The sequence below is a fragment of the Catharus ustulatus genome, chromosome 15, assembly GCF_009819885.2.
Source record: "Catharus ustulatus isolate bCatUst1 chromosome 15, bCatUst1.pri.v2, whole genome shotgun sequence".
NCBI classification, from domain to species: domain Eukaryota; kingdom Metazoa; phylum Chordata; class Aves; order Passeriformes; family Turdidae; genus Catharus; species Catharus ustulatus.
In genome coordinates, this window is record NC_046235.1 from 11,094,150 (window position 1) to 11,655,110 (window position 560,961).

The following is a 560,961-nucleotide window of genomic DNA, read 5'->3' on the forward strand; positions in this document are numbered from 1 at the left end:
ACAAAAAGTTTCTTTCTTTCTTCCCATCCCCACCATGCAAACAGACCAGACACAGACATACTGAGAGCATTATGCAAGAAAAATCCAACAATCATGGAAGTTCAAGTATCCTGTTAAACCTCACATCTTTACTCATTGACATACACCAAAAAATTAAACACTTTTTTTAAAAAGGGGTTTTTTGTTAGCATCATTTACTTTGCTGGCATCAATTTACAGAGTTGATTAGCTTTTGCTTTGGGATCTTGCCTATTTCTAAAGAAAAATACAGAGTGTATCAAGATTTTAGGAGCACTCAAGCCATGTTAAAAGGCTGAGGTGAGTGTTGAAATACTTTGTGTGTTTCTGCATGGAGGGGATCTGCAGCAGCTGTACAAAAAGCATCTGAGAATAGCAACAGCAAGTTATGAGCAAAGAAAAACTATGAACAGTCAAATTAATTTAATCAAGGGTTACTGTACATCTGCTGAGAAATAATAGCTGCTTCTTGTTTTCTGGGAAAAGCTAAAAAAAGTCAGCTGCTAGTTTAACAGTTAAGTAGAATTTTAAATGTGCAGAATGACTGAACTTTTGAGGATTTGAAGGAGCCTCTTGATATCATCTAATCTAAGCCCCCATGCTCAGTAAGATAAAATGCTTTTTCTGAAGTATAATCATAAATTCACATCATTAAAACTTCACCAGAAAGCTGCTCCTGGGAGGCCATTGCAGAACCACCACTGACCTCACTGGGATGTTTGGTGCTGCTCTGGTTCAGGATGTCCCTACTCTGAAGGAATATTTTTTCTCTGTCCCAGTTCATTTTGCTAGGAGCTGAAGTCTCTCAGAAAACCCAAAATCTCCCAGTGGAGACCACTTCAGCTGCCAGCATGAAGGCAGCAGTGAGCAGACATGATGTGGAGCTGCTGATGGAGGAGGCATGAGCTTGATATGTTTGGGCAGATGTGCAAGCAAAAAAATATTTTTTTTTTTCATTCAACAGACCAAAGCAGGGCTGAAGTCAATATAAATTATTGTCCTGGTTTGGAGGACAGGTGTCTGCTGAGAAAGGCAGGAGCCTCTCTTTGAAATGGAGAATGTAAACCCCCTCCCTCCAAATTACTATAATTTTGAAATCAAGGGGCTCTCAGGCAAAGATATGGGAATTAGGAATAACAGTTCTTTACTAGGGAAATTAAAATAGAAATACAGTACTACAAAGAAACAAACTCCAAACCCTGACAAAGTCAGAGTACAACCTGACACCCCATCAGGCAGGGTGTTGGCAGCAGTCCCATTCAATGGTGGCTGCATCCTCCTGCAGTGACAGATGTGGCTCAGTTGGAGCAGTGCTCCTGTACAAGGTGCAGTTTCTCTCCAAAGGTCCAGTGATGATGTGGAGAAGTACAGTTTTCCTCTGAAATCTAGTGAAAAAAGGGCACTTTGGTGTCCCAAAACCTCTATTTTTATCTTGGTAAGAAATGTTGGGCTCTTCCCCCTGGCTGGAGCAACTCCCAATGGGATGCAGTAATTTTATCAGTCCCACAGTGGGACTCAATGGCCATGAGCAGAAAATGACTGGCTGGAGGAAGGATGGGTTGTGAAAAGATGAAGAACAATGCCCTGCCTGGTTTCCATGGGTGGCCCATTAGCAGAATGTCTCCCACGGAGATCAGGATCACTGCCCCATCTGGTTTCATCATATGGTGATAGAATAGATGCTTTTGGTCACATCCTGTGTTGCAACCCAAGACAATTATATTCCTGCCCACTTCATCCGTGGAATCCTGATGGGTTTGGAAGTTAATATTTCAGTACATGGTACAAATAGATAAATAGGCACCAGCAGAACCACCTTAGATTACCAGAATGCAGAGATCCTGCAACTTGCTGACATCTGCATTTTATATTAAATATATCTAGAGGATGCTTGTCAAATATAATCTTCATTAATATCTGTCAACCTTTTTTACTGACTTCATTTGCTTTACCTGGAGAGCAATCGGGCTGGTCCCCATGGCAGGCATTACTCACATGCCGCCTTTAACAATCAGATTAGTTCCATGTTTGCTCTAAAAGCTGAAGCCTCAGTGCTCAGCATTGAAATGAGATCTCCTGAGCACAGCACACAGCCTGGCCCCAGCTCCAGCCCTATCTTGGAGAGGTCCATGCTCACCATATGGTGCTCCTGCCATGCCTGTGCTATTCCTAGCTTCCAACACTATTGGAATTGTGATGGAAAGATTTATAAATAAAGTTATGAAGCCAAGATGTCTACTCAGCACACCATAAATCTTTTTTTGCAGGTAGTTGAACCAGCACTGTGCTATACAGCCATCAGAGTACAGGTTCACACACCCTGCTCTTCCTTTACCCAATTCCTTACACCAACTTTTACCCACTTTGCTTTCTCTCCTGCTCTTCTTGCAAACCTGTGTGTCTGGATTTAAATTTTCTTTGGCTCTGATATTCTTTAACCAGATGGAAAGAAAACTAACTTATACTCTAGGCAATGAAATGGGTCCTTCACTCCTTGAAAACCTCATTCTACCACTAACCCAACACCCACCCTGAGCACAAAGGGCCAGTTCTGCAGCACAGCCAGACCTGGCGAGCCCCATGCCCACCACCCCATGCCATGTCCTCTGGGCACAGCTTCCACATAAAGGCAGGTGGAAAAACAGGTACTGATAACTCCTTCTTACCATAAATTGCCCAAACCCCAGTGTCAGCTTTAGGCAAAAATAAAAATAAAATAACAGTTCACCTACAAGTATTAATTTCTAGATAAATTGTTCTAAAGAATTTTTGGTAGACCAAGCACTTTTTTCAAAGCAAATCATTAGGGCTGTATAAAACCCATTCTTTTTACCCTACTGTTCAGTGTTTAGGTTAATCTCCTGTCTGGTTTTAACATCTCAGCAGTCATCCTCCTGCAAAAATGAACACTTTGCAGTCCTAATCAAAAAGCCTTGAAAGGCTCCAGAATTCCCAGGGGGTGACAGAGGTACAATGGATTTCTCCTTCACACAGCGACAAACCTTCTCAAATGTCCCCAGCTGCAGCCAAGACACAAATCTGGCTCACACAGCACTGACTTCAGTGCACTGAGCACATCAAAAATGAGCCATTTTGGTGCCAGAGGTAGGAAATGTTATTATCTGGGATGGTTACAGAGACAGGAAGGTTTCTCCCAGGCTGAGTTTGCAAAATACATATGGGAAATGGATTACTGCTGTCTCAAAGCTCAGCACCCATTTCTAGAATCCTCCAGCTGCTCTACCTGGATTTTCAGATTCCCTCTCCCTCCTTCTCTCTACCACTCCCTTACTTACTGGGAAAGAGTAGAGATAGCATTTCTCACAGGATTTGCCAGGAACATCTTCATGATGCAAGGACCCAGCACCAGAATTCAACAACCTGTAATTCAGGTTTACCAATCAGGATAGTGAAAATCGAAGGTTGGATTTTCAGGGGGAAAAAAGCAAATAAAAAACCAAACAAAAAAAAACCCTGAAACAAAACCAAACAAAAAAAACCCAACCAACCAAAACACCCCAAAACACAAAAAAAACAAACCAAAACAAAAAAAAAATCAAAAATTCCACAAAACGACCTCAAAAAATCCCACCAAGAAAACAAACAACAACCTAGCAACACAGAAAAAACCAAACCAAGCCAAACAAAAAAAAAGACAAAACCAACAACAAAAAAAAATAACAAAACCCCCAAACCAGCCAAACAAACAAAACCAAAAATAGCCAATGACCAAAACCCTAAACAAACCCACCAAAAAAACCAAAACCAAAACCACAACAAAAACCAAAAAACCACAACACACAATAATAAATCACACTGGCAAAAACCAGAGCAGAACACCAACAAACTCTGGAACTTTTACCAGCCATCATGTATAGATTAAAAAGTTGTTTCCATTCACTTAGGCAATTTTCAATTTAAAAAAATAACTCCTAAATCACAACTAGTGAATCAAAGGTCAGATTTTGGCACCATTAAGCAAGTCATGGGATTTTAGCAGCAGAATCCCTGCACACTAAACTGCCAAATACCAAACTCATCCTATTCCTTCCCAGAGAATTTGGCAGCACTGTGCTTTCCACAGCACATCTGAGGCACTGCAGTACAGGAATCCCACAAAAGACATTTTCCACCTCTCTCACGTCTGCAGAGTGAGGCACACATCAGCCAAGGATGCTTCCCTCCCACTAACACCTCACCACTTCAGCAACAGGTTTAGCAAACTCCAATCCAAGTTCCCAGCCTGGTTGCACCCCTGGCACTGGGGCTGGGTCAGCACAGCTGCATCAGCTGGAAGTCTGGATCAACATCCTCATGATCTCCAGCTCAACATCAGCTTGAACCTTCCTGGGGAAACCAGTATACTGACAACAAAGTCAGACAACTTTTCCCATGCACAAATTTTACTCCTTAAATACTTCCAAAATGTGAAGGTTTCGGATATCACAAAGAATATTCGTTTGTAGATCAGCTCCCTTGCTTTAAGTGTAAGGAAAGGTCAGGACAAACTCAGCTCTAGGTCCTTTCCCAGGTTTACTTATTCTGCTTTGACTGCCAGCAGTGCTGTGAGGGCCAGCAATCCCTTGTGCATGTTCCAGGAGTACCTGCAACACTCCCTGCACCAGCCCCGTGTCAGCTCTTCTTCCCAAGAAACCCAGACCTGTGTTTGCCAGTTTGCCACACCTTACACAAACTCCTATAGACTGCTCAGACACTGCATTACCAATGAATTTATACAGCTGCATTTAGACAAAACCCTGAGAGAATCCAGATCAGCTTTGTGCCTGAGCTCTGTGCTGAGTTCCACATCCTGCTCCCTATTCTGTGAGTAAAGCTGGAATTTCCATGTGTTTTTCTCCTAGTGCCCGCAACGTAAATATGAAGAGCCTGAATTTATGAAACAATCCGATTTTTTCTTGGCTCAGTTTTGAAAAGAAGGAGGAAAAATAACCAAACCCCTTTCCCTGTCTCACTCTTTTATTGTATTGACATTTTGTTATCTCTGGAGCCTCAGTCACAAGGCTTGTGGAATTGCTTCAGTCCATAATAATTCCTTGTCCACATCATAAACCCACTACGGCACAATCTGCCATTATTGGGATATATTGTCATTACTGTCATTATCTGCCACCCTTGTTTGGCCAAGGCAGCAGCTGTGCTGGTCACACCTGCAGTACAGGCTGGGTTGGGCAGCTTAGACAGCACAGCAAGAACCTGCACAGGGCAAATGCTTAGCTGGGACAATGGTTCACTTTTTTTGAAAAAGAAGCAAATCAACAAAAATTTAAGAGGAGTGGTTATTTTATCACCATATTTCCTGCCAGTCTTTTATGAGTACAAACTATTCTCGTGTTGCAGAAAATCAAGACAGAATTATGCTTGGATTGTATCTAATTAATTTTTCATACTGAAAACCAAATGACTGATATGTGGCCATTTAGAAAGCAGAAGGTACCAGTCAGAAAAAACCCTCAGCTTTCACTGAGCCCCTTTTTTACCTATGGCCTGGCTAGACAAACTGCACTGTGTACCTTTAACCAGGGAAGTAATTTAAGAGAAGCACAAATCTTTACCATTTTAGTGAATCTATCTAAACTTCAGAATTATTCTTTCTCACTCAAAGCCATCACTCCCCAGGGTAAAATACAGGAAGGACTGAATATTAACTTCAGAGTTATCTTTTACGATGACAAAAGATCTTTGTGTCATCATCATCTAACCTGAGGCCCTTGAGAAAGAAGCACTTGGGAACCAAGGGTCTGGTCTGCTGTGGCTCCTTTTGTCACCTCCAAGGCACAGTTTGCTGGCAAAGGAGGAGCATCCCCACCTGACAGCTGAGCAAGGGACAGACACTGCTGCCAAATCCAGCACAACCACAATCCAGCCCCAAATTTACCTGTGCAGAGAGGAGCAAAGCCCCATCTCCCTCACAGGTGAAGCCTGGGCTTGCACCAACAGGGCAAAGGCATTTCTGTCCTGTGTGCCAGCTACCCGCTGGCTAACATTTGACAGAATGTCACACAGAAAGGGAAAAAGTGCTCCTTAATTATAGTCCTTCTGTTGTTCTACTCAGGGGTTTTATTAAAAGGGAAAAAGCATAGAGAGCAGCTAATCAGCTGCTCTTAACAAATGAAGGTCTGGAGATTGATTTTTCAAGTGATTAGTGGTGCAAACACACATTTTCACAACTCAAAATCTTTGCATTTTTATCCAACTGCTACTGTCATTAACCAAGGAAGGATCAGAGAGGGACAGTTAACAGCCAACACCATCCTCAAATACTAATGGCTTTATTACCACAGCACACAGATTTGAAAACCTGCATTGCAGCTCTGTTCTCATAACCCCAGGAGCTCCACAGGTGCAGCTTAATTAGAAGCAAAAGCTGTTGCAGTACCTTTGCACACGATTATTTCACGATGAGACATCACTTGCTGGACAAAACTCCTCCCAGCTTGGCCCAAGCCATTCCCTGTCTCCAGCAGCATTTAGCACCACTGCCCCTCTGCTCGAGTTAGAAGCTCTAATGACAGCAGCTGCCAGCAGCCTGTGGGCTGAAATAGGAATGGGAATGGCTCAGAGACAGATGATACACCCTGAAGGGAGCTGACAATGAGCATGGTGGCATCAGACACATCAGCCAGCCTCTGAGCTTGCTCCTTCCCATCTGTGCTGGTCCCTTGAGGTGTCCAGCACTCACAGCTGGCTGTTGCTGGGATTGGGAGCAAAGTGCCCAGCACTCACCAAATACACCTCCAGGTAAACACAACACACAAAAACTACAGGCTGCTGCACAGATTAATAACTAGATTTAATTTAAACCTCCAAAAAGGACAGTTTTAATAAAATCATCACTTCTCTACGACTTGCTGCCTAATTTTGTGAAGGCAGAAATCAGGCAGGGTTCACTAGTTCCTCTTGAAGAGAAGCCCACTGCCCAATGCAGGGCTCTCACAAAACCCCACATGCCCCAACCTTTATTTCCCAGCCTCTGGCACGAGCAACAGAAGCAAGCACTGGCAACAGCCATGGTACAGTCTTCTGGACCCCAAATTACACCAGACATTGGTGCAAAGCATCCAGTCAGGGATGTCCCTTCTCTTCCTTACGTAGCTTTAAAACCATGAAGAATAAATGAATGCTTACAGGACCTAAATGTTGGTACCTGGTGCTTACACCAGATTGTCTCTGAGTCAATCTCACTGTAGTTCTCAGTGGAGTTAATTTGTTCACTGTGGGCCCATGGTGTTATCAAGATATGAGAAGGAATGCATTACATAAATATATATCCATCACAGGGAAGAGAACAGCCAAGAACAGTTTTCAGTTTTGTTTCTGCACTTAGACATGCTTTGTAGATATTTTCCTTCAGCAAATGACTCAATCCATCACAATTAAAGTAACACAATATAATCTTTCCTTTGATTTAATTGCTCCCCTTCTGCCAAATATTCGAGTTCAAAATACATTCAAAGCAATATTTAAAATAGGAAGATTATTTTCAAAATTAGAACAAATCTCCTAATGGGTTCAGAATTACTTGCTGAGAGTCTTGCAACGCATTGGGTTTTGGTACTTAATTTTAAATTATTTCCAAGGTATGCCAGCATGAATGTGAGTTATTTCCCAGGGAACTTTAATGGACTTGGGTATTCAAATCCCTCAGAAGATCAATCTTCTCTCCCATATGCTGCTGCAAACACCCTCTTTCTCCCATGTGCTCAGGGCAGAGCTGCTCCTCTTGGATCCAGGACATGCCCACAGCCCATGGGAGGACCAAGCCCTGCATCCTCACAAGGCACCAGCACACAGCCTCTGCACCTCGGGTATTTACACAGCTCAGGAGCAAGGCCATGGGAACAGGCACAGATGAGGTCAGAATGAGAGATGCACAGAAAGACACCAAGGAGAAACTCAAGACAGAGGCAAGGACCAGCTACAAAACCAGGCCACAGAGCCTCAACAACTCTGCTTAGGAAGATTTGACCTGACAACTTAAAAGCTTTCACTAATGGTCCCATAAGCTTGCCTCAGGTAAAGCACACGTACAGATGTTTGCTAGACAACAAACCAGAGCTCTGCTCAGAGCTCTGCCACTCTCCTGTAACCCACATGGCAAGGGGAGAAGAGCAACTCAACAGCACCACAATTAATGAATGCAATCTCTTCTGTCCTTTCCTCCTGACTTCCACCTCCTGACTTTGTTTTCCACTCCTTTCTCTTGCTGTACCTGCTGAATGCTGAAATTCATGTCCAGGCTTTGCTGTGGAGAACTGCCAGTGCTGAAGCTTCCTAGGCAAAGAACTGGGGGCTTGTCAGAGTGCTGGGCCAGCTGCAGACAGGGGCTGCAGCTCCTGCTCAGTGGTGTCACACCCAGACATGGTCCTGGCCAGGGGAGCTGGCAGAGCAGCTCATCCCAACCTGCAGCTGCCCCTGGCTGCCTTCTGTCCCAGCCCTGGGGCGGCTGCTCTGTGCCCACCTGGGCAACGAGGAGCTCTGTCCCACCCAGCAGGAATCAAACCTTCTGTTTCTTTGTTCAGCTGCAAACCATCAAACAGTGAGGCACCCACGAGGGGAGGGGGAATTAGAGGTAAAACTACAGTCTCCAACTGTCTATGAAGTTGCTTAGATTAAAAAACAAAACAAAACAAAAAAATCAACAACAAACAAAACTGAGAAAACCCAACCAACCAAAAAACCCAAAAACAAAGCAACAAGAAAAAAACCCCACAAACAAACAAACAAAAAAACTCCACCTCTGCCATAAGCTGGATTTTGGAGCTAAATTTCCCTGTACTGTTTCAGCAGCTTGGTGACAGGCAAGGCTGTGCTGAGGTACCTGAGCTTTGTGAGCAGCACAGGGTGCTGGTGCCATCTGCTGTTCTGGCAGCCACAGGCACATCAAGAACAGCACAAAAGATTAAGACCTGACTAATTCATGTCTGACATAAATGAAAATCCTTCAGATGCCTGTGGCAATTTAGGGATAAAAGAGGTTTTAGGCAAAATTATTTACATGGGAAATATCACAAGCAAATCCTTGCTGACACAGTCTTTGATGCTGCATGGAATTAGACACAATGCCCTTCTAGAAGCAAAGAATGGGATAGAAACAGAGGTAGACACTTACTTTTAGGGTGAAATTACTTTTAAACTCCTCAGTCAGGAGTTTAATTCCTGCAGCTCAAAAATCTAGCAGTCCCAAGGAGAAGAGCATGAAGCTCTTTTCCTAAAAATTATCTAAAAATTATTTAGGACAAACAAAACCATCTCCATATATAAAACCAGAGAGAATCCCAGCCTTCTCTGATCCAGCTCCTCCACTGAAGGTATTTGCAGAGGCTCACAATCCCCACCTGGAAAACTGCCTTTCCAAGATACCCAGTTCACACCCAGACCTGACAGAGACAGCAGGTCTCAACACATCGGTGTGAGTTTCACAAGAGATATTAATTTGCTGATCCCAATTCAGCTGCTTTGTATGAGAACCATTTTCACTGTCTTTACAGAGAACTATTTATACTGACAATTGGGCTCTGCCTTAAGCACTTAAGCCTGCTGTCTAGCCACAAAACAGGCTTCCCACCAACTTCCATGCCTCTTCCTGCAGCTGCCAGTCCCTAAATGCTGATAAAAGGTGCTGTGCCATACATGGAAGTCAGGAGGAATATTTCTGCCAGAGCACAGGCAATATAACTTTTAAATGCCCTTGTTTATGGTCATGAAAACCTGCAAACTCGAGGGCCAGAGGTGCTGGTGTGTCCATCAAGAGGGTGCAGCTGTCGGGACGGCATCCTGAGCACGCCGAGGGAGCTCTGCCAGAGCTAAAAACAGCGAGCGCGGGCGGCGCGAGCCAAGGGCCAGCGAGCCACGCTCTGCACGTGTCCTGACCATCCCTGCCTGGGCAGCCAGGGGAAAAGCTCTGCCTGGAGCCACTTTCTCTGCCTCGACAATCTAACTCCATCTCCTAAGCACCAAGGGGAAAACCCACCTGTAGGAACCACTGTACTGATGGGAAATGGAATGAGAGATCGTGGTGAGTGCAATCCCGTCTGCTTTAGCGAGAGGGTAGCTTAGGGAAAGGCCAGGATAAAAGATTTCTCTCTGGAAATGTCTCAGCTGCAAACCTAGGCCCACATCCACAGGGAAGTTCACATAAAACTCTGACATGTTCTGCAGAGCTGTATCTTGATGCAGTCTGCAGAGGATCCAGCTAGGGGACACATCAGTACAGATACCAGGGCAAGTGTCCCACCCAGGGCTGGCGAGCATCCAACCACTCCTCAAACTGCCTATGGACAAGTCTGTATAGCCTAGACTGGCACAGGTTTGAATTACAGTGGAAAATACATTAGATACATCAAAATACCTGAAATTAAACCCCAGGGAGTGCTGCCAGAAAGGAGCACTAAGAGAGCTGTAAGAGCACCCAATAAAGATGTGCCTTGAGGCAGCATCCAGTAATGTCTTTATTGCTACACTCTGAGGGAACTTTAATCTGAGCCTAGCCAGCCTCCCCACTAAAATATTGTTCCTGGCATTCAGCATGTGGAGAGCAAGCAGGCACCTCTGCTAAGTTGCTTTCAGAAGTTAATACTGACAGATGACTGAGGATATCTGCCAGCAATGCCATTTCTGTTATGTAGTAACAAAGTTCCAAATTGCCCATCTGCAGTCCTTTTCCACCACACTTGCTCAATCCCTTTGAAGCTACAAATATGCACCAGAATAATTTAGAAGAGTATTTGGCTAGCATGGTCAGAGATAATCCGAATTTACAAGATGCCCATGATAAGCACCTAGGCTAAAACTACTGATCTGTTTGGCTCACTTAGAACATCAGATCTTAAATGGAACAACAATGTCAGGAGAAAGGTCAAATGTGTTCCTGTTGTCCAAACACAGCCCTCACATAAACCTGCACGGCTCCTCTGAAGCCAGAGGAACTGTACCAGCCCAAATCTGGGGTTGGAGCAGTGTACTGTTAGAGATGGGTTCAGTTTAATCAGACTTGGCTGAGCCTACTGGTGAGCCCAGTTTCAGACAGGTTTGACTAAGTGTAGCCAGCCAAGCCTGGCGCAGTCTAGCAGAGTTTATCACCCACGTGGAGCCCCCAGTGTGGGAAGGCAGGAGGGGAGGCTCAGGGAGACCCCAGCACCCACCCACAGCCCCTCCACTGCCTGGGGACACCAGGCAGGCTGGGACATCCTCTGGCAGTGACATCTCCATGTGATTGAAACCTCCCAGGGTCTCTCTTCTCTCACAAATGGTGATGCCCAACTCACAGTCGCGTTCTCTGCCCTGCCTGGGGCTCTCCTGGAGGAAGAGCCGTGGCTGTCCCCAGCAGTGGGCACCCCAGCCTCACCCAGCCCTGCAGGCAGCTGCAGAATCTGTGCTGGCACCCCCTGCTCAGCACCCTCCCTTCCAGAGCCCAGCCAGCCTGTGACTGCCACAGTGACCTGGGAACTCCTGGAAACACCTGCTGGGACCTGCCAGCCTACCTGGAGCTTCTCTCTCCCAAAATTCACGGCACTCACTGCCAAGCTCCCTCCCTATCTCAAGCTCCCTTGTGACACAAACACCAGCTTATGCCCATGCAAGAGTGGGAAGATGTGCTGGGTTTCCTCAGGAAGTGAGAAGTTTCTGCCTGAACTCTGAATACAATAGTCAGAATTATGCAATTTTTACTGTCAATACTATCTCAGACACCAACTTGCCACTGAAGATACCTGGCTTTTCAACAGGACACATCCCTTCATCTCCACAAGAAGATTTTTGTTACCTGCACTCCTCATTCAGAAATCTCTGGGGAAAAAAAAAATTAAAATTGAAAAAAAGTCTCTATTTTTCTGCCTCAGAATTTGATGTATAAATTGAAATGTCACTTCAGAGGCCCTTGTCAAAGCAATTCAGGAAGAAGGGCCCCAGCATTTGTGGCTTTTGCACCTGCTGCTTTTCCATTTTGGGAAGGGTTTAAGATGGCTGGAATAGCCAGTCTCTTCCCACCACCCCTGCATTCAAAAGGCTTCAAAAGTTCATCTGGGAATCACGCCCCCAAGAGGTGAATAATAGTTTAAATTCCTCGGGCTGGACTGTCTGGTGAGGGGATCCCTCTAAATCCCATTGATCTGTGGCAGAATGTCTTGTCCAGAAGAAGGGGAGAGCATTGCTACACCACAGCCTGTGCTGGAGGGCAGGATTCATCCCACCCTTGAGCCCAAATGCTCTTGATACGGTTTGCAGCGACACAAAAAATGTAGCAACAACCATTAATAAGACTGCCAGGAGAGATGCTTTAGCCAAAAGTAATTTACCACCTTTTCACACAGCTTCTGGGACTCAGTATGAATAAAGCAGGAAGGCAACAGGAAAAATCTGAGGGCTGGTGCTTGCAGGAAAGCAAACTGCAAGTCATGTTTTCAAACCGGGAATCTGGGGAATCCCACAAAAGGTAACTAATTATTCTGCACCTCACACTGCTGGGCAGGGCTCTGCAAAGCTGGGTTATTTCATGGCCACAGAGCTGATGAAGCCTGACCAAGCCAAGCCTGAGCAGGATACCCTCAGTGCAGCTCTCAGCCATGGAAGAGCACTGCTGTGGAGGCACACCAGCACCAATTTGTTTATAGACACCCACAGAGCAATGGGCAGCTTGGTTTGGGGATCCTCCCTTTGTGCACCCACACAGAGCAATTCCTCCAAGGCTTTGGGAGCACAGGTGTCCCCACCACGCTGCTGCAGTGACACTGGCATGGACACAACCCTCCCCTTCAGAAATGCCCTCCCCACAACACCGCACTGAATAGTGCACCTTGTGTGAAATTTCAGAGTGTAAAGGCCCAGCACCTCTGCCATCATCACAACATCCCTTCAGCTCTCACAAGCTTTGCACTGCCAAGTCTGGAGGGTGGTTACATGAGGTTACTCAAGCCAGCTAAACATATGCTGGCTCCACCAAGATATCTCCCTGCATTCTTCAGCATCTGGGAAGAAGTTCAGGTTTTCTTTATATCCCAAGTGAATAGGAAATTCTTTACATTCCCAATCTGTATAAGAGGGTCCTGTTTCTAATGAAGTTTTTCTACTCTTCTCTTTCAATTAAAGAGCCACAATCGACCTGAGCTGGCATCTTTCCAGCACTCAAGGCTATTAGCATTTCAAATTATAAGCAATTACGGATCTGGCCACCGTTGTATCTCACAACACTGGACCTGTTTTGTTCTGGCTAATGGTGCCACCCTGTTGACTTTCAAACAGGCTGGAGGGAATAAATTGCTGCAGTTTATTCCCATACAGCTGACATTCCCGCCATGCCATCACTCACAAGCTGGGATCTGAACATTAGAAATGTAACCCACCACTCCAGACAGCCTCCAGACCTCAGACAGGAGCTGCTGGAGAGGAGACTTGCCACTTCAAGACTCAGCACTGACACCAATTGCTGGCAGCAAGAGCCTCAAAACCAAACTGATGGCTTATAGAGGTAGGTAATACTTGAATTTTGTAGCATATTAACCACGTTCTCAGACTGTTTGAGGCTTTTCCGAGGTGGGGAATAGAGGCAGGGATATGATTTTCCTTTTCAGAGAGCAGCATTCTTGCTGGCACACCAAGCTCTGCTCTTACCTTTAGGCTCATCAAGAGTGGTCATTTGAGCATCCTGGCAAACCAGGAGCTCCAAACCCACAGTATGCTTGGCTCAGTCCTGCTGCCCGCATGAGCATCTCTTACCCTTGCCCCAGGAAGCCCAGGAAGATTGTGCTTTCCAAGGCAAGAGAAGATTCCACTGCCAGCCAGGGCAGCTCCAGCACAGGCACAGGGGGTGAAGCCATGGTGAACTCTGCCCCTCTGAATGTCTCACTTCATTCATGAGGTACTCTGCAGGCAGCCAACCCACAGTGCTTCCTTTAGTGTCCTGGGCTGAGAGAAGATGAAATGGTGCCCAAGACCCTCAGCGGTGATGTGGGCTGGGTTGTGCAGAGAGCACCACAGGGCTCCAAAGCCTGCTCCTAAACATGGCTCGTGGGCAGGGGAAAGAGAAAAGAGGTAGAGGTGCTACAGGGGAAAAAAGTGGCCAGAAAATAGAATGCAGCTTCTCAGTGGGTGTCTTTTCACAGCACTGAGAACTGTAGGTAACGCAGATAACCAGAACCACAGCACAGGGACTTGGATTTTTTTCACCCTGTGCTCTGCCTTGCAGCAGCTCAGGCTGCTCTGATTCCCTAACAGCACATCATTCACAGCCAGAATTCCCTATCCAGCACTGTGCTACCATAACACACCACCGGCTCTTCCTGTGCCCCAGCCAGGGAGGACAGGCTGCCTGTGGCCCTGCAGCATGGACAGGGCTGGGCAGCATGGCCCTGCAGCATGGACAGGGCTGGGCAGTGCCCTCCTCTCCTGGCCCAGCAGGGCAGGAACCACAGCCCAGCCTAAGGCACAATAAACACCTGGCCCATCATCTGTAGGCTTGGTCCGGAGGGTTGTGACAATGGCCAAGGCTGGATGGAGTGTGGACCCTCCCAGCTCCAAAGGACAAAACCGTGGACGATCAAGTATTTCCTCAGCAGATCAGGGAGTGAGGCAAACTTGAAGGCAGGACCTGCCTCTTGAAAGGAACTTAATTCCCTTTGTTGCCTGAGTATCTTCTTTATAATGTTTTTTTTTCATTTGCATTAATTAGTAGGTTTGGGGTATCCAAGAACTTTGTCCCTAACGCTGTTATCTCCTAGAGAAGTTCCTCCCTGTTATTGCAGAAGATAGCAAGAAAATTGAGTGGTGTGTTCTCACTGCCTGAGGGAGGAACTTTGTCCTCTTCTCACAAATACTATTAAGAACTGTGTCTCACCTCTACCTCTGCTGCTAATTTAACCTATAGCATTTTAAACTCATTTACTGACAAGCTCTCTAAGCAAAAGCAAACTTTATTTTCAGCAGGGAGGGCAGGCAGACAAAGCCCTGGCTTCCCTGTGCCCCACAGTGCAGACACACAGTGCCTTTCTATTGCCATTTCCTAATTTCCAAAAGTTACAGAGGGCAGGGGACAGCCCCTTACAGGGTTGGATCAAGGCCTGCAGCACAAGCTGGAGTTCAAAGCCACCTTTGTGACAATTTTCCAATGCAGCTGCATGCACGTTAAATTAGGCTTTTCTGCTTTTGAGAGACTTTCCAATAATTAAGCAATATCAATTGCTTGTGGGACACTTGAGCTGAAGTTTGACACATGCTACCTCTGTCACTCTCCAGAAGACATAAAATTAAAGCCCTTCTGTATTTTTAGGGGTTTTCTACCCAGGAAGTTTGTGTTAGCTGCCAAAAAGAAGGTAACCCAAGCACACAGAGATGACTGCCTAGATGCACTCTCAGCAATTAGCATGTCTAGCAAATCAACTTTTCACTGTAGAACTCCTTTTCACAAGAGAGGAACACAGGGAGTATGACCAGAAAACCTTTTCACCAGTTAGAAACATGAAACATACCTGCAATGCAATGGATTACAGGGTGAGATAAATAGATAAGCTATGCCTCACTTTTCTAAAGAAATGGCATTAAATATATGAATTTGGGCACTGCGTGTCTGTGGTTACAAATTTACAGCTCTGATTTATAATGAGTCAAGTGCAAGCTAAAATCAGGTCTCTGTGTGGAAATGAACATATTTGCTTCAGCAATGCACTCGGGTTGCTCGACAGGCCCAGAGTTTTGGATGACACCAGCTGCTTCCATATCAAATGCTGTCCATGGAGTTAAAATTAGCCTGCTCCTATTTCTGGGGGTTTTGGCTGTGCTGCCACTGCCTGTCTGTGCATGGGCTCCTGGCTGTGGGCAGTCACTGCCTGGCACCAGCCGGGCACACGGAGTCTGTGGGACCCAAATGGCAAATTCATTGAAACCAGCCTTTCCTCCTCCTTGGACACAGGGTGTGGCACATGGCCCTGGTACAGGAGATGCTTGTGACAGCTTGGATGGCACAGTCTTGATGCTTGCTGGGTACAAAAAATAACCAGTAGAACTCATTTTTCATTCAAGAAACATCTGTGGAAGTTATTTAATTTTATGCAATGCTTTCTGCCAGCTCAATTTTCTGTGAAATGGCTTGGGGTTTGTAAAGTTATTTCCTTATAAAAAGCTGCCTTTGACTGTACAGTGACAGGTTAATTTAGTCAATTTGAACAATGATGGTTTGGGGAATTGGCACCTTTAACTGCTTCATAGTCTACACTTTAGTTCTACACACAGACTTCCAAACTACAGCGCTCAACAATATCCTGATTAGTTACACTTTTTTAATGCATAATTTATGCTCTGTGGAAAGGAATGGTTTTCTTTACCACATTTTACAGTGCAAGAGGCAGGTCCCTGCTTTGAGTTTAGTGGTGCTGCTGCAGCACATGCAACAGGCTGTTCTTCCTGACTGGGTTATGTGTTGCGTTCTGATTCCCAGAAGTTTTGGATAATTACCATGAGACCTGCTGCTGAGTCAGAGCTCTTGTGTAGACTCAAATTCTCTTTTAGATGCTGAAGCTGCCCCAGCTTCTCTGGTGAAGAAATCAGGGATAGGACCTGAACCAGGTAGGACTGAGAACGAATATTTCAGAGACCCCAGGTCTGCCCCACTGCACAGCAGCCCTCCAGCTTCTGCAGGGCCCATGTGAAGGAAAAATTATGGAAAATGCCCTTATGTTGGCATCACTGCACCAGCTGCACCCCCTGCTCCCTGTCTGCCACCCTCACACCACCGCACTCACAGCCTGCTCTAACATCATCTGAAAGGTGCCTGAGATAACTCTGCTGCTCAGGTGGCAGCAGGGGCAGAGCTTTGCCCCAGCTTGGGCAGGAGCTGGCCAGAGACCCCGTCCTTCAGATGCTGTGCACCTCTCTCCAGGCTGCCCAGCCCACAGCACGGTACATGTGGCATGTACAGTGCCAGGGTTAGACATCTCTGATGCCCAGCAGCTGCTCCCGTGGTTCACATGCTCACCACAAGCCCCCCACTCCTGGGGGAGCCCCAGCACTGGTGTGTGTGTGTGTGTGTGTGTGTGTGTGCCTCCAGGAAAGTGCCTCTGGTCAGACCCTTGCACCATCACCCTGGGGACAGGGGCACCACCTCTCAGCAGCCCAGACAGACAATTCTCTGACCAGTGAGCTAAAAACATCTTCTGGCATGTCAGGGAAACCAGAGATGAGAGGGCTTTAAATAGCACTCCTCACAGCAGACTCCAGGGGGATCCTGGGCTCCTGATTAATTGTGCTCACTCAGATCTCACCTCTGACTTCACTCTGTGTAAGTGTTGGCACTGCCTGTCCCAGGTGCTGAGCAGCGCTGATGGAGCTGAACTAGGACGAGACCTTTGGGCCAGAATTCTCTGAGGGCAAAGATGTGAGGTGATGGACAACCAAAGGATTATGTGCACGGCTCCCCTGCCTGGGGCATTGTCTGGGAGGAGCTCCCATGGAGCAGACTGTCACTCCTCTCCCTTCACTGCAGCCTCCTGCATCCTGCAGCAGCAGCACGAGCAGCTCAGGAGCCTCACTGGGACAAGAAAGCTGACATTGCAGCAGGCTCAGGAGCTTTGGTTCATCTCTGGATCTGCCAGCCTTGATAATTTCAGGTTTAGATGGCAGAAGCATCAGATCACCAGTCAGTAACCACTTGAGGCACACCTGTGTGACAGAGATGACAGAAGCTACAGCAGCCACGTGCTGCTTTGCATAGCACTTTGGAGAAAAATGTTATGCAGGCTCTGCAAAAGCTACCCCACATTCCTATTTGCATCTGAGTGCAACGGAGCTACTGCTGTCACTCCAGAGACATCCCATTTGATGTGCTCCCATCTGAGGATATGCTTTACTTTTATTTCCATGCAAATGAAATCAGCTAAGTAAAATCATCGTGTTTGGGGACAGAAAAGGCTCTTTCTCCGTTTTGGTAATTACTACTATAGCAAAGACATCCTGCGCTACAGGGTGCTGTAGCAGTTGCAATTCCTGCAGTGCTGTTCACAAAAATTCCTTCTTCCTGAAGGAGGGACACATCTAACAGGTGAGGTCTGAGGTCAGTGGAGATCCGAGCTCACTGCCTTCTGTGGAAAATGCAAACGTAAGGGTACAGCCACAGCAGCAGAGTCATCCTTGGGGCTCTGGATAGCAAAGCCATGAGTCACAGTTACACGCACTGATCACACAATTCCCATCTCTAAGCCTGGTGGAATGAGAGCCACCTCCTTGGAAGGTGTGCCCCACACGGAGCATGGGGCTGGACAGGCTTCTCGCCCTCCTCTCTGGCCCTGTTAACTTAATCCCCTCTCTGACGTGCAGCAGAGTCATCCCTGGGCCACCGTGGGGAGGTCAGCTGGCTCACTGGCTGAAAGTGCACAGCACGTTTTCTACCTTAAAAAAACCACCACAGTGAGTTTTTGTGTTCTGGCTGAGGCTCAGTTTCATCATTACCTGCAGGCACCCCTGTGGAATGGGAATAACTCTGCAGCAGTCTGCAGTGAAAGGCAGAGCTGGGCTGGGATTCATCCTGTCCAGGCACAGCTGGGTGTGAGGAGCCGATGCTCCCAGCACGGTGCAGCTGCCAGGAGGGACCTGGGATGGGAACTCGATGGCTCAGAGCTGTACAGCCCAGCCCTGCTCCAGTGCTCCAGCTCAGCACTGACACAGAGTTCCTAGGAAGCAGCAATCCTGGAGACTGTGAGACTGTGTGTGTTCCCCACAGCTCTCAGGAAAGAAATTCGTCTGGCTTTGTTACAGCATCCTAACTGCAGAGACAGCATTTACAGGTTCTTGAAACAACATTCTTTCCATAGCACTGGATGGTCCATAGGATTCACATAAGGGACCCTCAAGATTCACCAAACACAGCCTCTGGGTTGTGCCTGTGCCATGTGAGTGCCAAAGATACAGCACAGGACAGCAGGCAGGTGCCACAGGATGCCCAGGCAGCCAAACGCTGCTGCCTGTATTCACACCTGAACATCCTGTGCAGGTCACAGCCATGGGCACCAGAGCCTTCATCCCAGGGCCTGCAGGCTTCACATGTCAGCCAGTCTGGGCTCGAAATCCTTCTCACATCTCTGTAATGCTCTGGCATGCAAAGAAGTGGGGCGGGGTTAGGACTTTTTATAGGGAAGAAAGGAAGGATATTAGCAGGATTTCTGTTTGACATTAATACACTTTAACAAGTATGGAGCCTCACGACTTCAAGTGGAAGCTTAGCATCTCTTAAAATAAGCTCTAGGCATCTTTTAATGTCGGTGCTCAAAAGGGGATTTAGTCACTTGTTTCTAGGAACTCTAGTTTGACTCAAGTGTCCAATATCTGTCGGCAGTTCAGCTGCTATCCAAATAAGGGGAGGGAAAGCCAGGATTTTCCAGCCCTGAGAAACAGCTGTGCTCAGAAGAGGCACGTAATAGGAGGGATAAAATTAATTTCCCCTGAGCCCTGGTGTGTGAGCCGCTGGATGAAGGGCCCACCCCTCCCAGCGTGTCCCACCTCTCGCTAGGCGGCCCCCGAGCCCTGCTGTGCCCCAGGGACCCTCCAGGAAACCCAAAGGGGTTTGAAGGGACACAACTGGGGCCACGTCACTTCACACCACATTTGGAATGGGACATGTGCCTGTGAGCACAAAAATCCTGACTATGTGCACACCTGCACCAGCAGCCCACAGGCTTCACGGCCACCTGAGCCTCACACTGGGTGTGTTTGTCCCCATCTCATCAGGGATGTGCCTTCATCAGTTCCAAAATTAGGCTTTCTACTGTGCTCTTTCCTATGTTAAGGCTGCTGTTGCTTAAATGCCATTACATTCTGAGTGCTGATGCTCTTTTCTCTGCGTCATTTGCCCTGTAAAATGGGGCAAAACCCAACTTAAACTCAGCAAAGACTTTGAAGCATGAAACACAGAACAGTTATTCCAGCAGCCGTGCTGGCATTCATGCTTGGCAATCTTTGCTAATTCCAGAGGGAGCCTGTCCTTGAAAGGCAGCACACCTTTCTGCCCTTCCCAAACGTGTATGGAAATGCCCAGGGGAATGCCAGACACGACTTTTGAGATGTAAATCTCCAACCTGCTTCATGGGAGGCATTAAAGGCTGGATTCACAGAAAACGAGCCTCTGAAGTTTTGCTCTTTGGTGCTACCTGTTCTGAAAATATGCCAAAAATAAAAGAGGTCTTTGAAATATACTCAGCTGCACTTCTACAATTTAAAAAGACTCTCAGCAAGCTTCACATCCAACCAGGATTCTGCAGTTTCTGTGAATACCTTATCAATGACTACAATAACCTCTTGCAGCTATTTGATTATTTTTGGAATAGCCCAGCTGATGCAAACCTGCCCACTCCCCACCTAAAGAGCAGTGATTTTTAGAAATCATTCCACAAATCACAATTGTCTCTGCAACCCAACTGATCATCTCAGGATTCTTGAAGCACAGGAAGAGAAGCAAATAAAATCACTTTTCTCACTTCCTACAGAAGTCTCATTATTCACACTCCAGGAGCAACAGAGAAGGCACTTTCTAATCACACATTCACACCACTAAGGAACTCACAACTAGAGAGCTCACTACTGAAGTGGTGACAATTTCCCTGTTTAGCCATATGGCACAGAAGAAATACAGCTCCAGACAGAGCTTTCTCAGCCCACTGCCATCGGGAGAGCCTCATTCTTTGCAGACCTACTCCCATCTCTGTTAAGCCCTGCAGAGTAGCACCACAAGATACCCAAGTGTCTAGCACACACTCCCAAAGCTTGAACAGCTCTATGAAAGTGAGTAGCATCATTAGGTAGATGCAGATGGCTTGCAAACTGCATCATTTCCAAAGTGATTGAAAGTTGAGTGTTATCCTGTGTATCTACTCAAGTTTGTTTTTTAAATAGAAGACAAGCTGGTACATTAATGTGATGTTGCATTCTAGTTCTGCCTCAATTCTAAGTGTAAGTTTTTAAATGTACTCCTCCCCTCTACACACACTCTTTGCAATGCAATGTATTTCAGATCCAGCAGATGCTCGTCTTGTTCCTAAAACAGGTTTAATGTGTTTTCCATGATCTAAACACCTGGCAGAAGGACTCTGTGCAGATTTAATACTTTCCTAGCCCTGTGTTAAATTTGTCCTAGCGTTGCATATAGCATAATTCTGCAGCCATGTCAGCTATTCAGGTAATGCCAGAATGCCGTCATTACGGTTTGTGTCAACAGCGTGATCTGTATGTACCTTGTAATCATTCTGGTGTTGGGTTGCAAAGGTCCTTGGACTCTTCATTTGGCTGAGTCTAATTCTGTCCATTTCACAAAGATCTAGAGTTACACTAAGTAAAGGTTGACATTTACATGAGACACTAGCACTGCTAGAATGACTCACCAAGGTAAAACCTTGGCTAGATATTCTTTCAAGGGCGTAAATTGTAGGGTGATGACTTCTCACAGACTCGTAAAATCACAGAATATTTTGAGTTTGAAAGGATTTTAAAGACCATCTTGTCCCAACTCCCTTGCCATGGGCAGGGACACCTTCCACTAAATCAAGTTGCCCCAAACCTCATGCAGACTGGCCTTGAACATTTTCAGGGATGGGACAGCCACAGCTTCTCTGAGCAGCTTGTACCAGGGTCTCACCACCCTCACAGGGAATAAGGTCTGATAATCTTCTGTAGAAAACTTCTCTGCTTAGCAAGGCAAACACAGACAGAGGAGCAGGTCACACACAGAGCTCCTCAGGATGTGGGATCAGCATCTCCAAAGTCTGAGAACTGATAGTTACAGAAGACTGGAGCATCAGTCATAAGGAAAAGGAGATGTGCCAGAGAGAAAACAGATACCTCAGAGCGACCTTCCAGTGTTTTCCTGAAAGCTGAGTGACATCCTCTGATTTTTACTGCTGAGTGGGAGAGCCGCACACCCAGGACAGCTTTGGCTGCCTACAGCCCACTGTTTCAACCACGTGAAACCAATTAGTACTAGCAGGGCTAGTCAGCATTGCAGCCAGTGTCCAAATGCTCTCAGGACATTTACTCTCTCAAATACACTTCACCCTTTAAAGCAGCACCAGGACATCACGTTCAGCAGGCTTGAAAGTCTCCTGGTTTACTAAATATCCTTGCCCAAAGGTCATTAGGTCTCAATCAAAACCAGGGAATTCAGACTAAAGCAGTGACTGTCCCAGCCCCGAAACTCTTAAGTCTTTTATCTTTTCCCATGAACTCTCCTTTACCTAAATTGAATATTGACAGTGATAGCATCCAACACACTCATGAGAAGCAAACTGTGAAATAGAAGGACCACACAAGAGGAGGTGAGAACAGAGCATCTAACATGAACCATGTGTGTGAATGATGAGTTTGTTCACAGAGGTGCTGCCAGCAACGTGAATTTCAAGGATGGCTTCTGCTCTTTAGTAAAAGACACCTACAGCAGCCAAGAACAAACAGAATCCCAGTGATGGGGTCTTCATTCAGCTGAACTGACAGGATCTGCTCTGGTGAGAGGTTAACCCAGCCTTTCTCAAGCACTGGCAGCTGCAGCAGCCCACGTAGAGCTGCCTGCATTTCCTGTGGGAACACTGACTGCCTGGTGTGCCACAGGGCATCAGGCCAAGCACACATGCAACCCTGACTGCCACCATCTCTTGGCGATGGTCTCTGCCACGTCAGGAGGTCTTAGCAGCAATCATCGCATCGAGGAACTAATGCCATGCAACTGAGTAACTGTCTTGAGCACAAATTCATAAGCTGGTGCTATTCCTGCTTAGTGCTAAAGTTCAGTGCCCGTTTCATCATACTGGAAACTTGTCAGGGGCTGTTCTTATTCAGTTCAGTAGAGCAACTTCTCTCCAAGTTGCTCCTCACTCCAGTCAGTGTGTCCAGTGCCTCCTGCAGCACCTCCCTGTGCTGTGGTCCTAAACCACAGGTGGCCACAGTCCCCCCTGACCCCTGCACAGGGCAACCTCTGTGCATGGGCTGTGTGAGTACAGACTGATCATGGGCTTGGAAACAGAGTGGCACTGAAGACTGATGGCAGTTCTAAGGATAATGAAGTCTTTTGCTGTGCAGAAAAAGAAGGCACAATGATTCTCCAATGCAGTTTTGTTAATGGTGTCTCAGGTGCAAGGGACACTCCTTAAAGCAGATATACCAATCCAGGAACTACTTTCATAATCTGAACATGCCTGATTTTGCATCACCCTTTTTATTTGGAGGCAAATAGAAAAAACCCAAATTGTCCAATATTCCAGGTCCTGAAAACTGCCTATACCAACAGTTATCTGATAGGCTGGAAGGCAGCTCTGCAACCAGCACCACAGGAATCTGTGCTGGAGTCCAGCCATTATTAGTCTGCAGTGGGAACCCAGGGCAACTCAAAAACATTGGTTTCCCAGGCACTGCTCCCACATCCAAGGGTTTGGGATTATCCAGCAGCCCTTGCATCACAGCACAGCCCTGTTGGTGGCCTCATGATACAACCTTGGAGAGGAGCCACCCTTGAGCTGCTTTAGAGACATTTTTAAATCAAGAGCAACAGCTAGAAATATGAAGGCCATGGGTGCCCAAGTCCATGGGTAACTGTGCCTGGGGCCTCAGTAACACACAGCAGGTGTGAATGAGACACACAAGGATATGTTCTTATTTTAACCAGACAAATCCAACTAGACTGCAAAATATCCGTCACAGCAATTGGGTGTCACTCTTTTGGAGAGTGCTGGAAAGTAGAAGAGAAAGAGAACAGATCTCAAGTAAATTATTTTCACCAAAGAGCTGTGCAAAGCCTCTGAGGAATTCACACACATACATTGATTTTATTTAATAAGATGGGCTATTTGTAGCCTACTGACCTCTTCAAGGTAACTAAATCCCACCCTGCTGAGGTATCTCTGTCTCTCTACACCAGGTACCCACCTGTAACTTCACCAGTATGACTCCCAGACAGGGTGACAGTCAGCTAAAAGATCTCAAATTTGCAGTTACTCTACGTAATGTCTAACAAGTGCTGTAAGTGCCGAACTCTACCATGTGAGATCAACAAGGGTAAGATCCAAACCCTGAAGAAACACTCACACTCCTCTGCCAGGGTGCTGGAAAATGACTGCAACCCTAAAGAGAGTTAAGGTGCCCAACCACGACCTCTCACATCTGCCTCTTCACAGACAGCAAACACAAAGCAAAGCTGCCACACAGGCAAGGAGCTCACAGGGGAGCACTACAGTGGCCTTAGCAATGGAGCATTCAACAGCAAACAACAGTTCTGCAAGCATCTGCCAACACTTTCAGGTGCTGTCTGCATGGCCACAGGCTCAGGCACAGACACAGGGCTTGGCTGTACACAGCATCAGCTGCCAGACAACACCAAATTTGATGCCACAGGCACCAGGAGCAGGATTGGGTGGAAGCTGCCCTAATGGATGTGGAATGCAAACCCCAGTACCCATTCTGCTCACGAGGATTGCATCACAGCAGAGAGCAGCAGGGGACCTCCATGGCTCCTGCAGCCACCAGAACACCAATTCAGGCACTTCCATATCTTCTCCTGACTGGCAAACCAGGCTCCATTCCCTTCCCATAGCTGTAGGCACAGGAGCACTGTCACCACACGTCACACTTGCTGCTGTCCCTCACCCAGTTCCAAGGCTCACCCCAGAAGCAGAGTGTGTGACAATAGCAGTGCTGCTGTTCCTGCAGGGTGTTTGTCAAGGCTGGCCTTTGTCCTGGTGCAGGTGGCCCAGGAGGAGCAGGGTTGATATTCTGTGGTACACCAGCAAAAGGGAAGCAAAGATGAAACCTGTAAACCTTTCATTACCATGGTGAGCTATTAAGATCTCAATTACTACTTTTTTTGCATCAATCCAGTATGCTACAGTGTTCATGCCAAGGAATCTAGCAGTTGGTTTACGAGATTCCATTTTCACTAAAGTAACAAGGGTTTTTTTAGGCTTTCCCATCCAAATACAGGAAAACCCTTTTTCCAGCATGAAGCCAGGTTTCACAGGTAACTTGGGTCTTTTATAGAGGTCTGCATCAATAATCTTGTTAAAGTGTCTCCATGCTCGGGACCTGAGCGTACTCTCAAATATTCAGGGTGCTTTTATTTCCTCTGGCATTTCTGTGTGACCTCAACCAGCCTATGGTCAGCTCACAAAACAATGATTGCTGTTGTAAGGAAAAGGAGATAGTTCTAAACACACACTGCTTTATGTTTGTCTCTCCAGGTTCTTAGGGTAAATCCAAAGGCTAAACCTCCTTGCAAGTCTCAGCATCCTGTCGGGGTCAGAGGAATGCCATAGTAAGTGGAAATATTATTGGATCAAGTATATTCAGCCTCCTAAAGCCTCTGTCTCCATCCTGCCCTGTTTAATTTCACACACACACTAGGGAAAAGCAGTGAGCCACCAGTGTTTTCTGTCCATTGGTTCCTCAGCCAGTGCAGTCTCTCACAACCATTCAGTGCACCAGAGTTACACCACTTTAATTCAGCCTTATCTACTGACACTCGAAAAGCAGGTTACACACGTTTCAAATTATTGTTTACAACATTCTAGAAATATTTTGCAAGGGTCATCTCAGGCTCATCTTCAGCAAGTGTCTAAGAGGCAAGGGTCAGCATGAATATCAAGGTTTGGACCTTAAGCTCTTGAAAAGGGCTTTGTGGCTTGGAACATTTCCTAGTCAGAATTGCCAAGAATTGAGGCAGCAGGCGACAGGGCTGGAAATGCCCAAGGGCATTTGTATTTCAAGTTGTATTTCAAAGATTCACTTCAAAACAGAGAGCTGGTTTAGAGCACCTATGTGGTCAAGAGCTGGAGAAGTCAGAACACCTAGAGACACATCCACATCTTAACCCAGGCTGGGAGGGAAAGAGATGAAAACATGGGTTATTTCAAAGATAACGCTATTTAAAAAGGCCAGTGTCACAGCAAAACAAACCACAAACCACTTCAGTTGCACATTTATGTGCAAGACACATGGCTCCAAAGCTAAATGAGACAGAGGTGAGTGCACATCAACACTTCACCATGGAACAAGGACATATCTTGCACTGCAAATACTTGATCATCTCAAAACTGCCTTTCTTGCTTAATCAAGAAAGCCTTACTGGAACTTCTGTGGCAGCTGAGCTCTAACAGAGGATGTCAGGACAGAATAGAAAAATCCTGTTCATTTCTCTACATTCAGCCTCACTGTAGTAACCACAGACAGGACACAAGCCAGGAAGTGCCAGACCCGGGATCAGCTAAACTGGGTCAGGATCTCTGAAGGGGAGGAACAGCTACTGGCAGCAGCACTGATCTTAAACAGAGGCTGCAAGACATGAGCAAGTAATTGGCTTAAAGCTCTGAGCTACATTTACTGGTTATCAGCTCTTCTTCCTGTTAACTTGGTGTCTGCAGGCCAGGGAGTTGTTTCCTCCTGAAACACCTGAGTGAGGAGACTCTCCATGGGGTATTTACTAGCCCTGAACATGAACAACAGATAAAACACTGAATCATCTTCTCCTTCAAAGTAAAGGGCCAGCAACACAGCCAGGTTTCTGCATGTGAAAAATTCAATCTAGAAAAATCTCTTTTATTTGCCATCTAGATGCAGAGTCCCTCGCTGAGCCTGGCTGGGTCTGCCTATGGAACCACACCTGTGTTTACAAAGGTAAAGAGCACAAGCTGTCTGAACAACACAGCCTACCCTGCCACTACTAGCATTAGATTTTGCATTTTCTTGTTTCATCAGAAAGTATTTCTAGGCTGGAACATTGGTTCATTTACAATTCAAAAAGGCTAGCATACGTCATTAGTGATGCTATCAAACTACCATCTTAATTGGTAAATGATCCAGACAGACAGAACCACATAGGAATTCATCTCATTTATTTCCTGCAAAGGAAATGAAGGCTGAAGTGGAAACCTCACATTGTAACCACCCTTATTACATTGCATCCAGTGGAATAGATGTTTTTCCTGCATTTGTGTCTTTACTTCAATGCACAAGCAAGGCTTTAATGAGTGCTGGTCTTCTAGTGAAAAAACTTCCACTCACAACCCACTGCATTTAAAATTTAGACAACTATTGTAAGTGAAATGAAAATACAGGCAAGACCCTCTTCCTCACTGAAGGGTGCATCACTTCCTAATAAACGCTTCAATGGGGAAATTCTCAGAGCAGGCATTTAACACAAATATTTTCTCCTCCAGGGTCTACAAAACATAAGAGCTACCAAGGGCCAGTTGGTGGTGTTTGAGTGTCGCATTCACTCCACACCCACCCTGCAGGTTCACTGGTACCGGGAATATGATCAGATCATGGATTCTGCCGATTTCCGAATCCTGCGGAAAAGTAGGTGTTGCTGCACCTGTTGGATGTACAGATACTTTACTGGGACAGGGATAAGACAGGAATGAGAATGGCTATAAAAATCAGGTCGTTCACAGAAGCAGAGTTAAGTTTAAAGTATCAGATGACCTGAAGTCACAGGCTGCTGCACAGTCTGCACTTCCTCTGACAGTGCATGAGTGGGTCAGGCACAAGGGGAGATTCCAGGCTGTTAGTTATTAATGACAGCCCTACTGAGCCATGGCAGCATTGGCACCATATACTAGAGCTACTGATGAACTCAGGGGGAAAAAAGCATAAAGCCATTTCAAACAATTTCTTACACTCCCAGGCATGAGCTCAGAGCTCCAGAGTGGCAAACCCACAGCAGCCAGCTCCAAAGTCAGTAGAGTTCTTTGTGTGTGACCTCAGTGGAGAGGTGTGTGCCCCACAGGTTCCCCAGCCACACTTGACCTTTCCCTGTCCAGATGCTATTCCTTGAGATGGATAGAAAGGGAGATGGTTCCCTTGTAACCAGGGTGACAGCTGAGGTGGGAAAGGGAGTGAGGGCTGAAGGGTTTGGGTTTTTTCCATTTTGACATTACACTAATTTGAATTCTTTCTCTCTTACCTTGAGCAGAGGCTTGTTCTTCAGCAGTTCCTGGTAAGTACAACAGCATTTTTTGTTAGACTCCTCACCACACTCAGTATTTCCCACCTCATCCAAAATAAAACAATAATGTCCAAAGGTAGCCAGAAGACAATAGCCAGTCAGCCAAGAGCTTTCAAGTTCTTGATTTTGCTGCAAGCATCTGAAAGGCTCTGGTTTTTCCCACAACACTTGGAAGAAGGTATCCTTTTACAATCCTTTTATATTCAGCCAATGAAGAGTACACTGTGCTAAGAGAAAGCATATCAAACATTCTGACCTATAATCTTTTAAACTTGTACAAGACAAAATTTAGCAAAAAAAATAAAAATAAAAAGCCAACAAACAAAAATCCACAAAACAAAACCACCGAAAAACAAACAAACATGAACAAAACACCCACGACAAAAAATGTGCTTTGTTTCATTAATGTCACAGGAAGAGTATTCTTTAATCTTGCTCCTTCTAAACCCCTTGACTTCCTGTGCCCTCTACATCACTTTTTGGTACTTTATTAGTGTCAATCTCCATCACTAAATAGAGAGTCCTGTAAAGAGCAGTTTCTGCAGATTAACTCTTGCCTCTTGTGGTACAACATCATGCTTGTATCTCTTATTTCAGAGGAAGTCTGCACCCTGGTTATTACAGAAGCTTTTCCAGAAGACTCTGGAATATTTAAATGTGTTGCTGAAAATGACTTTGGGTCTGCAGCATCCAGTGCACATCTCTCTGTTTCCCCAGGTAAGCACATGGATTTCTGTGTTGAGCAACTAAGCACAAAAGAATTTGCTGCTGCTCAGCATCAGGCAGAATTGGAGATATTTCCCAAGCAGAAGCCAGACAATTTTGAAGGCTCAAGAGAAGAGAAGTGCCCAAAACACATAGTCTGCTTGGGTATCTCCTCAAAGCTGGATGCAAGTTGTTCTGTGTTTGTGCTTTTGGTCCCTCTTCTTCCTGGGTCAAGGATGACAAGGTGGAGATGCTGTTCCTTCTCTCAGAGGAGTTTCATCCCTGAGCTTCAACCCTCCAGGGATTCCAGCTTGGCCCAACACATTGGCTGTGTCTATACCTTGTTATTGTACCTGTTTGGCTCTGCTGGAAGCCACCTGCAACCAGAACAGCACCTGGCAGAAGTCAGGTTTGGCTCATGCAGATGTGCAGGTGTCAGTCTGTGCAGAGCACAATGAGCCTCATCTGCCTGCTCAGACATTCTGGTTTCCCCTCCCCTGTTATTGCAGTGCTGTACTGCTGAGCCACCACTGCTTCCTACCTGACGTGGGGACAATTCTACTTCCAGGAGCTAAAGAGCTGGAAAGCTTTGGAGGTGCTGCCCCCAGGCCAGCTGTGCAGGTCACCATGAAGAAACCCTCCTTCCCCAGGAGCAGCCAAGCCAAGGACCGTGGGGCAGCTGCTCTGCCATCCTACAGCCCAGAGAGCCCCAGGCTGGGCACTCGAGCAGCAGCCACAAACTTTGGGCAGAAGAACTCCAAGAGCCAAGCTGAGGACTTCCATGGAGCTTATGAAAATTCACCTCGGGCTTCTCCTCTCAGGTAAGAGGGAGAAAATCACATCCCTGGGTCAGCTTTTTACACCACCTAAGGCATGAACTGTCCAGTGATCCCAGCTGCACACTCCAGTGCCCCTTACCCTGGCAGGAATCAGGCAGATGCCGTAGCCTGAGGTGTTTGCCTGGGTGACAGTGACAATGTCAGCACCAGGCTGGCAGGTGACAGCACAGGCTCTGTTTGACCAAGTGTGTAACCACCTAAAGCATCAGGAAAGTGCTGATGTCTTTTGCAGGAGTGTCTATCTGTGGGTGACTTAAAAGCATCACCTCAAATAATTGTCCTCTAGGAGACCTTTGGCTCCACCACAGAGCATGAGGCAAAGATCACAGTGCCTGGGAAATCTCAAGGTACAATTCTGTTGCCACCACTTTCCTTGGTGGCCTTGGCCAAGTGGCATCACCTCATGTTTCTGTCTCTTATTCTGAAAGACAACAACAAAACTCAAGATGCTGTAAGCGTGGTGCAGACAGGACCTGCAAAGCACTCTGTGGGGGAAAAGCACTGAACCAGTTACCCACTGCATAGAAGGAAAACTGTCCCATGCCATGGTAGGGACACTCCCCACTCAGGAGATGGAGATTCTCCCTCAGTAATAAAGTGTTCCATTTTATAACAAGATTTGATCCAATTTCCATCCCAAATGCAGCTCTCAATTCACAGTATACTTATTGCATTATCAGTTACCCTGTTTGATTGCTCCAGAGAAACAAAACAGGTCAGAATGTATAGATTGGTGATGTCATCCCCGTCGCTGGAGGGTTTCATAGACATGATAATGGCCTTGAATGGACAGTTCAGTCCAGCAGAGGATTCCCTCAGTCCTCTTGGTGACACTGAGAGCTAGAGGAGGCAGACGTGTGCCTGCTCTCGTGCTGAGTGCCAGCCTGCAGCTGCAGTGATCCTGTTACAGACTGTGGGAACGCCTGTCCCCTACAGAAAGTACTCTCTGCCTTAGAGATTATTTTTGGATGTACTAAGCCATTTTAACTAAACAAGTTGTTTTAACAATTCTGAACACCTTCCTTCAAATTTTACCCTGGGTGAGTTCATGTTTCAGTATAAATGTCTCCATGCAGGAGAGTTACTTTTTTGCTAAATCACTGAGTAAAAATGGTTTTGCTTCAATAACCAGCATGAAGATCATTAAGAGGAAGCTCTCAGTTTGCCTTCAAGCCTTTCTATGAAATCCAGGCTCGCTCCAGGGAAATTAACTTGGACTCTAAGCAGATCCCAATGCATAAAGGGATTTACCATGCCACCAAAATCAGCTATGTAATAGCTTTTTTAAATGTAGGATGTATATGTATAAAAAAAAATGTAAAAAAAACATTAACTAGTCCAGACTTTGGGCACATCTCAAAATACAGAGAGAAACCATCAAAATTTCTAGATATACCCATCTATGAGAATTTAAATACCTTTAAATCCTACGCACATACTGCCAGGTGCTTTGAAACATCATTATGAACGTGACTCAGTGTTGTAAATGTTGCTGTTACCTCAAACTCAGCAATCATGGCTAATGGTTGGCTGTAAAATAACCATCTTGTTAGTCAGATTTAGTATATAATTCCCTCATGTAGTGTATGTGGTTGCAATTGTGTTACCAAAGGCAAATACCAACAAAAGCAGTGATGACAGACCAAAACCATTACTGGGAATAGCTATAAAATGAATGAAATTCTTGTACCCATATTCTCCCAATTATTGCCTAGCAACAGGCACTCCACAAAAGCTAGTAAATACAATTCAACAAGACTGTCACTACCAGCTACTCCTTTCTGAGCCCTTTACACCTGCAGCTTAGTGTCCTCAACAGCCTTATAGAAACAGAATAAAACCATTTTGATTATTAATTTCATTAAAGAAATTCGATCTAAGCAAAAGAAGAGGCTCCAGGCACTAAAATACTGCCAGGTATTTTAGGTAGTTTTAAATATCTTAATTAATAAGCAACAGATCCTTAACTCTTTTTCTAGGCATTTTTTTGCTATATGACAAGCAATGAGGAGAAAGAACCCAATCAGAAACAGCAGGGCATCATCCTTAGAGAGTAAACTGAAGCAGGACAGAAAAGCTGATTTCTGTCACCTCGCAGAGCTGGCCACAGCACTATTAAGTTACCTGGCACAAGAGATGATTTATTTCTCTGCCTTCATCAGTTCAGCTTCCAGTTCTTTCGCCTTTTTTCCTACCTTCTGGATGTCACGTTTTTCTGTTCCTTCTCTTTCACACAAGCTGTCCCGGTTGTGTCTGGTCTTTTAAGTGTATAAAACTGTTCTTAAATCGATGCCTTGCAGCCAACTTCAGTGCTAAGTTGATGTTGGTGGGAAGCCAGGGAGCCTGTCTGAGCACAGAACCTGACCTTTACGTACTTTTTAACCTTTTAAAAATTATTTTACTTTTTTTTTTTTTTTTTCCTTAACGTAAAAAGCAAATAACCTCTCCAACAGCTAGGGACGAATTCCCTCCCTTAATCACTTTCACACGAGGAATTTATATAAATTAGCACTCAATTAACACCTGCTCTGTAGCTGTAGCTCACAAACGATGGGGCGATGTTTAAACACGAACACAGGAGGTGGATTAAGCTCTGGAAGGTCTCTATGCTGACAGACTCACGGGCACAGGGAAGGGAGATGCGAGGCAGCTGAGAGCTCGCACGCAGCCCAGCTGCGGTACTTGCGGGTTTGGGGTGTTTTTAAACAAGAGGCGAGGGTTTCCCAAGTATAATTAAGATATTTAAAACACTATATTGTTAATTTAAGATGCGCATTGGAGCTGGTGATTAAAGGGATACGAATCGCCTAACCTGCCAGCAGGATCTGCTGCAGTTCTGGTAATAACCAAACACAAACAGCAAGATACTAATCTTTACCATATTTATAATATTCTTTCCACCAGGCTAGTTTTGTTACTCGGTTTATGAGCGCTCAGACACATCCGTGAGCAGTGCCCCAGCTCTGTGCAGGAGCGGAGTGTGCATCGCCCGGGGCTGGGGGATTTAAATCACTTTTAAACCCAGCTCTTGAGTATCTGTTGCCTTCAAGAGCACAGAGTTTTATCACTACGGAGGCAATTAGCTACAAACAATTAGTAAATGAATTAAACAAGGGATTTAGAACCGCAGAATGGCTTGGGATGGAAAAGACCTTACAGATGCCCTTTTTTTCTGCCATGAGCAAGGGACACCTTTCACTTAGCCCAGGTTGCTCAGGACTCCATCCAACCAGAGATGGGTCAGTCAGCTTCTCTGGGCAAGAATTTCCTTGGGACAGCAAAGTGAGATTTGGGGACATTCCAGCACGTTGCAGCGGTCCTTGCTCGCTGCTCCCTGACGGTGCAATGGGCAGAACTCCTGCTTTTCCATCCCAAAGCTGGCGACTTCTTCGGCTGTCCCCTTGTGCTGAGCCAGGGACACCCCCGGGAGCGGCAGCGCCCAGACGGGACCGGGGCTGGGGCTGGGGCTGGGACTGTGCCCGCCGCCACCGCAGCGCTCCGGGGCGGGATAGAGAAGGGACAGGGCAGGGATAGAGCTGGGATAGAGCTGGGATAGAGCCGGGACAGGGCAGGGATAGAGATGGGACAGAGCTGGAACAGGGCAGGGATAGAGCTGGGACAGAGCCGGGATGGAGCTGGGTCAGAGCCGTGCCGGGCGGTCCAAAGCAGGGACAGAGCCGGGCCGGGCTGTCCAAAGCAGGGACAGGGCCGGGCCGGGCGGTCCAAAGCAGGCACAGAACCGGGCCGGCCGGTCCAAGGCAGGGACAGAGCCGGGCCGGGCAGTCCAAAGCAGGCACAGAACCGGGCCGGGCGGTCCAAGGCAGGGACAGAGCCGGGCCGGGCAGTCCAAAGCAGGCACAGAACCGGGCCGGGCGGTCCAAAGCAGGCACAGAACCGGGCCGGGCGGTCCAAAGCAGGCACAGAACCGGGCCGGCCCGTCCAAAGCAGGCACAGAACCGGGCCGGGCGGTCCAAAGCAGCAGCCCAGGTTCGGAGCTGCGGGCGGTCCCGGCGCTGCTGTGGGCGCTGGCCCAAGCCCCGGCCGCGGCCCTGGCAGTGTCCGGGCTGCCGAGACTCTTATTGTGACAGCGGCGGGGCCGGGGACAGGCAGGGCCCGCGGTGTCACCGCTGGCAGCACATTAAAGCCCCGGGCTCGTTCCGCCGCGCACAGGGCGGCTGTGACAGCCCGGGCCGCTGAATGAGCGTCCCTCCCCAAAACACCGGCCCCGGCCCGGGTGACAGCTCCTAGGCTGTAGGTAAGGCGCTTGTTCGGGTGTTTGCAGGTCATTCCCTGGGGAGCTGCTCGGGGATGTGGCGTGAGGGAGCGCCAGGAGTGCTGAGGTGAACCCGCACCTTTGGGGCGTGGGCACAGCAGAGCCAGAATCTGGGCTCGCTTTTAAACAGGAAAACTGCCCCTGCTATTGCTTACTGTTTTCATCTTGTGAGGTCAAACGTCTCCTCGGATTTATTTTTCCCTGCCAAATCAAGGTGGAGTGATTTGAGGGAAACATGGCTTATCCCCTGTGAGAAGTGACGCTGTGCATCAGCGCTTGGTCAAGTTCCGTGTTCTAGAAAACAAAGTACACGCTGGTTGCGTGTGGTACAGCCTGTGATACAGTGGATGTGCAAATCCGTGCACAGGTAGGGATAGAAAAATGGGATAAAGACAAGACTTAACGAGTTTTCTGCACCAGTGAATGATGACATAGTGTGGACATGCTCCAAAAAATTGAGCCAGCTTCAAATTTCAATAGTGTGACAAGGGAAAAGCTTTTTTTACTATAAGCAATTTTTACTATGAGGCCTCTGTTTACTTACAGCTAATTCACAACTAATATTGACGATTACCTTCAGGAAATGAAAGCCTTGAGTCTTCAATATCAGAGTCTCCAGTTATCTCCCCCCATGGGAATTTATGACCTCGTGGAGCCCTTCTCCAAAGAGAGCAATACAATATACTGGGTGTATATATAGCAGCGAAACAGCTGATCTCAGTGGGGCAAGATTACAATTTTTTCCAGCACATGTAACTGTAGGGATTTATAGTCTCTCATTCTCTCTTTCTTTTTTTATTTTTTTACTTTTTAAAATTCGTGGCTTTATGTTTATTTTGGGGGATTATTTATTTATCATAGAAGTCATTTGTCCATTTTAAAAAGTTTGCTCAATGAAACTTTCCTGGGTTTTGAGTGGATGGAAAGCCCAGGTTTAAATATCAAACACCTGCAAAATAAATGCAGGACTCTGATTAGCTCATCTTACCCTACCTTATCTTGCAGCTCATGTCATTCTGGCAATTAGCAGCCTTAACGGAAAATCTCAGGAAATCACCTGAAATAGAGACACACAGTCCTTGGCATTCTGATTCCAAATCTCAGTTGGATATTAGAAACTCAGAATTCAAAATCCATTAGAGAAGAGATTTGGTTTCAAAAGTTTAGTTTTAGATTTAAAAGAAAGTGAAACTTTTGTGCTTCCCTATGCTACGAGGAATTTCTTGGCACAGATAGCTGGTTCTGGGAAATAGTACATTTAGTATTTTGACAGGGCACAAAACAGCAGGATCCAGGGATTTTTAGTTAAGATGATACATGGGAAATTACCTGGCTTAGCAGTAGTATCTGTGTTTATCTGTAGACTTAGGCAGGTGTTCAACGAATTGCTATTTCCTTTAGAATTTACTGGACTCTGGCATATAAAACAAGCACAGTGATCTTTGCACCTGAGCCAGACCGACTGTGGGGCTTGTTACTGTAACTCAAAATGTTCATACACTTGTGGGACAGTTCTAACAAATTCTAAATATCTTTATTTTAGGTTCAAGCTTTAATTTAGTTGAACTTTAACTTCACAGTGTTTGGATTGCCAGTGACTGCTCAGAACACAGTATTTTTGTGGTTCAGCTTGTGACGTACAATTTATTTTATCTGTATTGTCTTCCTTAAGGGAAAACCCACTCCAAGAAAGCCTCTATTCTGCAAGGCAAGGGCTCCATTCTATCCAGGAGCCCAGCCAAGAAAACTTTTGTGGCCTACCACCTAGCTTTTACCAGCCACCTATCCAAAGCCAATTATCACCAACAAAAACCCAGGACAGCTGTGAGACCTCTCCTATGAGTGTCCCTAATCTCCCATCCGTTTCCTCTATGTGCCAACCAACCATGTTTAACTACGAACGTCCAAAACACTTTATCCAGTCTAAGAATGTGTGTCAAGGGCAACAACAGCTTCCAGGACCTGCAGCCTCTACAGAGTCAAGCAGAGAAATCAAACAGTCCTCCATCCTCATACAGCCTCGTAACCCCAGCGGGCAGAAATTCTCCTCCTCGTCATCGCTGAGCTCCTCAATCACGCTCTCCTCGCCGTCCTGTAGTGCCCCTAAGGAATCCACATATCCCATCACACCTGCATCTGCACAGTCTCCTGCTAGCTCATCATCTGGGCAGAGGCTTCTGTCCATGCCTAACCAATCCCCTGCAGCCTTCCTGTGCTCCGTGCTCCCCTCGCAGCCTGACTATAACAGCCCAGCTCCTTCTCCCATGGAACCTCAGTAAGTATACACAGGCTTCTAACCTGCCCTGCTTCCCTCTGGCTGTCCCCAGCACTGACCATCCCAACCCCAGTGCCCTGGTAAAGCCCCAGGCTGGCTCTGACTGCTGGTGCTCAAGGCAGGGTCTGCATGAGTCAGGTCAGGAGGCTGAGTGCTTGCCCTTGTGTGGGAATTAAACTGCACAGTGGGCATGTCACAGGCTGCTGTGAGAGCTTTCTGGAGCTGGTTTGAATAGTTTAATTTGATTTGACAGAAATCTCTTAAGGATATTTAGAGCAGAAGACAGGCACCCATCTCAATTTCTTTCCAAAAACATGGCTTATGAACAGGGAGATGGGGGAAGGCAGTAATATTCCCCCCACATAAACAACTTAGAAAGTCCTAGTAAATCTCAGTAATATTTTCAGGTTCCACATCATGATGTGGATCTAAACTCACCTACAGTACCCCTCTTATTAATCATATATGTAAAAGAAAGGCAGCCCCTTGAAAATTTTACTCTTTAGACCAAAGACTAAATTCTTTCCTGAATATGTATTATATCATTTTGCCTTTGGGCTGCAATCCAAATATCTTCCAAGGTCAGTGAGATCTCACAGGGAGCTGGGCCTTGCCTTCTCACCAACTTGTATTCCTGCCAATATCAGCTGGAGGTCCTGGGGAAAGTCAGGGTGGAATATGCACAAAGTGAGATATTGGAAAGTTGATAGGGGCAGGATATAAAATCCAGATCTAAGTGTCAGTTTGCATTCAGGAAATCAGAATATTTCTGTCTGTTTTCTGAATCACAGCACTGAGGGAAGGGGAAAGGTAAGATGGGGTGGGTTAACTGGGGAGTGTTTCCTGAAGTCCTGCAGGAGTGTGGGGGGTTTGGGACACAGCTGGAGTGACTGCTGGGGTTTGTTTTTGTAGTGTGGGGTTGTTTGTTTCCATAGCAAAGGGCTTGGGTGCCACACTATGCTTTTCATATGAGCTGCTCTTAAATGCAACATGCAGTGAGTTGAGGAATTATTTTCCCAATGACGCTACTAATGGGCAAACAGGGACATGAGATGTATTCACCTGTTGGGCAAATCACTGAAGTTTTAAAGTTATAACTTGCATTAAGTCCAAGCAGTGTTGGGAGTATTCCAGAATTATAACCTTTCTACTCTAGTCTAGCCAGCAGTAAAAATTTCCAAGCAACACGAGGAAAAGGATTTGGAATAGAAATAATTTCTGAAGACAAGCACAGCATAGGAGGCTCCACTGCAGGTCACAAACCAGGTTAGAGCCTGTCAGCAGAGAGTGCTGTGACCTCCAGCAGACCTTTGCAACCCGTGCTGGTGGATGCTCCACTTTTCCTGGCATCTTTTAGAATCAAATGTAGTAGGCAGCTCCAGGAGCTGATGGTGGCCATGGATTGCAGGGTCAGGCTGTGAGGGGCACTGCAGGATGTAGGGATGCTGAACGAGTATTGTGGGAGGACACTCAGTGATTTGGCTGCACCATGATGCTTCTTCCCCTTAAGGTTTTGATACTCAATTACCCAACTTGGCCTGTTCACCTCCCAAATGCTTTGTGGGTTCATTCAAACCACAGTTTTTAGGAGGCAGGCTCACATTTTCATGGGCTTTCTGTGAAGCTGTAGCAAATAATCCAGCAGGCCTATGGGAATAACTTTGTTTTCTCTTCCTGCATGAGTAGTTACTCACAGCCCATGTATAACAAACAAGCCAGCATCAACTCTATGCAGAAGACATCAGACCAAGAAATTCGAGGGACAAAAGAGGCCCTCATTCAGGACTTGGAAAAGAAACTGCGGTGCAAAGACAGCCTTCTCCAGAACGGCAACCAGGTAAGGGATTCCAGAGCTCTCAGCAGTGCAAGCAGGGCTGCAGAGGCTGCTTCTGCTGCCCCAGAGGCTGGAGCCTCCAGACTGAGCTAAAAGAAGGAAATGCAGGAGCAGCACTGCCCAAAGACCTTTACTCAACAGATCCCATGGGAGTAAAAGCCATTTATGACCGGAACATTCTTTCATTGTGAAGCAAAAGGGAACGTGTTTAGGGCTGTGGCACAAATTTGAACTCTCTTCTTGGGTTCCTGTTGAACATCACATCCACAGAAAATTAAAAATCCAAGGAGAATGCCTCAGGTCTCTAGACATGACTACAACCTGGTTTTCAACACTGGGCTTAATAAACATCTCAAAATTATTAGAACCTGATAGAAAATTGGAATATTTGAAAGTTCATTCTAGGGACCACCACCAAATGGGGTAAATTTTTTCATTTATATGAACAACAATAAATGAAAGAAATTATATGAGTTTTTATCATAAAACCTGTCTCCTATAAGAAGGCCTCTTAGTCTCAGTACTTATTTATTTATTCTGCAGAGGGTCACAATGGAATCCCCTTTACTAAGAAATGAATATCTGTGAGAAAAATTTGCTACCAGTAGGGAAGCCCACTGCAGCAAGCTTGAGCAGGCAGGTTTCTAATGTGAGAACCTTTCTGCTGGCTGGAGGCAGACTGGTAAAAGCCCAGTGTTTAAAATTTCTATCTTCTTTCCCCTGAAGTAGAAAGGAGTATTTTCATGATCATCAGTGAGGACAGGTTTGTGCCATATATGTAATTTTAAATACTGAATAGGCAAACAAATAGGTCAAATCTGACTGAATATGCCCCTAAACAGGAATGTCCAATGTGCTGTAAGAAAACTTGTCAGAGCAAGGCAGCTTTTCTTCCCATAGGAAGCCAGGCTAAAAATAAGGCTTATGCAATCACTACTGTGTCCTCCTCCTCTTGTCCTCCAGCAGCGTCTGAGCCAACTGGCCAATCTCAGCCACACTTGATACACATGCAAGGACCTCAGGGATATTCAGCTCTCACAGGTTTTGCTAAAGGTCTTGTGCCCTCTTCTAAAGAAAAGTCCCACAAGGCTCCCAAACCTTTCCCCACTCAGCAGTAGATGTGTATCTCTGCAGAGTAGAAATTCAGCCAGAGTTTCTCCTCATGTCACAGCATCCAAACCAAGTTAAACTTTGTGGGCAGCGAAGTGTCAGGTGTTCTGGTGCTCAGGAGAGTAGCCCAACTGACAGAGCTTGAAATTAAATCTGCTCATTTTTATCCCTGTGTGCCACATCCAGATTGTGGGAACTTACTGTGTCATGCCTGAAACGTGTCCTTGCCTCCTCCCTGGACAGCTCACAGCATTTCACCCTGGAGATGTGCTGGCATAAACCTCCCCAGTGCTTTCAGGGGCAGTGGTGCTCCCCTCTGGCTGTGCCTGCTTCTGATGTGGCTCTTGCTTTTTTGGGAGCATCCATCATGCCTCCAGCTCCACAGCTGAATGGCTTGGGAAGTTTTCCCAGCCCTAACAGAAAGGTACCCTGGGACTTACTGTGGCTTCTGAGGATGATGCCATCAGCTACCCATAAATAATCCCAACAGAGAAAGAGGAGGAGTGGAAGGCCACAGATGGCATTAGGGAGGCTTTGATGAACAGGCAGTATAATCTTTTATGCATTTCAGTGCTGTATATATTGAGGCTGACTTCAGTTGGCATCACAGACTGCAAACCCTCTGGGCCAGACGTGGGGCTTCTGGTCAGCTCCTGCTTCCATTGACAACATCCTGAATTTGTGGCATATTAATGTGCTCTTTCAAGCTAATCTGAAATAGTGAATGGACTTCTGACTAGAATTCCTCTCCACCCTGCTTTCAGCGATTGACTTATGAAGAAAGAATGGCTCGCAGGCTGCTGGGACCAGCAAACGCTGCCTCTGTGCTGGACACTCAGGGTGAAGAGAACATGCAGAATGCACAGGTAACTGGGGACCTGTCTCTAGAGCTAGGGTTTCCTGTGATTGTGCTGGGGCCTGCTTGTGCCTGGATGGGGCAGAGATGGGGTTTATTTGGTACCAGTGCAGGTGAGGGGATGGCTCTCAAAGGTAGAGCTGTCTGTGGCAGGGTTTGGTGTTTCACAGGGTGATGGCAGAGAAGGAAAATTTAAGCACCATTCCCTTGCTGTGCCTGATCTGTAGGAATGACCTCTCCAGGGAAGAATTCCAACAGCTGCTGCACAGCACAGTACCCAGTGCCTGTGACAGGCAGGACGGAGCCAGGTACCCACTCCCAACAGCCCGAGCGCAGGCTTGGCCAGGACTACAAGGGTTACACCTGTCACTGTTCAGAACAAGTGACATTGGCTTCAAGAGGTCATGGCCTTGGGCTCGACTGGTTGGGTTTTAGCCCCCCCAGAGTGCTGCAACAAATAAGAGAATGCCAAGCAGTTATTTCAGCAGCCCACATGCTGATAGACAAGAATCTATCACTACTGGCATATTGAACAGTGTTTAAGTTGGAGACTTGCACCACTTGTTGGTTATTCAGGCCAGGTAGAAGCTGTCTTTGGCACTTGTGTGCTCAGTGTTAGTGGCAATGTCCGTGGTAGGGCAGCAGGGAGAGCACCCCTCCTGCTGCGAGCAGCAGAGAGCCAGGAGCAGGCACACACCTGCCAAAGTGCCCTCAGCAAAACTCCTGCATGCAACAGACACTTAACATCACAGCAAAGGAGGAATACAGTTTGAGCTGTTTCTACCCAACAATCACCTGGCAAGAGCAGGAAAGAAGGGAAAATTGTGAATGTCAGAGAGCAAGGGAAGCCTCATATTTTGCAGAGAACAAGGAAATATTCAGTCAAAACAGAATGACTGACAACTCTTCAGCATGTGTAAAATACTGCTTTAAAAAAAGAATATTGGGAGCAGAGATTGGTTTGTGTTTGGAACATCTTACTCTCATTGTTCAGTCTTATTTTTAAATATTGCAGTCACTGATTCATTCAGCCTCCTGATTCCTCAGGAACTTAACTCAGTCCATGTAACAGGTCATTAGAATCATCAACAGCTTTATCACTACAGCATCATTTCACAGGACAAGTAATAACTGTACAGAACTTGTGTACATGAGCACATACAGGCAATTGCCTTTGGACTCCACATGGAATTCAGCCTAGCAAAATCCTCATTCATGTAATATTTCCCCTGAACTTAAAACTGCCTCCCTGCTTGAAGTTTAAACCCAGGCTTAAATGTTCCACAGGACTGGGCTGCAGAGCACAGAACCAAACATTGGAATGGCTCAATGCAAGCACTCCAGAAATTTCCATGCAGCGTTTGCTCTCTCTGACTCCACTGCTAAAACGAGTTGCTGGCACCAAACTCTGTCGCATTTTCCAAGCATCCAAGCTCCTAACAGGAATCAATCCTGGGTACTTTAGCAGATTTAGTCATGTGATTGCAGAGTTGTCAACAAGCTTAGCTGGTGCTGTGATCTAGAAAGAAAAGTATTTTCCAGCTCAGCATGTGTCCATGGCTGTTGGTACCATATTTAAGTGGGCACAATACAAGGCTCTTGCCAGCGATTCCACTTCTATTCCTGCTGTGGGGAAGGACACTCTGTACTCAGCTCTCAGTTTAGATTTTGCCAGGAATCCTGCTCCTCTCTAACAAAGGTTATGGGCTGGCAGAAAACTCTGTGTGCCAGACAAAGCTGCTGCACCCATCAGCTGGGCAGCAGTGAGAAGCTGTGCCATGGCAAAGCCTGTGGTGAGCACAGTGTGTCAGGTCCTCATGCAAGTTCCTCTACCTCCTGTCCCAATGACTTCTGAAGTAGATTCATTTTGTTTTTAAGCAGCAGTCAGGATATGAACTTAATATGGCTTCTCATTCAGTCTACAGATAAATCTTTCTAGGTGAACTGACATGTCCTCTTTCTCTTCCCAAGCACCAGAATGCAGAAAACGTCAGGCTGCAGGTTCCTACAACACATGTAAGGTAAAGCAAAAACTTGTGCTGTGCTGTTCTTCAGGATCTTATTTCAAGCATTTCTAGACAATGTTGGTGTAATCTCACTACTTATCACTTTTGCTGAAGTAGTAATTACCAAATTCATTCCTTTTTGAATAAAATGCTACCATTTGTGGATGGGGGAATGATGCCTATTGTCTTAATCCAGTGTATTCTAAGCATAGCATTAGAGGTTTGAAAACTCCATGCACTTTGGGAAAATATTCTTTGTATTCTAGAAGATTAATTTCTAGTCAAAGAAATATAAATATTTAAATTAATATAAATTATGAAAATGAAGCACAGCCAATTCTCTAGTCAATTCTTTTGGATATTAGACCGAAATGAAGGTTATGCTTCTGTGTTGAACAACTGGAGCAAGAGAAGTGGCTGATTAAAAGTTATGACTTAGAGCTGAAAAACCAACCAGAACTGTAGTGTTGGATTCCTAAATGTGTTAGGGACTCCAGCTGCAATCAGAGCTTTGATGTCACTTGTGCTAGGTAGCTTTTACACAATTAACTGTTCCTGTCCCATTTTCAGGAGCAGACCATCCTCAAGAGGCGATGACCGTGGACATGACTCAATCCAGGAAAAGTTTTTTCAGCCACGTTTTACACAAGTGCCTGAAGATGTAGTGATTGAGGAGGGGCGGTTCTGCAGGCTCGACTTCAAAGTAATGCCAACCTCTCCCTTCCCATTCCACTGCCAACCTCTCCCTTCCCATTCCACTGCCAACCTCCCCCTTCCCATTCCATTCCCTCTTGGGGTGTGGAATGTGGAGGTCTCTGCAGAGCCTTTGCACTTTAATAAGCCAGAGCACTAAAGGCAGATGGTTCAGGGTCTCCCCAGGCTATGGAAACCAAGAAACAGGAGATGGCTAAATATTTCAGCATTTTCCCTTGGAAAATGTAAGTGGAATCATCTGCATAAGGTTATGCTTAAAGCTAAATAGTGGTAAGTATAGACCACTATGGAATGTCTCCAGACCTCCTTGGGAAGAATGAATATCAATGCCCTGCTGAAAAAAGGCATTTTGGCAGGGAACCTTGTGCTTTGAGCAGGGACTCCACTACTTCAGTGGACACAAGTCCACTCCCTTTAATGAGTCTTCCCTGAGGTAACTATACCCTTGCTGGAGCAGACAAGCAAGGAAATTCCCTAAATAGAAACAAAACTCAAGAATGGCCTAAAACTTCATGGCAGCTGTAGCAACCCTGGGGTGAGAAAGGACCCTGCTCTCCCTCACAGGTTTGGGTTTTCCTAATGACTGCCAATCTCTGCAATAAACTCTGGCCAGACTTACACATGACCTTTAGCCATCTTCCTTCGAGTTGCCTGAACTTCTGAATGCCTGGAGAAGCTGGAGCACGCCTGCAGGACAGCATACTTAGAGCCATTATCAGCTGTGGGTGTCAGCCCTGCTGCAGTGAAAGGCTGAGCCCACAATGAGCATCTTGGGCCTGATCAAAGCCACCACAAAGAAGGGAACAGGAGGGGGTTGCAGGAGCAGCATCTCCTGTCTTGTAGCGAAAGCTCGTCTTTCCACAGCACTCCATGAGCCTTTCTGTACAGCATCACATTCTCATTCAAAAATAGGCAACACTGTACAGCTTTGCAGTAGAAACATGGTTTGATCACCTATCAGCATCAAAGTGCCTGTAGTATGGGAGGGATTTTATCTTCAAGGTGTTTAACTCTTCACTGCTCTCCTCTCCCTCCCAGGTTAGTGGGCTCCCGACTCCAGATGTGATGTGGTACCAGAATGGAAGGATGGTTCACCAGGATCAGTTCCATAAAATGATAGTGTCAGAAAAAGGGTTCCACTCGTTTATTTTTGAAGCAGTCAAAGCAGCTGATGCAGGGACATACGAATGTGTGGCTGTGAACCGTGCAGGAGAAGCGTCTTTCACAGTAAAAGTGGAAGTAATCGGTAAGACTGAGAGTGCTGGTAATTCCCTGGTCACACAGGGAAAGTCTCAGCAATCTACTGCTTTCCTCCCTGTGTTTGGGATGTTAAACTAATAAGAAGCAAAGGTAGCACTCCACATATTCAGGCTCAAACAATAAAATCAACTTCCCTGTTTCAAGACTGTTTTAATAACTAATCTAGGATGCCATATTCCTTCAAGCCACTTCTGTCAGGATATTTAGATACAGTGAGATGTTCAGAATTTAATTTAATTTAATTAATGTTATTAATTTTCCAGGATTGATAACATATGTTAATTGACTCTCCTTCTAAAGTGGACTGTGTTTACTACACCCTTATGCTCATGGGAACTGCCTGCAGGCTCAGGAGATGCAGTGAGGAACATGTGTCCTCCTGAATTTAGCATCCTGAAGTCTGAAAAAACAAGCATGACATGAGCATTCCACACTTCCAGTAACTCCTCCTTATCTCTCCTCTTTAATTTAGCAAAAGAACATCACATGCCTCCAACTTTCATTTTCAAGCCACAAAGCAAAAAGGTTTTTGAAGGAGACACAGCCAGACTGGAATGCCAGATCTCTGCCATCCCAACCCCTCGGATTTACTGGAAAAGAAACAACGAAATGGTACAATATAATACAGACCGAATAAGGTATCCTACTGATGATTGGCCGTTGGTGTGCTAGAAAACAACAACCAGTGTTTGCTAAATCAGATGTAAACGGGCTGGTCTCTAAAAGCAGCAGGCTGGAGAGCTGGGTCTGCCCCTCGTGTGACAAGGGGGGCACGGGCCCATTGCTGAGCAGGCACAGTCCTGAGAGCCTTGTTTTGGGGGCACAGAGGGAGAGGGCTGTGCTCAGTGCTGAGAGCCTTGTTTTGGGGGTGTGCCCAGGTGCTCCTCTGAGTGCTAGCAGCAGTAGAGGGCCCATGGAGAAGCACAGCTTTAGCAATGAAATCTACAGTGTGGGGCTACACATTGCTGCCACCTGCATGGTGCCAAGGTGTGAAGCACTGCTGGCCCTAACAGAAATGCAATGTTCATGTCTGAACAGTGTGCAGTGCCCTGCAAGAATTCTTCTGGGGCTTTCTCAGCTCCTCAGCATGTAAACTGACTGTGCTTTCTCTCCTTCCTCCTCAAAGCACTTAGGCATTAACACCTTCATTTTTCAGCTTGCTCCATGACAATACTGGAAGGATTTGCCTCCTGATCCATAATGCAAGCAAGAAGGATGCTGGCTGGTACACTGTGTCTGCTGTCAATGGGGCAGGGGTGGCCACGTGCCATGCCAGGCTAGAGGTTGCAAGTAAGTTCCAGGCCCCAGTGCCACAGATAGTGCATCTTATATTCAGAACAGGCCCTCAAAATTAATCTCATGAAGTTTAGACTGCTGGGAGGATTTGTTTTCAAGACAAAAAGTAACTATCCTGAGAAAAGCTCTTTTGTTTATTACAGATGGCTTCGGAGTGTCCTTTTGCACTTTTAAAGGCAAATTTCCCTGACACCAAGCAAGAAGTTGAATATAAATCTCTGGTGTCTGAGATATGGGTTTGTCTGCTAAATTCTTCCCAAGGGTTTTCTAGTTTACATTGCAAATATAAAGCAAAGGGGTTGTGCTACCATGTTCTGCACCCTGGGAAGACACTGAAAGTGCACTTTTCTCTCTCTTCCAGCACATGCAAATAAGCCACTTCCAGCCCCAAAGCAGTTACGGGTTCGACCAACTTTCAGCAAGTATTTGGCACTTAATGGAAGAGGACTGGATGTAAAACAAGCTTTCTCACCAGAAGGGGAGTTTCAGCGTTTGGCTGAGCAGTCTGGACTGTATGAAAGCGATGAACTTTAACTGGAAATGAAGAGGAAAACCTCACACCTAGAAGAGACAGTTACAACATAGATGCAGTTATCTGGTGATTACTCTAATTAGCAAAACACCTACTTGCATATTTTTACTTTGACTCTTTCACATTCAGCCGTTCCTATTTTACCATGTTAGATTTTATTTATAAGGTTTGGTGACTATAACCATTAACTGAGTATTGCATTTTAACTAGAAAGCCTAAGAAAGCAGGTTAATTAGTTTTTACAAGTGTGGGTGGGCTGAGTTCCACCTGTGCTTGCTTACATGCTAAGGTAGCTTGGTTTGTACTGCTTCTCTAATATCACTCGTGATAATATCAGAAGTCTGTACTGTCTGGATACTGAAATCAAATAGATTAGAGTGTTTTTATGAGAATAAATTAGAGGCAAATAAAATTTTAAATAACCAACATCAGCTGTGACTCTTCCTTGCTTGATCTGTTAAAAGCAGCTTTTGAATGTCTGGCATCAGCTGCAGCCTGGGGAAGATGGATTTTTACCCTCCTAAGCTTTCCACTTGTCCCCTCCTGTCTGCTCCCACTGTCATTTTTCATCTGGCATATATAAAATATTTAGCATGAACTAAATGCCGACACCCAATTAACACCACACCATGCCAGTGAGGCAACATCAATATTTCTTCTCCTTGCACACTTGACCCAAAAGCTGTCCTCTATAATATGAATCATTAGGGCTATCATGTTTTCCCTCCTCTAATCAAGGAGTGATTGCAGCTTATCTTGCTGTTGACTCTCAACAAGCTGTTGATTTGGGTCACCCCAGTGGTTTGTTTGCTGCTGTTCACAGACCCCTTGTCCAAAACACTATTAAACACCATGGAATATGAGTTTGCTGAACACCAGCAAACCAAAACTGAAGGCTTTTCATCTGTACTCGCTACAAGAAAATTTGTGGGGGTTGATCTAGCCTGAGCTCCTCATCAAGGTGCACAGTCAGAAAACCTCTCCAGCATTTCCCAGAACAGAAAAAAATGAGGCCTCAGTTTCACCCTGCACTTCTGTACCATTACATAACCCCCAAATCTGAACTGCATAACACTGACTATTAAATTCCCCCCAAAAGTCCTGCAGTTCTACACCACACCTCTCCTGTGGGTGCTCAGGTGATGAAACACACAGAGACAACTCCCCTGTGGCACATTTGGAGATGCAAACCAGTACCCAGTTTGCCCACAGGCTGCACTGGAAGGTTGTAAAGTCTGCATCATTTCTCTGAAGATGTCTTTACACACAAGTCATGGAGTAGCTGAGGTGACTCCCACTCTTTTCCAGCAATCCCTGTGCCAGCTGTACCTCATCGAGCACTCACCCCTTACTCCACACATCATCCACCCCAGAATGTCCCTGCAATGGAAATGGCTCTCAATTCCCAGCAGCATGACTTAGTAACAGCTAGAAATGGCAGAGCAAGGTTAGAAGCTGCTGTCACCCTCTAAATTCAGCCTGTGAGCCTCCCCTGCTGCCCCTTCTCCCTGGTGACACTCAGTGTGCTGAGCACAGATGTGCTCCCTGAGCAAAGCCTTGTCCCACCCCTGCTTGGAGCCCTCCTCTTCTGAGGATGACAGGAGCAGCTCTGGGAGCCGATTTCTGGAGGTAAGGCTTTCCTTGTAAATGTTTTCTAGTAGAGAACAAAGGGAAGAAGCTCCCAGTGTTAGTTCAGAGCCGCCTCACCTCGTGGCTCCCCTGAAAACCATGTGCTAAATGTTGTGCTCTCAGCTGAACCAACTCCTTCAAATGTCTTTGGAGAAATTCTGGACACAAACAGTATTGATACTTCTGAATAATCAGTCCAGGAAAACAATAGACCAGCTGATTGCTGCATCATATACTCAATACAAGACTTGGTCGGGGAAAAATCTTCAATAAAAATATTTTCATAGTTTGCAAAGGGATCCCGGTTGGATGGACTCTGCTGGGACTAATGCTATCACAACACAACATCAACCCCACAAACAACAACAGCTGTACTTACTACAAGAATTTACTGTTGGGAGTAGCCCAGGCCCACCAGCTGAAAGGAGGCAACAACACTGGATCCATCTACCTTTAATTCCACACTTTTTTAGCATATTTACAGCAAATGTCATTACTGAGCTGAAGACTGGTCTGACTTCAGTCTGAGGAATCAATCTGAGCAAGTAATCCTGCCTGAGCACAGGAATGTTTCTGAAAGTGCCCCAGTTCTGCAGTCAGTAACAGCCATGAGTGCAATTAGCTGAGCCTTTCTCTTGTTTACATCGAGATAAACCATGGATTTGTTTTTGTGCCAGCATTAAAGATGAGTGTTTGGCATGGGAAATCCATAGCAGAAAGACAGGAAGAACTGGAAAGAGTGAGCCCAGTTGAGCAGAAGCACATGTTAGTGTTCCTATCTCCTCTATCATCTCTGGAGAAATCAATTAGAGGAGGCCTGAATTTAAATCACATATTTATAAATTGGAATCAGGCAAAAATACTGTGGAAATGCTCTGCTTCACACACTTCATTTAGCACTGCTTTAACACAGTGAGAGACCACGTGAACATGCCTAAGTAACAATGAACTATGTAAACCAGAGTTATTTCATTTAAGGTAATGAAATCAGGTTTTAAAGTAATAAACTGCCTGGCTCATGGTGGGTGAAATCCAGATTAATAAGTAATTGATATTTTGTGAAGGTACTGAGCAACTAAATAAAGGCACTGGGAATATGTTAAGGCTGTATATTTCGTGAGTACTTCATGTAAAGAAAAGTGTTATTTCAGGGTCTGTTTTAAGTGATCAGTTTTCCATGCAGAACACAAGAGCTAACAAGGATCACGAAACAAAAGTTCAGGCTTATGTCAGTTCAGGTTCCATAAGCTGAGCTGCTTTGTTTTCCCATTTCTGAGAGATGGAAATACACCTCAGCCCCCTCAGCATCCCCATGGAACTGGGATCTGTGGGCTGGTCCAGCAGTGAGGATATATCTTCACCTAAATCAAAGCAGGAGAAGCTGATGTTTCTCAAGCAGAGCAGCTGGCTCTCTAGAGGAGCCAGAGCTGCATTAATCATCCTTGTGTTTGTATTTCATAAACATAAATGTATATGTGTTTCTCAAGATGTAATGCTAATGTGACCCTCTTCTGGATAATCAGGTGAGCTCTTACCTTTGCTATGTGTGAAATCCAATTTACTGAGGCAAGATGCTTCCATAAAGACACAAAGGAAGGCTGGGCACCTCAGGCATATGCAGACACTTTTCCTCAGGTAGCAGCTGGCAAGACAGTAATCCATTAAAAATGCAGAAATCCAGTTAGATCAGGGACCAGACCCAGAAGAATCCTTCCCATTTTTTGGCAATGGTTGGTGTCTGGTCTGTACGTTGTTTGCTGCTGGTTGTTGGAAAAGAGTTCTTAGCCTTTTTCAAGGCCAAAGACTGTATGATTAGTCCTTGTTATTAGCAGCATTAGACAATTAAGGCCCTAGATGATTCAAAGAGATTGTGTTTATCACCAGCCCCAGTTTTTTCCCTGACACTGAGGCTGCTCTCAGGTCCCCACACTCCTCCCACGTGAAGTCCATCAGATCAGTCACATGTCAGGATTAATTCCTGTGTCCTTGCCAAGTCTCCTGTTGCCTCTTCCTCATTGCACCCTTAATCTAGGGAGCTACAAAGACAGTAAAACTGAGAAAGAAATGCTTCACAAGTGCATGGAACTGGCTGCATTTGCTGCTATGAGGGTGAGTTCCCCCTTGACTTTCACCTCTGTGTTTGCCAGCCTTGGCCAGCAGTGGCTAAAGAGCAAACGAGGCAGAAGAGCCCCAGTCTGTGTCTGGTTAGGCTCAGTCTAACCTGTCCTACCCTGAAGAGGCTGCCCAGACCAGGGTCCAGCACACAAACCTCTTTCTGGTCTTGCTGAGGCTCTGTGTCCTCCCTGCACGTTATCCAGTGATTGTTTTGGCCTGAATCCTCACGGAGCATGGAAGTGCTGGAGCACAGCAGAGATGGCACAGGAGAACAGGAATGTGTGTGGTGTGTGACAGCACAAGCCCAGAGCTGCCACAGCACAAATGCAAAAGGTTTGGCCAGTAAAGTCTCACATACACAACAAAGCATCCAAAAAGCTCAGGTTCTTCAAACCAAGGGCCTTTTGAAGCCAATCCAGCCTGCCCTGTGCAAAACGACAGCCTGGAGAGAGGGCAGGGAGCTGTGCTGGAGTGTCCCTGGTTTCTGCTTTCCTTCAGGATCCATCCCTGACCTTGCCTCCAACACCTACTGCACTGCAGAATGGTCCCTGCCAAAGGAGGAGCTGCTGACTGATGCCCATGCCTGTCCAGGCTGCTATTTCTGTACAACAACAGGCTGCAAACATGCTGTAAACATCTTCTTTCCCTGGATAAAAGTGTTGGCTTGTATTCCCTTTCTCTGACCTCAGGAATCACAGTGCTCCTAAGCACAGCATAAATGTTCATTCTACCTTTTCATGGGTGAGTTGCAAAGGTGGAGCTCAAAGGGAGAATTCTGTTTATAAGATTCCAGAGGAGTTTTAAATTACCTCCCCCTCATGAACAAGGGTCATGCGAATTCCAAGCTCATCTAAAAAAAAATTTGCTTGTGGGCAGCTGTCTCCATTGAAGCAGCTGGGAAATCACTACAGGCAAAGAGCATCCCTAAACTCAGCCTTTTCTAGACCCAGTGTTAGGAGGCATGACCTGTATAGACAGCCTGGCTGTGAGAGAGGAAGGCAGTCAGAGTTTTGTAGTCATAAGCTATGAAAAAAGTAGCTATTTAACTGCAAATGAAGGTAAAATCTTCTGACCTTGATTCAGGATTGCCTTCATGATGGGACACCTAATTTAACTGCATTTTTATTTGCAAATACATCTGCTGACCTCTGGGCAGAGTCCAAACTTCTCCAAAATTAGGAACTACCTTTGTTCCTAACCAGGTGCTCTGGGGCCAAACCAATGGATTCAGTGCTAAGGAAAAGGCAGGCTTTATTCTTTCCTATAATCTTAAAAACTGGTGGTTGCCTTTTGGAAGTTGAATACAAAAGGAGTCACAGTTGCCCCCACTGTGACTTACAAAAGCTATTTCTCCACAGGATACTATTTTTAACATCATAGGAATAGCAAAAGCTAAACCTATAAATAAAGAAAAATCACCAATTATGCCCATAAAGTCAAACAAAAGCTTGTTCAGGCCAGGTCATGCACTGCAACAGCAGAATTGGAGCAGGGCAAGATCAGCAAGTTTTAGCAATTGTATAAAGTTGTGAGCTGGACATTTGCCCAAACGTTAACCAGAAACAGATGTATGGAAAACAAACAAGTTTCACAGCAATCTATTGGGTCACAGGCTACATCTACAGCAAGAAGAAATATTACTGCAGCTTCCCTTTTCTTTTGCTAAAAGGTTTCCAGCAGTCTTTGTTGCAGTTCCATAGCTGGGGTAAGTCTTTGTCTGTACAATGTATTTTTATTTTAAAATCATTTCTTTAAGAAGAAAGGGAAAACCCCCCAGGCTGGCTGTAAACATTACTGCACAACAGTCCCTGCCCTCTCTCTCCACTTTGAAAAGAAATGTGCATTTCTCTATCCTGTCTTTTTGGAAGGGCCAGAAGGGAAGTCTACTTTCAGCCAGCTGTGGAACATTTTTCCCCACAAAGCAGCATGTATCTCTTCCTGCAGGAGTGATGCTGGCTTTGAGACTTTCTTTTTAAAATCCCTCTGGTGTTGAATTTGGAGTTATCAAAGCCACAGGAGTGGAACGAACTTCATCAAGGGTATCCAACCTCAGGACAGAGCCTCAGTCACAGCTCAGAGTGACTTCTCCAGCAGCATTCCAGCAGGGTGTGGGAGTCTGTTCCTGCAGATGTTGTTCCCAGCCCCAGGCAGCTGCTGTCCTTGCTGAAACCTCCTGAGCGACAACCAGAGAGGCAGGAGAGCTGCACAAAGTCTGTGATTTTAAGAAATTTTAAGTGCTTTTATACTGGCTGACAGCAGCTGCCCTCAGGGAAGGAAGGATTTAGTAGAGCTTCAGGAAAGAGGGTACAGCAAAATGTCTGAGCTCAGTTGGTAACAGACTGCTCACACATTTCAATTAAAACAAACCACCCCTCTGTCTTCTACTTACGGAGCAGAGGAGCAGGGCTGTCCGTAAATGTACAAACAGCCACTGCTTCTGGGTGTTTTCTCTGAACCTTTCAGGTGCCGTTCTGAGCACTGCCCAGCCCTGCTGGAGCTGGGGGCAGCACCTGCACAAACGCCTGGATGGCAGCAGCTCCTGAGCCTTGTTGGGCTGCTCTGAGCCCCGGCTGAGCCTTGTTGGGCTGCTCTGAGCCCCGGCTGAGCCTTGCTGGGCTGCTCTGAGCCCCGGCTGTGCCCTGCTCGGCTGCTCTGAGCCCCGGCTGTGTGACCGAGGCAGGATCCCGACCCGGGCACAGCCCAGCCCTGCTCCCTCTCACCATCCCTCCCTTCCCGACCTTCTCCGCTCACGCATCAGCTGCCGAGGTCAATGCTGAACTCTCAGCAAGTCCTGCCGCAAGGATCTGTTACCTTCAGAGAAAAAATAAATTGCAGCTTTCAGGAAAAGGTCCCGAATCTCTGGGCTCAGGAGCTCGCAGCTGTCGGCAGCAGAGGGCGCTTGGCTTCATCCCTGCCCCAGGCGGACTCGGGGAATCCTTTCATTCCTTGATCCCTCTGTTCCCGTGGCCCTGGAGACAAGTTAGGTGCAGGGCAGAAGCTGGGCACTCCCCGGCAGTCACTGCTGTCTGCTCAGCAGCTGCAGAAGGAAAACTCGTGTCCAGGCTCCATGCAGACATGCAACAGGAAAACCCCGAGCAGCATCGGGATTCAGCAGCCGCTGCACCCCCAGTCCCTGTCCCAGGCAAATTCTGCTGCTGCACATCTCGGCTCCCGCATGACACACAGCCCCAGCCCCAAAGCCCCTGGATCTCAGAAAAATCCTACGAGCAGCTGTATTTTAAAGCCGGTGTCCTGCATGATCATGCTGCTACATGGGCTCCGTTCAGTCCGTGCCTGATCCCAGTGTCAGGAGCAGGGTCACAGAGAGGGAGCAGAGGCATTCAAAGGGTCCCAGGAGATTTCCAGCCCAGCAGCACAGTCCGGGAACACAGGACCCCTGCCAGGGGTCACTGGTTCTGTACTTGATCTCCTGGCCAAGCCAAGCCCTTTGCTCTCTTCTAAAGGGACCAGTTTTAAAAACTAAACCCCTCTTCCCTTCCCCTCCACAGGGATCGTGTTGGCAGGCAGCAGCCCAGGACACTTGTCCCAGAACACATAGGTCACTGAGGATGTTTATCCCAATTACTCAATAGCCTGACAGCAGGAAAGCAGGTGTGTGGCACCTTCGCCATCTCCAGCCTTTCCTCCTCCTGGCAGCCCTCTCATACAGAGCCTCAGAACATTTGGACATATTTCCTCTCCCAGAACTTCCCAAAGATCTTTCAAGCACTCACCCCACTCCCCTGCTAGGGAACAGGACACCCTCTCCACACCCTGAAGCTTTTTGCCCTGCAGTGACGATAGCTCAGGCAAATCTGTTTGAAGAGGGAAAGCTTGGAAACTCAAGACTTGCACAGTCTCAGAAGTGGTTCTCCAGCAAAAGAAGATTTTCCTAATATAACTGAGCTTTTTGCACCAATGAAAACATGCTTCTCCTCAATTTTGAGTAATAGTGTTCAACAATTATTTTCCTCATTAAAATCTTAGTTCAGTGCACATCGATCTGCAGCAGTTCCCACTAAACCAGACTTTGAGGGAATTTTGTTTTCTTATTAGCATCCCAATCATAGCAAGCTTAATTGAATAAATAACATAATTAAGGAATAATGGGGGACTGTAGAACAGATCTGTAGGAACTTTGTTCATTCTTCAGGCCAATGTCCTAAGAATTTCTTTGCCAGGTTTTCAGGCAGATCAGAGGGAAGGTTATTCTGTCCCAGCAAAGAACAAGACCAAGGCTGCCTCCATCTCCTCTCCCTCACTTGCTCCCCCTCAACTCCCTAGTTTCTTGTTCCCATTTACCTGCAGTACCACACATCCACAAGCAGGGTATCTTCACTTTCAGGAGTCCCTCAGCCCCTGCCATGCCTTAGGCTGAAGAGAGGTGGATTTTCACTGAATACAACAGAAGAGTCAGCTTTAAAAACCTTCATCATCACTTTCTATGAACTCACTACAACATACTATGAAATAAAGTCTGTTTGGTTCAGAGAAAAAGCATCCTCTGGTGTGCAAGAGCAGTGCTTCCTGGCCACAAACAGCAGTAACTGCTGCAGTACTGACTGCAGGGATGAGATCCTCACGGATACAGAGGCACAACCGATGCGCTCAGCTGAGGGTGCGTTCACTGGCAGTGAATGAATTGTCCCAGCGGTGGCTCCCTCCCCACGCACTCCCAGCAGGAACCAGGACCCAAGCTGTCAGTGCAGGAGCTGCCTGCAGGGCAGAACACGGCTCCAGGGGATGCAGCTTCACCCAAGCCACCCCCAGGGCAGACCGAGAAATTCGGACCCACCCCACAACGCCCTGCAGCTACAAACAGCAGCAGCAAAAGGCTCAGCACTCGTTTTCAAGAGACGGCAGTGGAGGAGAAAGCATGATGAGAAACAAGGATACAAGACAATAAAGGTTAAGGTACTTTTATTATAAAAGTCTATACAATGAGCACCAGACATAGCAATGCAATTATATCTGGTTTAGTTATATATATTCCATATCTATATATCCATATAGATATATAGGTTTTGCTTTTACCAAAGTAAAACTTATATCACAAAATGCCTAGTTCTACCATTTATTTATTGCTCAACAAGGATGGCACAAAACACACTCAGCATAACTGTTGCCATGCTTATCTACTATACTGAATAAACAGCCAAACACTGCATAACAAACACAAAGCAGCTGTTAATTCTGAATTGGAACCAGTCTGATCACTCACTCACTTATAAAAATATTGGAATCATATAGATTTAAGCATTATAAAGGAGGAATATATTATTTAAAACATTTAAATAGTGCATATTGACATTTTGCATGTGGTATATAAAACACAAACATTCATGTACAACACTATACAGTACACATTAGTTTCAATGTTTGGATACACCCGTGTCTGCAGACTGATAGAAAAGGAACTGAAGTGTACATTGCACAATGGAACTGAATAAAATTGGTAAATGGTCTCAAGACTACTTTAACCTCATAATTCTCTAAGGTCCCAGATCACTTTGTGGCAAAAAAAAAAAAAAAAGAGAAAAAAAAAAGGCATACCACCAGTGCTCAATAGTTTTAGTGCTTTTTTTCTGAATTCCAAAATTACATGCCTACAAGCAGAGTAAAACAAACCAAGAAGTACTCTACAGTACACAAATGAAATCTGAGCACTAAAAATCCTACTTGCAACCTATTTAATATGCTTCATGACAGAACAGCAAGTCTCTGAGGTTACATGCGAGCCATTTCTTACATCATGAGAAAGTTCATTTTTGGTCTTTCATAAAGCAGAGTGAATCATTGCTATGTTGACATTAGCCAGTCATAAAAACATGCAGTGAGAGTAGGTGCATGCAAAACATGGCCACAATCAAACTGATACACTGAAATAAAAAAACCCAAAAAACTGAGAAAGCACCAGCTGAAATTAACATTTTGATTTTGCCAGATCAGAAACAGCTGCGGATGGCTGCTGCAGAGCAAAGCTAGTCCCTAAATCATCATTCAGCACAGCAGATGTGATACTCAAAACATTATTTAGATTCAACTCTGAAGCTAAATCATGCAAGGCTCATAAACTGTTTTGCTTACATCGTAAGGATTAGATAATGTATTTTTATTCTCCAACTGTAAAACAAAACCGTGATAAACAGCAGTAATCTTTCCACTCCAAACCAACGCTTCTCCCTGTGGTGCATGTTAACTACACTGATTTTAGCCCTTGATACCATACTCATTTCAGGTACAGTGGGATTTTAACTGTCCTAAGCCAGCTCCTTTCTGTGGAGCCACACAAGACTGAGCGCCACCAGATTTCCCAAACACCAAAGTGTTCACTGTGCTCCTCAAATCTTCTGAAAGCGGAGATGCCGTATCCAATTCAGCCCAAACACTACGTCACCACTGGCTGATAACAACCGAAAAAGGGATCAAATGAACAACAATGACATGAGTCCTGTAGGCAGCATGTGATTGAACTTTTCAGTTTTCCAAGGTTTAAAAGCCACTAAGAAAAGGTCACTTTCTGGTTTGTCCACTGTCATCTTTATCAAGGAGGAAACGTGACCGCTAATGAGCAAAATCCATAGACGTTAATTATTAACTGTGTATAGGTGCAATTTAGAATACAAAGAAATCAAAGTTGTTCCACAGCAGTCCTTTGAAAGGAATTACAGTCTGTTTAAGTGTTCCAGGAATTAAGAGCTGTACCCTTAATTTGCTGAATTTTTTAGGCAAGAGGAGTAGTTCAGTGTAGCATTACAGTATTAATAATTTCTTCAACAATGCAAAAGGTTGGTAATAACAAAAGTCTCAAAGTTCTTGAATGCCAAAGGAAAAAAAAAGTTACGGTTGTTTTGGAACGGGATCCATCTGGAATACAAAACTTCGATGGAAACTGTGTTTGCTAAAGTTGGATAGAGCAGTCTCAAACTCAGAAACCTTATTTGCTCTCTAGACAGGACCTACTTACCCTTCAAACATGTCCTAGTGGCACCATAGTAAAGTGCACAAACTGGATTCTTTCAACAGTGCATGACACATGAACACAAGCACCCAATAAGTACAGGGGTAGTACATGGAAACAGTATGTTACTCAACAGGTTGGAGGAATATAATTTAAATTGATTTTGAAGAATCTTGCTTGCTGATAAGGACTTCTAAGAGCCTCAGTTTGGCTTTGATTTTCTTGTACTCCCTGTACTCATCCAGCATTGGGACCCGATCTTCTTTCTGTACGTTCCTGTAAAAAGAAAAACATCAAAATTTCAACTAAATCCTCCATCCTGCAGCAAGCCAAACATAGAAGCAGCCACAGGAAGTTATTTTAGGGCCGATAAATACATTATTGGCAGCTTGTTCACCAATAACAGGCATGACATTATATTTCAGTTTATTGCAGATGAAACTGCCATCACCTAAAAAACTGAATTGAAAACCCAGCAGCATTTATTCAGCACACCTGCTGCAGCATAGGGTAAATAATCACTGCCCTAAGCTCTCCTGAGAATTTTACTAACAGGATATGAGGAGTTTAATTTCAGATCCCGTGTACACACTGCAGAAAAAGACAAATTTAAATTTACATTGGCAGCAGAGCATTATTCTTACTGGACTATAATAAATAATCTATTTGTCCCAAATTCAGTAAGTGCATGGTGAAGCCACATTACTGGAATTTGGGTGAGCAGTGGTCCAGGAGTCTGTAGTTCAGAAGAAATACAGGAGAAGGCACAGCCAAGTGAGAGCATTTGCCAGTCAAGGAAGTCACCTCTTAGGAGGGATCTTAGTTTTGTTCATGACATATCTTGAAAATACAATGGCAGCAATGCAATCCAACTAATTGGCAAACAAATTAAAGTAAGAAGCCTAGAAGAACTAAACAATATGAAAAAGAATAAAAATTATAAAAAATCCTTACTGGTACAGCAAATATCCACTACCAGAACTGACCTACTGGAACAAGGGGCAAATGGGTAAATTTCCCTGCCCTGTGTTACAGAACAGGGATAATAGGTTTTGTTGGGTTTTTTTCTTTAAACTATACTTTTTAGTAGATATTTTTAAATACAGTAATTTCACGAATACAAGCCGCACCAATTTGACCAAAATTTTGGTGGAAACCCGGAAGTGCGGCCAATATTCCGGGGCGGCTAATACATTAACAAAATTCTAAAAGCTGCCAACACGGAAGTGAGAGCCCGCGGCAGCCCCAAGCCAAGCTGGAGCCCAGCCGGCCCCGGCAGAGGTGGGAAAGCCTGGCAGAGGCGGGGCCAGCAGTGCGGGGGGCGGGCGGCTGAGCCTGAGCCAGCAGGGCGGGGCAGGGGGGCGGCAGAGCCCGGGTCAGCAGGGCGGGGGAGCCTGGGAGAACTGGGGCTAGCAGTGCAGGGGAGCATGGCAGAAGCAGGAAGGCCGACGGGTGGGGCTGCCTGGCAGCGGGGGAAGCCCAGCAGAATCGGGGCCAGCAGCGTGGGGGAGCCCGGCGGTGCGGGGGCCTGCAGTGCCGGCCAGGGCGAGGAAACGCGGCGGCGGTGCAGACGGGAGGGGGCGGCCAGCGAGCCCGGCGGCGGCAGCCCTGCCGGCAGGGCTAGGGAACGCGGCAGCGGGGCGGTGCTGACGGGAGAGGGGGGCCAGCGAGCCCGGCGGTGGCGGCAGCACCACCCAGCCAGCCCCGCCGAGCCGTGGCGCTGAGCTGGGCCACCCGGCCCCGTCAGCAACCATGAGCGGGCCGAGCCTTCCTGGCCCCGCCCCGAGCCAGTAAAGCCCGCTATGCCGCGATCCTGTTACTAATTGGCCAATTTGTGAAAGCTGCGCACGGATTCTCGCGACGAACGAAAGTGCGGCTAATATTCGGGGTACGGCTTATCTATTGACAAAGACAGCAACATTGTCGAGGCACCGGAAGTGCGGCTTATAATCCGTGCGGCTTGTATTCGTGAAACTACTGTACTTTTTTTTCAAGTGAGCTGTTAAAAATACACTAAGTTATCTTCCTCAGGAGATTATTCACAGCAGATCAAAACAGATCAGATTCCAGATGACAACATTCAAAGTTAGAAAATATACTTGGCTATGAGGCTGCAGCTCAGCATCAAAAAAATCTGCTTTTATGCTAAACAAACCTTCCATTCTGCTGATAAAACTCCTCTTCAAATTCTCGTAATGTCTTACGTAGCTTCTTTTTCTCAGCTCTGGCTTTCCACAGTTGCTCCAATAATTCAGGCCTAAAAATTTCAAGTGAAAGAAAAATATATTGGCCATACAATAGAATTTAAATTCCTCAGAAACAATTGAGCTAGTTGCGCTAATAATTTATTTGTCTGGCTCATAAGGAACATGCTGTCAGTTTGAAAGTGAAATATTGAGAACAAACTAGCAGTTAATAAAGGGGTATAAATTTTCTGCTGTCTACACAGCTCAAGCAAGGCTGAAGAAGGTTTAGAAGATACTAAATAATTCACTGAGTACAAAAAGATCTTAGTCAGACATGTCAGAGCAAAGAACACTCATTCAATCCAAACATTTCCTGAGAAGTGCTGAACATGTCACTCCCTTCTACCCAACATCATAGATTTAGTATTGTGACTCTAACTACAATAATTACAACTACTATAATTTAATTTTCCACTTAATTGTCCATACATAGAAGCAGCTCGGGTGCTGGAGAGCCTCAGGTCCCGGGTGAGTTTCTCTTGACCATCTTCAATATCAGACTCAGAGTTTTCAACTGGGCTTAGAATGGGCTGTGCTTGGGCAGCAGTTTTTAAGATATCGCTCAGGTCTGCAGAAAAACCATCACTTTCCTCCTCTTCTTCCTGAAAGTGAAAACAGAAATTCACAACAAATATGATGTATTTCAGTTCCCTATTACCAGTGCTGGGAAGTATTTTTAAATGCACTCTACCTACCTTAATTTCTTCAAAAAAATGGGCAGTTTCACCTTCAATAATGGGCTGTAACATCTGCCCCCGCCTCTTGGTTGATGGTGATCCCTTAAAAAAAAAAGGAAATTTGTTTCAAAATGTACAGTAAGATATCAAGTGCTGTTTGAAGTCAGAATTATGTTGAAGTCACCCAGTATTTCCTCTCAGAGATGAATAAAAGACTGCAATCATACTTACAGAGCACAAATAAAATAACCATATAACCCAAAAAGCTCAGATACCCAAGGTATCCTTGACACAGAAATAAATGTTGTCGCTTATAATTTATTTTAAAATATTCCTTTTCAGACTTAAAATAAAAAGTATTTGCTCTCTCCATGTTTTGTAGAAGATTCATAAAGTGCAATGATAGCTCTGAATTTGTATTTTGTCTTGATCCTCCCAAATCTAAGCACAGCTACAGAGGCCAGAGCTGGTTATCTCCTGCCAGGCATCCATTGGGAATAATCTTGTCAGGTTCTTTTTCCAGACCCCTCTGAAGCCATGCAGTTGGAAGTGTGAAATCAGAGCTATTTGTTGCCACATCAGAGTGAAAATCCTTTGAACTCCAGCCTAAAGTAGGTGTCCCTGTGCTGTCCAGGTGCCTGTTGCACACCTGCCACAATGTCCTGCTCATCCCTTATCTCCAGGCAGCAGAGGCAATAACAACAGATGGTCTCTGGACAGGAAAAAGGTGAAACACAAAAGTCACACAGACAATGACCTGTCAAAAACTTTAGTTCATGAAAGGTAAATAATCTCCTGCTTCTCTGGACATTTCCACACAGGCTTCAGTGCATGTCATTAGTGTACCAGGATACAGTAAGAGATAGCTCATGGAATCAATTGTCATATAAATCTAAAAATCCATTCTTGAAATATCTGGCACTGAATATAGACTACTTAGGAGTTACCACTGAACAATCCTTAGCAGTAAGAGAGAGCTCCTCATATTTCTTACAGGTTTCAAAAGTAAAAACCTGTGAAAAAGATTTTACAGGTGTTGCCTACAGCACAGATTAGGAATCATGTTACTGACATCTCTCCTGAATTTAAAATCCTTCTGGTGGGCTATCATCCTTCTATTTATTTCACAGCCAAAATCCAGAATGACTGGTACAGTTATAAGGCTACCCAGAATGTAAAATCTATCTCAGCTGAAGAGTCAGATTTCTGAGGGGAGAGATGGGATAGAGCTCAGTCAGTCAAGGGCACTACCAAATAGCTGTGACTCACCAGTAACAGAGAAATGCACTGGTGCCTAAAAGCAACCTGTGTTTATGGAGTTCAGAAAGGGATTCTGATATAAAAGCCTTTAAACTTGACTGTGATGCAAATCATGCTTCTCATCAAAGAGCCTCCAAAACAAAAAAATGTACATGCAAGAAAGGCAGAATCTTGACCTGGTCCCTTTATCTCAGTGTACTCCAGTTTACAGGGGAGAGCTAAGACTGTCTGTGACAATGTAACAGCAAATTCAGTTCCTGCTGAGTAAACCCAGCTACCTGTGTCTGGGAAGAACTGTCTGTACGCAAAGAGATTATCTCCCATCAGCTATGCAGTCCCTTCCTTCCAAAAGGGTTAGTAGCCAACATCCAAACAGGTATTTTGCAAGTCTGGGTCAGTATGCAAGCCTTGGATTATGGCTCATGCAGAACAAACCAGCTGGCTGTCATTCCCCAGCTGTTTTACAGGTACTATAAACAAGATTACACCAATTTCTTTGCACAGCATGAAAACTTTTCCTTCCTCATCTCTTAGAAGACCACAGAGAGAGGATAGAAAATCCAGAAGGAAATGAAGTGAAAACACAATGAAAAACCACAGATGTTGTAGAGATGCTGCAGGTGCTGGTAACATGTCTCTCTCTGGGGAAGCATGAAGGAATGAAATGGTTCTGACGGCAATCCTGTCACTCAAGCCTCTGCTGACAGCAACCTGCACTGCAACTGGTGTTACTATTCTGGGGAGGACTAAAAGTACAGTATGTCCTGTGGATCCATACCTAGCACTTGGGAACATCTCAACCACAGTAAGCTAGCACAGCTCACTTACTTGCACAGAGAACTATTTAATTCCCAAGAGCCATCAAGGCCACAGCTTAGAACTGCTCTGTTCTCAGCAGTAAATTGATCAAATGCCTCAAGTACAACGACAACAACATCTTATATCTTCCACAAGAAAGATGTTTCACAGAACAGTGTTACTAGCTCTTCTAAAGGCAGCCTCACATTTCAGAAGTGGGAAAATAAACAGAAATAGCATTTGTTTTACTCACAAGAATAGGAGTAATGCTTGCTCTAGTTAACATTTGTTTTACAAGTCTGTATCTGTCATAAAGTGGCTTCACAATATGTCTTTCTTCTCTAGTAACCTAGAGGCAGAGAAACCACAGAATTAATTATACTGGTCACTCAATCACAGACAAGCAAACACAAAGCCGTGTGCTTCTCCTGCCAGGCCATCAACACTCCAACTAGGAATACAAAACTACCTTAAACTGTGTGTGTCAAAGGGGGTTTATGCGGATAAAAGGGAGTAAGTGGGTGCTTTTTCAGTGAAAAGACTTCAAACACTTCCTAAAAATCAGGGGAGCAGCAGCACAGGCAAGCCCTCTGTCTTTAAATATCCATGGAAAAGAGGTAAAAAAGGACCAAGAACTGGGGGAAAGATGTGTGCCTGGCTATGACGATGGTTCTACAGAAATGAAAGGGAAAAAAAAGAAAAAGATGAACTGTAGAGAAGGGAGGTGGGAACTTCTTTTCATATCTGTTTCTGCAAAATCCAGAATAACATTCCCAGTCTTTTCACAGGAAATTCAATAATCTTGCTTATTTTTAAGACATCTCTTTGCCTCACAGACATATAAGGCACAAAATGACACCCATCCCTTTGCAACTCCAATAACCTGCTGATTTCTGAAAAGGGGGCCTATTAATACATACTTTTTCTTTTTTTTTAGAAGTCAATGCAGCAAGTTCCTCAGATGCCAACATGAAGGCCAACAGATACCTTTGTGTTTTGGAAAAAGAAGAACCCCCACACCAGCATTAAATTCTAGTCTTAGTATTGCCTGAGAGTTACTGCTGTCTATGTACACAATGACACAGTTTGAAATAAAGCCAAGCATTACCGGCCGTCCATGTTGGCTTTCATAATACAGGAGGCTCTTCTGCAGAGATGTTTTCTCTTCTACCAAATGGTCCTTTGTCATTTTCTATCAAGAATAATTAGCATTTAATCAAACACAAGTCACTTTTACTCGCTATACAGATGCCTAAGCCAAAATTAACTTAGTTATCATACAACCCACCTTCTTCCATTTAAAGCTGTTCAATATTGTCAGCACATACTTGCAAATATTTTAATATGGAGCAAGGAAAATGTGGTTCACACCTTGATGACTTCCCCACTGAGTCTGAAATATGATGGCCTTGCAAAGGGCTGCTAGCCAGAGGAATCAGCACGTTGATAAAGTGGTACCTCTAGTGTCTGACAGTGCTCTATTTCCCCCTCATGCTCTTAGGAAGAGCCTATCCATAACCTTATGCTTACCTTTATATCTTCTGGTAAACATCTCTCAACTCGTTTCTCCTTTAATCTTTTCAAAATGAGTTCAAGTGTTGCCTCCTTGGTGGGCTTCTTCTCCTTCTGCACAACCCGCATCTCATCTTCATTTTCTTCATCCTCTTGGTCAAGAGAGGAACCAAAGCTTTTTGGAAGAGTGTTACTTCGTGGACGTGTTTGAGGTATGAATTCTCCCTCTGAGCTCCTCTGCTTTGCATCTGAAATGGGAAAACTGGCTCAATCCAAAGGTTTAAAAGAAATAACACCCTCACTTTGTTTAACTGCAAATACAGGAACATAGCAATTTGCATAGGGGAAGTTTCGCTCCTGAAGAATGATAGAATAAGATTAATTTGATTTTTGAATAGTGCAGAATGCAGAAATGAAACATTTTTGTGTGCTGTGACATTTCATTGAATGACTTAGCCATTTCAGTCATGGAGATAATTTGTATTGGTAGAGAATGAAAAACTGTAGCCATCTCTTACCTTTTATTTGCTTTCTCAATTTGGTAAGTTCAGTCATCCATTTTAAAACTTTTGGATTGGCTGCAATATCACTATAGGAGGGCTGAAAAAAATACAAATAAACTACATATTAAAACAAACACACTAAATCTTGTTTATAAATACTTCTTTCAAGATTTGGTAATATTTGTGATGGTGAATGTGAACAGTTACAGGAATGCCACTCAGTATCAGATGTCAGTGCCAAGATAGGGACAACACTTGTGAAAACAAAACTGAAACAACTTCAGCAGCTGAGCCATAGAGCAGTAAGACACTTCTGCTTTTCCACACACCTCATCTGAAATACCCTCAGTCTCACAGCAGAACTGTCACTCTGTTCTCCTTTGGCTCTGGCATTCTGGCACATTTTCTAATATTGCTGTTGCTCAGCTCCCCTTCGCAGAGAGCAGCACGTAACAGAATTCTCATTTGTGAACACAGTTATTCAGTGATAAACTACAAGTCACTCAGCTCTCCCATGCAGCCCTTCATCCTGAAGAAAACCAGAAGTGCTAACCTACCTTACTGTTTTTCTCTTTTTCAAACTGTTCCTCAAATTGCTTTATTTTTTTCTGTAATTTCTTGACAAGCTGATAAGGTGTCTTGTCTTCCCTTTTGTCATCTTTTGAGCTAAAGGATGCTCTTCGTGTTCTGTTTAAAAATATTTTAAATATGTCATTTAGATAATTAAATGAGGAGCAAACATGTATATTTAAGTAAGAGATGAATAATTTCATTTTTTCTCCAGTTCATAATCTAATAATTTCAAGTTTTCAGAGCTATTTGCCCAAACTGCTTTGAGCTGCTGCCTTCAAGATGTGATGTTATTTTTATCTCTCTAACATCAGTAATACCCACAACAGAAAAACTGTATTTGAAGTGTAATGTACCATTAATTGCCAACTTTCTGGTGCCTAGGTTATTTACCTAAATCACTACATACTCAGTTGTTCTTCAAGCAGTGGGCACATAATAAAGCCCAGGCTAGAAAATACTACTGAACAATCCTTGGTATTTCAACAGCTTCATTCAACTGTCTCAGGCAAGTTAAGAGATACTTAAGCCAAAAAGTATCCACAGGATTTGTTAGTCTTCCTAAAAAAACTCTTAAATTTTACTTAAAGACTTATAAAGTATGTGGTTTTGGTTTTATATAATCTTTAACATAGCTCTTTGACATTTGGTGCTCTTGCAAAGCATTTTTGTTTTAAGAACAACATGAGAATTTTCCAGAACACTTATTATACAAGGTGCCTGAAATATTTCTCAACACAGTCGGTGACATCTATGTAGTTCAAGATATTAGCAATACTAATCTAATAATCTACTAGAGCAGATCCTTATTAGTTTCAGAATGAGGAGAGCTATGACCATCAGCACTTTCCTGCACACTAGTCTTCTAAACCATTTTAACAGTACTTGTTAAATATCTTCTGTGGTTAATTGGAGAAAACTGCACAAGGATCTTTTTGCATCAATAAATCTGCCAGACAGACAACTAGAAACTCTAAACTTGCTCTAATCTCCTCTTTCAGGTTTTTTCATTTTTATGAAATTATCTCTTCCCTAACAAGCAGGAAAATTCTTCTCAACTTCCCTTTCCCAGTAACAGTAGCAGACAGAACAGATCATGGGTTATTCAGAGATTTGGAGAGTCACACCATCCCGTTCATACAAGTAACCTGCAGTTGTTTAGTGACACCTCTACTTTAATAAATGAGGTTAAAAAATACAAGAAAAAAAAGCCAGGGCTTACATAAAATCACAGACCAGAGTCTAGCAAAGCCTGGTAATCAAAGGACATAAATACTTTCAGCCCAGGAAGTGCCATATGTCCAAAGTCCTGACCAAATGCCAGGGAAAGCTCTACAATCTTGTCCTATTTTTATTCTCTTTCCCTTCAAATCTGTCAGTGGCCACTTGGAGAGACATGATCCCACCCCAGCTGAACCTCTACTCTAACTCACTGCAGCAGTTCCTGGGCAGGCAGAGCAGCCAAATGGCCACACAATGTTACGTCTGATCTTGGTCTTCAGTTCACTCAGATCATGACAACCCACAAAATCTCCAACAGCTGTATTTTCATCCTGGCAGGAACACTTCCTGCCCACTAGACTGCATTAAAATACACACCTAACAAAAGAAAGTGCTTTGGATGAAGAGTCTAATGTTTCTGGATCATGTAAGAAACGCTGGCTTTGCCCAAAATCCAAGCTCCGATGTGACAATATGGGGTGACAGTCCTCTTCCAATGGATGATTGGTCATCCTCCCAGCCTGTGGGGAAAGCTGAGCTTCTCCAGATTCACTGTCCTCCTGCCAAGACTTGAAAGCAGGAAATGGATCTAGAAGATTAAAAAAAAGACACAAAATGGTACTTTTCTGTTAACAGAACTATAAACAAGAGTCGAAACAAAAATGTGAGCCCAATGCTTAGTCTTGAATGCTCTAGAGGATGTGGTGTCATACACAAAGTGAATAAAAACAGTGAAATACATCAGAAAGCTACAAATTCTGTCATATAACTGAAAGAAAAAGGTACTGAAATGAAGTATGCACACTAGGATCCCTTTTTCAAAGTGTATCTTGGGAGTAGGCATTTCTGAGCAGTTCAACAGTATAAAAGAGCCTTATTTATGTATCAGAAATATAAAATAAGAAGAATATGCTTACTGTCCATTGCAGTGGAAATTAATTGCCATACTGTATGCATGTACTTGGAAAGGTTGTCCTCTTGGTTTTAAAGAAGTTAAGTCTCACAGTACCTCTTTAGGTACAATGCCATTTGCTTAAGTCTTTTTCAAGGAGTGTTTTTGGATTTTATGATAAAATTTATCTTGACACCACTGAGAAAAAGAGATTTCTTAATTTGTGAAGGTGATTTTTTAGGAGGGAGATTCCAAAACAATCAATTTTTTCAAATCCCTATGAAAAGCTCTTTGCTAACATCCCTTATAATTCTTTGACATGGTTTTCTCACTGCCTAAAAAAAAAAAGCTGATATAGCCTTTCAATTACTTTTATTTAAAATCCCACCCCCCTTTTTCTTTAAGAGTTGCCTAGTTTTTTTCTAGTTCAAATCAGAAATTTGAAAACTGGGTTCAAAGTGTGCAGAACAACAATAAAACCCACAAAGTAATCTTTAAAAAAAAAAATAACCCTTGTACCTGCTTTCCATCGCACATTTACTAAGTATGATTGGGAATTTTTTTTGCTGTTTTTCAGTGTGATCTTGCCTGTTTGTACAGTGCAAGATCCAAGAAGGGGACTTTTTGAATTAACCAAAAAAAACTGCAGATCAGAATATTCCCCAGATATAAGGGACAGCAGGTGAAGGGTTAGTTAGAAAGCAAACCATCAACTATCAAAAGGCAGATAACTGAACGTATGGCGAACCATACTTACCCTCCCCTTCTCTCTGCAGATGCATTGTTTTGAAATCAATGAGGGGGAAAGTGATAGGGCATGGCGCTAATAAAATGAAAAAGAATGGCAAAAATACTAAAGTGAACACACAGCACAGTCAGAACAAACTATACATAACATGTAAAGCAGGAAGATACAGTACCAGGGAAAAACATCCCATCGTTTTGGACCAGGCCCTGAGCACTCTCAGCTTCCAAGCAATTCCCATGGCAGGTAAGGATGCTCAGTCCTCAGCCAATTTGAACTTTTTACTGGAAAGGTTTACAAAGAACTGGCAGAGGAATAGTAAAGACTTATTGCAGTTTAATAAGAGACTCATGCATCCTCACATGAACAGAAGGCAAGCTCTAATGTTTTTGCTCAGAGCTTGTAAATAGTAAAGATGCTGGTGATTTCCAAAAAGCAGGGCAAATGCAGAAAAACACTCAGAAATATAAACCAACCATTCTGCATTTTCACCTTGAGTCAGCGAGCATTTGATGTTGATTTTCAAGAACTCTGTTGCATACAGGCCTTGGAATTATCTATTACATTGGTTTTAACAATGAAAATCTGAATTTGGACTACAGATTTCTCAACAAAGTCACCTACTTCAGTGCATGTCACAAGGACTTGCAGTGCCTTGGAAGGCTGAGTTCCTAATAACCATCCTAAACAGGACTGAAGAATAGTCAACGTTCAAATACTCCACAGTGAAATATGACCTCTTGCAAACAACATGATTTAATACCAAGATGATATAATATAAATTTATAAACAGATATGCTGCTTTATTTCCAAAACAAGGGTCATAAAGCTATTTGGGGAAGTAAAACCAAAAGCAATTTCATGAGCATATTCAAGGAAATAATGAAAATGGATGCCACAAACCTTCTGAGAATACATATTAAGTCATCTTAACACAAATAGGGGATGCAACAAAACAGTGTGCAAGTAAGCAATTAGACTAAATAAAACACTGAAAACAAATAGGATTTTTATGGGTTTTTCTTTAGCTTTAGACTGTTCTTAACTAGGGCAACAAGACTGAAAATGTGGACTCAGTGTCTTTGGGTGCCTGCAGTTTGACTTCTCTGCACCATGACACACTGTGAATGTGCAGTTTGCTAGGGTTCAAGAGCACCAACCAGCAAATACTGTACAAAATTAATGAAGCCAACCACAACTTGCAAACCTCATTATCTGCCAAAGGGTTAAAGGGAAGTGTGGACTCATGAAGGCAATTGATTTGCTAGACAGCCAGCAGCAGTGACAAAGTAACGATCAATTCTCAGCACCTGAGCTTCAGGACAAAGCTGCATGTGCTGACGTGAGACAGCTCTAAGCTGCACTGCTACAGAACGCACATTCCAGCTTTACTTCCCTCATTTTTGTATTTCCAACACTGCAACCACAATTTAAGTGCAGTGATTCCTTGTTACCAGTGTCTTGCTAAGGTTTCACTGTGACACTCAAAGGCATCTCAAGGAACAGCTCTCACTGGAACAGCCTGCTGAAAGTTAAAACCCTGTCCCTGCACAGTTTACCAGCACTACATCTATCAATTTGTATTGCAAGTTTTCCAAACCAGAAACAAGTGCCTGTGGCCACTCCACTGTCAGTGACAGCTCACAGGGGTTTAGCAGCTTAGATCACTTGCATTTTTTAAGGTGTGATGACTCCAAATATCAACACCAGGCAGAGGACACATGATATAAGGAAGACAAAAAGAGAAGTATTTTGAAAAGAAAGTATTGACAAGAGTGTTTTGCTCTGGTTACAAAGGGCTTATGGTTGTTTTAAGTAAAACAAGTCTTAACAGTTATTACCAGACACTTGAACAATAAAATTCAGTCAAGTCACAAGCTCAGGGGATTGCTAAGCCTGGAAGGCAGTGAAGAACAAGGTCACAAACACAGGGAATCTTGTCTGAGAGAAAACTCTAACAAGTATTTTCTTTTCCTAAAGTGAAAATCGTGGAAGGAGAAGGGGCACAGAAAAATATCCATCTGCAACCTCAGCCTTTATCTGAAAATTTAGAGCTGCTTCAAGTTGTCCAATGACACAGAAACCAAAACAACTGACAGATTTTTCAGAAAAATTGAAATATGAACTGCTGTGTTTGGCAGGTTAGTGATTTTAAGTCAAATTCAGTTATAATTCAATAATCTACATTTAATAAAACAAAGACAAACAAGACATGAGAATTTTAACTAAATTATATAATTAGACAAAGTGTTTTTAAAGACTTGGATGAGAGGGTCATGGAACTTCAAAAAAAAAACAAAAAAACAAAAAAACAAAAAAAAAAACCAAAAAAAACAAAAACAAAAACAAAAAAACCCAAAAAAACCCACCAAAAAAAACCAAATAGAACATGAATGAAACTTGGGACTTTTTTGCTTTCTTTCTTTAGTTTTTCCTTATTTTTTTAAGGTCCTTAATTAAGTTGCAGATGGTTCTGAAACAAGATGAGACCTATGTCATGACTTGGTTGATCTTACCACGTGCACAGGAACATGTTGTTGTCTGCAGCTTCAACTTTGTAAACTGTTTTATTTATCACTCCTCCCTAACTATACTGTGAGCTAAAGAGTGAAAATTACCTTCCCATTTGTCACCATCAGATACATTCTTCAGATCCAGATGTGGTACTTGGACACCCGGAGCCTCCTCGGGAACACTGGCGCTGCCATCCCCCAACACCTCTGAATCAGTGTTTGCATTAAGATCACAAGTCTTGCTACTTGAATCCTGTATTTAAAGAACAGAACTATTTTATTATTACTTAGCAGCTGGAAATCAGGTACTTAATCAGTTCCACCACTTCTAGAAATTTCAAGGAAAAAAAAAAAAAAACTTTCCAAGCTGAAGGAATTACAAATAGAGACACACACCCCAAGAGCAGTCAATTATTGACATTACAAAACATTTCTGATGTGAGATACATAAGCATAAACTTGCTCTGCTGCCCTAAGTTTCTGTGAAGTGACATGATAAGCTCTCTTGCAAGCCTTGCAGCACCAACCACAATAAGATGTTAAAAGCTAAATTTGTGTTACTTCACATTTGTATTTCTTATAAGATGTGGTGTATCTGTATACAAATGAAATCTTTCTTACCAGAAATGCCTCTGAAGATATTCTATTATTGCCATCAAGCAATATACTATTTTCCCTAAAAAGAAGACATGGAACTCATTATCATTTAAAATGGACATTATCATTTCAATGGGCAGCAAACACTATACACTCCCCTTATTTTTTTCTTTACAAACCCCAAGCAATTTTAGCAGATAGGTGATATATTTACTTAAGGCAATGATTAAAATTCTGGGGGATAAAAGTTATATTACTTTTTTTCCCACTCTCTGATCTTCACATTGAATTTCAAGTTATAGCATGTAAACAACAACTAGATTTGAACAAAGTTGGAAATAAAAACAGCTCAGATCTTTATCCTCAATTTGAAAGTAAATATTTTAAAACTCAACAAAACTAAAACTGAAATTTCAATCAGTGCTGAACTAAAGCTGCAAATTAACAAACTTTCTGGCTAGTCACTGTTGCTAACATTAATTCTTCAATCATTAAAAGCAATAAAATGTGCCAAACAATTTTAAAGAAAATAAATGTTTATTCTTCTGTTTCTCTTGCCTAGCACATAGGGTTGGTCATAAAAAAAGCTGTAGGTTAATCACCTAGGTTTGTATGACTACAGAAAAGCACAAACCTTTCACTATTATTTTCTCCATCAACATCTTCATCTTCATCGCATGATTTCACTAATATGTCTGCAGTCTGCTGGGGAAAAGTATGTTCAGAAAGATTTGGGAATGGCTCTCTCAACAGAAAACATTTCCATAATCATCTCTGACCACCCTCAAGACCCTCAAGAACTAGAAGCTTCTTGTGTGTGGGGATGGAAATCCCACTTTTCAACCATGTGACATTTTTACATTCTCAAGTAAGGCCAGTGACCAGGTATTTTAATCACCAGAAGTCAGACAATGACTTTCCATCTTCAGATAAACCATTTTTTATTATTTCTTCCATAAAAGTTGTACCTAAAATTATCACTCATGACAGGAAATTTGGGGTGATTAAAATAATGGTAGCTTGTACATCCTAGTCTCAAAAACAGTTGCGCCCAGCATATATGAAATGAAACAAGTCTGACAAACTTTAAAGGAGCTACTAATCCCTGTTACTAAATAAAGCAACAACAGAATTGGAAAGGGATGAAGAAGAGCTGTCAGTTCTATGACACCATCTCACAAAACAAGTTCAGATGAATCCATGTCACCACTTTGTTCACTACAAGTATTTATGCCAAAGCCCCGTACTTGATTTCTTCAGAGAAGTGTCTTACTTGGAGAAATACAAAAATTTGAAATATAGAGTATGTCAGCTGGCTTTAGACTTCAAGAGTTCTTGCAAAATTATCTTTACAGTGTCTGAATATAACATCAAGTTACCAGGAGAGTTCAAACATACCAACAGTTGCTAGTTTTATGCTGCTGACAACAACTGACACCCATATCAGAAAAAAGACCATTCTGCTGTTGACATTATTTCAGTCCTCAAGTCAAATTCCAATTTGGGGAAACAATTTTTAATTACAGTGCATTTGTCATACTCTAACAGATAATTTCCACCCTGGAGATGAGCTGTGTAAGTCTTGCATAGTCACACTTACTGGAGTTATGGAAACAGCTGTTTCTATTTCCATTTCAAGCCCAAAGGAGAACTCACGTGCAGAGTTTTCTTTTCCTACAACCCTGCATGCTCCTCTCAAAATACTACCACACAGGAAAACCACATTTCCCTTTAACCTCTCCCCAAATGGTACAACTCTCCAGTAACATTTGAAACAGAGTATTAAAAAGATGGTAAAAACTAACATTGAAGAAAACAAAACTTCACACTGAAATGTCACCTTACCACTGACAGCAATGGACAGAGGTCTATTAGAAAAGTCAAAAAGGCCAAGAATGACAGCAGGTACAACAACAAAAGTATTTCTGTTGTGTGCTCCCAAGCATCATGTTCCCCTTTATATCAAACACCGTGTTTTATGTATTTTGTGCTATAGGATAACAATCTAATTATCTTTTTAGAACAAGTTTTGGCACTTAAACACAAGGAAAGAATCAGGACAAGTGAATACATTTCGTGAAATTTAATTTACAGAATGGGATTCCAAAACAATATGCTAGTTTGTGGGAACAAGTGGAAAATTTGACTTGCTAGGTGATTCAAGAAAGTCATTTGGGATCCCCAAAAGCAAACAGAAGTCAAACAACAGAATACATCACAACAGTGAAAAGCACTATGGAAACATTTTGTTTTAATAAAAATAAAAATTCCAGACAACTCAGTTTCACTGTGCTAACTCATCCATTCCCATCTTTTCAAGTTCAAAGACCTATTAAATTCTTCTAGCTAATTTAAGTCTACTAACAATAGGTTTGTTTATCTGGTTATCTTTCAGGAAGATTTATGGACTTACAGGCAAGAAGCTGAAAATCATTGTAGAAATTTCTCTACACGTGTAACAAACACCTCCACCCACAGAATTCACCACTCAGATTTGTAACACCAAAAGTGTCAGCAAATAAATAAAGAACTACAGATTTGATTTTTTTTTCATTAGAAGGGATTATCTGACAGCTGCATACATGCTGCTTGATGCAGAATGGAAAAATACTCTTTTCCCTGCACTTTACTGTTATCCTTGATTTCATTTTCATCAGCACGTATTTTACAGAATTCCTTGATTGCATCAACTAGGAAAGAGATAAAGATGTGCTGAAAAGAACAGGACATCTCTGCCTACCAGAGAAGGAAGTGGAAATAGAGAGGAAGGGCTGTAACTAGCTAATGACAAACCACACCTTCTCAGCACAAGCACAGGCAAGAGGCTGCCAAGTCTCAAGGTGACTGCTACCCTTTGCTGATCCACGCAAGGTGACTGTGGGCTATGCTGCAATCTCAGCTCTACAGCTCTGCTCCTCAGGAAGCCTTCACCAACAGTGTTCTAAGCAGTGCTATGCTGCCTCATACACTGACTTACCTCAGCAGAAGGAGGGGCTGGTATCTGTGAAAGAAGAATGGAAAATATCAGTCAGGGTCCAAACAAGTCACACCAAAATACACAAAAATTTCTCAGTGCACATGGCACAGAAATGAAGACAACTGACTGCACAGAGCAAGAGCATCATGTAATGCTACATCAGAGCCCTTGGAAAAACTTGGACCTCTAGAGCATAAAGTTGCAGCAATTTAAGATTTGATATACAGGAAACTCTTCCTCTCACCTGAATGCTTTCTTCTTCCTCAGTTACAGTATCATGTTTTATAGCTTCACTGTCTAAATCAGTGCAAACCAATACTTCAGAGCAGTCTCCTGTGTTTTCACTGCTACCAGTGTCATTATCTTCAATAACATCATTCCTAAGGATACAAACAGAAATACTAGAAACCTGTTGTTACACCTTAAAAAGAAAAGAAAAAAAAGCCACAAAAAAAACCCCACTTTTATTTGCCCCCTTAAACATTATCAAACAGAGTGGTTTTTGTTTGGGTTTTTTTGGAACAGAATTATTCTGACCTATAGGGAAAATTAATTATTTATGTGATGTTTTGTACATCCATACATGAGACACACATTAAAATGTATTTATTTGGTTCTTGTCTGAAGGGCCAAGCATCCACCCCACACTTACCATAACAACCTAAGGAATTAAAACACAACAGCCAGAAGCAATGACATCCTGAAACTACTGTGACTCAATGACATTGCTGAAGCTACACTCTTCTCAGTACTGAAGTCAGTTTATAGCTACTATTACTGTGTTCTCCTCTAGTGAGAAATCCCATTATTTCTAACATTTGGTCTGCTGAGACTTCAACTTAAGGCATGCAACATTACAGCCAGATAGATTAAAACTAATTGACACCATATTTGTATTCACATATATTCTGTGTGTGCCACCACCCCTGTTACCACGTGGCTGTCATTCATCACAAGCCTTTGACTTGTTTGCCTTCCTTCTCCTCATTCAAAAAGAATTCCAAACCACATTAAGAAAGCTCCTTCTCTATCAGATAGAGAGGTAATAAACAGGACAGGTTGAAAATTAACATTTTAACTCTTTTTTTCTTAAATCCAGCCATTAAGTTAGTATTAAGAAACTGGCACTGGATCACTGCTTCTTTCAGTTCTTAATTTAACTGTGTATTTGCCTTGTGCACAGTCAGCTGCTTTAAAGAACCCAGACACCCCCTTGAAGAATGATATCATGTATCCTCTCTTACAGTTAATCCACAGTGGAATGATGATCAGAAGCATTTGGAATAGTGCCTGTGCCAGAGGAGGATACTGGTTTCAAACCGGCAGTGATGGCACTTGGAGCCTCCCCCTCTGAGATCAGGCAACCTTTACAGCACTTACACTGGGACTGAAGGAATTCAGCTGCTACAGGGCTGCCAGGCAATTACCCACTTACAAATTACTTCAAAGACATTGAATCTTTAGCACTAAAACTCAGATTTAATTGATCATTACCAGCAATGATTATTACTTTTATGATCCACTGCAAACTTTATTCCTGTCTTCTAAAACCACTAAAGATTGAACAATTTAGAAAAGAGCATTTGAGTCACTGAACACTTCATGTATTTCAGGCTCTGTTCATGTATTCCAGCTCTGAGCAACAAAGAAATCTTAACAACACATTTTTGAAGTCTGGGTATTAATGACAGTTATTTGTTTTTAATGAAGCACCAAAATGTACCAGTAGCTTCCAAATGTTGCCATGGCAAATCACTACACTCAGAATCCAACCTTACTTACAAGAAAAAATAAAATCTGATCAAATAAGGTTGGAACTCTATGCAAAGAGGCCCACAGTAGTCATTCTATCCATTTTTGGCTCTTTCATGGACACTGGCAGCCAGAGCAGTAATGTAGGAAACACAAAAAGACAGGGTTATGAAACTGAATCTACAATAGCTTTAATTTGTTAAAATTTTGTCATAAGTCTCATTGGTGACATAAGAATGAAAGGAAATTTAAGTAAATTTAAAATGAATAAACTTAAGTTCCTGTGCTACTTGCACAGGGTCATAACTTTGGGTTGAGCTGGGGGATTTGGGTAGGTTTTTTTTGGAAGAGTTAAGATACACAGTCCTACAGAATTCATTACAGACACAACAAAATCTTACTGGTTGTTAGATCCTTCCTCATCCCCACTGGGATTTTTTGTTCCATTGTTACAGCCCAGTCGTTGCTGCTGTAAATGCTTCAGATCGTTATCTAAGCTGCTCTGCAGGTCGAAAAGGTGCTGTTCTACAGCTGCTCTGATTGTTCTTTCTAAAATGCTAAAAAAAGAAAAAAAGACAGAAAAGTCCTATTAAGAGTTCTACTTTTGCATTGATCAACTACACAGAAAGGCAGAGATAAACTTTACATGACAGGAATCTTTGATGGCAGTACTTCAAGGCAAGAGAGACTAACTTTTCCAAAAAGGCAGCAGAAATTACTACACTTACTATTTTTAAATCCGTAAGATTTACATAAAGTATTACGAAGTTTATCAACTGTATTTTAAGAGTAATCAACACATTACAATAACTAACATTTTTTAACAATCATACACAAAAGCCTATAAAAGCCTTATATATTAATGTGACAGTAAAATCCTGTCTGTAACAGGTCAGAATCAACCCTGGAACAGGTTCCACTCCATCACATGTGACTGCACCCTCTCCTGAACAGGGCTTAAAAGGCAAAAGCCAACAAATAGCAGAGACAATCAGCAAGTACCTGATGGACACAGGATATACCCAAAATTTCATCAAGAGAAAAAGCAGTATTCTTTAAAAACAGACTACTGTGCTGAGTGCCTCTCAGCCAGCTCAACCCTAACACACAAGAGGTCTCTAAAAGTCTGCCTGTAAAAATCCCAATTATTTCATCCCATTCAAACTCTGAAATTGTGCTTTTATTTTTCCTCCACATCTGTACACAGAATTCCCCTGAATTCAGTATCAAGGGTGCTCAAGTTACAATGTGAATGCTATCATAATACTATGTAAAAAAACTTATGATGTATCTAAGTGTAAAACCAAAGCTTTGGACTATTAACGCATGCACACAGCGCTCTCGTGCTCCTGCAGTCAACAACACTGACAGGTATTTCCTGCACTGGTGTTAAATGCCATCAGTGAAATTCTTCACACTAGAATATGCTCATTCACAACTGTAATCATGAAACTTTTTCGAAAAGGATACACAACTTCTATACATGTTCTAGTAAAAACGCAATTCGAACATTTTATATTTTCATTATACTTACTCTGCAGAGGCTGGCAAGATACTTATGGGAGAGATATGAGCACTGCAATAAAGAAAAAAAAGTTAATATAATGCAAAAAAATAATCATACTAAACAGAAGTTTTGAAGTCAACAGAAAACAACTTTAAAAAATACTGAAATATTGCATGTGATGGAGCTAATAAAAGCAGAATAAACATGTAAAGAACACCCAGACTTGCAGTTCCTTTATTATTTAAATGACAAAATCTTAAGGAGCACCATCCCCCAAGGCAGAAAGTTGTAGAAGCAGCAATGCAGATTTCTGTCTCTCAAGAGCCAATATTTGTTGTGTTATGAAGCTCCAAGCTGTCAGATGTATGGTCTTTCCCATGGGAAATACTAATCATGTTGTAGTCAAACATTTCCTGACACCTTGCTTAAGAATGCAGATTTTAATCTTGCTGCCTAAAGCAAATTCCAAATTACTCTGCTTTCCTCCACAGGTTCTTCCCACTGTTGCCTAATTTTGTTCTGCAATGCTCAACAGATCCACAGCACACTCTGAGCACAGCTACAACATTTGAGATAGAAGGCAGATTCTGGGACAGGAGTCTGACATTTGTAAAGCATCTGGAAATGTCCAGGCAAAGGCACTTCAGCCTAGAGCTTTAAACTCCTCAAGGGAGGAGTGGGAGGGTAGAAATCAACATAACTAACACAAGCCAGTTAATTCATGCATGTGTAGTCCTACAATTTTTCATTAATAAGATAAAAATTTTATTATAAAAAGAATACTTAAAACTTCAGACAAAGTGACAGTTAATAATAAAAGACAAGAAATCTACTATAAACAGACGTGACTTGCAGCACACACACATACTTCATGCAGAAAAAAATAAATACTAATGTCAGCTTAACATGGAGGGAGGTAAAAAAAGGCTTTTTCTTTCTATTACAGATAACTAAGCTCAAAAAGCTGAAAAAGATTTTATTCTACTCTTTACCATGCAACAACACTGTTGCCAAAGTTGATTTAAAATATTATTTTCATGAATGCATAAGGTAAACCCTGAAATACAAGGGAGCTTGCCACTCCCTTGAAGAACTGAGCAAGTTATTATCTCTGTGAGGTGTCCTGTCAGTTTTGACTGCTGTGAGCCTTGCTTGCACTAAAATATGCAGTCAGTCTCTGTTTACCCAAGAACAGTTTCAACACAGCAAAGAATACCTTGGTTAGAACTTGTGAGGTTTATTATATTTCCACCACCAGAGAAAGAAATTTCCTCAAGCAGACTTTCTGTTTCTCCTTCCTCCAAGTACATGAACACAAGCAATAAAGGGTTTTCAATTAAATAGAAGCTGATAAAGAAAGTGGTTGAAGTATTTATTTAAAAATAACTGTACTAGTTTGCCTTAGACACCTTGTACTGGGCCAAGAGCAGAGTGCATAATATTTAAACCCCACATGGCACAAGTGAACAAGCAGGTGCTCAGAGATGCTCTTAAATCTCTTCTCTTCCCTTTTTTTAATGGAAACTGGCTAACAACTCAAGTTCATCTTATGATTTGTGGTTGCCTGGTGAAAAGCCAAAGCTGATCTATTCCAAATGCACTGACAGAACAGGCAGCACTTAACTATTTCAAAACAGACATAGCTTTGGGAAACTAGAACACCTGACATAGAAGCCAGATCTTGTAGCCACTGATTTCAAAGCTGCAGATCAAATAACTGAGGGGGAACATGCTGACATTTTGTATTTTTATTCCAAACAAAAAAATGGCAGGTAGTTTACAGCTTAGGATATTTACATTTCATTTGTATTTCCATGCACAGAAGTTCAGCATAGCCCTACGACCTGTATGAAGTTGATTTTCTGAAAAACATACTTTATATTAGCAATACTTGAAATGAAAAAATGAAAATATGAAGCTAAAAGTTTAGCTTCATTAACAAAGTAAGAGAAAAGAAGCATGATCTTGGAAAAAAAGATTTCAGAATATTAAAAATGTAGTTTTGAGTATCCATCTCAGTAAGTTCTACAGAAGTTGCATTATAAACTTATGCTTGTATTCTAAACATACAAATACATAATTGTGTAGATTGAAATTGATTTACTATTAAAATAGTGACTCCTTGTACAAACTGGGATGAAAAATGAGGCAATTAGAGCACAGAACACTGCAACATCCTAATTGCAAAAGAGAGCAAGAAAAACTCAGTCAAGGGCACAAGTACAAACACTATTTATAGGAAACTGATGATTTGAAATCCTTTTATTCTACCACTTGAGACAATGAGGAAATGTGTCAAGAATAGTGAGAATCAAACTCATCTCTAAGGAATCCAGACCATTCCAGACACGGTTCAGAACAAAATTTTCCATCCCAGTGTGTTAACCTTCAGCCCCCAGCACAGGATGGTTCTCCAGTGCTCTTACCCAACACCTTTAGGAGCATTAGAGGTACTCAGCAAAAGCTGTGCAGAAATCAGCAGAATTACAATCCTAAAGAATCCTCTTACTACATGAGGAATATCTTAGTATCTTCAACAAAGCACTTTAGCAATTAAGCACTTTCTGAAACAAATGTGACAATCTTAGGTGAAAAACCATTACAACTCCTGAGCCCACCTACCACAGTTCAAGGATACTTTTTAAAAGCTGTAATTTATAATGCCAGACAGAGCCTTAACGCAGCATGACACAGCAAGACACAGGAAGGTAAACATTTTTGTTTCATAATGCTAACTCCCTCCTGAGAATTCCCTCAGCACTAGCTCCCTAGCCAGAAAAGGTCCCAGTAAAAATGTATCTCGAGTACAAAAATACATTAACTGGAGATAAAACATAACCAAGTTTTCCTTGGTAATTTCCTGACCATACACAGATCCTTATTTCTCATTAAAATAAAAAATGAAATAATGCCACAACTGATTATCTCCAAACAACATTTAACCTCACAGAATTTTAAAGTTAAAGCCTTACTTGCAATCATATCAAAACAACATTTTCTTTTCATATATTTACCTGTGCAGCAGAACTTTGCAGGCCATTCTGATGATTTTTGCTATCCCAAAAGAGCACTTCATGTAAAAATGCTTCATTTGGAAGGCAGCAAAGCGAGCTGTGGGCTGCTGGCTGTGCATGCTGCTGGCTGTGCTCCTGGGGCTGCCTGCGAGCGGCACCTCTGGAGTGCTGCACTAAACCCTGCAGTCTAAATAGAAATCGACTGCAACATGAGGTCACTCCTGACAATAAGCTGCCCAATCAACACTTGAAAGCTCTCCTAACGTGTTGTTTACAGATTTTCCAGGATGCAAGGAGGAAAAAGTATTTGGATGCTAAAAACAGCACTAGAGAAAAATAATAATGTATTTTCTAGCAATTTAGGCAGTTCTTCTATTCAGTCAGCTATACCTTTCATTTTGTCTCTCTTGGCAGGTGTTAATATCATCATTTCTCTCTCAGAGCTAATTAAATCACAAAAGGGTTAACAAAGTATCACAGAAGCAGTGAGGATGTTGCCCTTGTCACTGCATTTGGAAGCAAACTGTTTATACAACTTACCGCCTGTCATATCTCATATTTTTACACATACAATTTTGAAAACTCCAAAAACAAAGAGCTTTTATACAAGGCTTCTGACTGACAACATCTGAGAAGAACTGCCCAATTAAAGCAAATACTGCTTGGCATGGCTCAGGGATGAAAAATTTGAAATAATGACAGAGAAGGATTCACAAGTACTTATTTCCATCATGTCTTAAAATTCAGCTGCAATGCTGAATCAGCAATTCTTTACTCCAAAAGTCAGGACAGCAGAAGGGAAAGAGCCATGGGGAAAAGACTTCTGGCAGAGAAAATAAGTTTCCTTTACGTGCTCAACACCAACCTGTGAGCAACAAATGCTCCCTGCTGGGTAATGGGCTCAAAGATCACTCCACAGGTTTATTAGAAATACCATTTTCAAGCAGTCCCTAAACCACAGTGCATTAATGATTATCCACATTTTCACAAGATCTCTAACTTGAAGTCAAATTAAAACCATGCAGAGCAAGAAAGTCATAGGTTTGAGCAAGAACAAACAGAATGAGTGGAGAAAAAAGGCAGTAAGCAAAATTAGAAATGAGTTATAGTCCAAATGAGAAGGAGGAAGGTCAGATGCCCCATTGCACAAATCAAGATAAACAATCTCTTTTAGTACTCTTCACAGAGAGACCAAAACACACAGATATTTGGTTCCCAAAATCTGACAACAACAAAAAGGCAAGAAAACCTCACCTTAAAGAACTGCAAGAATCATGTTTAAGATCTACTTCTCCCTTTTCCTGTATAAGTTGCCACAGGCTCTACATCAGGACAATGATAAATAAATCCAAATAAACCTGCATTAACATTTGCTTTCTTTTTTTTCTTTTAATGTCAAGAAACTAAGACCAAGAAAAAGGCCACTAAATGCCTACATAAAAGGCATTAGGTTTGGGAAAATATTTACAGTATTTATAGTGGTTAACAGTTCAATAAAGAACACTTTCTCATTCACTTTATTTCTTTTTAAATGTTTCCTGCAGTTGTTCTGGTTTTACAGTCAAAATTATCCTTCTTCTAAAGGATTCCTCCTTATCCTTCCCCACAAACTATGTAAAATGCCAACCATAATTAATGCCTATTCACTTTTAATTAACCTTAAACATCAAGTAAAAATGTTTTTCTCTTCAGGCTATCCAATTTCAACTCTCAAACATGTTGCATTTGTCACTATTGCTGTGTTTACACATTCCAGAAGCAACCTAATACCTGTGAATAGTTAAACTGCAACTTGTTTTAAAATTAAATTGAAATTAAAAATAAGTTTTATTACTGATAATTAACTATTAAAATATAATTTAAATTGCAAAAGAGAATCATGATTCTGTCATTTATTTGATATTTTACAGCTTCTTGCCATGATGCAGAATAAAGCATGAAGCCAGCAGGTGAACAGATTCCAACCAAAAATCCATATTCTTGAGACTATCCATTCTTAGGCAGTAAGTTATTTGTGATTTTTCCTGCATTTCTTCTGTTTTTAGTCATTTTTTTATTAAAGATTCCTCCTCACTCCTCCCTGCAAGTTATTACATGCAATGCCATAACAAGCACATGCTGTAGAGGGGAAGAGGTAAAATTCACCATCTGTAGAATGTAAACTCTAAGTACAAGTAAAGCAGACTTAAAAATAAAACCTTGCATGCTACAAACAAGTAAAATATAAATCTGTGTATTACAACCAAGCACCAATAAGCTCTCAAATCAAAGTATGATTTTGTTTACACACTTTTATGAGAATTGCTCTTCAAAGCTGGGTCACCCTCCAGCATTCCTGCCTACATCACATTTTGCAACTTCCAAACCTGCCCACAGCTCTCCAGCCCCACGTGACAAGAAACAGTCCCAGGATTTCCCACTGGACAGATGGTACAGAACAGGTTTGGATCTACCAGTATGCAGATTCTTCTTATTTCTGCTGGAAAACTTACTGTTTAAATACCACATTACAGTTTGACTAAAATTTGCCCTTTTTACCTTTCCCTGCATAAATCCCCATACTTAATCTGATCCGATTCTACAGGCATTCCTCTGCTGAATTTGGTAACAGTTATTTTAACCCATATTTCAGTATTATAAGAACTGCACCTACTTTTAAAGCTTCAGTTTGTAGACACCAACACTTATCTCAAAGGTCTGGCAGTTTCTCTCTCTGACAGAATAAATTACAATCCAAACTTTAAATCCAAACTCCAAGGCAGACCAAGTTACCTTGTTGATGCTGTAACATTCCTGGAATCTGAGAGACTCCCTGTCATATCTAGATGCACCACAGCTGGCCTTTCAACAGGTTTCTCTGTGCTGTCTTCTGGAAGTTCTTCTGACTGCTCAAGTTTTACATCTTCCTCTTCTTCCAAGAGATCGTTGATCTAAAAAACATTTAATCAACATTAACGGATTGAAAAATTCCTTTCAAGAGGTCCAGGGAATTAAAACAGCATGAAAGGTATCAAAGTAATGTGAAGGAGGAGAACACTTTTTAATTTTAGGAAAAAGAGGCACACTAGGCTTGTATTTATGGAAAACTGTAAATTCTACACCATTAAAAGGTTGCTCTTGAATGCTGGACAAAAACTGAAAAGCAAGAAGCACCTCTGATGCTATAAATGAACACAAGTAGAATGAAGAAATTATAAAATCCCAACCACACTGGAATCATGAACTACAGAACCTTTCTTCTTCTATGTCTAAAACAGATAATTCTCCTCTATTCCACAGGTAGCCTTATTCATGGAGCAGAAGCATTTTCAAACCCTCTTAGGGAAGGCTATACAGAAGTCTATGAACTCAAACTTCAAAGCTGGGAATGACCACACAAAGTTTCTGTGCTCTAGTCTATTTTTGTTTCTTTGTTTCCAAACACAGACGTTTTTAGTGAAGAAGTAAAATATTACCAATTCAAAAAGTAAAATAATATAGCAAACTGGCAACTCAATACAGCAATCTTAATTTTTTCAAAAAGCAACTATGTCTAAAACATGAAAAGAAAATAGAAAAAAGTGATTCTGATTGACTCCCAAGATGCCTCTGTGATTGATTATTGATATCCTAATCTTGCAAACCCAAAAATTAAAGCAGCAGCCTCAAGAAAATATGCTTTATAGTCTCTGTCAGCACTGCAAAACAAAAACGCTAAATTAAGAAAAATTGAAATGTCAGAAGTGTAAGATTACGCAGAAGACAGAGAGAAGATACTTGTGAGTTTTCAAAAGGGGTGTAAAGTGTTGTATGGCACTACATTCCAAGTAAGAAATGTATTTACCCCTGATTTTCCTCTGTAATTGCAAGAGGATGTGCCAGTGAAGCAAAGCCCACCCACACACTGGGGCAGCTGCCAGCAGGGCTGTGCCCGGCGGGGACAGCGGCCCTTCTGTCCCCACTGCACCGCCCGACAGAAGTGCACTGTTGACATCTGGTGGAGACACCAGGAAATTAAAGGGACACCCCACCAGCCCGCCAGCTAAGGGAAAAAACAAACAAAACCACACACCAAACAGATTTCGCGCTTAGGAAACTCTTTTGCTGAAACATATAACGAGGCACGGCCAAGCCAGTTATTTCAAATCATGAGAGCATGGAGCAGCTCTGGCTTTCAGAGCTGAGTGACAGCCCTCAGCCCCCAGCTGCAGGAGTCACAGCCCAGCTTTGTTCAGCAGCTCCCTGCATGCAGCAGGGCTGTGGCAGCTCTCAGTGCCAGACATTCCTGCATGGAGCTGTGCAGAGCAGCAGCATTTGCTCAAGGAGCTCACACAGCAGGCACTGCTCACTCCAAAACCTGCTGCCCACGCCTGGCACACCAGACCAACGTCTACTGCAGGGAAGAGGAAGCAGCCAACTGCCCCAGTACCTGCCTTACCTGTCTTGCTAGAGGAGGAGTTTGTGAGATTGGCTTTCAATTCAGTACTCTTTGTTATCTACCTTAGCAACTGCTTATTTTTATCCTTTTCCCTCTTTACAGAAAACACATATTTTTTAAGTCTCAGAATCAGAAACACCATTTAAAAACTTTGGCACAGGAAAGCACCACTGATAACATCATCAACTGGAGTGCAAGACCCTGCATGTTTCTGTAAGACACACCCAGAAATGCTCTTGACCAAGACCAACAACAGACTCATTCTTCATTTGATCAAAAAACAGTTCTTCATTCCTAAAGTGGCAATTAGAAAGCTGTTTCTAACAGTGTCTGTGTTGGGCAGGATATCACTGTTGGTTTAGTTCCTATCTATTTTTCAATATAGCACAGCTATACTTACAAAAAAAGCAAGAATTTCACAAGCATAAAGGAAATCAGCAAAATGCCAGTTTGCAAGAAACTTCTAAGTCATACTAAAGAAACTGTAATTCAATAAATCTTTCATAAACATAAATGTGTATAACAGACACTTAAGTGGTAACATATAGCCATTCAAAATATTCTTACCTGCTCAGTTATTGAGCTTAAATCATTAGTAGATGAAAAATCTTCCTCTTCATTTTCAAAAAACTCATAGTAGTTCTCCAGAAGCCCTGCCATTATTCTGCTAACTATTTCTTGCTCTTTCAGATCCTCCACATCTGTGTAAATACTAAAAATTTCAACACTGTTTTAGTTTAAAAATCAAAATGCAACATTTTCCCAAAGAATATCTCAGAACGTCTCCTATGACTAAGTGCTACACTTCACACCATTATCCCCTACCCATTCTGAACCCATGCTTAAAGCATGCCTTCACACTGCTGCCTTATAAAGCTTTATACTATTTTCTATTTTAAAATTATGAATTAGCAACTATTTAGTCAATTAACTTTTCATGAGGGATATTCAAAAGTCAAATATTTTCCTGTGCAGAGGAAACAACAATATAAGCTAGAAGTTTACCAGCCTTCCCCTGGAACTGTTTTCCTGCTACAAACAGTAGCCTTACATACTATCACTAAAATACCTAAACTTCAGAATAAATACAATAATGCAACAATCAAAACAGTGGTTTCTGATGTCACAGCTCAGAGACAAGCAGCTGTTTAAATCTTACCAAAAATTGTAAAACCAAACCGGGGTGAGTGGGTGGGAACAAGAAAGAGTCTGCCTGAAACATATTGTGCACTTTGTTACTGTTGCTCATGCACTAGGAATGACTTTAAACTGCACAGAGACACTGAAATTCCCGTAAAAACAGGGAATGAACTTTTATAATTAACTTACTGAAAAACATCCGGGCCAAAGACTGCAGCTAAAGAACTTGCTGACCAAATTTCTTCATGATGTGATGCTACGTTAGTTAAAAATTTACACAGAAACTTTAACAAACTGTAATTAACAGGTGGAAGCTGCTGCAAGAGGAACCTCAACTTTCTTCCAAATTCATCTTCATTATTATAATCTGAAAAAATAATAAAAATATTTTAGTCACACAGAAGATATCTTTTAATATTTAAGAGTGATCAACTTTTTGCCTCTGACAAATACTTCTGAAAATATAATTTGGTAAAACTGCAACCTAAAATGTGAAAACCGGCTTGCATTTGTTCAATATAATCCACCACATTCTCTTCTGCACGTTTTCCCAGTTAATGCCCACTCAAATTCCTGATTTCAGAGGGCAAACGTTAAGTTCTTGTTTCACCACTGTTACATAACAATTGCTTCACAGAAGAGCTCTATAGACAACAGCTCTCGAGAGCGAGTTAACTTCCATCTAAATTCTTCTGGCATACAAGCCACTTTGACACATTTTCCTTTATAAGCATCCCATTCTCACCACTCTAGCAGCTTTTATAATACTTAACTCATAAATCCAAGCTATGTCAATGTAATCATCTTCACACATGCTTAGCTTGAAGCTTGCTGATTCAATTTCAGATCTGAGAAAGGGTCACCATAAAAATCTCATTCTCACCCCATTTAACTATACTCTTCATCAAAATATGTCCCTATAAATCTTATTTGTTACTTCATCAGCCTTAGAGGCAGCAAGGTTCAAAGAATTTACAGCTGTTTGTACCTGAGAAATTCCATATATCGGGAAGAATTGATACAAAGAGGCCTCTCCTTCTTTCTCAGACACTTGAAAACTCTTCTAAGATCAGTTAGAGAGGGAAAAGCACGTTTGAAGATGATAAGCCATCTCTGCCTCTCTAGATGAGAGAGCAGAGACATCCTAGCCCTTAATATCAAAGCGAAGCATGAGCAAATTCCCTGTTGAGCATGCACAGGAACACCAAGCAGGAACTGCAGGATTTCATTTGCTCAGACACAGTCAACATCTGCAGTAGCTGAATACAGGCAGCCAAGCACAGATATGGTTGTCTCAACGCATAACACATTAAAATGAATATTTAATTGACAGTTCTTACTCTAGAAATGCACTTTGGAAACAGAACAGGGGGGAAAAATTACTTTAAAAAGTACTTTAACAATGTTGACTTTTAAAAAGAAAAGGAGCAAGGCGAGGTAACAATCAGCCCACTCCGAACATACACATCAACATGTTATGTCTAACTAATCTGTCCTGAAATTTAAGTTCTAAACAAGCAGAGACCCAAAGGCAGAACGTTCTCACCTCTAACTGAAGTGCTCTGGAACTAAAGCAGGGATACACACTCGTGGGGCACAGGGCCAGGGGCACTGGAATCACCACATTCACACCTCAATTACCCAAATCACCTGTCCCTGAGGAGCCACCTGCCTGCAACGCTGCTCCTAACGAGCTCCTAACGATGTACACAGGCCACACCTCGCTGTATAATGCAGTTATCCTGAGGACTAAGCCTGACCTAATGATATGGAAGTATTGCTGAAGAGGGAGAAGACCAGAACCAACACATGGGTCAACAATTGCTACCACATTTCGCATGTTTCTGAGGCAGCAGTTCCTCTGCCTCAAATACAGGTGATGATGTAATTCTGAAAACCAAGTGAGATACGTCTATCAGACAGGCAAAACCCAACTAGAGGAAATCAAAAGTCTCATTTCAGCATCTGAAAACACTGTTTAAGGGTTTATATGGTTTGATTTCCTTGTTACAGATAACTTTAAATTTTTCTGAAGTAACTTTTACACTTTAAAAAAACCATAAAGACAATAAACTGCAAGTTTAAGAGAAGTTTCTGTATATTTAACAAAAGGGAACCAAATTGGGACTTGCAAGCTAAAAACAATCTATATGTAAACCCATCCACAGTGATCTATTCAAAGATGGGAAGAAAAGAACAATTTTCACACTAGATTTTACAGTCATAGAAGGGAATTCTGCTGTCACACCAAGTGAATATACCTCAATCCCATTTCCAGTCCTGACAGACAACATTGCAACCAAAGTGCACCTCAGCATTATCATTATCATTACAAAGAGCAAAGATGCCTTAGTACCACTACAAATCTCAGTTCAATACTAGGTTTTACTTTTAAAATAATTTTGAATCAAAAATAGTTATTACCTTGAGAAAGTTGCATCAAATGTATGTGCAAACTGCCTGGAATAACTGGCTCTGGAAGTTCTTGAAGAAAAAATCTAAGAAGGCTAATAGCTGAGGGTACATCTGCTTCTTTAACCAGGTCCACATCCTCTCCATTATCATATCGTTGCCGGAGCCACTCCACTGTCTCAGCATTCCCATTGACTTGGAAAAGTCCTTCTTGCTCCAGACCCCCTGAGTTAGAAAATAAAATTGTAGAAATAAACTTTTAGCTCTGGTATGGACAAATATATAGGAAAAAATACTGATAATCAGATATGCACAATTCTCATACTGACTGAAACATTTTCTAGACAAGTCTTGCACAACTTTCAGCAGTTCTCTTCCTAACACAGTCTTGGGCCCAGTAACAATAAAATAACAAGGGAAATGTTAGCAGCACCTAAACCACAGCATTTCCTATGAGCTGCCCTGCAGAGCTGACTACATTACTGTTGACTAGAAAACAGTGATACACATAACAGGAACAAAGAAAGGAAGTACCCAAACCAGCCAAATCCCATTCAGTTGACTCATTTATTTCAGAAAACAAGTACTCCTCAAATCCCACAATCTATTCTGTAAGGGTAACAGTGAAATCTATTATTTTAAACACAGCAAGGTGATACATACCATGTTCCTCAATATAGTCCACGACATGGCGGACTATGAACGGAACCTCATTGTCTGGTTGCCCTTCTTGCTGCAGCTCATCAAGTGGAATTCCAAATATTTTGTTAGCAAGAACAGAGTTGCAGTTACTCAAGGAAGGGGAGGAGCTCTTCCTCATATCTTTTTGCAGCCAAAAATCAAAGCTGTCTTTTCTGTCAATAGGAGAAATTAAAAGCAAAAAGCCCACTTCAATATATGTTTCTGAAAGCATTGATCTGAAACACAAAGTGTTTGAATTACCAAATGCAAATACTCTAGTCTGTCTCCATCCATCCACTGCTTTAATGGACAATTCTGTAATGACTCCAAACACAGCTAACTCAATAAACATCTATCACTGAGGTTTTCTGTCCAACCCTCAACAGCGAACTGAGAAGAACACATATAGCACCAAAGAAAATGCAGAAAATTCTAGTTACCACATTTCTAATTAAGTTCTAAGGTATTTTGTAGATTCCTCAGTACTTTTTCTGACAGCATTGAGTAGTCAGGCTTTCAGAACTCAACACAAAAGCCTCTCAACAGGAAATGAAACCAGTGGATCACACCAAACCAAAACCCTAAGTTTCAGTTATATGAAATGATTAAGTACTTTGTGATACATAACTGCACTGTAATAAGTTTAAAATATATTTGCAATTTCTGGTCTACATAATAAAGCTTTCAACACCTGCATCAAATTAAAATTTTTATTGAACAGAAAACCCCCAAAGCTAGTTTCTAGATGCTCAGAGATACCATTCCATCATGCAGAAGCATGAGCTTCACTTGCATGTCTTTGCTTGATAAAGGATATAGATAGATAACAAAGGGCAGTGTAAGTCAGTCAAGCTGTTATCCTGTAAAAACCAAAATATTTCTTCGAGCAAAGAAAAAATTGTCCTTTCAAAATAAATAATAAAAAGAAAAGAAAACATATTTGCTTAAATGCAAGCAGTCACTCTCACAGAAGCTGGCACACAGAACATGAAAAATACAGGCTGTTAGTCAAAGCACTCCAACCCAACTAAAATTCTGTTTACTAAGAGGTAAATTTTAATAGATTAGACATTCAGAAATCCACACTTGCTTTTCTTTTTTTTTCCCCCCCAGCAAAACAAGTTAAGAAACCCACCTCAGAGTACTTAAACAGCCAAGTTTGAAAAACGCTTTTTGCGCCAGCTGCCCTCACTGACCAAGCATTCTTTTGTCATTTATGGCTGTTTAAGATTATGGCAAAAGATCAGCCTGTAGTTCCTCATTGAAGAATAGCAGAACTCGATCAGTACTTCAGCAGTTAATCTGAAAATAAGGAAAATATTATCAGGTCATAGTTTTCAACAGTTTTAAACTCAGTTAGGAATCCAAACATCACGTTAGAGGAATTCTTGTCAAATCATCAGTTTCTTGTTCTGAACAAGAAAGCATAAAGACCACATTAGCACAGCTTATGAGAGAGCTCCCAAAACAGCAAATCCCTCTTTTCACTTGTAAGTTAACCACATCTGAAGTGAAAGTTAGCATGGGACATCTAAGTCTTAACAATTCTGAAATAATTTGCAGACTCATTCAATCCTCTTCCAAAGAATCAAGGAGGGCTAAGTAGGTTACACAGAGTGTTTTAAACTACCTACCATACTAAAATATTTAATGGCTATGAAATTTTCAGAAGGATGTCAGGCACTGGTCTAATACAACACCTTTAAACAGTAAGACCAAAATCCTAACTAAGGAACATTTAGAGTCAACCAGTATTTGGTGGTACTGATCATCTTTTCTAGAAAGTTGACTACGTGCCCTAACTGCCAGTTCAAAGTCCAAGTGATCATCAGGTCTGGATACAGGAAGCAAGTCAGATTCCACAGAACCACACACATTTTCACCACCTTTTATTTAGAATCCAGACTATCTGGACATTTTTCATGTTCTCAGCTCTCAAAATAGCTACAAACCACAGTAAATTCCCTTTATGATTTTCTGTGGTATTGAAAATTTAAATTGCAGTTTCATGGCACAGTGGAGCCAATGTAATGCCCAGAATCAGTCCAAGGGTCACCTCAGCCCCTTGATCTTCCCCATTACCTGCTCTAAATAAACTCAAGCAACTGTGACTGGGCAAAACAAGCTTGTGACATCCACATAACCACAACACTCATCACCAAAACTAGACAATAAAGAGACTTTCCCCAGCTTCAAAGTACATTCACTGAAACCTTTTGTTTCCTAACTGGAGATTGATATGACAGACTGGAGACAAGTACCTTCCCTCCCTTTGTTCCCACACCAGCTCCTGCTTCTGTCCCACATCAGGACAAATAAACTTTATCTTCGCTTGCAAATTCCTGACAGCCAAGCCCTCTGGTTTCAGTACCAAAATGCCAGAACATTCATTAGCCTATCACAACAGGAGCCCAGAGTACTCTCGGTAGTTTGAATAAAGCAGCTGTCCTGCTCCAACCCTCCCCAAACAGCATCCATGTGCTAAGGGACCTGGACATAAGCTCTATATAAGACTGCTTCCACCTCCTCAGCATTTTCTTGAATTGAGGCTTAGGGAAAAAAAATTTCAGGCTTAAAAGTGTTTAAATTGTCCCTGTCTATTGCCTTGTATTACACACAGGTTTTAAACCTGTTACATCTCACACAAGTGAATCCTGGTCTGAGATTAGGACTCTAGGTGAGCTGACAACAGAAAATGAAGGGTTATATCCTATATATTATAGAATATATAGAATATATAGAATATATAGAATATATATTCTTCGGGGTTTTTTTTTTCACCCCATTATATTCAAATCTGTTATTGCAAATTCTTGGTTACTAAAAGTTCCTACCAGATTCCAACAGTGAAGCAGTTGCAATTCATGAGCCCCCTATAAATTATGGAGGCCTTGTACAGCCATTTTTCTTATTGTTTTGGTATTCTAAGTGAAAGTCAACATAATCTTTGCATGTAAGTAGATTTCAATCAATCCAAATATATCAAGCACATTTTAAAATATGAAGGTGCACACAATCTATTTTCTCAGGTTCTGTCAAAGTCCACAATGAACCAGAAAACCTCACACTGGCCAGCTGTGGGGTTAAGGGCAGCTGGGAGAAAACCTTTGATGGATCTACCAGAATGCTTCAGGGTGACTTGCTGAAACCAAGAAACAACCTTCAAAACAAACATCACCTAATAAAAAGACCGAATTAGAAGTGACCACTTCTTTATAATTCTGCACCAAATGAACAATCCTGCAGCCCAGCTTTCTCAGCAGAGGTAACTTTGTGCTCAGTTCACCGACATGAAAGCTCAGCCACTTTTGCCAGGTGCAGCAGATGAACAGGCTGCCTGAATATTAATTTCATTCAGGAGGCATGAAAAAAAGAAAAAAAATACAGACTTCTACTTTAACTGGCTTGGCAACGTAACAACGAAGTTGAAACAGCCTGGTTGTCTCATTGTTAGAGCAAAACCGGATTTACAACCCAGGTTTACACTTTGAAGAAAGCTTTATATGGCTTATTATCACCTGCAAAAATTAGTGAAAGCCTCATTTTCACCCTCTCAGACAATCACACCTGTACACACATTTCAATATATCATTATAGGCAACAATCTGTTTTCAGAGCGTTTCAGTCTTTTCCCTTTTAGTTCAGGCTTTGGTATCTTCAAAGGCTGTGATACACTTTACATTTACCAAATCTAGAAAGAGCTAGAAACTCTGAAAGTTATTCCATTTCCAGCAAGTTTTATTTCCAGTTATTTCCAACATTGTAAAAAACTGTTAACGATTAAAGATTTTATCTTTTTATATGGATCAGAAGCTTTCCCACTTGTCCTCCCCCGACTCAGGAAGCACAGCACTTCATAAAGACACATAGAAAAATTAGGACAGGACATGTAACCTTCAGGACTATTTCCCAAGTCTTTTACATACTAAGCAATGCTGTGAAGTTTTTAATACTTTTTTTTTGCCTCAATCAAACAACTTAGGAAACAGGAGCTAACCCACTCAGTCAATTCTTTCTACTTTTGCCCATATTATCCTGATCCTTTTCAGCACATGCTTCCTCCTTACAATTTCACAACTTAAATGCTTTACAAGTTCTATCAGGAAAGAAAAAAAAAGCAACTTAAAAAAAAAAACAACACACAAAAGTACCTAGCTTGAGTTTAATTATAAACATTCTGGTTGCATTTTTTTTCAAACTACTTCCCTCCTTGGTACTACCTTTTAAAACAACCTTAAGCTACATTCACGCTCTCCAAAACATAAACGAAGGAAACTAAAAATACACCTCATTAAACCACATATTACACCACAATTTTAGAAGAGACTGAAAAAACTTACTATGTCCCTTGCAACATGTTGAACCCAAGCACCTTAAATGAAGGTAGAACAGAGAGCTCTGCTCTGTATTGTGGATTTTAGTGCTCTCGCACGTTATTTAAAAAAATTTGCTTTGCTTTTTTTATTAAGGCAAGTTCCTCATAGAGTATGCTGGGAAAACAGCATCATGAGCTTCATTTTGCCATCATAATAGCATTCCCTTATCTTGGCAACTCAAGAAGTTACACCCACACATGAAATGCCACTAAAAACCCCACAGAATACATGGCTGTTAAATATTTGAGGAATACACAGGAAAATTTAGACTTACGTTTAGTTCAGCTTTTACATTAATGACTGAAGTACAAATAATATACAGGCATCATTTTAAATTAAAGTCCTCAGGGTTCCACCACCTTTCCTTAAAACAAAGGAAAGAAACAACAAGTAAAAATAAACAAAGAAAAGCTGTAAACTGAAACCCTGCCATAGGAATGAAAACATTAATTCTGCTTTGTAGAATGTCTGCCACAAGACTCAACTATTTAAGCAGTTCTTTTATTTGCTTGTTTTATGCAGCAAGAAATTTGTATTGTCTCTGAAGCCAAACCCAAAGCTCACACTGACTGCTGTTTTTTAATATATATTTTTAATATATTATTTCATGGCATTAGCAAACCTCACCAGTCAGTAGTTTTTAACACATAAAAGTAAAAACTAAGTTTTAGACAGGGGAAAAAAAAAATGGCCTGTCCCTGCTTCTCAGGAAACACAACCAAGTTTTTTGGCTGTTTCAGCCTGCAGTGCTGTGACCCTGTGAACCATCACATGACTGCAAACTGGGTCCTAACAGATCACACACACATCCTCCAGTACACAGAGGATCAATGTTCTTTGTCTGGAACAATAATTTACAAATAAAATTCCACAAAACACATTAGAGTCTCAAAGTTTTTGATTTCTTACTCTATATTTGACCAAGAAAAACAGTGTATTACATTACTTACATGACTTACAGCTAGATAAAACCTGTGATGGCACCCTGCATGCCCACAGCAAACATACTCTTAAATCCAAATAATTAACTGATATTTTGCCTAACTTTGAAATTATTGAAGTTTAAACATCTTTTCTAAGAAGAGTCTCTAAATTATGGTCAAAACTTAAGCCACAGATTCCAAGCTGGAATCACAGGAACTCTCTTCATGACATCACCAGAGCCAGCTGCCGGGCGTGAGCAGGAGCAAGAAAGATTCCCTGGGAAACTTTTGTGTCCCAGCTCACGGCAGAACACACAGAGCCATCCAGCAACTGCTGAACTGCATTCATTTATGTTTCCAAAAATGGCAACCAGCACCCTCGATCTTACTCTTAAGTTTCGTTGAGTTAAAAGGAAACTGGTGTTTTGTAATGTTATGTCAGAACGGTAACAATTAACACTGACTGATTTTTATACCATTTGTACACTCAAATTACTGTGAGCATTCCCAATGGATGAACTGCTTTTGGGCAAAAGAGCTTTTACTCATCTGATTTTCAGTTTTTGTTCAGCTAACAAGTAAAAACAGAGTATTTTGCTTGTTTGAAATAATCCAGTCAAAATTGAAAAGACACCCAGGCTGGGGAGGGGACATGGCTTGCAGTAAGTTTATACAAAAGACAAACTGAAATAAATCCCACAAACAGAACTCTGCCACAAACCCAGGACACAGAAAAGGACAAATTTGTCTCAAGAGTACAATGAAAGACATGCAGAGATGTGCCAGTGCTTGACCAGACACAGAACAGCCTCCATATAAAAAGAATAATCACATTTAAGTACTCATTAATACATTTGAGTAGTCAAAACAGTAATTATTTTAAATAAAAGTTTTTAAACCAGCAAGATTAGCTTAAAATAGACTCTTAAAGGAATATTTCCTCTTTTTGACTCGGTGAAATCAGCTATCAAGAGGTATTTTAATCACAAGTCTAGACTGGCAAATCAGACAACTGGGCTCAGTTATTGTTTTAAATTTAATAAGCTGGTTTTCTTAAGAGCACAACCCCCATCCCCGTTAGGACATACTGTTTGAAATTAGGTATAACTACAAAATTTAACTTGCAGTGTTGAAGGAATCCATGTTAGAATAAATATCTTCTCAAGCTGATGTGACTTTCCTGCTCCCTTCGTTTCTCATTATGCTTCCTAACTCTTCACTGCCCTGGTGCTTTCTGGTTAGTAGGAATCAGAAGGAAACCAGCTAGCTGCAGTTTTGCACACAATCACAAAAGGAGTCAGCAGAAGCATCAACACCAGTTCTTTAATTAATGAACTGTATGCCTGTGTGTGCCTTCACAAGTGCACTCACATACACATTAAACCTCAACTCTATTAAGCAGATTTTTTTTTTTCCCAGCACTTCTGGAGATAGCCTAAAAAAAGCCCATTCAACTGACAAAATACTAGTTATACTGACAAAGCAAGCAGAAGCACAAAAAACACAACATAAGATTTAGTGGAATGTAATTCTAATGCAATTTTTGTTTCCTGGGAATGTGGCAACAAGTCTTCTAATCTACAAATTAGAACAATTTAAATTAAGCTTTTATAGCCTTTCCATGCAAGAAAGAAACAAAACACCTCACGAAAGCTCCTCTGCAAGAGATAGAACTAAAACTAATAGAATTTTGTATGTTGTGGGTTTTTTTTTTAAATCTACAAGCCAAGAAACCATAAATACTGATTAGTATTTCTTTTCCAGTCATTAAAGTTTAGTCTACAATTTCAGTTGACAGAACCTGATCACACTGTCTGTGATAAAGCCCATCGTTCACAGACCTTCACAAGAGACAGATCCTACCGATCAGAAAAACCTCAAATTCAGTGACTGATTCAAGCAACATTCAAAAGAAAAATTCTACACTTTCAAAGAACAAGTTGAGAGATGACCGAAATGTTAGCTGGTTTTGATATGCAAAAATAATGTTTTATATTTACTTACTAGATAAAATCCAAATACTTTTAAACAGTATTACAGTAACTTCTAATTCTCCAGTTACATTGTAGCAAGAAAATAAAACCATCAGTGATACCAGAAAAAGTAGATGTTTGCTCAGTGCCTCACACCCACCACCACACTCTGCCAGATTTGCTCTCATCTGCTGCTGCCAATGCACATGTGCAGAATTCTAAAGAAACTTCCTGCTCACACAGATCCCATCACACTCTTAACAACAGTAGTTAATAAATAAAAAGGCTTTTGTATCTTGTGTAACAGCTAATTATATTCATCCTACTCGCCACCCCCCAGTGCAAAGCTCTACTCCACCAACCACACACATCTCACTGCCCCTGCATCAGATAATGCAGAACTTCGGTGCAATGGCATTATAAAGGTACAGTAAAGTAACAGATAGGAAGAAATTATCAGCAAAACCATGCAACTTGCAAGCTTCATGTTATAAAACCAAAGCAGTTTAACAATTGTCACTGCTGTTAAAACAGACTTTGGAACAGAAGTCAAGCTATCTCAGAGACACCAAAAAAGCAAACTATAAATATATAATGCACTTAATTCATTATACATAAGTTATCCTATTACATACATTTATCATCAGTTTGTTCCTCCCCCCTCAAGCAGGTAAGCAGAAATACACACTGGAACTCAGCAGATTACAAAATGGTTACACAGCCCCTCCACTATCAAACACTGCCTCTGCCAGAACCTTGAGCATGTGCCACAAAAATAAAGGACAGGCTCAGCAATCCCACTGCAGGAGGAAAACATTTCAATGAAGAGTTCAATGCTGCAGCAATGATTCTCTGAATTTCAAGAGACGGGGAAAGAAAAAGAAAAGACAAAAAAAAAAAAAACCTGGTACTGAGGTCTCCCGTTAAAACTTGATTATGACAAAATTTGAAGACGCCACCAGAAATCATAAGGCTAAGAGTTACATTACAGACTAAAATTAACCAACCTGGTTACATTTCTAGAGTGCCAAGACAACAAAAGAGTTCATTAAATGTAAAGTTCAGCAAAAAGGGGAGTAAGCCTTTCAAATATACAGACTTTAAAAAGGGTATAAAAGGAGAAAGAACCACATTCATAAGATTCCAACTCTCACCTTTTCAGTTTTGTCCATGTATTATTATCCTACACAGCTGAGCACAAATTTTAATCCTAGCACACTGCAGGGAGCACTGAACAGAAGAGACACATGAGGAGAGCTGCCAGAGAGACTGGATCCTGGACAATCAGTGCAGGGTTCCCACCAGATACAGGGCTCAGATCCAGCAGATGCCCCACCCAAATGTCCTTAGAAATGTCCAAACAGCGAAGAAAATAAAAACCATTTAAACCTCTCATAAGAAAAAGCCTCTGCAACCCCAGTCTTTGTTACAAGCTGTTTGAACACAAACATAAAGCCCTATCTCTATTTTAAGCTCATTTGACATATTTTTCTTTTTTTTAAAGACAAATATACAGGATTTCACACATTTACAGGGAAAAGACCACAAGAGTAGAACTGTTTGTTTCTATCATAATAGAACTATTTTCACTAATCAGAATATGGGTCGGCAAAATATTACCCATTTCTTGCAGTGAATGACTCCACCCATATGTTGCAAACATAACAGGTTTTGACCTTCTAAACTATGTTTTTAAGACTTCAAAACAGCTCTACAGAAAAAAAAAAAGCCTGGTAGAAGACGAAGTTACGAATACATCATATTTCAGGGGGTGCAATAATCCATAGAATTCACCTGAACTGACTGAACTTCCTCAAATCTCAACAGCTGGCTATCAACCCAGCAGGAACTGAGAAGACAAATCTGAATTTACCAAAGCCTTGAGACAGCTAGTCATTCTCAAACAAAATTTTTGCAGGTAAAATCTCTCACCTTACAGAAAAAAATAGTCATTGAGACCGAATTGCTCAATTATACTTACTGGCCAGGGAGCAATGTAAAATTCTTGTATTCTCTGCCTGAATCCAATTTTGACAAGAGACAAAGAGCCCCTCAGCTGAAAAACTGATAGAGCCATCACTTTACAAACTGCATGACAAGTACCGATTGCTTCTGTAGCCCTACACAGAAGATTTAATATTCTTTTACTTCTGTATCTCCTCCTCGTATGTCCTGGATAAACTGTTACTCTTCAGTTCTTAAGTAACATTGTTCACATCTGAAATTATCAATAAATATTCAACTAGGCCTGCAATGCAAGGAAAAAAGTTTAAAAAGTTTCCCATCCTTCATCCTTACAGACACAAATGACGAACTGCCCTGCATAGAGTTAATTCACTCCTACCTAAATGGCCCCTAGATTTTTGTGTGCTAATATGGCAGTAAAATTAACCTAGTGCTATGCACTGAATTAGAAGACAACTTGAAGCATTCTCTTACCGACATCACTTCCTCTTCCATGTAGCTGCAGCTTCTTTTGTGGGGGATGGGAAAAAAAAAAGAATCACCACACCAAAAAAAAAAAAAAAAAAAAAAAAACCCTCAGATTTGGCAGGTTTTACTCACTTTCCAATGAGCCCTGGAAAGGGGCAGCACTGCCCAACTGCTCAGCTGTAACACTTGACCAGAAATCAAAAGGCTGAGTATTAGAAAAAGAAAAAACCCCACCCCATAAAGCCTTCCCAAACAGCAAGCAGGGACCCACAGAACTATCTGATGTCTGTTCCAAAAGCAGAGAGGATTTCTTCAGCCTCACCTGCTTTTGCAAACATGCCATATGTACACTAGAAAGCAATGCTTCACTGCTAGCACAGGTTCTCAGGGTATGAGCCACACATGACAAATGTTAAATTAAAGCCTTTTAATGAGCTGTGAGAAGATCCTCCAGTGTTCCAAGTAACACAAAAACTAAGTGCCCAAACTAACAGAGCAGATAAAAACTATCATTTGCCAAACTCTGATGTTTTGATGTGTTGTTCATGTCACAATCTGCAAGCATTAAAAGTTACCAGCAGCTTGTCCGAGTCAGCTTCCTTAAATGTAACCACGGGACTCTACTTGATTGATTTTTCTAAAACAATACAGTAAATTTCCAGTTTGAAGCTTTCAAAACACTGAGGTATTTAATTCCTTATTGTTACATAGTCAGACAAGGAAAGAATCCCTATGGAGCCAAACAATGTATAAAATACAGACCAAGATTAAAAGCGATTCTAAACATCTTCAAGTCTATGCAACAAAGAACACATGAAGCAATTCACTAGTAATGAGCAGTAAAAAAAACCAACAAATGAAACAGCTAAACTGTTTATAATACAGGCCAACAAATCAGCTTTCTATTCTTTTTATACTGCAGATTAAACTGCATGGAAGACAGAAAAACTTCCAACCTAAATGCTAATCCAGTTTAACAATTTGCTCTAAATTCACAAACTAACAATTCCATCCCTGAGGACATGCAGGAACACATGCCAAAAAAACCCCAAAAATAACTATGTACGTTTTTTTATATTCACTTTCTTCTTTTTTTTTTAACCAGCAAGAGTTTTACGTGGTATTTACTCTCTTCATCTGTCACCTCTTTTCCCCATCTTGAGCCTGGCAGCAATAAGAAATTTTGTAAAAATTTCTTAAAATGCAACCAGACCAAGGAACTTGAGAATAAGAGAGTTGTGCATTAAAAGCTGGCGTTGCAGTATGCGACGGCAGGATTTTTATTGTTGGGTTTTGTTGGCTTTTTCCAAACCTTGAAGGAGCACCCTAACACTGGGATATCTCACGTTAAAGCAACTTTTTGAAAGCAAGAAACGCTTCCACTCAAGTACCCAAATCCCTACGGAGCGCCCACGAACAATGGAACGCACCCTCGGAAGATCCATGTGCCCACAGGCTGGTGGTTAAGCCCATGACCCAGCGTTCCTAATGCCAGCGCTACCTTCGGGACCACGGGCCATTTAGTGACCGCCCTTCCTTCAACTCCTGCGACCAACCCCGCTGTCAGGGAGCTGCGAGGCTGATGCTGTCACCGCGCCAAGCCCCTGGCAGAGGGCACCAGGCTCTGTGGGAGCAGGAACAGCCCGGGCACACAACTCCTGCAGGAGCCGGGCTGTCAGCGCTGCCTGCGAGGTCCCACCGCCACTAGCCAGGGGGACGCTCCTGCCTCTTGACAGCTGCCTGCGAGCGGCTGCAGTGACCCGGCAGGAGGAAGTTCCCGCGCCCCGCTCGGCGCCGGTGCCAGAAGGTTCCTGAAGCCTGACGTGACACCGAGCACCGAGCGGCGACCCCCCGCGCATGCGCCCCGCGCCCCTCACCGTTGCCGGGTGACTCGCCCTCCCCGCCGTCCTCAGCACCACCAGCAGGTTCCTCCGCCTCTTCCTACCCCGGGGGCCGGCGCGGGCCTCTCCTCGCCGCTCCGCTCTCCTTGAAGCCCTCCTCTGCCGGCCGCTGCCCGCGCCGTGTGCCGCGGCCGCCGCGCTGCCGGACCCGGCGCCGTCCGTGCCCTCACAGCCGCTCCGAGCTCCGAGCCGCGAGCGGGGGGTCCCCGACGGCAGCGGCGGCGACGGGCGGAAGTGACGCGCTGACTGACAGGTGCAGAGCGCGCGCCCCCCGCCCGCCTCCCCCCGGGGGTCACGTGCCGCGGGGCGGGGCGGGCGCTGAGGGCGGGCGGGGCTCGCGCCCTGAGGCGGTGGCGGCCGCGGGCGGCGCGGCCCGGGGGGCGCGTGAGGGCCGCCCCGAAATTAACGTTCTGCTCGTGTTCTCAGCCGCACGGTAACTCAGCCACCCGCCCGCCTCGGCCTGTGCGCCTCGGAATCACAGAATCAAATAGCTTGGGGAAGACCTCTGAGCTCATCGAGCCCAACCTTGGACCCAACATCTGGTGTCCACCACAGCAGAGCACCGAGTGCCACGGCCGGTGTTTCCTTAAACACCTCCCTGGGCAGCCCGTTCCAATGTCTGATCACCCTTTCCCTGAAGAAATTCCTCTTCATGTCCAACCCAAACCCCCTCTGGGGTGAGAGTTTGAGACTCTCATTCTGGGGTGCCCAGAGAGTGACCACAGCCAGTAGTGGCACCATGCAGGCTTGTACCCGCTGGCTTTGATCGGACATGAGGAGAAATGTCTTCACAGAAAGGGTGATTAGACACTGGAATGGGCTGCCCAGGAGGGTGGTGGCATCACCGTCCCTGCTGCTGTTTAAAAGAAGCCTGGAAGAGGCACTCAATGCCACGGCCTGGTTAACATAGGTTGGACTCAATGACCTTGGAGGTCTTTTCTGGAATAACGGAATCTGAGATTGCCGATTTGCTTTTCTCATAACCATATTAAAATATTTCCTGTAAATTTACTGAATTGAAGCATCAAGAGCAGTCACTGCCAAACATTTTCCAAATGTAAGCGCACCAGAAGTAATGAAGTGCCCTTTGACAAAGAGCTAATGCATTTTGAAACACAAAATTTAGCACCCTTAAAGTGAGTTAGCATAAGTTAGAGAGGAGATGCAAGCTTACACCCGAAGTGTTAAAACCAGTGCCTGGCAGTCTGTGGTTCCCACATGCCACGCTGAAACTACAACAGCTTTTTCTGTCATGCAGTGCCAGCAGCCATAGGTGGTGGGTTTAATAAGGCATTTAAGGAAACTTGGATTTAGTTAGTAAAAATCCTCTCAGGAAAAGATGTTTTTTTTTCCCCCCATGAAAAACTAACAAAGAATATATGAAAAGGGGAAAAAATTATACAAGCAGGATGGGATTAATTGAAACCTCTGTATTTTCAATAGCTGGGAGGATTTTGTTTCAGGTTCTCCAGCATGGATTCTGAATTTTATCTAGAGATACATTTTTAAGACTCATTAAAAGGTTTTGCATTTAGAATCTGAAGAAGGAAGAGTCATAATCCCACAGTAAATTAACCTGGGTTTAATCAGATCTGAAACTCTGTTTTCCTGCTGGAAGATTTGGTGTCATTAGGAGGTACCACGCAAACCCAATAAAACATGTAGGGTCGGGGGAAATGGCCTCTCAGGAGGTCTGTGTGTGCTGTCCATCTGTTTCCACAGCAGACTTCTCCACTTGAACCACTAATAAAATTTCCTCGCATCAGGATGAGGTTTCTGAATTTGTATTTTGTATACATAGCTGTGTTCTTTCTGATTCATTTAGCCTCATCAACAACAATAAAGATACTGAATCAGAACAAGCTGGCAATTTTGTTGATGAAACATGGGGGAGAGCGGACTCCAGCTGGCTCTTCAACAGATACATTGGCCAATTGACAGGAATAAAACTGCAAGAGACCTGACACAGAAAGCAGACGCGGTGAGAGGAGACAGACAGCAGAGGCAGGCAGGTAGGCAGGCACTGCACAGCACAGCACCTGTTTGCTGGTTTTGAGTCCAAGGCAGCGGCTTCTCTCCTCTGAACTGGCTCTGAATACGCCATTTCATGCCAGCTTATCCTACCTCCTTTCAAAGGATTCCAAGGCTCCTTGCAGGGGGCAGACATATGCAGTCCCAGGCTGCCATTTTAGGCTTTTCTGCTCACTTTGTGTTGTTGCTGTCTACTTGAAAGGTTGAGGACAACCCAGGAGTCACAGAGTCAGAGTATCTCAAGTTGGAAGGGACCCATAAGGATACAGTCCAACTATCTGTTCCTCACAGGACTGCCTAAAGCTAAACCATGTGACTGAGAGCATTGTCCAGATGCTCCTTGAATTCTGGCAGGCTTGGTGCTGTGACCAATTCCCTGAGGAGTCTTTTCCAGTGGCCAACCACCCTCTGAGTGAAGAGACTTTTCTTAATGTCCAGCCTGAACCTTCCCTGACACAACTTCGCTCCATTTCCTCAGGTTCTATGACTAGTCATTGAAGAGAAGATCTGCATCCCCCTGGCCTTTAAGGGAAGCTGCAGAGTGTGATGAGAGGCCCCCCATCTCCTCATCTCTGTGCTGAACAAGTGCAGTGAGCTAATCTGCTCTTTGTAAGACTTTCCCTTGAGACTTTTCACCATCTTAGTCTCTGTCTGGAGCTTTAACCACATTTTCTAAGATATTATATAGAGAGAGGAGAGAAGCAACAACCTAATGAGTGGCTGCATTGTTACATCCCCAAAATTCAGCTGTTGAAAGCATCTGCCTCTCAGATCCCTCCTGAACATCACAATAGAGCAATGTCCATTAGCTGTTCCCACTGCATTTTCACTGTCTCAGGCAGACCTGAATTGTGAAAGGCAGCATTTTACATTCCTCCCCCTCTAGTGCTGCGCAGGCTGTGGAGCTCCCTCAGCCCCGTTTCCCTGCTCCGAACCCACAGTCACATTCAGAGCAGGGGCTGTGCAGGGCAGGCTGTGTCCCACCGTGTGACACAGCGCTGTCACCCCGTGTCAGGAGGTGACACTGCACTGCCGCTGCTGAGGAACAGAAGGACTCGTTCCGCAGCTGCTGCTCAGCTCCAGGAGCTTGGCAAATGCAAGGTCAGAATTCCTAGGACTGAAGAGCCAGAGTGCCACGGCATCCCTGTCTCATCACTAAATCCATGTCCAGAGCCAGACCATGAAGGGGGAGCCATTTCTGCAGCTCACTGTGTTTTTTTATAAGTTTTTACAGCTAAATTGCTCAGCTTAAAAGTTTTGCAGAGATTGACTGCTAAGTGTTTACAAAGTAACTCAGTAGATCTGAAATAATTACTGCTGTAATTCCCTTGTTTTCAGGAAAAGCTGTTCATAAGCCCCTATCACTATTGCCTGCATACGTCACAGAAGACCTGGAGCCATGTTTCCTTAATGTATCCCCAGTTCCCATCCTGACCTAATATGGCTTTACAACAAATATTCTCTGAAGAATTTTGCTTCCAATTAAGTCTACTTGCAGCAGGAGCCCTGCATTACACCTTATCAGAAACTGAAGAAACTTACAGAGAAATGTCCTTATCCCAACTGTGCTCAATGCTGTACAAGGCTTAGTACAAACGGAACTAAAATACTCCAAGACTTAAATCAGCTTTGCAAAGCCATAGAATCCTTGCAAGGTTGATAGCCTGCCATGCAATTCCTTACCTTCATGTCAGGTTATTATCTTACTAGTAGGAAATGGAAATCTGACACGTAGCAAAACAAGACCCTATCTGTTGTAATACCTGTGTATTATATGCCAAAGAGTTTTTCCTGGACATTATCTGTATGTCAGCAAAGTATTTGCTTTTGGGTTTAATTGTTCACCTACAAATTATTTGATACATCCTCCCAAACTTGGAAATGCTCAATTTTTTGCCTTAAGCGGATCCTGTTGATACCTAGCAAAAAATATTGACAAATGCGAGTCCTTTCAACACCAAGGAAGAGCTGGCAAACACTTTCCAGCTGGTTGCTCTGCAAAGAGCTTTCCTTTCCTGCTCTTTCATCCAGAAACAGAGACATGTCCCCAAGCTGAGCCTTTACTTTGTTCTTTCCCAGCATTATAGCATTTCCTAACAAACATTTTGTTTCAGGATGCCCAGCACACGACACTTGGCCATGCTGAACATCCATAACTCTCCATGGAAACTCTTGTATCAGCAAGTACCCAGCTGTTCTAACCCAAGGTGTTCAAAAGGGCACCTAAGAAACAAAGTTCATTTTTAAAGCTTTGACCTGTATTAACAAATGAGACTTCACAGTGCTCAAGCAAACAGGTGAAAGGATCTATTTTATACAAACACAAACTCCAGCCTGGAGAAAACCATTCATCATTTCAAAGACTGTCAGCAATTACTAGACACATATGTAAGGATTTTTTAAAAAATGGAATTCAGTATCAAAAGCACAAGTTCTGTATAAATGTCAGACATTTTTACTCATTTTTCTACTAGAGTTCTGTGATTAAAATAAACATTTGGAGCATGAGATTTTTTCCCTGCGTCTGAACACTTTTAGGATCTGAATCTTGGTTTTAGAAGATCTGTCTTTAAAGTAGAAATCTGGGAATATGGGTCAAATGTGGCTTTTAAGGCTTGTTCATATTTTAATTGCATGGTTGCAGACTTAACAAGAGATAATTCTTCCCTCCTTGAAATTCAAGACATTGAAAGGTTAATTCAGTCTTCTCAGTTCCATTTCCTTCCGTCTGTTCCCCTTCCCACACTCCTCCCCACCCCCCATCTGTAGACAGCTGAGTTATTTGAATTTTATGCGAGCTCGTATTCATCCAAAGGGTGAATACTATGCACTAGGCAAGCGAAAATTGCAGTACTGCATACTTGCATTTTTTACTTCCTATGTGGTTTTCTCTGAATTCACCAGCTTTGGCTGTGGATGTAAACACTCAATGCCCCAAAAATAAATTAAATCTTGTGTGTCCCCATCACTGTTGAATTCCCATTCTTTGCACTCACATTGAATCTATGCTCAACTGCTGTGGTGCTTTTACCTTGGGTTGAGGAAAGGCTATAGTTCACATTACCACAGTTTGTCAGCTGCCAACACAATCAATCTCTGCTGCTCCCATGTTATTTCATGGTGTGGTCACTCATACTCAAGGTACACTAACTCTAGAGGAGTCACTTTGACAGAGCTCAGGTTAACTCTAAGATGAAGACAGAGCTTTAATCCAACTGATTTCAGTACTTTACATACATTAGCAAGAAAAAAAATCCATAAAAGTATTCATTAAAAATGTTCTACTTCACTCAGGTTCTGAAGAAAGAGACGTTCACTTCAGATGCCAGGAGAGATAAACAGTATCATCTTTCTTTTTTTCTTTTTTTACATTTAAAAAAAGAAAAACAGTGTTTAATGTAAAATACTTGCAGCTTTCATTGAAAAGGCAGAAGTCAACAGATGTGGAACTTACTGATTACCATTTTCTTACATAATTGTTGACTAGTACACAGCATGCAATACCTATGTATTTGGCTTGCACTGTATGAGAAGCTTATAAAATTGGAAAATGATTTTTGGAAAAGACATGGAGAAATACAAGCTTTTATTCTGTAAATTGCTCAGAGTAATCAGCTAGAAAAGATAACTTGGCTGCCTTTTCTGTTCTGCTTCAGCAGCCTTGTTTCCTTGAGCAGCTGAAAAACTTGAGTTTATCTTCTCCCCGAATATGAAACCACTCAAGCTACCAGGAGTCCCAGGTGATTTGGTGACACAAAGAGAAGTGTTGGTGAGGCACCCCTCGAAACCACATCCACACCTTGTGTCCCAGGAGTGACAAACACCCCACCTCTGCAGCTACCCCAGCACAGCACAGATTGTAACAACAGAACACCTATTGTCCTTTTTTCCTCTGGACAAAAGGAAAATCTGTAACAAAAAGACAAAAGTTAACATAAAGTTAGTAGATCTCTGGATTTTATGATCTTTGATCTGTCTTCTCCTGGATTATGCTGATTATCTATTTGTTGCACAGTGGGTGCCACAATTTGAATGGTAATGTTTCTCCTGCCTGAAGCAAAGAGAGGGAGAGTCTCAAGAGTGGATTGTTTAATTCCAGAGCAGCCAGCTACATTAAGGAGTGTTTGAGCACACTCCAAATGTTCATCCAAGATTTCCCTGTCTTACTCCTTTCCTAAACTGCTGCTTGCAGGAGATACCTCTGTCCAGAGACAGAAAGGAGGAAAAAAACCTGAAGACTCAAAGTCATGCTAAACTTTTGTCTCTAGACCAGTATTCATCACAAACTGTCATGTGCTCCATAGACTAACTAATGTGACTAGTACATCATATACTTTGCTCCCCACCCTTGCTTTGGGGGAAAAAGCCTGTGCATGGACATTCTGAATTAATTCTACTTTTTCCTTTAATAATTCATGCATGGGTCAACACATTAAGCTAGAAGGGGCCAGGCCAGAGCCAAGTACTTTGTGCTGGAAGACACAATTTTGGGTCAGTTCCTGAGAAAACCCTGTTGCAAGAATCTCCATCTGGTTAAACTTATAAAAATTCACCCCCATACCAAGTTTTATTAAAGAAATAAATAGATAAATAGATAAATAAATAGAGAAAGGAAATTTCTACTCCCACTAGCTTATGTTTTCTCCTTTTGCTTCAACAGGGCTTCTGGTATAGACTTGTCTGAACTGCTGAGCTGTTTGGAAAACATGGGGTTGGAAAAATCGCCCAAGGAGAAGGACTATCTGCAACTGCCTCTCCTCCCCCCTCATCTTCTGCATGTACCTACCCTCAAGGTTCAATGGTCTTGATAAGGAAAATGAAACACCTTAGGTAACAATAAAACATCCAGTGCAAGACAAGTGTCAAGTATTTACTCACTGGCAGTGCAGCATTAGAGCAGAGAGCCTGCCAAAGAGGGATCAGTGCCTTCCTTACACCCCCAGGATTCATTGTCTCTTAGCCTGGGAACCTGTCTCCGTTCTCAAACAGGGATATTTTTTTTGGCACAAAGATGGAACAAAAGGCACAAAGAGAACTAAGAAAACCCTTTCAGTAAAGCTGTAGTCTTTTCTTTTTCCTGTTCCCCTGAGGATGGGAAACCTTCTAAGGACTGCTCATAATATACCCAATCCTGCTACCTGCCTGGAAGGTGCTCAGTGTTCATAGGGACCTACAGGAATCAGGGTCTGTGCAGATTCCAGCCCAGCTTTCAGCCCTGACAAATTGATCCCCTACCTTTAGCACCAAAAATACCGTAGCATTTTGAAAATGAAATCACTGTTATATTTGAGTGGGTGTGTTATTTCAAGACAGCACTAATGTGATTATAAAATCAGTTGTGTCAGCTTATTGGCTCAGCTACAGACACTGATCTGCTCGAGCGTCTGTTCCTCTACCCGGCTGCTCGCGTTAGGGTGCTTGTCCCCCCTCAGCTCCCCGTGGAAGCAGACACCATTTGATTCCCACTGCTGCATCAAAGAGAAAGAAACCCCTTCTTCTGGCAGTTGCCCACCTCATCTCTATGAAACTTGGCATTTCCAGAGCAGCACTTCTTGTGCCAAACACGAGCACAGCATCCCCCAGCCAGCTAAAGGCTACAGCCCATATATATTTATAAGCAGCTGGGCACACTGCTTCCAAGTGACAGCAGCCAAGGGAAAAGGTCAAGTGGCAGCAGTGTCCAAAAAGCTCCCAGCCTCACTTTTCAGGCTCGAGCTCCCTCTAAACGTTTCCTCTCACCTATTACCGAATACTGGGGTAAGTGTTTGTTTTTCCCTGCTGCTCTGTGGGTGTCTGACAGACTCGGTGGCTGGTGCTGCCAGGCATGGTTTAATGCTGTCAATGGCAGGTGACTCACTGGTATCAGAAGTGTCAGTCCTGGCAGGTTTGACTCAGCCCTTCATCTTTTGGCAACAAATTGAAATAAAATAGAGTTTCCATTGTATGAGGCAGCTTTTCAGGCACAGCCATACCACTGTAACTTTATATGCTTTATGTGTAGAGCATCTGTAAAGATTCTATAGTCTGCATGCTCCACTGGCTTCCTGGTTTTTCACATTTCTATACACTGGATCATTCTGCTGCCTCTCTGCAACATGAAGAAAGTTGAGGTTCATTGAAACCACAGTCATCCCAAGGCCAGGTAAATGCCATGTTCCCCTTACCGAAGATGCTGAATCTGAAATCCTGCAATTAAAAATCTGACAAAGAACAGCTTTGCTGCTCATATTGCAAAAATTTTTCCATTACTAGTGAAAGGAAAAAGCATCTGAGTAAGATATTACCTACACATCTTTACCTCAAAGTATGCAATGCCTTCAGGCCAAATTCCAAACTCTCCACATGTAAACTGCATCCAGCTGTGTGTGCTGCACAGAGTATATAAACATGAGGTTTGAATCCCACACGAGCTGTGTTTGACCACAGCACTGACTTTACAAGCTACAGGAACTTGACAGGTACTTTATGCAAAGGTCAAGATGTTTGTTATGGAGATGAGAATCTCCTGATTTCAGCAGAGTGAGAACATGTAATTTCTCATCATTATGTTTTTTGGCTCAACACTGTTGCACCTTCCTCACAAACCCAACCCAAGAGCAATTAAAATTGATTATCTTCAGCCTAAAAACCCAAACAATGTATCCCAAACTGTTTTAGTATTAGGTTTGCCAATAAATTGGGCAATTAAAGTGGTAGTGGTGGTGAAAACAAGCGTGCTCACCCTGTCTTGGAATGTTGAGGAGAGTCTGAGCTCTGATGTGGATCCTGGGGGCAGAGCCTGTGACTGGACACAGGAAACCAAAAGCGAGGTTCTTCTGCTTCGCTGTTCTGAACACTTTGCTCTCTACTACTGAGAAAACTTGTGCTACTCTTCAAGTTTAAGAGGTTCTGTCCTTTTAGTCTTTCTTCATAATCCAAATTATTATTTTTTTGAAATGGACAAATACAGTAATTTCACGATTATAAACCACACTGGATTATAAACAGCACGTCCGGGTGTCGGCAACTGTCTTGGGTTATAATACAGAGTGTGATAAAAGGTATCTATTCTATCACCATCTGTTGAGGGTGGGGGCAGTGATCCTTATCTCAGTGGGAGATATTCTGCTAATGAGCCATCCATTGAAACCAGTCAGGGCATTGTTCTTTATCTTTTCACAACCCATCCTTCCTCCAGCCAGTCATTTTCTGCTAATGGCCATTGAGTCCCATTGTGGGACTGATAAAATTACTGCATCCCATTGGGAGTTGCTCCAGCCAGGGGGAAGAGCCCAACATTTCTTACCAAGATAAAAACAGAGGTTTTGGGACACTAAGGGAGCCCCTTTCTCCACTGGACTCCAGAGGAAAACCGGATTTCTCCACATCACCACTGGAGCTCCGGAGGGAAACTGCACCTTGTACAGGAGCACTGCTCCAACTGAATCACATCTGTCACTGCAGGAGGATGCAGCCACCATGGAATGGGACTGCTGCCAACACCCTGCCTGATGGGGTGTCAGGTTGTACTCTGACTTTGTCAGGGTTTGGGGTTTGTTTCTTTGTAGTGCTGTATTTCTATTTTAATTTCCCTAGTAACGAACTGTTATTCCTAATTCCCATATCTTTGCCTGAAAACACCTTGATTCAAAATTATAATAATTTGGAGGGAAGGCTTTACATTCTCCATTTCAAAGAGAAGTTCCTGCCTTTCTCAGCAGACACCTGTCCTCCAAACTAAAACAGCAACTTTTCGTTCTTTGTCCATATATAAGCCGCACCTGATTATAAGCCGCACTTTGGGTTTGGACCAAAATTTTAGTCAAAATGGTGCGGCTTATAATCATGAAATTTTCAAAAACTCATGAACTGCCTGGATTAATGAATCACTCAGATTATGTTTAAAGTCTTTCTCGATTTTCTAAATCTTGACTTCAGCCAAACAAGAGGTTAATGCTCTCTCTCTAAACAGACACAATGACTCTTCAGTGCCAAATCTCAGCTATGGCTTACACCAAATATTCACCCGGTAGCTGCCTTCCTGCTTTTTCCCAAGGTGTTTCAGTCAGGACCACAGCTCTCTGTTTGTGACAACAGGTTGGATATGTGGGATGGAAGCAAAGGAACTGAGTCCTGACATTAAATATGGTTCACACACACAGTGATTTGGTGTGGTCAGTGCAGATGCAGAGATAACCGAGCCAGCCTGCACAAATCCCTTATGCTGGGAAAAACCTTTAAGATCAAGTCCAACCACAAATCTGTTCATTGTTTCAGTTTAAACAAACATGTAAGAAGAGGTCCTTAAGATGCATTTAAGCACATTAAAACCATTTTCTCCATGCACACATATCAGATTCAAACCCACTCAGCCTAAGCCTGTGGTGCCAACAGAAAGATCCACAGATGTTCCGGGGGCTCTCAGTCAGCTGAGAGAATCTCTGTCCCTCTGAGCTCATTGTTCAAGCTGCCTTACAGTCAGTAGAGAAAACCAGGTCCTCCTAGAGCACAATTAATTTTATCCCAGCTTCATTTCCTGCCTTCTGACTGTCATGGAATCCAGACAGGAATTTCAGATGGAGACACTGAAAGGTACACAAGAGGAAACCCACACCAGTACCCAGGAGGGTGCACACAGCCCTTCTCTCCCTGCTTCCAGAGCTGTGGGCTGAGGGAGGCACCAGCAAGTGAATTAACAAAACAGGGACAAGCAGAAATTCCTTGCACATCCCTTCAGGACACATCCTGTACATCCTGGATGCCACTGGGGTGCCTGGGCAGTGCTAATCTCAGTCTTGGCCCTTGGTCATGGCAATCACACCATGGCTGTGCTGAGAGCCCTCCAGAGCCCCAAGCTTGTGCTCCTGCCAGCCTGGGCAGGCGGGGATGATCCCCAGGCATGTTGCTGAGTGCACCTACAATCCCCCCCTGGAAAACCAATCTGGCAGCAGCAACCCCCAAACCTCACCTTTACTCCAAACCTCAGCACTGCAAAATGATGGGAAGGGAAACTTCAATATGATTGTCATGGTAAATGAAGAGAACAGAAAAAAAAAGAAAAATCAAGATGCAATTTGGCAGTTTTCCATGTCAGTTTTCCCATTTCCCTCCCTCACTTTCTACAGAAGCAATCTGTCCTTTCCCTAAACGCTGAGCAATCCCAGCACTAAACTAATCAATATTAATAGCGATGGGTTTGGGAGGGGGAGGAGGGGAGAGGAGAGGAGGGATTACCCTGACCTTTTTCAACTCACACTGCCTCAGACGGCCACCAAGCAGCTGAAGAGAGAGCAGCCAGACGGTAATGCCATGTGGTTTTAGTAGCTTTTCATATTTTAAATTTTTTTTCCTTGTGAATATTTACTGTTGTCTCAGTGCAGATAGCAATGAAATCTGATTTTCTGCAGGAAGGGAAAAATATAATTACATCAGCCATCTCCGGGCCAAGCCTTGCCTTGATGGGAAACTCCACTGAAATAAAGGGAATAACGCCCAGGCTGGATTTTAACTTGAATTTCTTAATAGAAAGATGAATTGCATTAGGGAAGTTTTGACAGGTGAAATGCTGGCGTGCTTTGTGGATTTCTCTGTATTATAACAGAGTATAATCAAAGCCATTGAGCTGTGACTGGGATATGGAGCAAGAGCAAACAAAGGGCTGGGGGAACCGGTCCTCTATTGTTACGCTCAAGTGTCCACAGCAGCTCAGGGGATGGATGTACTCAGTACAAGGGGCTCAGAATGAAAGACAAATCCTATTAATTAAAAGGAAATCATAATTGAAGCTCTTTGTTCCTATTGGAGTTGGGGTTTATTGTAGATTTTCCAGTTAGCAGCATTTCTTAAAATACAGGTTAATGTCAGGGGGCACCGTGGATTACTGGTAATTAATAATTGTCTCTTTATTACTGATTATTCTTGTTGCCGTGTACAAAATATGATTTTTATAAATTTCATCTGAGAAATCTAGAGAAAAATTCTATTTATGCATTTCCTCTTTTGCTCAGAAAGAGCTAAGCCTCAGGGAAAGGTCCCAGATTGAGTGTTACGTTTGTGGGGGATTTTGAATAAACATTTTTATGGTATTTTAGTGTTTTTTCTCTTGAGGAGAAAATGCTTTGCAGATGGCTGATATCACAGCACTAGCTAATGAAGCCATGGGTGTGTTTTCCCTTTCTTTGTCAGGACCCATCATGTCCGACAAACCAGATTTTGCAGAAATTGAAACATTTGACAAGACCAAGCTGAAGAAGACAGAAACCAGAGAGAAAAATCCACTGCCCACTAAAGAAAGTAAGTGCTTATGAGGCTATTTGAAGTACGAGTAGCAAGGACATAATCCTTTCTGCAGTTCATATGCAAAATGAATACTAATCACAGGATTACAGGCTCAAACTCATCCCTGACTTTAAGTGGGGATAATACTAAGACTCTATGCCAGGCTTCCAAGGATATCAGTAATTGTAACCAATGGTACATTTTGTCTGAAAAACCCTTTCTGATGGGATTGCTCTTGCTTCTGCTAAAAGCAAGACCAGTGTTCCCCCTGGGTGCTGGTAACAGGATCAATCTGTTTGTAATTACCCTGTTACCAGCCCCTCTGGAGGCACAGGAGAACCTCTGTCCATCCCTGGCAGGCCAGGCAGCATCCCCAGAGGGTGCCCAGGCTCTGGATTTCATGTTCTCAGGCAGATGAGCTGCTGCCTCCCACTGGTACCTGCTGTCAGCCCTGGGCAGGAGACCTCCAGGCACCTTCTCTGGCAATAAGGCAGCAAACAAAACCATCACCATCCTCATCTAATAGACAATCTCAGAAACTCCTGAGCTTTTCTCTTGGGGTCTTCTCCCATACACACTATCTGTGCACAGGGAGCCAGATAAGGCTGGGATTCGTGTTCAGCTTCAGATATGAAAGGAGCATTTGGAACAGATTTTGTGAGTTTCTTTCAGAAGGGTATTTCTAATCACTGTGGATATATGTGCTGATAGCCATGCATGCTCAGTCCCTCAACACTGGATACCTGTTTCTTTCCCCTGTTTTATTATCCTTTGCTAATGCTAAATCTGTAAATACAAGGGGAGCTTTGCATGCCATGAACTGCTCCCTTCCAGCTATGAAGATGTGGGAATGACTTGTCATTTTCAGGATGACCAAAACAACCAATTATGGATTAAACCATTCTCTGGCTTTCAGCATGACCACAGCAATGGGTGTCCTGCAGAACCATTATCATTGAATCACAGAATGGTTTGGATTAGAAAGGCTTTTAAAGATCACCTTGTTTCATTCAACTCCATGCCATGGGCAAGGACACCTCCCCTATCCCAGGTTGCTCCAAGCCCCATCCAGACTGTCCTGGAACACTCCAAGGGGCAGGGCAGCCACAGCTTCTCTGGGAAACCTGTCCCAAGGCCTCACTCACAGGGAAGAATTTCTTTCTCACATCTAATCTAACCTTGGCCTCTATCAGTGTCAAGCCATTCCCCATTTCTCTGTCACTCCAGGCCCTTGTCCAAAGTCCCCCTCCAGCTCTTTTGTAGCTCCTTTAAGTGCTAGAAGGGGTTCTAAAGCATCCCCAGAGCCTTCTCTTCTTCAGGCTGTACACCCCCAAAACCCCCTCAGTCTGTGTCCATAGGAAGGCAAAGTTTATTGTTCATAAACAGTAATATTTACTGATGGTGTTTTTGTTTCCTGTTTCTCTGCCAGCTATCGAACAGGAAAAGCAAAGTGAAAGTACAGCCTGAGTATAAAATGGAAGATGTGACTGCTACTTCTTCAGTGGGGTTTTGGCTTCTGAGTTGGGTTGCTGTTTTGTCTCTCCCACCCCATATTTGTTGCCCATTTATTTTAGAAAACACTTGTTAATTTCATGTTCCCTGGAGAAGTTTGTTTTGTGTTTGTTGAAGAACATACTATGTATTTGTATTCTTAAAATTATAATTCCAAGTTGTGTATCAACCCCATTACTTGGCAAAAAAAGAAAAAAATTGCAAAGAAATTGTTTTCCTAAACCTCACAATAAACAGGTTTCTTCTGACCAACTGTCTTTGAGCCTTGCAGAAATCAAGTTTACACTGCAACTCTTACTAACATCCTTCCCCCTTTGTTTGCATTTCCACAGCAGCTGGGGGGTTTGGGCAGGTTGGGAAGGGTCACCCCAGGCACCCACAGGTCCCTTGGCTGGAGCACAGCCCCTCTCCATCATCTGTATCCCGCAGTATCCCAGACCCCAGATGGCACCAAGCCACAGGAGCCTCCCCTGGGTGGTTTCACAGCAGCCTGGAGCCTTCACTCCCATCCCTTGTGTCACTCAGGAGTGTTTCAGGGAACCCCCAGGGACGAGCTGTGTGCACCAGGAGCTCCTGCTCTTGGAAAGCCCCAGCCTGGCAGCAGGCACAGGTAAGAGGGGAAGCCACTGGCCTGCTTCAATCTTGTCCAGCAGTAGGTTAGAGGTTCCAAAGACAAGCACCCACTTACAAATTCCATGCCAAATTGATAGCTGGGCTGAGGACACACTCAGATTAACATTCCAGATGAAGAGAAGGCTGAAGCACTCTCTCTCCATAGCCTTTTTCTCTCTCTAACTTGCAAAGATCCAGTCAGCCTTGGCATAAGTGCAGCACAAACACAGCCTTTGGCCTTTCTCATGCCAAGCACTACAGGAACGAGGGAAGGTGGAAGGAAGAGGGGAAATTAAGTATTGCATTGATTTTTAGGGATGAGAGAAAGACCTTTAGCAGCACAGGGGTGTAAGACACAAACCTTCAAAACAAGAAAGGTCTCCCTACATCTTCATTACTGGTAGAGCAATAACATCCTCACTGATCTGCAGAGGACTTGGCAAAAATGGACTCTGGTACCAGCTCAGGGGACTCTCAATTACATGGTATCACATTATCTCTGGAATTAATTTGCAATCATATTAGAAAAACAAGTGCTTACTCTGGGCAGATAAACTGCTGTCCCTGGAGCTTCAGGTTGATCCTACTTGTGCTGTGAGGTGAGAGTAGCTCTGTGTACTTCAGCAGGGTTAGTCTGGGCTTGTAGCTGAATAAGGTGAGGCAGAACACAACCTACAGGCTCCAGAAAACAGAAGAGAATGGGAAAGCTCCTGTTTACTTAAGGGCTGTTTGACACTTGACATTGAATGTGCATAGTCAGAACTGCAATTAAAAGTAGCAGTGGATCCACAAGACTCTGACCTTTGCTGGTAACAGAAAGTAACCAGAGGTGAGCAGGAGACCAAAGGAAAACACAGGGCAAGAGGACCCATGATTTCTGTCCCAGCTTGGTTAACGTGGTGGTGTCCAAAGGGCTGAGGCTGCTGTTTCAATCCTTATTCAGCAGTTCAACACTGCTGATGTTTTCTTTTCATGACCAAGGGTTTTTTTCACTTTCTCATTTGAGGACCCCTTGGCACCTGACTCAAAGGGGTGTTTATTTTAAGATAGCTGGATTTATTAATACTGATTTTTATATAAAAGGTAAGGAATGTGAGAGGCTGAGCAACAAAGAAAACAGGGCTCTTTTCTTTGTGACTCATGCCCTCCCCTCACCCCTGCACACTTTTGGGGTCAAGAAGCTTCTGACATTATTTAAATATTTGCTTTGATGATGGTTCCTTCCTGGAAGAAGTGTTTAGAGATAGAACTTAGAGCAACACCACCTATAGAAATCTGTAGAGCTCTTACTGTTCAACCAGATTCATTCACCCCGTTACTTCCCCCAGGATGGTTTTTAAGCTCTGTCCTGCACTCAGCAGTAAGGCCACAGATGAAACTTTGGCCTTGGTTTTGTCCCACATGATGATCTCCCTCCATTTCTGCCAGTTCAGAGCATCTGCCAACTCATTCAGCAAATACACTGTAAATCACCAAAAACTTCTTTGGCATCACTGAAACAGGGGCCCACAAGTTCTCCCAAAAACCAAAGGTCTGGACTGTGTCCTCAGCCTGCATTTTTTGGACAGAGCAGGAGGGAGGTCTGGCCAAAGCAAGAAAACAACAGAGATATTCTCCTCTTGCATTTGGCAGCACAGCTCAGGTTTGCCCAAGCACTTGGCTCATGGCTGCTCCTGGTGCTGCTGCAGGGCTCAGTCTCCCCCCATGAAGCTTGCTCCTAATTTAGCTGTTTGAATGTAAAGCCTGAAACGGTAAACCAAACAGCTCAGTGTTTTTATCCACACATCTCACCCCACTAAATAGGCTGAGAAGAACTTTAGTCACATTCCCCACCCCTGGATCTGACTACAAAGGCTACGAACACCTGCACACCTGGAAAAGCTCCTCAAGGTTAAAGGCCAGATCTTCCCAGCTTTCCCCCACCTGCCCCAGGTGGAGCATGGCTTTATGGCAGGGCTTGGGGAGTTCTTCTTTCACAATTACCAGTTTAGAGAGGCTCAAAGTTAAAAACTCATAGCTGCACTACTCTGATTTGAGGAACTTCCCTCTCTGCTGCTGGAGGAGACCATTTCAACTTAGAAACAGGGAGATTAAAGTTTATCAAACGCAGGGACAGGTTTGGCTCCCTGTTATCTTAACCAAAGAGCATTACAGCCCTTATCTGTGGGGCAAGCTGGGGACACCAACCAGGAAACTGCTCCTTACTTCAGGCTGAGACAGGGAATTTTCATCCTTCAGGCATTACACAAGGAAATAGTTTTTGCTGCTATTGAGAGGTAGCTATGAACAGAGCCAAGCCAAGCTAAACCAAAGCAAACACCTTACCCACACCTAGGAAACACCTTCTGGGCATTAACCTGACCTTCACTCCCTGGAAGAGCATCCTCCAGCTCCAAGGATCCCCAACAGCCACCCACTCCAGGAGCTGAGGCCTTTTCCCAGCTCATCAGCAAACAGACGCAGCTCCAGGTGGGAAACTCAAATATTTCTGTCAATTAGCAGCAGCCCCTCGCTGTTATGTAAAGGTATATAAATGAGATGTTACCCTGTAACTCCTACAAAGGAAAAACACCTTCCATGCTAACTTATGACACAAAAAAAAAATCATTATATGCAGATGAACACTATATGCAGATAAACACCCACTTTCTTGGCATCACCATTAAGCCAGTTTTGCCCCCTGGATCCCAGGGACAGGGCCAACCCTCTCAGGATCTTGGCCAAGTCCACCTGCCCCTGTGAGTCACCTTGAATTGCTGTGCACAGTTGCAGCAAGCCCTGGCTGGGCAGAGGAAATCTGCATTCCTGTCGTGGTTATACCAAAGTGAGTTGATTTAATAAATCTCATTAGGCAGGCATTTGATAGCAGCGAAACCAGGGAGAGCAAGCTCTGAGCTTAGATCTCCCAGGCAAAGGGCATGTGTGTTCCTCCTCAGCTGTAAGGTCCTGGAGGTCTTGCCAGCCAGCTCAGATACCACAGCTGAGTCTCAAAGCACATGTGGGGTTTTTTTCAAATATATTTGGGTCATTATCCCCATGACTGTGAGACATGCCACAGCTCTACAGTGACAAGGGCAACGTGTTTTGGCCAGTGGCTTGGCCCCCACAACAAAAGCTGGGATGCTTTTGCAAGGCTAAGGCTGGAGAAGTCTTTGGAAAACATCTTTGAGTGTTTGTTCTGCCCTAAGCACTGGTCCTGATGGAGCAGAGACCTCTCCTGCTAAGAGAGGATCAGGGAAAGAAACAGGGGAGAGATGTGAGCAAATGAAGATCTGCAAAAGCTCTGTGAGATCAGGGGCCTGAACTGCACGGCGTGGGAAGGAGGTCAGGGGCTGGGAGTGCAGCCAGGGAGGTGCCCACGGCAGCAGAAACTCAAGGCAGAAGAAGCCAGGGTGGTTCTCATGCCTCTGCCTGGCTCACTCCTTGTTTTTCCAAAAACACAGGGTGAAAACAATAGTCTTTTGAACAGCACTAACCTTCTGGTGCCAAGCTGGGGGAGCCTCCCACACCGTGCCCAGGCAAACAAAGGCACTGTGTCCTGCTGGAGCCCTGGCACAGCAGCCAGCCCTGGCCTCTCCACCTGCTCCCACCCAGCGTGTCCATGAGTCCGGGGAGCTCTGGCTGTCCCAGCCCGATGCCAGGGCCGGCTGGGGCTGAGCCAGGCTGTGCAGAGCAGGTGTGCCCTGTGCAGGGCTTCTCCTCCAGCTCCAGCCCCTCAAACTGACAGCAGGGAAAGCTCTGCTCCCATCTCCGGCTCCATGTGCTCGCTGTCTCGTCAGGAGAGCTGCCTTGGGAAGGAACAGTTGCTGGTGATGGTTTGTGCATATCTTGTAAGCTGTGCTGACAACAGCTCTTGACAACTCCTACCATCAACTGCAAATCTCCCAGAGCTTCGTGTTTGCTTCAAGGCCCGGGTCCAGAATTCATTCAGTCTGTGGGGAATCAGTAAGAAAGGAAGAGGAGGGGGGACCAAAAGGGGGTTTCTAGCTGCTTTGGTCAAAGAGAGATGTGAAAATGAGGTGTCTTAGGGCTCCAGCAATAGGCAGTGAAAAAAAAAGAATGAGAATTTAAAAAATAAATAAAATAAACAATTTCAGGAATTTTAAGCTGGTCTCATGAATTCAGAAGCCAACCGGTATCAAAATTTTTGATTTGGTGAAGTTGCAACAACAAGGGAGAAAAAAAATTGTGTGTGACTCCAAGTGGGTGTTTTCAAACAGCATCTTGTTTGGGGAAAATAATCCCTCTTGGTCTGCTTTGTTTTCTCATGATACTGGAAGAAGAGAGAAGAATTGGGGTTTTATTTTTCTATCTAGTCACGGGAGCTGCCTCAGGTCACACTTGACCCCAGCTGGTCCCCTCATCCTTGCTAGCACTGGGAGGAGTCACCACCACAAAGTGTTAAAGAAACACGTGTGCAGGTCCAAAATCACACATTTCATTTAGCAATGAAGAAATCGGGCATGAGGAGCCTCGGCTGAAGGCGTGTGCTTTTGGGGCTGAGCCCAAGGACAGGGCTGGAGCAGCAGGGATGCCCTGGGGCAGCTCCCACTGCCAGGACCCTTCTCCCCAGGGAGCAGGAGTAGCAATAGCTTATGGTACTGCAATAGCTCCATAATGGCTTTATAATAGCTCCAGCCTCTTCAGTGCTCCCCAGACTCAGTGTTTTATTTCGGTCCTGTCCAGGCTCTTATTTCAGTGGGATCTGGGTGACCCGAGCCCACAGTGCTGCTCCTGGCCACGCACATCGACCGCAGCACGGACCTCACGGGGTGCCAGGGCACCGGGAGGAAGGAGGTGTCACACAGCCTGTGCCAGCTGCTGTGCCCTCCCCAGGAAGGCTGAGGACTTCGGTGGCATCAACCCAGAGCGAGATGGGGACAGCCACAGCGAGGGGACCCTGGGGCCAGGAAGGCTCTGGGTGCTGCTGGTGGGTTGCTCTTGCCCGCCCAACTCCATCACGGCCAGATGAACCACAGATCCACAACAGAGAGTTGCGTTTGTTTGTTTGTTTGTTTGTTTGTTTTCCCTCGATACATCTTGAAAATCGCAGGGCTTGGCCAGCCAGCCCGAGCAATGAGCACGGAAATCTCGCCCGAGGTTGTTGCGGGATTGCTGCACAGCTTCCACTGCTGCAGGGGCTCGGGTGCTGGGGTACCCTGCAGCCTGAGCCCCCCTGAGCCCCCTGAACCCCCTGAGCCCCCCCTGATCCCCCCCTGATCCCTCTGAGCCCCCTGATCCCCCTGTGCCCCCCTGAGCCCCCCTGAGCCCCTCTGTGCCCCCTGAGCCCCCTGAGCCCCCCTGATCCCTCTGAGCCCCCCTGAGCCACCCTGTGCCCCCTGTGCCCCCCTGAGCCCCCTGAGCCCCCCCGGCTGTTGGCAGGGGCTGGCACCGTTGCCGTGCGGGCCCGTCCCACAGGGGGGAGCCTTGTCACCAGCCTGCGGGGACACTGCCGGGACATCCCCAGCGCATTGCCACCCCTCCGAGCTCAGGGACGCAGAGCGAACTGCGCTCGGATCACGGGCTGGGCAGGGATCCCTCCAGAGCCACCACAGCTCAGAGCTGATCTGGCATTTACCGAGCCAATGCACATGATCGAGGAAATCTGTTTCTAAAGGGTGTCACTGGGAAGAAATCACCCCATGGAGTGTCCTAACAGTTTTCTGGAGGATGCTGATGAGCTGAACCCCTGAGTCAGATCCCCACCTTACACATTCCCATTGGATCAACTTTAAAATGAACAGTAAAGGTCTAAAACTTGTTTGGTAAAACCAGAGACTTTGCAAACAGCTGTCATCCCGCTCTGACCTCAGGTAACACTGGAGCTGTCTCCTTCCACCTCAAAGATCATAAATGCATGGCACCACCAGACTGATGGAAGCGAGGTATGAACCTGGCATCAGTGCCCAGTGTGAAATGGAAATACGGAGCTCAGCCCTGTGAGAAGACAGGCAAAGCAGGAGGGGTTTCCTTAGGGGGAACCAGAGCAAAGTGCCAGGGCCCACAGGGGGAACAAACCCCTCAGCAGCACAGGCTCCCACCACCTTTGTGTGCAAAGCCAGGGCCAGAAGCAACTTTTCTCCTCACTTTGTTTTCCCCAGCAAAACTCAAAGAATTTTTGAGGTTGCTCTCAGTCCAGATTCCTCAAGAGGAAGCCACAGCTTTTTGCACTTGGAATCACCTCTGTCCAAAGAAACAAAGACAAATTTAAAGAAAATATTCATGGCTCAAATCATCATTTTCAAAACCTCCCACACTGAGCATGCCAGACAGAGCCAGCAGCAACACCCATATCATCCAACTCAGAATTTAAGATCTTTGGGCTTGATCTGTGACATGAAATGGATGGGGGACAGGAGGGATGACAGAGCCTCAGCCTCAAAGGGGTAATACAAGGACCCATGCTGGGAAAGGACGGGGAGCTCCACGTGAACCAGGTTGTAATCAGTTAATTTAACTTGAGTTTGGCTGGGAATAATTAAGAAGGAGGTGATAATTTTCCTCTGTATCAAGTGCCCAATCTCTTCCTGGACAGGTTTTCACCTGGGATGTGACACCTTGCCAGGACAGAGATCTGGTCTCTGCATGCAGATGCCCAGGCAGTAACCTATCAGCTGCACTGACACTGTTTGCATGACACTTCCTTTAAAGAGGGAGAGAAAAACAAAACACTTGTTCCTGCTTTATAAGGCTGCTGTGTAAACAGCCCTGTAGGTTTTGGGGAACACACCTGAAGGAGGCAGGTGAGCTGAGGTTGATCAGGTCATGGAGCTGCCTCTCCAGGGCTGACTGGGCAGCCAATCCTCTCTAGAGCTTTCCCCAGAGATGGGCACTGCTGCTGACAGGGTGAAATCCCCCTCCACCCCAATTCACTGGGGACAGTGGCTGGAGGGTTCCTGACCCATCTCCCAGCCTATCCTCCCCCCCACAGTGGGGCCATGCTCATCCACCTCACTCCTGACACATAATGAGCCCACAGAAAGTTAAATTTACATCTTGAGCCCTCTTGTCAATGGAATAAAAGGTTCCTCACCCATTTTCTCGTTTCTAGCCTAAACACATTGTCCCATGCACACAGATCCAAGAGCTCTGCAATGCTCTGAGGCCTTTTCTACAACCCCAATCAGGACAAGCCCAAATCACCTTGCCAGTCCTTGCTGGGAAGCATCTATGTCCCTGGCCAGCTTGTGTGTAGAAAGATCAGAATTTGGTTCCAAACCTCCATTTTTTTTTTCATACGTGGAACCAAACCTGGAGATTCCTGTGGTGCTGACTTCTATCCCAGGATGTGCTTCTTTCAGTAGGAAAGGCCCTTACCTTGGACTTGATTTTTTGTGGCCTCACTGACTAAGTCCACTGTTCACCCTGTCATGCTGCATGAGGTTGTGCTGGGAATCAGGGTTAAAATTAAGATGGAAAAACTGGGTGCATTGGTACAGCTGAGGGCACAAAGTGCTGCTGGGAGACAGAACTTCTTGGGATAATTTTTTTCACTGGGAAAGCACACCCTAAGCTGGCTCTGTTGGGTGGTTTAATATTGTTTTCAGGGAATATCAGGCTACTTCTGTGTGCCAAAACAGGCATGAAGAGGACCAAGCCTGTGGGGTAGGTGTGGCACAATACCTGATTTCAGTTATATCTCCCTCCCCAACTACTATTCATTAATCAAAACATGTTCATTATACATGTGAAACTCCACCCAGCACTGCCAGGTCCTGCCTCTGTTTGCTCCTGCAAACTGCAGCAGCCTGCTGGGACTGTGCAGCAGGGAGAACAATAGGGACATATTTTCCCAATACAGGAAAGCCGAGAAGACTAAAAATAACAATTCCTAGAAGAGCTGGGTGCACAAGAGGGCTGCCCCAGGCCCTGGGATGGAGTGTTGTGCAGCACGGGGACACATCCCCCTTGCCCTGCACAGACCAAGGGCTTGAGGGGCTTCCTGGGGAGAGCAGTGTGGGAGAGCACCATAAAACATCCTCCACCTCACCACTGAGGCGGTGGCTTTCTAATTACCCAGGTGGGTTTCTATTGTCAGGAGGGCAGCAATGCAGGATTTGACGCCAGGGCTCTGAATGTGTCACCTGCCCAGGGCAATTTAGCAAGTGGTCTGTGCTTTATTTTCTTGTTGTCCACAGCCATGGGGCAGCACAAGCCAAAGCCCCAGCCCTGTGGGACCTGCCACCCTGATAAACTGATTTACCTTATGTCTGCCTTCCCTTAAAACCCACATTGGGGTATGAAAAGGGTTTTGTGGGTGCATGGGGCTGTGTATGTGATCCTGGTCTCTTTAATTAGGGCAGGTAACAAAATGCTTTAGGATATTGACCATCCCATGAAAAGCAGTGCCTGTTTGGTTACATAGCAAGAAAATAAGAAACAAAGCTTCAACATTTTATTACAAAAGTCGAGGGCGTCCAGCAGACACTCAGGACATTGCTTTGCCAACAGCCTCAGCACCACACAGTGAAGGCTCTGGTGCTGCCTCCATGCTGGGCATGGATGGCTCATGAGGTCCAGGCTGCCCAGGATCACTGATAGGGCACATTCTTCATAACCAGGTAAATTCAACAGAATTTGCCTTCCAGACTTTTTTTTTCCAGAACCAAACCAAAAGCAGGTCTCTAGACAGTGGGAAAATCAAAGGGAAACACCTTCAGCACTGTTTCTCAGATGACCCATGGGGTGACCAGTGGGCTGTTCCCGTGGACAATGGGGGACTTACAGAGAAAAGCACCAAAATCAGCTTCTAAATAGCTCTACCCAGTTCAGCTCTGCCATTGATCCACCCTGAGATCTCCAGACCACCCATTTCTGTGCCTAAGTTTACCCAGCTGCAAACAGATATGTACATTTAATCATTTCTACTGCAAGGACATTGCATGAAGTGTTCTGTAAGTACAAATTTATTAACACAGCAAGACCCAAGTCTGCTTTTGCCTAAGGTGGAAAAGTCAAGCAGTGATACAATTGGGATCATTGCTGGGTGACCTGCAGAAGTGCTGGCTCCTGCTTGCCAGGCCTGAGCAGTTAATGCGGAAAAAATCCTGGAGCAGTGTGGGAAGGCTTGTCCCAGCATGCTGCTTTGTTTGCTGACAACTAGTGCAAGTGACAACGTTATGAGTGACTTTTAAGATCGCTGTGACTTTAATTAGAAAGGACAATTTTAATAGCCTGGGCAAAGAGCTGTGTGGTCCTGCCAGCGGCTGCTTGCGGCACGGCTCACGCCCAGGGACGCTGTTATTCCTCTGGCATGTGATAGCAATATCATGTGTGAACTGACAGAGCAGACATGCCAACATTTTTTTAGCTGCACAAGCTGTCTCAGACAAGAAAAAAACCCCATCTATATGGCCTCAGGGGCAGCCAGACGCAACCCCCCAAAATTACCTGTGTGCATATAGAAAAGGCACACAGATTTCCAAGACATATGCATGGGCTAAATTTAATCAATGAGCTTTCCTGATACATGGGAAACACTTCATTCCCAGTAATTGTCCTTTGACAGCTCTAACAAGTAGGATCTGTTTGGGATGGTAATGATTAAAATGCTGACTCACAGAGGGTTTTCCATGCTGGTGGGACTGCACCAGCTTTGTGCTCACTTGGAAGGTATTTTGCATCTCTGCTTTTCAACCAATCTGCAATTTTAATCCTCTGGTTACAAACGGGTTGTTTGAGGCTTTGCCCAGCTGACTCCAGGTTTCCCTTCTGCAGAGTCTAGAGGGAGAGGGCTCTCCCCTCACTCGCTGAGGGGCAGCAGGACAGGGAGAATCCCTGTGTTTCTGCAGCCAGGAGCAGTGAGGAGCTGGTCTGTCTGTCTGCTCCAGGCAGGACAGTGACAGGTCTCCAGCAGCCGAAGCTGAGCCCGCAGGCCTGCACTTCAGACACCAGCTGTTAGGTGTTAAACGCCAGGGCAGGCTGCTGGCTCTGCAATGCTCTTGAGCATTTCATGGCAGGACACAAAACTACAAGGTATTGAGGTGCATCCCCTGGCTGTCCATTGCACTGCCGGCTGTGGCCATTTGCCTCAGTGTGGAAATGGGGTTTGTCCCTGTATGTCCCCTCCTGCTTGTGGGGCAGCTCCCCAGGTGCCATGTCCAATGCAATTCCATTCCTTTGAACCTGACTTTTGCTGCTTTTTCATCAGTCCCCTTGCAGCAGCAGTGATTAACTCGGGGAGATGGGTGTACCCCAGGGTTAGTCAGAGAGCTGAGAGAAGGAGGAAAAAGGCAGCGCCTCTGCCTGCCACAGAGGCTAAGAGCCATCACGGGCAGATGCTGTGTCTGTGTGCCACGGGAGAGCGGGGGGCTGTCTGTCTCTGCTGGCACAGCACAGCACTGATCTGGGGCCAAGTGCTCACACTGCCCTGTGGAGCAGCCAGGATCCCTGCCCAGGGTGAGCCAGCCCCCAGTGGGACCATTCACCCACAGGAAAACAGACCAACAAGTTTCCATGAACACCATCTCCCCATTCCTCCATCAGCTGCATCACAGCTCCTCAGAACCCTTAATGATATTGGCTCTAACTACCAAAAGGCTTTTTGGGTTTCCTCTGATATGGATTTTCCTTTCCCAAGCACAGATGATGGCTCAGCTGCAGCAGAGGCCCCTCGTTCACTCAGGAATGGGCAGCTCCTGTCTGGAGCAGCAGCAGCAGCGATGCCTTTGCTGCAGCAGCCTTCACCGTAAGGAAATTGCCAACCCCAGAAAACTGTTCCCCTAATTACAGCGTTGGAGAAAACCACATAAATGATTCACAGAGTGTTCCCAAGCTGCAGCCGCGTAAATTAGAGACATTTCCAAATGCTACTGAGCCATGCTCGCTGTTATCAGGATCGAAATGCAGAAACTTTCATCATAAAGAGGCGAGAAGGAAAAAACCTGCCATTAAACGCATCTCTGCAAGACCTGGGAGGTCTATCCCCTATAGATCTTTACAGAAAGGTTGTTAAAACTCCTCGGGGAATTCTCATAGGAGGGAGCAGGCAGATAGCAGGGGAACTATAGAAATGCATCTGCTTGTTATTTCAGAGGGACATGGGGATGGAGCCTCTGCTGGCAAGCAGAGGATGAAAAGAAGGCAAGAGGACCTGGGGCCGGCAGAAAGGGATGGTTGGTGGCAGGGAAGAGAGTTAAAAGTGTCCCATTGTTAGGGAAGTTTGCTCTCCTTCAGACCATCCCGCTCCCAGGGACACCCGCCGCCTTTTGAAGTGCAACCTTAGGCGGTTCCTTGTCACCCATTGGAGCGGGAGCTTTTTTACCACATTAAGTCATTGGGTAGCAAATGAATGGGGGGTTTTGACTATTCACAACTTCACCTTATAAATATCAGGGTTGGAGGTTGCTGCAGCTTTGCTCCATCCCTGTAGCTCACCTTGGGAAGGAGAGGAGGGAGGCGGCCCCGCTTGTGTGGAGACCTGCGGTGAGGAGAGCTACGGAGCAGCCAAAGGGATCCAACCCCACGCCTTGTGACAGCCATGAAGAGAAACACCCTCCTCGTCCTCTCCATCACAGGGGTCTACAGTGCCATTCTCCACACAGCAGCATGGTAGGGTCCAACTCAGTGGAAAGGGCATTTTTTTAGAGGTGCTCTTCAGCCTGTGGTAAGGTGATTCATTTTATTTTCTTTGTTTCAGGTCTGTGAATAACTTTCTGATGACAGGACCTAAGGTAATTAACATATTGTCTGTCAGGAATTTAAATGGAGTGATTTTGTTTTGCAAATGGGAAATAGTACTTTCCAAGAAACCAGACTTTCCAGAGCATATCGGCTCCAAGTCCTGCCAAGCACAGAGGGAAAGGACTCACAACCTGCTTATGCGTTTTCACAGCTAAAGGCTCAAACAGGGTGGATTTTAACGCCGCTGTTTCCCATGCCAGGCTTACCTGACGTACTCGGGCAGCGTGGCGGCCGGGGCGCACAGCGGGATGGAGGAGTGCAAGTTCCAGTTCGGCTGGGAGCGCTGGAACTGCCCCGAGAGTGCCCTGCAGCTCTCCACCCACAACCGGCTGCGCAGCGGTGAGTGCTCCTCCACCTGCGGCACCTCCTGCCCGGGATGCTCGGGGTGACAGCTGCCATCTGCTCCGCAGAGAGCTGGTGCTCATTTAACCGACTGATGGAAAAGGGCCCCACTGTCCCAAACATCACTGTTGATTTTCCTTCATGTGTATTAACTGGTGTCATAAATAGCACTAACATTTTCCTAGGGATCCCAGGCTCAGTCTTTCCCGCAGTGCTGCTGCATGGATCTGCTCCTTCCCCTCTGTGCGCAGAATCCCGGGGCGTGCAGTGCTAAGAAACCCCAGCTTCCAGTAGGCAGAAGTGCAGGAGAGGCAAAGGGAGAAACCAGAGATGTGTACTAAGAAACTGCCTTCATAAGAAAGCTGTGGATATATTTCAATATTATCTATTCCTTTTACCCAGAGCAACATCTCTATTTGAATCTCTTCAGAAAGCCAAAAAGGACTACACTAGGAGTGTAGGTGCAGACAGCTGTTAGCACACGTTCAAAGGATCAATGACCATTTTCTCCAGCAGGCAAGATCAAAGCACAACATACCCCCAGGCAGGGAAGGACAGAGATGAAATGAGTGCCAGGTGAAAGGAGAAATAACTCACCTTGGCCAGAGCATTTCCTTAAAATCCTACCCCTGGCAAGAACTTCCATCCCCTGTATGGACACCTGCACAATATGATATCAAATTGCTGTATCCTATGATGCTGAAGCCTGAAAAGATCCAGTCACGAGCATTTAATTTCTGTAGCACCTTACCTTTTGCACAGAGTGCGTGACTATTTTCTCCTTGTACCTTCGCAGCACAGATCTTCATTCCTGATAATCTGGGACTGATGTCTATATTTGCATGTGACAGCTTTTTTCCTCCCCTCTCCCTCAGCTACCCGGGAAACCTCCTTTGTGCACGCCATCAGCTCGGCCGGGGTGATGTACACCCTCACCAGGAACTGCAGCCTGGGAGACTTCGAGAGCTGCGGCTGTGACGACTCCAGGAACGGCCGCGTCGGTGAGTGACCGTCCCAGGACAGGCTGACCCCGTCCCTCTGTCCCCACACACCTCAGATCTGTGCTCAAGCCTGTCTGTGCTGCAGGTGGCCGAGGCTGGGTCTGGGGAGGATGCAGTGACAACGTGGAGTTTGGGGAGAAGGTTTCCAAGCTCTTCGTGGATGCCTTGGAAACAGGACACGACACCCGCGCGCTGATTAACCTGCACAACAATGAAGTTGGGAGACTTGTAAGTAATAATAATAGCAATAGCAATAATGTCTATATTGAAAACAATATCTAGGCTGTTCAGGTACCCATTTTCAGGTCCCTGTGACAATCTAGGCCTGGTAGTGGTTGCATGGGGGAAAAAAACACAGCCAGAATCTGGCCTTGAACCTCAACACAGGGCATCAAAGTAAGTTGTTCCCACTTCCATCCTCTGCAGCTGTGTAATGCAGTTAACTGCTGGCACACACCACTTATTAAAAAATGCATGGGGTTTGTACTCACCTCTAGGCTTGTCTGTAAAACAAAGCCAGAACCACCTTCTTACTTTCTTGCAATATGCATTTCCAAGCTCTTTGGCCAGGAAGCCAGGTGTGAGCTGGCCCTGCTCACAAGCCAGCCAGACTCGCCCCCACTCCTTCCTGGGCCATGTAAGCTCTCAGCATCTTGCCAAACCTCCTTGTCTGTAAAAACAAGGATGACAACACTTAACATACCTATCTCATAGGGTGTGTCAAGGCTTAATCTCACATAGATACCAGTGATTGGGACCTTATAAATACCAGAGGGAGATAGGCAGATAATATCTGTGAAGTGCTTGGCCTGGAGGAGATGCAGACAGGTTGGGTATGATTATTCCAAAGCAGTTTCACACATTTTGAATGAAACCTCTGAAAGGGACATGGGTTGATGCTGGTGAGTGGCATGAGAAGGGCATGACCTGACAAAGGCACCTTTTTCCTGGCCTGGATTCTCCTGGAAGGGCTGGGGACAACAGTTTATGCCCACTTACCTCTGGGACAGATGTTTTCCAGGAATAAGAGCATCAGCTCTTGGAAGTCATGCCAAGCACGAGCCACTTTAAATGCAGCATCCCCAAATTACAAGTGCTGTAGAGCCTGATTTTGAGATTTCCTAATTTCCTCATTTCTTCATCTCATCCGCCAAGGCAGTGAAGGACACAATGAAGAGAGCCTGCAAGTGCCACGGGGTGTCGGGCAGCTGCAGCATCCAGACCTGCTGGCTGCAACTCGCCGAGTTCCGTGAGGTCGGCAACTACCTGAAGATCAAATACGACCAAGCCCACAAGCTGGAGATGGACAAGAGGCGCATGAGAGCTGGCAACAGCGCTGACAGCCGTGGGGCCACGGCAGAGACCTTCCACCACATCCACGCCACCGAGCTCGTCTTCCTGGAGGACTCGCCCGACTACTGCACCAGGAACGCCAGCCTGGGCCACCACGGCACCGAGGGCCGCGAGTGCCTGCAGACCGGCAAGAACCTCTCCCAGTGGGAGAAGAGGAGCTGCCGGCGGCTCTGCACCGAGTGCGGGCTGCGGGTGGAGGAGCGGAGGACAGAGGTGGTGGCCAGCTGCAATTGCAAGTTCCACTGGTGCTGCACGGTGCGCTGCGAGCAGTGCCGGACGCTGGTGGCCAAGCACTTCTGCAGCCGCCGCGACTCCGCCGCCCCCAACCACATCAGGCAGAGGAACAGGGGCCACAGGAGATAGGGGATGCTTTGGTGTCCTCGTGCTGAGGAAGGAGAGTCCTGGGGTCCGGAGGGCTGAGTGTGCACCGTGTGAGGTGATGGGGTCTCCTGTGGATGCGGTTGGGATTAGGAAGCACAAGGCACAAGCAATGAGGGACCATGATCCATCTTGCTTCCGTGTTTTTTCTCAGCATTTACCAGTAGCTTCTCTCTTCTTGGGCGTCACTTTATCTGTGTGTTTGGCGGAGGGAGGAATTTCATGGTTTAGGCAGGCTCAGCCCCTTGTGCCCTTGCCAGTGGTTCTGCCAATGCCAGCAGTGGTGCCCCAGCCCTGCAGCCAGAAAGGTGGGAGCAGGTGCTGTGGCCAGAAGTGGATCCAGCCGGGTGATCCCATCCCTGCAGCCTCAGCTCCCAGCCGTTCGTGCACAGCAGCTGCTTGGCAGCATTTCTGGAGGAAAACTTATGCACTTTGTGATGTGAGAGGACGTTTGACACTGTTGTCATATGTATTACCACAGCTGCAGTCTTTTGAGGGTTTTGAAAAGTTTACAGCCAGTGTTTGCATATTTCCCTCCCCCCCGCTCCTTTTTTTGTTTTTCTCCTCCTTTCTGAATTTTGTATTTTGGCACAATAAACCTTGCCACAAATAGACAATAGTTTCAGGTATTTGTACTGGATAAAACCAAGCAGTTTGCAGCTATTTTTCTTTTATTTTAAATTAGCAGATAAGAATTCAGAATTCTTTATGCCTACTGTTGTTTATTAATAAGTTGTATTATTGCTTAGCACAATCTGTTTTCACTATATATTTTGAAGGTATCCCTTAAGAGTTAGATTTTGGACTGTATTTTGCAATAAACCACAATGAAAAGAATTGCCTTTTTCCTTTCTGGCTTCCTAGCAGTATGATTTTAGGTGCAAAATTGTCCCTTTCTGTGTAAAACCCAGCACTTCCACGAATTTCCTCATCATTGATCCAAAAGCCACCAAGGGCAGTGGGTTTGTTCTCCTGGATCTCACTAAGTTGGCTCCAGCCTCCAGTCCCCGGAGGGTTGGCTTTAGTACCTATCAGCATAATCTCGCCCTTTCCAAGTGCTGAGTATGCAGACACAGCCTGGCTAAAGCCGATTTCGAAGCTCCCAAAGTGTCTTTAATTTGCCTCGGCCCGACATCCCCCAGACAATGCGGGGCTGCCCCGCTTTGATGTGGAAAGCGTCACCATCGGCAGCGCTGCAAATTTCTTGGAGGCACGAGAGGAACCCTTTGAACTGGAGCAGGAGAGAAAACTTGGGGACAGTTGTGAATGCGTCTGCAGGTTCCCTGCTGCTCCGGGTGCCGACAGCCCGGGCCGGGTCGGGGAGGGCAGGAGGGGACAGCGCTGGCGGCTGCTGTCCCAGGGCATGTCCTGCTGCTGTCCCAGGGCAGGTCCTGCTGCTGTCCCAGGGCAGGTCCTGCTGCTGTCCCAGGGCAGATCCTGCTGCTGTCCCAGGGCAGGTCCTGCTGCTGTCCCAGGGCAGGTCCTGCTGCTGTCCCAGGGCAGATCCTGCTGCTGTCCCAGGGCAGGTCCTGCTGCTGTCCCAGGGCAGGTCCTGCTGCTGTCACAGGGCAGGTCCTGCTGCTGTCCCGGGGCATGTCCTGCTGCTGTCCCGGGGCAGGTCCTGCTGCTGTCCCAGGGCAGGTCCTGCTGCTGTCCCAGGGCAGATCCTGCTGCTGTCCCAGGGCAGATCCTGCTGCTGTCCCGGGGCAGGTCCTGCTGCTGTCCCAGGGCATGTCCTGCTGCTGTCCCAGAGCATGTCCTGCTGCTGGCACAGGGCAGGTCCTGCTGCTGTCCCAGGGCAGATCCTGCTGCTGTCCCAGAGCATGTCCTGCTGCTGTCCCCAGGGCAGGTCCTGCTGCTGTCCCAGGGCATGTCCTGCTGCTGTCCCAGGGCAGATCCTGCTGCTGTCCCAGGGCAGGTCGTGCTGCTGTCCCAGGGCAGATCCTGCTGCTGTCCCGGGGCAGATCCTGCTGCTGTCCCAGGGCAGGTCCTGCTGCTGTCCCAGGGCATGTCCTGCTGCTGTCCCAGGGCAGGTCCTGCTGCTGTCCCAGGGCATGTCCTGCTGCTGTCCCAGGGCAGGTCCTGCTGCTGTCCCAAGGCAGGTCCTGCTGCTGTCCCCAGGGCAGGTCCTGCTGCTGTCCCCAGGGCAGGTCCTGCTGCTGTCCCCAGGGCAGGTCCTGCTGCTGTCCCCAGGGCAGGTCCTGCTCCTAAGGCAGAGCTGCTCCGGAGGGAGCCAGGGCTGTGCCATCACCCGAACCCACCATGCAGGGCAAGGATGCTCGACCAAGTTTGCTCTCCAGCCAGGGGAGGAGGAGGAGACACAAGTGTAAAAATCACCCTACAGCTCTGCCAGCACATTGCACCCACACTGCAAATGCTTCAATGCTATTTTAGCCATGTCTCCCTATGGCTCCCTGTGTAAACACAGCCTCGACACACACGAGAGCCAGATCAGGGAGCTCAGCTTGCAAAACACACATTTGGGAAGCACAGCTGACTTCCATGCATTTGTTTTATGCAAAGCGGATTTTATTAAAGCTGGAAGGGCGACACCATCAGTTAGGGGGGCTTTGCTGCCTTCAGGGTAAGTTACCCTATCAAAACAAAACACCCCAAGATTTTTGCAGTGTTGCCACAACACCAGTTGCAACCCCAAAAATTTAGGCTGAACTGGGAATGATATAAACAGATAAGCAAAGCTGCTTTCCTGCATCTCGAGTGCTGATTGACTCGTCTGCACAAATATTATCCCCAGGGTCTCTTTTTGTGTTTGTCTGGACTGTGCTCCAGATCCCCAGCAGCTGTAGGCACAGGGTACCACCAAAATCCCACAAAATTAGGTTATACAGAGCACAGGACAGTCCCTGTTGATGTGCTCTCAGAGGAGGGAAACCATTTCACCAGGGTAACTCCCAAGCATACATAAAAACCTGCCAGCTGTATTCCAGCTGCAAGTTAATAAACCACACAGGTGAATCCTGTGAGAGGAGGGATTTACCCGTGTGGTTTATTACTGAGGGCTCCCAGTGAGCAGGAATGGGCAGGACATGCTGTGTGTCATCTTATCCATTTCTCTGCAGCAGCTTTTCAAACTAACATTAAAGCAGAAAATAAGAAACAACAGGTTTGTAGGTGGCAACAGCACCAAACCAGACCAGACCTCTGTCCCATAAAGCTCCATCCCAGGAAAATAGGGCTGGAGAGGGAAGTAGAGATACCACTACTGAGTTCAATCCTTTCCCCACTGAGCCCTCCTATCCCTATCAACTCAGCACTCATATTCACCCCATTGTATTTAAATGCTGAAGATGAACTATGAACTGCTTTTCCTTAAGTTTATTATCAAAGCCATTTACATTTCTGGTAGCCAGACACTCTAAGGAAACAAGCAAATTGCACCCAAAAGCCAGAAACCAAATGCAAATTGAAGCAAACTCAGGAAAGTTACACACCATCCCATGACACAGATTTCCAATCTCTTTCCATACCTTGCAGAGACAATGCCAAGACTGAACAAACACAAAGATTAACTCTATGGCTTAGAGTGGCACCTTGCCAGAAATATTAGTCCTGGAGAAGCTGAAGCTTCTTCATCCTCCCCCTTGTTGCTTGGATACAACAGTCATCAATTCTCACTACATTCACTACAAAACAATAGAAATTCAGGATCATCTTAATCCATCACAGCACTGTCAGGAAACCCTGACACCCCTGCCTGCTGCTGTGGTTTCTCTAATAACCCTCACAAAAACCATGGGGCACAGGGTAACAAACTCTGAGGATGCCACAGGACTGAGCTCATCATTTCAGCTGTGATTTTACCTGGGCAGTTTTTACTCCTGCAGAGCAGCTTCCAAAGCAAACACAAGCACATACAGCAGAGCACAGTCTGTCACTGGCTGGTTTGTAGAGACTCCTTCTCCCACCACAGTCAGAGCTTTTGCAGGGTGATGAACCTTCACATGTTTGGTTATGATCACCCAAAGTCAGGTCCAATCTGGGGCACTGATCCAAACCACCTCTAACTCACTGCACACGTGGAGGAAGGGATGGGCTGGCTCTCTAAAGTCTTGAGGAGAAACCTCACCACTGTCCCAGAGTAACAGTGTTGTAAAAGTATTGATCCTAATTGCAATGAAAAGCCAAAAATCTTAACCTGGGCTAGGTGCTGCATGAACTTAACCCAAAATCCTGCTGCCTGTTCCCCAAGAGCTGTCAGCACTGTTTCTTTCTTGGAGCAGGGGTACTTCAGGCAGGGCTGTGGAGCCACTTGGACAGTTCTGGAGCAGAATCTTCATATTAGACCAGCCACTTACACTGATAGAGCATCCTCTGTGATAAGAAATCTGTGGAACAGCAGTGGAATCAGCTCTGAATCACCATTGCCTTTCTGGAGGTTTAACACCGGTGTCCCAGCAGTGTATTTGTGCCTTTATTGTGGGAGAGGGATGATTTATAGTCCATTCTTAAGAGAAAGAGAAACACACTTCAAATGATGAAATAATATAGGCCAGTCATAGCATTATCACAGACCAGAGCAGGTTTATGTCAGAGTTGCCTGCTCAACTAACAGAGGGTCAGAGGATTGGTGTTGGGGAGCTCATACTATGGTAACAGCCCAGGCTAAGCCCACAAGCTTTCCCAGCCCTTCCCATCTAATCCAGGACTATCTCCGTCACTGTTTCTCCAGCTGCCTCTTGGCCATGCTGTGCTGCTGTCCAGGTGTCCATCCCAGGGACAGCAACCCCCACTTTTCTTCTTGTTTCACCTTCCCAGCAGGTGGAAATGCCCCTACAGCCTCATTCCCCCTCAGGCATGAGCACAGGTACAGCTCAGGTGGCCTTGGCTGGGGTCCCCTCCATCAGTGTGTGGAGGAAGGTGAGGTTTGGGGTGCAGGTGCCAGCCTGTACCAATAGGGATGGACAGCACATCCTCAGGGCTGCCCAGGCACAGAGCCAGGCTGGGGGTGTGTTTGTGTGGGGGCTGAAGATGCCACCTGACACAGGAACTGGATCTGTGCCGTTTCCTTTGCTCCCTCTCACAGAAGAGAGTGCAAGGATGACTCTGGCAGGAATTTCACACCATCATTGCCACCGTGTGTCCCCACAGCCTCTCCCAGCAGTCTGGCAGGGACACTTCTGCTCAGAGATTGAGGCACCTGCCTCAGGCTCCTGCTCAACAGGTCACACTCTTGCACAGTGACCATCAGCAAGCAGAGAATCGAATTGATTTAATACACAAAGTGCAGACTCTGCAGATGATTTTGCAAGGCAGTTTGGAGGCAGATCGATTTTGGCCTGGCACTGCCCTGGTCCCATCCCAGCTGGGGGCTGTTCCCTCCCCCGAAGCCCCACCACAGCCCCCACTGCACCCCACCAGCATCCCTCCTCTGCCCCAGCCTGCTTCCCTTCAGCTGTTAAACTCCTTGCCTGCTGGATTACCTTTAATTTATGCCCTCAGTGGCCTTTCATGGATTATAATTCTGTATGAGATGTTTGTGCTGTATCCTCCCCCAGTATTAAAGTGTCAGGAGTATATCCCCAGGCCATCCATCTTCAACACTTCCGCAAGGGCTTGGCAATTCTCTGACATGAATATTATGGCTCTCCATGCAGAGCCTCCATCACTCAAGCTGACAAGTGTTAGAATCTCCTCTCTTGAACAGGGTAAGTGACCTTTTCATATGCAGCGTAGATTCCCGGTCACGCTGCATCTGGTGCAGGGAAACCAGTGAGTGCCAGCAATTCCCTAAAGTCTTAAAAAACAAGTCACAAGTCCTTTTCCACTTGTAAAAACCAGCCCTCAGCAGGAAAAAGTTAAAGGGCCTGAATCAGCCCCTGTTTACCTTCTGTTAGTGCCAGTCCCAGAGAGGAGGATGGAAAAGCATCCATTCCGTGCCTTCTGTGGGATTTATCAACAGGAATTTTTATGGAATGATGGGAGGATTTGGGTGTCTGGCTTGTTGAAGTACAGAAGAAAAATTTTTGTGACTAGTTAGTGACTTTAGTGACTTGGAAACCTCAGCTCTAGCTTTAAACAATACGTTTTTAAGTGAAACGCCTGAAGTTAGATCCCTAAACCCCACAGGCTGATATTCAAAGCTGCTGGGCTTCCCACAGTTGTGTGCAGAAGCTTCCCTCTACCTGTGCCTAGGGAGAAGCTGAGGGAGAAAACAACCTTTAAAGCTCTTTGCAAGCTCTGACTTCCCAGCTGTGTTGCCCTGGGGACACTCCAGTCCATGTTGCTCGACAGAAAGTGAATCCCCTGGAGCTGAACCATGTGGTGATTCCAGTTAAATCCCTCCTACAAAATTCACACGTTGCCTCTAGTCTTCACCTAAAGGAGTGCCCAATTTTTTTCTTCTCTAGAGGGCAAAGGGATTTTCAGAACAACTTTGCCACCTTCCCCCTACAGAGGGACTAGCGCTGGCTCACTGCCAGCACAGAGCAAAAAAAACTTGTTAACACCTTTTCGGCTGCCTCTTAATAAAGTCAGGGCAATTAACAGCTTCACTATTTACAAAACAAATCCTCTTTGCAACACCTGAGAAAAAGAGTTACAAGTGTTTCCCAAACATTTCTCAGCTGGGGAGGACACCTACAATAACTGTCGGCTGGGATATACTGCATCTGCTTTTCCCTGGCCGGAGAATCCATGCTTCCCATGGAATTCTGCATATTCAGTATGAATGCTGCACTTCCAGCCAGGAGTCCTGATCAAGCACAGGTCTGCTGGGAAAGGTTCCAAAGGCTTCTCCAAGGAGAAGGAGGTGTACAGGGAGCCAGGGTGTCAATTTATTGCCCACTTACTGGTCCATATTTCCAGTATGGCCTCATGGCACAGGAGGCAGACATAGAGCAGGTTGATCCCCTCCAAAAATACTCTCGGGGTGGCTGGGAGGGAGCTGTAAAGCATATTTACACCTCTGGAGAAGGATTCACGAGCTCCCACACCTCTTTTTCTGGCTCCCTGCTCTCTCCTAGGATACAATCCATGCCCCCACTTTGCAAATCACTGTCCTGGCTTACAGTGCAGTAAATTCCCCCTTTTCAAACAAGCCTCAAGGAATGAGCCATACAACAGAAGACTGATGGATTAAAGAAAACCAAATAAATGTAACTTGCAATGTACTTTCAAAATTAATTCCTTCCTTCCTTCTCTTTTGCTCTATCTGGTTGCCCCTTTATCAAACACACAGAGTGGCTCATATTTTATGAACAAGAAGGATGAGGTGCTCCCTAATTAAACTATTATTTATCTGTAGGGATGGCTGCTGGCACAATTTCACACAAGAGCTCTCTTAGACAAAGTGGACTTGGTCCAAACACTTCTAGAGATTAGAAAAGATCCTTTTAAAGTGTGCACCAGGTCTTGGATCCATACTCATCCCTCCCAGAGGGTCTGAAACACAGAGAGGAAAGGAGAGAGAGCTGGTGGCAACTCTAGGTTAAGCAAGGAGCAGAGATCGATGGCCACAGCTAAGAAATGTTCACCAAATGCAGTCAGGATGCAAAGATGAGTTGAAATCATGTGGGACAGAGTGAGTCAGAGCCAGAAAATGAAAAAGGCTAAGTCTGAGTCTGTCATAGAATGGGATAGTGGAGCTGTAAAAGCATAGGACATAATGGGATAGACAGAGAGATCTCTAATACTATTTCAGCTATTCTTTTTCTTTCTCTCTGTTCTTTCTTCAGGGTCCCATGCAACATTAATTGAAGCCCCTTGTGGGCACGGCCAGGAGAGAATAGCTCGTCAGGGGCCATGTGAGTACAGAGCCTGGACAGTAAACCACCCTTCATTTCCTCCTCTGGTGCTTTCAACAGCACATGGGATGCCATAAAAGATGATAATGATGAGGTCAGTAGAAAGACTGTAAAACAGTGGGGAGAGGCAAAGGGTTACCTCACTTGGGCTCAAACTCAGGCCATGCATAGTTGTGAACTGTGCTTGGGACCATGGCTGCACTCCCTGTCCCCTGGCCTGGCTGCCAGCACTCAGACTGGGCTGTGAAGAGGTACCCAGTCTGAAATGCTGGGCTGTGATGTCAGTGGGACTCTTGACATGGATCAAGCCTGGACACAGGCAAGGGTGGGAAGTACTTCTCCTTTTTCTTCTCAATTCCACAGGCTTTCCTAACTCAGAGTTGTGGCTCCTGGTCTGACACTTCTAGGGGATCATCCATCAAGACCAGAGTCAGCAGTTTTAAAGGCAGTAATTTCTATTTCTCTCCCTTTTGCCCAGTGCCTTGAAGTTAAACCCACTCTGGCCCAGCCCTTCATTCCCACTCCTGCCGAGCAGACTTCTGCTGGCCAGCTGCCATCAGTTGTGATAGGGACAAGGCACCTCCTCCCTATCTCTAAGTGGATTTTGAAGCCAATGAGCACGAGAATAATTAAATTAACTCAGTCCCGAATACCTCCCGAGGTGCCAAGCATTCCCAGCATTACAGCTGCACCACAGGTGTCTGGAAAACAGGTAATTCCAGTCAAGGGCAGGCTGCAAATGTGGCTCCTGGGGACATCTCTGCTGGCAGAGGAGCACCAGCAGCAGCCAGTCCTGGACAGGAGCACTGGGAAGAGATTCTCAGGATGGCTTTGCTTGAGCCAGCTTGAGTCCAGGAGTAAGACAGTACATTTACACTTTGATGTGCTTAAGTTAATAAGATTTATCCCAGGGTAAACACAGTTGTGCTTCCCAGCCTGGACTACTTCACTCTCCTGTTTCTTGCTTGTCCCACGGGCTTTCCCCCACAGGCTGTGAGCACTGTCATCTCTGGTCTCAGCCTCTGTTTTACCAGAGAACCTCCTATTTAAATTCCCTGAGAAACATCTATATGCTTTTGACTGCAGCACATTGATTTCTTTCTCTCATCTACTGCAGGCCATGAGACTTGAATCTGAATTTGCGACAGCCCACGATTCAGGAAGGATCAGGTCGCAGCCTGCACTCAGCTCCAGCTCCAAGGTGTGCATGGGGAGCCTGACCCAGCTCTGGCCAGGGTGGAGGCAGGGCAGAGAACATCCCCACTGCAGAGCTTTATCTCACCCATCACCAGAGAGTTCACAAATCGCTGTCCAGTCCCTTTCAAGCAGCTGGGAGCACTAAATTGTACCTCTTGTATCCAGACACCACCCAATCTCCCAGGACCAGGCCAGGTACATTGATAAGGAGATAGTGTAAATGGTCAAACAGGATGGAGCCCAAATTCACAGTTTCCTGTGCTTTAACTTAGCAAATGCCATATCAACAGGGGAGTCTTTTTTGGATTATCTCCCATTCCAAAGGGGGCTGTTGTGGCTGTTGTGGACAGTGGCCAGGACCTGCCACTGTACTGCTTCAGTGTAGAGGATCTCTGGTTTCACTAAGACACTAAGTACAGGGTGCTCTGTACATTTTCAGCACAAATTTAATTACAACAATCATCCAATAAATATTTGGGAAGAGTAACAAACAGTGCTACAAAGAGAACAGAGTGGCAGTCAGCTCCTTCCAGCTCCTCAGAGTTTTAAACCCCAGATGGTCTCAAGGGTACTTCCACTCTCTCTGTTCTGTGCAGAAGATAAAATTAATTTCCACATCTCCCTGATTAGTTCAGTATTATATAAACTATCCTGCCTCCTAACCAAGCTAACCACTGACAAACCCCTTCAGCTCATTCTCTTGGCTGTAAGCAGACACTGACCTCACCCCAGGGAATATTTTCCTGGAGATGACTTTGGGCACTAAATATGCAGCTACATATTGGTAGGTTATTAAATCCACATGTGAAAATAAACTCATCTATCATTTCATGCATGTGGCTTAGCTTCCTTTTAAGAAGATATAAATGCACTAGAGCACCCCATTAAAGCAATTTACATGTCTTGCTTTATTTTCCCAGACAAGACATTTCTTCCTTGGAGATTACTGGCTTTTGAGAAAACATATCAACTCAGGAATCACAGAATAACAGAATTGACCTTCGGGTGCTACTCCTTGAACAAGCACCACCCTGACCTGCATTTTGAAGGATGGCTAACTTTTTGCACAGGCCTCTTCAAGACATTTCTTTTCAAAGCCACATAGTGACATCAAGGCCCAGAGGCTGGAAAAATGAAAGCAGAAAGCAGCAAAGCTCTGCTGAGATGAGCTCCACAAGCACTCGAGTGCCAGAGACAGGCAGAGAACAACAGGACATTCCATCTCCTGCTCACCCATGGCACCAGGGTGCACTTCCCTCTGTGAGGGACCAAAGACAAAGCCTCATTTTCTGAGACACCAGGGCAGGCACTTCTCTGCTGCCTGAAAAAAATGAACTCTCGAGACAGCTAAATAAATGAAACTAGAAAAGATCATTACAGAAAAAACAACCAAAATCCTTTAAAAAAGGTTTGGATGTGCTAGTCATCCTTCTTAATTCCAGCTGTGTCCCTGTCACCATGGACATATTGGCTTTCACCCTGCTCCTCAAAGGTTTGACGGCTAATCCACCCACCAGTCCTTGAGGAATACACCCCCTGGAGATATCACCTGTGTTAGAACAGTCCTCACTCCTCAACAACAGCACTTTATGGCCCTGGCTGCCTCTGCTGTGGCATGTTCTCCATTGCAAGCCTCACTGTGACAAATTACAAATTACTTAAAAACACTCCTTCCACATTAATCATGTAAGAGTAACAAAATACTTTGTGCCAACATTCTGACACTCGCCCTGGAGAGCCCTTTTCTCCTGGAGAGTGGAGCCCATGGATTTGCCAGAGCAAGATAATCAAAGCACAATCATCACATCAAGCTTGGACATCTCAAGGAGGGATGTAAAAAAGAGAAGGTTGTAAGAAAATAAGCAAATGTACACTTCTTGCAGTGATGAAGACAAATATATTGACTGAACCTGAAGGAATGTAAAAGAAAAGGTTTAGTTTCTGTAGAGCAAACCCTTAGAACTACAAGAACATTTCTTCTCTCATCTCCCAGAACTTACTAACTTAGCTGAATGGGTTAATTGTGACTCATCTTATTACTTCTTCCAAAGAAAAGATCCAAAAAGTTACTGCTTTCCCCTTGGATATCTGCACCTCCTGCTGTGGCCTGAACTTAAGACACCAGAGGAGCTGCAATATTAGCTGCACTGGAATGTTTTGGTTTTCCCTTGCAAAACAGCCCCATCTCTCCAAGTGTGAATGTGCTTCAGTTACCTAAACATACTTGAGAGGGGCAAAAAGAAAGGAAATTTCCATTTTTTTATACTTGAAGAATTCCCATTGCTGTTGAAAGCGAACAGAAAGGGGCATGCCTCAACATGTTCCCCTGGCACTATGGACCAAGGGAAGACAAAACTTACAGAAGACAATTTTTTCTATAAAAAATTAGCAAATTCTCATCAGTAATGTGTCACCTCTGGACCAGTGTGGAAATCCTACAGCCTCCATGAGCAGAAACAGTTTAATGTTATGCATGTGGGCACATAAAAGACATACTTTATTTTTGGAAACCTCCCCTGGCACCAGATACAGCTGTTTCACATCCACGGGTGGCTTGGCACATACAAATGGTGAAAATTATTCTGTATTTAAACTTTCTCAAACTTAAAAGAAAACCTGTAACAGAATTGTAAATTAATACTAGGTGACAATGAAACTATTAATTTTCATTGGAACTGGACAGATAGATAAATAAAGATCCAATTTCTTGTCAGTACAAGGGAATGAAAATCAAAAGCTGCCAGTTTATACTTTCAGGTTGTTAAAATCTCAGGTCATACCCAAATTAATGTAATCTGTCAGAATTCACCTCAGTAGAATTATACCAGATTATAGTACCCTAGGACATGGTCAAACATCTTCTGCAGCAAATCTCTAAAAGCACATATAAAATAGTTCAACTTCAAAATATATTTTACCTTACACCTTTTCCCTCATGTCAGCTGATGAAAGTCACATCAACTGTTTGTACCTAGAAAGAAACCCAACGGCTGGAGCAGAATAAAAACAGCCCCAAATTTTGTCTGTCAGCCTTTGCTCTCTGTGCCCAGGCCAGTCCTCCTGCTCACACCTGTGATCAGGGCTGAGCTGAGAGGAGCTCAGAGTATCTGAAAGGTGGATGTCCCAGTTTAGGGATAGGGAAAAATTTCATTTCTGTGTTGTTGGAACAGAAGAAGACAGAGCAGAGGATCACACATGTCCTCATTTGGCCTTTTCTCTACCTGTTCTGTTTCACAGCTCTAAACAATGTCAGTGAATGAACACTGTGTGATTTCCCCTTGGATAATCACCTTTGATTGGCTCTAGACAACAATACAGAACAGAAAACAAAACAGCAGGAGGTGCTGCTGGGGCAGAGGAGCACAGATCCTCCCAGCCACAGACATATCTGCACCCTGGAGAGGAATTACTCCCACCTAGGAGAGTTGTGCTCAAACCGGCTAATTCTACACACAACTTCAGAGCTCTGCTTGTTTACACTTCCAGAGATGAAAGAAAACTGACCACTAATTTTTGATCACTGCTTTAGGAAGTCCAGAAGTGATTAACAGACTTGAAACAGCATTACTACAGTGATAGCAACTACCTTCATTAAAACCTCATACTAGAGAGAAAACCCCTCTACACATATTCAGGTAGAAAAGCCTCCAAATAAATGATTCAACACCTAAGATGCCAAGTGATCTGCCAAGTGACCACTGGCAGACCTTGAGAACACAGGTGTTAAACTCCCCATTCCTACCTCCAAGTAGGCACTTTTCACAGAGCAGGAGCAGTAACCATCTGCTCGTGCATTTGCCCCTATTTTCCATCATTCTGTGACTCCAGATCCTCTGTCTGCTTCGAGGGAGGACCCAAGGAGTCTTTTCACCATTTCTCCATTCCTTACCTTCACACTTGTAACACCTGTGTACTGCCAGTTCCTTTGTACATCGTTGCCTATCCACTAAGGAGAGATAATATAAAGAAACCAGGTAGCATTATTGAAACCATGCTTACAGATGACTTGAAATTTTTCATTCCAGGAATCCTACATAGTCTTAAAAAGGAATATTTTGCAGAGAGACAGAACAACTGGTAAAGCTATATCATGGCTGCTTTGTGCTGTGATGACAGCCTTTGCCATGGGTAAGGACTAATTAATATCAATAATAATGCTGAGTTTGGACAATGCCTCAGCACTGAGTCAGCACTCAGGTAAGGCAATGTTTTATTGCAGCTCATTAAAGGAAAAAAAATACAATAAAAGGCTTAAGAACCATCACAGATCCTGACTACATGAAGCTAATAAACAGTATGATAAACTATCATTTACATGAATAAGAAAAGGAACAGACATTTCATTTCCTATGCCTTTGTTGCTCCCATTCAGTTGCATTGATGGGGCTATTTGGAGAAACCCCACAGAGCCTGTTTACAAGAGAACTTTGCAAAACAAAGACAGTCATGGTCAAAACTTTGCTGGTCAATTCAGTATATTTACATGGAGGAGCTGGGAAGAAATCAAGCATTCTGAAATAGCCTCATGGGATAGTTCAGTTGGAAGTGGTAACTAGCAGGGAAGGATCTCATGGCTCTCTGGATGTGTGGTGGCCACAGAAGAAGCTTCTGGTTTTCAAAGAGGCTTGATCAAACTTTCTTCATCCAGGCAAAAATACCATTGCACAACTCCCTGAGCAAAATGGCAACTGCCAAAGTGTTCTGCATGCAGGGAACAGCATTGTCTAAGCCTGGCTCCTCAGAAACAGGCACAATTTGCTTTCCATAAATGTGGAAAACGTGCCATGCTAACACCTGACAATACATTTCAGATGCACATACACCATCTGAGCAGCTCCCAGAAACAATCCCATTTTCCTTTCTTTTAACTAACAGAACGGAATTGCTCTGGATTTACAACGAAGGAACCTAAAAGCACAGTTGGAACCACTGTTTTTAAGAAGACCTTGCTATGCCATAACTTTTCACAGTTCAGTTGCTAAATTACACATTATAAAAATAAGTAAGTGCAATTGAGAGACTGTGTTAATCTCAGAAGTTTAAACACTGCTCTGTAATGACTGCTTTATAGTGGCCCATAGTAAAGTGCTTTATGGGGCGTGCAGGAGATTTGTCCGCACGCGTCTGTTAAACGCTCCTGGGAATTTTCTCACACAGAGAGGAGGCCTGACACAAAACTAAACATGGATAAAACACTGCCTCATTCACACGGCACCAGGAATGCCACCCAGTAAGAAAACACTTTACAACACCTAAGAGAGATAAGAACCACCAGCCAGCATAGCAATAAGATGTTGCTTTTGGAAAAGCAGAATTTCCTAACCTGACAATCTGAGCAGACTCTGGAAGCATGACCAAAACACAAGCGTCCCCTAGCAAGGAAATGAGAGCTTAAGCATTGGTTATACAGAGATGATAAAGAAGCATGGGTGGTTTGTAGAGTAGTTTACTAAAGCCAAGAGTATTTAGAGCCAAATTAGGCTCTTGCATATAAAAATTCCCTGGAACTTAGGGTGAGTTCACACGTGATTACTTGCTTGGGCTGCAGACTGCACCCAACTGCCTCTTCTCTCTGGCCAAACAGGATCATCCAGGTTGACTCAGATCCCAGGTGAAAAGACTTTTCAATAAGTTAAATATGATGGCAGAAAGTTGCAGACATGGTACCAGAGCTGTGAGTTTTTGTTTTTTTTTTTAATAATCATGCTTCAGAATAGTGCCACAGCTAAGCAAGACGAGCCAGTCAGGGGTTCTCAGGGTCAAAACTTGATGCCACACTAGACAAATATAAGCACACCCAGCAAGGCACTGCATGAAGATCTTTGTGCGAAAGCGTCGCCTCCCTCAGCCCTAAAACACCCACAAGCAGTGAACTGAATTCTCCATCCTTCAGTGTTACCATTATTAGGGTATCATTCACCACTTGTCTGCAAAATGCCTTCTCCCACCAACTGCTCCGTCTCACAACAATACCTCATTTCTGGCTCAGAAGACCAACAAAAAGCTTTCCCCTGAGCTTTGGCAGTGTCCCCATGATCCCTTGGCAGGAGGCAGCATGACAATGATTTGACAGGCATCCCCCCAAGGAGACTCCACACATCAGTCACGCTGCTGACACACTCCACACCCGGGGAGCTCATCCACACCAGGGGAGGTTTCTAGGTGCAGGCAGCCTGACTGACCACCCTAAAGCAGCAGTTTTCCTGTTTCACTAACAGCAGAACCAGCAAGTACCTGTTTGTTGTGATGACACTGCACTGGTGACACTGTCACGCTGGTTTGTGCCAAGTCTGCTTGAGGAAAGCAAAGCAGCAGGTAATGAGCAGAGAGGACTGAAATCCTATTTCTAGTCCAAGGACAAATCTACTAAAGGGAATAGTACTGCAAAAACAATTGCAAGTTATGTTTTTATGATGATCTTTTTACGATGTGCAAAAAGTCTTTCCAACAAAGTAGAAATTATTTCTCATCTGATTTTATTTTTTAAAGAAATTGAAAAACCATAATATTTTCACAGGATGAGCTGTTGTTGGTTACCACTAAAAATAGGCAATATTTACTGTGCAGAACAACACAAATCTTCTTGATCTGACTACTCTGACTGAATGAACACTGACCCTCAACTGTTGTTTAAAGGATGGTCAAGATTAATAGCTTAAATGAAGGAACACAAATCTCCTTTTCCTACACGAGAAAAGCAGGGGTTTGCAAATCTCCATGAAACAATCTTAAATCTCCTGAATGACAGTCCCAAGCTCTGACCAGTGACTCATTTCTGAAGCTCAGCACACTGGAATATTCTGACAGATGTAGGCAATGGGAAACTGCCTTTGGCTGAGGCTTCTGCCATCTTTAAAGTATGTCCAAGTTTCCTGGCAGTTTAACTGTTCCTGAAGATAATAAAACCCTTGTGAGACTTGAAGGTTGAACAATCACATACTTCAAGACCAGCTCAATCTGTATAGTTCCAAGAACAACTTCTAGTGCAGGTGATAGCAAGCATCTGATAAGCTAAGTTCCAGGAGGAACTCTGTTGAAAAAAACCAAAATATGGGAAACAGACTGAACTGCTCATTTTATGGACACAGCTCTATTCCAGCACTCAGGCAGTAAACCTAAAATGAACTCCCTCAAAGTTAAAAATGCCCAATAAAATTCAATAGGCATGGTAATTATTTTGACTTGACAGAGGGAGAGGACAGGTAACTCGTTCCCACAAAGAATATCTCACCTTGCTGACATCAAATGGAAAGACACCTTTCAGTTAATCTGTGTTTTTTCCCAAAGCTACATTTTCTGTTCTACAGGTTTGTAACCCTGGCCAAGCCTGTACCACTCTGGGCTAAATAAAAAACCTAAAGACCATAAGAAATGTAGCAGCACATGCCCCAGCAGCCTCTCCCGTGGTGTTACAGCTCCCCTGTATGGGACCAGGCTGCTCAGCCACTTCACATTCCTGGGACTGTCCCTCTGCTGACATCCTTCTTATTAATGCAGGTTCCTCAGGATCTCAGCTGTGACATCTGCTGGATCACTACTTGTCCTTTGTGTAGGAATAGAGTGAGTCAGGATGGCACCCATGGGATAAAAGCAACTTCTCTCTTTCCACCTTTTTCTCAGGAAAATGCAAGCAAACACCAGCCTGCAATCGAAGGTGTTAGCTCCAACATTAGAGAGTAATTCCATGATAGATGCACACCTGAATGATTGAGAGTCTATATTGTGTGGATGATAAAGGTGACATTTGCAACATCAGCTGCCTTTGTCCTTTCTCCCACCCGCGGCTAAGGACCCACCTACTCTCATCCAAAAAACCGCAGCTCTGGCACAAAAGCAAAACGGAAGGAGCAGGAACATAAAGGATGTATTTATTGTTAAACAGCAGCACATCAAAATAAGCAGGCAAATATCATAGTAACAAACAAAATACAGGGGAACGTCTTGTGAATTCACTGGATTTTAGTTTCTGGCATCTTCAGAAAACAGATTTTTTTATTTGGCTGACAGGACACCACAAAAAACAACCATCCTGTAATTGGAGCAATCAGACACATATGGGGACAATAATTATAGGCAAAATGAACTGGCTGTAAAGATATCTGTTTACTGTATTTCTAACCACCTCATGCTTTTATTCTTCATTATTTGAGAGTTTGGGCTTTCTTTTTTTCCCTTATCTTAGCAGTCCCAAGATTTTTAGGTCTTGGTATGGAAGGGACTGGTTTCTGTTTATTATCTAGGCTGGCAATAGCGGTTTGTTCCACTGAGAGGATAAACAATTCACTTAAAGCCTGATGTTACAGACAAATGACTTATGTTTCTCATAATTACTCAAATTGGGGAAGCAAGTTTTTTCATGAAACAAATTATGAAATTGCTTGTTTGTTTAGTATCAGTCAAGCATACTCTTATTCAGACTTACGAAAATTACACTGTTTTCTTCATTATAGCCAGCCAAACCATAAGATACAAAGCTTGAAGTTAACAGTATAAGTACAGCTCTTTGAAGAAAATGAAAAAAGCCCCACACCCCCAAAAAACAGCTTAGTTGCTTCATTAAAGGCAATAGCGTGGGATTAACCCGTTGCCTGTGGAAGAGCCTGTGAAATTCTTCAACAGAACACATGAAAATTTGAGGAAAACAACACAAATTCACATTCCTTTAGGAGCAGGAGAACACAGAAAACACTCTTAAGGTAAGCTGTTCCAATTAAGCACCTTTATTGCAAACAAATGTTGGAAGATAACTTCAGTCCTTGACTAAAATACATCTTCTTGTTATTTACAGTCACTGAGCATTTTGCCACCAAGATGGAAAAGGTGCATTGAATGTACCTTCAAATAAGTCCTTCAAATCACATTCTGACCAAATACATCAGACTTCAGTGAATAATCTTCAAGAACAACCTTAGCTGGGTGATGTAATCAGCAATTGAAATTCCAAAGTTGCTAATATGCTTCCAGTTAATTGTTTTCTACATTATATCCAAGTATTTCCCTTCATAATTGAATTTATGCTAAAAATTGCTGAAACACAACCCTTGGCTTCACAAAGCCCAGGCCAGGTGGATGTCATTTGGAAATCCATGCTGCTGTAAATGATTTTGTTCTCCCACACAGCCAAACCAAGAAAAATGTGGACAAGAGCAGTAAGTCCCACCCACTGAGAACATCGTCTTTTTCTAATCACCCAATGCCATAAATTTATTGTGTAATTCTACATTGACTTTGTCAGTAGAGATGGTACTAGAACCACTACATCCTGCTTAAGTGCAAGGTAATTTATCCCATGAGGACACAAGTAGTTATGACAAATGCATTTACTTTAGATAGTATTGGTTATACAAAGGACACACAGAAAATGATAATAGACAGCTGTAGCTCGGGATGTGTGAGATGGTTTCCAGCAGGCTCCCACCGCCGATGCTCTTACTGAGAGATGCGATATTGTAGTTTAGGTTTATTAGGATTGTGTTCAATCAGCCAGTCAGCAAGCCAAATCTGTAAACAAAAATCCCAAAACCCAAATGTTTTCAGCTTTCTGTTCTTTCCATTAAGTGCATAGGAGATTATTTAAAAGCATTACTTGAAACCTCTGCTACAGATACTCTCCTACTGTGCTGCAAAATTAAGAACTTTCAGAAAGAAACAGACATGCAGATGACCTGTTTTTTAAAAATACTCTTTTAAATCTTCACAGCTTATATTGCTTTTGAACAATGCACAATGGCCTTTAGAAGACAACTTGTCCTGGCAATGTTTATCTTCGTGAAAGTATAAGACCATTTGAGCCATACTTCAAGTAATTCAGCCAGCTCTGTTTTGGAATGTGGCTATACAATATGCATGAAACTGCTTAATGAAATATTACTGCTGACAACACCTAGAGATACTTCATCCAGGAATCATTCATTAGGAGCGCCAGCCTTCTGCACTGAAATCACATTACAGTAGTTAAAACCAAAACATGGTTACTTTTTGAAATTCATCTTGTAAATTTTCCAGCACGTTGAACTTAAATGAGGATGTGGGAGGCAGGAATGCCTTGAGTCCTAATTCCATCAGTCAGTCTGGGCCTGGCCTTAGGCAAATCACCTTTTGCCTCGATTTCTCCACTTGTAAAGCAAAGTTTTTAACACATCGTTATTTACTTCACAAGGCTGTTGACGACTGGTTTCTGGAATGCTGAGAACAACAAACTTCATACCACACTGTGAAGAGCTGACAGAACAGCAGACAGGGAAGGTAAGCAACACTCTGCTTTCACTACCATGTATAAAGAGGGTGGTTTGCAAAGGGACAGCCAAGCAGAGCCCTAGGACAGGTAAAGCAACAGCAGCGCAGTAGTAAGAACCCAAGACAGAAATGGAAAACAAACCAACAAAATATTTTGAAACACAAAACCCCTTAACAAAACTACGTTGGAAAAAGAGAAATCCTCAAATCATTTGAACCAAATAAATTTATCCTGTATTACCTGAAGAACTGGCTGAGACAACCTCTGTGCTAAAGCAAGTACAGTAATTTCACGAATACAAGCCGCACCATTTTGACTAAGATTTTGCTCCTAAACCGGAAATGCGGCTAATAATCAGGAGCGGCTAATACAACCTCAGAAGTGCCTGCCAGAGTGCTGAGCCGAGCAGCTGCAAAGTCGGCATTTTGCGATTGTTACAAATCGCTACTTTGTTGCACTGCGGGTGGAGCCTGGCTCCCTGTAGGCAGCACGGGGGGCGGGGAGAGAGGCGGGAGAGCTCTCTTTCCTCCTCTGCCACAGCCCAGGGGAGAGACGGGGGGGGCCCGGCGCCGCCATTGCTGCGGCCCGGGGAGGAGAGGGGGGACCCGGGCCGCCCCTGCTGCGGCCCGGGGAGGGGGGGGGGAAGCCCGCACCACCATTGCTGCGGCCCGGGGAGGGGGGGGAAGCCGGCGCCGCCATTGCTGCGGCCCGGGGAGGGGGGGGGGAAGCCGGCGCCGCCATTGCTGCGGCCCGGGGAGGGGGGGGGGAAGCGCCCGCCGCCATTGCTGTGGCCCGGGGAGCCGACGGGAGCCCCGCGCAGCCATTGCTGCGGCTCGGGGAGCCGACGGGGTGCTTTGTCCCCGCCCGCCGCCGCCCCGGCAGGAGCGGGGAAACTCCGTCCCTGCCCGCCGCCGGCGCCACGGGCGCGGGAAAGCTCCCTCCCCGCCCGCCGCCGCTGCCGTAGGAGCAGGGGAAGCTCCGTCCCTGCCTGCCACCGCAGGGCAGCGCCGACCCGGGGTGACCGAGCCCAGTGGCAGCGCCGGCCAGCCCCGAGCTGCAGCACCGTGCTGGCCCACCTGGCCCCGTCAGCGGCCCCTAGCGGGCCGAGCCTGCACAGCCTTAGCTCAGCCAGTAAACCCCGCCCTGCCGCGGTTCTGTTACTAATTGCACGCGGGTCCTCGCTGCGAACGACAGAGTGGCTTATATTCGTGTGCGGCTTATCTATGGACAAAAACCAAAATATTTGCCAACACCCAGAGATGCGGCTTATAGTCAGTGCGGCTTGTATTCGTGAATTTACTGTATTTCTGAGTGCACAGACACTTTCTGATGCCATAAAGGGAAGGGAAAGGAAAGGGAAAGGAAAGGGAAAGGAAAGGGAAAGGAAAGGGAAAGGAAAGGGAAAGGAAAGGGAAAGGAAAGGGAAAGGAAAGGGAAAGGAAAGGGAAAGGAAAGGGAAAGGAAAGGGAAAGGAAAGGGAAAGGAAAGGGAACTGGAAAGGGAAAGGAAAGGGAACTGGAAAGGGAACTGGAAAGGGAACTGGAAAGGGAACTGGAAAGGGAACTGGAAACTGGAAAGGGAACTGGAAAGGGAAGGATACTGGAAAAGAAAGGATACTGGAAAAATCCAAAACATTCCAGCAGTCTCCCTGTAAGGCACCTAGCAGGTAACAAACTGAAAAGCAATAGGCAATATCTATTTCTGAAGCAGTATCAAATCAACATTATTCTCCTTCTGGTACAGGCTCACAGGCATTATGGACAACAAAGAAGGTGCAAATAGAATGTTTTTAGCAAAGCTACTGACATTGCTTCATACAGCTTTCTTAAAAGCAAGAAAGGAAAGCATTGTCTTGATGAAGTTACTGTTAGATACCTCAGAACTTACTAGAAAATTGTGCTAAGAATGCAGATTAACTGGAAGCCAAAACAATGAGTTAGAAATATGGGACTTGCAACAAAAAAAAAAATCAGTATTTAATATAGTAAAGAGAAGACTGAAGGGAAAGAAAATGGGACTACTCTTCAAATATGCAATAGGTTGCTAAAAAAAATTTAAAAAAAGAAAGATATTACATTGTCTCCAATGTCTTCTGGGGATAGAAAAGGGGGGGAAAAAAGGTAATGGGCTTAAAATTGGAGCCAGGAGATTTAGGCTATCTTTTAGTGAAAGCTTTTAACAAGTATAATTAAGCAATGAAACAGATTGCCTGGGGAGATTGTAGATTCTTCATTATTTGGAGTGCTAAACCACAGGCCAGACACACATTTGTTAGGAATAGATACAATTGGTTTGGCCTTTGGGCAAAGGAATGGGCTTCATCTCTGTTTTCTAGATTTCTATGCTAACAGTGCCAGACATGCAGATAAAGCAAACAGGTTATAAAGCTAGAACAATCAAAGTACATTAAATGTGGCCTCATGTATATCACATAGTTCATAGGAACACCCCAAGCGATTTTAAGGCGGTTTTTTCCCTGAAAAGTATCCTTTAGAAAAATGCAGTGTTGATTATAAACGTGATAATGATGTAAAATCCACCACAACTGCCAGCAAGCTGTCACACAGATTAATTATCTGCATGTTTAAATAAGTACTGGTGTGAACGACTGGAACTTTAAGAACACAAAGATACATTTACAATGTTTTTCTAGATGTAAGAAAACTGATTTTGTTTAGGGACTTAAAACACACCCTTGTGACAAATCAACTTCTTGAAACCAAATGTTATTTGAGTATCTCATTAGCTAACAGCTAAAACAGCACAGCTCTTCACCAACAAAGTAGTTTTCCATAAACATAGACATTTCTAGCAGCAAGTAAGTGCATTCCCGAGCTGCCAGCAGTGCTGGGACACTGCACATACCATGGGGTCTGCTGGCTTCTCTTTGCACAGGGCAGTGAGCCCTGCCAGCAGCGTGGGCTTCACATACAGGTTCAGGTAATCCCGAGCTCTTTGTCCAGTGGGAACTGGCTCCAAGATTGCTGCAAGGAGGAACCACAGGTGTTAGAAAGCAGCCTCCAGAGTGATTAAACCCAGCATTCTTTCAAAGGTTGTTTGTATGTGAGCTGCTCTTTTCCTTATTAAGTTAATAACACATCATGGGTTTTATAGCTTCTACCACAACAAACTGCAAAGAAACTTCCTGAACTTCTTTACAATGTCCCTGAGGTAATTTTACTAATTGTAGTCCACTATGAAAAGGGAGGAAATCAGTTAATGTGGGGAAAATCTTAATTCTTGAAGATGCATTTGGAGCAGAAGAGAAACGGTATATCCCACTTTTAGCACTTTCTTCTTTCAGTGTGAAGCTGGTTTCTGAAGATCCTAAAAATCTCACTTTCAGTCTTGCACTGTTTCTCAGGGTGAGTGAAAGAGACAGGGTTTACACAATGGGTAAGGTTTGTAAGGAACTGCAACATCTTTTATTAAACTCACTGATAGAGCTGGCAAGAAATATCAGTAGACAGCTTTTTCTAGATGATTCACACACACCTTTCTGTCAAAGAGCAAATCCTGTTACATTACAAACCAGAGATCCTTTTGCAGCCTTTCCAGGCTCTAAGGCCCTTTTCTTAACTTTGGAATTGCACTATCATGTGAGCATCCAGCTACTTTTGAATAGTAATTACTCATCCTGAATCCAAGAAAAGAGTCAGTCTTCTCAAGTCAACAGGTGTCCATAGGGCTGACAGTGCCAGAAACACTTGCTGGAGTTTTAACAGCTTCCTATTTCTTCTCATTTACCAGCTTTGACTGCTCCAATTCCCAAAGCAGAGTTTGAAAAGCAGAAACAATCTCTGTAACTACACTGGCTCTTCAGACACACTTTTGGTTAAGCCTTTCATAGCAGAAAATGTCAGCTTACAATAAAGAGACCCACAATCCTGTAAAGCAAACAAACCCAGCCTCTCCTAAATCAATTGTATCTGGAGTCAGGGCAGGACAGGGAAGAATTCATCCTCCCCAGGACCAGCAATGAACCAACTATACTTTTTTACCTTCTGGAAATATGAATCGAATTTCCTTCTCTGCTGAGGAGATGCTGAGACTGCCGTGGAGCCCATTCCTCAGCTCATCAGTCCCATAGCGTGCTCTTAAGCTAAAAACAAGGGAAATAACTACTTGGAGGGCAACTGCAAGTCTCTTCTGAGTCTCTGCAGCCTGAGAGCACAGAAAAGCAATAGATATGGACTACTTAACAAGACATTGGCTTGATTTTGGTTTAAACATAAGAAGTAGCTAGCTAAAACTTAATGTTGATACACTCAGCATTCTCCATAAAATAGATGAACTTTGCATACTAAAAAAACTAAAATGGTGAAAAAGTTATTGCACAAATGAAGAGACAACAAGCCTGTGTGTGTATTGTACAAACAAATTAAAAGAAAGAAAGAAAAAAAAAGAAGAAGGAGGAGGAATTCTAGTCTCAATCAAAAGAATGACCACATCCTACTGACTTGCCCAAGGCCAGTCAGTGAGTTACCTGTGGGGGTGAGTTATCCTAGCTCTTAGGCTATTGGATGGTCCAAGCAATTCCTTCCAGCAGGAGACTGCACAATTTCTAGCAAGAACCATAGCAACTATAGGACCAGAACTCATATAGGCTGTTAAATTAGGAAAAAACACTTTTCCAAATTGTTCTGCGTAGAAGTTGCTACATTGTTCTGGGCTTAACCGGAGCTTCCGTTTCTACAAAGGGTAAAAGACAAAAAAAAGAATTAAAATTGCTTGCTACATTGAAACAGCTTAGACCTTTAAAAGCCAGAATGGAGTCCTCTCCTGCAGTCGTATCTTCAAGTGCAGAACACAGAGTAACTTCTGAAACTCCTCTGACTCACCCAGAGTCGATCCTCTTTGAGATACAGAGTAACAAAAAGCAAAAGTTTTACAAGTTAATTAAGGAAACAACCCGTTTGAGTAAGATGCGATGTTAGCCCAGGCAAACTACAGCATTTTCTAACTGCCCGATGACAGGGCACTGTACAGAAAAAGTGAAGAGTATCAGAAGGGCAAGATTTTATTACTCAGCTGCTACAGCATAATGTTCTACTTTCAAACAAGTTTCTCTCCCTCCCACAGTGTTAATTATGCAATTGTTCTATTTTGCATCCAGTGCTTTGTGACTCTCCCAATAGCTGCCTAGCCTGCAGGTGTCCAGGATCAGGACAACTTTGGGAGGTTATCAGAAACCATAGCACAGTCAATAAAAAGTTTTTAAAGTGCATTCTTCGAGCTCAAACTTACACAACACAAGAGTTCCATATACTCAGAGTATTAGTAACTTTGGTGTCAAAAGTCACTGCAGACATCAGAAGACTCTACTAACACAATGCAATTCAATAAATAAATAAATAAATAAATAAATAAATAAATAAACTATTTGTCTCATCTTCTGATATATATTGAATCAATAGAAACATGGAATCGTTTGGGTTGAAAGGTGTCTTAAAACTCATCTTGTTTCAAACCTCCTACCACAGATTGGGACACCTTCCACTAGACCAGGTTGCTCAAACCCCAAACCTGGCCTTGAACACTTCCAGAGATGGGGTGGCCACAGCTTCTCTGAGCAACCTGTGCCAGGACCTCAGCACCCTCAGGGTGAAGAATTCTTTCCCAGTATCCCATCTAACCCTGCCCTCTCTCAGTTTGAAGCCATTCTCCCTTGTCCTGCCACTCCATGGCCTTGTCCAAAGTCCCTCTCCAGCTCTCTGGAGCCCTTTAGGCACTGGAAGGGGCTCTCAGGTCTCCCTGGTGCCTTTTCTTCTACGGGATGAACAACCCCAGCTCTCCCAGCCTGGCTCAGAGCAGAGGGGCTACAGCCCATGGAGCATCTTCACGACCTGTTCTGGACTAGCTCCAAGAGACCCATAAATAAAGAAATGCAAATAATAAATACAAATATATAAAACAACCAGAAAGGCCAGGAAGGAAGTGAAAAAAACCAAAAGAGAACGACATTTCGGGGAGGAGGGGGAGCGGCCCTGCCGCCCACAGGCGCGAGGGCACAGCGCCCCCCAGCGGCCGCCCGGCCGGGCAATTTACATATTCATAAGCTCATTTCAACATTCATAAAGTCAATTCACTGTAAAAACAACGGAAACAAAAAAATTGTTAGGCTGCAACTACCAAATTAAATTAATTCTCTAATATCCATCCACTTGCACACTGCAGAAAACCTTGTGAGAGCTGAATGATGCACTCTTCAAAGAATTGCCTTGGAAAGTGCACACATCTGCTCCCTAGGCTTGCTAAATCTGAGTTTATTAACAAAGTCTGTGTTTTCCTGTGGTCAGCAAAATAGTTGGTTTGCTCTGTTCCATACCATCCACCAAGAAGCACCTCCTTGCAGAATCTGGCAGCAATGTTTGATGACATGAAGAACATGAATCGATTTTTGGACACACAAGTTTTTAATTACTGGCTTGATTGCTAGAAGTTAAATATTTTCCTGATTTATAAACTACAGCTATTTTCTCTGGAGCACAGCCTGTTACCTGAATGATGTGGAATCCTGATCGGAGAATGATATCCTCTATTTCTTCTTCTTTATCAATGACATCTGGTTTGATGATAGCCAGAGTTCTTTCCACATAAATCTGAGGTTCAGGCATTAAGATCTCCATCCTGGCTTCTAAATTAGAATTCACTTGCCTCTTTCGTACTGCAATGACACCAGTACATGACATTTGGAGTTTGTCTACTGCACCGTCACCTGTGGTGACACTCACCGTGTACTCCAGGAACAGAGAGGGTCACACTGACCTCACAAAATCCATGTGAGATGTTCTCTGCACTTGTTAGCACCCTGTAGTCCACATTCCCATTTTCAGTGCTGTGGCATTTTGTGGAAAATAAGGCCAAAATTTAACGTTGTTATTCACTAAGTTGGACAATGTATGAGGAAAGAAAGGTGCGATCACACATCCTGATGTGGGCTCCCTGTGCTCCCACATCCTCCATCCACCACAGGCTCCTTCAAACCCCAAATCTGTATCCTCACACATGAGGACTGTGTTGTGGGACTAATGACTTGGAGCTGCTCCACCAGGGTAATTTCTCAATGGTTATTTAATTCTGTATCTATGAGGTCCAGACAAAGTGCCAGTTTTCTGACTGAGCAGCTGCACTGGCATGCTGAGAGCACAGAATTGTGTTGTGAGTGGTGGAACCAGTGAGGGAGTTTCCTATAGACCTGTGTCCATTTTTCATCACAGAATGGTTCGGGTCGGGCTCACCCCTAAAGTCCATGCAGTTCCACCCTGCTATGGGCAGGGACACCTCCAGGTGTCACAGGTTGCTCCAAGCCCTGTCCAACCTGCCTTGAACACCTCCAGGGATGCAGCAGCTACAGCCCCACTGGAGAACCTGTGCCAGGGCCTCACCATCCTCACAACCAACAACTGTTTCCCTGCATCCCATCCAACCCTATCCTGTGTCACTGGGAAGCCATTATCCCTTTTCCTGCCTCTCCCTGTCCTTGTCCCAAGCCCCTCTCCAGCTCTTTTGGAACCCCCTTAGGCACTCGGAGGGGGTCGAAGATCTCCGTGGAACCTTCTCTTCTTCAGGCTAAACACCTTCAGTTCTCTCAGCCTTTTAGAGAGCGCTGCGAGCGCAGGATGCTCGGGGGATCCTGCCAAAGCCTCAGAGAAGTACACACAATGGCACCTACAGCCCTTCCCTCGCCTACCGCCTGCCGCGTCCCCAGGCTCCCAGCTACGGCTCTTCTCCACCCGCCCTGGACCACACACAGACACGCAGACTCTGCCTGGCTGCAAACACCTGCTCCCTGCTGCAAAGCACGCTCGTAACCCCCCAAATCCACCTGCCTTGGAACCCCGCCGGGCTCTGCTATCCCGGGCTCCGGGTCTCTGCCGGACCCGCCGCTGTTGCCGGGAGATGGCGGGGCCGGCCCCGGACACAAGATGGCGCCCGCGGGCCTCGGCGGGGCGGGACGAAGATGGCGGCCGGGAGCGGCTTGGTGATGGCGGCGGAGGCCGAGCGCGCCTCACGGCCCGGAACCGCCGCGGGCTCCGCGCACACAACAGGGAACCGTGACTGTCCTCGGGACGGGCTCTGTGTGTGGTGCGGGAGTAAAGCGTGGAGTGGCGTGATCTCCGGGGCTCATCTCAAAAATCTCGTTCCTCCCTGACAATAAAAGCTTTATGGCGGTTTCACCTCACGCTCAGAACTGCTGAGGGAGCCATGCGCTCACAGCAAACGCTCTTGGAGTGTCATAGCGCGATTTATTGGAGGGGAAAAAACGGAATGGCAGCAGCCCTTCCAGGTCAGTGTTTGTGGGGAGGTTTCCTGTGGACGCGCCTGAGCCGCGGCGGCGGGGCGGGAGCTCCCGGCACAGCCGGAGCACTGACCCCAGCCACAGCTCTAATGGTGGCTCTGAGCACTGCGAGGGAATCACAGCGGCTCCCCGCTGCCACTTCACCTTTATGACAAAAACACCTAACGAGTAGGAAACCTTCACCGGTTTGTGCATTAAACCGCGATGAGCTGGGCATTAAGCAGAGCTGGGGAGCCGCATTCTCTGGGGATTTCCCCCAAATTTTCCCCATGTGGTGCCAAGGCGTTTGCTCCCTCCACATCCCCTATTTCCCCGGCTCTCTGGGGGCGGCCAGCTGGCAAGAACTGGCTGTGCAGTAGCCACTGTCCATGCAACATGACCCACAGTGGCCGGGCGGCCGAGGAGCGGTGCCCCGGTGTCACCTCCCGTCCTTGTTGACGGGCGCTGCCGGGCTGGAGCCGGGCCAGCTGGCCCCGCGCTATCGGGGCGTGGGGCTGCTGAGCGGCCCCGATAACTCCGGCGCTGCCTCCGCGCCCTGCTCCCCTCTCCCCCTGCTCCCCTCTCCCCCTGTTCTCCTCTCTCTCCCTGCTCCTCGTCCCCTCGCCTCACCGTGTTCTCATAAAACTCTGGGATCCGAGGTGCTGGAACACCTGGGGTTCACGGCTCAGTTCAGCCCAAACCGGACATTGCACTCAAACCTTGAGATGGCACTGACAAAGGAACAGGGAGAAAACACAGGTGCAGGCTTTAAATTTTAATGGTATTAGACTGAAAGAAGAGGCAAGGGAGAAAACACAAAAATCCCCAAGGCTTTGAAGCCAGAGGTGCTGACACTATGTGCCCTGGTTAGATGAGGAAATAGCAAATTTACAGCAAAAGCTGGTTTTAGTGTAAGAAAGCTAAAAAATAATATTTTTCATGAGTAATGAGTAATCTTTTTCATGAGTAATGTGAATAATATAGAAACAAGAAATAAAAATATGCAGTCATTTTCTTGCAGCCAACTTGAAATATATTTTAAAACCAAAGACTGATATTTTTATTCATATACCTTAAAAAATAAAGGTTCCAAGAGTACAAGACAAATTCAGATACAGGCTTTCCTTCAACAACACAGGCACATGGCATTTGTTTCTTTAACAGAAACACCTTATCCGATATTTCATTTGATGACATTGTAAACACTGCAACTTCACAGAGGTAACTGATAAACATGTTTTATTTTTTAAGAAATGCTGATAGAAAGAGTCCATCAGTTTTTTAGTTTAGTTCAGAGTTAATTCAGCAAGTCATTTCTTTTCAAAGTCAGTCAGCACAAGTCAGACAGCCCTTGCTTAAATTTAGCAGTTCAAAGGCTTCCTCTGCCTGCATGAACACTTCAGATTTATTATTACATAATAAATGGTGACTTTAATATCTGTGTTTCACTGTTAACATGAATCTCTCAGTTTCTTTACTGTGTGCATTTTTTCGCAGCCACGCAGGACATGGAGCCCAAAGCGCCTTCCTGAGGCTGCAGCTTGGCCAGGAGCAGGGCCCTGTGCAGCTCCTGCCCAGCACGGGGCTGTGTCACAATTCCTCCTGCTGGCTGTTTCCAGAAGCATTTCTGGAGGGCGGAGATGCTCTAATTTTAGTACTGGGAGATTCCTCCTCTCTCCAATGAGCGAGCGGCTGCATCTGGAGCTGCAGCCAATTACCCGGGCTTCCTCCTGCTGCACTTCCCACGACGGTTCAATAATGCAGAAGCACAAATTTAAAGTGGCCCCACATGTTAAGAGAAAATAACATTATGTGCTCCTTAACAAAGACGTTCTACAGTCGTAGGAATATCAAAGGTTTCTTCTAAAGCCTTGGATTTCATAAACCTGACCTTAAACCAATGTTTTAATATACTGTTTATCTATTATTTATTATCATTAATTAACTTATGATTTATTAATTTATTATTTATTAATTCATTATTCATTTATTATTTATTAATATTATCTATTATGTTTATTTTCTTTATAGTGCTTGAAATAATATTTCTGATCACGAAAAGGCTCATCTGAAGCATCTTCCCTAACTTCTGTAGGCCAGCGATGTGCTTTCAGGTAAAGGAAAAACAAACAAACAAACAGGAAAATTATAATTACAATTGAATTAACCATTGTGGTTCTGAACACCTCTCAGGGCATAGCCTGGCTGTGGTATCTTATCTGTTAAGAGGTTTAACACGCCTTAGTTGTCTCACTTATTTTTAGCTGGCATGGACTATAACACCAAAAGATTGTAGCTGCAGGTGCATTTACATGCAACACCAGATCAGTAACATTTTAAGGGAAAATTTTATTTCAGAGCTTTGTCCTCAGTGCAAGAAGGTGAAAAAACTAATGTCTTGCAGATTGTTATAAAGGAAGGAAAGAAAAACAGAATGATGAAAATAAGTGAAGAAAAGCTAAAGAAGTAATACCAACTAGAAAAACTGATTAAAAATGAAGCTTGCACATCTTTTAGTTTTGTTTGCATTTTGATATTCAGAAAAATGTGTTTGCTTCAATAACAATGTTCTATCTATACACTTACCACACACACAACTTTCAGCCACCATGGGCTGTCTTTCCTGTATTTCTTTTCACCATGAACTATCATACCTACCCACAGCACCAGCTTACCTTTACTGCTTGCTCCACCCACGCTTGCTCTTCCAGTGCAGCGTCTGACGGAAATCCTGTGATCAAGGCAACTTCCTCTCCACATGCCTGCTCTCTCCTCCATTTCTGCCTTCTCACAACTAAACAATTCTCCTTCTGCAGTTCATCTGCGTAACTGTAATCCCAGTGAGCTTTTCATTGCTGCTGCTTAAACCTTGTCAGGCCTTCCTGTTTTCCTCTACTTGTTATCTCACCATTTTCTGTAAAGATCAAAGTGATAGCATATTCTCTTCATGCTTCCTCTGTCTACAAGTCTCTAAGTGGTAATTTCAAAATATCAACCTGTCTTCTGTAACTCCATCACTTGCCCTGATAACTTCACCCCATTTCATTTCCTGATCTTCCAAACACTCACTCCTTCATTTGTTCACAGTTTTAGTTATTCAGTCTGCTCTGATTCCTAGCACCCACGGAGATATGCTTGTCTCTTTTACCATAAAAAAAAAAAAAAAAAAAAAAGCCAAAAAGGGCCTTTGGTGTGAGTGCCTCTTGCCACCTGACAGGTTCTTCCAGTCAGGTCTCTTCTTCTCTTACTGGATTCTACCCGAAATCCCCTTCAAACTCGGTTTTGCTTTCTCTCATCATCTGAAAGCTTCTCAATCCATCTTAAACCAATCTCTTGTTTGCTCTTCGGTCACATTTAGCATATCTAGCTCCTGTCTTAGCTTAGTTTTTGAAGTTATTCTCCGTTTTTGCTTCTCCACTGTTTCAGCTTGGCTTGTTAGTCCTTCTTCCCGTGTGTTTCTTTCCTTTTCCTGCAGGAGCATTGGTGAGCACTGTCCTTGACTTTCCTCCCTCCAGGCTCACAGCTCAACATCCCAATGTACCTTTTGTTTCACTCTGTAAAGACATCTCCTGTTTTCTGCCAGCTCTACAACAGAATTCCACTACTGCACTTCCAAACAAACACCCTTCTGCTTTATCCCACCTCGTTGCTTAGGATGAGCTCCTGTGGAACACCTGTAGAGGCTGGGGCTAAAAATTAATTTCCTATAAAGCTCCTCCTCATCTATATACAGACATTCTATATAAATGCTGCTGGCTTTCACCTAAACTTCAGAGAACAAACACTCGTGTGTGTTTGCTGCTTCATTATTCTACACAATGTTTAACAACACTGGCTTGGATTATCCCTGAGGCCACCAAGCTCAGAGATAAGTAGTCTCTGTGATCCTACCACAATGAAAAAATGAATGTATGAATAAACCAATAAAAATCTTTTCTCTAACAAATTAAAAGATGCAATTGGTTAGATAAGGCTTTTTTATAGATCTACTGTCAATGCCTACTTAAAGACATCTTCTATTCATCTCAATTCCATGTAGCATATGGAATCCTTTTTGCTATACTTATTTTGAGCCATTACATTCAGTCCCATCATTAAAATATATGGAATTAGTTGCATAGTTGTTATTATTATAAATAAAATGTGTTTGTTTATGCAGTGCATAAAGACTAACCCAGACAGAAACTTCCTATAGCATGGTGTTTGGTATAGAGCAGGCAATCTGTGCCCTGAGATGCTTACAATCAAATTAGATACAACAGGCATAGGATGTGGGAAACAGAAATTACAGCAAGTTTCAAGGCAGTGGATGATATGTTGTTTCTCTCTCTCTCTGTTTTTGTTGTTGTTGTTGTTTTTTTTTTTTAGAAGAGAAGTCAATAGAAGGGAAATAATGAGGAAATGGAGAGGATGACCAAGAAAAAGAAGAAGGTAATAAAGACAGGTATGGCACAAAACTCATATGAACAGACAGCAAAGGTGGGGCTCAGCATAAACTGCAAGTTTGATAGAACAGCAGAATTAGACCCAAGATCAGAAAGCTCATATGCAAGTACAGTTCAGTAGAATTTTAGTCAACACCATGAGTAAACATAGCAATTACAGGATTAAAAAATGGTGAACAATGATAGATTCTTTTTCTCAGCAGTAAACATGTCATATAGGGAGAATTACCACTCAAGAAGATAAATGTGTATTTTTCTTTGATTAACCACAGGCTTTGAGTGGAGAGTGAAAAGCAAGACCTGTGGTATGATGGCGTCTGGTGAGACAAAAAATAACCACAATATTCTCAAATTTCTCAGTCCTTGATGTCTAGATGCATAAAGAATGACTTTGTTAGTTGTGCCAGTCACAGTTCTCAAACCAGGCTGCTTAGACAGTGTACAACCACATCATTATCCTGCTCTTGGATATGGGACACAAAAGGTTTAATCAAACAGCTATTAACATGGGGTAACTGGGAATCATAGGGAGCCCTGCCAGCTGGGGCCTGCTGTTCAGAATTGCCAGGATGGGAGGTTGAGAGGGACCTGACCAGGAGAAATGGGCAGTTGGAAATTAGCATGGCATTAAAGAAAGCACTGTTAGGTGGAAACAGGAAAACACCTGACAAAGTGCCAGTGGTATGGGAGGATCAGACAGGTTCAGCAAAGCAAAAAAGAGAACTGGAGAAATAAAAAGAGGAGAGAAAGTAAAGGGAAATGTATGTAGAAGTCCTAATGGGTGACAGCCATCCACATTCTTAGCAAGACTTGATGAAATACAAAGCAGATGTTATAGGCAGTGAATCTTGCAAGAAAATGAAGTTATAAATGTATATAATCCAAAGCACTCAGATTATGTCTATCAGCTGAGCCTGACAGACCCATGCAAAGTGCTGCAAATTTCAGTTTACTCTCAAGTGCTGCTCTGTAAACTTGTAACTTCAGCACAGATGTATTTCTGCAGTCACCTGCCACAGCTCCATACACAAAAGCCTGCAAAAAGAGGAACCAGGTCAGCGGCATTCACCACTTCAGCTGTGCAACCTGCAAGCCTCAGTGTGGCCTTGGCTCCCTTTGACTTAAACAAATGTGTGGTATTTTCCTATTAGGCAGGCTATCAATACCGGGTAAGGGAATGCACTTAGCTGAGACAGTGATCTCACATGGCTGCAATCACAAACCACATCTTTTTGATACAGATCTGAGAGGTTTAAAATCTAAGCCAAAGCTGCCTGAAAAATCCCAAGAAGTCCCCTTGCTGGATGTGGGGTAAGCTCCTCTGACATGGTATAAATTATGGTTTCTTATAAAAAAAATCTTTGCTTTTAACATTCTATTTAAAGTTCAATACAAGAAAACAATATAAAAATATATTCTCATGAAGATGAGCATCTCTATCAGCCAACATCTACAACCTGTCCTGAGGATATTAGAACTTTCAAGTGTACTGGCCCTACTCTTTCTACTGTCTTGACTTCTTAGAACATTTTTTTACAAAGTTCAGCCTAAAGTTCTGTTTGAGAGTTTGTGTATGGCATACCCTACCCTGTCAGTAGCCTATGCTAAGACAGGCATCCCTAAAGATGAATTCTGACCAACTGTATTTAGGATAAAACCTGTCCTAAAAGCAGCTCAGCTGAAGGACAGCTCATGATCCAGAACAGGTCCTAGACCAGATCACTTAACAAAATGTTTCACCACTACTTCTATTTACAATTGGCTGTGGGCACTCCAGAGTTTTAACCGCAGATGAAAGTTGAGCCACAAGCCATATTTGACAGAGGGTGGAGCAGTAACGCGTGCACTCATTACTGCAGTAAGTTAGGTAATAATTGTTACTTTTTGCCTACAAGCAAAGGGCTTAACTTTCAGGGTTTTTTTTTTAAGATGTGTAAGCTTTACCTATATATCTAGAAGGCAAAATCTGCCCCTTTGGCATGGACAAATAGCACATTAGGAGCTGTATACAGTACAACAATGTTTCGTTACAAGGAGCAGTTGTCTTCTGGACTTCTCACCCACAACTTTGCCAACAAGGTTGACATATCCTTGGGCAAAAGGAATTAAGGCCCGGGCACGTGCTCAGCGCTCCAGCTCCCCGAGTTATGTAATATCCAAATCTAAGTTTAAAAACAAACTCTGGCCCCTCTCGGTTGCAAAACCAGCAGAGCTGGAAACATTAAGCAAACCTCTCGTCCTGGAGTAACTGACTCAGTGCCCGTAACACACCTCGAGCTAAAGCAGGGCGGCACTCCAAGTAAATACAGCGCCCCAGCGCAGCCGGACGGCCCCGCGCGGAACCCGCGGGCCGGGCCCGCCGCGGCCGAACCATGGAGCGTGTTGGGAGCGCAGCCCCGATCCCGATCCCGATCCCGATCCCGATCCCGATCCCGATCCCGATCCCGATCCCGATCCCGATCCCGATCCCGATTCCCGCCCGGGGCCGTCGCGGCCCCGCCGGCGACTCCGGGTCCCGCCTCTCCCGCCTCTCTAGCGCGGCCCCGCCCACTTCGGCAGGGCAGCCAACAGCGAGAGCAGAACCCCTGAGTGACAGGCGGCAGCGCCCAACCAGAACGCGCCTTGTTGCGGTGTGGCGCAGGCTCCGGCATTATAAAGGCGGCCACGCGTCGCGGGCGCGGGCCCGAGTACGTGTCTGAGGGGGAGGCGGCGGTGGCGGCAGGGCCGGTGCGGAGCAGCCGCGGGGAGCGGGATCGGCTCCAGCACTAGCGCCGGGACAATTTTAGTTAGACTTCGGTCGGTCTAGGTTTTATCGGGAGCGGATTTTAAAAGTGAGTACGAGCGGGATGGCGGCGGGGGGAAGGGGGAGGGGTGTGAGCGGACCGGATCAGACCGGCCCGGCCGGGGAGGAGCCGCCGTGCTGACCCGCTCTGGTCTCTCGCAGGCGCCTGTCGTCCCTCTCCCTCTGCGGACGGGGCACCATGTCGGAAGCGGAGCAGCAGCTGGCGGCCGGCGCTACCCAGAACGGGCACGAAGCGACCGAGAGCGCCGGGGAGCAGCAGGCCGAGACTGGCGGGGCTCCGGCGGCAGCGGCGGCGGCGGGAGCGGCAGGAGCAGCCGGAACGGCGGCGGCGGGAGCTGGCCCAGCGGCGGGAACAGCGGGCACGGCCGCCAGCCAGAATGGGGCCGAGGGCGATCAGATCAACGCTAGCAAGAACGAGGAGGATGCGGGGTAAGCGCGGGCGCCATGTGCGGAGTGCCGGGCCCGGCGCGGCCCTGCGGCAGCAGCGCCCCCGGCCCCGCTCGGCCCGGCGGGGAGGGCGGCGGGAGCGGCCCCGCCGAGCCGGGGCCCTGCAGCACCAGCGCTTCCTTTGTTCTGGCGCTGCCTTTTGTTGGCGCCATGTGGCGGCTGGGGGAGGGGCGCTGAGCGGGGCTGTTGCCGTCTCACGCTGTAAAATGGAAGGGGATTTACCTCTCCCGCGTTTTCTTCATCCTTTCCCTCTTTAGCGAAAGGGGCGGATGGAAGGAGTTGCTTTCTGTTGGGGGAGGGGGGCTGCTTGAAACTTTGTGGGGATTGCATGGCCCATCGCCACCGGCGTCGATGTGGATGTAAATGTGTTTTATGTAAAGCACATAAAAATAATCCTGGCCTTGGAAGGCAGCGCGGTGGTAAGCTAAGTTTGTTTTAAGGGCAGTAAGGGGAAAATCAGCGCGATTGAGACGATGTGCGGTGTGTTTAAATCGGTAAGAGCGATTTTGGTGTGCTACTTTGCAGCATTGTCAGAAAATGCCTCAAGTCTTGCAAGGGATTTCTGGAGGACTCGGTATAGTTTCGCTGTGCTTTAGTAGTGGAATCTTTGTGCATGCAAGAGGAATTTCTTTCCTGTCATGGTTGGTCTGCTCATAAATACACGTACTTAACATGAACATTACCTGGCTATTTCTCAACCAGGTCTTTGTTATTCAGGCTACCCCGTGTATTTAATTGGCACTCCCTTTGTTACCGCTGAGCTCTGAGCCAGAGGGTCAGATCCCTCAGGTTAAACAGAGCTGAAGCCAGTGTAATAGGTTTTTGACTATAAAGGAACGAGTAACACTGGCACAAGCTTCCCACAAGCTGGGACTGGATGTACTTTTTGCAGACACTAAAAGGATTGAGAACCCAACTTTTTAGCTATGTAGGAATTTTTCTTTGCTATTTCTAGTATTCTGTGCTGAATGAAAGCATGGTAGTCTTTTCCTTCCATGAACAGGAGGTAACAAGGTTCAGCCCCAAATCGGTATGAAATGAAGTTTTAGAAAAACAGTTACTCAGAGGGATTGACCTATGTGAAAAATGTAGTGCTGTCCAAGGCACTGATTTTACAATGTTTTGTTAAGAGCTAAAATAAACTTCAGTTTAGCTGCACTAATATACTCATGAGGAAAAAATCACTGTGTGTTAAGGGTGCAGTTGTCCAGTTTATGTGGTCTCTGAAGGTAAAACCAAATACCAGGATTTTTGTCTTAGTTGCAGAGGTTCAAAAGTTTTGAATATTGTGTTACCTAAATTAGGTATCGGTTTTTCCGATTACAAAACAGAGCACTGCAAATTGCGAAGTGTAACACGTACTACTGTGGTAAGAGGTGAGTTTAGCACGTGTGGTAATGCCCTAAAGCAGCCAAAGATGCCTCCAGACGAATTGCTGTCATCCCCCGATCTCTTGATTGTTCTCTAAGTGTGGTCAGTGATGACAGGGTGTGCTGTGGAAAGCTGCTGTCAGTCCATACAGCTTAGAGCAGCCACGGTCAGCTGTTGGGATGGGAAGGAATCCCCTTTTTTTGACCCAGCATTGAAAGGCTTAATAAACTTCGTAGGGCTGTTCCTCCAAGGCTGTGCTGTAATGGCTGCAGGAAGCACACGCTCTACCCGGGCCCGGTGCTTCCTGCTGCACTCAGTGCACAGCTTGGTCTGCTAGGAAACCGTGACTTCAGCCGATTAAGGGGATGGCTTCACCCAGCTTAAGAAAAAAGGGCAAAACCCCCATTAAGTTCCCCCCCCATTGCCTCTTGTACATAAATCAATGCCGATTATTGCAAAGCTACACATAAACACCAAGAGCCGATTTTATTTAAGCATAGTTTAATTTCTGAAGTTACCTTCTAGTGCTAATCGAGGTTGCCTCCAAACAAGAGTAATGACAACTTAAACTGCTCCAGTCTATAGTTAGATAAAAAGGCTTGAATGCTTTCAAGAGCTTAGTTTGTTACCTTGGAAACAATGAAAATAGAAAATGTAGCCATGTTATTAATGTTTTCATTTGAAGTGAAGAATTTGAAAAATGCCTTATTGCCTGCTATCACTGTTTTGTTTGTTAGCTTCACTTCTGTATTGTACCTCGAATTTAGTTCTTTGAGCTAGGATATTCTCCTTCAGAGGGTATTTTGTATGGGAAAGTGGGCAGGGAAGAACTGTATCTGCCTACTTGGAATTAAAGACTAGAATGGAGAGACTTCAGTAGTACTGATGCAGACAGAACTAGAGTCAGTAACTAAGCAGGAAGAGGAGCACAACATGGTAGTTAAGGCAGGTCCAAAGTCCCATCTGTTGTATGTGACTTACTGGAGGTCACAGATACCCGGACTAAAATTTTTACAGCTGTTTAACTAAAACCTCAGAGCTCAAATACTTTGCTTTTGATACGTTATTCTTTGCTGAATGCTTTCAGAGCAGTAGGAATGATCCCTAAGTTATTTGCAAAATCTGAGTTGGCAGTACTTGATAATCAAAACTTGCAAGTTATAGAATACTTTTATTAAGAACCTAAGTTACTGGCAAGGAATATTTCAGGCTATTCTTACTGTTATATCCTCTAATAAATGGCAGGATGCATTGTGGCATTTCCTCAAAAGGAGGGGGGAGAGCCCCCATTGTGTGTAATATCAGCAGCCTTTGCCAAGATGCAGGTGTTGCACTCAGAACAGTTGGTCCTGTTCTGACAATGCTGCTGAGGTGTGTACCACTGAGCATCTTACTGCATGTGCTTTTCTCTAGTGCTTCCTGAATCTGAATAGCTCTTCTTTCCTTGAAATTTCAGGAAGATGTTTGTTGGTGGCCTCAGTTGGGATACAAGCAAAAAAGACTTGAAAGATTACTTCACCAGATTTGGTGAGGTAACCGACTGTACGATAAAGATGGACCCTAATACAGGAAGATCCAGAGGTTTTGGATTTATTCTCTTCAAAGAACCTGGGAGTGTTGAAAAGGTGAATTTAAGGTTCATACTTTAGATCTTTAATTTCTAGGGGAAACTTTTTAGCTCAAGTTAGTCATACCAAACTGTCTTTTAGGTTCTGGAACAGAAAGAACACAGACTAGATGGACGACTAATTGATCCCAAGAAGGCCATGGCAATGAAAAAGGATCCAGTGAAGAAAATATTTGTTGGTGGACTAAACCCAGAAGCCACAGAAGAGAAAATCAGGGAATATTTTGGAGAGTTTGGAGAGGTGTGTAATGGTATCTTGGTAAACTGAAAGCATAATCTCCAGTTGCTGTTCAGTTTATTAATAATTTTTGAGTTTCAAAGTAAGTTAACTTCAGATGTATCAAGCCTTCTGTAACATCCAGAAGTTTCCTAACTTGAGAGCAGAGATGGCAATTGCTGCACTAGGTGCTTCCATTGCTAGTTAGATAGCCTTGTCTTTAAGGTAAAGCATTTTAACTGATGTTAAAATCAGTTTTAAGAGTCGTAAAATTGAAATATCTGATCTGAAAGCCAGTGTTACCATAGAAAGGCTTTCAACTTTGGCATAATATGCATGGAAAAAAAAGTTTAGAGTTTTATTGTCCAAATTTAACTGCTCATCTAAAATATGAATCTGAAAATGGTATTTCATGTCTTCAGATTGAAGCAATTGAACTGCCAATGGATCCAAAGACCAACAAAAGGAGGGGGTTTGTGTTCATCACTTTCAAGGAAGAGGATCCAGTGAAGAAGGTTTTGGAGAAGAAATTCCACAACGTCAGTGGAAGCAAGGTATAAACTCTGACTTGTAACTCTTTGTCCAAGGATAATACTGCTACATCTATAATCTGAAAAGGGGTTTAGGGACCTGTTGTATCAAAGTACCAAATTTACAATAAGGATAGCTTGAAGTTTATCATAGTGGTGTTCTGCCATAAGTTCTGTCACAGAGGCTACCAAGGCTCTTTGACAATACTTGTGCCTTTCATTACTGTGTTAGGGCCTTTTGTATGTAAAGTATCTAATTGCATTCATTAAATATATGTGGAGAATGTGGCTAATGTATCAGTGTAGCACTGTAAGCCATTTCAACAGATAGATGCCTATTTTCAGCAGAGAGCACTTGTATAAATGAAAGCCTTGCAGATGCTTAACTCTGCAAGCATCTGGCTGCAACTGACTCTGTCTGCTGGGGGCCAGCTTCTGCTTTTTTTTCTGTAGCCCCTTCCTGCAGCCCCCCTGCTGCCAAAACCTTGCCATGTAATCCCACTACAAGTGTGCAGGGAGTGAATGTCCACTTCTGGAAGCTTGTGCCTGGTCAGCTGGTTATGGGAACTACTGTAAAGGTGGTGTGAGGTGCTCTGACCAGCTGATTGCTCATCTGGGGAATAGCTGATGGAGAGAGGCTCCATTGTTGGGTCAACAAGTGAAGAGAGACTGGAGGCAAATGATGAGTACTGGCTCGAGGTGTCCCTGCTCCTTTGCTCTGAGGCCAGTGCTGACCACATAACTTCAGAGCCCTGTTACACTGGGTCATACTGTCTGACGCTGACTTGGATTGCATTTGGTTTACAGCTGGTCTTGACACAATACAGAACAAATTGTAGCAAACCTAACGCAGTGGGAAAGCCATTGATTATCCGTGAAGTTTGTTTTCAGGAGAGATGAATGCCTAAGTGCCAAGAGAGCTGAGAAATTTCTGTATCATACCTATGATTTGTTTTTGTGTTATAGCCATATGGAATAAAAACCAGATTATCTTAAAGGTTCTGTGGTGAAGAACTCCAAGCCAGACTTGCTCAGGTGCTGTTGTTCCTTTTGCAGCAGCAGTAGCTCTAATCTTGGACTGCACAGAACCAGGAACCTGGCATTTGGCTGACAGCTTGAACTGCAGCCTGGGAACCTGTTTTGGAAATGTCAGTTCTGGTTGGTTTTACCTATAAGTATTTGATAAATGGTGATTTCAGGCATTGGTAGTACACATTGTGTAGGATGTACAGTGGCTGCCAGGAAAACTCATTCTGGTGCATTTCTCAGAACCTTGTTCATTCAGTGCATGTCAGGGGAAGCAGTCTGATAGCAACAGTCTTGTCCTGGAGGTTGTGCCAGGTGAGAAGGTTTCTACAGGAGAGGTGGCCTCAGCACCTCTTCCGTGGTGTGAAACTGATGGTAGGGAGTAGGCAGGGTAAAATGCCTTGAAAGCAGTGGCCTCTTTGAAAGGCTGATAGTGACTTACCTTTGCCCAGGTGGCACAATAAATCAGGTGCCTTGGATGTGCATTAGTGCTGCTCACCTGACCAGGAGCACAGCACGTACACCTCCTTTGCCTCCAGAGGAACCTCTGGCTTCTCCAGGTGCTCAGGTTGGACAATGCTGCTCTGAGATGTTTTACATACTCTTCCTTTTTTTTATTTGCAGTGTGAGATTAAAGTAGCACAGCCAAAAGAAGTGTACCAGCAGCAACAGTTCAGTAGTGGTGGAGGAAGAGGTAGCTATGGAGGAAGAGGCAGAGGTGGAAGAGGCGGCGGTAAGTACCACACACACTACTTTAGTATGGACACATTCTAAATAAGTTGTGTGTACTAAAATGGGATTTTGTGGATGGTTTTCCCTTCTATAGCTCAAAGTCAAAATTGGAATCAAGGTTATGGCAATTACTGGAACCAGGGTTATGGGAATCAAGGATACGGCTATCAGCAAGGTTATGGTGGCTATGGAGGCTATGATTATTCAGGATATGGGTATTATGGATATGGACCAGGCTATGATTACAGTAAGTAAAGAGAACTGTATTGGGTATAAGCAAGCATAACTAATTAGCAGTTTAATGCATTTGTCCTCTTGTTCATAGGTCAAGGCAGTGCAAATTATGGGAAGACACCAAGACGTGGTGGTCATCAGAATAACTACAAGCCATATTGATCAAATTTATTCAGGTATGCAGTGGCATGGTCTCTTTTGGAAAATGACTGCATAGGTTTTGTATACAATGCTGTAGATGGATACTTCAGTTATGTACCAAATTTAACTTTACAATAAATTTCTATGGCCTGTTAAATGTGCATCTTACTTGGAAGAGCTCCCTGGAAATGTTTTACATGTTTAATACTTACCAATAATTAGTTGTCTAGACAGTGTGGTGTATAAATTTCAGCATTGCTGAAGATATTAATTAATGATTTTATTAATAGGTTAAACTGAAACTGATTTTGAGGGTCTGCTTAAAGCTGCAGCTCTGCATCTAGGGACTGCCTCTTGGAGTTAACTATGGACTCTGCATTACTCCAGTTGTACAGAATGAGATGCATCTTAGGGAACCAGTGTCACTTTCCACCTTTTTATTTTGTATTGTTTTTGTGTCATACATTTCCTGTAATGGAAGTGTTAATTTTACTGTACTTTTTGGTACCTTTTTGGAATCTAATGTATTGTAAGGTATTTTACATGTGTTCTGATTCACCATGACATGGATATTGACGCTATCCTAGCTTTTGAAATAAAAAAGGCGTAATCTAGTGTCTTGTGCCATTCTTCAGCTCATGTGTTAGTAAAACACCAGTATCCTGTTCCCAGAACTTAGTTCATGGCAGTACCTTGATAGATGAAGAGTTGTGCTTAAATGTTTTTAATCTTAAAACTAGAAGGTTGTGTTGGTAGTTGTGCTCACTTGCAGTTAAGTGGCAGCTAAAACCTGCTGTCACTTCTGCCTGGAGGTTGTGGAGGAGAGCTCAGGTGAGAAGCCCCAGCTGTGGTGGGGCTGTGCTGGTGAGGTGGTGGCTCATGCTCTAGGCAAGCACAGAGGCTCAGACTAACTGTAGTGGTGTTTGTTTAGGGCTCTGCTGGGAGGAGCCAGAGCTGGTTTCAGGTAGGGCTTGGTAATCTGGACAGCAATTGCAGCAGGGAGCCAAGAGGTGTGCAAGTAGCTGGCTGCACTTCCTTTGTATTTCACTGTCTCGAGTCTGAGACTTGTCTGCAAGTTGTTAATAGGATGTATATGCCTGCCTTGAGAGGCAGGTTAGACAGACATTAAATTACCAATGCAAAGTCTGAATTTTTGCAGCCTTTTTGTGTAACAGAAAAGGCTGAAAGAACTTCCACTACAGTGGTGGGTGGAAAAAACATACCTTTCTCTAGAGATGAGTGACCAGCTAGAAATACTCTCCTTTTTTGACTTTATTATTGGTTTACTGCTATTTTAAGGCAATAACAGTCATGTGATTTGCCTGTCTTGTGACAGAATATAAGTAGCAAGGTCTGCTGCACAAAGTAAACTTCTAATCTTCGTTGCAGTGATCAATTCAATTTTTCATCTCCTTTTAAAGCTAAAATATGGCAATTTTTTTTTTAAACAAATTCTCATAGAACAAGTAACACCCAGAAGTGGAATCAAACCAAGTAACTAAGACAAGAAACAAACATGTTACTAGTGACCTTTCCAGTTTTTTTAACAAGAGATGCAGCTATTTCTGCATGGACTATAATCTGCTGCTCCCTGCTGGCTGTCTTTGAAAATAAAAACTTGTGTGTACATTTAGAAGTCTCTTTAGTAAGACTCTTCTGGTGTTAAGTGGAAGTCTTGAGTATTAAAAAAACCATTTTTAATCTTACAGTTGACAACTTTGCAGCTGGACCATGTAACCTTCCAGCCCAACTTAGTTTGAAATAAAAAAAACAGCAGATCACTGAAACAAATGAGTACAATATTTAAAAGTATTACTGTCTCAAGATTTAAATTTAAATACTTTATTACATACTTAAAATATTTTTTTCTGTGAAATAAGGGGTAGCAGAATATTTTTCTACCGAACACTTGGCCCTCCAGTGGGAAAATTGCATGATACCAGGACTATTGTGCTGCAGTCCTTCTGGCTAGTAGTGTCCTAGCAAGAGTTTGTCAGTTGATGTTTTTGTGGTGGTTTTTGTAAGTAGGTGCTCAGGTAATGCTTCTTTAACAGGTTATGTGGCCTTAGGCACAAACTGAGGATACTGGTACTTAAATGCAGAGCTGGCTTTTTCCTTTTCTTCTTTGCATGAAAAGTTTGTGATACAAAGAACTGCCTGGTAAAAGTAAAGGCTTGTACACAAGGTTGTTGCTTATGGCTGTAATCTACTCTTAATTTACTAATTCTACTTGGATATTTTTGGAGGACAGACTGTTAGTAAGAAGTGGTTTGGGAGACATAGCCCTCAGCTGTCTGTCCCTCATGCGTTTGATGTTAGGAATTTGGAACTGAAGTTTTTAACCCCGGTGGCTGAGAGTGTTTGTTGAATATAGAGCTACTTAGGGACCTTGTTCTGACACTGGCTGCTGAAACTGCTCAGAGGAGCCTGGGAAGGACTGGGTGTACTAGCACCTGGAGTGGTGTTTTTATAGGCAGCTGAAGACTTAAAAATATCAGAGCGCCCATTGGCTTATCATAATTTGAATATTCATAACCTGAAAGAGCATAGATTTAAAAAATATCCTTTGTAGTGGCCACTAGAATGATTCTCCTTTATAATCAGTTTTAGATACATTGTTTAAAATAAAAGCCGATTCCACACTGCCAGAGGTTGAGACAAGCTCTTGCAAAATTTATTTCTCTTAGAGCTTTTACTAAAACAAGATAAATGAAAACAGGAAAATCAAAGGTGATTTATCTGGTCTAAGACATGCTAGGATGAAAATTAAATGTGCATTATTATAGTAGAATAATGTTTCTTAGTAGTAGATCTTGAACATTGTTTGAAACCTATGGAAAGAAAATAATGTAATGTTTTTTTTGTAAAAGTATCATTAAAAGAAATTACTTCTTTGCCTCATTTTCGCTTACATTATATGTAAGTGTCTTACTAGTACTGTACTTAGTAAGAGGCTTTTTGCATTCTTGGTTTCCTGTAGAAAATAAAGGCATTTTTCTTGCTTAGTTTAGATTACAGAAAAGCACATTAAGTCATTAGGCCTCTAATTTGCACTGGCACTGTTAAGTAATCTTTCTGTTCCTAAGAATAAGTAGTATAAACAGCTGTATGTCTTTCCATTAACTTGCTAAATAAAATACTAACACATTTTTCTTGTGCCTGCTATACTAATATTACATTGAACTAAAACTAGATTTCTCCTTAGCTCAGGGCCATGGCACTGTGTATCTCATGGTGGTTGAAGCCACTAATGATTACACTGCTCAAGGTGATCACATTAGGTGTGTTCCTGCCCAGCTATCCACAGTTCTACTAAACACGTGGTTGTCTTTTAGTCAGAATGGTCTGAAGAAGTACTAAATGTACAAAAGGGTGTTGTTACCAAGGTGTAACTCTAAGTGTACACTGTGCTCATGAGTGTGCAGCAAAGAGCTGCAGCTGGATGTTCTCTTGGCAATCTATTGAGGGACTTCAACAGACGAAGATGTAACAAGACTTTGCAGACTTAACAGGACCAATATTACTCTGATACCCACAAACTTTTGAGTCTAGGGATAAATGGATCTGAAGGATGAGATACCAGCTGTGAACCTGAAACGACACTTAAGGGGAGAGCTGCTGAGGAGTGGTTGTGCAGCCAGACCAGCTTCTAGCTGGAGCCTGAAGGCGCTGAGCAGCAAGCAGAAAAGCTCCGTGTTCGTGTGGCTGTGCAGTCATTTGCATGCTCTAGAGACTGTCATGTCTGGGACATGTTGGCCCTCACAAACAAGTGATGGACAAGTGTTGCTGGGAGTGTCAGAGTGATGGAAGTGTAGGCCATGTTTGGAGATTCCCAGAAATTCCTGCAAACTTTGAGTAAAAGCATCTCTGAGGAAGCTTTATTCTGACAATGCTTGTGAAGTTATATTTAGAAACCTTGTCTTTTAAATAGTACTGGGTGACTGTAGGTAAATACCTGTTCAAGCAGAACAAATATGTGTTTTCTGTTGGTTCAGACATTCTTTTTCCATATCTGGAGAGAGAATAAGCAAGAAATTAGAAAACTCATCACTTGGTGACTTTTTTTACACTAGCTTTCTTAATGTTAAGTGTATAGAAGTTGTATAAAAAGCTAAGTGGCAAAAGTATGTAGATTATGGCTTTCAGGAACATGTGGACATGTTTTACAAATTGAACTTGTTCAGATAAGCTAAACACTCAAACCTCAGCCACAGCAAAACTATTTTAAAAGGCACATGCATCTGTGGAGGAAGTAGTTTTGTTAGAGAACTTCAGCATATAATAATTGAGAAGGGAAGGCTTTGTGCTCAGCATTTACCATCTTGGCTCCATTTTAGCACTTCTGAAAATCAGACTCAGTAGCTCAGCATTGCCTTCAAGAAAGCTCAGAAAACACCCTGTATTTTTGAAGGTTCTCATCATTATTTACCTGTTAGTATTTTGTCAATTGTCTCCACAACAAATTTTGCATCCTCCATATTAAAACACATTGGGGGCTTGAATTTCAGCACATTTCTTCCTGGCCCATCTGTACTCAGTAGAATATATCTTTCCTTAAGTCTGAAAAGAGCAGTAACAAAGAATTACATTAACCTCTGCATGTAGTTGAGAAAAACCTGTAACTACCAGCCTGCAGGCTGGCTCAGACAGTGTCTTCCTACAGTGACTGGTTTCACCTTTAGCCAGTTGGGTTTTATTTTATCAACTCTTGAGTGGCAAGGCTAGTCTGTAATTGTGTGCTTGCCATGCTTGTCCCATGTACCTTGTTATTAAATCCTCTGCTTCTGCCGTGGCTGGAGTCCTTTCTGCTTGGTCCTTGATTAAGTCCACTCCAATGAATAAGCCACAACCTCTGTAAAAGAAATAAAAACTGTCTGGGTCAGAGGAAGGAACTACAAGTGAACTGAAAAACAGAGGGTTTTTTTTTTTAAGACCAGACCTTTACTGCAGGAGAATTACCTGATATTTGGCTACTGCTAGAAAGGTTTTGCTGTTCTGAAGAAATGTAGTAATACAGACATCTGTCTGCTCACACTGGCAGTGCAGGACAGGACAGGATGTCAAGCTCATCACTTCTGTACCCTGTGCACTTGAACTTTGAGTTCAAATGGAAAAGTGAATTCATTTAGCAGCTAATAAATTGATCAAACAGTTCTGGCTCAGAGTGGCAAAGTACACAAGACTTCTGATAAGGTCAAGTTTATTTTACTTAAGTGTACAGGAGGGTCTTTATTTTTGGTGAAAACAAAATTTAATTAATTTGTCAAAGCAACATCTATTGGATTGAGTCGTTGGGCTGGCTGAACCAAAGCGAAAGCAGCTAAAAATGTAAATAAGGCACTGATACCTGACATCACCAATGATGGGATGCTTGATTTGCTGCTCCTTGAGTATCTTCATCAAGAAGTTGCCTACCTCTGTGGCATGAGCCTGAAGGTGTTCCTTCTCAATCACATCTAACACAGCTAATCCAATGGCACATGAAACAGGGTTCCCACCAAACTGAGCACAGGAAAGGAATACACAGAGCCATGGAGAGGGAAGAAAGATGCAACCATGTCACTGAAAGTGTAGCCTCAGTGATCCAAGGACCATGCTATCACTTTTATCAGATGGAGCCAAGACATAAAATCACAGACTAGAAACACAGAAATAGTACAGTAACACTGCTCCTCTTTAGTTACAAGTGTGTTAAATACTAATAAAGACACAACATAAGTATCTAATTTTAATCCTTAGCCTCCTTTACAGAAGTGGGTAACTGTTTACTTACTGTATTAAAGTACTCTACTCCCGTGCCCGCAAATGCTTCTGCAATTTCTTTTGTTGTTGCTACACAAGCAAGTGGGTGCCCATTTCCTATTGGTTTTCCCATAGTGACAATATCAGGTACAAAATCTTCTCCCTGAAGCTGGAATGCCCAAAAGTGCTTGCCAACCCTGCCAAAGCCAACTTGAATTTCATCAGCAATAAATACACCTCCTGCCTTGTGCACATGCCTGTAAGATAACAATTTGATTGTCCCTTAAAAGGAAAGAGAACATAGTATTTACTGTTTAGGAACATGCAGAAAGTGTTACTTTGCAAACTTTAAAGAAATAAACATGTACAAGCCTGTATTTGTATAGGGTGTGTTTATCAGCAGGTCTTTGCCATACAGGAAGTTCATATTCTAACATGAAGGCTTGGGTCATTTCCTACCTATCAAGCTCTGTGCTACAGCAGGCAGAGAATTTACCAAATACATTAAGTTAAAAAAGAATGAATGTCCACTTACTCTGCAACCTTCTGAAAATAACCTGCTGGGGGAATGATTTGGCCACCCACACTTGGTAGAGATTCAACAAAAAATGCAGCAATCTGAAACACAGCATATGATACTTGAATACAACACAGAAAGTTGTGGAGCAAGCTCTTTGTCCTTAGATGGTTTTTGATTATTTATATGATATTTTCTTTTTGACAAGTCCATACCACTTAGCTTAACTTCAGTAACTCTGAATTGCACTGACAGTCAGGCACATTAATTTCTGAGACAAGACAAACAGTTAAGGAAACTATGTTTTACCTTTCTGCCTCTTTTATGTGCTTGCTCAATAATATTTTTTACTTCATCAGCATAGGCTGTTACTGCATCCTCATGGTCTTCTCTATAAAGTCCTCTGTACGTGTCAGGAACAGGAGCCTATGCAAAGGAACAGTATCCTATATTCAATATATCATAAAAACAACACTTAATTGACAAGTAATAGATAGGTATAGGCTGAAGTACGTACCACGTGGACCCATTCCTTTTGTCCTTCTAGATTTCTGAATTTATATGGGCTTATGTCAATCAAAGATGTCAGATGTCCATGGTAAGCACTTAAAAACAATTGGCAGATCTAAACAGTAATTTTCTCAGTACCAATAGTTCTTTAGCATTAGTATTCCAAATAGTAAATAGTAGCCAGCTGCTATCACCGGGTAGGAAATTCAGTAACTTAAGCTGAGAACACCTCTGCAGTTTCTTTTCTATCAATAAGCTTAGTACTGTTGGGATTTTTTTTTTTTTTAATACAAGGGATGCAGAGGGACAGGACTTACACTGCTTTGCCTGCATCAGTGACTGGAATCACAGCATGGAACACCTGAGCAGCATCACAAGACTGCAGAACAACGGGAAGGGCCTATTTCTGAATATCCTCCAACAGTGACTGTAGGCATCCTATTCTAATACATGACTCCCTTCATGGCAAAATACTTTTGTTTTCTATGTCTCATCAAAATCCCTCAGGTTTGAACTTATATCTGAGGTCTTTTTTCCTGTCACCATACATCTTCACCACTTGGCTCCCATCTTTTTTGCTCCTTCCCCTGAGACAGTTGTTGCATTAAGATCTATCTGGCTGGCTGTTGCAGCTGAACAAACCCAGTACCTCTCAGTGCTGTGGCTCCCTTCCCATCATGGCAGGCCACTGCTGGCCTCCTTCCAGTGTGTCAACAGCTGTCAAGTACTGGAGAGCCCAACCACAGCTCTTGGGGCTGGGCTGGTAAATATTGAACAGAGGAAAAAATGACTTCCCTCAGCTTCCTGGTTGTCTTTCTACTACAGGAGAATTTCAGAAATGCTCTGACCACAGGCCAAAACTGAGCCTTGTACCCCCAAACTGCCAATTTACTCACTGGTCTAAAACAATAACGTCCTCATGTTTTGTGTACTGCCGTGCCAATCTCAGGGCAAGGTCGTTGGCTTCAGATCTACAATAGAAAAATTCAGTAATTGTTTCATTATGGATGTCTTGAGTTTTGAAATCTAACCTCCCCTGCACTGCTCTTTGTATCTGTAGAGAACAGACAGGAACTCAATGCATGTTATGCACAAATTCCTTAGTAATAAGCACTCAATAGGTAGGACTGTTAACCAGAACAGAATCCATCTTAAAAAGCCAGAGTACAGGAACTACTTCAGAAACAATTCAGTTCTTTTTCTTCCAGAAGAAGCTTGCTTAGGAATATGCCCCACCCCCAGCAGAAGCAATGCATTAGTACATATAATTTTGAGAATAACTGTCAAGGCAGAAAACAAATCAGACAAGAAACTAAAACAGCAAATATTTGCATTACTGTTTTGTGGTCCAAGGTCTTGCAAATAGAATAAAACCCTTCTTAAATAAAGCACTAGTTCAGTTCCCAGGTAGAAAGCTTGCAGAACCAAACCCAAGGTTTTGTCAGTATCTAGTCATCCACACCAAACTGAAAATGGTTGTTGATAAGAAAGTGTTTACTTACCTGTATATACCTAGTAAAGCCCCAGTATCAATTCTAATGTACCCAACTTACCCAGAATTCAAAAAATAGAAGATGCATAATTTCTCAGGTAGTGTTTTTGAAAGTCTCTCTGCATAATCAACCAAGTTGTCATGAAGATAACGAGAATTTGTATTTAACAATTGATTCTGTTCATGGGCTGCCTTTACTATATCAGGGTGACAGTGTCCAACTGCAAGAGAATGTGGACAGTGGTTTGAGAGTTCTTAGTATTACCTATGGTGTTCATTCACATGTCAGCTTAACACATTTCTCTAATAGCACAGAGGTATTATCAGTACGGCCTTAAAAATGGTACAACTTGTAAAAACATTTTTGTGCCTCCTACTGTATTTAAGGTTAGTAGTGGAAATTGATAGCTAAAACAAATAGTGTCTAATTTGATGCTTGGATTTAGGCATTTATGTTTCAGAAGTTTAGGAAGGTGCAGGTAAACTTCTGTCAAAGAATTACTAGCCCTGTTAGGGGTTAGATTAGAGAGATTTCAAATCCCGTAAGAAAGCAGCAGTCACTTAATTACATGCACAATTAAGGCACCACAATGAGCAGTGGTTCTGTAATTCTACATTTAACAGTAACTTTTGCAAAAACAAAATGTCATTTGTTAGTTTTACAGTGAGGAGTTTATTTGAGTTTCCATGGAAAAAAATCTGTAGGTTTTAGACACATTTCTGGGAAGACAGGACAGGAAGCAAATCTGGAAAGCACATTCACACAAATTCAAAAAAACTGTAATTCCCCAAACTACATGCTCAAGAAAGTTTCCTTCCACTTTTCTAATTAAACATCCCCTCCCCCTGCACGTGCAGCCATAGTAAAAGTACTGATTGTTCTTTGTTCTGCTTAAAAAGGCACAGCATCAAGTAACATCCAATACCATGACATGAGCTTACCGTGAGCAACATTGTTTATGCAGTCAAGGTACTGTCTCCCATTCTCATCATACATATACTGCCCCTTTGCCTTCACAATCTTCACTGGATCGTTAGAAAAAAACAGCTTGCAAGAAGAGCTGTGACAAGCATCAGGAAGCAAAATAAACCTTAGTGAGTTTAGTTTATCCTGCTGGTAAAAGACATTTCTCCTGTTTGCTGGCACAGTCATCCTGCTTTTAGCCCTTAACTCAAAGGCATTGCACTCAAATTGTCTTAGATTTACAGGAAAAAAAAACTACACTCCAAACCTGAAAATCCTACTGTAGGATCTAGCCACAGCAGTAGGAATAGTTTCATCCTGTCTTAACTGCAATTCCTTACTGTCTGTGCTGTCTGCCCTTGTTCTTTTGTGTCTCTTAGCCTGTGCTATGTTCTTTTTATTATTCTTATTATGTTCCTGCTATTCTGGCCAATGTCCTGATTTTCTAGATAGTTTGCTGCAGGTGAAGTTTGTTACAGTGAGGCTGAGTTTACTTAAGTGCATTTGTTTTGTTTCACTTTTTGAATGAATTGCCAAATCAGTAAAATGGAAACACATCTGCCTAAGTAGGAGTTGCAGAGATCTGACTCTGAACAGCACTGCCAAATTCCCGTACTTCATTTAGTAAAAGATGGCTTATACAGAAGTAATTTGTAATAAATACAAAGCCAGTGTCAAACGGATGACAAAGGAGAATGATGAAGTAGAAAGTGCTTCATTGTCCCATCAGGAATCTTGATACTTTCTGTGTGAGCTGGCAAAACGCGTGGCAGTTTTCGTAAGCTTCTCCTAACTGTTCAAAAGATGCTAATAAAGTGCTTGCAGCAGCTCAGTCTTCATTGCCAGTGGCAGGGAAATCAGTTAGAAAAAGATTTAATACCTAGGGTAGTATTTTTCAGGTGCTTGTAACTGGCATAATTCTAATTTCAGCATTTACTTTAATCCCAAGTTTTGTATTTATACAACACATAAAAGTAGCCTTGGATTTGAATATATATGATACGAAAATATTCATATATATATGATATGAAAATATTCCCACAGTTAAAGAGTTGTGTTGACATTCTTGGTGATGGTCTACAGAATAAGATTTTTTTTAGGTTGGTTGAAACACCACCGGTAATGGGAAGTTTAGAATTGAGTCTTATCCCTCATTCTGTCCAAGAGAGCAGACGTTTGTTAACTCGATCACGGTTTTGAGAGAATTAATTTACCGAAAGTTGGGTTATAATAGGAGGTGAGCCAGAACCTGGCGTGGCCCAGCACGGCCTCCAGCCCCAGCCGTGCCTCCGCCGGGCTCACAGAAAACGCTTTCTAAGCAGTTTAGGCTCTCAACAGGCGCGCTCGGTATCACACGGGTTTTACAGCGCAGTTTCGTAATCCCCTCCTTAAGGCAGGCTAATTGCTGTTAATTACAGCAGCGCACCGGGCCGTGCGGCGCTCCAGCGCTGCTCTCAGCCCGGGCGCGATGGCGCTGCCGCCGGGCGGGGCCCGCGGGCTCGGCTCCGCTCCCGGGCTCGGCCCCGTCCGGCGGCAGCGCCCGCGCGTCCCGCTCCCGACCCGGTCCGGTCCGGTCCCTCAGCACTCACCCGACGAGCTGCCGCCGCAGGGCCAGGGTCTGCTGCCGGGAGCGCGGCTGTGCCGCCCGCATGGCCGCGGAGCCGCCCGGGGGCCCGAGCGGGCCGGCAGCGGAGCGAGGAGAGAGGGAGGGAGGGAGGGAGGGAGCGGCCGCCTCCCGCGGGGGCCGGGCCGGGAGGGGAGGGGAGGGGCGGCAGCGCGGGGCTCGGGCCCGGCCCGTCCGGAGCGCTGTGCAGGAGCTCAGCCAGGGGCGCGGCTGAGCTCACCGGCAGCGCTGGGGACACATGGGGACACTTGGGGACACATGGGGACAGACTGCGGCCCCTGCGGCGCTGCTGGCAGCTCACCCTCGAACCGCACACCCCAGGGGTTTACACTGCTCGGGCATCCAGCCCTACACCCCCCTCTCAGAGGGAGGAATGAGCTCTTCGGGATCATTAGTACAGCTGTAGCTCTCTTCGCTTGAAATGCACATCGAGGAAGTTTCTTTTACAGTTGAAAATAATTTGAGCACGTAGCCAAGGTGGTAGAATTGAAATAATTCTTTCATGTACTTGATTGTTTAAGCAGAAGTAAAGCAAATCTTTTACACGTTTTACTCCTGTGTTTGGTTGTGGCACATAGATAGGCACCTGACTGACTCCTTCAGAGCCGATCCTAAAGCAGGTGATAGTCAGGATTAAAAGAGGAAATGCTGTCAATCAGATTAGAGTGATCTTTCTTCCATTCCTGTTTGGCTGGAATTGCGTAAAGAGAAATAGGAAGAACCAGAAAGGAGGTTCTGCAGTGGATTGAGTTCTGCTACTTGGAGGTGTTGTGTCACATAATCAAGTTCATCTATTTGTCCAACTTGATTCTAGAAAATAACACTTTTTTCCCTTTCAAATACACATTCATACTCTTTTGGTTTTAACTGACAAACAGCTCTTAAAAGTCTAGAAAAACAGAACAGATAATTTTTAAACTACACTTGGCAGACTTTAGTCATTAGGTACAGCCACCAATAATTATCTCTAGTTGCAATTACTTGATAAACATAGGAGCAGTTTAAATTTTGTGTAATATGGAGAATGCAAAACCAAATTGCTATGTACTTAAAGTTAGATTGAACTTAGTCTAACTCCATTGTTTCATAAAGGACAGGTTTTAAGTAACAAAAGACAGTAGAGAGAAAGTTAATAACAGCTGTTAATCTTTATTTGAACTCTTGTCTGGTTAAGATATTTACTAGCTATTTATAATGCTATTTATAATAACAACCTGGACATTTACAATTTGGAAAGTTTACTCTTGGTTACAAATGCAGAGTTCATTATACATATTCACACAATTGTAAAAGTAATCTGTACAGAGAGACCATTTTTAAAATCTAGTCTTTGCTTTTATTAAAAAAAGCACAAGAAAAAAAGGTTTTTAGGTCTCAAGGTAATGTATTTTCCATTACAACTTAAACTAGAAATACATGATGCAGTACTAATTAATACCATTTTAACATGTTAAAACAATGGATAAGAAATACTGTTATTAGTGCCTTCATTTTTAAAGTAGTTGTACCCCAAAAAAGAGTAAATAGAATACTTTTTGTGGCACATAAATGATCAAAAATAACAAAAAGTCTGCAAATGGAGATGTTAAGTACATTTTCTGTAATTTTAATATCTATATATTTCTTTTCAAAGGTGATATACAGAGATTTAGCCAGCTTTGTATAAAATGCCATGTAAATACATTCAAAACTCATTTTTGGCAAGCTGCAAACACACAAACAGCCCTTTCTCCTCTGAACAGCCTCCCTGGAGTGATGCAACTGCTCATAAATAAGGGACACTTGCATAATGTTGTAGAGTATTAAGCTCTATTGGCGTAATTTCAAAACAAATACGGGCAGATAAGGCACATGTTGTATGCATTTTTCTAAACTGTATATAGATTTGAGATACCAGCAGGTGCAGTTTCCCAAATGCTGATGTACACACCAGTTTTGTATCGTTTCTATGTTCAAAGTTATGAATGCAACAAAGCAGGGGGCTTTCAGTTTTGACTGGTATTTGTGCTGAACTTTCTTAATATTCAGTATTTTTTATTGTTTTTAAGATAGCAGAAAAAAACCCTCCAAATTAAAACACAAAAAGCTATTATGAAATTGTTTATAAAACTGCACTCTATGAAACAAACCAGCAAACACAACAGACTCCAGCTCTCATTTGCACTGATAGCAGCTTATGACCTTTCCTGCTAAATTCACAAATACAGTGGATATCATGGGTGCCTTTGCTTTGCAAAACCAGATGCTAATTTTTTAATGTAATTGCAGAAATACAAGTTTAGTAAGCACTCACCTACACTTGATAAATTCCTGTAAAATGAACTTTTCAAATACAGTTTTTAACAGTATGATAAAAAGCAGCAGATGGGATCAGTGTCATTTACAGAAACTTGGATCACCTCTGTCTTAAGTATCTGTTCATTAATTTCTAAGTTATGTAAGAAACCACACAAGTGAGTTGACACAGAAGTGAGCTGACTGTTTCATGAAACCACTCTTAACGCAACTTCTAGCAGAACTTAACAAAACAGGAATTAATTGTTTGTCCTAAGACACAGGAAACCCACAAATGTTACTAATGTAACTCTCTTGTCAATAATTCAACTTCTTATGCATGGAAAACTCATTTTCCCCAGCCTTCCTGTGGTTTCCCCCAGGCTCTCTATAGTAGTATACAATAATATAATCTATTAAGTCCTTCCTCCATTCATCTCTAAATGACAGATTTTCAGCCTTTACTTTAGCTGCAGGTTACACAACAGTCACACATCCCTTGTGTTGTGTCATGTAATGGGACACAAGCACATGGCAAAGCTGCAGTAGTTCACCTGGGGATGTGAAAGTACTAAAAGTAATTTTTAGCTTACAAATATAAATGATCACCAGGGAAAATAAAGTTTAGGAAATGGAGGTTTTACTCACTGGTTTGCTTCAGTCTGCAATAGATTCCCCCAAGTGGAGCTCTGGAGTATTTCTAACTGAACTAATTATGGGCAGGTCCAGTCCAGTGCCAGGGACACAGTTTAAAGGCAGGTGACTCTAGTAAATGACACTGAGACTGGACTAATTAGAGTGACTAGATGTTTCTCTCTGATCCCTCCTTTTTTTAAAAAAAAAAATTAAAAATTAAACACTGTTGCAAAAGAGTCAAGAAATATTCTTACATAAACACTGTCCTGTAAAATTGCCAGGTTCAGTGTGTGCCACAGTGACTGCCTTGGCAAGTTAGTGTCACAGGCCTTTTGAAATTATCCATATATGTAACTTCTCACTTGAAAATCTTCTGGTTAAACCTCTGCAGGCTGGCTGTGCTGCTCAGCATGTCAGCCTGTCCTGAACAGGTAAAAACCCGGAGTTTGAAATTAAACAAAGCAATACTGAGGTTCTGTCCACCCTCGGACACTGCTGAGGGCACTCCTTCCTCTGCTAGACCACATTGGAACCAAACTCACTGCTCTGAATTCAGCCACATGCACTATTTGTCCAGGACGAGTGGTTTGGGGACATTTAAATTTTTATATCTTAATCATTTGTAGTTACTAATATTTTGCCTATCTCAGAGAGAAATATGTTGCATACAAAGGAAATAATTCAGAGCTTCCATGCTCAAAATTTTAAAAATAGAAATGTGTCAGGACACCTACTATAGGTAGATTTTATTTGAGTAACAATGTAAATTATCTGGGCAACAGTGGGACTGAAAAAACATGAGAATACAATGGTATTTCCCAAGAAAGAAATACCAGATTTGAAAAAAATTAAAGTTTCTATCCATGCGCTCCTGGTTTTACAAATATCTATTCAAACGTTGGTTACACAAAAGTCATGTGTGCTGTCACAGCATAAAATTTGCATTAAATTTGCTTATATTAAAAAAAAAAAGTTTCCTATAGAGGGCAGCATTGAACCAGCATTGACTCACCAGGGCACACCTTCATAATGCACATATTCCATTGACAGGCCAGGGGAGTTTGCCATCATGATAAAGCTGGAAACTTTCTGGCATCTTCATAGTTTAATTAATGTTTCTTATTATTTTAATCAACTGTGCATTACAACATTTGAGTTCTTGCATTCTTGGCCAAGACCTGCTATATTTGGCTGAGTGCAAAACCCAAACTTTACCCAGGGTAGTGGTTGCTATAACAATCTTAAAACCATGGTATCCTTTTCCATGGATTACTTTGCATCATTACATGGGTTGTCTTAAACTGCTGAAACCTCCCACATGTTTTGCTGGCTTGCTTAAGGATTTCAAATGCTAAATTTATGAAATTACAGAAGACAAAAGCTCATCTAAATATTTTATCTATTGGTTTCCTAAAAAGAAAACACATCAGAAAGTCACTTACCATTAAAATAAACATTCTTAGTTTTAAATACACAGGAGAAAAATCCATACAGAAATAAATTCATCACCATTATATATACAGGAAGTGTCAGAAACAGTGCATACAGGAGAGGTGACTCCCCATGGGAATAAAACAAAGCATGCAGCAGTATCTTGATTATGATGTTTTTAAACTCAGATATTGATGAGTTGACACTTGGGAACAGTTTCAGTTTGGTGTCAGATCAGGATTTCTCTGCTACCTGTTTTGTAATCCAAAGAAATATTCCTGAACTCACTAGCCAAGCCATGACTGAGCTGCAAAATCCTTAATTAATCTCATTTGTCCCCATCACAACAGGCCAAATTATCAGGTTCATGCTCTGGCAAGGTTCCTCTCCAGCTGTCAAGGTGTGGAGTTACACACGTGGTGTTTTTTTGCCTTATTCCTTCCTCCCTAAATCCACTCTCCCCAGAAGCTTTGGGGAGTGCTCCCCATAATCACAGTTGGGTGCAGCATCACCACTCCTGGGGCACCAGCACTGACACAACCACAGCCAGCAGCAGCTGCAGCCTCAGTCGTGGAATGCACTTGCTGTATCTCATGGCAAGGCAGCCCTGCCTGCAGAGCTTTGTGGCTGAAAAACCTTCTGGGGTATCAAGTGTGTTCTTGTGCCACTTTGGGAACTTCCAAAACCCATTGGGCTACAGTGTTAAGAGAGGGTGTTTGTGGTCACTAGAAAGATGGTCATTAGCTAGAGTTTGAAATGGAACAAGCCCTAAAGAAAGCTGTGTGTCCTCTGTTCCTGGGCACAGCAGACATGGTTGGTTTAACCTCATGGAAAGCACTGTGCTTTCACAGGAGTTAAATTAGAGGACGGAATTCTGTTCTGTGAACTAAAAAACAAAAATGTGTTTGTCTGAGTTTCAGGTTCCCCCAATATCAGTAACTTCAATGTGTTACTCAGAATGTCTATTGATGAATCCATGAATTACACCAAATATTATAGTGATCTAGAAAAATCAGTGGCTCAGTTGCAGACTGACCCACATTTCATAAGCATTAGCAGCCTCTGTGTCAATCATCTTCATTGCTGCTGACATATAGTAACATTTAGCTGCTTTTTGGAATTGCTGTAAAACAGTCTCAGATTCTTTGAAACCAGAGAAGACAAAAGAAGAGAGATTTCCTGGGGGAAAAACACCCTAAGCTTTGTGAAAGGCTGAGATCATGACTGAGTTTTGAGCAAGACTGCCAGTACTATCTAGAAGTAAAATTTGTCTTTGTGAGCTATTTGCAAAGTCAAAGTACTCAGAAAGACCAACATAAACATTTTCATATGGAAGGAGAAAATAATTAATTGGTCTGGCATGAATTTGCAGAGCAAAGCATATCTTTTTAACTCACTGCAGTATGGTCATGATTGCTCAGTATTTAACAACCACTCTTCTAAATATGTTTGTCTGTAAGGCATATAGAAGTCTAAACAGATTTCCTCTTTAGACTCCGTGTAATCAGTACAAAACCCAGCAGTTTCTCTAATAAAGTCTGTTGATCTGAATAATATGATTGATAATCACAGAATGGCTGGGCTTGGAACAGTCTTTAAAAGTCATCTAGGTCCAACTCTGCCATGGGCAGGGAACCTGGTACACTGTTGAGAATCTAAAGGCCAGATGCACCAGTCTCAGCTGAGGACCAGGCAGGACTTCAGGTGCCAGTGCCAGCCCTGCTGGGGGATCCATTCCCTGTTCTGCTCCCTGGAGCTCTGCTCACCACATGTCTCTGTTCCTTTGATGATGAGGGGTTGGTAGAGTGGATGTACCATCCCCAGGCCTTGGAGACCTGCTGGTTAGTTCCTCATGGCCAAAGTGGTAACTGTGCAGCAGGAGCCCAGAGAAGCTGCTGCACGTGAGCACTGAGGCCAGTGTCCTCAATATTCCTGACTGGCTGCATGTGCATGGATGATCTTTGTACAAGCAGAACCAAGGCCTTTGCCTGGGAATTTCCAAAGAGGATCACAGAAAGGCTTTGTAGCTGAGCTGTAGCACTGGTGGGTGTGGATAAAGCTGCACTCCTGTGCTAGAGTGGTAATTCCAGCCTTCCTCCATTACAAACAAATGTCTTGGGTGCTGTGGCAGCAGAGGCTCTGTGCTGGGAGGGGGAGGGCGGCCTTGCAGAACAGTAAAGCACTATTCTGGTATTCTGTATCAATGTTTTGCAGGCCTGGCAGTGGTCACAGTTGATGCCTACAAGCACTGGATATTCCACAAGTTGAAGACGGAATACTGACTTGTTTACCTGAAGATAATAGGACTTCGGGGTATTTCCTCAGAGAAAATATAAATTTTAATATAATTTCATAAGCTTTGGAGGTTAGCTTGTCTTGTAGCTTCAGTGATATCAAACTTCTTTAAGTAGGAGCTAGATAGAAAGCTGTTTAGTTTTTGCCAGCGTATGTAAAACAAGACTTTTCTATCTGCATTGTAGATTGTTTGTGGACACTTCCAGATTCTTGTGCTTTCTGCAGTCATTCTGGGGACTGAACTCTCATTGATATTGAAAGAAGTTCCATGAACACAACATGTGCAGGAATTTCAGTGTAGAACCCCCCAGCATGGTTTGGAATAGTGAACTGCTTTTAGTTTGGAGATGACTGGGGGAGATGGGAAGAGCAACTGTACATTAAGGGAACAATTACAGATCTTCCTGGTGACATCAATGAGAGATTTGCCTTCAACCTTTCACAGAAGATTTTTTAGCTTTAATTTGGGATATTAAAGGGGTTTTTCAAAAGCACTAAAGGCCAGTGGAAGTTCATTAGCTGCTCCTTATGCCTTTAAAAACCCCTACACCAAAAGTGATAGCTGAGAACATGAAATGGAAGTAAATAAAATGCATTTTCATTGCTGTTTTGAGTTACATAATTGTTGTTTCTTGATTTGTTAGTTGATCTGAATTTAACATGGACTTAATCTGTATGGTGATCAAGGAAACGGTAACTGGTAGAGATGCCCTTTACAGCCACAAAGCCAGTGATGTGTAGGTGCATCCCCTGAGCAGCCAACAACAGGTAACAAATCCACTGCCTACAGCCCTGAGGCTGTCACCTCTCCCGAGCTTGGTGGCCATTCCAGCATTGACCAGTGCCAAGCACAGGCTCCCCCTCACTCCAAGGACACCCAGAGCCTGGTCACAGATGAGAACTCACAGACACCAGACATCACCCTGCCTGTGTGGAGCACAAAGCACATTCCCACTGTTCTTCACAATACTGGAGCAAGGCCTCCTGCACTAGGGCAGCTTGTACAGGACAGGTTGCACCTGGACAGTCACACCCCTCTCTCAGGCCCTCTCTGACAGCAGCTGCAGTAAGAGTGGCGATGAAGCAAGAATCTTAACAGAAGTTTTGGATCTACTTAGTGCACCAAAACTGCCTCCCTTCTGTACTCTCTAAGATCAAGGCCACAAAGAGCCAAAATATTACTTGATAATTGATAAATATGATTGATGTTATGGTCAGGCTCCTAATTTCACTTAAAACTCCTATGCAGAACCCAGCAACTTGGTTTGAGCAAAGTATTCCCTCCAGACATGATCTGTTAAATCAAAGGGGCACAAAGGTGATGGCAGTTATATCACTGATCTGGTTAGGATTAACCAGTTTCACAAATAAAAATCAACAGCTTGCTTTTGAGTTTGTGTGGCTTCAACTTCTACCCATTGGATGGGTATTTGTATCTTTCTCTGTTCAGTTTAAAACCTTGTTAATACAAAGTATCTCCTCCCTGCAAAGGAATCTGGTTGCTTCTTGATCTTCATTGTAAGCTGAACAGACTCGGCCATAAGCCATCTTCTTCCTCTTTGAAATATTTTTTTATGGCTCTCTGCTGCACAATTGCTGTTTTTTCAACATCTTAAGAAATGTTGAACCATGGAATAGTTTGCAGTTTTAATTGATCCCACAGTGGTATATGCAGATATCAAAATAATAAAATGTTATTCATTACCCTGCTCTGTATGAGATGTGCATGAGAAGAGATAATTTAACAAAAGAGACTGAAAAGGTAAAGAGAAATAAGACAAGAGGAGAACGCAGAGTTAGTTTACAGTTAAAACCATGTAAACCAAGAAGAAATAAAAAGCAAATGAACCCCACAAACCAAGACAATTAAATACTCCAAACTCCCAACTTCTGGGAACCCCAAGAGCAACATTATGTGCTCTGTTGTTTAAGAAAGGGCTTAAGCAGAGCCCTCCCTGTCCTGCAACTCCCTGTACTGAAAGTATTGCCAGGTTTTTCTATTTTGAAATTCTGCAGCAGAGGCTTCCTGGGGAATTTGTGTTCCACAATAACAAAGTGCTCACACATCTTCAGGCACAGACCCCAGAACAGGACCCAGAGGTGCTTCCTCTTGAGGAGAAAAGTTTCTCTTGATTGTAGAGGAAATAAGCACAGGCAGTCAAGGTTTTTCTGTTTAGCCCCAGAGTTGCTGTTTCCATCACACCCACAGCAGGTAGATAGATGGAGCTTGGCTTTGTTTCCTGTGCAGGTTGCAAATCCTTCTGTTTGACCAGACAGTGGACAGCAGCTTCTTTCATTTTTAGGGCTGCATCCTTCTTTTCTTTGTTTTCAGCCAGTTTTTTTCACCCTTTTAATGTGCATATGCAATGCAAATATGAAGTTAAGAGCCAAATCAGGACAGGGATTTTGCCCTCCTTCATGCAGTAAGGCACACGAGGCTGGCTCAGTACTGTTAGTTCACACTGCAGCACGAGCAGGGAACACTGTTCATCCCCAGCTGTCACCGGTACCTTTAGCAAATCCTGGTGTTACCATGCAGTGGTATGGGTTTGGGAGCTTTACATTATTTTCCAAGTCCATCAATATCAGAATCCAGTATAAAAAAAGGTCAATATATTACTGTCAAAAGGTTTTTTTTTCCTTTTTTTATACAAAAATTAAAAAGATCAAAATATATCACATTATTTACATATTGTGCTTCATGCTTAGAGATCACTGAAAAAGAACACACAAACATTTTAATCAGAAAAATGCTCCATTCATTACACTTACAAATCTTACTGTTAATACTGTAAGGATTGGCATTCAGATTTGTTTTAATATTAATGGTACATCCAAACACAGAATTAAACCTTTGATATACCAAGGGTGTGCTCACATTCTGCAACCAGTTAGTGACATGCTGTTAACTCCAGCTGTCCCAGCTGGGTTTGTAATTCCACTCAGCTTCAGTGTCATACTTTTGTTGGAGAATGAGGATTCTCCTGCAAGTCTGCACCAAATCCTCATCTCACAGGAGGACATGGCTCTCCTCACTCTCTGCCAGTAGCACTTCCAACCCCTGGCTGCTCTGGGTGCACGAGATGCTACAAACCACCTGATCACCTGTACCCAGGGTGCTGATCTGAGCACTGAAACAGTGCAGTGGTTGTGAGTTAGAATTACAATGGCAGAAGAATCTTTGTTAGAAAAGAAATGTTTGGAACTCTGCAACAAAGAGACAGCCCACTGTTAACATAGCTGGGAGGGTATGGACTGAGTAAGTCACACAAGCATATGGTGCGGCCTTTCCATGGGTGGTTCCTAAGCTTCCTTGGCCACAATAAAAGCCCAAGCAAGCCTGTAAAAAGGCATTCTACTGACAGTGTTAACAATGATTTTTCATGCTTAGCAAATTTTTGGTGTTCCCAGCACCAGTCTAGAGCTGGGGGAACAAGACCTGAAGCTGCTGGAATCCTGCTCTGCAAGGCCTGATGTCGTATCTGCCAGGCCTGTGAGCTGTTGCTTAAAGCATGTGTAGCACTGCAAACAATCACTGTGCAGGGAGCAAAATTACTCAGGACATACAATTATTAATGTTACTGTACCTTATGCCAACATCCTGCTACTGGCAGTCCGTCTGGTCCCTGCAAAATTGAATTTACAAATTCAGCTTTCCTGACAGTGACTTAGGTGTCAGACCCAAAAACCTGAAGCTCATTTGTCACAACAATGAAAGGCTTAGCAGCACTGTTAATTACCATGCAAAAACCATTTACTGTATATGCACAAAAATGATTATGCAGGCAATGTAATCCATGTGTCACGCATGACATTAAATACACCTCAGGGTAAAAAAATATAAAATTGGAAATCTACACTTTTTTTCCTTTAAGCAAAGAAAACCTGTACAAATAGAGAGATTTGAAATCACAGTTCATTAACTTCATAATCTGCTTTATAAGGTAGTGTTTTTTGCAGTCAGACATATATATGGAAAGCATGATGTGGGAATGTATTTTTTGTTAAAATGTGCTTTTCTGTTCAGGGGAGGTATTTTTTCCCTAGATGGTATCCTAATTGTGTTAAATTTGATCCTGCAGTACTTAGTTTCTTTAAGAAGTCTTGAGTTGCTGAACTGAGAATAGGATGACATGTGGACTATGCAAAGGGAGTGAAAATATTTGTCTTGTTCCACTGGAGATACAAGAAACCTACAAAAATCAGAAAGCCAGAAGAGCTCTCACTGACCAGGAGGAGAGCACTGGAAAGGAAGGAGCCCCTTAGAAGAGGAATGAGCTATGTATGACCAACTCTCTCAAGACACTTCAGAAGAAATTACTTCAGCTGCCTTTCCTGATGCTGGATTTTTTTAAGGCTCTTGGATCTCCAGTTACATGAATTTCTGCATGTAGAGCCACAGAGAGCACACAGGCACTGACCCTCAGAGCCACCTCCAGACTCAGTAGGGGTGGGAAGATGTGGACACAGCAGAGAGAACTGCTAGTTCAAACACAGGTCAAAATACAATTTAACATTTTGTACTGTAAATGTTAGTCATCGCATTTTTTGTATTCTGTATTGATTTTATATGTAAAATAGCCTATGCCCAATAAAACAGATGCAGTGAAGTAAGGTAAGCCTCTCCAGCTACTCATAGTGTAAGAAGTCATGCTTTCCTTTAACCTTAGTTAAAAACCACACATTTTTTCTGCAGACACTGTCAATATTTTGGTCCATAATTATTAAAAAAAAAAAAGATAAAACATGTACATTTACCAAAGTTGTATGGGGATGATAGGTACGGGGGACAGGGTGCAGAGTGGTTGTTTGACCTAAAACATCCTGACCTGCTGTTAAACTGCACCCCAACACTGATGGTCAGGGGGTTGATTTCTGCCCTGGGCTATTTCTCCTTCTTGTGCACTCAGAATATTATTTTGGCCATCATAAAACTCCACACCTTTCCATCATATTTTACTTGAGTGACTCCAAAATGTCTGTTCATGGCTGTGTGTGGGGCTCATGCTGATGCTCCTGGACTGAAAGCCCTGCAAGCCTCCACTGCACCCTGGGCTGCAGAACAAAGTCAACATTTCAACCAGCCTGCAACTAACCAGGAAGATGCACAAGTGCTTTGGTGACTGGTCATGTTGTAGTTAATTGGAGGAATCACCTACTGAGTTTACAATGCCTTCAACAGAGATGGGTCCTGTGTTTTCTGTATACTTAAGATGGGACAGGCTTGGGAAATAGAACATCTCTGGGATTAAATATGAAGTTAGAACAGGCCTGCTGTTAGGGATTGGTTTCTTGGACACATCTGAAAGTAATTTAACTTTTTGAAAGAGAAACAGCTTACTGCCCTTTTGTTTCTCTGAGGACAACTGCAAATCATCTAACATGCAGCATTTTCTATGGTTAAAAAATGAAAATAAAACAATGACCTCTCTCAGCTAGTGGTGCAGAGCCCTTTTGGGGAGCAGAGCACGAGCCTTCCTGCATAACCACTGGACTCAACCTGAGCTCTGGGCACAGCTCTCTGCTGCCACAGCAAAACCCTTCTGATGCCCAGATGCTGTGCAGGACTGGCTGTTGGTTTTGGGGAAGCTTTTCAAATCCCAGCTGGGAATGGGACTCACAGGGCTGCAGCAGCACAGGCACGAGGGGAACCAAACTGGGCCATAGGTACTGAAAACCATAACTAATTAGGAGCATCTGTTACCATAAAAAGACTGGCATCCCCTGTGTGGTCTCCCATGATTTACACTCCTTATCTAAAGTCATTTTAACTGGGAAGTAGAAGGCACAGCACATTGGCATCCTTCCCCAAATGCCAGAGAGAAACATCTCGTTCCAGCCCTGCTGCCCTGTGTCCTTCTCCCTGTCTCCACAGCAGGAACACACACAAGCCATGCAAGGAAGAGCAGATACTGTACCAAAGGGCAGGGCAGGCTCACCCCATCCAGGCCTGGCAAACCTGGGTCCCTTTTGCTGCCTGCAATGCTATGATCTCCCTGTTTGGAAAAATAACTGCTTGTTGAGAATGATAAACACAGGAGTTATGCAGACAGACACCCATGTTCAGCACAGGGGGAGGAGGATGGGTCCAGAGCTTCACAGCTCCATTTCTGATGACACAGCAAGTCAGCAGAGTGGTTTTATGGTAGGTAATTCACGTGACATGCAGAGTCTGTTATCTGGGAAAGATCTGTACACAAACCAGAGATTCACATTTGTAAAAGTGCAGTTAAAGAAATAACGGGTAAATCACCCGACATGTCAAGAGAGGAAAAAATTAATTGCAGCTCACATTCAATCTCCAGGCAAAATAAAGCATTTTGACTGAAGGAGTTTATTGCTGGTATAGTGGAACTGCACAACAGTCTTGGCTGCCACAGCTGCACTCAGAGAGCAAGGTAAAGTTACACATTCAGAGAAGAAATGGGTTTTGAATTTTGTGGAGCAAGCAGCTTGCACTCTTAATTAGATGGTGCTGAACTTTTCTAAACAGTTACATTTAAGCAGTTTCAGTTCAATATTTGATACTTCTCATCCCCCCCAGCTTCAAAGCATTTCAGAGAAAGGATCTCTCTAGTTTTAGTCATTGTATGAAAACAGTAGTGAAAAGGAGGTAAATTTTACCAGGTCAAATAACATTTTATAAACAGCTGTAGGTTTTATTTTTTTTTTGGTGGGCTGTATCTAATGAATGAGAGGTTCTGGAAGTGGACTTGAGAGATGCAGCTTCCCCAGGCTCAAGCACCTAGGAGGTTTCCTGGAAAGCCCTCTGGGTGTGTGCAGCACAGCCATGCTCTGGGTGTGTCTGGGACAGCTCTGAGCCACAGGCAGAGAAACCAGGGGAGGTCTCTGCTCCACAGGCACTTCTTGGCAGCTCGAGGAGCTCCAGCTCATGTATCAGGCTTGGCAGAACTGTGATGCTATCAACCCCAGCATGCTTCCCCAGGCTCATCCCTCACTCGGTTTGCAGGGATGAAGGGGTGGAGCTGGCCTTGTTTTCAAATCGCCTCCCATCCCCTGCACCCAGTTACTCCCTGATTTCAAACATGCTCAGAAGCCAGGCCGACAGCTTCACACTCTCTCCTAAGAGCTCTACTGAGGTCCATTGTTCCTGACTACAATAAGAAGGTCTTTACACAAAGATGCTTTATTTTTACTGCTGTGGCTTTCTCCCATCTGGCCAGAGAAGAGCCTTACAGCGAGCAATGAACTTCCAGCAGTGCAGATAAACCATTACGAAAAGTGAGAAAACAATAACCATCTGCTCTGATTTACTGCAGAAGAGAGAACTCCCAAATCCTCCCTGCCCTTCCCTGGCTGCAGAGCTGTGTCTCCTTGTCAGCCCTGGCAGCCCATGCTTAGGATGAGTGAAATGGAAGACGTACCACAGGACAAGGCTGATCCAGTCCGGGAGGGCCCGGTTCCCCCTTCTGTCCTTTGGCCCCTTTTCTCCCTGGTACTCCTCGTTCACCCTGTCAGCACAAAGGAACATATCAGGAGCAAGGAGAAGAAACACTTTTGCTTCATGTCTCACAGCACTTGCAGAGTGCCAGATCTCACCCAGAGTAAGGACACTTGCACTAGTGTGACCCCAGCTGAGTAGTGAAATCACTGTGAAAATCTTCAGTTAAAGCTGGGTGGGGATATTGTAATAGATAATTTATAACAGATTGACTAAATGAGCAGTTTCTGCTAGAACCCAGGTTAGTATTTGAGAGCAGGTGGGAGCAGCAGCTTCCAGCTATTGCCCTGAGCTGGGCTCCTGGCTCCACCTGGGTATCCTTTTGTTTAAAGGTCCCTGTAACAAAACTTTGGACTTGCATCTGTTTTTGAGGTCTATAAACCAAAACCAGTGATTATTTGCAACCTGGAGCTGTCAGGCTGCTCCATTTTCCATAATGGCTGGGCTGGGATGGGGGCAGGTTTGCAAAAACCCTTCAGAGTGGGTAGAAATGAACTGTCTGTCCTGCCCTGTGCTGGGAATGTGCAAATCCTTGGGCAGCACAGAAGGCCTTTGGCAGTGCCCTTCCCAAGGCAAGCAGCACTGCCTGCCAAAAAGAGCAGCCTGTCCTGCCCCATGAGCATAAATACAGCCATAACCAACTTACCTTCTCCCCTCTTTCACTTCTCTCTCCTTTCTCTCCTCTGAGACCAGGGAAACCCTGTCACCACAATTTTTAGGTGGGAAAAGGGAAAATAAAAAGATTTTGTTAGTTTAGTGTGTGAATGACTCAGGTCAGCATGAGCTATCAGCCTATCCTGCCACAGTGAAGAATGGCATTTTCTTCCTGTTGACTTGGTATGTCAGCAATTTCTTGGAAAAACTGGAGTGCTTCACCACACCCCAGTAACATTACAGCTATTAGAAATTTTCATGTCACTGAATCCAATACAAATATTCTCAGTTGGAAAGGGAAGCCCTGGCAGCACCTTTAGGTGAGCAGTTCCACTGTGCAGTGGAAGTAGCCCAGCCATGGGCCTGAATTCAGCCCTTTGCTACAGCCATCATTCCATGGGCATTGTGTTTAAGGGGGAACAGTCTATACAGTGTTAGCTATGTATCTTCCTAACAACCTCAAGTTATGTGTGTTACTTGTGTTTCTAACATGAATAATTAATGGTTTCCATACTCACATCCAATCCTGGCTCCCCTGGCTTTCCCTGCAGATGGAAAAATAAAAATTAAGATGTGCTGTGTTGAGTTTGGTGTTGCAGACAAACTTAGATCCAGTTGGTTTAACATGGCAGTGAGAGCCCATGGGATTGGAAGCTGCTCCTGATGTAGCTCTGCACTTCTGGCTGGACTCCCCACAGCAGGATTTACAGCTCCTATTTTAGGATTGCACCCCAATGTCCCTGCTCCTCTCCCACACCCATGATTACCTTTTCTCCTTTGGTACCAGGTAAACCAATAAGCCCTGGAGCTCCTGGGAGACCCTTAAATTAAAAAGAAACAAAATATTGGGATTGTTTCCTGTGAGAGAGGTTTCAGCCAGAAATGAAATTGGGAAAACAACTCACAGCAGGTCCGGTGTCACCTTGGTCCCCCTTCTCACCACTGTCACCTTTTTCTCCCTTTGCACCATCCACACCCTGCAGAAATGAAAGGGATGAGCCAAGGAGACCTGGCAGCTCTGCCCAGGGCAGCCCCTCCTGCACCCACCACCTCCTACCCCTTTTCTGGGATGCTCACACCCACTACTCACAACACTACTGTTGATGTTTTGCTCTTGACCACATCATAGAAGAAAATAGCTGAAATACATGTTTTAAGCCTTTTGGTTTGGAAACCCTGACTCTCACCAGCCCTCTGGACTCTGTGCTGAAGGAGGGGTTTGGATTGTAAATGCTTGGAAGGAAAAATGGCATGTTTTCCAAAATGCCAACTGCTCAACAGTGTAACTAAGCGATGTGTTGTGACAACAGTGACAAAAAACTCAGTCTCCAGAGCTGACAGGCCTTTGTGAGCCTGTAAATAATGCACTGGCAGCTGGGAAACTGGGTGACATTTGATTTATTGACTTACTTTAGGCCCTTGGATTCCTGGAGGACCCTGTGGGAAAGACAGTGGTGCATTTGAAAAAAAACCCAGCATTTAAAAACATACCCTAAATTTTCCTTCCTAAACCATTTCTTGCTCAAATTATGGGCTGACAATGGTCAAATACTTCTTTTCAAGACAGGTGGCAGTTTATTTTGTTCTCCAATATCAAAGCAGAGGGTAGGGGAACTGAAAAGGAGCATTCTGTGTAACATGGGACAATAAAGCTCTGCAACACAAGCTTTGGGGAGGGGAAGCTCCCAAAAGCTTTGCTGAAGAAAGTGACAGGAAGCTCTGGAGGTGGCACTGTGCCACCACAGCCCTCCACACCTGGGCAGGGCTGAGATACCTCCCAGGCTGTGAATGCCACCTGAAATGCCACCTGCTTTTGAAGCGTGGTCTCAGGGTGAATCCTGGACCCAGTGAGGCATCCCAGGCTTCCCAATGTCCTTGACAGCTCCTTTTGGAGCACCAAACCCCTTTGATATCTCCATCAAAAATGCTCTGTGTGTTCATCACCACCTGCATCCTCTCCCAGTGCAGCTGATGGCAGAAAACTTAAGGACTTGAGTGAATTTAAGGGAATATAGACACTGTCATGGTGGGGAACAGATTTTTCCATTCCATAAGATTTTATCTTTTCTCCCAAGGAACAACTTGGATTTTTGCAAAATGATCCATAAACTCTGATGTGCTCTCCTAAATCAGGTGCTTTAATTTCTCCAAAGACAGATCAGACTGTAGCACTTCCCTGATTTTTTTCCCAAATTCAAAACAGCCCACAGTGAATAAAGAGAACAAACCACCCTTATCCTTATCTAATCACATACAATAACAAATCTGCTTAAATCACTTCCAGAGTCCTACCATAGGGCCAGGTAATCCAGGGGGTCCAGGCTCAGGTATGATCTGTAGAAGGGAATGAAACAGCACATTAATAAGGCTGGGCAAGAGAGGAGATGGTTCAGGAGAGGAAACCTCACAAAGCCCAGAATCATGATTTGATTAATTACAACAGCACTATCCAGTATCTGAACGACCAATAAAAAATCTAAAGTAACTTTGTATTGCTAAGTGTGTGAACTCCTCTTCCCTAATGAGTAAACCTCATTTAGGCACTTGTAGAAAACAACTGGTTTTTGCTGATGGATCTGGGACTGGTGGGTCTATCCTGCACCCCCCACAACTTTGCCTGACCCTGTGTCATGAAAGAGACTTCATGTTGCCAAGATCTTACATGATTATTCTGTAGACATGGTGACCCAGTGTCTCCTTTTTCTCCTTTGTCTCCTTTTGGCCCTTCTGCTCCCTGAAAGATAAAAATGTGACACTGATCTGGTGCATTTTCCAGGAAAGCAAAAATGAGAGAAATATAGGTTTTCTCCCTCTGAACACCAGCCTTGGCTCAATCTCCAGGGCACTTTGAAGAAATATTGTCTCCTCCTTGACACATCCTGAATAAGCTGATTAGAAAGGGAAATTCAAAGCTCCCACATCCACCAGCTCCACAGCAAGGGGGTGGAGAGGTCATTGCTTAAATCAGCCAACCCAGCCCCATTCTGAGCATTTGCAGAAATCAGTGCATTTAAGAACCAAGAGGGACAGGGGTGACAAAGGGACGTACCGGGGGCCCTGCTGAGCCCATTTCTCCTGTCTCTCCTTTCTGCCCCATGATCCCCATGCTGCCCTGGTCACCCTTTGCTCCTTTGGGACCCTGCAAGTTGAGAGAAAACAGCATGTTTAGGAGAAAACTCTTAAAACAACGCCCCACAACAGCCACTTCTGCCTTTCTGCTGTTCCCCTCCACATCGTGAGCTCATGAGAACACGTTTTAACATCCAACCTCACAGATGCCAATTTTGAGGGTGCAGCAGGATTTGGCTGGGCTGCAGGAGGGATTGCAGCCATTTGGGGTTGGGAAGGTTTACACAAAGGTTTGAGGCAGCATCTGATGAACTGCTTGTGAAAGGAGCCCCTTTATCTCAGCAGACACGGCCATGAGCAGCATTGGCACGCACAGAGCAGAGCAGGGGCTGCAGGTAAAAGACCTGGACACAGCTGCTCCCTGATTCCACTGCACAGCAGAGCTTGCTCCTGGCAGGCTGGATTTGCTTCTCACAGACACACAGCAAACTTCCTTTTCATTTGGCTCCTGGCAAGGCCTCTCTCGATGCAGCCGTGCCTCACTCACCTTTTCCCCATCCATTCCAGGTGGACCTGGCAAGCCCAGCTCTCCCTGAAGGGAGACAAAGAAAGGAGAGCCCATGGTAAATTCAATTAAGAATTTATCTTGGGAAAGCATTGTGCAAGGAAAGGAGTTATTCACACACAACTGTTGTGATTATGGGTTTGCCACTGCCAGGATTAGGACCAAGGAGGTGTCAGTGAGCCACCAGCAGCACCAGCTGATGTGAATATTGGCACAGAGACCTCAAAAGGCACTGAAGTCCTGTCCCATCCCCTTCTTTCAAGAGATACTTTTCTACCAATTACATTGTTTTTAAGAATCAGCTGGCTGCAGGTTACAGACTATTGTTTGTGAAGCAGGAGGACAGCAGGTCCTGGGACACAGTGCTGGGACAGTAAACAGCACAGGGAGGGTGGGAATGAGGGTGGCTCAGCCATGGCACTGCCAGTCCCTCTCACAGCTGCTTCTCCCACTTCTGCCTTCTGACACAGACAGATGAGGCAGTCTCAGAGGAGCTGGGATTTCATCTGTCAGGTGTGGAACTGGGATTGGATTCGTTTCTGGGACAGCATCCTCTGGAAGAGGCTGAAGGCTAGAGACAGGTCAACAAAATTTTGGCTTTTGTGTGAAAGCCACCATTTTTCAGGCAGGGAAAGGGCTAAATAGTGCACACAGTCTCAAACTCCTCCACAAACAGCTTCAACTGCCTTCTTTTGGCTTGGGAAGCTTACTGAGTCAAGCCATCAGACCGTGTTGCTTGGCAGAGGTCAGGCTCACCTTGGAACCTGGAGTGCCTTGGGGGCCCGGTGGCCCTGGGGGACCTGGTGGACCCTGAAACACAGAAAAAAAACCAGGCTTGATCATGACTAACATGAACATGGCACGCTGTCCCTCGTGCTGGGGGGATGAGCAGCTCCCAGCCACAATCTGCCAGAGGTGAGCAGAATTCCCAAACACTGAGACGAGCTAGGCTGGCACAGAGTGACCAAGGTTCCTCTGCCATGGGGCTGTTCATGCAAAACAGAACACAGTGGGAGTGAGTCAGGTGTACAGCTGCAAAGACAAGTCTTAAGAGGCAAAATGCCTTTAGCTGGAGGTGGGACCCCAACCTGATGGTCTCTTTTTTCATCCTGCCCACTCCTGCCAGCCTGGGAAGCAGCATCCTGCTGAAAACAGTGTCAGCCAGCCAGGGATGTGCAATTAAAGGGGGAAAAAATGAGTTTGTGTGAGCACAAAGAGCAGGAAAACCTTGCACATTTAAAGAAGTTATTTTTCCTCGGCACTGCTGGATGCAAAGACCACAAACCACCTTGACATGAACAAATATTTTCCAACTTGCAAATTATTTCAAGCAGCAAAATTTGTGGTCTTGCTCAGATGAAAACCAAACCAGTATCATATCCTGGAGCACCTTTCCCCATAGCTGCACACTCAAATGCTGTTACACTTAGTCACACTGGAAGCTTTTCCAGAGCCTTGTCCATGAGACAGATCAGTGCACAAAGACTGCAAACAGCGAATAAGCAGGAAAACAGCAAAGTTAGTGAGGTTCAATGACATGCCCCTCAGCAGTCTCTGCATGCAAAACAGGACAGGGTCTGGGTCCAGCAGATGAAGCCTCCAGACATTTGATGGAGCCTCTCCTCTCTGCACTCCACAAACTTCACTCCCAAAGCTGCGTGCCACGCGGACATCTGGCAAACGGAATTACCAGCACTTTGTGTATCCCTGCAGCCTGTTATAAAACAATTAGCATGGTTCTCAAATATGTCTGTAATTAAGTATTTATTCTATTAATCTTATTTCATCTTGATGAAAAGGTCAGGGCACTGTCCAGTTGGGCAGGTTAAAGCTGGGGTGTTGCTCCCTTTCCTCCCACATCCCAGCTGCTGCCACTGAGCTCTGCCATCGCTTTTGCTGCTACACCCTAAATATCCTCAGCCTCCAGGTGCAATCAGCTCCTTCTTCCCTCCCAGCCAGCTCTGTGCCAATAAATCTCAGTAGGTGACATAGCACACGGGTGGAGACAATATCACCATGGCAGAGCTTGGCAGATTTCAGTCCTTTCCCAGGACCAGCCTTGGAGCAGGGCTTACCTTGAGCGCATCCAGGATTCGGCCATCGTAGTCGATCACCACGGTGTCTCCCTGCTCCCCTTTCAGCCCAGGGGGACCCTGCAGCCAGGGATGAATCCTATTTAATGTTACAGCACGGAGAGGTGGCTGCTATGAAAGCAAAGACCTGACTTGCAGTGTTTGGGGGTTATCACCTTACAAACACCATGGATTTAACCAGTCCTTAGTCTGACAGCAGGAAATGTCAAACCTCAAAAGGCCATCAATTGGTGTAATGGAGAAGAGCATAAAAATCCTCACTTGATTACCCTTATTCCCATCTTCCCTCTTGCAAACAAAAGGGTCATAGCATGGTCATGAGGATGAGAAAATTGGACTTGACTGATTTCCCATGTCAGCATTCAGTACCTGTGCAATCATTTATTTAAATATGCACCATCTCTATTTTCTGACACTGAACTGATCCTGAAGCAATTCATCCACATACTAAGCAGAAAGAGGTGGTGGGGAATAGCTGAGGCTGAGACAAATACACAGCTCCAAACTGAAATCCTGAACATCCATACCCGGGGTCCAATGGAGCCAATTCCTCCCTTCTCACCAGGTTCACCCTGAAAATCAAAAATCACATTTTTTTTCAATGAGACCAAGGAAAATATAAAATATAAAATATAAAATATTTATCCTAAAAATACTGTATCCACCCATAAAGATATGCTTTAGATTAAGAATAATTATGAACACCAACAAGGGACTGTCTCTCCTAGCAGAAAATAGATTTGACCTGAGAGTGGGTATATTTTGCAAAAAGCAATGTTGGTGCAATAGCAAGAGAAGTAAGAGAAAGTGTCATTGCAGGGGCAGTGGAGTGGCCAGCTTGGGGCTGAGGTCCCTGTATGGGCTGTGCTGCTCTCCAGCTCCTCTCCCTGCTCCAAGTGTGCTGAGCTCCATCTCTTTGTGCTGCTTCCACATGGCTCCCTTTGCTTCAGGCTGAATTTTGCATGTGGAAAGTTTCAACCGAGATGTTTAAGCCATTTTCAAGGGTGAGTTTAAGGAAAAGTTCTGTGCCAAATTCCAAATTGTTCCTTTTCATTTTTTTTTAAATCCCCCCCATCCTTTTCCTCCTATTCATAATTTTTAATTGGACAGTTTAAAAAAGTCATAGTACTCTTACAGCAATTCAGGATTCAAAAGATGTCCCATTTATCACACCCATGTTAATCCCACTGCTGACCAAATTAAGCTCTCCAAAAAGCAACAAATGGCAAAAATGTACAGAAAAAACCTAAATTCAATCAGCACTGCTACTATGGTTTTAGAAAAAGCTTACTAAGCTTCTCCAGAGCCCACTTTCTTCCTCACACACACTTTCTTGCCCAATAAGGAGTCACAACTCTTTGATATAGAAAATATCCAGATCCCACTAAATACAAAGCAGCTGAGGGGTAAATAACAGCCCAGGGATGCTGTCAGGGTCTCAGCACCACTTAACAAGCCCAGGCTGTCTAATTGTGTCTCTCAGCAGCTCTGGAGGTCAGGAGGACAGGACAGCTCACAAGCGCCTCGGGCTCTGAAGCAATTCCACAGCCATCAATAATATGGGATCAAAATGTGATCAGAATTGTACTGTTTTTGAGGAAAAAGGCAACTCAGTGGAAAGTGTGCAAGTAAATGACTTACAAACTCTTACACTGATCCCTGCTTGAACTCAGCTTTCACCAAATCACCAGGAAAAGTTAAAACACTCTTAATATCACTTCTTTTGTGTCAGTTTTGGCACTTTATGAGGCTTTTAGAAGGCAAACCCAAAACACCTCCTCAGCTGGAAGCCTCTGCTGCAGCAATGCTGTGCCCAGAGTTCCAGCCTTCCCTTACCTTTAGTCCTGGGAAGCCATCTGTGCCGTTCTCTCCCTTTGGACCCACGCTTCCTTTTTCTCCCTGAAAACAAAGCCATTTAGACAAGTGCTACACAGGGAGGATGGAGAATAGATTTATTCAGGTTATAGTTTTCTTGATTAGTTTTCATTTCACATACACGAGGGAGCAGAGCTCTGCTTTCAGCTGTAAACACCTCACCTTGCCCAGGTGCAAATGGGGAGTTTTTGAGATGAAAATGAAGCTTTCAGATTCAGCAGTTTGTCTGTGGATGGTGTGTTCAGCCATGAAGTTGACCCCAAAACCACAGCACAGAATAACAAATTCACAATGTTTTGTGTTGGAAGGGGTCTTGAAGATCACCCAGTACCAATCCCCTGCCATGGCAGGGACACCTTCCACTGTCCCAGGCTGCTCCAAGCCCTGTCCAGTCTGGCCTTGGGCACTTCTGCCAGAGTCTCACTACCCTCACACTTTCTGAATCTTTTCCACACCAAAGGAGAAATGTTTCTCATCCTACCCCCCAAAAACCAGCCAGCACAAGCTGCCCAACACATGCATTAGATGGACACAGAGCAGAACCCACCTTAGGGCCCACAGGTCCTGGCTCCCCAGGGATGCCATCATCACCCTGATGGAACAAAATATAAAAAGTGAAACACACAGACCTTGTGAACACCCTCTAGGTTCCAACACATCATTTGACCTGAGTGTTGCACAGACCTGAAACCCACTCAGGTTTGCAGGCAACCAGGGGAGAGCTGCAGCAAGGAACACAGGAGGCTCCAGTGTGGTCCCCTGCTCCCACCCAGCCCTGCCTCTGCCTCCCCTGCTCCTTAAAAGGTCCGTGGGCATCTTCCAGAATTTGCTTACAGAAGGCCCTGGGTCTTCTTCCACCTTCAACAGAAACTAAATACTAAATTCCTTAAGGCCTTTTGGGTCACAAAGACCTCCTGTAAGCTGTCACCCATCCTCATGGACTTCATCACAAGCCACCAGCACCCTCTGCCAGGGGGAGGTTTTCTATTTTGCTTGTTCTCCTGGAGTAACACTACTTCATGTGTACTGAAGTTTTACCAGCCAGTTATGAAATATTTAAGCCAAATTCTGGCCTGAAAAACACCCATGGCCACCCCTGTTTTGGACCAAATCAGTAAGAGGGAAAGGCTGGGCCCTGTCAGTGCTTTGATTTCACTTGAAAGCAGTGATTTATCCCCTTCTTGATGGCACCACTGGGAGAAGACGTGGAGAACTTGGGTATGTGAATCTCTCTCAGTCCTCAATGCCACACCCAAGCGGCCCTCAAGTGGACATTTCCCTTGGGACTGCAGTGCTGCATGGTGATGGCCATCCCAGCAATTTCAAACCCATCCCAGGGCCCCTGGGCAGAGAACATCCTCCAGGCACCTCTTGGATCATTGAATTAGTGGAGAGAAAGGACCCAAGACCTACCGCTTTGCTTGGCATTTGCTGTTTTATTCTTTGTCTATTGGGCAGATGTGGCTGCAGCTTCTGGCTTCTCGTGGAAATGAAAGCCAGGCTGCAGGCACAGCCATGCCCAGCTCCAGGATGGCGTGGGAGGGAACACAGGGAAGGGTTGGTGTGGACAGCCATGGCTTCTACACCAGTCTCTGGTAATTATTTCCCTAGCCAAGCACAGAGCAAAGCAAAGAAAAAAAATCAACTAGTAATTAAAAAAAAAAAAACAAAACATAATTGTACCTTTTTCCCTTGGACACCAGGTTCACCCTTCAACAGCAACAGAGAAAGAAATTTAGGGACATAGCAGAAAATAAGGCCAATTATGTGGATAATCAAAATTAATTGTAAAAATTAATTGTAAAATTAAAACACTTGGCTTGTGCTGATCATATTTATCCCCCCCAAATGCAAGAAAGCACGTTCTCACAGCATAGCAGATTCCAGCCCCCTGTGGCTCCCTCCACTCCCATTTCCAGGTTTGAGCATAGGTAGTGGATGTAATATTGGGGAAGTGACACATTCAGGCATTTACACCCCCAGCCAATGTCTTGGAATTCTATTCCTTTTGCTCTCTCCAGTCTGTGTTCCAGGTCAGCCTTTCCAGGCATCATCTGATATATACTGATAAGTTAAGTCCACTGAAAAATGCTTATTTTCATCCCCAACCCTCTTATGTAGCATTATTTCAAGAATTCATGTTAAAATTAAACAGATTATTACCCACCTTTGGTCCTGGAGGTCCTCTGGCACCCTGTTGAATATAAGAGTGATCAGTTTACTCGTTTGACAACAGAGAAAAAGAGGACAAGAACATTTCTAAGAGTATTTTAATTCCAAGAAAAAAAAATTACACAGATGTCAACTTCTTATCTCCCCTTACAAATAGAGCTGTATTTGTACTCTGTGCTACCAGTAAATAATATCCTTTTATGATTAATGTATTTTATGTATAATAAGCACTTTTTATCCAGCATAAACCTTAGCAATTTGGAGTTACAATGCCAGGTAGCTTCAGAGGGGCAGGAGTCAGGATGTGGGAGCACCACATCCCTCCAGAAGAGCCAAGGGAACACAAAAATTGGCCTCTTTTCTCCCCAGGGCACAGGTAGCCCTGGAAAAACATCAATTTTAGAGCACCTATAATTCCGTTTTGTCCTCCATTAGCAATGACACAAAGCCACTTGCTGCATGAGCTGAAGGGTGATGTATAGTGGGGGTGAGGGGCACACACAGATGCTTCTGGGCAATACTGACCATGACTCCATCCTCTCCTGGCTCGCCTTTGAAACCCTGAAAGAAAAAAAGACCAACATTGAAACTATTGCCTCTCATTCTCCAAAATACTCAGCAATAATTAGAATGTTCCACTGCCTTATGCTTTAGCATATTTTTTCATTAAATAAATTGCCAGTGGTCTTCAGATTTGCAACAGGTGATCCAAAGGGTATGAACAGAGGAAGAGATCTCCTGGCTCTGAGAGTTACAACCAGCACCTGCAAATCCATGCCCCAGGTCCAGCTCTTTGCTCCAAAATTGAGATGGAAGGTCCCCTCCTGCTCCCTTGCCCCACACCCCCAGGCTTTGCTCTGTGAGCAGCCTTTGGAGCCCAGCTGTGGCTCAGGCTGGGGACTCAGTGGTTGTGGTGGGGAAGGGGTTCACCCTTCACCCTCCTGTCCCTCGTGGGGTGGGCAGTGCCTGATTGGTGCTCGCTGTGCATCTCCCATCCTTACAGGGAGGCCTGGAGGTCCTCTTGGGCCATCCTTTCCCGTGTCACCAGGAGGCCCCCGGGCACCTGGGGGTCCTGGCGGACCAGGGGGGCCCGTGGCTCCATCTCGACCTTGATCACCCTGGAAGAAGTTCACACAGACATGGTGAGACAAAGCTGTCTTGGCAAGGGGTGGTCTCAGGGCATCCACGACACATGCACTGCATCCCTGTGCCACCAGCACCCTGGCCTCTGCTGTCCCAGAGGAATTAAACTGCAGCTTCCAGCTGGAAAAGCTGAAAGTGAGCTCGTGGCCAATTTATGCCATTTGGGTCTGGTTCCTCAACCAGGATTGTGCTCAAAGCCTTCCAACGAGATTTAATCTGCTTAAGCCCTTACTAGTGACTGTCTGCATGGAATCCACCAACCCAAGAGTGCCCAGAACAACCCAGGCTCACAACATGCTGGCAGGGAGCATGCACACACTGCCATGGCTCAGTGCACCACGCCAGAAAACCACACAAAAACGTGGCAGTGCTTAATCTCATCCTTTACAGACAGGCAAGGTCAGACATGAACACCTCGAGCCGCTCACACCCCGCAGATTTTGGTGCAGAGAACATGCTGTGTCCCTCAGGCTGTGCGGGTTTGGTGGGTGCCATTCCCAGGGGGAGCATCCTGTGGGGCTCCAGGCTGGGAATCAGCTCCCAGCCCCCCCAACCAGCACAGCCCAGCCCTGGGGCCGTGGCCCATCCATGTGGCTGCACAATGGGAAAGCCTCATGGAAAGGCTGCCTCCTAAATCTTTTAGCAACATCTGGGAGAGTCACCACCGAGGCAGTCAGAGGGCTGTGTTTAATATGCAGTCCACCCTCAATCAGGGACAAGTGTGGGATTTTTCACAAGTCCTTAAGTGACTTAGCAGCAAAAGTCCCATGGCCTTTCAACAAGATCTGGGCTCCTAAATCACTTACATCCTTTTTTAAAAAACCCAATTGCAAATGCTGAACTCTGCAACCAATTATGTCAAGTTGAGTCTCCCACTGAATTTTTCCTAATTACAATGTCCCATTTAGAGTTCAAGGATTTAGATTACTCTAGTGTTAATGCATTTTATTTTACAATACCAACACTCTTTATATCAAATTTATAGGACTTTGCTGTTTGATTCTCAAATCTCACAAAGAATCAAATGCTAAAACACATTAGTTTTATGACTCTCTACTTTGACAATGCCTGCTCCCTAAATTCCAACGGGATTTCAGTCAAACATGCTCCCAACAAGCATCTCTAAATACAGCCATGGTCGTGGCAATTTAAAATAGCAACTGTCAGCCAGAAAGAAAAAGCAAAAGCAGCTCAAACAATCACAGCAAACCAGTGGCAGCAGATTTGGTGTCTACCTTGAGCACGCGCCGGCTAAAGACAAGCTGATCATTAGCCAGAAATCCATGACTGAGGTGGGGAAAAACCATCTATATCCAGGGCAAGTGGGAGGCAGAAGAAGAAAGAGCAGCAGTTTAAGGTGAAAGCACAGAAGAGCGAGTTTTACAGGCTGTAGCAATGTATATATATATATTTTTTTTTTTTTAATAACTAGTTGATACATTAGCAAGTAATAGCCGAGGTAGCCAACACCTAGGGAGTTTAAGGTTCTGGGTACACTGGATCTTTGTAACAGGACACAGACTGAGGGAAATGAGTACTTTTTCTCTACTTTACTGTACAATAGGACATTCAAAGCAGCTGGGGCAAGGATTCCCCTACTGCAGAATAAAGAGTATTATTCCAGTAAACTCCATAGGGAATGATATATCCCAGCATTTCCCTGAGACCAAATACTGTATTTGTTTTCAGAGGCTCAAATGAATACTGATGTATTCCCAGCCTGCAAATTGCAGATAAATCTCCCAGATTTATATGGTTCAAAAACAATGTATTTAGACTGTGTCAGTAGTCATTGCTATTGTGTTTTAGCCTTTCCACTCATCTATCTAGGGACAAGCAGTAAGACATTTCCTTTTTCAGGACACCATGTGCATCTCCTTTCCCCCATCCACCCATCCCTGTACACATCCATAGGAGAATCATGAGGTTGGGTGAAGCCACAAGAAACCCTGTGGGAGCACACAGCAAAGCCTCCATTTTGGAGGTTTCTGGGGAACAAACCTCTTTTCCAAATTGCCAAAGCGCTTTTAAACCTTCCACACCAATAACCTCATTTTTGGGGGGAATAGGGCCCTACCTCAATATAGGAAAGGCCACCTGCTGCCCAGCCTCCCAGTATGGATGTTTTAAGATCATCATGTCAAGAATAGAGGGAAAAAGTAAAGTCAGATAGAAAAAAACTAATCAACCCCTGCCAAGAATTTTTTTAAGATGTAGAGAGGAGCTTTAAGCTCAACATTCAGTTAAATGCAGCTACTTTTGGGAAGTACAGCACTGAAATACTGAGAAATTGAAATTAATGCATGTGGCCAGGTCCTCCAAATACTACAGAAACCACCAAAAAGACTCTCCTGAGAGCAAAGGGTTTTGTGGTAGACAGCAGAGACACGGTTCTGTGGCTCATTATGTGCATAAAGTACACAAGAGCATAAAGTGGGATTTTCATAAAAGCCCACAGAGCAAAACAGGAACTGAATTTTTTTTTTGTGTCCCTCAGACTGGTGAGCATCATCCAAATAAGCACGTTCCAAGCCCAGCCCTATGTTTTAATGTAAAATAACAATTTGCATTTGCTCTGGGGCCAAACACACCATATCCCACCAAATCCAGCCATCACACGTTTAATTTAAAACAGCTCCTGTTACAGATGGGCCCATGAGAGGTGAACAGCCCTGAGGAATATTAATAGAGAGACACCATCTCTGGTTCAAGAAACTTCCAGGCTGTAGAGAGCCAGGCTTCAGGAGAGGGGTTAAGAGTGATGGAGTAACATAGTCCTGCTCCACAATTCCCAATGTATCTGGTTGCAAGGCTAACAGGCCATTGGGTCTGACCCCATGTAGCAATGGAATATTGGAGCACAGGAACCTTGAACACTGGTAATTTCCAGCTTTAGAGCTCTTGAGGTAGCCATTTCAACATAACACTCCAAAGTAAGCAAATAGCAAAATTAAAGTATCCACGGATGTCTGTTGACTACCACGGAGAGCTCTGCAGGATGCCTCCTGTGCTGAGTTTTTATCTGCAGTGCAAGCTTGGCAAGCAGTTAAAATTTTGCAGAAAATAAGGGAGAAAAAGCTCCTTTTGTGTCTGTACTGAGCTGCAGAGCTGGTTCAGCCACACCAGTGTTTGGCCCCCAGCAGCTCTGGCTACAGGAGATGCTGGAGCCACCTCCATCAGCACTGGCCATGGGCAGGCACATGCCATGTGGGCCACAGAGCACCCCTCTCACCAGCTGAAGCTCATTTTCTCCCTCTGGAGAGCAAAGCAAAGCTGGTGCTGCTGCCACAGGCGCTGAGCATCCGCTGGCCCAGATGTGCAGAGATTCCTCAACCCTGTCATTTGTCTGAACATCTCATCTGTCACTACGAACAAGATCACCCAGCTAAGTTCATAAATCCACAGCAGTTGGCCCAGTGCTGCCTCAGGGAGCAAGTCAGGCTTATAAAACCAGTCCTTTCCAGGGGTGCAGCAATGCATTTGATCGTGACAGAGAAGCACAGGCACAAATACCAGGGCACAGCTGTCCCAACCCTGGCAGCATCCTGCTTCACCTCCCTCTATCATCCCAAGTGCAGAGGGGACCTGTTACTGATTCCTCCCTGTAAATACACTTCCTTGCATTCTGTCAGTACATTTGGGCACATTTATTCCCCATCCTGAACAGGTGAAACTACACAGTATCCTCTCTCATGCTGCTTAAAACAAGGGGCATTCAGTGATGAAGACAACCCAAGGTGATCTCCTTCCTCAGTTTTTCAAAGTCACCCTCCAGCATCTGCCACCAGGCACACTCCCACATGTAATAATCTCTATTTTTGTCCATGCTGGTGGCAGGTGTTTATTACAGAAAGAGAAGCAGTGCAGACATGAACATATTCAGTAGCTAATCCCTAATTGCCATCAGCTCACTCCCACCACACACAGTCACCCCAAAGCAATCCCAAGGATTATTCTCTTTTAATCCATCATTCCTAATGATAGTGCCCCAGTGTTCACTGACACACTCTGTCCTCATTCCACCACCCATGGGCATGACCACTGACAAGCAAGAGGGCACTGGATGCATTCCTAGTTATTTATCTTCCCATTGATGCAGTGAGTTGCATTGACACATCTTTCAAAATCAGCTCAACAAAGCCACCACTGAAACTTGAGGAATAAGATTAAACTCAGAAATAAAAAGTAATCTAGACCAGATGGTATTAAGAAGTTTTGCCTCCTATTCACAACCCTGAGTGTCTGGAGACATAAAGAGAGCTGTTTTCAAAGTCAGGCACCTGTTTTTAGGTCTGCTACTTCATGGTTCTGCAAGGCTATTCTCTCTTTTCTCCCAAATTGTTTTTGCACTCTTTTCTCACTGTTCTGCAAAAAGTCATAATTAAATTAAAAGCTGAAGCAAAATCTGGACAGATGCAGATCAGGACAAAATTTGCCCCCAAAACCCAGCACTTTTTTTTGGTAGATGAAAATAAAGGACAAGTGTTACCTTGAGATCTGGTACCTGTCCTGCAAGTCCAGACAGAGCCTGTCCCAAAGCATCTCCTGCAGCAGGAGGTGAGCTCCACAGCACCTACCAGCACAGAGCCTTGAGCAGCACCTCCTCTGGCATTCCTGAGTTGCCAGTCCCAAAGTCACCCACTGCCATGGCCAAGAAGTGAAAACTCAAGTCCCTGTGCTGCTGAATCACCTCTTAAAGCCTGTTCTGAGAACGTGGGTGGGCACTTAGACGAAGTGAGACCTTACACTGAGCCCCTCCCTCACCACACAGGCCATAAATCTATCAGAAAAATTTTAGGGGCTCTCTGAGCCCCAGGGTGACATTTCCAAACACACCCAAGGCAGTTGGGAGCTGCTTCAGAATATGACACCAACTTCATAAAGTGATTTTACAACCTCTAGGGGAAACAAAAAACTGTCACTGAGGCATCTCTACTCAACATTAACCACTGAGGTCCTGGTTATGTTTCCAGCAATGACATCTAACCCAGGTCAGCCTACTCTTGAGTGCCAGCTCCAAATCCGGCCTTTACAGTGACCAGAACACCAGGACTCCAACACAGCCCCACAATGGGGTTTCCAGCAGGTGCCCATAACCCATAACCACACCTCAGAAATAGCTCTGCAACAGAGCCTTGTGGTGAAACCTCCCATCTCATCCCCAACATGGGCCACATCCCCTTGTGTCTCGTGGAGACCTGTCCTGATTTACTTCTGCCAATCTCAACTTTGTGCAGCTCCATGAGAGGAAAGTTCATGAAATTCCATTAATTTCTATATGCTATAGCCAGAAGTTTCCCCTCATCATATAGTTACTTTAAACCCTTTATTTTCAAAGGTAGCCTGGATATCACCTGGATGTCATCCTGCTCCCATTTGGGGAGCTCAGCAAGGGAGGAGGAATGTTCCATCCTGCACAACTCTGTCTCTCCTTGGGACACCAGATCCCACATACTGGTGCTCCAATGCCAACAAATAAGGAGCACAGCCTCAAGAGAAACTTCAAGAGAAACATGGAGTTTGACACTGGAAGGGATGAGAAAGTTCAGTAGAAGCAAAACTCTTCATGAGGTACCCAAAGATCTTTGACTTTTTTTTCCTCATGGCCAAAGTTAGGAAAACCACCACCACAAAGAGCTCCAGAGGCAAAATTAAAAGTTTTCACAGCTGTTACCATACTGTTTGCAGCACGGCTGCACAAAGCTTTGTTTTGTGCAGTGACTAAACCCAAACAGATTTTAGAATAAATCAATGTGCTGTGTCACTACTTACCCTTGGGCCAATGTCGCCTGCTTCCCCCTGAAAATCAGGAAAAAGAGCAAAGGGTCAGAGTTCAAATCTCAACCCTGAAGGACTGAGCACAGGGTCAGCTGGACACGGGTACAGCACACAAGGGAAGTGGCAAGAGTCCTATTGCTTAATGTATTTAAAATGAGGGAGGAGAAGGTTTCAAGACAACACAATAGGGAAAGATTCTGCCCTGGCAGGCAATGAAACAGATAATAAATCAGAAATAGCAATTTGTTTCCAACTCTAAGGCTCTCCTAGCAACTGTTCATGTCCTTCACATGTGAAAATTATCTTCACTTTCAGTAATGACCTTCTTTGGCTCCTCTGATTGCATGGGTGTCATGCAAACAGAGCGATGGAGCCCAGATCTCTTGAAGGAATGAAAAGAGTTTTATGCCACTCTCATCACCCTTAGTGGCTTACCAGAACCCTATAGCATGGATGAGCTTTAAGACCACACTTGTTCCCCCCACTTTTCTGCAAACTCTTCCTGCTCTCACCTTCCTGGAGGTTTTGTAAGAGCAATGTGAGAACCCACTGTCACAGTTCCACATTCCAACAAAACACAGCTGGGTTATTGGGGCAACTTGAAAGAATTACAGCAACAGGTGGTTATACAGGAACTGCTTCCCCAAAAGCCATACATTAATGCAGCCTTTACCTTTTCCCCTTTTGGTCCTGGAGGTCCCTGGAAACACATAAGAAGAATCCAAATTAAGGAACAACAGAATCACAAGGCATGTGACATCACATTCATCAATTCACAAACCTGGGCCACATTCTCTATTATTTTAAGGAATACATGCTATTTTAACTTGTGCAGTGACATGAGTGACCAAACAGTACCCACGAGGTCCTGCCTGCTCCTGCCAGGACAGAGCACAGAGGACAACCAGAGCAGGGCAGGCAGTGTGACAGCAGCTCACCAACACGTGACTCTAAATAGATGCAAAAGATATCTTGAGGTATTAAATCACTTCTAGAAAAAACACATGCTCAGTATATAATTACAACAATTATCCATCTGTTTGAAATAAACAGGGAGGATGGGCTGCTTTCTTTGGCCTGTTTGCTGAAGGCATCGTTCATCTTCCCTCTAGGACAGGCAGAGACTCGGGAGCCGCACAGAGAACCCCAGAGCAACACTTTGATGTGTCTGTTCTGCCTTTGCCTCCCAGCACAGAAAAGTACCAAATCTTGGTACCAATGCACAGTGTGTGCTGGAGTGGGACCCAGTGGGATGCAGTGGGGGAAGGTCAGCAGAGAGGCCGGCAGCAGCATCTGCATTCCCACACAGCCTCCCTCCTACTGTTCTTTGAGCAAGGCTGCTGGCCCCTTACTGTCACAGAAGAGATTATGAACAGTCTGCTTTGAGTCTGGCTGTGTGATAAGTTTGCTTTGTCACTGAGATTTCCCCTGGCTCTCACTCAGGGTCTCACTCCTGCCTAGCTGTGGCACCCCAGCCGGGGTGCAGGGCTGTGCTCTGGGGTCTGACTGCACTCCCAGCATGAGGTTTGCTAATGAAAGCCTAGCCCTGAGCACCAGGCTGGGAGCTGGCCCTTCCTTCTTTTCTTGTCTAATGCCTTATTTCTACATTATTTTCACATTTGTTATCCTCAGGGTTAGGATAAAAACCAACCACAGCAATGTACAGCTATAACAGCATACTCCCTAACTGGACAGAAATTAGTGTCTGGAATAGCTTTTCAATTGCAAACACTGAATGACTTTTACCCATTTTGAAATCCCACTTGGTTTAGGACCAGAATTTAAAAAGATTTCATATGGGGCCCTCTAGTGAAGGTGATGGAAGAGAATGGGGTTTGGAGACAAAATATGGAGCTGTGACCTTCTGTAGGAACCATTCAGTGGAAGGAATCAGAGCTGGCTAAGGTTCAATTAGCATAAAAATAAAAACGTCTGTGTTTCTGTAAAATAAGTAAGAAAAGAATGAAGCACCTGAATATCCAAAGGGCTTCCAAGCAAAAATGAAGTCAAGAAAACAGCTCATAAATTTATCCAGTCTGTTCCAAAAAGTATTTCATGGACATTGGGCACCCTCAAGCAGTTCCCAGCTCAGGTCCTTTGGAGAAAAATGCAACCCGCTTTGCGATCAATTATTTTTATGGCATCGCTGTAGTGCCAGAAACACACAACCAAGATTACTGACTTTGCTCTTTGAATGTGCTACTGGAGTTTATTCCCCCAATTTGGCCTGATGCCCATCTGCAGTCTGTGCTCGCCGAGCTGGCGCAGGAGGGGAAGAGACAGCTGAGATGAGCTGACAGGTAAAGAAAAGCTCAGCTCTGCTGGCCAGCCCTGGCTCAGAATTCAAACTTGCATGGAACAATTTTCCCAAGTGCAATTGTCCCTCCTAAACAGTTATATATGAAGCACTAAATGAGTAATAGTTGAGATACTGCCTATTTATTGTGGAGCAGCATGAACAAAGACATGTTTTATTTGGCATTTAGTGCTACTTACTGGTTTGCCATCCAAGCCAAGAGGCCCCTGAAAAAGGAAGGAAAATGGATTATTATTAAAAAATAAAAAGGAAAAAAAATTAATTTTCAAACATAGCATCATCAGGCATGCTCTGGAAGAGACTACACTTATGTATAATACATTTTTTGGCTATGATTCTATGATTTACCTAATCCTCCCTCCATGCAATCCAGTAGGAAGGTTTCACAGAGGAACAGTAAGAGGCATCAAACAATTTGCAGAGTGTGAAGGAGCATGAAAGGAAGCGACAGGATTAGTGACAGGGACAAGGTGACACTGCTCTGGCACTTCACCTGGGATTCCCTGAGGTTTTGAAAGTCAAAAACTGCAGCAGTAAAACATGCCTGATTTGGTTAAGCTGAGGAGATCCATGAGTGATTCACATCAGCCTTGGATCTGAACCATTTATTTTTGGTAAAGCACTGTTATCCCAGTTCATCCTCAGATCTCCAGTTTCTAGGGTTGCTGCATCAATGTGGAAAACGGTGAATTCCCCAGTATTTCTGGCACTTAAGCCCTTAATTAATACCAAACCACTGAATGTGTTGGGCAAGAGAAAACATTGCTTTTGATAAGGGATGTGGGGAGGGAGGAAGCACAGGTGCTCTAAGGCCAAAGCTGCCCCTTTGCAGCTGGAGCTCACACTTCTGGGGACAGTGACACCCAAAAGTTCCTGTAAATCCACTGCCTGTGGCAAATGCAAGAGCTCCACCTGCAAAGCTGTGCCTTGGGATCAGCTCCCACTCCCTCCTGCACCTGCTCTGCACAGCCACACATGTGGAATATGCACATCCTCCTCCCAATGTGCTGGGATGATCCTCAGTATGAGGACCTACCAAAGCAAATGGAGTTTGGACTGTGCTACAGTGCTAAAGCACAAAGTTCTCTCTATTCCTTAGGCAACTGATTGGTGTGAGTCTTTTTTAGTTTATCTTATATCTGTGATAGGGAAATTGAGCAAAAGAGGTAAAGGTAGGTAAGAGGAGGCCTATGGCTGCATTAAAGAGAGCATCCTTGTAGCTCACAGCCATTGATAAGGAATAAATGGCCATTGAAAAGGAATAAATCAGTCTGCAATGGCTATGCCAATGGAGCCTGGAATATGAAACTCTGGGGAACACAGCTCTGTTAGGAAAAAGAGAGAAATCCTGATGACCTGGGCAGATCATCAGTAGCTGGGTTACAAGGGCTGGAGGACCTGTACAAGAGAAGTTCACTTGAAAATAAATGAGGATTTCTTTACACATGTGAGATTTCTGAAGTGATCATAGGTTATATTCCTTATGTGACATGTATCTTTTTCTTATAAGGAACTATCAGTACTCAACAGCTACACAGTGGTAATGAAAAATATACATAAAGCAGTTGTGTCTGTTAATGCAACGGCTTGCAGGTCATAACCAAACTACCCTGACATCTGCTCCATACTTTATCTCACCTCAATTCCTTAGATTCTAAAAGCTGGGCATGGCATCAGGTTCATAGAGGTTATTTCCTGAAACTATGATCGTTTGAGGTAGTTCATCTGAAGCTCCTGATGCAACTCCCTGACTTCCAGAGGATCAGACGTGGGAACTGAGCAGAGAACTGGCAGCACATTCCACTTCTCAGAGGAGTAGAAGTCCCAGATTATTTTTTTTTTTAATATAAAATGCCAGTTCTTCAGCTTTTAGCTATTCTTGTATCAATCCACAGAGACATCCAGAAGCAGAAACAATGGCCTATTCAGAAGATGTTTGAGGGAAAGCATTTAATGCTTGAGAGAAACAATATCCATCAGGGCTCCAAAGGGGCTCTTGGCCAGCCACAGCACTGAATGGACAAGACTTACACAGACTTTTTAATCTCTTGTTAGTCTGAGCTGAAGTTTTTATTGACTTTGCTCTACCTGCCCAGCCAAATGTCTGTGTGAGCAAGGCAGAGCTCCCAAAAGCAGCCAGGAGATTTCATGGGTAGAGCAGAGAGAACGTCTGAAATCTGGGCTGCCTGACTTGACTGCCTGCAAATCTCACGAGTGCCCATGTGTTGAGATTGTTATTGTCTTTTATTTGAATTCTCCTCCATGTCATTTTAATTAAAGATGAAGCAATCGCTAATTTATTTGATAAACAAGGAACAGGGAAACAACAAGTAACCCTCTATTCCCCCAACTTAAAACCAATCTCTGTAGAACTTCTCACTTTGAGGGGACAAAAAATTACTTCTGCTTAAAAGACCACAAAAAGTGTATGAAAAAGAAGAGTTTTCTCCTTGGACACTCCAAGCAATAGAAAGCAGCACAGTGGCTTTAGGCTCTGCTTTTCCAGGGAGTAATTTTCCTCGGGCCTTCACTCACTCTTGATCATGGTCCTTTGCTCTAAATCACACACACAGTGATCACAATTCAGATAATTCATTGCTTACTACAACAAGAGGGGATGAACTTTCTGCCTAGGGCAAACCCAATGCTTTAAAACAAGGTAGAAGGAAAATTAAATAATTTTCACCTACAACATAGTTTTGACCAAAACCATCACGGCACTGGCTAAGTGGAACAAAATCCCTCAATCATGGGTGCTTCAAGGAAGATCACACTGTTGGGATCCCAGACGACCCTAGAGGCCTCTCCCAGCTGGTAACCAACTCACATCTCATTTTCTGACCACACACCAGTGAGGACCAGCTGCATTCAGTGCCTGGCCAGACAGCTCTTTGGGACACCAAAAAAGAAAAATTGTTGCTGTCAATTTTGTTAAGAAAATACATCTGCAACATCTGTCTGGAGCCCTCAGGTTGCTGGAGCAGGAAGAGCTGGGTTAGTGGGGAGAGCTGGTGCCACGGAGCAGAGGTGAGTGATAATTGCAATTACACACCTGGGTTTCACCCCTCCCAAAGAGTAACACAGGCACAGGTGTTATGGTAGGAAAAATGATCCATGGTGACCCATGGTGCATTCCCCTTTGCCATCACCCAGGTGAGGCATTATTTATAAATCTAATATATTTTATGGTATACACTGATGATCTATTATTTAACAATATATAATTATACCTTGATGCTGAGAATGCAGGCATGGGTCAGATAAGATATTGAAGCCTGAGCAGAGCTTGTTATTATATCATGTAGTCTTGATGCATGCCTTGGTTTTGACACACAACATTTCAACTTCAGAGTAATGCATTCAGATGCATTTTAAAACCAATTCTGATATATTTTTCATTTTGTTTCACAGTAGAAGCTCAGAAGTCTTGAGATACAGCACCAAAATGCCACCTCTCATTGCAAAAATGAGATTCACCCATTGCTGAGGTCAGCTGAATGCTTGAGAACAGTTTTGAGCTCAACCAAAAGGGAAGATGTGGAGCTTGCAAGCTCTAGTTCACATACAAAAGCTCTTCCAATAAATAACAAGCATTTCCCACGTACATCACTCACCTCTGGCTCAGAGCAAGCCGAGGTGCCAGCCTGGCTACCTGGCCCTCTGCTGTCCCCCTCCAGTGCCCTCACTGCTGTGGCAGGGATGGACTTGCTCTTAAAGCGTTACAGGAATTTTAAGGGGGGAAAATATCTAGTGAAAACAAAGCCAGAGATTATTAAGAGGACAATCCTTCTGAGTTGGGAAATCTTCTCTCATGGTTATTTTTAATGTTTCCTGCTCTGCTAAAAATTAGCACAGGGGTCGGAAGGAACCCTGCAGTCAAATTTTGACAAATTCAAAGGGCTGCCTTTCCATCTCTGTCTCTGTGGTTTCAAAAAAGGGTAGAATTTTATATTTCAGGGAATGAACAAAAGAGCATGACAATATTTTAATATCCCTGCAAAGGGCCCTGGGTCATCTGCAGCACAGGCAGGCAACAGGGACCATCCCTTCCTATAGGCCAGGCTGTAAATCCTCACAGGCAGAACAGTGTCTGCGGGCCATGTGGTTCCTCAGCACATTTTTGTGTGAGAAGAAAGCTCTGGCAAAAGCTGTGGCCAAGCACGCCCTGCCAGGCCTGTCACAAGGAAAGTGAAGGAAGGCAGCCAGGTTGCTGTGGCTGCTCCCAGCTTCCCAGCTGAAGGGAAAGGGGAGAAAAGGGACTAAGAAACAAAAAATGAACTGAGTCCTCTAAATAGCAGCTGAGAGTCGCTGGCACTAACTGTGAACAAACTGAATCCAAGAGACTTTCTCTGGGATGTCACCTTATCCCCAGTTACTGTTACTCCTCCTCCCTCCCTGAAGTCCTCAGCGCAGAAGGAGCAGAAACCCTTACAAAATAAAAAATTTCTACTCCATACAATCTCAACGCTGTGGCACTAATCATTTGTCCTTTCAAATGCACTTAAATCACTGCATTTAAATATATGATTTAATTTATTATATTTTATGGTTTATTTTTATCATTATTATTTATACACATTAAAAACCTTGTGAAGAGTATGAAATTGGCCATACAAGGAATTCCCCCAACACACATCACTCACTGCTGTGAGCCTGGACAAGTCCTGGGCAGGAGGTTCCTCCTTCATCAGCCTGGACTTCTAGGTCCCTGGTGTGAGACCCCAAAATCAAATCAGTCTGCAGCATGACAAAACATTGGAAACATTCCTACCAGGAGCTGTCATGTTTAGGCATTAAGATCACTTATATCACAATAGTTTCCTGTTTAGCTTTATATATATCATGGAGGGCCTCACTGCAATGGGATGGGGTTGCTATACCACAGTGCTGTATTTAAAAATAAATAATACTTTTTAAGCAATGAACATGATTATTGACAAACCTTTGCTAACAGTTTTCTTTTACTTTGTTTGAAAAAAGCTATTTCAGTATTGTCCAACAGAAATTCCCCTTTGCTCCATGACTACATACAAACACACTTTTCCATTACTAGATGATATAGTTTTAGCATAGTTTAAAAAAAAATCCAAAACCAAACAGCTTCTACAATTTTCTTACAAACACTGAACAGCAGCATTGATGAGACATTATTTTTTAATCCTTGCAGGACTAATTGTTTCCATTTGGAAACAATTTCCACATGCAGGCCGCGTCCTGCATGGCCTCGGAGCCAGGCTGTCCTTGTCAGCTAGAAAACCCCATTTCTTTTTATGAGGAAGGGCATTTAGGGTTTCCCCAAAATCGAATCTCCCTGCATGTGACATCCAATCCCAGTCTTGTGGAGGATCCCAAAAGATGGGGCTGCTCTGGGCAGCAGGGTGAGCCGGGTCACCCACAGGGAGCCCAGCTGCAGCACCCTCACTGCTTTCCAAAAACGCCACCTGGGCACAGCCCAGGCATTGCCCACAGCACCTGGCAGGGCTCAGCATCACCAGACCCTCAAAGGCTCTGAAATACTTCTTCAGAGGGAGCCGTGTCCCACAGCCCAGGTTGCCAGCAATAAATCCCCAGCAGAGGTGTCAGGTAAACGATGCAGAGCAGCCCGGGAAGAGCCAAGCGTGTGTTAACAAGGCAACAACCCCCCCAGATCCGTGCTCTGGTCCAAAAATTCTGTCCACAGACTGCTGGGAGGCCTCTGCCCATTCTTTGATGGAAACGGAGCAGAAAGGAGCAGTAATTTGCTAAAAACTTCACCCATAATGCAAACCAGACATCTCTGCAAGGGAGCAGCCACCTCGGAGGCCGCGCAGGCCCCGCGGGGCTGTGCCAGGCCGGCCTCTGCAGGGAGAGCCCAGCTCCCTTCCATAGGGCACCCACGCTCCCAGCGCTTCTGGAGGCCTTGGGAAAGAGGAAACAAACACAAACAACCAGGAAATCCAAACCCAAGCTCTATCCTCAGAAAGCTTTGGGGGAAGCACTGGGCCTGCCCACTGTTCATCCCTAGCCTGAGCTCCCCAGACTGCTTCAATTCCCAGCTGTCTTCCAGGCATGTCAACCACATTCTGCAGGGTTTCAAATGAGATAAGGGACCTTTTTCCCTGCAGGAGCTGCCTCTTCCTTAACCACAAGATGTGCCGCTTTCTGTCTGTGCAGAGTTTCCTCTTTGTTTTGGATGTCTTCTCAAAGATACTCAAGAAGAATGTCTGGAATCAAATCTAGCACTGACTGGTCCAAAGAGGTGGAAAACAAACACTGGGCTGGAGCTGCACAGGGCACTGCTAGGGTTTTTGAGGGAGGTCACTGGAGATGCCAAAATAGACACAGTTTGTTCACTTCTCCCAGCACAGACTGCTGTGGCTCCTGGGCAGACATGCCAGATCACCAATTCAGAGGGAAGGACTCGCTCATCTGTGCATCACATTGCAATAGTTCTCTTCCAAAACAGCAAAGTACTCTTATGGAAGAAAGTCCCCCAACTTCCCCCAAATTTCTGAGGCTTAAATGAGTTCCATGTGTTCTGTACAACTGCTTTCTTCAAGCATTTGATGTCCACTTGGGCTTTGGATATATTTTTTTAATATCCACCTCTGAGTTGGGAATGCAATTTTTAAGTAGGTAATTTTGCAAGAATGTTGGCTTCAGAAGCAAACACTTCAGCAGCTTACTGCCTTTATATTCCTTCAACACCAGTGTCATTGACAGCTTCTGTTTGGATACCTCTCTTTGGTGGTTAACGAGAAAACTTCTTTGTTTTCTCAGTTTCGCTCTGCTTAGACACCAAACTTCTGTACCACAAGGTTGGACCCAAATGCACTGGAAACAGATGCAGATCCACCAGCTGCACTCAACACTCAAAGCAGGCAAACAGGAGAAGCTGCATGAGAAAGCAGAAACCAAACCTGTGCCCTGCCAGAGCAACTTGGGCTGCACAGTTCCTCTTGCCATTGCTGTCAGCACCTTCACCAGACCCTCTCCTCTCCTATCCAAAACCACTGGAATCACAGAGCATAAACAAATGCATCTGCAATCCCTCTGCTGGATAGGATATAAGACAACTTTTTATTATCCCTGTGGAAGAATTATCTCTAAATCAAAAGGAAACTAAACTGTTGCCATGAAGAACTAGTCTTCACAAAATCATTGTTGCTTCCACATCAGAGAGTCAGCAAATGGATGTAGCAGGAAAACATGTTGGATCTGCTTTCCCTGTTTAAAGAGGGTTTTCCCTCTAGGCAAATAATTACGTGAATTGGCCACAAAACTGATATTAAAATAAAATGAAAAAGACTGGAACTACAAAGTTTGCCTTGTAAAATGAATGTTTGTTACTTCTGTCTTTTGGGCTCTTACTGGGAGAGGTATGTGTGCAAATGACTTCACACACAGGAGACACTCCTTGAAGTCTGAATATTTATGAGTAAAACATGAGAACAAACACAGGACTGAAACCTAAATTACAGTTATGACCTTGATTAGCCTAGCTAAGAAAACTAAATACCTCGTCAACAGAAGCCTTCATCACACCACACAGTGTTTAAAAGTATCCAAGTCTAGCAATGCACAACCAGCCAAAACACCCATGCAATGTGTTTTGGACACCACAGGCAGCTGTGTCCATGCACGAGCTACCACCCAAGTTCTGGAAAACAACTGCCTACCGCAAAAGAACAGGAAAATTTGGGGTCCACACAGTCCATGAGGTCTGGCCACATGCATGGGCTCCCACACTTCACATGGGGTTTCTGGCAGCCCTCCTGAAGAGTTAAAACACTGCCTGCTGCTCTGGTTTGCACACAGAGCAACCCCAGAGCTACACAGGGCTCCTCCAGCCACTCTCCCAGGCTGCACCTCAAGCACACCCCAGCAGCACTTTGAGATAATTGCACAGGTGGAGGCAACTCATCAAGACATCAGGCAGTTAATTTTAAGTCACGCCTACAGTTCTCTTGTAAAAGTAGTTTGTTATTAATGCCACATGTGGTTTTCTGGTGTTGCCATTTCCAAAATGCCTGGTTAAGTGCATGCCTTGGAGCTTTCTGGTAAAAAAGGAACCACAGTGGCACAGAGGAGCTGCCACCAGGAAGAGGCTAAGGCATGTGTTCCTCATTTCCCACACATCATCCTGTCTGCATTCATATTATTTTTATGGGTCACACACAAAAAGCTTGCACATACTTTCCCTAAGTTGCCTACTAACTGAAATTCTTAATTGCTGAGGGGAGAAAACCCCAGACTCCACTGTTTATGGTCAAGTTCTAGAGCTGTAACCAAAGTCACCCTTCTATCCAGTGCTTCACTGTGCTGGGTTTTTATGTCAGGGAACCATCTCCCCTTCTACACATGCTTCTTCAACCCTGCTCACAGACATCAGCCTAGAAAAACACATTTGGCTTTACTTTATGTCTTGAAAATTAATTAAAACCAGAGTTTTGCCATCCTTACCAGTTGATTTCTGGCTTATACATTACAGCTGACTTCAGTGGATAGATCTGGATTTACAGCACTGCAGCCAAAAGAAGATATTAGCTCACTGTCCAAGGCTCCCAAAATAAAAGTTTCTGAAGATGCTGACCTGCTCAGCTCCAATAGCTCCTTAGCATGAGTTGGACTACAAATATGTGAGAATGGCCTGTACAGGAGTATTTCAATTCTGACAGAGCAATTATTCCTCAAAATGAAAAGCCAGCAGTGACCAATGTCTGTGTTACCATTCTTTTTTACCCTAAGTCCATTAATTCATTATATTGGTGCAGTTACCTGCCGTTAGAAAAGGACATTATTAGTCACAGAATCATGGAATGTTTTTTTGGTGGGAAGGAACCGTAAAGACTCTCTAGGCCTAGCACCTCTGCCATGAGTCAGGATGCTTTCCACCATCCCAGGTTGTTCCAAGCTCCATCCAGCCTGCCCTTGAGCACCTCCAGGGATGGGGTAGCCACAGCTTCTCTGGGCAACCTGTGCCAGGGCCTCACCACCCTCACAATAGAGAATTTCTTCCTAATACCCCATCTACCCCCACCCTCTGGGTCAGTGTGAAGCCACTCCCTTGTCCTGTCACTCCAAGGTCTTGCAGATAGTTCCCCCTCCAGCTCTCTTGTAGCTCCTTCAGGTACTGCATGGCAATTAGCATGTCCCAAAGCCTTCTCTTTTCCAGGCTGAAAAAAATCTCAAATCTCTCAGCCTTTCTTCATAGCAGAGGTTCTCAATTTCTCCATTTACCCTGGTGGCCTCCTCTAGATTCATTCCAACAGATCAATATCTTCCCTGCGCTGGACACCATGGAGCTGCATACTCAGTGCTGAATTATTTTTAGTAACAAGTTGCATTACTTCTAAGCTGGCAGAGCATGATGCCTTTTCTCCCTGCCGTCTCAAAAGGTTCCCACTGCTGCAAGAGATGGGCAGGACTATGCCTGCCATCTTCCAGGAAACACACCAGTGATTAACAAAATTCAGAAGGGAAATGTTGTACACCGGAGGGACAAAATGAGGAACACACTGCTCAACTGAAAATAAATCCTAGTATTCTAAGGGAAATGTATAAAACAGGAGACAACCCTGTTTCATATCATACTTTTCTTCTGCAAAGCCTCTTCTCTGCTCTGCTTTCTATTAATGAAGACATGCACATGAAGTAATTCCCCTCATTAATCAACTTCATTCTTTTGGTTTCTTCCCACTTGAAGTGACAACCCTGCATTTGGGATGTCACGTAGCAATGTAGCTGAGACTGATTTTAGGAATGAATAGTAGAGGCAGATGAAACTCTCAAGAAACAGAGACTTTGGCTTCAAAAGGCCTCTCCAGTAAACAGAGAAGAGAAGGGAATGGGTTCTGGTGGACCACAAAGGCAGCATCTCACTGGGAAAGAGGAGAAATATCATGTAGGAGAACAACTCAGTAGTTTGAAGGCAAGTATAGAACCATCCCTGCAGAGGCAGAGAAAGAGATGGGGACAAGACTGGTAAGAGCACAGCCATTGCATAGAACCACAGAATAATTCAGATTGGAAATGACCTCTAAGATCATCAAGTCCAGTCATTAACCCAGCACTGCCAAGCCCACCAGTATATCAAGAGCCACATCTTTCAAATCCCTCCAGGGACAGTAACTCCACCACTTCCCTGGGCAGTCCAAACCAATGCTTCACAAGTCTTTTGGCAAAGAAACGTTTCCTAATATCCAATTAAACAGCTGTGCAATGCAGAGCTCCTCCTGCTCTGAAAGGTCAGCTCAAAGCCTACTCGCAGTTTGGCTCTCCCATCTGCTCCTCATTTTCTCCTTTTCCTCCTGCCCAGATGCAGCTGCCTGCCCTGCTCACAAAAGCAGCCACAGCCCCAATGCACCAGCCCTCGGCACAGCCAGCCCCTCCCTCCCCTCCCAGCTTCAGCAGGACAAATGACCCCAACACGCTGGCAGCACATCAAATGGAGAGGAACCACGCTGCAGCACGGATGCTCCTTGCCTCAGGAAGCACAGCCTGGGACATGTCACAGGGGATCCCATCCCAGGGGTCCCAGGGCCTGTCCTGCCCAACAAGAAACACATTTCCATCATTGTGCTGGCTGCACATCTGCTTTTGCTCTGCTGCCCTCGTGCAAACCTGAGCTCAAGGCAGCTGTATGGCAGCATGGTCCTGCCTCACCATTGCCACCAGAAAGGCTTTTCCCCTTAATCTGCCTCCAGTATCTAAAGTTAAACTACTCTCTACAAACTCTTTGTCCTTCTGTCAAATCTGGCTGAAATGGGCCAAGTTCAAATGTTACTGAGGAAAGAGAAGACAGACTCACACAGCTCTCACACTGAAATTCAGGCTGAGGTATGTGCTGTGATCCACAATCAGTGAGATGTCAAAACCAACTCAAACAAGAGCAGAAGAGCAACAAATCCCAGCATCCTTCTTAGCTGTTATGACAGTGTTAGTAGGATATGCCATAGGGTTAAAAATGGAAACTAATTTCACTATGGGATTTCAAAAATAACAATAAACCTACAGAACTTCATAAAGAAAAAAACTGTTTCTGCTGTAAAATTTTTATTGTAACGCCCAAACCTCTCCTCTTACGATGTTAACTGTAAAAATATCAAAATCATCTCATAGAAGCTGTTCTCTCTCTCGGCCCCAATTCCCTAGCTCTGGATCACTTCACCCCTTTAAAGCTTCCTTTGCTTGCAGCTCAGTTATAAACTAGCAACTCAAAGCAGTGCTGGCTGAGGGATGCATGTGTCACCACACACCACTTAATACGCACCTTCTACCTCTGCATTTTCACCACATCCACCCCCTAAAACAGCTCAGAGTTTATTTGATCACCCTGAAGGGAACTAAATAAGTGAATTCATTTGAATATGCAACTGGATTTAATAAAACCTGTTCATATGTCTCTGCTGAATAATACTCCCAAGCCTGCTTTATGTTTAGTTTCCTCCTTCTTCAAGAATACATCTTGCTTTGGAAATACAATTATCCTCACCTTCTTATTAAAGTTAATTAGTGCAGCCATAGCCATGTGGATGTAGTAATTCAGTGTTTGCTGGTTTCAAAGTCAGGATAAGACCAGCCCCACAGCTCACCTGCACTGCAGGGCCTGGGGGTGAGAGAAGAGGAAAAACCTTGTGGTGATGTTAATGCCATTTTCCCAGTGCAGATGTGGCAGCAGAGCTGTGGTCATTTCCTGTCCCTGACACTGTTCAGAAGTGCTGGAGCATCACCAAAATCTCTCTCCAGGAGCTGGAACAGGCAAGGTGCCAGGCTGCCCATGGGGACAGTGGTAATGCTGTCTCCTAGAAACAGTCCCTGTTTCCTCCTAGAGTTTCTGGTTTTTCGAATTCTGTAACCAAACCACATGACTGAGACAGCAGAAGGGATAAACCTGCCAAGGGCACTGCTAATCCAGCAGTGTTTGCCACACCCCACAAGGGCAAAAAGCCACCCTAAAAATGACAATAAACAGCCCATTAGAGTGAAATTTCGCATCTTAACTTCTTATAAATTAAACTCTTAATTTCCAACAGACCCCTGAAGCATCTGTACAACTCCTGGCTCCATCATCTCCGGGGCTGCTGCAGGCAGGTGCCACCTGAGGGAGACAAACCCCTTCCCTGGACACAGAGCCCTGCTGCCCACAGCTCCCCTCACAACAAACTTCATCTATCCTAATAATCTGGGGGAGTCCCAAGTTCTGTCATGTCAGGGATGCAAAGGCAACACAGGCTGGTTCTGCAAAATGAACCCCATCTCCCCCCTCTCACTTTCTGGGGAAATGCTGCTGCAAATAGCCCTGGAATTCCCTTCCAATCTTCCTCTCTTCAGCTCTTTGACACACATAAAGCTCAATAGATGTTTCTATGGTTTCTGGGCACTCAGGGGGAACCAGGCCAGGGTGCATGGTGGTGGAGACAAGCAGGGAGTTTTCCTTAACACACTCATTCAGGAAAAAAGAAACTAAAAAAAAAAAAAAAAAAGAAAGAAAAAGGAGGCATCAACCACAAAAAGGAGAAGGCTAAGAACAGCCAATATACCCCTTCCAGAGCAACAGGCAGTGCAGAAATCACCACATCAATTCAAAAAGCAGGAGCAGAGATGGAAACCTCTCCATGCCTTGAATATGGAGAATTTTTACCACCTGCTTACACCAAGTGTGTGCTTGGGAGTGGCTCCCTGATGAGCTGCTGAGCCCCTCGGAGCTGGAGCACTGTGGCCATCCAAGGCACTGATGAGAATGAGGGGAGCCAGCCAGGAGGCTGAGGTTTGGGATCTGCCAGAACAAGGACTCCCTTCCTCTGCACATCCAGCAGGGCAGTTCTGCACCACATAAAATTTTTGGACATGGGAAAACGGGGATCTCAACACCTGATGCTCTTTCCCCAGTATCCCTTCTTACAGTTCTAAGTGGGACAAACTCCAAAGCCTCCAGTGAGCTCTTAAGCAAGAGCATGAATACAACCATGAAAGGGCTCAAGTCCTTCATCCCTATAAACATTAAGGGAGATTATTGCTCAGGCTTTTAAGTTTTAGGGCTGAATCCCTCAAAAGCTAATGCTAATGAAGAAAGAGAGGAGGGAATAAGTGAAAAAAAAAAAAAAAAGAAGCGGCTTAAAATAGGCAAGGAAAACCAAGTGTCATGGAAAAAGTTGGAGAGGACCACAGAGTGCAGATTAGAATAGAATAAAAATCAAAGGAGTAGTGGAGTTACCGGGTAACCATCGCGTCCTGACTGCCCCTGTGGGGGGGAACAAGGGAGATGAGTCAGTCAATGCACCTGCAGCAGTGTGACATCACATAGCAGCAGGCAGGACACGGGGCCATCGGCTCTCCAGGCAGCCCTGGCACTAAACTCTGGACAAACCTCTTGGGGCAACTTTCCTGTCACAGGTCACACCTACAGTGTACTGTCCCTGGATTTCGACCTCCTGCCCCCCTTTGGCTACTTACCACGGGTTTTGCCAACTTGCACCCATCCCTGCTGCCTGTGCCCAGCTCCTGCTGCCCCTGAAGCCATGGACATGCATGGCACACTGGTCCTGGCCACAAACCTGCCCTGGGTGGGGGCACCGAGAGGAAAGGAAAGGAAACACCTCAGTGCTGGGGAGAGGTCGTGGAGGCTGCAGCTGCTGAGCCAGCAGCCAGCACAGCAATCACTGAGCTTCAAACTCCTGTTCCAGCACTTGATTTGGTGAAGGTTTACCCCTCTAAGATCCATTAACTTCCTTGCGGGACGCAGCTCTCCCAGCTCACATCTAAGCTTTGCTTTATTTGCAGTGAAGCAGAAAGCACAGCTGATGCTGTGGGGAACAGCCCTACTGTTCCTAGCAGCAGCTGCAGGACTAGCAGAATAAAATACAGCCCATCCAGGCTGCTTCACCTCCCGTGCTCCCCTCGGGGGTCCCCAGAGGCGTTTACAGCCCGAGGGGCTGTTAACCATGCCTGAGCTCCAGCAGAGCCTGCTGCAAGGCAGACCCAGAGCTGTTGAGTGTGAGCTGGTACACAGTGAACAGTGAGGTGAGGATCTGTGCAGCAATGTCATCTGCTGCCGTAAACACGGGTTTGTCAGCGTGCTGTGGGTGCAGAATGGGAGTCAGGCTTTTCTCATGGCATGGAACAGCCCCTCCACACCAGCCACAGGGGTTCTGCTCTCCCTGCTCCTAAGCACCCCTGCAGCTGGAACGGCTCCTGCAGCACTCCTGATCCATCCAGAAACAGCACTGACTTCAACAACCGCCTGTGTAACCAATTACAGTCTGGGGATAAAGGGTGCAGGGAGGCTTTTATGGAAATGTATGGCAGTGGAGCACACAGATAAATAGGAAACACTTGGAACGCCCTGCCCTTGCTTGCTGGTGAGTTCCCCAGCCAGCACACTAACACATAAAGTGTTTGCTAATATCTGTGACTGTAAATGTTTAATTACCGTCTGTGGTAAGTCTATATTTCAATTGTAGAAATTTCCTACCCAGCATGTGATTTTAATACTCTCCAAAACAGAGGTTTTATAGCATATCTGAGCAGAATACCCCTTACTTATGACAGGACAATCAATCATCCATCAGCCACGAATTCTGTACCACAAATTTTAATAATTTTATATGCATAACTAACTTATGACAACCAAAAGAATGAAATAGCAGAACAACTGCTACTAGGGAACAACAGAATTGGGGATACAGTTAGAGCACTGTAATGCTGTACATGTAAGAAGTAATCAATTCCTTCTGGCCTAAATCAAGAAACAGAAGAAACTAATAAATGAATACTGTTGAAATAAAATAATATTGTGGTTCTGTGGGTTCTAGGACTTATTTTATATTATGCTTAAAGAAGGCTCTGGCAAAGGCTACTTATGCTAAAAAGCAGGATTAAAAAAACCCCAAACCAACCAATCAACCAACAAACCCCACCCAACCCAAAAATTAACTAAAGCAGGAGTTGTCTTTCAAGGAAGGGTAAGGGGAGAGGAAAGGAAAAAAAGTCTTGTTTGTGTTAAATCTCCCCTGTGCTCCTTTTGCAATTCAATAGTGCCGTGGGAACCAGGAAATGAAACCAACTAGAGACAAAGAAAAATTAATAGTGCACCATATGTTGTCTGTGTTGGATCGCCATAATAAACGTGACCAGACAGCACACGTGAGGCAGCAACACACCCAGCTGCGTGTGGGCTGATAGGAGCCTCTGAGCACCACCAAACAGCTACACAAATCCATTTCAAACTAGCCAAAGTGCTTCAGTCAAGGGGGAATGTCCCTTAAAGGTGTACATCAGGAGCTTTAAATAGGCAGTATCTCGGTATGCTCTTTATTTGTAATCCCAAATAATCGTTTTGCTCAACCCCCTCTTCAGTGTTTGCGTGAAAAAATGAACTTGAAATAGAAGGGATGAAAGGAACTTGAAATAGAAGGGGTGAAATGAACTTGAAATTCAAAGGGGTGAAAACCCTTAACTAAACCCACAAACAGTGCTGCCAGTCCCAGGAGAACCAAAGCCATGGTGCTGGGACAGCCCCCACTCCTTGTCACCAAAACAGAACTGGAGATTCATTAGTCCAGGAATAGTTGCCAAATCTATTTTCCCTAAAATAAGCCCTTTCTAACCCAGTGAGGCTCTGTAGGAAGAGAACATGAAGAAATACCTCTGTTAGTTGAATGACAGACAAGGAAATGTGGCTGCAAACAGCCTGAACCTTTCCTCCTCCTCCTCCTCCTCCTTTGGGGGAAGAAAGGTAGAAAACCAGAAGCACCTAATACTCATAATTTACTTTATAATGAACCCTCAGCAACGTGGAGGGCACAAACAAAACATAAATTTCCACTCCAAAACCAGCAGGAGAACAACAGATTTGGATGTGGTGGCACAGCCAAAGGCACGTCTAAACATTTGAAAGGAGGAGTTGACACATTTTCAACTATTACCCCTTCAAACAACTATTTCCCCATAAATTTTCTGGTTGTATTGGTAGGAATGCTCATTATTCTACCCAAGACTTCAAAGAAAGAAGCAAGCAAGCTATGGTTTTTTCCTCTAAACCCCCTTGTGAGGTGACCAAACCCATATTAAATGCTGGAAACACAGCAGATAAGAAAAAGCAAGACAGAGCTTTAGAACCAATAAACCCAGTAACATGTTAAATATTAGTACAGCACTCTTTCTGTTAAATAGAGGCAGAATAAGAACTCTTTAAAGGGAAAACTCCTTTTTACTGAATATTTTCTGAGTTTAAAATTACTGAAAGTCCCTTGGGGCAGCAAGTTAAACATTTTAAAATTCCCCCCACAATTTGTCTACAATCATGAAAAAAAAAAAAACCAAACAGCAGCATCTGGTACCGATTTTGTTTCCAGACACACCTCTACCAAAAAATGCTGTGCTTTTGCAAGGACACTGAAAGGCAGGGGAAGGGGAAACCTTAACTTTGTTGATCCAACAGTAAAATCCACGATACTTACTGCAGGTCCTGGAAAACAAAAGAGAAACAAAGGAAAAAAAGAATCAATTACAAAGAAAAGATATAATCTGAAAAATTATAAATAAATTATAAATAAATTATAAATAAATAAAATATAATAAAATAATAATAATAATAAAAATATGAAATAAATTATAAATAAATAAAGCAACACAAAGCAGGAACCAACACCAGAATGATTTAGGACTCTTCATCCCAATTCCCATGATACACTCAGCACCATCCACACCCTCCTGTTACAGGACCACCTCACCCTGCTGCTGGCACAGCAGTACTGCCAGGGGGTAAACCCTCTCTTTTCCCATCCTTTTCACACTGTGACTGTTTCCTCTCCCTCCACCAGACCCTGGGCACGTCACAAGGCAGGGCCTGAGTGCAGGGCATCAGAGCCTTGGGCAAAAGGGAGACAGACATGGCTAGAAAAATGTGCAAATTTTTATGAATAAAGTATTTTCACCATGGACCTTATCTAACCTTCAGGTAATGCAGGAGGAGCAAGAGAGAAGCTCAGAGAAGCCAGAGGAGCAGTGCAGCAGGGACCTGACAAGGACAGTGCTGCTGCTTCCACAGACCCAGATACTGTTGTAGCATGGTGCCCACCTCTCCCTGACCTCCAGACATGTCACATAACCCCACAGTGCTGTGTCACCCCGTGTGGCCCCTGCTCATGTCCAGCCTGCTGCACAGTGCCTTGGCTCCAGGGAATTCCCATCACACCCACCTTGGGCTTCATGGGCCAGCAGCACAGACTGAGGCTGGCTTTAACAGAAGTAAAAATGAAACATTCCCCAATATCCCCCAGCAGTGCAGGGTGTTCACCACCAGTCACACCAATTTCTGCAGTTTTCCCACTGCTTGCCCAAACTGGTGCTGCAGTGAGGTGAGCACTGAGCCCTAATCCAAAGCAATCCACATTGCACTCCTGTTCATGAGGCAGCCTATAGCTGGGATTTCTTCATGCTCTGATTCTTGACTGATCAAAACCAGAAACTAAGCACAGGTAGAAAAGAAAAAAAGAAAAAATGGGAAAGTCTAAAATGGAAGGCAAAAAATAAAAAAGCTTTGTTTATCTTATGTTATTCCACAATATTATTCAAAAAGCATATTTCAAGTCAATGTCTTTTCAAGGATTTTAAAATTAATTTAAAAATAAAAACATTGTTAAGTTAATTAAAATTAATTTTAAAAAAACCCAAACAAGCCTAAAAATGAGGGGTGGCAGCAAGTAATGACTGGCAGTGCACCAAGAAGTATCCCACTGATCTGTCACCTGACGGGGGTCAGTGCCACACAGCCACAGCCACGCCTGGCACAGGGACAACCTCCACACCTCACTCCAGGCCAGCAGCACAGGGGCTTAACTTCCTCTCCTTGGTTTAATTTCTTCTGAATACAGAAGCCAATGGCTCTATGCCAATTTATTAACTGAGAATCATAAACCTGATTTATTAACTCACTTACACCAGGCTACCCACAAAAGCCCTTTTGTGGAAAAGTCAAGACTAAGTCTCAAAGAAGTGGGCAGGAAATTATTTTAATATGGGATTTCAATCATGTACCAATTATAATCTCTTTGGAATTTGTTGCCTACTTTCCTTTTCTCAGCTACTGTTTTTTTCTCCCCAACACGTGCAGGCAAGTGCTGTTTTAAAGTGTTTCCTCCTCCCAGATCCAGGAGTCACAGTCAAATGGGGAGATCTGTACATGCACCTTTGGATGTTCTCCAGCCCCATCAGTGGAGTCACACCGATTGTTCACTGTGCTGTTGGCCAAATGAGCCTAAATAAATCTTCATTAAGGCATAAGGTTAAACCTATTGAACTGATCTTTTGTCCTCCTAAGAACAACATCACTCTCTGGTTTGCTGAACGTGATTTTCAACAGCCCAGCCACAAGACGCTTGTTTGCATTGGAAGAAAGTAAAATATTTTGCAATTCAACAATAAATAAAAAAGATGATCCTGTACCCAGAGGCTGCCCCTCATCCAGCATCTCATCATTGTGGGCACATTGCACAAGATTTATGGTCTTTTCAAAGAAATTTGCCAGAATTTACCGCTAATAATTTTGACTGGCAAGAATCAGTTTGAGAGGCTGAAAGGAAATTCTTCTTACAACAAATAAAAGTTGGAAACAGCCTTTGTGTATTGAAAACTATGTGACAAATTACCTTGGGGGCTAATTTCAGAAGGAAGAGGAGAAAGACAAAGATAACCTGTAAATGCACAGATTGTGGTCTATGATTGATCTACCTGAACAGGGAGGACGCTGCTATAACCAGGAGTGAACACCTTGTGCTCAAGCATGCAAGGGCATGGAGATATTTGGAAACACAAAAAGATTCCTTAAGAACATGTACAGCTGTGCTAGCAGGAGGTGAAAATCAAAACTCATTAAAAATGAATGACCCAGATTTCCTGATTGACCAACATTGATGTTATTTTGTATATCCAAAGCCCAAGTGGGTCACGGTGGCATCATTCCCAGCAGTACACAAACATATGGGAAATGACATGTCACAGTCATTTATTTCCAAGTATTTTTTCAGCTTGGAAATTTTGGGATGATATTTCTGTTAAATCTGCAGATCATTTATCATGCAAGCTCTCCCACCACGAGAGGAGAGAGCCAGGCAGAGGAAACAAATCCAGCCAGACATTTCCAACAGCTCAGCAAGAGTTAGAGGGGACTTTGCTGCAATTCTAAAGGGCAAATAGCCCATTCCCAAGGTAGCAAACATGCATCTGTGGCCACCTGAAGATGTAAAAAAATTATAATTAAAAAAATCTATAATAATACATAGATGTGTGTATTTAAACACACACACACACTATGTCTATACAACACATAGCACAGAGGAGGAAGACTGCTACAGCCATAAGAAGTCACAGAATCTGACAAAAACTATTTGTCACTGTGTGTTTACTCCTGTCTATGCCTCGGTGCTGGGGCACACAGGGAATGTGCTCTCCTAGCACAGGCTCATTACTGGGAGCACATGTGGGACAGATTAGATTTTTCCTGAAGTTCAGCAGAAAAAGAAGTCCTTGACTATGAGGTTGTCACAGGATGTTCATAGTGAGAAATAGGGGGAGTAATGGAAATCCCCAAATAAATACAATTTTCTGTGTGATTTACCCAGATGCAACCACATGTGTACTTACTGACAACTGTGTTTTTATTCTTGTCCATTCAATCACATGGCTAAATCTTGATATGTAAAATATGGAATACATATAGGGCTGGGAGAGAAATAACCCTTCCCTGCATAGAAATCACTTTTTTTTTCCTTTTAAAATAGCTTTAGATTATTTCTTGTTCCAAATCAGGATATTTGCACAAATAGAATAGCTGTAAGAAGAAAGCCCATCTAAACAAACAAAAAATCCCTTTGAATTAAATCTTTGTTAGAAGTTCAAATTCAGGCAACACCTGCAGCATAATGCAAAGAAAAAGAAAAAATAATGGGTGGTGGACAGAAGACTTCTATCCCATAGCAACAATTTCAACACATTTCCCCAAAAACTGCTTTTGAAGTGAAAATATTTTTTAAACAAAACTTTCTCTGCCAAAACTAGAAATTATGCCAAGTCAGGATTTTCCGATGAAATCACACTTCATCAGAAAATGCCCTCTCAGGCCCACCTGTAAAGGCAATTTTGTGCCTAAACCAGCAGTGTTTTTCCCCCGGGCTGTAGCTGTCACAGCTGATGCAAACAGGTGCTACACAACACCCCAGCCATCAGCTTTGGGTGTTTGTGTCCTGAGGCAGCTCCTGCTTCATGTCAGGAGAGCAGAGCCTTACTCAGAGACTTCCCAAGCTGACCATTTCATGTGGATTGTCTCCTGGTTTATCTTGAGAGATTTTGACCTTCAGATCCATTTTTGGATCAATCCTCAAGCCAGGGAAAGAAAGCAGGAACATCATCTCCCACCACCCAGTTGCGCAAAGCCTTTGAACCAATACTTAAACTAAGCTCCCAAATCCTGGATCCTATTCATCCATCCTTCAGGAACACCCCAGCATGGCTCAATCTTTAAAAACAATAAACACAGAGCCCCGTGAGGGCTGTGCATCCGTACCCCATCCCACTCACACAGCACCAGCTGGCAGCAAGGAGGGAAGCAAAACCTCCCAGGTCCCTGGCAGAAATCCGTGTTGTTTCACAAACGCTCACTCCAACAGTTGAACTGTGTCCTCACTGGGACACATCACATTGAAAAAATAAGCTAACATGACATTAAACCTGATTTTGCCTTTGGCAAGGAAAAGGAACTGCATCTGAGATGAGCAGCCTGGCTGTCAGGACCAACCATGACAGCAAGTGCTGCAAAACCTTTCTTCCACCCCACAGTGAGAGAAGGCTGAAAATCCCACATAAAATTGTACTAGAATGTGGTTTTTTTTTAATACACCACTTCCATGGGTGGGTGCACATGACTCCTCCAAGGCTGTGCTTGCTTTCAAGCTGGAAAAGAAACTGCTGATGACCATGTGCAGGAATAAGGGTGGTGGGACACTTGTGTCTGTCCTAGCAGGATGGGATGGAGCTCAGGACATGCTGGCCCAGACCAAACAGCCAAAGTGACATTTCCCCAGGAGGCTGCTGGTGTGAATTTTCTGGCCTCGTGGTAGCAGCAGTGGGATAAATTGGTTTTTAAAAGCAGCCTCTTTTGCAGTGGTTGTGCCCAGCTCCAGGACTGCTCCTCTGTGCAGCAGTGATTCCCATGGGGCCAGAGGATGGAGAGAGTAAATAAAATGGGTTGGATGGAGCCATTGACTCAGTTACTCCCTGGTTTGTTCAGCTGGGCTGATGGTGGCAGAAACACTCCCCAGGTCCTTGATCCTTGTGTCTGGGGTCAGGGAAGGGATGACAGCAGGGACGATTGTGCCACCACGGGGAGCTCAAGCTGCCACCAGAGATGAGAAGCCCAAAGGGAGGCTGGGGTTTAGTGCAGCCCCCTCTGCCCTCCAGGGCTCCCCAGGGGGAAACTCTTGTTGCCTTTATGCTTCTCTACAGCAAAATAAACCACCAAGCCCAGAGGTAGGACCCCAGCAGGACCCACTGCCTGCCCTTGGTGGGTTCTGGGAGCAATGGGGGATTCACCCCAGTGGTTTAACAAGTGCTTTTTGAAACTTGTGCAGCAGGCTTGTCCCACGTCCAAAAGGCCTAAATATGTATTTTTTTTTTTTCACCAGAAATGGTTTAAAAATTAATCTTTTATGGTGTGCTGCATATCTGTGGAAGAGAGCAGTTGTCCCAATGTGTTTTCATGATGATGAATTCTTAGTTTAGAGAAACAGAGCTGTTGGATTAATTTATTTTATCTGAATCCATTGTGACAAGAAAAAAGCAAAATTCAGTCTTGGTTTAAATCAACAGGAGGTGTGATTAAAAGGGATAAGAGTATCTCTTAACAGTTCCTCTGTTTGTTTCTTAAAGATAGACATTGAAAGTTTCAGTATTAATCTGAAAAGGTTTTTCAACATGACCATTTCAACAAATGCCAGAGCAAAACACTTCCCTTGGCAGGGCTGAGCCTTCTGGCTCTCCACCAGCCTTTGTCTGGAGGCTGTGAAGCCCTAACCAGGCAGGGTCCCTGGGGATGGACACCAGCATGCTACACAAACAAAGTTTTATTCACATTTATCAGCTGTAGTGAAGGAACAAGGACCTGGTTTATGTGTGGTCAGGTTCTCAAACAAATATAGAAATATATATTCAAGTTATCTGGAGAAACAAATATCTGGCAGCTGAGCCAAAAGCAATACACAGCGGGATGGCTGCTCCCTGTGTGTGTATCTGCAGTGGGGCAACCCACAGGCTCTGCACTGCATTCCTTGGATTTCACTGGGCTGCCCCTTTGAGCCTCTTGCAGTGGGTGGCAGCTGCACTCTTCTCTATTTTCCTCCACAACTGCTGAAATTTCAAAAAGTTTTTACTAAGGTTTTAAATTTTTTTCTCATCAATAATTAATTATTTTTTTTCCCCTTTTATAATGCTTGTTTTCTTGCTGGTTCTGCATTGATTCCCTAGCAGCTTTCTGCTTCATCAGAGGGATGCTCAAGTGCATTTGCAGATGTGTCACAGCATGAGGGAAATGCTGCTTTTCCAAAGTTTTGCACGAAGCAGGGAGAAGAGATTTAGGGGCACGAGTGAGCTCAGCACTACCTCCCAGATTTTTGTATGGACCAAAGATATCTAGCACAGAATTTACATAAATGCCTGCATATAAAACAGATCCATTGGCTGACCTCTCCAGCTGCCCCTGGTTGAATGCTGTATTCCACTGTGCTCCTAAGAGCCCTTAGGTGATATTTTAAAAACAACAAAAAAAAGAATCAAAGCTGGCTATTCCTACAGTCCTGCTGCTGGGAAAAAGAAACAAATTAACAAGGCTGGCTGGGATCCACCACCACCCCATCAGCACCTATCCCTTGGCCAGGAATAAATCCCTGATGCTTCAGGAACAAAAGCATCTCAGAAAACCCCTAATGCACTCTGGAATACCATGAGTGGAAGGAAAATGCCTGCCTTCCTTTCTTGTCCATCAGTCCATGAGTTCATGTGCTGCTGCTGGTGTGCAGCACATATCTGCTCAATTTCCTTTCCTCAGAGGTAAAAAAAAATGTTTAAAATACTGGTGATCAGAAAATTATGCTGCCCTTTTTGAAATCCCAGTTGTGAATCTTCTATAGCAAGAAGCAGCAGAGAATGGAATTCAGTCTCCTCACTAAATGAAAACCCACTGGCTCCAGTTCTACCAGTGTTCAAGAACCTAAGAGCTGGGACATGGAATTTCATATGCTGCTTTTCTGGCACACTGAGGCAATCCCAAAAACTGCCTGGCTTTCTGGGCACATCCCTGTCTGTCTTCCTCAGAGAGAGCAACACCAGCTGCATCTCTCCCTCCTCCAGCAGCACTCAGACCCAACAGCAGAATGTAAACAGCACTTCTCCCCAGCTGAAACAGGGTCAGTCCTTTCCCTTTTCAAAGACAGGGACAACAGCCCAAATCTCAACAGACACACTGAAGTGACAGAGACACAGAATTACAGTCAGCTCCAATGAAAACCCCCAGCAAGGTTGCTGTGTGGTTTCACCAGGCTGGGATGCTCACTGATCCCACTGATGCTCAGGGGACGTGCCCAAGGCTGAGCTTTGGTTATCCCTGACTCCCAAATGCACCCTATGACTGGCAGGCAACCTATGGATGTGTCCACATGCAGAGAACAAGCCAGTGCACACCTCCCATCTAACATGGCTGGGGAGCTCCCTGCTTCCAAGCTCATTCACTTGTCCCTCTTTAATGCTGGGTGGGGCAGTGAGGAGCTGAATGCTGCAAAGAGAAATGGAAGGATGGATAAAAGGTGCAACAGCTCTGGTTGTTTTGAGTGGCATTTACTTGTTTTTTTTTGTTTTGATTGGTTGGTTTTTTCCTTTAATTTTTAAAAAATTTGTTTCTGGTTTTAAGGGTTTTGGGAGTTGGTTTTTGTTTTAAGTTTTTAATAAAACCCTTCATGCCCAGCACACAGGGCTGAGGGAGGCCAATGTTCCACAGCCTGTTGGATGGAGGTGCCAGGTGTTATTACCCAGAGGCTCCCACACCCCCAGGGACACCCCAGGGCCCTCTGTGCAGGTGCTGCTTACCGGGTTCTCCGCGCCGGCCGGGCTTCCCTCGCCTCCCCGGGGGCCCTGTGGGGAGCAGAGAGCACAGGGTTAGTCATGGCTTCAGGAGAGTATCCACCTCATGTCTTCCCCCCTTTCCCAAATACCAAAATACTTAGTATGCTGCAAAATACCAGTTTTTCTTTCCCACAGTATAATTCTGGTGAAAAAACCAAGCCAAGCTGGGAAGCAGGTTTTGAAGTTATCAGTATTGCTTACATAGGAGAGAACTCCACATCTAACATGATCCAAAATTCTGGAAAAAGTCCTTTACTGCACAGTCCCTGTGTGCTGTGAATGGCTGTTACAGGTTTGAAAACCACAATATCTAAAGTATTAAAGTGATGAACACAAACCTCTTGGTACTAATCATTATTTGAGTCAGAGCTTCTTCTGTGCAGACTGCTGACACAGCCTAGATCTGGTCATACATTCATAATTTCAGATTTAAACTTGCTTGTATTCTTACCCTACTGGGCAGCAATGGCTAAGGGATCAATAAAGTGCCATAAGTGACAAAATATCCTTAATTAAGGAACAAAAGCATTCAAACAATAAATTCTGCTCCAGCACATAAGAGCATCCAGGTCCCTGGCAAACCCATAGCACCACGTCCTTCATGCCAGTGTGTTGCAGCCTCTCTGCTGCAGCCAGCACTCCTTGCCTGGCCCCTGGAAGCATCACTTCTCCACAGCACGTGCATCACCAGTGTGGGAGAAAAAGCCCCTTTTTGCAGCCTTCAGCAGCAGGTCAGCCAGCTCTGCTGGAGTATTTACTGAGTGACAGCAGCATTAACAAAAAGCAAGAACCCACTTTTTATCTGTGAAACAACACTGCTCCCTCTCCTTTCTGTTGGAAAAGGATGATAAACAAAGATCATTAAATATTTCTGCACTCCTATCAGAATTTCCCCTGTTGCATAAACATTTCTGAGCTCAAATGTGCAACAGCATCTCCAGAATTTCAGCCAGGGCCTGGAGTTCTCCTTTTGAAGTTTGGATACACTGTCCAGCACCCCCCTTCCCCAGCCCACCACAGAGCTCCAGGAGACTCCTGCCCTCCCAAACCCCACCTGCTCCCTTGCTATGGGATTGGCAGCCAGAAGCACTGGGTAGTCACAACATCTACCACTGCTCCCTAAGTAACTTGCTCACGGAGAGACCAAAAAAACCAAAATCCTTAAATATAGTTGCAGCCTCCTTGAAAGCAGATTACAGCCAGGAGAAAGGTTTACCTCCCCTATTCCCAAGTCAGGCTGCTTTGGAGAGGAGCCACAGCTGTGGTGAGGCTCCTTTTTCAACCTTGGAGACCAGTGGTGACTGAGCAATTAAAGCCCCTCTGCCTGCACCTCCTCTGGGCTGATTTTGGGGTCTGACCTCCAGGCAGAGCCTGAGCCTCAGCAGCTTCCCACCTCCCTTGGAGTGCAGGGGGTGCTTTAAACACCAGCCTTGCTTGAGCCTTCCCTGCCTTCCCAAGGACTCCTCCTGTTTAATCTAAAGTGGCTCACTCAGGAACTGTTCTGCTTTCCCTGCTGCTCCTTAGGGAGGAGGGAATGTCCTAATGGTGTAGGAGAGACAGGCCAAGTGTCTAAACAAGTGAGTAACAGGTTGGTATTGATGCTTTTAGGCAGCTTAAAGGAGAGTTGATATCAAAGGGTGGATGCACAGAGCTCCCACATAAAGCTTGGGTTGGAGCCATTCAACTGAGAATGTGAGAAACCTGCAAGAAACCAAAGATCCTGTATAAAAAGGGACCTTACTATGAGGTTGGAGGTTTTTTTAAGTTTAAGGAATTTCTTAATCCTTCACACCACATAGGAAACATTGACTCTTGTCTGCACCAACACAGGTTGTCCAGAGAAATGGTAGATAGGATGGAGCTTTGACTGGCCTGATCTGACTAAAAATGTCCCTGCTCATTGCAGGGGAATTGGACTAGATGACATTTAAAGGTTCCTTCCAACCCAAATAATTTTGTGATCTTACAATTCTTTCCCTACAGACTTCCAGGAAATCTGTAAAGTGGGTGCAGCATATGGAATTACAAATATATTTTAGAGGTATTGCTTGTGGCAAGTGTGGGATAAACCCAAACTGAGAGAGGAAAAAATTAAGAATCTATTCTCATCTGTTTCACTTTCTACTTTTATCTAAAAGCCATTTGCTTAAAAAAAAAAAAAAAAAAAAGTAGCATTTTGGAAACCACGCTTAGAATCCTGCTGCCATTCAGTAGCTGGGTTAGGAAATATTTCTGAGGGGAAAAAATTTGATGGGAATTAAAAGTAAAAATATCAAGCCCAGTACTTCCTTTGGCCAAGAGTTGCAAATGTAAATTCTGTGGTGCAGATGGGGGTGAGCAGGACAGAACTCCTGGCTGCCACTGGAGAGGGCAGCACAGAGGAGCAGCCCAGGAGTCATTGATGCCACCTGCAATCTCCAGCTCTGCAGATGTGTTACCATCCATGCTCAGCACAACTGGAAATTTTTATTTTAGCAATTTCTAGCTTATTCTGGGGTCCCAGCTTTAGATACTGCTTAATGAACCAGGCATGAAGTGATTCCATATTACACCTCTTGTTTTCAGCCCCTTGAAGAATCTACAAAAAAATTAAGGAGGCCTGGGAATTTGCTTGAAGATAAATGTTCCCTGTAAACTCTTACCTAATGACTCCATCTCCCAAGACCTCACAGTCTGATACTTGTTCAATATAATTAAGATTTATGTTTCATTAAAGTAAATTGGGCAATAGCTGAGTCTTTTCTTCTAACTGTGCCAGCCCCACTGTATCAGTTCTGGGAGTCCTTTATTTACATTGCTATGAAAGAGAGTTTTGGAGTGGAGAGTGAATACAAAGCATAACAGTCTATTTTTAAACAACTTGTCACATTCAAGCTAAACAGCTTTAATCCAGGGCATAATATGCAATTTCTGACAATATCATAAGTTTCCCAGTGAGATGATAGATTTAGTAACCCAAAGACAAAGAAAGAGAATGAAATATATTGCTATTTGAAAATATTGTGAGGAAGAGATGATGGATGTATCTAAAGAATAGCTCCTCAGAAACAAGGTAAAAAGTTCACAGTAAACACTCACAATTGCTGGGTAGCAGCCACATATACTGTGGACAAGTAAATGAAATATTAAAAACCAACATCACTTTATTATTCACATAAAATATTGTCAAAAGCCAAACCCACGTACTTGTCCACAGTACAGTAAATAACCTTTGTTTGAACTAATTTACTCATTGCAAATTGGGCTGCTCAATGAAAAGCATAATCCATCAACACCAGGAGAACAGGCACTATGTGTGTTTAATGTCTTTTTATCCCTTGTAATTAAACCAAAGCTAGTCCTTGACCCATGTTCCCAGGGCTGGGAGGATGTATTGCTGCCTCCCATCCCTTCAGCTGGATGGATAAATTTCTGCCTGGGCAAATTACTGTTGGGCATGAGGTAAAATCAATGTTTTGTCAAGGATAAAGTGAGTTTTAAATGTTATCAAGAAAGGAAGTCCAGCACAACTTAACTGAGCACCAATGCTTTGTTAAATGTTATGCCAGTGAAGCACACTTTAGCCAAGAACTTAGGGCACCAACTTGTGCCCTTCCCTCACACTTCTCCTACACATCACCCTTTTGCACTGAGCACACTTCCACAGATGTGTTCCATAAATCTGGGTTGATCTCTTCCTTCAAGCCACGTGGCGTTGAGGCTCTCAGGGCCTCTTTTTTTTTGTTATGTTGATCCAGAGAAGTAGTTGGGAACAGCATTCAAGTAAAAACTTTGGCCAAGTGAAATGCAGACCTTTCTCAGTGGATCTTTAAACCAGAGAGCTTTTTCCCTTGCAAGCATGACACAGTGAGCTGATCCTATTGTGAAATCTCAATCATAAATATTAGGTTATTTTAGGGGCTTGTTTTCTAGAGAAACTCATATCTAACACATTGTGCTCCAACATGGGATGAAGTATTACACCAATTTTACACCACTCATGTGGTTGCACTTAAATTTTTATTTTTTTTCTTTTATGAGCTTCAAATGGTTTAACTTGTTTCCCCTTCTTCCCTTTTGGCATTTTTCAAGTTGTTTTCAATATGTCAGCGTTTTTTTCAGTTAAAAATGAATCAACCAGAAGAATGGTTGAACAAATTGGTTGGTTCAGCCACTCTCAAAAAGAGGATTTTTAATTTTTTTTTTTTTCATATGGCTTCACTTAGACGGAAGGAGAACTTTGCAGCAGAGCACCGTGGGGTCTGGTGTCGAGCACGAGGAAACCACGGCCCCGGCCTAGCTGGCTGCTCCTGCACAAAGGCCAATTTACTTTCTTGTTCCCTGAGGAAAAAGTTTCTGGTTCATGGGCAGAAGTCAGATGCTGCGATGCTTGCTCAGCTGATCCTCATCAGGTATTCAAGTCAGGCTGCGGCTCCGAGGCCGCAGATCTGAGATTAAACAGTTTTGGGTCACAACACTTTGCATGAACCTTTCTGGCTCCGGATTCCAACAGACCCAAAGACTCAAAGCAAATACCAGATGCAGATTGGAAACACGCAGCACCTACGGTCTGCAGAAGTTTTCCAAATAAAACAAAAAGAAGTATTATCTGGATTAATTTCAAATTTGGCCCAAGTGCCCCAAAAGCCCTCTGAGATCCTGGGCTACATTATGTGTAGCAAAAACCACCCAGAAAGCAACCTCTGGTTGTTAGCTGGGGAGAGCTCCTTGCACTTCCACACCTCATCCAGTTGCTTTCAAGGTACAAAAGAAGCAAGAAATTGTTTTCATTTCTATACCTTCAAAAGCATCTTCCTGTGCTCACCCTCAGGGAACAAAACATCTGCTCCAGGAGCCAGGCTGGAATATTGCTGCTACTGCTGGGATAATGCAGGGCAGTATTCAAAATTTGTTTTGTCTAAAGCACCTCAGGACCTCAGCACTGAAGGTTTACAGCCTAGAACTCTTCTTCACATAGAGCAAAGCTAAAATAGGGGTACCCCCAAAAGGAGGGATATCCAGGAGGGGATAGGGTGCAGACTTAAATTGTTCCAACAAGATGCAGAAGAGAAAAATCAAGCCCCAAATCTGAGAAAACCTCTACACAAGGTGTAGTAGCTTGAGATGACGCAACGTTTCAAGACCAAGGAAAAATTTACGGTGTTTAAGTGTGGTTTTACCTGTAGCCAGAGAAATCCCCTTACCCCGGGGGGATGCTTGTTGCAAAAGAAATAAAAATAAAATTCAATCTCATTCAGAGTGTGAAATGATACATGCACACCTACTGAAACCAAAGCTCTGATTTTATTCCATTTAAAACAACCAAGATGGTGCCACTTTTTCCATACTCTGGATTCCCCACCCTCCACCCCTAAATAATTTTTTTCTTTTCTTCCCATACCCAGAGACAGTTTCTTCAAACAGTCAAGTGCATACAGCTCTTTTGTTTAGTCATCAGGGCATGAAGATAAACTGAATTTGAGATATAAATTAAGAAGTGACTGGAATAAAGCCACAATTGCACTTACATCAAACATGGGATTTTTCTTCTCTTGTTATGGCTGCTCTTACTCAGGCCATTTCCAGATAATACACTGGCACAGCTGCAGTGCAGGGCAGGAGCAGATGTTTTCAGCATACCCCCCTCTATTTTTAAAACAAGAGGATGCATATTTTGGCAGCTGTGGGGGCTGCTATATGCAAGGTAAAAAAGTTTTCATGGCAGATTTCAGTTTTCCACATCTGCACCGAGACAGCTGCTTCAGTCCAAGTCCTGGACAGAGATGGGAACTTTGAACAGCTTTCAGAAAGTGCCTATGCACAAACACACACACAAATTTGGTTTCATGTTTCTTTATGAGAACAGTGACCAGCTCTGTTCATCGTCCCCATATGCTCCTCACACTTAAAACAAAGATTAAAAAAAACCATTCAGGTCACAATCTCTTCAGAGACTTACAGGTTAGTCAGACATGACTATATCAATGTGAATCTGGAAAATAAACACAGACTCGTTTTTCTTCTATGGATACAAGCTAGAAATCCATGTAGTGATAGAATGGGGGACAGAAATGATGCCAAACTCACACTGCATTTGATTGACATTCATGTCCTTCTATTATCTCCAGTAAAAGGTAACTGAAAGCAGCACTGCCCAAAACAAGAGATGAGCAAACAGACACCCTTGAGGTATTTTTCTTGCTCAAATAATTTCTAACACAAACTCACCTCTGGGATGAATCAAGAAGTGACCAGAAACAGATTTATTCAGCAGATGAAGATGATGATTGCTCTACTCAAATCACTAAATCTGCCTGATGAAACCCCAGACTGTTTACCAACACAAGGAGCAGAAGCACATCTCAGGAGCACCTCTACAACATGAGGTAGTTGTGTATTCCTTGTAGGAATAAGACACTTTTCTTTTTTTTGTAAGAAATGCAAGACACTTCTGTAAGGTAAGGAAGATAACAAAGCACTTATTTCTTCCTTCAGCTTTCAGTTGCAATCTCACATTTAAACAAGTTTGACATGCTGGATTACAAAATCTCTTGTGAGACATTCAGATCTGACACAAAGTACTTGGGTTTTGATGAATTTCATCTTTGGAGTACGGAAGTACTCAAGGCTAATGCGTCTTATCTACAATCAGAATTAGCCATTCCAGAGCCAAGATCCCACAGAGAAAAAAAATAAAATACTCTTTCTCATTTTCGATATGTGAAAAATGAGAAACCAGCAAATCAAGACTTTGAGAGCAGATGGATAACACAGTTATCTAGGGAAGATCCCAGTAACTACAGAGAAGTGTATGCATTGGAGACTTTGAGCAGAAAAATCACATCCTTTGTATTTAAATGTTATTCCCACACTTGCAGACACAGTCTGTGGATAATGCCCCTTCTGGCAGGGTTTTCCATGCTCATTGTTTCCCATTTTCCTATGAAGGGGAGCCCAAGCTGCCATGTGCAAACCATAAAGCATCCAAGGGATGGGGCCAAGCACATGCTAAGAACACGCCCACGACCATCACAGTCATATCACCAAGAGAATTTGCTTCCATGTTACAAATCAAATTAAACATAAAAATCAAAGTTTTCCTGTTTCCAAACTCATCCAACACTGCACTTACATGTGACTATTTCAGCATCTCTAAAAAAGCTGTTAAATTCTTCCTCCTGTGGTCTTCAAAAGAAACGTTTCTCTCCTGTGTAACCCTCTCTCCACCCCAAATCTCCTGCATGCAGAAGGCATTTTCTCCTGCTTTGTAAGAGCTATCTTGTTTTCTACACCTTATTTCACAAGCATAGTCATCTATACAAAGAGAGAAGATCAGGAATAGCCTGTCAAGCAAATATGAAGTCAGCTTCTGGAGCTGTTTCTACTTCCATTATCTGCATTAACCCTTGACTAGGGTTACATGATGCCATATGCTTCAAAAGACAGGGGAAAAGCACATCCCAGTGAAACAGAACCAAGCAAAATGCAAACAGTCAAATCCCCTCCATGTGGATGAAGCCTTATAAAACACAAGTATAAAGCAAAACTAAAAAAATCACATCATTTCATCCCAATGACAGCAGTGTCACACAAAGAAGCAGCTCTAAGTTACAGATACTAACAAGGTTGTTTGGTTCAAAATAATTTTACCCAATATAAAACATCCAATGAAACTCCCACAGTCTTCAACAGAGTTAAGTGATGGAAGTTAGACACAGGTGATCCTCCTCCCAGACACTCAGAATTAAATTGATGTGTGAATTAATTCTGCCCTGAATTATCCAACAAGCAGTTAATCTAACAATCAGACTCATTTAGGTTGGAAAAGGCATGTAAGATCATTAAATCCAACAATTAACTCAGCACTGCTAAATCCCTAAATGCCACAAAAAGAGAGCAGACCATCTGCAAGCAGACTTGCCAACCCAAGGAAAAAGACACACACAAAAAAAAGCCTTCTCTCTTTTAAGTAGAAAAAAATTCAATAACAACATAAATTTGTATATATAACATATACATGCCTCAAATGTCCTCATTTTTAGTTTCTATTAGAATAAACAATTTTTAGAACAAACATGTAAATGTCAGTTTTGCCGTGAGAAGAATAAGGCTGGGGTCACCCTGTGGCTTCTCTGGGTACAGCTAAGGGTGTCACCATCATGGGAGAGGACATGACATTTCTTGGCCTCTGCATTTTTCTTCTCCCTTCTGCTAATATGTTTGCAATAAATCTGACAAGAACTTAAGCTCTAGCTGTACATTTAGAGCACAACTCAAATTCTTTGGAAATTATAACCTTTTGTGAAAGGGCAAGTGCATAACCATATATTTGAAGGATAAAGTCTCTGCTTAATGTTGTGGGAAATTGTCTTTTTTATAACTAGGAAAGTTCTCTTCTTTGCAGTATTTCCAGGCAGGGAAAGCCTGGAGAGCAGCTGATGAAGAATACAGCAAAAGTAGAAGAAAACTTGAGAATAGAAGATTTGAGGAGTAAAAGAGTAAAGTAAATCAAAAGCCACAAAGAGTCTTCAAGTGTAATAAAATATCCCTACAGATCATGTCAGCCCAGCCTTGCAAGGAGGTGCCTCCTGCTTGAGGTGCCTCCTGCAGGACTGGAGGTGAGACTTCGACTCTCAACCTTGTGGAAGCTTCCCATGTCAGGCCTGAAACTGTGGTGGAAAAAAAATGGCAAACGAAGTGATTCCAGTCCCAGAGCAGCAGAAACAATATACTTTGTTCTCACAAATTGGGACCAGGTAGGTTGGCACAAGGTCTTTGGCAAAGAAACAATTTAGCCTCAAATTTGAGACCAGAGCAATAGTATTAGATCACTTACTCAGACTTAAGTTGTGAGCAGCTGTTTGGCTTTTATTTCACACAAAAGCTTATACTGTAAAAGGAATTCCTGGCCCACATTCAGATGCTATATTTGCTCATAAGCAGTGTTTCTCATTTGAGTCCTGATAATGCAATGAAATCAGTGATGAAAAATTTTTACAGAAGAGATGCAGAGAAAAAAAAGTATTTCTTTAGAAGTACTTGGGTCTTGTCATATGCTAAAATTAACTTCTTATTTTAACCCTCTTATTTTAAGAGAATATAATTAAAAGTACAAGCATATTCTCTCCCTGCTGACCTTGGGCAAACACCAGATTGACTGTGTGTAAACAATTTGCTTTCCCACCCATCTGAGATCCTTCCAACAAAGGAATACATGAATCTAATGAAAAATACAGTTTCCATTCTATAGGCAGAAACAGCACATGCTACAGCCATATTCAGTCCCCAGAAAGAATATAGTGTTTCCTGTAGCAAGTGTGATGATCAAAACAATATAATCCCTTTTACTGCCATGTACCTGACCTACATTGCACAGCTTCCAGCAGAAATCAGCTGATGTAGTCACAGTTAAAATTGCCAAATGAGGCCTAAATGGCCACTGGCTCTAATAAATAAAAGTAATTAGTGACTAACTTAAGAGCAGCATTTGTATATCCATTTAAAGAATTAGGCTTCCAGCCATAATGCTAATCCATGTCAAGTCTGCATTCAATTAACAAGCCAGAGCATGATAATACAAAGGAACTGATTAGGAAGAAAACAGAAAAACAAGAAACAAAATAAAATCAAAGTACACTTTCAGGCTGGGTACAGGCAATAATTGTACAAGCCTCTGGGCAACCCCAAGAAATACAAAAGTGCTCCAGAATTTAATCACAACTTACACTGAGAGGTAAGACAGGTCCAGCCTAAGATACCTGGCCACAGAGACATGAAACCTCCCTTTGGCCATGGCCAAGCCTGCATGACCAGGCTGCAGAGATCAGTGCCAGGGTGAAGGAGGGCTCACTCCAGGCTGGGAGTGTGGGTGATAAAGGATGTGGTTAGCAACGAGGCTGACTACAACGCAGCTGCAGGAAAAGCAGAATTTTAAAAAGAGGTGTACTAGCACATATAAAAACAGAGTTAAGATACCAGAGAGCCTGCTGACACTTCTCTGGCACATGCCATGCCTTGGAGGGGGTTGGCCTGGGGTGGGGAACAGGTGCAATTAGTGAAATGGGATGAGCCAACACTCACAAATTTGCAGAGGCAAACTCTGTTACAGCCCCTTTCTGCCCTGCTCGGGGCCTGCTCTGGCCCAGAATTCAGTGGCAATGGTTGTTTCTATTGAAGTGCAAAGAGGAGATGATTTATTGCTCACACATCTGGGAAGTGTTTCAGTAACAAGTTCATTTTAGACCAAAGTCTTCTGGGCCAATGTGCTGCAGCACAAGTTTTTCCGAGCATGCGCCTGAGCTGAAGCCTTTCCGAGACACAGGTACAGCGTGCAGCTCTGCAAGTGCACGTTAAACCCACTGATTACCAAAAGGAACACTGTAATTTGCTTAATCAGGTAATTTGCCTACTCAGTACATCTTATTTGATGACCAGTCTGGTTTATCTGAGCTCACCAGTCTGGCAAACAGCTCAAAAAGCCATAATGAAGTGACTGACTTCGCTCAGCTGCTTCTTCCAGATGCTTAGTTCATTACCAATTACCCAAATGCATCTTTCAGAGGTATCTAGACCATTTTTAGCTCCAGAGTTTCAGTTATCTATAAAGCAATAGGTCTATAAATATTTTTACGTGGCAGCTAAACCTATTCTTTCCCATATTAAAGTAAAAAAAGCAGGATCACTAGGACAGAAAGGCAGCAGTGTGGGAGGTGTACAGCATTTTCCTTTTTTAATAGTGAAAAGCATCTTGAAGATCAAATGGAAAATTTAAACTATTTCTGACAGTTCCAAGGTGCAAACTTTTACCTGTGGACACTTCAGTTGTGTCATCTGTGCTTTTTAGAGCTCAGCTAAACAAATGCTGGATTGCCAATTTAACTTACCAAACGATATCCAGGAAAGGTTCAAAGGTTTAGCAGAGATGAGGTATTGTTGCTCTTTAAACACTGAGATGAGATGAAAAGAAAGAGGCAATTATTCTGAGCAAAGCTATCCAATATGTTACTAAGTTTGGATAAGACCATCAGTTTCCACTTGTATTTTAAAGAGTCCAAGTTTGGGAAAAACAGCACAAAACATGGAGAAAGAAGGAAACCAAGCCAGAAAATATGAAAGGGAAAGACAAGAAGCATCTACCTTTCTTTTGGTTTGGTGTTAAGGACAAGAGCAGTGGTGGGATGATATGAACCCAGGAGACACAGAAGCACCTTTTGGCACAGTGAGGGACCAGAGAAAAACAATGAGTGAGATTTCACTTCCCAAGTATGTCAGTTTGAGACTTGATTGAAGCATTTCATCATTTTATGAGCATTTTTTTCCATAGACCACTATTTTCTTAGTCTTGTGCTCTAGGTACTATACAAAGACTTTTGCCAACCCTCCAAGTCTACCTTGTTCTTGAAAGACAATGAAAAATGGCAGGTTTCTCCTCAAAGTGAAGCAGCAGGGTTGGCCTTCATCTTACATTGATTAATATACGATGCCTATTGCTGGATCTTTCCAAGATTTTAACTGAAATCAGACCTGTATTTTAAATGCAACACAATAAGTAAAATCCTGCTTTCAATTTTGCTTTCTGGATTCCAGGATACACTTTTACACTATTGATATCCTGGATGTAATTTCACCTGAGGATCAAAAAGTATTTCAAGAAGAAACCTTGAGAGTCTTGCATGAATATAGATATATTGCCACTGAATTCTGAAATGGAGTAAATAAAGCCTTTGAAAGCGGCATTAACCACATATTGAAGTGTAGCAGATGGAAACTAACACTGAAAGCAGAAAAAAAGAAAAGGAAAAAACATGCTGGTAGGGGTCACAGGATTACAATGCTTTCAAACCACTGCTTCAGATGGGCTTTTTTTCTTCCAACAGATGAAAATTTTCTAGGACATCTGGCAGATTCCTCCAAGAATTGTGTTGGTGTAATTTGATTATTCATCAATATCCATTATCAGCCTTTCCACATTTACTGCATCCATAGCTGAATGATACAGAGCTATTTGTGCTGCAAGCCAGGACTTCGAGGGATTTAGGGGAATACTGGGCAATGAAGCTCAGTCTGAAGGTGAAACCAAATCCCAATGTTTCCACACATTGTAAGCTTCAGAAAACATTCCAAAAATTCCCACCCTAAGAGTAGAAATACCTTTAGATCCAACAGGGTTTTATAGAAACTAAATATGGTTCTTTAGAATTAAGGAAAGAACTTAGAATAACAAAAAAATGGCATTTCCCATTTCCCCTTCTCCCCTCCCAAATTGTTCAACAGTCTCAGAATACATTCTGGGTTTGGATTTTCCAGATAATTAGAAAGACCACAAAGCCAGAATAAGTTCCCAAAGTACATTTTGCTTTGCAACCACGAGTCCTCATTATCCTAGTGCCACTCCCAGTCAGCTCCATCCACAGCTGTGCACCCCTGCAAGTCCCACCCTCAGCAGCCTGTGGAGAATGCTGCCATGCAGCAAGAACAGGTATTTCACAGCACATAGGCCTCAGCCTCTGGAAAAAAATGACACTCAATTAATCTGATGCAGAGCAATGACATCTTCTGAACTGGTGGGAAATGCTGTCACCAGCAGGGAGCTCCTGGGGAGCCCTGGGTCTCCTGCCTCAAAGGAACCTCTTGGGAATCTTAGGTTGTGTTGCACATCACTGCCACATACCTGTGAGTGGTTGCACAGACTATAACCATGAATCCCACTGAAACCACGGCTAAAACTTGTCCTAGGCCAGGCTTTTTTCTGGGAGGGAGATGCTCCCTCACGCCGAGGCAGAGGTGCAATAACCCAAGTTTCCTGGGTGAAAGCTCTGAAGAATGACATCTGGTTTCTGCACAGCTTGGCTGTCAAACCTCTCTCTTTGCTGATGTTTCTGTTTCTTATCTTCTCACTTGTGTTTGGAGCTCCAACGAGCTCTAGCTGAGGGAAGGAGCTGGCTGCTGCAGGGCTCAGCCCCTCTGCACCCTGGGTCCCAGGCAGGACCTTCCCCAGGGCCACCTCAGTGACACCACACACATGGCACGAGTCTCCCCTAACCCCTGGCTCTACTTTATCTCTGTTCTCCCCAAAAATGACCCATAGTCCTCCTCTTGGAGATGAAATAAAATCCCAACTTATTTATTCTCAGTCACAGCTCTGCCACTTCTTTTCACAGCTCTCTCTAAGCCCCTCCTGTTGCTGACAAAGATTATTTCCCACCTTCATTTTCTCCTGGCACTGCTGAATTATATGTGTTTACATTTGCTGCAGTACCATAAAGCAGAGTAAATTTTGCAAACACTCTGCCTGAATCCATATAATAATAAATCAGATCCTCCAAGAAACTACGTGTCACTTGTATAAAATAGAAATGTTTAACACCACCCCCCAAATTATCACAGCTGCTTCTCCCCTCCCTCCAGCAACTCCTCAGCCACCTCTGAAAGTTGTTATTGCTCTGACTGACAGGGGGACATCAACAACCCAACACAAGCTGACTGATTGACGAACCCCTTTCCTTTTAAAAGGGATTTTGCTTAGTAAACCATTTAAAACATGTCAAACAGTTTAACAGTTCCCTGTGAAACTATTGCCAAGTCCATTCCCCCTGGAGAAGGTAATTACCTTATTTATAGAGGTTGGGGAACAAATGCTGAATTTCTTTTCCATAATCATTTATTAATTGTTGTCATATTGAAAAATTTACTTTGGTAGAATAAATAAGATCCAGCCCTTCCTCATATTGCTGCAAGAAAAATTAATTTTGCAGAACTAGGGCAGCCCAGAGCAGGAGCCAGCTCTCACTTGTCCCATTCACAAACTGAATGGGAAACTGTAGAAAGCAGTTAGGAAAGAGTATCTTTACAACAGGGAGGGGAAAAAAAGGAAAAAAGAAAAATATAGTCCCAGATCACAGATATTCAACACAGTTCACTCTGAGCATTTATTGTGCTATTACTGTTACAGAAGCCAGGAGACTTTTACCAGTTTTGCAGAGGGCAGGCATACAATGGTCCTGTTTTAAAGACACTGCTATTGGATATACCCACACCACAACAAAAATGAGGTTCAATAGAAAATGGGCAGTAAGAAAAAAAGGACAAAGAACAACTCAAGTATGACCATAAATTTCCCATGATCACTAACTCTGGTGATAGTGACTCATTCAGTATTTTATTGAACCATTTTACAACCATGATGGAGAATTCACTCAATCGTGTAGATGCCACCTCTTTTTTTAGTTCTCAAATTATGAAAAGGTGCCTTTGAAATTTTAAGGTATGGATTTTGCCTTTAAAAGCAGAGTTTGATGCTTATGGGAGGGGTAATTTTATGCTTTTACAAGAAAAAAATATTTTAAGCTACAGCAGGAAATTGCAAACAACTAATGTAAACTGGACACTTGACAATCACTAGAAAATATTTACACTAATATAACTATAACTGCCCAAAGGAAACAAACAAATGCCAGAAACACAACTTAAGTTGATGGAATGAGAAATAAACACAAGAATAATGGGTGGGTTCAGCCCAAAACATTCATGCACATATGTGGAGCAGTCTCTTCTCCTCCAGTGCTGCTCCTGCATCCCCATCTCCCTGATCCAGCCCAACAGACTCCACTACAGATGTGCTCTGGGATGTGTGAGTGCCTTCATTTAAGCCATTGTAAACCTCAAAGTTTGGCCTTCAGCTGCCCCAGGGGAAGTTTAGATTATATAGTAAGAAAAACTTCTTCACTGAAAGGGTGTTCAGGCATTGAAACAGCTGCCCAAGGAAGCAGAGGAATTGCCATCCCTGGAACTGTTGAAAAGGTGTGTGGATGGAGCACCTGGGAACATGGTTTAGTGCTGGGTTAATGGTTAACCTCAATCTCAGAGGTCTTTCCTAACCATAACAATTCTGTGATTCCATGATTCTAATGCATTTTCTCATTTGAAGAGGTGATGATGAAGTCCAGGAGAGAGAAGCAGCTCACAGGGACACTGTAGGAGCTTGGCTTCCCTAAACACTATGGAAATTATAAGCATTCTTAAGTCCATAAAATTCTCAGTTTGAGCAATTGGAAACCCAGTGCTGGTTGCTGTTTCCATGTGTCTGCACTGATGGTGCTGGAGAATCACAGAATGGGTCAGGTCAGAAGGGACCTCAGAGGGTCATCTGATCCAAACCCCTGCCCAGGAAGGGTCATCCCAGAGCACAGGATTATGTTTGGACAGTTCTTAAAGATCCGTGAGGGAAACTCCACACTCTCTCTGGACAGTCTGTCCCACTGCTCATCACTGCCCACTGAAGAAGCTGCTCCTCATGTTCAGGACCTTCCTGTGCATCAGTTTCTGTCCATTGCCTCATTCTATTACTTGGTGCTACCAGGAAGAGCCTGGCTCCATCCTCCTGACGCTCTCAGACACGTATATTTATGTATTTATGTATTTACATATATTTATGCTTATTTACACTGAAATAATGCGTTGTATGGGGCCACAGAAACCCGCAGCTCACACTGCACCTGAATCAACTCGCACAAACCTTGAGGGCTTCATTTGCATCCCAAAAACAAACCTGAACCTCTTTTAATGGGTATTTTAGCAGAATCACTGTGACAACCTGAGCAATGTCTGCAACACTTTGTTCCTGAAGTGCTGCTGCACCCTGGCAGCAGCTCCTGCCCGGAGTTAAGGCGGTGATTAACATGCTGAGTGCAGCATGGACCAGCATCTCTCTGGTTTGAGCTCTTGCTGACAGTGGATGAACTTCAGATTTGGAGCTGTGCATCCAGAAATTGCAATGTGCATTTGGAGCCTGGCTGATTACCCTGCTGGTGGAATGTAAGGCAGCATGGCAAAGGGGACACGAGCGCTGAGCCACCACTCTGGACCCATCCCACATCCCAGCACTGAGCCTCAGAAATGTCTAGCTGGCAATTCAGAAACAGCCAAACACGAGGCCAGGGCTGGCTTTGTTTTGCTTGTGGGAGCTTCATACCACAAGCTGCTTAATTCCATGCTTTTGGTCTGCTGTCTTGTTCTGGAAGTTTTGCAGAAGCTGTTGTGTCTCTGATACGCACTTTGTGAAACAGAGGAACTTCCACCTTGTCCAGTGAAAGGCAGAGCCCTTTAGCAAGTCCCCTGGACATCGTGGCCATGTGCACAGAGCAACAGCCAGCAGAAGAAATTAATTCAGCACATAAGGAACAAAGCATATCAGGACTGCCAAGAGAAATATTAACTTTGCTCAAATACAAGCATGTTTGAGATCGGTTTAACCATATTAATTTGCATACAATGCACATCTTGCACAAAACTGGGTGAACTAATGACAAAGTGGATAATTTCACAAAGCAAACAATGCCAGGGTACAAAAGTCAGTTTTTCATCATAATACTTCAGGTATTTCAGAACCCACAAAGCAAACAAAACAGGATCAAACAAGCCTAGAGCACCATCACTTCCCAGCTAATCCCTGATTGAAACCTGTGTTTAGCACAGGTAGCAACTCTGTCATCCTTCCCTCCTCCCTCCACCGGCTCAAATACCACAGCCCATTTGACAATTCCCAGTATGAAAGATGCCTGACATATTTTCATCTGCATCCTCATTTGCAGCAGCCCAGACTCTCAGTTGTGCTGCATTAATCCCCAGTTCAGCCATCCCCAACCTCTGCCTTCGCCAATTACCCCAACCCTGACCCGCTGAGCAGGGAGATTTAATCCTCCCTTGAAATGCTTCCAAACCAGATTCAAACTGCCAAGAAAAAGTCCACATTCCTCAATTTCTATCACCCTTGGCTATATGCTTTGTTGGCTGAATTATCTTAATAGAAATATGTAAGTACTCGAATGTGAGTGGGTGTTTATCCCCACCTCTGGAGAGAAACCTGCCTTACCTTGCCCTACAGCCATCACACCCTAGGGAGCCCTTTTCCTTACATTGGTCTGGAGATTTGCAGATTAATCTCACCAAACCAGCTCTTTTGAACTTAGCAGCAAAGACCATTCGAAACAACTGTTCTGCATAAAAACAAAGACCTGTTTCTAGACATTATCCACCACTTCCATACAGATCACCTGAAATTTGCTCTACGTTTTTCTAGAAAAGAGGGAAGATTTTTTTTCTCTGCCTCGTTGGACTTTGGACACACTGACTATGCCAGTACATGCCCAGAAAAACCTTTTTGCAGCTCAAGTCCAAATGGGTCCTCACTTTGACCAAATATTGGTAACACTCCTCTCGCTCTCTCTCTCTCCTCCTTCAAATTCCTTGGACAAAGATGCTGAAGGAAAAGAGCCCAACTCTTTTTGCCAAGGGATGCACAGAATCCCTCTGTGCTTCCTAACACAGATGGTTTCCGAGAAAAAGTCACGTACAAACAACATCTGCAGAACTACCATAAGATTTAGACCTCCACAGCATCCTAAGCAGCTGTCTGCCATAGAATAAACAAATATTTTTCTTGTTTTATGTCTAGCAGCACATTTTATCCAAGAGATCTCCAGTGACGACTTCAGAGAGGGAGAAGTCGTGTTGGGGGAGATGGGGAGAGAGCTGGGACAATGTCCCAGAAAAGCAGCAGCTCCTGAGTGTCTCAAACTGTGCTTTTGGCTCTAAATAAAACTTACCTTTTTATATGTGGAGAAGAATAGTTATTAATTAAAAAAACAAACCCTGATGATCATCACATGGATTTTAAATACCAAGGGGCCACTGGGGCTGCCTAGTAAAGAAAGATGTTCTTTCCAAATACTGCCTTTAAAATTTCACTCCCTCCAAAATAAAATGACTGTTTTTTAAAATTCAGACATCCCAATCCTCCACATAAAGATCCCAACTTCACTAACTTGAGGGGCACAGGTCACTGCAGCTGTGGAGTGCTCATGACAACAGGAATTTCCTCATGCCCTGGACAAAGGGTTCATACCAAAAGAACTGGCAGCATCTCCATTAAAATGAAATGTTCTCCTTCCCTTTTTTGTGCCACACGCAAGCTCCCCCACTAAGTTTCAAATTGGTTTTTAATCTAGTTATTAAATTAAGTGTCTTTTTTATCTTAGAAAAAAAAGTTTTATTTGTTTATTTGTTTATGATTTCTTTTAGAGCCAATGTAAGAGGTCAAATAAATTCCAGATGACATCCAGACTCTTCTGTATTTGAATTTTTTTGTGTTTTCTTTTGAAATTCATGGAAAAGAACATGTAAAGACCACAATAAAATGCAATGGTGTTTAAATCCCTGGATCTTCATCTTCTGTTTGCAACAGCAGCACTCTCATGGCAGGATTTGTACTGCGTAATACCAGCTTCTGTTATATGAGATTTAATTATCTTTATTTTTCAACATGGCTCACAATACTCACTGGTTCTTCCTATGCCATGGGCTGAAAATCATATGGTAATAGGAATTGTATCAGTCATAGCCAAAGGTTTTTCCAGTTTAGCAGCTGTGGCCCTGAAGTTAAGAACTGGGAATATGGAGAAGCTACAACACACCAATGGCAATCCCAACAAGCACATAGTATATTGAATATAGTCTTAATGCTCACAGTTCCTAATTTTAGACCTCTAATGGAAGTCCTGCACATGTTTTAACCAAGACTTGATCTCCTGACAATAACCACAGACCAAATTAACCAGCACAACTCCTTGGAAGAGACAACACGTTACATTTTGAAGCCAGTCAAGACTTAATCCATGACCTAAATCATTTGGCAGTACAGGAACATGGAGGACACTCTCCCTGCCAGGTCTGGTCTCCTTGACCAGGATGCCTTTGTCCCTTGGCAAACTGACTTTTAAGATTGCACCACGCATTTTAATGCAACAAGACCGATGCTCATGATCAAACGCTGGAGGCTTGGAAAAAAAATATTAATTAAAAAAAATATTTTCCTACTCTGTTGCTCTGCCTGTGAACAGACTACAAAGGTTCTTCCTTGCTCAGAACTACTGGTTTCCCAGCATTCAAAAATTCTGGCCTCAGCTGTAGCTACTTCAAAGGCAATAGATATGGCTCAGAGAGAAAACAAAATTGGGAAGAAAAATGATGCTGGCATTTCAGCAAAATACTGGTCACTTAGTGAGAAATCCTTGGGATCTCGGAATTAATTTTAGATTGCTTGAAATTTATCTCCCTGAATCTTTTTGATGCATCCCATTTTCTGCTGAGAATTTCTCCACATGATAGCTCTGTCTCCACAATCCCTGAAAATTAAAAAAAAACAAATCAAACTGCTTTTTCACAGTCATGCAAAATATAAGCCAAATAGCTTGAATTCCAAGCTTTCATTTTAAGCAAAGGGTTGTCATAAAATAATCACTATCTCAAACCACGTATCAGTTCCAGGACTCCTTCCAAGGCAAAGACACAGGTAGATATTGGGAATGCTGAGATGACAGTCCCAGGGAGGCTTTGGCAGGGCAGCACCTCTCAGCCCTGTGGGGCTCAGCTCCACCTCCCCTGTGCTAATGGAAGTTTAACTTACAGGGAGCTTGGGTACAAAGCTGGTTTTGTGCCAGTCTTACTGCACTCTTTGTTAAGGAAAATCTGAACTGAGTTTCCTTCCCAATTCCTTCTCGATTTTTTTCTTCATCTCTTGAGAGCAACAACTGCAACAGCAGACCACAATCAACACAGGAGCTTTGGATACATCTTCTTGTAAAGTGTTCAATGAACAGGCAGGTAAAAGTACACATTTTGGATAATTTGCAATATTTCTCTTCACTCTGATGAAGTTTGAACCTAATTACGTCTGTGCCCATGTCTTAAACCAGGGACACAACCAAGGAGCTGGGCCGGTCCTTTCCAAGTCTTTCTTATGTTTAGTAGCCCCAAGCTAACAAAGTCGACAGCAGAAGACTGAAGATGAGTCTTCAGATCACACAGCCACGTATTTTCTGTGTCCTCAAGGGAGGAGTCTCAGCAGCCTCAGCTGCTCCCTCGTGGGTTGCCAAAGGACAAAGGACAGCCAAACCCTCTCCCGTGGGCGTTGGGTTCTGGTTCCACCCAGCCGGGTGGGAGAACAGATGATGCCTCAGGGCATGGTCCAGGAAAGGGAAGGGAGGGATACTGGCAGCTGTCATGAGCACAGTTTGAGGATGTAGCTCTTAAAGTTTGCCAGATTCCTCCACAATTGCATGCAGCAGGTAAAGCTGGTGGAGTAAAATGACTGCAAAGATTAATTTCCTGCTCTGTGGTGGAGACGGTGCTGACTGGCCAGGTTTAGGGAAACAATGAGCACATCAGCTAGACCATAAATTGGTTTAAATGCTAGAAAAATTATCTGTTGGCTGGCAGGGCTTAATGCACAACAAGCTGTCTGGTGAGGACACAAATTAATCACACCCCAAAATGGACAGCTCAAAGCCTCGCAGAGTGTCTGCACACACGCAGGCAAAACGAAAAATTGAGATTTCATCAAACTGGATGAATAGCCTGGAGCACGAGGCATCATTCTTGAGTATTTCCCTGCTGAGTATTTTAAATAGGTAAATGGTATTTTCATTGCTGTTATGATGAAAGCCATTAACTTCAGCTTGCAGTTCCTAAAGAGGAGATTGATGGCAGGGAATCAAGGACCACATGAGCTCAAATGAGACAAGATTAGGTGCCAAAGCCTGAATTGCAGTATCCTTCCTGACTTACATTTTATGGTGGTTAAACCAGTAATAACCAATCAATCCTTTGTTTGACTTGGAGAATTACCATTTCAATTCCTTTCTCATGTTGGGACAGATCTCTCTTCAGTGCTATACAGTCACAGCCACAAGTCCTGCCTCAGAGTTACTCCAGAACACTCACCAAGACCATATTACTGCACTATTCCTTGGATCATGGCATTTTCAATCTGCCTCTGCACATACTCTAGGAATGCAGAGATTAAATAAGTGTTTAATCACTGCTACTTATAGAACTTGCATTATTCTTAACCACTCATGTTTAACCACAGTAGAAAACATTAACAATGCCAAATGAACATTTTACTTAAGAAAACAAAGATATTTATAAATAACTTAGGCTCAGTTTGCAAAGGTTAAATCCAGCATTTAATATCAAATTCTTAGAATTTCCATAGAGCTTTTCATGGGAAGAAATCAGAGAACAGTTATACAATATTGTTATTCATTTTTTACATATAGGGAATACAACTCCTAAACACATGAGAAGTTTACCCAATATTAGCAGTTATAGTCAGGAATAATATTAAGTTTTTTAACTTTCACTTTGAAAGACAAATTTCGTCCTGGGGACCAGCTAGAATGCTTGCTCTGTTCACCCATCTAAATGTTCTATTGCTGGGTAACTTTAATAATCACTTATTTAACTAATCTGTTACCTACCAGCTAAATTCTAGACACAAAAACCTTGAAAGCAAGCAAAAAACTCATTTGCAAGCAATCTTCTGCAACTACCTTTGTTTTTTATACCCTTGCTGAAAACAAAGGGCAAGGAAAAACCACCAAAATTACACAGCATTTTTATTTTTCAATCTGTATGTGAAATAACTCTGTATCATTCTGCTGATTTGTCAGTGTCATGACATTGCTTCTGATCTTCAAAGCATCCATAAAAGGCCAGCATTGTTTTGGGTGGCACTTCTGTCACAGGAAACTGAGACCACAATCGTTGCCTTGTCCAAAGCAGAGCAACCCAGGTACCAGACAGAAAGTAGGGGCATTTCCCAGTAAATTTTTTACTTAAAAATTAAACAGTCGAGAATTCAACACCAGTATTTGCATTTTCCAATCAAAAACAATATTAAAGTTGGAAGTGTTCCCAATTTTGTGGAGGATGCTTTCCCTCTTTTCATTTAAACTAAAAAGTGTCTGGGGCAGACAACGTATTTATGAAGATATCTTGCTTTTCACTTTGTGGATGTGCAAGACCTCAGCAAATATCAATAATATTCCAGGAGAGAGATGAGGCACAAGTGACCACGGTTCAACATCCTACCAGCAGGATTCAGCCAAGTCTTTGTGCTGGATGATTTTGACTTGATTTAGATTTGCTAGTGGAGGAAAGACCAGGGAAGGTGTGATGCAAATCATATTTACCCATCACTATGGGTCTTCCCTCCTCCTGCAAATCTAAGACACTTTACTCAGCTCTTTCCCAGATCCACTGAACACCTCCAGAAAAAGGAATCTTCAGAGAAAATATGGAATTTTCTCTCCCATCTTAAAGTTCTTATTCTGAAGGAAATGTATCCATTTTGACAAAAAAATCCCAGCAGCACATGGGCTGTTAAGAGCATTTTCATACGATGACCACATTGAATTGATTTCTGGCATTAAGGCCCCGAAAGCTTGAGCAGCAAGATGCTTCCACATTCCTTCCTCCCTAGTAACAAAGATGGACAGTGACAAACATCCATTCTGCATGAGGTACACATTAAAAAAAAAAGAATTTATCTGGACTTAATCGAAACTTGTCTTCATACCAACATGAAGTGATGCCTTGAGAACAGGGCTCTTTACTAAGAACATTTTTCTTTTTACCTTCAACTGATTATGGTTTCCTTGCTTTTCAAACACTAGCTTCAAGCCATATGTGTCTCCACATCAGTTTATCTGCTGCTTTCAACTTCTATCAGCCCCTGCTTTTACTCAAACAGGAAAGAATACAGAATGTTCTAGTTAAAGTCTATTTTTGAATATAATAAAGCTATGCAAGCCCATTACCCAAGTTCATTAGGACGACAGTTTCTTGGCAATCAAATCATTTTTCATTGTGTCTATAAGAATTTATTTCATTAATCCTTTGGCTCAGTCACAAAACCCCATGCTCAGCACCAAACAAAAGGACCCACATTCTGTCATCAAGTCCACACCTTGGGCATTTTTTTCCTCAAGTGTTGCTGGGGATGGTGGGGTGAGGGAAGAAAACAAGCAAGGGAAGACTTAAAAGTCAAGCCAAGCAGCTTTTCAGTCTCTCCTTCCTTTGTGCTCTGCCTCATTAATAACCTAATGAGGGATGGGATTTTGTTTATTTGGTTTTAAGTTTTTATGGGGGATTTTTTTGGCTTGTTTTTTGAGTGGGTTTGAGGGTTTTGGAGGGGGGGCAAGGGAGTAAAACATATGCTTTCAAATTCATCCTATTCTTTAACCATCCCCCTCAGAATCTATTTCAGAAAACAAAGCTGTAATCTGTTACTAAAAGATAAGGAAGCATTTCTGGAGGCCTCTCAAACAGTTTATTCCATGATCTGCACTCCATAATTGCAGAACTGCACGCTTCCATGCTATCAGCAGCCCTGCCTCTGCCATGGGTTTATTTGGTTTATTTGGTGTGGTTTGGGAAGGGCTCAGGGCAAGGGCACCCAGGATGGGTGGATGGGCTCCTTGGCAGCTCCTTCTGCTGAGCCAGGGGCAAAACAGGGCACAGCTCGTGGCTGAAGCTCAGAGGCATGAGAGCAATGCAAATGACAACTGTTTGATATTAAATAGTGATAAATATGCTCATACTACCCGCAGTAAGAGACATTAATGTGGACATGTGCTCACCATACAACCAAGGCTCACAAAAGGGAGCCCTCCCTCTCCTCATGTCCACACTGGGCAGGAGCTGGAGCACTGGCTCTGGCTGGGCACTGAGAAGGCTCTGAGGCTCACAACACCTCAGATATCCTCCTTTGGGGATCTTCCACTCAATTGGGTTTTGTAAAGAGCATCCCTCTGCTATTCTGGAGATTTTATATTTTAATTAACTTAAAACCTGCAAATCAAATGAAGATAACCATTCATTCTTGGGGCACACACATCTCTGTCCTTGTCTTTCTCTCCTGGACAGCAGCACGCTCCCTGCCAAACTCACCAGCCCAGGCCACCCTGATCATCTTGCTGGAGACCTGCATGGTGGAGTCACCTTTTTATTATTGCTTTAAGATAATTAATTCGTTTCCAGCCACAAAGAGTACAAAATTCAATAAATGCATTTAACTTCTGGTTTCTTTTGGTACCTCTCGAGCCCCAAGGACAGACCAGAAGAGCTGGGCTGGGCTGCAGGCTGTGCCGCTCCAAAGTTGTTTTGCTGTGGCTGCTGGCTCATCTCTCTTACTCCTCACCACCAAGAAAGTATTAAACCAGAAGGATGTGTTGCCTTTGGAAGCAAATTTGAGCAGAACATCCAGCTTTAGCACAGGATTAAAGAAAGTTCTCAACCTAACCTCCAGGGTACAAGCTCTCCTCACATACGTGGGAACTCATTTCAGAAGAAAGGACAAAAATAGTGGATAAACCACTGAAAACTGATCCTGCTTTTGCTTCAGTGCCCATTCCCATCAAACAGGGAATGTGCACACAGGAAAACCTGGTCTTAATGTCAGACATCAACCACCACTCTGACACACAAAGCCAGGAATAAAATCCAGCACAGAAGAACAGCAACAAAACAAGGTCCTGCTACAAGTTTGCTCGACAGAACATTAGCCAGGAGGGACTTCAAAGCAAAACCCTCCTTGCACAACAGGGGCAGACCCAACCAACGTTGTGATGATTCAGAAAATCCTGAGTGACACCATCCCAGTGCTCTGAGCAGGGAGAGGAAACAAGGCTGGCAGCACCACAGGGTGACAAGGGAAACCAAAAGAGGATTTTGTGCATATCCTCATGATCTATAGGAAGCAGAGAAGCTCATTCCTGTTTTTTAATCTGCTGATACAAATTCATCTCTAATTCATAACTTCATAACTTCATAACTTTCATAGGAAAAAACTATTCTTAAGCAGATTGTGTAGCATAAATTACCTGCTTCCTGCTAGAACACATATCAGCAGAGAACCAGGCAGCACAATCTCTCAAGATTTCTTGGAAGAAAGCCTTTATAGTCACAAAAAGCATCTCACATTGAGTAAAATAGACCTATAAAAGTGGTCTTTGCAAAGGATATGTGCTGAGATGTACATGTCCTGCCCTTTGCCAAATCACCAGGCACAGGCAATGAACCCCTTTCAGATGAGCACATCAGTTTTAGTCCCGTAGCCATGAGGCAACAGAAAGGGGATTAAATTTTCTTCCCTCAAGCTGGGAGGGAAACATCCCTTTCAAAATGTTATTGAAATAATAAAACATTTCAATAACCATACAGCTGTGGAGCAGCAGCGCTACGAGTACACACCACGTTAAAGACCCTGCTAGAATTTTACGAGTCTGCTCAAAAACAGAACCCAAAATCCTCTGCAATTCCACAACATGTAGACACGCACGCAAAGCCCCCCCAGCAACAGCTGGCTTTAAAAAAAAGGAAAATCACACTGGAAAACCTCCAGTCAATACCACCAGCACAGCCACACACCCCTTTGTGCTGACGTGCAGCTGATGTGTGGCAACAGGCCCCAGTGCACAGGGATGTCCAGAGCCACCTCCAGTGTCAGAAAGAGGCACAAAAGGACAAAATCCATCAGCCCTGCACTCAGAAGGGATGGCCCTTTTCTGGATATTTTTGGGGTTATACCCTAAGAGCAACAGCCACACCTCTGAGCATTGGGACACCTGGTGCTACAGGAACCCAGAACCAAAACTCAATCTTCACCCCCAAAGTCCTACAGCTCCTTGTTTTACATGTTTTACATCCATGCAAAAGGAGAGGAAAACAGCCTTTCCTCTTCTATTTTAAAACCCATGCAAACCCAAATTCCCATTAGAACCAAGTGAGAGTGGGTCACTATGCAGGGAACTGGCAGTGCCTTGGGACTCCTATCCCAAGGAGCTGGAAGAGCTCTTCCAGCAGCTCCACTCTGATTTCAGATGCAGTTATTGCCACAGGTCCTGGTTTCTTATGTGACTCCCCAGGGGAGGATGGCCAGGGAGCCAGGAACTGAAGATGCCACTGCATTCATCTCCCAGTTTGAATATTTTAAACAAAAGAGAAAGGGTGGTCTCATCCTCGGGATTAACTGCAGCAGGGAGGTCCCTCTTCCAAGCAGTGCAGATAACATTAACTGGACTGCTTTGATTTCTCAAATCCTTGCAGCCAACTATTTGCAAAATCAGAGCTCAGCCACCCTGGGGTGGAGCAGAAAGGCAACCAGGGCCAAGCACTTGGTTTTTGCATAGTCCCCATGCAGAGAAATCCCTCCCCAGACACAAAGCCAAACTGCCTGGCACTTCATCTTGCTAGGGAGCAAGGAGAAAATGAGCAGAATGGACAAGAGGGTCAAGACCAGTAGCTGACTAAGTTGTTTTCATTGCTTCCAGCCTTGATTCAAGAATTCTGCTTCTTGCAAGTTGAGTGGAGATGCTCCAAAGGAAAGATATGAGGTCTGAGAGCAGGGAGGGGAACTGCTGGTACCTCCTGAGCAAAGACACCCACCCTCTGTTTGATCTGGAAACCCTCTGGCTTTGCAGTTGCCAAATGTATTTTAGCAAAGCAAGGGGAGCCTGTGTCTCCAGTTGCATTAGAATTGTGTTCTCCAGCGCTGATTTCATAGAAAAAGAGTCTGATACCTCCCCCAGAGTCTCCTGTAGGGATCCAGCACAGCTGAGGTGCAGGCAGGAGTGCTGCAGAGACCTGGCATGCTGGGGAGGAAATGAAAGAAAACCAGAAAAAACAGATTGTGCTTTTATTTAAGTGAAACGAAAAAAGAAAAAAAAACAGAGAAGAGAAGAAGTTACAAATACAAACACACCACACACGTGCACATCTTTTGTTACAAGAAGTTACTTGTGCTTTACTCCAGGCAGAGTCTGTGGCTGGAGTAGTTTAATCTGCAGGACCAAGACATCCATATCACCATTTAAAATAGGATTTTCAACCTGTTAGGCACACAGAAATTACTGTGGAGGCATAGAACTGCCAAGATGATGAGCAGAAACTCATCACACACTAAAATCCTCGAAGGTTTGGGCAGTGCAGATGTGCTGCACACGAAGTGGTGCCTGCTCACCTGCATACATAGAGCCTGACACATCACACCTGGAAAACTGTCTAGACTAAGCAGATATGCAAGTCTCTGCCTTTTTCTGAACTCATCCATGCCATAACACCTCCTGAGAAATAAATGAGCTCTGGTACTGCCTTCAGGCAGAATAGGAAAGCACAGAGTGATGCAGGGCCTGGAGGTAGAAATGATGCTCAGGACAGAGGCACACTGTAGGACTTGGAGTCCAAACTCCAGGAAAACTCCAGAGATAAAACAGAATCACAGCAAATTCATTTCCTGGCACAATTTTGAGGGAAAATAATAGCATTTCCTCTCCAGTTTTATTGAAAAGTAAGTTCAAATTCAATAGTAACAAATTAACTAAAAACATTCATGGCTCTGAACCTGCATCCCCTCTGCCTTTACTAACCTTGAAGCTGTTTGTCTGCTCTGCAAGTGATATGTATTTATAAATACAAAAAGAAGAAACACAATGAAACTGTGATTTATGGACCCATAAAGGTTCCAGTTTAAAAAAAAAACTATAAAAGCTTTGCAGAAACATTAAAAAAAAAAAAAAAAGACAACTGAAGCTGGAAAAGCTATTTTTTTTCTAATATTCCATTTTCTTCTTTCTACTGAAAGAATTTAATGAAACACTGGATGTCCTCTTGCTAAAAAATACAAATTACTTAAAAGTCCATATTTTTCAAGGGTTTGTGTGTCTCCCCCATTCAGCAGTTGGGTCCTGGAAACTCAACAAATCCCTCTGTGAGCTGAAAAGCCTGGGACAGCCCAGTTGCTTTCAGTTCCTGTATCTCATCTGAAGCAGAGAACAGAATGGCAAAACAGACTTGGCACTGGACTTTGTGGCAGATTGCCTCATTTTGACAAAGAAATAGTTAATATCTCCACAATCCAGGCCTCTTTGGTGCAATTATATTCTGTATCATCCAAAATAAATTTAAAGTGCTTCTCTGAAGCTGCAGAAAGATTCCTCATTTAATTTCAACTTATCAGAACACCAGCATGCTCCCTGGATTTCAGTGTCTGCAGCACTTCAGAGAACACTTCAAACATTTGAAAAAGTTTGAGATGAATCCCGTTAGAAAAGGAGATACCTTATTTTATATCCCATTTACGAGTCAATTTATCTTTCCTGAACTCTTTCAGGTTCCTGTTCTTTCTCCATTATTAGAAACACAGTAATGATTCAAAGTTTATGTGAAATCATGATTTCAGGTGCTTTTCTTAGCAATCCATTAAACAAAATTACACACAATTTTAGAATTAGTTCTTTTTAAAGTCAACATTATTTTCTTTTTCATTCCAGTCTTCTCCCATTTTGCATGTCAGTCATCTATGCATAATTTCTTTCAGATGGAATATGAAAAGTTCATCTATTTTAGTATAATGAGTGTGTGCAAAGAGAGCACAGTTGTTTCCTATTAGCCAACATAATATATAATAGAGGGATAGAGTTCAGCCCCTGCACACACATACAAATGACTGTCTGGATAAAAAGAGGTGCCACTTTTTACACAGTGCAGGACAGTGAACAAGCAGAGCCACAGGCTCTTTTGTAACCCATAGGTACCTCCACTTTTAAAATTTTGACAGTAAGTTTCAAAGAATATTGAACCTGGACCAACATCAAGCATCTGTGTCCATATTATCCACAGCCCTAATTAAAAAAATCCCGAACAAACACCAAACAAAACCTGTCCCCTAAAAAACCCCAACAACCACTCACCAACACACACGAGCTGCCGTTTTTAAGTCTTGATCTGACCCCAGGATTATTTCACTGCCTGTGAGCTTGGTCAGTCCTGCACCTCTCATGAACTTTTCCAGAAGGGCTGGAGAAGCCATCAGTGGAAGAAAAGCTCACAGGCACTAAAGTACCAAAATAACCAAAATATCTCACTAATTTATTAGTGGCATGGAATAACTTTAAGGGATTCTTGAGTTGTTTTGTTTTGTTTTTTTCCTTTTAAGCTCCTTTATTCATCACTGGTACCTTCAGGTGAAGGTATTTCTAATTTTTTCCACTTCAGAAGATATTATTTCTGATTTCCTACATTAACCTTCATGCCAGCAGCTTTGAAAATAGAAAACACAGACCCTGTGTGTATATATATAACATCCATGGAGAAACACCTTGGACAAAGTCACTGAAATAACAAAAACAAGTCTCCCTTTTTATAGTCTTTGAAGATGTTTAAACACTAAAAAAAAACCCAGCTGCCAAGAAGGAAAATACATCTTATCTGGAAAAGATGATGCTTTGCCCAGGAAACCACTCTTGTGGTATCCAACCCACTTTGCAGAACCTTGCAGAGAAAAAGAGTAAAGCACTAAGAAAACCCTGGAAAACTTTATTTTTAAGCTTCAAAAGGAGCTTATCACAAGAAAAAATCACATTCTGCTTATGCTGCAGGTTTCTCCACTGCAGTGTGGAGCCTGTGCAGCAGATGGATGGAGCAGCCCTTCCCACAGGGGCAGGAGATGCAGACCTGGGACAGGACCCTGTGACCTGAGCACTGCCTTCAGAGCTGTCCCATGTCACTGCCACCCCGTGCTCTGCCCTGCAGACAGAAAAATCCTTTAAAGCAGAGACATCCCTTACAGGAGTGAGGGCAAGGAGCAAAGCCACTGGCTGGGATGGAATCCTGCACTGCTGCCTTGGCCAGTGGCTTTCTGTGTTTTTTATTGGAACATTCCAGTGGGGATGGAGGTTGCTGCAAGCTGGGGCTGGCTCCCTGCCAGCCACATCAGCTGTAATCAGATTATACAGTAGTGGCTTCAGAAAGCAGAAGCATGTTTATTATCAAGCCACTAACCAGACTGACATTAATTTGGTCAAAGTTAAGCTGAAACAGTCTCTCGGAATAATTTTCTGATTCAGATCACATTTACTTAGTTGATGTAAGTATTTTTTGCAAATTATGCTTAGGGAGTGATAGTGGTTACATGCTATTATTTCATTTGTGATTGTGAAAGTCAGTGCCTTTCTAAAAAAAATATTCCACTTAATTAAATTCTACTAATTAAAAAAAAAATAAATCAGAGGGCAGAGTGTCCCTCAGTGGGGGACAGAGTGTCAATTTAAATACAGACTTGACATCTATCTCCAAAACAGTAGTTTTGGGGTATTTTTGGCAAGAGTTAACTCCTTACTTGTAGATAGAACCTGAACAACACATGAATACTTTTGCCTCCCATCTCCTTTAGATACACCTGTTGAGGAAAAGCTTCTAAGATGCCTAATGATCACTAAAATAAATAAGAAAAAGGTCCAAGTGTAATGATGCAAAAGTGGTGTGCCGGATCACTGTTGTCAGAAGAGAATCAGCCCAATCCCAAATAATATCTTCTAGTTTGGCTGCAGATGTAGCACCCACAGCAATGAGTGCCATGCAGGTGCAGAAGGTAACTGAGATCCTGCAAAGCTGCAGGGATGAGGAGCTCTGCAGGGGCCAGGCCACTCAGCTCCTTTGCTAGAAAGAGGAAAAACACATCCTGAGTCTCCTCCAGAGCAGTGCTTACACAAATCCTGCCTTTGGACACAAGCCTGGAGGTTCACTTCCCTCCTGACTTCAGGATGGTTTTGAGTAGTAGTGAAAGGGAAGGAAGAAGCCAAAGTTAAAACAGGGAGAGTCCAAACCGTTCACTAGGATCTTTCCAAGTGATCACAACCTGCTCCCATTCAGCTCTGCTCTTCTCCAGCCTTCAGCAAGTCATGCCATGGGGCTCAGTCCCATTTTCCTGCCACAGTAATGTCATTTTCTTATTTTCTAGAAGTTTTTTAGTGGCTATCTTGAGCAGAATAATGAACGTGCAACCGAGACATGTGTTTTCTGCAGGTGGCAGATGGGAAAACTCACGTGTGTGGCTGGAAGAGCTGTGCTAGATTCTGGCCAGAGGAATTTCCTCCAGCCCATTTAAAGAGTCCCCTGCAACCTCAGCTGGACACCATTTAAGCATTTATTTTCTATTCTAAGTCAACACAGACTTAAATAGTCCCAAGTTGCATTTCAGTAGCAATCTAATGAGTTTCATACTGCTCGCTCACAACCTGCACAGCATGTTAGGGTGGAGAGCAGTGCTGCAGGGAGCACACCACTGGATGACCCCACAGACCCCTCTTCCTACATCAGCTGAGGTTTAAAACCAGCACATGTTGAACTAGAACATCTAAACTCACATCAGATCCACTCTGTCCCCTTGCACCCCTGCAGCTGCCCTGCTTGCACAAAAATAACCCCTGAGCCAGATGCACACAGCTGGCATTTGCCCAGCCTGGCATCAGGGTTTTCCAGCCAAAGATTCTGCTTGTGAGATCTGACATGGAAACTGAGTGGCTGATGCTTGCAGAGAGTTGTGAATATAATGCTTTGGTCCACCTCCTGTAAGAATTTCTGTATTTAATTTCAGACCATTAACCTATACATCAGAGAGATTATGCATTCTTTAGGGCACTGCATAGGAAGGTGCTGTTTGGGTAGGGATTATCCATTTAGGATCCAGTTATATGAATCCACACTGTAATAAGGCTATCAGTGTCCAGCTCCTGCAGGCTTTGTAATTAAAATTTTAATAGAAATTGAGAGCAAACCACATAGTCCACAGGGTTTATTATTAACACAGCTCTGATGGCATCCCTGAATAGAAAATGGAATACAAAAGTGCAATGGAAAACTACAAAAGACACAAAACCAAGGCTTATTAGCATGTCTCAGGTATCAAATAAGGAAGAATCTGAGCTGGAATTAGAAGGATGTGCCAGAGCCAGTGAGGGAGGAGGGCTGCTCCCAGCACTTCTTCCAACTCTGAAATTTACACATGGATCCAAGTCCAGACTGATCCATATAAAAACAAAACAAATCCAAAAACTATCCAACCAACCAACCAACGAAAACCAAAATCCCCACCAAAGAACATGAGTAAATCACCTGCTAGGGGCCAGACTTGTCTCCAGAACAATTCCTCAGAAGCATCAGTCACAGGCCTGGCTTGGAGAAATCAACCAAAATAATTTGGTCCATTCTGGAAGAGCAGCTCCAGTTTTGGAGAACACTTCTAGATGGACACTTTTTCTGGGCCCATTAAGGTGGTAACTGAAGTGGAATAAATCTTTACTGACAAGAGTTTATTACAAGCTTAGAAACACCCACGGGATTCCTCAAGCTGCAGAATGAAAGCCCTTAGAAAACAGGAAAGCAAAGTCATCCTGCTAATCTTGGTATAGAGAAAGTCACACTGATTTCCTGCAAATTATTCCAGCAGATTGAAAAATAGATAACAGTATAGCTAATAGCAAAATAGAAATGAAAACAAACACCAGGGTTCAGACAACTCCATCTGCAAGGTCTACAGCACAATTCCCAGGTTTGTTATGGAAAATGGGAATGAAACCCCAGAGATTTGGGTGGGCAGGTGCTGGGCTTGCCTGCCATGCCCTGGCTGCTGCATGTGACATCTGGTCATCTGGTAAGGAAATACCAGGGATCATAATTTAGTTTTAATTCTGACCAATATGACAGCAAGGGCCCAACTCTGCTGCAAAGGAGAGTGAAGGTCCCCTGTGGAGTTTGATGCCAGGAAACTTCAAACTGCAAAGATCTTTTCCAAAGGAAAAGTGAATAATCTGGTATCGCAAAGGGGGCTGGGGGTGGGGGAAGAATAACAAATCAGGAGGGAAAAATGTACTGAAGTATTTACACAGCTGGTTTTTCAAGACAGTGCTCTTAAGATGGACTGTTTTTCAGCCATGTAGTTAAAAAAGTAGTCTTAATCCATAGGCAGCATTTCCACTGCTGAGAGAAATCAGCTCAGCAAAACCTCTGCATGGGCCATAGGTGACTTTGCTAGCCCTGTTTCAAACCCACGTGTCTTCAGGAAAACATGACACTATGATCAACCTAATGTTTGCAGTTTTTTTCTGGAAAGGATATGACTACATGTTGCTTCAAATTATTTTTGCACATCCTCCTCAAAAAACCAACCAAATGCAAAAAAAAATCCTTTTAAACCCATCAGTATGATTTGGTAACTATGAAAGTATTAAAGTAATTCAGAATTACTGTTATTCAAATGCGAGTTAACACTGAAAACATGAAGAGCTGTGGAAATAAACTCACATCTGACTTTGCTTTTGTTCTCTACAAATTAACATCAGCACAATCTCTGCCTGAGGGGCATGGAGACACCACAGCATCTTCCCCAGTGCCTGGACACAGCACACACAGACCAGCTTCGTTTCCAGGAGAGCCCTTTGGCTTCTCACTTTTCTCACATGTGCCTTTTAAAATTGTTATCAGGCAACAATAAAACTAAGCCAGTTAAGGTCCAGGGAGAAGTCTGGCTTGGTGTTGCCTTCTGAAGGTGGCTCTCAGCTGGAACTTGTATTCCTGCTTTTACTCCTTAGCCAGTGGGAGCCAGAGAGGAGCAGGACTGGAGGGTCACCCTTGGCCAAGGGACCAGAAGAGGCTTAGCCTCGACAAACCAAGACAGATGGGACAGATTGCCATCTACAAACACAGCATAAGGGAGGTACGCCCAGTTTTGTTTCCAAAAAGTTGTTTAAACTATAGACAGTGCTGGCATGAGAATATTAAACTGACCAGGAATAAGATGATGTTAGAAATTAGGAGTTTTGCAAGCAACAGAAGATCTGGAGTAGTTTTTGAACAGCTGAGTCCAGGCAAAAAACAAAGTGGTTTTAAAACAGAGCTTCACTGATTTAAACCAAGGATTAAACAAACGTGATTGCTTGCTGGGAAGTGTTCTCAGGAGTTCAATCACCCCTGTGCAATTTCCACCTTCCTAGAGCATCTCTGAATGACACAGAGGGAGCTAAATCACCAAGGGATCTTGCAGGGCATCTCTTGGGACAAGCTTGACAATGCACAGTCACCAGCTGTGAGCTGTACCAGAGCCCTTACTCCCATGGTAGTTACCCTTCACGTGTTCCTGTTTCAGCACAGAAACTGCCAGGCTGCTCAGCCATGGCTTTTGCTGGATATCTCATTTAAGTGTTAGCTGATATCAGCTATTAGAGTGGGCTCCAAGGCTGCTCCCATCAGACCAGTGAGGGCAATCAGAGCACATCAGCACACAGCTCCTGCAGCAGCAGGATGCTGACAGCAAATCCACACAGCCCAGGTGGAGCAGGAGCTCTGTGGGACAGACACAACCCAAAGTGCATTCCCCACTACAGAGATCTCTCCATAGGAGCTTCTTGGTCTCCCCTTACAAATCAAACCAAGAGGGTTTTTTGTCCCTAAAGCCCTTTCCAATCAGTGCATGTGCCCATGAAGAGTTTCTTAAAGGTCAGTGCTCTTTCTGCAGTGCAGTTTAATGTCACAGATGCCCGAGTTGCCTGTCAAACAGAGGATTTGTCTCCATTGGAAAGATGTGCTTACAACAACACACGGCTGATTTTTCCTAGAGATTACAACTGCACATCTCAAAAACAAACCACAAGGGGAAGCAAATGAGGTGCAATGCAGAAGGATTACTCAGGCATCCCATGTTCTAGGTCTCATCACTAAATTGATTTGTCATTTTATAAAATGCTGTCTTTTAAATAAATTTGTTAAAGATACAACCAGCAATCTGTTTAAATTTCTTTATGGTATTTCATTATTTCACTGGTTTGGGGTAAGAGTATGCAAAATACTCTGATTCTAGAACAACTTTTCTCTCCCCAGGCCTCTTAGCATACTTTCATGCTTGAATCACAAGCACAATATAAATCACTTGGAAAAAGTCAGAGACATTTTAAAATAACATGAAACAGTAATGTATTTGTTTTTTTAAGCACGTGTTATCATTTGGAGCTGAAGTACATGACAGTAGCGATTTAAACAAAGTAAAAGGAACAGATATTTTTATTTTATGCATGTCCACTAACTCATTAGTATAAGATGAATAGATTTTTAACGTATGGTGTAATGGGATCGTTTGTTAGTTTTTTGAACCCTGTTGAAAAGTTTATCGAAGCAGCTATGGAAAGTTCAAGTTCTTGTAAATGGAAGGAACAGTACTCAAAAGTTTAAGATAATGTATCAGTGCTTTAATAAGCCTTCCCCTGAAAATGCTGATTAGAGCAGTCGATTATTTCTTTCACAGTTTAAAACTTTTACATTGCTACATAAATGTTGATACAGTGCCAAGAGTAGAATAGAATGTAATTTTTGCTTTATCCATTTCAAAATAGTGATTTTAGCTTCCACAGACTAAACGCAGAAAGTTTTCAACAGAATTCTAAGTTGTCCTAATTTCAGCTTAAAATCAGTATGCTACCTAAGAGTCAAGAAAACTCTGGCTTTAAGTTCAAGATATATTTGCCTGTATTTTGTTGTCATACAGAAGGTAAAAGTCACCAGCATCACCCTCTCAGAGCCATAGGCTTCACTCCAGTAAACATTTTATTAAGCCAGCAAGGGCAGACATATACTGGGAGAATGGGACCTGACTGAAAAGAATGCAGAACAGGATTTATCTTGAGTTGGAAGGTTTCGGTGTGGAAAGACAGAATTTGTAGGCAAGGATTCTTGATTAGGTAACTTCATGGTCTTGGAAAGACCATTAGAGTTAAGTACAGAATGAAGTGTTTGTTTTCTAGACGCACACAATTCTAAACACACTAAATACACAGCTGAAAGTAAAGGAACTGTGCTCAGAGTTCAGTGGTAAAGCCAGCTCCTACAGAGGGCAGCTGTATCACTATACAGACTTCAGTTCTGTCCAAGCTGTGCATAGAGGATAAGAACTTTTGGATATTCTTTTGTTGTTTTCACAGCATTAAATAAGCATCAGGGATTTTGTTGGTTCTAAACAGATAAAGCCCATTTTAGCCAGACCTGAGTAACATCTTCATGAGCTGCTCAGCTGAGGGCCAGAGGGAAGAGGAGCTGCTGGTCCAGGCACCACCACATCCACCCACAGCCCCACTCTACAACACACATGGCCAAAAACAGTGAGAAGATGGACTTGGCCATCCTGTAGAAGTCAGAGCTGGACTAATCATCACAACCTGTCCATGCTTATTTTTACATTGTGCAAAACGAAGATGAAAGGATGGAAAACAAAATCTCCTAAGGACAAAATGCAGCTGGAAGAACATGCATGATACCCATGCTAATGCATGGAAACATCTGGACAAGATGGGAAGGAGTCCGAGGTTTTCTCCCTCCACATTAGTGGGAACACATTGAAACCTGACAATGGCTCTGTCCTGTGGAAATACCACGGCTCTCGTCATCCAGGCAGTCAGGCTTGAAATCCTGACATCAGCATCAGAGAGAGGGGGGGTAAATGACTCCACTCTTTCTGCTTTCCATTGAAATAAAACAGTTTGCAACAAAAGGCAAGCGCATGCATGTGTTTCCCTCAGTATGTTTCCAATCACAGCAGTGTGTTTAAGTAGTCAGGCTGCATCCAAGCCTTAAAGCTCAACAGTGCAGAGAGGGCAGATGACATCCTGATGGCAAAGGCGGCTGTGTAAATCATCTCCAAATGACAGTGTCATACACGGAGAGCTGCTTAATTTGGAATGTGCCAAACGGTGCTTTTCCTCATCTGGCATCATCTATACATCAGCCAACAATCCCTTCGGGGATTGTAATTCTTGCCATAGACAAATGCACAACAGATGTTAAGAAAAGAATAAAAAAAAGTCTCCAGTGAGGTAGCAGAGCAGCCACTCCTGAAGTCAGCAGCACACTTGCAAACAGCCACAAGCCCCTCTCAGGCATCTGGCTCCCCTCCTTCAGCATTGCCTGGCAGCCCCTGGGCAAGAGAGTGAGGAGGGACAAGAAACTACCAGAAATTCAGACCCTGTGCACCTCAAAGCTCCTGTTTCTGATTCAGGGTTTCCCGAATGACAGATTTTAGAAGTGTATAAATGCTAGTCAATTTTCTTGTCCATTTTTTCCCCAAATGGCACAGCATTGTTTTCCTTAGGAGGTGCTTTGCCAAGTTTAAACAGGCAGCATTGCCAACAGGGTTAAATAAAATCTGCTTTATTCTGCTGTGTTATTAATATGCTTTTACAGAGGGGTAAACCAGACCCCTTATTCTGGGTGAGCAGCATTGATCCCAAAGCATCTGTATGATTTCAGCATGAACAGAGTCAGTACTTCAGCATCTTTGGCCAGTTTGTGCATTTTGTCAGAGCTCTGTGCTTTGCAGCCTCTGCACCTTGTAATAATGGAATCAGCACTGTGATACCAATGTGCTTATTTCCCTATTTACACACATCCCTGCACCCAGTCCTTTGAGGGCATGCATACCTTCATTTAAACCATCTCAATATTCTATACCTGTGCAGGAGACAGCCTCCATATGCTGAAAAAAAACACCAGAGGGAGCAGTAATTTTGAAGGATGGTGGTTCAATATTGATATTTTTTCTGGGTTTCTTCAGAAAAAATATGCAACAATTTTGTCAACCATTAAGAGAGTTTCCCCATCTCCTGCATATGCAATTTAATGTATTGGGTAGAGACACGAGAAGCTGAGCAAGGTATATATAATAGAAGGGAAAACAGTGCCCAAAGCCAGCAGCCCCACACAGCAGTCACAGCCCAGGGTCAGACATGTGCCTCCCCCAGGCACAGCACTGATGACAAGGGGAGAGTGATGGCAGAAGGCTGCACAGGAAGAAGGGACACTGGTACAGTCCCTGAATCCTGCATAGAACATTCAGCCTGGGAAACTTCAGGTGCCAGACTGAACTTCTGATCCCAAAGGTGCCAGAATGGCTCAGTGACAGCCAGTGGCCTCAGGGATCACCTCAAGGGCAAGATGTGTTTCAAGGAGGTATCTTTTGTGAATGGTGTTTAAGGTAGAAACTCATGGCAACAGACCTGTGGATCAGAAGAATTCTCTAATCCAGCATGCTCTGTGTCAACAGACAGATGTGAGAAGCTGTAAAAGCCTTGCAGATAGATGACACAGCCTCACAAGGCACACTCAGGAGTCAGGCACCTGTTGAATTTCAGAGGGAACTTCTCCACAGCTCTTTCTGTGAGAGCGCCCTACAGAATGCCTTGTTCCTCAACCACAACATACCACATGATCTAAGTCTTCCAAAAGGCCAAGATTTGATGTTACAGTTGATATTTTTCATCACTTCAAAGCTTGGACTGAGATTTGGTGGCCTTTCAAAAGCCTGCTATTTTTGGCATCCCCCAAAATTGGGGAAACATCAGAGTTTGGCTATTTTTGCCACTGGCTTGCCAATCTAACTTTAACAGCCAGGGTCCAGAAACTATATCCTGCAGCTCTTACTCAATCCCATGGAAAGTTTGCTGGAAGAAGGGATGAGTAAAGGTTACAACATAGTTGTCTTATTATTATTAGGGACACACAACAGCTGTACATCCAGGCTTGGTGTTTTTACAAACCAAAGAGAAATCATGCTTTTCTAAACCTTGGCATGTCTTTAGCTAGCTGAGCAAAAGTTCCAGGGGGCATGAGTCATCTTACAAACCCATAAAAATCTAATTATGGCTAATGATCATCATTTTGTTTACGCTGTATGTAAAATGCTAACTGCTTCTGATACTCCCTGCAGGGGCAAGATTTACCATCAATCTTGAAATGATTTCTGTCACACCAACACACTTAAAGTGGCCCATTTAAGATAGAACAGAATCCACACCACACACAAAAGGTCTTGGCTTATTTGCCAAAAAGTTGATTTCTCTCTCATGAAGCTACTGAAACATTGTGTATTCTAGAGCTGCTCTTAAATTTAGAAAGAGGGTCAGAAAACCACATAATTCAACTAAGTTCCAGTTTAAAGAAAGCAATGTAGGGCAAATCCTCTCCCAGGCTGCATGGCAGCCCACCAGTTTCAGGGCACACAGGGAACTGGTTTTCTGATGTTAGACATGAGCAGTGCTGAAAGAGTGTCTGGATAGACTCAGCTGGAGGACACAGAGCAAATATTTCAGTAATCAGGGTTACAGCCATCCCACCACCCTTTGAAGGAAAAGGCTGGCAGCTGATCCCATGGAGCCACTGCTGGTGGGTTCTGTGTCACAGGGCAGTGGGAAAGGAGAGCACAGCCACTCTTCCCCTGACAGAAACTCCTGGCAGCTCTTTGATGTGCTTTGTGGCTGCACCCTGGTGAGCTGCAAGACACTTAACCAAAATCACATCAGGAAATGTTTGCCCTATAAAGAAAGCATTTGCTGGTCCAAATTGGACCGCAGGGAAGTGCAAAACACCAAATAAGGAGGCTACTGGCAAAGGGGTTTATATTTCTCCCTTTTCCAGGGACAGGTGGATTTCTTTAACTTTAAAAAAAAAATTTAAACTGATTTCAAATCTGCTTGCTCAGTTCTGGTAGGAAATAACATCCTCCTGCAAGCTTGGTCTAGCTTAAATCTGAGCAACTCTGAGAGAATCTGCCAACATGACAGTTCTTGGAAAGCTGCACAAGTGCAGATGAATGCGAGATTTCTCAAAAGAATTCCATCGGATCGACGCACTGCTCATAAAACAAGCCCAGTAGCTGGCAAATGCAGCAAACTTTCAAGGTCAGAATGGGATGGGAGGTACTGGGCTTTCTCCTCAGTGACAGTTTATTTTCAAGTTGCTTTTTCACACTCCAGAATTACAGGTACCATGGGAGCAGCTGCTGTGGGTGTTTCCACAGAGCTGCCCAAAGCAGTGCACGATAACCTCATGCACTTGTCCATGCTCACAAGCAGTTCTGTGGCATCCCAGCCATTGAAATCACATTATCAGCAAGCATCTAAGTGGGGGCAGAAGGGACAAAGACAATTTATCCCCACAAAAATGTTAGTCTAAAATAAGCATCCTCAACAAGCGATCCTGTTGTCTGCAGCCATAAATGCCAGTTGGGTTAAGTCAAGCCCTTAAACAACAGGCCTGGTTTTATTGCTCCAACTCCCACTTACTGAGAAATAAGAACTGGTTCTGTTCTCTTCACTGCTAGGCTGGGAATTCAAATAGCTGCTGCTGTTCAAACAAATACAGGGACTATCTGCTGTAGTGACACGGCTGGACTGTCCCCAACACAGAAAGCACAAGGCAAAGTTGGTGGAAAACCTGGTCCTTGACACAAATCTCTGTGATATTGGTACATCCAAGGCAAGGCTCCTCTCAGACCCCTTTCCCCAGCTGCCCTCCAGGACCATGGCAGAGGCCAATAGAGAAAATTGCTCACTCTCTGCCCTCCCTTCCCTCCTCCTGCTCTGCTCCTCCCAACTACACACACCTATGCACAGACACCAGGGTAAGCAATGAGCTAAGAAAAAAAAAATCAAGATTTATTTACAAATCAGGAATAAAACATTCCAATGAGATGTGGTTATAAAATAAACAAATCTAACATTATCTCTGCATGAAAGAATAAAGACTTGCAAGGTATTACCAGGGGTTGCAAAAACTCAAGTAAAAACTAGATCCTGAAAAGCAGTATTTCTCTTCCCAAAATATTTTTATAAGGAGCAAAAAGAGTAAACCAAACAACAAAGATGATCCTATGAGTATTAAACTTCTGGCACGGTACCATGAATTTCTCCTAAGGGTTTCTTAGAGCATCTTAGCAATTCATAGAGGAAGTGACCCTCTGGCACAAACACCCAGTTGTCTGGGCTTTGAAGTTGTGGAGGCTTCTTAAGAATGTCTGTATGACACTTACCCTGATGCCCTGCCTTTGAACACCAGCTTTTGACCTTTTATCCCTAGAAAGACTTTCCAACTCCCAACACTGTCTTACAAGACACTATTTTCTGCACTTTTACTGCAATATTCCTGCCTCTAAGGCTTCCAAGAGGAAGGGAAGCACCCATCCATCAGCCTTTTACCACTATTCCAGCCTTATCTATCAATCATGGTTGATATCCTGTTGTCTGTAAAATAAAAATAGAGTGCACAAGTTAGACATGAAATATCTCAGTGCTCTGATGGGAATAAATCACTGTAGAGTTATGATTTCCATTGGGTTTTCAACTATCAGTTTTGAAGTCTTTTGGTCTCTTGCAAGTTTCAAATTACATGATAAACCAAATTTTCTTCCCGAGACATTGTACTTGACCTAGGTACTTGCAATGTACTTTGGCAGTAGTGAAGTTTAACAGATTCAATTATTTCTGCACAAAAATAAATGAGGAATTTGGTCCTGTAACTACACTAACACCAGTAACAACCCAAGGAACTAAAAACATTAATTATAATCCAAGGTAACAGCCCTAATAAGAGCAGTCTCATGAGCAAACTGGTGCTGCTTGCGAAATACCAGGAGTCACACAGGGAAAAAAAGTTTCCATAATATTGGTAGTATTTGAACCTCTGCTAAGCACCCAATGAAGAAAAATAGCAGCTTCCCTTCCAAGAAGTGACTAAAGTAGCAATGATTCAGTAAGTAGGATGGTAGGTTGTGTAATGCGAGATTTAACATGCTCTCCCTCTTTTGCCAAACTGCCACGACTACTTGAAGACCCATTTCCAGCAGAGGTTCTTGTGCCCTGGGTTAGGATTAAAACCAGATTGTGAATGATGCCTGTCTAGCATATTGTGGTTTAGGCTTTATGGCACAGGCTGCTCAAAAGCAGGGAAAGGTCACTTGCAACATTAGTGGGTAATTGCTACTCCAGGTGAGTGGTGAATTTAAGCACTAATTACCACTTGTAACACTAATGAGGATCTTCACATGCCCTTGTGGAAGTGCAACTCACAGTGGAGAATTTATGTGATTAGTTTGGTTTTTTTAACCTCAGACAGCAATGGATCCACAGAGATATTACAACCTACACTCTGAGCTGATCACAGTGAGGTGTGAATCCAGCTCTTCAAATCCCTTCAAATCCATGTCCCAGCCAGGGGACCCTGCCATTCCCCAGCCCACTGTGCTCCCCAAATAGAAAACCTCCCATTCCTTTCTAAGCAGATGTGCTCCTCAAATCCACTTACAATGGAAATAAAGGTTTTCTATTTGCTGTTAACAGGAAATACAGAAAATTCCCACATTGGTCATGTCAATGACAGACATCATGCTTGAAAAGTGTAGCAGAATGTGCTAATGCGTGGGGAATGACCTGCCTGGTTTCCCAGACAGACCAAAAATGAACTTCTGTCCCAAGCCAAAGGAGTTCAGAAGCAGCAAGTTACTGGCAGAAAATCCTTATCAGGGGATCCACTACAGTCCTTTTTTTCTCAGAAATCCTTATTGCCTCCTACTGCTGAGTTTAAAAAAGAAAAACTTCCCAAGCCCAAGGAGGTGGCATGTTAGAGTGAAGAATCCTATAAAGGAATGATAATTTGGAGTTTGCAACTGCTCAGTTTAAAAGAGTACTGCAGTGATTGAAAGAGTCAGCTAGAAAGTAATCTGAAGAGATAAAATTATCTGCTGTCAACACAGGACTTCCCGTCTGCATAGCATTCATCTCAGTGTGGAAGTTGCTCCCTTTCTCATAGTGACTAATACTTTAAAAATCAATACGAGCATCCCTTGAGTATTTTCCCTTCACAGGCTGTTTTGGTGTTTAGCAGTGAGCCAAGAGGCTGCACAGGCAGTGCTGCCCAGCCCCCTGCAGCCTCGGTGGGACACTGTTGGGGGTCCAGTTTCACCCATCTGATTTCTCAAGCCTCCAGACTTCTCAGAGCTGGGGTCTCATTTCACAGGCTGTGCCGCTCAGCTGCCTGCACACATCGGCCATCACACTCCCCATAACTCAGGCTTAGGGAATGTGTGTGTGTAACTCAGTAGCCCTGATGATCTGCACCATCAGGAACTGTTTGGAAAGATCAAAGTTTCACCCTTTTCTTTTTAACAAGTAACACCTTCCCTTTTCCCAGTAGCACAAGCTTTGGTCGTTCTTCATGTAGTATTATCTTCCTCTTCAAAATTTAACACTAAACAATTTGTGTGTATGGGTTTAAACCTCATAACAAAGCAAAAATCATTCCACATTTCTCCCAGAGACACCATTAAAGCTTTTAAGTGGGACTAGACACACCATGGTGGAGCACACAGATATTTAAAACATGGGAAAGAAGAAAGCACAACAGCCCATGGGTTTGTGCTGAGACCTAGATATGGAATTTATTACCGTGTTTGTGCAGCACATGCAATACCCCAGTGTCATTTTCAAAAGAGGCAGATTTTTGTTCTTGGAAAGGGTATGTTAAGAGCAGTATAAAAAAAAATTGAAATAAGCTGTTTTTTCATTTGAGACTTCAAACCACAGCTGAGGAGAGCTTTATTTCCCTCACTAGCAAAGCCAGTGGCTCAAAACAGAGTGAAAATCCTCCCTGCAATACTCATAAGTAGCAGGGCTATGGATTTACTGCTTCAGAGAGCTAATTCCTACAGCTGCTTCCCAACACTGCAGCTCCTCATTTCCGCTACACCGAAAACACCTGGCTGGGAAAGGACAGCCCTGGGAGACCTGCTTGTAGATGTCAGCCTGGATTTGCTCTGCTCAGCCCTGGAGGAAGGAGCTCAGCACATGACATGTATCAGAGATGTACAGCTGAAGCTCTGATTCTGCTGTGTCCAAAACCTAAACCAAAACTTTTTTGGTTTAATCTGCAGTTGGGGGAAATAATTTTAGTTTTTTCTTTTGGCACATGCCTACATATCCTTGTATATAGCCAGGAACTGGTGTTAAAACCCACATGAAAGATCTGACCAGGCCAATACAAAAAGCCATTAGCACCCTTGGGTGCACCCAACACAACCAGCTGCAGCATGTTGCTCACATCAAGTCCTTTCCCCTCTCATCCTTTCCAAGACAGTACGTACAGATTTGGGACAGGGCTTCCATGCTGTGAACAGCAAACTTTTTACACCACCATCCCCAATAGTGGAGCAAACACCCCAAGCTCACAAAAAGCAAGAAGCATTCCCAGCCTGGGAAACATTCCCAGCCCATCTCTGCCCCAGCACCACCTTCTTTCATGGCATAAACTACTCTGTTTGTATTAGGCAAAATTAATTTACGTAGATTTAGCTGCACAGCTGCCATAAGTCAAAATGAAAGAAAAATATCTTTAGCATAATCCCTGTTTATTTTACAGTTTCTGCCCATGTCTCTCATTTCTTCTTCACACCATGCTGGAGCTGTTGTAGGGTTTCCTACAAGGAAAAGTCCATCTGCCTGCCTGGCCCTGCCAGCTGCACTGCCCACAGAGGGAATACCACAGCCCACGAGTGATTTTAGTGGAGGGCTCTGAGTGAGCACACTTGTCATCAGCTCCTCGGGCATCTCCAGAGTGGCTGCAGCTGCTTCTCAGTGCACATTAGCACATCAGTGTTCTGTGCACCGGGCTGTGCCAGCCAATAACGCACAATGGCTCTTGTCTGTGCGTTATTGAACAACCTGCCCTAATCCTCATGAAAACACTGCCTGATGAAGTGTATTGGCGTCTACAAGGCCTGTGTGGGCTGTTCAGCTGTTCTGTTCTGCATAGCTGTGCTTCCCCTCGTGAGTGGTGCCAGTGCCAGCTCTCCCTGGGCAGACTGAGCTCTTATTCGTGCTGTGCAAGGGTCCTGTCAGAGCTCACAGTGTGCTGGGGGAGCCTCCCAATGCAAAAACAGGATGGAGAGGTGTTTCCCTGTCTTCTGAAAGTATGCCACAACAATCTTTAATTTAGCTGGAAAAACTACTCACTGTGGTCTTAGTGTTTTATCTGAATGTTGCAAGTCTCATGGTGAGACTCTCCCATTTGGCACCATTGTATTTGGTGCCAAATACAAATATAGAACTAGTAATAAAGCCTTTACTAAAGCCCTTTGTGAAAGATCCCTATAAATCCCACAAATACCTGCTGTGGTTCATGTTCCCACAAGTACAACAGTGAATCTCAGATACAGATGGGTTACTTCCACCTTCAAACAATTTTAGCATTTTCTGAAAAAGAGTTTCTGGAAAATAAATTCCCTGAAAGTGAATATTACACCGTTGTACTATTTTGCACAGACATGACTGTATTCTTATATCAGCTGCTCTAAGCAAAAATCAAAGTTTCTTCAGATGTAAAAAATACTCAGATGCTGCTTGCTCCCTCATCCCAGTTATTTACAGCACACTTTGACTCTTCAGTGTTACATCTTGGATTCAAAGGTAGATAAAAGCCCTACCAAGCTGTCCAGTCCATCACAGACCTGTTTTGCATCTCCTGAGTCAGAAAACTGTCATCCAGAAGTGCATGAGAGAAAAAAAATTACTCTTTTTTTAAACAGAGAATTTACTTTAGGTGATTTCTGGTGAACTATGCCAAGCAATCCCACAGCTGGGACGCTTTCCACACACATCTATCTTCCCTGCCTTTGAGGAGGCAATGCACTGTCACAACTTGGCCAGTGCTTTCAGGCTGAACCCAAGCCAACCTAGAGCTGTTATTGTTGGGCTTCTGAGCCTGGAGGAAACACTAACAAACAGCAGTTTCCAACTTGCTAGAGGTAAAATGCCTGACTTCTCTGCCTTGGCTTTGCCACTTTTGTAGAACCAGTGGGGCTGAGGGTGAAGCAACTTTTCTCTATGAAGACACATCATGCAAAGGTCCTTCCCCTGTTTTTGTACCAGTGAGACCTCAGCCATGAACTAACACCACACATTTCAGTAATTACCCTGAGGCTGCCAAAGCATTTCTGCACTTTATAGATAGGCGACAAAGAGACAACAATTTGTCAAGCTTTGTTCACACTGGGCTTGGGGTAGAAACCAAACACAAGTGCTCTCAACTCAGGGCCACAGCTGGGCTCTTCACTGAAGGAGGAAGGAGTTCACTGTCTCTTTTTCCATCCCAAGATGCACAAACCCAGCTTGATGAGAATTACATCCAACCTGCAGGCTCCATTCAAAAGTAATAGGTGAATAATTGCCAATTAACTACTCTTTGAAATCTTTGTTTTTCAGCAAAGGAGCCTGTTTTTCCACGCTGTGTGTGCAAGTACACACAATAAGAACCAGACCCATCCTGGGTGGTATGGAGACAGTAAACTCATCAGGAACAGTGTACTCTACCATATGAGACATCGTTTCATTTGATGCCAAAGAGGAAAGGGGGTGGGAGGAAGGAGGATATGTAGTGCATTTTCTCCCTCCTCTCTCTGCCCAGGCACGATCAATTTTTGTAAACTCACAGTGGAGCCTGTTTCCACCCAAAGGGCACTCGTGCAACTCTTGGACATATGTTCTATGTCTCAACAAAACATCATCAGAAACAACAGACAACAAACACAACAGTCTGTTCTCCTGAAATTTCTAATAGAAACATTAATGAAAGGGTTAAAAGTGATCAGTAAGAATCCTGTAAGATGCCTTACAACACTCAGAAAAAAATCAATAAAAATATGTACAAACCCAATATTATAAAGTTATGTTCAAAATGAAGAACTGAATCACCAGAGCCAAAAAGTAGCAAGCAATTTTTGTTCTCAGCACACTTCTGTTATAATGTGTTTTACAACCACTTGACTGACGTCAAATTCAATAACACATCATTAATAGGATTTTCGTTCAGCTTACACTCACATGTTTTTCCTGGTTTAAATCTCTCCTTATAAATCTCAAATTAGATTTTATACAAGGAGATTTATCAAAGTTTAAAAGAAAATATGAACTTAGTTGATGCTTGAATTGATACACCATAAAAGCGCAGTAGGATGAGTTTTTATCACAGACAGGATGCAAGTAAACACACCACAGCCATGTGCTATGGTTATTGCCAGGTAGGACCAGCACCATCACTCCCAGCAACTTCTTCAAACAGAGAAGGAAATCAGAGAAGCAGTAACTCCACAAGGAAAATCTGAAGAAAAACTTCTATATATTAGACAAAGGTTGCAGTGTAACAAAGCTGCAAATCATGAAAGCTCTTTCATTTTTACCACCAGAAACCAGTGTGGCAACAGGTCACTCTTCAGTTCTTCTGCAAACATAGTATTTTCATGCAGAAAAAAAAAAAAGATGAAGAGGTAGCTAAATGAAACCTTTAAAAGGACTGGTAATAAATTGACCAAGAAGAGGCATAAAGAGGACAGCCCTGTTCCAGTGCATGTTACTACCTGAGCCCTAGGAAAATGGAAAATATAAGAGTTCAGGCTGGCAGCCAGGAGAAACATCCCATCAGGAAGATAAATGAGATCACTATGTAGGGTCCCATGGGGAAAAACAGTAAAGCAGTTCCTTACTGCTTTTAAAGTCACTCAAATGGCTTTGTGGAAGGTATGATCCTGCACAGGAGAAACCAGAATTGAGGCAAGATTAGGGTGATCAAGGACATTTATCATTTTGTACCACAGCAGGTTTGCTTAGGCCATGGCAGGACCAAGCCCTAACAATCTCTCAAGCAGAGATATCCCCTCAGCAGGAAACGTGGGAGGGTGCCCTGTGCCTCCCCTGGGCAGGGGGAACAGCACTGGGATTGTGGATGGAGCCCATCCTCACACAGAGATTGTCAGAGGAATGGTGGGAGAAGCACAGAATTAAAGAAGAGCAATAGGCACCACGCATTTTACCTCCAGGTGATTGGTAGGGGGCCAGAACATGCTGGAAACAACTGTATTTTTTACTGTTCAGCAGGGATTGAAGTGCTCAGTAATGAGGGCCTGGCCCCAAGCCTGCTGCTGGGGAGATGTCCATCAATGTGGCCAACATGCCCAGTTTTATAATTGCAGAAAAAAACTTCGTGAGAAGGTTAAAAAAACAACAGAACAACATTGGTTTTGAGTGAGGATGAGGCTTTGTGGCATAGTGGCAGGAAAGTGTGCCAGGGAGTGGGAACCCCATCAAAGTCAGGGCTGCAGTTCAAGCTGGAACACACAGCCACTACTCTGGCATACACCAAACCATCAGTGTCTCACCCAAGAGCAGCAGCATTCCCGCCCCAGTCCCAGGGGACTGCAGAGCGTGTGATTTCTGAGTGCCAGCAGGACAGCGATGACAGACGTGCCGCGGACTAAAGAGCAGAAATACCCACCAAACACACCAGCACCAGCAAGGCAATGGGGGATGACAGCTGGGTCACATCTGACTTGTTCTGATTTTTTTGGAGCCTGTCCCACCAGTCACTCCAGCATGAAGCAATGATGGGGCAGCAGGAGCCCAGCAGAAGATCAACAACCCCAGCACCAAGGTACTCATGAGTGCTGCTGAGGGTGCTTGGCCATAACTCATCTCCACTACATCAACACTGCAAGAGAGAAGAGCCAGTGGAGGAAGATGCTAATAAAACATCAAGACCTTGGTGTTACATTAGTGTGTGACTGCAGAAGGACTATGCTGACATTGAGACAGAAGAGGCAGCAGTTCCTCAGCCCCACAACTCATCTTTGCAGTCCCTTCCCCTAACTCAAACTCATCATATCTGCAAACAAATGAAAAACCAAACTTGGACTCTCAAATGACTAATTTTAGTTTTGGATTTGTTCCTCTATTTTTTCCTTGCCCTAAAAAAGAAAAAAAAGGAATAAGGCTGTAAGGTATAATGAAAGCAGCATGTGAAAGCAATAAACCAACTCCAGAGCAACCTAAACACCCATGTGTGGCTGATCTGAACTCTGTGAGCTGGGGGAGATGCACAGCACAGCTCAGCTCTGGCTTGGCCATGCAGCAGCACCCACATCCCACACCAGAGACAGGCACATCCCTGCACCAGACCCCAAACTGCCCTGTGACATCATTGCCTGGGTAGATTGCCCCTGCTACTGCTCACTCCATTTCTGGACATGACTTGAGATGTGATTCTTCATCCCCAGTGGAACCCTTTGGTCAGCTGAGAGCTCCAGTCCAGCTGGGGCAGATAGAAAACCTGCCTTGGCAAAACTCCTTTTCCCTGTAAGCCCTGAGAGAGCCCAGACACCTCTGCTTGCCATGTCACACTAAAGCAAAGTGTGGAGCACTCACTGCATCCAGAGCTGGGGCTACCAACATGAAAAGGACATGGACCTGTTGGAGAGAGACCAGAGCAGGTTCATGAAGATGCTCAGAGGGCTGGAGCAGCTCTGCTATGGGAAAGGCTGAGAGACCTGGGGCTGTTCAGCCTGGAGAAGAGAAGGCTGCAGGGAGACTCTAGAGCCCCTTCCAGTGCCTAGTGGGACTCCAGGAGAGCTGGATGGACAGAGGCCTGGAGTGACAGGACAAAAGGAAAGGGCTTCAAACAGAGAGGGCAGGGTTAGGTGGGATATTAGAAAGAAATCCTTTCCTGTGAGGGTAGTGAGCCCTGGCACAGGCTGCCCAGTGAGGCTGTGGCTGCCCCATCCCTGCAAGTGCTCAAGGTCAGGCTGGATGAGGCTTGGAGCAAACTGGTCTAGCAGAAGGTGTCCCTGCCCATGGTAGGGGCAGATGAAACTGGTTGATTGTTATGGCTCCTTCCAACCCAAACCATTCTGGGATTCTATTTGCATACCTGGGATCTTCGGCTCCTTTTCCCAGAGCTGCAGCACCGTGGCACAGCCTCCTTCCTGCTCCATGAGCTCAAAAGGCCCAAATACACAGCAGCATGTCTGTGCTTTCAGTCAACATGGGAACATTTCCAAAAGGGAAACCACAAAAAGCGTGCCTCTTAACACAGGATACCCCAGCGCTAACAATAAGCTTTTATCAATTAAAAAAACCCCAACAAACAGCTCCCAAATCCCCCATGCAAGAGTCAGCTCTGCATTCAGATGGTGTTTCTGAGATAAACTTGCCTTAGGTACAGCAGGTAAGGAAAAGTTTATCCCTTGGGTCATTGTGTTTCACAGTCCAGGCAATATTTCACATACCACATGAAACATGAACACACTGTGCTTTAAGGAGATCAGACTGAGTAATTATAAACGCAATACTCCAACAACAATGAAATTCAGCTGGATTCTTCTCTCTGCATTTCCAAACAAAATGGGAATTATTGACTTTTAAAGGTGAAGGACATCTGTTTATCTCAACAAAGTTAATACAGCTCTAGCATTGACTACTGACCTCCAAGAGCCTATGATCACAAAAACAAGACACTTATTTACCACATGGCCCAGGGCAGATTGTGGTGAGCTTCCCTGTGCCTTTGTCAGCTTGAAAACCCAAGTAAAGTTCAGCTGAAAACCAGATGCTACTTCTGAACTGACCTCTCCTGGGTAAATTAAGTGCAAGAATCTCAGTCCCATTGGCACAGCTGAGCCTCAGCCCAGCACTGAACGCTTGCATCTAAAAGCAGAACTGGACCAAGAGCCCACCCCAGCAAGCCCTCTGTGTTGCAAAACGTATATCCTTGCCCTTTTTCACAGCAGCAGGCTTGAGGTTCTGGTTTTTGTCTAGAAAACAAACATTTGGCCACATACAGCCTTGGTTACTCTATGTGGTAAAAGGGCTGCTTCAATTACTGCAGTGTGCAAGACAAGAAGCATTTCTTGGGTGACAGCTCCAGTGGTACCCGACCAGGACCTGGCCCAGGCTCAGAAGAGCCATTCCCACATGATATTTTCAGTTCCCAGCCCATTTCACCACGCAGAGCTGCAGACGCTACTTGTGCTGTGAGATGCTTTGGTTGGATGACAGCTTGAAATAACTCCCTGCTCCAGCAGGGTAACCAAGAGCAGACCTTGGCTCCTGCTTCTTGCCGCTCCTTTGTAGCGCTGGATCCCAAAATAGAGCTCGGGAGATGCTTCGAAGTTCTGAGGTTTTCGTTGTTGTTGCCTTTCAAACCCCAGTCTCGGAGCCCATTTGCAAAACCACAGAACAAACACAAGTCATTCCACAGTCGTGATACTTAGTGGCAAGATTAAAAAAAAGCCTGGAAGGATCTCTTGGTAAACTACGCACATAGTATTTCAAAGCCACGTATAACTTCATTATGTAGTAAATCAAAATGACTTCAGCATTTAAGCAGCACGGTATTCCATGGAAGAGGCTGTGACACTGCAGGATTTACAGTCATCCCAAACATGGAACGTGGGCTGGGATCACGCAAGGGGATCTGCAGCCCCAGGACGCGCACGGAGCATCCCCAGCTGCAGGCAGGGTCACAGGGACAGCGGGGTGTCCTCAGGGTGGAGCACGTGGAGCTGGGGCTGTGGTCAGCACCACCTGCACACACCTGCACTCCACCTTACTCACCTCTTCTGTATTAGATAAGCAGCAAAAAAAAGCAGGAAAATAATAGTTTTAGTGTCTGGAAAGGTGTTCATATTTTTAATATAGGGAAGCATCTCATCTGCACACACATACACAGATAAATTGCATCCTCTCTGTATATTAAAGAAATCACATATGCATGGGCAAGGGAAATATTTTGCAATATAATCCAGATCTACTCAGAATGGAGGATAGTAGTGAATTGAAAATAAGGTAACTTAATTCTTCAGCCATTAATTGAAAGCCACAACCTGTGTCATTCTTTCCTTCCATTTCATGGAAGGTGGGAGGAAAAAAAGACCTCCAGTGGTGGAGAACTCAAAGTCTGTGTGGTTTCCCAGCAGAAGCTCTTCCTGGTGAGCCCCAAGAGCCCAGTCCAGGGTTCCTTCCCTTCCACAGCTCCCTGCTCTCTGCTCCCCACTGATGTTTTCAGAATTAGAGCCTGGGTGAACAGAGGGAATAAAAGGTGTAAATCTCCAGGCAGCCGTCACTGTCCCTCAGGATGTTCTGCTGGTGCTGAGCAGCCAAGGCTGCTGGTCCAGCTCCCCTTTTATTGCTGGACAGCTGGGAGCAGAGCATTTCTGGAGTGGCTTTGTGCCCTTGAGTTATGTGGCCAAAGAAGAAATAAACACTGTTTGCACCAATCAACATTTCCTATTGATTAATTCTTCAACCTGACCCTTTCTTCTTTAAATCAGGATATTATATCCAAGACATTCAAGTCACAAAAAAATTAGTGTTCCCCAACAATATTTCAACAATACTGCATGAACTATCACTTTTTACTTGGAAGTAGTTGTGCCAAGGACTCCTGCTGCATCCTTTTCCACCAGCCCACACAAGCACAATCTTGCTCACACAGGTGCCTGGGCACAACCAGCAGAGCTCCACACAAGGTAAGATTAAAATGCTAAAAGAATAATAATTTCAGATACAAAATGTCATTTCTATCCTGCCTTACTGGGTTGTTTCAACCCTGACCTTGGTCTGTTGGACTTCTAAGAAACAGGACCTTCAAACCTAATTCAGAATTATTCCCTGGTGAGCTGCCAAAGACAACACTACCACCAAGGTCCATTTATTGGCACAGTTCCTAGAAAGACCCTTGTAATTCCCCAAACTGTACATTCTCTGTGGATGAAAAGGAAAACAAATAGTACACCCAGGCTTTTTTTCCTGAAAATGTCCTTGTTGGAAAACTATTGTGCTTGGAGCTATGCCACTCAAATTCATCAGAGGGGAGAATCTGTTTATTTGCACATCAAGTACATTTTATTGTTTCTGGACATCAGTATGTAAATTGTCAAGTATAAATTTATTTTTCCACTAGCTAAAGTTATTCTGTGCTCTATAATTGCCATAATCCAAGAAACAGCCTATGTTTCAAAGAACTCCATTTTAGCGTGCTACAATCACATGTGATCAGAAAATCTGATTAGAAAAATCTCCTACTGGTATTTAGAATCTTATTTTTCAGCTGACTCAGAACAAACCTCTCCTTGGCTCCAAGAGATATTTGACATGTCTTAAAATAAAATCTTTATTGAAAAAAAACAATGACTAATGACTATTTTTCTGTACTGATGAAAACAGACATGCACACATATTCTTCTGTCAATGGCATCATTCCAGTGCTCAGATTAATCAATTCCTGCACAGTTCAGAAATGTTTCAACACAGCACAGTTACCAGATTAAAGCAACACACATGAAGAGAAAGTAAAATCAGAACTCCAGAGAGACAGAAGAAAAGAAAGCCTTTGGGAGGGGTCTGAAACAAAGAGCAATCACTTGACAGAGTTCAAGAACCTTATTGACATGCTATCAAACACATGCTATGATTTTTGGGGTCATCCTGTGGTGAGCCAGCAGTTGGACTTGATGATCCCTATGGATCCTTTCCAGCTCAGGATATTCTAAGATTCCATGAGCTTGATCCATGGGGCAGAAGGGTCTGACCAGGTACCAGGAGGTTTGGGGTTACTCACTGTTGCCCTTCAGTAGCAACTTGCTCGAGGTCACAATGCTGTAGCTCTCAGCAAGGCATTTCTTTTCGTGCCTACACTTCTTAGAAGTGTTTTTAAATTGATAAATAATAATTTGTTATGGATAAGGCATATATTCCTGTAGTTCAGGTTACTATCTCAGGCTCTGCAGTTCTTAATTAAACGCTGCTGGAGCTAATGAAAGAATATAGGAATAAGGAATGGTCTTAATTTACTCCTCAATTGCCCAATAGCTGCTTTTAGCAATTGCAGAAAATTCAAGGCTATAGATGTAACTGAGAAAGACCCAGCCGCCCTTGGCACAAGTTTCTTTCAAGCTGTCATGTTCTACTATAAAAACAGCAAATGATTAGTTTTGAAAATAATCACAACAAATGACTCCATGTCCATCCAATATTCCAAAGGTGTGGGTCTTGCCTTGTCGATAGAAAACTAGAGAATTCTGACAGTACCAGATTTTGATACAGAAAATAGATAAAACTGGTAAAAGCACACAGCTACATTGAGAGCTGCTTATCCTTCATGTTCCACACAATATTCTGCTTTCCTGCCCATAAGAACCAAATACTACAGCAGCTCTTGGCAATGGACAATTCAGTGTGATTCTGATGGGGTTTCTACTGGCCCCTAAGGGAGAGGACAATGGGGTATGCATTTTGGAAGCAAAGCCTACTTTTCAACAACAAAATCTCAACATTAATGCTGTTACATTTCATTGAAGGCTTTAGACTGGTTTACAGCAATGATCTTCATAACTATGGTGCTTTGTGGAAGATTTCCCTCACACTTTCATCCAAAACCAAGGCTTATGCACACAAAAATATTTTCAGAGAATCCTTGGTAGCAAGGAACAACACTTTTATTTCAAAGGACAGACATGAAAATACATTTAGAAAAGGATTTTCTTTCTATGCGTAGATTTAAAACTGATTTAAATCACTGCATGTTTTGGAATAACCAATATCCCTGAGGCTCAGGAACACCAGCATTTGCAGGCTGAAGTGTTCTTTTTATGAGCAAAGTACTTATGCCAAGTCAATTTTGTATATTATAAAGTTGTTATTACTATGCAATATAAGCAAGACCTAAAGCTATATGAAAAGAGGGTGGGTTTTTGTAATCAAAACCAAGGTGCAAATAATTTTTTTCCAGAGTTTTTCTACGTATAGTCCCAGTGACTGTAGGCAAGGCTTAATAGGCTGGACACATAACTATATCCAATTTCAGATCCAAGTTTAAAAAACTTTCACTTTAAGAGTAATTTTGTCACCATCTGAAGCAAAAGGAGGACAATTGCATGACTATTTTAGACTGCTCTCTGACATCATGTGTTAAAAACACTGATGCAGAGGTAGAATTTCCCTTAAAACCCTAAGCCTGAGTGTGAGGATTCAGACTACATGTACAAGTTTGTGATGTTCTCTGGAACTTATGTCATACATTAGGGTTTGGCAGTAGCCTTACTTCCTTCTCATTTTCTGTTCTTCATTAAAACATGTTGGGAGCAGGGCTTAGGTCGTTCATGTCTCTATTGTGTAATTCTTTGCTTTAAATACTTCTCGGAAGGTGGGAAGTCAAAGGAAATTAAAACAAAGGAAAACTCCAGTGATGAGAACAAAAGTGTGTTTGGGGATAACCATCCCACAAGGAATATGCCAGCAGATATGTCAGGTGTGCTGGAGACAGAAGGACAGACTGCTGCTTTTGGCCCTGGGTCTGCTCCTTGGGGGAATGGAGGCACAATAAAGAGGCAAAGCAGCAGATCTGGTGCCAATTCTTAGGGAGTTTCTGTCGACAACATCTGTGCTCATGTCAAGCACTGAGATGATATCAAGATAAACTGGGCTTTCCTGCAAACAGCAGTTTGTAAAATCCAGAAAGGAAATCTGGAACAGGGCTGAGAATCAGCATTAGAGCTTCCTTAATCATCTGAGCTACAGAGCAGATCCTGCTCTATTTTCACCCATTCCTGTGCTACCATGGTATGACAGCTCAGCACCAGCATGGAGATGGAGCTGTGTTTTATTTCTGTCCTCAGCTTTCCAGTGATGACAGCTCCACACTGACTGATATGGTACTTGTCTCTTCCTCAAAGCCATCATGCCATGGTTATAGCTTGATTTTTTTACGACCCCTCAAGGCTGTGACCACCTCTCCAGCCCTGCAATGCTCATCTCCAAACCTTTTCCACCAGGCCAACGTGTCAAGGCAATTCTCAGGCACAGTTGCAATAGTTCAAAAGGATCATATCTCCCCCAGCCAGCCCAACAGCACTGTTTCCATGTAGAACAGTTAGGTAAGAATTCAGCTCTGTTTATTTACAGACTTTGTACCAATGTGGTATGAATCACAGCAAGGGGAAGGGGCACACATCCCTAATTGCTCTGGGAATAGACTGGTTTGCTTACTCCAAAGGAAAGCAGAGAATTTATTTAATGCAATAGGTCAGTTGTGCAGTACTACATCCCTGGGGAAAAATTCTTCTCTATCAACCAGCAACAAAAATAAATAGATCATTCTGCTCAACAGTCACTTAAAAGTGCTGCAGCCCATCTGTACATGAAAGTAAATTTTAGAAGAGTTACCCATAATAAATTAAACTCCAGTTCCTCATTTAATAAGTTATAGTCCCTCTATCAAAACAAGAGAATGGGAAATGAGACTATAAGGATGCACTATAAACCTAGAGGGACTTTCATTAAATCCTAAAATTGTAAGGAATATCTCAAACTGCATCTCACTACATCATTAAAGTAAGCATTTGATACTTTAATCTCTTCCTATGAAAGCCTGCCATTCATCAAAATTGTGTTTCTGCATAGGAAATGCAAGGAGTATCAATTAGATTCTTTAAATTAGAGGTACTAAAAAAAATCCACACTGAACTGAAAAATAGCCCCAAACTACTTATTCAAAATGCTTGTTATATTTTACAGTGCTGGACAGAGATTGAAATATTCAAGCCAGCCCTGAGCAGCAAAGAGCCTACTTAAAATTTATGGATGGATTTCAACTTGTTCAGAAGAGAATGCATTATTTAATGTCACTAGAAAAATATTATTAGAATATGTTTCTTTTATTGATGAAATATGAGTCGAAACACACTAAGGGAATTGATACACAGATACACAAAGACCTACATTGTTCCTTCTGGAAGTAACTTCTGAAAGCATAAATGAAAACCCTTCACTGCTCTGAGCTTCAGAAGTAACCCACATATAAAAAAATATAAAAAATACCCTGATGCTTGTATCTCTCCCATCAAAACCCAAATACAGCTCCTGTGTTTTGTCATCAGTGCCTCACAGCTTTCAAAAGCCTGCTGGATTTTAGGGAAAGCAGATGAAGCCCAAGAGACAGGGCTTGGGAGCACACAAACAAGCTCCTGATAATCCACAGGAAAGGAGATAAGTGGGTTCAACCTGGACCCCTTGAGAAGAAAACAAGAGGAAAGCCTCCTTCAACACCACTGCCTGAATCACACGCTGCTCCATTTACCATCACGGTGGCCTGCAACAAGAGGCTTCAGCAAAACAAAAAACCTTGGAAATGCAGCAGTTTTTAGGGCAGTTTATTCCTGGAGAGGGAGGCAGGGGATAAGCAGACAGGCCATGCTGGAGGGAGCATCTCCCAGCTGCTGGAGGTCTCATGCCTGGAGTCCCATCAGGCGTTTCTGGGTTGGACCCTGGTGACTTCCCAGCATGGAAAGCTTTACCTGAACCAGATGAGAAGAGCAGGGAACTCACCCTTGACTTTTCATCACCACTGGCTGGAGAAATCACAAGCACAGTGTGAAGTCTGGAGGGCTCAGACACTGACAAACTTCTCTGCTTAGTGGGAAGGGGGGAGAAGAGTTCCTATTTCCACTGAACTTCATCCTGACTTCAATACAACAAAACAAAACAAAACAAACTCAGGCCTCCCCTCAATGCCTTTTTTTTTTTTTAGTTCCCTCCAAGCCTCACCTAGCAAATTGCTCTAAGACAGCTCTTACTTTTCCAGGGCTGGCACATCCCCATACCTCAAACTGTCACTGCTCAGGAAGCCACAAACAACCTCTTCAGCTATATTTGGCAGGTGAAGAAGGAACATTTTTCCTGAGAAAACATCCCCCAGAAAAGGCTTGTATTTGGTACAAAAAGGGTTGGTGGGTTTTCATTCCTGCAGGGACCCTCAGTGGAGAGGAGATGCTCCTGGGAAGTAGCCAGGGACAGTGTTTCAGATCTCAATTAGTTATTTAAAAATTCAGCAAATTTTAAAACCGAGGAGCCAGTACCAGCACATAAACCCAAGGTAACTCAAAAAGCTGAAGGCTTTTTGTTTCTCTGATGGCATTCAAACAGTGCCAGTGCTTTTGGACTCATTCCTTTTTACATGCCCGCATTGAAAATATGCCTCCTCTGTTCTCAGAGCTGCAGGAGCCCAAAAGCAGCCACAGGAACATGAGCTCAGGGAAACAAACCCAGACAGAAGGAAAAATTGTTACTGCATGGGGAACAACTCCTCAAGAGATCCCAAACCTTGCAGGGATCTCCTCAAATCCCCACCCTGATGGGAACAGCCACTTATCATTCAACACCCCAAGCCCATGAAGTGCCATAGGGTGGAAGGCTGATAGGAACAGTGGTTATGTCGTTTTTTAGTTCCATGATACAAGCTGGGAAAGAAGGCTGGGGATGACACTGCATCCTAATGGGAAAACTAAGGCACAGAGATTTATCCAGCTAAAGCATAAACTCATAAATCCATGGGCAGGAACCCAGGAATTCTCAGTGATGTTTATTATTCTCTGAATACTTTCTAATAAATTCCCTCTTTAGTACAAAGCCTGCCTGATCCAACTGTACATATTTACTTAGGAGTCTCTCAAGTGGCTTACAGACTGGCTCAAAAAAAAAAAAAAAAAATCCCATAGTGCTTTTTCAAGGAAAGCTGGATACATTGGTTGGATGCAATGGCAGATTTCTTTTCCTTACATTCCAGATAATCCTGATCCTGAAACCAACATCTCCCAGACTCACAGGTTTGCAAAGGGTCCATCCACCCAGCCAAATCACAACCCAGCTGAGCATTTAAAATCCTGGTACCTTGGGGCAGAGATTGCCAAACAGAAGAAAAAAATACAACTTTGCAGTGTCAAAAGGAAAAAGCAGCAGCTAAAACACATCCCCTCAGGCCTCTCAGTTCTAGACCATCTTGTTTCATATGCCAGCAGCAATTCTTCCCCTCCGGGGTGTATTTTGTATAAACATGAAAACAGAGTTTTAAATGGCCTTTTTTCCCCTTTTTAATACCTTTGGGTTTTTTTCCCCTGGATAACACACTCCAGCAATTATGCCAAGAGTGATTAAAATCAATTATCTCCTGCTTGGGAACTTCAGAAAGGGTCAGCCACCTACCCCACAGCACTGCTGACAGATGCCTGAAAAAGAAAAACAACCAACCCAAACCAAAAACCCCAACATTTCAGTTCAACAACTCTCCTGGAAAAGCCAAACCATGTGTTCTTCACCTCAGGGTGAAGAAGAGAGGAAGCCTCAGCTATTTAACAGACTCAAAAATTTGGACGACAATCCTCAATGCCACATGTGGCAGCAAGAGTTACTTCATTCAAGCTAAAACAACATGCTAGGAGCTTCCCCCCCACTGCAACATTACTTAATGGATGAATCAAGGAGAGCAGCCCTGAAGGGCAAACTTCTCTTAACCGAGGAAAAGGCATGTTAAATAAGTAGTACAACACTTCTGGGATGCATTCAGCATGTCCTGGCTGCAGGCCCAGGAACATAAATCCATTCCTTACACTGGACTGAGTTTGCTTCAGTCTTTCCACTGGATGCATTCCAAAGCCCTGTCCATCCCAACAGCAGCATCTCCACACCCCTCCATCCATCCTCATGTTTTTCAAGAGTCCAGTTGACTAAAACCTGTGGATTGTCCCAGAGTGAGTCCAGGCCTCAGAGCTTGTCATGCCCAGTTAGTAACTCATGAGGCATTACCAATACCAGTCCAGGGAACCTGGGCTGCTCCCACACTTGGGGACTGTCCAGAACATTCTTAGCAAGGAGGAAACCTCTTCAGCCCATGACACCATCAGTTACACTCAACAGCAGTGGCACAGGAGGAAAAAAAGAGATTTCTCAGGGGAAGAGGAGTCTGAACTCACGTTCGTGCAGACAGACTCATCATCCCCTTTTCTTGGGTTTCTTATTATAAGAGAAAAATATAAGCAAGATCCCAGACGATCAAAAGACAAAGTGTCAGTGTCAGATGATTCATGGCCGCCCAGTTCCTCTTCATTTCAAGAGTGACAAAGTAAAATAAATTAAACCCAGCTGACTAAAACAAGCCATCCTAATTCATGGATGAACCAGGAGAATCAAAAGCGTATGACAGTGTTAGCAGGAAGACCTTCTCTTACATGCAAACAGCCCTCACTGTGTAAATGGCCAATTAATTTATGGGAGCCAGATGTCCCTGTTCAGGGCTGTTGTTTACCTTACTGCTCTGCCCTTTGATGGATTGATAGATGTCACCATTTTTCAGCAAGTGAGCAGCAGGGCCACTGCCTCCCAAGCAGAAAGCCCTTGCAATCCCAAACCTGATAATTGTCCTTCTCCACAAACTGCATTCTCCTGTTTGTAGTGCCTTGGTTTGTAGTGAAACATGCTTCCCTCAGTAAATGAGATGAAAGATGATCCTCCTGCTTTTAACACATTGTTGTATGGAAAAACATATCAAAATGGGCAGAGGCTGGTTCTAGACCTGCACCACAGAGTGCCAGCACTGCTGATGCAAAAATACAGCACAAGAAAAAAAGCTTTCCCAGAAAAACATGTTGCCTATCAGTATTTAATAGCAACAAAAATAGGGAAAGGAAAAATAACATAATGAAGAAACAAGAGATATAGCTGAATCACAGCATCAAGATAAGCAGAGCAAATTTTTCTTTAAAGAGGATCTGCCAAAGTTGTCCAGAATCAGAAACCAGTTTTATATTCACGCTAGGCTATAAATAAAATCTAAGTCTAAAGATAACTTGAAAAGTATAGGAGGTTGGCAGAGATCAGACTCTTCTAACCTCCTTGGCTCACTATTTAAATCCATAGATAAACATAATCCATGTCATAAACAAAAGGAAGAATGAAACAGCTAGGAGTAGAAACTAATTAAGAGATATATTGTACAATGAGAATGTCCATATCCTGTGCTAATCATTTTTAGCAGCTGCTAAGAAGTTTAATATGCAAACTGAGTTGAAAAAAGAGAAAAGTTAAGTTGCCACAAAAGAGCAAGGTCCTTGTGCTCTATGTTCAAAGATCAATGCACACTGCCAGCTGCTCTGTTCATGCTCTCACACAGCAATGCAGAAAACACGAACTCAAGATGGGCAGAACTTATTATCTGACATGTTCCATCAATGGTGGTGCACATTTGTCCCCTGAACACTCATCTACAGAAGATTTCCAAGCCCAGATTCTGCTCCATTGCAGTCAGTGCTCCCAGCAGTGGCCCTGGGGACATTCAGCACCCAGCTGTGCCAGCCCCAGCCCATTTGGTCACCCTGCCTCCCTGAGAAGGAGCAAGCTGCAATCCCACAGTCCTGGACCTGGGAAATGCAGGAAATTCTCCCTCCAAGTGGTTTTCCACCTTTCTCTCCTCACTGCCTCATTTCAGGTTTGTTTTGGTTTGTTTGTTTTGTTGGGGATTTTTTTGTTTTGTTTTTTTGGGGGATTTTTCATTTGTTTGTTTTTGGGGGTTTTTGGTTTGCGGTTTTGTTGGAGTTTTGGGGGGTTTTTTTAGTATAAAAAGAGAGGAGGGAGCCTAGAACACTAAAGTTGGCACATTCTCTAGTTTTAAGGCTTTTTAGTTTGGTTTGATTCATCTTTTGTTTAGTTTTGTTGTTGTTGTTGTTTGGGGGGGTTTTTTTTGGTTTTTTTTTAGTGTTGTTTTTCTGTTTGCTTACTGACTTTATCTATAGCTGTGCTTCAACAGATTTTGATCTCAGATTCCTTTGCAATTGACAAACATCCACTTTGAAACAGGCAGCAAGGGAGGCTGTTTGGCACCTTCACATCATGCTTGGAATCTTAACAAATACCTCAGGCCACTGAAGCTCTGCATCTGAAGCCAGCCCAATCCCAGCTGCCTCCCCCCAAACACTACAGAGGAATTTACCACAACACATCCCACTGAATAGCAAAGGTAATCTCCCTTCAAAAGCCCAAACTTCTGAGTGTCCATGCAATTTATTTTCTTGATCAGTTCAATTTTTTCCCCAGTGGTCTGTGTAACAAAGCAGTATAATTCATGGCTGAATCTCGAGGTTTCAGGTCAGATAAAGCTTCTATTGCTTCTAATCTGTTTGTAGTAAGAGCTGATAAATTGAACAGAAACAAGAATTGAGCCTAACACTAATAAAGGAGCACTTGATAACACTAGCTCCATCAATCTGAGCAATGTTTCCACTTAACATGATGCAGCTGAGATAGGAGAGGGACCTAAGCCTCAGTATAATTTTATATACCTGCTCACTTAAATGGCATGCATGGGGATTAACACAGTCTAATTTCTTTGTATGCTCAAAGTAATATTTAATAAATTTTCCCATTTTTTCCTGTTGCTACTGCTGTATGTGGATTTCTGCAACTGCCCAGTCAGTGCAAAGCACCAACTGCTAAGAGAAGGAAAACTGTGCTTATTTCCCACAGACTTCCAAGCTCAAAGATCCATTTTATATTATATTTTCCTCTACGGATTTCATCTGTTCTGTCTTCAGTTTGAAATGTTCTCAGCAGTGAACATCTGTTAGAAAATCTCTTACAAAACCCCACTTAGTCTATGGCCCTTTAATCAAAGAAGGGTGAGGGTATTAAGAATTTAAAATAATATATCCAAGTTTAAAAACAAATACATGTGTTTTCTATTTGAGAATGTGTGTTATTACTTTCACATTCTGACCTGTTAAGTACACATGCTCTACCACAAGTCTCTCTGGAATTTTGGCAAGAACCGGCATTTATTTAATAAAAGGCCTTATTAATCGTAGGGCTCTATCGTTGATACTTTGCATTTACACAGCACATTACATTTTCAAAGCACTCCAACATTAAATAATTCCAGCAGCCTGTTTATTTGCATAGATGGATGCACACAATTGTAGAGGAAATTATGAAACGTGTTCACATGTTTCTGTCTGAAAGGAGTTATAAAAACTAAATTCTTGAGTAAATTGAAGATGGTTCACTATTTCTGGCACAGCATTATGAGAGAGAGCCTCAAAGCACAGCAAAATTATTCCAGCATGTTTGATAAGGATTTCAGAGTGGGATTCCTCTCACCTGCCTCAACTTATCTTTGAAGAAGGGTTTTCCATTAGAGCTGTCCGTCCCAACCCCTTTATAGACCAAAGAAAAGGCTGATGACAACCTCTAGAGAGGTCCCCTTGTCCCCAGGAGAGCTGCTGCTCCCCAGGGGCTTCTGACCAGCTCTATCTCATGGACTCCAACCCAGGGAAGGGGGACATTTAAGGCAGATGAATTCAGCTGTGTCTGCCCTTCTCTGGCCCATTTAATTGGACAACCTTAACTAGAAAGATGAATGCAGCACATAAAAGAACCAAAGACATTTTGTTGCTACTGAACAGCACCAATAAAACATGCATTGCAAATTATTCTGAGCCAATCATTGACATAGACTACTTACAAACAAGGGGTTCTTTGATCCCAAGATACAAACAAGATTTTAGGAGCCCAGAAACTTCAAGTGTCTTATATGAGTCCAGGCATCTTACATCAGTGTTTCTAACATTTGGAAATTATTCCCTTATTTTGATATAAAAAGACTGCCCTTCACAAGCAGACTAGCAAGACCAGATCCTGGGTCAATATAAGAGACAACCATTTGTGCTGCTGTGTGAATTTTTGTTAAGACCAGGAAATCACACCTGCAGCTGAGTGAATTTTGAGATGGTATCTTTTTATTTTATAGGAGATAACCAAGATTTTTTAAAAATCACCCAACCAAAGAATCCCTCATGTAATTTCAGACCCCATCAGAGTTCTAGTCAAATCAACCGGAAAACCATAATATTTACTCGGTTTGGGAGGCACAGCCACACAAAAAAATAGCTTAAACAAAACTCAGTTTATAGACTTATTTCAGAGAAAAATCAAAAAAAGCAAGGTTAATCAGAAAATCACTACTGGATTATTTTAGTGAAAATAAGATCCAGTGAATAGCCAAAACAATCACCTCTACATTTGCTGATGGGGCTTTCACTGAGGACAGCCCCTATTTGAGTGCTGCCTACCTGCGTGGGCTACCTGGTGGGAGCTGCTTTAAGCTGCTGCCCAGCTGTGCAGTGATTTGCCTGGGCAAATGTTCACATGCCATCACAACAGATGGTCTGCCAAACCCACAAATCCAGCTTTCTCCACGGTGGTTAATATCACATGCCATGGCTATGAGCAGGATTCTGTGCTGCACGAGGGAGTGCAGGGCTGGGGGAAGAGGGTGTTACAGAGCTCTGCTGCTGGCAGTTCTGCTGACGCACATGACAGCATTAGCAAGAAGCTGAAACATGAACATGTGTGGGATGACTCTTCTCTTTATTATTAACCCATGTCCAATAGTGCAGAATAGGGACAATGCTTTTCCCAGGCTGAGAAGATCATCTCTTGAGCACTTGCACCAACTCTTTTGCTTGATTACCCTGGGGGCAGGAACCAACTCTAGGAGCTGTGCTGGGGGGAACTGCATTTGCACTCTTGCCTGGTTAAAAATTCAAATCAAGCCAACCAAGATAGCCAGGGGACTCTTCCTGCTCTTGAAAACATACATGAACTGTCTATTCAGTGGTTCTTTGCTGTCCCTTAAATGTCATCACCCTTTTCTTCCTCCTCTGCACACTTCAAAGGTCCTCTGTGTCCTTTTGGAAAGGAGGAGACACACATACCGTCTCAAGATGTAGGTGAGCCCGAGATGTCTCTCGTCTTTCTCAATCACTACTCATCCATCTCCCACACACAAGACTATTTTATTTATCTGCACCACATTCTGTCTCTCATTTTATCGCCTGGCACTCAGCAGCTGTTGGGTAATTACAACATGGACACACCACATGTAACTTGTCATTAGAAAACAACCCCCAAAAACCCCACATAGTGGAGCAAAACCCCAACCCAACCACACCCCAGCTCTTCACAACACATGTTCAGATTTAACTTCAACAAAAGCTCCCTGGAGAGCTCTGAACAGATGTGTCCTGCAGGCTTGTCCTGGTTTTATAGAAATTGCTTAGTCAAACATCCCACCACACCTTTCAAGTTACTTTGACAGCTGTATCTTAAGGAGTGGGAGGAAGGCTGGTTAGGAAGAGACAAAGGAAGGACCAAGAGTCACCAGAACCATGCATTTCAGAGAGATACTTCACAAAAACCACATGAGATTATTATTTGGGATGTTAAAGTTGTCTGTACAGGAGTTAACTCCTGGATGCACAAACATCACCAGAATTCAGCAATTGATGGCACAAATCACTTTCTTCAAAGTCCACAACTGGATTACGTCCAACCAATTCATTCTCCAAGAAGTTTGAATCTCTTTCCCTTTCTTATTTCCAAGGAAAGCACACTCACCTTTCACTCATCCCACACCACTTCTCCCCTTCACACTGCAGGATTACAGTGGTTTATACCACAGAGTTTTCTCACCTCCATTTTTCAGTTTGTCATCAGAAGGTCTAAAAGCAGCTTGCTTTCTATGCAAGTCCACAGACCACCTCATTTCTCAATACAGACATGAAAGTACACTTCAGAGCAACAACATTCCTGCTCCAAAACCTAGCATAGGAATATTTGCAGAATACTTAAAACCATGGATCATGTTCTCAATAGGAAACAGAGTCCTGAGTAAATAAATACACCTCTCAAAGTGTTTCTCCTTTTTTTTTTTTTAAAAAAAACCCCAAGACTAAATGTGCCCCCTAAACCCCACAAAACAATTTTTCAGACTCCTGAATCTTGAAATAATCAACACTACCCTGATGTCCTGGTGGTATTCATCATATAGAGAAGTCTGAGAGCTTCCCCACTCCCAGGGTGCTACTACAGTGCTGCCATGAAGAGCACAGCTCCAAGGGAAGGACTGTCAGATGGAGGTCTACAATTATTTGACCCGATGTTGTATATACCAAAACCTCCCTAATTGCTGTGGTTTCCTTTTGGATAATAATCAGGAAAATATATGAGTCCATGAAATCTAAATGGTAAGCAACATGCTAAAGGGGGAAAAAATGAAAATGCAGAAAGCACTCTTATTCTTGCTCTTATTTGTGTATGTAAGAGCCTTCTCCTGGGACCAGAGCCTGGTAAAGTTCCATGTTTACACTGCTTATGAAATTCAAGGATAGAGAAAACATATGATTGGACAGATTCCTTTAAAGTTTTTATTACTTTGAGTCCAGGTCTGGTAGAATTATGAAGATCTTCCCAAGCAGAATCAATAAAGGCTTTACAGCATCCTGGATAGTTGGCAAGTTTGTTTTTATCTTCTTCCTAGCTTTGTTCTGCTTCTCCCCCTTTGAAGTTCACTGCAGAATAGAAACATTTTGGTGTTTGCTGGTACTGGTCAAAGAGTTTCTGCTGCACATTGGTAATAAAATCCTTTTAGAAAAGAGGACTGTATGTTAACTAAGGATAACTATTAGAGCAGTCATTGATCCCTCTGTCTTGTCTGCAGGGGAAAATAGCTACTACTGACAAACTGCACGAGATAAACTTGGTTTGGAGTGTGGAAAGGAAAACTGCCAGTGAAGCTGCAGAGGCAGAATCCTTGTGCCTTCACAGCACCAGCCACTTCTCCCGTGAAGGGCCATCAAAGGCAGCCAGCAGCTGAAAATGAAGCTTCACCCCACACAAAGCATAGAGCACAGGAGATGTGGAGCCCCAGATGAGACGTGACCACCTGTTCCTCGGGCAGACTCACTGCGCATCCCGCTCATACCAGCGCGCTCACGGGGGGATTCTGTTTCACTGCCACATGTACCAGCCATAAATCACAGCCAGAGCCTTTTAGTTAGTGATGTTAGCACTGCATTTACATCTGCAAACCACAGAAAGTGTTGTGGTGCTAGCAGCACACAGTTCTCTCACACACTTAAAAAAAAAAAAACAATAAGTGGGTTTAAACAAGTCACATAAGCTAATGGGCAGAGCTGAGCCCAGAGCCCGAACTCCCCCTCTTGCTTTTGATCTGCTGCTTGTCTTTAAAGACTCCTGGGTTACGAAGCTGTCCCCATGAAGGGGCTGGAGAGTGACAGCTGCAAACCTCATGCTGCCTGTCAAACCCAGCACAGAGTTCAAGAGCCCAAGAGAAGAACTTTGCTTATTTTTATTGCAACACACAGAATTTTTCCCCTGTGTTTATTCTCCCAACTCCTCCTCTCCGTGCACGTGTAATTGACCCCTCCATTGACTCTTTGCTACTCTGGAAAACTACTGCTAAGACCACGAACCATGGATTATATTACAAACACTTAAAATATCTTCTAAAGCAAAGAACAGTCGTGACCGCTCATTTCATTCTTAAAAACTCATCCTTCTGTTCAGCACCAGGAGATCCATTAATGAAAAGGAAGTATCACTGGACTCATAGAAGACAAAATGCTTCCTCTCCGACCCTTGAGGAATGACAGCTCACTCCTTAGCTATGAGTGTCCTCAGGAGAGAGTGGTTTCAGCAGCAGGGGGGTCTGCAGGGTCTGCTGGGGCATCGCAGAGCAGCAGCAGCAGCCACAGCAGCTGTGCCAATGCCCTCCCCTCCAGCTCAACCTCTGACTCAGTTTTAGGCACCCTCAAGACCCAGAAACGAGTAGGGAGGAGAGAAATGTTGGTGCCCTTTGGTGGTTTTTCCAGAACAAAACAACATTTTCAGAGAAGAAAAGAAATCCAACAGCTTTGGGAAGTGAGCACACCAGTACCATCCATAAGGGAAATCCATTACTCTCTTGGAAAGCTGGGAGCTTATGGCCCTGACAGGGAATTTCTATTTTTCAGAACTCCAGTGTAACCCTTCTCCAGTCACACACAAAACAGTGCCAAAGGTAACTCCTTACCCAAAAAGCTCTCAATTCAAAAAGCAGCAGCCCAACCAAACCAAGACAGAAGTACAAAACCTCCCAATGATCAATATAGTAAAAGTCCTACCAGCCAAGCCTTTTCCTGTATTTTTTAAAAAGTTTGAGATATTAACAAGTGGGACTCAGGATGGGAATGATGAGATGCTTTTGCAGATGCCTACATGCAGCTGCTCCCAAGCATGAAGGTGCTTGTTTGAAATAAATGTGAGAATTGAGCAATAGAAGCACTGGCACCAGTTCTGTGTTATTTTTGATGAAGATCATTTGTTTTTCTATGAAGTTGCAACACAAACTGAGGTAATACTAAATGTACGTTTGCTCCATGAAATAATTTTAGAAATCTGCATCTGAAAACTTATCATAAATTTATCTCTAAACACAGGTTTAAATAAGCTTTTACAAGGGCTGACAATCAGTTGTAACCTCACGTGGGATTCTGTATTAAGAAACCAACATTAAAAAAAACCCTCTTTTAAGACTGCAGAGCACTTTACACACAATTTTCTTTAGAAATTATTCAGTACAAGGCCACAGGAGAGCTCACCTTTAGGGATATTGGAGGAATACCAGTGATTACTAACCACTCCTTTGGAACATCATAATTAAATAATAAAAATCTCATACAATTATAAACACATACAATTGTATAAACACAGAAGGTCAAGAAGGTGCATCCCATTAAGAGGATGCTGTGTTAGGCAGAAATGCATCTTACTCCTCCAAAAGTCAATGGCAGTTTGGCAGCTGATCTGCTTATGACTTGGAAAGTGTTCTACTAAGATAAAGCAAATGTCTAATTTGATAGAATTTGCCAAAACTGTTCTTATCTGTTCTTACTAATTCTTAAGTTAATGGTTTGCAAATGGCTGCTCATTAGCAGTGCCCAAAAAAGAACACTACATGCAGCTTTATTTTTTTAAGTCATACAATACAAAAATCGTAACAGAAGGCAAAATAAAGGAAAAAACTTGTAAAACAAAGAAGCCTGAGATATTTCAGGTAAAAAAATTTATGAAACTAAGTTAAGTAATCCAATCCAGGAAAGAAACCTGTACATCAAATATTGAATTTTTTACTCATAAAGGAGAACTAACTAAAATTCTAACTGAAAAACCATCTCACTATTATTTCAAACCATGACAGGGCAATGCAAAAAATGGAAATATTAATTTCCAATTTTTTTTCCTGGTAGTTGACTGGAGTTCTCCCAAGATCAGTAAGTATATAGCAAAAAAGTTTCATTAACACTTGGGAAAACATCCTTGTAAAGTAAAACTCTACAAGCTTCAATGTGTCTGCACCCACAGGGAAGGTGCACCCAGCACAGTTTGGGAGCAGGGGTGCAAAATAAACAATTACTGTTGGCAAATACTTAACTAAAAAAAAAAGCAAAACCCTTGAGGACCATCCTTCAGAGAACTTTGTTAAACCTGCATCCCTGCAAGGTGGGGATGACTGGGCAGTCTCAGCTCCCTGCTGGGACAAAACAGCTGCAGCACATCAGCAGCCTCTGGCCATGCCAGGAGCTCAGCACTTCCCAGTCCACCCCTGAACTGAGCACACACAGATGTCAAACAGCCAAAGAGCAGCCAGTCTTCTAAAGAGGCAGAGGTGTTTAACCTGGGAAGGCTCTCTGGCCAGCCCAAAAGGGGTTGGGCATGCATCAAGAGGACAAACACCTGGGGGTCGTGGCTGCAGATGCTGTGTGCAGCACAGGAGGGTGCAGATGGGCCCTTGGATGGGGCCAGCCAGGAGCAGGGTGCTACAGAAAAACAACCTTTCCTGTTTTTCAATCCCCTCCTCCAGCCATGCACCCTGGTCCCTGGCACTGTACATCCTTCCCCTTTGCCTTGTCCACCACCTCATTTAACTGCTTTTAGGTTGGACAGGACACTGCACACTGGCACATCACAGTGACTGAATAAGTCTCAGCTTAAACCAAGGCTCAAACTGAGTAAGGTGTCTTCCATTTCCAGTCATGCCCTGAAGAACCAGGAATCTTTGAGAAGCTGCTCAGAAGCCCTCCCTACTGATGCTGTGAGATCTGTTGTCCAACTCCTGAGTATTTATAAAGAGAATGTTTTAAAATATCCTCTCATACACTGAGTATCACCAGGAAACTACAAGAGGACAATTGCAGTTTGAGAATAAAGTTCTCTACAGCATCTTGCAGTTTTTGATGACAGCTGATGGGTAAATTAAAGACAGTAACAAGGACACAGCTCCACAGGTAATCCCTACAGACCTTTAACAGCATTGCATGGAATTTCCTGCAGTAGCCACACTGCTCCTACCCAAAACACAGCTCTGCATTCCAAATACAGCACCCAGCTCAACACAAAGTTATATTCCCCTTTTGGAAGGGCTGCACATTAATATTTTTGGCTTGGCTATTAATGAATCAAGCTGGAAATGCTTCTAAGCATTTGCAGCCTCCTGCTTTTGTGTCCAAGCCTGGAGAGTCACCGCAGGCTTTCGGCAGGCAGGTCCTTAGCACTCCCCAGGCACCCCTGACCTCTCAGCCCTTTCATTTCCTGCCCTGACTTCAGAGATAGCTGGCTTGAGAAAGCAGCAGGACAGGGGAAAAATAAATAAAATAAGTTTCCCAAAGCTGGGCCTCCCTCTCCATGCTCCCTGGGAACCCCCAGCACATGGCTCAGGCTCCCTGGGAAGCAGTTTCACAGAGGGGGAAAAAAAAACCTGAAAAAACACCAACGATGAGGGTCTTTGAGCCGGTGCCTGTCAGTTCTTGTGCAAAACAGAACAGGGAAACAACAGAACCCAGAGGCAGCATCAGCCATGCACTAACAAAGGGTGTGTAGCAATGTGTAAAACCCTGGTCCCACTCCCTCTCCCCATCAAAAAGGCTATGGGATGGCTGTGCATATTTTTCCCTTCTCCTGTTCATTAGGAAACCATGCAAAGACCAACCCTCCCAGGTGACATGAACCACTGCAAGTGAGAGCTCCATAAGCACACAAGGCAGCTTTGCAGGGATTCCTGCTGTCCTGGAAAGGCACAAGCACATTACAGTTAAGAAAGGCAAACACACATCCCCATTATCTCTGGTATTTCCAGTGCTACAAAGCACCCCAGCCCCAGGTCTTTAAACACTGTAAAAGAAGCTGTAAAGGGGTTTTATGGTTTTTTCCATGAGCACAAAGCATGGGGAAAGTCATCCCTCGTGCTTGTCCCATCTGGTGCCACACCAGCACCACTGATGTCTTGTCTGCTCAGCACTGGCAGCACCAGGGGACCAACTCAAAGGCGTCACCACTAACAAGAAGCTGTGCAGTCCCACTCAAGCACTAACAGTGCCTCAGCTTTATCAATGTTAGCAATCGCTGGCGCTTTTCAAAATCTTGTTCCAGAACAGGCATTTTCCCTGCAGACAGCAGTTCCTGGAAGTAGGGCATTGCATAAAAATCTTACTGTCCATCAGAGAAGATTCCCATCCTCATGGCCAGGGCTGGGAAAAGGAGGACCTGAATGCAATAGAGGCTAGACAACTTGAAAACACTTCAAGGATACCCTTGAACTGTGGTGAAAGCCCAGAAATTTAAGGTTCTGTGACTACCAATTCCATGACTGAAAATAAAAGTCCTTTTTCGAAAAGTTAAAATTCAAATACAAGCATACAAATCCTCATTTAATACATAATAAACATGAATTGCATCCCTTGTGCTCTCGGTGTGATGGGTTGACCCTGGCAGGTCTCTGGTACCCCTAAAGCTACTCCAGTATCTCCCTCCTCAGCTGGACAAGACACAGCTAAAGGCTCTGGGTTGAGATAAGGACAGGGAGAGAACACCCACCAATTAATTACTGTTGTGAGAGGCCCAGACTGAGCTTGGGAAATCACTCACAGCCATGACTGTCGCTCTCCAGGCACTGGTGCAAAGAGGTATGGTTTGGGAGCATATGGGAATACCAAGGGAAAGGAGGGAAAGTATCACAGGACAGCAGAAAAGACAGCCCTGATCAATATTCTGCAGTTAAATAGGAGGCACTAGGAACATACCACCCATTCCATCATTTCCTTACCTTCTATTCAGCAGAAAAATCAGATTTTTTTCTATTCCTTTAAACATTACCTCCAGGAAAAAGCATATAAAGCACATTTCATTAGCACTGCAGCAGCCTGAAATGCAAGACATGATCAGAACCTCACTTCACCCAGAGCTGTTACTGAACTGTGGAGCAGAGCAGCATGGTTGAGTTTAACAAGCTCCTTTGAGAGATGGAGCCTCAACATCCAATTTCATATAAGTGCCCCAAACCACCAGCCTCCCCGCCATGAGGATGGGCAGTCAACACAAAAGGCTTTAAAGAGCTTCCTTTGCAGCAGAGCACTCACATACCCAGCACAGATCAGACCATTTTTCCCAAGGTCACATCAAAATCACAACAGTTTCCATCCTTTAACCCGAGACACAGGCAAGGACAGGAAATGCCACACAACCGCCAAACTCACCCTAGCTGCAGAAGAGACAGGAATCTTTACTCGAAGGCAAAAGAAAATATAATTTTCCCATCCTTGGCATGGAGATAAAAACTAGGACAAGAATTGCTTGTTGCTGTTTCTCTGCCCTGCAGCACCCGACCTGCCCAAATTCCCCACATGGAATGCTGACTTGTCCCATGCTGCTGAGCCTTCAAAGCAGGGCTGAGCCCAAGGGAGAAGGGGCTGGTGACACAGGGCTGGACCCTGGGGCAGAGAGGGCTGGGGAGCAGAGGGGTGGCTTCCTCCAGCACTGCAGGAACAGAGAGCTGTGGCATGGAAAGGGACCATGATGGAGAAGGACAGCAAAGAGTCCCAGGGAGCAACTGCATGGTGCTGCATGCATGGACAGAGCCATCCCTGGGGACAAGGAACCTCTTCCAGCAGCAGAGACAGACCCCTGACAACTCCCAACCCACTGCACACACAAATGCATTGAGCACAATATAAACTTCCTGGTCACTGAGTTATCCTAGACAAGGCATTTCTTTCATTCAAAGCTTACAACTCATCCTCACCACAGTTTGGAGTTGGAGAGTTTCAGAAGAAAATGCCAATGGGTCATATTCAGTATGCAAAACAAAGGTAAAGATCCAACCTGATTAAGTTTCTAGAATGCAAACCTTACAAAAAAACCTAAAAAAATGAGAAAATCCTTAAAATTCCTGCCATTATGGTTTAGGGTTTTGTTTGTTAGTTTATTTTGCAATAAAACATTAATTATTTGAATTGCAAGAAAGAATTCTGGGGTGTCATGCAAGCCCCAGGCTGCCAACCAGCCACCACCTAGGTTGTAGCCAGCTTAATAACCAGCAACAGGCCAAGAAACAGTGCCTGGCTGCTGCTGCTGACATGAAATGAGGCACTTCCAGTTCTGACACCCTGTGGGACTTTGATGAGGCTCTTGTCTCGTCCTTTCCAAGTTAACTGCTTGTTTTCACTCTGCAATTGATTTTGTGATTAGCCCCTTAAGAGATCAGGGTCAGCCAGGACAAGTCTGTCAATCCACCAGAGCTGATAACACTGAATGAGGTCTTTACTTTGTGTGTGGCTTCTCCAGGTTTTACTGAGTTTTCTGCACTCCTCAGTGGCACAACCAGAGAAATCCATGCCATCCACGTTGACTTTTTAAGAAAGCCCTCTGCTTTGCTTTAAAAAGCCCACAGCCTTCCTTGCTGTGTTTTGCACATGTTCCCTCTCTGTGGAACTCTGAGCCCAGGCTATGCACAAGCTCAGACCATTAGGACTGAACCAAACACACCTTGTTTCTCCCAAAGCTCCTTCTCAGACCAGAGCTGAGTAGTGATGGAGAGAAAACAGTGCTGTGGGTCTGGCTGGCACTCCTGCTCCAGGAATGTCTGTGGGCAGCAAACACAGCCCTTTCCAACTGCATCTGAAAGCAAAGACAGCAATGAGTCCATCCCCAGCCTGGCCCTGCAGTCTGTGAGGCTCAGACAGGGCCCAGCAGCCACCAGCACCAGGTTCTTTCACACTGAACTGTCCAGGCTCAAGCACCACTGCACCATCTGAGCTGGGTCTCCAAAGCCCAGCACTGACCTGCACCTCAGGACATCCCTTCTGGAGCCAGCACTCTCTTTATTCCCAGGATGGCAAGGGAATGAAGCAGCCACTCGTGACTCAAATATTTCTCTTGCCACAATACCAGATAATCAGGATTTTACCATTTTTGAAAATTTGACCATTTCCATGCCAGCATGCCAGTGCCTGGAACAAAGTAAGCAGAAACCTAAACAAGAGAATGAGACACGGGTCTGCTGTCAGCCAGCAAGAACAAGAAAAGGCTCTGAAGGCCACTGCAGCAAAGATTTATTTGAAACATAAGCAAAGCCAAATAAAAAAGAAGAAATCATTAGTAGTCTGATAAGAACAAAAGGTTCAGAGAGTTTTATACAAAGGGAAACTCAACCCAAAGTCAGCTCCTAATGACAGGAATTCCGATGAAGAAAAGTTCTTTGTGCAAAGAGCAGAGAAGGGATTCCTGTGTCACTAACCCTCTTTCTGCAGCTTCTCACCAGTTAAAAAACACCTCATTAGCAGTTAATGTCTACATAATCATTGTATTTTACCAGCACCTGATTTTTCTAATCTTGCCCAGCCTTGTCAGTAGGCATTGCAACTTCCATCACTGCCCTGTCTGTATAACCTGTCTGTCAATATTCCCAATTTCAAACGCAGCTCTGGACCATCTAAGCCCTCCTTGTCTTCAAACAACAGCCACTCATGTCCCACTTAAGGCTGAAGTTTACCATTTGCAATCAGGTATCTTTCAAATCCCTATAAAGTACCTAACAATTGAAAAACATCAGACAGCACACACGCAGTTCATCTGTCAATGAACAATGCAGCCTTTCCCCTTTGAACTGCTCTATTTCTCCATGAGTAAATTGAACTTTTATTGAAAAACATTAAGTCAAGCTTGTTGAATTTATGCTCTCTCCTGTGATTTTAGACCTCTTTCCCTCCCTTACCAAACTGCTCTCCCATGGGCACCACGACATTCCCGGGTGGCCACAGGTTGTTCTGTCACTGCACCTTCTCACTTCTCACTCTGGAAACTCAAAAGCAGCTGCTGACACGAGCTGGGACACTTGTAACTCACTCAGTTCAGTACAAGCTGCTTCTTCATGACAATTCCTCAAGAGACACAAATGGATTAATGGAAAAAAATGGGAAAATTTAAATCTACATGCCTCTGGCATAGATTAAATTCAAAAGAAAGGACAAAAAGATGCTTCCAGGCACATTTTGTACCTGGCCATGCTTTCACCATTATTTGGGATGTGCACATGGAGGAGCAGGGGATCAAACAAAGCTCTGACATGCAGTGTAAAACATCAGCACCTGCACTCAATCCTGCCCAAAATCCAGGTTTTTGCTCTATTCTGTACTCAAATACACAGAGAAAATGACAAAGTAGCTTCAGTGCAGCCATGCAAGGAGGAAGGCTGTTCACTTCAGTTCCCACACTGAATCCACAGGCTCCAGAGGTCTGGGTTTGCCAGATAAGCTCTAAGCAAGAATGTGAAGCCTGGATGCTGCTCCAAACCCAAATCTGAAGTCCCTGCTGCTGAACCATCACTGCTCGACTATTTTGGTCTTTGATGGATGACTTGCCACTGCTTGGAGTCTCACAGAGCAGATTAGATACCTCTCCAAAATGAGAGTTTTTAATCTGGTTTCTGGAAGAAATCCTGCACTGGGAGGTATCAAACACAGATTTAACAACCCTAATAATTCTTTCTGCCTTAAAAAAAATAAATCTAATCTGTAATCTGGGAGTGTTCAGCATCTGTTATCCAGAGCTGAGATTACAACCATGCTGCTCCTTTGCAATCACATAAGCCTATATAAAAATCTCACAAAGAAAAAGAGGTGATAAATATGAAATACTTCATAACTACTGGCTAGCTGGTCAGCAAATGGCCACTCCAAACTGCCGTGCATCTGGAGCTCTTTTATTCCAGAAATCCAGACAAACCTTGACTAAGCAGCCACCAGACATCTGTACCATGTACCCAGTGCCTCAGGTGGCCCCACAGCTCCAGCCCTGAGCACCCACTGGTGGGGTCAGGAACTCTTCCTCTCCACAGTTTGGGCAATGCACACTCCTACCCAACATCCCAAGGACACACTGGCCTTCATTTGAACATGACACCTCTTTTTCAGAGATCAGATATTCCCTCTTGCCTTCCCTCAAAAGAGGAGCTGTGCAAGCTTGCAGTTCACAGGAGCTTTATCTACTGAAAAATTACTAACACCAGCTAAAGACAAATTTAAAAACTCAAGAGTACACATGTCTGCCTGGACCTACAGTCCCAAAGTATTTCCCTAAAGTCAGCTTTGCACCAACGTAAGGGTGCAACAAGAGTGCTGGAGAGGGACTTTTGACAAGAGCATGGACTGACAGGACAAGGGGGAATGGTTTCCCAATGACAGAGGGCAGGGTTAGATTAGAGAAAGAAATCCTTTACTCTGAGAGGGAGGTGAGGTCTGGCACAGGTGGCCCAGAGAAGCTGTGGCTGCCCCATCCCTGGAAGTGTTCAAGACAGATTGGACGGGGCTTGGAGCAACCTGGGATAGTGGAAGGTGTCCCTGCCCATGGCAGGGGGTGGAACAAGATGATCTTTGAGCTTCCTCCCAACCCAAACTATTCTGTGATTCTACAGATTGGATCCAAAAGTTCCTCTTGGAGTTAGCCAAACTCAGTAAAGTCTGCATGATGATGCAGAGCCTCCTTCCTTATCTGGTTAGAGATCTTCCAATCTGTGAGCTCAATCTGATCATCCAATGTGGGATGCCATTAGGTGCCTCAATATCAACACCAACACAAAATCCCATTTCTTTCCCCCAACTGTTTCCTCCATGCACCCATTGCCAGCCCAGGACCAGCAGCTTCAACCCACTGCCAGAAATGTAATTTTGCATTGCAGGGAGGCTCTGGGCAGCACATGAGCCACATCATACCTTCCCTGACCCCTGCTGAGCAGGGAGAAGGCTCAGAGATGCTGAAGTTTGCTTGTTATTTCCCAGGTCTGATTCTGAGCTAACAAAGTGTAGCCCTTTTACTGAAGGTTTAATTATGTTAGTGCTTTTACAGCCACAGATAGCGCATTTATCCATCTAGATTTAAAAGGCTTAACATTACACGGAGGAGGAAGAAAGGCAGAAGACCACATCAAAGGGACTGCAAGGGCTTTGTTTCACATTAATTAGCAGGAGGGCTAATGCCAAACGTGCAAACAACACCGGAGAAATTCACTGTGGAGATACGGGTCTGCAGAAAGCGTTACAGCACAAACACTGCGAACATTTCCCTCCTTTGGGGTGAAGTCCCTCCTTCACAGCAGGCAATGGCAGCTTTGGGGCTCAGCAGTGTCACCAGAGGAGACAAATCTGCTGGGAGCACCCAGCAGGGCAGGAGACAGACACCAGCAACCACATCCCTCTATTCACCAAGGGTTGAAGCAGCTTCAAAACACTCCTCATGGCTTCCCACTTAGCTCGATAATCATGGATAAGTGTGGCTTCCAAATGTGCTAAAAGCCTGAAAATCCCATTGGGTTCAGCCAAGCTCTGAGGTTCAGCACCTTTGGGATGAGGAAAAAAACCACCAAAACATGATGTATTTTAAAGCAGGCCTTACACGTATCATTTGTTCAGACCAAATCCTGTCTTCCAACGTGCACAATGATCTCTTCTAGAGAGCACAAGCATTTATAAACAGTCTTAAAGATGGGCCTTTGATCTGGTTCCCAGTTATTTATTGAGATTCACCCCAGAGAGCAGTAAAATGCAAGAACTAGTGGGAGAAGGCAGATTTTACATTTTACCAAGTTTAACAGAGCAGAGAGAGCCATATGCATTTTAAACGTCCCTTATGCCAGTTCTGTTAAAATACAACCACACGTTTTAGATCAGAAAAGGTCCAATACTTCTAGACAGTTGAGATGTCTCTGCATATTTCAGAGCCCCTCTGCTCTTCACCATTCACCTCCAGCCCTCAGCAATACAAAACACCAAGGGAAAGCAGAAAGATGTATTTTACGTAAGCCCAGGCTGCTTAATGAAATCTGCTTCACTAACAAAATTACACACACACGGCTCTTGCAAGACCAGAGACCCAAGAAGGGTATTAGCTCTTCATTTACATTCAGCCCTAATCTAACATGTCATGCAAATGGCACAGGAGGGAAAATGAAACCAAAAAACCTCCCAGCCCCTCTCTTACCCCTGAACTACCAGACCATATGTAGTTTCAAAGAAATTCTAGCAAGCACAGCTCAACATCTGCACCTCATTAAGACCTAATTTGAAACAATTCCTATTCCCTATCTCTCTTGTTTTTTCTGGGTAGAACAGCTTTGATGTCTTCCAGTTGACAAAAATACATAAGAAATAGGCATTAAAAAATATCAACTAGAAGGTAGGAATTCATTCACATGAACAACAGGTATCAGTGTTCAGCAAAAAGAAACCAGAGCCCTGTGCTCTCATGCTTCCCCCAGCCACAACTACTGTACAGGGCAGGCAGGGGCTGCCTCACTTCCTCATGACTCTCCTGTTGTGAGCAATCACCACTCACTCAAAGGGCACAGCCTCTTCCAGGCTGGGATTGGGAATCGAGGATTCCCTCTCATCCATGGGACAGCATTACCTTCACTTGTTCTGCAAATCTTCGTGACAATTGCCAGTTTGATTTGATATAAGGAAGAGATGCCAAAACAAAGTGTGAACCCAAATGATTCATCTCTTGCAGATATAAACTTTATCTTTTCTTTTTTCTCATACCTCAAGTATGATTTTGGATGTCTTCAGAAGACATTTTTCTCATGGCATGCTAAAGGAAAGGCAATTTAATCAAAATGAATTATTTTCAAATTCAATACAGTAGATGCCTGCTATTTTCATCAAGGGGGCAATTGCTTTTGACTTTTTTACCTACAAAAGAATATGAGTGTGTTATGAAAAATCATCCATCAGCTTCCCAATAATCCATGTAGTTGAAAAGCTGACATTCTCCCCATGTGTTTAATCCTATGTGACTCATACCCTTATTCTTACAATGAAATTATTATTACTGGGAAACTGCACTTTGCTAAGTCAGTCTCTGTAGGTGCCACACATGAGTTGAAAGCTTATGAAGTCAAAGGAGGCCTTTGGTTTTCAAGCTAAGTCAGCTGGTGACCAAATGGCACATGTAGCCTTTAAATGCAGATTTCATAAAACAAAGCAGTTGCTTGCTCTGCAAAACTTTGCCCAAGCACAGGCTCCCTCAGCTATGCCAGAGGTGGCTGAAAGTGTCCTTAGCATATGGGAATTTTCTGGTTTGTTTTCATCAGAATATGAATAAGAATATGTATAAGTGTGGAAGAAAGAAATAGAACTAAACAGAAAAGCCTCAAGGCTCAGATGCTCTGCAACAGAGCAACAAGGAAGGACAAGCTCCCCTCCAGGCAGAAACATGGAGTGGCAGCACAGCAGCACCACAAGATACAGCCCAATTTGTGTTTGGATTTAATGCTATCCACACCAAAGTCCTGCCTGCCCACCAGCACAGCAACCATTCTGCATTTCACATTGGAGAAGGAAGGGGAGGCACCAATGCACACCTGGGCACACCAGCGCCCAGCAGTGCTGCTGCTCTCCAGGGGCTGCAGCAGCACCCCCCTCCCCTACACTAGCATCAGTGGGAGGGCACAAAATTCACCAAGCCACAGCCCAGAGCTCAGCCAAAAGCTCAGATTTGTCAGAACTTGGGGAACACCCATTTCATGCCTGCTTCTCCCCACTGCAGGAGCCCCTGTTCTACCCCGGCTCTCGCAGCATCCAACGAGGAAATGACCCTCTAGGAAAAGAGAAGGCACTTCCCTCACAAAGCAGAAGGGGGAAAGGGGGACCAGCACAGGGTCCCCCAGAAAGGGCTGAGGTCTTTGACTCTGCAGCTTCTGTAAGTTCAACCTCCACATCACCCCACAGTGGCAAAGGAGATGGGAAGCGGGATGTGCTCTGTGCTTGCCCTAGCTGGGTTTGGCAGAGACCCAACGATTTAAAGACCAGAGGAGAAAAAACTTAAGGAGATAAGATTTACAAGTAATTGGAAGATCTTCCACCAATTTGACAGGCAGGGGACTAGGTCAAAACCAGATGTGAGTTACCAGTAATTTCTAGCTGCCTCTCACCCTCATCCTGCAGAGGCTTTTCCCAGAATTTTACACTAGTGTACACAAACTTGAAGAGGAAAAAACTGAGAAACAGTGCTTTGGATTAAACCCATCCCAATCAGTTTAATGCAGTTTTAAGTTGCACATTGTGCCGGAAAACATGATGTCCAAAGTTGTAGGTTATAAATATTTACAATTTCTGCAGTAACAAAATGAGAACAAAAAAACTGCGAGCAGCTCATCAGGAATGATGTTCAAGCCAGGCACAAGTCCTTGGACATGCAGCAGTTTCAGTTTCTTCCCCCGTGGATGTTTCAACACATTATTTAACCTACTGCCACCATGGTGAGAGGGGTTTAAACCAGCACTGTCCTTGGAAGAGGTTCTGCTGCTCAGCCCCATCCAACCCAGCTCCAGCCACATCCAACCCTGTGCTGGCCCCTTGCTGCTGTGGCTGCAGGGAGATCCAGAATAGAGCCACAAAAGAGACTCCTGTGGACAAATTGAGAGAATAAAGTGGGGTTGAATCCCAATTAGTTCATGCCAACAAAAATGAAGAGATGGTAGAGAGACAAGAGCCAGCACAGGATCAAAACCTCCTTGTTTGCAGTGTGAGTAGATCAGGCTCATGTTGCTTAGGGAAACATGTTACAGAGAGGTTTCATGATGTGGGTAAATAGATCTAGGAGCAGGATTCCCTCAAGAATAGCCTTTTTCCCTGTCATGGGACCTGGGCAGACATCAATGCAGAGACCCCAACACCAGCACACTGCCATGGACAGAGGCGCCTTTTGGTGGCAGCTTATTTTTCATCAATTTTCTGCAGTGTGAACCCAGATGGGAGGCTCTCCCTTGCACTCAGGGCTGAGGTGCCTTCAGGCATGCCCCATACATCTGGACACATGCACTTGCATGTGTAAACACAACTGCAGAAAAATAAACAGATAAAACTTGAATCTGACTGAAGCCTCCAAGATGGTCTCCTTGGAAGGTTTCTTACACACCAAATCTGAGCAGGATGCTCCTCCTTGTGTTTCCTCCCCACAAAGACCTGGAACACACAAGGCTCTGAGAGACCAGGTGTGCTCTAAAAAAGGGCATTTTTTAACTGTAGCCAAGATCAGAACAGAGACCCCACAATCCAGCCACCACCACATACCTGGAAACAGCCAGGGCTGTGCCTGTCCACAGCTGGAGCAGCATTCACTGAGGCATCTGGTTTGTCCCCAGCTTGGACAAGCACCAAGCAAAGACTGACACCAGAGGCTCAATGCCTCCATGTCCCATACAACACTTATCAATGAAAACTGCACACTTCCAGGAAAGCTGCAGCATTTCATGAGAGCAAGGACATTTTCAGTTTACATAACTGGATGGACTTCTGAAATCCCCTGTAAACTAAAATAGGCAACTCAGCTTAGAAGTATCTCCTAATTAAAAGCACTAGTAAACCAAGTCTCACGCATGGATATAAAACAGCCTGAAGACCCAGCAGCTGCTGAAGGAAAGACAATAAACACCAAACACCCACACACACCTTAATCCTCCATGCTTGCTGCTCAGTATCTGCCCTCATCTTTTTTCCACTCCTTTTAGGAAAGGACAAGAATGGATCGTTTTAGGACTCCTGTTACTTGGAGGTATTTTTCAATCATTCTAAGCGCACAAGAGAAGTTTCTTCTGCCCACATTTTGTCCTCCCCTGCCATGGGAACAGCAAACATCCCCCCCATATCTCCATACTGCTCAGGGCATCAAGCTCTCCAAGGGCCAAGAGCACCTGCAAAAGGGTCTGATAATGTCTTGGGCTGACCCAGCTATGCACCACAGCCAGGCATAAAGAAAAAGGTGAGTCCATGCTGCACCCAGAGATCACATTGCAAACAGTGATATTTACTCCTTTTACTCAAATACTTCTTCAGTTATTTAAAAACACTTCTCATTCTCCTGTAGGAAGTGGAAAAGGGACACTGGGAACAGCTTCTCCATAAGACTGGCAGTCTCACACTTGTCCCAGACCACTGACAGTGAATTTGGAAATAAGGCACTGCATTCTATCTTCAATGGTTCTAATTGTCATATTTTAAACAGCAAAGCCAACACGAAGATGCTATCATTAGGAATCTATCAAATACAAGAGAAGCTTCTAAACATCCAGGCAGCACAAAGCCAGGTTTTTATCAGGAACACATTTCCATGGTCCTGGAAATCCAGAGGTTTTCCTGATTTTTATGAACCCTCCATATTCCAAGACAGTTCTTGTAGTCCAAGAGTAAGAGCTACTCTTTTCAGAAATGTTTTAAGTTACACACTTTGAAAACACTGTGTGCCACTGGATTTACCCTTTAAATTTCTAAATCACCAAGTCTGCTGGTAGCCATCCTGAGCCATGCAGCTGGTCTCCCAGGGGGCAGAGTGCCATCAGGGGCAGAGATTCTAGAGACACCAATTGCCTCCTGTCACCCACCTACACTGAGTTATAAATAAATAATTATAATAATAAAAGTCCAAATATCTCATCAGCCCTCTGAGTCGTCCTCAGGCTTGAAAAGGTATGCCACAACAAGCATCCCCCAAGGAAAGCTGATCTTTCAGCTTGAGAGCTCAGATGTGTGCTGTAAACAACTGCCATTAGTTCTCCCCTGAAGTCATTTGCTCTCCTCTCCCCATCTCACTCTGCAGAGCTCAGCCACTCTCCTGGGCAATGTGCACTGAAACTCACTTTGTGAGAGGAATCCCTTTGCTTGAAACTACATCTACTATTGCAGCACAAAGCTCAAAACATTGTACTGCACAGAAATGCTAACATCTATGAAACCCACATGCTTTTCTTGTTTTTCTTTATCTTCTTTATAAACACAAAGAATCCTGCAAAATTTTGTGGAGTCATCCCTTCCCTACAGCTTCTTTCTCTTCAGGAATTTCCTTGCTCTCCCCCCACATCACCTGGGAAATTTGATCACCCCTGATGGTATTTTCAGCAGTTCCATGATGTTCCAGGGGAATTTGCAGAAAAAAAACATCAGCTCTACTGGCTTGCCAGTTATTTGCTAACCTGAATCCAAAACCACTCCAGCCTTTCGTTCAGCATTACAGCTGGCAGAGCTGCATTTCTCACACCTTCTTTCTGTGCTTTACAGGATGTGTTATTGCACTCCTCTGACAGCACAGAAACACCACTTCATGGCCACCCAGAGCACCAATCACTCAACTTCACATCAACTGTTCTACACCAAAAGCACTGAGGCTGCAAAGGAAAACCACTTTGGACTCAATATTCAGCCACTTGAGTGAAGAGCTGGTGGTACAAGCAGCAGCATGGCTGCAGCAGTGACTGATTGTGAAGGGGAGGTCTCTGCAGGATGGAAACTGCATGTTCAAAAGCCAGTCTGTCTTTCATAAGCATCCCTACTAAAACAATGGAAATATAATTGCCTGGCCCTGCAAAAACATCACTGGTTTACAATGAGCATCGCCTGTGTCTCCTGAGTCACTCAGAGACCACATTTGTCCCCATGACCACAGGACAAGAAATTGTCCACTCAACAAAGCCTGTGAAAGCACAGTGATAATTACCTCTGAGGAAGTCTTTTGTTACCAAAATCCCGAATCAGTGTTGCCAAGGCACGAGCTGGAGATGGCATCACAGAATGGTTTGGGTTGGAAGGGACCATCAAAGGTCATCCAATCCAACCCCCTGCCAAGCTGTTCAGACCCCAGTCCAACCCTGAGTATTTTCAGAGGTGGGCCATTCACTGCCTCAAATGTGGTCTCTAAACACAGACCTATAGGGTTTTTAGCCACATGGTTTTATCCTTTCTGGCCAAGACACTTTGGTGAGGGAGCCATGCTCAGCTCAGCAGCTCAGGCTGGGTTTGGCATCTGCTGTTTCAGCAGACTGTGGCTGTCACCAATGCAGTAATTAGTCTGTCCTGGTAATGACAAGCACAAAATGCAGTGTATTTAAGCTGACTGAGTTGGCCAGGAAGAAACCCCTCAGGGACCCTCTTGGGAAGCTGAGCTCTTCTGGTTGCCCAAAATGATTTTACAAGACCCAATCTGATTAAAGAGATGTAAAAGCAGCCTGACACCACTGCTTGTGGCTCCCAAGCAACCCAGAGTCTCTGTGACTAATGGCACCAATGTCCCTGCCCACATGTCAGAATTCAGCACATATTACACCAAAATATTTGTAGTGGCAAGCATCCAGCTAAGTAAGGGAAGAGTTTCATGGTCCTGATTACAGCCCAAGTCTTTGCCACCAGCAATGAGCTGGACATTCATCCCCCCTTTCAAGTTCTGCCAAATGCCAGGGTTTCAGCCTGCCATGACAATCTAATTCAGTCCCAATCACCACCAGGCAGAGAGACTGGGGTGTAATGCCATTTTTGGTTGGTTTGGATACTGCTTACAATCAAATAAAACACTCTCTTTCTTAACATTAAAAGAGACATGCAGAGACAACCAGCAACAACAGCTGAGTACCTACGTCAAACCATACACCACAATTGTGATCAGCAGACTGAATGGTACAAGTCTCAGCTTTTCTTTAATTTTCTTCTTCTACCAATTAGGTTGATTAAAAACAGAAGGGTGTAATGACTAATTCCCAAAATAAAATAAAAGGTTGGGTCAAAGTGACTTTGGCAGGAAAAAAAAGCTGTTGGGGGACACAAAGACTTCAGCTCTGCAGCAGTTGTGCTTATCAAGTCGTAAACTGTTATTTCAGATTTGGACAAAACCACAACTGTCTAGTTCAAAAATTTTTACTTGCTCAAACTATTAAATTTTAAGTTCCTCAACAAGAGAAATTTCTTTAAGAAAGCACAGCACCAATTGCACCATCTAAACCCATATACTTTAAAATTGCCTTTTGAATCAACAGGACAAGAGACATTAATCTAAACAGGTTTTAAGATACTAAACTCAATCCTGCACTTATTAATGAACTAGAACACAAAAAGTTTTTCTGTATTTATTTTTTTAAGTTGTAGATATGGTTGCTCTCTTTTTCAGTATGTAAAATAAGAGCCCAGCCACAGGTTTTTATTGCAACCCTCCCTCTGCCTCAGAAGACATCATGGGAACCTCAGTGGTGGTGCCAGTTCAGAGAACAGCATCCACTCATCCTTGTTCACTCTGAGCTGTCAATAGTGCAACTGTGGTCTTTTTACTGGACAAAACTAATCCAAAAAAAGAGCTACAGCACTGGGAGAACCAGCTTTTCACACGGCTTTGTCCTCAATCTTCAGCTACTCCTGTGTAAGAAGAGAATTTTTTCTATTTCCCTGCTTGTTTACGAACAACTCTCACAAGTCTGGATTAAATAAAATGACCATTTACAAAGCCCAGTGTGGGCAGTCCATTCAGAGTGCAAGTACCTTAAATGCCACAACTTTATACTCTTACTAACCATTATAATTTTTCAAAAATTTTCACTATTTTCACTAAGCATTTCCTTGTACATTTTCCTGTATTTAGATACATATGTCACTCCCAGCTTCAGCGTCAGAAAATGAACATTTTCTGATCAAACACACATCTCAAGGCCAGACATGAGGGGCTTTGCACTTAATCAAGTATTAATACATTTTTTGTGTTAACACAAACTACTGGTGCGTCCCAGTTTCTCCTCTCTGACGCCTCCATTTCCAACAGAGTACAGAAATAGCAACTTTTTAGAATATGTGAGTCCAAGCAATGCATGTGAATGTAATTGCTGGGGCATTTTATGTGCTGCAAGGCTGTATTGCAAGATGATTGATTTCTTATGGCTGAAACTGTCATGTTCAGGCAACATTAAGGTCTGAGTTATGGTATTTAATCTGCAATGTGTCACAAGATCTAGATTAAACAGGACAACTGCATATTCATTTCCAGTCCTCCAAAAACTTAACAAAAACACACCAAAAGCAACAAATTAGAGGATCTGTGTGTCTCCTTTCCTTTCCTGGCTACAAAATACCACTAAACATGTAACTCATTCTGTTTGAGGAGTCAGAGGAGATGAAATACATAAGTCACTGTGGGAATTTATTACTCAGAAGCAGCAAGGGGAGGGATAGCATTTTCCTCTCAGACCCCCACAGAAGTCTGGGGCTGTGATACAGCTCTGGCTCCATGTGCCAAACTCCCAGGGAGAGTGAAATATCAACCAAAATCAGCTGAACAGGTTTGAAATATCAAATTATCTTCTTAGCCATCAAATAAGCTCCCTGGTGAAAGCACTGCCCAGTACCCCACAGGAAACCAGTTTGCACCCCATCCTAAACCAGGGATTAGAGTGCCAGGGCTGTGGTTTATGGGCTGTTTCCAAGACCAGCTTTGGTTCACAGCCCTTGGTAACATAATACAAGGATTTTCTTTAGGGAACAGCTACTTTTCTCAGGCTTCTAGGCTGCAGATGAACCCAAAAGACCAGTGTAGCACATCAATTAGTTAGTACAAACCAAAATCACAGAAAAATTTACTAAACTAAAACCAGAAACAAGCCAGAATTTGGGGATACACCACCAGCATCAACACTGGGCTGATGCCCAGTGCAGCGAGAGACAAGCAAACAAATATCTGCATAATTGGCTTTACCAATGACTGGCTGTGCTCTGCATCTCTGTCTCCCCACCACAGCCCAAGAAATAACTAATATGTTCTGATTTCATTTAAATGAAGTATACACCAGCTTTCTTCTCAGGTTACCAATTTAAAGCAGGAGGTTAAAACGCCTCATAAAAACACTGCAAAGTCTAGAAGAGCCAAAAGCTGTAAGGGATGAGGGAAAGCAATTATCCATCAGTTTATTTAAACTTGTTCACTGAAAATATTTAAGCAGGCATTTCACACAGAGATAAGTCACTCAGTAAGGCAGGAGGTTATGGTAAAGATATGAGGTATTACATGTGTGCGGGCATAGGTTACAGCACAGAGCATTAGGACTAGATGGCATTTCCAACTTAATCCCCTTTTTCAGCTGCAAATAGCTTTATTAAACAAATTTTGTAAAGGACTAAAGTTTTCCACACACTGTCAAAGCCCAAAGGCAGTTTTCCTTGTAAAACTTTGAGCTGCACTAAGTCTGAGTTATGAGCACCAGAAAATAAGAAAACACAAACCAGGTTTTACAGAACTCATTGGTTGAAGGAGGAGAAACAAACTCATGGCAAAATTTTTTCACAATTATTTTTACTTAAAAAGTAGAATTGTTCTGAACATATGGGCATCTGCAATTCTGACTGGGAGAAGGGAAACCTCTGGGCTAGATAGTCCACACATAATGAAATGTGATCCCTTCCTCAAAGGCTGACAATCAGGGCTAAATCCAGAGAGCCAGGCAGGCCAGAAAAACTCAAAATAATTCACTCCCAGACAAGATTTTGAAATATGGAGAAAGAACAGAAAATATTAAGATAATTAACACATTATATTAAGACAAAGTTAAAGATTCTTATGAAAGAAAGGCAGTATCACAGCAATTGCATCAAAGCATTTAAGAAAGAAACTACTGTCTCAAAATAAAAATTCTTAATTCCCCCTCAAATTTTATCTTTGTAATTAATGTTTTGCAATTTCCTTCCGAAACAGCAAGCAGGAACCTACCATTCCCCACTGCTCCCCTTCCCTCCCTCATTTTCCTTCTTTCATGAGAAAAATGTGATGGGAAAAAAACTGTTTGTAAGGAAAGCAGAGCAATGCTTACACATGCATTTCTCTCCAGTTATTCCTCTTCTCCCAGCATTGCAGTGTAATTTCCTCTCCAAGGTATTCTTTATCGCTGCAGATTAAAGGCACATTTTGTGGCTGTTTGAGTTGGCCCCTGCTCAGATAAACAAGTAAACTTCAGGAACGCAGCAGTCGACAATCAAGATCAGTTGAGTTGACAGCAACCAGATAAAATGAAGCAGGTCAGGGTCTGGTTTGCCTCATTTTCTTACACATCTTCTTATCCTGCTACAGACAGGTCTCTGGGAGGAATTATTGCTCACTAATACAAAAATACCATTTTTAAAAAATAAAATAATTACCTTCTGGAAGAAATTTACAGCTGAAGTCAGCATTCAACAGCGCCCATTTTTATAGCTTACTTTTTACTGGAAATTAAAAAATAATTTTTTTTTTTTTTTTAATTTAAAAATTTAAAAAAGAAAAAAGGAAGCTCTTCTACCAAGAAGTTCACACCACAGGTAGTGAAGATTTTCCTGTCCCTTTCTGTCTTCCTCATGAGCTCTAAAGAAAAGAGAAAGTAGTGCATGTGCTGCCTTCCCTGCTCTGAAATGTCAGAAGGTGCAGGGGAAAAGGTGCAGGATTTTATAGAGCCAGCACTGGGAGTAGCTGATCAGATATACAAACAAAAAATACACATGTCTAATTAACTCAGGCATTTCTATTTAAATGAAAGCCACCACTCCTGCACACAGAAGCAAATCCAGAGTGCAGCCCCAGCACTCTGCACTGAGCTAAACTTTGATGCCTTACCCCAGCCTTCACCTCCCCAAAGCACCCAGCTCTGGATGAGCTCAGCACAGGGCAGGGTGTGGGGAAAATCACCAAACAGCCACCACCCCTTTGCACTGGGCTGATCCTGGTGCAGGGTGCACCTGTGTCCTGTGCCTTGATTCTTCCATCACAGCCACCCAGCTCAGCCTCCACTACCTGCTGTGTCACACTAAACCCTCACATGTTAAAAGTCCAAATTTCACACAGTTATAAAACCACCCAGAGCAGCCCTACAATACCGAGCTGGGGCAGCCAAGATCAGCAGCATTCATTCTGTGTTGGATAAATCTGTTTCTTTTTAGGCCAAAAGAGGGCTGAGGAGACACACAGTTTGTTTCAACCCAGTTATTTACCACAAAAAACCAAGCTGCTAAAAGCTCAAAGTTCTGCAAATTTGATCAGCTCTAGAGGATTAAACTTCCTGCATCTCCAAAGACAAGTATGGCAAGATGCCCGTGCAGGAAGTTTGCCAAAAGGTATTTTAGGGCCACTTCCTAAATTTGCTCATTCATAGTTTTGTTATTTTTTTGGCTTTTGAATTTGGGATTGGTTTGTTTTGTTTTTTAATTAACCATTCAAGAAATGGGGCTAGCAAAAAAATTTAATTTTAAGCTAAAAAACTCCCAAACAGTAAGTTCATATAGCAAGAAGTTCAAAAGAGGCATTCATCGTGTTCTGCACTGGGAGTTTTATTGATGGTTAAAGATGATGTTCAGTTCAGCAGAGCTGAGGAAACAATATTCATAAAAGAAAACAATTTCAAGCTAAGAAAACAAAGCCTATGAATTTGCACCTATTCTCATAAATAGTTTAACTGAGGTAGTTTGAGCACAGAAAGTGGAGAAGAATTTTTAAAAGGAAACAAGAAATCTTGATTCTTCATGGATTTACACAAAGTCTCTTGCCTGGTTGAGCCATATCGGAAGGGGAAGATGAGAGATTCAGGAAAGCAGAAAGAAATAGAGTTCTAAGAAATAAAGATCTTGTTTTTATTATGGGATTATTTCTCTGAAAGAGTGGGCCAAGAGTAATAGAAGAGCAGTTTAGAAGCAAGTCTTTTTCAGACCAGAAGGAGCTTATAGTTTTCCCTGCTGGACCATGAAAGGTTTATGTGAAGTGCAGGGTTGAGCTCCCTGCTCATGGCAGATCTTTAACAGCTCCAAGAGGGAGGTTTTGCAGGAAGCTGCCCACCAGCCTTTTAGAGACCCCAGCACACAGGCAGCTCCTGCTCTCAGCAGATGTGCTGCTGATAGATTCAGCAAACTGGATTTGCTGTTAAAGTGCACTCAAGTACAATGTGACTCCTTCTGCCTGACCACAAAAATTAATGTCTAGTTAATTGTACTTTCAAGGCACCTTCAAACACCCATATTGGTGCAGGATGCCATAACAAACTCAAATCCCACAGGTTTTCCCAGCATTCACCCACAAGTGTGCATTAGGAGGAAACACAAGGCACCAAAATAAACTCCCATGGTCTGAGTCCTCAGGGCACCTGCCCTGCTGCAGCTCACCTTGGGGAACCAGAGAAAGGTGCATGGAAAGGCCATGACAAGTCAGGGGAGAACCAAAGAGCTTCAGCAATTCATGCAGCTGTTGTCAGAGAAAAGAGCAGCACAGAGCTGGGGTTACAGGTTGAGAAAGAAACTGTCTGCTTGAATGAATAGAATCCAGCCAGAAAGAAAAGATAATTATAGGAGTGTTCAGATGGGTCTTAATTTACTCTTTAAAAGAACTTCCATGGATGGTACCTTGAAGTGAAGTCAGGGGAAGGATGAGTCATTGTGTTTTAATACCCCATTAGCCTGTCCAAATGGATGTACTGGAAACTCAGAGCTGAGTTTCACTCTCCAGTAAATCTGAACATGCATTAGTTTGGCAAAAGAGCACATTTCATTTCACTTCACAAGTTGCTGTTTTCTTTTTTAATCACTTCTTTTGAAGCCAGAAAATAATAAAGTGAACAAGAAATACACAAGCAGCATGATGCTAATTTATTCTTTTATATAGCCCAGAAAGAATGCAATTTGAAATGTGAACTTTGGCAATTCATCACACAGTCTTTCAGACTAAAGAATTTTCAAAGAAGAAACTAAAATGAGCAAGACATTTAACATTGAGAAGTGCCTATCACAAATACCAGAACTACCAAACATAAGGAAATTTGCCTTAAATGCACCAAGCTCAACTCATCTCTGGCACAACTCTCCCAACTTTTAGACAGGAAAACCTGGCCTGCTGTTCTGAACACATCTGTGGAATAGTATTTGTATCATCACATCCAAAAATCAGCAGATTTGTACAGAGGAGGATTTTTAATGAAAATACTTAAATACTGCAGGTGAGAGAGCAATTTAAACTTGTTGGATAGGTCACAGCTACCCAAAACTTGCACGAGAGTTAATGTGACTGCTATGTTCAACACTCCTGTTGGATAACAGGGGATTTGTAGTAAATATCTTCACATGGGACCTATTTCTGAGCCTGTTTTTGCTTACACAACAATTTGTTGTATAGAAATAGAGGTTTCAGATCAGTGATTTTCACCTGGGACAATTGAGGTCATCCTGGACAAGTGGCCCCTAGACCAGGAGAGCACCAGGAGCACCCCAAGCCACAGCACTTCCAGACAGGATAAAATGTGGCAAACCATTGCATGAATCTGTTTTATGCTACCACTGATGGAGGAACAGAGGTTTTTCCACAGGATACATTGAAGTAACCAGCAAGTCCATTCACTGTTTCCACTTAAAATTAATAGGCAACCTTGCCCTCCCTTATCTAGGCAGCAATTATTTCCTAATACAGGCAGGGAAGTCATGCCAATTTTGCCCTCTGGGCCTCACAAAGCACACAGCCTAATTCACATTATCCAGGAGCAGCCAAGCCAAAAATTTTTTAGAGGCAGAGATATTCTTATATCTGCTCTCATTAAGCAATTTCCTGTGGTATTTACTGAGTGGCTACAGTCTGCCAGCATGCCTGGCAGCCAGACCCCTCCCAGCCCCACAAGTTTTAAAGGATTATTATTATTATTATTATTATTATTATTATTATTATTATTATTATTATTATTATTATTATCATTGTTTTAGATGCCCAAACAGCTGAGAAGTCTGGACAAGAAAGCACAACCTGACTGTTGCCAGAGTTATCCTGCTGCTGGCTCTGCAGAAGTCTAATGGAATGCTACGCTCATCTGCCCCACTAGGAGAAAAAAAAATAAAATTAAAAATCCCCAAGAAACATAATCTGCTAGAAAACAATGAGAATAACTGTCAGACTTATGTCAAGCAAACAAGCTCCTGTTACTTGCCAAGTGTACCAATCCCAACTAAGCTTTCTGGACTCCTGCAATCACCAATCCAACTTATTTCACACCTTATCCATCATTTTTCTATAAATTTTGGATACAGCCATACCATTGTTTGTTGGCTGGAGTGGTAATATTTGACTCCAGTATTACCCTCTGGAAAAATAAGTAAAAAAAAAAAACAAAGAGAGGCAGAAGTGACTTGAAAACCTTAATATTTTACAGATTTCTGACATTTTAGGTAATTTCTGTTAAAAATCAGGGTTTTTTTGTTTTGTTACTGTAAGATGTATACATGGACATCTAGTGAGGACTAAATTTCTCCTGCAATTAAACAAAGCAACTGAGAGGGTTAATTAAACATTACAGCACTCAAACTGCCAAGCATGCATTGATTGTAAGGGAGGAAACAAACAGATATCCCCAGATAAGCACAAGTTGGATTGAATTAAATTTCAGCCAGGCTGGACTTACTTGGTGACAAGCTCTGCAAGGAGACTGAATTTATAAATGCCTCATGAAAATGGGAAAATTTGAGCTGAGCTTGTAAGATAGCTCCAGTGGACTGTTTTTCACCACTACAAATTATCATAATTTTCTCCAATTTCTCTATAAAACATCTATTTTCTTTCTCTTTTACGAACCAACATCATCACTGTAGCCAGAGTGGTTGGTTATACACTCCAGTTTGCTGCCAGAAGTGATACAGAGGACACCCTTCAGATAAGGGCCTATTTTTAATATCCTAACAGAAAAAAGCAAAAGCATTTTCTCCACATTAAGTGGTCTTAAAGATGGGATTTGAACTGCTCTGGAAGCATTTATATAATTGAATTATAATTTCCTTCATTTAGGCTTGTGGTCTCTTGTGCACTGTGTCCAGTGCACAAATCAGACATTTTGTAGAATTCAATTACAGATCTACTCAGGAACCTTTTAATCTCATATTAGGTTTCATAATTGATTCCTGCTGTCAGCATTCAGTCTCTGGATTTGGTGAGTCCCCTCAAATCGTATGCAAAGTCTAATGGTGAGTTATTTTAGATGTTTATAAGTTTAAAAAAATCTATAATTAAGTGTAATGTATAGGTTAAGGCAGATTCTAAGGACCAGATCATGATTACAAAAGTGGGCATAAGTCTCTCCATGTGTGCAGAGTGGGAATATTCAACAGAGCAGCAGCAACTTGTGCTTCTTGATATTTTGGCTCTGAATTTTCTTGGAAAAAGAATGTATACACACTACTGAGCTACAAGACAAAATAGTAGAGTGCAATTGGTACTCTCCTACTAGAAAACAGAATATTTGTATTTTTAGAAACTGGAAAAAACTCACAGTAGTACATCTGCTAAACAAACAAGTTAAAACTCTTGCCTAAAGTAATGGAAAATGTCATGCTCTGCTGATAGAGCAGCACAGGCAACAAGCTCCTTTAAAAACTAAAACCAGGTGTTACCACTCTGGATTTTAGGAAGACTAAGCCCTTCCCACATTAGTTTACAGAATCTGAGTGAAAAATAACAGTATTTTTCCAGAGAATCCCCATTTCCCCTGTTCTTTGGTCTGCTCAGGCAGCACAGAAGAGCTCATTTCTCACAGAAGCTTGTTCCTTTCCAAAACCATCTGAAAATCAGAGATTGTGCTAATCAAAATGTTTTTATACAATTAGAATAGTTTCAACAACCAAAAGCAAGGCCAGGACATTGAATTACCTACCTAATCTTCCATGGACTTTGCTGATGTGTAGGTTTTTGCAGGCATCTTACCTTCCTATAAAAAAACCTTCTTATAAGAAAGATGTTAAGTGATTAAAATATCTTAAATGCATACCAAAACATGGGACTAGCTTTGCAGTAACAAAGCTTCCCAGGACTATTCTCCTAGTCTTCAGGTAACAGATTCAGCACAGCAGCTCCAACTTTGCTCAGAATTATACCTAGAATCATTGTTATTGAGGTTGGAAAAGCCCTCTGAGATCACAGAGTCTGCTGCCAGATCCACCACTAAACCATGTCCCATGTGCCACATCTGTGTCTTTTGAGCACCTCCAGAGATGAGGACTCCCCCACTCCCTGGGCATGACAGCCCTTTGGTGAAGAAATGTTTTCCAGTGTCCAGTCTGAACCTCCCCTGGAACAACTTGAGGCTGTTTCATCTCATTCCAGCACCTCAATGTGTTTTTTTGCAGTGAGGGGCCCAAAAATGAACACAGGATTTAAGGTGAAGCCTAATCTGCAAAAAATTCACAGGTCTTGAAGAAGTCATGTTGGGTTTATGCTTCTGTAAATCACAGCAATGCTGCATAAACCAAACCCCAGCAGCCTCCAGGATCCTTGTCCTGTCCCACCTTGGCCAAGCCACTCCAGCCCCCTGTTACCTGTTGCCATCTTTCCACAAGCTCAACACCTGGAGACATTTCTCCCTCTCTGCTTATTCCCTCATCCTAATCTCTTACAAAAATGAAAACTTCTGAGTAATAAAGTTCATAATTGGTAGAAATGGTGACCATTACATACTGCCTCACCCCAGGCACTAAGCTCTGCACACAGACCAGGAAACGGAGCTGGTGCTGTGGGGAAAATGGGCAGAGACACAGAGCGTGGGGTTTGACAAAGGCAGAGACTTCCATCCACCAAGTATCCACTTCAAAGCCCAAATTTAGCAGAATGGTTGGTACTCCTTTTCCCATTTGTTTTGTTTTAATGGTTCATGCGTGCAGTTTCATGAAGCAGCATCCAGTTTTGCCCTGAAGGCTCTTTTAAAAACAAGCCAGTGAGAAGGAAACCTCTGAACAGCCACCTAAAGTGAACCTCAGAGTCATCACAAGCACCAGACTAAGTTTTTCCCCTATATTCTGGGGTGGGACCATAGAAGACAAAAGCTTTCCACCTTCCACACCATGTGTTGTGTGTTTAAAAGAAAAAAAAGTAGTCTATGTTTTCAACACATGAAATTCATAATCAGGCGTCATGAAACAATTATAAATGCTCCTTCAGCCTAAACACACTTAAACAATGCTTTTCACAAGATAATTAAACTGCTGTGGCTTATCACAATATAAAAGCCAGTAGCTCTGGTGGGGGTCCACAGACCTGCAGCAGTTTGTGATATGCAAAAAAAGTGGGAGCAAAAGCCCCATGGGGGGCTGAACAGCTGGGCATGTGCAAGCACAACTGTGAACCCAAGAGCTGACCTTGTGTTCCCCCACAGGCATTTGAGGATGTCCAAACACAAATGATGGATTTTACAAGGCAGACTGCTAAATGTCACATCCTTCAACAGCAGGGCTTAGCCTGACAAACCAATATCCCGACCCAGGAGGCACAGGGTGGGGCTGGCTGGAGGACCCACTTCCACTGTGGATTTATTGGTTTGCATTGCTCAATAGCAGTGAGAGGGAACTGGATTGAAAGCAGCGCTGTCCCCCCTCTGCTGAGGCCAGCACAGCTGCAGATGGGAGCTGGACCCAGCTTTGGGTGCCCAAATCGAGGGGGATGTTGATCAAACCCTTCTGCACTGGAGCCTGGGCAGGAGCCCTTCATCAACCCCCTCCCACCTGTGGGGAAGGATAAGGATTTGACAAGAAGGTCTCACAGATATGTATGTATAACAGAAAGATTTTAAAATATAAAATCTGAAGAAAGAATAGAAATTATAGCAAATTTTGATAGAGAAGAAAAGAATTGTTGAGCCAGTTTTACTGGGTAACTAAGAAAGCAAAAGGCAAGTAAGTTAAAAAGGGCTTTTATGACAAAACAAAAAATAAATCTACCTTAAACAAAATATCTTTTTACCAAGCAAAAAGATTTTCACTAGCAAACAAGGAAACTAATGTTTGTTGCAAGTAAAGATCTCAGAATTTTTTACTGCAAGAAAACTGAAAAACAACTTCTAACTTAAACTATAACATACTAACCTTTTGTGATTAAAACATAGTAACATGAATATAGTAATGTAGTAGTATAGTATAGTAGTATAGTACTTAGAATAAGCTATAGGTAATACTAAAGGTATTGATTAGTTGTTACATAATAAGATGCACAGCAAAGAAAAATATATAATGCTTTGTAACATAAGTGGAAGAGAGTTTCAGGACACACTGCTTGCCTACATCCATCAGCTCTAGGCTCACCCACAACTGCTGTAACCTCATCTATGCAATAAAGAGCAGCTTAAGAGCCATCTGAAATCTCCATCTCTCCCTCTGGCTCTTACACCACCGATGCTCCTGAGATTCCATGTTCTCTTAGGAAGAAGCAACAGCACTGCAAAAAGTAAACCCAGATTTCTCCTGGGCTGATAAACCACTCTGCAGTTTTCTTACCAGACTGGTTTCAGGCTCTTCAAAGAATTCTGTGAAAAAGCACTGCCCTGTAGCCAGCTCGCAGCCTGTGCCCTTGCAGGAGGGGTGGGCCTGCTCCAAGATTTTATTGCCATAAAGTGATTGTTCAGTTTTGAAGTGTTTTTGTCACTCTAATTATAACTACCAGGGCTTTAACCAAACCAATAAAAGAACATTTAACAGCACTTTGGGGATGCTCATCACTCTGCCCAAGCATGACAATCTGGATAGTGCAGCTGTTACCACAGTAGCTCACACTGCTGCAATCTCATTCAGGATTACCTCGTGTGGCTCATTTGGGAGAACTTTTTCTGAATATTGACTTTGCCGAGCCAGAATGGGATGATTTCTATGCCTGTACATCTTGATTATGAACAACCTACTGAGTTTTCATATCAAGGCTTTAGAAACTTCTCCATTATAGCTCAGTTTCACTGAAGTGCGTGAAGAGGAGATACTTACAGCTTATCTAGGGTTTTAACTTAATTTTTGGGTTATAGATATCAAGAAGAAAATGTGGTTCAGGTGCCAGTCCCCCATGATCACCCCAAAACTGAGAGGCCAAGTTAGGTCCTTCCGACAGATGGACCTGCTAATGGTAGATGAACCAATAAAAATAAAAATTTTTTAAAAATTCATCTTCCACTTAACTAATTTCACATATTCTTAAGAAAATGTTTCTTTAAAAAATTCAAATTACTCAAATACACCTGCTTTCACTTTATATTATGTGAAGTAGGTCTTACATCACAGGACAGGGTGCTGCAAATCACCCCACACATGTGTGAAAGTCACTTTGCTATGTTTCCTCAAAGAAAAATGTTAGTAAAAACTATTTTTTCCAAAATACATGTAAAATAGGATATAAAACTTAAGAGACAGAGCCAAAAGCATGTATTTTGTGCATCTCCTTGATTTCTAAATCTTGCAATTGCAAGAGTACAACTTCCTCTATAGTTCACAACTTCACCACTAGAAGAGAGGGACCAAGACTGAAATAACACCAGAATTCAGTGTGCTCTAAAAATCCATTTTTCACTTAGTCCCACTTGTAGCACCATTCTTTCTTTCTAAACATTGGGCTAAAACTAAACTTTTGGAAGTGGATTTTAACATTACAGATTCGATATACTTCATGACAAAAAGGAGAAGGCAGCCAGGAGGAAGGGCAGGGCAGCAGGAGGTGCCCAGCAGCCTGAGCTAGGGGAGGCAGCCCAGCCCTGCAGCACCTTCCAAATGAGACCCAGATGGATTTCCTTCCCTGCTCTCCACCCAGAGAGAGGATGTGCCAGACTGTCAGAGAACAAGCACACTTAAACCTCTTGTTCTTACACACAATTACACTGTGAACTGAAGTGTGCATGCTCAGGACAGGAGTGGAACACCCACACATGTCTGACAGATCTCATTATCCTCTCCCACCATTTATGGCAGAAATGAATTTGCCAAGTGCTTTCTATATTGCTAAGTCACACAATCAAAAATGTCAGGACCTATTTATTACTCACACCTTTTCTTTACCTGCCTCAGTAACAGTCAGGTGAGTTACAAGCCCTCAGGGCACTTCATTTCCAGGCTGTGGATAATAATGGTCCTTAATTGAGGTTTGTGAGTGCTGCATACATATCACTAGATGTGCAAGAACTGCTAGCAAAGAAATAACAGTGCATACCTTGCCTCTCCCAAAACACACACCCACACTCTATAGAAAAATGCCACAGCTTCACGATGATTCACTTCAGTTACTGATCTCACTGAAAGCTTCAGCAACAGTTAAAATTACTATTGTCTTTTTCTTCGGGTTCAGAAACACCCTGGTGAGCTCTGAGTGCTTCTGCATTTCTGCATTCAGACACAGCAGCCCAGCCCATCAAACCGAGACTAAGAAGTTTGCAGAGAAATCATTCTATGGGACTTATTTGTATTCTCCCTTCATTCCTTCCCACCACACCTCCACAGCTGAGGTTTAAGTACTTTGGGATATCCCTCGAGCTCTCTAACCTCAAACACCACGGGCAGGTTTTGCTGAGCACTCCCATGTTAATGCAGCACACAGCCAAGGAAAAAATGTGTCTGGAAAATTTCTCACTGGAAGCAAACCAGGCACAGGCATGGATGTGCTCTGCTAATAGGAGCCAGTTGGTGCCATACTGCAAATATGTTCAGTGCTTGTCATAAAAGAGGGTCATTCAGAGGAAGTGGACCTGTGATTTCACCCATGTTTTACAGTTGATATGGATATTTTCCTACCAAGAAAAAGTACTGATCAGGAAACATCTTCCTCCGGTAAAGATTATAAATGTTTTTTGTTCAACAACATTAGAGATAGGAGGGGAAAAAAGCATAAACAAAGATACAATCAAAATTTTTACATTATTGAAAAGAAGATATTAATATTTACCTGAAACTGGAAGTAAATCTTGCAATCAAGTCAAAATAAACAACTCAGAACTGATTCAAAATAACAACTGATTCAGAAAAATCTCTATCGATTTGAAAATGCAATTTCTTCTCTGGTTTGTGACAGAACTCCAGAGGGGCATGGAGGTGGGACACACACACAGAGATAAAAGTCACTGCAGCCTGCCAGAAACTCGGGTACCTGCTGATTGAGTGCAGCACCGAGGGGTCTCACCCTGAATGAGACCTCAGTGTGCTGTCTGCTGCTTGCAAGCACAACAAAGTCTCTCAAAGTGCTTTGTCTTACCCCAGTACCCAAAGCACAAGGTATTCACACACAGAGTGGGAGGATTTTGAGATGGATATTCACTGATTATCCACTTTCAAACATGTTTTTGCAAGGCTGGCTAACCCAACTCAAGCATCACATTTCTGGTGTAGATGATACAGGGTTCAGAGCAGCCAAATTGGCATCACTTGTCAAGGCCATCAAAAAAACCCATGTCAATCAAAGTCAAATACTTTTGACAAAGAACAGATTTTTAAATGTTAATCTAAAGATGTGGTCCTTCCATTCACATGGATGCCTAATTGCACTGCCAAAAAAGCTATAAACCTGTTAATTACCTGTTAATGTAATATACTACACGTATTAGAAATAAGGTCTTCCTATTCCCTAAATTAACAGCTTCTAAAGCGAACCACAGAGATAACTGCATAGAAAAAAAATACCAAAAAACCAAACCTGGCCAGAGGTTATAAATAAAAAAAAGAAGCTGATTTTTTAATATGTTGGTTTTTCCATGTATAACTCAATTAGCATGGAAACCTGTATGAAAACCACATCCTGATGTTTGTTGGCTGCAGGAGCATAAAGTCACTTATGCAGATGCTGAGGTGCTCTGGCCAGCAGAGCTATCTGTCATTTATTTCCTAAGAGCATGGCATTCTGGCACAGCACAGGTTAGGGGTTTTTAAGACATCTGATTTACTTCAAGGGTACCTTGAAGAGTCAACCTAGCATGAAAACACATCCACATTTCATAAAGGTCATTCTAAAGTAACATCTGCTATTGATTCAGTGAGAAAACTCACAACTAATCACCATAAACAGTTACTTAAACAATCTACTCTTCAGTAAAAATTATTCAAAAGGAGTAGTCCTTTTTCATGCATAAAATAATTTTGTTATTCATCTCTTAATTACAGAAATATAGGGAGAGAAAGGACTTTGGTAGCAGAATTACGCTGGTGCTATCAACACAACCAGGGCCAAGTCCCTCAAGTAGAGGCATCACTGAACAAAACACCTGGAAATCTCAGCTCAGCTGGGTGAATTGAAGCATTCGAGGGAGCACGGTGAGATTTCCCCACCTCCTTTTCCAGTTCAATTCAGGGAGGACAAGGAGGGATTTGAAGGTTGGGTAAGTCACCCGCTTTTCAAATTTGCTGAGCACTGCAGGATGGGAGGAACATTCAGGGCAGTGAAACCTTGCTGGTGATCAAAGGCGCCTTCGTGCATTTAAAACATTCCCCCTGCACTGCAGCTGAATGTGTGACAGCTCCTGAAGGGGCTGGGGAGCCAGGTGTTACCTCCTGACACAGCTCTGCTGTTCTCAGCCCCACCAGGAGCCTCCAGCGCTCGGAGCTCTGGCTCTGCTCACAGGGACAATGCATGCCTGACCTTCAGCAAAACCCACAGCACCACTTCCAGCCAGAAACTCAGGGCTGGCTTTTGTCCCAACAGGTGAAGGGCCTGCACTGACATCCATTTACAGTAATTTCACGATTATAAGCTGCACCATTTTGGCTAAAATTTTGGGCCGAACCCAAAGTGCGGCTTATAATCAGGTGCGGCTTATATATGGACAAAGAATGAAAAGTTGCTGCTTTAGTTTGGAGGACAGGTGACTGCTGAGAAAGGCAGGAGCTTCTCTTTGAAATGGAGAATGTAAACCCCCTCCCTCCAAATTATTAGAATTTTGAAATCAAGGGGCTCTCAGGCAAAGATATGGGAATTAGGAATAACAGTTCTTTTCTAGGGAAATTAAAATAGAAATACAGCACTACAAAGAAACAAACTCCAAACCCTGACAAAGTCAGAGTACAACCTGACACCCCGTCAGGCAGGGTGTTGGCAGCAGTCCCATTCCATGGTGGCTGCATCCTCCTGCAGTGACAGATGTGCTTCAGTTGGAGCAGTGCTCCTGTACAAGGTGCAGTTTCCCTCCGGAGCTCCAGTGGTGATGTGGAGAAATCCGGTTTTCCTCTGGAGTCCAGTGGAGAAAGGGGCTCCCTTAGTGTCCCAAAACCTCTCTTTTTATCTTGGTGAGAAATGTTGGGCTCTTCCCCCTGGCTGGAGCAACTCCCAATGGGATGCAGTAATTTTATCAGTCACACAGTGGGACTCAATGGCCATGAGCAGAAAATGACTGGCTGGAGGAAGGATGGGTTGTGAAAAGATAAAGAACAATGCCCTGCCTGGTTTCAATGGATGGCCCATTAGCAGAATATCTCCCACAGAGATAAGGATCACTGCCCCCACCCTCAACAGATGGTGATAGAACAGATACCTTTTATCACACTCTGTATTGTAACGTGGGGCTTATAATCAGGTGCAGTTTATGTATGGACAAAGAATGAAAAGTTGCTGGCACCCAGAAGTGTGGCTTATACTCAGTGCGGCTTATAATTGTGAAATTACTGTAATTCACACAGTCCCTCTCTAGTCTGCACTGCTAAGGAAAAGGAGCAGGGGGCTCCTGTGATAATGTGAACAGGGATGTTTTCAGCCTGAAACTATTCAGGCCATTTAGAGTTTTCCAAACAATCCCAAACCTTTTTCAAACTGATTTTCCTCATGGTTAAGCAACAGACACACACATTAATTAAAGCTCTCATTTAACTCAGGTCAGAATTAGTTGAAGGCCTTCTGGTGCTCAGAGGAAGGAGAAAACTGGAAACTATCCTAAGCAGAGGAATTATTCAGTCCCTGGATTTCTCACTACCTGTTGCTTCCTGGGAATAACTGCCCATAAGCAGTCTGACACTTACAAATCTTGGCTCAGTTCTGCAGTGCCCATAGCAGGCCAGGTGACTGCTTTTCCTTCAGCCAGGGGATTGTCACCTGCACAGAGATCCTACCCAGCAAACTCCTTCTGGCCACAGACCTTGCAGTGCCCTCCCAAAGCCCAGCACACACACAGCTCACCCAGGGCTTGGGACTTGATTATGTAGATATTTAGGACCATTTGGTCTCTTCCCCCTACCACCAGTTACAAATTCCTATATATATATATAAATTCCTTAAACAGTCCAGTCTGAAATATTTGGGACTACAGCCTACCCATTGCATTTACAGGGTACTACATAAATAAGAAAAGAGGGCAGAATAGAAGGAAAATCTACTCGCTGAGTTTATCTCACTACTGAAATACACTTCTTATGCACCTACCCAGGTGTGGATCCTCACCCCATTTTTGAAATAGTCCAACTCAAGCAGCACATCTTGAGAGAGAAAAGCACATACTTCTTATTTTTTTAATATGACTACACACACATATATGCTCACATATATGCATTACACAAATACACACCCCAGTCAAAGGCAACTCTATGCAAGGAGTCATGAATGGAAGTAACTGCATTTTAAAGGCAGAGAAATCAGTCCAGGCTAAGAAGTGCTGTAACAGAGAAGATATTTACAGCAGAAACATGGTGTCTACAAACATCAGTGTGAAAGCCCAGTCTGGCACAATTGTTTATGTTCAAGCACACAATAAACAATTGGTTTTACAAATTCTAGGTATGTGGAAACACATTAATATGTCTGCCAGAAAGATCCCAGGGACGGCTATAAACACTGCTGACATGATAAACTCAATTAGTTCAGTAAACAAGTCACTGATATATTCACTTAGAAAACCTTCAGTGGCACGTTATCAGGTTTTGAGTCACATATCCTACATTAACAAAGAAAGATGTTTCTGCATGCAAAGATTCACACCCTCCTCTTCAACCACACAGCTACCTGGAATTCCTCTGCAGCAAATCCCATGCTCTTGGGACAGCCTGTGGAGCAGAGACAGTCCAGAGCCAGCTCAGAAAGCCGAGCTTCACAGGAGCATTCATTTAAATGGTCATTTCCAGTCCCTGCTCCCAGCAGGAATCCTGCCTTTGGCTCTCCATGGCAGCTCAGCTGCCCCTGGGGCTGCTGGGGCTCCTGGCTGTGGGTGAGCAGCCACTGCTGCTGTGCCACAGCCCCACGAGCCAGGGCATCATTCAGCTCCCCTGAACTTGCTCAAGTGGGGGAAATGCCCAGCAAGCCCAGCTCTACTGTCTGGTCTGGCTTCTTCCAAAGTTACACTCCAGGCACTGCTGCCACATGGAAGATGCACCATACTCTGCTATTGCTGCTTTCAATCATCACAATAAAACTGTGGGAGCATAAAACTTAGATAAATACACCCTAATTCTACCAAGTTTTCATTCACCACGGTGATTTCAATTTTTTAAATTTTATTTTAAATACCAGCACTGCTGATGAATTTCTCAGCAGAGCATCCTCTCTGGAGACCAGAGCAGCAGCTGCACCAGAGGCTTTGAGAGGTTTCTTGTGCTGGTGGTGGAGGAGGTTGGGCATCCCTGCTCCACTGAAACAGAACCCACATGATCAGAGCCAAAGTGCACAAGCCACAGCTCAGTGCCAATACAAAAATCTCTCCTTTTTTGTAAAAACCAGAACGGCATTTTATTAGGCCTAAACTACCAGTGTGAAATCCAGCCATCAGGAAACAGAATTTAATCCTCTCCTCCCAGCAAGTGTAATAGTTGATGTTTTCCTTGGCAGTCAGGGCTATTTCAGAAACACATTAGGAAAACCACAGCTGGATAGAGGTGAAAAGGTGCATTTTCAGTGCAGATCCTCTGCAATAAGGGTGAAGTTTGTTTTATCAAAATGAAAAAACTTAGGCCATCTTCCACTTTTCAGGAAATTAAAAGCTTGATACAACAACAATTTTAGATTTAGTCATCCAGGAATCATTATATTTATTCACAAGTAGCCTTGGAAATTCAGACTTGGGAAGGCAAATGTTCTCTGCTCCCCTCATGCAGGAGCCACCACACACTGAACTCAGTGTCATTCATCTCAGATTCCCAGATCCTGATTTATCAGAGGATGAATCACCAAGTTAATTAATTCTAACTAAAGCAAACATTCATTTTCACAGCTGAAGTCAACATTAAATTCAATTTGAGATATCCCAGCACATCCCAACTCAAGGTGGTGCTTTCTGAGGACATTTGTGCCCCTTCCCACAGCCACTCACTTCAGCACAGGGAAAAGGGAAATTGTGCCTGCTGAAGAAAATGTATCCAGACTGATAAAGAAACCACCCCTTCCCTGAGAAAATAAACCCACACAATCCAGCACAGGCAGACATGAGGCTGGAAGTGTTTCACAGCAAGGGAGATGGGTTTGTGCACACACAGCCAGGGCCTGATGTCACCCTGGACAGTTTCAGAGCTGCTTTTCTTTTTTTTTTTTTTGGTCTTGCTCAAGGCATACAATGAATATAACAACAATTTAAAAAAAAAAAGAAAAAAGAACAGAAATATTTTTACTCCCTGGTTCAGACACTGGCTGCTAAAACGCATGCTTGTCTCGGTTCAGGGCATGGAAAGTTTGATTTTAACAGGAATTAATCTGTTTACCACAGACTGTATTAATTAGAGTTTATTGCAGAACTGTATTTTCTGCTAGAAAAACACCACCACACATTTATCAAATTTTAACCATGATTATTGTGTTTTATTGTTTCATAAACTTTCAAAATGTCATGTCATGATCTATTTCATTTTAGACTTTCCTTTCCATCTAGAAACCATTACATATGCTCCAAGGAGAAGCCAACCCAGCTGCACATGTATGTGCTGCAGGATCTTGTTTGCAATGAAAATTTTCTGCAATTGATTCTCATGGAGACCAATCTTCACAGGCATTCTGTGAAGCCAGAGCTAAATAACAAACAGTGTTTGTAAAAACCATACGTTTTCCTGCAGGCAAAAAGAAAAAAAAAATAAAGGGTGGGGGGGAAATGCAATTAGTGCACTAACAGCAACTCCAAGCTAATGAAATTCTGAGACATCAGCAAAGCTCCAGAGATGCCTTGCTATAATTTCAGATGTTGGATCTTTGTGGAAGAGCCCAGCAGCCACAAAAAACCCACCAAATTTTAGAAAAATATTTTACTGGCATCAAAGGCAAACCACATCGTATAGAGCAGAGACAGACGAACCAAAGGGCACTGCTGGTGCTTCTGCCTCCATAAATAGTGGTGCTGGTCCAAGTGTCCTCCAAGGGATATGATGAGCTCCAGTGTGCCAGAATGACAGTGCAGAACCATCATGAGTGGGCTGGCTGTACCACTGGAGATCTGACAACTCAAACTTAGCCCTGTTCTCTCTTCCCTGCTACAGCAGCACTCAACTCCCTGCAATTTCTTCGCTCCAGTAAATGAGCCCTCACAAGCTCCAGACCCCCTCACCTACAGCAGTGGCCATGTGTGCACCAATCCTCCCTGCCAGTTTATTCCAGCATTCACATTCCCACATGGGAATTTAATTTACAGCCCCTCTGTGCTCACCCATCCCTCTTCTGCAGACTCAATTAATTCATCAGTTCAAGCTCTGTGTGATAAGGGGAAGACGTCTGGATCCTCTTGGAGCCCAATGCAAGGGTTCCATGGTCTCTGTCTCTCTGTAATGGTTTTCCACTGGGACAGGGGAGATACTTGGACAACAAAGCTCAGTCTGTGGACGCCTTTGATTCCCCCAGGAGTGGCTGAGCTGATTTGACCCAGCACTTAAAAGGCATCATGCTCCAGGCAAAGTCTTGCTTCCCCTCAAGAGACAGGGGAGGCCATCCCCACACTCCTGTAATCACAGCTGGGCTGATGTTAATGAGCACTTGGGGGATGGAGGCAGGCTCTGGAGGAGGGGCTGCTTTTACCCCAGCATCCAGGAGTGGCTGCAAGAGCTGCAAAGGGACAGGGCTGTGCCTGAGCCCACCCCAGCAGAGAAGGCTGGGAGATGCAGGCTGTGGATGCTGGGCTGACAGAGCCACCTCCTCCAGCACTACAACCCTTCCCTGCTCTGCACATCGGGTGATTGACCACTGACCCCAAAGGTGTCACAGAGCAGCCACTGCTTGGCTGCCAGATGTGAACATCTGCCCCTCCATCCCACCAGGGACAGGAGCCACTGCCTCAAAGTCTTCAATGCCAAAAGGATCCAGCACAGAAACTGGCAAAGCCAGTCCCTGAATTGCATTAAAACTCCATTTTCATCTCCCAAAGCAGAGACCTCTGGCAAGGGAAGGCCTCACCATGCACACACAGAGACTCTGCTTTAAGGGAAGAAGTAGCTGCAGGAGGGACCTCCACCTCCCCAGACATGCTCCAGACACAAGAAGGAAACTTCTGGAGCTGTACTGGCCCCTCTCAAGAAGGGGCTGTCCATTACAGCAGACAAACTCTAAAGAATCCCCAAACCCTAGATAATTGATTTTATGCATTTTCTGTAGATTTTATGCATATTTCCTATCTTTCCTGGCAGCAGAGTGGATACAAAAGGAATCAGGTCCAGGATTACTTGCTAAACAGATGGGGAAAGCCTGTCCCCTGCAAGAAAGTACCACTGAATGAAATTCAAAGAGGCAGTGCTAAACCTGTAACATCTAGGCCAGTACTGAGCACCAGAGACTGGATTACTGCCCCCCTCTGATCTCACAAAAACCAAACAAATGTCAAAAGCTTCCCATTTCCTCAGCACCAAATACAGTACTTCATGCTCACAAAGTGCCTCCATCACATCTCCTTCACACCATCACTTGCAATATTTTTATCCTGCTTTTTATAAAGCCTGGAGAGGTCAATATTACCTCATAAATTCTGAAACAATAGGGTTTACAAGTGCAAGAAACAATTTCCCCCCCCCTTTTAAACTTGAAGAAGTTTGCTGGGATTTCTGCCAGGACCTGGTGGAAAGTCTTCACATCTGCGCTGTACAATTAAAATGTCAAAGCTGGAGATTATTTAGGGTATTAAGAGTAAATCTATAGAAAAACCACATATTTTTAAGAGTCATTATTTGCTGAATTATGCCAGGACTATCTCCTCCTTCAGTGTGAGCCAGTCTTTCATGTACTGTTACAACCATTGCCAGGATATAGCCAGTTTTTAAATTCTTTTACCCACTTTGTGCCCCTCCCACCCCAGATTTCTTCCTCTGCCCCATCTGCAGCAATGCCTCGAGCATCCCTCAGCACAACACACAATGCCCCCCAACCTTTGGCCTGGCTGGGTGAGAAATTGGGATCCAGGAGGTGAATACCTGCAGAAAGTCTGCTGACTGAGGCTCTGACATCAGCTGGAGAAGTGCATTTGTGTCACACTTGGATCACAGGGACTGTGTTTCTTGAACAATTTTACATCAGAGCAAAAGAAACAAGCTCAGCTGCTCAGTGCAGCAGGTTCCCACTCACATTTTGCAGCTCTGCCCTGCAGACTCGCAGCAGGATGCTGACAGCATCAGAATAATGCACTCAGAGCCAAAGAAAGTGAATACTGGAGTTGGGACTGGAGGAGAGGGTTGTTTTGAGGACAGTATATTTGAGTTTTTTAAAATAAAGAAATCAATCACAGGGACAACTTAGATCCCAGCAGACTCATGGTTTCCACAGGCTCTTCTAGGTCATAGCAGCAGTACCTCTGCTCCAGTGGTGTGACTCAGTGACTTGCAAGGCCAGAAGAACCAGCACAAGAGCAGGCTGGGCTCCTGCAGGACCACTTGGTCATTTTGGCTGTGTTTGTATGAAGGAAGAGTAAGGGAGTGATGAACTCAAGCTCAAGAAGTTTCCTTATGTTGATGTTTTAAATACATTTTTAAGTAGAATTTTTATCCAGTAACTCTGGGGGGAAAGCCTGGAATAAACATTTATTTCACACACCTCAATTTCTACCAGATGCAATTTATTTACTCCTGAAAAGCAAATCACTGCTGTGCCCACACTGGAGAGGGACACAGCAAATGCCTCCAGCCCCTCAAAAGAGCAACCAGTGACAGCCAGCACCTCTGCAGCTCCTTAAAGAGAATTCACAGACTGCCTTGTCTTTGTCTCTGTGGGCACCACATCCCAAGCTCTCCACACACATTACTGTAGTCCAAATAAAACTGAAATAATTTGTAAAATACACTAATTTCTTACTGATGGGATTTGTTCAATCCAGTCCTGTATTCATTTTCCCAGTACTTCCCCTCAGGCTGAGTAAATAATCACGGGTTTCACTCAGCCTGAGTGAAGGCCAGATTTGGACAGCAGCATCCTCACCAAGAGCTAGAACTAATGGCTTTGCAATTTGATAATGTGAACCAGAGTAAGGAGGAAATAATTTTGGCAGAATTGAGCAGAACTGAAACTGAAAAGTCAATCTATTTCAGGAGTGGTACCACAACACTACAGAATCTACAGTTAAACCACCTGCAGGAAATATGTTCATCTTCTGGATGATCTGTTTGGAACACTGGGCAAATCAATGCTTACGTGAGCCTAATAAAAACCTCCATGTCCTAATAAAAACCTTTCAATCATAGCAAAGACAAAAGAAATCTGTTAACAATAACCAAAAAAATACTGACCAACAAAAACTAGAACTGGGACTGACTGCAACTCAAGAATTTAAAGTTATCCCTTTAAGAGCTACCTTAAAATTAAAACTGTCTTGTTGCATACAGCAGAGACACCAGAGATTCACTCAGCAGTGCAGGGCAAGGGCTCAGCAAGCAGGGGCTGCACTGAAGGCTGTGGGAGGAGAAGGGGCTCGATGACTAAATTAATGTCCTCAAGTAACCTGCTGCAAAAATATGTATTCCTGTCTAATTTAATCACTGTGGTTCCCTCCTGCTCTTTTGAGAGGGGATTCAAGAAAGAACAGCAGAGCATTGAGCACGAGAGGATGAGATGGGAGCAAGGCAGGAGCTGAGAGGAGCAGGCTTCCTTTCATGCACAGGTATGTCTTGTGAGGTTTGAATTACAGACTACTTCAATCATCTTCCTCCCAAAATCGTGTCTAACCCAATATGAAAGACATTTATGATGGGGATATTTGCCTCCTTTTGTTTTTAATTATTCATATGCAAATAATTTTGGGAGGGGGGAAGACCACGAAGGAAATGACATGTCAAGATACATAAACTGGTAAGGAAGACAAGCAAACCAAGGAGGGCTCCTCCAAGAATATCTGTAAACAAATAAAGTCAGTTTGCTATTCCGAATTTCAGATGAATTATTCACAGATGAGAGCTGAAGAGTTGCATGTGAACAGAAATTAGAGACTTAAATGATAACACATTAGTGATGTTGATATTCTAGGCTGGTCCCTAGGAAAGATGCAGACAGGATCACATTGATCACTGATGTATTTTTACCTGGCTGAGCAGAAAGGAGGAAGTTGTGGCTGCAGCTCTCCAGCTGATCAGAGCTGAGTGTGATGCTTGGCACTGGAAAGCTTCAGTTCAGTCCCATTTTATACCACTTAGATTCTAAACAGCAATTCAGAGCTGCTTAAAAAAACAACTTTTTAAGAAGGAAAACAAAGCCAAACCAAACAACAACAACCTCAAACATCAAGTAAAGTCTAGCTCTTAAAACTGCCAGGAAGGACCTTCCCCTACTGCAGTCCCACAGAGGTGTTTCAAACCCAGACCTCCCATTTTCCCTCTCTGGAAATGACAGCCTCGATTAGGACTTGGCTGCACAAACCCGATGAAGCGAAACAAAAACATTTCACAGCCCACAGCATTCCTGGCTCCCCACCAAAATGCTGGCAGCTGGGAGAGGGAAATCAAACCCTCTGGTCCTGGGTTGAGCCTCTGCCCCTTCCTTCTCCTTCCAGCTTTTGCACTTCAGGCTATCAGATAAGGACAAATTGCCTGTAACAGGCATTATTATTATTCAGCATTCCTGGTGCTATCAGGGATGTCCTAGGAGTGGAAACAGTGGTTTTGACGAGAGGGATCCCTCTCCACCTCCCAGCTGAAGGTTGTGTCTCAGCTGCCCCCACTCCTCGGGCTGTTGGTGGCTCCTTGGCCAGGGCACAGCCCCAAGTAGGAGAGATGAATGGCTCAGACCCAGGGCCCCATTTCACACTAAGCCAGGCTATTGCTAAATTCTACCAAGCACTGAGATCTAAAAGCAGAATTTGGCACCAACCCCACAAAAGCTGGGGCCCATCAGCAGCGACTTCAGCATCCCCCAGCTCCACCAACAGCTCGTGCTTCTCAGCCTGCCTGAGCAGCAGAACCTACAGCACTCACTGCCCAGAACAGAGTGAGATGCTCTCCAAATCAGGGCTTACTTGGAGGAACTTTGGGATTCCTCTCCTTTTGCATTCTGTAAACCTGCCCAAGACAGTATTTCCTTCATCCATAAAGGTCTGCCTCCACCCTGCCTCAACAGAAGTATTCCACAAAAAAACCTGAACAAACACCACAGGAAAAAAAAGCACTAAATACAATGGTGCAGTCACAGAATTAAGCTGGAAAGACTCCTACAGACAGAAGCCAATTAGTGTCATTACTAACCTTGCCCCCCACTGCCTGATGAATCTTTTCATCCCTAGGAGTTGCCTTTTTGGGATTACATCCCAGAATGTCACCTGCCTTTCTCACACAACCCGTGCTGGTGTCTCAGCCCCTGCTCCCCACCACACCTCACTTGCACTGGAATAGCTCCACAGCCTGTGTGTAAAAGCAATACTTTCTGGAAGAAAAGTACTAAAAATAACAGCCAGAAAGGTGAGGACCCCTCAGAAGCATCCTGTGATTTAACATTTTGAAGCTGGGTCACTTCTGCACAAGATTTCTCCTTAAGTTGCACATTTTTTAGACATTTCCCATGTTCACCAGTTACAGCACAGTCAAGCAGACATCCAGTGTCAGGGCAGATAAGTTAAAACCTGCTTCAAAATTGCACATTTGTGCCCCTGGTCAGACCAAAAGCACCCCTGGAGCATTATACCACCTCCTGCAAGGAGTTCTGCTACAGCCCCCATCTCCAACAACAAAACCATAAAGGACTTTTTGAGAGGGCACCCAGGCTGCCTCAGCAGCCACCCCCAGAGAGACCTGACACAAGCTCTCCCCCACACACATATTCATAAATACACACACACCTCTGCTTCTCTGCTTTGCTCCAGTACATCTTAATCCCTTGCCTCTTCTGCTCCTCTCCCTAAGGTACAGCAGGGAGAGATGCTCCCCACATCCTTCCTGGCCCCTCAGCAGTGAGGCAAAGGCCAGTTTTGGGGTCATTCCTGAGGCCAGAGAGGATGGGACTGAAGGAAGAATCTGCTAATAAAGGTTCATTGTTAGGGTTTCAGCCTCCCAGAGCTGCAGTGCCATGAACAACTTCCCTCAGGGAACTCAGCAAAGAGTTTTTGTAGAGCCACAGAATGGGTTGGGTTGGAAGGGAGCTTAAAACTCATCTCATTCCAGCCCACAGCCATGGGCAGGGACACCTCCACTATCCCAGGGTGCTCCAAACCCTGTCCAGCCTGGCCTTGGACACTTCCAGGGATGGGGCAGCCACAGTTGCTCAGGGCACCCTGTGCCAGCACCTCACCACCCTCTCAGATGAGCTGTCACATCTCAAGTGACACAACTTCAATGTGTGTGTTCTCTCTGCCTTCAATGCACAGTTTTATACCCAGGAACAAGGAAACATTTCAGCATTTGGTGGCAAAGGCCAATCTCCTCAGGGCATCAGTGCAAGGTTTGACATTGCCAGTTCATTAGGGTGGCTCTGCACAGGGGAACTCCTGCCAGCAGGAATTCACTCTGTAGAGGTGCTGGAATTCAGGGTAGTGATGGAATATAGACACACAGCAGTGGAACAGCTGCAAGGAACCTCCAACTACAGCAAGAAAAACTTTCAAAATGAGGTATTAAATAAATTTAAAAGCAAAACAGTTCAACAAACGGTTGAGTTCAGGCAACACCAAACCAAACCAGGATGAAGCCACCTAATTCCACCCACTCCACCAGTGGAATCCTCTGGGGATGAGCTCTCAGCACTGAGCTGGCAGTCAGGGCCAGTATAGTGCAAAGAGGAGTTAAAAACTGCAATCAGCAAAGCCCAGAATAAACCCCAGTAAAAGAGGGTGGGCATTTAGTTACCCAGGAGAAGGAATGTGTTTGTCACTTGCTGGTTTTCACTGCATTTTGCTTTGCCACTTAACAAGTAATTAAATATAAATATTTATGGGATTATATATGGGAAGAGATATATATATGTATTTAGAGAGAGAGAGAGATGTATTTCTATAAAACTCCTTCTTCCTTATAAACACCACCATGGGGCTGAAGAGGAAGGTGTTCCCAGTGAGGGGTCTGGAAATGTCCACGGACCTGACAGGGTGGGAGAGATGGAGAATGGTGCTTCCAACTTCAGATTCCCTCGTTAATTCAGAAAGAAGGGGAGGTTTGGGTTTTCTTTTCTTGCTAAATCCCAAGTCCCCACTTTAACAAAACCCAGTCTCCTCTCCTCTGCTGTTTTTCTGTTTTGTTTGTGTTTGTAAAAGCAGCCAAGCCTGGCTTTTATCAAAGAGCCTGAATGTGTCTTTGTGTCACTACAAGCAAAGGGAACCAAACCAGGGGGTGGCTGTGCTGCTGCTGCTGCACACAGAGCAGACCTCGTGTGTCTGATCAGGCACAGCTCCTTCCCCAGCACCGGGGATGCTGCAAGGCACCGATGCACTCTGACCTCAGTCTGTGTGGAGAAAGAGTTTAAAGACTGAGAACCTTGTCACTCTGAAAAATGAAGCAGAGCTCCTTGAAGTCTGGCTTAATACACATTAAAGCAACCCTCCAGTAGCTCAAATAGAGTGCTTTTATCCTTGAAGTTAACTGGTCTGCAAAAGCTCCCCAGTGGAGTTCTACAGCACTTCTTGGGGAATTTAACCATGCCTCTGGAATTTAAAAAAAAACCACTTTTGTATAGTCCTGATCTTCAAAATGGATAGATTAAAAAAATTAAAAAAGAGAAAATGCAGCAGAAAAGAAGAGCATGTGCAACTCCTGGCCAGGTTCAGGGAATCACTGCCTTTCCCCAGGATGAGGGATGGGGCAGATCCACCCTCAGTGATCACCCCAGTAATGAGGTGGACAAGCTGGACAAGCTGTGGTTTAGGATGCAAAGTTTAGGAGAAAACTTGAAAGAAGCAAATGAACACACATGCACCCGTGGCACAGATGAGCAGCACTGGCCACACCAACAGCACACAATCCTCCAGCAACAGCGTGCTTCCATCTGATCCACCTCCAATGAATAACCAGCAGCCAAAAAGCCGGGATTTCTTTTAAGGAATGGGAACATACATTCCCAATTCCCTACCAAGGCCCATTTCTGCCATCAGCCATGCCCTCGAGTCCCTCTGGGATGGCGTGTCAGTCTCTTGACAGGGCTTCTGCGCAACACGGTTGAACAGATTTAAATGTTTGCACAATAGGACCCCAGAAGCATCATTATTTGGTAGTAGTTACTGCCAAGACTTCCCAAAATATGAAGCAGATCATATCAATACCAACTGTTCTCATCCTCCAGACAGATCTGCTGGGGGAAAAGAAAAAAAAAGAAAAAGAAAAATCTGTTTGACATCTCCTCCAAGTTCCTCAACGTCTCTGAGCAGAGAAGCAGCACAAACCTGCTCGATCCGAGTGCGCTGTATGAACAGGGACAGCTCAGAAACAGCACAAAATGGGGAGAAAACCCAGACAAACTCGAGCCAGAAACTACATTTCCAGATGTAATGCACTGACAGATCTCATCTCTACCAGTATTTTTTTAGAAGTCTGACAACAAACACACAGATGGTCGGGAACGTCATTGAACCTCTTTAATTTTTCTTTGTGAATGCTTCTCTCTCCACCATGTCACTCTTGCTGGGAAGCCACTCAAGAGAATGAGACATGAGAGGTAAAATTTTTATGGGGTGCACAGAATTAAATAGGTCCACCCAGGGGCACATGGCCTCTCTCTGTTGCTTGTACAGCCACCACCCACAGTTGTGCCACTGAGAGCCAGAAACAAAGGGGGAAATGTGGGATTTCTTGTAACATACAGGAAACATCACACATGGGCTGCAGCCAAGTCCACCCTGGAGTTGTCTTGACATAAATGGTCCCAATAAACCTGCACTGAAGGGAACCTTCAGATAAATAAAGTCCCAAAGTCAGTGGCTCTCGCCATAGGGTTGATCAAGTGGGTTAAAAAGTAATTTGTGTCACACAACGTGCCTCAGGTAAAGACTGGCTTTTCTTGGCCTTCACAATTGCAATCATTGTGAAAAAATAAACCATCAAGGGTTGCCCCCATTCAGCAGAAGCCAAGTTTTTTAATGCCTTCAATATGTAATTACATAAATAGATCAAATTTAAAAGTGAGCCAGAAACATGAACAACAGCTTCAACTGCAAGCAACAGAGCCCCCCATCCCCACCCCAACCAAGATTCTGTATGGCACACAAGATGAATGTGAGGTCTTTCACAAACACATCCTCAGCTAAAATTTGCAGAAAAAGGTGAATTTCTGCCACCAAAGAGCATTCAAGGCAGTGATGGGCTCTCCAGAGCTCTCACCTATCAGTCCTCTGGCTGCACTCAATTCCTCCAGCACATGAAGCTTTTTCTCCTTCTTGCCCCACATGGCCACATTTTAAAAAGCAAACAAGCACATGCTGGGGGGCAGGGGGACCTTGGGGATCTGTAATTCCTGCATTTCCAGCAGCTCTGTGCCTCACTCCTCCACGAGGCCATGAGCTTGCTCCATCTGCTGCAGGGATGAAACCCAAGAAGCACATTGTGCTGCACAGGCTGCCAAAGCCGGGTGTGCAGGGGCATCTTGGCACCAGCACCTCTTCTGCCACATGATAAAACACACTGATGGTGACAACAAAGAACAGGTGGAGGCTTAATTAGGTCATTAACCACGTGAGTGCATCCTGTAAAGCTGCATTAACCCAAGTGCTCATACCCACCAGTCCGTGCTGGGGTGGGAAGGCACAGCCTGCAGAGCCATCGCTGCCCCCAGGCTGGATGCTGGGTGGGATTACCCTGGGCTCCTGCTGGGAAGTGATGAGGATTGTTGCCTCCTGGGTCCAATTTAGAAAAGCAGAAAGAAATCCAGCCTTTTTACAGTCTAGCTTATCATGGTAGGACAGGTGCAATGCAAAAAAGATCAGCATGAATCTGTCTCCTCGTGCTGCTCCTTGCAGTGTGTCACCACAAGGACCTGCCACTCACACTGGCATACCCCGAGTTCATTTGGTGATTCCTGCACATCCAGCACCAACTCTACCAGGTACATCCTCCACGTGCATCCCTGCCACCCACCCAGGCCAAGGGACCCAGGACACCACTGCAGCAATGCATCACAACCACGGATGGACAAACCTGTGGCCAAATTCTTCACTCTGACTGCTTTAAAAATAGCTATTCAGTGATTTTCTGCAGCCAGCTTGACTTCATGACAAATGAGGCACAGGAGTGCTCATCACACAGTGTCAGAAGTGCCTGTCCCTTAGCATATGTGGGACAAACCTGCTGGTGTCACAGCACCCCCCCTCTGGGCGCTCTGTACCAGACTTGATAAGTGATTTTACTGCTGATCTAGACAGCTACTGTAATAAAACTAACAGAACAGAACAGAACAGACAAAAGCTTCCTGGTGTCTCTCTGTTTTCTGTCTGAAATAACACCTGGAGTCTGGAGCATGATCACAGTGGAATGATCAGCGCTTGGCTGGTGTTGGTTTGGGTGGTGGTGGAAGGGTAAGTGATCCATGCTTGTGGCTGGTGTTTGGATTCACACCCTGGTCTCTGTAATCCAGGCAAGCCACACTCCTCAGTGAGCAACTGTTGCAACATAATTACTTGGTTAAAATGCTGTTAGGACTCTCAGCTACAGCCAACTATGGGTATCACCCTCCAGTTCACCTTCCTCACTCCCATGAAAATGTGGTGGTCAAAGCATGAGCAAATTTGCAATGCAAAGACACCACTGTTGAGGGGCTGGAGCTCAGAACATTTTTCTTTAAGAAAACTCCGTTTAACAGGAGGGACTGTCTGACCCAGAAGGATGTAAAATAACAAAAAAAAAGCTACTCATAGGTTTGCTTATGTTTTGATCCCAGCTGGCAACTAAGTACCACTCAGCCCTTAGCTGCTCCAGCCTTTATTGGAGTGTCAGGAGTGATGGAGTTATATTTGGATCCTTTAAAGGGCACTACACCTACTGCCCCTGCAGCCTACAAAGTCAAACAAATGACCGTGTCTTGGAGCAATGAAACAGGAGCAAACAGACAGCACCGGGGAAGAGAGTGTTTCTGGTCATGGAAATCAGGAACACCAGTTCTATAGATAGTCTAGGATTTCTCAAGTGGGAAGCCAAGGGAAGAAGCTAGTGAGGCAGACGGGGCTATTTGTCCAGCCTTTGGGCTGGCACTCCCCAGAAGAGGCCAGAGGGAAGGTAAATTATTGGCACCTGTTGTGAATGACATGGCACCCTCCCAGTGCAGCAAGAGCAGATTAAAACTTTTATACAGCCCCTCTGCTCGAGTTTGGTTTTGGTTGCTGTCACCTACACACCCCCAGCCATAGGTGATGGTGCTTCCTGTGTAGAGTATTTGTGCCATGCAAGTCATGAAACTCCAGTCTGGAGCCTCTTGTACCAGAGAAATAAAGTGGCTCTTGCTTCAGGAGTACATCAGTGGTAGCTCACTGTCCCAAAATAATTTCTGTGCTAAAACCTGCTTCTATCAACACAGTATGACTGAAAAATTCAGCCTAAGGACTGCTGGGGTGAGAGGGTGAGACACATTCCCACCCTGTGGGAATTCCCACCCTGTCCACACAGGGTGGACAGGAGATGACAGCACTGCTGACTCGATGAGGAGGGATGGAGGTACAGTAGGTACCATGCCAGCACTGTCTGTTTTCAATAATCAGCTCTACACAGCCAAGTCACTGCTCACTTGGGTGACAATGATCCATCATTTGAACAAGAAAAAGGAGGAAAACAACTGGAGACTAAGAGGAATTCCCCAGGTGATTCAGTCCATGAACACTGAACCAACCTGCTCCAGAGACTCCTCTCTGAAAGGCAGCACTGAAGGGGTTGGCAGCAAAAAATATCTGTGCCTGGATAAATGACTTCATATGTCAAGACAAAGATAAAGTTACACAGAGCCTCTTGCGGAGGACATGGTCATCAGGTTTATTTTTGTAGTTTTCATTACACTCAAAATAACTTTGGCAGACTTAGAAAAAATAAATTTTCAAAGCCTTCTCCTATTGATGTCACCACTTTTAATTATTTTTTGCTGAAGTGGTCTAAAGGCAAATGCTGCTGGGATGGGCTGGTTCCTGGTGTGCTGCTCCAGGCCTCCGTGTTCAAATGCTGGGGCTGCATCAAACAGCACCAGCATAAATCCTGCCTCAGCCTCACTGCAAGATGCCTGCAGCCCATTTCCCTGGGACAGTGGTTTTGAGGCCAGACTGCCTCTTAGCTCGTGCTCTGCCTCTGTCAGAGGCGCCGTCAGCTCTGGGAATAACACTGATACTGTGCTATTTCCTGCCTCAGAAAGTCCTGACCACATCCAGCATTTAAAGTCACCTCAGTAGGACACTAAATGTCACTGCTGTCTGACACAGCAGCTGCTCTGGGAGGGTGTTGTTTGGATGGCTGTGGATGGACGTGCCCTCACACAGGGGCAGCTCGGTTTGAGAGCAGTCCCCAAATTCCCAGACTCAATCCTCCCCCTTGCTGCACACCTACACCTGGCTGTCACCTCCTGCTCCCACCACCATGAGCTCCCAAGCAGGGGTGTGGAGCAGTGCCAAAAGTGTGAGCAGAGCCCCCCTGACATTTCCATGACACACCTGGCTGCTGCCACCACTCCAGCAACCCCTCAGGACGCACAGCAACCCACAGGACCACCAGAAAGCCATTCTGCTTCTTTCCAGGGGACTTTGGGCTCCTTTCCCTGTTGCTGCCTGGCACCCATATGGCTGGGAGGAGATGCCAAACCAAGCAAGACTCCCTCTCCTCCATTTATTTCCATCTACTGCAACCACTCAAGAAAACAACCCCTGACATGAAGTTTTCTATCAACAAAGAATCCTGAAGCCAAAGCTTTTGATGTCCCAAGGATGAGATGGGGACCCATCACTCTGTGGCAGCTGCTCTCCAACACCTTCAGTTAGATGATGGAGGGAGTCAGTGCCCATCCCAGGTAGCTCCTGGGAGAAGGAACTGGCAGCTCCTGCACATGTGGTGTGCAGACACAGCTCCAGATGTCCTTGGGGCCTTCCACAAATATCCAAAGGGACTGGTCGCCAGGAAGGAGCTGATGGAAGGTAGCCAGCAGTCATTTCTATGCTCAAAGAGCATTTTTCCAAAAGTTGCTAAAGTCTGCAGATTGGATTTTTGAAGGAGTAAGATTTGAAAACACGTGAAACAGAAAGAAAGTGCCTGCATTTAAATGGCACCATTTGCCAAAAGTTCTTCCCAGCCAGTTGTTCTTTGTTATTTAGACAGTTTAACACTTGGCTTCTGGCTCATTTTTTTAAATCCTGGCACAGCCTTTTCTGTGCAGGAGAGAATTCTGATTGCATTTATAAGTTTAGTACAAAAAAAATCCTGTTTATACTAATCCGTAATTCCAGTGTCCCAGCCTCCTGCGGGCAAAAGCAGATGGAGAAAGCAAACCCTGCTGAAGTGAAGTGACTGGCAGGGTACAGAAAACCGAGGCAAAGGGGGGTTCAGAAGACATTTTAAAACTTGAAGATTTTGTAAAGATCTTCATCTCTCTCTGTATCATAGAAATTACAGAAAAATACTGGGTTTTCATGGCTTCAGTAGGGAGAAGAGGGTATCTTGAGGTGAGTGTAAGGAATACCTCAGAGGTTTAAGGTCAGTAGAAGCAAAGCAACTCAGAAAAGCAGAGATCACTGTTAATTTAAGAAAAAAGACTAATACTTGCTTATATTTTATATTTTTCAGTATCCATTGTACTACCCTGAAGGACTCGAAATGTGGCACTACAGGCCCAGATTCTGAAGATGCAATAACAGAGCTGCTATCACTGCAGAGCACAAAACAAAGAGCCACAATTAGCAGAGCTTGGTGCATCCCATTTGGCCTCCTGGAAAACATCTGCCATTTGTCAGGACTACAAAGCCAGAAGAGCCCTCTCCCCCTTGATCTCCAGCAATTAGGGAAATTCTGTTGTGCTAATTACCTGGGGAGACAACACAGGAGAAGGCAGATAGCGAGTGACACTTGAAGGCAACATTTACACCAGTAAAAATCAGGCAGATATTTCAAGTTACTGGAAATCACAAGAAGTGCCACACCAGCCTCCCAGGACAAGCTGGAGAACGCTGATCCCTGGGTAAAAATTAGGGTAAATATTAAAAAAGCAATAATAATAAAAAATTAAATTCTGTAAATAATCTAAGCAAGAGAACCTCTGGAGCTGCTGAGTGTGCAGAGGTAGGGAGGGTTTGCAGCGCCGAGCTTCCCCCAGTACACATGGTTTGAATTGCCGAGAAATGGAGCAATCCGCCGTCCTGCCGGCTGCAGCACCACTGCACTCCTGCTGCTGCCAAGCCATTATTGGGAAATATTTGTCACATATTAGCTGGAACATCAGATTACTACACTGAACATTTAATGCTGTTTTGTAATATATCCATACGTTCAAAAGCATATGACACCGTCTCAGCATGAATTCTAGATGAAAACAGGGATATGCATCATCCAGCAGCCAGGAAATTTGGAGTTAAGGCTCCAGAGGTATTGTTAAATTAAAAGGCACATGGAAACACAATGCATATATAGAAATACGCAGCGCAAGAGCAGCCAACGGAGCTGGAGCTTTTCACACCCTCAGTCCACAATTCAGCAAGGACCAGCTGCTTAGCAAGGCACGCTCCGTGGATTGGGGCTGGTTTTAAGACTTTTTTCACTGGATTTAAGGAAACATTTGCTCTCAGGCTCTAGCATGGTGCATCCAGCACCTTGAGCTCTCGAGGGACCTGCTCTCACAGAGCTTGAAGACTTTTGGCACGGCAAATACCGCCTTTAACAAGAGCCTTTTACACCTGAGGTTTTAAAAGACTGTTAAAATTACAAGGTGGGAAGATAAAAAATAATCCTTCAAAAACGTATATATGAGCAGGCAGAGTCCACACAACTGATAAACAAATTGTTTGCCACTGTGAAGTTTGAGCCTTGCCTTCCACCCACGTCCCAGTGCTCATCAGCTGAAGGCTGTCCCAAATGCCACGTACGCCAGTGCTCCTGCACCTGCTGTGTTTCATCCTGCAGCAAAGGCTTTGTGAGGATCCCACCAGAAAAAGAGGCTGGACACAAGGGGACCAGGGGCCTCTCTGCACAGTATTACAGGCCTGGCTTAGGCAATGACAATAACACAAATATTAAGCTGCTGTTTCCCTGCGAGACAACATATGGGGACAGCCTGTCCTGGCCCTGCCCGGCGCCCGCAGCATCCAGCCGCTGCCGCCCCGTCCCGAACAGCCGAGGGGACTCCAAGGCCATGGCTGTCCCCAGGGTGGGGACACCAGCCTGTCACAGCGTTCCCGAGCCTGACCCACACTCAGTCCAGCTGCCTCAACACCCTCAAGGATGCTCTCCTCTCCCTCAGCCACAAAAATGCCCAAACCACAAAGGACTCAAAGTGACACAAAGTTGTTGTCATCCTCCCCCGCATTGCCTTGGTTGAATGAATAAAGCAAAACAAGTCAACTCAAAGCAGCACACAGATGCTCACAGCAACTGCAGAGGCAACTTTTTGAAGCATGCTCAGCATTAGAGACAGAAAAGTTAATTTTTAAGCTTTTAAAACTATATTCTTTTAATCATCTTTTTCCCCAAATTGTTATTACTTCCAAGATCAGGCTGAATAGGAGTCCGAGAAACCTGATCCAGCTGTAGATGTCCCTTTTTACGGAAGAGCCGATGGACTAGATGTTTTTAAAGGAGTCTTTCTATGATTTCTTTAACGATGATCTCTCCGTGGCACTGGCGAAACAGCCGGGCCCCCTCTGCCGGCCGCCGGCCCCTCGCAGCCCCGCACCGCACAAACCCCGAGGCTCCGTTCCAAAGCCAGCCCTGCAGCCCGAGAGGTGACTGCAGAGCACAAAATGGGCACTTTGGGGTTTTCTGGGAGGGAAGGGTGTTTGTCTTGTTGTTAGGATATCGCTGTAGACAGAATAACTTGACCCTCATTTCACTTGTAAGTGGATCGTTCTCATCTTGTTCCAAACTGCTTTGAATGTGTGGCAAGCCGATTGTATCAAAACAGTGCCCTAAAACAGCCCCCACCCCCTCAAATCCAAACAAACCCCAAATTGACTCACTTCTATGAAAAACCGGGGTTTGTTTAAAGGCAGCCCAGCTGTGAGCTTGTGTTTGCTCCTGCACTGCCCCGGCCGGGTCTGTGGGTGCTTCCAAGGGAGGGACACGCCTGCCCGGCAATGCAGAGAGCATCTTCATCCATCTCTCTCCCCAGCTTCAAATCCAGTCGTAATAAGGAGTTCTTAAGCTTAGCAGGGTTTTTGGCAGAGGAAAGCCCCAGCCCAGGTGTTCAGGATAGCCACCAGCTGCCCATGGGAAGCAGGGCAGGGGCTGGCAGCATCTCCCCATCCCCTACACAAGGAAATTTTCCTTTCACCAGGGGCTGCTTTTTCAGTGCACAGGCAAACTGAAGATTAGCTGTTGGTTTGAAACCTGGTGTAGCTCAGCAGCAAATGCCAGTGAGGGCCACAAGTTCGCAGATGTTTCCAGACCAAGCTCTGTAACTACAGAGCAGAAGGCAATTCAGCCTTTTTCAGGAGAAAGAGGAAAAAATGGAACACAGCTAAAGAAGTCTTTGATTTGCCTGAAAACAGCCAAAAGGCTTCAGGACAGTCCAGCAGCACATCCCTACCTCAGCTCCCCACAGAGGTGGCCAGGAGCAGCCACCGATGGGACATTTCCTACCCACCAGGAAATCACTTCTCCTTCCCTCCGCTCACAAATTACTTTGACGTTCGTTCCTAATGACTGTAACGAGCATTTCAGCAGCACGTGGGAAAACCTTCCCCTTCCTCTCTTCCCCCATCTCCCTAACACAGCAAACAGCAACCCAGTGACCCAGAACAGAATTGGGACTTTCCTGGACAAAAGAAACGTCTTCAATTCCAATTGCTTTCCCCAGAGCAAAGGAAAAGCCTCTTGACCACTTAAGCACACCAGTAGCACCCTGTTTGCACAGGATAGAGAAAGATGCAGCCCCAGAGTCCCCTGAGGTTGGTGGGCTTGTTGGGTCTGTGCATCCTAAGAGTGAAATGTGATTTGACCACCTTGCAAAGAGCTGGAAATAAGCAGGATTTGTTTCTCAGCTGATGGGTTTTGTTACCAGGCAGTGAGGCACACAGGGAGCCTTCCACCAGAAAAGGGAGGAAGAATGTTTAAGAGCATCATTAGTGAACTGGTTCTGAGATTAAGCATAATCTTATGGGGGAAAAAAAAGCCCTTCTTTTTTTTTTCTTTTTTTCCCTGTGAGTATGGACTAACATTGTGTGTTTTGGTAGGATTGTATCCAGGGTGGCAGGAAAAATTGACCCTGCCCCTTTGCCTAGTCTACCACCCCCATGTAGCATTTACTGTTTGTTTATTTTCTTTGAAACTAGAATGGAACTCTGCTGCTTGGAAGTCCTTACAACATGCCTGTGAATTTTCTCACATCAAAGCCCCGCACATCTTTCACCCATCTTTCACTACTTTTGTGAAAACAAAAAAAAAAAAAGAAAGGCTCCAAGTGCCCCAGCTCAAAGCCACTTGCACCCTTCAGTGTGACAGCAGAGCACATCACAGAACATTTCTGTAAATGAGGTTTCCTTACAAACTAATCTAAGCTGTTTATTGTTTCCAAGGAGCATGCACTTCCACAGCAGAACAGGAAGTTTTGACAGTTTTAGAAGTTCATTAAACTCTGGGAGGAAATTTAAACAATCGGTGACAGCTCTCCTACAGCAAAAGAAGTCACTGCCCTCCGAAAAGGCAGAGAGGCTGCAGCTTTTAATTATCACACTTGCATTAAGCCCCAGTGATTTTGTTACTACTTCTAAATTGTTTTGGCCCAACACCCAGGCCTCACAACCCAGTCAAGTTCTTCACTCTTTTATTCTTATAGCCAAACGTCGCTTTTGTCCAAACCTCAAACGCCTTGATCTGTAAGCAGGCCAAAGCAAGGCACTGGGAGACTTCAACAGACTCAAGCACAAGAGTGCTTCAGCTTGGGAAAAACACTTCTAACACATATTCCTCCCTAGGAAGGAGCACAGAGAACAGGAGGAGGAGCTCAGGGTGGGTGCAGGGGGCAGTGGGCCGGGTGTGGGGCTGTGCTGGTCCCTTGGCACCTACCTGGGGGGCACACACAGTCTGCCGGGGCCTCTCGCGCCGTCCGCAGCTTCACCAGCCCTTCGCCCAGTTTCTGTTTGGAGGGGGAACAAAAACAGCCCTTTAGAGAGTACATTACACCTAAACACGGACTGTGTATGCATGCCAACATCCAAACCATCCAGCTGCCTTCCAGGGAGGGGTAATGGTTTCATCCTGTGCCGTTCAGCCTCCTTGGATAACGCCCATGCTATGGTAGCACATACGTGTTTCTGAGCAGTGGCAGCCTGCAGCCGTCACGTGGAGCAGGTAGGCACTCCTCCTGCACATCCCAAGGTAACTTGAGCAAAGCTCCATTGGCAGGATTCATCCTGAGCTCCTTCACAGGTCCCTTGTTCAGATGTGACCTGATATGGTTAATTTTGTACTTAAAATTCATACTCTGTGGAGTGTTAGATGTTTATTTAGTAGGATGGGGTGGAGGACAGAGACTGGACTGTAGACTCTCAGGTCTACCCAAAGCCCAGTGTTTCCATCCCCAGAGTGAAAAACTCATCAGCGGGACAACCAGAACACATAAAAATTCACAAATCTAGAGCAGTGTCTACGTGGCATATTGTAGGCAGATGTGTGCAGGCTCTGCCTGCTCCCTAAGCCAAGGAGACTGTTCGTGCCTGCATTTAGCCCACTGCCAAGCCCAAGTTAATGAGCCTGATGACAGGTACATTACATTAGCTCAGGCATACTCCCTGCCTGCGACAGCCCAGCAAGGGTGGGAACAGCTCATCTTCACCCACAGTCTTCCCTCAGTCCTCCAGGAATGCCCTGTAGCTGAAGTACTTGCCAAAAGACAAACCAATAATCTGATAACTGGAGTCCCTACATTTCAAAGAGAGAAAATTCAAAGTGCTTATTCAGTTTAGGGTGTTAAGACTTGACATTGTACAAGTGATGACCCACTTGTGGACTATTCAGGAATTAGGCTCCCTGTGAATGACATTATTTTCTTTTTCTTATGAGGAATAAATAGTTTTATCTGTTGTTGAAATCCTATGCTTCCTCTATCTGCTTGGAAGTGAAGCTAAGAGGTCCTAAAAGTATCAACACGGTTTCACAGTACCTGACAGAGAAGTTGTCCTAAGGGAAGTATAAATACCAGAATCATCCAGCTGCCTTCTGCAAAACATACATTTTCCTTGAGAAAATGTGGCAAAAATCATCTAAGGAGATTTTTCTGACAACCACTTGCAGTCTAAATGTTACAGAGTTGCTCAAGTCCTATCTGTTTACTTTGAAAGTAATTTGGATGATGAAGATGCTCGAGGAAATGAAAACAAGCTCTCCCACATTTTTAGTTCAGCAGGCATCACTGGGAACAGCAGAGATCTGAATCCTGGAGCGAGTCCTCTGTTCTCCCATTGAATTGTTCTTGTCATGAAACTGATTAATCTGGACACTGCGGACAATAAATCCTTTGTGAACAAAACGGTCCAGCTTTGTTTACAACAACTGGATGTTTCTATAATCCTCCTGTTAATATTTTCCCTCCAGTGTGAAAACTGCACACTTGGAGTTGGTGCTTTTGACACAGAGCAAGTGGAGATGCTGCCGCGTCTGGACTGTGCTGTTGGCAATGTTTCAGAGGGTATCAAAGCAGTAGCCTGCAGCATGACCCGCTAATGGGGCAAGCCAAGGGAAGGGCAAGGTCCTGCCACAGTCAAATCAGCAATTTCGTCAGAGTTACATGGATGTCTGTCACAGAGCCAGAAACTAAATCCTGGTTGTCCAAATTGGCTTTTATTACCTTAACTACACACTTACCCATCCTTTATTATTTCCTATCCTCTCTTAGTTGCCAAACATTTAAACAGCACCAAAAAGAACAGAGCCAGGGTGTTGGTGTTGTGTTTGCTGCTCTCTATACACAGTTCTGCCATAAATTATGCCAGCAAACCCCTCGAATGGTACATGGAGTAAAGCTTTTTGGGTCGTGGTGGAGAACAAAGGATGCTGGGTCATACACAGAGAGTGTATGGAGCTTTGGTTTCGCTTCTGAAATACTGTGGTAAACTTCAAAGCAGGACCAACACAGAATTTAACAAAAAAAACTGACCCCAGGCATTGGTTGATGTTCATGACGATGGAAATACTCTCTCACTCTCCAGAAACTCTCAAGCACAGAAAGGGCAGGAATTGCTTGACAAGCGAGCGGTCTTATGTAACAGAGTTTGGGCAAGAAACACTCTCTGAAACTTTACCATAATGAGGTTCATTTTAAATTACCATTAATAGATAGTGCAATTACTGCTACGGACTCCGCAAATTTGTTGCTTGATTTAAAATTTGCTTTAGTATTGACAAAAGTTTGGTCATACTAAATGTTTCAACAAGCTCACTCTTCCATTAGAAACCCAATTATGTGGTTTTGCTGTATTTTCCCCTGTACAAACTCCATCTGAGCATTCCCAGTACAAAACAAGCTTTCCACACTTAACTAAATCTCAGCAAGAGGTTGCACATGATCTTAGGCAGTGCCACAGAAACCATTCCCATTGCTAAGCACATTTATTGGAGTAATTGGAACAGAACCACTGCCACGACCGGCAGGCTAATTCCTGACTGGAGAAAAAACATTAACTAGAGGCTGTGATTACGCCTCACAGGCACCCCCCCTGGTCTGGTATTCAGGGTTTTCACAAAAATATTTTAGCATTTCACTTTTATCGAGGCACATCAATGCAACCAAGTTTCCAGGCAAAACGACATGCTGTGGTGGTGCCAGCAGTACCTCGCCCTAGCTCCAACAGCAACACACAGCATGAGGAATTGCCCCCAGCACTGCCTCCATCCCTGCTCAAAGCCCCAGAGCTTTCACAGAGCTCCACATACAACTACATTTTTGCATGATTTAGGCTTCGTGGCTGTCATGATTTTAATGCATGTTTTGCACCCCAGTCAGGCCATTAATAAAATCCCAGTGTAAAATCTTCCCCAGATGTCAGGACTGATCACTCAGGGGTGCCCTTCAGCAGCCTCACAAGCCGTGTTGAATCTTGCTGAACTTTATGAACTACTGTTTATACAAATCCAGCAAACCAACACTGGGATCTTCAAGCATTTCCTGAGTGATGGAGCCCTTCACGTCCCCCTTGCCTGTAAAAAGCCCCAAACCTAAACACCAGAATCGGGAAAAAGATAACCCTGGGATAAAGTGCAGCTTCTCCCAGAGATTTGGTTTCGTTAGGCACCGAGCAGGGCATCAGCGTGGATAACAGTTCTCCAAGGAGGGGAAATTGTTCAGCACAGAAATATTTATTGAATAATTTCAGAAAACCCCAGGACTGAAAGTGAAGTAACTAGCGACGGGTATCCTCTGCCTGCCATAAATCAGTTCTGCACTGCCAGACCACAATACTCTGTGACAGACAGAACAGATAGCGGGGATCATGTTCATAATTTCTAACAAGGAAATTATGGTCCATTAAATCCCAAGATAAATAGTTAAACTACTCGAATTACCTGTGTCAGTGAATAAAATAAGGGGGAAAGTCGCATGTCCTCTAACCTTCGACTGCCGGCCCTTCACCTGGGGCATTTTCTCTTCTAAACACGGTGGGCTCTGCCACGCCTCGCCCTACGCCTGATTCATGGAAACGGCAGCAAAAAGCGGAAAGTTTGGTAAAAGGAAGGAAGTTTTTTCAGAGGGGAGGAGAAGCCGGTGACACACGGAGCGAACCCCGCGGCGGAGCGGGGCCGGAGCGCGTTCCCCGAGCCCGTCGCGGCTCCTGCCCGCGCCGCCCCTCACTCACCTCGCGGAACAGCTGCTCCACGCGGGGCTGCAGCGCGTCCAGCAGCGGCCCGTGCCCGGCGGCGCCCCGCTCCTCCAGCGCGGCCAGCCGGCCCTGCAGCTCCGCCGTCTTGGCGCCCAGCAGCAGGCACACGGCCACGGCGGTGAGCGAGAGCAGCAGGCACAGCGCGGAGGTGGCGGTGCCCGCCGCGCCGGCGGCGCCGCTGCCGCTGCCCGCGCTCATCGCGCCGCGCTCCGCGCCGCTGCGCGGGGTCCCGCTCGGCTGCCGCCCGCCTCCCGCCGCCGGCGCATCCAGCGCCGCCCCGTGCGCGCCGCGGGCGTGGGGCCGGAGCTGCGGAGCGGCCGCTCTCCTGCGCTCGCCCCGCCAGCCCGGGTCTTAAACGGAGGAAGCGGGGGGTGGCGGCTCCCCCGCCGCCTCCCCCCATGCTGGGGAAGGGGGGATGCTCCGAGCGCGGCCCGCCGCCCCCCATGGGGGATTACGCGGAGCAGATCCCACCCCCGCTGCCCGGCCCCCCGCGGGGACCGCTCCCCCCGGCCCCATCCCCATCCCCGCCCGCCGCGGACCCCGCGCCCCTTGGGGTCCGGCCGTGCTGCGCGGACGGGGCTCCGCGAGAGCCGCTGCGGAGCGCAGGGTGCTGGCCCCGCTCCGGTCCCGCTCCGGTGCCGGGAGCGGCGCTGCCCGCGGCGGGGGCGGCGGCGGGCGCGGGCCGGGCGCCCTCCAGCGGGCTCCCCCCGCCGCGAGAGCCAGGGCTGAGTCCGGCCCCGGCTCCCCTGGAGCGTCCGACCCGCGAGATGTGTCACCCGGCCGGGAGCTTTGCACCTTCACCCCAACAGCTCGTCTGCACCCCGATCTGTTTCAGAGAATAGACCGTACCTGGACCCCGCTCCACACTTTAACTCACTGTTATCTCCATGAAGTGCTCCATCCACTTTCACGAGCCTCTGAATGACAGAAAATTGCTCCAATAATTCTGTCGGGACTTTTCCTTGCTGTTACACAGAGCATTACAACTCTTACCTTACCTATAAAACATCCTCCTGCAAATTAATGCTTGTCGAGAGTATAAGCACAGGGTATACAGATTCCAGTGCACCCTTTGCCCCCTGGACACAGACACTAGCCTTTCGAGGAGTAATTCTCACTTCTAGACTAGATGATTGAAGCCTAGGACAGAGTTAGGAAATGCTACAATGTCAGTAACATTACCAATGTCAGCTTCCAATTAAGTTTGTTAATAAAACACACACACAAGGGGATAGACACAGGCTTCTTGTAGCTATTTCCAAAGCAGTTAAACCAGGCAAATCCATAGCAGTTGCTGACAACCTGTTCCTGCTCTCTTACATATCCTGAAGATAAAAAGAGAACTCCAGGTTTCTATGAGACCTTCCTTCTTACCTCCTTTCCCCCCTTTCCTTTGTATGAGCTTGCTAAGACTTTCCTTACAAGCTCTGTGGGAGCGGTAGAACACACACAGTGCCAGCATTTTGGTAGAGAGGGGTGGGTTCAAAGCATCTTGTCCTCGAGGCAGCCCTGATATCCAGACACTGAATGAACAAGCAGGACTGATCACTCCTGCAGCAGGAGATTTCCTGCCCCAGAAATCCAAACCCCTTTCCCATGCAGTTTAGCCCTGAGCTCAACTCTTCCCTCACTTTTGGATCAGCTTCCGACGCCCTAGCTCTCACACTCTGCACTGCAGTGAAGCCTGAGCTGTTCACTTTAAAAACAGCTTTATTCTGTCTTGTCCCTGATGTTGAGCAAAAAGTATTACTAGCTCATTATGGAAATGCACTGTTAGTCTGGGCTGCTGGCTCATCCAGCCACAGACCATATTTTGAAGGTACAGTAGCTGGAAATCTGAAGTGCAGAAATAGATGTGAACCCTTCTAATTATTTATTAGCTATAGCTTGATTCAAACATGCAAAGATTACAAACTTCAAGTATGAAGATTGCAGTGGGGGGGAGTGTTCACATAAAATCCATCCCCTACTAAAGACAGAAGCATCAAGAGTAGCCCTGCAGCAGCAGACCCACCCCAGGGGTGCTGCTCAGAGCTTCCCAGGGCCTGGGGCTCGTGTGCCTGCAAACCAACACTGGTGCAGATGCTGCAAGGCCTGCAAAAGCACTTGGCACCTTACTGCAGGTGTCACATTAATCCTGATAGTGCTTTTAAATTTACTGTAAGAAGGAAAGTCAATTTAAACATGGTTTTATAATAGGGCTAAGCTGTATCTCCTTTACCAAGCTCAACAAATTTCACTACCTACATCAAGAGCTAGAAGCACTGTAAGCAAGAGCACACCATCTTTCCCTAATTTTGATAGAACTGTTTTATGGTTACAGTTTTATTGTTATAGCAGCATATAAACTTTTCTGCCCCCATCTGCCTTTGATTTGCATTGCTTAGCTGATACACTCAGCCAAGTCCTTGCTTTGCCTCTGAAGCTGTGGGACAGAAAGTACTGTGGAGAGAAAAATTTACTCTTGTCCTGCTCAGCCCTACTGAGCTGACCTGCGTGGCACAGACTGTTACATTTTCTGTCAGGCCAAGCAGAAACAATGTCATCAACACCAACATCCAAGGAAAGGAGGCAGCTATGATGAGCTGTAATCAAGCCCAGGAGGTGGCACTGGTAACAGAAGATAAGCTTTCAAAGCCCAGCTCAATTCTAGCCCCAGCTCAGAGATATGCATGTCTGGAGCCTCTTGCAAATGAAGCCTCCTCAACATCAGTTTGAAGTCTTACAGTGCATCAGGACTAACTCAGCACGCACAAAACCTGAAGTCAGGCTCCTGTGGAGCTGAAACAATTGAGTTTCCTTCCTTTACTGCTGGTGCAGTAAAGTCAAGATTAAAATAGCCAAAACTTACTTATTACAGTCAGAATGAACTTTTCCATGGAAGGTTCCCTTCCTACTGCTCAGTAAGCCACCCATATACAGTGTCAAATGGATTAAAAGAGTTGGAGTAAAAACCATCAACTTAGAGACATGGAAACCCCAAAACTACGGAAGTACATTAATGAGTCTTGGAAAGTTGCACCATTTTCTTCTCAATCCAGTACCAGAGTTCAGGAATCACAACTGAGAACCCAGCCACCTCCATCCTGCACAGTCTCAATGCCAGCATTTCTCAGCTCCCAAGTAACTTCATTTACCAGTAACTACAAATAAAGCTCTCCAGAAATACACATTGAAGGTTTCAGAACGATCTCAAGAGATTAAATATGCCACAATTCTGTGGCAGGCTGTATTTCTCCGCAGCTGTACAATCTTTCTAAAGACTTACCACAAAAATGTTCATCTTTAATGATTGGAAACAATATTGAAAATAGGAAATGTTACCTTGCAGACCTTAACTAGAAAGATTATGAATACTTTACACTGAAAGCATCAGACAGGTTTCCAAGAGCTAATTACCTGGCTAGGGAGCAATGCATTCTATTTAACAGTAAATCAGAGAAAAAAGGTGACCCACAAAAGCCTCCTACTTAGGATATACACTGTTTCCAACCACATTTCAAAATGCAATCCATCTGTTATACACAGCTTAACTAGGTGGATCTTCCCTTCATGACTTATAAAAGGAAGTTTTGGGGAATATTTCCTGAAGTCCTTCAACTAGCCCTGACCCACAGTCAGAGGATCCACTAGCATCATCTGTAAAAGGAGAGTGGTGCAGGCATTCAAAAATGAAAATTACTTTTATTTTTCACTTTGATACCCATAAGACTACAACTGCTCAACAAGGTAAACATAACAGTTATACAAAACATATGTAATTATTTACAGACTTAACTGTACAAAATAATTTAAAGCTTACAAAAGTTTCATGCAACCTCAGCTGACTGACTGACACAGTCTAGGAAATCTCCTTGAAGAAGCATAGAAGAGATATGAATTCATTTATTTAATGGATCAAAAAAAGGATGCTGCAAGGCTTCATCAAGAGTAATTCTTTTGGCTGGGTCATATTCCAGCATTCTGCGAACAAGGTCAAACAGACTTTGATGATCTGTGTCTTGGCAATGCATGAATTCCTGAAAGAAAAAAGCAGGAAGTATTTCAGAGAGAGCTTTGACAACTGCAGTCTAACAGAGCAATAAAAATGCTGTCTCCTACCTTCAGAGGCTTACAGCGTCTCCTGACATACCGGCCTGCAGAGCTGTGCTCATCCCAGTCCAACTGGTCATGGTGGAAATAATGTTTTCTGCAGGACAAGGGAAATAACAGTAAGTTGGTTCAGGGCACACAGCAAGCAGATGCTTTTCCAAGAAGTTTTAAAACGCCATTAAGTGTTCCTGCATGTATCTCTGCATTTGGGAGCCAACATTTATTCTAGTGCACATTAATTCACAGAGATCCACTGCTTTTTTATTACTGCTGCCACAACAATTAGAAAACCATAACTCTTCTTTTAGTACTACTTGAATCTGTTGCAATTGCTGCTTTCAAACTTCTTCCCATTTTTCAAAATGCAGCATAATCAACTGGACAACTGTAACAAATGATACATATTGCCCAACCCAGAATTACTGGAATTCTACTCTGAGTTACAGAACTATCTACATGAGCTGGAAAGAGGACAGCTTATGTAAGAAAGAAAACAGACCATCAAATCCCAGGACCTCTAAATTGTGGACATAGAGGGGTCAGGGGGGAGCCCTGTGCTGGCTGCTTCTCCTTGCCATGGAAGTGAGAAACTCCTGCTGAATGGAGTTATCCTTGAGGACAAGAGGAGGATCTGAAACACATGTCTGAGGGATACAGAGGGGCAGCAGAAGAGGATGACAGCTGTACTAGCAAGCAAGGATCCTCTTCTTCCTCGCAATAATTATTGCAATGACAACATGTTCTTTATTCTCGGAGTTGAAGGAAAAATTGTTCTGGTGACCACACCAAATTTAGCTTTAAAGATGTAGAAACTCAAGTTACAGTTCAAGAGGCTGACAATTCAAACTAAAAGGGGACTACTGTCAACTCCTTAATGTAATGAAAAGCCCACGAATCTCTGTTATCTGCAGCAATTCACAGCTTACAATGGCAGCTTTGCAACTTCTCTCGTAAGAGAAAATATTACCCAACTTACCACTTCCGTAACAAACATACCTGGATTTCTTGATCATGTGAGTGGGCAGAGGCCCCAGTATTCTTTCCATCATTGCCAGGTGTTCTTTACTATCATGAGTCTGTGTGGAAAAAGCAATGAAAGCACTTAGCCACTGAAATGAAAGCCTCTGAGCCACTTGGTAACAACACTCAAACTGCAAGCAAGATTTTGCCAGAGCACTGTCACAGTGTCTTTAAACACTGCCACCTTCAATTATTAAAAACAGATTATGCAATGCAGATTATACAACACTTTCCAAGTCAGGATGACCCTTGAACAACAGTTCATAAACCAAGTATTGTACAAGTGTTTTCTTGACTCAATTCCAGCAGTATCATGACAGTGTTCTTCACTCAAAATGCCAGAAAAGATCATCTTAGATACTCTGAAGGAGATATCAAAGATGAAACATTTTGCTGTATGGATGATTGTTTTCCAAATCTCATCTATACAATCCTTAAAAGCCCACGGGGTTATGTGTTTTACATCGTTAAGTAAGTGCATATCATTAAAAGATTAACATCAGTAGTCTGTAAAAAACACATTCTACTTAAGCTTCTGTACACACCTGAAACACTGTAAATCCCAGGTAGTACTCAATCAGAATACATCCAATACTCCACACATCACATGGCTGAGACCATCCCAGTGCTGCAAAATAAGCACAGCTTGTTTTACTTTTTAGAATATTCTCAAAATCTGTAACCCACAAAGCACATGCCCAGTTTCCACACATTTACTGATGCTCAACTTACCCCCCATACCCTCCTCAAACCCTGTTGTGTTTGTTTCTGGTTTTAGAGCATTTCTTTTACTGTTTACTCTCAATTTTACCACCACCTTCTAAGAAATGACTGACTACCAGAAACATGAACAACTACTCCGGTTTATGAAATAAAGACATCTGAAAGAACTGCAATGAATTTATAGAAGGTTTAAGAGTCTTTACTGACCTAAAATAACCTCAGGAGCTCTGTAATGTCTTGTAGACACTAATGTGCTATGATGCTCATCATCAAAAGTTGCACTTCCAAAATCAACAACTTTGATGTCTGTGTTTTTTAAAGTGCGCTCATCTCGTTTCTGCAAGAAATCAAAATGTTGTTAATAACTTTATAAAAAACATGCTTAGGCAAAAGGCACTATCACATTATCTTCAGCTAGCATGACATGTGTAACAAAACACTTCCTCCAAATACTTTAATTCCTGTGCAGCTCAGTGCTCCAAAAATGAAGAGCAGGTAACAAAGTGATGCAATCTCAGTACCTAAAACAGCTGAGTAAAGACCATTTGCAGTAAACATTCTTTCCCTCTTTTGTTAACCTTAAGTTAACTTTAACTTCAGTTACTTGTTATCTGTCTTTTTTTTTAAAAGAGAAGTTCCAATGAAGACAGAAGCAGTGTAATTCAAGTCAGGAGAAACAAAGAACAAGCTTACCATTTTGGCATTGTACTTCACTATGTAATCAGATTCCACAAACAAGATATTTTCAGGCTTTAAATCTGTGTGAGTTAGTTTATTATGGTGCAGAACTACAAGGAAAAAGAGAACAGTATTTCATAATTTACACATTAAATTCCAAAAGCAGAAATCAAAACACATCCATATATTTGAAAGGAGTACTGAAATTTACTTACAGTTTATAGACTGGCAAATTTGATAGGCCATATTCCTAATGTCATTAATATGAAATGGTAGAAAGCTGTTTTCCTTAATAAAGTCATAAGTACTGAGCCCCAGTAGCTCAAACACAATGCAGACATGGCCATGGTGATCAAACCACTCCAGCATCTGGACACAGCGGCTTAAAAGAGAAAAAAAAAATTAAAATCTATTGAAAAAATACTTTCCTCAAATCCTTGGTATGCTGACTACTCAAATTTCATACTTACAAATTGCTGCTTGGATCCATGTTGTTCAAGTGCTCCAACACCTGTATTTCTGAGCGGGCTGCCTCCCGGTAGCGACCAACATTTTTCACTATTTTAACTGCCACATGCATTCCTCTCCTTGAAAAGAAAGTAAAGCATGTCAAACTGGATCAATTGTTGTTAAATACCCACAACCCCAAAGCAGCTTGATTTTAATAAAAGGAACACAGGAAGATTAAAGGTCATGGAGAATTATGAGTTGGATTAGGGGAATCTGATTTAAGCATGCTGCACTCAACTGGAACAGTTTTTATTAAAAAAAAAAGTAAACCTGATCTTTTCTTTCCCAAGTACTTATAGTGTATGCTTTATTAATTACTTCTCAGTGCTATTATCTCATCCAAACTAGAATAAACATTGGGAATCTGCCAGCAGAATGATTAAAAAATTAGCAAAGTTCTCATCTGAACAAAAATACTACAAAAATGTGATGGGTTTTTTTTTCTGGCAACTGGCACAACTTGTCCTGGCTCTTTTCCAGTGCTCTTACAGAATTAGGGGAATTGAGTAATTTCTGAAGTTTGGATTGTGAGCTTTTTATACCAGTGAAAACTGCCCTGCACTGAATGTCTGCATGCATTCAGACTGCAAGGCTGTTCCTTCAATGGATCACAGATACAGCTCCTTCTGTCCCATTAGCTCTCCATTTTGTCTCTGTAGATCTCCTTCAACTCTAACAGAATTCAATTTCAATTCAGAACCCTCTGCCCTCACAACACAAACTCCAGAACTGACTTAACTTATGAAATGACAGAACAAACAAACCAAAGGTAGAGGAAAAGGTACTAAAACCATGTCATAGAACTGCTGATATAAAACATACAGTCAAAATAGTCTGAGTTCTAACTGTTAAAACATACAGAATTAATGGAAATGTAGCTAAGTTTCTTCTCCTTCACCAGACATGCCATCACATGGAAGCAATCATTCCATTAAAAAAAATACTGGATACTAGGTTACTGTTGATTAAAAAAAACTTTAAAGGATAATTTTGATTGTGAAAACTGAGGAAAGCAATTTACAGCTTAAGCAATTCCAAGCAATTGCTTTCCAGAAACTGCTTCCACCAAGAACCAAAACTACTTTCTCAGTATCTCACTGCACCATCTTTAAGTCTCCCAACCTAATTCTGCACTCTTTAGCTGCTCTCACATTCTCCAGTTACAGCAACAGCACTTAATAAAAACAGAAAAATGAAACAGTCCTCAATCATTAAAAAGGGTATTTGGATTGCAACTTTCTCTTAAATGTCCTTGAACTCTAATTTCTGATCTAAGTATCTTTTATCATGAGATCCACTGATGAAGAAACCCAGCACTTACATATCATGATCTATGCACTCCACTACTTTTCCAAAAGCTCCTTCTCCCAAAGTTGCAACAATTTCATCTAAAAAGAACAAAGATAAGTTAGAATTATACAACTACTTAAAGGAGAATGAACATATTAATGTAGACTTAAAAATGTGCCATTACAAAAGCATAATTACTTTAAATTTCAGCATCAGAATGCATTATTTTATTGGACAGGAGTAATGAAAACAGTTAGCCAAAAAACTATCTCTTGTTCTAATCTCAAGTTCATTTACTAATTGGAACTTTTTGACCACAGTATTTAAGTTCTACAGAAAAGAAGATATGCAAAAAAACAAAAAAGCACAAAAAAAAACAGAACAAAAAGAGCAATGAGATTTCCTTAGCCCCCCTCCTCTGAGATATACTATTCTAAACAGATTTTTTTCTGAAAAGTTTTTTAAAAGTGTTGAAAAATGTTCTATACATCTTGCTCTTAGAACGTCTCCACTTTCACAGATCAGGTGACCCTCCTCATCATCCTCTACACTCCTGGATCTTTTCCTTCGGTGACTCTTCTGGAAACGGCACCAAGATCGTCCAGCCAATCAATATATCAGAGTGAATTCAGGGCAGAATACGCAATTCATTCAGCGGGGAGATATTCAGGCATTCAGTTACACACCAGGCCACGAACAGTTGGCAGGAGCAATTTCAAATTCAGTCCCCAGAAATTCACAGGGCACAGTTTATGTTACAGAAGAAAAACATGGCAAGGAACAGATTTTCAGATAAATACTTAAAGTGATACAAGCAACAGAAAAAAAAAACAACACAATTTTGTCTCTCAAACAGTGGCTTAATTGAAGACAGATTAAGACTGCAACACTGCTATTTCTAATACTTTGCTAGGAAATAGCAAAAGCCAGTACTTATTTACATACCTAAGCTCTCAGTCAGGTGAAATGTTTCTATTCTTAAAACATCCACTCATGTAAACAATTTTATTTCCCCCATATTTAGAGAGGGGAGAAAAATTACTTGGAAGTCCTTAATTTGCACTATATAATCTAGTGCACCCTGGTGTTCTACTGAAGAAGAGTGGTATAAAACACCTGGAGCTGTAGATGCATCAGTGGGCATCACAACAATCATGAGAAATTCACAGAGCACACCTTCAAAGAAGGCAAGCAGCTAACTTATCCCATCTCACTGAGACATTAGGTGCCATTGGCTGGGCACAGAGCTTATCAAAGCTTTCTAGAATTAGGTGTAGAATTGTTCACATCAATTTACCAGAGATGCACACTCATACTTTTCAATTCATGTTAAAAAGCAAGTCATCTTAAATACTTTAAGCAATAGGGTGGATAGCATCTCAATCTACCTGAAAAAACACAGCTCACTATGCTGCAAACCTAAATGACAACTGTACTTCAGAACAGGACAGCTACCTGTCTTCAATTTCAAGACATTTTCAGATCAATCCCAGTGGTTTTGGCTACCAACCACCTACATTCCCAGTGTACAACTAGTACTGATGATCCCACCCCCCCACCCAACAGTGATCCAAGAATCTCAACTAACAACATATTTACATGCTCCACAAACAAACTCAAATAAACACAAATCCTTTTTCAATAATGTATTTCTTAAAGTACCGTGGATCAGGAATTGCAGCTCTAGCACTCATTTAAGAAGTCTATTACCACTAATTCATTAATAATAAAGTTAAAAATTACTCATACCGAATGCGATTGGTGACTGGAGCAATGATGTCTCTTATGCTTCCTTTTATGACTACTTTTCCTGCTCCGACCAGAGGATTTGCTATAGTGGTGATGGTGACTCTTTTCATAGTCTCTGTGATAATGCCTGTGGTCATACACTTCACAGAAGTCATTTCTGTACTCCTCAACATATCTCCGGTCATGATGGTCTCTTTCATTTATGGCTCTATCGTCCAAATAATGACTGAAAATATATTTTAAGTGAATGTTCTCCACTTCAAAAACTTGAGGTTCCAACAAGATAAGTGACCTGAGCTGAGTTACACAGTATCTGTCTGTACAGCAGAAATGCTTTTAATTGAATCCCTCCCCAGAAATAGTGGAGCTTTTGATATTACTTTATTAGGAATTTAACAACATTGTCAGTCTCAAATACATGGCAGCCATCCACAGGAACAATGTATGATCTGTCCACAGATTGCATAGTAAGAAACTCAGACTAATAGGAGAAACACTTCCTAAAATATACTGAGCAACTCCATTACAACATTAAAAATCACACAATAAACCACTTTCAATACAGAAATCATCCCTCCTATGCTTTCAAAGCTCCAGGCATAAAATAAAACCTAGAGACTGAGAGAAATAGCATCGTTCTAAGTGCTCTGCTACCAACATTAAAAGAGATTATCTGGAACAAAGATCTTTTGCACAGAAAACAGACCATTAAGAAAGCTGCTGAGGCACAGAGTTCTCTTACTGCTGTATGCCTACTCCTTCCAGCATTTTAATAAGCATGAGTATGAGCTTTTAAAAGAATTCCACTGGATCTTCTCAAGGAAAAAAAAACCCAAAACAAAAAAGAAAAATACATCTTTCCAGTAAAAGCAATGTGGGAGAAAACACAAATAATTTCCAGCTTAATAAGAGAAATTCATACTTACCATTGCATTAAATAATTAAACAAACCTTCTCCTTTTGTTCACGTTAAATTAAAAGGCATCCTTTTCACTTGAAATTTAATAGTGATTGTATTCAATACCGATGTTTAACTGACACCACTGAGACAAACTAGTAACATTTACTTGCTTTTATTCAAGAATTTCTATTTAATGGTTCAGGTGCTGTGTTAACAACTCATCAGGCTCGTCTTAAGTGAGCCAAACCATAAGGAACTGACAACTCTGGGCATTCAAAAACTCCTACTCTGAAAACACATTTACTTTAGACATGGTAAGAAACATTTGCACTACTCAGTTTAGAGTCTTATACCTTTCTGAAATGCGACTGGGTTTATAGTGCTTGCTCTCTTGGCCGCTGCTGTGGGACCTCTTTCTGCGTTTGCGGCTGCTACTGTGCTTCCTCTGATCCCAGCTCCTCCTGTCGTCCCACTCAGGACAATGAGATTGCTTTGAATGCCTCATCTCCCACTGGAAAATACAATAATAATATTTTTAATAATCAACAAACACACATGGATGTGCAAGTCAACAATGGTAGCTTGATCAAGTAGAACAGAACTAAAAGCAGCCATTTTTCCTCAGCTCCCTCCCCTCATTATTTCGGTTTGGCAAGCAGACACAGCTCCCTGATCCCAACACGCTGTTATGAAACACAAATCAAGATTATATAGGCCAACTCATCTTCATTTAATAGCTTCAAACATGTCATTAAAGCCTGTTTTAAATAAACTCTCAAGTGACTAAACACAATAGTATCCCTAAAGAGCCTCCTCACGGAAGAAACCTTCCTCTCCAAACATCCTCTAACAGGAAAACCTGGATTTAGTTCTACTGTACTGTAAAGTTACTACATGAAAATCAAGTATGCACAATCAATCCAAAAACTTCTCTCACTAAACTATTTACAGACCACCAGGAAACAGTCACTTTCAGCAAAAACCATTGTGAGCTGTGATGGATTAACACAACTTTGGAGCAGGTGGAGCCAAGTCACAACTTTTGCACCCTATTAGCATGCAGGACTGTGGGCGTTCTACAGTTCAGCTGATTTGCCAAAGACAAAACCCACCAGCTCCTGTTGCTGGATGCTAGGTGCAGGAATTCTTTGTTCAAACAGGTACATGCACAACTGAAAAAAAAACAAAAAGGCAAAGTAAAACACAGCTGCACAATTAAAGAGCGTAACAAAACCAACTGTTGTTTGTTTATTCATCTGGAGCAGGAGTTTTTTGAAAGTAAGAATAACCTATTTCTATTCCAGTATATTCCAAAGAATTAATTTATACATGATAATAAAAAGATTTTGCAGTAAGCAGTGACAGTGAAAACAGTAGTTTAAAGACAATAACAGCAATAGAGTAGAAGAATCACGACTGTAAATCATGTGTAAATTGTGCAAATCCGTGTAAATTTACAGAGAACAATGCCTCTATACAAAGAGAAGGCATTAAGATGGAAACTCCTAGAACATGCAGGCCTATTCTGAAAAGAGGTTTTTTTTGGTACTTTCAGAAAATCTGTTAAAGGCTGGTATTAAAAAAAACCTAAAAAAACTACAGGCATTTGGAACAAAGTTTTTTAAATCAGAAACGTATTAACAAACTGTGTGAAGTGCCTTATATACATTTTGGGTGCCATGATTCACAAAATCTTACTCACTTGCGAGATTCTAATAAAAAAGAAATCTACTAATGTAGCAAACGACAAACAGAAACACCTGAAAAAATTAAAACCGACTTGGTGTTTCATTTACTTACTTTAAATTCCTCTCTTCTTACACAGCTCCAAAGCCCTTTTCCTCTATTTTCACCTTACATAACTTAGGTTGTGAATCACACTCAGGTTTCAGTTACTCTTGAGGTGCAGAGCTGCACTCAGTTATAGGTCAACTGAAAATTCTACTTATGGTTGCTTGGATTTTTTTTCTTTTCCTTCTTGGCAGAAGGCAGGCTGCACTAAGGCTCTGTAACGAACAACTATCTAAATAAAATCACTATTAAACTGTCCTGCACAGTAGGGCTTGGGGACAAGAAGGATGGCCGACACAGGAAACTGCAGAAAATGCTTTGTTGAAGACTAACTGCTATTTAACTACAATCAAATGCACACAGCATTAGTGAAATTAAGATAAAAAAATACAAATTCTGTCCTTAAAGGAGCCAGTAAATTTAAATGAGGAGGAAATGGCCAGAATCGGTCAGAGTCCATTTTAAGGTAGAAGCCACCCTGAAGTTTTTGACTAGTGTGCTCTATCTGATTTTATGCGCCGAAGAACTTCACTTATGTAATACTGACAGCTGCCACGAACATATGCATTCCTGTAGCATGTGGAACTAATCCATAGCACAGGCAGCTTTCACTCCCACATTTTGCCATAAGGTTCCTCAAGCAGGAGCCATTCCCCTTTGAACAGATCCATACACATAAGGGCCGCGAAAGCCCTGCCGTAAAGCTGCCTACACAGCAATTTCTTAATGCCTCTCCCCAAAATCTTGGCAGGCAGAGGAGGTCAAAGGCTTATTCCTTTGCGATGGCCAAAGTCCGTCACCGCAGATGCTGGAGGTGACCCCAGCCACCCCAAGGCAGGGGCACCGAGCCCATTTGCACGCCACGTTCCCCCGGGAGGCTCCGGGCCCGGCGGGGAGGAAGGGCCGGTCCCGCCGCCACCTGGGCGGGCGCCAGGCACGGCCGGGCCGGGCGAGCCCAGCTCCGCCCGCCCCAGCCCTCCGCACCTCCGCAGAGACCCCGACAGAGATCCTGTGCCGAGAATCCTCCTCCCCACCAACACCTCCTGAAGGAGCGCTTGGTGCACTCCGCGGCGCGGAGACAACGCAAGCACTCTCCCACCCCACCCCCCGCCCTGCGTCCCCTCCATTTTCCCGCTGCTTCGTCCCCCCTGGAAACAAAAAGGGGTGAGGAAAAAAAGCGAAGATGAAAGGAGAACGAAGAAAGGCCGCCCTCACCACTTACAGCTGGAACAGAAAGCAAGCGAGCTCCGTGTCCGCCCTGCGCGCACAGACAAAATGGCGGCTGCGAGCACGGAGAAGCTCCTTCCTCCTTCTCCCTCGTTCTCGCGGCGTCTGTGCGCCGTGACGTCAGACGCACGGCGTAAGGGCCGGCCGGGCGGGAGAGCCGAGCCGAGGCCCCGCCCCCACGGCCCGCCCCTGAGGCGGTGCTGCCGCCATGACGGCTGCTCTGAGGGAGGCGGGTGGTGTTTGTGCTGTGCTGTCCCATCCTAGCCTGTCCCAGCCCGTACGCTGGGCATCAACTTTACCCAAATCTTAATGGCTCTATAAGCCAACCTCGTGAGGAGTTCAAGCACTGAGGGCGAGTTCAAAGGCCAATCCAGAGCTGAGGGCCTGCCCTCCTCTGGTGCCTCATCAAACGAGTGTAGCAATGCAGAAATCACCAATTATTCCTAACCGGCAACCAATTCCTTCTCATGAGCTCGCCAAACGCGGCGTTTAAGCAGTTTGGTGCGTGGGTTCATTACAACTGTGGCTCCAGGCTCAAAGTTCTCTCTGTGCGAGCCGTTCCTGTGTGATGCTCACGGTAAAAAACCCAATAAAATATATTGTCTGCTGTCCGCCGTTTGCGTGGGTTGCTGTGCGTTTCCTGCCTCTCTCCGGAGCACGGGTGGGGTGGCGGATCCCGCTGAGTCAGGTCCTGGCAGGGTAAAACCCGCTGTCCCAGGGGAAACTCGGTATCACCGACTCCTCCTGCCCTCATCCAGGCAGAATTTAATAAACCCAAAGAGATTGTTAGGAGGTAAAGAAAAAGCAAACCTCAAAATAAGGAAAAGTTGAACTGAAATGCAAGCTTGCGATTTCTTTCATCTGGGGAAAATCACAATGTCTGAAGGTTAATGGGTAAATTGAAAAATCCCTGAACTCGGTGACTCTTTCCCAGAATAATTTTAGCAAGTGTTACCTCTAATACAGCAAGGTTTTGCAGCTGAAACAAAGTCCAGACTAGCTAAGGTGTAATGTACTTTAATGAGTGCTGTTGTCTTTTTAATGTCTGTCCTCAATAATATTAGTAAATTATTGTAAAATGACAGCATACTTTTGCATTTGTGGTTTTAAAATCTTCATTAAAATTCACTTGCCAACAAGATAACCATTTAAACCTGGTTTGCACTAGAGTGGAAATCCTGCTCCTCTTCTTTTTTTTTTTTTTTAAATTTTTTTTTTGTTTGGGGGTTTTTTTTTGTTTGTTTGTTTGGTTTTTTTTTAAGAACAGAAACTAAGTTACAGAGTATTTACATCTGTTTGTTGCCCCCTGTATTTTTAAAAATCTTTTAACTTCATAATTCATATATTGTGTACCGAATCTGGTAATGCCAAATATGGCTTTGGTGCCATTGCTTCACTGTTTCTCATTTAGCACCTAAATGATTGGTTATTATTTATAAAAAACTAGTAATATCTGCCAAGCATTGAGTTTTCCCAACATCCACTGATACTGAGGAATTTTTTCAGACTGCAAGCAGCAGAAAAAAGAAGCATAAAATTAAGTTTGCAGAGAGTGAACGTGCCCCTGTTAAGAGGCAGAAAATATCCATGTACTGATATTAGCCAACTGTATCACATAATTACAATTTTTCTCTAATTTCTTAATCCAAGGGATGTGTCTAGGAAGACCACCTGGATTTTATGGGAAGTTTCTTGCTGAAGGCTGATGACAAACCAGTGGCTGGTATTCCTGGCAGGGCAGAGATGATGGCATGTGACAGGATCACTGTCTGCCTTTCTTGCCTTGCTGCCTCTTCTAAGTTTTTACTGGGTTTTAGCTTTGCTAATTTGCTCTCCCCTAATAAATGGATGACAGGGCCTCTAACAGGGTATAGCAGTTCAGGGACAATTTTGGGAAATTTGAGAAAAAAGGAAATTAATGCAGAAGAGACTCAGAACTGACTACCTTTGGAAGCAGGAAAATTTTAGGTTCCAGGATATTTTGTTTCTCTCCTGTTAGGAATAAGGATCTTCAGCCTAGAATAGAAAAGGTAGAAATAACTAGAGTACATTGTGAAAATAGAATGAATGGGAGCTGTAAAAAATTACTGATTACAGTCAAAGACTTTCAGCTGACAGCTGAAGGAGGAATAAATCTATCAGAGGATATTAATTGGACCTTTTTGAGGAAGAAAAGCAGTGTATAAAGGTTGAACCACCTTCATATCAAATATACAAAAAGAAATTTCCCTCTGAAGCACAAGCCTTACAATGGATTTTATAGAACATCTCTATTTTATAGAATATTTTATTTTATAGGTTCTCTAGACAGCAGATTGCAAAGCAGTTTCAGCTTCTGCTCTGTGTGCTGAACAAAGCGCTTTCAAAACCACCCCTACAGACATTCAAAAGAAAAGCAGAATTGGAAGAAGTTCATTTTCCTTCCTGTTCAGGAGGTGGCAGTGGAGACACAGCAGTGGAGGAATGTTGGCTGGAATTTAGGTGGTGTCTCAGAGAGGGATAAAGTCAGGAGAAATTTGCTGGCCATGACCAGGCTGTGCAGCACAAAGTCACAGTCCCTCTAGAAATGGCCATTTCAAAGTCAGAAATGAGCTGAACAACACTGATGAATCAAAACTTTATAAAACTCAGGAAATTCATGTGAGTGTAGTTACAGCTACTTCTGCTGTCAGCCCTTATGGTATTTACTTTTGTTTATGTGAGAGATATCCTTCTTTAATTAGACTTGCAGTGCCAAATGCATGCACAGCTTGTGGAGTGAGCAACACACAATGCAACTATGGTTTAGATTGCTTTGTACAGCAGAGTACATAACAATTCAGTGCTACTGTGCTGCTGGGACACATTCCTGAGTGTATGAAAAGATACATTCAAACCATTTGCTTTAAAATGCACTTTTTAAGGTCCCTCTTTCAAATACCTTACCACAGGAGGTGATCCATCCTCACAAGAGATCTTCAGGAGATACAGGTCTTATCTGGTTTTCTCATTATTTGGACACAAAATTTAAAGCAAGGTTTGTCTGCCTTGCCCAAAGGCTCTGAAACACTCCAAGGCAGAGCCAAGAATTCCTGGCTTTCAGTACTTCCAGTGCTGTGCTTGCTTTCTTTTAATTACAGATGTATTGGTTTTGTTTTTCCTCCCTCCGATTAGTGTCAGAGGGTGGCTGATTAGCAGTTGTGCTTTGCCTTTAGTTGTTTATGGATTTCTACAGTTCCCTGGTTTGATTTTGATACTGTCAGGGAGATTTTCTTAGGTTCCCTCGACTGTGTGGGAGCAGCTGTATCTTTGCTTGGGTGCTCAGGGACAGAGTAATGACAACACTATCTCTTTATAAGGGACTGAACTGATGGAAAAATCACCACAAGAATTTCTAAGAGATATCAGGCAAAATATATTATTCATTTCACAAATCACTGTAACTACTGATCAAGGGAGCCAGTGTCCCAGATTGCTGTGCATATGTAAATTCAAAGAGATAATAGGAGCTTGGATGTGTGGATCAACAGAAAGGCAAAGTGAGAACCCACTGACAGTTGTATTTCCATTCCATGAGAGTTTACTTTTATAAAGGAAAATTTTATTTAAAAAAAAAAAAATTATTCTTTTTAGATTATACAGTAGAATAAAAAGAATGCAAAAATATTCAGCCAGGTGAAAAAGAACAAGGTATGGCTATGGCTTAGGGACACATTGTCCTTCTTTAAGAGTTATTAGAACTTTTCTTAGAAAAAACAGTGACCCAGAAATTTTGTGTTAGCATGGGCACTTGTGTTCATTCCCATGTGCACTGGGGAACAGCTGTGGCCAGATCATGGGATGGTTCTCCCTGAGCTGTGGCAGTGGCAGACTGGATCGGCCTCTGCTGCCCTCAGTGTGTTCTGGGTGTGCTGGGGACGGTGGGGACGCTGTGCCCTGAGCAGCTGGGAGGGGAATGGGGACACTGTGCCCTGAGCTGCTGGGAGGGTGATGGGGACACAGTGCCCTGAGCTGCTGGGAGGGTGATGGGGACACCGTGCCCTGAGCAGCTGGCAGCTCACCGGGAGCAAGGAGTGTTCCCTCCAGTGGGCACACCGGGTTTCACTTCAGTGCTCCACGGGCCAGCTCGGATTACCTTGGGCTGAGCTGAGCCGATCCACTTCCTTTAACTCGCAGGGATGGTTGAAACCTGGACTTTCCTCACTCTCTGTGGCACAGCTGGGCCTCCTGAGGATTGAAATGTTTTTGGGGGCTTCACATGGGGAAGCCTGAATAAGCCACAGTTCACAGGAAATTCAGATAATTCAACAGTTCCTTTTGGCAAGAGCTCTGGCTCTGTAAGAACACTACTGAGAGAGGAGGCTGCACATCCCAGTTCCTCAGGTTTGGAGTCAGTGACACCACTCCCATCGAGCCTTGTCCCTTGGTGGCAGCAGCAGGACCAGCTGTGCTGAACAGCAGTTACACACTCTCAGAAGCATCGTGGTGCAGGTGCCAAATGTTACATCAAGGGAGCTCCACCACTTCTCTCTACACAAGTTTCACCTCTGAGTTCCTTCTTTATTTGAAAGAATTTTAAGCTGCTTGAACCAACAGTGTCTCCTACTGCTCGTTGTTACTGAAATGGGGCCCTCATCTCAGTAGCACCTCTCAGTTTATTGTTTGTATTGCTGTCAGCAATACAAATATTAAAAGAACACATTTAAACATCAGTTGTACTACAGAGGTTTTATAGAAACAAACTAAAAATACCCAGTCTCACCTTTTTCCTCCTATTACTATGAAGTTTCCATTCTACAACTCCTATTTGGAAAAATATTTTATTATGGGAACTGTGAATCTGTCTCCTTTGTAGTGCATGTAGTGCACATGTAGTGCAATGTTCTGAATGTATGAGGATAAAGAGAGAAGCATTCTACACACATATTCATGAATTGTTGTGCAGAGTCAGGGACATCTCTTTGTAATTTTGGAGTTTCAAAGCAATGTGAGTTTCTTCACAACCTATCCTGCAGATTTGTTGTTGTTGAGATCTTTACTACATATAAAACCAAAGGAAAAAATCCACACCAAAAAAGCCAAACTTTTTTTTTTTTTAATTATTATTCTTATTTGACACTCACATTACAAAATTTAGAAACCATAGACAGTTCAGGCAAACTGTTAAAACACAGTATAAATTAGGGGGGTTTAATATATAAATTCTATACATAGGTAAGTTAGCTGGAACATGACTGACAAAAGGATTTCATAACAATCTTTCCACAAGTGTATAAAAAGGCATGGGGTAGGATGGGCACTATCATCATGAATGCAGGTTAAGACATTTTCCACAACAGCTATAAAGCGTAACAATGACCATGCTATTCTCGCAGTGTTGATGTGGGCTACAGGATGCATTTTACCAATTACATTTTGCAAGATCTATGTACAGTCACAAAATCATAACAGCCACTTTCAAGTAACTTTACTGTTTCCTGCCTGTGGAATTAATAAAGTGTTGGTATTTGTTCTGGGAATTTCTAACAAAGCTACATGGTTTGAGTATAATGGATGGGTTAAAAGTTGGACTCGATGATCTTAAAGGTCTTTTCCAACCTAAATGATTCTACAGTTTTATGATTCTATGGTAGAGGGATTTCAATTTGACCTGAAAATGCTAATCACAACATGAATTTTTTAATTTAATGAAAAAGATATAGGAAAAGCACAGTTCCTCATTGCTATCACTCACATGATTAATATATACCACTCTTTTAAGCCATATTTATTTCTCAGCTTGATTCTTTTTAAAACTCAAAGTGATAATTTAGTTCTCATTTGTCTAAGCACAGTTGTAAAAAGGAGTAACACCAGAAGAAATGTAACACTAAAATTTGGATATCTTTTTGGGATAATTTTTTGAAAGGATGTGCTTCCCAGGTAACCCTGGGCCTGTCATGCAACCTTTGAGTTTCTCAGTCTGAAAATAAAGACAATTCTGCTTACCCATTTTTACTCTGTGCTTTTAGGTCTGTGGCTAAATAGTATCATTCTAATAGTTTTAGAATACTATGTTCTTGGAGTTTAGGTTTAAGGTAGTTGATAGTCACTGTTGCTAAAAGTGAAAAAAACCAACCTTGAAATACAATCTTTCACCATTACAAGCTGATGAATGCTTACTAAGAGTTCTGAAACCCAGAGGATAATTTATTTTCCATCTGTTTTTTTGTACTAGTAATGGTGATTTTACAGACAGACCCCTAAGGGAAGTACTTGTATATTTATAAGAATCAGACTTTGAAACACTTGAATTTAATAGCTCTGTGTGTGCATCTTTCACTAAGTTTTAATAATTTTGACTATTGTATTGCAACAATTCCTTCTGGTTCAAGGCAAGGACAGACAGTAAATGATAACCCAATTTGGGCTGCTAAAGAAATACAGGTGATGTCAACAGTCTAAAGTACAGCCCCCATTTTCTCTATTCTGTTTGCCCACAGACCAATCACCAAAAAAAAAATCATATGTTCATTTCAAAAAGACTGGAATTTTAGAAGCATAATTTAATAATGAAAGCAGTGGTATAGTACTGACCAGTAATAGTTCACTGAAGAAGTTATGTTTCTCTGAAAGATTGCTGGAATATGGAATTTTCTGTTCAGAATTCCATCAGATGGGGCTTTGCACCTTTTAGAAGGAAGGTTCCTTTACAAAAAGGTTCCTTTACAAACATTTAACTTGCAGGACTCTGAGCTCTGAACTCCTAAGTCTTCTGCATTCTAGGAGGCCTGGGAACATTGCTACACTGCAATATTAATCTGGGTTGGCAGTTTTAAGACCATGGGGATGAAAAGAGGGAAAGACTCCTATTCTGTTATGACAGATCTGGAGTATGAATACAGAGCTTTTGTATGGCAGAGAGCTAGAAAAATGTTCCTTTGGCATTTTGTAAGAGCTGTTTATGGAGCAAAATACCACTTCTGTGGAGGGAAAGGCATCAAGGGAGGAGTGAGCAGTCCAAGCCACTCTGAATTTACAGCACTACAGCCTGCACTGGCCATGCAGCAGGGCAGAAGAGCTAGGAGTTACTCGTACTTAGCTTTTTTCTGCAACTGAAGCTACAGCCTGAGTTTCAGGGTCTTGCACCCATGCAGAGTGTATGAAATACCAGCCATACAAGCTATCTGCTCCCCAGCTACACTTGCATAATGTAACAATGCAGGATGTGATGCCTTGTATGAGCATTAGCTTTACTGTACTAAGTATCTTTTGCATATCTGAAAATATGCAGAAAGAATTGTAAAAGAAATTAATAAAAACCAGATTAAACTTCAGATCTGTTCCATCTAAAAAGGTAAGTGCTGCAGAGCAGGGAGCAGTGATTTCAGGGAAATGAACACTCTAGCCAATATTAAAACAAAATTATTGCTAACATTTTCTGCACCAGTATTTCACTGTATTCTCTCCTGCCTTTGTCTGCCCAGCTGCCATTGATATTAATAGAAGATATTTTGTTCTCTCTACTGCCATGCAGTGAAATATAAAAGTTAACAACCATCAAACTATTTTTTCTCATAATTTTTAAAATACTTATTTTTCTTAGATCTTAAAATCTCTGTCAACTAAGTAACAATTCTTCACTGTTTTAAAGAGAAAACCTCTTTTAGTTCAAAGAATTTTCTTGTAATCATTCTATTGGGTAGACAAGGAAGTATAGTAGGCTTTGCCTCAGGTGAACTTCCAAGAACTTCCTCTCTCTCAAAAGGGATGTGTCCCAGCATCGCCAAGCAGATGCAGGCTCAGATGTGGCTGCACTCAGCTTTGGCCAGGACCATCCCATCACCCCTTGTGTCCCTGGTGGTGCCTGTGCTGCCACCCTGAGCTGGGTACAACCTGTGAGCTGTTCACTAGCCACATTCAGGGGTGCCTGCACCTCCTGCAGAGAGAATTCTACTCGACAGGTAATACAAAGGACAAAAGAAAAGGCAGCTTTACCCCACAGTTGAATCTCTGAGCAGTAACAAAGGAGCTTTTCCTTGTTTCCTTGTCACTCCCTAACCCCATTCTGCACCTACAACAATGGAAATAATCAGTTCACAAAGGGGGTTTAATTTCCAGTGAGAGAGTAATTTGAGACAGTATGAAAATTTCTACCAGTATAAAAAGAGAAAAAGATTCTTAAAGCCAGAAAATCAAATTTTGCTCTCAGGCATGAATTAACTTACGGATGAGATTTAGTCCTTGATTTTGCTGCTGAAACTTCAGCAATGTCAAAGAAAACTTTTGCAAAGGCTGGACGTTCACTCTACTAAGCGCACCTCCTGTCTGAGAGTTCCACCTGGCACAGAGACTATACCAGCTGGCAGTTTAATACCTATGAATAACTAAAAACTGTACTACAGTTAATAATTGCAGGACTGCTCCAAAGCCCATCAAATTAACTGGAGTTTTTCCTCTGGCACGTTGCTGTGCTTGGAATCAGTCTCATTCCACGGAACACAATCATTGCTAGGCCAGACACAGTTAACTGTGTAACATTTTTACATTGATATGCATACCTATCTTTTCTACTAACAGGTCTTTTCAGCTGATAATTCCAATTACATGTTCAGTGATCTAAGTTCTGTTCTAAACTGGATTTACAGTTGTGTGCAAACCAGTGCTCATGTGCTTTAAGAAAAGGTGCATATCCTATTGCAATAAAACATGATGAAATAACCAAGATATCAGGAAGGGACAGGCTTAATTTTAAGTGAGTGATTATCTTATCACCACTGACCACATCATAAAATATTCTCAAGCTGAGAAAAATATCTCTACATTTAAATTGTTTCTTATTTGAAGCGCTTTAGCAGCTGTCCACACTTTCTTAAAGTGACACCTCAGCAGAAGCTGAGATCACAGTTAGCTCTATCCACATGGGGAGCTTCCAGAGATGTACCACAGGATTGTGTTCATTCCCTAAGAGAGGGAATAATGACAATTTCATCAGGGTACTCTAGTGCACAGAGTGCTTTTGCTTTTTTCTGATTACACTGGAGGAGATGCAGAAGTGATTTCATGTATTTGGGTCTTCTAAAATACTGCTTCATAGCAGAAGCTAAGTTAATGCTTCTGCAAGGCTGTGTCATATTCTCATCTTTACCAGCTTAAGGGTTTGATACCAAGTTTGATACAGCTGCAGACCTACAGGTCCAGTTTTGCTCTGTTCTCTGTGTAGCATTAGTTCAAGCAGCTGCTGGGGAGTGAATCCACTCAAAGAAGCAGAATTACAAGGCCATAACATTACTACCAGTAATTTGTCTCGATGTTGGTCTAATGACTGCATGCCTTACAGTGGTTGAGTGCTTAGTGGGAAGTGACACTTTCTTCTCAGCATGGCAGGAGTTCTTTATGCCTTTATAGCAAGAGAAATGGATTACCAGACATGTTTATGTTCTCACTTTCATGTAATATTAATGCATTTTTAGAAGAAATCTATTGCCCAAGTTGTCATTTTTTTGTTTTCAGTTGCACTGGTGCTTATTGGTGAAGCAAGGCTCTAACCCTGCTCCTGCCAGGCAGGAGCTGCTCACCCTGGTTAGGCCAAGATGGATTAGAAATGCAACCAACAGCTGCAACTAAAGGCTTACATTGTTTCTGTTTAAATAGGATTTAGCTACAAAATAATGTGAAGACAAGCTATGGCTCCAGAAGTCCGTTTTTAAAAAGCACTGCCTTCTCATTGAAGCTGTTTTGCACTCTCATCTCCAAGTCATTTTGCAGAGCAGTGAGTGTCTCTGGAGATAAAATACTACTTTAATGTGCCACACACCTCTATAAAGCGCTGCTCCCCAAGAGATGAGGATGTTTAGCACCTCTGAAAAAAGACCTTTTCAATGTGTGGCTAATAAAGGCTAAAGAATAATTTAGTGCCTCTGGCAGTTCCACTAAGCCCTTAATACCCGCCTAAATCTGACCTTTATTTTAAGCACTGAGGTTTGAAAGTTTTGGACTACAAAAGTGGTTTAGTGTGCAACAGTGATAAACTTTAGGAGATCTAATTTAACTGGTACTTACAAAATTGCCCAAATTCATGGAAGGTGCCCCAAAATATAAGGAATTATAATGAAAAAATCACATTCTAATTAATCATCACTGTTTTATAATCTCATCTGTACCAACCTCTAGTGGCTCACTAGAAAAGGAGTGAGGATTTCCATTTTAAAAAGCAAGTTTTAAGAAAGGGCCCATCCACCTGCACAGGGTCTCAGATAAGCAACCCCCCATATTTCCACTGTGAAGTCACACTGTGCCTGTTAAAAATATGCAGATAGTAACAAAAAATGACCATTTAGCAAACACACTTAAACATTAGCATTGTTGTAGATATGTTTATGGTTATTGCTCTGGATTCATCTGAAATTTAACAGGCTTTTAATGGCTTCATTTTGGAAATGGTTCTGCCTGAAGGAACAGCTGTATGTGTATAGTTTCTCTGCATAGCTCTCAGCTCATGTACAAAATTAACAAACAGCAGATTCACAGTATCAGCAGAACAGTCATCATTCTGTGGCTGCAATGATGCTGTACCATCCTTACACTTAATTCTTCCACACAAAGCTCAAATAAACACATTAGAGTTTTATATCCCCTCTGTCTGAATTCATATGCTGATAGATCTACAGGAAAAGGAGATCTGAAGTTCTGCTTCAAGCCCTGTTTCCAAATCCAGAAGAATCCATCCTGCTCAGCTCAACAAGCACAAGTGGATTCAGTGAGCCAGACTGGGCTCCCACATGCCATAACCCAACACAGAACCACTCTGCAGACACATCAAACCTGGAGTGCACCACACAGAGCATTCTCAGGTTGCTGCCCTCAAATATCAGCCTGCCAATCTCTCCAGGCCAACAGCTCACTCAGGCACTCACAACTGTGAGGCCAAGCAGAGGGCAGGAACAGTTCCAGTTTTCTGGCTGAATAGGCCAACACAGCCAGGTTTTGTGATTACCCTAATTTTTCAAAACACTACAGCCACTTGGAATCACTCTGTGCTGAAATAAAATTATTACTGATTTCAATGAAAGGGTTACATCCTTCTGTTGTAGGAACATCTGAAAAGGTAGCACCAAGTCAGTAATAAAAATGCAAAGTTCAGTATGATGTGGCATTTAGGTTTCATTTAAGCTTTTTGAGATATTTTCTGGGGCAGTTAGGGACATTCCTTCAACACACAGACAATAAGTCTACTGTTAGGGCTTAGTTTTGAATCTAATATATTTCATTATTGTTTAATGTATCTCTTACAGTAGCACCTTGATTATTGTACAGCCTTAAACACAAGACATAGTCCCTATTTCATGTTATTTGTAAGGAAATGGTGAACTTTACATCCTAAAAGTAAAAAAGACAAAAATGGTTATCTGCTCATGAATGACAAATTCTTTAGTGCATTCATTCCAGTCTGAAACCCTTTGTCCTTTTAAAGCATGCCATGTAGTTCCCAAGTTCAGAGCAATTACCCCCCATCCTCCTAAGTATCATGTTACAAAATAAACAGTACTGTGTTAATTGGAACCTGATAGAAATGGTAATGCAGTACCTTTTTACTTTGAGTGTGATAAAACCCCTTAAAAGATGCAACTCAGCATCAATAAATTTAGGGAATACACTACATACATTAAATAGAGGTAAGTTGAGTCCAGAGTCATTTGCTTCTTCATTCAACCTCAGAGGTGGTGGAAGTGTCTTTAAGCAGCACCTTCAACCCTCTGTGCCCTCTGAGACTGGCCCAGATTCACAGTAAGGAAAGCAACAGGAGCGGTGGGAGGATTAACGCAGCGCGAGCCGCACTCCAGGCTGGCTGTACAAACCCACGGGCTCAGCACCACGGCCCATGCTGACCTGTCCTGTGTGTGACACCTGTGAGCAGTGTCAGTCCTCATCCCTGCAAGCTCAAACCTGCAGCAGTCAGTGCTTTGTTCAACAAGGCTGGGGGACTGCTAAAGCAAAATTAAGGGTTTTTCTTCATTCAGCAATTAACCAGATTGCTGTTGTCTGTCTTTGATTTAATTTTACAATCCTCAGAGGTTTAAAGAACTGCTGTCTGAAGCACCTGCTTCTGAAATACTCTTGTGTATTTTCACTTTCCTTTTTTACACTTTTCCATTCTCTGTTGCAGTACCATGATTCTCTCTGCTCCTGGTTTTCTTGCATTTTCCTTCAGAGGCAAAATTACAGTGATCCTGACGCAGTTTGGGCACAGCCACAAATAGTCAGTTTGTCCGTCCTCTCTCTGTCTCATAGTTAGAAAAGCATCATGGTGCACACAGTTCTCTTGATTTCAGTGGATGAATCCAGTTCATCCATCATGTTAGGCAGTCAAAAAAAAAAACAAAAAAAAACCAACAAAAAACTCAAACAAAAGAAATTGTCTAAATCCCAAACAGGCATCTTTGGAATCAGTAGTGCAAAATGTTTGCTGATTTCTTTTCCTTGACCTACTGCAATAATCTCTCAATCTTCAAGTCTTTCCTAAGATAGTGGATCTGTAAATGTAAAACATAAGGATGATTTTTTAAAAAAGCAAATTTAAAGGTTTGGATTGTTTTAATCAATATCTTCATATTCTCACTTATATCAAACCATTACACATCTCTTAGAAGAGCTGTAGACTGTTGGAATATCCAGTTGGCCTGGGGCATTCTTCATCTGCATCATGCTTTTGCATGGCTACAGCAAGCTGAGGGTATTCTTTACACGGAGGATAATTTGAGATTAAAATGAGCTTTTATCAGTGCAGCCTCAGCTCTGCAAATTGGTTTTAAATGAGAGAGACCTCCCTCAGAGGTGACAGCTTAAATACCTGCACCTTGCAAGCTTTGGTGTCAGAGCAGCCATTTGGAGGTACTTTAGCAATGAGCTGATACAATGAGAGGTTACCTTAAGGATTTCCACCTGTCTTTTTCTGTCTGGTTTTCCGGACTTTCACTTTCATAGGAAGCCAGATACAAACCTGGAAACGGTAAATATGTGTTACTTCCAACAGCATCAGTAACCCCCATCCCTCTGCGTTCTTGTATCTCCTTTTGTACCACACTGAAAGAGAAACTTTAAAACTTCATGGTCCCTCAGGTAGCTGGTAATCAGTGGGACACTGATGTTCAGCTCACATGTCTACCTTGGAGAGCTGTTATGTTCATTCTGATGGAACAGTAAAGGCACCCAGAGTTAAAATATGTTAGTGTGACCTCATTACAATATTAAGAAATTAATGTTCTCTGATTTTGCATACAGAGATCTGGGCCCATTTCCTCCATCACAGCACTGCTACTCAGAAGTTATATGAACTTCAAAAGAGAGACAGTGAGAGCTTTTAAAAACCAAGGATATTCTCATCACATAACAAAACTTTATGTTCCTCAATCTTTCTAAAGCTTATGGGGACATGGTATCTTAAATGGATACAGAATACCCTCAAGGTGAGACTGAGTTACAGAAACCAGAGAAGGAATGCAGTGGAAGAAAATAAATCTGTCCTTTTCCCCTCCCCTGCATATCTTTACACTGTAGGATGCATTTTATGACACCAAAATGAGTCTAGATTGTAGAGTTTCCTCTGCAAAAGCTGGCAGTGCATTAATATTGCACTGTCTTCACGGAATCACAGGCTGTAATTTGTGTTCACACACATTTCCTCATTTAACTGCTTCATGATGCTTTTATTCTTTAATGCTGGAACCATCTCAGCATTCAAGTCTGTGCTACAAATGCATTGTCTTTTAATTCTGGCCACCATTCCTCCACATGTGACAAGCACAGTACAGCTGCATTTCACAAGCCACTGCTGAATGTCTCTCAGATATCCTCCCACCTTTCATTCAGGGCAGTTCTTTCTACTCTGCACTGCCCCTGGGTAATGGGGGAGGCTTCCTGTGGCTTCTGCAAAGGGCATTTCACAAAAGCAATATGAATATGGGGGAGGATATGAGGGAGAAAATCTACAAACAATTAGTGGGTTGAGGTCACTCTTTTTTAATCCAGTAGCATGAAAACTGTACTTTTACCCTGACTTTCATTTTCTGTCCCTTTAGAGCATAAAACAAGAAGAAATACCCTCATTTTATCTCTTTTTGATAGATATTACTTCAATCACATGAATTATTCTATTTCAGCAGTCATTCTTAACATTTAGGCAGGATTTTAGAAGCAGTATTTTGCTTTCTGAAGCAGTCTGTGAAATAAAAGCTGTCTGGTCTGATTACCTAGGATTAGTACAGAAAACTGCCTATAGAATGAATTAAAAATAAACCCACCACCAGAATAGCTTACGGGAAGGTTGCTACAGACAATTCTGTGCGTGACAATGTATAGAGAGGCAGCTGACACAAACCAATCTGAAGTGACAGTCTGACATGTGGATACCAAACTGACGAGGACAGAAATGTATAAAAAGACAATCAGAGAAATAATTTCAGAACAGGGCTTCATAACTACAGCTGAAATTAATAGAAAAGGTTTTCTTAAAAATTCTTTTTTGTACATGATGTGTACATCATTGCTGTGGAGGAGGAGGTCAGCTGGACTCCATCACCCTGGGCTGTGTTTACTGAAGAGATGACAGCGTTGGTTTGTGAAAGAGATTAGCTCTGGTTCCATCAATCACAGAATGAGTGGCTAAGGGACAGCTGACATTCACAGCAGCCCGTGACATGCTTGTGTGGCCTCTTTTTGTGATTACAAAAATAGGGCCACAATGGCAGCTTCCTAGACAGTGCCTTACAGAGAAGCTACAGACAGGAGAAAAGCCATCAGGCAGAAAGTTGTATTTGCAAAAACACATTGATAGACTGGGGATAAACAAGCTGTTTGGCAGGAAAGCTCGGAAACAGTTGGGACTGGTCAGTGAGAGAAACCACCAAAGCATGGATCAGACTGTTAATTAATAATGAAGAACAGAAACATTTTCAGTGACGAGTGATTGTACAAAGTCTTACCATCTTCAGTAAAAATGGGAGCAGTGTGCAAGTAGTGGATGATGTTAGGGTCTTGCTCAAATGGACACTCCACTTGTTTCCATGTTATAAATTCTCCTACTTGCTTAGCCAGTTCCAGAAATTTCTGTAAACATAAGATCATTCCACTCAGATACAGTAAGATTACCTCATATTCAGTGCTTGATGGTCTGCACTGAAAATTGGAGGCCAATAGTCTCAGATAGTCCCTTGACTATCAGAATGGGATAGGTAAAACCATTTTTCAGATCTTACTTCAAAGTTGACGTGTCCATTTGGAAGGCGATTAGCACATCCCTCATTCAAAAAATAAATGTCTTTGATCAATAGGCTGAAGAAGGGGATCACAATCTGTGGAGAGAAATGACATAACCATTATCTTTTCAGTTCAGTATTTTCTGTGCATGAAAGAACAACTCAATTGGGAGAGATGAGAATAAAGAAGTATTAACTTTTCAGTGTGCTGTGCACTTAAAAAGCAGTGCAGGGACAGGCAGGCAAAAGGGCAGTGGTGTCTAGAGAGACCTTCAGCCACCTTCAAATGCATGCTGAGATAAAAGTGAACTGAACACAGTGTTCACTGAGCACAATAACATGACTAAGAAAATGCTAAAAGCCCAGTTTTAACAACATCACTGTTCTGATGACAACATCAGACAGCAAAGAGCAAAATAACACTGCAGAACTCTTCCCTTTCCTGTTGTGCCCTGATAAGCAGAGATGCTGAACACACAAATTGAGCAATTTAAACACAGGTGGGAACCAAAGAACCAATATTGTCCCTGGACAAGGAAAGACAGCATAAAATTTGATGACCAAGGACTTGTCTACAAACAGTTAATTAGGAGCTGTTTCATTTTCAACAGCTCCATGCATGGCTACCTCTTGAGGTACGTAATTTCCTTCCTGGTGCCTGATTAGTACAACCTGCTTCTCCAAATTAACCTGCAGACAACAGGATTGAAAATATTAAGCTGGTTGACAGGAAACTGCTAACAGTAGCCAGAGAAACCATTGTAGTTATCAAAATTAACCCTGGCCATCATCCAGAGTGGCATATAGCAGTGATCCAAGCTTTCCCTCTAACCCATCAGAGTTGGGTCATAATTTGCTATAAAAGAAGTCTGGGTAGGACTCTTGAAATTGATGGAATTACAAGCAGGGATAAATAAATTTTATGCCAGATGTTCTACAGCAGAAAGCAGTAACAGTGCTCCTGAAGAGCATCCTCAGCCTCAGCAGAGGTCCAGAGTGAAGCAGATTCCCTAAGGGTCCTTTGTCTCACAACTCAATGGGAAAAGAAAGGTAACACAAAGGATGAGCCCATGAAGGCTGACAGTCAAACCTCAGTCAAACCTCTCCAGCAGTGACACTGTGACAGCAAAAAGCTGCTTGGGGGTTTGAGCTGAAGGTCAGCAGCTGCCCCCTGTGAGAATTTTCCTGTGGCAGAAATGTTCTGTCTTTTAAACCACCAAGTATAAACTAAACCACCATGAATGTACAACACACTGCATGGCAGTGTCCAAATGTTTGCACTGGTCTGCCTGTGCATTAACTGAATTGGAGCTTATTAAGCAGCACCAAAGCTAAAGAGTCCTCATGGCAAGAACAGCCAAGAGAGCAATTTTAATTAAGTATTTCCTATTATTCCATCTCATGCTGTACATCAGCTGTAACAGGATGTGAAATGGACCCAGAACAGGATTGGCAGCTGTTATTTTCCAGTCTATATGGATGCTACAATGTTGTGATGCTCCAATGAGTGTGAACAAGCCATAGAAGTGAAAACACTGAGGCAAGGAGCCCACAAGCTACTGCCAGTGTGTGTTGTGAAAATGGAAGCCCATTTCTGTTCTAGCTGAATTACCACATCCAGTAAACTTTTAAAGATCTGCATCTCTACTAGCTTTCTTATGGGACAGCCAAAGATAAACTCTGTAATGTCACTGCAAACAGCCATAAAAAAGCCTGACTGACACTCCAAGAGCCACTGATACATTCCACTGATAAAACTCAGGAATGAAAATAAAGCACAGCCTTATCCTCCCAAAATGCTGAGCCCTCCTATTAGGGTCAGGTGGAGCAATTCCTAGTCAAACTGAGCTGAGTGTGTTTCAGGATTTATTTTCATATTACCCAAACTAGATCAATCAACCTGCAGTAAAGAATGTAACTCGGTCTATGTGGTTTGTTTTCTGCTAAAAATGATGATGACTCTGTAACCAGTGTGGTCTCAAAAGGTAGAAAGATACAGAGACCTGGAGCCAGACACTGATCCCCAGCTAGAAATCACTGCCAGGTTCTCTCTACATATCTTTTTGCTGGCAGATGTGAGCTTGTTCTGTCCTGCTCCACTGCCTGGGAGCAAGGTCAGCACCATTAGTGGTACTAAACATGAAGGAAAAGCCTTGCTGAGACAAAAGGTACACAAATGTGGGCTGGATGCCAGGCTAATACAGCTACAGAGCCCCCAGTCAGCTCAGAACATGGCACAGCTCATTCTCATCTCATCCAAAAGGCACTAAACTCATACCCAGGGATATCAATTTTCTACACATTTCCATGGAATTTCTGTATTTTTGTCACCATTTATTTCCCCAATTAAAATATATTACCCTGTATGTTTTGCTTTCCAAATTTCTGCAGGAAAAACAACAAAAGTGCTTACAATTATACTCCAATACTGGCTTCACTCCAGGCACTTTGCTAGCATAAAACCTGGGTTAGTGCCAGAAACTCATATTTCTCTCCATTTTTATCCCCCTTCCATGCCATCCAACCCACCCACATGCTGAAGGACAATTGACTTCTGCAGAAAGAAGAAAGTTAACGAGATCCGACGTGTTCTTGCTCCGCAGTATCAGACAGAAACAACGCACAGCGCTGTACTGCACACACTCCCAACATTTCAAAGGCAGAGCCATGCCATGAGTACACTGCAGAGTTCCCCAGTGGAATGACTTCATTTTGGAACTGGCACAGGTCATTTGACTGCACAGACAAAACCAGACTTACTAACCAGTACACCCCTCTGCAAGCACAACTCAGTTGAAGATAAAAATTTTCTTCAGAGTGAGCTTTGCTATGAGTTTGCCAAGAAACAATGTAACACCTTCTATCAAAAAGAAGTGATCATGTTCTTTTGGATGTGTTCAAGTTCATTAAAACAAATAAATTATAATCTTGCTTAGAAAAAGAAACAAAATTCCTTAATCCTACAGAAGGCATTGCAGGATCTGCTGTATCTGACACTGTAAAACACCCAGTATGATAAGCTACCAAATCATATCCTGGAGCATTTTCCTGAACTAGTGTTGTCTACACAAGGAAAACAGAATATGGTGTTTTTCTGGTGTTAAAGAGATTCCTTTCAGTCTAATAACCTCTCTGTCATCAGTATTAGCCAGCTGGGGGTAGAGATATGACAGAGATTGCTAACTTCACAGGAAATTAAGTCAAACAATAAAGCAACTGGTTTGAATATCTATGATGGTTGCAGAAGAACTAAATTGCAAAAGCATCTCAGACTGACAGGTCCTCGCTGCAGTGTGTGAGAGTTGAAAGAATTGCTTTTCCAGTCACAAACATCCAAATCATCTCTCCTTTGCATACAGAAGTGCTTTTCAGAACAACTCAGTGTACTCCCATTGCAGCTGAGTCAGCCTGCCACCAGATGCTGATCTCATTTCACTGTAAATGCTGTGAGATTCCATTAGCTTCAGCAGATTTACATCAAATTTACAGGGGTGTGAGATTAGCATCTGGCCTGGCTCCTCTCGTGAATGAATGCTAAATTCCATATTGTGCTTGTTCATGCAGCATCTACTTTAGCTTTGCCATGCTTAGTGCAGAGATTTCCAATTTATGACTATGGGTAATTGCAGATTGCCTCTTTCAGATACCAAAAAAATAAAGAATTGAATGGAGGAATAAGAAAATTAACAAGAAACATACTGGGGCATAAAACAGGAGGATCCTACACTCTAACATCTTGTCAATCTGATTTTTGCAGCATCAGTGACATGTCAGAAAGCTCCACATCTGCCATGAGCACTGATAAAACACTTCAATTCTTGCTCACTGAGATGGCAACAACAGCCAAATGAAATGAAAATTCACAAGGACAGAACCCCAAATTTGCTGCAGTGGATTCAGACTAGACTCCCTTGCAGGACTTCTGGTAAATCATCTTTCCCTAATGTAAATGGAGATCCACCTGGTCTCCATTGCTGTGCCCTTTGCTCTCCATCTCATCTCACACATCACACAACTGGGGCTTCTGTGCCAGAGCCTGGGGCACTGTGGTAACAAAGCACAGCTCCACCTGCATCTGCCAGGCTCATCTCCATCACCAAAATAAAAGTCGTTTCGGTCTGGAAAACCTGTTCCATCAGGTTTATCAATCTAAACAACATGAATTTTCAGAGATGTACAGACACTTGTAACAAAGTGCTCCAGGCTGTGTGTCCTGCCCTCTTTAACCTTCCCAATGTCTGACATCAAGTCCACAAAGATTTGCTTTGATCCTATCCAGCCTCTTTCAATCACTTTTTAAAAATATATTTTACATTTCCAGTTGCATCTTGAAGCACACAGGCCTTGCACTGGTGACACATGGAAGGGAGGAGAGCATCTCCATCGAGTGTTTGAGCCCCTGGCTCCCAGCAGAAATGCCCCCAGCCACGTGGAGGTGGATGGGGTGTGGGCACACCCACCTTCTCCCTGTTGCTGTGGGCGGTGAGGGACCTGTGGGCAGCTCCCCGCAGCGCTGTCCGGTAGTTGTAGAAGTTCCCAGTAGGGTCCATCTGGTGCTACATGCACAAAAAAACACACATTGGTTAGGAAGTAGCCTGTGCCCTCTAATGACAATTTTATGCTCAGAGCAGAGCCTCCATCTTCAAAATGTACATATTCAAAATCCACATGTCTGCAAAACCCCATGCACCAAGGATACAATGAGAGGTCTACAGCCCATGGCTGTTCACCTTTGGCTTTTCTACTGACAGATTATTGAGCTTTTATGTGAAGAATAAGCACTGCACATTCTATGTGTGTCAAATCCTGGAATCCTCAATACAAAATACAGTCTTGAATCTTCACTCAACCTCCAAGGTACAGATTGGGAGCTTTACATTCAGCATCACGTCCATGATTAAACAAAACATGCATCAGTGGAAGTACTGTGGTGTGCATACAGGTTCATACTTTGGGTTTTTTTTTAATTTGTCATATTTATTTGAGTACTCTGAATTCCCTCTACATATCATCAGCTTTACACCCTCCTCACTACACCTGAGATATTTCAGCTTAGAATCAGGCCCTCTGCCTGTGAAATGTGTCTCCAGATGTCTCACACCTGGATAACAATATAAAATTCGCAAACTAAAGTATCCTGAATATACTTAAAACAGTGGATCAGGAATTTTTTTTTTCTTTACCTCGAGAATGAAAAATTTGGCTGTTTTCACTTTTGACCAAGTCTTCTTTAGCCTGGAAACTGGACTCATATTCATTCCAGCTATGAGTGGGAGAGAAAAAAACAGTCATTGATAAGAGCTGGGTTTCCTTTTTCATCTGTGGCAGCTGATGGAAGACCTGGTTAGAAGCTGTACTTACAAATGATTGCCATCAGTGAATTAAAATTGCCTATGTTAAAGCACTCTCGGGCAACGTCAATGAAGAATTCGATCACTTGTGCTCGCTGCTTCTTTTTTGCAGGCTGTAAATGAAAATAAATGAGTATCTGTAATGAGATACGCAGAACTGGAGGTCATCCTAAGCATTTGTTCCATGCATAGTGTGGCTTCATGCACAGCTTGGGCCATCTGCTTTCACTCACTGGCCCTAATTCTGTTCCAGCAATCCAATGGATGCTGGTGATGGCAGCCTCTGAAATCAAAGCTTTCATTGCAGTGACACAGAAGAAATTCACGGTAACTCCCAGCTCCAGTGACTGTCTCAGTACTGGAACAGACAGCCCAAGCAGCCCTGAAGCAGAGCTCTGCTCCCTGCCGGCCTCCCTCGAGTCCATGGGCTCATCAGCAGAGACTTCCCTAAGGGCAGGATTTCACACCCCTGTAGCAGCAGCACCTTTGTCCCAGAAAGAGCTTGTTTCATTGTGTTCATCCGTTTCCCCTCTTCTGCCCCTTTAGCAACATGGCCAGGCCAAATGATAGCATTTAAAATACACATTTTAATTGGACTGGAATCACTCTATCTTTTACAAAGATGATCTTCAAGTGGTAATTCTTATGTGTCACAGGCTAACCAGGCTCTTGAAACTATTATTATTCCTCCCTTCCATACCCTTTTCAAAGAGGAAAACATTAATTTTGATGGGACCAAGTCAAACAAATTAAAACACTACCAAGTTAAGAAACAACAGCCACATCTACACTAATGGGCAGCAGGACAGAGAGCCATGAAGTGGGAATTCACACACACAGCAGATTTTCAGGATGACAGATAACAAATACAGCTCCACTAGAATCTTTGCTGGCAGAAATCTCACAGGATAACTCAAGGCATTTTTTCCTCTCTTTTTCCCTGCAGGGTTCATTATTCCACACTGTGCTCCTACTACATCAAGAGAACAGTGCATTTCCCCTGTGTGCTGCTGCCTCTGTTTTGCAATATGTTTGTTATTTATCAGGTTGCTTCTGCAAGTGCAACACTACTAAAACTTACCATCAAATGCTTAGCTGGGTCATAAGAAATAAATCCCCAGGATTGCTTATTAATATAAAATCTCAGAGTGGTAAAACATGGCATACAATTGTAACTCACCATGCAAATTTCTGTTGCTACGAGATAGCAAAGTCTATTGAACCATTTCACATAGGCCTCAAGGTTACTTGTCTTCTTCTGTTCACTGAAACAAGTCTGGGGGGAAAAAAAGCACAGAAAGATGGAACTGTGTTCTAGTCAGTGACCTGATCACTAAGATAAATACTGCACAGAGGTAATTACTGGCCACATGTCTCTCATGCTCACAAGTCTGTGCATTTAAAAATCCTGTGAATGGCAGATGGGGGTCTAGCTGGGTGTGTCACACTGCACAGTTCACACTGGTGTCCAGAAAACAGCCCCATTTTGCCTGCAGCAAGTGTTCACTGAAAGCCTGCACTGACCCTTGTTCACTGGGATATAAAGAGCTGAGGCATTGCAGGGTTCTGACATCAACAAAGACATGCTGACAAAATAAGTCAGGCACAGTCTTCCACAGCAGGCTCAGTTTGTGACTTTGATTCCAGCATTTCCTCCACCTCAGTAAATAAAATCACCCACAGCCTGTTTCTGGAGAGGAGGGACCAGAATTTAGTGAAGTGTACAAGAGATAAACAGAAAAAAACACAGTTCTGATTGATTTTTAATGAAAAAATCCCACTATTTTCCTAACAGGTTCTTAGCAGCCAGCTCTGCCCGGATGGATGTGCTTGAACAGGTCACTTACGTGCCAGAGGCACTTCACTGATAAGAGCCATTACAAGAAGCATACTTTTCACTTACTTATATAAAATTTAACATAAATCCCTATAACTGATACAGGCTATGAGAGCAGATATTTGACTGAACTCTTCCAGTTCCTTTGTCATCAACAGAAAATTTGACTTCAGAGGAGTTACAAAGCAGTTCACACAGCCTGAATATGTTGCTTGGGATGGTAAGAATTCAAATGCTTTTCCCAGCTTTAAATTCTCAGACAGTCCATCAAGGACACTCAGCACTCTAAAGCTCAAGAGATTTGAACTGATCTGAACATTCAGTAACATCCACTAGAGGGTACCAGAGAACACTGATTTTTGTTTTATTAGGACGATCATTTCCCAGAGGTACCATAAACACATGCCACTAAGAGGAAAATCATAATGCATAAGCAAAAACCCATTAATGTCAATGGGATCACCCATATTATGTAAGGTAAACCAGTGACTAAGAACCCCTTCAGAAATGTGGCTTAGTATGATCCCCAAGGTAATTCAAAGTAAGAAAATATTCACCTGTGATTCTGTATACAGACGTGTTTAGAAACAGAAATCGCAAAACCATGCTATGGAGGAGCAAAGCCTAAAAGGACTAAAATTCTGAGCCACTTTATGAATAGACTACAAACACAATAAAAGTGTATTTTTAAAGCATCTCGAAAGTAAATGTTAGCAAGCAGCATGTAAATATCAAAAACCCAAAGGAAACCCAAATCAGCCCCAGTTCTAACCACAGAGGCTGCTTTTCATGTGCTCTGTTTCTTGTTTCCTACAGCAAAAAGTGCACAAAACCCAGGTTTTGTTCTGAAAATAGTATTTCTATCTCAGAACTGTTGTCCTGTGCCAGGGTGTAAGAGCCATAGCTAATAATGCAAAACTTGTGAAAAATGTGCAACAGTAAAGTTGAGACAGACTGCTTTTTAAAGGTTAAGCTTTATAAATGGCAGCAATATTTAGCACCTCCCAAGCATCTTCCATCTGCAGCTCAGAATGCTTGATAAACATTCATAAGTGGAGCCTTTTGAAGCCCTCATGCAAGAAAGATGTTTAATATGATCTCCAGCTGGAGGGAATTCAGAGCCTGTGTTTGACAGGGATGTTCTTCGTGGGTCAGGGAATATGACTCCACAGAAGGTTTGTGCTACTTTGTCCAAAGATGTGTCCCAAGAAGGGCAGAGGAGTTGGGAAGGGTCTGGAGCACAGATCTGATGAGCAGCAGCTGAGGGAGCTCAGCTTGGAGACAAAGAGGGGGAATCTTGTTCTCCACAGCTCCATGGAAAGAGGCTGTAGGGTGGGGGAGAGTCAGTCTCTTCTCCCAAGCAGAAGCAGCAGGACAAAAGGAAATGCCCTCAAGTTGTGCCAGAAGAAGTTTAGATTGGATATTAGGAAAAATTTCTTCACTGAAAGTGTAGGTAATCAGGCATTGGAACAGGCTGCCCAGGAAAGTGGTGGAATCACCATCCCTGGAAGCGTTCCAAAAATGTATGGATGTGGCACCTGGGGACATGGTTTAGTAGTGGCCTTGGCAGTGCTGGGTTAAGGGTTAGAGTCAATGATCTTGTAGATCTTTTCCAGCCTAAACTAATTTGTGATTGTGTATGCAATGCTCTCACCCTGGGCAATATCTTGGCACAGAAACTTTTCTAAACCAATCACATAGAGCACAAAGCAAAGCTCCAGACTACCCCTACTGTTGTCAGCCTTGCTGACTTGAAGCCCAGGTGGTGGAAATCTCACTGTGGCTGGTTTGTTATCTTGTGTTTCTGACACACATTTGCTGCCTTGGGGTTCCTTTCTAAGGAGTGTGATCAATGCCCAGAATACCTGGAACTCCATCTCTGCCTATTTCCCTCACCCTGAAACAAACTGCAGAATTTCCATGAGTCCAAGAAGAAAAGGAAAGGGCCCAATGTTGCACATTTTATCCATCTATCCATCCATCCATCCATCCATCCACCCACCAACCCCATCCATCTTTTCACCATTACAAGCTATTTTGGTGCTCTTTGTAGAGCACTGCAAACACAGGTCTTCCTAATAGGTTTGGCATCCAATGAGGAAATTCAGTCATTGATGTACAATCTCAGTGGGAATGCATATGTAGTTCAGGGGAAGAATTTTCCACCCTTTCTTTTCAGACAGCATGTGAAACCTCTGACTCTCCCTCTCCAGTTAGGAAGCCTCTTTCCTTATTGAGGCACTCATTGAAATGTTGCTTCAAACCTCAGTGGAAAGAGTCCAAGTGGCTTTCACAGCCTTTGGATGAAGCCCTGATCAGGCACTCCATTCCCTGTGGTGCTTTGGGTTACAAGCCATTGTGTAGAGAGAGAAGAGTTGATTCATGACGCACTGACTCACTGCTGTGGTGTCTGGGCACACACTGAGGCCATTACATCACATCCCGAGCCTTTAGTCCTTCAACAGAGCAGCAGACATTCCCTGGCTGTGCACAGCCACAACCATCTGTCCCAGTCAAAGCAGGCTGGGAGGAACAAGCCCCAAAGCACAGCAGAGTGGTGGCCAGTTTATCACCAGAGAGGAATGGCAGTGACCTGTCAGTGTGAGCTCTGCCAACAGGTTCCCATCCTTGCCATGGCAACACAGGTCACCAGGTGGCCTGGCCCATGTCAGCTTGTGAGTCACATCCTGCTCTTAGGGACCTCATCACAAACTGTGGTCACAGGAGACACTTTATAAGTGGAGAAAACATACCTTGGTGCCATCCAGAGGGTCCTTATGTACAAACGCCTGCACAAACTCCTCGGGTCCAATGTGACTTAGTCTTTCCTGTTGAGGGTAGGGGAGTGGGAAGAGAGGGAAAAATAAGAAAACACCCCAAAATATCTTCTGTTTCTCTTGATAAAACATTGGCATTTTCTGTCAGCTCTGAGTGGTGTCACTGGTAGACAGCCAACTAACCAGACATTAAAATTCATAATAACAATTAGAACTATGTCAGCAGAAAGACGAAAATTACATCTCATTACTGACAAGCCACAGTAAGAGTCCCCTCTGCTGCGCTGGATGCACAGGGCTTCATTGGGAGCCAGCAGATATCAGTTGTGTTTGGTGCTCCCTCAGACCTGCTGTGGTGCAGCATCTCTCAAAAGCCTTGTTTCCCAGCTGTTACAATGGCACCAACACTGTTATCTGGAGTCCACAGCAATCCAGTGCTCAGCTGCACACACAGGGCTCTGCCCTGGCTCCCACTGACCCTCAGGTGCTGGTGGCTCTGGGTCACTGAGTATGGGAAGCACTGAGGATGCACATGACACATTAAAGGCTTTGCTTACACTGGAGAGTGTCCCAGGCATTAAGTAAAACAAGAATAAATAAAGTATCCAAATCTCTCTTAGTAAAAGAGAGGCCATCTCCAGCAGCTCCTGAAAAAAACACGGCAGCTCCAACCACACACTGACTTTCGTGCTAGGCTTTTCACTCTCCTTAAACATGTTTATTAGAAAGACAAATATTTTCAGTAGCTTGTAGGCCAGAAAGGTATTACAGACGAGGTATTTTGGAATTCCTACAGCCCAAACTTAGAATACTCAAGCTACAATAAAATAAATGGTAATTCTGCTCAAGGGAAAATGCTATGTCTAGTCCTATGCTTTTTCTCTGGGCCTCTCACCTTAACATTGTTAACTGTATAGGGCTCTTGCTAATCAATAACTGTTTTAAATAAATATCAAATTATTCTTACTAACAAATAAGCATCAGACAGTTTCAGTGCAGAGCACTTGATGTATCTGACATAGCAATGAAAGAGAAGGGAGAGAGAATTGATTACTGTACAGTAGAATTAAAATCTCTAGCTGCAACTGTTTTAAAAAGGCAGTGCTGCCTCATTTACAGCAAATCTCCCCTTGGGAGACAGTTGTGCTGTGGAAGAGGGGAAAAAACAAAAGCAAGAAAAAACTCCATGCAAAAGGACTTCTACTCTCTGGTTTAAGTTATAAAGCAAAGAGAGCCAAAGCTGCATTTTCTGAAAACCATTCCACTTGACAAATAGAATATAAACTATCTTCAGAAATCCAAAGGCTGATTTCCTAATACTCACTCCAATCCAAGTGCGTTTCACGTTTTGTTTTTCCATCCTTCTCCTGAAGGATGAGCAGAGTCCACAGGAGGACAGGCAGCAGGGCACCAGAGCAACAAGAGATCTGCAGATGGCAGCAATGTTTTACGTTCTGTGCACATCCAGGAGGTCTGTGGGGAGGACCTGACCCTGGGAGAAGGGTGTGCAGCACAACAGCACATCCAAGACTTCAGCACTGCAATTTTTCACACAAGAGCCTGTTTGGGAGCAGACTGCAGCCCAGCACAGGGAGAACAGCAGGAATTTGTGGGGGTGGTATCTGCACTCCCTTGTACGTCCAGGCACAAAATCCCAAAGGGAAGAATGAAAGCTACATCAGACAACTCATATGCTTTGTGTATCTGGAGAAATGGCTTTGAACTGCTAAAATTTCTTCCAAATTTATAAAAAGGTTAATGACCAGCCATTTCAATAGCACCTGCAGAGCTTGTGGGGCTCTGAGCACCTTATAGAAGTTACATTCCTGGGACTTGACTTTGCTGGGATAGGATTCTCATTTCACAAATAAGCCAGCTGAAGCACAGTGACCTGATCCAAGCCGCACAGGGACACTCTGATATATAATTTGCTTCCCAAGCATCTCTTAACCTGTCAAACCCTGCCTCCTGCTGCAGTGCTGATACAGCATGGGATGTGCTGCAGCAGTGCCGACATTTTTTGGTTATGTCTGGAATACTTAGCAGCTGATGGCTTAAAATAACATCTCTGGCTGCAGAAGTTGGGAACCATTCCCACTTACCAGCTCCACATGTGTCAGCTGCTGAGCCAGGGTGTAAGGGTCACTGCAGACACTCAGGATTTCTCTCTGAATTGATGGAGGTTTAGTTTTAAAGGCAACCAGCTTATCAGAGACAGCAGTACTGATCTTGACAATCCCTTCTTGCCCATGGCTGAGGGTTGCAAGCTTCTGATTAAGGGCTTGCAAAAGCTGATTCATCTTTTTCCAGTAAGCCTGGAGAGACAGGGAGAGAAACATAAGCCACCCAGAAAACTTGACATAGGAGTGTTTTTGGTACTGAATTTTCCTTACAACAAAATACTCCTAAGCCAGCAACAGGTTACCATTTTATTTCCAACAAGCCTATTTCAGAATAACCAGTTGGCTTAATTACAGTTCTGTGCTCTGGACACAGAGACTGCAGTCAAGAGAAGAGGCAGGCATGACTGGTGGGTTGGGCTGGCACTGATACTCCAGATTCCTGCCAACATCAGATTCAAAGGAGAGGCAATGCTACAACGTGAGTTACTGCAGCTTTCTGGAGCACAGCAGCTTTTGGTACCTATCCTTTATGTCAGTTACGTTTTGGCTGAGAACTCTACCTGTTAATGCTGCCTTGTCAGCTCTAATTTATCAGGAATAAGAAATGTTTCAAATGCTATTTTCTCCATCCTTTTGACCTGAATGCAGAAGAAGCTCACAGCTTCTTGCTAACCCAGCTGGACTGGCTGGAGCATTGTGTAGCTTTGAGTATTTAATATCCAAATGTTAATTGCAACTGAAGGAAGCTCATATTGTACTCCAAGCCCAGCCATGTGCTCAGCAGGATCATCATTACCAACTTGCCCAGGTTGTTCTCAGAGCTGAGCAACTCTTTACAGACAATAAGTGGAGTCTCTGGCCGTGGAGGATGGGCAGAAAGAAATTACTTCAACTCTTCACAACTTACAGATGCAGACATCACAAAACTGAGATAATAGAACTGGTGGGTTCTAAGGACAAGGTTAATTGAAAATGTCCTTGGCTAGACTGTGCCTCACCACAAAGAACAGCACACACCTGTGTCGTGTCCCAAACTGGATGATGCTCAAGTGAGCTTTTGGGAAGTAATCCCATGATTTAGATCCAGCCCCCCTCTTCAGAGTTTTGTAGGCTGTGGGTAGTTTTCTGTGTTAGGCATTGACAGCATTCATGCTTTAAGTGTTCAAGGAACCAGAAACCAGAGTCAGTGCTCTTCTCACCTGCACAGAATCCAATCTGCACATTGGAGACAGCACCTCCTCCAACTTCACAGTGAAGGATAAGCTCTCACATCTGCTCTCTCTTCATTACAGGGTAGGAAAGGCTAGAGACTTTTAGAACATCCCAAGTGCTTCAAATTTTGCCACAACACTTTGTAACTTTGATGCAGCTTTTCTAACAAAAGGTTTCACATTGCTCTCTTGGATTCCCATTGCTCTCCTTTCACTTAAGGAAGATGCTCTCTTGAGCTGGGCTTAGAATGTGTACCAGATCAGCAGGATTTATTCAGGCCTTCTTTTTTATTATTTTTTTTCTCTTTTTTTTTTGTAAAATAGAGCTGTTATGTCTGAAATGATGCAAATACCCAGAAGGCAGGAGGGACACGCCTTGGAGAATGACAACACACAATGTATTTGGAATCAATTCTCAAAGGTGCAATGAAAACTGACTGAGGAAAATAAACCCCCACTTTTTCAGTTTTTATCTGTTACTGATGTATATTAGCTCCAAGAAAGACCTTCTTCACGTAAATCCATATGTCAACAGATGGTCACACTTTTGATTTACAAAGACTGTTTCGGACCCAAACTGCTGACCATCATGTAAATATTTCTCTGTTTTTACATCCAGGTGTGTTTGCAAATCTCAACACAGCTTATGAAATTCTGAGAACACAGTGTGATTTTTTTAGTGAAAACTCAAATAGTGACATATTCAGCATTTCGTGAACTTATTTTGTAAACAGGAAGCTTATTTTTTTGGGGGTGGAGGGACAGCACTGAACACCAAGCCTTCTAATGAATATAAAACATCTGGCTAAAAGATTTGGCTGGAAATCCAGCTTTTCTTTCTAAAAGGAGTTTGGATGAAAAGTCTTGGACCAGCCACATCTATGCAGTATCAAATTCTTCATAGTTTGAATGAAAAGCCAAAAAGCCACATAGAATTGCTTGAAAGGCAGGTATATTAGCCAGTCTTTCAATACATCTTTACCAAGAAATCTAGTTTCACCTTGTTTTGTAGGGAATATGGCACAAAAACCAGATATAGACAACAGTAAACAAAGACTTAGGTAAGCCAACTGACTAATAAAGAATGAAAAAAGAGAGAGACAGTTAAAGGACACAAACAATTACACAGAAATCAGAGCTCTTGAAGAGACTCACTGTAAATCAGTTGGGTGCACTCTTGCCTAGAAAGCTTTTCTGTGCACATTGGGAGAGAAATTAAGGAAAAAAAAAATCCTGCTTTTGCCCTTCTAAAAGCCTTTCCTGCCTTCTTTAAACTGCATCCACTAACTGAAAACAACATTGTTCATTACCTTCAACGTGCTGGTAATTATCTTGCCACAAAGTGACCCCCCACCGTACAGGGGCTGCATGCTGGACTTTATCAACCAATTTCACTTCACTGCCACATTAACAGTCAAAAGAAGCACACTACTGTTTAATATTTAAAGAAAATGTTTCTTTCTTAACTAGGAAAGTTCCTCTGAAGACAGCAGGCCTCAGCAGGTGGCTTAGGAGCTCAAATTTTAATTAAAATTTCTAACTCTAAATGCAAATCACAGCACTTGCTAAGAAATGCTTCTCAGCATGGACACCTTTATAAGCACATCACAGCCTTTAGAAAGTGGACTCCACAAAGGACAGGAGCAGACACTGCAGGGGAAAATCCTGCACTGACCTACATGGACTGGATGACATCACAAATCTTTCAGTCTTTAATTTCTGTGGTTCACAATGGGGAACAAGTTTCTTCCAAAAAACTAACAGCCACCATCACTCTTCTGTGCTGTCCCTTAAAAAAAGGAACTTTGCATTCTGAGGATATGAGCTGTTTCTTAAATTAATTATTGATTTTGCTCAGGCATAATCACTTGCAATTACAGTGCCTACTAATATCTGAAAAACAGTGATTTGAAACTAATGTAGTCTGATGCCCCCCAGGGCACCCACAAGCATTTGTACACAGCTGTGCACGCTCCAGAGCAAAGGTGTGCAGGGCTTGCTCAGATTAGGCAAATAAACCACTGCTTTTCATGCAGAAAGTTGATTTATAGCATTTCTGATTCTTCACCAAGGCAAATACAGCTGTTAAAGAGCACACACTAAGTCCCAGTTCTCTGCCCTCTGGTTCCTTCTGCCCAGAGGACACAATTCTGGTGGGTCTGTATGGACTTCCTCCACTTCTGATGCTGAAGGGCTGCAAGGCATCTTTTGCCATGGCTGGCCAGGAACAAGTCCATTGCCTCTTTCTCTTGAGGGAATTCTACTACTCTGGTTAACTAAAGCCACTTTGGCTTTTTCTGAGTTTTTTGTTGCCCTCACCTCCACTACTGTGTTCCACAGCTTGACCATCCTTCCCCTTTGCTTTGCTCCCATGGGCTTCCCAGCCCAGTCAGTCAATCCATACCAGCCTACAGTTTCCTGAAAGTGCCAGGCATGATGCCAGCCCAGTCCAAGAGCAGCTGCTCCCATTTATGACATATTTCACGTGCATAGAAGAGCCCAATTTCATTTTTGTTGTGCTGCAGCCCTGCTAATTCCTTTTGTCCTCTCTCTACTCTTCTCTCTCCCATCCTCATGGGTATGTTCTGGTTCTACTGGACTGCACCCCTCTGTGGCTTGAGGCCAGGCCTTCATGTAGCCAGTGGAACTGAATTTTTCCACAACCCATGGTTAACCTAGAAGTAATTAGAGACTCTCAGTGTACTGTTTGCTTATTACTTTCATGAACTTTGTGGTCTTTTTAATGTTTCTGAATTAATTCATGGGGTTCACCCACCTGAATTTGCAAGCATGTTTCCCAGAGGCTCCATTCACTGTGACCCACTGTGCCACACACAGAGCTCACATATTTGAACACCAGACCATACAGACATCTAGCCTGAGTCTGTGCTCAGCAGGCCACACACTGCTGTCTTCTGCTCCCAGACAAGCTACATGACCCCTAATATCAGTATTTTCTTTAAATATAAGAACTTGAATTCAGAGAAGCTGTGGATGCCCCACCCTTGGAAGTGTTCAAGGCCAGGTTGGACAAGGCTTGGAGCAACCTGGTCTAGAGGAAGGTGTCCCTGCCATGGCAAGGATGTGGAACAAGATAGTCTTTAAGGTCCTTTCCAACCCAAAGGAATCTCTGATTCTGTGATTCTAACTTGGGAGATCACAGCTCTGCTGCTATTTGAATTGTCACCAGCACATTCAGTCTATGCTATGCCTTCATATATTCCTTCTATCAAATGGGAATGTTGTTATCCTACAATTTGATATGCAGGAGAAAAATTCCGATGCTCGCTGCTCCAGGAGAACCTAAAGAGAGATGTGGCTTTCAGGGAAGATACCACAGGATTTTACATTATTGGAGAACAAAACTCAGAGTATCCAGGAAGAGGCACGGAACAGAATACAGATAAAAGAGGGAAAGGAGGAATCAAGTGGGAAAACGAACTTAATGTATCAGTAGAACATCCCTAGTGAAGCATCCTCACCTCATCACATGGGGCTATCCTGTGAATCATGTCTTTCAGATGGCCAATCATCCGCTCTTCCTGAAAGTCATATGGGAATGTCTCTGTCCACTCTGTCAACAACTGTAGGATTTTGGGTCCAAATTTTCTGATTCGAGCCTGAAATGCAAACCATTGAATGATGGACATGGATTGAAATATGTTCACTCATTAAAGTCTCCCACAGTGTGTCACTGAACGTGGGGCCAGGTTTTCAAAGAAGGCATTTGTGTTGCACCTGCAAAACCTGCACACATGCATACAAAGAGTGCAGTGCACAAATAATACATTTTGGCATGCAAAATGTACCAGAACTCAGGTGCATGCACAACTGCCTGTTTTACATGCAGATTTAAGTATTCTGCACATGCAATTGGCCTGTTTATGGTTGGATGGACATTTTATTGGTGCAACCTTTATACCTTTTTAAAAAATATCTGATCTTTTTTGCTGATTCAAACCATTTGTTCTTCCCTTTTGTACTTACAACCCTTCTATATTTTCAGCCTTCTCTGAAAAACTGCAATGAATTTCTTGACCAACAAAGAGGCTTTTTTGCTCCTTTGCTTTCTGGCTGTATGAAAAAACTGCTTAGTGACCAGTGGCAGATGTACAATGAAGGAAAGATGAACAAAACAGCAGCACTTTTGTAACTTTACCTGAGCTGCTGGTAATGTTGCTCTCTTCCCACATGAACTCAAGGTCATGATGGGACAAGGACACTCAGACAGCATACAGCTGATGCCCACTTCTGGTGGAGATTTATCTGAGGGTGCGGCAGTGGAAATAGTTGGGATGGGGCAAGGAGGGAAATGCAGGGAATGGCACAACTGGTGCATTAGTGTTATCTCATAAGGCAGCCAGTGCAGCTGCTCCCAAAGCTTTCATCCTCCATTATGTGAAAAGGAAATGGTGTTAAACAACAAAGTGCATTTTTATTTACAGAAAACACAGACCGAAACAAACAGCCTTCTTCTGCATCCCCACGTACTGCAGCTAAAGTGTACCCTGTAATCAGGAAAAATTATACTCTTAAGCTCCCCAGCTCTTTGTTTTTCAACCAAGGTGGTTAAAATGCATATTTCAGCTTTCCACCAACAACAGGTTTCAATGAACCACATCTCTAAAAATAACTGCTGTCAGCTAGCATTAAGCTCAGGCTCAAAGACCAGCAGGTGGCTGCTAAAGGGAAAGCTTTATTGGAAACTACAAAGGTCTGGGGAGACATTTGCTCCAGCTGTGTGAACTGCATTACAAATTGATGGAGAGGACTTTGTGCAAGTCACAGGACATAGGATGGAAGGTTGCTTGTGTACAAAGTTTCAAAATCAGCCCCACTTTTGGGAACACAAAATCAGCTGTGTCCCACCAACTCTGTGCTGCTACAAAACCCAGATGCACTTTGGACAGATAAGAAGTCTTCATAATAAGACAGTGTTTTTCATTTCTTGAAAGTTTAATGAGAAGCAAAACTTTGCAATGTTCACATTTAATCCTCCTAAACTTGTATTATAGAACTAGAGAACAGAACCTCACACCTTAGAAAACTTGTTTTGCATGGTTTACCCCATACAGATATTTCTATTGACACTGACTCTATGGGTAACCCAAGTCTGGGATTGCTGAGCCTTCTGGAGAATGGCTCTCCACAGTGAAGGTAGAGCTCCTGTTACTCATGGAACCAGTTGCCTGTGCAAAAAACAAGCACATGGTCAGATGCAGGTGACTCGGTATTTGATGCCAAATTCAGTTTCAAAGCTGAGAAGCCTGACCATGAAAACCATTTCAGAATTTTGGGGTTTCTGGAAATTTGCAATAAATGCAAATTCTTTCACCCTCTACTGTTCTGAAGGTGCATCTCCTGCTCCAGACAATGTACTGAACAAGTGTTCAGGAGTGCAGCAAGCAGAGCTTGGGCAGAATCCAGCACTGAACAGCATCCAGTGGGATCCATCACCACTGCACTGTCTGTGGCACTGCCAGAGGATGCACATGTGCTGCTATACACTGTACCAGTCTGCACAGTCCCTGGGGCAAAGCAGGAGGAGTACTGAGGCAGGAACAGCTTGGATTTTCTCATCCTGTCCCCACTGCTGCTCCTGCCCATTTCCAGTGCTCCACTGGTGCTGTTCTCCAGCACAGAGGGCAGGAGGGTGGTGGGCACCTGCTCCCTGTTACATGGTGCTCAAAGTGACAGGGAAGGCCAAGAGGAAATATTACTGTAACAGGAGCAAGAAAGCAAAGGGGCAGAGACATTAAGTAAAAATGGGAGGGAGAGTGGTGTGCGGACATCTGCACTTGCCAGTGTGTGAGGGTTACGTCCTACCTCCTTGCATCCCGCAGGCTTCACCAGAGCCTTAAAGAAGTTAAGAAGGAAAGTCACCTGGGAAGACTGAGACAGGGGGAAAGGGAAAATTAGATGAAGATTTGAAGTGACTATTGCCTGAAGCATTGCTCTCAGACATGGATACCAGGATGCCTCAATGTCAGGATTTCATGGCAAATCCTTTATGAGAAAGCTCCATTCAATCTAAAGAGAGGCAAGGGGCACACACCAGAGCCCCAGAATCCTCTACCCATTGAAAATACCTCACATTTTTCTGCTGTAAAGATAAACTAACCTTGTCCAGCACAGGGTCATCCAGCCGCTGCTGCTCAATGCACTTGTGACAAACTCGGGACAAAAGCTCATGGGGCTCGATGAAGAGTCTGGAACTCAGCAGGAATGTAAAGATATAGGCTTTCTGTAGGAGAAAGACAAGTAGACCCACTGTAAGCAGCCACACAATGGGTAATATTGACTGTAAAACCCTGAACTTCACAGCTTTTTCATTTCTACTTGGCAAGACCTTATTATTTAAAAGATAACAAATCTTGATCCTGAGTACGGAACTCATTACACTGGGCACAGGTGGCAGCAGCATCTCCTTCCTCCACAGCATCCACTCCCAGCCCTTGGTTGCCTAAACCCTGGGTGAACATCCAGTGAAGAGAGTGTGCAGGAGCAAGCCCAGGTATAGGAGACAGCACAACCAGGATGCTGGAGACAGAGAAGCTAAATGGGCAGAAATCTCTGTGTTGTACTGGGTTGGGAGCTGCAGACACCCCCACATCAGCCACATCTTGCTACTGCCCTGCTGATCTCACCCAGCCTATTTTAAGCAATATTTCATTTATTCTCTTAACTCCCCAAATTTCATTCTATCAGCCAAGTCACATCATAAGTAGTTCCCACATCTGTGAAGCTGTGGGAAGCAGGTCTGCTGGATAAATCCTTGGATTATTCAAATTATTCCAGCAGTGAATTTAAAATGCATGCACGAGGTCTCCGTTGTTTGCATCCTGACCCCTCCTTGCATCCTTGCACCAGAATTATCTCCTTTCCCCCAGCCCTAGCCATGCTCCCAAGCAGCAGGTATAATATTACATATCACACATTGCCTAATGAAAATCTCACAGCCTGATCTGTCCATTACCTATTTTTATTGCCTTTCTGTTCCTTTTTTTCCCTAATTGAGATGCTTCTTTATTACTTATTTTTAGCTGATCAGAAACTGAGCTCCAGGTAATTTAAAACAGGCTGTCTGCTCTGCATTGATAACTTCCCCAGTCTCCTCAAGTACCCAGAAGTCAATGCTCCTCTGTGCTTTGAAATACAAGCCATGGAGATATATTAGCACTTAAAAGTCTTCCAGTCAAATTCTGTCTGAATTCCACTGAGGATGTGCAAAATCCAGTGAAGTCAATAGCTTGCAGGACCATAAACCTGCTTCCAGTTTAGATCCTCACACTCTTGGTGAGGAAACATCTGATTTCCACTGATGGAGCAAGGATTAGGATCTGGACTGTGCTGTCCAGTGACTGCAAAGCTGTGAATACAACACCAGGTAAATTATAAACCCATCAGAACAAGCATCTCTGTTGTCACCAAGGGAATGCTCTGTACATACAGGCAAACCAAATTTCAGCAGCCACTGAAATTCAGCTAATTTAATGCCACTTCTGACTTGGGAGTTTTTTGCCTCAGTTTTCCGCTCTGGGAAAGCGCTGCTGTTTTTGAAGTGCCCCAACTGCTACATCACTAATTCATCACCACAACAGCTTCCCCCATACCTTGTTCTCTTATTTAAAGGCAGTATTATCTTTGGGATCTGCTTTTTCATGGGAACAATTACAGAGCAGTGAAACAGCATTTAAAGCAATGCATCAATTTACCAAGCTTTAATTGTATGCAGCTTTTAAATGAGCCCTCTTAATTCAAAATTTAACACATTTGCACTTTTGCATAAAATTCTGCCCCAATTCATCAAAATTAAACCATTTATTACACTGTGAATTGCTTACTTCAGGGTAGTAATCAGTGGTAGGTATCAGATGCTGGATTAGAGCATCCAGAGATGCTGAGGTAAGGTTTCCATCCTGGAAGATCAGTCCTCCTTGTTCACCTTCTTTTGAAGTATGTAGATGAGGGCTGAAGCCACATGGGGTAAACATACTGGTAGAACTCAGCGTTTGGGGCATGCCTTCCTGCAACAGAGACAGGGACAAATCCATCAGATCCACAGCCACAGCTGTCTTCTGGCTGATTTGAACAACACATCCATAACAAGAACTTCCTGTTCACAAAATTAACATCATCCCTTCTTGACAGCCTTCACTACTCTTTCATTGCTGGCACTGGCAGATCACACCTGCAATGGGCAGAACACAGAAAATGGGACATTTGGATTAATGCTTTTGAGCCAGAAAGTGATGGCAGCTACTTTGGGTTCCCCCCCAGTCAAGAGTGTCTGTAATGATTCCCTTTTCACTGCCATCTCTGGTCAGGCCCACACAGGAGAGAAGAGATTCTTGGGGCTTAAACCTCAGCAGCTTCCTGAACAGGATGAAGCAGTTTGTTTGAACCTCTGCCCTCCTGAGAATGAGGCAGGGAGAATTTAGGGGGTGAGGGACAGAAAAGGGGTGCCACCTAGAGCTTGCTTGGGAAGGACTTTGGAGAATGCCCTGTGGCCCCCACAAGACAGCAGAGGTGTCAGAGTGAGTGAGGAGACAGAAGCAGGAGCAGAAGGCAGCTGGGGGAGGATGGGAAAGTTGCAGGAAACAGAGAATGTGGGAGCTGATGAAGAGATTAAATAGCAAGGAAAAGAGAAATGAGGAAGAGTGAGAAGGCAGACACTTGAACTATATTTGGAGCCTGAAGTTAGTCAGTCCTAGATCTATACTTAGGTACTAAATAAATGTTTCAAAGAAATCCTGAGTGCTCATCACCTTCACTAGAGCTGCTAAGTCCTCAGCACTTCTGAAAAGGAAGACTGAGCACATAGCCCAGATTCAAATCCCAATATTTCAGTTATCTGGATTTTTCAGGCTGCATTTTAGGTTTCATCTTGATTTTGTGATTTACAATCAGCTTTGAATGTTCCTCCTGTTGAGCAAAGTTGTTTTGTTTCTGAATTGCTGCACAGGGATGAGAGATTTTGCCCTGAGAGCTTTAAAGCATCTCCAGCTGCCTCTGAAATCTCCCCTGGAAGCTGCTACTCTCTCAGCTAGAGGCAGCATTATAGGACATGGATGGGAAAGAACAGTGTGTGCTCCCTTCCAGATCTGCAAATGCATCATCCAGAGCAAGGGACCCCTCTGTGACCTGACTGTTTGTTTCCATGTTTGATTTTACCTAATAAAAGGGAGGATAGAAATGAGATAGGAGATGAGCACCAGAGCCAAGCAAGATCTGCACCCTGTGCCCTGCTGAGCCAGCACTGACCTCCCAGGGCCATGGTGACAGCACTGCTGGGGCATGGGCACAGCCAGCAGACACACCTTGGGTTTAAATATATTCCTCTGCCCTTTTCTGTATTCTGTTCCCTCTGCTTTTCTGCCTCTTTACAGTTTCAAAAGCTGACCCGTGGATTTGGCTTAGAATTTGGAGTTTCCCTTTCTCCCTATCAGCAGCTGTGCTGTGTCCCAGTCACCAGCTCAGCCTCACTCCAGGTACAGCTTGTTGTGCTCACTCCTGTGAAAAACCCTTCCCTGCCTGGTACAACCCCACCTACTCCCCCAGCTCAGAGTTACCCTGGGCCACCAAGGAGAAGGGAATCATTCCTGTAAGCCAGGCAGCGTGTGAAGCCCTGGGAGAGGCTGGGAGCTGAGTCCCAGCTCCGTGGGAGATCAGGCTTTACAAGCAAAACTTGGTGACTTCATCCTTCAAAGGAGGGACTGTTCCCTGGAGCCAGCAGTTCAATCACTTATCTCCTCCTGGGAGGCTCACACGGGCTGCTTCTGGGATTTGCAACCAACAGAAAGGAACCAAAATGTCAAACCTGACCAATTCCTACCATGACTGGAAAGTAAACTAGATGCTGGATTTTATTTTAAGGACCAGAATATGTTAATGCCATCCCAGCCAGGATGGAAGTTGAAGTATCTAGTTCTAATGAATGTGCAGATGTGCCTGTTAATAAAGCTCTGAGAGCAAGTAATTGCTGCTTTTTGTACTACATAGCTCAGACTCTGTGTAGTAAATGGGAAGGACTGCCAAATCCCATTTGTTACTTCTAACACGCTCTATGTTATGGCTTGTTTCTATGGCAATAATCCCAAGAAGGATTTCATGTTCACATAGATCAAGAAATAAATCTCATGGATATACAGCTGTCTAGATGAGGAAAAGAAAAAGTTAAAACAGCTGTGAACTTAGAGGACACATCTTGGCTGTGGCATAAAACAGAACTCACAAGTAACGATTTATTCGGTGCAATATCTCACTGTCAATGCCATTTTTATTATCAAATAGAAACCATCTAAACAGGATATTGCCTGAACTTTTGCATCTTATTAAATGAGAAATCTTGCTGAAACACATGCTAATGCTTTTAAAGAAAAAGTTACATTTTTTAAAAAGGAAATAAAACAACTGTACAACTGTCACTGAGACATCTGTCTTGGGTATTGTCAAGAAATTAAATTTGACTTTTTTATTATGAAGTTCCTGGTCTAACCTCAAGTTTTCAGGCAAGGCTTGTGTCATATATGAGCTGGTGCATGATTGCCACCTTACTTGCCACCAAAGAAGACTTGAAGGTTTTAACAGCTGCCTTTTGCTCCCTTTTATGTTATATTCACAGCAGGATGAGGCCAACTGTACAAAGGATGAAAGCCTCTTGCACTACTAGGCTCAAAAATAACTAACATTAGCATTTGGCAGACATGAATTCGGGACAGGGACTTCTCTGCTCACACCGCTTAATTTCTTTTTCTGTTCATACATTTCCAAAGTTCTCTTTTCAAGAGTACTAAATAGAAACAAGATCTTTCTTTGAAAGAGCCCAAATACACAGACAGGTTCTGCTGTCAATCACTCCCAGAATACAGAAACAAGGGAAGCACTGAGAGGAAAACAAACAAACAAACAAACAAGCAAGGAGATTTATCTTATTGAACTCTTTGGATGATGGAAAAGGCAGCACAGACAGAGGCAGACCCTTCCCTAAAGAGCACAGCGACAGGATGAGAGGCAGCACTCCCAGGCTGCAGCAGAGAAATCCTAGCTGAACAGAAAATTATCCCTTGAGTATTGTGTGAAATTGGAAGAGGGATCTGGAAAGGATGTTCAGTTTCCATCCTGGGAGGTTTTCAGAACTCAACTAGACAAGACTGAGCAAACTTCAAGCCCTGCTTCAAGTGGGAGCTTGGACTAATGAGTGCAAGTGGTCACTTCTGATTAGCTTCTCTGTGACTCTCACACACATTTCCAGTCACATATCGCCCCATTTCTGAGCTTTTTAATAGAAACTCTGGCAAGTAAAAATTGAGTCTAGATTATTAGATATTTGCAAAGAAGTCCATCTTGGCATAAAAAGTTTTTTCCACTTTTCCTGATAACAACACCTTGAATGTGGAAAAATGACTCAAAACCAATTTGAAAACCTCATGGACTTAACCTGAAGTCCATGAAATTTAAGCATGTGAACATTCAGCAGGTGCTTCCATGAGCTTTTATCCAATTCAACACACAATGTTCTGCTGTTCTCTCATTTCAGAAGCAAATCTGATGCCATTTGATAAATGGTGCTCTGGAGGAAGTGAGCTGGTGAGATGTTAGTGAAGGGCAAACTTCCACCCCAACATGCAAAATGACTGATGATACAGGTGGCTGCACACACACAGCATTTAAACTGCCACTGTGTTCTGAAGGGCTGAGACCAGGAGATAGGAAAATATTTCTGCACTGGCTAAAAAGGCCAAAAAGAAAATCCAGGGCAGACTGTTCCTGGGACTGGTCTCTGTTACACAGAACTTCCCATGTTGCAGAAGGCAGGACATGTGCCTTCCTCCTTGCCTACAGAAAAACAAGGTGATAAATTGGAAACAAAGGCAGATTGAACTCAGTGCTACCTGGAAAAAGGAATATCAAATGCTGCTGGGCTGGGCTGTAACATTTTGTGTTAATTTTACCAAAATGTTATGTCCACCAGCAGTGGCCAGAGCAATCAGCACCACCATTTTAAAACACCATTTTAAACAAACAGCACCACCCAGTATTTCAACACAGTGATGAAAAAAGACATAGACACTTCTCTACAAATGATGCTGCTTACACAAAATATTTCAGGACTTGATTCACTGAGCTAAAGCATCGACCCAAAGGGTCACCAATGCTTGGGAGAAAAGTTACCCACAAACTCTGCACCTATCTACATCTGCAAGTGCCTTGAAATCTCTGGAAAACTAGTGCCCAGACCTGTAAGAGTGAGGAGGCTTAGAGGAGCCCTAAGCATGCACATGGGCCTGCTGATCTGGGGCAAGATGTGTTCAAGGTGCCTGAGGATGGATGCAGGCTGCCAGCTCTGCCTTCCTGGGCCAGGCAGGTGACCTGCAGCACAGCCACGAGGGTAAATCCCCACCAGCATTCCCCAGCTCCACCACTCACTGTTCCAGGTGCCCCCATGGCAAGCACAGTTAATGCTTACGTGGACATGAAATGTTCAGGAAACATTTAATGTGGCTTTCAGCGCTTTTGATGTGATAAGTGTTTTATCCTTTATCAAAAACCCAATCACACTGTTTACTTTTGATCTTCATTTCATCTCTTCCTTCCATCTGCTCTGCCTCTCTCCAGGGGAAACAAGAGTTGGTACCATGTGACGAAAGGAATGGAGCTGCTGACTTATCTTCCCACTCACTTAACTTTCGGATTAACCAAATAAATAAAAGCCTTCCCACTTGAGGGATGAAAGGCACAAGTTTCTGACAATCTCCCAGCAGAATTACAGGAGCTAGAGAGGGTGGTGAGGGAAGGTGTGCAGACTGGGGAATCCATCTGTGCCATGAGGGAGGCTCCAGTGTCACTCAAGCAAGTCAGCATTCAGGGAGCACAGGCAGGGGACAAACCAAGGGTATGGGAGACCCAAGTCAAGCATCAATTGGCAAGGCAGAGACTTTAACAAACATACCTAACCCAGAGTGAGTTGGGAATCAAGATAGAAGACATCTCCCATCCCATCTCAATCCTGCAAAAGTCTTTTCTGATCAAACAATCACCAAAACCACAGCTAAAGGAAGACAGCTCGCAATAAAACATTTTGGAAAAACATCTTGATCAGTTTTAGTAACCAGGTCTGCTACCCAGTCATCACTATATGAGGAACAAACCCTGTCCACAATCCCTGTCAGAATAGCACAAGACACACTGAGGTCTCATCAGCCTCAGTACCTGCCCACCACTGTCACACAAGCTCTAAATACCACTGAGCTCAGCAGAAATTCAGTAGCAGATGCTCATTTTTCTTTAGATTACTTTCAGTAATTTTCCAGCTATTCATCTTTGTTGACAAAAAAAAAATTAAGAAGATAATCATAACAAGTTAAAATTCAGATTTTCCCCTGCTTCTTTTGTAGGGAGGGAAGCAAAGGAAAGAAGAGAAAATAATTCTGCTGTTTCAGAATACAAAAGGAAAACCACTGCAAAGTAATTGCTTCCAGTTGCCAAGACCATAGTTATAAATGTATTTTCAGCAAGAGTACCTGGCATTAACAAACTCAGTGTATTTGATGATGAAGTAATTAGGAAACTGGTAGAAGATGTAACTTTCTTATCACCTTTTCACCAGGCCCTAAAACATTCAATTTACAGCCAGAAATTGTGAGATTGCTGAAAACTCAACCTGTCAATCCCAGTGCTGCTGGAAATAGTTAAATTAGCAATATAATCAAGTCTCTACATGAGTTAGAAACACAAAGGAAGCACAAGGGATAAGAACAGTGGGGAAAAACATTTAACTGCAATATTCTCCAAATTCAATAAAGATGATTACATCTCAATGCAGGTTCCCTCCCCTTTTCTACCCACTCCTTGCAGCAGCTGAGGACTTCACTGAGATTCCCATGAAGAGACTGCAAGAGCAGCAAGTGAATTTATGGCTCTGGCTATCTAATCAGAATTAGATGACAATTCTGTTCCCTTTGATCCCACCTGGTTCTCACCTCTTACTCATCTGCCCACACATATCACTTCCCTAAAGAGTTCACCCAGTGAAGCCTTCTTAGAGAGGAGGAGAGGGAAAACTCCTCACAAATCTAAACCATCAATCACAGAAATCAACCTTGGGTAAAGGAAGGGGAGCTGAGCAGCAGAGAGGACAGGCCAGGACAGCTCTATGATGTCTTGTGGTACACAGCACCCTACAGCAGGGGATGTGGGCCAGGAGCCTCAGGGTGCCTACAAAACCTTCTTCTTTTCCTTCTGCAAAACTGAACTCCACAGAAATTACTGGGCTCTACAACTCCACAGATTTACTCCAGGCTAGAACAAAACCTTTTGTAATTCCTCAAGAAATGCACATAGGTGCATTTAAAGCTGCAGCAGACCCAGTGTATGTCTGCCTGCTAAATTCATTCCATCATGTCAGTAAAATGATCCTAGAGGTAAAATGATCTTGTACTAGAGGTTTATGAGAAATATCTGGCAGTCAGAAAAACAACCATGCTAACCAATTACCTCAAAATCTGACGGACATGCCTCAGAAAGAGGCCCAATTTATAGGTAAGGAGGCATTAAATCAATTACCAGCACGGTGCAAGCAAGAACAAGGTCACCTTGCTGAAGGAATATTTCTGTTTATGCTCATGTCAGAGTATTTTGCTCAATAGAGAAAAATGAAAACCTGATTATCATGAATTTGGTATACTGGTCTGAAGTAGAATGTAAATCAGAAAAGAGAAGATTTATGGCCAATTAAATTGAACTCCAATCAAAATCCCATTCAGGCAACAGTTCCCTGGGGGCTTCAATTTGTTAGTGCCACATTTTTTTAATAACTTTCTTTTTCATGTAACATCAGCAATAATAAAAGCCCTTCAATAACAAGCAGAGCCATGAACACTTTATCTTAAAACGCCATCATTGCCTGGAATCAGAAGGCATTGAAAGGATGAACTGTAATCGCTCAAGAACAACCCCCCACAGCACTGCAATGGGTGTAAAGCTTTTTTTCTTAGTCTCAGAGCAATTTCTCTTTTCATTAATCTGGTTCAAGTCTGAAGTATTTCTCCTGAGTAACAAGGAGTTGGTGCTGACCCTGCTGGGGGAGCAGCACAGCCTCTGATGTCTCAGACCCTTCCCCAAGCTGGGTGTGCCCGTGGCAGACACAGCCAGTGGCAAATCTGTGCCTCATCATTAGAAGATTTTTAGAATTATTAGAAGAAACGGCTATCAACATATTCCAGATGCCCTTGACAATATTCAAATGCATGCCAAAGGCAGAAGTCTGGATTTCTTTCTTTAGGCTAGGAAATCTATTTTCTGCTCTAATGTGCCTCTCTCTCCCCTTACGCCTCCCCTTCCTCCTGAGTTCTTGGTATCTTGGTAAAACCCTTAGACAATAGAAGAACTATTCTGGTGCATAGAATTTATTTTTTTTTAAAGTAAAAGTTATCCTTTCTTTATCTGCTTAGATATTTTCTATTATCCTTTTCCTCCCTTTTTTAAGGAAAGAAAGAGGCTAAATAGAACATAAATGGGAAAAGGAAAATGAGAGTGCTTAGGGTGGGAATGAATTACTGTACCTTTTGTTAAAAACAAAATTGCACACTTTGTCCTGAGTGAAGTCAGAGTTCAACCAGGCATGGACAGAGAGGGAAATCCCGGAACAAAACCACACAGGCAGCATTCCCAGAAACCACTGACATCAACAGGAGCCTTTTGGCTCAGTTCAGCCATTGCTGACGGGCCACCACTGTGATGGCCTGGAAATCAGTCAATGCTTGGATTTTCTTGTTTCAGCAGTGGAAGTGATGAGGAGAGGAAGTTATTTAAGGATAACTAACACTTGTCAACCTGCAGGGCTGTGTGGTTTTGTTGGGCAGCCTGGGCTGTGGCATCATCAAACTCACACCTAAAATCAAGAAAGCCACTGTGGAAATTGTATTTAATATCCAAATACCCGAGCATGACATCACGACTGCCTTCAGACCTCAGCAGCCGCCTCCTCCCAGGAGCAGCATCTTCCAGGCCAAACCTGGAGGAGTCAGAGAGGCTTAAAAGCAGCATGGCAGAGTCTGGCCCCCGCAACACCGACAGCGTTGCAGGAGCCTCTCCCCAGCTAAATGAATGCTGTCTCTACTGCATGCTGTCAGAATTACAATGGAAAGCCCGTAAATAAAACAAAAATTCAGATCTCAGTCCTCCTCTCATGACATCTTGGTGAGAACAAGCCCTGACAGGAATAAAAAAACCTCCCACACTAAGCAAAGCAATTCTGCTATTTATGCAGAAGGAAGAAGGAAAGCTGTATATCAAACAAATAATTACAAGAGCAGCTTTATCAGTCCCTGCTGATTACTCTCAGCTCGGTTTGATGATTCTGCCAGCGCTCCGCAGGTTGTTCACAGAGGTGGATGTCACAACATTTTACTTGCAGTTCTTTCCTTTATTAGCACCTACTGCTACCTGTCTCTTAGTCAAAAATCTTAGCATACATTTAGAAATTGGTCTCCTGGAATCTGTCAGGGAGGTTTAAAAATCTGTAAATCTTATTTTTATAGATACACATACATTCTCAGACAGACTCCACATATGAATATGAATGCATAATGATGTATTTTGGGTGTTACTGTAGTCATAAACACACAAACACACATTCATGTAAGTGCACCCCTCCCCCTCAATATGTAAATACATAAATTCAAGTAACTTCCTTACCACTGCTCCAGTTTCAGTGGGACAACATTTCTGTTGACCTATTTTCTTCCCCAAATTTGCTAAAATATTAAATGGAAGAAGGTCTCATTTTTTTATCTCAGAAAACATGAACACATTCTGGAGAGCAGCATAAGCTCTGACTGTCACCAATGACAATTTATCACCGCTGTTCATTACACTGTATTCAAGCAATGCTCAGTTACCACATTAGGAGCAAAAATTTAGGAGACATTTGTGCCAATAGCCAGGGTAAGAGGCATCCCTGAGTCCAGCTGCAAGGCATTCTATGTGCTGAGGGGATGGACAACCAAGCACCTGATTTATGGTGCTCATATTCCCAAGCCTCAACTCACCTCCAGGAGCTGTGCACAGGACAGTGGGCAGGCTCTGAGAGGTCAGAGCTAAGCCTGTCAGTGATGGATCCAGCCATGCAGACCCCCTAGCAAAGCCTCCCTCTCAGCCCTGGGCAGGAGAGACACTGAACACTCAGACACTCAGGACTGAGGGAGGGTGGACAGAGCACAGGGGCTCCACCAGCACAGCCAGCACCAGGCTCCAGCTTAGACAGAGATTGAAGTTATTTCATCCCAGCAGCCTCAGAGTGCTCTGGACTGATGAGCAGGCTCTCATCCTCTATGGGTGACATATGGACACGTCTCCCTAAAAGAAATGAGCTCGTGAGCTTCTGGATTTCCCCTTCTGGAGCACCATCTGTGCCCGCTCCCAGTCGCAGCACCCGCTGCCGCAGCGTGACCCGAGGCAGCCCCGCGCCCCCAGCAAGCAGCAGCAGCGTCTCTGGCTGTCCCCAAATTCAACACATCCACACTGGGATATGCTCAAGCACATACAATTTCAACCTTCATTTGGGCAGGCAAGGAGTCTTCGGCTGACAGATTTTCTCTGGCTGCATTAAGTATTTAAAAAAAAAAAAAAAGAAGAGATTGCTGACATTTAGGATAACACTGCAAGTCTGTAGCTGGAAAATAAATCCCTCTGCTTCAGAAGGAGGAAATCTGAGCTGCAGCCCAAGTAAACCACGGTTTTGGTGCTGGGCCCACATGCTGGGGCTCCCAACACCCCAGGGAAGCACCATGCTCAGCCCTGACCACTCCTCCCCCAGGGGACACGGGCAAGGGAGAGTCACTGCTGAGCTGACTAATTGCTCATTAGTCGAAATTAACTCTGCAAGACAATTCTGTGATCACTCCTAGAAGTCTGTCATTAAGAAGGACTGCAGACGTTAGTTTTTAGCTTCCAATCAAAGCACCAGCAATGTGATGCCCTGGCTTTGGGATCAACAATCTGCTCTCAGAGAAACATGGGAACTGCCCATGGTCCATCCAGCTCTCCCACCTGCCTCTCATGCTGCATCTTAGGCAAGAGCACTGAAGGGGGCAGAAATACAACACTTTGCCCACTACAGCAGCCTCTTTCTGCTGCCTGGTTAGAATAGTTCACACCCTGAAGCATGAGATTTAGTATCCATCCAAAACCTGCTTTTGTTAGTGATTCTAAATTATAACCCTCAGGAACCAGGACCAGAACCCTTCCCAGAGCTATGGCTGGGAGCTCAGTGAAATACACTCCTGTCAGAGGTGCTGATTCTAAATATTAGGAGATGAATTTTTTCTTGGCATCATTCCACTGATTTTTGTGGTATAAAACCCAGGAGTGAACACGGTCCAAGATATACACAAAATGAGCTAAATTCTGAACTGTACTTGCTGACCTCATAACTCTTCAGCAGTTAAAATGTGGGCTACAAAGCCAATTTCCATAAAGGACATGTCCAGTTGACAGTGGGAGACTCTGCTGACTGGAGCTGTGTGAGCACACTGCTGAGATATTTCCCACATAATCTACATTCATTCCACACTTTTTGGAAGTGCTCCTCAAAAGATGGTGTCAAGGGTGCAAATCCAATAGATCAAAAAGATATGTGATCCGTGAGAAGGCACAAAGCTTTAATTACTCATTATTTTGGTGCTCTGAGAAGACCCAAAGAACACACATGGGTTTTCTTTCCCCCCAGCCTCCAAGACTGCAGGGCAGCAGCTTGCCCAAGGTTTAGGCAGCCCAGATGGGGACATAGACACCCCTTTGGAGTGCTTGGAAAAGGATATGCTGCACAGGGACAGTGAAAAATCCCAATTTGGGTCTACAGATAGCACTCAACATATAAAACCGATATTCATTCCTTCATTTTGCATATTGTTTGAGCAACAGTGAAGTTTCAAAAGCAACAACTCTCACTGTTATGAAATTGTACTATTTTAATAATGTAGCAAACTGGCTGATACAAAATTTGAATGTAGACCAGAGTTGTTACCCTGTGGCTAAATGTCTCACCCTTAGCTAATCGTCTCAGGCTCCAGACCTGCACAGACAGACACAGGACTCTAAATTCCACAGGGGAATTTCTGGTAAACTGTACATCTACAGATATGCAAACATGGGAGTATTTGCAAAAGGAAGAGTCTAATGCCACCTGTAATCTCTCAAGCCTGTAGATTTATACATGCAATTGAAGAAAACCCTTGACTTTCCACTCTGCATGGAAAATCAGATGAATCACATGCTCAAATTAGGTCTGGCATCACCTCATAGCTGGGGCCATATTCTTGCCATCTTAATTCTGTTCTGTGGCCTCAAAAAAGCTCTTGAAACCAGTGTGAACATTCCACAAGTATGCTTCTGCTCATGTGGGTTAGGGAGTCACCTTTGCTCCCCAAATACAACTGAAGGCTCACATCAATAGTTACAGCAACAAGGTTAGAGATCACATTTAAAAATCCAGTCTCTGGTATTTGCAAATTTTCTAAGAGTGCTAATACCAAAACCTAAAATGTGAAACTTGTCTTGAAATGCTTATTCAACTAAATAATTATTTCAGTTTGAATAATTCTAAAGAAGCTGAGCCAGCATCCTGCTGCAAACAAAGAATATTGATGAGAATCCTACTTTATGCTCAATTTAAGGCAATAACTAGAAGATACACACAGCCCTTCATCAACTGGATACAATCCAAGTAGGAATATGTGATAGCACAGAGTGGCCTCAAGGACTGTTTTAAGAACATTTAGAATTTAAATAATCAGAGATTAGGGGTCAAGCCAGCAGCACATACAAATGCCTGCATGAGTGGGTTCCCAGTACAACACATCCTCCATGGAGCCAGTTTTTGGGAACAGAACTCAGGTTGTACTCACACAAACATTTACTGTTGCATAAGTTTGCAGGAGGATGGACAAGCACAAGTGAAGATTTCACAGCTGAATGCTTTGCTAGGATGTCCCCAGCTGCAGCTATGATGGATACAGGGTATGGGAATCTGATTAAGAAACTATCTGAACTCCATAAAGAGAAAACCATGAAAGTGAGGAATGTTGAGAAGTGTTGTGGTGTTGAGTGAAACCAAGAAGTGGGGCTGAAGTTGGTTTGTAAACAACACTAATTAGATCAGAAAATGTAAGAATGGCAGAGCCTCACACAAACCTCCAGTAAAGTTTCCAGCAGCACAGCTGCAAAGCTGAAACACCACATACAACAGCAAAGCCCCTGCTCCTGGCTTCATAACAACTCTGCAGTTAGACAGGTATGGTTATTCTGTTCTTTGGAAGGGCACTTTCAGATCCAGGATGGCTTCCTTGAATTTTAAATTTTCAAATTCCCATTTCAGCAGTCCCTGCTGTACTTTTAGATGGCACTGAAATTTCACAGACTGTACTTCCCTAGTGAGAGAATCTATTTAGGAGGGAAGCGAGGAGGTAACCAGCTGGAAACCCATGATGGAGGAAAGACTACTTGTTACCTCCCCAAGGGAGACAGAGGAGAGTAAAAGTTAATGGAAGGGTAATCAGGAACTCTTCAGGGATATCAGTTTATACGCCAGGAGCATATATAACCGAGACTTGTTTGCATATCAAGAAACTACAGGAGAAGGTGTGACAGCCAAATGCAGCTTATGAAAATATGGCTATCTGTAAAGCTGATAGATGCCTCGCATGTGAAACCCAATCCTAGCACTCAACTTGGCAAGTGAAGGCTAAATAACATCAATATGTCTGCTCTGGGCAGCCATACAGTGAAATTGCCTCGTATGACATTTGCAGTGTTTTCAGAAGACATGCCTGGGACTCAGAGAAACAAGCTGGTTTCTTAGGGATTTCAAGGATGCTGGCTTCAAATACCCACGAATTTGAAATATTCAAGCTTTAAAACAACATGGTTGAATCGGGTGTCTTTTAATAGTCAGTGAAAAAAAAACCCAACCCAGCAACTCAGAGATTGCTTGAAAACATCACACTGTGCTACATGAACAGGACAAGACATAATTCAGGCTTAGACAGAGCTCTGCATATTTAAGTTCTTCAAAGAGTTTTAGCAGATTAAACTCCAAAGAAGCTGCATTGTCCAAAAGCATAGATGTATTGCTATTTATCTGCTCAGCAGTGCACACCTGCAGTCACATCGCCTCACCTGGAGAGCTCTGTGTATCTCAGTGGGGCCAAGAGTCCCTGTGGCATGGGAGCCCTTTTGGGAAATAGAAGGAATTCTGAATGCCCATCATACAGTAACAAGCATTTTGTTCAAGAACTGTCTTCTAAACAGAGGTATCTGTGAAGATCCTCTCCTTCACACCAATGCTCCCATTCACTTCCCTCCCACACGTTTAATAAAGCTCCCAGCTGGTCCCTGCAAATGCCACTGCACTCTGGCCAGATCTGTGCCCTGACCTTCCTGCCAAGGCCAGCACAAAGCTCTCCTTCCCTTCCTGCTCCAGGCTGGTTGGCAGTGGAGCTACAGCCTATTAAACACTGTGAAAAGGAAGGACCACGAAAAGCCTTTCACTGGGATAAGTGATCAAACGCAGGACTTTATTATTAGAATCTGTTTTGTCAAAAAGGAGGATATTGGCCAAGATTATCTCAGTCTGTTTTGTGATTGTTTCAGTGAAATCTTTCCCACTGGCCAAATCCAGAAATGTGTGGGAAATTAAGTGATTTAGCCTATTATACATCTTGTACCACACTAATGACCAACATTCCTCTTTGTCCAGGGCATCTTTTAGTGTGTGCCTGCCATTCATAAATATATAATCACTTTTTAATTTAAAATTTGTACTAACATAGTGAGCAGTTAGATGGCTACCACAATTATCTGGAGGAAAAAAAAGTTCCATCTCACATATGGTATAATCCATCACCATTTTTCAGGACTGCAGTCCATTTTGCCAGTTGAGTAACTTCTCAGTGAGGACTCAATTTCAAAAATCCCAAATTCTCCTCTTTTAAAGCCTTTCATGTTACACCAGCTCTTCATTCTGCTTCACTGCCACACCACACACCACAGGAAGCCAGAGTCAAGAGGTTATTCTGGAGCTCAGTCCATCATCACTCAATGCTCAATTCTACAAAAGCCTCCAGGAGCTTCTAAGTTCAAATGACCCTCTCACAAAGAAAGTTTGGTCCAGCATCATGTCTCCATCCTCTGTAGAATCCTCAGAGTTTTTTTCTTCTCTCTCACATCTGCAAATCTTTGATAATTTTCACCTTCTCTAGGCAGCTCAATGACACTTGATTTGCAAGTGAGTTCAGGCAGGAATTTTACTGGATGAGTAGTTCCACTACCTGCATTTCAGTATCACATCAGTACTGGCTCTCTTCCAACCAGGAGACTTAGCAGAACCCTGAAGAGGTTTTTGTATTCACACCAAACCTTCTGCTGAGCTGTGGGCACCATCTGTAAAGTGACTATGAAAATGACATCATTGCATGGCCAACGTGTTCTTCTGACAGTAAATTTGTTTGGCACACAAAGTCAAAACCGAGCTTTTTCAAATTGTCAGCATCTTGAGCTCAGTCTTGCAGCTAAATACCACGATGTGTTCCTTCTACTCCACGTCTCACACTTCAGCAACAATGCAATCTCGGCAATCAAACCTGAGCTGGCACTTTTTGTGATGACTCACAGAGATGATGAAAATATGATTGCTCTCCCAGACTTGGGCTGGTTCAAAATGGCACCAAATGTATCACAGAGGTGTCTCTTAATTCCCCACCCTTTGTTCCAGAATTAAACATGCACACAGAGAAGAGACAGATGCGGCAATGAAATGGCCATTTAACCCTCATTTGTAACCAGTCTGACTCTTAACTAATGGGGCTTAATGTAGTTGTACATTATGGTTTCAGATGGGTGTCTTTACTCACACTGAGTTATGCACTTCAGGAAGAACAGCAACAAAATGCTGCACTTCAAAATGAACAGCAACCACATGCTCGCCAACCCAAGCACTGAGAAATAAGGCTGGAGTGAGACTCTGTAAGTTAAAGTGACATTTAGTAGCATAACAGCCACATAACCTCCAGATAGAGGCTCTTAACCCACAGCAGACTTATTTCTAATGCTGCGTTTGTCACAGGTGACATGCAGTTACATGCTCCCCAGACACAGTGACACACAATAGAGAAACCTTCATTCTCTCTGAAGGCAGCAGCGTTTGTCCTTGTCACCCAGTGAGAGATGGCAGCTCCAGCCTGCCGTGTGCTGCAATCATACCAGCACAGTGAACCTGGCAGGAGGAAAATGAAAGCAGCCAGGAGGCAGTGCCTACCTTTTGAATCAATTTATCTCAGGGCATGCCTGCAGCCCTTCTCTGCGAGACACCTCTGCTGTGCACCGGCAACATCACCGAAATAGTCAACAAATATCGACCTCTAAAACACCAGCCAGGCTGCTCTGAGGAACCCTGCATGTGATTCAGTGTGGGAATACATCTTCAAAAGCAAGAGTTTCAGGCACCATTCTCTTAGGAAAAAACAACAAAAACCCAGCTCCGAAACAAACAGTTCAAACAGTTCAAACCATTCTTCTCCTTTTCATTTTTAATTGCACCAGGAATGAGCTTTTCTGGAGTACTATTTTAAAAGTCTTGGAGAAGTTCTGCCAAGTCCTAGAAAAACACAGTGTCATTTTAAAATTACAGTCTGACAAACTGCTGCTTTGAAAGAACAACTATCTTCTAAATGACTGAGCAGGAACTCTCAATCGCTGCTGTGCACAGGCTGGAGAAGGGACTGAAGGAGCACATAGTGGTCCCTTCTCCAACTCCCTGCAAGCCACGGACTTCAACAATATCTGAACATCACCACACTGGTATGAAAATCTCAAGGAATTGCTCTGTACCATCTTTGGTGCAGAATTCACCACTTGGCCTGAATTTGGTCACTGTCCTGAAAACATCAGGATGGTACCACAGCATGTCTGTTTGTGTCTTGTTACAATACCAGATTGATACCACACAGCTCCATCAAATAACAATTAAGTCCATTTGTGCTATTTCAGTCTGAGCTGGACTGTGCACTAGAGAATACTACACAGAGACAGGCACACTGGGTGCAGCAACAATCACCTGAATGAGCTCATGGTCCAGACAACCTAGATTGAAGCTGGAGGTGGGACACCAAAAGCAGTGACAGATGATCTCTGGCTCTCACCAGAGACGGGAGAGTAATTTATTTTCATTTCTACAAATCCTCTGCAGCTTTCAGACCTGTCAGTAATAAAGCACTTCGCAGCAGGAGCAAAGTAGTCCAGGATAATCCTGCAACATAACTCTTCCTAATAAACTGCAGTGATGGGCAACCTTTGCTTACTAGCTCTGCTCTGGAATCCAGCTCAGCACCGGTGGGACCACATCAGGCAGGAGGATCTGGGGAGCTGTCAAAGGGCAGAGGAGACCCAGTGCCACCAACCCTTGTCCCTGCACAGCCACACCACAGGTGCCACGAGGACGCCCTGCACAGGACAGGATGACAAAGAGCAGAAGCCTCTGGCTGAAACCCAGACCCAGCTGCAGAGATGTGATACTACTCTGCAAAGAAAAGCAGTTTGGAGAAAGTTCCAGCCACAATTCAGTCTTTTATCCCCAAATGAGCCCATGCCCTGCAGTCACCCACCCTGGGTCCAAACAGAGCCACAGAGTGTGACGTGTGTGACATGTGTGACATGTGTGATGTGTGTGACATGTGTGACATGTGTGACATGCAGCCCCACTGCTGACAGCCTTGCTGGCAGGAGATGAAGAGCTTTGTGTTGCTGGACATGAACCCACGTCCTTCAGCCGACCCAGAGGCCATCAGACTTTGAACCTGTGCATCACCGTGTCCCTATGGCCAAGGCCAGCACAAGCCACCCACAGAGCCAACACCAGCAGCACAGCCTGGGGCCATCTGCACCACAGCTGCTGCCTCCAAGGAAGCTGCAGGAGAGGATGAAAGCAAAGGAAAATACCACTTGTCTGGTGAACATTCGATCGTGGCACAAGACAATCTATCCAGGGTGGAATTCACTCCTGTATTTGCCCCATGGGGGAAGGGAAAATTCACTTTTAAGCACTTACAGACTTGAAAAAAATTCCACCAGCTGGACATACTGCATCCCACAGCAGGAATGCATCCCTCTCCTAGCTGCTAGCTGTACCCTAGAGTACTAACAGTACAAGATTTATGTTTAAAGCATATTAGTAACACTTTTAAATGGTAAAGGAGGCATTTTAGCAAACACTAAATTCTGCAGAAGCTCTGTTTGGCAGAGTTATCAATAATCCTATTAATGACAAGGTGCAATTTACAGCAAACTGGCAGTGGGAAGGAGATACAGGACTTATGTGAAACAAAAAGATAATGCAATATTATTCCATTGACTGTGCTTTCACTTAATTACCTTGTTATGTATGCTCAGGGCTCATAATCTATCTCGGATGAAGTTGTTTGTTCATAAAGCAGCACACAAGAGGTTTTTAATCCATGATCCCTCTAGTTGCATTTCAGGATTCATTTCAAAGTTGTCTTTAATTTTCCTATTTTGTGTAAGTTTATCCTAATATTAGTAAGCATTCCTCTGAAAAGAAATCGCTGTGCTCAGTTGTGCTGCTTGTACTGGATTATTTGACTGCTTACTAAGGCTTTACTGGGTAAGACTGCACAAAGAGACAGAACTTGCAAAGCAGACTGTAGGGCTCACGTCACTCTTCCCAGGTCCCAGATTTGCAGAAGGGCTGCTGGCCCTTAGGAATGAATCCAACACATTTGTGCATTTGCACAGACCTTTTGCACAATTATGAAACAACTCTATCAAACTGAATGCATAATTATAATGTAACAAGCAAACCTAACCTCTAAGACTACATCCATCCTATTAACACACTAAAAAAATACATCAGAAATTTTAAAGATTGCAGAAAGATGCATTTGAGGCTTTAAAATTATTTAAATTATTTGTTTCCTTTTCAGCATTATCTCATCTTCAGGTGTCTGTGTGGGAGGGCAGACAGATGGTTACTCAGCTGAGGAACTTGAGGCTGTTCTGTCTTTGTACAATGGTAACAACCAGCAGTCTGGAAGGAAGATGGGCTTCAGCCTGGGCCAAAGTCCAATTTCAGGAGAAGAGACTGTGGAAACATCCTTTATGGGAACTGCTCAGATCTAGTTTTTGTGTGGCTTTGCTTCAGCTTCAATTCCCAAGACTCTCGCAGATGGATTTGGTCATTATACCATGAACAGCTAAAAAGCCCAAGGTGCACATTTTTATACCATATATAGTGGTAAGAATGTCAGCTATGCTGGGAATGAAGATGATGAATGAATTTACTTTATTTCTAGTTTTAATTATTGGGTAAATTCCATTTACCACCTAGAATGTGAATGTGTTTTATTACAATAATATGCTTACGGCATGAAGCCAAGAGAACTTCCAAGCAAGGGGGAGGGGGCATTAAACTGTGCTGGCTGGTGCTGAAAGCACTTGACATTTCTCCATTTCATTTTCTAGGTGCCATATCATAAATAAGCTCAATAAACTGTTACTTACAGCCCTGGCCAATTTGAAATCCTACCTGATAGATTTATTTCAAGTATACCCTGTCCTCCAAAGCTGCTGGGAAACAGCAACTTGACACTGCCAACCTGTTATTTCCAGATCCAACATTGTCTATACATCAGCAAAGCCATTTCCAGTGCTTGTCTGCAGGGATGCTGAAAGTCACTGAAAGCTGCTGGCTGCCTGCATTCATTGCTGAAGACACAACAGGTAAGCCAGGTGACATTTAGCTGTCCTGCATCACAGGCACTGTCCAAAAATGGAGACCACAAAAATAAAGAAATAGATTTGCAGTTTTTTTTCCAAATCATATTCCACAGTTCAGGAAAATTAGAAAACTATCCCTTGCTTAGGATTAACAGCATTGGCAATCAATTGACAATCTCTATCTATAGCTCTACTCACATTGCAACCAAGTTGATTTGGACCAGAATAACAAGTTTCTCAGAACTTTCCCTCATAAAAGCTATCAGCTGGCATTATCTGCCTCTGGCAAATGCAGAGCAAAGACCACCAGGCTTTTCTCTAGGTGGTCTTGTTAAAATACACACTTGGCTGGTCTGGTCCTTCACACAGATGATTGAAGAGAACTGGGACTAGACTTTGCAATTTCTGACAGTCTTACCTCAAAACAAACAGCAAATGAGGGTGTTGCAGTCTGCTATATGAATTCAGGTGAAATTAGTGAAACCAATAGGTCCTGGGTCTGACATGTCAGCGACAAGGCAGTACAACAGCTGATGTAAGCTGGGAGCTCACACCACAAGGACCATCTGCAACCACACCTTTGGGCTGTCCAACCCAGAGCTGCCTCACACTTGAGCTGTTAACGCTGCTCTGGCTGAAATTTCAGCTTCAAGTCAAACCCTACCCAGTTTGTCCCTGTCGAGGCTGTTCACCACCTCCACCCTCCCAGAGTGCTCCAGCTGCATTTGCTTCTCACACATTCAATGCAGCAGTCTGGCCTGTGAGCCTGGCTGGAGCTGCTGGCAGAAGGAGACAGCCCAAGAGTTTTGTACATTATCATGGCTCTCCATGAATGACTTCAAAGGGATATACAGATCCTATCTCCAGGAGATTAGCTGGAAGGCTACTGCCTGTGCAGGCAAGCTTGTTCCAGTCTTTTATCCTCCAACTTGCAGAGACAATCCAGAACTATATATGCCAAAGCCTCCCACACAAGGCCTGCAGGATGGTCATTTCCAGCTGCCAGGTCTATAAAGGAAGACAGGACAACACAGCCCTTCCCATTGGATGAAGATGTTTATTCCAAATTACACTGCAACTGCCATTGCAGTTTAATAAGTATTCAAATCTTGTCCTGTTACGAGTTCTTTTACTAGTTAGTTTACACAACATACATAATTACATTTCCATGAATACAAGCCCCATTTCCTGTCGTGCCTTTCCATCCAAAGAAACAGCTCAGCAATACATTAATGCATGGCTGAAGGCTGGCAAGTCCCTGGGAGCTTTGGGTGCCTCGTGACAGGAAGGAGCTTTGCCTACAAAGTGGGGAACAGGAGCTGCACCTGCCGTGAACAGTAAAAGCACTGTTCTGAAAGAGTGCTGTGGGTTCCTGTGCACAGCTGTGGAGCCCAGGGGAAGCTCCATATGCTCTGAGATATCTCGGTCAGTGCTGTCAGACACAGGCTGCTTGGCTCTGCACAGGGTGCTGGGGATGGGGCTGGGACAGTCTCTGCTCCCAGCTCTGTAGGAACACACAAGGCAGGTTTCCAGAAGAACTGCAGCAGCTGCCAGGTACTCAGTGAAGCCACCAACCAGTGAGTGCACTGGGTGCACTTGTAAATTTTCCCAAGTGTCTCAATGTTTGTTAGACTCCCTGGATTCCCTACCATGACAGCACTGGGGAACCAGGGACAGAAGAAAGGCCACCCTCCATACATTTCAGCCACTGCAGAAGTTATCAGAGAGACTTCACTGAAGGAAACAAGCTGAGCTTCACCTCCACATTCTGCCCATGCCAGTTGGAAAAGGGAGGGTTGGGCAGAGAGAATAAAATCATATGGTTGTGGTTTCCTTCCAGCAAATGGAGCTCAATGCAGTGGCTGCTGCCACCCCAGCTCTGGAGCCAAAGCCCCTTCACTCCTCCCAGCCTGTGCACTCTCAGGGCTCCTGGCAGGGCCTGCCTGCAGGATGTTTCTGTTTCCTCACCTACTCTGAAATGTGAGCTATCCTCCAAGTTACAGGGTGGCAAAGATCAACATGGTGCAAGTTTCCCTCTCCTGGATGAGCCATCAGCTCGTGCCAACCAGTGCTGCATTATGCACGTCTCAAACTGCTCCAGCTCTGCATTAGCATTCTGAAGCACAGCTTTATCCCCCTGCTTCAGAGACCAGCCCCTGTTTTACATAAATCTTTAATGAAACACTCTGCCTCAAGCACCGTGCCTATGAACAAAAGGCAGAGTTGAAGGAAAACAGTTTTACCTCCAAAAAACCAAAGCAGTTCTACAAATAGCACACAGAAATTACACTTGCTGCACCAATCTGGAATCCCTGGAGCACCACTATAAAGAAGGCAGAGCATCAAGAAACGTGAGAAGCTGGGACAACTGTAAGTGCTTTCCAGAAAGACAGGTAGGAGAGTCATCCAGCTGAGGCTCATGTAAAAACACACCCAGTGCAAGTGTCTGGCTGATGCCCATGTGGGAGGCTGCAGGTGCCAGGTTGGCACCAAATGCTCCCCAGCAATGCAACAGGTCAGGAGACTGATGTCAAAGCCTCGAAATTAAAAACACATGCACAAGTCTATCAAATTCCTACTCCCTAACCATAAGAGTGCTTATGGTTAATGCTGTCAAGTGTTTCAAGTGCTTCCCTCAGGAATTTAAAGGCTGTAAATGTTCATCTCCCCCTGCAACACATGCTAAGTAGAAATAAGACTAGAAACTGAAACTGTGCTGATCAGGATGAGGAATTACTATTTTAAGATAAAACTAACTAAGTACCGTGAAACTAAAGATAAAATTGCAGGGGCTGGCAACACAGTGTGACTAGGACAGTGAGAATCCTGATGCAAAACAGTGACCAGATCCTCAGAGCCAGAATTTACCTGCAATGCAGAGACATCCAGCATTTAGAGCTTCACACTGGAACACTTGATGTTTTTCTAAGAAGTCCACAGGAGTTAAGGCATGTATCTTCCATTAAATATAGTGGAAAATGTTTGCTTAAATCCTCAAGACTGCCTTGAAAAGATGTATTTTGGATTGACAATCTGGACTGGATGCTTTAATTTTTAATATTCACATCTGCATGTAGGCCCCAGGTCAGTAAATCATTTAAATGTGCTTCAAAATGCAACAGCCAACAAAGCTACTCATGTGCTCAAAATTTAGCAAACATATAAACGTCCCATCCAGCAGAGATGGAGATGTTCAGATGGTTCTGTGTTTCGCTGAACTGATGCCTAAAGCCTTCAGAGGCTGCCACGAGAAGTCACCATTTTGCCAACACGATGTTACCACCCTTACTCCTATAAATCAAGAGAAAAGGCAGCGCCAGAGACGTGCTCAGAGACACTCTGGTGTCTTGGACACATTGGGTACTTGTGCACTTTGGCTTTGTCACCCACATTTTGGATTCCCTAATCAGGGATCTGAACTAAGTTGAAAAACTGGATCCAATTGGATGTTTTTCAAGTATGCCTTTATTTTTACTGAGCAGCATGAATCCCAGTCTAGGTTTTCTGTATCACATAAACATTTATTGAGAAGATTACAAGTAAAGCACGAAATTGTCCAAACACCCAAACCAATACCTTAAAATAACAGTAATGTAGTATAGAATAAACCTTACTCCCCAGCTAGATTTCAAATACACAACATACAAATGGCTGTGGCAATTCAAAATGCCTTCAGATTTGTCTCTCCATTACCTCAGCAGGACAGCATGGGATGAGAAGGACAGGAACTGAACTCAAGAACTTAAGCTGAAGGCCCAAAGATGGGCAGAGAGTGTTATACCCCCTGGAATGAGGTGTTTTGGGAAGGATCACTGTGAACATTTGGGTCTGATCTCCAACTTGGGAGATGAGGTCCCTGAAAGCATGGAAGAATTCACATCTCACTATCAGCTTCTCACTTACCCCAGCCAGATTAAGAATCTGACAATAATCACTACATGCACCCAGCATTTTAGCTTTATAAAGCCAAACAGATATTTGTGGCTGCATTTTGATACTCAGAACTCAAAATAATTATATAAAAGCTCATCAGTTTCCACTTGCAGTCACATCCAAGGCAAGAAGCAGTCAAGACAGCATTTGGATGTTAAACATAATGTGGTGTGACCATGCAGAGAGTGAAGGGGAGATCCTGCTCTGCCACTGCTGCCTATTGCTTTCCTTGCAACAGAAAGGCAGAAAGGATGAGGCTGTTCAATCTGCTGGTCTAGCAGCAAATGAAAACACCGAGAGGTAAAAACCCCTCCAAGGACTGCCCTGCCTCTTATCAGAAGTGAACATTGCCCACAGAACGAGCCCTGGGAGCCTGCTCCTGTCAGTCCCACAACCTGCAAACCTGAGGCAAGGCAGAGGGAGGAGATTCACAGCTCCAAAAGAGGAAAGAGACTCCCTTTTGACATCAGTTCATGGGCAGGGTAAAGCCTTCAAGCCATGCTCTCAGTGAGCAAGAGCATCCAGCACATGTGGGGGAGGAGACAGCACTATGGGATTTCAGGTCTAGCCAGCAGACAGGCAGGTTTGCAGAGTAACACACCACCAGTGCAGGCAGAGATGTGCACATAAAAACCCCAGCACGGGGCTGACAGTCTGCAGGATTCCTCCCCACAGCTGTGCCGAGGCACGCTCAGACAGGGGCGCGCATTTGGCCTCCCCTCGTTCAGCTGTGAGCCTGGACAGAGTCCTGCCAAGCACAGAGGAGTGCCAGCTTTCCACCAAATCCCTCCCCACTCCCTGAAATCTTCCATGCCTTCTTGTAATTTGGAAGGATGAACACATGTGGGAGAGGCAGGAGGAGCTGCCCACATGCTGTGTGTTCAGTGATTGGTACTGAAGGTATAAGGAACATTTGCATGGGGTCAGCAGGCTCATGCAGAAGGTACCAGACACAGCAGCTCACAGCAGGACAGCTGCACAAATTTCCACCTCAGGTGATGATCACAGTCTGGGCTGTGTCACACTGTCCTCGAGACACTCCACTGGGCTCCACTGAAACAATCTTTTATCCTCTGCACTGGTGCTGCTGGCAGGGAGACAGCAAACTGCAGGATTCTCTGCAGTCCTTTATATTATCTCAGTAAAGTTATCACCCTGGCCCTTCTGCTCTGGGATCCTCATCCTCCCAAACATGCACAGACCCCTACTCCTAGGTTACAACAAGACAAGGACTTCCATGAGTAGGTGTTCTGAGTCACAGCAAGCCCTGCATAAAGAACAGGGTTCCCTCAAACTCATTTCTGTGTGAACGACAGCTTCATTTTCAGAAAGAGCAGCTCATTTTGATCCTTCTGAGTAATTCCAGTGATTGGAGCCACCAGTAGATTGCTCTGTGGCTCATTGATTAAGCTCAATGTGAATAATTGCATTACTGGAATAGATTGGCTCAGGCACCACTGCAGATAATTCAGAGCAGCCAGGGGTGGCAGAAGCAGTGCACCCACCCGCACCAGGGCCACCCTGGCACCCTGACTCTGGAAGGACAGGAGAAGGTGCCTGTGTGGCTGCACAGAGCTGACCTCCAGAAGGTCAGCAGCTTGCCCGTTCTTCCCCATGGCTGTATCTCACTCCCAAGTGGATGGGCCACTCTACTCCACGGCCCCAGACGTGGATTTAGTATGCATGGCAGTGCTCCTGAGGGCAGTGCCCACATGGAGCAATGCTAAACATGCTGACAAAGGCAAGGGAAGTGACCTGGAAATGACAAAGTGAAGCAAGGGAAGGAGCAAAGACGAGGTGGCTGAGGAGAATCGTCTGCACGGTTATTTCTACAGAGGAGAGGCGACGAGGTTTGTCTGACACAGCTGGTGCAGTGCAGGCACTGCTGGATGTCTCTGCTGTGGGCAAAGCTCTGTGGATTGGCAGCCAGAAGATTAATCTTGTACCTTTCAGAAGTGGTGGGAGCTACACACACAAGAAAAAAAATAGCTACTTTAGTTTTTCATCACGTAGAATATTATGTTGAACGGCAGAGACGCAGTGTCCTGAGCACAGTCCCAGCTTCTGGCAGCAAGCACAGAGCTGCCACACAACTCTGAGCAGCTTAAACTGTAATTCTCAAAGCTGAAGTCCCTCTTTCATAACAAGAGACAGCAGAAAAATTACCTTTAATATGCAGAAGGAATCATTTGTAAAATTAAAGATGAATTCTAAAAAACTGAAGAGCTACTTTTTATGATAGATGAGGTTTTAAACACCACATGAGAGAAGAGACTTCCCTTAAATAGATGCCAGTTAATTAATGAGATTTGGTAAATGAGTGCATTTCCTGTGCAACAAACTACAGGCTTCCACTTCCAAAGTACATTATGTTAAATTGGACAAAGGCCCATTATTCTGCAATAAAAGATTGCCCACTGGAGGGTTCACACTAAAGTATTCCAAGAATATCTTCATCCAGGAATACAAGAGGAAATATTTGCAAGAGGAAACCAAGCAATCCTTAAAAATACCAATACCTCCTACAGGAGCTGGTGCATTCAAAGATTTAGCACTTAGTAGTAAAAAAACCCCAAAGTAGCTCAGCCTATTGGTTATACAAAAGCTCAGGAGACAGGGATGAGCTGCCTCCTGTGACCAGAAGGCTCTTGGGGCAGGTTTATGCTCTGCAGTATAAAGCAATGAACTGGCTCCATACCCTGCACTGCACAGATATCACATCTTTCAGACTGTCAGTACCTGGGGGGCACTGTGTACTTCCATGTGAACAGTGAGCCACAGTGTGAGCTGGTTTGGATAGAGTTAACAGTGTTTGTGCAGTGTGCCCACTGCAGGGTATGCACAGAACAGGCTCAGCACCCCTAACACTGTGCAGAAATCCACAGGGGCCTTGCACATCAACAACAAGTGAGTGAGTGCATGGTTTGAGCAAACAGAAGTGGTGGAGACCACTAATAGATATCTGCTCCCACTTCACTCTGGAGCACACAGACATCACAGTCCCCCAGACACCCTAAACCTGCTGAGACAGGGCAGGGGAATCACTAACAAGGTCAATGGCAGAGAGTGCAGTCACAAGAGCAGTGTGGGTTATCAGGTCTTTGCCCAGCTCAATCTGTAACACTCCCAAAGCCACTTCCTCCAAATTCCTCCCAAAAGTTTGCCAACAAAAAGCTTTACACCCAGAGAGTGCTCAGCCCAGCTGAGGGGATGCTCACCAGTGCTGCACACAGAGGACTCCAAGGCAGGTGAGGCATTTGGGACAGAGCACACAAATCCAGGTGTTCACCCCCAGGCCAGTTGATCATATCCCTTAGTAGACTATGTACTACTTGAGCTGTTTTATGGGTTAATAAGCACCAACCCAGCCTCCTCAGGAACATCTCTGAGCACTCTCACTGCAAACAAAGTCAACTCACCAGGATGCCCAACTTGACTTTCATTATGGAAAATTATTCACAGTAAGAGTGTAACTTCAGCAGTGTACAAATTCTTGTCATTATAAATATTTTCATATCATTGCTTTCTTTCTCTTACACCTGTGGTGTCCTAGACCACACTGATTTCTTCATCAGTACAAAGCTTTTCCCAGAGAGAGGACAGTCTTCAGTTTCCTGGAACACGGAGTAAAACGCGCAAGGACCCTCTCAAGACTTTTAGAAAGAAGTATTAAGAATATTTTACAGCACTTTCAGTGATTTTCCCCATTTCCCAAAATACATTTACCTTTCCTACCAGAAGACCCATCTCAGCACACACTCCACCTTCAGTATAATCAATATATTGATAAAGAAATGAATGCCTTGCCATACATCTTTTTACTGCTGACTTCTCCCTCTGGCTGTTTGAGCTAAGTCCATTCTAAAGCCTTAACTATATTTCTGTACCAATGATTTCCAATTCAAAGGTTTTGCTTTGTCAATTACACACATGCATGCACACACCTACATGTGCATCTTCTGTTAATACTTTAAGCAATACTTGAATCCTTTAATATTCTCTTCAATGCCTTTTACAATTTTCCCCACAATGCTATTTAGACTAGCAATTAACCCCCCTGAAACATCACTGCTACCTAATGCTCTTACAGTAGCACTCAGAGACAGGACAATGTGACAGAAACACACATTCACATCCTCATTGCAGGTATAAATTCCTGGCTTGCCCATAACCATGTTTTTGTTAACTTATCTAGGGATGAAAACCCTTAGTTATTCCCAACTCTGCTTACCCTCCTCTGTTTTGGTAGTTCAGAGCAGGAGAGCTGAGTCATATGGGCAGAATCCTCACTCTTCCTTCAGGGATGTTTGGCATGGCCAGTGCCATTAGTTAATGGACTCACAGAAGGACCTGGGCTGTACAGCTTCAGCACAGCATGCAGGGATGCTGGAAAAGCTGGGACACATCATGCCCCTCACCTCTCACAACACACCAGCCTTGAAGTGGCAGCAGGAAGGAGCACTACTTTCCATTTCCAGGGCTGGTTTTATGCTGCCAACCACCTGAGGTACAGATGTGGGCAGCAGATTAACCTGTCACAGACAGGACACAGCTGAAGTCTACAAGGGGCTTATCCTCCCTGCAGCTCATGCCAGGATAGCTGGGGAAACTCAGAAGTGGAGACTCAAGCACACAGACATTGCTCAGAGCCTCAATTTACAGCCAGCCTTCCAGGGAGTTACTTCTGTCCAGGAACAAATTGGTTCTCACCTGTGAAAACCAAGAGTAGAAACTGTCCCTTCCACAAGCCATGGCTGCCCAGGTGTTCCTGCTGATAGCAAATGGTTGAAGTTCAACTGCAATGACCTGCTTGGAAAAGTATTCCCCTAATGCACTTTTGTCTGTTGGGATAAAGGCACATTTCTGCTGAAAAACTGAGACTTTTCTGATCAAAGGAACTGGAACTTCTATGCTACATAAAACATGATAAATCAAAATACACTTTTCCTATTATGAGCATGAATATATAAACCTGATAGAACAGACACTCAAGTCACATACTAAGCATTTTTCAGTGGTTTGGGAGAGAAAAGAAATACAAAATCTGAAGTTAATATTCTTCCTGGAATGAGATTAAAGATATTATTTTACGCCCTGCTTGAAACATCATAGTAATTTTCATCTGCACTAATAAAAATAAATCAGCCGTTGATCTTCCATGCATTACAATTACCATTTCATGCAACAGTCACAATGCTTCTGAGATGCATTTGCCTTTTGGAACTCCTGCCACAAATAGAGCTGAATTTAGGGACTGCCGAGTGCACAAATTTATTACATCAATTCTTTGATGACATCGTCATGTAGAAAATGCAATGTAGAAAAAAGCATCCAGAGAAAAGCATCCAACCCTAAGTGAAGATTTTTGAGAGGAAAATAATTAGAACTGAACAACTGGAGAAAGAAAAAGCCATCTTGCATGGCAGCAACTGTTGGGTGACCAGCAGAGCCCTGTTTGGAGCACACTCATCACCCAGACAGCAATTAATGAATGCCCAAGCAGCCCCCCCTGCCTGCAGCTCAGCCTTTCCAGAGATGCTCATTTGGAGACAGGACACAACTTGCTGTTAGACAGGAGAAGTTCAATATTCATTAACCAAGAGAGCCCCCACTTTGTGCTGCTGCTGCCTGCAGTACAAATCACCCACCCACAGGTTTTATCAATCCTGTCACTCTCTGTCCAGGAATGCCGAGCCTCAAATGCAGCAACACTCCCAGCCCTCAGCTGGGGCATTTGCCCAGCCAAACCCAAAGCTGGGAACCTGCAACTGCGCTTTGAGCAATTCAAACAGAAAATACTGGAAACACAAAAGGTTTAATCTCAAATTTGCATATAGCAACTTACCCTTGCCATAGTTCACTGCTAGAAAAGAGCTACATGAAAAGGGAGAATTGAAGCGGGCAGCTGCACATCGGGAGATTTACGCCCAACCCTCCCAGGAAGCCTATGGAAGCTTGCAAGCACACGCTTTTCTTTTACAACCCAGGACAGTAATACATTCAACTGTGCTAAAGCAAAAGCGTCAGGCACAGAGATTTAAGGAGATAATACAGTGAAGGCTCAGGGACTAGATAAAATCATAAAAAGATGCAGGCAAAAGCTGCTTCTTGCTTGCTCTTTACTATCAGTTGTCCCTGTTGTGTTGGATGGGGAAGGCAGAGCACAACAGCCTCAGCAGGAAGGGTGGCTGGGGTAACCTCCTCAGCTGTCCAAATCCAAACCCAGCTTGTCCCTGAGCACCCCTGCTCTTCTAGCTCAAAAAAATCCAACTCTGCTCAATGCAAACATCTGCACCCAGCAGTACAGGGCACCAGGTGTACAGGGGTTCAACCTGCTCCAGCCAGCACTGGCAGGTGGAAGCTGCTTTAGAGGCTGACCACAGCTTTGGATTCTGCTGTGTCTGCTGAGCTCCACAGCATGACTTGGTAACACACAGATTATCCAAGAAGCTTAGTAAAGACATGGCTAAGAAATGCCATGGTATAGTAAAGATCCAACAGCACATAAGCTCTCCAAAAAAACCAAACCCAAAACAACGACCCTGCTTTCCCTGCTTTCAAATTTCTGGAAGCCATGCAGAAAAGATCCTCATGGGTAACTGCTTAGTGCCTGTAAGCACTTGGGCCACAGGTCACACTGGGAAAACCCAGCAAACTGGAAAGCCCCCCACCCATTCATCCTTGCAGCAGCAGGCAGGGTGAAGCTCCCCCAGCACTGGTCACAAACTTCTGTCTCTGCTGGGAGCCTGCAAACATTCTCTTCAGGACACCACTTTGCCAAACAGGCTTGCCACTGTCTTCCAAATAACTCAGAGGAATGTCTTGCATTTTTCAAGCAGTGCTATGAAACACGGGGCTGCACATGCCACAAACATTGACATATTTCACTAATACAATCCAGCAGCAGCATATGGGGAGTATTTATACAGGCCTTTATTATTTTTATGAAAGGTAAACGACCCTCTCAGAGACGTGGTGACTTGTGCTGACAGCATCTTTGTTTTTAGGAAAAAAATATCAATGGGGGGGTTGAAGGCTTTGCAAATCCAATCCATGGGTAAAATTTCCTCCAGTCCTGTTACAGGAAAAAACCCAAGTATTCTCTTCTTCCCGTGTTTTTATTGTCATTCATCTTACAAGCTGGTCTTATTAAACTTGCTACTCAGGACAGTAATTAGTAAAAGTAAAAAGGTAGCTATAAATAAAATTCAGATATTGACTCTAATTAAGTCTTCTTAAGTGTTATTTTACTAGTTGGGGTGGAGCAATTTTGTCATGATTGAACTGTTGAGGAACAATTAAGTAGAATGCAGCTTTAATTCCTCTCCGATCTGCTGACAAAAGCCAACACACATTCAAACTCAAACACAGTAATTTCACGACTATAAGGCACACCCTTTTGACAAAAATTTTGGCCCAAACTCAGAAGCGCGCCTTATAGTCCGGTGTGCCTTATATACGGACAAAGTTCGGAAATTTGCCAACCCAGAAGGGCAAGCTGCGAGCCGCGGGGGAAGCCGGCAGGGCATGGCTGCCGGGTGGAGGCGGGGCTGTGGTCAGCAACTGCACAAGGGAAGGTTGGGGCGGAGCCTCGCTGCAAAAAAAAGTGCGCCTTCTAGTCCGGTGCGCCTTATCTGATCTACAAAGTTGCGAAATTTGCCGACTCCCTGGTGGTGTGCCTTGTAGTCCAGTGCGCCTTATGGTCGTGAAATTACTGTAGGTGTGAGAGAAACCAAGACTAATCAGAGCAATGCGACATTAGCACGCTGTCTCACCAGGTGAGAAGCCAAGCTGGGATGGCATCGAAACCTCAAGATTTGCAGCTGAGCTTTGAACAGGGGCAGCAGCGAGCCCTGGGGCAAGCAGCAGTGCCAGCCCCGTGGGGTTTGCTCGCCCTCCCGAGGCAGGGCCAAGGCAAAGCACGGTATGTCCCAAGGGATGAGTGATGCCAAAACCCCACTCTTGTGCTCTGGCCTCTGTCTCACCATCCCTGTTTCTGTCTAACACAAGTGGAAACCAGCCTGTCTCCAACACGGAAGGACGCTTTGATAAATGCAGTAATTATCCCCAGACACCCCACCCAGCAGGCAAGAAAATAAAGGCCATTTATTTGTCCACCTAGTTACAAAACTACTACCAGAATGCTCTGCAAATCAAGCCCCTGGAATCTGATTTAATTAAATCAATGAGAATTATATCATTAATTCATCAAGAAGCTTAAAGCTAACAGGAAATTGTTTATATCGACTACAAACTCCTTCCACGGAGCTGCCTGGCTGTACCCCCACTCTGGAACAGCCCAGCTGCACCTCTGCCGCTCCATTTGTCATCTCAATGCACCATTTGTTCCTCCGAACACAGATCATCTTACACAAAGCAGTTGTCAGCCTTCTTCCAGTCCCCACCATCTCGGGCACTTTGCACATTCCTCTCCACACGCGCCCACAACAATCATTTGCCATAAGAGCTTTTAAATGGGGCTTGTCAAAACATCTAGATGGAAGGTGTGCAGGACAGCATCTCAGGTTTCTTGTGGTCTCTGTTGAAACACCCAAACACACAGTCTGCTACCAACAGGCTTTTCTTTCCACAAAGAAACCCCTGAGATGTGGTTGTGAAGAAGAATCCCGACGGGAGGGTAGGGAGACACAACAATTTTAAAAAGAAACCTCACACGCGTAAAAGCCTACAAAAAGTAAAACCTGGATAATTGTAACAGAAACGATCAGGAAGTTATTTAAGGCAATTTGGAAATACTGTTTCAGTGGCTGGTTGAACACCTTCAGAATACAAATATTCAGCAGGCTATTTACAGTTCAAAGGAAAAAGTTTCCACTTTCCCCAATCCACAGTCTGTTCTCAGTGAGGAACATAAACTTTGAGCAACTCCAATAGACAGGAAGAAGTCACTGGCTTTATCTCAATTTAACTGATTTCAGGAAACTTAAGCAATACTCAAGACGAGAACTCTCAATCTCAAAGACACTCAAACCCTCTAGACCCGTTATTGTGCAGACAGCAATTGCTGATTTATTGGCTGCAAAGTGCTGTGGATCAAGCCTTAGTATTTGCTAATATCTCTCCCAGAATTGGTCTTTGATGGTCCAATTCAACTGCTATAAGTGAAAAAGGAACAACGCCCATTTTCTTCAATAGAGTTGGATGAAGTTGTATCAGTTAGGAGCTGAACTGGAAAAATAAAACATTTGGACCAATTAGTCTACTGCTAGGATACTTAGCACACATTTTATCTCATATGAAAACTTCAAATCGAAGGCTAAACCAAAGAAATTATAGTACAGTTTCCAGATTAAAAAGAAAGGTGCTGAGAAGGGAAATCCACCTCTCATTCCCTTGGGTGCAATTCAGAAGTAACCCTGGCAAAACCAGGGCAGCTTCAGGAGCATAAATACGAAGTGACAGGGAAATCCAGCCTGCTATTCACATCACATATTCCATGGTTCTTTCTATTTCACAGTAATACACCGAGTTAAGCTGCTTATTAGATGGGCACATTCTGCTAACCGCAGCCAGGCTTGTATGTTATGTTGGGCTTCCCATCAGTACTGACCGCCCTTAAATCATAATTCTGCTGTCATTTGTGGTTCCACTTCAGAAGATCCTTGCTTTAATACACAAATGGGATGGCTGTTAGCACTGTTGCAGCCCAGAAGAGAGGCATGTGAGTAATACCACGAGGGCGACTCTCCTGCACATTTTCCTAACAATCTATTCTTTCAAATACTTCTGTTGGCCTACAGGATCTTGTAGCATATGCTTCCAAGCCCCACAGCACACCCATTAGCAAATAATGACCTTCCTAAAATGACCTAATAACAGCTAATAACTGCCATAAAGCATAAAAAGGCTGTGGTACAGAAGGTCTTTCACTGAATGAAAATCCGCCAAATTTTAATAGCAGAACCGCTAATGGACAGAGTCCTCATGTGATCGATTTTCTTTTTGGAAATGCCTAGTATCAGATAATGAAATTATCTCACAAAACAAAAACAACCCCCAAACCAGCCCTTTCAAAAAGCACACTGCAGTCTGGCAGCTCATGAATGAAACACTCTGTAGGTGTTTGTGTACATTTATAATTTACTACACCACATTAAGAAATAAGAGAACTGCAAACGACAAGCTCTCCCAGCTGTGTACACAATGCAATGATACCTTCCACCAGGGCTCACCCAGCCTCACTACCCATCTTCCAGTTGGAAGACAGAAGGATCCAAAGGATCCAAATCAGTTCCAGCAACTGAGTAACAAATGGTAGCAACTCTGCCTCCATAAAGTTCTGAAGCAATACTCACTGAAATGCTGTTTAGTGTGTGCACATGCCAGGAGCAGAAGCACAGATCTCACCCTGATACAGAGCACCACACCTGCTCCAGACCCTGCTTTCGTCCTGCACCCCAAACCTGAATAAAATCACTGCTAATCTCACACAGAGGCAGATATCCCTATCTGGCAGCTCACGCAGGAACCAGGGGCAGCCCCTCTGGAACAAAGCACCAAACTCAGCCAGACACACACCTAGCTTTACACATGTTCCCAGCCCAGAGGGAAATCTCCAGGTGCAGTTTTCAGCACGTAACTAATCCTATGAAGCACAGCAAGACAAGCTTTTCTTTATGTCCTCACAAGGAGAAGACAATGTAACTGCATGGAAATGCCTCATAGGATATTTTTTACAATACTTCCATCTGCTCTTGATCTTTCCACCTGCATGTCTCTATTGGACCCACTGTTTGCAGTTGCACCTGTAACCCTGGGGAATTATTCCATGCTGCCTCATCCTAATGACTGTAACCCCAAATTCTTTCTTCACACCTGGATAAGGAGTTTCAGTTCCATGAACAAGTTGAGAGATTTTCAATGAAGCGATGGAAAAGATTGAAGATCTCAACAGTCATCTTTTCTATCTGCAGATCCACTGACTACGTTCAGCATCTTGTCTGTGTTTCAGTGCAGCTAAAGTCTCCTGGCAGCAATCCAGGGACAGCCATGGATCCCTGATGCTTTCAGAGGGCACCTTCTCCAGTCCACAGGTCACAGCAGGGGACTGTCTGAAGACATTCCTTGCCCAGCTTCCATACCCCTGCATGATCCCCATTCCTACACCCTGTCCTGAGCTCCAGCCCTGCAGAAAGCATCAGGCCTTTTGACAGCAACTTCCTGCACTTGTGGCTTTCTCTTCTATTTGTTTTTAAGCTGTGGAAGGTACCTGGAACGTGATCCCCAAGCCAGGTGAGCAGGCTGAACATGGTGTAGGATGTTTATACACATGCACTGGAACAGCTACACGTACACGTTCAAAACTGCTGTTAATCAGGAAATGAGCCATGAAATGTGTGAGCGGCGGCACATTAATAATCTGTTTTATAGCTTAAATTAGAATCTTTGGAATTTCACAGCCAGACACTTTTAAATAGGTCAAAAATGCAGTAATCACACTTAATGATCACACTGTGATGTGCACCGCATCAGAGCTGGGAGTGAGGAAACCTGAGCAGAATGGATATGAACTACTGGCACACTCAAAAAAGGAATTTAATGAACCTCAAGAACAAAACACATAACTCAGGCACCAAGTTTTCTATCTTTTGATCCTGCTCTTCAGAAATGAGGTGTGAAACTTCATGTGATCACAGACAACAAATGCTGCTCTCTGTATTTTCCTTTTAGTTAGCACTGCCGATTAGCAAAGGATTTGACCACTTACAAGTAGTGAGAATTTAGTGATGTTAACAAGGCCTTCCCCATCTGAGAAACACCATTTGCTACCATCCATACCTGCCCATGCACATGTCAGCCCCAGTGCACTGACTTAGAATACATTCCTGGTTATCAGCATCTGGGTTGCTTTTAAAGAAAAGAACAAGAATCCACTCCACAGATCAATCTCAGCAGCCTTTTAGTCTCCAAACCAAGGAAACCCTTCACAATTTTGCTAAATTTAGACAGCTGTTTACGTTCTCTCTACACAAACTTGATTTCAGGTACAATAAACCTGATGGAAAAACTGAATAAAGAATGAGAATTTCAGCAAAAGAAGCAGTCATTGACTAATTAATCCTGTCCTGTCAAGCTACTGAGGCATAACCAAAAAGGCAAACTAGAAAAAAAAAATCAGCTATATTCTGTGAAAACAAAGTCAATGTTTATCTACTGCGAAAGTACAAAGTCAGCAGGGGAGACTGCTTGGAAGCTTGTAAGAAAGCAGTAGAGAAATGTTTTTTTGGTTTCTTTTTTCCTCCAGTCAAACTGGGCTTCTTCTAAAAAACAAAGCAAGGCAAAAGATTAAAGGCCTTCTCTTCTGAAGCCAAAGATGAAGAATACAAAGATTATTAATGACTAACAAGTCTGTCTGTAAATGCCATGAGCTTAGCTGTAGAAGGGACTAAAAGGAAGAACAGTACTGCTTTTAACTAATAAGTTTCTGATCTAACAAGCAGTGATGAAGGCTGATTGGGTCATTTATGGAAGGGAACATTAGTTCAAAAGAACACAGATTCCCTACAGAGGATAAAAGGAATGAAGAAAAGATGCCATTATATACATGCAAAAGCTCAGGATGGTTCATTCACCCAGTACAGAAAGGTAGTAAATTCCCAATTAGGGCTTGTCTGTCCCTCACATGTTTGTGTGTACAGGTATAGCAGATGGCTATCTTGTGGAAAACTTGAGAATTGGTGCAAATTTGTCACCAGTTTTATATTACAGAACACTGAATTTTGATAAATCACATTTCCTAAAGGAAAAATTCAAAAACCACAGAACCTTGCCTTTGCCACAGCAAAGCCTTGTTACTGGACCCAGCATAAGCCTGCCTGGCCACCAGTTTCCCAATGTCCTGGAATCCTGCAGCGATCCAGGAGGGTTTTATGGACCAGGAGCAAGGGAGGGAGGGAGGCACTCACCTCTCACCTCTGCACAAACATAGCAAGACCAGTGCAAAGCATGCCCTTCCATGTCTGAAGTTTGCCCATTCTCTTTCAAAAAAAATCTTCTAATTTAAGCAAGTGAAACACAATAAAACCAGGAAGAAGAAAAACAGCCACCTCAGAGCCAAAAGTGACACCATGCCAACTTCAGATTTGGAAACTGATTCATTTGCCAGCTCATAGGCACACACACCTAGTGTGTCTATATTTATATACATGGACTCGGCCTCCTTGCTTGGTAGAGGCACTCTCAGTATTTTTAAATCAGCAAGAAATCAAGAATCACCGTACTTAGGGAAGATGGAAAAATTCCCTTTTCTCTAAGCTCAGATCAGAGGAATCTTGATGCTCTGCCTGTAGCATCCAGCAAGGCTGAGAGCCAGCATGGACACACAATTCACTCTGAGATTCCTTCCCTTAACAGGCCACTTCTCACTCCTGCAGACAGGCTGTATTTTGTATTGCAGCCTGATCCAGCAGATGTATGAGAAGCTTCTGTGTCAGGATGGAAATCTGGGAAGCATTCTGGCAGAGTGAGAGATGTCAATGTTGGACCCAGCCCTGCCAGAGCTGCTGCCCTTTCCTGGGCTGGGAATTCACAGCCCCATGCTCAATGCACAGCTTTGTCCATAACCCACAGTGGGACCAGAAGATCACCAAACTTTCTCAGCATCCCCTTATGGAAATGGGGGATAACAACATGTCTCAGCAGCATCACAAAGGTTTGTTAATGCTTGTAAGCACTTTGTAGATAAGCAACATCAAGACAGCAGTTAGCAGAGGGATTTGGGGCACAGACAGACATAAATCCAGAGCACTCATATCACATACTTCTTTTAGACAAGCATAGCAGCAGATCAGCTCCCTGCATTTAGTGGTTGTGGGCTCCATCCTCTCAACAGACTGAGCACTCTGCCTTTGATCCAAAAAATGAGTCCACAGAGAATATTCACATATTTAATGTTAATCATATGCTTAAATTCTCTGAATCTATAAAGAGAGTAAAAGAGAAAAGTGTTCCCCAGCTCCAAAACAAACACAAATTCCCAGAAGTTATATTTAGGACATGAGCAAACATTTGGCCAGCAAAGGAAAAGCCTTCGCTGTACACCTGCTAACCTTTTGCATCCCTCAGGAAACCTGCAGGTGGGAAAAGTGTCCTGGGCGAGTTTGCTTAGATAAAACCTTTCTAAAATAACCAGCATGGTGACATTTGAAAGAAGCACCCCAGAGCATGTAACCTACTATTCTTACACTGGCAGGGCAGTCCTTGAGCAACAAAATCAGGAAAGAGAAGAAATGAAGTTTAAGAAACTCAGCACCGAGATTTGAACTTCTGACTAGGAATTTATAGTTGCAAATGAATGTATTCTCTTACTAACTGTCTACTGTGAGAAAAGGCTTTCCTCAAAGGACAGGCACTGCCACCCAGCCCTCACAAATTCTATATGCCTACAGAAGCACCTAGAAAGCATCTTCTCATAGCTCAGCATCAGAAAGTAACAATACCGAGCAAAAGGAAAAGAACCCCCTTGAAGCCTTGCTCATCTTCAGCACATGCTGCTCTCTCATCCTCACTATCTGAAACATTTAACTCAATTTACATCCTGCTAAACTCATGGGCTAGCTAATGGCTTGGGGCTACCAGTCTGCTAAACCAGCTGGCCAGAGTGTCCAGGAGTCTCTGCTCTTGCACAACCCCACCTTGACCCAGGTCATCCTGAGCCCTTCCCTGCAGATGGATCAGGTCTGTGGAGTGAGGTCCTGAGGTGCAGGTGACTCGGCAGAGCAAGAGCAGGGAGCTGCAGCAGTCAGACACTCCTGCAGAGCAGAGCACTTCCAGCTACAGCCACAGCTGCAGAATGGACACAGCCCTGGCCAGACAGCATCTGTAGCATAAACATATAGCTGGCTTCCAGAGATGATTTTCAAAACCCTGTTAAACAAGCATGTATAGCAAGAAAAGCCTCAGGCAACCAAAGGGCCACTATGCAGAGCTTCATTGCTGTAGCAAACCTGTAAACATTATCCAGCTCACTCACAGCAACATCCCGTTCTGCCAGCGACATGAAAAGGACAAATCACTCTCTCGCCAGCATAAATTGTCCAGGAAGTTAAATAAGGCTGCTAATTGTTTCTAAGGATTTTTAAAGAATCCTTTAAGACTACTGTCCTCAAATTTGATTTTAAAATGCTATAAATATTTTCAACCAAACATCATTAAATAAAATTGACTTGGTGGTATAAAAGAACCATTTTCTTAAGTAATGGCTTTTTGAGAAGCATGTTTCTTTTAACATTACACAGCACTCTTACCTTGCTAAACCAGAGGGAGCTGTTCTAGTCACATCTTACAAAGGGTTAACAAGGTGTTTATCCTCCTTGTTTGGCTGAATTAGAACTACACAAAATGAATGCCCTGACTCAAGGAGGCAGAACATATCTCAAGAAGACCTTCCCCTGCCATGAGGGATGGAATTACAATGCTGGGTGAGGCTGTAAGAAGTCCAAGGGAAGTTAAGACACCACAAGGAATCCTGGTTATATTTCTCCACCTCCTGTGCAAGACACTTTGCTGTCTGTCTCAAGGTTTGCAGACACCACAAAACAACACAAAGTTCACTGCTGTTGCAGCTTATCAGCATGACCTGGCAGACCCCACCACTGGGGAAACTCTCTGCAGAGGATTGAAAGCCCCAGAAGACACCTCCATGACTTTCTTTCACCATTTTCCTGGAGGAAGAAGCACTGTCTCCTGTGATGGGAAGCTACAAGGCATAACTCCAAGTCTATGTAGTGTAGGGCTCCTCTCACAGTAAGTTCAGACCTCTTAGACATCTCTGGTGCCTTTGCTTTGTTCAGTGTCACCATTAATATCACCCAGGACTTCATTACCAAGCACTTTCCCCTGGCAAGAGCCTTGACTCTTCCTTTGCTCTACCACTTCTTCGTTGAAGTACACAAAGAGCCAGAATGCAACAAAGAAATGCACTGCCCACCCTCACTCCTTTACCCAGCCATCCTCCCCCATCCCTCAAAGGCAGCCCACTCCTTCTCCCATCCCTAACAAAACAACGAGATTAAAAGAGTCCTGGGAAACAGAGCACCAGCAAGGGGCATCTTTCAGTGCTCAGGAGGGCAGACACAGCTCCAGGCACGAGTTGCCACTGGCTGCTCCACAGAGCACAGGTATCTATCCCACAGCAAGAGCTGAACCTGGGCAAGGACTGCTGGAATATACCTGCACTTTCAGCTACACTGGCTTGAGAACAATAATTAAATTCCAGTCTAATTTCCTCCTGATCTATAGCTCTAACTCCTTAGTGGCTCCCATTAAGCTGATTCCTAACTACTGTGGTATCACTCCGGGTGTTTGCCTTAAATAAGGAGCCCAGGAAGCTACTAAAACAATCACTATCTTTTTATCTAGAAAATACATGCCCAGGAAAGTTCTCACGTGCAATGGAAATGTCAGTATTTCAGGTTTCAGTAACATCATATGATGTGCCATCACTGCCCTACTCGACACACGGGCAGAGACCATCAAGTCTAGAGAATACAATCAAACCATAAATGGTTCCTCCTCTGCACTTCTCTTTTTCCTCGTCATCTCCCAGTGATGTGCCAGAGGGAGCAGTGCCCAGTGTGGGTCCTCAAACAGCCACCAAATCACCCAAGGCTGTGCGGTGTCACCCAGGAATACCCTGGGTATTAAAGCCACCGCGAGGTCTGTGCAGCTGCTCCCGTCCTGCTAATTGGGTACTGCGGACACGCTCACGCCGTAAGCACATCTTTGACATAACACAGCATGACAATTCTTCCAGAGTCACAGAAATGCAGAGCATACAAATAAACCTGAATGCCGAAACCATTTCATTGTTCATAAGAATATGCACGCTGCACCTGTTACGACCAAGGGCACTGTCTGCGCCTTGGAGCTGATTATTTCGGCCTCTAACAAGCCTGTCTGCCTTGGAGGACTGTTAAACTCCAGGAGTTAATACAGCACAACAAAAATATTTTACAAAAAGAAATCATTACAGAAAATACAAGGAGAGATGTTTAAACGCAAGGTAAAGAAAACAACCCTCAAACTGACGTTTTCCTCTCAGCTTCTCACAACTGCTGGGTCAATTTTAATCAAATTTAACTGAAACAAAAAAACTCCAAAATTGATATACATAAAGTCCTACCCTGAAACAAATGTTCGGGAGCCCAACCGCAAGCCCAGGCCGGGACTCCCGATGGAGAGGGAGGCAGGACGCTGGCGCGGCACGAGCGGGGAGCGCTCCCCAAGCCCCGTCCGGGCGGGAGGGAGCAGCCGGCGGCGCTCCCGCAGCCCCGAGGGGAGCCGGAGCCGCCGCAGGGAGCAGGTGGCACAGCCGGTCCCCGCAGCCCAGCCCCGGCGCCGCCGCCAGCACGCGTGGGGCGCCGGGCCAGGGTGGTTTTCTGCCGGAGAGAAGGAGGCGAGGAGCGCAGCAGAGCAGCGGCTGCGGCAGCGCGGTGCGGGCAGGGCAGGGAGCGGGGGAGGGACGGGACCGGCACTCACCGAGCTACGCGCGGCTGCTGCTGCCCCCGCTGCCGTCCATGGGGGCGGCGGGGGGACGGGAGCCCGCTGCGGGCCACAGCCGCCCCGCGCTCCGCCGCATCTGCCCGGCGCCGCCGCCGCGGAGGAGGAGGATGAGGAGGAGGAGGAAGAGCGGAGCGCGCCGCCCCGGAGCCCCGCACAGCCCGGCCGCAGAGCGCCGCCTGCCCGCCGCGCCGGGCTGGGATGGGCTGGGCTGGGCCGGGCTCCCGGCGGGCGGGGGGGCCCGGCCGCGGGGGCAGGTGCAGCCGCCCGGGGCGGAGGGCGGCGCGGAGCCGGAGCTGGAGCCGGGCGCGGCCCCGGAGCGGCGCAGCTGCTGGAGCGGGGGGCGAGCGGCGGCCGCAAGTACCTGTGTGTAACGTGGCCGGGCGCGAATCCGCCCCGCGAGGGCTTTTAATGAAGTACAGATGTTCCCTAATATAATTATATCGTCCTCCCCGCGATAATTGGCTTTGGCAGCCTCGCTGATCGAATCCCCCCGCGCTGCTGCCGTGCGCTCCCCCCGCCGGCACCGCAGAGCCGGGGCCGCCCCGACACCGCGCCCGGCACTGCCCTGGGGACCCCCGGCTGGGGGACCCGATGGCCGGGCCCTGCTCCGGAACCTGCGATTTCAGCGGGAGCTTTGGGCTCACCGCAAGTGAGGAGGAGTGGCAACGCTTATTTACTCATCTCTTAAAGTGCATGTCCTCAAAGAGCATGGGCTTGCTTTGTAACTGGGCTGTCCGTAGCCGGGGAGGATGAAACAACGTGGTTGTAGGATGGAAAGGTTATTGCACACATTGGGGAAGGAAAGACCTTGTTGTTGAACAGCAGCAGATGATGTCCTGGCCGGCTGAGCAGCACCAGCACCCCCTGTGCAGATCCCTCGCTGTACCTGTGCTCTCAACGGGCCAGGTGAGCTGCAGATGGTGAAAACACTCCAGTTCTCCCCAGCTTGGCTTCTCTTTAGGGAAATTGCCAATGAGGACACGCTAATACAAGCCAGATGTGTGGGCGTTTTATGCATCTATGTGGGGAAAAAGGATCAAGCCCACAAATTCATCTTGCAGAGGACAAGCAGCCAACACAAGGTAATGATTTCTAGTCACTACAGGCCCCAGACCACACTGCTTTCACCCTGTGACTCAAAGCTGAAACCTAGCCATGCCATTCCTGCTGACACCTGGACACTGTGAGGTGTGTAAATACTTCAGATAAGCAAGATTAGGGAATTCTTTTAGCCCAGGGTTGCTGAGGGGAGCTGCAGAGAGCTGACGCATTTGTACTTCTCTCCTGTCAGCTCGGGCAGTGTCTAAGTGGATGAGCAGTCCTGCTTGCTAACACAAAGTGCAGGTTGGAAGTCAGCTCCCCCACCCTCAAGCTGCCCACTCCTCTTGCCCAGTCCATGGTCTTAACCACCAGCTCTTATCAATTTAAGTGAAGGCAAGAGACCACAGTTCTTTCAAGCAATTACAACTTCTCTGCCTGAGCCCACAGTGATAGTCACAGTCCCATTTTACCAGTGGTTCCAAGGTGACACCTGTGATTAGAAAATAATTTTGGACCTATGGAAAGGGTAAAGGGGTGGCTCTAGACAGAGTCTGGAGCTACATCAGCGTTAATCCTGGTCTCAGCATGAGGAGCTCTGCCTTTGCCTCAGCAGGAACAGTAAAATGCTCCTTGTTTTCACACCTGTGCTCTGCAGATTTCCGAGGGACCAAAACAGACAGAGGCTTTCACAAGCTGTGCAGGACATGGAGCATCCTTGGTTTGCATTCAGCTGGGCCTCTTTGGGGTTTTGCTCACCCTGTAATACACCCATGGCTGCTCAGGAGACAGAGAATCCAACGCAATCACAGAGATGTGAGTGATGCTGGTCTTCCAGACACTATTTTTGATGTCTGTTTTTTGTTCTTGATTCAGTTCTGTTCCCAGAGGTGAAGACCAGGGGAAGGTGTAGTGTCAGAGGCAGCTGTGTGTATTTCCTGAGAGCAGATGCTCTGCAGTGGATGGCTTAGGAGGCAGGATGGAGGCAAAGAAACTAAGACTATCTTTTCCTCCAGTTTCCCTTCAACCATAGTAGAATCTTTCCTTAGAAGGATATAAATATAGAAGAGGTGGTGGAAACACAAAAGCAATAAAACCTGGAACAACACGACTTGAAACAGAGGACGAGCAACCTGACAGACTGACTCTGCAATTTCTCTTTCAAGCTCTTTTCTTTAAATGTTTTTTTGTTTTGTTTTGTTTTAAAAACCAGCCCATCATAATTACAGGCTCTCGCTTAGACTTCCCAATCTTCCTTTAAAACCAACACAGAAATTACTTCAGAGAACTATCTACTTTAGTTTTCCCTCAAGGGCAGATGCAGGAGAACATTCACCTTAAACAGAGTTCTCCAGCTTGCGAGCTCTCCAGTGAAGGTACACAACTCTCACACTTACCTTATCCTTGCTTTTCTTATGCTTCATGATCGACCTCTCAGCAGGAGCCTTTGCTCCCCCCAGTTCACAGATAAGTGCTGTTCAGCTCTCTCTCACTGAGTTTCTCTGCTGTCTTTCCAGGTGTTGAGCTGATAAGTGTGTGATTTCCAAGGATCAACTCTGTCAAAGAGAGGAGGAACAGTGGACTTACTCCTCCCTGACCTCTCTTATATTTCCTGTCCTCCACCCATTATTAAAGGTAGATGGTTCAGATCTGGCTCCAGCTTGTTCCTCAGATATTCCGGGGTAATCTTCAGGCTTTGCCCTTTTCAGTGTACTTTTTGTTTCTGTGCCCCTCTGCAAATTGGTAGGTGTTGTTTCCTGAAAGCATTGTGCTTGTATTTTCCTGGAAGCAAAAAACCAAGGAAACTTACTGTAAAATTCAACCAGTAACAAGTCAACCATTGATTCTGTTCTTTATTTCATTCAATTTTTAGAATAAATGCTTTCTTAAAAGAAACAAGGTAAAGTAACAGTTTGATTCTGAACAAATAAGAACAACTCCTCTTCCCCCCGGTACCAGGCACCTGTCCAACATTTTATGAACTTTGCTAATTGCATTAAGCATCCTGTGGTGCTGAACAGTCATCAGCTGCTAAATCCTAATCACTATAGTTGAACTGGCTGTCAAAGGAGAGAAAAAAAAAAAGACATTTTAGACTCAGAGTAGTAACCAAATAACCACACAGTTCTGAATTCTGCTCAGCTCCTCGCAGTGATCATATTTTATGAACTACTGGAAGATGGTGTTAGGATTCACACAATAAATATGAGCTGTATGGGTGCAAGTGAGATTGATTAATAGATCTCACATGTTCAGACATTTCTACAAACAAGAAAAAATAGGTTTCTCTATGTGAATATTTTATGCAGATTTTTACGCAGATAATTTGTACCTGCTCTTTCATTTTGTTACCTGTAGTATTACATGTGAACATAATAATAATAATAATAATCTAAATTTACATACACAAATTACTGGAAGGTCTTGATCTGGCACACGGGGGAATAATTTCTGGCTGGAAACATTAGCAGTGTGATAACTATTTAGACAACTATATGAAATTAAATAAGCACTTGTCAAAGGAAAAATGCTTTGTTATGAAAACTGGAATTGGTATAGTCTCAAATAAAAATGGAACCTGTGAAAATGAGTTAATCAGAAATTCTCTCTTGCCACTCCCCTGCCTTACTGCTTTTTCTGTTTCTTTCCTCCTTTTGTTGGGGTGAAATCCTGGAGATAGAGAGCTGGGGAGGCAGAAGCAGCCAGACCATTCTGAAGATGTGGAAAAGCTGTAAATCCTGGCTCACAGCAGAGGGTTGGCAGCATCCCTCATTGCAGGCTGGTGGCTCTGCCTGCAGGGATCAAACACGCCCGTGCCAGAGGGGAACCTGGCCAGGCTGTGTGTGCCCCATGCACACAGGGACTGCTGCTGCACTCACAGGATGTTTGATGGGAAATGCTGGCCTTCGATTTGTCCTGATGGTAGTCAAGACCTGAATTCTGCTCAAGAACTAACAGGAGAAGCAGCAAGGTTAGAGAGAACAGACAGAAGAAGCTGCAGCTGTCCTGCAGGTGCTGCCAGCCTGTGGGTTTCAGCTGACGTGCTTCCATTTTTAAGAAGCACAAGGGCATTTCGACCATAGTTTTGTCAAAGTAATTTTATTTCTGCCTTTCCTTATTTGTTCACCAAGAAACTCATTCTACAGCCAACCAGAACAAAACTGTGCAGAAGGAAGCAGGGGGAAAAAAGAGAAAAGAAAGAAAAAGCCAGTCAGTCTACTGCTAAGCATATTACAGTAATTTCACAATTATAAGCCGCACTATTTTGACTAAAATTTTGGTCCGAACCCAAAGTGCGGCTTATAATCAGGTGCGGCTTATATATGGACAAAGAACGAAAAGTTGCTGTTTTAGTTTGGAGGACAGGTGTCTGCTGAGAAAGGCAGGAGCTTCTCTTTGAAATGGAGAATGTAAACCTCCTCCCTCCAAATTATTATAATTTTGAAATCAAGGGGTTTTCAGGCAAAAATATGGGAATTAGGAATAAAAGTTCTTTCTAGGGAAATTAAAATAGAAATACAGTACTACAAAGAAACAAACTGCAAACCCTGACAAAGTCAGAGTACAAACTGCCACCCCATCAGGCAGGGTGTTGGCAGCAGTCCCATTAAATGGTGGCTGCATCCTCCTGCAGTGACAGATGTGGCTCAGTTGGAGCAGTGCTCCTGTACGAGGTGCAGTTTCCCTCCGGAGGTCCAGGGTTGATGTGGAGAAATCCGGTTTTCCTCTGGAGTCCAGTGGAGAAAGGGGCTCCCTTAGTGTCCCAAAACCTCTGTTTTATCTTGGTAAGAAATGTTGGGCTCTTCCCCCTGGCTGGAGCAACTTCCAATGGGATGCAGTAATTTTATCAGTCCCACAGTGGGACTCAATGGCCATAAGCAGAAAATGACTGGCTGGAGGAAGGATGGGTTGTGAAAAGATAAAGAACAATGCCCTGCCTGGTTTCAATGGATGGCCCATTAGCAGAATATCTCCCACAGAGATAAGGATCACTGTCCCCACCCTCAACAGATGGTGATAGAATAGATACCTTTTATCACACTCTGTATTGTAACGTGCGGCTTATAATCAGGTGTGGTTTATGTAAGGACAAAGAATGAAAAGTTGCTGGCACCCGGAAATGCGGCTTATACTCAGTGCGGCTTATAATCGGGAAATTACGGCAATTGATATATGTTGCTTACAATTAGCGTTTTTAAGCATTAATTTTATTTCTTCAATAAAGACCGCATCTCTCCAGGACCCTCACCATGTCCATTGTTTTTATGACAGGCAGTAGAGATAGGTACCAATTACTTGGCTCTTATTCAGTGAGTACTCCAAAGTACTTTGATGCAGCAGCATTGTAAATTCTCTGTAGCAGCTAATTGTCTCATTTTAATTCATTTTTAATGAGACACCTGGGAGAGTGAAGAAACATCACAAAACCACAAAAATCCCAGAATACTTTTGAATTGGTCTCCCAATCTCTCCTTATTTCTGCCTTCCTAGAAAAAGACTTTTTGGTACTAGCACATAAAGGTGCAGCTTCATCCAGCTGTGTGACAGCATTGCTCCCTGTCACATCATAACCTTCTCCCACAGGTGAGGGAGGACAGTGGTAGAATCTATAAAACACCATGGAAAAAATCCAGAGAGAAGTCTCTGGTCTTCATATGTTCTACATCTTCACCACTGCTCTCTGTCTAGACAACTGAGCCACATTTCCTCTGTTGCTAGCAGGCTGCAGAAGGAGGTGCAGGGTTCTGAAAGAAGACTGGGATTCTTGCTCATCATCACTTGACATGCAGGTGTGACTCTCAGACAGAAAGAAAAAAGGTGGCAAAGAGGTATATTTTCTTCATCAGCAGCTGATTCATTGCATACTTTTTTTGTGAAATGAAAAATGTGTCCTCTGACAGTCACCAGCATGGTTTCCTCAGTTAAGGAACCCTCTCAGTTCTCACTCACATGGCTCAGTGTTACACTCTGTGCTAACTCCAACATCCAGATGTTATTGACTCAACAGGGGAATTAATTCCAGTAAGACAGAACTGCCCAAAACTCTATCAGCAGCTTGGCTTCAGCAAGTCCCTGCCACAGCATCCCTGGTTTCTGCTGCTGTGGTGGCTGGAGGGGGAAGGGGCACACTCCAAGGCAGTCCTTAACCAAATCACATGAGGAGCTCCTAGATCAAAACCAGCCCTGCATGTGGAGAAAGAGCACTGGACATGGAGAAATATATGTGGGATGTTACCACTTTAATTAGAAAGGTACCTGTGGTGGCAGATTGAAGATCCACTGAGGGATTTACCATGAATTGGAAGGCACACCCAGTGAGCTGTGTGGTTTCACTAAGACATTCCCCTCTCAATTTTGGTAATTAGCTGTGCTCTTTTGTTAGTGCTGGGATAATTTTTACCAGGTGAGGCCGATCAGCAGCCACAGGGCGGTGTGGCTGTCCACAGCCACCACATCCCTGCAGCAGTGTCCCCACGTGCCCCAGGGTCAAAGTCTGCAGCACTTGGTGACTAAGCCCTATCTTTGCCCCACATTTTACCTGACATCCCTCACCTTCAGCTCTGACACCTTAATGAGGATCTGGCGAGTGGTCAGGGCTGTGGGAAAGCCCACAAGTTTCAGTAATAGCTGGAAAGCAGCTGTGGATGCTGATTCTGTGGCTGAGGACTCCCAGCCAGGCACAGGCAGCAGATGTGTCCCTCTGGTTAGTGTTGCCCTACCCTGCAGTCACTGACTGGCTTCAGCAAGGCAGAATTCTGGTCCAAGCTCAGTTTCTTTAATCTGTAACAGTATAATTACATTTAATACTATTGCTATGCAAAAAAAAAAACCCTGGTTGCTTCTTTTGTCTACATTTTAGCTGCTTTAATGCATAAAGGAGCCTTGGAGTACTGAGGGCTTGTTGATTCCAGCAGAAGAGCTCTCAAGCCTTTGGTTCGGGCATGGTGGAGTACCCAGCACAAACACTCGAGGGTTTTAACCTCCTCAGCTGCAAAACTCCCCTTCAATTTTTCTGCTTCTGGGAACTGAGTAAGGGTAAGGTGAGCTGGCCTCTTGCAGAGAAGGCTGCCAAGCTGCTGAATTTGTTTGCAGCAAGGGACTGGGGGTCATGTTGTGACCATACGGTCAGGGAGAGCACCACTTTTGGGAATGAACATTCATGTATTGAATCTACTGTTACAGAAAAAACCCTTGAAAATCCCATAACATTTAAGAACTCTTTGTTGATGAAGATTATTTTGACAAGAACTCCAGGAAACTTACTTTCCCACTGAAAACCTATTTTCAAGCTATTTTTGTCTTTACTGTATTTCATCTCCTTTTCTAAGATGGATTTTTTTTCGCCACAGATGAGATCCCAATTTCTTTTCAGACTTGGACAATGGCGCAGTTGAAGAGGGTGACAAAAACAAGCCGCTTCTCAAACTATCACACAAAAGACTTTCAGTCAGGATATTTACAATAAATACAGGCACCAAGTGTGAGGGCTCCCGTTTCCTGGCAGCATTGCTTTACCAGTTTTTTCTCTGGAAGGAATCTATTACATCAGTGGCCTCGGGAATGTATATTGAGATGGTTTAATCAGAGTTGAAAATCACAGCACAGAAAGGGGCTTCAGTTCTCCTGGCTGTACACGATGTTCCCAGTTGGGGAGCTGCTGAGGAATGTCACTGATATCACACAGTCCTCAGCTCCTCTCTGCCCAGTGTTAAAATGGCTGGTGGCAGCATTATGGCCCTGATTCAGCAGAGCACTCAAGCAGATGCTAAACTTTAATTTCTTCAATTAGACTTAAATACGTGCTTAGGGCTGAGGATATGCCACAATATCCACAGAGATCACAGTGCTGTTCAACAGGTAATTTGTTTTGGCCAGTGAATCCCTCTGTAGATAAAGGTTTTGTCAACTTTCCTGTCCTCCTGTCTGTTGCTTGGATCTCCCTGTCGCCTTTTTCCTTACATTGCCAGGCAGTCTTTCAGGACATACCACTTCCTCCTCATTATATATTCATACAACATCAAGTACAAATAGGGTGGTAGTTTCTATAGCTCTCCTAACACCAATAATTACAACAGGAATGGATTTAAGCATGGGGTTTATTGTCCTTCTAAATGGAGGTTTATATTTAGAGGCCTTATCTATCTTGTGTTTTCCCCCATGTGTGAAACGGGTCTTTACTCAACCCAGCTTGCTTTAGATCCCCACGGGGCAAATGTCTGTGGGTGGAATGACATCTATTTGAAGGGAACAATACTATGTGAGGAGTAAAGATTAAAAGGTCTGGAAAACTTCTAAGACTTCAGCTGACATATTGAGTAATGTCAAGGCTGTAGCCAAGTTCCTCTGTGGCTTGGAAGCTATGGAAATGCAGAATGTTTCTGCAGTAAGTTAGTCTACTGATAAGAACCTAAAACACAGTTAATTACAGAGCAGGTTCAAGGGAAAGCTCTCCTGAGCCTCCAGAGTTATTGCATCAGTGACACAGCCTGAGGTTTGGAAAGCAGACCAGAACACAGGCAGGTAACCTGGGAGAGGTGGGCCCACTCTGCTCCACAGTGTCAAACTGATCGTCAGCAGGAGCAGATCCAGGCTGGAAATTCTCTGTGAGTTCCAACAAGTGCTGGAATCAGCTGCATAATTGCGTGAGAGCTGTGAGGGAATGGCAAAGGTGGATCTAACTCATCATCCAGGGGCAAGTTCTAACACTGCTGGACAAACATTTTGCTGAAGGGTCTTTCTTAGCTATCAGGTTTTTTATCTGAATTCTGTTGACTGCATTCCTTGGAGGAGGAAAAAAGCCTGCAAGGGCAAACCCTCACCCAGACAATAGTATGTGTTTGATTGACAGTCATGTACTTTTTTGTTTGAAATTAGATTTTTCAAAGGAGTAGGGTCAAGGGCTTTTTCTTGCAGAAGATCAAAGGTTACATCCTTTGCTCATCTAAACCAACTTGGCTTCAGTGACTCCTTTGTTGATTTGTAGCAGCTGAGTGTCTCTACCAAAAATGCAGCCCAGACATGGAATCAGCAGCACACCCATGCCTGCTTTCCAACTGTGAAATAAAACATGATTCATACCCCAAGCACAGAAGTGGAATGCAAAAAGCAAACAGAACACAAGGTGAAAAGTAATTATATTTCCTTAACTGCAGATTAAAAAAGTATAATACTGAAAATTGTTAATGAGATTCTTTCCTTTTAAAAACCTGTAAAACATGAAGTCAGCCTCTTTATTGAATCCTGGGTTTTGCTAGAAAAATAAATATTGTTGTAGGAATTATTGGAGCATACATCTGATTAAAATCTTCAAAAAATGCACTGTAAATATAAGAGCTATTAAGCTGAGCTGAAATATATAGATGGCATTTAATCTGAAAGGAGGTAAATAATCCATTGCTATAATATGATTGCCATTGGCAGAAAATAAAATCATGTGGAATTATGATAAACAGTGTAGCCAGTAATGGAAGCTATGGCCAGCATTCCCAAAGGAGGCACCACCCACAAGGGGCAAGTAAAGAAAGTAGTAAAGTAAATAAAGTAGTGGCAAGACTGGAAGTACAAAATCTATTTCACAAACCACAGGTTTGAATATGGAGAAAGCTCTGTCCTGATGGCTGAAATCACAGTACAGAGTAGCAGTGTGATAGCAGAACTTCATCCAAGTTGACATTCTGATTTGTTACCATGTTCTCCTGCTGTGTGATGGGCAGGGACTGAAAGGGAGAGTGTGCATTGGGGCAAAGACTATTCTCCATTTCAGCCCAGCCTGGAAGGTGACAGTTTGCTTTAATTAGTTTTAACTGGTTCAAATTATGTAAACATTGATTTTCACACTTACCGGTTGAGTAAGTAGATACTGTCAAAAGAAAAATTGAACGAAAAATGAGTGCATAAAAGTAGAGAGGGCTGAGCAGCAGAGAGGAGAAGAAAACTCTGAAGAGCTCTGTGAGTAGAACACAGCAGCCACCTTCTCCAGGTATTGCACCATATTAGTATTTTTCTCAGGGACAACAGAAAATTATTTTGATTTTTTCCACAGAAGACATTTAGGTTCAATGTCTGTGATGGAGTCTGCATGACTTGAGAACCAGCAGAATAATTCTCTGTGTGTCCAATATCATAAAACACTATTTATTTGCTTTTTTCATCAGAACACACTATGTTCCTGTGGGGGCATAATTTTAGAGCTCAACTCTCATGCTGGCTCTGAAAGCTTCTATTAAGACAGAAATCTCCCAGATAATAGAAAACTGTCTCGGGCCCATTCTCTTGCACATCAGGCTCTGTCTGTCCATTCGGGAGTTTATAGCAAGCTCATCTTCTCAATAATAGAGAGACTTAAAAAAAGGTCTTCAAAGGCCAATGATTTCCAGCAGCATCCCTGTTTCTTTCCTCTACTGTTGTCTCTTTTTCCTCCCTTGCTCTGACAATCTGCTGTCAGTACTGGTAGAGAGAGAGATATTGCACAGGGTTTGGAGGGTGGCAGGATTATTCAGTGGGGAGGCTAAACTCGGAGTCCTGAGCAAAGGCCACTCTGTGAGTGAAGCTGAAATCCCCCAGGAGCAGCATTCTGTGCCTCCACATCTCCTCAGATGCAGCCAGGCTTTCCCCAGAGGGGAACCTACCCTGGCTTTTCCCAGAGGAGGGGATCACAGACCCTGCGCTCTTTTACAGGGAGATGAATAAATGAAAGAGGAAAGAGGAACACAGCAGGCAGCCACGTTTCATTACTTTTTGATTTAGTCATCCAGAGTTACAAAGTGATAGTAAACACTGTTATCTCTGTGTTCTGGGTGGGTGTGAAACATAGCTTTAAGGATATACTCAAAGCTGTTATTGGCTCACTTTGTGCTGTAGACTTTTCTAATAGAGCTGAATTAACTTCTCAATATTGTATCACAGAAAGAGACCAGGTTTATTTTACATCTAAAAATGTTGGCCCAAACAGGTGGTAACACTGCCCTCCATCAGCCAGTGGAGGGGAAAAATACAGCCCATTTTTTTTAGTCTATTAGTTTGAACAGTTTTCATTCCCAGCATTCAATTCATCATCAAGGTTAATCTTTAGCCAGAGCTCGGTACAAGGACTGTGTTTCTTTCCTCCTTTCTGCTGGAGTTCCTTGAGCACAGAGCCCTCAGTTTGTACATCCATACAGGCAGACACTGACCTGGGGAAAATGCATAGCTGTGCCCTTGTCCCCCAGATTGTCCCTGAGCAGGAAATGTGAGGCTGCATTAGCACATCCCTTCTGTCCTTGTGTTTCCCACTGACCCAAGCCTAGTCCAAAACAACAGCCCCAGCCAAACCACCAATGATGCTCTATTTGCTCTTAAATATCAAGCTGAGGAATTTGCTGTAGTCATGTCACTTCCTGTGCCGAAATCGAATTTCAGCAGCCTCACTGTCTGCACCAGTCAGAACTGGCTCTTGGTGCAGTTCTGAGTGGGTTTATTGCAGCTCAAAGCTGTTGGAGAGGCAGAGCAGAGACACTTCAGGAAAAAAATAGTAATAAACAGCAGTCATACTTCACACATGAACTCATTTTTTTTTTCCTGAAAAAGAAAATAGCTTGCTGAGCCTCAGAAGAAAGACTCCAGATTGTGAACTTCAGATCTCTTCCCAGCAGAGTTCCTTTATCTTGCCCCTGTCTGAAACGCAGGTGTGAGAGCACAGGACAACTGCGGTGGGATCGCTCCTTTTCCTTTTGTTATGAGGAAATTAAGGGAAGACCAAGCCAGGACAGATGATTTGCTGGTGCATTAGTGAGCCAAGGAACTCCTCCTCTTGCAAAATAAACCCACTACTAACAATAATTCAGGCTCTCCAAGGAACATGCCTGAGAATGTAAAGGCTGGAGGCAGAAAGACAAGCTGAGAGGAGGGGGAATGCTTTCGTCCCTTTGACACGAGCAGAACATTCACAACCCTCACCCCACAGGGCACTGTGTGCAGGTCCATGAGAAACCTCTGAGCAAGGCTGCACAGGGCTGGCCAGAGAGGCTGAAGCACCTCAGGTTTGGGCAGTACTAACCCCAGCACCTGGAAAGCTCCTGTTGGAGAGCTTAACTTCAATTAGGTGAGATAACAACACCATTCTTGATTGCACCGTGCAGACCTGTGCCTTTGTGTTTCAGAAATAGGAGTTTACATTTTTTGACACTCCAGAAAAGTAAGCCCCACATGACATTGCTGGCTACATGCATACAAAACACTGAGCAATGGGAGAGGATTTTAGAAAGCTCTTTACAAGACTTTGTTACAGGTCCTCTAAGCAAGGAGGACAACTGGACTAAGAAATAACCTATCGCTACAAAAGGATGCAGAGGCCAAAATCCTGGCGATGGATTTTTATCCATCCAGGCAAACTAGAAAACACCATCAGGGAAAATTATATTGGAAGTGTTTGTTTTTGGTGCTGAATCGTGTTTTTAGAGCTAAAGCATATCCAATAGGGAATGAAGTTGTATGAAATTTAATCAAGCAATATAGAGGCTAGACTGAAGCTGGACAGAAGGGGCAGAACAAAGCACAGGCTAGAGAGACTTTAAAGGCAAACTGCACCAATGGGGAACAGCAACCCTCTCTGAAAGGTGGGCAGGCAGGCAAGATAGATTTCCAAAGTCCATTATGCTGTGATTAACCTAGACATGATGTTATTTATTCTCAACAACATCCAAAACTTTTATCTGCATTATTTACAAAGTCCTCAGCTATTTGGTAAACAGGATTTAAGAAGTGTCAGCTGTAAGGGGCTCCTGCTTTGAAGACAAATAGAAAAGCAGACAAAGAGTCAAGGAAGGGCTGCAGTGTTTCAGCTGCATGGCCGAGAGCCACTTCTTTGTAGCATATGGCGCACACTAACAGGTTTATTTTCCCCGAGGAGGATGTATAAACTGTCTGCAACTGCTCTTCACACTTGTCACTCTAAGTCAGATAATTTTTCCAGGGCATCCTGCTGAAACAGCCCCCCAGTTGAAGCTGAACAAAGAATTTGCGGGCGCCTCGCAGGTCGTTCGGGGAGCAAAGGCTGCACAGCCAGGGTGAGATAAAGATCCGGGGCAGTGTGTCAGGGACGGCGACAAAGGCGGGCGGCTGAGATACGGAATGAGAGCAATTAAATGAGGAGGGGCAGGGCTGGAGGGGGGCACTGCTGGGAAGCGGAGTTAAATTCGGGTCAGGGAGGAGAAGCAGCAAGTGGCAGCATGTCTGCAGCTGTCCCAGCCCTGCTGCCGCCCAGCCCCGCCAGGTCCCGTCTGCGCCCGCAGCCTTGGGCTCGCTGCCTGCAGCGGGCAGCGCCGCTGGGTGCGAGGGCTGGCCAGCACCTGCTGCCAGCCCCACCGAGCTGCAGCCTGCCCCGAGGCCCGCTGCACACCGTGATTAATATGCAGAGACCAAAGCGACTGGCAAAGATAATTACACAGCGAGTCAATTGGCTGGCAAAGTTAATTATGCAGGGAGTCAAATGAGTGGCAAACCAAGTGACTGAGGCAGAATAAAGAAACATTTGGCAGTGACAAATGGCAAAACAAGTTGCTCAGACAGGGGGTCAAGCGGGCTGGCCGCTGATGTGCTCTCTCTGGTGTCAGCAGTGTCGCTGCTGGGGCTGTGCCTGGGGCAGGGCAGGGCAGGGCTGGGCAGGGTGGGGCAGGGTGGGGCAGGGTGGGGTAGGGCGGGGCAGGGCAGGGCTGGGCAGGGCAGGGTAAGGCAAGGCAGGGTGGGGCAGGGCTGGGTGGGGTAGGGCTGGGCTGCAGGGCAGGGCAGGGTGGGGCAGGGTGGGGCAGGGTGGGGCAGGGTGGGGCAGGGCGGGGCAAGGCGGGGCAGGGCGGGGCAAGGCGGGGCAGGACAGGGCAGGGTGGGGCAGGGTTGGGTGGGGCAGGGCAGGGCAGAGCAGGGTGGGCACGGCCCCCGCTCCAGCGAGACTCAGCCCCCACCAGCCTCGCCTCCAGCAGCCCCAGCCCGAGCCGCCGAGCAGCACCGAGCGCTGTCCCCATTGCACCACACGAGGAAGTGTTTTGCATTCTCTCCAGCCGAATATTAAGCAGACATATCGACCTGCAAGGCAGAAATATTAACTAGCCTGGGAGCGAGCTGTGGTCCCAGGGCCAGCACCGGTGCTGCCCTCCCAGCGCACTCAGACCTACAGGGAAAGGAGAGGTTTTCTTCTGCCACTACCAGCCCAAAGCAGGAAAACCCTGCTGACTCAGACTGAGAGGTTTCAGCTACGACAGCCTAACAAGCCACATTTTATCTGGAAAACAGCTAGATCTGCTTTTTCTGTCTGTGAGCAAATGTGTGTTTTTCAAGGACTTAGTGAAAGAATATGGCACAGAGCTTTGAGATCTCTTTCAGAAACGTTACATACTTTATTTCCACATAAATTATATTATAAAAATAGTAAGAGCGCTGAAGTGACCTGTGAAGGGCTAAAGGGAATCAGGTAGCTCTGACCTTTTTATTCCTTACAAGGTATAACCAAACCTGGAAACATGGAGATCCTGGAGTGTTTGGGACTGTTCCTTGCTTTCTTCTACCATAGATAACTTAGAATAGATAACTCATGAATGCCAGAGCCAGAATTTTAAAAAATTATGTTATGCCTAGAAATTACTGAAACAAACCATTGAAGAAAAGAGAGTGTTTCATCCTTGCATCTGCAATAGTTTTGGTTTGTTAGCATTTACTTCATTCTGCTCCCATTTGGCATGGTTGGACAATGAAGGGCTTTGAGACCTCACCTGCTGGGAAATCTCAGGTATCTATAGTGCAAATTTACATACAAGTTCTCCAGTAAAATGAAAGAAATTAAAGTCAACTTTTGTTAATTGCCTACAAAAACAGTTTCCCCAAAGTATATCTAGTATTTGCCAGATAAATTCTGTTCCTTACATGCAACACTTTCATATCTGACTCCAGCATTTTTTTTGAAAGCAGTGTATTTCTTTTGAGTTGTGCTACTATAATCATGAGGAATAAAAGGGATATAAAAAGAAGGAAAAGCAACTCCAAAACACCAGGCAGTTTAAAACAAAGAAGAACAAATAACAATAGCAGAGAATCAATGTGGTACATGAAAAATAAGTCCTTTCTAGGTCACGCTTAAATTTGCATTAATGGCCTTCTTGTCAAATTATCTCAGGGGAACTTCGGATTAGCATGCAAAAGAAGCATGATACAAACTAAAGCAGTAATACTTGTTTTATTTACCAGACCATTTTTTCCAAAGGAACTAAATATGAGAATTTTGAGGGATCTGACTTTCATCTTTTAAAAAGGAAGCACAGTCAGGAAGAGCTCACCGTAATTAGCAGCTAGTCAAATAACATATAATTCCTCTCCCTGTTTACTCAGCAGTGTGTACTTTAATCATGGCAAATATTAAACTGACCCCAGCCACCTCCTTCTATAGACTGGCTCAGGAGCTCATTTGTTCAGTTCTTGGATAAGCTTTTAAGAAAACAAATGTTACCAAGTGCATTTAAAAGTAAACACGGGGTATTCCCAAATCTGTGTCTGAAAACTTATTTGATAAGTAAGATAGAGAGTGGAGGAAAAAAAAAAGAACTCATAAGCATTTAATCTGCTAGTCCAATGTGTAATAAAGGTGAGGTGGCCACCTAAGGGTTGTTTTGGAGGAGCAGGGCTGTCTATTGTCAGGATTTGGGCATCAATGGAGATCTTGCCTTTTATTATTGTCCAGTGTGCCAGTGAACAGTGAGTAACCTCAAATTCCTGCTGCCTCAGCAGGTCGTGTGGGGCACTCATGAGTCTTTGGGGTTTTGGTTCTCACACTGGATCAGCATTCAATGAGACCTGTGGCACTCATTGTCTTCCCTCATCAGCAGCTGTACAGGGAGCATTTACTGGGGATGCTCCACATCCCCAGTGCTGGCAGGAGGGGGAATCTGGAGGTGATTTTGCTCTGGGAAGGTCAGGGTACCACACATCAACTCAGTTTTTATTTAGCAAATCTGTTAAGGTTTGCTACAAAACCAATTTAGTACTTGCACAAAGGCAGCCTGGAGATAACAAACAGACTTCTGCACCCAGCTCTGAAGGGTTTGTGGGCACACAGACAAAAAGGCTGTCTGACCTCTCAAGGGAATATCACTCATGTCATCAAATCTCTGCTGTCAGAGCAGGGAACTGCACCTCACATGCTGAAATCTCAACACTGGCCTAACAATATACCAGATACAAGAAAAATGCCATTGTTACTTCAGCATGAGAAACGTGAAACAAATCTTTTGAATTAACAGTCATCTTTACAAATAGCCCAGAGCTGTCAATTATTGGACTTTCTTGAAACTCCTTTGAATTTTGAAGCTCATCAAAACTTTGCAGCTAGAGTGGGAGTAGAAAATCCAGCCCAGACACTATGGGAAAGAAACCCCATGGGGTGAGACAGCAGACATCAAACTGCAGCTGGCAAAAACTATTTACACCCACTTCATAGAGTCATCAATTGGTTCAGGGGGCACTAAGTACTGGAAAAATCATAGATTAAAGGCACCCAGGGCAAGAGATATGTTGCTAAATTCATTTTTTTAATAGACGGTACCTACAGTGAATATAGTTACCTGTTTGCATCCTGGTACATTCAAATGCTGATTCTCAGAATTACAAGACCCACATATTAACGTGGTTTGATCAGCAGTTTTATACTGCTCAGCCACGGCTGCTTTCATTATCTGCCACCCATCTGTACTGTTGGTATGCTTGGCTCTTTTACAGTGTTGATCATGTCTGATTTAACATGCCAGGTTACATTAACAGCTCTGAAACCCAAATGGCCACACAAGTCCTGGAAAAGCGGTTGGGCTGCTTTGCTGTTGTTACACATTATATTCCTCTCCTCATTGTCACTAAATCCAGCCGAGAAGCACTTCTAGGGCAGAGCCCATTAGCCACCAAACACCCCAGGGCATCACAGCAGTGCCCAAAGCTGATACTTTCTGCCAGCTCTAAAATGTGCAGAGCTTGTCAGGTTTCTGGGCACTGCTTCTCCCCCCAGTTAGTCATGCCAGTGACTTCTCTCTACAAGGAATTAGGAAGAGGGGGGAAAAAAAGAACTTTTTCTCTGACTTCCAGTTTAATGAAAGGCTTAAAAATTCATTGAATTCTGAGAATGTAACCTTTGGGACTCTTACGAAGAACAATGAAAATAATAAGAAAATCTAATGTTTCTTTTACAAGTGTATCTCTTCAACTCTTACAAGTCTTAGCCTTTTTGGTGGAAAAAACTTACACCAAAGGCAGATCAGAGTCTTGTCAGCCTGCTATAAGATTAAATAGTCTATTAATCAAAAATCAGATTAACAACACTTTGTTAAAACTAATTATGTGAGGAAAGCCAGCTTCTTGTTGCATTGCCAAAATATTGGATATAATTTATTTTTTTTATTCGTTGCACCATTTTAGACCAAATGTTTTGGCAGCTTAATTAGAGGCAGGTGGTGCCATTGCCATAATTACACAGAATTCCTCATATTTTGTCATCATGCTTATTAGAGCCCTTGATTCAGGCATGACAGGGAAGCATCTTGGCCAACCAAATATTGCAGCAGTTTTTATGGGAAATGCAGTACACCTTTACATGAGAGCTGTCTTGCTAGAGGATGCCAAATATTTATTTCAGCTGTGGGACAATGCTGCCTTTTCCAGTAGGCAGCAGTTAAATGAGACTCAAAGCTCTCAACCCCAAATGAAACCCAAACTCACTGCAGTCAATGGCAGCATTCCCATTGACTTAATTGGGACCAAAACCCAGCTGGCTTTCCTTAGCAGGGTAAGACTGATTTATAAAGGATGGATATGGGAGAAGTCCACAGATATAACTGAGATCAGAACTTGGCTCATTAATCTCGTGGAGTTGGGCTGGCTGTGGCCAGGGAAAGCAGAGCTGGATTTGGCGTGCAGGACAGCTCAGGATCACAGCCCTCAGCTCACTCAGTTCCAAAAGGTGATAATGGTTTTTTTCATGTGGTCCTGATAAGGTTTATGCTGAGGCTGTAAAGAGAGTGGTGGTGTTCAGTTCAAGGTCACAGAGTCCACAATTTTTTTTTTTACCTGCATGTCTGAAAAAACTGATAAAGCTTCAACTGCTACTGCCACGTTCACAGATCTCTCCAGTTAGAACAGTCCTGAGACTTGGATTGCACCAGCTGGCACAAAGGGGGAATTCAGATCTCATGCCAGGCACAAGGCTGGTTTTTCAGAGTGACAGAGCACTTGTAAATGCAAAGGTAAAGTCTGTGCATCCCTGGGAGTCAAATGACCTCTCAGCCTTGGATGGTCCTTCTGGGCCAGGGAAATTGTGTCATGGCACACAAAGGAGTGGCTCAATCTTTGTCACATCACGATCTTCAACACCCCAGATACAACTCCATTCAAAGTCCCAGGTTAACAACTCAGTCTGACACCTCTGAGCACACAGCATGCACCACAGCTGAGCCTCACTGAAATGGAGCTAAAAGATAACCCATATCTGCATTTTAAACATCTTTGCCCCTTTCCCATTCCCACCATCTTATTTTTTCCAGCCACAAATTATTTTATGACCATGCTCCTTAGAGTGAGCTCTGGGGTCTCTGTGTAGCTCGTGTGAGGAGCTCCCTCTGATCTGGATATGATGCTTCCAGCATTAGAGAGCTATTAATCAAAATCAGTGCTACAGAATGTAAGCAATAAAGTTCTTTAAGCATGACATTTCCCTTAAGCCTTCTCATTTATCCCTGACATCTTACACTGCCTGTTCAAAGTTAGTGACAGGACTCAAGTTCCCATCTGTGCTGGCCAATTTCTTGTTGATCTTAAAGGTTTTAGACAACTCAACCCATGCAGCTCTTCTGCAGGGAATGGGGCCAAGACAACATGTCTCAAAGAGCAAACCAGGAATTTCACTGGGGGAAAACACCCAATCTGCCATGACTTGGTAATTTGGGAACCAGTTTGAGGAAATCAGTGCTGTACTTCCCTCCACTTTGAATTTGGAGCCCACATCCCACATGGGTAAGAGAGACATCAGCAGCAGCTTAAGTGGTATTTTGATTCTCCCATCTCAGGCTTTTTCTGTGAGCCTGGTTCTGTTGCTGCAGAACTGAGGGGAGCTCAGCTTCTATCAGCAAAATCAGCAAAATTTTCCCAGCTCAACTGGGCACAGAGCAGTCTTAAAGAACTGTGAATAAATTCCAGTGTAATCAATATATTTTATCCCCTTTCTAATGCATGCAACAGTTTAAACTGTTGTGGCTACTGTTATATTTAATGCCTATAACCTAGCAATAATCATCTTATAGCTGTGGCTTCAATGAAGTACTTAAGATGTCACCAAGTCTCATAAGGTGCAATCAACTAAACAGCCTGAGTAAAAGTATTACAGATTATCAGATTTTAGGGTGTTTTCTACATACACAGATAATAAATCCTGAAAGGTATCATAAAAGACCAGCAACAAATAAAGATTATGAGACTATAAAAGACATTATTTAAGATATTTTTACAAGTAAAAAAACCAGCAAGTCTATCCTGGCTTCTCATATAAACTCTGAAGTCTGCAATAAAGAAAAAAAAAATCCACCGAAATGAATCTGTGTGCTTCTGGGTTTTCAAGAAATAGAACTTGGTGGCAGCGTTTACCTGAGTGCTCAGCTAAAAAGAAAAGCAAGACCAAGGGTTTGAGACCAAAACTTGTGTTGTTTTTCTGCACAGGGAGAAGGGATGGAAGGACAGGACTGAGCAGTTGTCAGAATCACAGTTTGTTCTGTATTCCTGCATTTCTGTTTTGGACAGACTCCAAACTCTGAATGAAAATACTCTGCCCTACACTACAAGGGAGTTTTACTCTACTCCACATTTAGCAGCCACAGCATCTCTTCCCCTGTGGCAGTGAGCATTTAACAGAGCACTACAGCAGTCATTTCTGTCTGTTCCAAATCCCCTACACTGCAGGGGAAATCTCCATGTTTCATTTTTATTATTTCCCAAATGAAACACAGGGAAGTTTCCCCAAGGGAGAACTCACCACTCGGTCCTGAGAGCTGGCTGGTTGGGCTGAGAAGGGGCAAAACCACGGTGAAGAGCCCAGCAGGAGCAGCAGTGCCCATGGAAGGGCAGCCCAGGCACAGGCACAGCTCCACTCACTCAGTGCTGAGCTGGCCAGGCTGGCTCAGTGCTCCCAAGCTGCTGTCTGTGGATCCAGCCCAGGCAGGGAACCCTTCCCTCTCTATAAACACACAGCTGAGCGCCTCCAGCCACAGCAGCCACGGGGGAAATGGGCAAAGCCAACTTTGGGAACTGGAACCGAGTGGGAATGAGGCTGTGACTCCTTTAATTCCTTGGGAAGGGAGAAAGGAACCATCAGTACTCAGCACAGTCACAGGTGGATGGCACACTCCTGGCTACAGCATTTTGCTTGCCTTAATTACCCAGATTTTTCCATTTAAATTAAAGGTGTTTCCTGGAAATGAAAGACACAGCACAAGATTTGTTTGTAGATTTTAAGATTATACTTATGACAGTCGTAGCCATCATAGTGTAACAGAAACACTCCACATAAAGCTCTCAGCTTGTTTGGACAACTGTATCTTCAAAATGTTGTGAATTTGTCTGTAATTGATGGAGAATCCAGCCCCTCCAGAGACTTTGATCAGTTCCTCCTAGGATAGCATATCTCTATATTCTTACATGGGACACTTCCCAGATATAAATAATTTTTTATCAACAGGCACTTGGAAGCCCAGCCAGCAATGGGCTGACTTTCCTCATGGAAGAGTCAGAAGCAAAAGCAAACATTGTGCCTATCTCCATGACACACCCAAGTGAACCAGGATGTTCGTTATCCCTCTGGCCATTGAGGTTAGGAACATGGCACTTCCTGAAAAACCCCAGTTCACATGGCAGTGAAAGATACTTGAGACTGATTCTAAATCCATAAATTACTTTAAACAAGAAAGATTCCAATAAAGAAAAGAATTTTTGGCCAAAACACATCTTGCTTTGCCCTGGGTCTTCAGTCCCTGCTTGAACTGGAGGAGCACCTGCCTCCAGCTCTCTCTCACCACTTGCAACTTCCTGACTTATTTCTACTTCCAATTTCTAGCAACTGCTGCAATGCTCTATGAAATATCCAGTTTTCCCTGGCCATACACAACACCTACACCTAAAGTTGGATGGAAAGTGTTTTTATCTAAAAACCAATCAAAGCAAAATTATCCCAGTCAGTTTTACTCACTCCATATTTTAAAGGACTAGAGAGACCAAAGTGTGTGCTTTGGCAATTCTTATTTCTCCCTTGCCAGCTCAAAGAAAATCGATCACTGCCACTCCACAGGTGTGCTGTGGGTAGGGCATGGTAGATACTCCATTAATTAATGTAATGTTCTTATCATTAGTATTCCCCCTTTGATCATTCCCTATTGCCTTTTATGCTGTTTGATTCAAACTCCAGGTGTGACACCGAAGAGCCCAAGGTTTTCCTTGATGAAGGCTTTGTTACAATGGTGGCTCTTTGCTCATGGTTTCCCAAGCCTGGTGTCACCAGGAACTCGTGGGAGGGTGCAGCAGCCATCTCCCCTTCTGCTGCAACCTGTGGCTTCCCAGAACAGCCAGTTGAAGGAGTCACAGGATGTGTTTGATTATGAGTGAAGGTTATTTCTGATCCTGCTGCTGCAAGTGGTGCTTGAAACAACTGAGGGGGAGAAGGATCTTCAGAGTGTGCTCAGCCCTGGTGTTCCACTGAGCTGTTCAAGTCAAAATGAATTAAGGCCATCCTTGACAGTCTCTGGTTTTTTTTTTCTAATAATTTTCACTGCTGCTATCCTGCTCCAGTGCTTCTTGACACAGTTAATAGAAGTTCACAGGACAAAAGTGCCCACGAGACAGGAGGGGTTCAGAGTCAGCTGCTTGTTGGATAACCAGCTCAGACCTGGCTGTGACAGAGTAAGCTCCTTTTCACAGCAGGGTGGTGTGGGGAGAGGGGAAAGCTTCACAGCTCTCTGTGTTTGCTGAACATGGCTATTGCTCAGCAGCTCCTCAGATTTCAGGGGATGGACATTAGCCCTGCAGCCACAAGGTTGGGTGGAGTCACCTTTGACAGGGACTGAATGTGAGAACCTGGGTGTCCCTTTACCAGTCCCTCAAGCCCTGGGTCTGACTCTTTTATACTTCAAAGCCTTCAGCAGTACTTCAAAGGCTTTGACCCCACAATCCTTAATCAAGGAAATCAAAAGGAATTTTACTAGATTAAATCAAAAGCAGATTTGCAGGATTAAAGACTTTAGTATCAAGAACTCAGGTTGGAAAGGAGAATCTCTGAAGTATTCAATGTACAGTAAAGAAATAGTCATCCTTACATATCTGGGATGGGAATTTCCAAGAAGTGTGATGCAGGAAGGCACCCAAATCCCACTGAAATTCCTGGGAGCCTGGCACGTAATTGCATTAGGGCACTTTAAAAATCTCAGTCGTGCTTATTAACTGTCTGTCATAAAATTTAAGCTATATATTTGCCCTTCTGTTTTACAAGGCAATAACCCAATTAATGTGTGGATAAACTAGGAGGCCAAAGGGAATTGGATTATGTCTGAGGAAAACAGAGGAGCAATTAAAGTATCACTATTCTAGGAGAGATTGAATTAACATAGTAATGAAAACATTCCTGCCTATTTGGGAAATGGGGACTAGGTCTCCAGTTTTGTGTCTAGGGATTATAAGCAGCAAGAGCCCCTTGTAATACTCTATCAATTAACATCTCAGCCATCATTTCATTGCATGTGAGGTGGCCCAACAGGGAGACTGAAAGAGCAGGGATTTAAAGAGCAAAGGTTCTTGTACTTCTTTCTGCCTCAAAGCTGCACCTTCCCACCAACCTCAGCCTCCCTCTCACATCCACACCCAGCAGCTGCTGCTCTCCCACTTCCAAAGAGTACTTCAGGTTTGAGTTCAAGTGAATGTTTTAATTAACAGAGAGCAACTTCTACCTGGAGCCATCTCATTAAACAGACAAATCCAACACTGGTCATGATTTGCCCTAAAATTGAAAATGGTGCCTCCAGGAAAACATCTGACTGTCTTATAAACCCACAGAAAACTACAGCCATTAACCAAAATGCCTTGGAGTAACAGAACAGCTTATTTTAGCCAGCCTGCCAAGCCTGTGGCAGGCCTGCAGCTCTGGTCATGGGCTGTTTGGTTTTACCAAGTGTAGAAGTGCTCACAATGGTTATTGCTGGTTTATGGCTTCCCTTCCCCTGTAGTGCCAGTGCCAGGGTCAGGCTCTCAGCCCTGACAGCAATATTGGTGTGCACAATGGTGGAAAATGAGTTATTACTTGGTGTAACAGGATGGCTCTGAAGTCACAGTGATAATGCTTAATCGTGTACTCTGCAGACTCTGCTCCCCAGAGTTATAAGGATGCAAAACAGTGCTGGAAATACATTAGCAGGAGAAAGAAAAGCTTCCAACCCTCTTATGGCTTTGTTAAATCTCTGCATTTTGAGTTTTCCTTTTTGGCAGTGTGAGTTCTGTCCTGGGAATACTTAACAAACTGACAAGCTAACGGGTTTTGCCAATGAATAGGATTTCATATTTGAGGATAGGGGAGGGTTTGTTTTAATTGAGGATTTTGATAAAGCCATTTTCATTTGTGTGCTGAAAAGTACTTGCTCATACACCAGTGTGGATTATTTGGTTGCTCGACCAGAAAAGTAGTAACAGAAAATTACTACTCATACCTAACGTGGATTATTTTGTTGCTCAACCAGAAAAGTAGCAGCAGTAGTTCTGATCCCCTCGTGTTAGCAGATCTATAGCAACCATACAGGGACTGGCTGTGATCATGTGTAAAGTAGATGGCAGTAATTTTTGTGTGTGTTTTTTCTTTGCTTGGGACTTTTTGTTTGTTTGGTTTGGGTTTTTAGGTTTGTTTTTGTTTATTTTTTTTTAAGGTGAAGACAAGCCAAATTTTAAGCCAGGTCACCTCTGTGCCCTTCTTGGGCAATGTTTTCAATGCCCAGACTCAATTCAGCACATTAGGCTGAACATCAAAGCCAGTTTCATGGACTTGGCTACTGGACTGAAAGGTATCAGTGCAACAAAATGCACTTTTAAGTCTAAGGACAATTTGTAGTTGAACAGCCCTCTGGGGGGATGTGACAGACTGGTCCTAATAGCTAAATGATGTCTTTTTTCTCAATTAGAAAGTAAGAAAAAACTCAGATGTTACAGAAGTCATGCTGGATGACTTAAATGGCTTAATTCAGTCCCTAAAATATACCACTATAATTTTCAAAGCCAGCAACACGAATACATGCCAGGATATTCTTTACTTGTCTGGATATCTGTATCTCTGCCTAGCAAGGTGCAAGCAATTTCTGGGGCTTTTGCAGAGTTTCAGAGTACCTTAATTTGAGGGTCTGGTTACAAAGTCGATGCCAGAAGTCTCCTCTGACTCCCTGGTGTGGCGGGGTGAGAGCAATGGGCTGTCCCAGCCCAGTTGGATCTGTACCTGTGTGCTCACACCAGCCGGGGTGGGACAGGAGCTCAGCTCAGCCCATCCCCACATCCCACCCAGGGCTTCAGTGGCATTAGCTCAACCTGTATTAGCACGTGTGCAGGTAAACCCTGCAATGCAAACTAGACTAGAATGGAGGCAGATTTCTTGCTTAAAATCCAATCTAAATAAGAACTATGTATGAATAATACTAAAAGTCCAGGGCAAACATTCCCACTAAATCTCCCACAGAATATGATGCATGTGTCAACAGACTTTCCCATCTGTATGCTGCTGGGAAATGAAACAGGAGCTTCTCAGGATCCCAGAGCCTTACAGCTGAATGAATGACAGTCTGCACTTCAAATATTAATAAATCCCCTTCCATATTTTTAGCTCCCCCTTCAAACACTTAAACCTATCCTCCTAATCCACACTGATTAACAGCAAAAGTGTCTTTAATCACATGCAATCTAATAGAATTGTTTCAATGTCTGTGCCTGTAAACCATGAAACAAGCTAACATTGCACACACATCATCACAGTTTTTCAAAAGCAAAGGTGAATTGCCACCTTTCCAGAGAGCCAGTTCAGATCTGCTCCCAGGGCAGGATATCCACTCCACAGACTGTCCTGTTAACTTGGAATAATCACACAAAAAATAAGACACTTCACCTAACAAATCTTCCTTGTTAACTGTATTTCCCAGTGTAGGAACCAAGAGCGAGAGAGCAGCTCTGAAGGCAGAGGTCCTGCTCCCTGCCTTCCTGCAGCTCTGAATTCAATGGAACCTGTGCTGAACCAACTCTGGGGCAATTCTGCCAAAACCAAACCAAACCAAACCAAACCGAACCAAACCAAATCGAACCGAACCGAACCAAACCAAACCAAACCAAACTAAACTAAACTAAACCAAACCAAACCAAACCAAACTGAACCAAACCAAACCAAACCAAACCAAACCAAACCAACTCAATACCAAAAACAAACCAAAGACCACTTTTTAATTAATTTTTTTTCTAGGGGTTGTGGGGGTGGAGGTTAATTTTCAAATCAAAAAGATTCAGCTCCAGGCAGGGTCCAAAAAGCACTAGATCCAACTTAGTAGAGGTAGAGAGAGCAAAAGGGAGCAGGGCACAGGCCAAGCAGTCCTTCCCTGTTTGGCACCAGTGGGTTGGATCCATGGAGAACCTGCCCCTTCCTTTATTCTGTGGCAGAGACATCCCAGGAACTCGCCCTTGAGCCAGTCTTGGTAGACAAACATGAACTGATTCTTTTTTGAGAGGACTTGCAGTGAGCAATTGCAGCTGCTGCCTGTGCAGCCCCACAGATCCTGTGATAATCCAACTGCAGCTTTCTCATCACAGATCCTTATCACAGAATGTACCACAGGGTGTTCTGAGTTGGAAGGGACCCACAAGGATGCTCAAGTCCAACTGCACGTGGGGATCACAGCCACCCCTTGGTGTTGTCAGCACCAGGCCCTGACCAGCTGCACTCTCAGCTGGGACAGCCCTGCAGAGCCTGGCTCTCTTACAGACAGACACAGCCTGAACCCAGCCCCAGCCAGGCCAGCAAACACCAGCAGAGACACTTCTCTGCTTTAGAGCTGCTGGGTTTGTCCCTCACAGTTAAAGCTGATCTGATCCCATTGGTTACACCATTTGGGGAGGCTGCAGGAATGCAGAAGCACTGGGAGAAACCATCTCTGAAGATGTCTGACCAGAGCTGAGTGATGGCTATTGAGCAATAAATATAGATGTTGATTAATTATTGAGGATAGAGAAGCCTTTTTAATGCAAAACGTCCCTATCAAAATTGAATGTATCACCCACTGCAACTTAGATATTTGAGCACTTTATCCTGGTTTTAGCCAATCCCAGTTACTATGAGTACATCCATTATTCCTAAATATCCAGCCAGTTTTGGATGCATTTGCTGCATGAGACCATTACCAGTGCAATTAGCCTGGGCATGTGCAACCAGGTCCAGTGTCCCAATGCAGACATAAAAGACTGATGCTCATAGAAACAGCCAAACAAATTTTCTGCCTCATTTGATTTTAAAATGTGTAACAGAAAGATATGAAAGGACATTTATTTTTCCTTAAACTGAAGTGGTTTTTATCTTCCTTGGAAAGAAAGATTCTTCAGATGCATTCCTTACTTTTCTCTTTGCCTCCCCTCCAACAGCTGCCCCTCTGCTATTTTAACAAGCTCTCAGTCTCTTAACACTTCGTTGCGTTCAAACATTTCTTAACAAGTACCTAGAGAGAAAACAGGAAGAGGAAAAATTATTATTTTCAATCCAGTCCCTAGTCAAACTCTTACATTTTAGCTGCACTTAAGATGAAATTCATTAGCAAATTACGGGTAAAGATTCAAAGCAGCTTTCTCAGAGATGATTCCCTGCAGTCTGGTTATTGAATATAAACATTTGTCCTTTGAAAACACTTTTGAAAAGGCTATTCCTCTACAACAACATTTCTCTTTAAATGGTTAATTTTAATAATTCACTAGTACTGAAGGGATTCCAGCATTTTATTTCATTTTTGAGCTAGAGCTTTGCTTTTATTTTTAGAGGTTTAAGTCAGCCAGCATATAGCTGAGAATATGTTCACATAAGACTGAGATCATTCTGCAGTTAAGGTCCTTCTAATACTCAGGAGCTGTAAGTTCAATTCTGCTTCTGGAGTACATGTGAGACCCTGGGGAAGTCATTTAATTGGTTTGTTCTCAAAGGCACACTTCCTCCACCTTTTCTATTAGGTGATAAATAGAGCTTACCAGAAAACAAGACTTTAACAAACAAATCAAATAACAACAACAAAAATTTCCAGGATAATTTTTGTCCAAGACCCCCAGTCTTTTAATGAAATCGAAAGCCTTTATCATTTATTCCATTTGTGTGGGATTTTGGAAGGCCTGGGGCTTCTAGGAAAGCAGGAAACAGTGCCATGCAGACATGGATATGCTCTGCCAGAGGTCTGGGAAGTCAGGTCATTTCCACAAAACCACTCAGGTTTGACAACTGGAAAATTCCCCATTCAAGAAGCTCCCTGTGAGTCTTGTGCACAAGCTCCAGCTGCAAGTTCTTGAGGACAGAGGTGCCCAAATGTGTAGCTGTTAGCAAAGGGATACCTGCCTTTTTTTGGTACCCCATTGTGCTAAATGATAGCGTGTGTCTAATGAGGAACAGGTTCTTTAATATACAGGATTTGCACCATGGAATCAGGAGGAATTTGTTGGCAGCAGCCTCTCATTTACAAACTGCTGCTTACTGTAATAGTCAGGAGGGAGAGGAGGCAAAGCACAGGTAAGCTGATCCTGCCCCCAGGTGCCCTGCACACAGCACCTGCCACAGCAAAGCAGAGTCACACGAGGCTGAGGGCAGAACTTCACCACAGAGAACCCACTGGAGCAGCCTTGTGTTCATCCAGGACCTGCAACACTCCTTGTGTTCATCCAGGACCTGGAACACTCCCCGTGCTCATCCAGGACCTGGAACACTCCTTGTGTTCAGCCAGGACCTGGAACACTCCTTGTGTTCATCCAGGACCTGCAACACTCCCTGTGCTCAGCCAGGACCTGGAACACTCCTTGTGTTCAGCCAGGACCTGCAACACTCCCCGTGCTCAGCCAGGACCTGGAACACTCCCTGTGCTCAGCCAGGACCTGCAACACTCCTTGTGTTCATCCAGGACCTGGAACACTCCCTGTGCTCAGCCAGGACCTGCAACACTCCCTGTGCTCAGCCAGGACCTGGAACACTCCTTGTGTTCAGCCAGGACCTGGAACATTCCTTGTGCTCAGCCAGGACCTGCAACACTCCCTGTGCTCAGCCAGGACCTGGAACACTCCCTGTGCTCAGCCAGGACCTGCAACACTCCTTGTGTTCATCCAGGACCTGGAACACTCCCTGTGCTCAGCCAGGACCTGCAACACTCCCTGTGCTCAGCCAGGACCTGGAACACTCCTTGTGTTCATCCAGGACCTGGAACATCCCTTGTGCTCAGCCAGGACCTGGAACATTCCTTGTGCTCATCCAGGACCTAGCACAGATCTCTGATGTGTGATAACAGCAGGTAAAAGCACAAGGACAGAACAAACAGAGTTATACTGTAGGTGGGAAAGGCAGCTACAAGCCCAGGGTAAGGTGAATGAAACATTTGTGCTTTTCTAGGAGAGCCCAGACACCTCTCAGCTGTGAAATGATGCAAACCTTTGTTTGCACACTTTTCTGTGTAAAAGAGAGGATTTAAATTTCCATTTAAAAAATTTAATAGTTTAGGCTGCTTGTGAAGATTCTTATGTCCTAAATAAATTATTTTCTGCCTCATCGTAAAGATATGATTGCTTTGGGAAAAAGAATATTATTACTAAATGTACTTGTTAACAGCTATGAATCAGCCTTCAGTGAGTGACCTCATGTTGGCTTAACCTTCTTAATCCTACAAAAACCACCAGCAGGACAGTTTTGGCCATCAGCATCACCTCCAGGAGAGAAGGGAAGAAACCAGCTTGACAAGGTAGATGGTAAAAATTGGCAGTTCCCCCCATCCGAGATCATCTCTGCCTCTGATACTGAAACATTCCTGGTACAACTGCAGTTGTCACTTACAGCAGATGACAATTTTTTTAAAATAAATTTTGACACCCTGACAAACTTCAGTTTCAGATATAGAGTTACAAAATAGTCCTAGGAGACTACTCTGCATGAGTATAAATCTAATTATAACCTTGGCTATGTCCAATTAGCTTTTAAAACACAGTTTTTAAACCACAGAATAAATTTGTTTGAAAGGAAAAGGATTTTTTAAATAACAAGATGTCTATCATACAATTTTAACAAACTTCACACAAGAGGATGCCAACACTTTTCTGAGCCATATGTGGATTTCTGTTGTCAGTTAAAAATCTTGAATACCCCATGCAGGAACTACTGAATAAAGCTGTTTATACTATAGAAGTAAACAGAAGAAATTTGGATGGTTCTTTGTGTTTCATCATCACTACCAACTTAAGGCACTTTCAAACACATTAGAGTTTGTTATGTTCAAAACCCATCAAGTTTTATGAATAGGAGCAGGCATAGATTTAATGTGATCTTTTGAGCCAGCACAGCTGTAGCTGGCTGCAGAGCTGAAGCTCCTCCAGCCAAGAGCTGTGTTCCCATGTTGTGATTACACAGTGCCTCTCACCAGAAGTTCATCCCTAAACCTCTCCCTCCTCTGATGGAGGTTTCACCTTTAGGATCAATCTGGCTCAGGACTGACCAGCTCCATTTTGCCCTGAAGCAAGTTCCTGGGACACCTAGGAAAGCTGAGGATTCAAACTTGCCATCACAGAAAAATCCTGAAAACAAGAAACTCCAGGGTGTCAGTTCCATCCCCATCATCATAAATACACAAGAGCGAGGGCCAACAGCACAGCTCTCTGGAACTGAGAGCTGAAAGCCACAGTCCAGCTGCTTTGGCTGGTGCAGCCCTTTAGTATCTCTGGAATTCCCCAGGCACTGCTGTGTCTGGAGTGGGTTGAGCCTGAGCAGTTTGTTTGTGCTCAGCCCCACACTCAGCACACAGTGTCCCCACAACAGCAGGCTGAAGGAACACCACTGTCCTTCCACAGCTCAGGATCTGTGCTGCTGCTTTCCTGGGACAGCTCAGCTCACCCCTGAGGGTGTACCCAGAGTGGTGGCACTGGGAGCTGCTCCAGCAAGGCATTGGAGGCAGCTGCCCCTGCACTGATGGACTCCCCAAACACCAGAGGTTTTACAGCCCATGGTGGGATTTTAGCAAAAGCCACTCCTCTGCATCAGTGCTCCCCTCAGATGTGGGGGCACATTCCTGCTGGAGCAGACAAGACTGAGGTTAAGCAAGTTGTTAAAGGTTCTCAGCTTGTGTTTTGTAGAATGAGAACTGGGATTAACATCCTGCTCGATACCTGGCTCTGCTACCAGTGTTTTTCCTGTTCTAACTATGCCCTGTGGTTTCTGGGGGATGTGAATGGGTCTTTCTTGTGCTTATTATGCCAGCTCTGGTCCAAGCTACAGAAAGGACCTCTCCTAGTTACCTCCCTGGGCTGGGTCTAATTTTTCTGAGATGTTGCTGGCATGCAGGTGCTTCCAAAGCAGGAGACCCTGAGAGGCCATTTCCAGAACATTTGATGTTCTTGGTCACAAACACTCCTCCCTCCACCATGGGCCTCCTCTTCCTCCAGGCACAGCTCAGTGCTTTGCCACAGGACTGCCCTCCTCACTTCCCCACCACATCTCCCTGCCCATCCTCAGGAATGCAGCTCCTGTGGACTCCCAGCTCAGTGCAGGCTGTCTGCACATGGACATTAAATGACAGCAATATACCAGTGGGTTTATCCAAGTGGATGCTGCAGTTCAAGTTTAGAGTCACTGTTTCAAATTTATCTCCTGAGCTACAAAAATCCCTCAGAATTTCTGCTTTTTAAAGAATTTTCACTGACAACAGCTTCTTTCCTTCCTTTGAAAAGGAATATAGATCTTTATCCAAACCTGCTAAAATGCAAATCAATGAATCTTTGCTATTTTGGAGAATGATAGTTATGAGTTGACAAACAGTCTACTCGCCATCTGAGAGAGCTTGTCACAACACACATAAATTAACCCTCCCCCCACAAAGTACGGTAATCTAAAAAAATGGATTTTTCTTTTCTTTTCTTCAACTACAGCCCATGGAGAATTATCTTCTTTGCAGAGCTTCTTGTGATGTATTGCTGCTCAATCATGCATGCACCTTTGAAACAGCATCACAAGTTCTTCCTGACAGAAAGGAATGTGTTCCTACTCCAAGGTTACCTTTGTTCAAAATATACAATAGAAACTAGATGCTAATGAGAAAATAAATGCACAGTGCAGCCTTTGGAAATGGCATTGCTGCAGCCATCACCTTGCCTGAAGCAATAAATTCCAGGCAAGCACAGACTGTATTTCTAAAATTTATCACCCCACAGACTAGCAAGCATTCATTGATTACATGTTTTCCTTTGAGTAATTGCCAATATCATTAATGTGTTCAAAATTACACTTTAAAAGAAAACACATTCTGAACACTTTCACAAAGGAGAATATGTTTGAAGAGCAAAGACTAATTTGTCTGCCAGAGGAGGATTCTGACAAGTCCCCAACTGCAGTTAACTGGGACAAGCAGGGTAAGGAAGCTCATCACTAAGTGAAGAGCAGTGAGATCAGGGAGAAGCCCTCAGGGCTCACACTGGGGCAGCCCCAGCAGTGCCAGCCAACAGCCCCAGCAGTGCCAGCCAGCAGCCCCAGCAGTGCCAGCCAGCAGCCCCTGCTCAGGACCTTGTGGAGAAACAGAGCAGAGGTTCTGCAAGTGCTTCCAAAGCAGGAGTCCATCTCCCACAGCTCCTTCCCCTTCTAGGTGAAGTGGGTTGTGCATTTCTGTGATTACCCAGTTTCCATCCAGTTAACCAAAAATTGTTTTGGGGGCTTCCTTCCCCTTTTTCCAGTGCAGAGAAGCCAGAATAAAACCCTCCTTCAGACGTGTTCCTACAACAGGATTTAACACTTAGGTCAGCACAAGCTTCCACTGAAAGCCAAGCCAAGGGCAGGGCACAGCAGTGGCTCAGCCCCCAGCTGCTACCAGGAGCATCACAGTGAAAAACCAAGGAGAGGAAAGTACCTTCTCCTCTCCCTGCATTCAGATTGTTCCCTGGTCTCTGCCACACCAAGGTGCATCTGTACACAACAGCCATGTCCCTGCATCTGGCTGCCAAAGAACTGACACTTAAGTAGTACAGAGGATACTGGTTAAAATTCCAGATCAAGCAGGCTCCTCACCTCTGGGAGAACTGCACAGACAGCATTTCCCAGGGAAAGGGCTTGTCCTGCCTTCCTTAGCAAATTCTGGGGGTGCCCTTGGGTCAGTGAGACAGACCCACTGTCTTAGCAGAGAGAGGCTGTGTGGAAGCCCAACTTCTTAAGTTGCTTTTACTCTAATCAGAATGGCCCTTCTTGATCCTTCACATGCCCTGCCCACTTCATCCAGGGCTTACAGAATCAAGATGAGACCTGGAGTAGCATTTGTTGCACCTACCTATGTCATATTTCTCACACTGCCAGAGGATGTTTTCACCAAGACTTAAATCCCATCTCAAATGGGCAGCAAAAACAGGAAAGCTCTGAATAGAACTGACAATTTTTTCTCCACACAGCATTATAGAGAAGAAATAAGTTGTTCATTTCTTGATTTTCACCACTGTATGAATGCTAAAACGCTTTCATTTGTGAATATTGTCATTAAACATGTCCTGAATAACTTATTAGTACAAAATGAACAAATTAGTCAGTCCACAGTGCAGATAAGAAAAGCATCTTTGTGGAAGAGGAACCTTAAGAAATCTAGAGAACATTAGATATAAATCACATATTCTAAATTTAAGACTGAGTGTAGTTGTTTTAATGTGGAACATTCAGTCACTGTTCACCCTACAGAGCTTCCCCCATGGATTTGAGTAATGTAGTAATGACAGCATTACCACTTGTAATAGAAAGAATCATTACAGCATCATTTTCAAGAAATTACTCTTGCAATTAGTAATAATTCCCACATTCACAGTCAAATAAATAACACTTTCCCCAATAACTCCCACATTCAGTGTGAAATAAGTAACAGTTTCCTCTTTAATTTAATTTTCCCTGTAAATCTAGGGTAAGCAACTTTTATCACTGTTTTAATACACCTGTCTTCTCCTTTGTCTAAATAGTTCCTAATCCTCTTTAGAAGAGTGCCATGTCTAGTCAGATAATTTCATAAGGATCAAACTACTTGGTCTGTCAGGTTAGCAGGCAGGTAAAAAACCAAATTCCTCATGTTTGACCTGGTTCTATAATGTACTCTAAATGGGAATCATGCCCTTCAGATGCATTTACAGCAGGAGAGGGATGATAGCTGAGGACAGTGTAAAACACCATCCTGTGTGCATGCAGTTGTTTGCAATGGCTCCCAACCAGTCCTGGTGAGCAGCATCTCGCTGGAGTGTTGCTGTGTAATTTCTGGGAATACATTCCCATTTGCAAGGGTTGATCCAAAGCTGCTCAAGCTGTCAAGAAGAGCAGCCCAAGTTCAGAGTGCAGGCCTGGATGTGGGAAGTGTTTTAACCTGCTCTTCTGAGCCCACACATTCCCCCAGGGGGGCCCAGTGAGATCTTCCATCGTGTTTTATCAGCCCTCCATTGAGAGGTCTTCCATCCTGTGTTATCAACCCTCCACCATGGGCTACCCCTGACAGTGGAAAACCAAGAACAATTGGATAGGCAATTTTATATCATAGAATCATTAAGGCTGGAAAAGACCTCTAAGATCACTGAGTCCATTCATTAACCCAGCACTGCCAAGGACACCACTGAGCCATGTCTCTACATCTACACATTTCTTGAACACTTGCAGAGACATGGATTCCACCATTTCCCTGGACATCCTGTTCCAATGCCTGACCACACTTCCAGTGAAGAAATTTTAACATCCAATCTAAACCTCCTGTGGCACAACTTAATGCTGTTTCCTCTTGTCCTATCACTTGTTACATGGATGAAGAGACCAACTCCCACCTCACTGCAACCTCCTTTTGGTTAAACCTGTGCATGAGGTCTTCTGTAGCACAATGAACCAGTAAGGCTCCAGATGAGGAAATCTCCATCTTACCAATACAAAGGATACAATGCAGTGCAGAGGAAGGATGAGAGTGTTTCCTGGTAGTTTCAGGTTAATTTACAGAAACAATCTGATGTTCCCTAGTTGTTTGTCCTGCACAAAAGTTTGGCAATTCACTCAGGTGAATTTTTTCATGCAAAGTTGCCCTGGTCTGTGCCATCCCACACCAGTTGAACTGAAGAAACTGCTGCAGAATTTGGAATACTGCATTCCCCTTGTACTGTAACTCCCTGAAATGCCTGTAGCCAGCCCCCTCCCTGCAGGCATTGGGAGCTGGAAGGCCAGGACACTGATCCATGCCCTGTTCCTCTTGGCTGGGTGTGATGAGCAGCATTTCTCCATGGCAGAGCCAAGGAGAAAGTGCTGAGCACAGCCCTTCATTTGAGACCCTGGCTGCTTTGTACAGGGCCTAAGTGTGACCTAAGTCTTACCCTAGATATTGATGCTGAATTTCTGAAATGCTTTATAAGTTCTAAACACAGAGGGAGAACAAAGCAACCAACCTTATGACACAGCCCAGGTAGCACATTAGATGGATGTGCCAATCTTATGTATAATTCTATTACATTTCCCTTCATCCCCCAGCTTGTCTTTGCAGAAGCCCTCCTCAGTGAGATCTTACATCTGCTTTATATGAAAGCTGATGAATACATTCATTGTTCTTACACAACTCCAAGGCATATAGTTCCTTAGTAAATCAGACATTCAATACACACAGGAAAACACTGTAAGATAGTACAAGACAGAGTAAGAAGTGCTTGGATTACTATCAATTATTAAATAGAAACCATTGGCTAGTAAGTCTGCTGATGTTCCTCATGTAGATTTTTCCCCACTTCATTGATGTTACACATTCTCTTTATTTCAGCTCACATTCCCTTAGGACTGCAGAGGATTTTGAGCCATCACAATTCAGCTACCACATGCTCCCACGCCATGCAATCCTTCAGATACTAATCAAAAGGCAATTTATGGCTATTTCAGGTGCTTTGCCTGAATACTGTGAGCCTTTCCCAGATCCCAGCAGCTCCCATATTTGGAATCTTCCTCACACTGAAACTAAATATATCTCAGCTTGATTGTAAATGTTCCACTCTAGTGCCAAGCATAGAAGTACCACAGCTGCTATGGCCCAAGACTAGAAGAAAACCAAATTCTTCTAGAAGAAGTAACATCTTTCAATAATCCATTCATACAATGGGAAAGTGCTGGGCCAACTGACAGATACACAGGCCAACAAAAGAGTTCTTCTCCTTCCTGCTATCTATTCCTCTCGAATTTATAGTCAACAATCACATTCCCTCTTCAGCTCTCACTTCACAAAGCAGTAAAAGCCAAGCTGTTTCTCCTCTGAGAGCCTCAAACTCTTTCTCTCAGGATTAGAAATTCCTTGTTCTTCATAACAAGACCATCACTCACAGCATACCTGTCCCAGACTGGGATGCAAATCCTCCACTCTACTCTTTCAAACAGTGAACAGCTCAAGGCCCACCAGAGGAATTCTGCCTGGAGGAACCAGAATTTCAAGCATCCTCTGAAATTATTATTTTTTTTGTTTTATTTGCACAGTCTTACCACAAAGGAAAACCATGACATACTCACATTAACAATTCTAATATCAGTAACAGATGTGTGTTGTCTGATCCTGAGTGATGATTTCCATTGCATGATACTTAAAACAGCCTTGAGTGATTTGCTTCTGCTCTGTAATAGTATTCATAATTAGGGATCCACTTCTTGCCTCTCTCATTGTGAAAAACAATGTTTCCCAGCTTTAGCATTGATAGGAAGGAGTGGTGAAGGGCCTGTCACAAAAGTGATTAATGAAACAAGTAGGAATTCTGTTCCTGTACCACTTGTGAAAATGAATATGCAGCTTGCTTCACAGAAGGTTCTCACTCCTGGATGATTCTAACTCATTGCACTTTGCAAAGCCCTGAGGTCAGGTGAGTTTCTATGCTACAAGTGAATGAAAAGAACTTGGCATTCCTCCAATCATAGTAAAATGAAAAACATTGAGATCTCTCAGAGCAATTTGTTCTAGCAGAGTGCTCAGGCTATGGGACTTGAGCACAATCCTGCAAGTCAAAGCTCTGCAAACAAAGCCCTGTATTTATAGCAAATCTGCTCCTCCCAGTGTTGGAATTCCAGCTTAGAAGTGCCATACAAGGACCCAGCTCTGCTGTGAGATGCTCCTGTTTCCTACTGTGCAGGACACTGGTGCTCATAGCAACATTCTGCCCAGAATCCTGGAGCCCAGGTAGAAATGAGATAGAGACTGTGCTGGGATCAGGTTTCTGTTCTTGAAAAAAACAAGGAAAGGAGCTCCACACCCAAGGGAATGTGAAACAGTGCCTCAATGGGCTTTGATTTTAGCTCCAGAATTTGCCTGCCCCCAAGACCAAGTAATAGATCTTGTTACAAAGCAGCTTGGTCATTTGTACTCATAGGAAACCATCGCTGCTCTGCCATTCTCTGCACAGCACCCAGCACCAGGGGGGAGAGGTGAGAAGGGCTGGAGGATGTTTGTTGTTGTGTTTGTGTTGGGAGTATTTTGTTTACAGGGTCAATCACTATGCTCAGCAGGCCAAGCACAGTGTAAAGATCATAAGAAGAACTTGCCATGAATTAAAAATGAACAATTGTTGAAGATCCCATTTTCCTATTCTCTCGGCAGCATACAGCACAGCAAGGTAACTTTGCAAAGCAAAAGTTCAAAAGTTCTGGCACTTTATAAAATGCAGAGCCTGACCTGTTCAGCATTTACATAGTTCACTGATCAATTAGGATGCAGCACTAAACAGCAGTGCTTGGAACACAGATATTCTCCACCTTGGCCCTCTCTGACCTCCTTGTGCACTAATGAATTTTCTTCCTGCTTGCCCTGTAGAATGGATCAACTTTAATTATCCCACAAAAGACCAACATTGACCCAAATTTATTAGAAAATTGAGGGACTGTCATACTAAACTGAAAGTCTGATGTCACATCTAAGTTAGCTGGTGGCCCTGAGTCCCTGCAGCCAGGGCTGCACTGCCAGGAGCTTGCTCGGACTGGAGCACGGCAGCTTGCAGGGAATCAACACCACAGCACTGTCTGCTGACCCATCTCTGCTGCAGGTCCCAGCACCCTCCAGAGTCACAGCTGAGGTCTCACTGGAGCTGCTGAGTGCCATGAAGGGGAAAGACAGCATCCACAAAACCATCCTTCCAGGACAACAGGGTGTATCCACAGTGCACTCGACTCATGGAATGAAAACCTGAGGACCACTGAGATGAACTTGGAGCTGGGATACCAGGGCTCAGAAAAGACCTTGAATAAGTTATTCACCTCCTCTGTAACACAAAAGCTGAGATCATCTTCAGTAGCTGCTCCCTTCCAGAATCTAATCTTAGATTAATTTGAAGCTAGTGGCTACAAGGCAATAGTGGCTACTATTCCCACGTACAACCCCACCAGTGTGAAGCCTAGATTGCAAGGCTCAATTAAGTATATAGGTAGGATCCAGACAAGAGAAGTTAATTAAAACTCAATAATAAATCACTGTAATTAGAAATAAAATAAATGTGAGAAATACCCATAATGAGAGGGCTGTTCATGAATACAGAAGAGGAAAATCATGCAAATGGGTCTCAGTGCAGAGGTCGTGCATTGTCCTATGAAGTGCATTTCCCAATGTCCAAGTTACAGCCAAAGTGTTCAGAAAAAATCTCTTTGGAAAAAGGCTTTTTGTTCCAGTTTTTGGTGCCATGCCTGTCCTTGACATGCCCAGAGCAGAGGCAGCTTATAAATACAACCAGTCTGGGCTGATGCACATACAACAATTCTATTTAAGTATTGCACTTTCTGAGCTGTTGCTGGGACTGAGAGCTTAGCTGGGGGACAGAGGCAGCTGCACAGATCTGTGCACAGCAGAGCTCCTTGCTGGGAAAATCCATGTTGTTTTGTGTATGATATGGGGCTGTGGCTGGAACATCAAACATGCACTATAAACACAGCTCACTGACCACGCCAAGTCCCACTGCTGCAGCACTGCATGCCATGCAGGCAGAGGTGCCTTGACTGAGCAGTGCTTTTTCTGGGAATTGGTGGGAAATAATGATGTCCAGTGAGTAAAATAATCTTGGCATAGAGGGTAATTCCCTGCTTCCTTCAAGAAACAAACATTCTACATATTGAAGCAACAGCTTTAAAATGCGTTGGTGAATCTGCTTGTGAACAAGATGCTGAGCTAGCCTAACCCTCTGCTCCTGCTGGACCCAAGGAGAGGCTCAACCACAGCAGGTCACATTTGTAAGGACATCTCAGTCCAACAAAGTCACACAAACCAACACAGCCTTACAGCTGAAGGATGATGAGGTTTGTTTTTAGGTTTTGCACCTCTGGTTGAGTCTGAGGACTACGAGAGAAAGACAACACTGCCAGATGCCCAGCTCTCACTATGAGCCAAGCACTCATCCTATGAAATTATCAACAGTAAATCCCTGGTCCAGGGAACTAGTGCAGTAGGACTCAGACATGCTACACAGCCTCCTAAAAGGCCCTTAAAGAGCATTTGGAAGATTTACTTCTCATTTAGAAGTTTGTTTACACTGTGGCAGTACCCAAAGACTCCAGTTAGGATTGGAGTTCCATTGTGGTAGATACTGTAGAAACACATCAGAAATTATTCCTCTCTGTGGCTTCTTCCTCAAGCACTTGCAATTTTACTGGAGATGAAGCTTGGAAAATACTAGAAACTGCCCTAATGGGAACTCATAGGCTGCAGCAATGCAGATGTACAGCCCAACAGGTCTGAAATGCTGACACATTTAAAGCAACTGTATAGTGCATGTCAGCAATACCTGCAGCTGTATGAACTATCAGATCTACCTTTTTAGACAAGGAACAACTCTGAGTCAAACTGCAAAATGTTTAAAAGCATTTTTTTCAAACTCTTAATTCCATCTTCATTAGTGATTGTTTCACAATGGAGAAATGGAGCAGGAGAATGATGTACTTAATATACCAAGTAGCCAGCTGGAAATAGCTATTTAAATTCATGTGCTGCTCAGCTCCAAATCTAATAGAATTTGTTTCTTTTTATTTTTGTCAGCTTCTTTGCTGGGGTGTACCAGTGTCCCATTCAGGGGGTGATGCCCACTTCCATCAGATAAGAACACTTCATGGTATTATCTGCCTGCTCAGAGGAGCTGGCTAAAATATCTGACTCCCATGGGTCATTCCAGTCTGCAGAAATAATTAATAGTGAAGTCTGATATCTTTGACACCATCCTGTTTGCTTTCAAATTATGTACAAAGCCTTGTTTCACTTCACACCCCGGGAATGCAGCAGCAGGAGAGAGCTCCAAGTCCTTTTTTAGCCAGCAAAAAGCTGCATTCAGCATTTTCTCAAGGCTGTGCTGCCAATGTTTGTCTCTGGCTGCTTACACAGACAATCTGCCAGGGCACAGAACAGCACCTTGTGAAGCCCCTACAACTCTTCAGAGTGGTGACTTCAGCTGGTGCATGTGGTGGGTGCTTTGCCATGGGGACATCAGGGACTGGTGCTGCTGTACTTCCCCAAAATGCAGCTCAACACAAAGGCTTGCTGTGACTGAGCAGTGCCTGGATTTCACACAACATGATGTAACGACAAAAATTACACTTTCTATACTGCAAATTGAAAGAACAGGCAGAAACACAATCCTGGGTGGCTTTCAGGTCACTGAAGGGCTTTGGGGTGTGAGCAAATACGGAGAACATTGCTGTGATACCAACAGGACCCCTCTCTGCAGCCCCTGATCAATCCCAGCTACATCTGAAGCCTCTCCCCTTGCCCTGCCTGACCCAGAGCAGGAAGTTTCACTGCAGCCCTGTTAGCTAAAAGGCCAATATTTTGGCATTGTGACCATCCAACTGAGGCTCTCACACACAAAAATTTGAGGCACTCAGCTGCCTGGCACCAAAATACAGGCAGCTCAAAAAGCACAAAATGGCATGTGCTGCTCCTTTGTGCTCAGCTCTGCTCTTCTCTTAACACAAAGAGCTTCAAGGTTCAAACCTTATGGCTGCCTTTGTTTATATATTTATTTTTTTATTGCCATCATGTATTGTCACCATCCTAGTTCCATTATAGCCCACATGCTGAGGCAGCACCCCACTGTTTTACTGCTTGTTCCCAGACTGTGGGCTGCATCTCTCAAACATGCACTCACATGCACAGAAGTCAACCCTGCGTGAGCCTGCGTGACCCTGTGCAAGTTGTTTCAGGACCACACATTCCTCACCACCCCACACTGCTGTGTTTTGCACATGGAAGACATTTGCATTCAGATAAGTCTTTAAAAGCCCTTTTGCATTTGTTACAAGAGCCATCATTGGAAAGGTGGTGTAAATCAATGTGCTAAGGGTGGGATATATTGATTTCTCTCTGAGGTTTATTTGCAGTATGGCCGAGAGACCTAATATTACAAGACAATAAATTGAGCCATCTCCCCACTCAGGGCAGTCTGCAGAGGGTTACATGGGTGCAGGTGAAGCACAACAAAGCAGCCAAGGCATGAGAGAAACACCCCCAAAATCCAGACAGCAGCAGCAGATCAGACCCTGCAGTAGAAGCAGACCATGCACAATGGGCTACACAACACAGGCAACAGGGAGACTTTTTAAAACCACTTAAACAAGATATTTCCCTTGTTATGTTTGCCTCATGGGAAAGCTTCTCCAGGTCTGCTCCAGCCCTGCTCAAAGCCTCAGCCAGGGGCTGCTGAAAGCACAGTGGGGACAAAGGCAGGACAGAGCATCTTAAACCTGCACAAGGGGCTGTCACAGGGGAGGGGTCTCCTCCTGCCCCCAGGAAGAGGGGACAGACACAGGATAGTCCCCCAGAGACTGCCCCCCTGCCCTGGGCAGGAAAAGCATCTTTTTAATGCTCCTTACCTCCAGTTTCCTTTACTCAGGAGTGCACCAGTGCCTTCTTCCTAAAGGCAGCTGTGGTGGTACTAATAATAATAATAATAATAATAATAATCAGCTGAGTCTGATCACAAATGGCATTAGGGGAGTTACCTCAGGTAAAGCCTGGGGTGACTTATCCCCGTTCCTCCCTCACATCAACCTCCTCAGCTCCCAGAATGTCTCCTGCCACTTCAGGGCCCCCTTCCAAGGAAAGGACAAGGGTTAAAAACAAGGGTAAGAAGCACCAGCTTGGGCCAGTAATAAGAGTGAGGACAAAACTTTCCCAGTCCCTTAGACTGGGTGGTTCTGTTTCTTGTCCATCCCTGCTTTTTAAAGGGAAAATGGGATTGTGGTGTTTGTTGTTTGCTCAGTTCTGGAGGAAGGGTTTGGAAGAGGCACCTCACTGTGCTGAGATGGACATGCCATGTCCTTTCATGAGACACCATGAAAAGAAAACCAGCTCCAAGATCAGCACAAGGGACACACTTCAACTGCTCCCACATGGGGCAGAAATGCTGCTAGGGGCTGAAATGTATTGGGCTGTGCAAATGTGGGGTTTAGTCTGTTGCTTCAGGAAATTAATTTCTACTTTTACAGTTTTACAGTTTCCCTCTTGCTCTGTGGGCCCCGTGATGGTCATTTGTCACCACTGCTCAGAAGAAAGGTGATTTTCAGGAGGGCAATGAGGCATTTGACAAGCTCTCCAGTTAAGTGTGGAAACATCACACACTGTCAAATAATAGAGCTGTGAAAGCAGCAACACCTCTCCGAGTTGTATGGTCACATCTCTGGCTGGTGATGAAATCTCCTTTTGTTACATTAAAGAAAAAGCTCAGGGAGGATATTCTCCAGAGCAGGGAAAAATATAAACAAGTAAGAGAGGATTAGACACTCACAGACATCATGCAAATCAATTGGTGTGGAAATCAGAAATCCCTTAATAGAGTCAAATATTGCAGCCCCACCTCAGCCCAGCCTCCATGCAATGGTTCAGCCTTGGGTCACCTCCTGGTGATGGTTCTGCTTTGCCAGTTTGATAATCCTCCTTTCTATGTACTCCAATTTACATAACTGATAGACAAACCCTGCCCATGACATTTGCTACAAACTTTCCCAAAGCCTAGGTTGAATCAGCTTTTCTTCCCAGGCAGTCCAGGCCTGTGTTGAAATCCTGCAGCATTTCCTCACAGAGCAGCTGAGTCCTGCCTGACATAACCTGCAGGTGTTTATGTAGTGCAAGAAACAGGCTGCAGTGAAAGCAGCACCCTTTTGACCTTGTTGAGTAAAGGGATCACAAAAATTTATAAATATTCTTTATTTCAGGAGCTATTAGTGAATAGTGACCAGTCTCCTTGAAAGAGAATAGGACTCCCTCTCAGCAGAACGGGAACATGCCTTCCTTGTCCTGGTAACCTCCAACCCTCTGAAGTCTGCTGCTCTCTCATTTTCCCAGCTAAACCCCTCCAACACAAGGGAGATTTAATTCATACCCTGGATAGCACACAGAGGTCAGTGGAAAGACAAAACATGGTGTATGTTACAGTAGGAATAAACTTAACACCCTGGCTCCAGCAGAGAGTGAAATCTAAAAGGAAGTGCAGACTCCTTCAGTCAACAGTTCCTTATCACCACTTCTTGTCTTTCTAGATATATCCTGCTCTTCTGGCTCTTCATACAGAAAATACTCTGGCTCAGGTAAAATGAGCCAGTTTTGTAGTGATGTGGGAGTAATTGTAATACATGTGGGTGTCAACCAAAGGGCAACAGAACAGGTTTAACTGGCACACCGTGGAGTCTGTGCAAGTGACAGCAGTTTTAGCTTCGTTGTGAGGTTACCATTGTCACCTCCATCACGGTTTACTAGGATATCTGTATGTTTTCTCTCTTGCTAGCCAGCTCTTTCCAGTTCTGAATGGATAAAACATAGGGCTTATTTCCATGTTGCCTTGTGCAGTCCAAGATCTCATTTTGTAAAGCTCACAAATTACAGCCATTTTCCTTTCACATGTACCTGTGCTTTCCCTTGCATTGCACCAGTAAAGGGCTGAAGTCCAAGGCAAAGTTTGATGTTTGTGATAAACAGGAAGACCTCAGACATCAGAATTGCTTTCTTTGGGAACTGAAGAGCATCACAACCCCCCAGTCTCTTATCTAAACAATCAGCTGTGTATTCTCCAGGCTGACTTCAGGAAGCAAATTCAATTTGTGGCACAGCTGAGAAGAGATGCAGAGACACGAGTCCCTGATACCAGGTGCTAAACAGCACACCTATGGTTACAGGAGGATGCTCTGACATTGTTTTTGGAGCTTTTGTAAGAGCCTACATGGATAAACAAAAAAATGGAGATTCAGAGCGCTCATAATGATGTGATCACTTTTTCCTCGTGTCCCTGTTTCACTTGTCACCAAATGAAGTATTTTCTACTCTAACTTTCTGACATTCTGTCTGTAGTTTGGGGTGTAAAAGCCACCTCAGGACAGCCAGTATTTTGGATAGGTTGTGCAGATTCTGGCTGTCTCCAGAAAAGATCTGATCCAACTCCAAGCTAATGTCTTGTGAACAGGCAGGTTGAAAGATGGAAAGAAAAAAAAAACAAAAGCCTGTCAAAAATAAAAGTAGCTGCCTGAAGGAGCTAAGTGGCTGAACCTTCAGATTTAAAGCTAGAGATCATCTGTGGCCTAAAATGAGTCCAGAGGAGAACATTTCTGAACTCTTGAGGGAGTAACATGTGTGTACATTAAAGCTTTAACTTCCTCACTTGGTTTGCTCCCCAAACGCCCACTAGCTCAAAAATGGTTCTGCAGTACATGAGTGCATTGTGCATTCACATTTTAATCTGGATCCTTACAACAGCTGAGAACTTGAAACAATGAAAAGCAGAAATAGGACCTGTTGGACTTGCTCCTACTCCCAGTCACAGATTTTTTTCCTAGCTCCTTTAATTTCAGCAAAATCTGGATAAGGTTCAGAAGCAGCAGTTCAAACCAGGACAATGCTTAAGCAGGTACTGGCTTCACTGGAGTGGGGAAGCCCCAGGCTTCCAGCTGAACACATCCTTAGGTGTGATTGCAAGCTGAATGTCATTATAAAACTCCATGAGAAGGGAATCCATCCCTCTAATCTCAGACATCTGTAGAAGTGACACCTTTTTTGCCCAGGGCAGTATTATGGGTTGTCTCAAGTTTTATCTGTTTGCACTCTGAGTGAGATTTGTCACGTTTCCAGCTGTTCAGAACATCACGTCTCGCACTGAAATGGCCATGAAACAAGACAGTGTTTGTAATAATTTAAAACAGTCACTTACCCCTAAGCAAGTCATTTGTCTCCAACCAGAGCACCAGAGTAATAACCAGGATTAAAGATAGAGCAGTCAAGACAAAAAAAAGGTAAATCAATCACTGCATTAGGATATTTGAAGAATCATTTGCATGTACTCAGAAAGTATGATACTTGCTATTAAGCCCAGCTGTAGCAGTCACAAATTCATAAATATTCATCAAATAACCTTTTAGCAAAACTCTGCGACTATGATGGTGGCCAGCTAGTGAATTCAATCTAATTGAAAATCTGAGAAGTAATGAAATGATTGCATGTCTGTCTCTTCATTAAATCAGTGTGCAAATTTGCATAGATTAATTTGCGTCAAATTAATAGCTCCACTCTTGGCTTGGAGCCAAGAGGACTTATGATCAATCTATAGTTTTAATTCAATTCTGCACTCCTAAAATGTTTTGTGGCTTTTGCTGTTCAGAGACAGAAAATCAGAGCTGAATATTCTTTTCACCACTTCTGTAATTTCTCCCCATTTCTTGGCTTATGATGATTAATTATAATGAAATGTGCATTATTTAGAAGCAAAAAATGAACATGCAGCCTCAGCCATGGAGAACTGAGGTCTGGTTTCTTTCTTTGGAAGTCACATTGGAAGGCTCAGACCCTCAACAACATTGAATTCAAGCACAGGGTGGTGAATGTCTGGGGTTGAGCAGGGTTTTGTGGCCCAGAGCAGCTCCCAGGACTGGTGGGGCCCTGTGTATTTTAGCACAGTCCTGCTTGTCCTTCACCAGGTTCCCAGCCCATGGTGCCCAACCTTTCCAGAGGATGCAGAATTTACTGTACCTATGCTAGATTCCCACAATGTTTTAAATCTTTTTAAACACTCTGATGTTCCATGTGCTGAGACCTGTCAGGAAAACAATGATTCCTTCAGCCTTCAGTAATTTGAAGTTAATAACGGCAATAGACGGTGCATGCATTTACATTGTCATCTTGCTTTTATTTTTTAACCTACTTTTTTAAAAAGAAAAACAATCAGGCTCTAATTCAGGACATTTGATTAATCAAACTCAGACCATCTGCTGCAGTCCTGTCTCCTGCTGATCTGCATTGCCTGAAGTCAGTGACATGATTCAGGGCTGCAGTCTCACACTGTCTCTTCTCCTGTCAGCTGCTCCTCTGCAAATCTGCTCCTTTCACCCAGCACACACCGACTGGGCTTTGTTTACTGTGATGACCATTTAGGATAGCTCTGGTGCTAGACAATTTGTATCAAAATACAGGACGTGTGCAAACGCTGCTTATACAACAAATCATTGTATCTGCATGAAAATAGCACAAACTAAGGAAATCACAGCAAGCCCAAGAAATTCTTTACTAAAATAATAAAAAAAAAATCTTCACAAACACTTCTAGTAGCAGTACAATTTTAGTTTCATCATAGTGTGTGCTTTAAGTCAGCAAGGAATAGCTGCCTTTTTTTGTCCTGTGTTCAGGGATGTACTCAGGAACTCGGAGCAAAGAGCTAGGCTGTCTGAACTTGCACAGCTTGGGGGTTTTAATGGGATTAGATCAGTTTTAGTCTAACAGAGCATGCCCTCACACTGGATATGGCAGAGCTAAGAGCTGCAACTTCCTCATGTTTGTGGGTGCAAACACTGCACTGACCAGCTCTGTTGGGAAGAAGAGAAAGGATATGGCCCTTCAACAACTCCATCATCCAGGGGCTTCATAGCATTTTTCAGAGGCATGTGAGAATAAGCAGGATGCTTAGATGGCAGTAATGCACAGGATAAAGTTCAGTCACCATATTAAAGCTCACTTTTGGTGACATACAGGCCTCCTGCAGATGGATGAATTCCATCTCTGTTGACATCAGATGCCGGAGTCAGCCTCAGAAGTCAAGTAGGAACAGCACCTGGAGAGTCAGCCCTCAGTCATCAAAAGAAGCAGGCAGATTATCAGCAGATACCAGTGGAGTAGATATTGAAAATTTGGTTATCTTGTTTTGTGTAATTGCTGGATGATGGAATATCAAAATACTAGTTCCCAAAAAGCTGAACCTGGTTTTCATTCTTGTCTTGCTGGTTACATCCAAGACACCTGAGCCTGTTGGGTTCCTGAATGTCTGAAGATGGGACTCAGCAAGCAATTGTCAAGTCAGGAAACTCTCCAGGAGATTTATTGCTGCATTATCAGAGGATCAGGGCTCTGCTGAATGCAGCTTGGAAGAAACGAGCCAGGCCCTGCCCTGAAAACATATAGGCTAAATAAACAAATGAGGGCAGGAAAATAGGAGCCCAGGAAGGGGAAGGTTACAAGAGGAGTGATACCATTCTCGTCTTCTGAGAAAGGTTCCTCAATTCATTGCTTCCAGTAGTTTTCTCAGAAGCTGCTTTACCAACAGCATACATCCCACTGACTACCTGAGAACACATGAGGAGTTTGCATCCTAAGCATTAAAAACAAAATTTAAATGCAGTGTTGTTTGCTATTTGCCAGAACAGGAATCAGCAGAGCAGTTGGGTCTCTCTGTACCTCCAGAGCCAGCCAGAAGGCACAAGAGGCAAGCAGAGCACATGATTTCCAAACAGGACGAGTTTTAACAGGTCAGGAAAGTACTACAAGCTTTGAGTCTGGGGTCTCAAACAAAACAATCCAGATAAAATAAGTTTCTAGCAGGGGTCAGTAGCTGCCATGGGTAGCTGCAGAGCACAGCTCTGCACATCCCTGGGTGTGAGGCAGCCCTGGCTGGCACCCATGGAGCACCACAAGGAGCTGCACACACACTGCAGGAGCAGGACGAGAGATTTCTGACTGCTTTCAATAACAAGCATCCTCCAGCCACCAAGGCTAATGCAATAAAGTGAATTTCATTTTGGCATAAGAAAAACCAAGGGAACAACATGATGTATTGGCAAAATTTTAATCATAGAAGGCCAAAGTGGCAGCTTAAAAGAGTTAGGCTGTTATTGATCGGGTCATAGTGATGCAGCATTTCAAAACAGGCTTAACACCTGCTAATTTCATTTCAGAGCTGCTGAAGCTGAGTCAGCTAACAAAGCCTCTTCTGGATCAAGCACGTTCAGAGCAGTACAACAGTTCTTTGCCTTCATGGAAGTGCTTCCTCTCTTTGGTAAGGCACTAAGAGGGAAGAGGAGAGAAAGGATGATCCCCTCCCTCCTTTAAACCTGCCTGTGCAGCCCCCTGCCTGTGAGGGGAAAGAGGATAAGAAGCATCATGGTACTGAAGAAAATCCCTTAGGTAAGGGCTATTATATTTGCTACACTGATGAAGAGGAGGGAGTGTTTTCCTTTCCCTCTAAACAGGGACTGAAGCAGCTTGAGTTTCTGAGAGTCAGAGTAGGTCAGTGAGGACAGGAACAGACCCAGGCTCTGATCCCTGCTACTGCAGCACACCACACACTCATCTTCTCCTTGCCCTGCTAGAGTTATCTCCTTGTTGCTCCAGTTACCTTTGCCCTGTCCTTGACTTTGGGAAGACAACATTGATCTCTGGATTGCTGTAGTGAAAGCAACATCCTGATGTGGAGGAAGCTGCCCTAGAAACAGAATGAAAACTGCCACATCAACCAAGCAGTGTGGAAGCATCCAACTGCTTCTTCCACTACCCACAACCAGCTCAGCAGGGCAAATTCAGTGGGACCAGGCAGCCCTGGGCAACAAAATTGGTTCCTTTCTTCTTTATGAAGGGAACAGTGAATGGGAATGTTCCATTCACAGTAAGCTCTGATCTTATCAAGAAGCCCAGGACCCAGGGAAGTTCATCTGTGCCACAGATCTGTTTTTCATGTACACCCTGCTCACTCACATCTCTTCCATGTTCCTAACCCTGTGTGTGCTGCTGTAGCTGCCATACAGTGCTATCAACACTCTTGTCTTGGGTGCCTCATGGGGCCCCAGGACAACCACAGCCCAGATGTGGAGCCAGCCCAGATGTGGAGCCAGCCTGAATCTGCCAGGGCTCATTAGCAGAGGTACAACATAGCTGGAATATGACAATACTGACGGCCTCACAGGACCATCCTGGCTCTGAGAGCAGCTCAGTAACTCCTGCTCACTGGTGAGAAGCTGTTCTATATTGCAGAGTATCTTGTTGCAGTTCCCCATGTCTAGGAAAAATTTAGGTTTTGATAACCGGGCAGAGGAAGCAAATTTCACAATAAAAGGACTCTGGTAGGGCAAATAATTTGTTTTCTTATTGCTTTCATTCTGTTTGGAGACAACTTTCATCCCAAGGCTAACGATGAGAGCACTGAGTCAGAATTTCATCATGGAAACCATTTTGCATCCCTAACTACAACATTTGCTGTCAGTGGAAGCTGCAATGCTAAACCTGTGTAATAACTCAGTAGTTGGCAATACAGCATCCACCTCCTCCTCCTTGACTGAAATGTACAGTAACAGCAAGAAACACTGCAAATCAACCATCATCTACTGAAACAGGACTCACTTTACCAGGCTTGGCACTTACTATAGGCTTTCTGCTCCATTTACATGGTACAAAAGACAACTGTGAACTGACTGAAAATGTAACATGGAAGAATATAATTGGTTTTGCTGGAGATAGATGATCTCTTATGAAAAGTAACCATCAGAAACAAAGGTCGGATTGTCTTCTCAGTTTCATCAAGGTAAAGCAACCTGATTATGAGAGCAGAGAATACATCAGATATTTACTGTCCAGAGAGATTAGGCTGATATAAAGCAAGTGTTTCAAGATCAGGCTGATATAAAACAATTGTTTCAACTTTCTGGATGCTCCCATAGTCCTTGCCAGCCAGCTGGAGTTTTGACATGCACATGTCTAACTGAGGTCCAGAATTCTCTCAAAGTACCTGATTCTGATGGATTTACTTGCATTTTTCCAGCCAATAATTTCCGTGTTTATCACATAATGTTTTGTTGTTCAAATACAGATTTCTGCTGTCCTAAGTAGAGGAATTGCATGAACATCTCATGTGAGGTCCATTCCTAATATCAAAACAAGGAACTTTGAGGTTCTAGGCAAAGATTTCCATTTTTACTTTCTGATATAATTTCATTAAAGCTAGTTAAGTGACAGTCCCTCACCTTTGCAAGTATTTCCAGGGTTACAGTGCACAGAGCCCAGGCAGCCTGTGCCTGGCTGCCACACACCTGAAATATGCAGATGAGACACCAGGAATAAAGTAATTTCCATGCAGTGAGACACTGAGCCCTTTGTCCTGGGGCTTGGAGAAGCTGTGCTGTGAGCCAAGGATCCTCAACAAGGCAAGGAGAGTTACAGCAAATATTCAGGTCACCCCTTAGTCACTAGTTATAGACCAAGAAACACTTCACTGCCAATTCCATGCACTCCACCCAACCCCTTTAGTGTCACAGCAAACCAGATGAAGATTTACCTCTTCTCCAAATAGTTTTTTTTTTTTTTGTTTTTTTTTTTCCCAAAGTCCTGGTCCTGTATAAGTTGTCTGTTCTTATACCAGGAAAAACCACCACAAACTGCTATGAAATCCACCAAGAGAAAACTGTTATAAATAAAAGGAAGACCTGAATAGCTTAGAAGTACAGAATATTAGGAAAGAAGCTGCAAAAAAACCCTTTCTTATTTCAGGTGTAAAATGGGTCCTTGGTAAATGTGTCATGTATCCCAGAGCATTGAGAGACAGCCCAGAGTGACAGGAGGATGCAGCAGACACAAAAGGTCAAGTCCCTACCTCAGGATCAAACATCTTTCTTCACCTGTTAAACTTTTTGCATTTTCAGAGCTGTCAGTACAGTGCATGTTGAGCACTTCTGGAAAATCACTAGGTACCTGCCCCCCACCAAGAGCTGCTAAGCACTTTCATAACTTCACCCACTTCCCAAGTGATCGTTATTTTACAGGCTCTGTATCAAAGTTCAAATATAACGATTGTGGGCAAGAAGCCAGTAGAAGCATGACAAAGAAAATTCCAGTAATACATGAATTAATTTGGCCATATGTCACTAAGCTTTATTGTATGCCCAAGTAACCCACAAACAGTAACTGTGTTTGGTTTTACAGATGATATGCAATCATAACAAAAAGCAAACAAAAGTCTCATGGTTTTTAGCTGTCCATGAAGAACAGGAGAACTTCATCCCACTTTTACCTTTCCTGGGACACAGACCTGCTTCCCTGGCAGATGGTCACAGGGAGCAGACTCTGGGAAAACTACCCACTTGATCTCACTCACTTCAAAACTCACAGAAGTGAAATATTAAGTGAAAGCTCTCAGCACCAATTTAACCCAAGAATTGCTGCTTACCCAGAACTGAAGAGCCACATGTGCTGTAAGGGAGCTTCAGAAAGTGCACAGTGCAGTAATAAAGGGGAGAAATCCCCCTCAGACACACGTCAGAGCAGCTACACCCCCTTAACTGCAAGGCCACTGAAGCTATAAACATCTGGGACAGATGTGTGGCAGGATGGGGACAGTGCACAGGGCAGTGAATCAGGGCTCCTCATCTGCTAAAAGATGTTCCCCTTCCATCCCCAGCTGCTGGGAAGGAGATGGAGTGACCCAGGTGAGGGATTAATTTACCAATTAACAGCTCTCAGGAGTAAAATGCAACCCTTCTTTAGATCCAGCAGTGTGGAGAGGGAGGTTCAGGGGTTCACTGCAAAGGTAAAGGTGAACCTCCTGGGTCTCTGTGCCTGGCTGTCCTGCACTGCAATCAGAACAGCTGAAACTGAGACACGGTGGCTGACCTGATTTCAGCTTGATCTTTGGTATTTTATTGCCAGCAGTACAGCAGCCTGAGGTGCAGGACAGCACAGATGAGGTGCAGTGATGAAATACAAGAACTAGAGCAGCCACACACATTCCCTTGGGAGATTCTCCTTCCGCCTCTATCAGAACAGACAAGATGTGAACGTGAATGAGTGTCCCATCAATACTACACTCTGCCTGGGAGCAGAGAGCTCCTGGGAGAAACAAGCTGATCTCTCCAGGGAAAGATTTCATTTTTCAAATGACTTTTAAAGACCACATGACCCCTTTGTACTTTAGGTACAATAGCTCAGCAATAATATTTATGCTTTGAATTTGAACTTTCCACCAGCAGTCCTAGCATGCCTGAGAAACACTCTAAGTGGCCTTTTCCAGAGCTTCTGTAGGAATTAGTAGTGTAAACTACAGAATCTGTAATGCTCTAAAAGGAATTACACTCTAATGTTAACTTCCTCCTTGTGGTGCTTGTGTAACTTTGGTGTAATTGGGGCCAGGGTTCTCTGTGCTGGTAAAGCTGGGCCTAAAATTAGAAACACTGAATGATTCCCTAAGAGGGAAGTGCTGGTGCATATGAGATGTGGTGCTCAGGGCTGCTCCTTAGGAAGTGCCATCTTTCCCTGCTCCTCTCTGAGGGGTCACTCTGCTCCCTCTCTCACCCTGCTGGAATAGCCAAGGCCACTGTGGGGGTTTCTCAGCCACCACTGCAGCAGCCAGGCACAGAGCAATCCTAATTTATCACTGAATTTAGGGGCAGTGAGCTGCTGCCTTCCCTGTGATCCTTATTGTGACAACCACAGGTACAATCTTTGCTAGGAAAAATGATTATTCACCTCCTACCAGTGGTTCTGGCTGCTCTGCAGGATCAGGGCTCTGCATGGAGCTGGGAGCTCTGGTGGGAGCCTGACCTTTGCCAGGCTAATTTATATATTTTGTCAGCATGCTGGAAAGGAGCCTTTGGATATATTTTCAGCTCATGTCAAAACACCACACATGTTTTTCTGATCCCAGCACTTACGTTCTAAAATGCTTTAAATCTGCTTTCATATTTGATATTTTTAAAGAAGGCATGTTTACATACACAGCACCATGGCAACAGGAAAATAAAGTCAAGGAAAAAGTGCACAAGTGCATCAAACCCTGTTTAAAACACACACTCAATTAACATATCTAAATTAATCAGTAGGATCCAGATGTCTTGTCACTACTACTTCAATCAATAACAGGATAGGTATAATGATAAACTCCCATTACAAATACCTTACAGATATTAAGGTCTCTGTCCAGTCCATCACCATTCACCATATAATTAACCTCAGAGAATGTGAATCAATTTTTTTCCTCCTGAACATGTTCTCCAAGATCTTCTCCCCATCATGAGCTCCCAGCCTCTGACCATGGTGTTACAACACAAACCAGAGCCCACATGAGGTGATGATTCTTCCTCATGACTTGCTGTTGAGAACACTGATGTACCCCAGTGCACGTGAGTGGAGCTCCCAGTGCTCAAAGAACATGAATAACACAAGTACACTCATTTTATAACACGAACATTTGCAAAACATAAATAAATGTCCTTAAAAATTTCCCAGGCATCTAAGCAAAAACTTACTTTCAAGACAGTTCTATTTTAAAACATGAGAAACACAGGAAAAAAAAAAAGTAAAAATAATAATAAAAAAAGCACTGTTCTACAAAGTCCATTTTAATTGAGTCCTGAAAGCAAATTGACTGCACTTGCAGGGAATACGTTTTAAAGTCTGGTAACAGGGTTGAAAACACAACAATCATCTTCCTCCCACTGCTATTTGGTATGGGAGTAGTAGACTACAGTTCCACTACTACTTGGATCTTAGCTATTGAAGTCACAGCCCCTGAGGGCTGTAAAAAGTTGCTGCTGTCATATATAAATCAGTCTCCTTCATAAAAATGACATGGTTGACATGTAGGGATAATATTATAAGGTAACTACCATGGAGGTTTCATGCTTGGATATGTTCAAAAAGATGTTTCTCTTTATCCCTGACCACAAATACTTATTGATGGTTTCTTGTCAGCTGTTTGAAAGCTTTAAAGAACTGCTGTCTCTGCTGGGGTCTGCTCCTTGGCTGAACTTTTCATTAACCTTTGATCACTCTTCAGGGTATTTTTTTAGCAAGCAACTGAAGAATTTCAAGTGCTGCAGTGAGTCCGTATGTGTGGGGGAGAAGAAGAGGAGGTGAAGATTTTTATAGATATACACGTACATCTTGTACAAGTACCCAAATCCTCAGCTCTGACAGGGCTAGAGAGAAAAAATACCCAAAACAAATGGGTACTTCTATTTTTAAGATTTTGTAATAAAGTGAAAATAAAGAGGACTTATTGTCTCCAGTTAAGTTGCCTCTCTTCCAGCATCTTCACCCCAGGGAAAAGAACAGGAATGGCTTAAAGAGACTTGATTTAGTAGATGCAACTGGTGATGCAAATCTGATGTACCCAGCACTTCCTCTGCTGAGGGGATGAGAACTGGCAAGGCTGTTTCTCTTCCCAAACTCTCAAAAAGCTGAACTTTCATCCCCACTCCAGTAGCATCCACCCCACAGCAGTGTGGAGATGTCAGGTGAGGTGCTGCTCCTGCAGCAGCACCCGCAGTGCCCTGTGCTGGCAGCTGCCTGGCAAGGCTGGCCCCGGCCTTGGCAGCAGCACAAAACCCCTTTGGGGGTCAGCACGTGTGTCACAGAGCTGCAGCTTGTTGGCATTGTCCCCAAAACATCCAGCACGGGTTCATTCATTAGGTGGAACAGCTCATTAGTGCGCTCTGGATGCGAACACTCATCGTGACACATTGCAGCTTTTGTTCTGCTCCTTTGCAAGTTTAACTTAAAGATTTTCTCCAAAGCAAGCACACCCCACTAGCATTTGCTCACAGAGGTGTTTTCTTTGCATTTAAGTACCTTCCTGGGATGTCACAGTATTTACTGAGCCCTCCACCAGTCATTTTTAGCATCCCTTTTCCTCCTGCCAAGCATCAAACAGCTTGCAAATTTTCACTAGCTGAAAGTGCAGGGCTGTCTTGCAAGCTGGCAGCTGCACCGAATTTTCAGGAATACATAGCAGCTGTGGCCACGGTTCTTCCCACTCCCCCCTGTTTTGCCAAGGCAGGTTAATTGCTTCTTCATGCAAGCTGTCACCCTGCTTCCAGAAATGCCATTGGATTCGGTGCATGCTGGGGGCTGTAGTTTTTTGGGGGGTTTGTGTTTGCAAGGAGGAGTCTGCAATGCAGCTTTGGAGACTCACCCAGGATTGTGTTTTAGACATAAATCTTCATATGTCTCTACGAGTACAAGGTTGTAATGAATTTAAAATGCCTGAAATTAAATATGGCTCTTTTCACAGCAATTCCACCATTTCCAAAGAGGATTAAATAAGTAACAGCATGCTGCTCAATCATAGCAAAATGTGGAAGATGAATTGATTTGAGGATTTAAGGGTGTTAATTTTGTTTGGGGAAATGCCTAAATAGAGTGCCATTAAAGATAAATAAATGGTTCCAGCCTCTAGCTGGCTGCTGGAGAATTGTATAAAGGTTTCAGGTCAGGTTTTTCACTGCTTGCAGGCTTTGCTTTGGGAAGTGCCTGTAAGCAGCAGAAACAGCTTTAGCTGTGTCTGAAGATGTGGTTACAAGGACACTCTCCCCGTCTCCATGGCAGGGGTCAATGCCCCCCTGTGATGTGCTCAGACGTGTTTTCAGAGCACTGGGTTTAATCCACAAGGATCATATTCATGGGGACCCCCCCCCAAGGTACACGTGAGGGGATGGAAACTGTACATCAGGTCAGGAAGGTGGGAATGTCTTAGATTGGCTCGGCTGCAAGAGAAAATGCTTGAATAGCTGTACCCAGAGCTTCCTTCTGATGGAAAAAGGCTCTATTTTAATGATGTATTTGATATGAAAGGGCACGGTGCTTGAGTGCATAGCTTGCAATAAGAGGAAAGCAGATATGACAGCTGAGGCTTCACAATGTTAGAAATAGGCCTTTCAGACTTTAAGACAAGAAAAACAAACACTGAAGGACAAATTTATGGTTGGAATAATAGACTGGTGGGTTTGGGGGGACAGGCTTGAAATAAGCTTCCCTTGACAGCTTCTATATTTGTCTCATGCTGCCTACTTTTCATGCAGCATCCCCACCCCCACAAACTCCTCAGCTCTAGGTAGAGCTGGAGGTTTAACTAATTCCTCAAAGCACAGCGAAATTGTCTTGGGAATTATCACTGCAAGTGCATATGCTGTGCTGCAGAACAGGAGACACCACCTCAGTTACAGCCTGGCTCTGCTGGGGTGGCAGGAAGGGCTTGTGGGGGCTCATGGTGTTAAGGGCCAAAAGTAAAGTACACAGAAAATTGTCCACAAAAGGTAGCAAAATATTTATTTGTCACTGATAAAAAAAAAAAAAATTCCAGCTTGTATTCAGAGAGGGAATCATAGAAATGGGAAACCAGTTTAAGAATCTGAGCCAGGGTACTGTTGCCTATATTTATATGTGGGAGGGAAAGGAAGACATTTAATATATAATATATTTATATTTGGAGTTGCTTGGTTACTCAGGCAGTTTGACAGCCAGGCACAGCTTGGCATTTGTGCCTTTGGGAGCTAGGAAGGATGTGGAGAGCTGGACAAGCATTTTATGGCAACAGAAGAGAATTTTTCCCCCACTACCCTTCCCTGCCAGGCATTCTTCTCTTCCACAGGTTCTCCCAGACACATATCACATTGCTCTGCATTACCATTAACCTCAGAAATTAATTGGTGGTAGCTCTTTCTAGTACACTCAATATTCTATTTACTTTGAACATGCTTCTCTCTGCTTTTTATCCCCTTGAACCCTGGGGACATTGTTACTACTCAAAGTTGTGTAACCTACCCTGTCTTAAATTGACTTGTCTATATCTGGGTACTTTCTTTTTTACACATTGGCCAGTCTTAGCCTTCTTAAATACATTAGAAGAAAATACATCATTATGGATTTCTTTTACTAAACTCTTGATTTCTTCTCAATTTATTTTCTTTCCAAGAACTGTATATTTGCCTTTGCTTACCAAACCCTCATCTTCAGGTTACTGACTTTTTAGACACATTTCTTGGTGAATGAATTGATAAAGATTCTAAAATTGAACAGAATGTCATTCCAATTCTTAAACATACCAACAAATTCCTTGCATATTGTGGCCTTTTAAAGCAATGATGAGTTTGATTTCTATATAGCCACACAAAGCTTTGTAAAGAAACTGTGTCATGTTCTACATTTTCACAAAGTTGAAGGGGTAGAAAAACTACCAGGATGACTGCTGAATAAATGACTGTACAAATAAAGCAGCTCAAGCGTGTGACACACTCAACTTTCAGTATCTCCTGGTATGCCACAGACAGATTTCCATTAATAATTCTTTACTGTCTGGACCCACCATAAAATTTTCAGAGTTACCCATGCTCAGTTTTTTTTGATTCTACAAAATACGATTTTCAGAGAATATGACCATATAGAAATATAGTTATGGCTATTGCAAAGACTCACACATTTTTTCTGGTACTGAAGCCTTTTACAGAGTCTCATTTCCAAGAATGGGGCCTAAGTGTTTCAAGCTGTTTCTTTTGTCTAGCAGAGAGATCAGAATATAATAGAAAAAGTCTAAAGATGAAAAAAACCTCCACCACATTTGGAATTACTGAAGTCTGCTTTCTTTTACTGGACATCTTGGGGATCCAAACCAATGATTTCCCTGTTCTTCCAGTTTTCACCCTTACCATGATAACTGTATTTTTCAGGAATACAAGCTCACTGTATCCACCAAAATGTTTTTGTAGTAGTGGCTATTTACAGCCAGGGGAATATATCTGGCTGCTCTTTTTGCTGCCCTGCCTGGTTTCCTCTGACTCCAAGGAGTCTGTCCACACTGTGTGGTCAGAGCAGAGTCAGGGTGGTGCATGGACAGCTAAACTACCGGAGATACATTTTAGTGCCCCTGCTTTCTAGGATTACCCACACACCTGTGATGAGTTTTTGTGCTGCACAAACCTGAGCACGATGCTGCAGCCTCTGGCAGGAGGGAGAAGCCCAGAGACTGCCTGGAACACCAGTGCCCTTCAAGGACAGCACAGCTAGCAGAGATAATGCACACTACCTTCCCAAGTGAAGGACTGTATGTGCAAAGAATATTTTGCTTTTGTAGTGTTTAATTTGAGGTTTCATTCCTGCTGTGTGTGCTGCTCCCTTTTCATGTTAGAGGAGACGAGTCAGTGCAATGGGCTCTGCTTCCAGAGCTGGGGGCAGGGAGATCTAAGCTGGTGCTCCATTCCTGGGGGCACAGCCATCCCCTGGGAACACTTCACCCATGTGGTGGGATGTCTGACTGTGCCTGAGGACAGGTGGTGTCAGCTGTAATCTTTATGGAAGGGTTTTCAGTGATGTCTTCCTTAAAACCAGTCAAGGATGTAAGCTTTTCAAGATGAAGCTTAGATACTTCAAAGGCTTGATGATGCAGGGCTATTTCAGTAGCCAGGAAACCCTGAAACTATCTTGTCTTCTAAAAAAACCTCTTTCTTACATAACTTCCTTGCAAAAATATACTTGAACCTTTCAATAGCAGCAACCAAAAGCTAAAAGGAAATTAGTGCATCAGCTAATCTGCTGTTGTGATAGATAATTTTATATATTAGTTTGATAAATAATAAAGTGAAATAAATTAGTTTCTCTCAAAAGTTTCCTGAATGTATTCAGCTGGAGCTTATTGTTATTTATTCATCTGTTGGATTGCCTTTGTAAAAGCCAAAGCTGCTCTGAGAGTGTGACTGGAATAGTCTAAATGGAGAAGCCGTGAGTTGGGAAGGAAGCCAGCAAGTCATTAATTAAGGAGCTGTACAGTTTGCAGTCAGACTTTGAGTTTTGTGAAAACTGCCTAAAAATCAGTGACTGAGCTGCTCCAGTTGCAGAGGTGTCCCCACGGAGCCATCCCCAGGTGAGCAGTGGTGGATGTGCAGCTCCTCCTGCTCGAGGTGCAGGAGCCTGAGCTCAGAGCAGCTCGGGGTGAGGGCAGGGCTGCTGCCAGGCAGGGATGTCCTGTGCTGTGCTGTCCTTCTGCCAGGCAGAGATGTCCTGTCCTGTCCTGTCCTGTCCTGCTGCCAGGCAGGGATGTCCTGTCCTGTCCTGTCCTGTCCTGCTACCAGGCAGGGATGTCCTGTCCTGTGCTGTGCTGTCCTGTCCTGTCCTGCTGCCAGGCAGGGATGTCCTGTGCTGTCCTGTCCTGTCCTGTCCTGTCCTGTCCTGCTGCCAGGCAGGGATGTCCTGTGGGCTGCCCATAGGACTGGATCTCAGCATCACCCATCCCACCCTGAGGCTGTGCAGGGCTCAGGGGAGAGTTACACTGAACAGATCAGCTTTCTGCTTCTTGCTTGACATGGCTTTATCTTCCTCTAAGATACAGAGGATTCTTTGCACCCAATCTATGCTGCCAAGTCTGCATTTCTGGCCACATCTAATGGCCACCACTGCAGAAATAGCTGGAGGGAGATGGGGAAGCAAATGACACAGCAGCTGTACTTTAAAACTAAAACCATTTCAGATCCTCCAGGTCTTATTTCATGGTGTTACTTTTCTGTCCTCTCTCAAAATCCTTTTGTAATGCAGTCAGGAGACATGCCTGGCTAGCACAACTGCCCTTTTCTGTGTCACTACACTTGTAACCCTTCTGACTGCAGTATCAAACTGTGGTTGGTGCCATTTCAATGGCAGCAGAATTATATATTTAAATTATTCTTTATCTTTGCCATTTGAAATACGTACAGTTAGCCAATTTGCATTTGAAAATGATGGAGAGGAAGATTTCACTGGAGAACAACAGCTGCTCAAACAAATGAAAAGCATTTTCTTCTTTTATTTATCCTGGAACAGCGAGTGTGCATACAGCATCTGGTCCTCCATGAGGTCTTTGCTTCTTGCCCAGCTTCCAGCTGGAATGACTGAGAGTCAGTGTGATCTGCTGACCTTCCTCAAGGTCTCCAGTGATGCCACCCAAAACAGAACAAAGCATCCTAGCTGGATGCCTTTCATGCTAATCCCTGAATCAATACGTTTCCAAGATAATTATTGGGCTTTCATGCACTGCCAAAAGATTGTGTTCCAGCCCTTCTCTCATCCTCTGTGTTGTGTATCCTTTCGAGCATTCTACATTATAAATCATTTTAACTCTCATTGTATGTTGCACTCCCCTTGTGTAATAATCAGAAACGTGGGAAACTGTTCCTTCATATCTTCCCAAACAGAGACTGGAAATGTTGAAGATAAAGCAAGATGGAAGAATAAGTTGCAGCTCAAATCCTTGTGAGTCCTTGAAACGAAGTAGAGTGTTTGGAGGGTGCTTCCATGGCCTCACTTTCTGCTGCATTCCTGCCAGGAAAAGCCAGGTTTTTTTGGTTGCCTAACAGCATGGCACCTGAATGACAACCTCCCACGGCTGGGATATTTATTTAATGTTAAAAAAGACATGCCAGAACTTCAGCATCCCACAGGCGAGGAGTGTGTTGCAAATCCTCCTCTGTTGACGGGATGGGTGAATCCTCCACGGCTGAACCTGCGCTCTTGGGGCGGTGACTCTTGGCAAAAGACCCGTGGGAGGAACAATGCCATTGTCTCCTGGGACAGCAGCGAAAACAAACTGCCTGTTATTGTGAGCGAGAACAAAGTCCGGGAGAGCAGCAGGCACCTTTGTCTTCTAATTAGCACCGATGGCTACAGCTCTTTAGGGAAGGGGCTTTCCCACTGTGTGTTTGCACAGAGGGAGCTGATCCGATGAGGGCAGCTGAATGCTGCGGTATAAATAATGAACTACACAATAAACACTATGAGACTGGTTGAGTTGAGGGAAGAAAATAAACACAGCAAACAAAGGCATCCATCATGTTAGAAATGCCATGTCAACATCCAGAAGAGATTCTTGCAAACTTTCTCAAGAGTTCAGGTTAAAAACTTTATTCCATGAGTAGAAAAAAGTACTCTGCACAGCAAACTTTGTTATGTCAAGCATCCATCCAAAAGGGAGAATGAGCACAGATTTAATTTTCTCTCTATATTCAGTGTCTGGTGTAAGTCTGACATTTTGAAGAACTGGCTTTGTGTATTCTTTCCAGGTGGCAGCGAAGAATTACTGCTTGATCTCTCTTCCAACAAGAAAAAATTAACGAAATATTTATTTCAACAATGGCTGTATATTACCCAGCCAGGGAAGCTTGTGATGCACAGGGAAAACATTTCTGTAGTAAACCACGATAAAGGCTGAGAATTCTGCCAGTGCTGCAGAGCTCTGGGCTCAGAGCCACTCTCCTGGCTTTATTCAGAGGTTGTTATTGATCTAATCTACAGTGAGATGATCACAGGAGACACTCCTTACATTATTTAACTTGGATTTGGGATTGGATGGGGATTTTTTTTTTGCTTGTTTTGTTCTTTATTCTTCATTTGTGCTGTTATTAATACAACACATCATTAGTGATTTTCACAGGTAAGTGACTCTTGTCTCTCTTGACACATTATTAATCAAGAGTGATGAAAATGCTGCATCCCTCACACACTTGAGCTACGTGACCAATACAGGCTTGTGAGCTACCTGCAGTGCACTGCAGGGATGTGCCACAGCAGCACACGGGTGACAAGGGCACACAGGAACATTTTGTGGGGCACACAGGAACATTTTGTGGGGCAGGTAGCAATGCAGGCAGGGTCTCCCAACTCCTACACTCCTCTGAATTGAGCAGGAGCCAGCAGACTCACAGATACACAGAGAAGCCAAAGCAAGGAAAGATATGTGAGATGTCAGCTCTCCAAGAGACTGATATCTGACAGGAGGAAAAATACCCACCCAGACAAAAAAAAGACCTGCCATTCTGAGGCCCTGCTCTGCAGAGATGTGATACTGGCCATCTGTTCATCTGCACATGGGTGCCTACCAGTCCTGAACTGGGGAGCTCAGCATGCTGAACCCATTATTTGGGTCTGGCATTCCTGACCCTGTTGCTCTCCAGTCTGATTTACTCAATTTAGGCACTCACAAGTAAGATTTTGATGACAGCTGCAATCATAACACCATAGATGGAGGGAATAAACATACTAACTCTTAATAGCTACTAGTGTTTGTTTATTTTTACAAACAAGCATTTCTCCTGGAACTCATACTGCAAGCAAGAAAATCCATGAGATTTCCAGAAGCAAAGGATGAAGTTAAGCTCCACAGAGGTCCCTTCCAGCCAGGTCACTGAGCCAGTGGGCAGCCTGTGACCCTGGTCCATGGAAAAGAGAGCCTTTGTTTTCAGATAAATGTGGAAATTGAGCAAGAATAAAATGCACAACTGAGCTGCCAAATTTTAACAACTTATCAGAGTTTGTGTGTTGGCTGCTTGGAAGAGTTTAATGTCATTGGGTGGTAATCTGGGTTAATGGGACTCTGGTTATGTGGTGAATCTGCAATAGAAGCTGTATGGAGAGCACACAAGGTGCTTTCTTCTGTGTTTATTTCCCCTTTATCCAAACGAAAAGGTGCTCATAATGAAAATACCTGTTTGCTCTTCATCTGTGGAAGGCCCTAACACACACCTGTGCTGCCACACCACCTCCTCTGCACACACTCACACATCCAAAATGTCCAACTCCTCTCCTGAGCTTGTCAGGAGTAGTTATAATCACAGCCTGGGCTCTTGAGCTTGCGAATGGTAATGCTGAAACATCCAAACAGGAGATGTCATCCTGTCACCATGAATGACAGATGATTATGGCCCTTTCTAGATGCCTGTAATTAATGTTACTTTTAAACTTGGACATGAACATCCAGGAGCAAAGTAAATGGGGAAATCCTCCAGTAGCTTTGGATTTCTTTTCCTCTCCCTGCTTACTTACCCTACAGGTCTTTCAATAAATTAAAGAAATCACTGACTGTTCCCTATAAAACATCCTAGAAGGGGAGATGAAATTCAGAGCTCCAGATAAACACGAGGATAAGCATCACAGCTAAGGCTGAAGCCATGGGTTGGGCAAATGCCATCCTTCCCTGCCAGTGTTCACACAGGAACAATGTGGGAATGGTGCCTCAGTCAGGCTGTTATCTTGAAAATCAGGACTCACTGCTACCAATCTCTCTGCCCTGTGCCTCCTTGTACCCCGTGCCATTGCTGGCTTTTATCACCTTTTTGCATCTATTTGTTACCATTTTTGCTCCCAGCCTGTGGCAGGAGGTTTTGTTAGAGCCATGTAATTTAGTGTGTGGTAGATGGGTGATGTCAGCAGTGGGCTCAGGTACCTGAAGGCTGTGGTTCAGAATAACAACCTTGCTGCACATCCTCTATTCCTGTTTGACTACATGAGGCTGAACATCAGTCAAAGGAGGATTAGGACTTCCCTGGTAACAGCTAAACAGCAAAATTAACAAGATGCCTAAGCTCTTCCAATAAAATAATATATTTTTAGTCTATGGAGATTCAAACCAAGACTCAGCCAGTGAATAGGGGAAAATAGCAAAACAAAGATTATTGAAAGCTTATGTTTAAACAGTTTCAGCCCAAATATTTACTGATGACACACACACAAAATAAAGTGCTGGTATGTTTTGCAATGAAGAACCAGAGCTTTTAATTGCATAGGAAGCCAGGCTTGGGGATTCAAGAGAAAGTAAACATGCCCCCTGCAGAATTCACTGTAAAGACTTTACATTTATTTACACTCCTGTTTTTCTTTAACCTACATTCCTCCTGACAGAGGGGTTGTTTTGGGTAATAATATTTTCATATAGGCCAAGTCTACTAGAAACTATTTGCAATTCATTTAAAATATGGGTTCTGAAATATACTGCAAATCCCTTTTGCTAAGATAAAAAAAGCAGAGAGAAGAAATAACATGCCATTTAATCTTTGGGCTCATCAGCTCCTGAAAGATTATTTTGACAGTTAATTTGATGTATTTAACTGAACCTCCAGTCTACTCTCCTTGAAGAAAGCCATCATTTATGACTTGCTGTTGTGTAGGAGCATCCCAGATAGCTGCAGTGTCTTTTGAAGAAATATTTACGAGGGGAGAGAGCATATATTAATGTTTCCTTGCTGTTCAGACTTAGTTCTAAAATCCACAGTGCATCCTGTGTGCCTCTTCCCTGGCTCATATCAGCTGCCCCAGGGAGAGGGCAGCCAGGGAGTGCTGATGGATGGGCAGAAGGGAAGACAAAATGTATGTGCTCAGAAAAAAGGCAGATCTCCCCATGGAGGCACATGGACACACAGCCATGGGATGCTGCAGATCAGGAGGAGCAGTGTGTGCTGCTGCCCTGCACTCAGGCACAGCTGTAGGAGCTGCTCCTGCCCTTCCACTTTCTCCTCTTTTGGCAGAAGTGTCTTGCCAAGTGATGCTGCACAGGGACTGAGGAGATCCCCCACCCCAAGGGGGTTTAACCATTCCTGTCCCTGCAGAAACAGGGAGAGGCTGTGGCCACACAAATGATGATTTATTGCTGGGGGTTTTCACTTTTGGGTTTTAGGAGCAGAAAGGCAGCAATTCCCATACCCTGACAGCCCTGACTGTGGGAGGGCTGGCTCTGGGCAAGGAGAGGCAGGACAGAGATGCCAGGCTGGGGACATGTCCTGGCACATGTGCAGTTAACTCAGCTTCCCATAAAACCACCCTCCTTCCCATGGGGATTTTTCTGAGGTGAAGCTCATTGCACTGCAAGGCACTGCAACTCTGCTGGAGATGCTGGGACTGTCAGGCACTGATACTCCTGCAGAAGCTCACTGCAAGTCAGAAAACAAGGGAGGTTTTTCTGTTACAAATAAGAAGTAGGTCAGATCCCACAAATGCAAACAGACAGGGAGGAAGGTGCTTGCAGTTCTTCGCAGTCATCTTTGAGATCAGCTTTGTGACAAGCACCAAAACCCCTCAAAGCACTGCACCCAGGCACAGAGCTGGCTGTGCTTGTATCTGGGCATCACTTGTGGCCAGCACACTCTCCTCACACATCCACAGGCTCTGCTCCACAGCCCACTGCCACACGCGTGTGAAACTCCAAAAATAAACCACATCAGGCTGCAGGAGCTGGGATCAGACCCTTTTCTTGTTTACCAGAGCTCCCTGCTCCAAGGTGATGCTTTGCAGAGCAGCCCAGTGAACAGCACTCAGAGAAACAGAAGCATTTCTGGACACAGAGAGAAAAGCCAGGCTCAATTTGGGCTCATTAGCAATTTTCAAATCCAGTTGGTGCTGTGTTACCCCTCTGTCACCTGTGTCTGGAGGGCTGAGGGGAGCAGTGAGTGCCCATTGGTTCAACCCAGTTTGAGTTGTACCTGGCATGGCTGTGGGGAGAGGCCAGGGTGGCACCAACCTGTGACTGCAGCACCATGTGCCCTCCTCCCTGTTTTACTGTAGGTTCAGCCTCACTCAATTGCCATTTATTCCCCATAATGCCTGTTTTAGACCAACCCATCCCACAGCCTCCAGGCACAGGCAGTGCTGCCCAGGTGGGACTGGGGGTGGTGTCAGCTGCCTGCTGCAGCTCTGCTCTTGCAAACCAGCTTTGTCCCTGCATTGACAGAGTGAAGGAGACCCAGAGAGCAGGGGGGACCTAGAGAAGCTGCCATCAGCAGAACCAGGGTCATTGTCCTAAAGCCCAGCCATAATGCTGTAACCCCTCTCTACATTTTAGGCATTTTTGACAAGCAAGTTCTTGACTGTGCATGTTCTTGTCCTTCCCTTTCTCTAAAAGCAAAGTTTAGAGGAAATAAGCCAATGATTTTGCCAGACAAGATTAAGACTATAGTACCATTTAATTAAGCTGTTGTTTTAAATGTGCTCTGATGTTGTACGATCCTGTTGAAGGCTTGGGAGATGATAAATACTTGTCTGCAACCTCTTTCTGTGTTCTGAGAGCACATTTTAATTACCACCCTCTATCCCATTTGCAGCCAGACAGTTTACAAGCTCTCCACCGTGGTGCAGATGAACGATGGCACTTTTTGCCCTCCAGACAATGCCAGGCACTCGCCCGAGAAGCAGCTGAACAAAGGCGGCTCCTGGAGAGAAATAATTGAGGGCACCAAACAATTTACAGGACAGCATCCCCCAGCTTGTCTCTTGATGACATAAGAAACCCATAAACAGGCCAGATCTTCAGATACAGAGCTGTATTGAGCAAAGATAATAAATAGGAACCAAGTAACAGTGTCTTAATCATGTCCCCAAATCTCAAAATCTTCGGGCCAAATTGTTTTGTTGCCAGACTTTGACCTCCCAGCCCCAAATCACAGCAAAGCCTGAAACACCATCAGCTACAATTTGCAGAAACCACCCCAAATGTGAACGCTCCCAGAAGTGTATTTCTCTTGTTTATATTTTCCCTCCAAATGCTGAAGTATCTAACAGTTAAAGAGCTGCCTGTGGGTACAGTGGCATGAGAACAAATACACGTGCAGCCTTGCTTGATATAAATATTCCTCAAGCCTGGCTGCAAATCAGTAATTGCAGCAAGAAAAGTCAAAATTATTGAAAGGCAGCAAGGCAGCTGCCTCCAGAGCATGATTTGGGATGATACACCAGTGATGTCTGGGTCACCCAGACTGGCAAAAAAAAAAATCCTGAGTTCTTCTCCCAGATCACAGACACTTAGCAGCTTTCCAGGATCACAGAGTGAGCATCCAAGTGAGGTGCAAGCGCCCCAGAGCACCTGGGGGTTCATGAACACAAACTGCCCTCCTTTCCTCATTTAATTTGAGATCTTACCCACCTATGTGGCAGGCACATGGAAAGCCTTTGGGCTTATCTAAGCCCACTAAAACATCTTTCTGTTGTTTTGAGACTATTTATGACACAGCTCTGCAGGTACCAAGCACAGCTGAAGCAAAGGCAGAGTTGTCTGGCTGAGAAAAACAACCCTTAGTGCCAAAATCACACCTAACCATTCTGCTGATGCTCAAAGGACAGTGCCAGGTAAGGACTGGTCCTGATCAGTTTAACCTTCACTGTGCTCATCCTTGGGAAGTACCAGATTAGTTAATCACAGCAGCAGTAAGAGAAAATAAATTCTCATCATAAATATTCACAGCATCACGTGCAATACAGAAAATCCTGTCTAAATGAAGGAAAATAAATTAGAAGAAGACTCTGGCCTGCTGATTAAAACTTAGCACACACTCCCCACCATCAGCTGACATTTGCCTGCTCTTTACATACTGCAGTCACAGACACAGCCCCTCTGGCTGCTGGTGACATTAAAGGATGAAACTCCCCAGATTTTAGGAGGAACAGGGATGATGGGAGCAACACTCACCAAAGTTTAGTCCTTAGACTCCTCCATGGATGTTGCTGAGCCCTGCCCAGGAAGGGTGCAAAGCCCAAACCCTTCCTGACCAGGGCAGAGCATCAGGGCAGGAAGGGCCAGAGCCATAAAACCAGCTCAGAATTTTCTTGCTGATACCAGAACCCAGAGAGAAGCACCCTTCAGGTAGTGGATTTGTTCTGAAACTCACACCTGAGAAATATATTCAAATATTAGTGATTGTTGGGCTCTAAAAACCTGATTCCCCTTGAAATCACCCTTTGGCACATGCCTATCTTTTCCTTATTGTAATTAAAATCAAACTTCATGGCAGTTGTATCACTAGATCCAAATTTGATTCAAAGAAAGCAAAATTATAAAATAGGAGGAAAAGGAGCACTCCTTGCACTCCATACCAAACCCTGATTAATTTTTCATTTACAATTATTTTCTGTGCCGCACTCGAGAGTTCAGGTAGTAACATTAAAAATTCCCTGTGTCCTCAGATTTCCCTAATTAAAATTGACAACCCTCATTTTGAACCACAAACATAATTACCCAGTCCTCCTCACTGACTTGATAGCTGAGGTTGTTTGTTGATAATTTATGAGCATTGGAGAAGATGAACAACAAAGCTGAGGCTCTGAGAAACCTCTCAGCTCCTGCCTTTGAAGTCAGGGACATGCTGGAGGCAGGAGCTGCTCGGAGGCTGCGCACAGGGTCCCTTCCTGGGGCTGTGCTCTGCCTCTCACCTGTGACAGTGACATCCAGACTCGTGCTCCCACTCCAGGGCTTGGGAGAGATCCCTCTGAATTGCTTTTCTGGAGTGTTTGCAGATCCTAAACTCCAGCTGCTTTGGGGCATGAAAGCTGAGCTGGGGTTGCCTCAGGATATTCCAAAAGGAGAGGACATCACTTGTGGGGTCACTTTGGTGTTTGTCTGTCCCTGTTTGAGAAGCCCCTGCCATTACCCCAAGCCAGAAGCCCAGCTAAGCTTGGCTTACTTTAATGGCATCACACCACACATGCCAAGCCACCCTTTCCAAGAGTCTGAAAAACAATTCCCCCACACAAGTTTATAATTTAAAAAAAAATCCCCCAGGTTTTCCAGTGTTTCCTTATCACCTGCAAACCTCCCATGTCTCATCACCTGCACAAAATCCTGGCTGCAGTGAATACTTTCAGTTTGATGTTGTGTAAACCAGTAAAAGCAGCCCCATAGCACCCATTCATAGTCTGGGTTTTGGGGAATCTGAATTTCCCCCTGCTCAGGAACAGAGTTATAGCTGGCACACACAGTGCAGCCATCCCTCCTGGGGATAAGGGGCCAATGGGTGCAAAGGATGTTAATAGCACATAGGATGTAGGTGGCAGGCACCAGGTGTCAGCCAAATAACAGTTTATATCAGAGGTGGGGGGTAGGGAAGCAGTGAAAAGAAAAAAGAAAAAAAAAAAGAAAAAGTGATGCATTTCAATGACTGTTTGCTCTATGTCTGTTTAGAGTTTTTCCCAGCCTTGCTCTCAGGAAGAAGGATAGAATCTCATTTTTGGGATGTGAATCTCAAATGCTACTTAATGCAGAACAGCAAAGCCTTTTCTCAAGCCTCTGTCTTTCCTGTGTTTAAGGATGATGAGAACATGGTGCTGTTTTGTCTACCAGCTCTTGGACAGCCCAACCTACTCCAACTGCCAGGAATGTGGGGACTGGGGGGAAAAATGAAAAATGGAGAAGAGGCTGAAGCACAGAATGAGGATTATTAGAAATGCATGTATAAATGAAATAGCATGCTGAGAACTAGGGAGTATCACTGAGCAATGCAGCATGCAAACAGACAGAGCAAAGCATTAATATTCCCTTTTTGGTCCAGGTTTTCCATACATTCACAGCAAAAGCAATTCAAGTGCACTCTGTTCTCCCCTGGACTTTCCCCCAACCAAAGGATTTTGTAGCTCTGCATCTTTAAAGAAGCTGTAACTCTATATGTAAAGGGCAAAATAATTCGGTTTCTTCTGCTGTTTATAGGAAATTAATAAATCTCATTGAATATTTGTACCTGCTTATTGCTCCCCTCTGAACCAGGAGTAGCACAGAGTGCCACTGCTGGCAAAGGAGAATTGCCTCCTCTGGTCATAATGCTAAATTGAAGGAGTTGATAGATGAAAAATTAACATGCGTAATTAAGACTTCCCTCCCCAGAACTGGCACAAGATGATCATAATGATGTTTGGTTGGATTCAGCACACACCAAATACCAGCATTTTTCATCTAAGCTCTGTCCACTGCAGGGTCTTCTAGGTTCATCATCTGTAAACCCATCGTTTCCACTGCAACACAGGAATTTATCCAGAGCAGAGAAAATAATTGCATGATTATTATTATTTTGCTCATCTGTAATCCCCCAAAAGAAATCAGATGTGCTGAAAGAAAAAGACAAAAAAGAGAAGTTGCTAAACTTTCAGGAATCCAACACAACGCTCTTCTCTATTTTGACTAAAGTTATATTGCTCTGCTCTTAGTTTGGGGCTGAGTGAGATTTAGAGTTTAGGGGTCTCTTCCCTCAAAATTTGTGGCTTTCATAATAAAAGGAAGGAAAAGTGATTGAAAGAATAATCAAAATGGTTCATTTTGAAATATTGAAAGAATGTTTTGACCTTCAGAAGTTTTTCTTTCCGCAGTGCTAAGAGGCAGCAGCATGGTGAGGCCAAGGATTGATGAAATACTTGGATATTGGTAAATCTACTGGACAAAGTTCAGTGTAAAATGCAGCCTACTTCTGCTTCCAGCCAATATAGAGTTTTTCCTCTGACTTCAGGTTGTTCCTAACGTTTGTGTTTCTTCTGCTGTTTTCCCTCAGGCCGCTGCTATTTCGTCAATAACCAACAGGAAAAATGACAAACTGCCAGAGAGCAATTAATATCCATCTATTTCCTTTTGCATTAGCAAAACACTTCATTTACAAACCAGCTCTGCATGCTGAAAGCAAGACATGTGCCACGATTGTGCCCATTTGTCACCAACCCAAAGCCTGCTCAGAGAGGGAACAGGGACAGTGCCAGTCCCCAGGGTCTCATCCTGAACTCAGGCCTTGGAGAGGCCCCTGGAAAGACAACAGTGAGGTTAGGGTAGCTCAGCACCACCCCAACTATGGTCTGGATGAATGAGGACTGGGATTTCCTCTGGAGACTTGAAGAATGTAGGTTTGTGCAAGCAACAGGGTATAGCTCAACCCTCAACCTTACCAATCCTGCACAGGAGAAACCACCCAGATCTGTATCAGAGCTGCAGGGGAGAGATTTCCCTGCTCTGCCAAAACCAGGACAAGTGGAAGGTCACAGCAGATGCTTTGCTTTTCCCACCAGAGCAGGAGAGGTAAAAGGAGTTGCAGAGGTTTATGAGGTGGGTACGGACAGGCCCTGGGAGAGTTTTGGGAAAGGATTTTTCTTCATGATCACAGGCCTGGGTTGAATTAATAAGCACAAAATCCTTGTGTGCACAGCTGCTGTCACCAGCCCTGATCACAGGTTTGTCTTCAGCACAAAACCCAGCTTTAAGAACATCTCATTAAAAACAACATGGGACAGGATCTCCCCAGTCCACACAAACAAATTATACATCTCTACTCCTGCTGTGTGTATTAACAAAAGAACTTCTTTCTGGGATTGTGCTGCTGCTCAAATGTACACTAATATGGCTGAAAAAAACGAATCTCTGAAGTTAAAGCACAGTGAGGGAAGCAGAGAGCTGGGCTGCAGAAGTTCCCACCGAGGTGGTCCCTTGCTCACACTGAGATCAGGCAGTGACCTCCCCCTGCTCCTGCCATGGAGGGGACTGAGCCTGCTCTGCCTATCCCATCACTCCAGCACACAGCTGAAAATAGTTATTCAAAGTTAGACAATTATTATATTTTTAATTCACCCCATACAGCATCTTAACTGTGTTAAATCCAAAATGCTGCTGTCCCCAGACCTCAGGGGATTTGGCAAGGGAGGCACAAGGAGAGTGATACTGCTGACAATGAGGCAGGAGTGAAACCTCAGCATCTCGCTTATGAATGGAAATAAATTTGTGCTTTTGTGCTAATTAATTACATGTATTTTGTTGTTGAGGCTTAGCTGTTATTGATTTTAGACTACATTTTCTAGTCAGATGTGGTTTACTTCAGCAAAGTGAGATGGAAGAAAATGCACTTTTTAGATTTTATGTCATATTTATACTGCTCTTACCATTTAACAGAGTCCCTTACAGTTACCAATTACTTCTCTTCCAGCCCTCACTCTGAAATAGGAAATCCTTGTGTCCAACAAAGGATGATGAATGGGAGCGCTGGAAAAACTCAGCAGTTTGCACAGCCAGGGGACTTCAGGCAGTGCTATGAGTGAAAAACAGGACTAGAACCAAAACCTAATCCTGGTTTGGTTTTGGTGCTGTGGGGACCTCTCCACTCCTGTCTGGCACCATTCCTGAGGCTCCTTGTGCCACCAGTCCCAAAATCTCTTATGAAGCAGCTCCTGAGCCACACTTCACCCAAGATAATGAAATAAACTGGTTGCAATTTTACACAGTTTTCATCTGCAGAGCTGTGAACCCCATTTCCCCACCATAAGTCCAGTGTGACCAGTGAGTCAGTGGAATGGGCACAAACACTGATGAGAAAGGTGTGGAGAATTTGCAGCACATGCACTGCCCGCTGTGCCTCTTTCCAGCAGGAATTTTTTGGTGCTCCTTCCTGGACAAACCTGTCTGAGCACCATGCATCCTAAGGGCATATTGGGCAACCTTCTTGTGACTCATGGTCCGTAGGAGTGCTCCAAAAGCGCTCCCAAAGCAGCCTGTGTCCAGGTGGAACAGTGCAGTGACACCTCCCACCCAGGAGCTCCCAGCCCTGCTCTGCCAGCCAGGGATCACGTCCTGGTGTTTGCCACAGAGCTGATTGTGCTCTCCCAGCTTGGTCTTGTGGCTGATGGGCAATGGCAAACCCATCTCTCCATTTCTAACAATCCTATTTCTGCTGCTCCTTGGGAGAGCAGGCCCCTCAGGCCTCAGCTGGGGAAGCCTTCCCTGAGCCACACCTTGCCCAAAGCAGAGCAGCTCAGAAGCTTGAATTCACTGAACCAGCATCTCCCAAGAGCACCAGTCTCAGCAGAACCATCCCACATCTCCCCTCACACTCCTGCAGCCTTCACAAAGTTTGTGTTGGGGAGGAAAGTCCCACATTGGGATGCCACAGCACAGGCCAACCAACCTAGCCAGGCACACACATCAGCACCACCAAGCTGGGGGTTCTACAAACCAGGAAAAAATGAAAGTTGCTGAAAACGCTCTAATTCCAAGCACCAGGAGTCAGGTGGGTGTTTTTAGCTGTCAGGATAAGTGGCCTCCTCACTCCTGCCCCAGGCAGGGGACATGCAGGGTGTCCCCTGGGTGGGGACAGGCTGGGACCAGCCCAGTGCCAAGAGGTGAGTGAGGATGGAGACCAGAGCAATTGGGACCTGTCACTTTGATTCACAGTGTTTGGCTTTGTGGTCACAGACCTCTTTCAGTAAAGAAAATCAGAGACGATTTCCTTAACCCATGGGATTTCTTGATGCTACAATTAGCATCTGAGAAGATTTTAAAACTCAGGAGTGTAAATTTATAGACAGAGCTGTCAGAAAGGCTGAAAAACTCTCATCCCTTAAATTATCAGCATCCTTGTCTGTTCAGTGCTGATACAAAACCACAGAAGGCTCTGTGTTGGCAATGCCATTCCCCATGTTCTTGTAACAACTAAAACAGGATAATGCACGTAATACAAATAAAACTGAACATAAAATAAATTATAACTGTGAAGACTGCATTAAGATCTACACACGGGTTAGGCTTTCTATATAATTAAATCTATAGATTGCCTTTGAATGCTTACCTTGCAATTCCTCGAGCTCTGATGAAAAGTGTGCTGTTTGCAATGACAAGATTTATTGCATCTAGCACTCTATATTATAGCTGCTCCGCTAACCACAATAAACAAGATATGAAAAGCAATCATACAGATAATGCCATGGAGGAACAAGTACCAGCTTTGTCTTTAACCCTTTCACCTGCCTTTCTGCTGGAAACTCCAGTCAGCATTCCTGCTGCACCATCCAGCCCTGGTGGATTTATAAGGATTTTGTTTCTGTAGTAACAGACTCAGCGCTTGAGTTCCTTTTCCCTCATTTCTAAAGCACCAGTATTGCTGGGAGAGTTTCCTTCTGTCACTGTCAAAGGTCACAGTCCTTGTCTGGAGGAAAAATAGCAAAGTAGAGCCAAGCCAGCTGCTGTGGTGGGTGTTAGTGAGGAGTAATGGGACAGAACCATGGCTGTCCCTACGGGACTGAAGCTTTGCAATGGTTCAACCCACATTACAAATGTTTGTTTCTGAATTCAAACCCCTTCCCAAAGGGGTAGGTTCCCAGCTGAGCTGGGACATCCCAGCACTGCTCTAGGCTCAGCCTTTTATGACCCAGTAAGATGTTGTCAGCTCAGGACACAGTAATTTCATTAGTCGTATTTTGCATCACAGAAGCCTGGATTTGACCCTGGAGACATATAAACATTATTTAAAGGGGGAATTTCCATGTCAAGGTCACAAGGAGATATATAAGCTTAATCAAGACACCGCTCAAATTGAATAGCCCTTCACTACTCACATACCTGAGAATATTATCTCAAATCCTGCTCCCCACCTTTAAATCTTCACCTGATGCAGAAATAAACATGCCAGAGGCCAGGGTAGCAACCAAAGACAAGAGTAGCACTGATAAAAATCTATTTTTTTGCCATCCTTGTTCATGCTGTGTAAACAATGAGCCCATATTCTTAGCACCTAATCAAATAAATAAAGCCCTACTAAATATGAGCACCCGGGAAGACAAGAAAGCAAGCAGCCACTTGTTTTCTGCCTTACACGAGAAAACCTTTGGCCATTTTAACCCAGGGGAATGAGAAATGCTCCACAAGTAGGAATTCACAGCTCTACTACAATGTTTTCTGCCTCAAAACTCAGTTAACCATTTAGAAACAGGATAAAGCACTTCTGTACTCTTCATCACTCCTTTTTGTAGGGACAACTGATTTCCTTTCTTTCTTGCCCATAATTTTTTCTGGTTTTAATTCTGTCTCCAGTCAGTCAGAAGCTGGCACAATCCTTGTCCACGCAGAAGTACCCTAGAATAATAAAACTCCTTGTGAGTGATGCCAAAATCAGGCAGTGGCAGGAGAGGGGGCAGCAAGATCTTGGGTTTAAGAACAGACCAAATTGTTCTACCCAGGATAGAAAAATTAAAATATGCTGGAAATAAATATAAAAATAGACTAGTGTCTGCAGTCCAAACAGAGCATATATTTAGTAGTTGTGAATGGGAAAGAGCAGAACATTCCCGGAAATTGTTCAAAAAGCATCCAAGCAAGATTACAAGATTTCCAAGCAGAGATTCTTAAGGCAGGTTGCTATGGATGCTGGGAAGGGTGTTAGTCTCTGACCCTCATAACAAAATATGTTTCCCAAAACCCATTTTTTTCCAGGAATTGCAAGGAGAACTTTAATTCTGGAAACCTCCAAAAACAAGTAGTTTGGAACAGAGCACCCTGACACAGCACAGGAGCTGGTGACAAATAACCCTGGGAAGGACCAGGAGAAGTGACCTAACCCTTTCCTTGGGCTGTCAGTCAGGGAAAACACTTCTGACTAAACTTATCCAGCTTTTCTTAAGAGTTTCTTGAGATGGAGACTTTCCCATCCCACCAAAGAAACCCAGTCCCTGCCCACACTTCTAATGCCCAACGTGCCCCAGGTGCTACAGCTGAACTCCACTGCTCCCTGCCACACCCACCAGGTGTAAGAAAAACATCTAAGTAGGTAAAATGAATTTTTTCAGAACTGAGGCAGCAGCAGATTAATCTCCTGTGAAAATGACACTAGTGAGGATCATGATTTCCTTGCTATCTTTTCCTGTGTTGCATGTTATAAGAAGATCAGGTTTTGTGGCATCTGCTGCTTTAACAGCTCCTGAGCTGCTGGAGACACGACCTGTGGGAAAAAGTGAAAGGCCTGACAGGTCTCAGAGCCTATCAAAATCTGGTGGTGTCCAAGGTCTTGCCTTTACAGACAAGGTTTCCTGTGACACAGAATTACAGAATGGTTTGGGTTGGAAGAGACCTTTAAGACCACCTTATTCCAAGCCCCTGCCATGAGCAGTGACTCCCTAGACCAGATTGATCAAAGCCCTGTCCAACCATTTCAGGAATAAACAACCTCTTGATTTTTGCCCCAGCTGAGACATCCAAGAGGTGTTTGCAGAAATAATCTAATTAAAAGATTAGTGACAAAAAAGTTGGTGGCAGGCCATGTGTCGTTCCGGGCTGCTCAAGGACAGTAAATGCATGGCATGTTTGCTGCTTCCTCCCAGGCACTGGTGGCACTTGCTGAAGAGCTGTTTGAGCTTCATGACAAGAAAACTTATGTGCTGCAACCAAGGAAAATTAGACATTAAGGACAACATTCTTGGGTAGAGAGCAGGAATTTATTGCCATGAAATGATCCTCTATGGTAAATGTTTGCATGGACAGGCATACCAGTTATACTAAGAACCCCAGAAAACAGCTCATAGGCACAGAGGCAAAATAAAGTTTTGTTCTTTTAGGCCAAGGAGTGAAAAATCAGCCACCACAGGAAGCAGCCCAAAGCTGATGTTTGCAGAAGTGCACGTGCCTTTTTGACCAAAGTGCTCCCACAAGCATTTGTCCTGGACATAAAAGGATCGCTGTCCCCTGGTTTAGGGGTTTAGTCTATTTGTAATTTAATAGGAGAGTTTCACAGAGATTTCTGCCTTATTGATTTCGCCTAATGGAACAAGCTCGTTTCCTAGGGGCACTGTGTACTCCACCCTGCACAGCACATCCAAAGGGCAGGAGAGTGCCTCCACCCCTGCTCCAGCAGACTGTCAGCATTTAATTAATCCAGGAGCTGCAGGGCAAATTCTCAGTGCAACGTAAAAAAAAGGCCAAGACAAAGCATCAATTTATGCTCTGAATGCCCCTGTGCATTATGATCGTACTCTTGGAGCATTTAAACTGGAGGCTACAAGTGCTTGTAGCATTTGAGTGCCTGTCAGATTTCCCCCCTTCTAAGGCCTCTGCCAGATACTCTTTATCCTTTATAACATCAGATGGTTTCAGTAGGAGGCTCTCTTTGATCCTGATTCTCTCTCTGATTCTCCAGGCATGGATAAATGAAGGTTCCCTTTATATTTGGAAGTGTAATGAAAGCCTTTGGAATTTCATTACCTGCATTCACACACAGAACAACAGAGCTGGGCAGGTTCTTCAGGAGCATCCCTTGCACACCAGTGATCAGCCCTGGATATCAGCACCCTGTGTGCTTGTCATCCCTGGGCACAAACACAACCTGCAGGGGTGAGGGGGTGCAGAAGATCATGAACATCTCTTTTGGATTAGCACACATTTTACACTGCCTGTGAGATCACTGACCAGCTGTGTCATCTATCCATCTTCTTTTAGCATCTTTGAAGATAAATTTAGGGTACTAACCTTTAAAAATTAAAATTGTGCTTTGGTTTTGGTTAAAGGTTTCACTCTCTGTCATACTGCAAACTGTCAACTGCTCTGCCACTCCTTTTCTTCTCAGCCCTGAAAATATGTCTTGTCCATATGGATGCCACTGGTAAACACACTTGTTTGGTTCTCTGCAGGTCAACCAGATAAAACACATTTTTTAAAAGAAAATATTTTATAAGCTGTAACAGCTTATCCACGCCAGAGCAAAGCCAGTGCCTCCATACACTGCCAGGAAACCACACAGATCAGTGTTCTGCAAACTGTCCAGCAATTTGAGGTCCTTGGGAACTCCCTCCGAGATGCACAGAGCTCTTGGCAAGGAGCATCAGCCAACAGAATGGCAAAAGCCTTGACGGGGACACCATGCTGCCCAAATCTGTTTTCTGTCAGTCTGTGCACAGGGTAAAGGAAAACAGCAGGCAAGCACCTTTAGTGAGGAATTAACCAGAAGAGGGAAAAGCCTGTCAATGCAGTTTTGGTTTCAGTCTCCAGGACTTGACAGGGAGTTTATAATTTAGGGCCATGTCCAGAAAACAAGTGATTTTGCAGCCTGACATGGCATACTCCAAATTTAGGTGACAACAAGCCTTTTCTGGCACAAAACACAGCCCAGAATTAGACACCAGTAGTTGATTCACTGTGAAAAATGGGTGTTGATTGCTTTGGCTTCTTCCAAATACATTGCTACCCAGAGATTAAAGAACACATGGTGAGGATGTACAAAACTGCTGAATTTTATGGGAGCACCTCTCAACTGCTGAGCAACAAAACCAAAGTCATTGCCTTTAATGTTTCAAACTTGTATGTGCCTTTCTAGACTTTCAGAATGAAAAGGTTGGGAAGGTGTCAGAGGGTTTTTAAAAGTGTGATAGCAAAACCTATCCCTGCACTGCTGCAGGGAGCTCAAAAGGGGGCTGTTTTGGTATATCTGCAAGCTGAATTCTCTTTTGTCTGGGACACTGTCATCACTGCACATTCATCCACAGAAAGTCTTCATCCTTCTTTGGCATTGGAAGCAATAGGGCAGAATGGGGACCCACATACAGGAAAAGGCAGAAACCCAACACCCAAGTACAGTCTGTGCCATTAAGAAAGTTTTGGGTTCAGTACTAGTGTTTGTTTTCCATGCTGTTAGGGAGAAGCTTAATGGGACTGTAAGGGTTTACTTGGGCTAAAACCTCAGCCTAAGTGGTGACTGATGAACAGTAAGAGAACCATGCTAGTGTCACCAATTGCCATTCATAGTTCCTCTGTGGAGGCTCAAGGATGGTCAGACTACTCCTTCAAAGTTATTTTGTGTTGTACCCCTTTTAAATGCTTGTGTACACAAAACATTGACCTTGACGCAGCAAAGTTCTTGAATATCGTGAGAGAATGAACCATTGCAACCAGGATCTTTGTCTCCTGATCACTGCCTTGGGACAGACTGCTTCCCTTTCTGCTCTGTTTGATGAGACAGCAAGAACCTGCACACTCCAGAGAAGCAGATGGACAACTGAGACACCTCAGCCAGAGCAGATATGATGCCCAACAGGGCTGCCACCATCCCAGTTAAAATATCAGGAAAGAGCAAGGAGTTCCTGGCATACCCAAAAATCCTCCTGCTCTATAACCGCTGCTGTCCATCACCAGAACTGTTGGAATAAATAATGGTTCAAAGAAAGTATTGGGTGCCTGATCTCTAGTTCTTACATTATGCAGCAGGGAAGGAAGTGTGTAGGAAGGTGCCCTAGCCCAAGTTCTTTGCCATCCATCTGCCTTCCCACGAGTTAAATCCCAGAGACGCCACCAGTGTGCAGATAACTGGATATTGGCTTGCAGCCAGCCCTGCACAAGTAAAGGCACATTCAGGCCCAAGATGTTTTCTGGCATCAGTATCAAGCTTTCTTTCTAGCAACTAAAGATGCTTAAAGGGCATTATAATAGCTGCCTGAATATCAGAGACACTCCCATCACTGTTTGATTTCCTTGAGCAATAATAAAGTGTGGTCAGATTCACACAAGGTTTGCAAAGGATCAAATCTGCTCTTTTCAAAGACAGCTGGGAATACCCCTGGAAAAATGTGAAAAACACAGCATGTGTTGGGACCAGTGCCTCTCCCTCATTATTCCATGTAAATACAAGCAATCTGACCCCTCCAAAGAGACTTTGCATTTCTCAGAAAATGACCATCTGTCAGGCAACAAAGGGCGCTCATTATTTAAATTAAGAATCTATTCCCTGCTGCCATATTCACTCACTTCTCATTACAGCAGTCTCAAACACCCCATTCCCTTAGCTCTGAGAGCTGAGATCACCACTTATCCCCCCCTTCTTCAGCAGCCATCACCCATAAACACCCAGTAAATGATGTCAGTCTGTGGGCCAAGAGAGCCCTGGATTTGCCATCCAGGGGACTCATGTGAATCAGAAAATATACACAAAGGGCCCCATAAAATGACTGTGTAGTAGTGACTTTTAAGCATATTACTGTGAAATCTGCATTTCTTTGGGTGGTGGGACCACAGAGATCCATCCTCAGGCAGGGCTGGCAGGGGCTGCTCCTCACAACATCCCAGATAACCTGCACTGAGCTGGGGAAAATGTTGTAACAGACTAGCTAGGACTCCATTTCTTCAAGCAGGGAAGCTAATTCTTTATTTACAAAGCTTGTATTTATAGAAGGTACTGTGTTAAACCTAATTGGTCAGCAATACAGTGAAACTCATTGGTTGGTAAGGACTGTTGAATATGTCTACCAAATTTTCACTTTCTAGCTATGTTTCCATATTTTCTCCACTGATTTTTACGGGACAGATTTATTGTTTATGCAGGTGGAAATTTATTTTTCTCTCCACAAATAGGTTTTTTGTTCATTCTTATAATTTTTCCTTATGGGAACTTACAAGCTACTTCTAGCTTAGCTAGAGTGGCAGGCCCTAAACCATATTTTATAAGGCCTTTCTTATATATCTCTACTTGTCTGCAACAGGGAAAGGAGAAAAGGCCACCAAACTATTGCATAATTAAGTCATCATCTGTGACCCACAGCAACACCTGCCATGAAGCTGCAGAAACAGAGGTGGAGGAAGCCCAGCAGAGCCCCAGCTCCTCTGCACAGCTCTCTTGCTTTGGCAAGTATCTGCTGCTGAAGAAAAGAGTTTGTCTTGCTAATTCCTCTTGTTCATGAAGAGGCTTCCTCCTCCCCACCCCCTCCCACCAAGCCAGAATCATATCAAGAAATCCTCAGTTTGACACAATTTGCTAAATGTCACTTGTCACAGCTCAGGGAAACGTGAGGCAGTAGCCAGAGCAGGGATGAGGCTGCAGTGCCACTGCACCTCTGTGGCTTCCTGGCTCTGCCTCGGGCTCACTGAGCAGCCCCCTCCTCCCTCTGGGCCTCAATTCCCAGTTGGACAAGAGGAAACATGGAAAAACCTCATGTCCTGTCATCTGGGGGAGGTAAGTAAATGAACAGCTATGAACTACAAAGATATTCAGTGGTGTAAATACATGAGGTTGCTCTTAGAAATACCCAATTCCTGCTTGGTTTGAGGAGTAGGTCCAGCTTCTAATGGGCTTCTGTCTCCATCAGGAAATACCCAGAGATTCAGTGGGTATGGAAATGCCTGAGTTCTGTCTCCATCAGGAAATGCCCAGAGATTCAGTGGGTATGGAAATGTCTGAGTTCCCTACAGCTCGAGCAGCAGCAGGGCCAGCTCGTGCCAGCTGCAATTAGAGCGTGCTGGGTTGGGGATGACAACTGCACATGGTTGGGAGGCACTTTGTGAATTAAGAACTCATTGCTGGAGGCAACTCACATGGCCAGACACCAGAAAGGACTGTGAAGTACTCATGTTCTCTGCTGGAAAGAGCCTTGGGAGTGCAAACTATTTATTAAACAATAAATCCCATCAAACTGCTTTTAATATTTTATGAGAGGGGAAATGCATTTATATTATTTTTAATAAGGCAAAGTTTAAACAGCTTCAGAGGAAAAGGAAAGGATCTATTCAAAATAAGGGCAGATTCTCTACAAGCAATCCCAGCCTGTGTCTATTACGGATATTGTCACATTGCAAGATGCAAAAATAAGAACCAAAAAAGCACAGCCTGTTGTGTCAAATTGCTTTATATTCTTTAAAAAAAAAAAAAGCCAAAAGGGAGAGTGAGCTTTAGGAATGATGCAATGACATCAACTCTTCTCCTGATCAAAATCAAGACTGAGCAAGTAGAAGAATGCAATCTTTCCCAGAGCTGGATCCTAGTGACCCCATTCCAGGAAATTCTGAGAGCTGTGTCTTAGATTGAGCCTGACATCTATCAAGGAGACACAAACAAACATTCAGTGACTGTATGGAGGTTGGCTGGAGCCAGTAATAGGTGACCATGAATGCTGGTGAAAATCCAGCATTGCTGAGCAGCTCTAAAGCCTGAGAAGAAATCCCATTAAATGTGACTAATTAAAGATTTGGAGGGAATGGTCTAGCAGTGCCTGTTGTTTGCCTCCAGCATGGCTTTTTCATGCTGCTGGATGCTTTTGAAGATTTGCAGCCTGGTCATTTGTGTTTTCAGTGTCTGGCCACAAAAGCACCCTCTGCATGAGCTTGTTCTTGCTGCTGCCAATTACCTTCTGGGGGAAAACAAGCAAGAAAACAAAACAAACCAAAAAAAAATCTCTGGTACAAATAAATTCAGGAGATCTGGACAAAAATAAATCACAGAACTCATCTCTGAAGCAGTCTTCAAAAGAAATCAGTTGAAAGTAAATCAAAGGTTCTCATCCAAAAACAGCAATGGAAAAACTATAATGTTCAGGGACACCATTCAAGGAGTCACTTCAAGAGATGGGCAAATATTGCCAGGAGAATGTGGTACTGTGTGCCTTCCCTCTGGAAGTCTTTGTTTCTGTCACTTCTGTCACAAGATGCTTTGCCCCAGGGCCTGCCTCTAGGAACCAGCTGTGGAAGATCCCAGATAGCCCCAACTGCACACACAAACAATGTTTGCTTCTCAACAGCCCAGACTGCCCACACCAGAAAAGTCACAGATGAAGCTCTGCTGAAAATGTGGGCTTTACATTGCCAGAACATAACCCTAAGGAGGGATCTTCCTTCTGTTTTGCACTGGAAGAACCTCAGCTCAGTTACTATGTCTAGCTGAGCATGACAGAGCAAAGCCAATCTCAACAGGTGCAGAGGAAAACAAAACCTGCCTGAAAAACTCATGGAAAAAAAGAGTGAACCAATTTGGATTATTTAGATGGGGGGAAAGAGCAAGCAAGGAACATATTTCAAAGGCAAAGAGGGCTTCCCTGCTAAGATGGAAAATAGAACCTAATTTACATGTTCAAATTGCTGAGGAACATCTAATAGAATAATAGAAGGATTTGGGTGAGGAGGGACCTTAAAGATCATCCAGTTCCTTAAAGATCATCCAGGGACACCTTCCACTAGACCAGGTTGCTCCAAGCTTCATCCAGCCTGGCCTTGAACATTTCCAGGGATGAAGCACTTGCAGCTTCTCTGGGCAGCCTGTGTCAAGTGTTTCACCACTCTCTCAGAGAATAATTTCTTCAGTTTAAAGCCATTCCCACTTGCATCCACATTTTTCCATGTAGATTTGAGCTTTTCCAGAAAATTATGGAAAGGGTGAAGCCCCCTGATCTGTGCCCAGTGTCATGTGCAGGTGGGGACAGTGAGTTCTGACATCTTACAGTACAAGAACTGCTTCCACCCATCTCATGGCCACCACCTACTGGGCACATCTCCCATTTCCCCATGTGACTGGGGGGGAATGCCTGACCCAATCCACATCCACATCCCTCAGGACCTGCAGGGTTCTCCTACTTCTTCCTTCACCTCACATTTAAAGCAGCAGCACATTACATCTCCCGGCCAACACAGCACCTTCACTACCAAATTGGTGGTTAAATGAAAATTCAAAGGAACATTAAAAAATTTCATCAATGCCACTTGAACATATGCCTTCAGGCTGTTTATCTTTAAATGAGATGTCACATGTAATTTAGTGGCTGTATTAAGTATTGTTTTTCACTTTTAGCTGCATTGCTGTGGGCAGCCGTGTATCAGTGCACACCTTCATTCTTCATTAGGGGAGATAAATGAAAATGGCACCATTTTTCTGAATTAAAGTCCAAATACCTGACATGTCAATACCATCTAATAGAACAAAGCACTACAGATTCCTAGAGCAGGTGTTTAATTTGCATGTTATTACTGGACAAGCAAGATTAATGCTTTGCTAAATACTTCTGCTGCACTAACAGGAAAAGTAGAGGGGGGCTGTACTTAAAACTGCAAACAAGGACAAAATATTGTAGCTCCTTTTCTCTCTTCAAGTGATTCAGCCTATACAACAGAACTAAAATATTATAGCTATGTATTTGTTTCTACCTCCATGCTGCACCTTGTACATTTTGGGCTGTGCCATCCAGAAGTCTCACAAGTTCTCCTTACAACCCAAAGCCACGGAATGGCAGCAATGCTCTCAGTGGGAGCAGGGATGTTACCTGCTGCTCCTCTGCCCCATCCCTTCCTTCAGGGAAGGGCTTGGGAGAACTCATGAAGAAACTGAGTTTAAACTTTATCCCAGAGACACTCAGGCCCCCAGGACATTTCTTTTTGCACTATGAGTTTGTTCTTGCCAGACTGTTGCCTATTTATGCATTTAACAGCAGAACAGCACAGGAGTCCAAGCTGCTTCTGGAATAATAACAATAAAAAAATCAGAACTGCAATTAAATTACAGCTCAGAGGCATTTGCTGCACAGGAACTCTTTGCTCTGCAAAGACTTGCTGCAAAGATTCATCTTGTTCTGAGTAACACCATGTGAAATTGGAGCCTCTGCTGCTCTTCAGGAGAGATATTCTGAATTTGTCCTACCACCATTGTTTTGAGAAGGATAGTGGGAATTTGCTTTCAATTTTAAAATTTGACACTAGAAATTTCAAATTGGTGTAAGATTTTATGTGCTGTGTACCCAGCTCTTTTTCACCCCTCACCAAGCTAGAAGACTTGTGCAGCATCATCAGATGTGGAAAATCCTACAGCACAAGGCTTGTGTTGAAAATCTGCCATTTCACGGTGAACACATCATTTGTAATCAATGCATGAAGAAAGTGGGAATTTCCCAAACACCAACCCAGCTACATCCTGTACCAGAGCAAACCTAGAACAGTAGGTCAGACTCTTGCCTTGACACAAACTAGCAAAGCTCTGCTGTCTTCAGTTGGGATTAAGAGCAGGACCTTGGTTTTCAGTGCCTCACTACTGTGCTCTTGGAGGATTTTAATAACCTGAGCCATTCATTTTCTAGAAAAGGACCTCTGTTGTTTTGAAAGCAGCAAAATAAAGGCTACTGCTCACTGGCTGTCAGGTTAATGGTTCAGAACAGGTCTGCATGCATTGGAAAGAAAGAGAGTTCAAGGCACAAATCCAGCACTAATTGCAAATAAAAAGCAAGAGTGATGTTGACATCCATCAGCTGCTCTGTCAATAGTGCAGCAATGCTTCAGCACTGCTGGGAAACATCACCCCCACCAAGCAAGCCCAGCCCAGGGCTGGCACCCAGGACATCAGTGTGGACAGGCTCACAGGGGGACCAACCAAGCACTGTCTCATAAATCAGACAGGAGGGACCAAAGCAGCAGGAACTGATGGACCTCAACACACAGGGGGAGGCTCTGAGCTGCCACCTGCAACAAAGTCCTTGCAAGGTTTCTGAAAGCCTATGGCAGCAGCAGCATCATTTGCCCACTTCCACCCATTCCCATACCAAATGTTTCTGAAAAGAACCCAATCCCTCAGCTCTATAGTGTCATCAGGCTTTAGGGAAGGCTCCCAAACTTTCAGGATATGCCAGCACTTCCCCCATACCTGGCACCAGGCCCCTCAGAGCAGCCACTTGCGGCCTTTCAGCAGAGCAAACCACACACAGAGAGCCCCTCCAAGCTCTCCCTGAGAGCAGGGACAGGGAGTGCTGGCAGGACACTGGGGCAGGGATTGGGGCTGCTGAGGACACCACTCCTTACAGCTGCTCCAGGGACACATCCTGTGTGGATCCCACTCTGAATGTTTCACCCTGTGGCCACCAACCCAGGGGGACTCTGGGCCTCCCACCTGAGCCATCATCCTCACAGATGCCCTCCCCACACACGAGCCTTTCACAAGCCCAGCACAGGATTGCCAAGTGCCTGGTGAAGCATTTAAATAATGTAGCTCCTCTGTAGTTTCTTATATTAAAACCTTCATTTTTCTCACCTGGCATGTCCTTTAGACAACTTAAGAGTCCAACTCAGCAGCCTCACAGCCCTTCAAAACTTCCAGTCAAGACAAAAATCTTTACTCATATATGACAAACTCAGCCCACCTCCAACCTCAGCCACACTGCAAACCTGGGGTTTTAGGGGCTGTCCCTTATTTATACCCACCCCAGGGCCATCAGGTGGATTACTACACTCATCCTGGTAGCAAACTGATCCCTGGTTCTGGGCAGCTAATGGCAAATTGGGCAAAGGATTTATTGGCCCTGAAGTGATTAATGCAGCTGAGAGCAGCCCTATGCAGAAGGTGCAGAGAGGATCCAGCCCTGTCTGACCCAACATGTCCATGAAAGGCTGGCAGAGGGAACGTGTCCTTGCTTGGCAGCACCTTACCCTGGTGAGCATTTTGTGCAAAGCCTCCAAGTCCTGGGGAGAAGATTCAGTCCACACCCAGCTCCTTCAGCTGCTGCTCTGCCACAGCCACTGCGACCTGGCAGGGATCTGCTCCATTCAGAGTCATCAAATAAAGTAGAAACCTGTGCTGCTACCTTCCTGCTGCATTGCATATCATAGGAAAAAATTAGGAAAAACACTACATTAATTGCTGTTGGCTTAAATGAATGTGCTTATTGTTTCCCAGTGGCAGCAGACACGGACACCCCTTCTCAGAAGCTGCTCCAGCAGAGCTTCCCAGGGGCTCAGCAAAACCTGGAGACAAATGGGGCACTCCAGCCTCTCAGACCTAATGAAAACAGCTCATTACCATGATCAAAAACTTCAGTGTCTTCAACCTGTTCCTATCCTGAACGTGCACTTTCAGTGATTGCTTTAACGTTTGGGAAAGCAAAAAGGATTTTACCAAAGGCCCATCTGGGCTGGGGCACTGATTTCTCCCTGGAGCTCCCATGTCAGGGTGCTGGTGGCTGAAGGAAGCACTGTTGCCATCAGTCATTCACACTTTTTTATTATCCTGGAGGAGCAAAAATATCATGGTAACTAATTCTGCTGCTTCAGTTGTGATTTTGCTTTTACTTTATTTATAAGTAATTACAGACTAGAGAAAAATGAAAGATAGCACGTGGGCTCTATCTAAATAACTCCTCTGCCCACCACTGCTATAATCTGCAGACCTGTCTGCACTCTCAGTAAACTCTTTAAAGATTTAATCAAACAAATTAATCCCTTAACTCACCCATTCCCTCATAGCTGTCATTCAGGAGGCAGCTTATTTTCTGATTTCTAAGAGCCTGATTTCTGCCAAGTGCAATTTTAAATGACACAGTCCTTAAAAAATGCCCAGATAAAAGATTTGCTCTGAAACCTCCAGTTTATATCCTGGAGTTTGCTGTAAATGAAATTGAGATCCATTTAAATTCAACCCCATGCCACTGAGCTCTGTGAAAGGCAGGGCCTGCTCAGACTGTGGGAGGAGGTGATGGGATTTAGCAGGACTGGATCTCTCCCAGCCCCACTGCTGGCTGCTCTGACCTTGGCCAAATCATTTAAACTCTCTATGCTGTTTAGTCATCTGTAAAATTAGTGTATTACTATTTACCTACCTTCAAGAGATAAAGTGAAGGTCACCATTTGTGAAATACTTGGAGGAACAGAACTCAGAGCAAGCAGCACCCTGAGGGAAACCCTGCAAACCCCAGTCTGTGGGATCTGAGGGAAGACATCCCAGTGCCATGGGGTGAGCAGTGTCTGGATGAGGGTCAGCAGCTGAGATGGGTGTTTGTCAGGCTATAAGCAACATATATATAAACAACAAACTATCGTTTCTTGGAAACTAACCTGGATCAGCTCTGCACAGAGCTCTCGGGTTTAAATCAAGAATTGAACTATTTTCACTTGAAATGGCAAAATAAACAGTTCAACGCCTGCCAAAACTCTGCAATGTTCATCATTTAAACAGGAATGAAACTGGAAAACCTTTAATTGGTTCTGCCTGCCATTTTTCCTGGAAACATGTCCCATCCTGCACACTGCACAGGCACTGCTTGGATTGCTGATGGAAATGGCCTTGGAATCTGATGTAGCTGGTGGGTACTGAGCCATGTCATGGCTTTTCCTTTTTACCCAGATGTTAAGGATGCAAAGAGCTACTAATACCTGCTAATAGGCAACAACAACAACAAAAAAGCTTTATCTAGGAAATGCAAATTTAAATCTTCATGCTTCAGTATCTTTCAGCCTTTATTTATAGCTGCACCAAAAGTGATGCTCAAAGAGATGAGCTGGAGGCAGATGCCTTGGGTCTAATGCTGTGCCCAGGTCAGTCCTCCTATACAATTTTTTACTAGTGTTGAGGTAAAGTTTTTGTCAGACAAGTAAGGACACACCTGGATCAGATCTAGGGGCTGGAGAGCTGGTTGGGACTGAACCAAATGACACAGGTGGGCAGGTATATGATAAATAAGAGAAAAAACTCTCACACTGCACCAATGGGCACTTCACTGAGCCCAGTCTGCCAAGGACTCTCCTTTATCTCCAATGGGAAGGGATGGAGAACAGGCTGCTGCAGAGACAGGTGAGCTGAGCCACTGCTGGCTTCACATTTGTGCCCCTTTCTTCCTTGCTTTACAGGCAGTTGTCACGTTCTTAAATCCCCTGGGTTTCTGTGGAAGAGCATTACACCAGCACAGTACATTGTCCAGCCGGCTGCTCCAGAACAGGAGACTTCCTCAGCACAGAAATCCTGAGAATATGGTTAAAACCAAGTCCAGTGACACAGGCACCTGTCCACACTGACCTCTTTGTGTCCAGCTCCATGGGACATTTGCAGGAGCTGCTCTATCAGATGCATGGAGCTTCCCACAGAAATCACTGTATCATTAACCTGAGCTTGGCTCTGAACCAGGGCTTTAAGAGTTTATACAAGTAGCAGCTAAAAGGCATTTAATAGTGCACTACAGCCAGTAAGCAATGAATTATTTAGAATATTTTACTAAGAATAATTGCTGTTTTTAAAGAGATTTTTTTCCCCCATCTTCCCTGGGGCCTGGAAATGCTTTCTTGGTAGTAATAGCAAGTAAGAAAAGAAAAACCCAAAATACAAAGCCATCTAATAGAGGCTGCCTGGGATCAGCTAAACCATGATGCAGAGGAGGAAGAGTATCTCAAATGTGGTTTCAGCATTTGTTTCTTAATTAAAGTAAATGCACAACCACAGGCAATAAAGCAAACAGAGTGCCAAGAGCCAGGCTCACAGCCCAGCCAGTCCAGGCAGGATTGTGTACACTCTCACACACTTAAATTTGTTGTAACTCCCCCAAAACTAAGAAAAAATAAATCTTGCTGAGGTCCTCACCCTCAGCCTGAGATCCAGTGGGTTCTCCCCAGCACAAAGCCATGGGCAGTCCCTGCCCTGCCCTGGCACAGTTTTATCTCAGCATGGCCATGACACAACTGTCCCAAACACATTTACTGCATTTTGTCTTCATTTTAGCTTACAGAACTGTCAAAAATAAGCAAAATAATTGGATTTTTCACAGTTAATGGTATACATTCCTTGCTGCCAATCTATAACTGCTCTTTGCAGTGGGTGGGCTGGGGTCTCTGGGGCTGAATTTTGGCACAGAGCCATTCCTCAGTGGTCAGGGAGAAGCAGCCAAAGGTCACAGCACCAACCCTGCCTTGGATAGTGCCATGAACTGGGGATGGCAGGGTGCCACAGCCTGGGGACAGCTGGGGGGACAAGGCGTTTTCCTGGGGGTTCAATGCCAGTTACTCGATTTGCATGGAAGCCAAGGCTGGTGCTCATTTTACCCTCTGGGCCCTGGTTCTACTCAGGCCAGGGCTGAGGCTTCCAACAGCACTTGGAGAATGCTCTGCCTGCCCACAGCCCCCTCTCCTGGAGAGCCATCAGCTGCTGTTGCAAAAACAACAAAAATGTTTGTTATTTATGTGCTACAGCAGGCTGTGAGCAGTGCTGGGGGAGTGGGTGTAAGAGAGGAGGATCAGAGGCTCACTGCTCAGTGGTTTGAGAGGGGTTAAACTCAAGCAGAGCTGTCCCTGGCTTTTGCTCACATGTTTTGGAAAGTCATCCTTTCCCATGTGAGAAAATTCTTTCTTCATTCAGGACACTAAGGAGCCCAGAAGTGAAAGGGAAAACAAACCCACTTCCAAAAACTCAGTTATAAAAAAAAAAAATCCAAGGATTTTCACCTGCCAGTCATTTCCTGTGGATTGCAAATGCTTCCTCTAATTAATAGAACTCTGCTCTGTGAGTGTCTGTTAATGATAAGCTCCAGGCAAAAGACCCAGAGCAGGGAGCTCTCCATTGATCCTGGTATTGATTTTTTTATCTTTTTCCCTGTTGTTATTGTACATGCAAATGGCTGGTAATGACTCAACATTACGACCACTCTCTTCAAGTGACATTTAGAAAAAAATGATTGGATCTGAGGGTCTAATATGCTGCTGTCCCTCTCTGTCCCTGCAGCTCTGGCTGTGCCTCAACCCTCTCCTCCCTGGCAGCATCAGAGCAGGACAGGGCTCACTCACTGTTTATCTTTATTCTCACCAAAGTTTTGCCCTCATGTGGACTGAAACAGGCCCCCTCTGGTTCCTCATGCTCCCCTCCAGCCATGAAAACCGTGGGTGAGGTGAGAGGAAGGTGCTGAGCCAGCCTCAACATCCCAGCCCTGCAGGCAGGGTCCTGAGCTGAGGGGAGATCTCAACCCTGCAATGCAGCACAAAGCTCCAGCTCTGGGTACAGAGAAGGGCAAGGTCATGTTCCCAGGGCAGTGATTTCACAGCAACAACTCTCAGTCATGTATCTTCAAACCAGTGAGTTGTCAGGGCTTTTTGGGGCTGTAATTTTAAGCCCCCTAAAGCAATCACTCACTGCATTTTTAATATGCATTTTACTTATCAGTTTGAATAAGAACTTGTATTTATTCCTTTATTCCTTCCACTGTTTTCTGCTATCTGCTTGCTTTGCTTAGGAAAAATAACATGTTAAGGGACATATCTCTTTCCTTCCATCTTTCTTCAGTACCTTTGTTTGGGACTAGTGAATTTATGCTGTATTTTCCAAAAATGATAACAAAGAACTGCTAGTTTTCCATAAGCCTCCCCATTTTCATTCTGCTTTTTCCCCTGTAACATGCAAACAATGAAGCTGTGTATCCAGCCCAACATGCTCCTGTCAACACAAACCAGAAGACAAAAAAACCCAGAAGTACCAAATAAATTTTGTTGAATCTTGTTAAAAGAAGAGCCCCATGAGAAATGCCAGGTCTGGGTGCTGGAGGAGAGGCAGGACACTGCAGTCTCTGCTGCTCCTCCATCCCAGACAGCTCTAGAGTTCAGCTGGAAAGTCAAAGACTACAGATATTCTTGGGAAATTCCTGACATTTTCTCCCTCTGTATGGGCCAGAAGTTATCATGAAAGCAGTCTTTCCTCTGGTGTTTTGTTATTTCTTTTTTGGGAGCCTCAGTGCAGGCAGAGCCAAGTTTTCCCCGTGGCATCCATCGCCCACAGCTCAGCTGGTCATGAGGGATGGCAGAAAACCCACTTAGATCCCTGGCTTTGCACTCAAGTAAGTAAATTACTTGCTAAAGAGCAAGGCATTTGAGTTTTTTTCCCCGAAATTTGGTAATGTTTTAGAGGTTGAATCCTGCAACTGGGAGATGATTTATTCTTGCCCCGAAGAGCAGCCTGGCTCAGGAGTGATGGGGACACTTGACTCAGAAATGGTCCCTGGCAGAAGGAGCTGCCCCATCGTGGGGTATCCCAGCACAGCAGTTTCTGGAGCAGATGGAAGAGCAGCTTGTGGCTGGGGAAGATGTTTGTGGTGGGGTCAGAGCTTGGCTTTGTTTCTTCAGCACCCTGAGGAAAGGCCCAGGGCAGGGAACAGGGGAGGTGTCCGACTCCTGACTGTCCCTGCAGCTCCCATGGCCACAGGGCTCGGCCAGGGTGAAGTGACCACAGCCCTGCCCTGCCCCAGGAGCGTTTGCAAAAACCCTGAGGTTTGAGCGAAGTATCAGCGAGGTTAATGGCACTAAAGAACATCATCATCATATGCTGTGGCTCATTGAACCCCCAGCACCACAACCCAGGCAGGAGAGGAAGCAATGGGTGGGAAGTGGGAAGGGGACAGCCCTGAGGAGCTGTGCCCATCCCTGGAGGAAAGCTCCCTTTCCCCAGCTGTCTTTAAGGCACGCAGAGCTGTAAATGCCTCACGCACATCACATTAGTCTGATGACTCTCTGAGATGTCTAGACTGCTGTTGGAGCTGATAGGAAGCTGGCAGCATCCAAGCTCTTTGAGCCTTTCTTGTTTTTTCTTTTTTTTTAAACTGGTAATAAGATTCTTTTCATATTATGCACTGCTGGAAAGTCCCGTTCGCATGCAGACAGCTGCTGTGTTTATAGACACCATCCAAAATGCAGCTAAACACAACAGCTCGCTTCAAACCGAGCAGCAGGTGTTTGTTACAGTGATCATTTCCAGAGGGATCGAAGGAACTCTCAGCATTTTCCCTAATTTAAAGCCAAAGCCTCGTCCTTATGCAAAGACAAAAGTCCCACATGGAAACACGCCTTGGGAAGAACCTGAAAGGGAAATAAAATCCTTGAAACTGAAAGACAGCTTGAACACTAGCAGCTCCCATCAGTGTTTACCAGAAATACAAATGCTGAACTAAACAGGCTGTTCCCTGTGAGGGTTTGAGGGTCATTCTGAGAGCACAAGAAAGTCCTGAGCTTGCCTTTAGTGCTGAAGAAACCCAATACTGGAAATCCTTCTTTGCAGATCTGTAGAGTTAAAATAGAGCTAAAGTGGGGAATTGCATCAAAACTGCCTCCATTAACAGCCAAGTCCATGAGACAGGCAGTTTGAGAGGGCTCCTTCCAAGCAGCTTTCTCCCATTGTAACACAACAGGAGTTATTTTACAGAAGAAAACAAAGGATAAGAGAGTTAATTTGAAGACACATTTCCAGTGAAATTCCATTTCCCCCAGATGGAAACCCTACATTAAAGCAAACAGGTATATTATGATTATGATACAAAATACAGTTGCTGAGGGAGAAATGCATCTCAAATTAAAGATATTTGCATATATTTGGTGAGGATGCTTTTGTTGCAGAGTGATGCAGATGCTGCCTGTGATGAAGCCTTGTTTCCCACCTCCCCATGCTGGTTTTGCCTTCATCCCAGCCCATTCCCTCGGCAGCCCCTCTGCCCCTGTAACCCAGCATCAGGTACAGAGCAGGTTCTAACCCAAACCAGCGAGGTGTGGGGAGAGGAGCAGGAGCAGCTCCTCACTCACGAGCTTTGTCCACGGTCACACCTCAGGGGCAGACGGATCCTGCTCTGCACAGCTTTCCACCCAAAACACTCATCCCTGTGCACACTGCTCGGATATAGCCAAGTACACAGTGCCCTCTCCTGCCAGGAGCCTGTGGTTTTGCAAATATTCCCCCACACCTGTCTTTTCGCCCCCCTTTTAAGGAATGTAAATAATTGTACGGCTTGTTTTTATAAGGTGTTGATTACAACCTGTCATAGAGCGTGAAAAAGGTGTAGGATTTTCCCTCTCGGGGCGTTTCGGCTCCGGCAGCCCCAAGGCAGCCCCAGCCGGAGCGGAGATGGGCTGAGCACGGCTCGTGTCTGCAGAGGAGACAATAGAAGGTCATTTCCCCCTTCGCACACGTGCCCGTAGATCTGCCCAGCACCGGGCCAGGACGGAGCCACGCTCAGCTCCAGCCTACAACGAGCACAAAAGCTGAAATGTGCTCACGGCTCTTTGCTGGGCTCACAGCAAGGAGACTCCAGCTTTCCAAAGGCAAGCACCTTCATTTTCTGTGATGCTGTCTGGCTGCAGCCCTAGACCTTTATTTATGCACAAAAGCATTATGTTATGCAGACGGGCAATAAATATTCCTGACAAGCCCCAAAGCTTAAAAAGCTCAGGTCCTTATGGCATCGAGCCACTCACACCTGTTCCTCCTCTGCTGGAATGTGGCAGCACATTTCTACAAGAACATGCATCATAAAAAGGCAACTAAGATTAAAAGTATAATCAGATTTTGAAATCAAGTTACGAACTTTTGCTTTTTATTATTTTGTTTCCATTCCTTTTTGTAAAAAGATTGATATCAAACAACACAAAATTGCTGCCAGGATTTAGCAGAGGTCAGACTCAGGACATGGGCAGTGCCTGGGTCCAGAGCCTGTCCCAGCCAGGGCTGGTCCATCCTGGTTCTCTTTCTGCAGCTGTACAGAGAACATTTTCTTTGTTTCCCTTTATTCACCATATTTAGCAGAATAAATAGTTCGTTCAGAGTTAAAGCCCAAGTGGGATTTGGGGAAAAAAAAGTACAGGAAATTGTTTTTATCTTTAATTCAGCTGGAAGAGGAAAACAAGAGGTGAGACTATGACATTCATTATTTCAACATCATGGAAGTGCAGCCTGCAAAAAAACGCAGCAAGAACAAAACTTTCAATTCATTAATGGCAAACCAAGAGAGCATTAAAGTCATTCATTCCACACAAAGGTCTGACTGCATCCTGCAGAAGAGGGCAGCAGTGTTTCCTCATACCAGGACATGTTCTCCAGCCCAGCTGCACAAGAGGCTCATGGAGAACAGGATAATTTGGGAGCACAGTGGTGGGTTTAGGTCATGCCAAGCCCAGCCATTCCAGTGCACACCTGGAAGTGCATTTTGAGCAACTCTTGGCTACCTGCACAAACCACATGGCTACTTTAACAAATTGGAAGAGCTGAACCTGGCACAAGGAAGTGCCCTGCCCTGTGTGAAGATCCCTCTGCTTTCTCCCCTGGTGGCAGCTGAGCTCAGCTCTAGCCCCAGGCGGAAAATGAGAAAGTGCTGATTAACCCAGTTTACAACAACACTCCAGTGGTGTAGCTGAGAGGGGCTTGGACAATGGCAGGTGGTGACCAGACAAGAGGGAACACCTTCAAATTGGCAAAGGGTGGGTGGGTTTTACATATCAGGAAGAAATCCTTCCCTGTGAGGGTGGTAATGCCCTGACAAAGGTTGCCCAGAAAAGCTGTGGCTGCCCCATCCCTGGAAGTGTTTAAAGCCAGGTTAAACCAAGCTTGGACCAGCCTGGGATAGTGGAAGGTGCCCCTGGAATACCTTCAAAGTGCTTTCCAATCCCAGCCATTCCATGACTTCTAACTCATCAGTTTTTGTGTGAAGGAAGTTGTGAGCTTTTATCCAGACAGTGACCTCAAACATGCACAGCCCAGGGGCTGATCCATGTCCCTTTTGGAACAGTCACATTTCATCTGTCTGCAGTGCAAATGAAACCCCACAAAAGGCACAGCAAGGAGACTCTGGTCTCTCTTCTGGAGCTCAGAGGCAATTCCAGGGGAACAGGCAGCTGGCACAGGACCAGAACTGAGGGAGGCTGAGTCCCACAGCTCGCCTGGAGGAACTATTTCAAGCATGTTACATTTTAACCACACATGGCAGCATCTCTGCGCTCCAGGGAGAGGTCATAGCAGAGAATCACAAGGTCCATCCCAAGTCAGTCCAAAATAAGAAACAATTTTTCAAAACATCCCAGCTCTCCGTGAGCTGAGAGTCTGGAACAGCGCTCTTCCTCTGCCTCAGGGCAAAAAAACCCAAACCACAGCTCTTTTCATTGCTGACCTTTACATTGTCAGGAAACTAATACAAGCAGCCTTCTTGGAGAAGCCATAGGGAAGGTGAAAGGAGAACATGGCATATGAATAAATGTGAATCCAGAGGGGTGTGGGGGAGGAAATCAACATTCTATGGTGCTGTTCCTCATCAAGATCATAACTGGGAGAGGAAGCACAGACTAGATGAGATTCCAGCTGTGACATCCCACTCATGTTGATCTGGGGTACTTTGAGTTCCTAACCTGGAGCTTGGCAGCTGTAAAAGAGGCACAGGACTAAGGGTTGCTTGTCCCCAGGTCCCAGCCCCATGTGCTGCAAACCTGCTGCCTCCAACTCTCCCCATGTGAATCAGTTCCAGTAATACACGGGCTTGGGGACCAAGACAGAGGTCAGCTCTCTGAATTTCCATTGAACTCCCTGATTTCACCCACATCTTGTTGTTTAAACGGTGTGACTGCAATGGTCAGACTCCTCCCAGTGCCCCAGCTCTGTCCCCCAAATGGGGACCCCTTGGCTGTCCTGCTTCTCCATCCTGCCTCAGCAGAGACACCAGCCCAGCTCCCTGCCAGCCTCCCCTGGCAGCAGCGCTGGGATCACCTCCTTGCACACAGGCAGATGTGCCTGAGGAAATCAGGTCTGTGCAAGAGCAAGTGCTGGTAGGCACAGCTGTGCCTGTCCTTTGGGGCAGGGAGAAAACAGATTAATCAATGAAACTGAATCCAGTTCATCAGAAACTACAGCCATCTGTCAGCTTATTAATAGGCACAGAACTCCTGTAAAGCACTGCCGTTAATACTCTGGGAAGATCTTTGTTTGGAGGAAGTTTAGGTTGCAGCAACTGCAGCATTGGGTGGGGAAGGGTGGTGGATGGTGGAATTTAAACCAGTTTATTATTTCACTTCTGCAAATCAAGTACAGCATCTTCCCCCTCACACAGCTAAAGCCTTCCTTACTTGGCTTTTACACATTACACCCCAGGCCTTCTTTAGATTCCCAAAACACTCACATGCCTGCTCATTTCTAAGGACTCTTCCTACTGAAGGGAGTGCAGGTTAAGGTAGGAAAGCATCCCAATAACTTCCACACCCAATTTCTGCTAGGAACACATCCCAGCTTTGTCTGGTGGGCAGAGGAAAACCTGTAAAACACAGAAACATAGCAGCACTTAAAACAGCTCAATTTCATTTCTTGCATCATGAGACTGAATGTGTGGGGATGAGGGAGAGGAAGCATGTTTCCAGGTCATTTTAAACCATCTCTATTATTTCTGAGATATGCGTTTAAACTGCAAGGGTTGCTCTTCCTTTAGTTATAACGGAGTTATTTTTGTGCTGTGCTTGATTCTCTGGTGAGAACAGGCAGCTAAAATAAACACTCTGTATCTATTCACATCAAAGTTTTTCCAAGAGGAATTGAAATATTGCTGATGTGGCCTATTTTTCCTTAACCTCCAGCTTCTTGTCCTTGAAGCATCGTGACCGGAGGAGCCGCCTCCCTTGCTGCACCGCTGAGATTTGCTCGCTCTGAAGCCGGCACAGTGGATGCTCCAGGGATGAGCAGCATGAGCCATTTCACATCCATGCAATTTTTCTCATGCCTCATCAGCTGGATACAGCCAAAGCACACACTACAGGTCTCTCTCCTAAAATGTGGGAAGGGGAATGCCAGGAGCTGTGTCCCTGCTCCCCCTGCACAGCCCTGGGACTGGGACAGTGCTGCAGAATTCCCCTCCCAGGCAGGGAATTGAGCCATTTAAGGGTGCTCAGCTCTCAAATGGGCAACCCACAGGTGTCAGACACCAGAGCCAACAGAGCCAATCTACAGCCAACAGAGCTGGGGTAGGAAAGCAGCAGTAGCTCCTGGAATGACGATAAACCAGCATAAGATCCCAGCTCTGGCAAAATGGACCCTTTCCAAGTACTTGAAAAGCTCCAAAGAGCTGTGGGGAGGAAGAAAACTCTCAGGACCTGTGGCAAGGCAGAGCAAGGTGTTCACACAAACAAGGCCCCTGGGGGCCCAGGGGACAGCAGGCTGGGCAGCTCAGAGGCTCCTCCTGAGGAAACACAATGGAGGAAAACTCTCAAGATATCTGACAAAACTTACCTGGCCAGAAGACTCACAAGACAGCCTTAAGTCATGTTTTGTGGGATCAGAAAGAGACAGGACAGGTCCCAGGGGATGGCAGTGACAGCTTTGCTTGCCCTGGGGACCTGCCAGCAAACCCTCACAGCAGCACCTGGCAGCTCTGAGGATGGTGATGGCCGGACAAAAGGCTGAGTACAAATCTGTAACTGCAAGGTAAAGGATTTTAAACACTATGAGGCTTCAGGGAAGGCATCCCTTCCCACTGCAGGTAACCAGGAGCAGGGGCTGTGGATGCTGCTGCAGTCACTGCCTCCCTGGACCACTGGGAATGGCACCAGGATCCAGCATCACAGGATTAGATAGGTAATTATTCAGTCATCCATCATCCAAACTCATTTTCATGTAAGGTGCTTGAGGAACTCCGGAGCATCTAAAAGATTTTTTGCAGGGTTGCACAGAGCTCTTGAAGAGCCTCTGGTCTATTGTGTATTTTCCCTTTTTGCCTTAATCCAATATCAAGTATTTCTCCTGGGAATAATGTGCAGGCTGCTCAGCAGCATTAGCAGTAAGTCATTATTCTTTACGAATTGCAAGTCATGAATTTTAACAGCTCTGAGGAAAGTGTTCATTAGTATTTCCCCAATTTCTAAGATTAGAAATTGAATGGAGATTTATCCATAGCTTGTTACCAAAATGAATGACATTTCCAGGCTTCACTTTCCTAAGCATGCTTCTCTGCTATTGTGTAGTCAAAAGGAATGAATATTTTAAATGTAAGTTTGTTAATTAGTTAAAAGTTACAAGTATGTCCTGCAAATTGACATAAACCAGAAAATACCTCAACATGCTGCATTTCAACAGATGGCAAGTGGCTAATGTCAAATTACACTGTGTCTTGTGTAAAGAAAAAGATCCATGTAATCTTTAACTTCTTGAAGTATTCCTCAATTTCTTCTTAGTGAGGAAGGATTTTAGCCTTTTTTTTTTTCTGAAAAATACTTTTACTGTGTTCTTCTTCTGTTTTCCCCTGCAGTACAAGGGAACTGCAACTTAAGCAGAATCACCAGTGTCTCCTAAAATATGTTGCACTGCCATTTGCTGCTACACTACTGGAGTACTCCACTACAGAAACAGAACCCTAAAAAAACCAACCAACCCACAAACTGACTCCTCTGGCCATATGGTTATTTATACTTATTATAAATTAGGATAACTAAAAATTGCAGCTTTTAATGCATAACACCAAAGACTGGAAACGTATTGGGGGTGCCAATACTTGTATTTATGGGAACATATGTTTAAAAAGGCTAACTTTAAAAGACTAGAGCTTTTCTAAGGGGGAAATTAATCTTGTGCTTTACAGTATCTGTGTTTCTACCAGCCTGGAGCAGAACACAGCACTGCAGTCAAGAGTTTCAGGGGTTGTTCTGGAAACTGGGACAGCAGCATAAGTGGTAGAGGCTGGAGGAGATGGGGGTGAGAAATGCAGAGAGAGCAAAGGAAGATGCAGAGAGAAATGAGACACTCAAAAATGCAATTTCTCAGGAAAAGAAATGGAGGAGTTCTTTGGAACCTTTGGGAAAATAAACAGGAGTTTGTCACTTGGAAGTGGAGCTAAGCTTGGGAGAAAGGCCAGTCCTAGGGTCAGCACATGCTGCTGTTGAAGTGAAACAGGAACATGGTGGGACCCCCAGGAGCTCTGTACAACCCTCCTAATGTCAGGGACACTTTCTCTTAGCTCTGGAAAGATCTTTGGGACTTTTGGCACCACCCCTCCAGAGCCAGCTTGTGCAGTGCACTGGGGCACAACAGGTATTTTTGGGTGGCCTTGAATGATGCTCTAAATGCTCAAGTGGTTTTAATCTCAGGGTGTCATGCTTGCTTGAGTGTTTCAGCAGCCATATCAGGTTGCTATAGGTATCACCTGGGCTTTAGGAGAGAACTGAGCTCCTACCTGCACCCTGGAGAAGCTGTTTCAGTTAGAGACAAACACAGAAACAAGGAGACAGCACTGCACCTCCCTGCAGCTCCCACCTGCACTGTGCCTGGCATCAGAGCTGCTGTCCCTCTCACTGAAGGGATATTCTTCATTCATGGAGAGTGAGGAAGTCTCTTACAAAGCCATTTGCTCCTCTGGATTATAATCAGCCTCTCCACAGAACTCCCATATGAACACACTAGCCTTAAGAAATACAGTAATACCTTGATACAGCATTTATGACTCCAAGTATCAACAAAGTAACCACTGTTCTTTTAACCCACTGCAGAACTTCCACATAAACAAATACCATGTTACTTAAACCTGTACCAACTTAAAACTATAATTTGTAGGATAAAAATGTGTGGTTCATTATTTGCTCTTCCAGCCAGATTAAATGCAAGAGTGGCACCTACCTGAGAGCTGAGTGGCACCAAAGCAGTTGATGGTGTGTCAGCAGCAACCACACTGATGTTTTTCCTCTTCCCCAGAGAAAAGCAAGCAGATTCTTCTAAGATCAAACATGAATGACTCAAAAACCCACTGACTCCACAAGGCTCATGGAATGAGACAGCCCTGCTCTGTTCCAAGCCCCAGGCAGCATTGCAACTCTTCATCCCCAAGTGCCTCCAGCACTCACACGAGTGCACTGCTGAACAAGAGCCTGTTTCATTGCCACCTTCACACCAAGCAATCACAAATTATTTGAATTCCAGCACCTGCATTCTTCTTTTTTTCTCTCTCTTTTTTAGACCTCATTAGTATGAGAAAAATCAGTTTCTGAAGTCCCACTTTTCTCAAAAAGTATTTGAGTCTTGTTTAATCACATCGCTCCCTCCTTAATTTTTAAAAACTGTCCTGCCAGCATCAAGAACTTGCAGGAAATATAAAGAAAAGGCATTGCATAAGTGAGGAACGTTCTTGGATAATGCTTTGCAAAGCACTTCCCTGCTCACACATTATCATCCTGCTTATTTTTTTGTTGCTGTTGGTGTGTATTTAATGGATTAGATCTTCCTTGCAGGTCAAAAAAGCAACCTAGAAAACATCCCATCATCTAATACATAGGGACACATCTAATACATCTAATAATAGGGATGATTTGGGATGTCCTTGGGATGTACTGGGCATCCCTGCTTTATCCAGGTACTCTGTTGCAAAGCCTTGTAGAGAAGAGGTAACACTTCCACATTCTCCACACAAGAAACAAACATTGCTGTAAAAATAATTTCAGACTGTCTCAGATGAAACATTCACAACACCAAAAGCTGCCTGAGAGCCCTTGTTCTGGGTCTGGGAAGGCAGCTGTTAATCCTCCCTTTAATATCAGAAACCCTTCATTAAATCCAGTAGATCAAAGCAGCAGTTCAGTTTTACTTCTCATTCCCTGGAGTCAGAGCAGACAGCTCTGCAAGGTGCCTGGAAACCTCATCACTGTCTTTGCAGAAATACTCACATTGTCCTCAAAAGACTCACAGTGGATTTTTTTCAAACTTCTGCCCATTAAACAACAAAACCCCCCAAGTAAGTTTCAAAAAACACTTGGTAGTAAAATCAAGTGCTGTTAATATGTCCAGAGTTCCAGTTATTCTGGAAAATGCTGGTCCAATCAATTTCTTAAAGTTTTTTTCATTCATTTTTTTTATGCCATCACCTACATTTTGGTTAACTGGAAACTGAAATGGTAATTGAAACTTCATGTTTTGAAAGAAGTAATCTACACATCAAACACACATCCTTGGTTACATAAAACATTCTACTTAAACATAGGAAGAACCAAGAAAGAAAAAATACAGTAAATAAGACAGACTGCTCAAATCTTTTATGTATACATATTTATTTGTAATTTTACAGTGGCTTTAGTACTGTTTTACGATAACATTTTTGGAAAGGAAAAAAAACAACAAAACAAACAACCAAAAAGCTTCAGAACAAGGCTTTAACCAGAACTACAGAACTAGTTATTGACAGTTTTCCTTATGAAATTCTAGTTTCCCAAAGAATATCAGTCAAAAAAACCAATGAAGCATGACTGCTGTCAATAAAAAAAACAACAAACAAACCCAAAAAAACTTTCTAGTCATCCTGAAACCAAAGTCCAGCATCAGACAAAATAGCCACTGCATTGAGAGGAATATGTTCCTATTGCACAAGCATCAAGAATGAGATATGACAATCAGAGCCTAATTCCATAGGCAGAAGAGGCCACATGTATCTATAGTTAGACTTCAAAGCACATCTTTCTTCTGAAATTATATACCAGACTATAACTAATGTTAAGGCCATAAAACCAGAACACTGTAACAAGTAATAGGGCTTGATGCTACTTCTGGTGACATTTGGTTAACAGAAGGTGGGAAAGAGGACCAAACCAACAAAGGATTCTGAGGGGAGTTAAACTTGAAGGCATTCAAAAGAAATTCTCAAAGAACCACACTTTGGAGGGGGTTTATTTTGAGTCATTTGATAAAACTGGATTTCATAACTAATCACTCAATGAGCCTGTTACACTCTTTAATAGCCCGTGTTCTGTAATACATTAAATAATATATTATCTGGAATTTACACTTAATTTCTATGAAAACAGTTAACTATGTCTGCTTGTTATTCCCTCTTTAAAATAGATGAAGATTTGTACAATCTTTATAAATTATCTTAACAACCAGGTAAGGCTTCAATGTACTGAGTTAACTGCACACAGGTATCTCTAATTTGCTCTTAATTAGGCATCTTGATCACACCAGACTGCTAAAACCACCTGGGGAACTACATTGTGATTTAAAGAAAGGGATAGTCAGGTATTGCTGTCTGTTCTAATTGTGTTCATTTGATTAGTGTATAAAACACCTGAAAGCAATGGCTCCAAAGAAGCAGTAGCTACCATGGAAGTTTAAACATTTTACTTTAGGAAAATCTGGGAATCTGATGGAGCTGAAAATGCACATTAGTCATTTTATAAAGTTTGGCTTGCTACCAGTTAAGAAAATATAGGTATCAAAAACAGACAAATACAGTGCTAACCATCTGTTACATTTTCTTTTAAAAAATTAGCACCAATTAAGCATCTGAATTCATAGAAAAGCTTGTGACACACTTGGGTTTTCAAAAAACTGTTTTCCCCGTTAGAAGACAAGACAGAAGCACATGCTCAGGGGTTTAAGGAGCTCTGTGATCAGCAACAAACACAATCTCTGCTTCAGGCAGCCTGCACCAAACGTGCTTCCTGCCTGACTCCTTTCTCCTCTGCTTTTGTTATCCTAAGGAGCTGTGGAGTGCTGAGCTACTGCCCAGCTGGGGAAAGAAACACAGGGACTCGCTCAAGGACACCCCACAAATACCAGTATTTGGTGTCTGCAGCATTGCCACAGGAGACACTGTCCCTGCTCTGCAGTCACAGAGCATCTGCTGCAAAGCAGCTGTCCTGGCCTTACCACAGCACATGCCACTTGATGATGCATAGCCAAGAGTTAAGAAAAGTTTCTTTGTTTAAAAAAAGAATCCCAGTGCTCACAGCGAGCTGCCCTTGTTACAGGAACAGACATTGCTGCATCCTTTTCTGATAGATGGCCAGGTAGTCACGTTGCCAATCAAGTCACCCACTCAGAAGGTGTTTCTCCAATGATCTCTTACCATGTGTTACATTTCAGCCCCCAAAAGATTTCTGATTTCTAATCTCTGAAAACAGGTTTAAAGTAACATGCTGATCAAATCTATCAAATAGCAAAGACCACAACCAAAATTTAAACACATTAAGCATGTTATGTCATTCCTTTTCACACCATATATGGTTGTATTTAGAATAATCCTAAAGTGCTTCAAACCCAGCAATTAATAAAGTTGATTTATTTTGTGCAAAACTGCAAGCACCTTTTAAAAAAATAAGCAGCAACATCAAGGAATAAATTTAAATAGTTAAACATATTTTCTCTATTTCATTTTGAATTTCTGGACTGAAATGATTTGCCATGTTTTCAATAACAAATTGCAGAAGAGTGCATTTTATTAGTTTAATTTTATACTGGACTTGTTATACACACGTTTGAAATAGCGGACCCAGGAAATTGATATCCACAAAGCAACACTGTGAGATTGAAATTCAACAACTGAAATTTTAGCTGCAAAAATAATCATTTTATGAAACACAAACAGAAGAAATGGTTATCTCTCCACTTTCATCCAAAGCTAATATGAGAAAAGATGGTTTACTTAAAACATTCTTTTACCTCCAGACATTATTTTAGCATGCAGAGCGGGCAAAAACCAAAACTGATTGGACAACTTGTGTAAGAAGCTTTTAGAACATCACTCATGTTAAAGACAATCTAAAATATGTAAAATAATGAGCCAGAATACACTTTTTTGTCATATTTCAACACATTAAAAAAATAATTCAAGACACTCTGGAAAAGCAAAGAAATCACTAGATTAATTATAGAACTCAAGTCCAAATTCGGCATCTGGATGCAGGTGTCCCTGGATCAAAACCAGTTTTGAGCAGGAATGACACAACACACATCCCAGGAAAGAGGCTGGTTCCCAGGATATGGTCTCACTACATTTAGCATCAAGCCCTGCTAGAATCCATATGACACATGTAGAACATGCAGACAAATGCAGTTCAGCATTTACCCCAAACACTCTGTGCTCCACAGCGACCACCAATGTTCGTCTGCACCTGGAGCTGTGACCTCCCAGCTCACTCCCAGCTGGAGGGTGGCCCCTGTGACAACACAAGGCTCACCCAGCCTGTCCTTGGAGACTGTATGTCAGCTGTGTTTGGAATAGCTAAATCCTACTTCATTCATAAAATTATAGTTTTAAGGAAAGCGATTTAGCATTTAAGGTCCTTCCTTTAAGAAAGAAAAATTAAACATATGGAATCGCTTTTTTTCTTTTAATTAATTTGGAATAAAAACATATGCTCTGTTAGGATGTAAAAAAAGACAAAACCTCAAGAGCCCTCTGGTTCCTAACAGCTTTTGAAACTCTCCAACCAACTAGTTAATTTCTAGTCAAGGTTGAGTTTTTCATTATTTTGACAAGAAAATGCAAGCCCTTTCTGGAAACATTACAAAACTTCAAAGGCTGTTTGCAAACTGTAGTTTCCAGTCCTAAGACTAGTTTAGTTTGTATGATCCATGCAGACAAAGCCCTAATTTTGACATCCATTTCTTGTCTTTTTCCATAATGACCTAGACTTGTCATATCACAGTATTTCCTCAAGGTACACATACAGGCTGCTTAAAATGCCAAGCTTCTCTTTCTAAGGCTTTTTTGAGGAAAAATGATATGAGCACAGATGAAATGAACTGTTTAAAACATACTCCATTTCTGCAATGCCATTCAGCTACTCAGTGTTCAGATGTTTAACAAATTTCTGGTAAAGTATCTATTGACAGCCAAAGATCCCTTCTTTTTCAGGTGAGCAGTTAAGATTACAGATTGCATCTATGTTGACCACTATTTATTTTAGTCATAGTTCATAAATTGTCTATGTATGCTGCAGTAGTGTTAACACTATACAAAGTCTCTCAAAGGAAAGTAACATTCATGTTTACAAAACTGAGCTGTTTTCTTAATATATCTGTATACACACACATATGCTTAGTCTTTAAATACATATAAATACTTACAAATGCCAAAGTGCAAAACAATGGTCAATTGCATCACTTTACAAACATAATTTTAGTATTAGGAATAAAATTGATTATATTGCACACCAAACTCTCTTAAATTTTAAACCCCTGTCAAATTACATTGCATTTTGTTTTCCACCAGTGAGGAGGTTCTCGTGGCATTAACAACCATGTCCCAATCCTGGCACTGAATTTCTCCTGCAGCAGAAACAGTGACAGGAAAAGCTGCATGCAGTGCACTGAGGGCCTGCATGAGCACACTGGGAACTGCAGCATGCACCTGGCTGGGCTTGGTGGGTATTGTCTGCATGTGTGTCCTCTGGAGATCCACAGATTTGCACTTTGCTTTGGAATTAAACTGGAGTCAAAAGCCACAATATTCACAGACATTTCATGCATGCTCTGAAGGCATTCTGTAGTTAAGCTTCAATGTATGCCATTGCAAGAAGACATCAAAAAAATTAGGTATGAGACAGCTTTTCCTACAAGATTTACAAATAAACTCATTTAATCTCAAGGGGTTTCTTTTCTTCCAAAAGTATATGTTCCAGCTAATATTATGTACTAGGAGAAAGTCAGACACCAGTTCAAGTCATGAAGACAGGACAGTTTTGTTAAAAACATTAAAAGACAATTTGAATGACAGAACCATTTTAGGTTGGAATAGACCTGGAGGTCATCTGGTCCAACCCTCTGTTGTGCTGAGCAGCCCAAGTCCAACAAGTCCAACAGGAAAAATTCAACTCTGTGAGTACTGAAATCACATGGGGAAAAAGAAATAAATCTTTAAGTCTTCTAAAGAATAAACTGTTAAAATGAACTTAGCAGTGTTACTTCAGATGAAAAATTCAAAAGTCTTGAAAAATGAAATTTAGCAGATGACTTCCATAATGAATCACTAATTGTTCATCGAGAATAGGTGTCTTCAGCTATTTTAACTTACACAAATAACATGGACTAAAAAAAGCAAAAGAGCAGCACAGTGTACTGTTCTGCTATACGGTAAATAGATATTTTAAAATATCTATTTATTTTAAAATGTTTTTCCAGTGACAAGAACGCACTAAAAATATTTCACATATATTGTCAGTATCCAAAAGTAAGTTATCCATAGGTTGAAAACTAAACAATAAGAAAAAAAACCACAAGCCCAAAATGTCTTGCAATTCAATTAAAGAGAATTTTAAAAATCAGAGATACCAGAATACAACTCTGGAGTTAACATTAGCTACTTCGTTAATTGTTTTTACATCTTCTGGGACACTAAAATCTTGATATTTTTATGATAGCAAATTAAGCTATTAAAAAGGGGCAAATATTTAATATAAAAGCAATGTTTGCATAAGGAGAAAGTGCTGCATTTCGAGTCATAAGATCTGAAGCAATGGACAATTGTGTTGTACAAGAGAAGTACAGTAATTTCATGACTATAAAGGTGCACCCTTTTGACTAAAATTTTGGCCCGAACCCAGAAGTGCGCCTTATAGTCCGGTGTGCCTTATATATGGACAAAGTTGCGAAAGTTGCGGAAGTGGGAGCTGTGAGTGGGAGCTGTGAGGGGGGGTGGTGCCGTGAGAGCACCGAGCTGTGGAGGGGGGCTGGGAATCGCTGGCCCTGGCCCGGCAGGAGCGGGGAGGGGAGGCAGGGAGCCGGTGGCCACCCTGAGCCAACTCGGAAGTGCGAGCTGCAGCCGCGCCACGGCAACCCTGAGCTGCCCCAGACCGCGGGCAGCCCCTGTTACTAATTCGTTACTTTGTTGTGCTCCGCGCAGCTCCTCGCTGCAAAAAAAAAGTGCGCCTTATAGTCCGGTGCGCCTTATATAATGTACAAAGTTGCGAAGTTTGCTGACTTCCGGAGGTGCGCCTTATAATCCAGTGCGCCTTATAGTTGTGAAATTACTGTATGTCAGTAATGCAGTGGCTGTCTGGGCCAGTATATTTTACAGGTTCTATTTATATATTC

General features: G+C 43.9%; 10 protein-coding genes across 30 annotated transcripts; 4 read left to right on the top strand and 6 right to left on the bottom strand.

The window, feature by feature from the left end:
• Positions 1-26,595: 26,595 nt before the first annotated feature.
• On the top strand, positions 26,596-46,089 carry MYOT (myotilin). 4 transcript variants are annotated; one of them, XM_033073641.1, is made up of 14 exons: positions 26,596-26,658; positions 27,201-27,342; positions 27,959-27,982; positions 28,589-28,708; positions 29,265-29,517; positions 35,481-36,083; positions 37,770-37,920; positions 39,792-39,893; positions 41,855-41,904; positions 42,460-42,592; positions 43,642-43,849; positions 44,336-44,501; positions 45,020-45,153; positions 45,521-46,089. In XM_033073641.1, exons 1-14 carry the CDS (start codon positions 26,596-26,598, stop codon positions 45,691-45,693), a joined length of 2,322 nt encoding a protein of 773 aa, XP_032929532.1. In that variant the 3' UTR covers positions 45,694-46,089. The 4 variants fall into 4 exon arrangements, with proteins under 4 accessions (XP_032929532.1, XP_032929534.1, XP_032929535.1 ...); XM_033073643.2 differs by lacking the exons at positions 26,596-26,658; positions 27,201-27,342; positions 27,959-27,982; positions 28,589-28,708; positions 29,265-29,517 and adding an exon at positions 33,663-33,790; XM_033073644.2 differs by lacking the exons at positions 26,596-26,658; positions 27,201-27,342; positions 27,959-27,982; ... (1 more) ...; positions 29,265-29,517; positions 35,481-36,083 and adding an exon at positions 33,663-33,790.
• An 8,249-nt stretch (positions 46,090-54,338) lies between these two features.
• On the bottom strand, positions 54,339-99,598 carry FAM13B (family with sequence similarity 13 member B). Of its 5 annotated transcripts, none has more exons than XM_033072909.1 (25): positions 99,413-99,598; positions 88,966-89,132; positions 87,813-88,003; positions 87,162-87,374; positions 84,927-85,104; positions 84,165-84,309; positions 81,953-82,110; positions 76,194-76,235; positions 75,061-75,216; positions 73,152-73,287; positions 72,908-72,931; positions 70,565-70,635; positions 69,955-70,009; positions 69,439-69,586; positions 66,833-66,898; positions 65,562-65,772; positions 63,950-64,079; positions 63,408-63,489; positions 62,908-63,137; positions 62,486-62,569; positions 61,631-61,726; positions 59,338-59,421; positions 59,072-59,244; positions 58,552-58,653; positions 54,339-56,672 (listed from the first exon to the last, which is right to left on the bottom strand). In XM_033072909.1, the coding sequence occupies exons 3-25, from the start codon at positions 87,967-87,969 to the stop codon at positions 56,549-56,551; spliced, it is 2,865 nt and encodes a 954-aa protein (XP_032928800.1). In that variant the 5' UTR covers positions 87,970-88,003; positions 88,966-89,132; positions 99,413-99,598; the 3' UTR covers positions 54,339-56,548. The 5 variants fall into 5 exon arrangements, with proteins under 5 accessions (XP_032928800.1, XP_032928802.1, XP_032928801.1 ...); XM_033072911.2 differs by having other exon boundaries at positions 70,565-70,632; positions 99,413-99,562; XM_033072910.1 differs by having other exon boundaries at positions 99,481-99,501.
• An 11,042-nt stretch (positions 99,599-110,640) lies between these two features.
• LOC117003343 (thymosin beta-12-like) lies at positions 110,641-113,488 on the top strand. Its single transcript, XM_033073222.2, has 3 exons — positions 110,641-110,747; positions 111,632-111,739; positions 113,154-113,488. The coding sequence occupies exons 2-3, from the start codon at positions 111,640-111,642 to the stop codon at positions 113,189-113,191; spliced, it is 138 nt and encodes a 45-aa protein (XP_032929113.1). The 5' UTR covers positions 110,641-110,747; positions 111,632-111,639; the 3' UTR covers positions 113,192-113,488.
• Positions 113,489-125,296: 11,808 nt separating this feature from the next.
• WNT8A (Wnt family member 8A) lies at positions 125,297-128,592 on the top strand. Its single transcript, XM_033073394.1, has 6 exons — positions 125,297-125,398; positions 125,487-125,520; positions 125,731-125,869; positions 126,748-126,873; positions 126,959-127,101; positions 128,029-128,592. The coding sequence occupies exons 1-6, from the start codon at positions 125,328-125,330 to the stop codon at positions 128,587-128,589; spliced, it is 1,074 nt and encodes a 357-aa protein (XP_032929285.1). The 5' UTR covers positions 125,297-125,327; the 3' UTR covers positions 128,590-128,592.
• Positions 128,593-145,419: 16,827 nt separating this feature from the next.
• Positions 145,420-155,723, bottom strand: NME5 (NME/NM23 family member 5). 3 transcript variants are annotated; one of them, XM_033073427.2, is made up of 7 exons: positions 155,630-155,651; positions 154,570-154,639; positions 154,302-154,468; positions 152,288-152,493; positions 151,803-151,903; positions 150,667-150,785; positions 145,420-147,065 (listed from the first exon to the last, which is right to left on the bottom strand). In XM_033073427.2, the coding sequence occupies exons 3-7, from the start codon at positions 154,428-154,430 to the stop codon at positions 146,994-146,996; spliced, it is 627 nt and encodes a 208-aa protein (XP_032929318.1). In that variant the 5' UTR covers positions 154,431-154,468; positions 154,570-154,639; positions 155,630-155,651; the 3' UTR covers positions 145,420-146,993. The 3 variants fall into 3 exon arrangements, with proteins under 3 accessions (XP_032929318.1, XP_032929319.1, XP_032929320.1); XM_033073429.2 differs by lacking the exon at positions 145,420-147,065 and adding an exon at positions 147,073-147,785 and having other exon boundaries at positions 155,630-155,668; XM_033073428.2 differs by lacking the exon at positions 154,570-154,639 and having other exon boundaries at positions 155,634-155,723.
• Positions 155,724-163,188: 7,465 nt separating this feature from the next.
• Positions 163,189-191,754, top strand: HNRNPAB (heterogeneous nuclear ribonucleoprotein A/B). 6 transcript variants are annotated; one of them, XM_033072853.2, is made up of 9 exons: positions 163,189-163,358; positions 163,472-163,759; positions 166,605-166,773; positions 166,858-167,016; positions 167,415-167,546; positions 169,173-169,281; positions 169,375-169,527; positions 169,606-169,690; positions 187,060-191,754. In XM_033072853.2, the coding sequence occupies exons 2-8, from the start codon at positions 163,509-163,511 to the stop codon at positions 169,674-169,676; spliced, it is 1,044 nt and encodes a 347-aa protein (XP_032928744.1). In that variant the 5' UTR covers positions 163,189-163,358; positions 163,472-163,508; the 3' UTR covers positions 169,677-169,690; positions 187,060-191,754. The 6 variants fall into 6 exon arrangements, with proteins under 6 accessions (XP_032928744.1, XP_032928743.1, XP_032928742.1 ...); XM_033072852.2 differs by lacking the exon at positions 187,060-191,754 and adding an exon at positions 169,946-170,270; XM_033072851.2 differs by lacking the exon at positions 187,060-191,754 and having other exon boundaries at positions 169,606-170,270.
• Positions 172,308-180,594, bottom strand: PHYKPL (5-phosphohydroxy-L-lysine phospho-lyase). Of its 4 annotated transcripts, XM_033072849.2 has the most exons (14): positions 180,576-180,594; positions 180,470-180,542; positions 178,859-178,977; positions 177,978-178,137; positions 177,321-177,395; positions 176,432-176,519; positions 176,224-176,340; positions 175,933-176,015; positions 175,429-175,654; positions 175,003-175,157; positions 174,418-174,507; positions 174,085-174,215; positions 173,611-173,667; positions 172,308-172,486 (listed from the first exon to the last, which is right to left on the bottom strand). In XM_033072849.2, exons 2-13 carry the CDS (start codon positions 180,529-180,531, stop codon positions 173,615-173,617), a joined length of 1,359 nt encoding a protein of 452 aa, XP_032928740.1. In that variant the 5' UTR covers positions 180,532-180,542; positions 180,576-180,594; the 3' UTR covers positions 172,308-172,486; positions 173,611-173,614. The 4 variants fall into 4 exon arrangements, 3 of the variants coding, with proteins under 3 accessions (XP_032928740.1, XP_032928739.1, XP_032928738.1); XM_033072848.2 differs by lacking the exon at positions 180,576-180,594 and having other exon boundaries at positions 180,470-180,568; XM_033072847.2 differs by lacking the exons at positions 180,470-180,542; positions 180,576-180,594 and having other exon boundaries at positions 178,859-179,861.
• COL23A1 (collagen type XXIII alpha 1 chain) lies at positions 181,633-365,460 on the bottom strand. The gene is given in 35 exon segments (XM_033072850.2): positions 181,633-189,855; positions 190,728-190,766; positions 193,080-193,136; positions 194,526-194,612; positions 195,249-195,302; positions 195,775-195,801; positions 196,024-196,077; positions 196,162-196,233; positions 196,667-196,693; positions 197,549-197,590; positions 197,919-197,990; positions 198,306-198,395; positions 198,873-198,917; positions 199,647-199,700; positions 200,966-201,043; positions 201,511-201,555; positions 202,820-202,882; positions 203,406-203,450; positions 204,542-204,568; positions 205,026-205,052; positions 205,556-205,591; positions 206,032-206,148; positions 207,409-207,480; positions 211,946-211,972; positions 212,625-212,651; positions 214,448-214,474; positions 227,464-227,490; positions 230,708-230,715; positions 238,380-238,424; positions 360,751-360,820; positions 364,536-364,838; positions 364,841-364,958; positions 364,960-365,011; positions 365,014-365,152; positions 365,437-365,460. Coding segments are annotated over 35 exon segments (2,100 nt in total). The 3' UTR covers positions 181,633-189,852.
• Positions 365,461-368,223: 2,763 nt separating this feature from the next.
• Positions 368,224-378,660, bottom strand: CLK4 (CDC like kinase 4). Of its 4 annotated transcripts, none has more exons than XM_033072840.1 (14): positions 378,536-378,660; positions 376,635-376,694; positions 375,876-376,033; positions 374,622-374,847; positions 373,361-373,451; positions 372,904-372,970; positions 371,543-371,659; positions 371,288-371,454; positions 371,088-371,182; positions 370,602-370,731; positions 370,217-370,299; positions 369,648-369,727; positions 368,661-368,748; positions 368,224-368,578 (listed from the first exon to the last, which is right to left on the bottom strand). In XM_033072840.1, exons 2-14 carry the CDS (start codon positions 376,686-376,688, stop codon positions 368,441-368,443), a joined length of 1,494 nt encoding a protein of 497 aa, XP_032928731.1. In that variant the 5' UTR covers positions 376,689-376,694; positions 378,536-378,660; the 3' UTR covers positions 368,224-368,440. The 4 variants fall into 4 exon arrangements, with proteins under 4 accessions (XP_032928731.1, XP_032928732.1, XP_032928733.1 ...); XM_033072841.1 differs by having other exon boundaries at positions 378,529-378,660; XM_033072842.1 differs by lacking the exon at positions 376,635-376,694.
• Positions 378,661-383,593: 4,933 nt separating this feature from the next.
• Positions 383,594-455,378, bottom strand: RASGEF1C (RasGEF domain family member 1C). Its single transcript, XM_033073022.2, has 14 exons — positions 455,271-455,378; positions 414,896-415,078; positions 413,173-413,295; positions 410,534-410,671; positions 405,820-406,032; positions 403,694-403,768; positions 400,284-400,379; positions 399,114-399,216; positions 398,936-399,015; positions 398,213-398,308; positions 393,753-393,848; positions 393,480-393,603; positions 391,426-391,498; positions 383,594-391,031 (listed from the first exon to the last, which is right to left on the bottom strand). The coding sequence occupies exons 2-14, from the start codon at positions 415,070-415,072 to the stop codon at positions 391,007-391,009; spliced, it is 1,419 nt and encodes a 472-aa protein (XP_032928913.1). The 5' UTR covers positions 415,073-415,078; positions 455,271-455,378; the 3' UTR covers positions 383,594-391,006.
• Positions 455,379-560,961: the final 105,583 nt, after the last annotated feature.

Excerpts from the sequence above, each read along its gene's own strand:
- NME5 (XM_033073428.2), bottom strand. The coding sequence starts at position 154,430 with ATGGAGATCTTAATGCCTGAACCTCAGATTTATGTGGAAAGAACTCTG. Across the intron at positions 151,904-152,287 it reads AGGATAACTCACCCCCACAG|CTTAAGAGCACGCTATGGGA; the intron begins GTAACTCACTGA and ends CCTTGTTTTTAG. Across the intron at positions 150,786-151,802 it reads TCGATTCATATTTCCAGAAG|CAATCTTGGAGCCAGTTCCC; the intron begins GTAAAAAAGTAT and ends TCCTCCTTGCAG.
- CLK4 (XM_033072840.1), bottom strand. The coding sequence starts at position 376,688 with ATGTACCTGTTTGAACAAAGAATTCCTGCACCTAGCATCCAGCAACAG. Across the intron at positions 373,452-374,621 it reads CCAGTCACCAATCGCATTCG|AAGAGTCACCGAAGGAAAAG; the intron begins GTATGAGTAATT and ends TGCCGTTTCCAG. Across the intron at positions 371,455-371,542 it reads ATGGATCCAAGCAGCAATTT|CCGCTGTGTCCAGATGCTGG; the intron begins GTAAGTATGAAA and ends TTCTCTTTTAAG.
- RASGEF1C (XM_033073022.2), bottom strand. The coding sequence starts at position 415,072 with ATGCCCCAAACGCTGAGTTCTACCAGTATGTTTACCCCATGTGGCTTC. Across the intron at positions 410,672-413,172 it reads ATGACCCTGTGCTGGACAAG|GCTCGAATCAGAAAATTTGG; the intron begins GTTAGTTTATCT and ends TTTGCATTTCAG. Across the intron at positions 403,769-405,819 it reads AGCTGACACATGTGGAGCTG|GAAAGACTAAGTCACATTGG; the intron begins GTAAGTGGGAAT and ends TACCCTCAACAG.
- PHYKPL (XM_033072847.2), bottom strand. The coding sequence starts at position 179,069 with ATGACTGTGCCAGCAAACAGGAGAAATGTCTTTTACCAGCAGGATAAA. Across the intron at positions 176,520-177,320 it reads GACGTTATTGTTTTAGACCA|TGCTTACCATGGACATCTGA; the intron begins GTGAGTAAATTG and ends ATTGTTTTTAAG. Across the intron at positions 174,216-174,417 it reads GCAGAGGATTTAATAACAAG|ACTTAAGGAAAGATATATTC; the intron begins GTACATGGGACA and ends TGCTCTTTTCAG.
- MYOT (XM_033073641.1), top strand. The coding sequence starts at position 26,596 with ATGCAGAGTCCCTCGCTGAGCCTGGCTGGGTCTGCCTATGGAACCACA. Across the intron at positions 42,593-43,641 it reads TCTGCAGGCTCGACTTCAAA|GTTAGTGGGCTCCCGACTCC; the intron begins GTAATGCCAACC and ends TCTCCCTCCCAG. Across the intron at positions 44,502-45,019 it reads TATAATACAGACCGAATAAG|CTTGCTCCATGACAATACTG; the intron begins GTATCCTACTGA and ends TTCATTTTTCAG.
- HNRNPAB (XM_033072853.2), top strand. The coding sequence starts at position 163,509 with ATGTCGGAAGCGGAGCAGCAGCTGGCGGCCGGCGCTACCCAGAACGGG. Across the intron at positions 166,774-166,857 it reads AACCTGGGAGTGTTGAAAAG|GTTCTGGAACAGAAAGAACA; the intron begins GTGAATTTAAGG and ends ACTGTCTTTTAG. Across the intron at positions 169,528-169,605 it reads TGGACCAGGCTATGATTACA|GTCAAGGCAGTGCAAATTAT; the intron begins GTAAGTAAAGAG and ends TCTTGTTCATAG.
- FAM13B (XM_033072909.1), bottom strand. The coding sequence starts at position 87,969 with ATGAGGAAGAGCTCCTCCCCTTCCTTGAGTAACTGCAACTCTGTTCTT. Across the intron at positions 85,105-87,161 it reads TTTGATGCAACTTTCTCAAG|ATTATAATAATGAAGATGAA; the intron begins GTAATAACTATT and ends TTATTTTTTCAG. Across the intron at positions 70,636-72,907 it reads CAGCCCCTCCTTCTGCTGAG|CAGACTGCAGACATATTAGT; the intron begins GTAAGTCAGTGT and ends ACTTTTCCCCAG.
- WNT8A (XM_033073394.1), top strand. The coding sequence starts at position 125,328 with ATGAAGAGAAACACCCTCCTCGTCCTCTCCATCACAGGGGTCTACAGT. Across the intron at positions 125,399-125,486 it reads ATTCTCCACACAGCAGCATG|GTCTGTGAATAACTTTCTGA; the intron begins GTAGGGTCCAAC and ends TCTTTGTTTCAG. Across the intron at positions 125,870-126,747 it reads CCACAACCGGCTGCGCAGCG|CTACCCGGGAAACCTCCTTT; the intron begins GTGAGTGCTCCT and ends CCTCTCCCTCAG.
- LOC117003343 (XM_033073222.2), top strand. The coding sequence starts at position 111,640 with ATGTCCGACAAACCAGATTTTGCAGAAATTGAAACATTTGACAAGACC. Across the intron at positions 111,740-113,153 it reads TCCACTGCCCACTAAAGAAA|CTATCGAACAGGAAAAGCAA; the intron begins GTAAGTGCTTAT and ends TTTCTCTGCCAG.